The following is a 467,083-nucleotide window of genomic DNA, read 5'->3' as shown; positions in this document are numbered from 1 at the left end:
TATCAAATTAAAACGGTCCACCTGATCTTCTCTTATGGCAGACAATTTTTCATTTAAAAGAATAGTATTAATCCTATCCACTACAATAGTGAAGTGTAAATTCGGCTTCCTCCATTGGGCCGCTATGTGTATTCTCGTTGCCATTAACACATGTTGGGTGAGCTTTAAGGTACGGCATTCTAGATGGTCTGTGGCTCAATAAGCAAAACACTGGCATATGTGGTATCCTGACATTACAGATCGAGGTAAGTAAAGTGAGAACTTGCGACCAAAGCACCTTAACCACTGGATAAGTCCACCATGTGTGATAAATGGTACCCCTGGCCCCACACCCTCGAAAACACAATGGCGAGACAGTGGGGAATATCCTATTCAGAGGTACGGGAACCCTATAAGTACGGTGAAGAATTTTCAGGGACGTCTCCATCAGAGAAACCTGCCAACTTCCCCTGCCAATCCTCTCACAACACTCTCTCCACTGTGTCAGTGACAAAGTTGAATTAATATCACTCTCCCAATCAGTCATAAATTTCAACTACATCTCCGAGGGAGGTGAGTTGAAATGAGCATATAAAAGAGAGAGTAGGCCGGTCATGTTTGGGGAATATAGCATATGTCTTTCAAAGGAAGTAGGGCTAACTCGCGTATAATGCGGGGCACAAGACATATAGAATCTGACGGGCCCTGAAATGTTCACTCGCGGGTATCTCATATCGTTGGCACAAAGAGTCTAAATTATGTAAGGTGGTCCCTGACAGAACATGATGCATACAATACAAGCCCTTACTCCGCCACCAGCGATAAGAAGCAGAAGTTAGACCAGGAAGAAAAGAAGAACTGGAGAGGAAGGGTGTTAAGGGAGAGGGAACTGACTGCAGTTGAAGTTTAAAATGGACCTGACGTCACAGGGAAAAAGCATACATTGTAACCTGAGCTGAGGAAGGCAGAACTGGCGCAATTGGCAAATTAGTCCACATTAGGACCGTCAAAGATTGTGGTGCTACCAACGCCTCCTCCAATCCCACCCATCTCGGAGCACCCTGACCTATATTGATTTGAGCCAACTGCGCAACACGCGCAGCATTGTAATATTTAAGAAGGTTAGGGACCGAAGCCCCACCCAGTTTGTTATTGTAGTGCATTATTGTTCTATTGATTCTGGGTCTTTTTTTTGGACCAAATATACTATAAAAAAAAACACCTTTTGTAACGCCAGTAGGTCTTTTTTTACAATCGGTAAGGGGAGCGTCCTAAAAAGATACAATAAGCGTGGCAGTATCACCATTCTGATCACGGTCACCCTTCCCATCCAGGATATGTAGGGATAATCCCAATTTTGACAGATCTTCTTTCAAAGACCTGTACATAGGTCCATAGTTAGCTTGGTACAACGTAGAAAGTGAATTGGTCAATTTAACCCCCGGATACACAAGACCTCCAGTGGAGTCCCGGTACCCAAAGTTTAATAGAACAAGTGGTTTGACCCGAAACATTGCAAAACATTACTTCCGACTTAGTAGTATTTACTCTGAGACCCGAAACAGTAGAGAAGATGGTCATAACCGATTGCAGGTTAGGAATTGAAGTGAGTGAGTGGGTTGGTTATGGTTAAACAGAAATCATCAGCGAATAAACTACACTTGTATTCCCTATCCCCCACCCCTGCCCCCCCAATATTCGGATCGTTGCGTATCAGAGCTGCAAGTGGCTCCATCACCAGGACGAACAGTGCTGGGGACAGCGGGCAACCCTGTCGAGTACCACGCCTAATAGACAGGGGCACAGGGCTGGTAGAGGGAATCTTCAAAAATGCTTTAGGAGAGGAATACAAGTAATGCAGAATAGTAACAAAAGGACCCTTAAAGCCGAATTTGGCAAGCACTGCAAACATATATGGCCAGGTGACGCTATCGAAAGCCTTCTCTATATCTAATGCTAACGCTAGCATAGGGGTGTTAGAGGTATGAGACCAGTGAAGTAGATTCACAATTTTGCGCACATTATCAGGGGCCTGCCTACCTGGGATAAAGCCCACTTGGTCTGCATGGATCAAAGCGGGTAAAAATCTATTAAGGCGGGCTGCAAGAATAGAAGTTAAAAGTTTTGTATCTATATTTAAAAGGGTAATAGGGCGATAATTAGCAGTGGTTCTCATAGAATTAAACAGGGCTATTAAGTGGGGGACAAGGTGTTTGGCGAACTTTTTATAATAAGCTGCCTAAAAGCCGGCAGGCCCAGGGGATTTGCCATTCTTAAGCCGTTTTATCGCCTCTTCTACCTCCTCAGCAGTCAAAGGGCTGTTCAGAACTTCCATGGCGTCAGAGTCCAGAGAGGGCAAGGAAAGAGAAGACAAGTAGGAAGAAATAGGAGTAGGAGGAGAGATGTCAGATGGGGGTGCATACAAGGAGGAGTAATAGGAATGGAAAGCGGAGTACACTAAATCTGGATTAGAGGTAAGCACACAAGGGCGAAGCTGCATAGCATGCACCTTATTATAAGAATTAGTATTACGCAGCATTGATGCTAACAATCGGTCAGGCTTGTTTGCAAATCTATAATGAGTGGATCGAGTCCATCTGACCACCTTCTCCACTTCCGTAGATAGCAAAGCATCTAGCTGCACTCTGGTGTTTCTAATCTCATTATACAGATACAGTGAAGGACTCTGCTGGTGGGCAAAGGTCAGACGGATCAATCTAGCCTTCATAGCAATTCTAGTAGCAGAGCGATCCTTCTTGATACCCGTAGCTAAGGAAATTATGCGGCCCCTCATATATGACTTATGAGCTAACCAAAGCCAGCAAGGTTCCCCCGCCGGCTCAGCATTATTGAGAAAGTAATCCGACAATTCAGATTCCAGTTGAGTGTGCACTCTAGATATCGTAAGTAATGACTCATTTAATCTCCAACGAAAAGGGATCTCGGAGGGTTTAGCTAGATGAAATGCCGCTATCATCAAGTCGTGATCCGACCATACACAAGGTACATGTCTCACATGGAGCAGGACAGGCAGAAGTGGCGTGTTTGCTAAAATCCAGTCTATGCGAGACTATGTATGCTGGGAGGGGGAATAATATGTATAACCCCTCGCTCTGCCATTGTGTTCCCGCCAGGTGTCCGCTATGTGATTCTCCCTAAACAGACCCTGTACCTGACGCTGCTGGATCCCGGATCAACGAAGGGGGGCAGTGCGGGAATGGTCCAGTTCACTATGATAGACAAAGTTAAAGTCACCTGCCCAAATCAGCCAATCGTATCTCAGGGATCCCAGCGTTGTGCACAGATTGCTAAAAAATGAAATAGTAACATCAGTTGGTGCATATGAATTAATAATACACAGTAATTTATCATGTAACTTCCCTTGTAAAATCACATATCTACTATCAGAATCTATAATGGTGTTATGTACAGTATACGGGAAGGCATCATTCAGAAACGTGACAACCCCTCTACTCTTAGAGGAATAGGTGGACAGGAAATACCGCTTATAGGATTTATGAAAGAATCTCAGGTGGGAAGTGCGAGTAAAATGAGATTAACGTCAGGGTGGTATTTAGCATAATCCCTGAATGATTTACTATGCTTGTGAGGGGAGTTAAACCCCCTCACATTGTGGGATAACACTATACACATGGTGAATATATAGATATGCTCACATCCGGGGGATCACACAGGTAGAGGAGAGGGGTACAAACAAAACGCAATACCTCACCCAACAGATCAAGAGGAGCGGTATACATACTGCTGTATAGCAAAGTAAACCTGGAAAAAACAAAAAAGAAACAAACAACTGAGAACAGATAAGACGTACACACAAAAAAACTGACAACAGTGTCCAAATAAGGAAAGATGGGTTCGGTCCCACCAGATACCATCATTCTTCCTAGTCCCCACAGCAGGTGGCGAGGTCACTCTGATCTGAACCATGCATCGCCATCCTTAGTAACAGCCAAGTCCCGTCCAGGGCAAGGGACCGGAGGTGCAGTCCGAACAGTGTTCAACATGAGCAAGAATCACACATAAATGTTTCTTCTGGAATAGGAAAGTCCAGCAGGCACTCCCGGCAAAGAATAACAATCTAATTTCTTCGGCCATATGCCAGGCCTCCAGTGCGCTTCTATGTTTTATCAGAACGAGTCACTGTGGTCCAAGTACGATTCAGGCGACGGACTCTTTGTGGTTGTGTCAGTAAGTCCACGGGGGGTATTTTCTCGGTTTTTAGGACTTCTAGGGCCTCAGTTACACTGCAGAGCTGGTAAGAGCGCCCATTAAGCTGAAAAGATAGCGAAACCCCCATCGATATTTCACCTTTTGCTGAATCAGTGCCAAAGTTACGGGCCTAAATTCTTTGTGGAGCACCAAGGTGGAGGGGGCCAGGTCAGAATGCAGCTTAGCAGTAGGCGGCATACCCGGCAATGTTGGCAAGTCCCGTGCAGCAAGTAATAAAATGTCCCGAACCTCAGGGTAATGTAACTTAAGTACGACATCTCTCGGGAGCTCCGCATTTTTCGGCTTGGCCAGGGCTCTATGAATTCTGCCGAACCGCAACATTTCCGTCTCCAGCTGCAGCGCCAGTTCAAAGAATAAATCGGTAAGTACCTTGGTTAAATCAGTAGCAGTTTCCCGGAGTCCTCTCAGCTGCAAATTAGCCCGTCGTGACCTGTTTTCCAGGTCTTCCAGCTTGTACTCTAGAGCCGCCATTTTCTCCGCCTGGTCATCTATGTCCCGCCGATCTGACTCCACCGCATCCCCCAGCTCGTCAATTTTAGCCTCATTATCCGCCACCCTCTGGGTAAGTTCTTGAATCTGGGCAGTAAAAGTAGTAACTGCCTGGGAAAGTTCAGTCCGGAACAACTTCTGTATGCTGCGAAACATAGCCGCTGGCGTGAGGTCCTCTGGTTGGTGCTGTGCTTCATCCTCAGAGTTGTCTGCAGACACGAAGGAGCCCGCGGCGGCCATCTTTGATTTAGTCCCGGTTCTGAATAAGTCTGGAATTGACTGGGAAAGACCCTGCGAAAGTGACTGGAGTTTCCTCCTGGACGTGCGGGAGACACTCCTAATACCTCCGGTATGGATCTCGAAGCTGAGGAGCCTCTTAGAGGCGCTGAGTTCGGCGTTTAATGCACGGCCGGCGCGGAGCTCACATGAGATGCGACTTCCTCAGTGAGCCGCGGGCATGCGAAATGCGCAAATTGCTTAGTTAAATTCCATTTTACAGTGTTCCCGGCTAAAGGAGACCTAAAATGGCGGATCCACATGTGAGTACATGGGGCAGGGGATTATGGGAGGGCGAGAAGGGAGGTAGGCGGGATGACCCTGAATCACGTGCGAGATGCAGCCTATCAGCATTCATTGACCCCTGTGATGTCACAGCCCTATATAATCGGCAGCCATCTTGCTGCTTCTCATTTCATCCATGCACTCAGAGAGAGAGGACGGACTGCGTGTGTGTGCATTGCTTATACCACAGCGTACCACTGGCAACTGCTAGTCACATCAGCATCGTGGACAGACAGAAGTGCAGTGCTTTGGTTGTTCTCACTGAGAAGAATCTTACAACATAAACCTCCTATTCACTTTATTGAGCATTTCATCAAAGAGGGGCAGATAGCTTTTCGTTGCCTCATACATATCAACAAACTGCCTGAACTTTATGAACCACCGATACGCAAAAAAACTCTATTTTTGTAAAACAGCTGGTGAGTACTGGGATTAAAGGGGTATTCCAGGCAAAAACTTTTTTTTTATATATCAACTGGCTCCGGAAAGTTAAACAGATTTGTAAATTACTTTGATTAAAAAATCTTAATCCTTCCAATAGTTATTAGCTTCTGAAGTTGAGTTGTTATTTTCTGTCTAACTGCTCTCTGATGACTCACGTCCCGAGAGCTGTGCAGTTCCTATGGGGATATTTTCCCATCATGCACAGCTCCCGGGACGTGACATCATCAATGAGCAGTTAGACAGAAAACTTCAGAAGCTAATAACTATTGGAAGGATTAAGATTTTTTAATCAAAGTAATTTACAAATCTGTTTAACTTTCCGGAGCCAGTTGATATATAAAAAAAAGTTTTTGCCTGGAATACCCATTTAATCCCTGTTTTTTTTATTTATTTTTTGTTGGTGGTGCTGCACTTCTGTGTCCTGCTGCTGTTCAAAAATACATTTTAATCAGCGGACTGTAGTGCATTTGTCTGCCTTCATACGTGCATACCACATACCTACATGATAGCAGTCTACTATTTTGTATCTGTAACAAGTCTAGATACAGGGAAAGTCCTGGCAAAAGTAATCACCTGCTGGTGTTTTACAAAAATACTGAATTTTTTGGCGTATTGTTGCGCATTTTTCTGCTCTCATCAGTGCATACTGCATACGTACATCTAGTGTACCATTTTGTAACTGTTAATCTGTCAAAGGCCTACATACTGTGAAAGTCCAAGCAACAGTACTCACCAGCTGTTTTACAAGAATAGAGGTTTTTTGCGTATTGTTGCAAATTTTTTGGCCCTCATACGTGCATTCCACATACGTTCATCTAATAAGTGTACCATTTCGTACATGTTAATCTGTCAAGGGCCTACATACTATGAAATTCCAAGCAATAGTACTCACCGGCTGGTGTTTTACAAAGTTTTTCTGGTATAAGCAGTAGAAAGAGAAAAGTGCTAATGCCGCTGTACAGAACACTGGTAAGACCTCAATTGGAGTATTGTGCGCAGTACTGGAGGCCGTATCTCCAAAAGGATATAGATACTCTAGAGAGAGTTCAGAGAAGAGCTACTAAACTATGGATTGCAGGATATAACTTACCAGGAAAGGTTAAAGGACCTTAACATGTATAGCTTGGAAGAAAGGAGACAGAGGGGATATGATAGAGACTTTTAAATATATAAAGGGAATCAACACGGTAAAGGAGGAGAGCATATTTAAAAGAAGAAAAACTACCACAAGAGGACATAGTTTTAAATTAGAGGGGCAAAGGTTTAAAAGTAATATCAGGAAGTATTACTTTACTGAGAGAGTAGTGGATGCATGGAATAGCCTTCCTGCAGATGTGGTCGCTGCAAATACAGTGAAGGAGTTTAAAAATGCATGGGATAAGCATGAGGCTATCCTTCATATCAGATAGGGACAGGGACTATTCATAGTATTCAGATTATTGGGCAGACTAGATGGGCCAAATGGTTCTTATCTGCCAACACATTCTATGTTTCTTCTTATTGTTATGCATTTTTTTGCCCTCATCAGTGCATACTACATACGTACATGTACCATTTTGTACCTGTTAATCTGTCAAGGGCCTACATACTAGGGGTGTGAATCGCCAAGAATTTGGCGATACGTTTCGAATGGCGATACCAGTGTGACGATTCGATATATCCCGATATATCGCGATACCGTCTAGGTGACGATACATCACGCTATATCTCGATACATCGCCCACCTGGGAGCATTCATAAATCCCAATAGACTCCGCTGTCAGCTTTGACAGCGGCGATCTAGTAGTCCAACGCGCACTTTTCTCATTTTATCCCATCCGGGCTGCAAAATAAAAGAAAACGCACTTTCTCTTACCTGCCAATGAGCCCCCGGAGCTCCGGTAGACTCCGGTACAGGTGTTCGGTCCCCGGGTTGTATTCTTCTTACTTCCTGTTAGCCCGGCATGTCACACGAAGCTTCAGCCTATCACTGGCTGAGGCGGGACATTGCTGCGGCCGGTGATAGGCTGAAGCTCCGTGTGACATGCCGGGCTAACAGGAAGTAAGAAGAATACAGTCCGGGGACCGAACACCTGTACCGGGGCTTGTTGGCAGGTAAGAGAGAGTGCGTTTTCTTTTATTTTGCAGCCCGGACGGTATAAAACGAGAAAAGTGTGTGCCGGACTACTCCTTTAATAGCCAGCCGCGGCAATCGCCGCATGCTGGCTATTAGCGGCTGCCCCCGGTTACTGAGAACAGCCGGGGGCTGCAGAGTATGGAGCGGGCACGAGTCCGGAGCCCGCTCCGTACACAATGCAGAGCACCGCATGCTGGATACTAGCGGCGGTGATGCATCAGCGGCCCCCGGCTACTGAAATCAGCTGGGGGTCGCAGAGTACGGAGCGGGCACGAGTCGGAGCCCGCTCCATACACCCAGAGAGCCGCCGCGTCAGATCCGGCCCTGCCTGGCTCCACAAATGGACATGCTGTTCCGGGCATCAGGAGATAAAAATTCCACATCCCTAAAAGAAACGATTCAAAAATATTTTGAATCGATTCAGTATTGGCAAATGAAAAAATCGCGATAATCGCGCAAATCGATTTTTTCTTACATCCCTACTACATACTGTGAAAGTCAAAGCAGCAGTACTCACCGGCTGGTGTTTTACAAAAATAGAGTTTTTTTGCGTATTGTTGCGCAGTTTTTTGCCCTCATACGTGCATACCACATACGTACATCTAATAAGTGTACCATTTTGTACCTGTTAATCTGTCAAGGGCCTACATACTGTGAAAGTCCAAATAATAGTACTCACCGGCTGGTTTTTTACAAAAATTACAGCATTTTTAGGCTCATTGTAGCGCATTTTTCTGCCCTCATCAGTGCATACAGCATACGTACATCCAAGTAGTGTACCATTTTGTACCTGGTAACCTGTCAAGGGCCTACATACTCTGAAAGTCCAAGCAATAGTACTCACCCGGCTGGTGTTTTTCAAAAATACTGAGTTTTTCTGCGTCTTGTTACGCATTTTCTGCCCTCATCAGTGCATACCACATACATACATCTAAGTAGTGTACCATTTTGTACCTGTTAATCTGTCAAGGGCCTACATACTGTGAAAGGACAGCCAAAAGTAATCACCTGCTGCTGTTGTAGACAAATACTGTTTAAAGAGTAGTGAAGCGTATTGTAATACCCTCATATACGTACTAAGTATGTCAGGCAGAGAAGTGCCAGGACATGCACAGAGGAGTGGCAGAGGCCTAAATACGTCAGCGAGATGACTTCTGGCTTTCCACCTTATTGGACCATCGCTACCGTCCCAGAATGGGGGCCTTTTTTTACACCCACTGAGAGGGAGGACAAGCGAAACTACTACAGAGAGATCCTACGTAGTCAGTTGGCCGATGCCGATCGGCGACATGGTCCATCCACTCGCAGGTCTGACTTGGGGGGGGGGGGCCTCTGCACTCATCTTCCACTGCCATGGCTGCTGGGGAGGGGAGGGGTGGCAGGAGCAGTAGCGGCTCCATTATCAACAACCTAAGTCTACAGTCGGTGATGAGTAGCTTTCTTCACTCGCATAGTGAAGCAACTCATCAGCAGCAGTTAGACATGGAGCAGGACCTGAACCAGCAGGTGGTGGCATACCTTGACATGGCCATGCCAACAAACCTTGAAGATCCGCTGGAGTTCTGGGCAGCCAAACTTGATTTATGGCCGCAACTAGCAGAATTTGCCCTGTATAAGCTGTCTTGCCCGGCCAGTAGTGTGCCATCAGAGCGGGTGTTCAGTGCGGCCGGGGCCATAGTCACCCTAAGGTGAAATTGTCTGTCCACAAAAAATGTGGAGAGACTGACCTTTGTGAAGATGAATCAGGGATGGATCAGACAGGATTTCCAGCCACCAACGCCAGATGCCTCAGAGTAGATTGACCATGCTGCTACACCAACCAATGAAATTATGGTTATGAAACCCTCTTGGGCTATAAAACCCTCTTGGGTACTGCGAATGCCTGCTCCTGACTCATCCTGTGTCTTTCAGGAACTACTTGCCTCACTGATGCTTTGGGCCTTTAATTTTTGGATGTTTAGCAGTAGCTAAATACATGCTTAATGTGAATTTCAACATTGATCTTTAAATGTAAGGGGTTATGAAACCCTCTTGGATACTGTGAATGCCTGCTCCTGACTGATCCTGTGTCTTTCAGGAACTACTTGCCTCACTGATGCTTTGGGCCTTGGGCCTTTAATTTTTGGATGTTTAGCAGTAGCTAATTACATGCTTAATGCAAATTTCAACATTGATCTTTAACCCCTTAAGGACCAGGCCATTTTACACCTTAGGGCCGGAGCGTTTTTTGAACATCTGACCACTGTCACTTTAAACATTAATAACTCTGGGATGCTTTTACCTATCATTCTGATTCCGAGATTGTTTTTTCGTGACATATTCTACTTTATGTTATTGGTAAAATTTTGTCGATACTTGCATCGTTTCTTAGTGAAAAATTCCAAAATTTGATGAAAAAATTGAACATTTTGAATTTTTCTAACTTTGAAGCTCTCTGCTTGTAAGGAAAATGGATATTCCAAATAAAAATTTTTTTTATTCACAAATACAATATGTCTACTTTATGTTTGCATCATAAAATTGACGTGATTTTACTTTTGGAAGACACCAGAGGGCTTCAAAGTTCAGCAGCAATTTTCCAATTTTTCACAAAATTTTCAAACTTACTATTTTTCAGGGACCAGTTCAGGTTTGAAGTGGATTTGAAGGGTCTTCATATTAGAAATACCCCACAAATGACCCCATTATAAAAACTGCACCCCCCAAAGTATTCAAAATGACATTCAGTTTTAACCCTTTAGGTGTTTCACAGGAATAGCAGCAAAGTGAAGGAGAAAATTCACAATCTTCATTTTTTACACTCGCATGTTCTTGTGGACCCAATTTTTAATTTACAAGGGGTAGAAGGAGAAAATGTATACTTATATTTGTAGCCCAATTTCTCTCGAGTAAGCACATACCTCATATGTCCATGTAAAGTGTTCGGCGGACGCAGTAGAGGGCTCAGAAGGTAAGGAGCGACAAGGGGATTGTCACGATTCGGCTGGCTGGAGGTGGATCCTCTGTGCCAGAGAGGGATTGGCGTGGACCGTGTCGGTGGACCGGTTCTAAGTTGCTACTGGTATTCACCAGAGCCCGCCGCAAAGCGGGAAGGTCTTGCAGCGGCGGTAGCAACCAGGTCGTATCCACCGGCAACGGCTCAACCTCTCTGACTGCTGAGATGAGCGCGGTACAAGGGAGTAGACAAGAGCAAGGTCGGACGTAGCAGAAGGTCAGGGCAGGCAGCAAGGATCGTAGTTAGGGGCAACGGCAGGAGGTCTGGAACACAGGCTAGGAACACACAAGGAAACGCTTTCACTGGCACAATGGCAACAAGATCCGGCAAGGGAGTGCAGGGGAAGTGAGGTATAAGTAGGGAAGTGCACAGGTGAAGGTACTGATTAAAACCTCATGCGCCAATCAGTGGCGCACCGGCCCTTTAAATCGCAAAGACCCGGCGCGTGCGCGCCCTAAGGAGCTGGGCCGCGCGCCGGGACAGCACAGACGGGGAACGGGTCTGGTAAGCGAGTCGGGATGCGCATGGCGAGCGGGCGCGTCCCGCATCGCGAATCGCATCCCGGCTGGGAACATTATCGCAGCGCACCCGGTCGGCAGGTCTGACCGGGGCGCTGCGAATAGGAGAACGCTGTGAGCGCTCCGGGGAGGAGTGGGGACCCGGAGCGCTCGGCGTAACAGGGATTTTGGAGAGTACGTTTTTCTGAAATGGCTTTTGGGGGGCATGTTGCATTTAGGAAGCCCCTATGGTACCAGAACAGCAAAAAATCCCCACATGGCATACCATTTTAGAAACTAGACCCCTTGGGGAACGTAACAAGGGGTAAAGTGAACCTTAATACCCCACAGGTGTTTCACGACATTTGCATATGTAAAAAAATATATATAATTTTTCACTAAAATGTGTGTTTCCCCCCAAATTTCACATTTTTGTGAGGGGTAATAGCAGAAAATACCCCCCAAAATTTGTAACCCCATCTCTTCTGAGTACGAAGGTACCCCATAAGTGGACCTGAAGTGCACTACGGGCGAGCTACAATGCTCAGAAGAGAAGGAGTCATATTTGGCTTTTGGAGAGCAAATTTTGCTTGGGGGGCATGTTGCACTTAGGAAGCCCCTATGGTGCCAGGACAGCAAAATAACCCCAACATGGCATACAATTTTGGAAACTAGACCCCTTGAGGAACATAACAAGGGGTACAGTGAGCATTTACCCCCCCACTGGTGTCTGTCAGATCTTTGGAACAGTGGGCTGTACAAAATGTTTAATTTGCACAGCCCACTGTTCCAAAGATCTGTCAGACACCAGTGGGGTGTAAATTCTCACTGCACCCCTCATTACATTCCGTTAGGGGTGCAGTTTCCAAAATGGGGTCACATGTGTTTTTTTTTTTTGCGTTTGTCAAAACCGCTGTAACAATCAGCCACCCCTGTGCCAATCACCTCAAATGTACATGGTGCACTCTCCCTTCTGGGACTTGTTGTGCGCCCCCAGAGCACTTTGCGCCCACTTATGGGGTATCTCCATAGTCGGGAGAAGTTGCATTACAAATTTTGGGGGGCTTTTTTCCCTTTTACCTCTTGGCAAAATGAACAGTATAGGGCAACACCAGCGTGTTAGTGTAAAAAATTATTTTTTTACACTAACATGCTGTTGTAGACCCCAACTTCACCTTTTCATAAGGGGTTAAAGGAGAAAAAGCCCCCCCAAAATTTGTTAGGCATTTTCTCCTGAGTACGGCGATACCCCATATGTGGCCCTAAACTGTTGCCTTGAAATACGACAGGGCTCCAAAGTGAGAGCGCCATGCGCATTTGAGGCCTGAATTAGGGATTTGCATAGGGGTGGACATAGGGGTATTCTACGCCAGTGATTCCCAAACAGGGTGCCTCCAGCTGTTGCAAAACTCCCAGCATGCTTGGACAGTCAACGGCTGTCCGGCAATACTGGGAGTTGTCGTTTTGCAACAGCTGGAGGCTCCATTTTGGAAACAGTGGCGTACTAGACGTTTTAAATTTTTATTGGGAGGGGGGCTGTGTAGGGGTATGTGTTTATGTAGTGTTTTTTACTTTTTATTTTATTTTGTGTTAGTGTAGTGTAGTGTTTTTAGGGTACAGTCACACGGGCGTGGGATTACAGCGAGTTTCCCACTGCGAGTTTGAGCTGCCGCGCAAAATTTGCTGCATCTCAAACTTGCAGCCTGATACTCACTGTAAGCCCCCTGCCCATGTGAATGTATCCTGTACATTCACAGAGGGGGGGACCTCCAGCTGTTGCAAAACTACAACTCCCAGCATGCACAGTTTATCAGTGTATGCTGGCAGTTATAGTTTTGCAACAGCTGGAGGCACACGGGTTGGGAAACACTGAGTTAGGAAACAGACAATGTTTCCCAACCAGTGTGCCTCCAGTTTTTGCAAAACCACTACTCCCAGCATTCTCAGGCATGCTGGGAGTAGTAGTTCGGCAACATCTTTAGAGCCAGATGTTGCCGAACTACAACTCCCAGCATGCTTGGAGTTGTAGTTTTGCAACATCTGGAGGACTACAGTTTGCAGACCACGAATACAGTGGTTCCCAATCTGTGCCCTTCCAGATGTTGCAAAACTACAACTCCCAGTATGCCAAAACTGTCCAGGCATGCTGGGAGTTGTAGTTCTGCAACATCTGAAGGGCCAGATGTTACAGAACTACAACTCCCAGCATGCCTGGACAGTAAGGGCATGCTGAGGATGTGTAGTTTTGCAACATCTGGAAGGGCACAATGGTCTCCAAACTGTGGACCTTCAGATGTTGCAAAACTGCAACTCCCAGCATGCCCAGACGTCAAGGGCTGTCTGGGCATGCTGGGAGTTGTAGTTTACAGGGTCCCATTACATCAATGCATGTCGCTTTACGGCGACGTGCATTGCTGTAAAGGGCCCGACCACGGCTGAAGATCAACTCACCTGTCGCCGCTGCCGCCGTCTCCGTCGCCGGTATCCGGGTCTTCAGTGATGAGGTAAGTACCGGGGCCGGTCCCCAGCACTCCCCCGTCCCCCGTCGTGTACTCCGGTCTTCCTCCCGTCCTCTCCGGACTTCAAGGGGCCGGGCAGGACGGGAGGAAGTAACCCCCCCCCCCCTTGCGATTGGTCGGTTAGTTAACCGAGGAATCGCAGGGGATCGGAGGAGGTGGCAGGCTTGGAGTTGCAACCGGGATCATGCAAAATGACCGGGCGGTCGGGTCCCAGAGACCCGATCAGCCCGGTATCACTGCAGATCGCAAGGGCGATTTCCCTTGCGATTTGTGGCGATCGCCGACATGGGGGGCCTACATGGCCCCCCTCGGCGTTTGCCCTGGATGCCTGCTGAAGGATTTCAGCAGGCATCCGGTTCCGATCTCTGCCCGGCGAGAGCCAGAGACCGGAAATACAACAGGATGTTCTCTAACGTCCTTGGGCATTAAAGCCCAGGTAGTGGGGACGTTAGAGAACGTCCTATGTCCTTAAGAGGTTAAATGTAAGGGGTTATGAAACCCTCGGGTGTACTGCTGATGACTGCTCCTGACTGCTCCTGTGTGTTTCAGGAATTACTTGGCTTACTTGGCTTCTGGGCTTGGGCCTTACATTTTTGGATGGTAGCACTACCTAACATGCATCTTCAATAGAGATTTCAATGTTCACCTTTTAATTTTAGGGGTTGTTAACCCTCTTGTGTACTCATGCTGCTTCCTACTCCACTCTGTCAGCCCGTTGGTCCTGTGACAGTGTGCGACTCCACCTCCACATCCTCCACTTTGTCCTAAGCCTCCACTGCCCTGACAAGTCTCAGTGGCCCTTCAACCTACCATGTGTGCAGGGCACGGCGGTGTCACGCTGTTCTTCACATGGTTTGCCTTGGCGAAAAGTCTTGGAAACAATGGCCGGTCAGGGCAATGGAGGCGTTGCGCCTACATTTCACGGCCACATGGGGGCTTGTTATATTTGGTCCTTTGTATCCACATGCCGGGGTCCGGGACACTCAAACTTTGATTTAAATTTCAAATAAAAAAAATCAGACATTTCAATGGTCTCCTCATGCTTCAGCCAACTCCAGACTGTGTCATTCAGGCAATATATGGTTTACTGATGCCGCTGCTGGTCCTGGGTCTGGGAATTAAAATTGTATGATAGGTAGCACCCGCTATCAAAAATCTTCTTCTAAAATTTCAAAAATTGTTGTGTTTTATTTTAGGGATTGTGAAGCCCTGGTGTGTACTCATGCATCAGCCAACTCCAGGCTGTGTCATTGAGGCAATATATGGTTTACTCGTTTGCGGCTAATCGGCCGAATTTAATTTTTGAAAAGTTCGCTCATCTCTAGTTCCAAAGATCTGTCAAACACCAGTGGGGTGTAAATGTTCACTGCATCCCTTATTACATTCCGTGAGGGGTGTAGTTTCCAAAATGGGGTAACATGTGGGGGTCCACTGTTCTGTCACCATGGGGGCTTTGTAAACGTACATGGCCCCCCTAACTTCCATTCCAACCAAATTCTCTCTCCAAATGCCCAATGGTGCATTTCTGAGCCCCGCAGTGCGCCTGAAAAATTGGAAAATTGCTACTATAATTTGAAGCCCTCTAATATCTTCAAAAAGTTAAAACATGTCAACTTTATGATGCCAACGTAAAGTGGACATATTGTATATGTGAATTAATATATCATTTATTTTAATCAGAGAGTTTCAAAGTTAGAAAAATGCTAAATTTTCATGAAATTTGAGGATTTTTCACTAAAATGAAGCAAGTACCAATGAAAATTTACCTCTATCTTAAAGTAGAATATGTCACGAAAAAACTATCTCTGAATCAAATTCATAAATAAAAGCATCCTAGAGTTATTAATGCATAAAGTGACCTAGGTCAGATTTGCAAAAAATGACCGGGATGCCTGCTTAACCCGATAATGACCATGGACGTCTATACTCGTCCAATGGCCGTTACCGGGGTATGACGCGGGCTCCCGACTAATTCCTGTAGCTGGGGGCCGGCCTTAATAGCCGACATGCAGCGATCGCCACGAGCGGCTATTAACCCTTTAGATCGCCGCTGTCAAAGTTGACAGTGGCGTCTAAAGGTGCCTGTGTCCTGTCCCTGGTGGTCCAGTGGGGTGGATCGCGCCCCCCCCCCCCCCCGCAGCACAATCGCGGGGGGGCGATACACTGTTGAGGTAGCCTGAGGACTCACCCCTCCTCCTGTGTTGGCTCCAGTGCTCTGAATGATAGAGCCTGGCACGGCCAGGCTTTATCAATCGAGCGCAGAGCAGACTTATCAATATGGTTCTATGGAACCATAATGATCTGTATGAGGAATCTAATGATTCCTCCTAATAGTCCCGTAAGGGGACTAAAAGTGTAAAAAAATAAAATAAAATAAATTTAAAAAAAGTTTAAAAACACACATTAGCCCCTTCCTTATTAAAAGTTTAAATCATCCCCCTTTTCCCAAATTCCATGTAAGAAATATATAAACATAATAAAAATAAACATATGTGGTATCACCGAACTATAAAAATATGTCGTAAATAAAACCGCTCGGTCAAAGTCCAAAATAGAGTATTTTTGGTGACTTTTTATACCATAAAAAAAAGGAATAAAAAGCGATTAAAAAGTCTGATCAAAACAAAAATGGTACAGATTAAAACTTCAGATCACGGCGCAACAACTGAGCCCTCATACTGCCCAATATGCAGAACAACAAAAAAGTTATAGGGGTCAGAAGAAGACAATTTTAAATGTATTAATTTCCATGCATGTAGTTATGATTTTTTTCTAGAAGTAATACAAAATAAAACCTATATAAGTAGGGTATCATTTTAATCATATGGACCTACAGAATAAAGATAAAGTGTAATTTTTACCGAAAAATGTACTGCGTAAAAACGGAAGCCCCCAAAATTTACAAAATGGTGTTTTTTCTTCAATTTTGTCGCACAATGATTTTTTTTTCCTGTTTCGCCGTAGATTTTGGGGTAAAATTACTAATGCCATTACAAAGTAGAATTGGTGCTCCAAAAAATAAGCCCTCATATGGATTTTTAGGTGGAAAATTGAAAGGGTTATGATTTTTAAAAGGTATGGAGGAAAAATTGAAAGTGCAAAAACAGAAAAACGCTTGGTCCTTAAGGGGTTAAATCATTCAGCAGGCACCCCCGTGCAAACCCCGATCTGCAGCGATTCTGGGTCATACAGGTCTCCGATGACTCGGAAAATAAGGGGGATCGGGGCTGTCCAAGACATCCTCGATCCCCCTGAAGGGACAGGAGTGAGCTGGCAGGGGTGCCACCCCTCCTTTCCCTGCTATTGGTCGGTCAGAAGCGACTGACCAATAGCAGATCGAGGGAGGGGGGAGTTCCAGTTTGGTTTCCCCACTCTGCCCACCCACGGTAGTCCGGGCAGAACAGGGAAACCGTGATGAAACCGGCGGTCACTTACCGGCGGCGGTGGGCGGTGATGACGTGCGGCTCCCTGGTGCAGATGACGGAAGGCAGTGAGTTGTTGCCTAGCAACATCTGGAAAGCCCATTTTAGAAACTACACCCCTCATAGAATGTAACAAGGGGTATAGTGAGCCTCAACACCTCACAGGTGTTTGACAAATTTTCATTAAAGTTGGATGGGAAAATGAAAAAAAAAATGATTTAACTAAAATGCTGGTTACCCCAATTTTGGAACCCCATTTCTTCCTAGTAAGAACATACCCCAAATGTGGATGTAAAGTGCTCTGCTGGCAAACTACAATGCTCAGAAGAGAAGGAGCTCCATTGGGCTTTTGGAGAGAAAATTTGTCCGGAATTGAAGGCCACGTGTGTTCACAAAGCCCCCATGGTGCTAGAACAATGCACCCCCCCCCCACACACACACGTGTGACCCCATTTTGGAAACTACACCCCTCACGTAATGTAATAAGGGGTACAGTGAGCATTTATGCCTCACAAGTGTCTGACAGGTTTTTGGAACAGTGGTCCGTGAAAATAAAATAAAAATTTTTTTATTTGCACAGCCGACTGTTCCAAAGATCTGTCAAACGCCAGTGAGGTGTAAATGCTCATTGCACCCCTTATTAAATTCTGTGAGGGGTGTAGTTTCCAAAATGGGGTCACATGTGGGGGGTCCATTGTTCTGGCACCACGGGGGGCCTGACTTCCATTCCAAACAAATTCTCTTTCCAAAAGCTCAATGGCGCTACTTCTCTTCTGAGCATTGTAGTGCGCCAACAGAGCGCTTGATGTCCACATATGAGGTATTTCCATATTTAAAAGAAAAGGTGTTACAAATTTTGGGGGGCATTTTCTCCTATTACCCCTTGTAAAAATTCAAAATTTGGGGAAAAAAATGCATTTTAGGGAAATTTTTTATTTACACATCAGACTTTAACGAAAAGTCGTCAAACACCTGTGGGGTTTTAAGGCTCACTGTACCCCTACTTACATTCCTTGAGGGGTGTAGTTTTCAAAATAGAATGCCATGTGTTTTTTTTTTCTGCCCTGGCACCATAGGGGCTTACTAAATGCTACATGCCCCCCCATTTCAGCAAAAACCATTTCAGCAAAATTTGCTTTCCAAAAGCCAAATGTGACTCCTTCTCTTCTGAGCATTGCAATTCGCCTGCAGAGCATTTTACGACCTAAAATTGAGTATTTCCATACTCCGAAGAAATGGGGTTACAAATTTGGGTGGGCATTTTCTCCCATTACCCTTCATAAAAATGGTAAATTTGGGAAAAAAACTGCAGTGAGAAATATTTCATTTACACATCCGACTTTAACGAAAAGTCGTCAAACACCTGTGGGGTGTTAAGGCTCACTGGACCCCTTGTTACGTGCCTTGAGTGGTGTAGTTTCCAAAATTGTATACCATGTGTTTTTTTTATTTTGCTGTTATGGCACCATAGGGGGTTCCTAAATGCGACATGCCCCCCAAAAAACATTTAATCAAAATTCACTCTCCAAAATCCCATTGTCGCTCCTTCGCTTCTAAGCCCTCTAGTGCACCCACAGAGCACTTTACATCCACATGTGAGGTATTTCCTTACTTGAGAGAAATTGGGTTACAAATTGTGTTTTTTTTTTCTCCTATTACTTGCAAAAATTCAAAAACTGGGTCTACAAGAACATGCAAGTGTAAAAAATAAAGATTTTGAGTTTTCCCACTCACTTTCCTGTTTCCTGTGAAACACCAAGGGTTAACAAACTTTCTGAATGTCCTTTTGAATGCTTTGAGGGGTGCAGTTTCTATAATGGGGTCATTTATTGGGTATTTCTAATATGAATGCCCTTCTAATCCACTTCAAAACTGAAATAGTCCCTGAAAAATTCAGATTTTGAAATTTTTTTGAAAAATTTGAAAATTGCTGCTGAACTTTGAAGCCCTCTGATGTCTTACAAAAGTAAAAACATGTCACCTTTATGATGCCAACATAAAGTAGACATATTGTATATGTGAATCAATATAACATTTATTTGGAATGTCTATTTTCCTTATAAGCAGAGAGCTTCAAAGTTAGAAAAATGCTAAATATTCAATTTTTTCATGAAATTTTGGAATTTTTCACCAAGAAATGATGCAAGTATCGACAAAAATTTACCACTATGTTAAAGTAGAATATGTCACGAAAAACATTCTCAGAATCAAATTCATAAGTAAAAGCATTTCAGTTATTAATGCTTAAAGCGACAGTGGTCAGATGTGCAAAAAATGTTCCGGTCCTTAAGGTGAAAATGGGCTTGGTCCTTAAGGGGTTAAGGTCAAAATGGGCTTGGTGCTTAAGGTGTTAAAAAACACCAATACAAATGAATAATCAAGTGCAACCTGTAGTGAGGGAACACTCTGTTTCCTGCCTGGACACCCAGCGATACTGTTGAGCTGCAGACGGTGTGATAAGTGCTGTCTGCATCATTTGGCTCTAGCAAGGCCTTTCTAGAAGAGGCTAGAACAGTGGATGCAACACAGGAGCATCCACAGGTGTGTACTTTCTGGTATTCCCCAACCCTTGCAAAACTATAGCAACTGAAGAGTCACAGAAAATGATTTAAGTGCACTGTTGAACATTTTATATGGGGGACATAGTGGTACAGTTCATGTGGTAGGTCTTCCATGTTTTTGTTTTCATTTTGCATTGTGTGAATTCTGCCTTATGCACATTAGAAACAGCTTTTCTTTAGGTAGGGCTTCCATGTTTTTGTTTCATTACGCAGTGTGTGAGTTCAGCCTTATGCACATTAACATTGTTAGATTTTGCCATATAGTGTTTAAACCTTTAGTCCAAGTTCTTACTGCATTGCATCACCACATTTGCCAGTTATGAAAAAAAATTAAGCTAAAAAAAATCAGGCATTAATAAAATGGTAAAATAGTATTGTTTACTACAGTATAAACACTTAGTTGTGCTCAAAAGTTTGCATACCCTTGGAGAATTGGTAAAGCATGTACCGTGCAAAACAGCTGTGAGAAATGTGCAAATAATAATCACCAAAATTAAGACAAAAACCATATAGTTTTGGCATGATCAGTCTTACTGTCGAAATTGACGCCAAAATTTAGCAATTTCTGCCAGGATATGAAAGTCAAGTTTATGTCAGTTTAAGTTTATGCCATTTTAATGCTTTCAACACAACCCCCCCCCCCCCCCCCCCCCAAATGTTGCAGAATTGCTGGGATGTTTTTTTTTTTAATCAGTAAGAAATTTTCTCCCTAAAATGAGGAAAATTAGCCCCTAACTTTTTTTCAACCTTACAAACTATGTTAATATGTAACATTCTTTTACCTTTCAGAACACTGGGAAGGAAGAAAGCACTTTCATATTGCCAGAGCCTCAGGATCTGTTTCAAGCCTCCCAAATGAAGTTTGAAGACTTTGTGAAGGATCTCCGTAAGTTAAAGAAAGATGTGCTTGGTACGTTGTATTTTCTATCTACATCTAATTCAGATATTGTAAACATGGCATGGTAAACAAGCAGGAATAGCACCCGATATGGTACCCAGACTCCCAAAAAAGGCAACAAGCTGCACTCCAATAATCCAAAAAATAAAGTATGGTTTAGTTTGTTCAGTGGGGTCTTTTTCATGCATGAGCTTTTTTTTATGAGAGATAAAGGGGGGAAGGGGGGAGAAAGAATGGGAACTTTGAGAAAGTGAGGAGCTAATGATAAAGTGAGTTTGTTGTGATGGTTTTTCATTTTATGTGTTGTTTTTTTCTCTTTGCTCGGCGTTGGGGAGGCAGTGGCGTTAGAGTATGTAAAAAGATTTGCTTTACAATGCCTGAAATGTTGTTTGTGTAATAAGCTTATTTAAATAAACAAACAATAAAATACATTTGGTCTTAAATGTTTCTGGATATTTCAAATGAAAAGGGAATTTTGCTTTTTTCAGCATGTGAGACAGAAGCCTCAAAGGTGTATCAGAAATGTTTAGAAGACCATTTGCAACCTTTCAAAGGCAATATAGATGACTTCGTAAGCAAAGGTAAGACAGGTATACAACAATTAAAAGGATGTGATTTAAAGGGGTACTCTGGTTGAAAACTTTTTTTTTTTTAATCAATTGTGAAGTGACAGTGCCAGATTGTGTAGGTCCCCAGTTTGTAACATCTAACATCCAAACAGACAGAACACGAAAGGACACACGTCCTCTATCAAATTGGTTTGAAATAATAAAAAGAACCTATAGTATTACTTTCCTGCCCTGATCCCCACAGCTGCCACGCCAGAGCTCCCAGTCCTCTCAGCTACTCAGCTGAGGGCATGCCGTCCCCACAGAAACTGCCTGCTAAGCAACCCAGATTGTCTTATGCTGGTAAACATTTTATTTGTGAAACACAAAAATTTACTCTGTCCCACAAATAAACTACATTTGATGTATTAACCCCTTATTAGCAGCATTATTATCAGAAATAGCTGTGAATGTTAGGCTTAGAAAATGTGAATATGATGAGGGGGGGTATCCCTGGCTCACACCCTCCTAGAGCCTAGTACTATAATATGAGAAGCCCTGTCCTTTCCTGAAGAGGTTCCACTCCTTGTTAAAATAAAAGCAGCAGTTGCAGACTTAGGCCTCTTTCACACTATGAAATAGTTCTGTTTAGGTACATCCGTCACTATATATATACGGGTGCAAACGGGCAGTTACAAAACCCCATAGGCTGCAATGTGATTTAGTCACGACCGTCAGGGGTTTTGTAACAGCTGGTTTTCCCCGATATAGTGACGGAACTTCTGACGGAAGTTCCTAAACGGAATTATTTCATAGTGTGAAAGAGGCCTTAAAGCGGTACTCCGGTGTGGTGTAAAACTTTAATTTTTTTTTAATCAACTGGTGCCAGAAAGTTAAACAGATTTGTAAATTACTTCTATTAAAAAATCTTAATCCTTCCAGTACTTATTAGCTGCTGAAAACTACAGAGGAAATGATTTTCTTTTTGGAACACAGTGCTCTCTGCTGAATCACGAGCACAGTACTCTCTGCTGACATCTCTGTCCATTTTAGGAACTGACCAGAGCAGCATGTGTTTGCTATGGGGATTTTCTCCTACTCTTAAAATGGACAGAGATGTCAGCAGAGAGCACTGTGCTTGTGATGTCAGCAGAGAGCTCAGTGTTCCAAAAAGAAATGAATTTAGTCTGTAGTATTCAGCAGCTAATAAGTACTCGAAGGATTAAGTTTTTTTAGTAGAAGTAATTTACAAATCTGTTTAACTTTCTGGCACCAGTTGATTTAAAAATAAAAGTTTTCCACCGGAGTACCCCTTTAAAGCTTTACTGTCGCTTGAAGAAACAGACAAATAATGGCAAACAGCAGTCAGAGACGATGACGTGGAGGTAACGTTCAAACAGGGCTTCTCCTGTTTCTATTTTTCAGCATATAAAATAAAGTTTTTACATTCAGGAACAAAATATAAAGTAAATTGCCGGTATTCAAGCACTAACAACCAACTCGCATATCGTTCTTTAAATCGTTCTTGTCTATACAGGTGGCTTACTAGCAAACCAACAAACTAGACACACAAGGGGGTCAAGCAAGGATGCATAGAGACAACAACAAGTAAATAACAGTACACTTGCGGGAGCAACCTGTCAGCATTTTAGTTTCCGTCACATTTACCCTCTATACTCGGGGTGTATGTTGGCAACCTTTAAAAAAGAAATAAAAATAAAAAAAGCCTGCAGAAAAATACTGAAGCTCACTGACAGTGGAGAGCAGCCCATCTAGTAGTCCAAGACAGTGGTTATTGGATTAGTTAGTAGATTGTATGTCAGGTAAACAAATTGACATCTGGGTATTACCAGGTAAAGGTTTGTCCTGCATATTCTGACACTGTTAAATTACTACTGACATTGTCAGGCAGTGTATGGATGAACCCCTTTAGCAGTAGGAATAGTAACAGCAGTTGTAAATGTTTTAGTAAATATTTATGAGAAAGTATACAGAAATAAAATAATGAGAAAAAATAACCCAACATTTTAATTCAATGGGTAATACATGTTTAACTTAAACACAGGAAGAGTAGAATAGATTGATTTTAATTGGTAGAAAAATACACAGCAGTAAATGCGCAGCAAAATACGACATGTGTGACCTACCACTAGGGTAAACCTACCCTTAGATTAAGGAGCAGGAGTTTTCCCGCTGTGGGAAACCCACTGCGAGTTACGCTGCCATTCATTTGAATGGGCTACAGGCAGTCCACAAATCTGACACTATTGCGGACAGTCCGCTTATCAATTCAAATGAATGGTAGTGTAACTTGTGTAGCAGAAATTCCGTTGCTAGTTACTAGCATGTGAACGCACCTTCAATGCAGATTTTGCTGTTTATTTGGGGGGGGGGATTTGTGTGTACAGTAATGATGCGGTACTGTTTACATTTTTTATTTACACTTAAGGACATTCTTCTGTTACATCTCATTAAAGATATTTTTACAAACTTAACTATATGTTCTTTAGTTTATCTGCTAGGATTTTGTGATCAAGTTTTTGATCTGTTTTTGCAGCTAAAATAGAACATGAGAAAACTGAAAAAAAAATGGCTGAAGTTCATTCAAGGTATGTAAAATATTATAATTCACAGATACAAACAGATCATGCTGCATTGCCGAATAATTGTAATTTGGCACAACTTTTATTAATTGCTTTGTTGCAACTTTTTTTTTTCTTCTTTTTGCTTCAGCAGGGCCTTGTCCTGGCTGCATGGGGTGTATTAGAAAAATTTTATTTTTTGCATTAGATTCTAACACATAGCAAACAGCCGGAGCAACATAGCTATACAAATATTTATGAAAAAGAGAAAACTAATGCTTTTGACACCCAACACGTTTCACCTTTAGGTCATCCAGAAACACACAGTCAGTCTGCAGCAACTTGGATAAAAAAATAGATTAATTCATAGCTTAAAGGGGTATTCTGCCCCTAGACATCTTATCCCCTATATAAGGATATATAAGGGACATATACCGTATATACTCGAGTATAAGCCGACCCGAGTATAAGCCGAGACCCCTAATTTCAACCCAAAATCCCAGGAAAAGTTATTGACTCGAGTATAAGCCTAGGGTGGGAAATACCTCATCCCCCCCGTCATCATCCAGACCCGTCATTAACATCCTCATCATCATCCCCTTGTCATCATCCCACACATCCCCCCTTCATCATCCCACACATCCCCCCTTCATCATCCCCTTATCATCCCACACATCCCCCCCTTCATCATCCCCTTGTCATCATCCCACACATCCCCCTTCATCATCCCCTTATCATCCCGCACATCCCCCCTTCATCATCCCCTTGTAATCATCCCACAAGCCCCCTTCATCATCCCCTTGTCATCATCCCCACCCCCCTTCATCATCCCCACACCCCCCCTTCATCATCCTCTTCTCATCATCCGCCCTCAGTGGTCTTCAACCTGCGGACCTCCAGAGGTTTCAAAACTACAACTCCCAGCAAGCCCGGGCAGCCATCGGCTGTCCGGGCTTGCTGGGAGTTGTAGTTTTGAAACCTCCGGAGGTCCGCAGGTTGAAGACCACTGCGGCCTTCAACATCATCCAGCCCCCTCTCACCCCCTTTAGTTCTGAGTACTCACCTCCGCTCGGCGCTGGTCCGGTCCTGCAGGGCTGTCCGGTGAGGAGGTGGTCCGGTGGGATAGTGGTTCCGGGCTGCTATCTTCACCGGGGGGCGCCTCTTCTCCGCGCTTCCGGCCCGGAATAGAGCCGTTGCCTTGACAACGACGCAGAAGTACGTTGGCAATGAACGCACCTCTGCGTCGTTGTCAAGGCAACGTGACTATTCTGAGGCCGGGCCCGAAGCGCTTAGAAGAGGCCTCCCCGGTGAAGATAGCAGCCCGGAACCACTATCCCACCGGACAGCCCTGCAGGACCGGACCAGCGCCGAGCGGAGGTGAGTACTCAGAACTAAAGGGGGTGAGAGGGGGCTGGATGATGTTGAAGGCCGCAGTGGTCTTCAACCTGCGGACCTCCGGAGGTTTCAAAACTACAACTCCCAGCAAGCCCGGACAGCCGATGGCTGCCCTGGCTTGCTGGGAGTTGTAGTTTTGAAACCTCTGGAAGTCCGCAGTAGTGTTGCTCGCGAATATTCGCAATTCGAATATTATTCGCGAATATCGCATATTCGCGAATTCGCGAATTTCGCGAATATAGCGCTATATATTCGTAATTACGAATATTCGTTTTCTTTTTTTTTTTTTTTCTTCACAGTACACATCACAGTGATCACCCCTCTCTGCTTCCAGCTTGTGTGGTGTAAAGAAGGCTGTAATACTACTGTGTGAGACTGGCGTGCGAAAATTTGCATATGCGAAAATTAACATATGCTAATTTTCGCATATGCGAATTTCCACATATGCTAATTTTCGCATGCGCGTATTTTCGCATACGCGAAAATAAAACGAGAATATAACGAATATGCGAATATTCGCGAATATATGACGAATATTCGTCCATATATTCGCGAATATTCGCGAATTCGAATATGGCCTATGCCGCTCAACACTAGTCCGCAGGTTGAAGACCACTGCGGGTGGGGGAGTTCACTCGAGTATAAGCCGAGGGGGGTGTTTTCAGCACGAAAAATCGTGCTGAAAAACTCGGCTTATACTCGAGTATATACGGTGTATATATATATATATATATATATATATATATATATATATATATATATGGGATAAGATGTCTGATCACGGGGGGCCCGCTGCTGGGTCCCCCTGCGATCTCCCTGTAGCACCCGACATCACGGTCACACCCCCTTGTGACATCACGACCACGCCCCCTCAATGCAAGTCTATGGGAGGGGCGTCACGAGGGGGCTTGGCCGTGACATCAGCGCCGCATCGCTAGTTATCAGGCACGGAGCGCAGAGAATTCCGCGATCAGACATCTAATCCCCTATCCTTTGGGTAGGTAATAAGATATCTAGGGGCGGAGTACCCCTTTAAATTGTTTGGTACTGTTATAAATACCTTCCATGTTGCTTTGCATCTGTAGGTGTTAAATAGAGCTATAGAGGAGCAAGATACTCTCTTTGCAACAGCTAGTCTTCATCCACTAACTTAGGGACAACTGAAAATTATAGATGGAGCCTGCAGTGGGGAAACTGATAAAAATACCATGTAGAAGTGGATATAATGGCCATAAGTACAGTTACTCCTCATATACTAACACACACACACGGAATCTTATTCTGAAAAGTTTGTTGAAAGGTTAGTGACTATTTAGATTGTATTTTATAAACAGAGAAACCACATCCAGTCATGAATGTCATCCAGCTAAGTTTCCCTTAGGCCCACTATATGAAATATATGACTGTCATTACAATGTGGAATTTGTCCATTTTATTTGCAAAACATTTTTGCATTCACCAGGAAAACCTTTATTTTTTAGGTCAAGTTTTCCTAGTCAACATTTAGGTTTCAATTAGAGGAGTTATCCACCAAAAGGTGACTTTATAGTGTTGCAGCCATGGAGAGTTAGACAGACTGTGGTATGGTAAGAGACTCTGGGTGGTAGGGTATATTACTTTGTGACGCCAGGGGACCGTTAACCTACACTGTTTGAGGATAGGACAGCTTCTCCTGGGCTAGGCACAGGATTAAAAACATAAACCGATGCCAAGTTACGGATAACTGTCTTTACTGAGGCAGTAGTAGATGTAACAATCCTCACAGTGAAGATTAGAGTAGAGGAGATGCAGTGTAACCCTTGGGAGCCGTGTGACTTGTAGTATTGTGCTTGGGAGTTTAGGCTGAATGTTGAGGCCTCCCACGCTGACTAGGGTTCTAATAGTGTCTAAGTGATGCTACACCACCAGGGTATGAACTATCTCTGTATGGCCCATCGACTCATTGGGTATTATGCTCACAATTAGAAATCTCTGAATCCTTCTGGGGATGGAACACTTGCAGAATGGCACAGTTGCTTGCTTGAAGATTTGTTTTAGCCTTCCCTTAGATCACCTCACACTCCTGTCTCCTCTCCACATTGCAGCTCAGGAATAGGAAAAAAAGCTCACTGGATGTGGTGCTGGTCAGGCTGGAGTTCCCAGAAGAATGTTCAGGAGGCTTGGATATTTTTAAAAGTATCAATTTGGTTTAATGAAACTACAAAAATAAAACAATAACTCATTTTTGGGGTAAAATCCCTCTTCCTCAGATTGGCATAAATAAGGTGCAGCATGGTCTCTCTTATATACAGTAACAAAATGGCTCCTACCCATCAGTGGGTGGGGCAACAAAAAGTCACATGTGTTAGAAAGGTCAGGGTGAAGATTTAGAAACAGAATAAAACATCCAAAGAAATGTATATAACAAGCAATAAAAGAAAAAAAAACAAAAACAAAACAATACATGCAGTTTCTAAATATATGTTAAACATGCTTAACCCCTTAAAGGGGTACTCCCACCCTAGACATCTTATCCCCTATCCAAAGGATAGGGGATAAGATGTCTGATCGCGGGGGTCCCGCCGCTGGGGTCCCCGCAATGTTGCATGCGGCACCTACCTGTTTCTTGTCCGGAAGTGCTGGAGGGTCTGGGTCGCGACCACGGGAATGGAAGTCCGTGACGTCAGGACTCAGCCCCCGTGTGACGTCACGCCCCGTCCCCTCAATACTAGTCTATGGGAGGGGCGTGATAGGGGATAAGATGTCAAGGGTGGGAGTACCCCTTTAAGGACATGCACCGTAAATGTACAGCGCTGCTGAGAGCATCTTAGCGCACAGCACCATACATTTAAAGTGCGGTGTTCCGGAATCAGCAACCACCCTAGTGTGGTGTCTGCGGTGTTGCAACGGTGTAGCAGGGTCTGGTGGTATTAACCCTGTGGGGTAAGGTGGTGTTAACCCCTGATTTGTCATGACGCCAGGATGTGGTTGTTTTCTGTATAAGGCCCTGCCGACAACCAACCCAGAAACGGCAGGCAATAAAGGAATGTCCACAGCAGGAATTGTGAAAATAACTGGAACTTTTACTTAAACTTCTTATGGACCAGTCTTTACAGTTATGCAGTTTCTCTAAAGGCAACCGGGATGCAGGATACCTCACAGGCTTTCTGGGACTTGTAGTATTGATATTTATGCAGGCCACTGTGCTACTAATTGTATGCTTGAGTTGAGTAGCAGTCACTAGAATTGTAGATAGAGCTTGATAACTCGTTTTGAAGTGGCTGCAGGTTCTTTAGGCTTTGGCCTGGATGAGATGAATTTATTAGTATATGCTTAGATTGTGCTTGGCTTAAATCCAGGAGATAAGACAGTGAATTTAGAGACTACAGCCCCTTATATACTAAGGAGGCTGGACTAAAGCCCATTGGTTGCAAAGCATGTAGGTCCTGTACCCAGGGAACTCTGGGTAGATGACAGGACCCAGGAAGGTCCTATACATTTTATACATTTGTACAACCTTTATACGTACCGAACAATATGCACATAATATACACAATGCATTTATAGAAGCAATAACTGATGAGCAAGGGGGGAGCCCTGCAGGAGAGCCCTATGGACTGCAGGGACTCTTCCTGAGGGGACTTGTACCGGAACACCACACTAGCATATCGCCCAGGGGTGTCCTGATAACCCCCCACCCCCATGTCAGCGATCACCACAATTTGCGGTGATTCCGGGTCATACGGGTCACCGGTGACCAGGAACATAAGGGTGAATGTTGCTGTCCGAGACTGACCAATCACCCCTGCCCAGCAAGAGTGAGGTGGCACCAATCGCATGACCTGCTGGGCGGCATCAGTGGGTTATCAGTGGGATGGAGGCACAACTACAACTCCCAGCATGCCCTTTTGCTGTGTGTGCATGCTGGGGGTTGTAGTTATGAAATAGCTGGAGGCACATCTTATCTATGAAAAAGTGTGCCTCCAGCTGTTGCATAACTACAACTCCCAGCATGCATGGACAACAAATTGGCATGTTTGAAGTTGTAGATGTGTACCTTCATCTGTTGCATAACTACAACTATAACTCCCAGCATGCCCTTTGGCTGTCCGTGCATGCTGGGAGTTATAGCTTTGCAACAGCTGGATGCACACTGGTTGGGAAACGCTGAATTATGGTCTGTTCTCTAACTCAGTGTTTCCCAAATTGTGAAACTCCAGCTGTGGCAAAACTAAAACTCACAGCATGCACGGTCTGTCAGTGCATGCTGGGAGTTGTAGTTATACAACAGCTGGAGGTTCATACAGCATAATGTACAGGGTACATTCACATGGTTGGGTTTACAGTGAGTTTCCTGCTGCAAGTTTGAGCTGCGGCAAATTTTCCCCTGCCCATGTGAATGTACTCTAAAAACACTACACTACAATACAATAACACAAAATATAGAGTAAAACACTACATATACACACACCCTTACACATTCCCCCCCCCCAATAAAAATGAAAAATGTATCGTATAGCACGTTTTCCAAAAAGGAGCCTCCAGCTGTTGCAAAACAACAACTCCCAGTATTGCTAGACAGCCATTCATTGTCCAAGCATGCTGAGAGTTTTGCAACAGCTGGAGGCGCCATGTTTGGTAGACACTACCGTAGGGTATTTTTGGTGCAGAAGGCAAGCGCCATGCTTGCATCCGAGTCTGCCCTTATGCAAATCTAAAATTTAGGCCTCAAATGCGCATGGCGCTTTGTCACTCCAGAACCCTTTCATATTTCAAGGCAACAGTTTAGTGCCACATATGGGGTATTTCCGTACTCGCTAGAAATTGTGTTACAAATTTTGGGGGGCTTTTTCTCCATTTACCCCTTATGAAAGGAAAAGTTGTGGTCTACACAAGCATGTTAGTATAAAAATTTTAATTTTTTACACTAGCATGCTGGTGTTGTTTCATACTTTTTATTTTCATAAGAGGTTATAGGTAAAAGAAGAAAAAAAAATGCACACTACGATGCTCAGAAGAGAAGGAGCTAAAAAAATTTTTGGAAGAGAAAATTTGGCTGAAATTGAAGGCCATGTGCGTTTACAGAGCCCCCATGCTGCCAGAGCAGTGGACCTCCCCACATGTCACCCCAATTAGGAAACTACACCCCTCAAATAATGTCACAAGGGGTTCAGTGAGCATTAACACCCCACAGATGTCTGACAAATTTTTTGAACAGTGGTCCGTGAAAATGAAAAATTTGCCATTTCAGCAAAATTCTCTCTCCAAAATCCCAAAGTTGCTCCTTCCCTCCTGAGGACTGTAGTGCACCCACAGTGCCCTTTACGTCCACATATGGGGTATTAATATACTCAAAAGAAATAGGGTGCAACATTTTGCAACATCTGGAGGGTCACAGTTTGGAGACCACTGTTACAGTGGTGCCCAAACGGTAGCCCTCCAGATGTTGCCAAACTACAACTTTCAGCATGCCTAGACTGCCCAGGCGTGCTGGGAGCTGTAGTTATGTAACATCTGTCCCTTCAGATTTAGCAATTTTCATGAAATTTTTGAAAATTGCTGCTTTACTTTGAAGCCCTCTAATTTTTTCAAAAAGCAAAAATATGTCCATTTTATGATGCCAACATAAAGTGGACATATTGTATTTGTGAAGAAAAATAACATTTACTTGTAAGGAAATGGATATTCCCAATAGAGAGCTTCTAAGTTAGAAAAATGCTAAATTTTCAAAATTTTCATGAAATTTTGGGATTTTTCACCAAAAAAGGATGCAAGTAATGCCGAAAATTTACCACCAAAATAAAGTAGAATATGTCACGAAAAAACAGTCTCAGAATCAAAGTGATAACTAAAAGCATTCCAGAGTTATTAATGTTTAAAGTGACAGTGGTCAGATGTTCAAAATACACTCTGTTCCTAAGGTGTAAAAGGGCCTGGTCCTTGAGGGGTTAAAATTTGGAACTTTGAAGCTCTCTAATATCTCCAATCAGTACATTTTCTAATTTTTCATTAAATATTTGAATTTTTCACCAAGAAATGATTCAAGCATTGACGAAAATTTACTACTAACAAAAAGTAGAATGTCATGAAAAAAAAATTCTCTGAATCAACTTCATAAATAAAAGCATCCCAGAGTTATTAATGCTTAAAGTGACAGAGGTCAGATTTGCAAAAAACGTCTGCCCTTAGGTACTCCGGTGGAAAATATTTTCTTTTTTAATCAACTGGTGCCAGAAAGTTAAACAGATTTGTAAATGACCTCTATTAAAAAATCTTTACCCTTCCAGTAATTTTTAGCAGCTGTATGCTGCAGAGGAAATTCTTTTCTTTTTGAATTTCTTTTGTCTTGTCCACAGTGCTCTCTGCTGACACCTGATGCCAGTATCAGGAACTGTCCAGAGCAGCATAGGTTTGCTATGGGGATTTTCTCCTGCTCTGGACAGTTCCTGATACGGGCATCAGGTGTCAGCAGAGGGCACTGTGGACAAGACAAAAAAGAATTAAAAAAAATATATATTTTTTTTTAATAGAAGTAATTTATAAATCTGTTTAACTTTCTGGCACCAGTTGATAACAAAAAAAAAAAGTATTCCACCGGAGTACCCCTTTATGGTCAAAATGGACTTGGTCCTTAAGGGGTTAAACATACAGTCTCTTTTAAATGCTGGAATCACATGTTGCCGTGTGACACATGAATTGGCAGAGCTTAGTTAAAAGGAGGCTGATTGATACAAATGTAAACAAAGAGTGGCTACGATACAGTAAGTAGTAGCCTCACTTGGTGTTTATTCATAGTTACATGTAAACAAGGAAAATAGAAGAGGTGAAAGGAGCTTGTAGATTGCTATAGAGGAAAAGACAATGCTGTAGCGCTGGTAACCACAGATTGTACTCATACTAGATAGCTAATATAAGAAGGGAAGTGTTGTAGGGCAGATCAGCACTTACTGCGCCAATCAGTGCTGTCAGAAGCTACCCTTAGTGCAGGGGTGAAATGGAGGTTAGATTTGTTGAGATTTTGCTGCCGAGCTGACCGTAGGTAGCGCTGTCAATGACAATATCAGTGACACGTCACTAGTATGAACAGGCCCGGCGGAACCACCAGGCGGACCAAGCGGCCGATTAGGGGCGGGCAGGTCCACAGCCGGGGGTGGGGCGGAAATATGAACCTCTTTTTTTTTTATTTTTATTTGTATTTTTTTGGACATCCCTGCGGGCTGCTGAGTTGCGGATCGGGGCCCCCCGATAGCCTGGCCGCGGCCACTTTAAAACAGTGACCAGCGGCGGCTCCTGTTGGCCCGAACTCCTCCTGCTTTCTCTATTTTTCATATTTCCTTACCTGGCCACGCTCGGCAGGCTCAGGTGATGCGTCGGGTCATGTGGGCTGTGACGTGACGAGTGACGTCTCCTGCGGCTCCTCTGCACAGCGTCAGGGGCGTCACTCATCATTTCCTGCAGGGCACAGTTTTCTTCATTACACCCCAGCGCTGCAAGAAATGACGAGTGATGTCCCTGACGCTGTGCAGAGGAGCCGCAGGAGACGTCACTCTCACAGCCCACATGACCCGACGCATCGCCTGAGCCTGCCGAGCGCGGCCAGGTAAGGAAATATGAAAAATAGAAAAAAGTAGGAGGAGGGGGGAGCAATGAGCAGGGGAGGAGTATGAGCAGGATGATGAGCAGGGGGGAGGATGATGAGCAGGGGGGAGGATAATGATGAGCAGGGGGGGTAATGATGAGCAGGGGGGAGGATAATGATGAGCAGAGGGGAGGATAATGATGAGCAGAGGGGAGGATAATGATGAGCAGGGGGGAGGATAATGATGAGCAGGGGGGAAGATAATGATGAGCAGGGGGGAGGATAATGAGGCAGAGGGGGGGTAATGATGAGCAGGGGGTAATGATGAGCAGGGGGGTTAATGATGGGCAGGGGGGGTTAATGATGGGCAGGGGGGGTTAATGATGGGCAGGGGGGGGTTAATGATGGGCAGGGGGGGTTAATGATGGGCAGGGGGGGTTAATGATGAGCAGGGGGGTAATGATGAGCAGGGGGGTTAATGATGAGCAGGGGGCGGAATGATGAGCAGGGGGTAGGATGATGAGGAGGCAGAGGGGGGGTAATGATGAGCAGGGGGGGAGAATGATGAGCAGGGGGGGAGAATGATGAGCAGGGGGGGAGAATGATGAGCAGGGGGGGAGAATGATGAGCAGGGGGGGAGAATGATGAGCAGGGGGGGTGAATGATGAGCAGGGGGGGGTAATGATGAGCAGGGGGGGGTAATGATGAGCAGGGGGGGGGTAATGATGAGCAGGGGGGGTAATGATGAGCAGGGGGGGTAATGATGAGCAGGGGGGGGGTAATGATGAGCGGGGTGGGCGGAATGATGAGCAGGGGGTAATGATGAGCAGGTGGGAGGATGATGAGGAGGCGCAGGGGGGGTAATGATGAGCAGGGGGGGGGAAATGATGAGCAGGGGGGGGGAAATGATGAGCAGGGGGGGGGGAAATGATGAGCAGGGGGGGTAATGATGAGCAGGGGGGGAGGATGATGAGCAGGGGGGGGAGGATGATGAGCAGGGGGGGGAGGATGATGAGCAGGGGGGGAGGATGATGAGCAGGGGGGGAGGATGATGAGCAGGGGGGGGAGGATGATGAGCAGGGGGGGGAGGATGATGAGCAGGGGGGGGGAGGATGATGAGCAGGGGGGGGAGGATGATGAGCAGGGGGGGAGGATGATGAGCAGGGGGTGGGAATGATGAGCAGGGGGTGGGAATGATGAGCAGGGGAAAACACTGGAAAGGAGGCGGGGGGGGGGGGGTAAATATGGCACATGGGCTGATAAAAGGGGGAGGAAGGAGGGGGGGGCAAACTGAGGATCAAGGGGAATCAAAGTTGGGAGGGGGGGATGATGAGACATATAGTTCAGAGCTATAGTCATTTATTTCACATTTATTTTTTTCCCCTCAAATTTTCCTGTGAAAATGAGGGTGCGTGTTATATGCCAGTGTGTGTTATAAGCAGATAAATACTGTAATTCCCCCTCCCCCCTCACATTCAGCAGGACATCCCTGTGTCCTGAAAGATCTTTTCGGGACACAAGGATGTCCCGGTTACCTTTCTGTGGCCACTCTCCCCCCAGTGCAATAAAAAAAAGTGTAAATAAACATGTGGTATCGCCACGTGTGGAAATGTCCAAATTATAAAAATAATACCTCTAATTAAACTGCACGGTCAATGGCATATGCACAAAAAAATTCCAAAATGGAGCTTTGCTTGTGTAGGCAGAAATCCTTGCACCGGCCCTGAGTATGAATGGACCCATGGGTATACAAACCAATGGAAGAAGGGAAGGACGATATCCGTTTACAAGTGCTGGTGAATAAATAAAATATATAGGGAGACACTTGTATCCACGGATGAATGGCTGTAGGAGGAAGGATTTGTGGAATATAGTTATGAGGGGATAAAATAGCTTTTAAGAATGCGGTGGTAAGATGAATTGTAAATTAATGGGGGTGGGATTGGTTACAAATAGATGGATATAACCAGGTATAATAGTAGAGTGGAGAATATCGGATAGGGAGTATAGACATATGGTTGGATGACAGTGAAATGCAACAATATGGTGGGAAGTAAAGGCATACAGTAAAATACAATTAAAATACAGTAGATATGCAATATAAGATATAAAATGCATAATAAATACCAGCAGATAAAAAAAAAAAAAAATGTGTGTGTGTGTGTGTATGTATATATATATATATATATATATATATATATATATATATATATATATATATATATATATAATATATATTGACACTAATGGAAGGTAAGTAGAAGGAAGGGAATACAGTCACTGTTGAGAACTGAAGCCACAGGACCATACGATTGGCTATGTTCTAGGTCTGGGGGTCGGTATGCAACAGTCAGGGCCGGTTTTAGACTAAGTGTGGCCCTGGGCAAAATCAAAAATGGGGCCCATGGGTCACATGACCAAAGATTACCATGTTGAATTGTGCGGCATCTCAGCTGAAGGCCATAACACAAATGCATGATAGGGTCCAAATCAAAGGTATATAGGGGGAGATTTATGAAAACTTGTGTAGAGGATCAGTGGTAGAGTTGCCCATAGCAACCAGTCAGAGGCCTTTTTAAAGATGAGAGCAGTGATCAGCTCGTCTCGTAGGCTGCAGTATACCAGTGATCAGCTCGTAGGCCGCAGTATACCAGTGATCAGCTCATAGGCTGTGCTGATGGTTATTGACTTACTTTTATGCGACAGTTGCGCTTTAACCATTAAAATAAATCAGACCCTAAAACACTCTTTTATTGTGGACATGTTAGAAAAGCTCTCACCTCATCAGAAGCAGTCACAGCACACAGGACTATTAAATCCAGTGACCACAGAGGGCGTCTTCTCTGATTGTATATGTTCTCTTCTCCATCCAGCCCAGGCAATTATGATGATGTCTCCTGATGACTAAAGACTATACCAAGACATCTGTGGCCCCTTCTGCAGTCTACCCAAAACTCTATAGTAACACAACCCCCATCCTTTACACTGCAATCCTGCTTAGCTAATGCTGCGCTTGCTGCTGCTCCATTGCCATGTCTACAGCATACCTAGGGGACAGTGTAAAAATCTAATCAGTAGGATCCAACCACTGGAACCCCTGGGTGATTGGAGCAGCAGCACATGATCCCATGTCACTCCATTCATACTCTATGGGGTCTCCATACATGTGAGTGCAGCGATCAGCAATGTTTATAAGTCCCATAGAGAACAAATGGAGCTGCAGGTGATCATGTGCTGCTGCTCCATTCATTTGGGGGACAAGGGACCTCTCTCCTCATGATCGGTGGTGGTCCCAGGGTTCAAGTTTCACCGATCAGATATTCTGTGCATTGGTGATGACCTTTGGTGTACAGACCCCAGACTGGACCAAAAGACTCTCTTCTCTCCGCACATTGCTCCCCATGGCCCTCTCTCATATATACTTTTCTGTATGACCCCATATCTCACATATACTGCTCAGTATGACCCCTATCTCACATATACTGTTCTGTATGACCCATATCTCACATATATACTGCTCCATAAGTCCCCCTATTTCACATATACTGTTCTGTATGACCCCGTATTTCACATATATACTGCTCCCTGTCACGATGCCGGCTGGCAGGTAGTGGACCCTCTGTGCCAGAGAGGGATTGGCGTGGACCGTGCTAGTGGACCGGTTCTAAGCCACTACTGGTTTTCACCAGAGCCCGCCGCAAAGCGGGATGGTCTTGCTGCGGCGGTAGTGACCAGGTCGTATCCACTAGCAACGGCTCACCTCTCTGGCTGCTGAAGATAGGCGCGGTACAAGGGAGTAGGCAGAAGCAAGGTCGGACGTAGCAGAAGGTCGGGGCAGGCAGCAAGGATCGTAGTCAGGGGCAACGGCAGAAGGTCTGGAAACACTGGCAAGGGACACACAAGGAACGCTTTCACTGGCACTAAGGCAACAAGATCCGGCAAGGGAGTGCAAGGGAAGTGAGGTAATATAGGGAGTGCACAGGTGATAACTCTAATTGGAACCACTGCGCCAATCAGCGGCGCAGTGGCCCTTTAAATCGCAGAGACCCGGCGCGCGCGCGCCCTAGGGAGCGGGGCCGCGCGCGCCGGGACAGAACAGACGGGGAGCGAGTCAGGTAGGAGAGCCGGGGTGCGCATCGCGAGCGGGCGCTACCCGCATCGCGAATCGCATCCCGGCTAGCAGCAGGATCGCAGCGCCCCGGGTCAGAGGACGTGACCGGGGCGCTGCAGCGGAGGAGGTGAAGCGAGCGCTCCGGGGAGGAGCGGGAACCCGGAGCGCTCGGCGTAACAGTACCCCCCCCCTTGGGTCTCCCCCTCTTCTTGGAGCCTGAGAACCTGAGGAGCAGACTTTTGTCAAGGATGTTGTCCTCAGGTTCCCAGGATCTCTCTTCAGGACCACAACCCTCCCAGTCTACTAAAAAAAAATTTTTTCCTCTGACCTTTTTGGCAGCCAAAATCTCCTTGACCGAGAAGACGTCCGAGGAGCCGGAAACAGGAGTGGGAGGAACAGATTTGGGAGAAAAACGGTTGAGGATGAGTGGTTTGAGAAGGGAGACGTGAAAGGCATTAGGGATACGAAGAGAAGGAGGAAGAAGAAGTTTATAAGAGACAGGATTAATTTGACACAGAATTTTGAAAGGACCAAGATAGCGTGGTCCCAACTTGTAGCTAGGGACACGGAAGCGGACATATTTAGCGGAGAGCCATACCTTGTCTCCAGGGGAAAAAACGGGGGGAGCTCTTCTTTTCTTATCCGCGAACCTCTTCATGCGTGAAGAAGCCTGTAAGAGAGAATTTTGGGTCTCTCTCCATATAATGGAAAGGTCACGAGAAATTTCATCCACAGCGGGCAGACCAGAGGGCAAGGGGGTAGGGAGGGGGGGAAGAGGGTGACGGCCGTACACCACGAAAAATGGGGATTTGGAGGAAGATTCAGAGACCCTGAAGTTATACGAGAATTCGGCCCATGGAAGGAGATCTGCCCAGTCATCCTGGCGGGAGGAAACAAAATGTCGCAAATAATCACCCAGGATCTGATTAATTCTTTCTACTTGTCCATTGGACTGGGGATGATATGCAGAGGAAAAATTTAATTTAATCTTGAGTTGTTTACAGAGAGCTCTCCAGAATTTAGACACGAATTGGACCCCTCTATCCGAGACAATCTGCGTAGGCAACCCGTGAAGACGAAAAATGTGTACAAAAAATTGTTTAGCCAACTGAGGCGCAGAAGGAAGACCAGGAAGAGGAATGAAATGTGCCATTTTGGAGAATCGATCAACGACCACCCAAATAACGGTGTTGCCACGGGAAGGGGGTAAATCAGTAATAAAATCCATACCAATCAGAGACCAAGGCTGTTCGGGGACAGGCAGAGGATGAAGAAAACCAGCGGGCTTCTGGCGAGGAGTCTTATCCCGGGCACAGATAGTGCAGGCTCGCACAAAGTCCCCAACATCCGTCTCCAGAGTCGGCCACCAATAGAAGCGGGAGATGAGTTGCACAGATTTCTTGATGCCCGCATGACCTGCGAGATGGGAGGAGTGACCCCATTTGAGGATTCCGAGGCGTTGGCGTGGAGAAACAAAGGTCTTTCCTGGAGGAGTCTGTCTGATGGAGGCAGGAGAAGTGGAGATCAGGCAGTCAGGTGGAATGATGTGTTGCGGAGGGAGATCAACTTCTGAGGCATCCGAGGAACGAGAGAGAGCATCGGCTCTAATGTTCTTATCGGCAGGACGAAAGTGAATCTCAAAATTAAATCGGGCAAAGAACAGAGACCACCGGGCCTGGCGAGGATTCAGCCGTTGGGCCGACTGGAGGTAGGAGAGGTTCTTGTGGTCGGTGTAGATAATAACAGGAAATCTTGATCCCTCCAGCAGATGCCTCCATTCCTCAAGTGCTAATTTAATGGCTAGAAGCTCTCGATCCCCGATGGAGTAGTTCCTCTCCGCTGGAGAGAAGGTCCTAGAGAAAAAACCACAAGTGACAGCATGCCCGGAAGGATTTTTTTGTAGAAGAACAGCTCCAGCTCCTACTGAGGAGGCATCAACCTCCAATAGGAAGGGTTTGGAAGGGTCAGGTCTGGAGAGCACGGGAGCCGAAGAAAAGGCAGACTTGAGTTGTTTAAAGGAGTCTTCTGCTTGAGGAGGCCAGGACTTGGGATCAGCATTTTTCTTGGTTAAAGCCACGATAGGAGCCACAATGGTAGAAAAATGTGGAATAAATTGCCTGTAATAATTGGCGAACCCCAAAAAGCGTTGGATAGCACGGAGTCCGGAGGGGCGTGGCCAATTTAAGACGGCAGAGAGTTTGTCTGGATCCATCTGTAGTCCCTGGCCAGAGACCAAATATCCTAGAAAAGGAAGAGATTGGCATTCAAACAGACATTTCTCAATTTTGGCATAGAGTTGGTTGTCACGAAGTCTCTGAAGAACCATACGGACATGCCGGCGGTGTTCCTCTAGATTGGCAGAAAAAATTAGGATATCGTCCAGATATACCACAACACAGGAGTATAATAGATCACGAAAAATTTCATTGACAAAGTCTTGGAAGACGGCAGGGGCATTGCACAGTCCAAAGGGCATGACCAGATACTCAAAGTGTCCATCTCTGGTGTTAAATGCCGTTTTCCACTCGTCCCCCTCTCTGATGCGGATGAGGTTATAGGCGCCTCTTAAGTCCAATTTAGTGAAGATGTGGGCACCTTGGAGGCGATCAAAGAGTTCAGAGATGAGGGGTAAGGGGTAGCGGTTCTTAACCGTGATTTTATTAAGACCGCGGTAGTCAATGCAAGGACGTAGGGAGCCATCTTTTTTGGAGACAAAGAAAAATCCGGCTCCGGCAGGAGAGGAGGATTTACGGATAAAGCCCCTTTTTAGATTCTCCTGGACGTATTCGGACATGGCAAGAGTCTCTGGGGCAGAGAGAGGATAAATTCTGCCCCGGGGTGGAGTAGTACCCGGGAGGAGGTCGATAGGGCAATCATAAGGCCTGTGAGGAGGTAGAGTCTCAGCTTGTTTTTTGCAGAAAACATCCGCGAAGTCCATATAGGCCTTGGGGAGACCGGTTACTGGAGGAACCACAGAGTTACGGCAAGGGTTACTGGGAACCGGTTTTAGACAGTTCTTGGAACAAGAGGACCCCCAACTCTTGATCTCCCCAGTGGACCAATCCAGGGTTGGGGAATGAAGTTGAAGCCAGGGAAGTCCAAGGAGAATCTCCGAGGTGCAATTGGGGAGGACCAAAAGTTCAATCCTCTCATGATGAGATCCGATGCTCATAAGAAGGGGCTCCGTGCGGAAACGTATGGTACAGTCCAACCTTTCATTATTTACACAATTGATGTAGAGGGGTCTGGCGAGACTGGTCACTGGGATGTTGAACCTGTTGACGAGAGAGGCCAAAATAAAATTTCCTGCAGAACCAGAGTCCAAGAAGGCCACTGTAGAGAAGGAGAAGGCAGAAGCAGACATCCGCACAGGCACCGTAAGACGTGGAGAAGCAGAGTAGACATCAAGGACTGTCTCACCTTTGTGCGGAGTCAGCGTACGTCTTTCCAGGCGGGGAGGACGGATAGGACAATCCCTCAGGAAGTGTTCGGTACTAGCACAGTACAGGCAGAGGTTCTCCATACGGCGTCGTGTCCTCTCTTGAGGTGTCAGGCGAGACTGGTCGACCTGCATAGCCTCCACGGCGGGAGGCACAGGAACAGATTGCAGGGGACCAGAGGAGAGAGGAGCCGAGGAGACGAAACGCCTCGTGCGAACAGAGTCCATATCTTGGCGGAGTTCCTGACGCCTTTCAGAAAAACGCATGTCAATGCGAGTGGCTAGGTGAATAAGTTCATGTAGATTAGCAGGAATTTCTCGTGCGGCCAGAACATCTTTAATGTTGCTGGATAGGCCTTTTTTGAAGGTCGCGCAGAGGGCCTCATTATTCCAGGACAATTCTGAAGCAAGTGTACGGAATTGTACGGCATACTCGCCAACGGAAGAATTACCCTGGACCAGGTTCAACAGGGCAGTCTCAGCAGAAGAGGCTCGGGCAGGTTCCTCAAAGACACTTCGGATTTCCGAGAAGAAGGAGTGTACTGAGGCAGTGACGGGGTCATTGCGGTCCCAGAGCGGTGTGGCCCATGACAGGGCTTTTCCGGACAGAAGACTGACTACGAAAGCCACCTTAGACCTTTCAGTGGGAAACAGGTCCGACATCATCTCAAGATGCAGGGAACATTGGGAAAGGAAGCCACGGCAAAACTTAGAGTCCCCATCAAACTTATCCGGCAAGGATAAGCGTATCCCAGGAGCGGCCACTCGCTGCGGAGGAGGTGCAGGAGCTGGCGGAGGAGATGACTGCTGAAGCTGTGGTAGCAACTGTTGTAGCATAACGGTCAGTTGAGACAGCTGTTGGCCTTGTTGCGCAATCTGTTGTGACTGCTGGGCGACCACCGTGGTGAGGTCAGCGACAACTGGCAGAGGAACTTCAGCGGGATCCATGGCCGGATCTACTGTCACGATGCCGGCTGGCAGGTAGTGGACCCTCTGTGCCAGAGAGGGATTGGCGTGGACCGTGCTAGTGGACCGGTTCTAAGCCACTACTGGTTTTCACCAGAGCCCGCCGCAAAGCGGGATGGTCTTGCTGCGGCGGTAGTGACCAGGTCGTATCCACTAGCAACGGCTCACCTCTCTGGCTGCTGAAGATAGGCGCGGTACAAGGGAGTAGGCAGAAGCAAGGTCGGACGTAGCAGAAGGTCGGGGCAGGCAGCAAGGATCGTAGTCAGGGGCAACGGCAGAAGGTCTGGAAACACTGGCAAGGGACACACAAGGAACGCTTTCACTGGCACTAAGGCAACAAGATCCGGCAAGGGAGTGCAAGGGAAGTGAGGTAATATAGGGAGTGCACAGGTGATAACTCTAATTGGAACCACTGCGCCAATCAGCGGCGCAGTGGCCCTTTAAATCGCAGAGACCCGGCGCGCGCGCGCCCTAGGGAGCGGGGCCGCGCGCGCCGGGACAGAACAGACGGGGAGCGAGTCAGGTAGGAGAGCCGGGGTGCGCATCGCGAGCGGGCGCTACCCGCATCGCGAATCGCATCCCGGCTAGCAGCAGGATCGCAGCGCCCCGGGTCAGAGGACGTGACCGGGGCGCTGCAGCGGAGGAGGTGAAGCGAGCGCTCCGGGGAGGAGCGGGAACCCGGAGCGCTCGGCGTAACACTCCCTATGGCCCCCTATCACATATACTGCTCCCTTTGGCCCCCTTCTCCCATCATACACTGCTTCCTATAACTTTACCCCTATATACAGTTTATATGCCCCTCATCACATGTACTGGTCTCCCCACCAGTGGCATTGCTAGGGTTGGTGTCACCCAGTGCGGTAGAAAATGATGTCACCCCATACCTTACTCCCCAGACCCCCCCCCCCCCCCCGCTCAGTAAGTTTTTAGCCTGTTGTGACAGACACCACTGGTGTAGCGCATTGTGAGAAATTCCAGTATAATAATCAGATATACCAGTTGCCACAGAATAGGAAAGTGTTAAAAAAGCTCTGTCTGTCCATGTTAGGAACTGTCCAGAGCAGGATAGGTTTGCAATGGGGATTTGCTCCTACTATGGACAGTTCTTGACATGGACAGAGGTGTCAGCACAGAGCACAGGTGTCAGACAGAAAATAAATTAAAAAAGAAAAGAACTTCCTGTGAATCACTTATACAGCAGCTAATAAGTACTGGAAGGATTCAGATTTTTAAGTAGAAGTAATTTATAAATCTGTTTAACTTTGTAGCACCAGTTGATTAAACATTTTTTTTTCCAGTAGAGTACTCCTTTGAGCAGTGGTGAGGTTATGCTGGGAGTTGTAGTTTCACTCATCATAACTGTAGAACTGACAAGCGACTATAGCTCTGATAGGACATAGTGAGGAGTATGTACAATGATATCAGTGACTACAGGTGACGTCTTCTTTATAGTCTTCCCTTATCTAATTCAGATGGTACATACCGCCTGGTCCAGTTAAACTTCTGTCTGCAGAACATGACGCCCAGACGTCTCCTCACTATGTCAGCTAATTCTCATCCTCTATATGAAAACAAGTAATATTATAAACCTGACAGACACTGTATCCTCTAAATATAATACTACTATACACTATACTCTTTGATTATAAACCTTCCATACACCGTACCCACTGAATATAATACTACCACACACTGTACATTCTGAATATAATACAACACATACTGTACACTCTGAATATAAATCTGCCACATACTGTACCCTCTGAATATAAATCTGGTGGTGTTGCTAGTGGATGATGGGGGTGCTAGTACTGGGGGGGGGGGGTGTTGCTGGAGGATGATGAGGGTGATACTGGCCATCCCCCCCTGGCAGTATCACCCCCATCATCCATCGGCAGGATCATCCTCCTGGCAGGAGCACCCCCATCATCCACCATCAGGATCTGCTGATGGAGGTGCAGCTGCTGGGGGGGTTTGCTGGTGGATGATGAGGGTGCTACTGACAGGGGGGGAGCATTAGGTAGGCAGCAGTTCCCCCACTTAAGGTTGGTAGCAGTTCCCCCACATTAGGTAGGTAGCAGTTACCCCACATTAGGTAGTGATTCCCCACATTAGGTAGCACAGATTCCACACATTAGGTAGAACAGATTCCACACATTAGGTAGCCGTTTCCCCACATTAGGTAGCACAGATTCCCCACATTAGGTAGCAGTTTTCCCACATTAGGTAGCAGTTTTCCAACATTAGGTAGAAGTTTTCCCACATTAGGTAGCAGTTTTCCCACATTAGGTAGCAATTTTCCAACATTACCGAGCAGTTTCCCCACATTAGGTAGCATAGATTCCCCACATTTGGTAGTAGTTTCCCCCCATTAGGCCGCAGGTTCCCTTGCATGTTCCCCACAATAGGTCAAAGTCTCCCCACATTAGATCGCTGGTTCAAACAAACCCCCCCTCCCCCCACACACAAAAAAAACACACACACAACAAAGAGACACACACACAGATAGAGAAAGAGACACACACACAGTCAGAGAGACACACACTCACAGACAGAGAAACACACAGACACGAGTCACACGCAGTCACACACACACAGTGTCACACACAGTCACACACAGACAGTCACACACAGACACAGATAGCGTCAGACAGACACACACACACAGAGACACATACACACACACAGACAGAGAGTCACACACACAGTCACACAGACAGTAACACACACACACACAGTCACACACACAGTCACACAGAGTCGCACACAGTCACACACACAGTCACACACAGAGAGTCACACACAGTCACGCACACACAGAGACACACAAACCGAGAGGGACAGACACACACTCAATCACCCATCCAGCGCAGTGCAGCGCTCCTTCTCTCCGGGCGCTCTGCGAGTGACGTCACGTCCTCCTGCGCGGCTCTGCGGAGGGATGTCGGGCCGGCGCAACAGAAGACGTGGGGGCGCAGGCCGGTTCATTGTGCAGGTGACGGGGGGGGGGGGATGGTGCTACTAGCACGGAGACAGCGCAAGTGAAGGGGGGGCTGCTACTACAGAGACAGCGCAAGTGATGACGGGGGGGCTGCTAGTACAGAGACAGCGCAAGTGAGGACTGGGGGCATACCTGGTGTCACCCCATCAGGATGATGTCACCCGGTGCGGTCCGCACCCTGGTCACAGCGCCACTGCTCCCCACCTTCCTCACAGCCCCCTCCCCCCATGCTTTTCCCTATTACCTCCTCCTCTTTGTACACTGTATGGTAAAGGACCTGCGATGACATAGTCAGGAACGTCCTTTACCATACAGTGTGAGTGCCTATTCTGCTCTGTGGGCTCTCTAAAGCCCAGGCTCCCACAGGGCCACTCTCACATTACTGTAGTCTGATGCATTTTTGCCGTGATTTTACCGCGATTTTGCGCAAATCGCAGTAATGTTCCTCTAGAGTTCAGGGGGCCCCTTTGGACATGGGGGCCCTGGGCAATTGCCCAGGTTGCCCCCCCTAAAACCGGCCCTGGCAACAGTATGGGCCATAATGTATCGAGTAGCTTAGCTCACGTTTTCGATGAATTCATTGAGGCCCAGCGGAAGTAAGGTTTTCAGTTTATAAATCCATTCATTCTCCCGTTTGCATGGTGTCTCGAAACGCTGACTTCTATCCTTTGGAATTTGTTCAATGGGTGTCAGTTGGAATTAGGAACACTTGCACTCATGATTACTGGCAATGTGGCAAGATACACCGTGTAGGTTGAAACCTTTTGTGAAATTCGCTCTGTGTTTATTTCTCAGAGGCTGAATTGTGCTGCCCGCATACTGTAGATTACATGTGCATTCCAAGAGATACATACAAATTCGATGCCACGTTTTTTGAAGGATTTAATTGGAAAGACTTCCCCAGTGGGGTTGCACTTAAAATATTTTCTCCCATGATTAATGTTTTGGCAGCATTTGCATTGTGAATTGCCACATCTATAGCTCCCAACAACTGAAGGAAGGAAGGATGTATGTTTTTTTGTGTTTGTTTGGTATTGGTAGTTTTGGGTTGAAGGCAAGTTTTTGATCCAGAAGGCCTGCTTTAGGCTAAGTTTCCATTAGTTGTTTTTTGTTCTTTTACACCTAAAAAAAAAAGCCAGAAAAACTGCCACAGCCTTTTCCTTCGTTTTGGCAGTTTTCTGGTGATTTTTCTGGTGTTTTTTCATGTGTGTGATAACAGCCAATTTTGTATCCTGTGGCAGTTTTCTCACTGTCTTCAGGGTACCACTCTGTAGGTCGGATTCTGAGCACCCAGTCCAGAGTGTAAGGAGATGAGGAGTGATGTATAGCATCACTACTCACCTCCCCCAGCCGTATAGTATACAGGGGTTCATAGTGTACCCGTGTATACTATACAGGAGCCAGGTATCCCATCACTATACTGCCAGGACTCCCTGCTCCTATAGCCCCTTTGGGCAGTATACAGGATATACAGCTATCTATAAATAGCTGTATATACTGTATACAGAAGACAAGATCCACTTACCTCCCTCGCTCCCTGTCCCTGCCGGGTCAGTGTAGCCCCGCCCCCTAGTGATGATGCCATTAGGGGCGGACTTACAGACGGGATGCTGGGAGTTGTAGTTTTGCAACAATTGGAAGCTCTCTGTTTTGGGAAGACATTGCACTATGGGTGCTCTCCCCAGCAATGAGCACCATAAATGTCCTAACCCATTTTTTGTGTTTCTTATTTCTTATTTCAGATTTGTGTATGCAGAGGATCACGGCAGATTCAGTGGATTACTGCGGATGAACTGTATTTTTTTCTTTTAATAAAATACTTAGCGAGGGCTGTGGGGGATTGTTTTTTAAAATAAAATCATTTTTCCAATGTGTCGTCTTTTTTTTTTTTTATAAAATTTTCAGGCTTAGTGGTAGCCGACTTATTGACGGAATCCATTACTAAGCCGAGGCTTAGCATTAGCGCCAAAAAACAGCTAGCGCTAACCCCTAAATATTACCCCGGTACCCACCGCCACAGGGGTACCGGGAAGAGCCGGTACTAATAGGCCTGGAGCATCAAAAATGGCGCTCCTGGGCTATGCGGTAACAGGCTGGCGTTATTTAGGCTGGGGAGGGCCAGTAACAATGGTCCTCACCCACCCTGGTAACGTCAAGCTGTTGCTGCTTGGTTGGTATCTGACTGAGAATGAAAATATGGGGAACCCTATGCTTGAAAAAAAAAACCGCATAGGGTTCCCTGTATTTTTATTCTCAGCCAGATACCAACCAAGCAGCAACAGCCTGACATTACCAGGTTGGGCGAAGACCATTCTTACTTGCCCTCCCCAGCCTAAATAACGGCAGCCTGTTACAGCCATTTCTCACGCTCCGGGCCTGTTGGTACCTGCTCTTCCCATCACCCCTGTGGCGGTGGGTACTGGGGTAATAATTGGGGGTTAGCGCTAGCTGTTTTGGGGGCTAACGCTAAGCCCCGGTTTAGTAATGGATTCCGTCTATTAGACATCTTCCACTACTAAGCCTGAAAATTCAATTAAAAAAACATGACACATTTTAAAAGTTTTTATTTAAAAAAAAAAATACTTCTCCACAGTCCTCTTTAACCATTTTATTAAAATAAAAAAATCCAGTTCCTCCACGGTAATCCACCAAATCTGCTGTAATCCTCTGTATACACTAATCTGAAACGAGAAGAAACATTTAGGACATTTTTGGCACTCTCCGCTGGGGAGAGCACCCATAGGGCAATGTCTTCCTAAACAGAGAGCCTCCAATTGTTGCACAACTACAACTCCCAGCATGCCCAGACAGCCTTTTGCTGTCTGGGCATGCTGGGAGTTGTAGTTTAGCAACAGCTGGAGTCTCCCTGTCTGGGAAGACACTGGCAGAAGGGTCTGTTCACATCATACAAAACGTAGAATGGGAACAGAGCCTCACACCCTTTACCAGCCTGGCTCTCATCTGTAGCTCCGCCCCCTAATGTCACTTCACTCCCTGACGGGTCAGTGTAACTCCTCCCCTTAGTGATGCTAACTGGACCTAGTCTTCTGTATACACTATATACAGCTATCTATAGATAGCTGTATATAGTGTATACCATCCAAAGGGTTAACCTACACTGTCCAGCAGTGTAAGTTAACTTGTTCCTTACTGGGCGGGTGCATAGCGCTCAGCTCAGTGAGGGGTTAAGTGAGCCAGCAATGTGTATATTGTATACACATTGCAGGCTCACTGTAAGTTCTTGCTGGGCAGTAGATATATGATGTATATCTACTGCTCAGCATCAGCTGTTCTCCCAGCTCTGTAGCCGCGAGCAAAGCTGACATCCCGATCTGTGCAGGGACATTTTGTTTTGTTGGAAAATGCTGTACAGCTGTGGAGGGAAGTAGGGATCACTCCTTCTCTCCGAGGATGCTGAAACTATAGAATTTGTGCTTAAAATCAGCATTGCTGTGATTTGGAAAAACTGCCAGATTGCAGCAAAACGCCTGGGTCAGGGGAAAAAAACACCAAACCCAGTAATGCATTGAATCCCTGCAAATATCTGCCCACAGCGTTTTTCCCACGGAAAAACGCCATGGGGCCATTTTGGTGTTTTTTTTTGGGCAATATGCCCCCCAAAAAAAAAAAAAAAAGTGGAAGCTTAGCCTTATGGTAGCTGTGTGATACTAATGATTTGGAGTAGCCTTTAGCTAAAACATTTTGGTAAGAACTTGGCTTTGTTTGTGTAAGTCCTCCTGATCGAAATTGCAGTTTCTCCTGATCGAAATTCTCATTGACAAAAGGGATAGCCTGGTCCATACCCATGCAGACAAAATTGATGGATGCATTACACGCTTACAAGATTACATACATCTCCCAGAATATTCCAGGTGGTATATGGGGATCTCCAACAAACTACACAAACATCAGAAAGAGGTGGTTTCAAACAAACTAGGCCAACTCAACAGAGATAGGAGTCAATGTCAAATTTTGGTTGAAAAAAGACAAACCACGGGAGAGGAAAGCTCCTACCAATCTGCCACAACCTAAACCAAAACCATTCAACAAGAAAAACAAAGGATATAAAGGAGCCAATTCACAACTTTCCTTAACACCTAAGGCCCCTATTTCAAATAATATACAAAATAATATACTATCTTAACCTACTGTACACTCACCAAAACCAAGGGACACACAACAACCACCAGTCCCCAAACCACGCCATACAATCCCTTGTGGTCCAATCATAAAACACCAATTGATCCAATCATAAAACCACCAACCACCCAAAATGAAGATCTCATTCTTAAAGAACTTTTGCAATATGTCCGAGATAACTCCTGCTCGAATCTAACACTTCCAACGGGTTGATTCCACATAGAAAATGATTAATCAGATATCTCCTTAGAATACTCACTTCTAACTCTCCATGAACAACCTCCATCTCACTCACACTCCTTTGATTAACAATATCTATTTCACACACCTTCTGTGAACTCTATTCCTTTTTCCGAGACCTTTCCGAATTCACCTATAGCCACCCCCTTTTTCTGTGATTATGTGTCTTTTTTAGGACTTCCCCAACCCTAACTCCTGCCAAGCCGACCACTATCAGCAGAACCCCTGTAGAAGAGATCCACCGAACCCCCCCCCCCCCCCCACACACACACTAAAAAGAAAACTATAAGGGGACGAAGAGGGGGTACACATAAGAAAGAGAAAAAAGAAACAGGCTGGACCAGCAGAACATGAGTCAGGAGATACCGATTTAAATACCATTAAAATCTTCAATCTAGCAAGCAAAGTCCTAACTCCCATCAAGCTAAGTGTCCTACGAAAGGGACTGTCATTTTGTCCCACAAGTAGGTCGTAAAGTTTTGACCTTTTTTTGGACTTAAAGGGGTACTCCGGTGAAAACCTTTTTCTTTTAAATCAACTGGTGGCAGAAAGTTAAACATATTTGTAAATTACTTCTATTAAAAAATCTTAATCCTTCCTGTACTTATTAGCTGCTGAATACTACAGAGGAAATTCTTTTCTTTTTGGAATGCTCTTTGATGACATCACGAGCACAGTTCTCTCTGCTGACGTTATTATAATAATAATAATGCTTTATTTATTGTTGTCCTTAGTGGGATTTGAACCAAAGTCCCCAGCACTGCAAGGCAGCAGTGCTAACCACTGAGCCACCATGCTGCCCTTAGCATACGTCTCCTATGCATGGTTGCTAAAATGGACAGAGATGTCAGCAGAGAGGACTGTGCTCGTGATATCATCAGTGTTCCAAAAAGAAAGGAATTTCCTCTGTAGCATTCAGCAGCTAATAAGTACTGGAAGGATTAAGATTTTTTTTAATAGAAGTAATTTACAAATATGTTTAAAGGGTAGCTCCCACCATCCTCTTTTTTTTTTCTGTCCCTGCCTATTGCCCATCTATCCCTAACCCCCTCCCTGCCTTTATTTTTTTTTTTTATTATCTTAAAAATGCCATTTTGTCTGCCTGGTAGTGTGCTCACTACCAGGCAGACTTCCCCAGCAGGCACCACGTCACTGATGCCTGCTGGGGGCCGAGTTCCGCCCATAGTTCTCCTGACAGGGTGCCTCCAGCTGTTTCACCACTACAACTCCCAGCATGCCCTGACATCTATTTGCTGTCAGGGCATGCTGGGAGTTGTAGTGGGGAAACAACTGGAGGCACCCTGTGTTGGAAGACACCCAGCCCCCGACCAATATCGCCCCCCCTCCCCCTCACCTGTGCCGGACCATGAGCGGGGGTCCGTAGCAAGCAACAAGTGTATGCCCGGCTTCCTGTCATGCCCGTACACTCTGGAAACTGTCTCTATGTTTCTGGAGGATTGAAAGTCCTCCAGAACCATAGAGAGAGTTACCAGAGTGTAGGAGCATGACAGGAAGCCAGGCACACGCTTGTTGCTCAGTGTAGGATGGGCCCTCCTGTAAATGGCGCCCCCCTCTCTTTATAACGCGCTCCTGGTAATGACAGGACACAGCAGCGAGGAGGCGGCGTATCCCCATAGGAGCCACGGCTGTAAGGAGAGGTAAGAGCCATGTGCCTCCCTGCTGCAGGGAGAATATGCAGCAGGGAGGCGGCCAGTGTGAGAGTCCAGGGAGCCAATGCGCAGCCCTGGATTTCACTGTGCTCGCTCTCGCCTGTTTGATTGACAGGCGGGAGCGAGCACCGCAGTGACTGGAATTTCGACTCATTTGCCAGGCTCAAATGAGACGAAATTCTGTAGTGACGTCACTGCCGAATGCATTCGGCCACTAGGAGGGCGACCCCTAGTGGCCGAATTTAAAAGTGATTTTAAACTGGTTTAAAATCACTTTTTTTAATTAAACTATATTAGAGATATGTTGTAGTACTTAAGTACTACAACATATCAATTTTTTTATTTCATGACAGTGCCCATTTAACTTTAAATGCTTATGTTAGAAAACTAACACAAAGGATATTTCAATTTATTGTCCATTAATAATAAAATTACATCTTCCACTACCTCTACATCCAAACACAACACAATGCTAGAGCCTCCTCCATGTACCAGGAATATCCACTTTTTACCCACCCACCACCGTGGTAATTCCTTGAAAGGAGTATCTAAGGATTTCGAGGCCCTATGCTCCCAGAAAGACCTTGCTCATAAACCAAATCTAACTCATTCACAGAGGGTGGCTGTAAAGAATCTGTCAAGTGACATGGACATTATTATTAAGGCTGCAGACAAGGTGGGAGGGATATGTCAAGGAGGCCACCAGATTACTCTCTGAAAGTAAATTCTATACCACCTTAAGCCACAACCCCACAAAAACTTACCAAGCTGATCTAAAATCCCTCCTGGCTAAAAATTTCTACGATAGAGTTCTTACCAAACATTAGCTTGACTTAATCAGTATTAATGAACTGGACACCTCATTATTCTACAACCTCCCCAAAGTTCATAAAAACACCACAAACCCACCTGGTAGGCCAATCATATCAGGTATTAATTCACTTACATCCAACCTGACACAGCATATTGACATCCTTTTACAAAAATATATCAGAGATACCTTCCTACACACAAGATACCCCAGATTTCATCAGTACTATCATTAATGAACCTTGAAAGATAATTACACCTTCCTGACTATGGACATAACTTCCCTATACACCATAATAGATCATGAACTGTGTGTCAATGCTATTTTTCACTACCTCAAACTAATCCCAGGCATCACCCCGGAACAATGTGATTTCATTCAAGACAGTATCAACTTCATACTCAAACACAATTACTACAATTCCAAGGGACAGATACACATCTAAAAATGGGGGATTGCTATGGACACTTGTTTAACGCCAAGTTTTGCAAACCTGCTCATGGCCCTGTTCAAGAGAGACCACATTTACACCAATACACTATTTCATCATTGTGTTCCCTATAGAAGATACATTGATGATGTTTTTATTATCTGGGATGGTAACCAAGAAGAGCGCCATATGTTTGTGTCCACTATAAACTCTAATACTTGGGGTCTGGAACTCATACAATAACAACCATCGACGCAGAATTTTTGGATGTAGTGTTCTTTCATACCACGGACAAGATTATCAATACTTCAACCTTCTTCAAATCTGTTGCTAGCAATAGCTATCTTGATTTTTTTAAGTTCACACCACACTAAATGGCTGACTAATACCCTTTGGACATTATAAAAGAATCAGGAGAAACTGCACTAAACCTGAGGACTTCCACAAACAAAGCCAAGTTCTGACCACAAGAAATTTAGCTGAAGGCTACCCAAAATCATTAGTATCACACAGCTACCATAAGGATTGGTGTTACGTTATGCACTCCAGCCGCACATGCTGGCCGTGAGATCATGGTCCCAATACCTGCTGCTGCCGACGGGGCTGGGACTCGAATCGCGGGACACGCCCGCATGCGAACCCCAGTCCATCACAGTTTTTCCTGCCCCCACCTCTGCCTCTCTGCTCCGGCACGCGTGTCCCCGTCCCCTAGGGCATGTGCTTACCGGAGCTTCAAGATTTCAAGGGCCAGTGCGCTTATTAGTGTAATTCACCTGTTGCTTATTGATAAATTCCTCCACCCTCCTGACTGCCAGATCTTTGTTGCCTTGAGCCTGAGAGAAAGCATTCCTGTATTTGCCTTGCTGTGTATCTGATCCTTTGCTCCGTGACCTGACCTTGCTCCTCTGCCGCCTGCCTACTGACCATTTGCTACGTTCCTGACTACGCTACTGTGCCGCCTGCCTGACCTTCTGCTATCCTGACTACCAGCTGCCTTATCCCTCCTGTGCCTCGCTTCTCCTTAGCCACCTGTGTGGTCGAGCCTTGCCAGGGGTAGCGACCTGGGTGCTGCCTGCCTCAGCAAGTCCATCCTGCTTTGCGGTGGGCTCTGTTGAAAACTAGCGGCACCTTAGACTCCGCTCCCTGGTACGGTCCGAGTCCTCTACCACACAGGTCCAGCGGATCCACATCCACCGGGGTTCCTGTCTTCTGAAACGTCAGTGTTACAATTGGGTTTCAAGAAGATCCAGGTACCATCGGCGCAATCCGTTCACAGTAGAATCACTGTACGCAATGTGTAAGAAGGTTGTACATTATTATGATAGTAAACAGATGTGTTTCGAGACCTGAGCAGTCTCTTTCTATATGTAAAGATTGGAGAAGGATAAAAAAACACAGGGGGTGCTCCCTGATGGTGCCCTTCACCACACCACAGGGAGATACCCACCTTGTACAAACGATTATTGGTTGGTTGCGGCGATCAGCACGGGTTGGGTCAATGGCGATGGTTGGCTGCTGCACTCCTACCGGTATCAGACCCCAATAATGGGGACCGATAGTATTGGTAGACAGATGAGGCAGAAAAAATCTGGTTTGGCGGAGGCGCTGCACAACAAGAACATGAAGCGAGGACTCGAGCAGCACAGGACAATAAAATGTTTTTATTGGTATAACGGAGACAACGCATTTCGGCATGAACTCATGCCTTCCTCAGGTCCACTTACAATGCATGCACATCCTAGGAATCAACATCCTAGGATGTGCATTCATTGTAAGTGGACCTGAGGAAGGCATGAGTTCATGCCGAAACGCGTTGTCCCCGTTATACCAATAAAAACATTTTATTGTCCTGTGCTGCTCGTATCCTCGCTTCATGTTCTTGTTGTGCAGCGCCTCCGCCAAACTGTCTTTTTTCTGCCTCATCTGTCTATATGTAAAGATGGTGTACTGTGATTTTACTGTGAATGGATTGCGCTGAGGATACCCGGATCTTCTTGAAACCCAATCCTGATGCATTCCCAATCGGTGAGAAGTGCCTGATTGCTGATACCCTGGCGGCTGCACCGTTACTCTATGCTACAATAGGTGGTTGTGTCTGATACACAACCACAAAAGGTGAGCAGAACTGCCCCTTGTTTTTACTATTGACACATTAATGCACCCAGTTTACCAGATGTACTATCCCATAAGAAGATCTGCTGGATTTTTGTCCAGATATAGAACTCCACAGCTACCATAAAACAGGCCTTCTGGATCAAAACACTTGCCTTCAACCCAAGACTACCAAAACCAAACAAACAGGATTACCTAGCAACTTTATTACCACATACAATCCTTCTTGAACTATGGTGCAGAATTTGTGGTGTATCTCTTGGAATGCACATGTAATCTGTAGTATGTGGGCAACACAATTCAGCCTCTGAGATCCCAGGTAAATAAACACAGAGCGAACGTCACAAAAAGGTTTCAACCTACACAGTATATCTCGCAAGTACAAGTTTTCTGAATTCAAACGGACACCCATAGAGCACATTTCCAAGGATAGAAGTAAGCATTTCGAGACTCTACGCAAACGGGAGAACTTCTGAATTTATTAACTGAAGACCTTACTTCCGCTAGGCCTCAATGAATACATCGAAAACGAGAGCTAAGCTATTTGATACATTATGGCCCATACTGTTCTATACAGTCTCCCAGACCTAGAACATAGCCAATCGTATGGTCCTGTGGCTTCAGTTTTCAACAGTGACTGTATTCCCTTCCCTCTACTTACCATCCATTAGTGTCAATATGTATATATTTAGTATGCTGGTATTTTTTTTTATGTATTATATATCTTTTATTGCATATATTGTCACTTTTATTGTCATTCCAACCATATGTCTACACTCCCTATCCCATATTCTCCATCCAACTATTATACCTAGATCTGTCTATTTCTAACTGATCCCACCCTCCATTAATTTACAATTCATTTATTCCACAAATCCTTCCTCATCCTTTCAGTGCTTGTAAACTGGTATCCTCCTCCCCTTCTTCCATTGGTCCGTGTACCCACGTGACCGTCCATACTAGTGATGTGTCACTGATGGTCTTTGACAGCGCTGTCTGCGGTCAGCTTGGCAGCGCTATATTAACAATTCTAACACCCATATCGCCCCTGCATTAAGGGCACCTTCTGACAGCATTGATCGGCGCTGTCAGCCCTGATCTGCGCTACAGCACTTCCCTTCTTATATTAGCAAACTAATAGGAGTACAAACTGTGGTTACTTTTGTACTATGACAGCGCTGACCCTTTAGTGACGATATCACTGACCTGCGCTACCACATTGTCTTCTCCCCTATAGCAATCTACAATCTCCTTTCACCTCTTCTATTTTTCTTGTTTACATGTAACTAGGAATGGACACCAAACTAAGGCTACTACTTATAGTAGCCACATCACTCTGTTTACATTTGTATCAGTCATGTGTCACCCGGCAGCGTGTGATTCCAGCATTTAAAAGAGACTGTGGCCTACATTTATCATTGTCTTTAGACTGGTTTTTTTTGTGTGTAGCAAAGGCACACAAAAGGCGCAAGCAGGGTTTAACCCCTTAAGGACTCAGCCCATTTTGGCCTTAAGGACTCAGACAATTTAATTTTTACGTTTTCATTTTTTCCTCCTCGCCTTCTAAAAATCATAACTCTTTTATATTTTCATCCACAGACTAGTATGAGGGCTTGTTTTTTGCGCGACCAGTTGTCCTTTGTAATGACATCACTCATTATATCATAAAATGTATGGCGCAACCAAAAAACACTATTTTTGTGGGGAAATTAAAACGAAAAACGCAATTTTGCTAATTTTGGAAGGTTTTGTTTTCACGCCGTACAATTTATGGTAAAAATGACATGTGTTCTTTATTCTGAGGGTCAATACGATTAAAATGATACCCATTATTACATACTTTTATATTATTGTTGCGCTTAAAAAAAATCACAAACTTTTTAACCAAATTAGTACATTTATAATCCCTTTATTTTGATGACCTCTAACTTTTTTATTTTTCCGTATAAGTGGCGGTATGGGGGCTCATTTTTTGCGCCATGATCTGTACTTTTTTTTGATACCACATTTGCATATAAAAAACTTTTAATACATTTTTTATAATTTTTTTTTAAATAAAATGTATTAAAAAAGTAGGAATTTTGGACTTTTTTTTTTCCGTTCACGCCGTTCACCGTAGGGGATCATTAACATTTTATTTTAATAGTTCGGACATTTACGCACGCGGCGATACCAAATATGTCTATAAAAAATATTTTTTACGCTTTTTGGGGGTAAAATAGGAAAAAACGGACGTTTAACTTTTTTATTCAACAGTGACTGTATTCCCTTCCCTCTACTTACCATCCATTAGTGTCAATATGTATATATTTAGTATGCTGGTATTTTTTTTTATGTATTATATATCTTTTATTGCATATATTGTCACTTTTATTGTCATTCCAACCATATGTCTACACTCCCTATCCCATATTCTCCATCCAACTATTATACCTAGATCTGTCTATTTCTAACTGATCCCACCCTCCATTAATTTACAATTCATTTATTCCACAAATCCTTCCTCATCCTTTCAGTGCTTGTAAACTGGTATCCTCCTCCCCTTCTTCCATAGGTCCGTGTACCCACGTGACCGTCCATACTAGTGATGTGTCACTGATGGTCTTTGACAGCGCTGTCTGCGGTCAGCTTGGCAGCGCTATATTAACAATTCTAACACCCATATCGCCCCTGTACTTTTTTTTGATACCACATTTGCATATAAAAAACTTTTAATACATTTTTTATAATTTTTTTTAAAATAAAATGTATTAAAAAAGTAGGAATTTTGGACTTTTTTTTTTCCGTTCACGCCGTTCACCGTAGGGGATCATTAACATTTTATTTTAATAGTTCGGACATTTACGCACGCGGCGATACCAAATATGTCTATAAAAAATATTTTTTACGCTTTTTGGGGGTAAAATAGGAAAAAACGGACGTTTAACTTTTTTATTGGGGGAGGGGATTTTTCACTTTTTTTTTACTTTTACTTTTACATTTTTTTACATTTTTTTTTACACTTGAATAGTCCCCATAGGGGACTATTCATAGCAATACCATGATTGCTAATACTGATCTGTTCTATGTATAGGACATAGAACAGATCAGTATTATCGGTCATCTCCTGCTCTGGTCTGCTCGATCTCAGACCAGAGCAGGAGATGCCGGGAGCCGCACGGAGGAAGGAGAGGGGACCTCCATGCGGCGTTATGAAAGATCGGATCCCCGCAGCAGCGCTGCGGGCGATCCGATCGTTCATTTAAATCGCGAACTGCCGCAGATGCCGGGATCTGTATTGATCCCGGCACCTGAGGGGTTAATGGCGGACGCCCACGAGATCGCGGGCGTCGGCCATTGCCGGCGGGTCCCTGGCTGCGATCAGCAGCCGGGATCAGCCGCGCATGACACGGGCATCGCTCTGATGCCCGCGGTTATGCACAGGACGTAAATGTACGTCCTGGTGCGTTAAGTACCACCTCACCAGGACGTACATTTACGTCCTGCGTCCTTAAGGGGTTAATTGCGCATTTTTTTTACACCTTTTGGTTTACACATTTCTGCTGATTTTGAGTTGCAATCCACTGATTTTGGAAATACATATGATATGGAAGGGGTTTATGAACTGCGCCTTTTTGTGAAAAGGTGCAAAAAAAAAGGCGCAAAGCCACTGAAATGTCTCTAAACTACACCAGCCCAGACTTAGCTTAGCTTTATGGTGCATGTGAAGAGTAAAATTTCTGAAAATGTGTACCTGCACAAAATTTGTGAAATGCTCTGTGACCATTTAACCCCTTATGGACTGAACCCTTTTTTGCAATTCTGACTACTGTCACTTTATGCATTAATAACTCTGAGCTGTTTTTACCGATTATTCCGTTTCTGATATTGTTTTTTCGTGACATATTCTACTTTATTTTAGTGGTAAATTTTCATCATTACATGCATCCTTTCTTGGTGTAAAATCCCAAAATGTCATGAAAATTTAGAAAATTTAGCATTATTCTAACTTTGAAACTCTCTGCTTGTAAGGAAAAGCGATATTCCAAATAACTTTTATATTGATTCACAAATACAATATGTCTACTTTATGTTGGCATCATAAAATGGACATATTTTTACTTTTTTTAAACATTTAGAGGGCTTCAAAGTATAGCAGCAATTTTCAAAATTTTCATGAAAATTGCTAAATCTGAAGGGACAGATGTTACAGAACTAAAACTCCCAGCATGCCTGGACAGCTCCGATAATCCCTATTTTCCGGGCGATCGGGTCACCAGGGACCTGATCAGCCCAGAATAGCAGAAAATCGCATGTATGAATTGACATGCGATTTCCTGCGATCGCCGACATGGGAGGGTCTCAGGACCCCCCTCGGCGATGTGCGGGGATGCCTGCTTAATGATTTCAGCAGGCATCCCTGTCCGGTCCCCGACCGGCTAGCGGCTGGGACCGGAATTCCGACGGGCGTATCCATACGCCCTCAGTCCTTAAAAGGCTACTCCGGTGAAAAACTTTTTATTTTTTAAATCAACTGGTGCCAGAAAGTTAAACAGATTTGTAAATTACTTCTATAAAAAAAATCTTAATCCTTCCTGTAATTATGAGCTGCTGAATACTAAAGTGGAAATAATTTTCCGTTTAAAACACAGAGCTGTCTGCTGTCATCACGAGCACAGTGCTCTCTGCTGACATCTCTGTCCATTTTAGGAACTGTCCAGGTTAGAAGAAAATCCCCATAGGAAACATATGCTGGTCAACACAGTTCTTAAAATGGACAGAGATGTCAGCAGTGAGCACTGTGCTCGTGATGTCAGCAGACAGCTCTGTGTTTCAAAAAGAAAAGAATTTCCGCTGTAGTATTCAGCAGCTAATAAGTACAGGAAGGATTAAGATTTTTTTAATAGAAGTAATTTACAAATCTGTTTAACTTTCTGGCACCAGTTGATTTACCCCTTTAAGGACATTAAAACGGGGGCGTATGGATACTCCCGCCGTACTTAAGAGGTTAATAGATATTGTGCTCCTACACATTACCAGCACACACAAAAAAAAGGTGTAGAAAAATTCTTCACTTAAACCTACAATGATAAATGTCCCCTTGTATGGTTAACCCTTCATGACCCAGGGTTTTTCGTTTTTTGAACTTTTGTTTTTTTTCTCCATACCTTACCTAAAATTGAAGAAAAAACACAATTTTGTTCATTTTGGGAGCTCCCGTTTCTACGCAGTACATTTTTCCATAAAAATGACACCTTATCTTTATTCTGTAGGTTCATATGATTAAAATGATACCCTACTTATATAGGTTTGATTTTGTCATACTTCTGGAAAAAATCATAACTACATGCAGGAAAATTTATATGTTTAAAATTGTCATCTTCTGACCCCTATAACTTTTTAATTTTTCTGCTTATGGGGTGGTATGAGGGCTCATTTTTTGCGTTGTGATCTGAAGTTTTTATCGGTATCATTTTTGTAATGATCTGACTTTTTGATCGCTTTTTATTCATTTTTTCATGATATAAAAAGTGACCAAAAATACGCTATTTTCGACTTTGGACTTATTTGCGCGTACGCCATTGACCGTGCGGTTTAATTAACGATATATTGTTATAATTCAGACATTTCCACAAGCGGTGATATCACATATGTTTATCTTTATTTACACAGTTTTTTTTTTGTTTTTTTTTATGGGAAAAGGGGGGTGATTCAAACTTTTATTAGGGAAGGGGTTAAATAATCTTTCACTTTTTTTCCCCCTTTTTTTTTTTTGCAGTGTTATAGCTCCCATAGGGGGCTATAACACTGCACATACTGATCTTTTACATTATTCAATGGTTTCTCATAGGCTCTCAGGCACTGAGCAGTCATTCGGACAGCATGGAGGCAGGTAGGGACCCGCCGGCTTTCCTGTAAGCTGTTCGAGATTTAATCGTGGCGATCATGAACAGCTCCCTAAGCTAACCGGCATTAGTTTACTTTCACTTTAGACGTGGCGTTCAACTTTGAACGCCGTGTCTAAAGGGTTAATAGCACATGGCGATCAGTGCCGCGCGCTATTAGCCATGGGGCCCGACCCACGTTATAGAATGGGAGCAACTCATACATGTATGTCATGGGTCAGGAAAGGGTTAAGCATGTTTAACATATATTTAGAAACTGCATATATTGTTTTATTGCCTTTTATTGCTTGGTAATAGTGATGAGCGGCATTGCCCATATTTGAATTTGCGATATTTTGCGAATATATAGACGAATATTCATCCTATATTCGAAAATTTTGCATATTCCCATATTCAAATATTCGAATATTCGCATATTTGAGGAAGAAAACAGTGAGGGGGTGGACAACTATACTATTGTTTGCTAGGGATGTTGTTGATAACCTCTGACAAGTGTATTTGCATCATTCTAATTGACCCACAAGTGAAAAGAAGGAATATGTGAATATTCACATATGCAAATATGCCCAAATGCGAATATGCGCAGATGCGAATATTCACATATGTTAGTGGATAACTCCTACCCCCTACTAGGGGTGTGAATCGCCAAGAATTTGGAGTTACGATTCGAATCGCGATACCAGTGTGGCAATTCGATATATCCCGATATATCGCGATACCGTCTAGGTGACGATACATCGCGATATATCCTGATTCTTTTATTAAAACTTTTTTTTTAATACACTTTATTCATCTGTCTGAGGAATCTAATGATTCCTCCTAAAAGTCTGAGTTCTATTAAACTCCATTGATCTGCGATCCATTGATAGAGCCTGGTCCAGCCAGGCTCTATCAATGACAGAGCCAGGACAGCAGGAAGCAGAGGTAAGCCCTCTGGCTACCTGCACAGTGGATCGCCCCCCTGCGATCGTGCTGCGGGGGGGCAATCCACCCCTTTAGCCCACCAGGGAGCATTCACAGATCCCTTTAGACGCCGCTGTCAGCTTTAACAGTGGCGATCTAAAGGGTTAATAGCCAGCCGCGGCGATCGCCGCATGCTGGCTATTAGTGGCAGGCCCCGGCTACTGAGAACAGCCGGGGGCTGCAGAGTATGGTGCGGGCAGAACTCCGGAGCCCGCTCCATACACCCCTTTGAGCGCCGCATGCTGGATATTAGTGGTGGGGATGCATCAGCAGCCCCCGGCTACTGAAATCAGCCGGGGGCCGCAAAGTACGGAGCGGGCACGAGTCGGAGCCCGCTCCATACACCCAGAGCGCCGCCGCGTCAGATCCGGCCTGCCCGGCTCCACAAATGTGGAATTTGTATGTCCTGACGCCCGGGACATGCTGTTCCGGATGTCAGGAGATAGAAATTCCACATCCCTAAAAGGATCGATTCAAAAATATTTTGAATCGATTCAGTATCGTCAAATGAAAAATCGCGATAATTGCGCAAATTGATTTTTTTTTCTTACATCCCTACCCCCTACACTATATATGGCAGAGATAGGGCGGAAGGAGTCATGCTTGTTTTGTGACTAAATGTCTGTGTTGTGAGTCCACCATAATGCTGCTGCCATCTTTTTGTGAAATTGCTATTTCCTGTTGGAGTTCCTGGCCTCCAACTACAAGTCCCAAGATCCCTTGTTTGTAAGTGTGAGGTCATTTTTCTCCCTCCCACACATCAGCCACCCCACCCATTGCGGTTCAGCTGTAGCCCTGTGGAGAAGGGTCTACTAACCCCCCCCCCCCCTCCTCACCCAGCGGTCGCTCCACCCATTAAAATAAAAACATGCTCAACACCTGACTAGTGATGTAATGTCTTCGGGGCAACTGCAACCTGGGAAAAGCTGAGACAACACTCATTTTGTGTACTGATAGAAATGAACATCGAGCAAAGATAACATAAGAATTGTGAGACCAGCCATCAAGCACAAGCACAGTAACATCACTTAGTTAACAGCCCCTGTAGCACAGTCAAGTAAAAAAGAAATCCCATAATACCCCTTTATTTCCTAATGTATTTCACTCCATGGGGGAGATTTATCAAAACCTGTCCAGAGGAAAAGTTGCTGAGTTGCCCATAGCAAACAATCTTTCATTTTTAAAAAGGCCTCTTAAAAAAACCAGTAGCCTACTGTGAAATCAATTCAGTTCTCCATGAACCCAAACCTTTATTTCCTGTACAAGTTTCTAGGCCATTTATTTAACTTTCTTACCTATTTTTGGTTTTCTAGTGATCACAGTGGCACTGCAAGTAGTCCTTAAAACACTACCTTTTGTCCTAGCTCACTAAAATCACTTTGTGCCTTTCATTTCCCACTGATATGGTACCCATAAGTACCATGACCATTAGGTCTTCCTAGCCCCATCAAATGTCTATCCAATTCACAATATGCCAAACCTGAGCAACAATAGGCCACCGTATTATTAGGCATTTACAATGTTAGTGGCAGACCTACCTAATAATTGAATTCTCTACCACCAACATCTCTCTGGCCTATGCGGCACCTAAAAGTCTCAGTTTGACCATGGCAGTCTCTTTTCTAGTTACTAGGAGCATCACCATTCTGTATAGTTGCAATACCTCAATTTTCATACAAAATGTCAATTGAACAGGCATATTTACTGTTTTGAAAGCATGCATTACAGGAGATACACATTTGGTGATATTGTCCATGGAGCACATGCCATAAAGGGGTATTCCGTTTTGTTTTTTTTGTTTTTTTAATTTTGACTATACTACAGGGGCTGTAAAGTTAGTTTAGTTCATAATATAGTGTTTGTACCTGTGTGAGATTTGTGTGTATGTGTTGGTTGGCATATGCAGGGTTGTATCCCCAAAAAAAATGTGGATAGTTAGCACCATCCTCGTAAAAAATCCTCAAACTGGTTAGTTAAGAGGTAGTTTATTGATGCAACATAAGCACTATTTAAAACACAAATTTAACTTCCTTTCGGTTCAAACATTACATAACTCCAAATTTTTATGTTAAAAAAGCACAGGGGGAAAAAATAAAAAAATAAAAAGTGGGTGGGAGAGAAGGGAGAGTGGGGAGAATTGCGGGAGCTATCAGGAAAATAAGGGCGACGGAATGAAAGACTTATACCATTCCACATTTATTTAGTTGAAGTGTATTTTCTGCATGCATGTTTCAAATGGATTAAAAACTTCAAAGATTTTTTCCCTTGATCATACGTAATGGATGGTATAAGTCCTGTAAGGATTATACTTGATTGTCCTCTTGGCTTTCTGTTGTTGCAGAAATCTTGCTGTTGGATCGTATGGATGATATTTATACTGTGGTTTCTGTCTGAAAAGTATTTATTGAACGATGTGGATACTGACTTCGAATGATTCGACTTCAGACCTTTAGGAGAGAATTATATTTCGAACCGATTGGAAAGATCTTCTTTAATTTGCTCAATGGGTATGATATTAACCCCTTAAGGACCTTGACGTACGCAAAATCATTCAGCAGGCATCCCGTGCAAACCCCCCCCCCCCCCATGTCGACGATTGCGACAAATCGCAAGTGAATTCACACTTGTGATTTGCGCGATTCCGGATCATTACGGGTCTATGGTGACCTGGTGACCCGGAATATAAGGGGGATCGCGGTTGTCTAAGACACCTACGATCCCCCTGAAGGGATAGGAGCGAGGTGGCAGGGGTGCTATTGGTCGCTAGAAGGGACGAACAATAGCAGATCGGGGGCGGGGGGGTTAACTTTTGTTAACTCACAATAGGCGGGGCAGGACGGGGAAACGACAGAGGACTGGCACAGAAGTCCACTTACCGATCCGGAGGCAGCGGGCGACGATGTCGTGCTGCTGGATCCTACGGAAGCCGGTAAGTTGCCTAGCAACATCTGGAGGGTACAGTCTGAGACCACTATACAGTGGTCTCTAACTGTAGCCCTCCAGATGTTGCAAAACTACAACTCCCAGCATGCCCAGACAGCTGTTTGGGCATGCTGGAATACGTAGTTTTGCAACAGCTGGAGGGTTACAGTTTGAGACCACTATATAGTGGTCTCTAAACTGTATCCCTCCAGAACTTGCTGTGCATGCTGGGATTTGTAGTTTTGCAACATCTGGAGGGCCACAGTTTGGAGATCACTTTGCAGTGTTCTCTAAAACTGTAGCCCTCCAGATGTTGCAAAACTGCAAATCCCAGCATGCCCTTTGGTGATCAGTACATGCTGGGAGTTGTAGTTTTGCAACAGCTGGAGGCACACTGGTTGGAAAATACTGAGTTAGGTAACAGAACCTAACTGAAGGTTTCCCACCAGTGTGCCTCCAGCTGTTGCAAAAGTACAACTCCCAGCATGCACGGTCTGTCAGTACATGCTGGGAGTTGTAGTTTTGAATCAGCTGGAGGTTTGCCCTCCCCCCCCCATGTGAACGTACAGGGTACCTTCACACGGGCAGGTTTACAGTAAGTTTGCTGCTTCAAGTTTGGGCTGCGGCAAATTTTTCGCTGCATCGCAAACTCTAGCGGGAAACGCCAGTGCGAATGTACCCTAAAAACACTACACTACACTACACTAACACATAATAAAGGGTAAAACACTACATAAACACCCCCTTACACTGTCCCCCCCCCCAATAAAAATTTTAAACGTATTGTATGGCAGTGTTTCCAAAACGGAGCCTCCAGCTGTTGCAAAACAACAACACCCAGCATTTCCGGACAGCCACTGACTGTCCAGGCATGCCGGGAGTTTAGCAACAGCTGGAGGCACCCTGGTTGGGAATAACTGGCGAAGAATACCCCTATGTCCACCCCTATGCAATCCTTAATTTAGTCCTCAAATGCGCATGGAGCTCTCTCATTTCGGAGCCCTGTCGTATTTCAAGGAAACAGTTTAGGGCCACATATGGGGTATTTCCGTACTTGGGCGAAATTGCACTACAGATTTTGGGGGGCTTTTTCTCCTTTTACCCCTTATGAAAAGGAGAAGTTGGGGGCTACACCAGCTTGTTAGTGTAAAAAAATAAAAATGTTTACACTAACATGCTGTTGTTGCCCCATACTTTTTATTTTCACAAGCGTTAAAAGGAAAAAAAGACCCCCATAATTTGTAACGCAATTTCTACTGAGTACGGAAATACCCCACATATGGGCATAAAATGCTCTGCGGGCACACAACAAGGCTCAGGAATGAGAGCGCACCATGTATATTTGAGGCATAAATTGGTGATTTGCACAGGGGTGGCTGATTTTACAGCGGTTCTGACATAAACGCAAAAAAAGAAATACCCACATGTGACCCCATTTTGGAAACAACACCCCTCACGGAACGTAACAAGGGGTATAGTGAGCATTAACACCCCACAGGTGTTTAATGAAAACTCTTCAAAGTTGGATGGAAAAATGAAAAATAATTAAAAATTTCACCAAAATGCTGGTGTTACCCTAAATTTTTCATTTTCACAAAGGAAAATAGGAAAAAAGCCCCCCAAAATTTGTAACCCCATTTCTTCTGAGTAAGAACATACCCCATGTGTGGATGTTTTTAAGTGCTCTGCGGGCGAACTACAATGCTCAGAAGAGAAGGAGCGCCATTGGGCTTTTGAAGAGAAAATTTGTCCGGAATTGAAGGCCACGTGTGTTTACAAAGCCCCCATAGTGCCAGAACAGTGGATCCCCCCCCCCCACATGTGACCCAATTTTGGAAACTACACCCTGCACGTAATGTAATAAGGGGTACAGTGAGCATTTACACCCCACAGGTGTCTGACAGATTTTCGGAACAGTGGTCCGTGAAAATGAAAAATGTAATTTTTCATTTGCACAGCCCACTGTTCCAAAGATCTGTCAAACGCCATTGGAGTGTAAATACTCACTGCACCCCTTATTAAATTATGTGAGCTTCCAAAATAGGGTCACATTTGGGGAGGTCCACTTTTCTGGCAGCACGGGGGACTTTGTAAATGCACATAGCCCCTGACTTCCATTCCAAACAATTTTTTTCCCAAAAGCTCAATGGCGCTCCCTCTGAGCATTGTAGTGCGCCAGCAGAGCACTTGACGTCCACACATGGGGTATTTCCATACTCAGAAGAGATGGGGTTACAAATTTTGGGGGGCATTTAGTCCTATTATCCCTTGTAAAAATTTTACATTTGAGGGAAAACTAGCATTTTAGTGAAAAAAACATGCCCCCCAAAAACCATTTCAGCAAAGTTTGCTTTTCAAAAGCCAAATGTGACTCCTTCTCTTCTGAGCATTGTAGTTCGCCCGCAAAGCATTATACGTCCTAACATGTGGTATTTCCATACTCAGAAGAGATGGGGTTAAACATTTTGGGGGGCATTTTGTCCTATTATCCCTTGGAAAATGTTTAATTTGAGGGAAAACTAGCATTTTAGTGGGAAAAAAAAGCATTTACACATCCAACTTTAACGAAAAGGCGTTAAACACCTGTGGGGTGTTAAGGCTCACTGGACCCCTTGTTACGTGCCTTGGGGGGTGAAGTTTCCAGAATAGTAGTGTTTTTTTTTTTTTGCTCTTCTGGCACCATAGGGGCTTCCTAAATGTGACATGCCCCCCAAAACCCATTTCAGAAAAACTCACTCTCCAAAATCCCACTGTCGCGCCTTCCCTTCTGAGCCCTCTACTTCGCCCGCCGAACACTTGACATACACATATGAGGTATTTCCTTACTCGAGAGAAATTGGGTTACACATTTTAGGAAGATTTCTCTCCTTTTACCCCTTGTAAAAATTCAATAACTGGGTCTACAAGAACATGCCAGTGTAACCTTAAAGGGTTAACAAACCTTTTGAATACTTTGAGTGGAGAATTTTTTATAATGGGGTCATTTGTGTGGTATTTCTAATATGAAGGCCCTTCAAATCCACTTCAAAACAGAACTGGTCCCTGAAAAATTTAGATTTTTAAAATTTTTTGAAAAATTGGAAAATTGCTGCTATACCTTGAAGCCCTCTGATGTCTTCCAAAAGTAAAAACATGTCAACTTTATGATGGAAACACAAAGTAGACATATTGTATTTGTGAATCAATATATAATTTATTTGGAATATTCATTTTCCTTATAAGCAGAGGGCTTCAAAGTAAAAAAAAAAAATGCGAAATTTTCAATTTTTTCATAAACTATTGGAATTTTTCACCAAGAAATTATGCAAGTATCGACAAAATTTTACCACTAACATAAAGTAGAATATGTCACGGAAAAACAAGCTCGGAATCAGAATGAAAGGTAAAAGCATCCCAGAGTTATTAATGTTTAAAGTGACAGTGGTCAGATGTGCAAAAAATGGCCGGGTCCTACAGTGAAAATTGGTTAACTGGATTTTCTGTTGATGGGTGACTGATGGAACAATGTCGAGATAAACCATGAAACTGGAATTTTCTTTTTAGATTCTGTCGGTGCTTGTTCATCCGGCAGTGGAGTGGTTACATCGTTCTCCCTACATATTGTAACCCACACATGCATTCTATTGCATAGATAAAGAAGGATGATTGGCATGTTAGTCTTTGTTTTATTTTAAATGATTCGCCTGTTTCCCTGGAGGTTATTTCCTTTGTGTTATGTCTGATTTCTTTGCAGCAAAGACATCTTTTGGTGTTACAACGAAAAACTCCACCTGGTAGGTCCGCATTTTTATTGATTTGTTTGTGTTGTCTTAGTTGGCTGGGCGCATGGAGATTCTTCAGGGTAGGTGCTCCCCTACAGCCAATTCAAGAGAGTGCTTAGAAAGTGCACGGATAATATAACATTTAATAATCAAGCAAAAATAATAGAAAGAAGATTTCAGGAAAAGAAATACCCCAGGGGCATTGTAAAGGCATCATTAGACAAAGTAAAAAATAAAACTCAACATGAATGTTTAGAAACTGATAAAAATGAAGTAGATAAAGTGAAGAGGGGTGAGGAAAACAGTAAGACTAATTTTATCACCACCTTTAGCTGTGAAGCCAAAGAAATAAAAACCATCCTAACGAAAAACTGGCATATTCCGGAAAGTGACGCCCATCTCAAGGATAAGATTAAAGAACAACCACATTTCACGTATATAGACGAGCGCCTACCTGAAGAATCTCCATGCGCCCAGCCAAATAAGACAACACAAACAAAAAAAATAAAAATGTGGACCTACCAGGTGGGGTTTTTCATTGTAACACCAAGAGATGTCTTTGCTGCAAAGAAATCAGACATAACTCAAAGGAAATAACCTCCAGGGAAACAGGCGAATCATTTAAAATAAAACAAAGAATAACATGCCAATCATCCTTCGTTATCTTGCTCTTCTGAGTGTTGCTGTGTAAGAGGGGGCGTGAAAGAGGAGTTACAAAAACTGTGATTATCTGTTGTGCGGAGTGAATCTGTGGAGTGGGTGCGACTGCCTATAGTCTACATTCATATTTTGGGTAAGTTTTTCTCTTTTGCACATAGTGGGATAACTGTTAGAGTTTAAACACCCTTTTTCATTTTTTTTTTTTTTTTCTCTGTTCCACCTCTAGGGGGAGGAGGAGTAGATTGGGCACAGGTGTATAAATCTTAGCTTGGGACTCTTATTGAGAGCTTGCTCTTCTGAGTGTTGCTGTGTAAGAGGGGGCGTGAAAGAGGAGTTACAAAAACAGGAGTTTGAAAGCAGGAGGTTGAGATCGCTGTGAGTGTTAATTTCTGAACCCACAAGGTCTACAAAAAAATTTTAAGTGTCATTTTGACTGTCTGTTTTTTCCTATACATTTGTGAAATCCCCATAACTAGATGGCCTCCATGTTGGAAAATGCAGTCCAATGTACATCCTGTTCAATGTATGCAATCCTTGAACAACAGTTTGAGGGTGCATATTGTTGTGCGAGATGTGTGCTAGTTGTCCATTTGGAAGCCCAGATCCTGGATCTAGAGGGGCGACTGGCAACAATGAGAAGCATTAACAACATGGAGAGGAGTCTCGTGCTCACTGAGCAGGCACTCTCGGGAATAGAGGTGGGGGAGGACAGTGGGACGGAGTTGCAGGACAGTCAGGCAGTTAGCTGGGTTACAGTTAGAAAGAGGGGTAGGGGAAAAAGTGTCAGGGAGGCTAGTCCTGAACTGGCACACCCCAACAAGTTTGCCCGCTTGGCAGATGAGGGGGATGCCATTACAGAGCTAGCAGAACTGCAGCAGGATACCGCCTCTGACCGCCAGGGGGGTGTCTGCTCCAGTAAGGAGGGAGGGAGGAGTACAGGGCAGGCCAGACAGGTACTAGTGGTGGGGGACTCAATTATTAGGGGGACAGACAGGGCAATCTGTCACAAAGACCGGGATCGCCGAACAGTGTGTTGTCTGCCTGGCGCACGAGTTCGGCACATCGCGGATCGGGTTGACAGGTTGCTGGGCGGGGCTGGAGAGGACCCAGCAGTCATGGTACATATTGGCACCAATGACAAAGTAAGAGGTAGGTGGAGTGTCCTTAAAAATGATTTCAGGGACTTAGGCCGCAAGCTTAAGGCAAGGACCTCCAAGGTAGTATTTTCTGAAATACTACCAGTACCACGAGCCACACCAGAGAGGCAGCGGGAGATCAGGGAGGTAAACAAGTGGCTCAGAAGCTGGTGTAGGAAGGAAGGGTTTGGGTTCATGGAGAACTGGGCTGACTTCGCTGTCGGTTACCGGCTCTACCGTAGGGACGGGCTGCACCTCAATGGGGAGGGTGCAGCTTTGCTTGGGGAGAAGATGGCTAGAAGGGTGGAGGAGTGTTTAAACTAGGGACTTGGGGGGAGGGAACCTACAGCAAAGAGGGGGAAGATAGTGTAGATAGAGAGGTGGGAATTATAAATGTACCTGGGGGTGGACCGGAGGGAGGGGTTAGAATAGTTAATAAGAATAGGCTTCATAGGAAAATAAAACTTACACCCTTGAATCCCATTAACCCCAATAACATAAAGGATGGAAATGTAAAGTGTATGTTCACAAATGCCAGAAGCCTAGCAAATAAAATGGGGGAGCTTGAGGCCCTGATACTGGAGGAACATATTGATATAGTTGGGGTCACTGAGACATGGCTGGACTCCTCGCATGACTGGGCTGTCAATCTGCAGGGGTTTACATTGTTTCGCAAGGATAGAATGAACAGAAAAGGTGGTGGAGTCTGTCTGTATGTAAGAAGTGGTATGAAAGTCAGTGTGAACGATGCCATAGTGTGTGATGATTTTGAGGAGGTGGAATCACTGTGGGTAGAATTACAAAAGGAGGGAAATACTGAAAAAATAATATTTGGGGTAATCTACAGACCCCCTAATATCACTGAAGAGATAGATGTTCGGCTTCATAAACAAATAGAGAGGGCCACCCGGGCAGGTACAGTGGTAATAATGGGAGATTTTAACTATCCAGATATAGATTGGGGTCCGGGGTTGGCTAAAACTACAAAGGGGCGACAATTCCTAAATTTATTGCAGGATAATTTTATGGGCCAGTTTGTGGAGGACCCAACAAGAAGTGATGCCTTGTTGGATCTGATCATTTCCAACAACGCAGAGCTGATTGGTAATGTAACTGTGCGGGAAAACCTTGGTAATAGCGACCACAATATAGTTACTTTTGACTTAAAATGTAGAAAACAAAGACAGGCGGGGAAGGCAAAAACATATAACTTTAAAAAGGCAAACTTCCCTGGGCTGAGGGCTGCACTACAGGACATAGACTGGGGGGAAGTGTTCTCAAATACTGATACAGAAGGTAAATGGGACATCTTTAAATCAACTCTAAATAACTATACAGCTAAATATATACCAAAGGGGAACAAATATAAACGATTAAAATTAAATCCTACATGGCTGACACATGATGTTAAAAGAGCAATAAACAACAAAAAAATTGCCTTCAAAAAATACAAATCTGATGGGTCAGCGATAACATTTAAACAGTACAAAGAGCTTAATAAAATCTGTAAAAATGTAATAAAAACAGCAAAAATTCAAAATGAGAGACAGGTGGCCAAAGAAAGCAAAACTAATCCTAAATATTTTTTTAGATATATAAATGCAAAAAAAAAAAGGACAGAGCATGTAGGACCCCTTAATAATGATAATGGGGAGGTTGTCACAGGCGATCAAGAGAAGGCGGAGCTACTGAATGGGTTCTTTAGTTCTGTATATACTAGGGAAAAAGGAGCTGACATTGGCCAGGTCAGTGCTGGTAACACATCATGTAATGTACTGAACTGGCTTAATGTAGAGATGGTACAAGGTAAGTTAAGTGATATAAATGTAAGCAAATCCCCAGGGCCGGATGGACTACACCCAAGAGTTCTTAGAGAGGTAAGTTCAGTAATATCTGTACCCCTGTTCATGATATTAAGAGATTCTATGGTGTCTGGTATTGTGCCAAGGGACTGGCGCAAGGCGAATGTGGTGCCAATCTTCAAGAAGGGCTCTAGGTCTTCCCCAGGAAACTATAGACCGGTAAGTTTAACGTGCATTGTGGGTAAATTGTTTGAAGGACTTATAAGGGATTACATACAGGAATACATAGGGGATAATTGTATTATAAGTGATAGCCAGCATGGGTTTACTAAGGATAGAAGTTGTCAAACCAATCTAATTTGCTTTTATGAAGAGGTGAGTAGAAGCCTTGACAGAGGAATGGCTGTGGATATAGTGTTTCTGGATTTTGCCAAAGCATTTGATACTGTCCCTCACAGACGTCTGACAGGTAAGTTAAGGTCCTTGGGCTTGGAAACTTTAGTTTGTAACTGGATTGAACACTGGCTCATGGATCGTACCCAGAGAGTGGTGGTCAATGATTCGTACTCTGATTGGTCCCCGGTAATTAGTGGTGTACCCCAAGGTTCAGTACTGGGCCCGCTGTTGTTTAATTTATTTATCAATGATATAGAGGATGGTATTAACAGCTCTGTTTCTATCTTTGCAGATGACACCAAGCTTTGTAGCACGGTACAGTCTATAGAGGATGTGCATAAGTTACAGGATGACTTGGATAGACTAAGTGTCTGGGCATCCACTTGGCAAATGAGGTTCAATGTGGATAAATGTAAAGTTATGCATCTGGGTACTAATAACCTGCATGCATCGTATGTCTTAGGGGGGATTAAACTGGCAGAGTCACTGGTAGAGAAGGATCTGGGTGTACTTGTAGATCACAGACTACAGAATAGCATGCAATGTCAGGCTGCTGCTTCCAAAGCCGGCAGGATATTGTCATGTATAAAAAGAGGCATGGACTCAAGGGACAGGGACATAATACTCCCCCTTTATAAAGCATTGGTACGGCCTCACCTGGAATATGCTGTTCAGTTTTGGGCACCTGTCCATAAAAGGGACACTGCGGAGTTGGAAAGGGTGCAGAGACGCGCGACTAAACTAATATGGGGCATGGAACATCTTAGCTATGAGGAGCGATTAAAGGAGTTACAATTGTTTAGTCTTGAGAAGAGACGTTTAAGGGGGGATATGATAAACGTATATAAGTATATTAATGGCCCATACAAAAAATATGGAGAAAAACTGTTCCAGGTTAAACCCCCCCAAAGGACGAGGGGACACTCCCTCCGTCTGGAGAAGAAAAAGTTTAGTCTCAAGGGGCGACACGCCTTCTTTACCGTGAGGACTGTGAATTTATGGAACGGTCTACCTCAGGAACTGGTCACAGTAGGAACAATTAACAGCTTTAAAACAGGATTAGATACATTTATGGAACAAAATAACATTAATGCTTATGAAGAAATATAAAATCCCATCCCTTCCCCAATATCGCGCCACACCCCTACCCCTTAATTCCCTGGTTGAACTTGATGGACATATGTCTTTTTTCGACCGTACTAACTATGTAACTATGTAACTATCTATTCAATAGAATGCATGTGTGGGTTACCATATGTAGGGAGATCGGTGCAACCACTCCACAAGCACTGACAGAATATAAAAAGAAAATTCCAGTTGCATGGTTTATCTCGACATTGTTCCATCAGTCCCCCATCAACAGAAAATTCAGTTAATATCATATCCATTTAACAAATAAAAGATATTTCCAATTGGTTCGAAACTTTAAAAAAAAGAGAAGTATTCTGGATGTATAAGCTTTCTTTTCTTTTTTCTTTTCTTTTCTTTTTAACTGTAATTTTTATTAAAGATTTTCACGCCGAGGGGTTTAAATAAGATCACAGAAACTAGATATGTCCCGATACCATTTTTTTAAGACAGAGTACGAGTACCGATACTTTAATTCTAGTACTCACCGATACCAAGTAAGAGTACTTTTATTTTAAAGGGAATCTGACACCAGGGTGACCCTGTTTCTGGCGCTGCTTGCCGTGCTGATATTTGGGTTCTTGTTGTGTGCAATGGAGCCGGCTGCTGTAGTATGAGCCAAGATCTCTCTCTTCTCCATTGGACAGAACAGGGAATTTGCATTGGCGGCGAAGCTGATGTCTCCAGAGCGATTACGCTGATGATCACATGGTGAGCAGCAGTAGAAACTGGGTCACCTGCACTATCTACCTATAAATTCAAGTTAGTGCAGGCGACTCTGCTGTAAAACTGCCTTTAATAGTTGGTAGTATAGATAGTTGCAGACATTAGTAGCAGCCCCTTGTAGACCGTAGCCCCCCCCTTGTAGACAGCACCCCCTCTTGTCCCCCTTGGAGACAGCGCCCCCCCCCCCCCGTGTCCCCCTTGTAGACAACAGCCCCCCTTGTAGACAGTGCTCCCTCTTGTCCTCCTTACAAACAGCAAGCCCCCCCTTGTAGACAGTGGGCCCCCTCCTTGTAGATAGGGACCCACCCTTGTAGACAGTGCCCCCCTTGTCCACAGCAGGCCCCCCCTGTAGACAGCAGGCCCCCCACTTTGTAGACAGCTATCCCTCTAGTTACCCTTGTAGGGAGCAGGGTCCCCCCTTGTAGGGAGCAGGGTCCCGCCCTTGTAGGGAGCTGGCCCCATCCCCTTGTAGACAGCAGGCCCCATCCCCTTGTAGACAGCAGGCCCCCTCCCCTTGTAGACAGCAGGCCCCCTCCCCTTGTAGACAGCAGGCCCCCTCCCCTTATAGACAGCAGGCCCCCTCCCCTTATAGACAGCAGGCCCCCTCCCCTTATAGACAGCAGGCCCCCTCCCCTTATAGACAGCAGGCCCCCTCCCCATATAGACAGCAGGCCCCCTCCCCTTATAGACAGAAGCCCCCCCCCTTAGACAGCAGGCGCCCCCTTATAGACAGCAGGCCCCGCCTTATAGACAGCAGCCCCCCCCCCCCTTATAGAAAGCAGGCCCCCCCCCCCTCCTCTTGTAGACAGTGCTCACCTGAGGCTGTCCTTGGGTGTTGCCACTCCGCTGTCCCGTTCTCCCGTTCGCATCATGGCGTCCTATGGAGGAGCTCTGCTTCCTCCCTAGCATTACGCTGGGCACAGGGGAGGAGGAGGAGTGACGTGTGTGTCACAATCTCCTCCATAGGACGCCATGATGCGATCGGGAGAACAGGACAGCGGAGCGGGGCCGCACAGCACCAGGTCTCGGACATGGTATCGTGGGACATTAAACGAGTCCCTGATATCATGCAAATGCCGAGTATTGGCCCAGATACCGATATTAGTATTGGTATCGGGACATCCCTAACATAAACCATAATATAATTCTATCCTAAAAGTCTGAAGTCGAATCATTCGAAGTCAGTATCTACATGGTTCGATAAATACTTTTCAGACAGAAGCCATAGTATAAATATCCATTAGATCCAACTGCAAGATTTCGGCAATAATGGAATGCCTAGAGGACAATCAAGTATAATCCTTACAGGGACGTCACTCACCGGGATGCAGTAAAAATGTTTCCTTTATTTAAACAGTGCAGACATACGAGCACGAACATCGGGAGCCACAGCCAAGCAGCCGGCTCGCGGCTGTTTGGCTGTGGCTCCCGATGTTCGTGCTCGTATGTCTGCACTGTTGAAATAAAGGAAACGTTTTTACTGCATCCCGGTGAGTGACGTCCCTGTTACTTCTCTACCTTGCATGTTTGAAAGTTTGCTCTAAGGGTCTGGGAACCCAGTGGATTAGCAGTGATTCAGTGTTACCTACAGACTGTCTTGCCAATTAACTCCTTGCCTGCCAGCAATAGGAGTAGTCCGTTCATAGGTGTTTCTGAGGTAGCGGTGCCGACCGCACTGTTTCTTGTAACCATAATCCTTACAGGACTTACACCCACCATTACGTATGAACAAGGGGAAAAAATCTTTGAAGTTTCTAATCCATTAGAAACATGCATGCAGAAAATAAACTTCAACTAAATAAATGTGGAATGGTATAAGAGCTTTAAAAATATTCTTTTGTACTTTATACTACGCTAATTCTTTCATTCCGTAGCCCTTATTTTCCTGATGGCTCCCGCAATTCTCCCCATCCTCTCTTCTAAACTGTGCTTTATTAACATAAAAACTTGGAGTTATGTAATGTTTGAACCGGAAGGAAATTAAATTTGTGTTTTAAATAGTGCTGTTTTAACAATGACCTGTATTAACCTCCTGACGAAGAACCCTGGTCGGGTTCGAAACGTATGTTGCATCAATAAACTACCTCTTAACTGACTAGTTTGAGGATTTTTTTACGAGGACTAACTATCCACGTTTTTTGGGGGATACAACCCTGCGTATTCCAACCAACACGTACAAGCATAGTTACTGGCGCTCCTGCTGAGGAGCGGGTCCACGTGGAAGACGCCACCTCTAAATCGGAAAGAGGCATCCCAGCTCCAAAGCAATTCCACAGGCACATCCAGGTATTGTGCCCTCCGCACAACACTATCTGGTAAGTGGGGTAGAGTCGAGTAGGTATTTCAACTAACATCAAACAGATTTCACTAGGAGCACCCTTTTTCTTCCCTTGTGTTCTTACCTGTGTGAGGCTGGGTTCACACTACGTTTCTCCCATACGGGAGCGCATACGGCAGGGGGATCTAAAACCTCATGTCGCTCCCGTATGTCATTCATTTCAATGAGCCGCCGGAGTGAAACGTTCGGTCCGGTCGGCTCATTTTTGCGCCGTATGCGCTTTTACAACCGGACCTAAAACTGTGGTCAACCACGGTTTGAGGTCCGGTTGTAAAAGCGCATACGGCGCAAAAATGAGCCGACCAGACCGAACGTTTCACTCCGGCCGGCTCATTGAAATGGATGACATACGGGAGCGCATACGAAGGCATACGGGAGCGCGAGGTTTTAGCTCCCCCCTGCCGTATGCGCTCCCGTATGGGAGAAAACGTAGTGTGAACCCAGCCTTAGATGGTTGTATCACAATTCTTATGTGATCTTTGCCACAATGTTTATTTTTAACAGCATACAAAATGAGTGTTGTCTAGGTTTTTCCCAGGTTGCAGTATGGCACGAGATTTTAAGACATTACTAGTCAGGTGATGATAGGGAGGCTGTCTGCTACAATGGGTGGATCGACTGCTGGGTGGGAAGGAGAATTTTAGTTTGCAACAGCTGAAGGCACAAGTATCGAAAACACTGGTCAAATGTTCACAGCAAAGCATGGAAGGCAGGACACTTTTGCTTTAATGGGTGGGGTGGCTGATGTGTGGAAGGGAGAAAAGTGACCTCATGCTTACAAACAAGGTATTATAGGACTTGTAGTTTGAGGGATTTCCAACAGGAAATGGCCATTTCACAAAAAGCCACAGTGTTATGGTGGACTGAAAACATGGCCATTTAGCTCCAAAACTGGCAAAGATGCTTCCTAAGCATGTCCATTACTGTCTGGCAGGTAAGTACTAAAATCACCTTATGGCGGATAACCCCTTTAATAAGGATAAAGGGAAAAATAAAATATAAATAAATGAAAACAAATATATAACTAAACATAGACATGTTGTATCAGGGTACGACCTTCGCCGATCACAAGAGTAAGCTTCGTGTCACGTAATTGAGACATGCTCATAGACTTACATGGGCAGTTTGTTTCGATCACATGACACTTTGCCAGGAGAGAATGTGCTGACCGTAGACTTCTCCTAGATCGTTCTTCTGATCGGTGGTGGTCTGACCCCGTCAATCCAAACTTTTGACAAATCACAGGGGTCATTTATGGCTGGAGAGCAGATGACTGCAGACTAGAGCCTAAATTGATGTGTGTGCTTTACATTGTGATTAGCAGATTAGAGCCTAAATTGATTATTGTGATTAGCAGAGTAGAGCCTAAACTGATGTGATTTACATTGTGATTAGCAATGTCAAGTTTAATAAGGCCCTTTATGACAAGAAAGACTAGTGCAGAATTAAAAAACACATAATGTAAAAACACGCATTTTATGCACCATTCACTGCTTGATAAATTCCCCTCATTATCTTTATACAATGTCATTTGTCAAAGGTTGGAATGTATTACACATACAGACACACACTCAATTATTGGTGCCTTTTTGTAACTATGACCATTGTGTAGAATATTAAAAAAAATAAACATCTACTTACCTCCAGCGCTCCCATGGTGAATCCATTGCCCTTTCCCCCAATGCGATCTTCTTCCTGAGCTGCAGCATGACGTGCCATCCACAGAAGGAACCTGGCCCAATCTGTCATACTGCAGCTCATCAAAAAGCTGGCCATAGCGATGTCCCACCTTGGCCAGCGATTTGCTGAGCTGTAGTATGACACATTAGGCCCGGATGCTTCCATAGGCGACAGTAATGCTGCAGCTCAGGAAGACGATTGCACCAGAGGACCAGAGTAGGGCACTGAAGGCACCACAGAATCACATGAGTAAGCAGATTATTATTTTTATATCCCTCACAATGGCCATATGTAGAAAAAAAGACCCCCTTTCTTCAGAAGTCATCATTTATTCTGACTAACAGTGCATCTTGAGAGAGAAGATGGACTATTAGCAATCAGATTACATGCTGCTTACAGAAGTCTATGGCGAGGGGAGTGTGACTGGAGATAGGATGGCAAGAAGCAGACAGGGAGACTCCAGAGAGACTACTGGAGTTTAAAAAAAGTGTTAGATCTCACCCTAGTGTTGTATTCACAGCTTAGACTGTTCTATAATGTTCTCCATACTGCTTCATAGGTGTGCTATGGAGCTGTAGGGGAGTAGGATTCCCACTTCTGTGTATGCTCAGTGTGTAGGCGATATCAGGGAGGTAAGGCTCCACTCTCTAGCTTAGGGACAATTGAAAAAGAAACATGATATATGCAAAGCAGAAATCTAAGGAAAAATTCCATGTACAAGTAATGTAATGGCAAGAAATAGTGCTATTTCTCATCTAAACACACATGACAAGTTGTCCTGAAAAGGTACCTAAAATAACAGATAATCTTTACATTTACAATTCAATTACACAATTCATAACACATCAGTTGACTTTCCTTCTTTACTGTTGCTTACAGGTTAATGTTATAATGTATTGTTGATTTACAGGTTTCTCGAAACTGCATCCTATTTTTGTGTAAAGCCAAAAATAGGTGAAAAGGAAGTATCGCCAAATTCTTTCTTTAGTATTTGGCATGAATTTAGCACAGATTTTAAAGATTGCTGGAAAAAAGAAAGCAGGCTAATTTTGCAGGAGAGGTAAGTAGCTTAGCCAAGTACTTTTTATCTTTAATTGTATGATTTAGATAAAATTGATAGAAAAACTTTCGGGAAGCAAAAGTATTTTACAACAAAAATGAAGGTATATAAAGAAATGGTCATACAGTCTCATAGCAAAAAGAGAAAATTTCTCTTTTTCCCTTTATTAAGGCTCTGTTCCTGCTCCATACTAAACTCATATTTACAAAACAGACTATAAGCTCACTGAGATGCAAGCAGATACTGCAAGAGAGAGGATAACTTTGAATAATTTTAAAAGAAAACAAAGAAAGAAAGTGTGGGAGCTTGCTTGTGTGTCATACATAGAAAGTGTGTGTGTGTGTATGACGTGACAAGTGTGGTGCTTTAGGGCAATCTGTCACCAGTGTTACCGACTAAGGCTGGGTTCACACTACGTTTTTGCCATACTGTTTTCAATCCGTTTTTCTAAATAAAACCGTATGGCAAAAAACGGATGGAACAGTATGGAAAAAAGTAAACCGTATGCGTTTTTAAACAGTATACTGTTTTTAAAAGTGCTAACAGTTCCGTCAGTTTTTATAGAAAAAAACCCATACGTTTTTGAAAATGTTGTTCATTTTTAATGGGAGGGGTCTTGGGTGGGGACTTTAGGATTCAAATGCGCATGTGCAAAATAAAAACGTATAGGTTTTTCCCGTATGGAACCGTATACATGTGCGTTTCCTATTGACGTCCATGTTAAAAAAAACGTATGCGGTTGCAGTACGGTTTTTAAACCGGAGTCAAAACCGTGGTTGACCAACCGCAACCGCATACGTTTTTTTTTTTAACATAGACGTCAATGGGAAACGCACATGTATACGGTTCCATACGGGAAAAACGTATACGTTTTTATTTTGCACATGCGCATTTGAATCCTAAAGTCCCCACCCAAGACCCCTCCCATTAAAAATGAACAACATTTTCAAAAACGTATGGGTTTTTTTTCTATAAAAACTGACGGAACTGTTTGCACTTTTAAAAACAGTATACTGTTTAAAAACGCATACGGTTTACTTTTTCCATACTGTTCCATCCGTTTTTTTGCCATACGGTTTTCTTTAGAAAAACGGATTGAAAACAGTATGGCAAAAACATAGTGTGAACCCAGCCTAACCTGGTTCTGAGTGACTGTTTCCAATGCTCCATCCCTTCTTTTCCTGTCTGTTTCCTCAGTTATGCCCAGAAATCCAAATATGTAAAATAATGCTTTGGTGCACTGGAGGCATCCCCTTGATGCATGCTTCTCCTACCTAACTTTTATCATATGATGATCATCATCATCATCATCATCAAAAGTCCTTCAGCCACACTTTCTTCTATCCTGTACTGCTATGCTCTGCCTCCACGTGTACTGGCCCTATCATCCCCCGCACTGTGACCCCATATCTTTTTAATAGATGACTGCACTGCAGCTCTTGACATGCATCCAACCATTGCTTCTGGCTTCTGTCTGTTTTCTGGAGTTTATACACAGCAAGTCAGTGAATTTGCTGCACATGGCCTTGGTAGTTAAGGCCCTTGTGAGGTAGTGAATTTGTAGGTAAAAATGATCAGAATGCAGGTATTAATTGAGTTTGATCTCAAAGTATACACGATTCATAGATATATTACATATTGTAGAATGGAACCCTTCAAACAGTCTTTCCACCAAGCTAACAGAACCAAACATGCAGGTTCACAGTTAAAAAATGCTGGGTTTATTTTAGCAGTTCACATACAGCATAAAGTATTGCTTTCAGTATGCAGTAAAAGAGAAAATTAAATGTCCTTCACATCTGGTTCTTTCTATAAACATAAACTTCTGAACTTCTCACCCAAAACTTGGTTAGTTCAGTGCCAAAAATCTGTCTTTTTGGTGCAGTGTATCAGTATCCAATATTCCCTAGACCAACTGGTCTCACCTCAGAGCAATACCTTTCTCATGCTCTCTGGCAGTGCTCATATACCTGTGTGTATAGCTCAGGCCTCTAACACAAACCAGAACTGTAGCATGAGTGTGACTTTATCCTCAGAACCTTTATCCATTCCCAAAGCCCAGACCAAACTCCAGTCCTATATCACTAAGGCAAGAAGTCTTAGTGATACCTACCTTACATCCACCAGCTGCTTGCTTGGCGCCTACCCTGGCCAAACAGTGAACTCTTGACAGAACATCAGCATTTACATGAGATTTACCTAATCTGTGTTCCACAACAAAATCAAAGTTCTGTAATGTCAGGAACCAACGTGTTACCCTAGAATCAATGTGTGCAGACAGCTCGCTTCCTCGTGGCTTCAAACACCTGTGCACGGACAAGCTGGCAGCGCCCCCAGATTGGATTAATAGCAAAGGAAGAGAAGTCCAGCGCTAGGTGCAGCAGATTCAGGTATTTATTGTAGGATCACAGATACATAAATGGCAACAAGACAAGTAGCCGACGCGTTTCAGACCTCTAAGGGTCCTTAGTCATGGCATAACATACATAAATAAAATCTGAGTTTACATACTTTACAAACTAGGTCACATGTAGCATGACATCATCATGAAAAATGAGACAATTGGAAAACCTGGAGAAAGTCCTAAAGATGGTACAAGAGAGCGATGTGTATATTTGTAAAAGTAGTACAGCAAACATGTGGGGGATCTAACATATGTATTTAAATAAACGTATCAAATATATCGAATGTATTAGATTCCAAAAATGGAGCCAGAAATGGAGGGTTAAAGAGACCGATCTAAAATGTTAATATCAGATTGTGTCTCAAATTCATGCCATTCGGTTCCCTTGTGTTCAGCACTAACATCCAGTAGGACTCTCGGTTGAACAACTTGCGTTTTAAATCTCCACCTCTAGCTCCATTCTGGACTTTTTCAATAGCATTAATGCGTAGTGTAGATATATCCCCGTCATGATAATTGTGAAAATGCTGGGACAATGCTGAGAGGTTGAACTGATCACTCCTAGCATCCGAAATGTGACATCTAATGCGCTTTTTCAGAGTATTAGAGGTACAGCCTACATATTGAGAACGACATGCAGTACAGGCAGCAAGGTATACAACTGAAATAGTATTGCAATTAATATATGTTTTATTAAAATACTTTTTTCCTGTGCTGTATGACGTGAAAGAATTTGAAATTGACATATGAGAACGTGATGCACTGTTTATGACCGCATCTCCAAGTACCAGGAGAGTGAAGCCAGGTAGGATTAGTGTGTTGTTTATTTTCATCTAAAAATAGACTGGGGGATAATGTGGAACCAAGGGATGGGCCACGTTTTGATACCACCCTGATAGATGATTTATCTACCAAATTTAAAGCCGGATCATTTTCAAGTATAGGTAAATGTTTATGTAGTATATGTTTAATGGCATAGAATGGTTTACTATAGTTTGTGGTAAAGACGGGTAATTTGGACTTATTGGCACACACACAAGTCTGGCACAAATTAGTTTTACATTTAGACTTTATTTCACAAAGTACAAACAAGTCTTGTTTGAAAATATCCCTTCCCCCAGCAACCAATCATTTCATGCTCCCCCAGCAACCAATCATTCCATGCTCCCCCAGCAACCAATCATTCCATGCTCCCCCAGCAACCAATCATTCCATGCTCGCCCAGCAACCAATCATTCCATGCTCGCCCAGCAACCAATCATTTCATGCTCCCCCAGCAACCAATCATTCCATGCTCCCCCAGCAACCAATCATTTCATGCTCCCCCAGCAACCAATCATTTCATGCTCCCCCAGCAACCAATCATTCCATGCTCGCCCAGCAACCAATCATTTCATGCTCCCCCAGCAACCAATCATTCCATGCTCCCCCAGCAACCAATCATTCCATGCTCGCCCAGCAACCAATCATTCCATACTCCCCCAGCAACCAATCATTTCATCCTCTTAACGGCAGCAGCCTATAGACATCTTAGCTCAGAATCTCCAGGCTCAGTAGCTTCTCCCGGTCTGCTCAGAGGAGACACTTCTTCTCTCATAAATGTAAAGGGCATATTTGTGACCCATGGGTGATCTGTGTGAAAAGCAAATGCTGAGCATATCCTAAGGCTGCAGACATCTTATCTCAGCATCTCTAGATAATGCTCTAGCTTCGTTTTCTCCCTGTCTGCTCTGTGGAGACACTGAGCTGCTTCTCTCATAAATTGTGACACAGGGAGAGGAGGGGGAGAGAGGCTGTGTCTGTCAGTCAGACACTGTGAAGCGAAGCCAGACAGGAGATAGGTCACGTGGGCTTGTCTTGGAGCGAGGAGACTAGCCCCCACCTTTTCAAGACAGAGTGGACTTGAAAATGACGTTTTCCTCCCTTTTGCTGCATGTAAGTGACAGCTAAATCAGGAAAACTGCTGTATATAGCTAATGAATTATATTTAGACAAATTCTTAGGCTGGGAAGAAGGAAAGGATAGGCTATGGGTTTAGTTCCCCGGAATACCCCTTTAAGCTTTTCTCACTATAACCCCTAGCTTTTAGTCTTTCATGTAAACTTTTAGATTCCCTTTCAAAAATATCATTATTAGAGCAGTTTCTTCTCAGGCGAACCCATTCTCCATATGGAATGTTGTTAATCACATGTTTAGGATGACATGAGTTCGCCTGTAGAATGCTGTTACCTGCTGTCTCCTTTCTGTATGGTTCCACAACCATTTAGCAGTGTCAGACACTATGTCACCACACCGGGAAGGAGCACATAATTTAACATCTAAAAATGAAATGCTAGAGTGGGAAAAATGAGATGTGAATCACGATTAAAATCTAACTTTGAAACTCTCTAATTGTAAGGAAAATGGATATTCCAAATAAATTTTATTTTTCTTCACAAACACAATATGTCCACTTTATGTTGGCATCATTAGAGGGCTTCAAAGTAGAGCAGCAATTTTCAAAAATGTCATGAAAATTGCTAAATCTGAAGGGACAGATGTTACAGAACTACAACTCCCAGCATGCCTGGGCAGTCGAGGCATGCTGAGAGTTGTAGTTTGGCAACATCTGGAGGGCTACTGTTTGGGCACCACTGTAACAGTGGTCTCCAAACTGTGACCCTCCAGATGTTGCAAAACTACAACTCCCAGCATGCCCAGACAGCCTTTGGCTCTCTGGGCATTCAGGGAGTTGCAGTTTGGCCCCCCTAGTGGTTGCCACAGTAAAGATCGATTTACTTTCACTTTCAATTAACCCCCCACTGTCGATTCCCTACCTGATCAGGATCCTGCAGGCTCCAGCGAAGATCCCAGGTCCCCAGGCATCTTCTCCTGCAGGTATGGCCTCCATTTTCTTTCCAGAGCCCCTCGACATCCAGGGGTGGGCAGAACGGGGGTTGCCATGGCAACCCCCTGTCCTGCGCTGCCATTGGTCAGAACTCCGTTCTGAGTAATGGCAGGGGAAAGGAGTAGATCGCAGCTTTGCGACCTCACTCCTATCCTTTAGGCTGATCGGGGCTGTTGCTGACAACTCCGATCAGCCCTATTTTCTGGGTGATCGGGTCACCAGAGACCCGATCAGCCCGGAATTGGAGAAAATCGCATGTCTGAATTGACATGCGATTTTCTCCGATCGCCGACATGGGGGGGGTCTCAGGACCCCCCTGGGCGATGTGCCAGGGTGCCTGCTGAATGATTTCAGCAGGCATCCGGCTCCGGTCCCCAACCGGCTAGTGGTGGGGACCGGATTTCCCACGGGCGTATGGATACGCCCTCGGTCCTTAACCCCTTAAGGACTCAGCCCATTTTGGCCTTAAGGACTCAGACAATTTAATTTTTACGTTTTCATTTTTTCCTCCTCGCCTTCTAAAAATCATAACTCTTTTATATTTTCATCCACAGACTAGTATGAGGGCTTATTTTTTGCATGACCAGTTGTCCTTTGTAATGACATCACTCATTATATCATAAAATGTATGGCGCAACCAAAAAACACTATTTTTGTGGGGAAATTAAAACGAAAAACGCAATTTTGCTAATTTTGGAAGGTTTTGTTTTCACGCCGTACAATTTCTGGTAAAAATGACATGTGTTCTTTATTCTGAGGGTCAATACGATTAAAATGATACCCATTATTATATACTTTTATATTATTGTTGCGCTTAAAAAAAATCACAAACTTTTTAACCAAATTAGTACGTTTATAATCCCTTTATTTTGATGACCTATAACTTTTTTATTTTTCCGTATAAGCGGCGGTATGGGGGCTCATTTTATGCGCCATGATCTGTACTTTTTTTTGATACCACATTTGTATATAAAAAACTTTTAATACATTTTTTATAATTTTTTTTTAATAAAATGTATTAAAAAAGTAGGAATTTTGGACTTTTTAAAATTTTTTTCGTTCACGCCGTTCACCGTACGGGATCATTAACATTTTATTTTAATAGTTCGGACATTTACGCACGCGGCGATACCAAATATGTCTATAAAAAATGTTTTTTACGCTTTTTGGGGGTAAAATAGGAAAAAACGGACGTTTTACTTTTTTATTGGGGGAGGGGATTTTTCACTTTTTTTTTACTTTTACTTTTACATTTTTTTACATTTTTTTTTACACTTGAATAGTCCCCATAGGGGACTATTCATAGCAATACCATGATTGCTAATACTGATCTGTTCTATGTATAGGACATAGAACAGATCAGTATTATCGGTCATCTCCTGCTCTGGTCTGCTCGATCACAGACCAGAGCAGGAGATGCCGGGAGCCGGACGGAGGAAGGAGAGGGGACCTCCGTGCGGCGTTATGAATGATCGGATCCCCGCAGCAGCGCTGCGGGCGATCCGATCGTTCATTTTAATCGCGAACTCCCGCAGATGCCGGGATCTGTATTGATCCCGGCACCTGAGGGGTTAATGGCGGACGCCCGCGAGATCGCGGGCGTCGGCCATTGCCGGCGGGTCCCTGGCTGCGATTAGCAGCCGGGATCAGCCGCGCATGACACGGGCATCGCTCCGATGCCCGCGGTTATGCTTAGGACGTAAATGTACGTCCTGGTGCGTTAAGTACCACCTCACCAGGACGTACATTTACGTCCTGCGTCCTTAAGGGGTTAAGGACTCGGAATGCAGGGCATATCCATACGCCCTGTGTCCTGAAGAGGTTAAGGATGGCTTATAATAGAGCCAAGTCATTAACACGAGATACTTTCCTATACTTGGAAATGATTCGGCTTTAAATTTGGTGGATAAATCATCTATCAGGGTGGTATCAAAACGTGGCCCATCCCTTGGTTCCACATTATCCCCAGTCTATTTTTGTGATGAAAATAAACAACACACTAATCCTACCTGGCTTCACTCTCCTGGTACTTGGAGATGCGGTCATAAACAGTGCATCACGTTGTCATATGTCAGTTTCAAATTCTTTCACGTCATACAGCACAGGAAAAAGGTATTTTAACCCATTTATGCACAATCAGGTACCTGATGATTAGGGATGACTTCCCGCATCATCAGGTACATGTACCTGATGAGAATAAACTGTCACAGCACCGCCTGGTGCTGTGACAGTTTATTGAGCTTGGCTGTGCTGCACAGCCATGCCTTCCTGAAGCCGGCCAGGGACCAATAGCAGCGGTCCCCATTAGGCAATTGCTGCTATTGGTCTGTCATTACAGACTGACCAATCGCAGGGATCTGGTGGGGGTCTTCTCCTTCCCCCTCTCTTCCGTCACTTCACACTGTGAAACGATCGCTGAATGGTACCAATGAAAGCATCAACTTGTCTCCCAAAAATATTTTAGCACCCCAAGGCCTCTGCAACTTTATATGATCCCAACAAAATATAAACTAAAAGGAGGCATCAAAATCCACACAGCACGCCTTCATGTCTGAGGTCTGTGTGTAAGACATGTAGCGCACAAAGACCACATATGGGATATTTCTAAATACGTCAGAATTTGGGGAATAAATCTTGAGTTGTATTTCTTTGTCAACACCTACTATGTTACAGAAAAAAAAATTATTAAATTTGGTGCAGTATGACTGTTTATCGTACAAGCAGAAAATGTAAAATCTAGAAAAATACAATTTTTTCATTTTTTTTTTTGCTGAATTTTGGAGTAAAGGGATTAAAGATATGCTTTACAGCAAGCCCCATAGACACAGGCAACAATAGATAGGAGCTGCCCCATTGACATGAATAGGAGTTTTCTTCTCAGTTCTGTGACCTTTACAGAGGTCATTCCAAACGGATGGTGAGGCTGAGCTAGGAACATGATCTATTGTCTTGTCTATATACAGGTGTCAACTTTCACTGTATTACTGTCTGTGATGATAAGTAGAAGACTATTGGAATGCAATCTTTACAGAACAGAGAGACTCGACCTAGTTAGGATTGGTGGGGAGAATGAAAACTGTAAGGTTTTAGGATTAATACACTATTTCATTATAGACAGTAAATTGGAAAATCAGAAAAAACATCACCAGAAATTCTTACAAAATTTGTGTAACATAAAAACTTAATTTAAGCAATAGGTAATTTTCTGATTACACATTCCTTGTAGGTGGCATGTAGACTTGAGGGAGTAGTCTAGTTTGAAAGTTGGGACCTCAGTATAGCATCTGTTAGAAAGTTATATAGCATGGTATTTTAACAGGAGGTACATTTACAACTGATCTAAAAGTAATCAAGCAATAGAGCTGTAAGGACACCGTTTACACATTGTGGAATACTCAAACAGTTAACCTGGCTCAATCATAAAAGGAATTGTTACTTCCACCCAGGCCCGGACTGGCCTATCGGGACACCGGGAAATTTCTCCGGTGGGCCGCCGGCCCTGGGGCCGCTTTGAGATGTGGCTGCGTGCATTTTTTCCCCCCTCCAGCGGCCGCCAGGGCCGGATCATCATTGGCGCTGACGTCCCATGCGTGCGCCCATGGTAACAGCAGAGCGGTGAGGAGGACGCGCGCGCATGGTAAGTGACCAGCGGCGCGTCATCTTCAGTATTCCAACCACCACTCCGGGGTTACGATCTACTGCTATGGCCTATGGGCCATAGCAGTAGGCTACTGCTATGGCCCATAGGCCATAGAAGTAGATCGTGACCTTGAAGCGGTGGTCGGAATACTGAATACTGAATACACTGTATAGGCTGAAGGCTGTATGTCTGTGGGGGAACTGTACTGCACCTAATGTGGGGGACTATACTGCATCTAATGTGGGGGACTATACTGCACTAGAGTGGCAGTTTAAATCCGCGACTTGCTGCTTCATTCGTAACAAAGACCCGGGCCCCCTCTGATCTAACACTTCTTTATCATGTAGATGGAGATAACCACTTTAACAAAAACTACCTTAAAGAGACATTTTACAGTCAGGAAAAAGAATAATATTTACTCCCCTTCCTCCTTACTGTGTTGAGCCTCCATCAGCAAAGGCTGTTGAAGGCAACATTATTCTTTTAGTACAAGCCTTAGGGTATGTTCACACTGTGGAATTCCCGCGGAATTCCGTGAGCGAAATTCGTGAGTGGAATTCTGTGCAGTGAACATACCCTAAGGGTTGTACTAAAAGAATAATGTTGCCTTCAACAGCCTTTGCTTTGTTGAGAAATTTCTTTGGCGGAGAATTACACCACTGTAATTGTTGCGAACAGAGAATGAACATGTTCATTCTTTGTGCGGAATTCCGCGAGCACTGCATAGCCGTCAATAGTGATGGTGCAGTGCCACATAATCCTACCACCGAAGTATTTTCATCGGCACCCATCAGACGGAATCTCCGCTTGCGGAATTCTGTGAGCTAAGATTCTGCAGTATGAACATACCCTTAAGGTTATGCAAATTGAGAAAGTAGCAAGTGTTGCAAAGGTATACAAATCAACAAAGTCTGAACAAATGAGCAAATCTGAGGCATGTGAGAGGAGCTTCAATAGTATAAAAGCCAGATCAAAAGCTATTTTTTTCAGCCACATAAAATTCCTCAGAAATGAGATCAAGTCAGTACTGTATGATGCCTCTTGTTTGTCCACAAGCCAGTTATTGCTACTTGTCGCAAACAGAGACAGAATCCTTGAGTTGGAAAATGTCAGATGTCATCAGTGTTTAATGTTACATGTCCCAGTTGTTGGGGGATCAACAACATACTGGAATAACAGCAAAAGGTGTCAGGAGACTAACTCCTGGATGGATTGGTGGTCAGATGGCGTGTAGTGATCTATTCTGTACTGTGATTTATTCTGTACGGTGAGTGAAAAAAAGACGTCACATACCAAGTCTAGGGCTTTCAACAGTATCTACACAAACCATCAGATGGCGCTTTCATGACATTGGCCTACAAGCCAGATGTCCAGCTGCAGGTGTTCCTACTGCTCTCAAAGGCTATAGTTCTGCAGAGCAAAACAGCAATGGAGGTTGGAATACTAACCCCTTCAGAAGCCTTCACAGGGGAACATCACACATCACACAGGTTCTACTCCTGGGATTATGGTGTAGTGTAGCTGGACTCCTCTAGTCTTCATTCCAGATACACACAGAGTTACATGGTTGGTCATGGAACTAGTGGTACGGCCGTTTCTTTGAAGTGCGCCAGAGTTGTTTTATACACCATGCCATACCGCATGTTGCTTGTGCTACTGTGAACAGCCTGTGTGGCCTAAACTCGCTACCTTGGTTTGCAGCATCTCTGGAATTGTCTCCGTTAAGCACAAATGGGACATCATTGTTTGGAAACTGCAAAGGGAGCTGCCAGTATGTTTGAGTAGTGTGTCCAAGTGCATTTGGCATTGCAGAACATTTCTCTGACAACCTTTGATAACCTTATAGCATGTGCATTTTTGCACATGGTGTTCATATTTATCCCCTTAAAGGAGTACTCCGGCCCTAAGACATATTATCCCCTATCCAAAGGCTAGGGGATAAAATGTCTGACCACTGGGGACCCCCGCAATCTTGCATTCGGCACCCACCTCTTTGAGCTGCACGCCACGCTGCCAGCTCACAAACTGTCGGAGGCTGGAATATTGTGATATCACGACTCTGCCCCGTGTGACGGCGGAACCCCACGGTCAGACATCTTATCCCCTATCCTTTGGATAGGGGATAAGATGTCTTGGGGCCTAAGTATCCCTTTAAGGACTGGGCCATTTTTCATATTTTCACTTTAATTATTTCCTCCTCACCTTCTAAAAATCGTAACACTTTCAATTTTGCACCTACAGACCCATATTAGGGCTTTTTTTTTTATGCACCATCAATTTCACTTTGTTATGACATCAATCCGTTTCACTAGAAAAAAAAAATTTGTGGGGCAAAATTGAAAAAAAAATAGCATTTTGTAACTTTTGGGGGCTTCCGATTCTACACAGTGAACTTTTCGGTAAAAATTACATACCTGATTTATATAGCTTTTTACTACCTAAAAAAATTATACCTACATGCACCAAAATTTGTATATTGAAAATTATCTGACCCCTATAACTTTTTTATTTTTCTGTATACAAGAAAGTGTGAGGGCTCATTTTCTGCACTGTCATCTGAAGTTTTTATCGGTACCACATTTGTTTTGATGGGACTTTTTGATAGCTATTTATAATATTTTTTAGGGTATTCAAAGTGACAAAAAAAAGCAATTTTGGTATTTTTTTGATGTAAACACCATTGACCATGCGGTTTAATTAACATAAAATTGTTATACTTTGGACACTTGCGCACGCGCTGATACTACATATGTTTATTTATAACCCCTTAAGGACCTAGGGCGTATGGATTCGCCCTGGCTTTCTGGTACTTAAGGACCCAGGACGTATCCATACGCCCGTAGGAATTTCAGTCCCTGCCGCGCGCCAAGCGGGGACCGGACCGGGGTGACTGCTGATATCGATCAGCAGGCACCCCGCGCAAATGCCCAGGGGGCGTCATCAGACTCCCCCATGTCAGCAATCGGCGCAAATCACAAGTAAATTCACATTTGCGATTTGCGCCTATTCCCGGGTCATACGGGTCTATGGTTACCCGGAATATAAGGGGGATCACGGTTGTCTAAGACACCTACGATCCCCCTGAAGGGATAGGAGTGAGGTGGCAGGGGTGCCACCCCTCCTATCCCTGCTATTGATCGTGAGAAGCGACGACCAATAGCAGATCGGGGGCAGGGGGGTTAACTTTCGTTTTCCCCGTCCTGCCCACCCACAATAGGCAGGGCAGAACGGGGAACCGAAGGGGACCGGGCGCCAAAGATCCACTTACTCTTTTGGTGGCTGCGGGCGACGGTGATCGGCAGGCGGCGATGTCGCTGCGGCAGAAGAGGATGGCTCCCTGGATCGTACGGAAGCCGGTAAGTTGCCTAGCAACATCTGAAGGGCTACAGTCTGAGACCACTATACCCTTTGTAAAAATGGTAAATTTGGGGGAAACTTTAGGTTTTTTTTTTTTTTCATTTACACTTCCGATTTTAACGAAAAGACATCAAACACCTGTGGGGCATTAACCCCTTAAGGACCGGGGTTTTTCCGTTTTTGCATTTTCGTTTTTTGCTCCTTGCCTTTAAAAAATCATAACTCTTTCAATTTTGCACCTAAAAATCCATATGATGGCTTATTTTTTGCGCCGCCAATTCTACTTTGTAATGACATCAGTCATTTTGGCCAAAAATCTACGGTGAAACGGAAAAAAAAATCATTGTGCGACAAAATTGAAAGAAAAAACGCTGTTTTGTAACTTTTGGGGGCTTCCGTTTCTACGTATTAAATTTTTGGGTAAAAATGACACCTTATCTTTATTCTGTAGGTCCATACGATTAAAATGATACCCTACTTATATAGGTTTGATTTTGTCGGACTTCTGGAAAAAATCATAACTACATGCAGGAAAATTAATACCTTTTAAAATTGTCATTTTCTGACCCCTATAACTTTTTTATTTTTCCGTGTATGGGGCGGTATGAGGGCTCATTTTTTGCGCCGTGATCTGAAGTTTTTAACTGTACCATTTTTGCATTGATAGGACTTATTGATCGCTTTTTATTCATTTTTAAATTATATAAAAAGTGACCAAAAATGCACTATTTTGTACTTTGGAATTTTTTTGCACGCACGCTATTGACCGAGCGGTTTAATTAATGATATATTTTTATAATTCGGACATTTCCGCACGCGGTGATACCATATATGTTTATTTTTATTTACACTGTGTTTTTTTTTTATTGGAAAAGGGGGGTGATTCAAACTTTTAATAGGGGAGGAGTTAAATGATCTTTATTCACTTTTTTTTTTCACTTTTTTTTTGCAGTGTTATAGGTCCCATAGGGACCTATAACACTGCACACACAGATCTTCATCATTGATCACTGGTTTCTCATAAGAAACCAGTGATCAACGATTGTGCCGCATGACTGCTCATGCCTGGATCTCAGGCACTGAGCAGTCATTCGGCGATCGGACAGCGAGGAGGCAGGTAGGGGCCCTCCCGCTGTCCTGTCAGCTGTTCGGGATGCCGCGATTAGCCGCGGCTATCCCGAACAGCCCGACTGAGCTAGCCGGCAACTTTCGGTTTCGCTTCTAGTCGCGATCGGCGCTGCGCGCTATTAGAGGCGGGTCCCGGCTTCACTATGACTCCGGGACCGCCGTGATATGACGCGGGGTTACTGTGTGACCCCGCGTTATATCAGGAGAGCAGGACCAAGGACGTACCGGTACGTCCTCGGTCCTTAAGGGGTTAAGGCTAACTGGACCCCTTGTTACGTGCCTTGAGGGGTGTAGTTTCCAAAATGGTATGCCATGTGGGGTTTTCTGCTGTTCTGGCACCATAGGGGCTTTCTAAATGTGACATGCTCTCCAAAAACCATTTCAGTAAAATTCACTCTCAAAAATCCCATTGTCGCTCCTTCCATTCTGAGCCCTCTAGTGTGCCCGACAAACACTTGACATACACATATGAGGTATTTCCTTACTTGAGAGAAATTGGGTTGCAAATTTTGGGGGGCTTTTTCTCCTATTACCACTTGTAAAAATTCAAAAACTGGGTCTACAAGAACATGCGAGTGTAAAAAATGAAGATTTTAATATGAACTGAACTGGTCCCTGAAAAATTCAGAGTTTGAAAATGTTGTGAAAATTGCTGCTGAACTTTGAAGCCCTCTGATGTCTTCCAAAAGTAAAAACATGTCAACGTTATGATGCAGACATAAAGTAGACATATTGTATATGTGAATCAATATATAATTTATTTAGAATATCCATTTTCCTTATAAGCAGAGAGCTTTTTCATCAAATTTTGGAATTTTGAACCCAGAAATGATGCAAGTATTGGCAACATTTTACCACTAACATAAAGTAGAATATGTCACTAAACAACAATATCGGAATCAGAATGGAAAGTAAAAGCATCCCAGAGTTATTAATGCTTAAAGTGACAGTGGTTAGATGTTCAAAAAATGGCCGGGTCCTTAAGGTATAAATGGGCTGGGTCCTTAAGGGGTTAATATATGTACATATTTATATATGGAATTTGGGAAGAGGGGGTGATTCAAACTTTTAATATGGAAGGGCTTAATGGGTGTTTTTTTAAACTTTTTATTCAACTTTTCTTTTACACTTTTAGTCCCCTTAGGGGAATTTTAGGAGGAATCAGTAGCTTCCTAATACAGATCAATGTAGTTCCATATAACCACATTGTTCTGTGTGCTCTGCACTTGATTGATAAAGCCTGGTTCCGCCAGGCTCTAGTGGATCGCCCCCCGTGATCGCGCTGCAGGAGGGCGATTCACCCCACTGGACCACCAGGGACTGGTTTAAAGGGGTAGTCCAGTGGTGAAAAACTTATCCCCTATCCTAAGGATAGGGGATAAGTTTGAGATCGGTGGGGGTCCGACCGCTGGGGCCCCCTGCGATCTCTCTGTACGGGGCCCCGGCTCTCCGCCGAGATAGCGGGTGTCGACCCCCGCACGATGCGGCGGCCGACACGCCCCCTCAATACATCTCTATGGCAGAGCCGGAGATTGCCGAAGGCAGCGCTTCGGCTCTGCCATAGAGTTGTATTGAGGGGGCGTGTCGGCCGCCGCCTCGTGCGGAGGTCGACACGCCCCCTTCCAGCGGGCTGTCGGGGCTCCGTACAGGAGATCGCGGGGGGCCCCAGGGGTCGGACCCCCCGCGATCTGCAACTTATCCCCTATCCTTAGGATAGGGGATAAGTTGCTCACCACTGAATCACCACTGGACTACTCCTTTAAGGTCCCTTTAGATCTAAAGGATTGATCGCTGCATGTCAGCAATTGATGGCAGCCCCCAGCTACAAGAATCAGCTTGGGGCCGGACGATATGGTGCGGGCTCGAGTCAGGAGTCCTTAGACAGCAACTGGTTAATGCTGAATAAATCAAGATGTTTTGAATAGTTTGTTTCCATTTTTCATTTGCATATGGAATGCAAGCAGCTGGTGGATGGGAGGTTTTACTGAGGCTTCTTGTCTCAGTGACATAGGACTGGAGTTTGGGTCCAGGTTTTGGGAGTGACTGAAGGTACTGAGTATAAAGTCACTCCCATGCTCCAGTTCTGGTGTGTGTTAGAGGCCTGAGATAGACACACAGGTGTAGGACCACTGACAGAGAGCAGGAAAAAGTTATTGCTCTGAAGCTCACAAGTTTATGTTAAGAACTTGATGTAAAGGAAATTTAAGTTTCTGTTTTACTTTTTCTGTTTGTGAACTGCTACAAACCCAGAACTATTGAACTGTGAACCTGCCTGTTTGCTTGGTGGAATGATTGTTTAAAGGGTCCCGTTCTACAAATGGTGGAGGATGTAGGCACATATCTATTTATAATCTCCTCTCTTGGGCTGATAACACAAAGCCATTTCTTTGGGGTCCCAAGGCCCCTGCTGAGCCCAATAAGAGGTTCTTAAATCAAAGGGAAAACTGTGGACAAACGACTGTTAACAAGAAAAGGGGGAAGCCGGAAACCAGTTCCAAAACTCGTGTCAGCCAAATAATTTGTTGGAGGTGTCATAATCCTGGGCACATAGCAGCCCATTGTCCTATTAGGGCAGAGCCCATTGAGTGTGATGTGACATGAAAATGGTAATTGCACTCCTGAACTCAAGAAGTCTGGTAACCCTTCTAAGGCCGAGTTCACACTACGTTTTTGCCATACTGTTTTCAATCTGTTTTTCTAAAGAAAACCGTATGGCAAAAAAAACGGATGGAACAGTATGGAAAAAAGTAAGCCGTATGCGTTTTTAAACAGTATACTGTTTTTAAAAGTGCATACAGTTCCATCAGTTTTTCTAGAAAAAAAGTTTTTGAAAATTTTGTCCATTTTTAATGGGAGGGGTCTTGGGTGGGGACTTTAGGAATCAAAAGCGCATGTGCAAAGTAAAAACGTATACGGTTTTCCCGTAAGGAACCGTATACATGTGCGTTTCCCATTGACGTCCATGTTAAAAAAAAAAAAAAATGTATGCGGTTGCAGTACGTTTTTTAAACCACGGTTTTGACTCCAGTTTAAAAACCGTACTGCAACCGCATGCGTTTTTTTAACATGGACATCAATGGGAAACGCACATGTATACGGTTCCATACGTAAAAACGTATACGTTTTACTTTGCACATGCGCATTTGAATCCTAAAGTCCCCACCCAAGACCCCTCCCATTAAAAATGGACAACATTTTCAAAAACTTATGGGTTTTTTAAATAAAAACTGACGGAACTGTATGCCCTTTTAAAAACAGTATACTGTTTAAAAACGCATATGGTTTACTTTTTTCCATACTGTTCCATCCGTTTTTTGCCATACGGTTTTCTTTAGAAAAACGGATTGAAAACCGTATGGCAAAAACGTGATGTGAACCAGCCTAAGAGACAATGTTTCCCGATGCTGTTTACTCCTGGAAAAGGCATGGGGGTGATGTGTGTCCATGGTGATGTAAAAAACTATCCTGTTGCTTGAGTTACCATAGACATTATTGGTGGTTATGTATCCCACCATGTGGGCACAGTCAAAGATTTAATGCATGCAAATATAATAGGACATGAATAACCTTTGTTATTGGAGCTTTGGGGTAAAGCCATATCTCTCAGTACTAAGGTTTTCACAGCCAAACATGTCTTCTGTGTGTGAACCTATCAGGTGGTAGGGGAGATTACTGAAGTGCCTGATCATTTTCCCCAAGCCATTCTGGCAGGAGATGAGGATCAGACCATAGAGTCTGACCCAGGATTACCTAACCAATGTGTCTCAGGCTAGTTTTGCAACTGCCCAGTTACAAGACCCCATACAAATTGCCAAGGCAAATGTGACTGTTCTTAATGGTGTTCCCCATGAGCCAGATGCTTATAACAGATATTCTTATTGTAAAGCACATAACAGTCTGTTATATTGGGTTACCAAAGGCAATAATGAAGTAGTAGAACGGTTACTTGGTGATAGGTATGGCTCATTCTTATGTGTTGTGGGAACATCTAGCAACATATAAGACCAGAAAGCATATCTTTCAGAGGTTCTATTGATCGGGTTGCTATAAAGAAACTGAAAACTATTGTAAATCTTGCCCCACCTGCCAGCTAAATGCGACAGTGTCTTATGTTAGGAGACCTTTGGTGCCCCTCCCTGTTGTTGAGGTGCTTGTTTGACAGGACATCAATATATTGTGTATATGGTAATTCTCAATGATGCTACCAGATACATAGAGACCATTCCTTAGAGAAACACATCTGCTACGTGCATTACTTGTGAGTTGTTTTATGTGTGCACTAGAGTGGGTGTTCCCTAGAAATCTTAACAGACCAAGGTTCCCCATTTATGTCCAAGGTGATAAAAGAACTATGTAAAATAATTAAAATTAAACAAAGAAGAACTTCTGTATACCATTCACAAACTGATTGGCTGGTAGAGAGTTTTAATAAGACCTTATAAGGCTGGGTTCACACTACGTTTTCTCCCATACGGGAGCACATACGGCAGGGGGGAGCTAAAACCTCGCGCTCCCGTATGCCACCGTATGCGCTCCCGTATGTCATTCATTTCAATGAGCCGGCCGGAGTGAAACGTTCGGTCCGGTCGGCTCATTTTTGCGCCGTATGCGCTTTTACAACCGGACCTAAAACTGTGGTCAACCACGGTTTTAGGTCCGGTTGTAAAAGCGCATACGGCGCAAAAATGAGCCGACCGGACCGAACGTTTCACTCCGGCCGGCTCATTGAAATGAATTACATACGGGAGCGCATACGGTGGCATACGGGAGCGCGAGGTTTTAACTCCCCCCTGCCGTATGCGCTCCCGTATGGGAGAAAACGTAGTGTGAACCCACCCTAATCCATGTTGAAAAAAAAGTTTTGGACTGTCTGTTACCATATTTGTTCTTCTCAATTAGGGAAGTTCCCCAGGCCTTTACAGGGTTCTCACAATTTGAATTGTTGTATGATAGACACCCTCGTGGTATACGAAAGAGGAGTAGATATTGATCCAGCACTGCCAAAATGTCCACTTTATTAGAATTCTTTTAAAATAACATAGAAATGGAAAAACAACACCACAGTGTTGTCACACCGCTCAGCTGTATGCATTTCGGACACATGCACAACCTTGATCACCACTGCACCTGTGTGCATGCTCCTCCCTTATATGTGAAATGGGTTAACTTGAAGTGAAAGCGTAAATTACAGTGGTAAGTTGCAGCTCACTATACCGTCGAATAGCTGAGGTAACTGTGAAACAATAACAATAATAATAAATCATAATAATAATAATAATAATAATAATAATAATAAAATAATATTTATAAAAAAAATCAATAAAATATAGCAAACACAGTTCTCTAAGTTTTACGATATAAAATTGTATAACCGTATATCGTAAACCACTGGGAAAGATCACAGCAGGTCTCACTCTTGAGACCTGTTGTGATTGTAAGTTATAATCGTGAGAAGCGGGGGACAAACAGCACTTCTCCGCATTCCTGTACTGTACTGTACTCCGGGCCGTGATGTGAACGCAACCTAACGGATTACAGTGGGTCTTACTCCTGAGACCTGTTGCGATCATAATTTATAATCATGAGAAGTAGGCGGCACACAGCAGGGCTCCACATTCCTGCAATGTACTGTACTCTGGGCAGTGATGTAAATAGAACATCACATCACTGATTTATATTTCCCGCTAAGTGTTGTGATTGTCCGGCACTGTCTAGCCAATCACATCTCTCATGATTATAAATTACGATCGCACAGGTCTCGGGCGTAAGACCCACTGTAATGCGTTCACATGGCCGTCTGTCCCCGTTGTTTTATCCCCGTTTTGGTTCCTTTTTTGCAGGCTGTAAACGGATTCAAAACGGTTAAAAAAAAAAATCCCATTCATGTCAATAGGATTTTTTTACAATCCGTTTGCACCTGTCTGCACTCATTTCCGTTTTTTTTGACGGCATAAAAAACGGTACATGCAGTATTTTTTCTTCCGTCCCAAAAAACGAAGAAAAAACGGATACAGTAAATTTAACATTGAAGTCTATGGAAAACAAACGGATGAGCCTTTATATATATATATATATATATATATATATATACACACACACACATATATATACATATATATTTATATATATATATATATATATATATATATATATGTGACAATACATTCTGCTTGCAACTAATGACTGATATATGATTCGCTATGCTCTTTTACTATGTACAACAATATGACCTTCCTTTTTTTTATTCCTACATCCCCTCTATTGATTAACAAGAATTTGATAAAACAGCAATGATCCACTGTTTGACACCAACAGGATGTCCATCTTTAGGGTGTATTCACACGTACAGTATCCTGTGCATATTTAATGTGCTGCAGACTTGAAGCTGTGTTTAGTGATTTAGTTTACATTGAGATCTGCAGCATAAAATTTACAGCTTCAAATCCTGTGCATTGAATATGTCCAGGATACCGTATGTGTAAATACACACTCATACATAATTTTTGGAACAATATAAAATGACTATAGTGTGGGCAATACATGCTTAAAGACATATATATATATTTTTTAAACCAGCAGTTTGTGTACCGGTACTTGGTGAAATTGCTGTGCAGAATTCACTTTAACATATTTTTCAGGTTGAAAGAAGCAGAAGACGTATATAAGCAAAAAAAAGAAAAGACGTCAATAATAGTGAAACCTAAACATGAGTCTGGAATTGTAAGTACATATGTATCTGTTAAATTTCTAAATTTCTACTGCTGGATAACAACATTTTCTTTGGGATGATTTTTTTTCTGGACTAGCATTGGATATTATGATCCTAATAAATTAAACAAATTCTTTCTGCTAGAGCCTAAGCAGGAGAGTTAACATTGAGCACCATGTATATTATAATTACCTTATATAAAGGAGCCAACAGTGTGGCTAGAAGAAAAGAAAGTATGTAGAATGCTCACAATGAACTCACAGCCGTCCCCTGTTTTTTTTGTTTTTAGATATTTTGGGTTCTCCTTAGTACTTAACGAGGCAGGACGTAAATGTACATTCTGGTGTGGTGGTACTTAATGCACCAGGATGTACATTTACGTCCTGTACATGACCGCGAGCATTGGAGCTCGGGTCATACGCAGCAGATCCCGGCTGCTGATAGCAGCCAGGGACCCACCAGTAATGGCCAACATCTGCGATTGCGCGGCTGTCTGCCATTGACCCCACAGATGCCGGGATCAATACAGATCACGGCATCTGTGGGAGTGCGGTCAGAAAAATGCATGATCGGATCGCCCGCAGCGCTGCTGCGGCGATCCGATCATCGGTAATGGCGGATGAAGGTCCCCTCACCTGCCTCTGTCCATCTCCCAGCGTCTTGTGCTCTGGTCGGAGATCAAGCAGACCAGAGCAGAAGATGGCCGATAACACTGATCAGTGCTATGCCCTATGCATAGCACTGAACAGTATTAGCAAGCAAATGATTGCTATAAATAGTCCCCTATGGGGACTATTAAAGTGTAAAAATAAAAGTAAAAAAAAATGTAAATCGTCTGTTTTCCCCCATTTTACCCCCAAAAAGAGTACAATTTTTTTTTTTCACAAACATATTTGGTATCGCCGCATGCATAAATATACAAACTATTAAAATACAGTGTTAATTATGTCGTACGGTGAACGTAAAAAAAAAATACAAAATGACTTTTTTTTATAACATAAAAGATAAGAAATGTATTAGGTTTTATATATATATGCAAATGTGGTATCAAAAAAAATCACAAATCACTGTGAAATAAATGAGCTCTCATACCGCCACTTATACGGAAAAATGAAAAAGTTATAGGTCAGCAAAATGGAGGGATTTTAAACGCACTAATTTGGTTAAAAAGTTTGAGATTTTTTTTTAAGCAGTACAGTAATAGAGAAGTATGTAATCATGAGTATCACTTTGATTATATTGACGCACAGAATAAAGAAGACATGTCTATTTTACCGTAAAGTGTACTGCATGAAAACGAAACCTTCCAAATTTAGCAACATTGCGGTTTTCTTATCAATTTCCCCACACAAACAGCATTTTTTTGGTTGCGCCAAACATTTTATAGTAAAATGAGTGATGTCATTACAAAGGACAACTGGTCACACAAAAAAACAAGCCCTCATACTAGTCTGTGGATGAAAATATAAAAGAGTTATGATTTTTAGAAGGCGAGGAGGAAAAAAAACAAAAACGTAAAAAGGACATCTGTACTGATGAATTTTACATATTTCTGTGCCCGGACTGCAAAAGTAAACAAAATAAACTTTGGCTCACCTTCCTACGTTCCCCCGTTGCTCTGGTATCTGCCTCACGGTCCTCAGCTGCCATCCTCATGTTGCATCCTGGGGATGGGAATGTCACAGACCCGTCAGCGTATCACCGGCCGCAGCGACATCCCGCCTCGGCCGGTGATAATAAAATGATGTGGGCCACAACCCACTTCAATGCTAAGCATTGTTCAAAAACATGTTTTTAAAAATACACACACTTTTATATGCTTACAGCAAAGATGCAACGTATAATAGTATCCTTATTGGGAAAGACATAGACTCACAAGTAATGCCTTTCTCTGATTGGAGCTGTTCCCCTTCATCTGCCATGACACCTTCTTCCAGCCGTGACTCTTTTCTGCAGAATTGCCACACAAACGTTTTTAGACTCCTTACTTTTCCAACATCCTTCGCATCTCTATACAAACATGCCTATAGTGCTCCAAATGCCATCATAAGGTAGACCCCCCCCCCACTACCACACACTAAGTAGGCAGATAGGCAAAACCCTCATCATGCCACCTTTTGCTCTTTTTTTCTTACATTACGTAGCTGCAATCCTACACCCAAAGTTTGCCCCCTTTCTCTAAAATCTCACCATCATTAGGTAGGCAGCCATGTACATTAAATAAATACAGTAAAGACTCCCACCTCACTATAATGTAGGCAGACTCCCCTCATAATGTACGGTATATCACATAAATTAATACACCTCTCACATTTTTGTATATATTTTATTATATTTTTTTTATGTGACAACACTGAAGAAATTACACTCTGCTACAATGTTAAGCGGTGAGTGCATAGCCTGTACAATAAAAGTTAAAGAGATTATCCAGGATAAAAAAAAAAAAACAGCAGATTTCTTTTAACCTCTTAAAGACGCAGGGCGGAACCATGGGCTAATAGGGTGCTGCACCAATTGTTGTGCCGCGCCCTATTAACCTTTTAGATGCAGTGTTCAAAGTTGATTGCTGCATCTAAAGTAACAAAAATACACTCCTGGCAGCTCAGTTGGGCTGATCGGGAAAATCGCGGTGAAGGGTGCCTTACCTGCCTCCTGCTCGTCCGATCAGCGATTGATTGCTCCAGGCTTGAGCAATTGACTGTCGATAAGCTTGATCATTGCCGTGTTAGTGAATTTTTTTTTCCATTTCGCCGTGGAATTTTTGGTAAAATGACTGTCACTGCAAAGTAGAATTGGTGGCGCAAAAAATAAGCCATAATATGGAATTTTAGGTGCAAAATTGAAAGGGTTATAATTTTTAAAAGGTAAGGAGTGTGACAGTGTGGCAAGGAATGGGTGTATTTCCCTAGCTGATCCTGGAGGCCTGATCAATGAGGCAGCAGAGAGGGGAAGTATGTTTAACCCCTTAAAGGGGTACTCCGCCCCTAGACATCTTATCCCCTTTCTAAAGGATAGGGGATAAGATGTCGTATCGCCGCGGTGCCGCTGCTGGGGAGCCCCGGGATCCCCGCTGCGGCACTGCGCTATCATTACAGCACAGAGCAATACAGGGGCCGGAGCATAGTTACGTCACGGCTCCGCCCCTCGTGACATCACGGCCCGCCCCTTTCAATACAAGTCTATGGGAAGGGGCGCGGCGGTCGTCATGCCCCCTGCCATAGACTTGCATTAAGGGGGCAGGCCGTGATGTCACGAGGGGTGGAGCCTTGACGTCACGCGGCTGTGTCCCCTGTATCGCCCGTCATTATGCTCAGAGCGAACTCGCTCTGTGCTGTAATGATAGCGCAGTGCCGCAGCGGGGATCCCGGGGATCCCCAGCAGTGGCACCGCAGAGATCTGACATCTTATCCCCTATCCTTTGGATAGGGGATAAGATGTCTAGGGGCAGAGTACCCCTTTAAGGACGCAGCCCTTTTTTACCTTAAGGACGGAGCCCTTTTTCGCAATTCTGACCACCGTCGCTTTACACATTAATAACTCTAAAACGCTTTTACCGAATATTCTGATTCTGAGATTGTTTTTTCGTGACATATTCTACTTTATTTTGATGGTAAATTTTCGTCGTTACTTGCATCTTTTTTTGGTGAAAAATCCCCAAATTTCATGAAAATTTGGCATTTTTCTAACTTTTAAGCTTTTAAGGAAAATGGATATTCCAAATACATTTTTTTTTATTCACCAATACAATATGTCTACTTTATGTTGGCAGGATTAAGTGGCCATATTTAGACTTTTTGAAAAAATTTTAGGGCTTCAAAGTAGAGCAGCAATTTTCAAAAATGTCATGAAAATTGCTAAATCTGAAGGGACAGAACTACAACTCCCAGGATGCCTGGGCAGTCTAGGCATGCTGAGAGTTGTAGTTTGGCAACATCTGGAGGGCTACCCTTTGGGCACCACTGTAACAGTGGCCTCCAAACTGTGACCCTCCAGATGTTGCAAAACTACAACTCCCAGCATGCCCAGACAGCCTTTGGTTGTCTGGGCATGCTGAGAGTTGCAGTTCGGCCTTCCTAGTGGTTGCCACAGTAAAGATCGCTTTACTGCAACTTTCCTTGATAGGCCCACAACAGTTGACTTGCATCACACACTAGTTGAGTTACTCAACAGAGGCTGAGGATAGGGAGTGTCAGCAGTCACTAGATATATGTCAGATAGGGGTCTGCCAGACTGCTGGGAGAGCTGAAGAACAGACCGTGAGTCAAATCCAAGAGGATCCAGAGACTCAAGTGACAAGTGTGCCTCTGACTGAAACAGAAACTTCAGTAAAACCAGAAGTGGATCAGGTACAGGAACATGGGTTTCATCCGCCAGTTGAAGATGACCTTAAGGTGGGGCTAGAGTTGCGCTGTCACCTGGAAGAAGTGACTGAGACTGAGAAAGAGGTACCTATGCTGAACCTTGTGAATAAAGATGAGCCCAAAGGGGGGTTGAAATTGTGCGGTCATCTGGAAGAGGTGACCGGAAAAGAAACTACAGAGATGTCTGTGGATAATACAGAAGTACTGAAGAAAGTACATATGGAGCCGGGTGCTGTGCTTACTGTCACAGACAGAGTCCTGAGTGAAGGAGATGTGACGTCTGGACTAGAGATGGATCGTGACCAGGAAGGTCAAACCACTGGACCAGATGTTGATCTAGAGCCCTAGACGTTTCTGCTGGTGAGCAGAGAGATCGTGGCAAAGTAAGGGAGTGAGCAGAGACAGTTCAGAGAGACTGTCCGGGAACTACCCTGAAGCCAGAGTGGACAAGACCCTTGCAAAGGGGGGGACAACACCTAAAGGTGGAGAAGAGTCTGAACGAGTTGGCTTGAAGGAAGAGACAGGCCAAGGAAATGGGAGGACAAGAGAATGTCTCAAGATTTAGCAGCGAGAGTGAGGAGAGCTGGTCTTGATAAGAAGAGGGAGCAGATCCAGAATCTTGAAGAAACTTTACATATGGTTTCTGCTAAATTGTTGCAAAAGGAAGAAGAGGTTCATCACCTGACAGAGGAGAAAGAAAAAACATTTTCAGATTTGAAGAAAGAGCAGGAAGCAAAGGGAAGTGGTCCCCTTTGTATTCCCGACCACAAATGAAAGTGTCTCTAAGGCAACCATTCTACTGGATTATCACCACAACTGTTTGAAAAACTTCAGTTGGGTCAACCGAAGAGGAAGACAGATGCATGGTCATGTGTGCACTGTCTTTTGAAGACAAGTGCTCATCCCCGGTGGTCTGAGCAGGGGGGGGGGGGGGGGGGGAATATGTGACAGTGTGGCAAGGAAAGGGTGTATTTCTCTAGCTGATCCTGGAGGAACCTCCACCTGGGGCCTAATCAATGAGGCAGCAGAGAGAAGAAATATGTTTAAAAGGAAGTACGACAGTGAATTCTGGGCTCTCCCCAGAAGACAGCATGGTGACTTTGGGGGGAGGCAGGGGTCCTTGTGAGGAGCACACAGCCGGGGCTGTGAATGACACCCACGACACTGAAGTGGACGGTCTAGGATTTTGGTTTGTTCCTGTCTTATGTTTTAATTTATCCTGCAACCTGTCTAATAAAGCTGGTGAAGAGCTAGACTTGCAGAAAGGACTTGCTGTTTGCCGGTTTATTGTGAAGAAGCGTGTCCTGTGGCTGTGTCAAGGACGATCCCAGAGCTATTCTGAGGGTGAAATCCTTACAGGAGGAAAAAACGAAAGTGCAAAAATGGAAAAACCCAGAGTCCTTAAGGAGTTAAAAACAGTGGACAGGTGTCATCACTGTTTTTAGATTATGACAGCTATGTCCCCATTAATCAATACATTATATTTACCCCAAAATTGTGCCACTAACCCCTTAAGGACGCAGCCTTAAAGGGGTAGTCCGCCTCTAGATATCTTATCCCCTATCCAATCTCCTCATTGAAAGTCTATGGGAGGGTCATGGTGGATGTCACGCCCCCTACCATAGACTTGAATTCAGAGGGAGGGCGTGTCGTCATGAGGGGGCATGGTTGTGACATCAGCGCTGCAACGCTAGTCCTCAGGCATGGAGCGAAGTTAACTCCGTGCAACTGATGAATGTGGCGCCGCAACAAAGTTCACGGGGGGTCCCAGTAGCGGGACCCCCGCGATCAGACATCTTATCCCCTATCATTTGGATAGGGTATAAGATCTCTAGGGGCGGAGTACCCCTTTAAAGCCACACGTCCAATTTTATTTTTGCAATTAAATTTTTTCTTCCTCGTCTTCTAAAAATCATAACTCCAAAAACCAATTGTCCTTTGTATTAACATCACTCATTTTACCATAAAATGTATGATGCAACTAAAAAAACATTATTTGTGTGGGGAAACTCAAAAGAAAACCGCAATTTTGCTAATCTTGGCCGCCATGCCCACCCACACGCCCACTTTGTATCTCAGTGCTGGGACCACTGTGTGATTGACACACAGGTCCCAGCGCATGCGCCCTTCAACTAATGTAAAATGCGCGCTGCAGCGTGTCATCCAGCGAGCGCTCGCTCCCGCCGCCGCCATCCTCCTCAGTGCGCCTGCACAGGGCTAGGTGCAGAGAGCGCGGGAGAGAGTGCTTGCTGGATGACATGCGCGCTCGTTACATTAGTTTAAGGGCGCATGCGCTGGGACCTATGTGTCAATCACACAGCGGTCCCAGCACTGAGATACAAACTGGGCGTATGGGTGGGCGTGGCGCTGGCAGGGCATCGCGTACCTCGCACCACGCCTATCCGACCGTCCGTGGCTTTGATTAAAAGCACTTTTTAGTGTCACAAAAGCCTGCAAATATGAGGTAAAATAATTGCTGTACACAACACCTATACACAGTACAAAGGCTGTGTGCAGGTTATTACACTAAAATTTCATGACAGTTGAGCTTTGAAAAAAAAAAAATTTTAACTTTTTTAACAAAATTAGTATGCTTAAAATTACTCTTTTGATGACCTATAACTTTCTAATTTTTTCATAAATGGGGCTGTATGAGGGCTCCTTTTTTGCGACATGATCTGTAGTTTTTATCAGTACCACTTTTGCATATATGTAACTTTTTAAAAAAATATACACTCGTGGCCGTAAATGTTGGCACCCTTGATATTTTTCAAGAAAATTAAGTATTTTTTACAGAAAGGATTGCAGTAACATATGTGTTGTTATACACATGTTTATTTTCTTTGTGTGTACTGGAACTAAACAAATAAAAGCTAATTGGACATAATGTCACACCAAACTCCAAAAATGGGCTGGACAAAATTATTGGCACCCTTTGGAAAAAATAACTGAAATCAGTTGCTTCCTATAACCATCAATAAGCTTCTTACACCTCTCAGCCGGAATGTTGGACCACTCTTCCTTTGCAAACTGCTCCAGGTCTCTCTTATTGGAAGGGCACCTTTTCTCAACAGCAATTTTAAGATCTCTCCACAGGTGTTCAATGGGATTTAGATATGGACTCATTGCTGGCCACTTCAGAACTCTTCAGCGCTTTGTTGCCATCCATTTCTGGGTGCTTTTTGACGTATGTTTGGGGTCATTGTCCTGCTGGAAGACCCAAGATCTCGGAAGCAAACCCAGTTTTCTGACACTGGGCCAGTGCGACCTAAAATCTGTTGGTAATCATCAGATTTCATGATGCCTTGCACACATTCAAGGCACCCAGTGCCAGAGGCAGCAAAACAACCCCAAAACATCATTGTACTTCCACCATATTTCACTGTAGGTACTGGGTTCTTTTCTTTGTAGGCCTCATTCTGTTTTCAGTAAACTGTAGAATGATGTGCTTTACCAAAAAGCTCTATCTTGGTCTCATCTGTCCACAAGACGTTTTATCAGAAGGATTTTGGCTTACTCAAGTTCATTTTGGCAAAATGTAGTCTTGCTTTTTTATTTAGCTGTGTCAGCAGTGGGGGTCCTCCTGGATCTCCTGCCATAGCGTTTCATTTAATTTAAATGTCGATGGATAGTTCACGCTGACACTGATGCTCCCTGAGCCTGCAGGACAGCTTTAATATCTTTGGAACTTGTTTGGGGCTGCTTATCCACCATCTGGACTATCCTGCATTGACACCTTTCATCAATTTTTCTATTCCGTCCACGCCCAGGGAGATATGCTACAGTGCCATGGGTTGCAAACTTCTTGATAATGTTGCGCACTGTGGACAAAGGCAAATCTAGATCTCTGGAGATGGACTTGTAACCTTGAGATTGTTGATATTTTTCCACAATTTTGGTTCTCAAGTCCCCGGACAGTTCTCTTCTCCTCTTTCTGTTGTCCATGCTTAGTGTGGCACACACAGACACACAATGCAAACACTAAATGAACTTCTCTCCTTTTTATCTGCTTTCAGGTGTGATTTTTATATTACCCACACCTGTTACTTGCCCCAGGTGAGTTTAAAGGAGCATCACATGCTTGAAACAATCTTATTTTTCCACAATTTTGAAAGGGTGCCAATAATTTTGTTCAGCCAATTTTTGGAGTTTGGTGTGACATTATGTCTATTAGCTTTTTTTATCCTTTTTTTTTGTTTAGTTCCAATACACACAAAGGGAATAAACATGGGAATGGTAAAACATGTGTTACTGCAAACCTTTTCTGTGAGAAATACTTCATTTTCTTGAAAAACTTCAGGGGTACCAACATTTACGGCCATTACTGTATTTGGAATGTGATGCGACAAAAAAGCAGAATTTTTTTTTTTTTTTTTTTTAAAGTTTACAAAGTTCACCATAGGGGATCATTATTTTTTGATAGTTCAGACATTTATGCACACAGCAACAAATGTTTTTTTTTTTTTCACGCTTTTTGGTGTAAAATGTGAATTTTACTATTCCAAATTTTTTTTACATTTATGTCCCAATATACCAATTTATACCAATCATTTGCATAGGCATAGCACTGATCAGTATTATTGGCGATCTTGTTCTCTGGTCTGCTCAATGTCAGACCAGAGAAGAAGACCCCGGGATGACAGCCAGAGCAGGTGAGAGGACCTCCGGCTGCCATGTTAGAAGATCGGATCCCTGCGGCAGTGGCGCGAGTGATCTGATCATCCATTGAAATGCCCACAATACCGCAGATTCCGTGATCTGTACTGATTACGGCATCTGAGGGGTTACTGGCGGGTCTGCCATTAGCAGCGGGTCCCCTGCTGCTGATAGCAGATGGGACCTGCCCTGTCTGATACTGTGTTGTTGGGTGAGGGTAATGTGTAATTAACCTTCTTGTGATGCCAGGGCATGGTTAACCTAAACACCGTCCGTGGTTGAGCCAGCATCTCCTGGGCCAGGCACGGGGCAATAAGAACTCCGACACAAGGTTACAGAAAAACTGAGTTTACTGAGGCAGGATAGATGGTAAAATCAGTTACAGCCCAGACTGGTATTAAGGGAAGTGCAGGGTAAACATTGGAAGCTTATTGGCTTGCTGGGACTTGTAGTTGATTGTGCTGTGTATGACTGACTTGCTGTATAGCAACCCACGCTGACTATAGTAACTTGAATGGCTGACTTGTATGACTGACTTGGATCCCCAGGATTTTAGTGCTTACTGCTAGGCTTGACATTCACCTGGGTGCAGGGGATATTTTTTAGAAGATGCGTGGTTGCAGGATTAGCCTCCTCAGAACACCTCACACTCTCTCTTCAATTTTGTCCAAACTGTACCTCAGCTACATCTGCACTAGTCTGCAGAACTGCTCTCTGAACTCTTACCACACTATATAAGGGGCAGATTCGGAGGATTCCCATTGGTCTGACAAGTCACCTGGTTTACCACAAGCACACTACCCTAACAAGTTTCTAACAGGCTTAAAGCAACAGGTACATTGAAAATACCAGAACATTAACCATAGCATAACATTACATTATATTGAGTCCTGAGTAATGTGAGCCCAAGACAGACACTGAAGGCAACATCTGCCACACAGGGTGGGCAGTATGCTATATTCTGTACTTGGTCACCACAATACGAGCACTACTCCAGTTTTCTCGTCGTGTACGGTCCGTACGTAAATGTACATCCTGGTGTGTTTAGTACCAGGTCACAAAGACGTACATTTACGCCCTATGTCCTTAACATGGGTCAGGTGGGCGGACATGACGGGGGCCTGCCGGTCGGGTCAGTGTCAATACCGGAAGATGTCCACTGCTATCAGCAGCTGACATCTGCCGGTAATAATGGACATCAGAGATTGCTCCGATATCCGTCATTTAACCTCTTGGGGACGCAGGGCGTACCTCTACATCTTGCTCACGCGGCGACCCCACTTCATATCGGGTCAGTCCCGGCATTCCCAGCAGCTCAGTGGGGCTGATCGGGATCACCGCAGTGAAACCGCGGTGTCCCGATCAGCTAGGAGTGTCCCTTGCCTGCCTCTGGTGCGTCTGACCGGCAATTGATTGCTCCAAGCCTGTGATCCAGGCTTCAGCAATCGACCGCCGATAACACTGATCAGTGCAATGCTATGGCATACCAGTGAACATTGCTGGCAATCAATGTACTGCATGTTATAGCATGTTATTGCTAAAAAAAAAAAAAAAGTGTAAACAAAAAAGAGTTAATAAATGTGATTTAACCCCTTCTCTAATAAAAGTTCAAATCCCCCCCCTTTTCTCATATAAAAAAAATTTAAATAAAAATAAACATGTGGTATCGCTGCGGACATAAATGTCCTAACTATAAAAATATATAATTAATTAAACCACACGGTCAATGGGGTACACGTAAAAAAATTTAATTCAAAAAACATTTTTGGTCATTTTTTATACCAGAAAAAAATTGATTAAAAGCAAATCAAAAAGTCTGATCAAAACAAAAATGGCACCGATAAAAAAAACTTCAAATCACTGGGCAAAAAATGAGCCCTCATACCTACCCGTACACAGAAGAAAAAAAAAGTTATAGGAGACAGAAGATGTGTTACGCTGAGCGATCTGGGCCCCCTGCTGGCCTCGGAGCGCTCACAGCGTGTGTCCCAGGGCAGCGCTCCGGCATCAGAGCAGGTGCATCCCGGCTCTCTAGGGCGCGCGTGCACTGGGACTCTTAGATCTAAAGGACCAGTGCACAGGTGATTGGTGCCTGGTCCAAAGTGGTTCATTAAGGGTTAAGCTTTGTTAGAGGGAGTGCTGTTTGGACTTAATTAGGCCTCACCTATGCACTGCCTATAAGTACCGTCTCCTCCCACAGCCTCCTGCCGGATCTTTGTTGCCTTTGTGCCTGAGAGAAAGCATTCTTTGTTCCTGTGTTACCCTGCCTGTTGCCGTTCCCGTTGCTACTGACTTCCGCCTGTGAACCTGAGCCGCCTGCCCTGACCATTTGCTACGTCTGACTACGCCTTTGCCTGATCCTCTTGTACCTTGCCATATCTCAGCAGCCAGAGAGGTTGAGCCGCTACTGGGTGGAACGACCTGGGGGTTACTTGCCGCAGCAAGTCCATCCCGCTTTGCGGCGGGCTCTGGTGAAAACCAGTAACTCCTTAGACTCCGTTCCCCTGGTACGGCCCACGTCATCATCTCTCTGGCACAGCGGATCCACCACCAGTCTCCGCTACCAGCCCGGATCCTGACAGTAAGATCCGGCCATGGATCCAGCTAAGGTGCCTTTGCCAAGTGTCGCTGACCTTACCAACATTGTGGCCCAGCAATCTCAGCAGATCGCTCAGCAAGGTCAACTGCTGAACCAGTTGTCCAACTTCTGACAGCCCAGCAGCCACCATCTCCACCGCCTGCTCTTATGCCACCCACTCAGCCTGCTTCCGTTTCCAGCTCCACATACCGCCTGTCCATGCCGGACAAATTTGATGGAGACTCCAAGCAGTGCCTTGGGTTCCTGTCACAGTGTTCTCTTCACTTGGAGATGATGGCCGACCAGTTTCCTACTGAACGTGCCAAGGTGGCTTTTATAGTCAGTCTGCTTACCGGGAAGGCCCTGGCTTGGGCCACACCGCTTTGGGACCGCTACGATCCAGCCACTGCTACCACCCAGTCCTTCTGTCAAGAATTCCAGAGTGTTTTTGAGGAACCAGCCCGGGTTGCCTCAGCAGAGACTGCCTTGTTGACCCTAAATCAGGGAAATTCTTCTATGGGCGAATACGCCATCCGTTTTCGCACTCTGGCCTCGGAACTGTCCTGGAATAATGAAGCGCTCTGTGCCACGTTCAAGAAAGGTCTGTCCAGTGACATAAAAAATGTTCTTGCCGCACGGGAAATGCCTTCTACCCTGAGTGACCTCATCCACTTGGCCACCAGGATTGATATGCATTTCGCCGAGAGACGAGAGGAACTCCATCAGGAGAAAGGAAATGTTTGTATGAGACGCTATCCTCGTTCGGCTCCTGTTTTTTTGCATCCACTGCAACCCTCTACTGGGCCTCCTGCCAAGGAAACCATGCATGTGGATCGGTCACGCCTGACCGCTCAAGAAAGGAACCGCCGCAGAGACGACAATCTGTGTCTGTACTGTGCCAGTACACAACATTTCTTAAGACTGTCCTCTCCGTCCGCCTCGTCCAGTAAACGCGCACCTAGTTAATGTTGGAGAGGCGTTGCTAGCTGTGAACGCTACCTCTCCACGCCTTACAGTGTGTGTGCGAATCTGTGTCCCAGCCAAGACATCCTTCGTTGCTATTGCCTTTCTGGATTCCGGCTCCACCAGCAACTTCATTGACGCCTTACTTATAAGCAAGTTTAATATTCCAGTGGTCTGTCTTGTCAAGTCCTACTACATTACCACTGTCAATGGTGAGAGACTGGATGCTACCGTTCTCTACCATACTGAACCCCCCCAGATGTCTGTTGGAGTACTTCATTCTGAGAAATTGGAGTTTCTTGTTCTTCCTCACTGTACTTCAGAGATTCTACTAGGTCTGCCCTGGCTCCAGCGTCACAGTCCTGTCCTGGATTGGTCCTCCGGGGAGATCCGAAGTTGGGGGTCATCTTGTTTTGGCAAATGTCTCCTGCCAGTTTCTGCTAAACGTGCATCTTATACTCCACCTCCTCCAGGCCTTCCGGAACCATATTTGGACTTTGCAGATGTCTTCTGTAAAAAGCAAGCAGAGACTTTGCCCCCGCATAGGCCTTATGATTGTCCTATAAACATCATGCCTGGCACCACTCCACCTCGAGGAAGAATTTACCCTCTCTCTCCACCTGAGACTCAAGCCATGTCAGAGTATATTCAGGAGAACCTACAGAGGGGTTCATCAGGAAGTCTTCCTCACCTGCTGGAGCAGGTTTCTTCTTTGTCTCTAAGAAAGACGGCTCTCTGCGATCCTGCATCGACTATCGTGGTCTAAACAAAATCACCATTAAGAACCAATATCCCCTTCCACTCATTTCAGAGCTCTTCGATCGACTTCGAGGTGCCAAGATCTTCACCAAATTGGATCTGAGAGCTGCCTATAATTTGGTCCGAATTCGAGAGGGAGACGAGACACTTTGAGTATTTAGTCATGCCTTTTGGCCTGTGTAATGACCCGGCCGTCTTTCAGGAATTTGTTAATGACATTTTCAGAGACCTTCTCTACACTTGTGTGGTGGTGTATCTGGACGATATCCTCATTTATTCTCCTAACCTTGAGCAACACCGTACTCATGTTCGTCTGGTTCTGTCCCGTCTGAGAAGAAATCACCTTTATGCCAAGTTTGAGAAATGTCTCTTTGAACGATCTAACCTGCCTTTTCTTGGTTACATCATCTCCGCACAGGGCCTACAGATGGACCCTTCTAAACTCTCAGCAGTTCTGGATTGGCCTCGTCCCACAGGTCTACGGGCCATACAGAGGTTCCTGGGTTTTGCCAATTATTACCAGCAATTTATTCCACATTACTCCACCCTGGTGGCTCCAATCGTGGCCCTGACTAAGAAAGGGGCTAATCCTAAGTCATGGACTCCTCAGGCCGAAGAGGCTTTCCGCACCCTGAAGTCCGCCTTTGCTTCTGCACCTGTCCTTACCAGATCGGATTCCTCGAAGCCCTTCTTCTTAGAGGTGGATGCCTCCTCTGTTGGAGCCGGAGCCGTACTAACCCAGAAGTCCTTAAAGGGGAGATCCGTCACCTGTGGGTTTTTCTCCAGAACCTTCTCGTCTGCTGAGAGAAACTACTCAATCGGAAACAGAGAACTTCTTGCCATCAAGTTGGCGCTGGAGAAATGGAGACATCTCCTAGAGGGGTCTGTTCACCCTGTGAACATATTTACGGACCACAAGAATCTGTCCTGTCTTCAGTCTGCTCAAAGACTTAATCCCCACCAAGCCCGCTGGTCTCTGTTTTTCGCCCGGTTTAATTTTCTTATTAATTTCAGACCGGCTGCCAAAAACATCCGGGCTGACGCTCTCTCGCACCTCAGATGTCACTGGAGAAGAAGTGTCACCTCAGCATATCATTCCTCCCGAGCGATAAGAAACGTCAGTTTCCTCCAGTTTTTGCCCCAGGGGACAAAGTGTGGCTGTCTTCCAAGTACATCCGATTTAGGGTCCCAAGTTACAAATTAGGTCCCTGTTACTTGGGCCCCTACAGAATCAAGAAGAAAATTAATCCCGTGGTCTATCAGCTCCATCTCCCGTCCTCCCTCAGAATACCTAATTCTTTTCATGTCTCCCTTCTGAAACCAGCAATCTTCAACCGTTTTTCCCCCAAGGACATTTCTCCCACTCCCGTGTCTGGAACTTCAGATGTGTTCTCCGTCAAGGAGATTTTGGCATCCAAAGTGGTTAGAGGGAGAAAATTCTTTCTCGTCGACTGGGAGGGCTGCTGTCCTGAAGAGAGATCTTGGGAGCCGGAGAAGAACATCCTAGACCGCGGCCTCATCCTCAAGTTCTTGGGTACCAAAAAGAGGGGGAGACCAAAGGGGGGGTACTGTTACGCTGAGCGCTCCGGGCCCCCTGCTGGCCTCGGAGCGCTCACAGCGTTTGTCCCCAGGCAGCGCTCCGGTGTCACAGCGGGTGCATCCCCGCTCTCTAGGGCGCGTGTGCACGGGGACTCTTAGATCTAAAGGACCAGTGCACAGGTGATTGGTGCCTGGTCCAAAGTGGTTCATTAAGGGTTAAGCTTTGTGAGAGGGAGTGCTGTTTGGACTTAATTAGGCCTCACCTGTGCACTGCCTATAACTACCGTCTCCTCCCACAGCCTCCTGCCGGATCTTTGTTGCCTTTGTGCCTGAGAGAAAGCATTCCTTGTTCCTGTGTTACCCTGCCTGTTGCCGTTCCCGTTGCTACTGACTTCCGCCTGTGAACCTGAGCCGTCTGCCCTGACCATTTGCTACGTCTGACTAAGCCTTTGCCTGATCCTCTTGTACCTTGCCATATCTCAGCAGCCAGAGAGGTTGAGTCGCTACTGGGTGGAACGACCTGGGGGTTACTTGCCGCAGCAAGTCCATCCCGCTTTGCGGCGGGCTCTGGTGAAAACCAGTAACTCCTTAGACTCCGTTCCCCTGGTACGGCACACGTCATCACCTCTCTGGCACAGCGGATCCACCACCAGCCTCCGCTACCAGCCCGGTTCCTGACAAGAAGACAATTTTAAACGTATACATTTTCCTGCATGTAGTTATGATTTCTTTCAGAAGTACGACAAAATCAAACCTATATAAGGAGGGTATAATTTTAATCATATGGACCTAGAGAATAAAGATAAGGTGTCATTTTTACCAAAAAATGTACTATGTAGAAACGGAAGCCCCCAAAATTTACAAAATGTTTTTTTTTTCTTCAATTTTGACAGATAATGATTTATTTTTTTGTTTCGACATAGATTTTTGGGTAAAATGAGTGATGTCATTATAAAGTAGAATTGGTGGCACAAAAAATAAGCCATCATTTGAGTCTGTAGGTGTAAAATTGAAAGGGTTAGGATTTTTAAAAGGAGGAAAAAACTAAAGTGCAAAAACGGAAAAACCCTGAGTCCCCAAAGGGTTGACGGTTTAAATACTGTGATCTATACAGATCACAGCATTTAAACATTAAATGCCGCTATTCCCTGGCATCTAGTGATCCCATTGCCCCCTGCAATGTAATCGTGGGGGGGCTATGGGTTGCTAGGGAAGCCCGAGACCTTACCTTGTCGTCTTTGGTTCTGTGATTATTTGTCTCCCTTTGGTACCCCTTAGCTATTGAGCACAGATTTCATGGATCAGTGTTATGCAATAGCATTACATTGATCATTGTAAGCCATCTGATGATGGCTTATGATAGGACAACAAGTGTGTAAAAGCAAAAAAGAACATTTTTTTTTTAAATATTTCAAAAATCCCTCCGCTAACCTTTTCTAATTTTTTTAATTGAAAAAAAAAAAAAACACTTATATGGTACCACCGCGTACGTAATTGTCCGAACTATTAAATTACTGTGTTTCTGATTCTGCACGGTGAATGGCGTAAATTCCCAAAAATTCCAAATGCCAAAATATCAGATTTTTGGTTACATGACATAAAAAAATGATCAAAAAGCCAGAACTACGCATGGTACCGATCATGGCACAAAAATCATACCCTAACACAGCTCCATAAGGTGGAAAAATAAAACGTTATAGGAGTAAGACTATGGCAATGAAGAAAGTTCATTTTTTTTATTAATTATTTTTCCCCAAGGTTTAAAGTTTTTTTTTTAACCATAAAATGAAACAAAAGTTAAACAAACTTGCTATCATTGGAATTGTACTGACCCACAGAATAAAGATTGCATGTCAGATTTAAATTAAGTGAATTGCGTGCTAGAGGCGGGGTCCCAACAGCTCAGTTTACATATTCAAGGTATGTGACTTCACATCCTAGTGACGTTGATTCGTTGGTCACGTGAGTGCTTAGTCAGCGCATGCACTCTGTGCAAAAAGCGAGTGCTTACGGGACAAGCAACTCCATGTTACTAGGATGTGGATTCACAGATCATGAATATATCAATTGAGCTGTCAGGACCCCACCTCTAGCATGCAATTCACTGAATTTAGCAGAGGATCTTCTGGGGGACATATCCTAGTACCTAATGGATTTATTATAGTAAATGGCCCCCTCGTTGGACTCCTGTTCACCTACAGTATAACCCAGTGTATTGGGTTTAGTGTGGGTGAACAGGCTGACAGTTTTCCTTTAATGAAAACATTTTAATGGGAGGACTTTTGGAAAACAATTATGGTATAACAAAAAGAGAAAGAGGGGATAGAGAAGTGCTCAGAGAATGGGATCTATTTCCAACCTGTTAGGCATGTCCATAGTATTTAAGGGGTTATCCAGGAATAAAACATTTTTATAAGTGGCTGTTTTTGTGTAACAATAGGGCCCCTCTGATCCCCCTGTGCAATTTTAATTACCCCCTATGCCATTTCATTCACAATCCCCCCCCCCCCACCCCTGTGCCTTTTTAATTACTCCCCATCTGGTCACCCTGTGCTGTGCCATTTTAATTCCCCCCAATCCCCCTGTGCAATTTGATTACCCCCCGCCTCCTCCCCTGTGCCATTTCATTAACCTCCCCTCCTCCCCTGTGCCATTTCATTAACCCCCACTTCCCCTCCTTCCCCTTGTGCCATTTCATTACCCCCCACCCCATTTAATTAACCTCCATCACCTTAGTCATTTCATTAACCCCCCCTCCCTGTGCCATTTCATTGCCCCCTCCTCTCATCCCCTGTGCCTTTTCATTAACCCTCCTTCTTCCTGTGCCGTTTTATTAACCCCTCCCCTTCTCCCCCCGTGCCATTTTATTAACCTCCCCCTGTACCATTTCATTAATCCCCCTCCTCTTCTCCCCCTTGTGTAATTTCATTAACCCCCCCTCCCCTCCTCCCCCTGTGCCATTTCATTAACCCTCCCCTGTGCCATTTCATTAACCCCCCTCCCCTCCTCCCCTGTGCCATTTCATTAACCCCCCTCCCCTTGTGCCATTTCATTACCCCCCCTCCCCTCAGCCATTTCATTAACCCCCATCACCTTAGCCATTTCATTACCCCCCCTGTGCCATTTCATTGCCCCCTCTTTTCAACCCTTGTTCCTTTTCATTAACCCCCCTCCTTCCCCTGTGCCATTTTATTAACCTCCCCCTGTACCATTTCATTAATCCCCCTCCCCTTCTCCCCCTTGTGTCATTTCATTAATCCCCCTCCCCTCCTCCCCCTGTGCCATTTCATTAACCCCGCCTCCCCTCTGTGCCATTTCATTAACCCCCCTCAACGTCAGGGGCCTCACTCATCATCCATAGCTGACCCGCCGCAGTCGCTCACTGATTTAAAGAGGCCTCCACGCTGCATGTTCAGCAGCCGCTGCGGCCAGTTAGAATGGTGAGCTGCGGGGGCATGGGGGTGGTCCGATGTAGGACTGGCCCTAACGATGCAGGACTAGCTGTACCATGGGTCCCGGTAGGAGTCATGGGACCCATTTTTTTATTTATTTTTTATTATTATTGCCACATCATGGTCCCGGACCATGATATGGTAAAGGAAAAAAAAAAGAAATGTCGGGCTGCAAAGTGCCACCCATGAAAAGTGCTGCCTGGGACCAATGGTCCCACCGGGTCCCATGGTAGGGCCAGCCCTGTTCTGGTATTATCAAATTATACTTCATTAAATGTATAATCACAAGATATATAAAATTATAATTTATACTTATGGGTGATAGATAATATTGGCTTCAGTCTCTCTTTAAATATGGTTGGACCCTGGGCAAGGGGATAGGGGATAAGTTTTAGATCATGGGGGGTCTGACCGCTGGGACACCTTACGCCCTCCTGGATGGCACCCCGGAAGTCCTCGGGGCATGCCAACCTCTGCAGGAAGCCGGGCCCGACACACCTCCTCCATGTTTCTCTATGGGATACATGGTTGGGAGTGTTGGCCGCCATTCCCCCCCCCCCCCCACCCCCTTCCGGGGGGACTGCTGTGGTGCCGTGCAAGAGATTGCTGGAGGTCCCAGCGGTCGAACCCCCTGCAATCAAAAACGTGTCCCCTATCCTATCCTGTTTTATTGGACTGAAGTACTTCTATAAGGACGCAGGGATGCATTTTAGTTTTTTCCTCCTCGCCTCTCAGTCATAACTCTTTAAATTTACTCTTTAAATTTTCCACCTACAGATCCATATGAGGGCTTGTTTTTTGCGCCATCGATTGTACTTTGTAATTACATCACTCATGTAGTTACCAAAAATCTACAGTGAAATAAAAATATATAAAAAATACTTGTCGGGCAAAATAAAAAAAGAAAAAGAAAAAAACACCAATTTGTAACTTTTGGGGAACTTTAGTTTCTACACAGTGGACTGACTTTTTGGTAAAAATAAGGGGCGTGGCAGCCAAAAAGAGGGTGTGTCCCCGACATTTTCAAAAAATCACGACTTCTTTACTAATGTTTCCTCAGAAAATTTACCAGATTCCACAGCTCAAAGCATGTGTAAAAAATAAATAAATAAATAAAGCAAAACATAGGGAAACATTAGTAAATACCGTAGAAAAATACTTATCGGGAATCAAAAACCACAAAGAAAAATACACTTTACTCTTAGTAAATCAGGGCCACTATCTTTATTATGTAGGTCCATATGATTATGATGATGCCCAATATATATAGGCTTTTTTTTGTTTTTTTAGGCTTGACTTTCTGTTTGAAAGTTAGTATGCGTAACCCCCTAAGGACCCAGCCAATTTTCACTGTAGGACCCAGCCATTTTTCGAAGGCCACGCCCCTTTCCCCGGCGGCCTTGCTCCTTTTTCGGGTTTTCTTAGCAAAATGGAGAGTTAGTCGGGGTTTTTTTTTCAATTCTGGCGCAATGCGACAGAATCTGGTGCACAACCCGACAAAATATGCAGGGTTTGCAATAGTAAATGATGGCCTATGTTTTTCTGCTTGCTGTGCCTGCCCAGAAAGTGCTCTGTCCAAACCGACAATGCAGGCTTATCGGGTGCCACTGTCTGCACCAGCACAGCAAGTTTTGTGCAAATTGCATCTTCCGTTTGGCCGGAATTGCAAGAAATGTCTGCATTTTTATTGCTGCGCCTGATCAAAAAGTGCCCGGTCCAAACCGACAATGCAGGCATGTCGGGTGCCACGGTCTGCACCAGCACAGTAAGTTTTGTGCACCTCGCATCTTCCGTTCGGCCGGAATTGCAAAAAAATGTCTGAATGTTCTATTTTCTTTGCGGTCAATGGGAAAAAGCGTTTAAATGTACTCTAGGTTTTTCTGCGTGCTGCGCCTGCCCAGAAAGGGCCTGGAAAGTGCCTGTACTTTGTTAGTGGTAGAATTTTGTCGATATATGCATAATTTCTTGGTGAAAAATTCCACAATTTGATGAAAAAAATAGAACATTTTGCATTTATTTTTACTTTGAAGCTCCCTGCTTATATTCCAAATACATTATATATTGATTCACATATACAATATGTCTACTTTATGTTGGCATCATAAAGTTGACATGCTTTTATTTTTGGAAGACATCAGAGGGCTTCAAAGTATACCAGCAATTTTCCAGTTTTTCACAAGATTTTCAAAATCAAAATTTTTCAGGGACCAGTTCAGTTTTGAAGTGGATTTGAAGGGCCTTCTTGTTAGAAATACCCCATAAATGACCCCATTATGAAAACTGCACCCCTCAAAGTATTCAAAATGACATTCAAAAGGTTTGTTAACCCTTTAGTTGTTTCACAGGAATAGCAGCAAATTGAGAAAACTCAAAATCTTCATTTTTTACATTGGCATGTTCTTGTAGATCCAGTTTTTGAATTTTTAAAAGAGGTAAAAGGGAAATCTTCCTAAAATGTGTAACCCAATTTCTCTCGAGTAAGGAAATACCTCATATGTGTATGTCAAGTGTTCAACGGGGGCAGTAGAGGGCTCAGAAGGGAAGGAGCGACAGTGGGATTTTGGAGAGTGAGTTTTTCTGAAATGGTTTTTGGGGGGCATGTCACATTTATGAAGCCCCTATGGTGCCAGAACAGCAAAAAAACAAAAATGGAAACTACACCCCTCAAGGAACGTAACAAGGGGTAGAGTGAGCCTTAACGCCTACCAAGTGTTTGACGACTCTTCGTTAAAGTTGGATGTGTAAATGATTTTTTTTTTTCACTAAAATGCTAGTTTTCCCCCAAATTATAATTTTTTACAAGGGGTAATAGGAGAAAATGCCCCCCAAAATTTGTAACCCCATCTCTTCTGAGAATGGAAATACCCCATGTGTGGACGTCAAGTGCTCTGCTGGCCTACTAAAATGCTCAAAAGAGAAGGAGTCACAATTTGGCTTTTGGAAAGCAAATTTTTTTTTGGGGGGGGGGGCATGTCGCATTTAGGAAGCCCCTATGGTGCCAGAACAGCAAAAAAAAAACGTGGCATACTATTTTGGAAACTACACCCCTCAAGGAACGGAAGAAGGGGTACAGTGAGCCTTAACACCTCACAGGTGTTTAATGACTTTTTGTTAAAGTTGAATGGGTAAATGAAAATTTTTTTTCACTAAAATGCAGTTTTTTCCACAAGTTTTACATTTTTACAAGGGGTAATAGGAGAAAATGACCCCCAAAATTTGTAACCCCATTTCTTCTGAGTATGAAAATACCCCATGTGTTTGGAATGGAAGTCAGGAGCCATGTGTGTTTACAAAGACCCCCCCCCCCCCCCCCCTGTGGTGCCAGAACAGTGGACCCCCCCACATGTGGCCCCATTTTGGAAACTACACCCCTCACCGAATTTAATTAGGGGTGCAGTGAGTATTTACACCCCACTGGCATTTGACAGATCTTTGGAACAGTGGGCTGTGGAAATGAAATATAAAATTTTTAAATTTCACGGACCACTGTTCCAAAAATCTGTCAGACACCTGTGGGGTGTAAATTCTCACTGTACCCCTTATCACATTACATGAGGGGTGTAGTTTCCAAAATGGGGTCACATGTGGGGGGGATCCATTGTTCTGGCACTATGGGGGCTTTGTAAACACACGTGGCCTTCAATTCCGGACAAATTTTCTCTTCAAATGCACAATGGCGCTCCTTCTCTTCTGAGCATTGTAGTTTGCCAGGAGAGCACTTTACATCCACATATATTTTTTCCTATTTTCCCTTGTGAAAATAAAACATTTAGGGTAACACCAGCATTTTTGTGAAAAAAAATTATTTTTTCATTCTCCAATCCAAATTTAATGAAAATTAATTAAACACCTGTGGGGTGTTAAAGCTAACTATACCCCTTGTTACGTTCCATGAGGGGTGTAGTTTCCAAAATGGAGTCACATGTGGATATTTATTTTTTTTGCGCTTATGTCAGAACTGCTGTAAAATCAGCCCCCACCCCTGTTCAAATCAATTTAGGCCTCAAATGTACATGGGTGCGCTCTCACTCCTGAGCCTTGTTGTGCGTCCGCAGAGCATTTTACGCCCACATATGGGGTATTTCCGTAGAAATAGATTTTAAAATTTTGGGGGTCTTTTTTTCCTTTTACCGCTTGTGAAAATAAAAAGTATGGGGCAACACCAGCATGTTAGTGTAAAAAAAATTTTTTTTTACACTAACAGGCTAGTGTAGCCCCCAACTTTTCCTTTTCATAAGGGGTAAAAGGAGAAAAAGCCCCCCAAAATTTGTAGTGCAATTTCTCCCGAGTACGGAAATACCCCATATGTGGCCCTAAACTGTTTCCTTGAAATAAGACAGGGCTCTGAAGTGACAGAGCGCAATGAGCATTTGAGGACTAAATTAGGGATTGCATAGGGGTGGACATAGGGGTATTCTACGCCAGTGATTCCCAAACAGGGTGCCTCCAGCTGTTGATAAACTCCCAGCATGCCTGGACAGTCAGAAGGCTCCGTTTTGGAAACACTGGCGTACAATACTTTTTCATTTTTATTGGGGTGGACAGTGTAAGGGGGTGTATATGTAGTGTTTTACCCTTTATTATGTGTTAGTGTAGTGTAGTGTTTTTTGGGTACATTCGCACTGGCAGGTTTACAGTGAGTTTCCCGCTAGGAGTTTGTGCTGCGGCAAAAAATTTGCTGCAGCTCAAACTTCAAGTAGGAAACTTACTGTAAATCTGTACATTCACATGGGGGGGGGGTTAAACCTCCAGCTGTTTCAAAACTACAACTCCCAGCATGTACCGACTTTTGCAACAGCTGGAGGCACACTGGTTGGAAATCCTTCAGTTAGGTTCTGTTACCTAACTCAGTATTTTCCAACCAGTGTGCCTCCAGCTGTTGCAAAACTACAACTCCCAGCATGTACTGATCGCATGCTGGGAGATGTAGTTATGCAACAGCTGGAGGTACGCAACTACAACTCCCAGCATGCCGAGACAGCTGTTTGCTGTCTGGGCATGGTGAGAGTTGTAGTTTTGCAACATCTGGAGGGCTGCAGTTTAAAGATCACTGTATAGTGGTCTCAAACTGTAGCTCTCCAGATGTTGTTAGGCAACTCACCGGCTTCCTTAGGAGCCAGGGAGCCGCATCGCCGTCGTCTTCTGCCGCCGCTGATCGCCGCCGATGGGTAAGTGGATCTTCGGCGCCGATCCTCGTCGGTTTCCCCATTCTGCCCAGCCTACTGTGGGTGGGCAGAACGGGAAAACCGAAAGTCTCTTCTAGATGACCAATAGCAGAGATAGGAGGGGTGGCACCCATACCACCTCACTGCTATCCCTTCAGGGGGATCGTGGGTGTCTTGGACAATCCCGATGCCCCTTATTTTCCGGGTCACCAGAGACCCCTATGGCCCGGAATTGCTGCAAATCGTCGGTGTGAATTCACCAGTGATCTGCGGCGATCGCCGACATGGGGGGTGGTGGTCTGATGACCCTCCTGCTGATCCGACGGGGACCGAAATTCCCACACACGTACCGGTACGTCATGGGTCCTTAAGTACCAGTGCGTCATGGCGTACCGGTATGGCATGGGTCCTTAACAGGTTAATAGTCTTTCTGACCCCTATAACTCTTTAATGAGTTACCACCCTGTACGTGGAAAAATTTAAAGCTATTGGGGTCAAAAGATGACAATTTTAAACATATTCATTTTCGTGCATATAGTTATGATTTTTTCCAGAAGTAAGACAAAATCAAACCTAGGGTATCATTTAAATCGTATGGACCTACAAAATAAAGAAAAGATGTAATTTTTGCCGAAAAATGCACTGTGTTGAAACGGAAGCCCCCAATTGTTATAAAATTGCATTTTTTCTTACATTTTGTCACACAATTAATTATTTTTCCGTTTTGCCGTGGATCTTTTGGAAAAATTACTTATGTCACTGCAAAGTAGAATTGGTGGTGCAAAAAATAAGCCATAATATGGAATTTTAGGTGCAAACTTGAAAGGATTATGATTTTTAAAACGTAAGGAGGAAAAACGAAAGTGCAAAAAAAAAACTGAGTCCTTAATGGGTTAAGGACCAAGGACGTACCTGTACGCCCTGAGTCCTTAAGCGGCTTTGAAGAGAGTGCAGGAGCTGTGCTCGCTTCATAACAGTGAGTGTCAGATACTGTCAGTAGTCGGGCACTCACTGTTACTGACAGTCCATGGCAATCCCGCCGCTGCTTGTCATTAACCCTTTAGACGCTGCTCACGGCATCTAAAGTGAAACTAAAAATCTCCGGTAACTCAGAGGGCTCACAGACGTGATTGCAGGGATTCCGTGAGGAGACTGTAGTGACGCCCCTACCACCAATCGCTGATTAACTGATGGGATCAGAAAGGGACAATTTTATGCATATTAATTTTTTTAAACAAAGTTTGCATTTGTTTTAAACTATATAAATTGGTTATCGTTTTAATCGCATTGACCTACATAATAAAAGATAATGGCCCTGATTTATCCCATAACAACCAATCACAGCTCAACTTTCACTTGACATGAGATTGCTAAGGTTCAAAAGCTAAGCTGTGATTGGTTGCTGTTGGAAAAAAACAGACAAATTGGGTTTCAGGCTGATTGATAAATCTCCCCCAATGTATAATTTTTACCAGAAAGTGCACTGCATAAAAACCAAACCCCCTAAAAAAGATGCAAAATTGCAGTTTTCTTATATATTTCCGCCTGCAAATATACATTTTTTGGTTTCATGGTACATCTTATGGTAAAATTAAAGGAGGTCATTACAAAGTACAATTGGTCTCGCAAAAAAAAAATAAGCCCTCATTTGGGTTTGTAGGCGAGTTATGGATTTTAAAAGGAGATGAGGAAAAAACTAAAAAATGCAAAAATGAAAATTGGCTCGGCCCTTAAGGTCAAACTGGGCTTAGTCCTTAAAATCAACTGGTGCCAGAAGGTTAAATAGAGTTACTTCTATTTAAAATTCTTAATCATTCCAGTACTTGTACTTATCAGCTGCTGTATACTACAGAGTACGTTCTTTTCTTTTGAATTTCTTTTCAGTCTGACCACAGTGCTCTCCACTGACACCTCTGTCCATGTCAGGAACTGTCCAGTGCAGGATAGGTTTGCGATATGGATTTGCTCCTACTCTGGACAGTTCCTGACATAGACAGAGGTGTCAGCAGAAAAAAAAAGCTTCCTGTGGAGCATACAGCATCTGATAAGTACTGGAAGGAATACGATTTTTAAATATCAGTAATTTACAAATTGTTTTAACTTTTTGCCACCAGTTGGTTTCAAATTTTGCCACAGGAGTAACCCTTTAAGGGGTTAAAAAACAAAAAAAGGGGGATGATTCAAACTTTTATTAGGGAATGAGCTTATTCACATTCGTTAACATTATTTTTTAACCTTTTATTCACTACTTTTTTGTTCCCATAGTGAACTATTACATGCAATTTTTTGATTATATACTAAACAATGCTGTGCCATGGCACAACATTGATCAGTGTTATCTGCCCTTCATTGCTACTTGTTGCTATGGCGTCCTGCAGTACTAAAGTGCCAATCGGGCTGGACATAGACAGGTAGGGACTCTCTGTCTGTCCTCTCAGCTTATCGGGACCCCAGTGATTTCACCACAGGTGTCCCGATCAGCTCCACTGAGCTGCTGGGATCGGATTTTTTACATTTTAGACATGGCAATCATCTTTGATTAGTGTCTATAGATTTAATTTGTGGACATGACTCTGATCATCAATATCTGGCATTAGCCATGGGTCCAGGCTGCTGATAGCAGCCGTGATATCCTACTATGACGTGCGCCTAGCACCTACATGTATGCCTTCCGTCCTCCACAGGAAAACATTTTTATTTAGATCAACTGGTGCCAGAAAGTTAAACAGATTTGTAAATTACTTTCACCAAATTACAAGGCTCCAGGCACATATGAATCAGCAAATACTTTATTTAATCACAATAAAAATTAGAAACATACATAGATACTGGAAGAATAGGCACTGAAGACATACAGGTGCACATAAGGGTAGTACATGCTGCTAAGGTTCATACAATTATTGCATAATGATCCATAAAGTGCATATCATGATTTAAGCCTTGGCAACAGCTGAACAATGTCCTGTAAATGCCAGGCAATAATACATGAAATGAAAGGCAATATCATAAGAATGAAATAGTAAGCGCAAAACAGAAAGATCAACAGAAAAAATTAATGCCGTCAGGAGCTCTGTACCACCTACCCCTACGTACGTTTCGCTATGGCTTCCTCAGGGGGCATCCCCCTGCTAAGGAGGCAGGGTGTACAGGTACACCCTTGCGTACCGGTCCCTAAGGACGCAGGGCGTACCTGTACGCCCGGGTCCCATTACCGGGGTTTAAGGCATGCTCATGAGCTGAGCATGCTTCAAACCCGGTGGGTCCTGACTACTATCAGCTGCCAGGGACTGGGGTTAATGCCAGGCATCACCAATCGGGCTGGTGCACGGCATTAACCCTTTAGACGCCATGATCAAAGTTGAAAAGGGAAACAATCCCAGCAGCTCAGCAGAGCTGATCAGGACCATCACGATGAAATCACCTGCCTCTTTGCTGTCTGATCGGTCCTTCTGCTCCCAGCCTGCCATGCAGGCTGAAGCAACAGGGCACTGATAACACTGATTAATGCTATGCTATGCGGGCTAAAACAAAAAAGTAAAAAGTATTAAAAGAAAAGTTGATAAATGTGAATAAGCCCCTCCCCTAATTAAAAGTTTGAAATGCCCCCCATTTCCCATTTTTTTAATAAAATAATGTAATAAAAAATAATCATATGTGGTATTGCTGCATGCATAAATGTCCATAAATGCAGGGTCAATGGCATACATGTAAAAAGTACCTAAGTCCTAAATTTGCATATATACACCAAAGAAGGGGGGGGGGGGGGGAGTCATTAATCCATTCAAAATAATATTAAAATGTAATGTTTTATTAACAATTAGATTATAAGGATACACATGCAAAATATATAAAGTGCAACAGAGAACCAGAAATGGTAGCATGTGAACCAAATCACAATAGGTCACAAGATGTAATAACCATAATAATATTGCACTCAGGGGTAGAGCCGTGTAAAAATGTATAAATGGTCACCTGTTTTACGTATTTATTATAGACTGACAAAAAGGACGCTAAAAATACATAATCCCCTATCGGGAGATCGCAACCAGTAGCCCTATATCTTAATACAAAGTATATGCAGGATTCCAAAATAGAATGTAAGGTCCCTCATGACCTAATGCCAAACTCACCCATAGTGTAACACTACTGGACTCGCGCTAGAGCCCCTTTGTTGTGCATTTTTGGCTACTTCATATACCATAACAAATTTATAAAAAGCGATCAAAAAGTTCCATCAAAACAAAAATGGTACCGATAAAAACTAAGGACCACTGCGCAAAAAAATTAGCCCTGATATAGCCCCGTATGCGGAAAAATCTAATAGTTATAGGGGTCAGAAGATGACAATTCTAACCCTTTAAGGACTCAGGGTTTTTCCATTTTTGCACTTTCGTTTTTCCCTCCTTACCTTTAAAAATCCAAATTCTTTCAATTTTACATCTAAAAATCCATATAATGGATTATTTTTTGCGCCACCAATTCTACTTTGTAATGACATCAGTCATTTTACCCAAACATTTACAGTGAAGCGGAAAAGAAAATTATTGTGCGACAAAATTGAAGAAAAAGCGCCATTTTGCAAATTATGGGGGCTTCCGTTTCTAGGCAGTACATTTTTCTGTAAAGATGATACCTTCTCTTTATTCTGTAGGTCCATACGATTAAAATGATACCCTAATTATGTAGGTTTGATTTTGTCGTACTTCTGGAAAAAATCATAACTACATGCAGGAAAATTAATACGTTTAGCGGTACGATTTTTGTATTGATCAGACATTTTGATCGCTTTTTATTTTTTTGCGCGTACGCCATTGACCGTGCAGTTTAATTAATGATATATTTTTATAATTCGGACATTTCTGCACGTGGCGATACCACATATGTTTATTTTTATTTACACTTTTTTTTTTTAAATGGGAACAGGGGGATGATTAAAACTTTTATTAGGGAAGGGGTTAAATGATCTTTATTAACTATTTTTTTTTTTTTTACTTTTTTTTGCAATGTTATAGCTCCCATAGGGGGCTATAACATTGCACACACTGATCTTTTACATTGATCAATGGTTTCTCATAGGAAACCATTGATCGATGATTCTGCCGCTTAACTGCTCATGCCTGGATCTCAGGCACTGAGCAGCCATTCGCCACCAGGAGGCAGGTAAGGGGACTTCCTTGTGTCCTACAGCTTTTCGGGATGCCGCAATTTCACCGTGGAGTATAGTTTCACTTTAGACGTGGCGATCAACTTTGAACGCCGCGTCTGAAGGTTTAATAGCACGCGGCACCGCAATCAGTGCCTCACGCTATTAGCCATGGGTCCCGGCCATTGCTAGAGGCCTGGCCCGGTGTGGCCCCACGTTATAGAACGGGAATGAACTCAGTATGTACAGGTATGCCCTGAGTCCTTAAGGGGTTAAACACACACATTTTGGTGCATGTAGTTAAAAAAAAAATTTAAGTAGTAAAATGAAATAAAACCTACACAAATTGGGTATCCTTATAACTATATGGACCTAAAGAATAAACATGAGGTGTCATTATTCCCAAAAAGTGCACTACGTAGAAACGGAATCCCTAAAAAGTTTTAAAAAAGAACATTTTTATTTCACCCCACAAATAATTATATTTTTTATTTTGCCACAGATTGTTATAAAATAAGTGATATCATTACAAAGTACAATTGGTGACACAAAAAACAAGCCCTTATATTGGTCTGTAGGTGCAAAATTGAAAGCGTTATGATTTTTAAAAAGGTAGGAGGAAAAAACTCAAGTGCAAAAATGAAAATTGGCTGTGTCCTTAAGACCAAAAGGGGCTGGGTCCTTAAGGGGTTAATGTAAAAAAGCTCTAGAGGGTTCACATGTCATTGTCTTTTTTTTCACCTCACAAACAGATGCCACTCTAAAGTCCCTCCTGCCCCTTCTCCTTTGTTCTGACAGCATAGGAAAGGAAGCAGCCAGAAAGTTATGGCCCAGGGAGAGTAAGGAAGACCCTGCAGGGGAAAGTAAGGGAGTGCTGCATCCTGAAGGACATAGCATTCTCCATCAGTGTGTCTGATCTTCCTACTCCACAGAACAGAGGTTCCGGTCGGGTATTCCAGCAGGCTAAAAAGATAGCTGCTTTTGCCTCCCAGAAATGACTGGGCCCAGGGCAGCTGCCCTTTTTATCCTACTTTAGAGACAACCCTGAATAGTAGTCTTCTGCTTCAACTCCCCCTTCCGAGATGACACACCATATTTACCTCATCTCTGGAGACTTGGTTTGAGCTTGTCGCAAATTTTATGCCTGTCCCTTGAGAAGTGTGATTGCCTCCAGCAAGCTCCTCCATTGCACAGAGGGGAATGACGTGAATGAAGGGGCTGACCAGAAGCCAGCATGTAGGCTTGAACTCAGAGATGAGCATAAACCTACCTAGCAGTCTGAGATGAGCTAAAGATGCTGTGTACAGTGGACAGCCAAGACAGCATGATTTTTGTTTTATAAAATATCATTGTATGATAATCGAGGAAGAGGGCCGAGTATGACTGATTATAGGTTGGTCTGATTGTTTTGATCTTCATTTCTTTTTCATTTTGGTAAAGACTGTGATATGAATTTGATGTTTTTATATTTTTTACAGAAAGCAAAGCTGAGTCTACTAACACAATGAAGCAAAATAATATCCAAAGAAGAACCTTGTGCTGTCAGTTTCAGTGGTGTGCCATTTTTGTTACATGGATATAAACAAGACTGATAATAAATTCCCTATTTTTAATTAGCGTGTTATAGAATTGAATATCTTTTTAATTCCCTTTCAAAAATGTTCATGTATGCAACAGACAGCCTCTGTTCAACGTGAGCAGAATCTGTCAAACTGAATAATTTGATATGTAATTTTGTGTAATAAAGTCAGAATATGCTTGTAGATTGTGATTTTTTTTACTAATATGACCTTTTTAGTTATACATAAGTCATATGCATGCCTGTGTGTGGACACTAGAGATGAGCGAAGTTACAGTAATTCGATTTGGCACGAACCTTGTGGCTCGGCGGTTGCTGACTTTAGCCTGCATAAATTAGTTTAGCTTCCAGGTGCTCTGGTGGGCTGGAAAAGGTGGATACAGTCCTAGGAGACTCTCCTAGGACTGTATCCACCTTTTCCAGCCCACCAGAGCACTTGAAAGCTGAACTAATTTATGCAGGATAAAGTCAGCATCTGCCGAGCCACGAGGTTCGTGCCAAATCGAATTACTGTAACTTTGCTCATCTCTAGTTGACACAATACTTGTTAGAAGGGTCCCTTGCCAATAAAGTAATCACAAAGGTTCACTTTTTTAGGACCTCTTGCAATCATTCGTTATCTATCAGTAAGTGCTCAATTTCCTTACAGCTTACATTTACCAACGAACTGCTTGTCTGTGTAATGTAGGAGAAGAGACACGTGTCTCGGGAAACGCCCAGTTTAGAAGCAAATTCCCATAGCAAACCTCTTCTAAACTGGGCGGTTCCCGAGACACGTGTCATCAGAGATTACTTAGACAGAAAAGAACAACCTAAACTTCAGAAGCTCATAAGTACTGAAAGGATTAAGATTTTTTAATAGAAGTAATTTACAAATCTGTTGAACTTTCTGGAGCCAGTTGATATATAAAAAGAAAAGTTTTTTCCTGGATAACCCCTTTAAATCCACCTAATTTTATGTGAGAGCATTGGTAAATATGTTGAAATTTTTCAAAACTATCTGCCCCTTTTTTGGCGGCCACATCCTCTTCCCCGGTGGTCATGCCACTTTTTCGGATTTTCTGAGTGCAACACAATTTGCGCACAAAACCTGTAAAAAAAACTTGTTGAGATCACATTAGTAAATTACCCCTATTATTTCCAGTGTGACAGAGGCACAGTGTAATTCATGGGCCTTATTCCTTTGATCATGAGTGGTGTCAGTCATGCTGTACTTTCATAATTTTTGTACTGCTGTTCAGCTTCTGACTGCTCTGGCCAGTTCCTATGACCTTGTTTTAGATTGTAGTCTAACATTTTTTATCTCATGCAAATATTTACTGATTCGCTTTCTATTTTTCATTATTAAAGGGGTACTCCGTTAAAACACTTTTTTTTTTAATCAACTGGTGCCAGAAAGTTAAACAGATTTGTAAATTCATACAATAGAAAAGATACGGAGCGACTCACCACACTGACCCAGGTATTCTCTGCAAGTGGTACTTTATTCCAAAGCTTCAACCAAGGAAGACAAGCAGGGGAGAGTGAATGTAGGACGTGGGGGTATCCTCTGGACGGGACAGTTTGGCGCCTGAGCGCTTAGTCACACCGTGATAGTGAGGTCACGGGAAGGGGTGTGCCTTAAAACAGGTAGGTCTTATTGACGCTGCAGGTAACCCGCAGGTCATTGGATCCTTACTCAAATACAAAAAAGCATGATAAAACATGTTGTACAAACATTAAAAGCAACTTCCTATCATGCGAAATCACAGTACAATATATTTAAATATTATAATAGTGCACCATATTCTTGTTTTCCCTTACGTCCTAACCAGCAGCACAAGTGGGGTGTTCTGCCCCTGTGAAGCTGGCAGGACGGTGGAATTTTTAATTCCGCCCAAGTAATTAAAGACTTAATTAGACCCCCATATAAGGCCTCCTCCCTTAGGCCACATTGCTTTTTTTCTGTCCTGTGCAGGACAGCAGGACGGTGCAGGCTCTGGTTTTTTAGTAGAGCCTGCATGGAGTTTTCCCTTCCCCCTCTTTTATGTGGAGAAGGGTTTGTTTTTTTCTAGCAGGGTTGCAGCTTGCTGCCCCTTCTATTCTGTCAGCCTGGGCGGCGTTGTTTTGGCGCTGCCCCAGCTGAGTTTTTTATCAGACTCTGTATCTATGACCCGGGACTTTGGTCCGGGTTCGTAGATACAGTTCATTCTCTTTGTTCAGGCGGCGCTGAGCGCCGCCCTCTATGGTTCAGGGATCCTCCGATCCCTCTGCTACTCGGGCATTCCGCCCTTACCTTTCCGGCAGCACCGCTGTCTCGCTCCGGTCCTCTGCTGTGTGCGGAGCCGCGGACCGGAAGTGCGTCATCTGACGACTTCCGGTCCAGCATCGGAGCCTTCTGGCGCAATGAGCGCTAGTTTTAACTATTATTTTTACTTAATATATTAGTTACTTGCCCCTTCCAAGGTAAGGAAGGGGCTCAGAGCAAAAATGTTTTATTTCAGATCGTTTTTTGGATTTCGATCTGGTTGGTGCTCTGATTTCCTGGAGGGGCGGGGCTTATTTTAAAATTGCCGCCCTCTCCCCTATTTAAGGCAGTACTGGCCTTCATTTGGCCTCTTGCTGCCTTGCTAGCTTGACTACACTTGTGTGGTTCCTGCTATTCTTGGGTTTTGTAAAAGAGCTTGTCTATTTTTCAATAGGTACTCTTTTTCCATTTGCGCTGCAATGGTAACAGTTCTGGTGTCTTTTCTAACCTATTGTTTTAATTCCAGAACTATGTCCACTCCTCCGTCGAGTGATACACATGCTGGTAGTCACAAGTCTGCTTCAAAGAAGCACCATCTAACTTGCGCTGACTGTGGTACTCCACTGCCTGATTCCTAAGAATACAACAGGTGTCCTGGGTGTCGTCCACCCGCTAATCCAGCTGAACCTACAGTCCAGGACATGTTCATCTGGATGAAAGAATTCATGGGAAATTCTATCAACGAGATCAAGAATTCCTTTGCCCCTAAGAGGCCTAGGACCGAGTCTGGTCCTCCATCTGTCGTGGAGGATTCCGTTATGTCCGTGGGCGATCAGTCGGAACAGTCAGTAGAGGAAGTGGTCTCTCCGCCTCTTTTTCCTGTGGAAAAGACGCAGAGATTGCTTAGATCCATCCGATCAAGGGATCAGGATGTTGATCAAGGGGAAGCCTCTACATCCACCTCTAGAGGACCTTTGGTTTTCAAAGTGGATGATACACTTCGGAAACTGATGAAAGCAGAGTGGAAGCACCCAGACAAGCCTGCTGTTGTTACCCGGAGGTTCAAGCTGATGTTTCCTCTATCAGAAGCTGAGTCGGAATCCTGGATGCCACCGCCAAAAGTGGATATGGCTGTTAACAAGCTGTCCAAGAGGGTTCTAGTTCCTGCAGATGATGGCAGTAACCTCCAGGACCCCCTTGACAGGAAGGTGGACTCCCTTCTAAGACGCAACTATTCGGCGGCCTCAGCATCTGCCTTGATGGCTGTATCTTCAAGTGAGGTTGCGTACAACGCATTCAGTCTGAGATTGAAAGTAATGTTGCTAGGGAGGATATTCTGGACAGCTTCAAAACGCTACTCCTCGGGGTAGACTTCTTATGCGAATCATCCCATCAGCACCTCAAACTTGCTGCCAAGTCCATGGCGCTCTCATCCGCAAGCAGGCGCCCCCTGTGGTTGCGTCCCTGGGTAGCTGATAATACCTCAAAGTTCAACCACTGTGGGATGCCCTTTGAGCCTAATTGGCTCTTTGGGTCTGAGTTAGACCGAATCATGGAGGGTTTTGCGGATAAAAAAGGTAAATATCTACATGTACAGTCCTTTCGGGGCAAGGGTAGATCCAGGGGGGGGCAAGATCCAGAGCCCTTCCAGATCCCAGAGACGCCAGTCTACTCAAAAGCGTGGTGGAGGACGCGGCCGCAGTAAAGACCGTAAGGCCGAGCTATGACTCTCCTCTAAGGTCCACCAACGTTTCCCCTCTCCCTTACCGACGGGAAGTTCAGGTAGAGAAGCTATCTACCAATCCCCCTCCGGTCGGAGGACGTTTAAGTTTGTTTCTGTCAACCTGGATGCAAGAAATCCATGATCCTTGGGTTCTGGATGTCATTCAGTCGGGGTACAAAATAGATTTAATTTCCCCTCCTCCAAGGAAATTTGTTTTAACAAAGCTACTTCCTCAGCCAAAACAGGCTATTCTAGAGGACTCTGTCCTACAGTACGTGGGGAAACATGCACTAGAAGTTCCCCCCCTGACCAAAGAGGGTCAGGGGTGTATTCCCAATATTTCTGGTGCCGAAACCATCGGGCGACTGGCGTATGATCATAGATCTTCGCTTTTTGAACCGTTTCATAAGGAAAAGGCGGTTCAGGATGGAAACCATTCGCTCAGTAGTCAGTATCCTGGACCCTCAAGATCTCATGGTTACCATCGACTTGAAGGATGCTTACCTGCATGTTCCTATTTTTCCTGCTCACAGGAAATATTTGAGGGTTGCTGTCACCATAAACGGTATGGTAAAGCATTTCCAGTTCGCTGTTCTGCCTTTTGGCATCACTTCAGCCCCCCACACCTTTACAAAGGTGGTGGCTCCAGTGGTCTCTGCTCTCAGACTAAAAGGTCTAGAGATCATTCCTTATCTAGACGTCTGGCTTCTAAAAGCCGCTACTCTAGACGTTCTACAGTCTCATCTTCATCTGGCTCTAGATTTTCTCCAGCGCTTGGGCTGGCTTATAAATTGGGAGAAAGCAGAAATCAACTCGTCCACCTCAAGGAAGTTTCTGGGGTTTGTCCTGAACTCCTCTCAGATGACTCTATCCCTCACTCCAGAAAGGAAAGAGCGAGTCATAAGAGCCGCCGAGTTTTTGATGGTCCCTCGCAAGGTTCCCATCAGAACTCTAATGAAGATGTTGGGTCATATGTCAGCGTCTGCAGAGGCAGTCCCCTGGGCCCTATGGCACCTCCGGCCTCTCCAAGTTCAAGTCTTGAAGGTCTGGAATCGCAACCCCAGAGGGTTGGACAAAAAGTGCAACCTGTCGATGCATCTCTCAGATGGTGGACGAATCTGACAGATGGGAAGTCCTTGATTCAACCTCAGTGGATCACTTTAACCACGGACGCCTCCCTTCTGGGCTGGGGAGCCCATCTGGACGAGAATCCAGTACAGGGTACTTGGAACCCTCAGGAGAGACTTCTCTCCTCCAACATGAGAGAACTGAGAGCAGTTCTTCTAGCTCTTCTCCATTTCGCACCCCTTATTCTAGGGAAAACGATAAGAGTTCGGTCAGACAACACCACTGTGGGGGCTTACATCAACAGACAGGGTGGCACAAAGTCCCAAGTGCTCCTCAAGGAGACCGGACTAATTCTTTCTTGGGCAGAGCTCAATCTAACCCACCTTTCTGCAGTCCACATCAAGGGGGATCTCAACATAGTGGCAGATCGTCTAAGTCGCGGGCTTCCGGTCCAAGGGGAATGGTCCCTGAACGAAGACATCTTCAAGAAGATAACCATAAGGTGGGGTATGCCAGAGATAGATCTCATGGCAACTCGTCTGAACGCCAAGGTGAACAAGTTTTGCTCTCTTTACAAAGATGACAATCGAGTGGCAATAGACGCTTCCAGTCCATTCCATGGAGGTTCAGGCTGGCCTACATATTCCCTCCACTTTCCATGATACCAAGGGTATTGATGAAAGTCAGGCAAGACCAGACCTCAGTGATTGCCATCATACCATTCTGGCCCAAGAGGTCCTGGTTCACCCAACTCATGAGGATGAGTCAGGGGTGTTATTGGAGGCTTCCCCACGTGCAGAACCTTGTGTCTCACAACACAGGCTCCTGCCTAGATCTGAGGAGACTCAATCTGACAGCCTGGAGATTGACAGGACCCTACTAAGTAGTGGGCTTCCTGCAGAGGTCTTGAAAAATATTGCACACTCTAGAGCAGAGTCTACAAACAAGGTCTATTCTAGGATAAAGAAGATTTTCCTTCGATGGTGTGCTACGAAAGAGGTAGTAACCTCAGATCCTCCTCTTTCTGCAATTTTACGTTTCCTTCAGGATGGCCTTGACAAGGGTCTTAGCCCATCCACTTTGAGGGTTCAAGTTTCAGCGCTCTCTGCCTTTTTAGGCAGATCTTTATCACAAGAATCCCTAATCAGAAGATTCCTTAAGGGAGCTGAAAGACTTAAACCCACAGTTCTCAGACCCATTCCCAAATGGGATTTGACTATTGTTTTTAAGGGGTTATGCTCACACCCCTTTGAACCTCTGGAAGAAGTAGACTTTAGGTATTTGTCCCTTAAAGTCACCTTCTTATTGGCCATAACCTCAGCCAAAAGGATTGGCGAGCTTCAGGCCCTTTCGGCTTTCGAGCCTTATACCCTTTTTCTCCAGGATAGAGTCCTGTTGAGATTTTTGCCCACCTTTTGTTCCTAAGGTCCCGACGTTCTCCAACATCAATCAAGCTATATCCCTTCCAGTTCTGTGTCCTAATCCATCTTCTCCCGAGGAAGCGGCTGACCATTCTCTGGACATTTCAAGAATCCTCAGAATTTGCATCTCAAGAACTGGAGAATTTAGAAGATCGGAGCACCTTCTTGTTTCCTTTTCTGGGAAGAACAAAGGTCTTAAAGCCTCTAAACCCTCTCTGAGTAGATGGATTAAAGAGGCAATCTGGGAGGCTTTTGTAGCCCAGGAGTTAGCTCCTCCTGCCTTTGTCACTGCCCATTCCACTAGGGCAGTCTCCACTTCCTTTGCAGAAAGAAAAGCTGTTCCTCTAGAACAAGTCTGCGCTGCTGCCTCCTGGAGCACGCATAATACATTTATTAGTCATTACAGGGTTAATGCCAAACGATCGGAAGAGTTGGCCTTCGGGCAATCAATCCTAAGTGCCACTCTGCCGTAGTCTTTCCCTATTTGTGTTGTTACTTGCTAAGTCCCCACTTGTGCTGCTGGTTAGGACGTAAGGGAAGCGTTAATTTTTAACGTAAATTTGTTTTCCCTTAGTCCTAACAGCAGCACACAAATTTTTCCGCCCAAATTGTTTTGTTTTACTTGTTATTAAGCAATGTGGCCTAAGGGAGGAGGCCTTATAGGAGTCTTTAATTACTTGGGCGAAATTAAAAATTCCACCGTCCTGTCAGCTTCACAGGGGCAGAACACCCCACTTGTGCTGCTGTTAGGACTAAGGGAAAACAAATTTACGTTAAAAATTAACGCTTTCATTAAGTCCTAGCGGGCCAGTGGCATCCGTCCGGATGATCCACCTGGCTTCACTTCTTAGTTGTTGGTGCCTATTCATACCTCTAGGGGTATTTTCCACACGTTCTATTCCTGCAAATTTAATATCATCGGGATTACCGCTGTGGTGTGAGCGCATGTGGGCGATAAGACGGGGTGCCCCTACTCCAGTGGTTAATGATTTAAGATGCTCCCTAACTCTATGATAGAGGGGACGAATAGTTTTCCCCACGTAGTATCGTCCACATGCGCTCACCAAACCATAGACCACGTAATTCGTTTTGCAGGTAAAAAATAGTTTCAACTGGATATCATGCCCACCTAGCTTGATCGTGTTGCCTTTTAAATTATTCTTACATTGTTTGCAAGAACCACAAGCGAAGTTACCTACAGGTCGAGAATCTGTCAACCAATTTGTGTTAGGTTTTTAAATTTTTCTTCTTTTATTGTAGAAATCCTGAATAGTTATGTTTTTTCTATTTGTTACTATGGGATTTTGTTCTGTTAGGGATTTAAGGTCCTCGTCCTGCTGTAGCATAAACCAATGTTTTCGGATAGATTTTTTAATTATTTAGTTCCTATTTCGTGTAGATTTGTAAATTACTTCTATTAAAAATTCTTAATCCTTCTTGTACTTATTAGCTGCTGAATACGACAGCGGAAATTCTTTTCTTTTTGAAACACAGAGCCGTCTGCTGACATCATGTGCACAGTGCTCTCTGCTGACATCTCTGTCCATTTTAGCAACTGTCCATAACAGCATATGTTTGCTATGGGGATTTCCTTTTACTCTGGACAGTTCCTAAATGAACAGAGATGTCAGCAGAGAGCACTGTGCTCGTGATGTCAGCAGACAGCTCTATGTTTCAAACGGAAAATAATTTCCACTGTAGTATTCAGCAGCTAATAAGTACAGGAAGGATTAAGATTTTCTGGCACCAGTTGATTTAAAAAAAAAAGTTTTTCACTTGAGTACCCCTTTAAGGTAGATCCCTCAAATAAACTGTATCTTCCTTATATCATTATTTACTGAAAGTTGGACAAGAAAGCCTTAGGCTGAGTTTACACATTGTTTCTTATGGCTCAAAATGTATTTAGTTTATCAAATTTTCAAAAAAAAAATTTTTCTGCAGTATTTTTGCAAACATTATAGACCCCCCCAAAAAATCTATGCTTTTATATAGAGTGTATTTGGGACTTTTTACTGTTCAAAATATTGCCCAAAACATGTGCCAACATTACTTTCTTCATTACTTTCTTCTCTATAACAATTCCAATAGAAAGAAATTATAATTGCACAGACTTGGAACTGTTGTTAAACTGGCATTAGAAGAAGGTAGTTGTTATGTTATGCACTCCGGCCACACACGCTGGCCATGAGTGCATGGTCCCCTTGCCTTCTGCTGCCGACGGGGCTGGGACTCGCATTGCAGAACACGCCCGCATGCGAGCCCCAGTCCGTCACTTTCCGGATGTTTCTCCTGCCTCTGCCTCTCTGCTCCGACGCGTGTGTCCCCGTTCCCTAGGGCACGCGCGCGCAGGAGCTTTAAGATTTAAAGGGCCAGTACGCTCATTAGTGTAATCCACCTGTGGCTCATTTATAAATTCCTCCACCCTCCTCAGTTTCCTGCCGGGTCTTTGTTGCCTTGAGCCTGAGAGAAAGCATTCCTGTTATTGCCTTGCCGTGCATCAGATCTCTTGCTTTGTGACTTGACTTTGCTCCTCTTCCGCCTGCCTACTGACCTCCTGCTACATCTAGACTACGCTACTGTGCCACCTGCCCTGACCCTAATGCTGTCCAGACTACAAGCTGCCTTATGCCTCCTGTGCCTCGCATCTCCTCAGCCGCCTGTGTGGTCGAGCCATGCCAGGGGTAGCAACCTGGGTGTTGCCTGCAGCAGCAAGTCCATCCCGCTTTGCGGCGGGCTCTGGTTTAAACCAGCGGCACCTTAGACTCTGCTCCCTGGTACTGTCCGAGTCATCTGCCACACAGGTCTAGCGGATCCACATCCGGCAGAGTTCCTGTCTTCAGAAATATGAGTGTTACAGTAGTCTAATAGTAGAAGTGGCACATTCATTTATAATTATCAGGAATGACAACAATATATAATATCTTGATAAGTGCTTATGACCCAGGTGGCCACGTTTTTGCAATACAGTTCTCGTGTCAGGTTTTTGATAAAAAACAGATTCCTCAAAACCTGATTAAACTGTATCCAAACGTGTACAAATTTTAATCCATATATGGTTGAAAACCGTATACGGTTTGAAAAATGATGTCCGGTTGCATCCGTTTTTTAAGAAAAAAAACTATACGTTTTTAACTTTTCATTCCATTATAAATAAAGTTTCACTTGTTTGATTGAAATTCCAAGAAAAAAACTGTGCAAAGTCAAAAACCATATGGTGAAAACCGTATGGAACTCTACACACATGCAGTTCTGTACGGTTTCCATTGAACTACGTTTCAATACGGTTTTTCAACCGGACCAAAAACTGTGTAGGCTACGGGTACAGGGTACAGGAAAAAAATAGACAAAACCGTACAGGATGCAAAATGGACACAACCTGATGCATCTTTTGGCATACGGTTTCCAATGGAGAGTCAATAAAATACTCAAGATATATTGGTCTACCAACATGTACAAGATCTGGAATTGTAGACTAAAACGTAACCTTTAATAGGTACGACTAAAACTGTCCTCTAAAACCTGGACAGAAAAACACCACATGTGCAATGATAAAAAATTTATGGAGGTTCTGCTCCAAATTCAAAAACCAGCACAGTAGCTGCGCTCAGATGAATAGATGTATTTAGAACCATATAGTACCAGCCTAGCTGATTCTGTCCCTTTCCCCGTGGTTCGGGAGGGGTCTCTGGGTGGGACAACAGGAGGAGGTTGGTTAGGGGAGCCTATTATATACTATGCTACCCCGAGATAACCTACCCCTAGGCGGGGTGGGCGTCCTAAAAAGGACGGTCCCGCACAGGAACCTAATCCTTGTTGTACTATACCGCCCTACAATAAATTCACTTGCTAACTGCTCGACATAAACTGACTACCTGCGGGGCCAATACCCTATTGCTGATCTAAACATATAATAAATATGATCAGTCAAAGCAGGACAGTCAGGGCTGCAAGGAGAATAATCTTTGCCTCGGTAATGGTCAGAGTCAATGACAGTATATATACTCCTTTCCCCCATGGAGCTGATATAAACAATGAAAGGTCAACTAGTGATGTGCAGATGTCATTCATATATATATATATAACAGCAGGAGGATACGGCACCATCACCAGCCCCACATTATACATGAGGTATACATCAGACCATTATCTAAATACTTATGGTTTGCGATCCGAAAGATGCATGGTTAACGTCTCAACGCATTTCTTAATGTCCCGTTCATCAGGAGACCGATAGGGATACAGATAAAGGATAAGGAGCACGCCATCTATGTACACCCTGCAGCGATGTCAGAGGGTTCTGTGCGGCCGCCGATCCGGCGTGTAATGCGCCCTTAAGTGTCCGGTGAACCGCACATCAGCACACCCATTGCGGTTCACGGTGAAACGCATGATCGCTTCACTTCCGGTTAGAACTGGAAATGACATATCGCACTGTGCTAGCTGACAGAGAGAGATAATCTTCTCTTAGGTAAGTTAAAACTTGTAATATGATTCAAAACTGGTCCTGGGTTACAGGGCCAGTCCAACAAAGGTTATGGACATGACTCATAATAATTCAAGTGCACTATGAAGCAACTGTGGTCATATGATATATAGATAGATGATGATCACATTCTCGTCCCTAGTCACCTGTTTGTTATAATGCCGCAAAAATCTTCAAGTCAGCAATAATATATAGATTAGTCTATAATATGAAATAAGACCAAACCCTAGGTTTTGAATGGTTCTTCCCTATATCCTAGGTGTCAGGTGTGCCTTCCTTCAATGGTACCTATATATATATAAGTGTCAGCAATTTCTGCTGGCAGCAAGATACAAAATAATAAATTAAACCGGCACTATCTCGTGCCAAATGGGCAGGTTTCCATCATAGTTGGGGTCATTCTGAGATTTAATATTTACAGGGTATATCGCTCGGAGGTATAAAGAGTTATTGATTTGGCACTGGATCTATATGAAACATCCGAAGAATAATGGCTCATTTAGGCCATGGGGTGAAAAAGATCTCATCCTATAGATCCACCGGAATTCCCTTTGCAAAAGTAATTTATCAAAGTCTCCTCCCCTTATTGGCGGACGTACAACCTCGATTATGGTGAAGCATAGGACCTTATCACCCCCTGCATGCCTGTCATGTACATGACGTGCAATAGGGGTGTTCTGACTATGTCTAATATCTCCCATGTGCTCACCAACTCTCCTACTTGCCTCCCTTATGGCTTTCCCCACATAATCAAGGGGGCAGGGGCATTGACAAAGTTAAATTAAACCCTTCGTTTTACAATTGGTTAGCTCTCTGGAATAGAAGATTTCGCCTGTGGATGAACTTTTCATGTATTTGTACGTCTCATCTGTGGGCAGAAAGAACTCGTACCACATGGAAAATTACCAACAGTTGTATGTTGAAGCCAAGTCCCTCGTGATTTAGGTTGGGAGTAATGGCTGTGAACCAGCCTGTCTTTTAAACTCCTCCCTTTTCGGAATGTAATGAGGGGACGATCAGCAATGAATTCACTAATGTGAGGATCAGCCCGAAGGATGTCCTAATGTTTTGATAAAATATCATACACAGTGGATGACCTGTCATCATATGTTGCGATAATTTGCGTCCTTCTATACACCTGTCTAGACCTATTTGGGGTCAAGAAACTCCCGCTGAAGGCTCCTAGCGTGACCAAACGCCTTCTGTAGACAATCCTCCAGATACCCCCTTATTTTAAATCTATCCTTGAGGATGTGGGCTTGTTTGAAAAAATCTTCATTAGAGGAGCAATTACGTCTCGCTCTAATGTACTGCCCTTTAGGGATACCTCTTTTTAGTGATGTAGGGTGATAGCTAGACCTATGCAACAGTGAATTAGTTGCTGTGTATTTTCTATATAGTGTAGTGGAGAGGTTGCCTAGCTGGTCTTTAGCGACCAATACGTCCAGAAATGGAAGACATTTTTCTTTAATTTCTGAAGTAAAGAATAAGCCAAACGTGTTATTATTCAGGAACTGCATAAAGTCCTCAAATTCTGCCTTCGTACCCCCCCTTAAGACGAATACATCATCGATGTATCTAAGCCAGAGATGTATTTTTGATGGCCATATTGTTTCATCCTCCGGGGGGGAAAACGGCAATGTCCTCCCACCACCCCAACATAAGGTTCGCATATGTAGGAGCGCAGGGGCTCCCCAACGCGGTTCCCTTAGTTTGATGATATATCCGGCGGTCAAATGTGAATACATTATGGGTTAGGACAAACTGTAACAGCGTAATGACGAATTCACTATACGCCGTAAACTGATTGCCACGTGTTCTCAGAAAGTGCCGTACAGCTAATATGCCCTTATCGTGTGGAATCGAACTGTACAGCAATTCCACAAAAACCGACTCGTCAACTGGGACTTCTGATATGCATCTTAAAAAATCACTTGTATCGCGGATATAGGAGGGGAGTCATGTAACAAAGTCCCGCAAAATCCTATCTATATACAGACTGATGCCTTGTGTCAGGGAGTTTATCCCTGACACAATTGGCCTACCTTTCAGCGGATTGGTCCCTTTATGGATTTTAGGCAATCCGTAGAAGGTGGCCATTGTGGGATTTTTTGGAAAAAGATAATCCAGTTCCTGATTACTTATCAGATTATTGTCCTTAGCTTTAGACAAAATATTCCACAACTCCCTCTGAAAGATAGGAAGGGGATTTTGTTCAAGGGTACGATAACTTGTGGGGTTATTGAGAATGTCCATACACATCTTCCTATATGGATCATGGTCCATTATTACTAGGTTCCCACCTTTTATCACTGGATTTTATAATTATACCCTGATCCTCCTCAAGATTTTTCAAGGCTAAGGGAACTCCAGTGGATCTATAGGATGAGATCTTTCTCACCCCATGGCCCAAAGGAGGCATTATCCTTCGGATGTTTCATATAGATCCAGTGCCAAATCAATAACTCCCCATACCTCTGAGCGATATACCCTGTAAATATTAAATCTCAGAATGACCCCAACTATGATGGAAACCTGCCCATTCAGCACAAGATAGTGCCGGTTTAATTTATTCTTTTGTATCTTGCTGCCAGCAGAAATTGCTGACACTCATATATTATATATATATATATATATATATATATATATATATATATATGTGTGCGTGTACCATTGAAGGAAGGCACACCTGACACCTAGGATATAGGGAAGAACCATTCAAAACCTAGGGTTTGGTCTTATTTCATATTATAGTCTAATCTGTATATTAATGCTGACTTGAAGATTTTTGCGGCATTATAACAAACAGGTGACTAGAGACGAGAATGTGATCATCATCATCTATCTATGTATCATATGACCATAGTTGCTTCATAGTGCACTTGAATTATTATGAGACATGTCCATAACCTTTGTTGGACTGGCCCTGTAACCCAGGACCAGTTTTGAATCATATTACAAGTTTTAACTTACCTAAGAGAAGATTATCTCTCTCTCTCTGTCAGCTCGCACATAGTGCGATATGTCATTTCCGGTTCTAACCGGAAGTGACGCGATCATGCGTTCCACCTGAACCGCAATGGGTGTGCTGATGTGCGGTTCACCGGACACTTAAGGGCGCGTTACGTGCCGGATCGGTGGCCGCACAGAACCCTCTGACATCTCTGCAGGGTGCCCATAGATGGCGTGCTCCTTATCCTTTATCTGTATCCTTATTGGTCTCCTGATGAACGGGACATTAAGAAACGCGTCAAGACGGTAACCATGCATCTTTCGGATCGCAAACCATAAGTATCTAGCTAATGGTCTGATGTATACCTCATGTATAATGTGGGGCTGGTGATGGTGCCGTATCCTCCTGCTGTTATATATATATATATATATGAATGACATCTGCATATCACTAGTTGACCTTTCATTGTTTATATCAGCTCCATGGGGGAAAGGAGTATATATACTGTCATTGACTCTGACCATTACTGAGGCAAAGATTATTCTCCTTGCAACTCTGACTGTCCTGCTTTGACTGATCATATTTATTATATCTATTTATATATAATATATAAATTCCCATTATATACCCTTTTATACCCGACTATGATTGACATTTGTCCCCTCCCCATTGTGGCTCCGCCTTCCCATAGCCACACCTATGACCAAAATGGGCTGCTTAGTCTAAAATGCCCAGGCCTATTTTTGGTCCCAGTCCGGCCCTGCCCATGGGTGTGGACACACTGTGACACAAGTGACAGCTGGCCAGGCAGGCAGAGGGGTTGAACTAACACTAGAGATTGTGCCAGATGCAGCAGAGCTGATAATGTGTTTATTAGCAGAGCAGATGCTGTGAAAACAGCTAGCCAAAATGGCTACAGGTGCAGGCTGGATGGCACAAGCTGCTAGCAGACAAAAACAAGGTCGACAGTCAAAGTTCATTTACGGGAGAGACAGGTCGGTTCCAGGCAATGAGACAAAGGCAAAATCCAGTAGACAGGCAGGATCAGGAACACAGGATATATACATAGACATACATACACATATATAAACATTTACTTAGGTAAGAAAATTACCCATGATAAACACATGTAACTCTAAATAAATCGTATAGTGGGATATTTATCAAAACCTGTGCAGAGGAAACGTTGACCAGTTGTCCATAGCAACTAGATTGCTTCTTTCATTTTTCATAGGCATTATTAAAAATTAAACAGGCAATCTGGTTGCTATGGGCAACTGTTCAACTTCTCCTCTACACAGGTTTTGATAAATCTCTGTAATAGTTACCAAAGAACATTGGTGTATAAAGAAAAATATTCTCACCATCATACTAGCAAATAGAAGGAGTCAGCACCAAACTGGTTCAGGTTCATGCAGGTGACCTACAAGCTAGCCAATGCTGGTTCAATAGTTCCAAATGTAGCATATGGTCACAGCACAGAAGACCAGAGATCCACACCACATACTTTACAAGTGCAATGTTTCGGCAATGTGCCTTTATCAAGCATACTGATAAAGGCACATTGCCGAAAGCTGAACTTGTACACTATGTGGTGCATAATCAATTCCTGAACCTCCTAATATCTGGATCTCTGGTCTTCTGTGCAGTGACCATATTCTCACCATTATACTAAACCTGACCAAATTCTGTATACTGGGACCAATATTACCAATAATACCAGTATACAAGGAGGAATATTATCACCACACATATTACCATCATAGTGTTACTGATCAAATCCTGTTTACTGACAGCAATATTACTGATATACAAGGAGGAAATATTCCCCCCACAAAATTACTATATAGTGGTAATATAAGCTCTACACAGGCTCTGCATGCCATATAAGTGATAACATACAGTTACAGGTCACTAGCAGGTGAGATCTTCTTTAATTGTAGTCATTCCCTTTTCATTTTCTTCTTTATCCGGCCCAGACCGTCATGACGATTTTTTTCAGCCACAACTCCTCTCCACAGAACCTGCCATACAAACATTTTAGGCTACGAAATTTTCTAGCACCTACAGTGCTCCAAACAGAAATAATAACCCCCTGCATGTCCCACACGGTAAAATAGGTAGATAAGTGGGTTGGTGAAGAGTAGGTAGGTCCGCCTCATTAAGTAGTTAGGTTGCTCCAGTACAAGAAGGAATATTATCACCATACATATTACCATCATAGTGTTTACCCACAGGTCCCATTGCATGCGCCTCTGATCATTCTTGCGTGCGGGCGATGTGTTTTTAGAACAAGCGATCGCTCCCTCTGCACACACACAACTTTAGAAAAAAAGACCAGTGTCCATTCTCCTGTATTCTTTTGGCTAGGCACTGCAATACCTAGGTATTGCAGTGCCTTGCCGGATTAAGAGCATCATGGGCCTGTTGCTGAAGATTGTGATGGGCCTTTTTATCAAAGCATATATATGTTCCCCTCACATATAATGCCCTATGTTCTGCCCCCTCAGGGGGCATTATATGAGAGGGGGACAGGACATGGGGCATTATATGTGAGGGGCAAATGTCAGGGGGGCATTATAGGTGCAATATATGGGCACATGACAGGGGGGCCCTGTCATGTGCCCCTCACATATAATGCCCCCTGACATGTGCCCCTCGCAAATAATGCCCTCCTGTCCTGTGCCCATCACATATAATACCCCCTGTCCTGTGCCCCTCACATAGAATGCCCCCCTGTCATGTACCCCTCATATATAATACCCCATGTCCTGTGCCCCTCATATATAATGCCCCATGTCCTGTGCCCCTCACATATAATGCCCCCTGTCCTGTGCCCCTCACATATAATGCCCCCTGTCCTGTGCCCCTCACATATAATGCCCCCTGTTCCGAGTTTTAATAATTCCCCTGTACCATACGACACCCGAGCACCTCTCTCCAGCTGTAACATTTCTAACACCCTGCTCCGTTCTTGCAGTGTGGGAGCTGCGGGGAGGTGATCTCCGGGCGCCAGCAAGAATGCAGCAGCATGTGAGAGAGTGGTGGAGCGGGACAGCTGACCGCTCCCGCTCCACCATGCTATAGTACAGGAGGGGCAACAATCTCAGGGGGCATTGCCCCCTCCCCCCCTGGATCTGCCACTGGCAGCACGGAGGTGATAGAGCAGGGGTCTCAAACTCAAATTATCTGGGGGCCACTGGAGGTAGCAGCTGGGTGAAGCTGGGTAGCATACGCCCCTTAAATACTATGCCCCCATCATGCACCCCTCATCATCCACTAGCAACACCCCCCACCAGAAGTAGCACCACCATCTTCTACCGGCAACCCCACCACCCCATTCCCCCTACCCCTGTGTGGTAATAGCATGAGCTTATGGATGATGGGGGTGCTACTTCTGGGGGGGAGCATTTGGCAGGCAGCAGTTTCCCCACATTAGGAAGGTAGCGGTTACCCCATATTAGGAAGGTAGCAGTTTCCCCACATTAGGAAGGTAGCGGTTTCCCCACATTAGGTAGGTAGCAGTTTCCCCACATTAGGTAGGTAGCAGTTTCCCCAAGTTAGGTTGTAGCAGTTTTCCCACATTAGGTAATAGCAGGCTCCCCACATTAGGTAGTAGCAGGCTCCCCACATTAGGTAGTAGCAGTTTTCCCACATTAGGTAGTAGCAGGTTCCCCACATTAGGTAGTGGCAGGTTCCCCACATTAGGTAGTGGCAGGTTCCCCACATTAGGTAGTGGCAGGCTCCCCACATTAGATAGTGGCAGGCTCCCCACATTAGATAGTGGCAGGTTCCCCACATTAGGTAGTGGCAGGCTCCCCACATTAGGTAGCATTGTCCCCCCCCACATATATATACACACAGACACACAAATGTACACACAAAGACACACACACAGACAGACAGACACACACACACACATAGACACACTTACCCGTCCTGCACTGTGCTTCTCCTCTCCGCCGGCTGCCTGACGAGTGACATCACTGACGTCCTCCTGCGCGGGTCTGCGGAGGGACGTCACATGCACGACGTCCCTCATCAGACTCGGGCCAGCCAACCGGAGATGTGAAGGAGGGCGGGGTAAGTGAAGCCTTCCGGCATGAAGGATGCCTGAAGAATTTACCTGCCCAGCGCCTAGAACTTCATGTCCCGGGCGTCGGGCAATACAAATTTCACATAGCGCAAACTTTCGTTCCGCGGGATGCAAATGGCCCGCCGGAAGGGAGTTTGAGGCTTGATTGTCGCAGGCGTCGGTCAGTCTGTGTGGGCCGTTTGTGCGGGCCGCTGGGCCTATTTTAAAGAAGGGGCCTGGAGCTTCGGCTCCATCCGCCCCTACGTTAATCCGGCCCTGTGTGCAGGCATGTGTCCTTACAAGGCTCCTCATGTCAGGTGCAGCTCGTGTTCAGCTCAGCATTGAGGCAGCAGCACAGGCGGCCTGCCTGGCCTGTGCTGTGCATAACTCTGCTTTAACTACAGTGACCACCAGCCACCTCTCTTAAAACGGCGGCCGCGGCGGTCGGCACCGCATGACAACTATGTGTCACTGTTAAAGGGCAGCCGGACGGCCTGCCCCTTGGACTGCCCGGCCCACCGGGCAAGTGCCCGGTGTGCCCGATGGCCAGTCTGGCCCTGCCCATGGGGCATTACAGCTACTAACCAAATCCCTTATAGCGTGGCCAATATCAGTATACAACATGAAATATTATGACCATACATCACCCATCATACTGGTACTGACTAAATCCTGTATCCAGAGCCTACAGTGCTACCAAAATAACTCCACTATAAAAAAATATATATATATTTCCCCCATACAGTGATCATATAGAAGTATCTACCAGCTGTACACATTGGGGAAGATTTATTAAAACCTGTGTAGAGGAAGTGTAGTGCAGTTGCCCATAGCAACCAATCAGATCAGAGCTCTTTTTTAAAATGAAAGAAGCAACTACTCTTCCTCTACACAAATTTAAAAAAAATCTCCCCTCATGACCATATAGAGGCACCAGCTCCACACAAAGACCATATGGTGGGAAATGCCATATGGTTCTGTAGACAATAAAGGTTATAAAAGTTACTCACAGGTGACATCTCCACAGAACCTGCCAGACAAAAATGTTAGGCTTCTCACTTACGCACAATCCTACCTCTATATAAACTTCCGTTGGACATTGTCTTACACAGTAATTGTGCCCCCATAAAGTTGTTAAGCCCAATTGCCCCCATATCCTAGTAAGGCCTCCTCTGTGCTCTCTCATGGTAGTTAAAGGGGTATTCTGGTGGAAAACTTTTTTTTTAATAAACTGTGTACCACGGCTTTAGGTCCGATGGGAAAGCCGCATACAGGGCAAAAATGAGCTGACCGGAGTCAGCGTTGCACTCGGTAGGCTCATTGAAATTAATTACATATGGGCCGCATATGGTTGGGATACGGGAGCGCATGTTTTTTGCTCCCCCCAGCCGTATACGATCCCGTATTGCTGAAAACTTAATGTGGACCCAGCCTGACCTCAGTGTTCTCTGCTGAGACATCTGTCTATGTCAAGAACTATCCAGAGCAGGAATGGTTTGCTATGCAGAGTTGCTCCTACTCTGGACAGTTTCTGACACCGCAGAGGTGTCAGCAGAAAGCAGACTGAAAAGAAACTTACAACTACCTGTGGAGCATATAGCAGATAAATACTGGAAGGATTAAGATTTTTTTTATAAAAGTCATTTACAAATCTGTTAAACTTTCTAGCACCAATTGGTGTGGAAAAAATAGTTTTTCACCGGAGTACCCCTTTAAATTCCTACACTATCCAGCCGCACTGTCTCTTCCCAGTAGTTCACTCACTGTCTCACACTGTGGGGTGTCCCGGTACAGGACATGGTCCTGTTCCTGCCTTAAGTCCCCTCAGGAAGAGTCCCTGCAGTCGATAGGGCTCTCCTGCAGGGCTTCACCCCTTGCTCATCAGTTACTGCGTAATATAAATATGCACATAATATTTCTGTATATTGTTCAGTATGTATAAAGGTTGTACAAATGTATAAAATGTACAGGACCTTCCTGGGCCATGTGATCTACTCTCATGTGATGTACCCAGAGTTCCCTGGGTACAGGACCTAAAGGCTTTGCAACCAATGGGCTTTAGTCCAGCCCCCCTAGTATATAAGGGGCTGTAGTCTCTAAATTCACTCTTAGTTCCTGCTCTTCATCCTGTACACTACAGCAATACCAATTTCCGGACAATTGAAACTAGGCCAAAGCCTAAGGAACCTGCAGCCACTACAAAACGTGAGTTATCAAGCTCTAGCTACAATTCTAGTGACTACTACTCAACTCAAGCATACAATTAGTAGCACAGTGGCCTGCATAAATCTCAATACTACAAGTCCTAGCAAGCCTGTGAGGTATCCTGCATCCCGGTTGCCTCTAGAAAAACGACATAACTGTAAAGACTGTTCCATGAGAAGTATAAGTAAAAGTTCCAGTTATTTTTACAATTCCTGCTGTGTGTCGTTTTTGGGTTGGTTGACGGCAGGGCCATATACAGAAAACAACCACATCCTGGCATCATGACAAATCAGGGGTTAATAACCCCTTACTCCACAGGGTTAATACCACCAGACCCTGCTACATCATTGCAACACCCCAGACACCACATAGCTTTTGGCATCACGAACAGGATACGGGTGTGTGCCTTTAATAACTGAGCTATCAAGATCACTCGCAACGAAAAACGGGTGTACATCGTTATTTCAAGTGCCAAAGTCCTCCCCTATGCAAGAATGTGTATAGAATACTGTCCAGGATTTTTACAAGTAGCTATTGAAATTGCGCCCAAAAGTGTACAGGACATGGTTGCTGAAATTGTGCTTTGCCGGGGTGCAAGAAAAAGTAAGGGGGAAGGGGAAAACACTGTATTGTGGCCATGTGTAAAATCAGGAATGTAGCCATGCTACGTGCTCCGATACAGATCGTACCTGAAAGGGTTAAGGCAGAACCCGAGAAGCACGCCAAAATGTCCCGTGCTGGTCTGCGTCCCGCCCCTGGGTAGCTGTTCCTATGCCAAAGTGGAACTGTTATCTTCTGCGGTTGTTTGCCGGGGGACAGGAAGTCAGAGCTGCACCGGTGACGTCCTTCCGGCTGGCGGACATTTTGTTGAAGCCTCATATAAAAGAAGCCACGCGGCCAGACCTCTACAGTCCGGAGATGGCAGTGAGGTGTACGGAGATGGCGGAGCCCACCGCAACATGTGAGGAAAGCAGCAAGATGGTGACGGAGCAGCGGAAAGTTGCTGTGGCCGCAGCACAACTTTTCCAAGAACTTGCTGACCGCTTGCAGCAGTTGTCCCTTGGGGCCAAGAAGACCTGCAACCTGCCCCCGCTTCCAGAGGAAGACGAGTGGCCAGCCACCCCGATTGGAGAATCACCGCAGACTTCAGGACTTGCATCGCCGGTGAGACTTTCCCCTCACCACAGATCCTGGGCGGAGATCGCAACCAAGGAGTCGGATGTAAGTACGTCGGCTGTAGCCGCTTTTTCTACTCCTTCATCCTCCTCCAGCCCTGACAGGGAACCCCTAGAACAGAAGTCTACACCTGTTAGCGCACGCCTGCGGTCACCCCCCCTTCCACAGTGGTTGTTCGGCGATGAGCCTGCACTCATACAGTACATGTGGGACAACGTCCTTCCCCGGTCCCATCCACCAGTCCACACAGCTGAGGCAGAAAGGGCCCACAGGGAGGCTGAAATTACCGGCATCATTGAAAAGTTAAGGGCCCAGCATAGAGAGAGATATGGGCCGAAACACCTCCCTTATGAAGTCTAGGCAGAGCAACGGAGGGACACTAAAAAGCTGGAAGCTCTATACATTTGCATGCTCGACTATCCTCAAGAAAGTGAGCCACCCTTAGAGCGCCGACATGCCACCGTTGTAAAGTTTGACAAGGCAAGAGGCTTTGGTACCCTCCAGGACTGCTGGCATGCAGGGACCATATTAGTCAATAGAAGGGCCTTTCAGTGGGACTACCTGCCCAAAATGTGTCCCCCCATCCACCAGGTGGCCTCATATAGGATGGGACCCTAACATAAATATTGAGCCTGACACTCATAACACTCACCTCTGCTGGGCATATAGCCTCTGACTGGGTGACATGTTGGGTGACACTGTCAATCTAAACCACCTACTGTGAAAAAGGGTCTCCCCCATTGTCCCTATAAAATTGTTCTCCCACGCTGTCCCTATATAGTGCATATTTTCTCCATATACGAGTAAGGTATCCCCATATGGTAGTAATGGCCTCCAACACTGTCCCTGTATAAGAATCAGATGGGGGAGATTTATCAAATCTTGTGCAATGGAAAAGTTGACTAGTTGCCCATAGCAACCAAATAGATCGATGTTTCTTTCATTTTTAACCCCTTGGGGAGCAAGCCCAAGGATCATTTTTTGCAAATCTGACCTCTGTCACTTTAAGCATTAATAACTCTAGAATGCTTTTACTTATTAATTTGATTCCAAGATTGTTTTTTTTTTGTGATATATGTGAAGCTGCCAATCTTAGATCACGTTTTAGGGACAGGGATTATTCTGATCGCATTTTGAGGGATGCATATAAATGTGCACAACAGAGAACCAGAGAAAGTCTGTTACAACCAAAAGAGAAAGAGGACACAGATATGACTACACGCATTATTGCTACCTATGACGCCGCAGCTGAAGACGGATTATCAATCATTTCTGGCCCATACTGAAATCTGACCCAGTAGTTGGACAATTTGTAGAAGAGAGGGCCATTTTGACGTATAGAAGATCTAAAAATTTGAATGACTTACTAGTTCATAGCCATTTCTCTCCACCTAGAAATCTGACTTGGCTAACGCATAATGTGAAAGGCACATACAGATGCGGCGGGTGCATGGCATGCAAATATATCAATGTATCTAAAACTTTTTTAAGATATACTGACCAACAGGAATTCAATAACTATGATTTTGTCAACTGCCTAACAACAGGTGTCATTTATCTAGCTTCTTGGCCGTGCCCAAAAGGGTATGTTGGGAAAACATTTAGACAGCTTAAACGCCGTATCTTGGAACACATTGGTGATATAAAAAACAAACGAGACAAGACTTTATCGCATCATATGCATTCAGTTCACCCTGGCTGTCCTCCTAACATCTCGTTCCAGGCCATAGAAATAGTTAAATTGGACAATAGAGGAGGTGATTTGGACAAGAAATTACTGCAAACAGAAGCGAGATGGATATACCGTTTGAAAACCGTAATTCCCACTGGTTTGAATGATGTAATATCTTTTGCTTCGTTTATATATAACACAGTGACTATCCCTCCCAGTCCTTTAATTTAATTTTCCATCTTAAGTGGTTTACACGTACAGCATATGGTCATTACTATACAGTACACATAAGTAGCTTTTTACCTTAACTCACCCCCTTTGTTTCAATTTCCATCCCTTGTCAAACTTACTTTGAACTAATTCTCCATCATAGTTTTTCCCCTGGTTTTATATTAGGACCGTTTATAACTGGAGGTCCCAATTGCCATTTATCTATCTTTTGTTCTAGACTATCAGGTACAGCGTCATGGGTAATGTGATGAATTATTCATTATCATATTAACTCTTTTCCATTCTTTCCATTTTATTAACATTTATCATGTATCTTATATTTGCAAGGAATACATTTAATAGATCATTTTTTTCTATACCTTAGGCTGTTCTGCCCCTTTGGAACACAAGTTTAGCTATTCTTAATCCGTTCCGGGTACGATGCGTACCACCAGGCCAGATATGAGCTTGCTGTGTGTTCCATTGCCCAGAAATGAGTCTCACGTAGATTGGCTGAGAATACCTATGCAGGCTGGCTTACAATGCCGGATATGCATTTCAAGCCCCGGATGTAGATGGACGCCTGCGTTCCATCTACCAGAAATGTGTCAGTAATGTGCGCCTTCAGGGCTATTTAAACGCCGGAACGGCGGCACTGACACAGCGGCGTCCACCGGGGTCCAGCAACCACCATGAAGGGCAAGACAGCACCATAGGTAAGGTCTCACTACACGATTATTGTAGTGTTTCCCTTCTCTTTAATTCCTGACCACGGCTTAGTACTGCTTTTTTATATATGTGTTCACTGTACACTGTACTTCAGCCTTCTCGGTTTTTCCCTTATCTTCTGGGATTTCCCTACATTGTAACCTTGACATCAACAGGTTAGTGTTTTTTGTGCTATCCACATATGTGGTTATGTATATTTATCTATAACTAGATAGTTCGTGGCAGTCTTCATCTGAGCTTGGAATATTATTATTCTTTTATTTTAGTGTATTCCTCATCCTTTGGATATCTATTTGTTGTTATCTGGTGGCATATATATCTAGGTCTTTGGACTTCTATTTTCAGTCCACTTTGTACCCACGAGTTGGGGTAAGTGGACATTGACACCTTTTAAGTATATTTTCATGCATTAGATCCTAGGTCATTGTGTCATCTATATATATATATATATTTTTTTTTTTTTTTTTTTACAGGTGTTTGGTCCTGGTGTTCCCTGATTGGGACAACATCGGTATTATTAGCTGCACATGGTTACCTTTTATGGTCTTACTACTTGTGGTCATGGCTCGAAAGGCCGAACGAGCAAGTATACGAAAAAAGGAGAACAAGAGTACTTACCGTCCTGAGCCTTGGAACCCCGGTAGACCTAGTACAGAATTAAGAAATACAAACAGCGGATGAGGTGTGCCCAATAACCGCGACCGAGGGCACGCCTATAGAGGGCATGCCCTATGTATGGATTATGATAGAAAAAGGGAGGGTTGGGTGGGTGACGCCCACGAGTCATACGCCCCTACCTGAGGGAGAGGGGAGTTTATATACCCCACGCCACTCCCACAAATGCAGCCAATTAGGCTTTTTACTTGTGGTCATGGCTCGAAAGGCCGAACGAGCAAGTATACGAAAAAAGGAGAACAAGAGTACTTACCGTCCTGAGCCTTGGAACCCCGGTAGACCTAGTACAGAATTAAGAAATACAAACAGCGGATGAGGTGTGCCCAATAACCGCGACCGAGGGCACGCCTATAGAGGGCAAAGAGTCAAGAGTAGGGTGTAACTCTATTTTATTTGTATCACAATGCCAAAACTTTAAACACATTAGCCATTTCGGTAGAGGGATCCGGAATGTACCGGTCAAAACAGCTGGAGTTCCAGCGGCCTAGCTTCTTTATGATGTGAGCTGGGACATCATGTTTGGAGGCTGCGGAGGCCGCTCCGATCCTGAATGAGTGTCCTGAGATGACAGCGGGATCATGACCTAGCATGGTGACTAGGGAGCGGACGTATCTGGTAAACTGGGAGGAAGACAGAGCATGCCCAGCCACCGGGAGGAGCGGACTGTCCGCTGCTTGCCCGGACAGCATTGAGAGGAGGTCGGTGAGAGACGAGACTGGGCACCACTGATGTGAGGTGGGGAAATATCTGATGGATGCTCCCCATCTGCAGGTTTTGGTGGACGGAAGGGTGAAAGTGAAACCTAGCCTGTTGGATGATAGCTGGCTCAGGGTCGGCCCGGGTGCTCGGCAGCCAGTGCGCGTGAACTCCCCCGGTCTAAGGAAGCCGTAAAAAGCAAGGTGTATGGCAGCTTTGATGACCGTGCTGAGGTGAAAACCAAAAGGGTGCGTGTCCAGTAAGGAAGACATGGCCCGGAAAAGATCCCCCGTGACCGGTGCGCGAGAAAGAGATTTGGGGTGCGACAAGACTGAAATGCCCTTGAGTGCTGCTTTGATCGGATGAGCAGAGAGTAGAGAAGAGGCGTGAGGGTGCGAGAGTGACCTGTGGTGTTGAAGACCTGTTAAGTGAAGTTTGATGGTGTTCTGGGATAAGTGTAAAGAAGAATGGCAAAAACCAACAAAAGCTAGGGCAGAGTGTAAAGTGATTGTGGGGGAAAGCCCTAAGCCCTGCATGAAGGAGGAGAAACTCGCCAAAGCGGTATCATAAGCCCGGATCGTGCTGGGAGCTAAAGACTTCTTGATTAGAGTGTTGGCAATGGAGACGTATCTGGCTAGTCCGTCAGCAGTTGTTGGAACGGAGGCACCGGGACTCCGACCCGGTCTGCGTCTGGTTGTACCTGAAAAAACACACCGAATTTAGCCCGAGAGAGTGCATCAGCCGCCAAGTTCTTCCTACCTTCTATGTGCTCGATCAAAAAATGGAAATTGTGCTGGAGAGACAACAGAATGAACCTCCTGACAAAGCGCATTATGTGGGGGGACCTAGAGCGTCCTCTGTTGAGAATGTCGACTGTAGCGGAATTATCGCACAGAAATCGAACTGTGGAGTTAGCCCAGGAGTTTCCCCAGACAGCAGCGGCGGCTACGATGGGAAATGTTTCAAACAGGGCTGAAGTTACTGTGAAGTCAGGAATGTTGCGGATCTCAGCTGGCCAGGGGCCGGCTAACCATTTGTTCCCGAAAATGGCTGCGAAGCCAACCGATGAGGCATCGGACACTATTGTCGGGGACCCGTCTGATAAAGGGAGGAACGAAGAAAGAGACACCGTTCCAGCTCTCCAAGAAGTGATCCCACATGAGTAGGTCAGCCATCGCCTCATTGTTGATGTGGATGACCTGCCTCTGACCCGATACTGAAGGGAGAAGGTCCAAAAGTCTGGATATGAAGGCTCTCCCCTGTGGGATGATCCTCATAGCGAAAGCCATCATGCCCAGGAGGCTCTGGAGTTCGACCCTGGTTACTGTGCGACTCCTGGATAGGTTGTGTATCATCTCCCGGGTTCTGACTAGTTTCTCCTGGGGAAGCCTAGCCTGCATGTTTACAGTGTCTAGGATGACGCCCAAGAACACCAGTTGCCTGACGGGGCCCTCCGTCTTGTGAGGTGCCACTGGGACCCCGATTTCCTTGAACAGAGACAGTAGTGAAGTGAGGTTGAGAGGAGCGAGACTAGGATGTTCGAGTAGTAAGAAGTCATCCAGGTAATGTATGACGTGCTGGCAGTCAGCCACGTTCTGGAGTGCCCAATGCAGTGCTGTGGCTAGTTGGTCAAAGAGCCAGGGGCTGCTCTTTGCCCCGAACGTGAGCTTAACTGCGAAATAATACTTGTCCAGCCACCTGACACCGTGCCATTGCCAGAGGTCTTGTCTGATCGGGAGTAGTTTGAAAGCGTCCGTTATGTCCGCTTTGGACAACCAAGTGTTTCTCCCTAACTGTAGGATGACCTGTATGGCTCGGTCAATAGTAGCATATTTCATGGAGAACTCGTCGGAGGGGATTAAAGCATTGATGCTGGGAATGATGGAGGAATAAGGCGCTGAGAGGTCATAGATTAATCTTCTTTTATTAGAATATTTGCCTGTGGCAAGCCCCAGAGGGCTGACTCTCCAACATGGAAAAGGGGGCACATCAAAGGGACCTATCATGAAACCTTTTGCCAGTTCCTGCTGGATTAGCTCGGACACGATCTCTGGCTTGGAAAGGGCTTATGACAGGTTACCACATTCATGCGTGCTTTGCGGCAAAGCGACAAAACCTGTGTGGAACCCATCGCAGAAACCCGCCACCAGCCATCTCACCCAGTCGGGCTCAGGATGACCAGCTAGGACCTGGGCGAGGACCTGGACCTGTACCACGCCTAGTCATGCCTGAGGGCCCTTTTGGGAGCAGATAGAGCTGGGGTGGGCCCTGAAACAAATGAAACACACATGTAGTAGTCTGCAATTGCTGTACACGCAGGAGGAAAGATTGAAGTTATTGCAGATCTGGGTCTTGCCCAGGTACCTCACTGGTCTACCGAGCCTATCTAGGGCGGCCACGTTCCTTGGAGCTGGAGGGGTGAAGGCGTTCAGGTTCCTACTGGTGCTGGGTTCCCCTGGGTTGCTGACCTGTGGGCACCAGCTGGAGGAATGCGTGGTCACCCCGCATGCGGTGCAGGAGGGGGCTTTCAGACCCGCGAAATGTTCGCAGTATAGCTCCGTGTCTATGGACCCCCAGTTGGTGACGTAGCCGAACTGCGCGTATGCGGCTGCTACTTTTGCTGAAAAAGACTTGTGGTACTCGTAGAACGTGGTACCCCCGTATTTGTACGCCATCTGCACAACCCTGTGTAAGTACAGGTCCAACTCCTCCCTGCGGCCAGGGCTAACTGAACAGAGTACGTCCCTGAATAGTCCAAATGCCAGCACAAACTCAGTGACACTCAACTTCCTGCTGAGCCTAGCGTCCTTGCTTTTGAACGTGACCGCCAGCTCCCCGTAGGCAACGGTTTTGGTATCATGTACGTCCGTGGTGGCAATTAGCAGAGAGGCGAGGTTGACCTCTTTTCCCTCAAGGATGTCCTTTTTTATGGCTGCCGGGATGAAATGTGCGGGCGTGATGATCGGTGGAGGATGTGGCATACCTGAAGGCGTGGCCTGAGAGGTAGAAGCCGTGGGTGACGCTGCGGTCGGGACTGCTACGTCGCTCCTGGAGAGTTCCATTAGGTCTAGCCTAGCCTTGAAACCTGACACCGTCGTAAGCACCTCAGTCATCATAGTGTGAAGCTGAGACAAGGAAGCGCTTGAAACTTGATCCTGGGCCGCAGCCTGGCTACCCCGGGGGGCTTGGTCAGCATTCAGCAAGTTGAATAACTCGCCCTTCCTAGCTGAGGCCGGAAAGGGGACACCCCTCCTCCTCAACTCTTCCATTAGCCTGGGGATTCCATTAGCCTGGGGATGGTCCAGGACCTGTATGAGGGCAAGCTGCCTCGGTCCGAGGCCCTGGCAGGAGTCTCAGGAACCGAGAGTGCCTCCTCGATATCCGCTGGCTGAGACATGCTGCTGGCAACCTGTCCGGGCCATAGAAGGGTGCCGGCAAGAATAAGAGGAAAAGAGAACAATAAAAAATGACTAGTGAAAAAAATATATATATACCCTCCCTATATATGTATATATACTCTCTGTACACAGGTTTTTGTTTTTGTTTTTTCAAAAAATTTCTTTTTTTTTCTCTTTTTTTTTTTTCCGTTCTCCTGGCTACAGGAGGGAACTGACCTGCTGAATTTCCTGAAAAGCTTCCAACACCGGGAGTACTGACCGCACGGTAATGGCTTCCAGCTGTGGATATTTAAGGAAAGATTAATTACACATGACGTGACCGACCGAAAAGGCGTGATGGAGGAAAGTGTGATACTGAAACTGAGGCTAAATGTATGCTGTTGCGCTGAAGAAGAGTCAGAACAGCATACGCAGAGGACCCCACTGAAGATGAGTCAGACGCAGGTGATCCTCTGCCTATGAGTGATGTCGAGTCGTTCTGAAGAAGAGTCAGAAATAACCATGTCGTCAAGCCCCAACTGAAATTGAGTCAGGCTGGGGCCGATTGACGTGAGTGTGGTGACGCACGTGGCTCTGAAGACGTGTCAGTAGCAGCGTCCTAACCGGTGGCGGGAGTGCTCGTGACTGCGTAAATGTACGGGATGAGTATGGAGTGATAGACGGGGGGAGAACATACGGTTCCCCTCTCTAATATTGATTCTGTAAGTACCTCAACTGAAAGCTGTATGAGATGTATACGGGAATACGGACACAATCCGACCACCTGGTACCCTGTGGAGCAAGCAAAACGTGATGAGGCAGGAAGCACCCTGACTGACCGTGACTGCCAACGTTGACGAGCCACCGGCCGTCAAGCTACATATATGTATACAGTGACATCCAGCAAACAAGTTCCGTGCCGTAGTGGTGACAAGCAGCTCCCAACCCCGCTCCCTTGACACCCCCTCCCCCTGGCAACCAGGACCTGCTGGGCCTGGCGACTCCTGCCATGTGCCCACCTTGTATGTGAAAACGGGGGGGGGGGAGGGGGGCTGGAGCAGTGGTGGGAAAGAGTCGCTGCCCCCTGGAGAAATCCGGCGTGATTAGTAGGGCCTACGTGCCACTGGAGGGAAGCTGTGGCCTCCGTGCGTGGCTTTAACTGAAAACCGGATCGACCCCCCCCCCCCCCCAGCCGAGCAGCGAAGGGGAGCGGGACTGTATTGCGGGTCCTGGGAAACCCCTCTCCTATGGCCGGGGCCGTTTGTGTGGAGGCCGTCAGCGGCAGCGACCTCCGGCTGAGCAATGGCAGCGCCGCGGCGCCGGACGACGCCGTCACTGAAACCCCGCCCCCCCCCCCGGACCAGAAGCCCCGCCCAGCCAGCGCACGAGGCAGGAGATGGCGTGGAAGCGGGGCACCAGGCACGGATGGAGCGGCCGGGCCGACGGGCGGCGGCGGCGCGGCTGGACCAGGGAGGTCCCCCACCCACACCCGGAAGCGCAACACCGGGGAGAACGCCGCAGTGCAGGGCCCGACAACCCGTTCCCCCCCCGGCCAGCCGAGCGAGTGCTGACAGCCGGCAGGAGAGGACGGGCCGCGCAACCCGCAGGAGCAGCGCTCCCCCAGAGCGGCAGCGAGCAGGTGGCAGGCGGGTAACCGGTACAGGGGCCTGGGCCTGCGGCAGGAGTGATACTTACCGACCTGAAACACGAAACACGAAATAACTGCAACCCACTGCAAACAACTGACACCTCCGAGACGTACGCCCTAACACGGTATCCTGCAAGAGAAATACCGCCCACGAGTCATACGCCCCTACCTGAGGGAGAGGGGAGTTTATATACCCCACGCCACTCCCACAAATGCAGCCAATTAGGCTTTTTACATATGGTAAGCCCTCTCCTGCTTTTTTATTTGCATTATGAACTTATCGCCCATCATTGGGGCACTTCTTAAATTATGTCCTTCCTCTCTTTTCTTTTTTAGAGTGAAATATCCCTGCCTTCATCAAGTAACTGTTCAATTGGTTGGGATATCATTTGGCCATGCACATAACCTTATGTTATGGCTACATTATGACTATTTGAATATATTATTATCTGAATGTGGTCTAATGTTGGAGTCTTGTCCATGTGCACAATAGAGTCTTTGACCAAACAAACATCTGTATTTCCTGGTGACCGCTTGACTGACTATCTTTGACCCACTGACGCTGCATTAACTTATCTTTACTCATCTTATTCTTGTATCTAATACTCTGTATTAACATTTGTTGTGCCTTCTAATCATGTCATCTAACATATATGTGATTACCAATCCTGCTATCTAATATCTTTATTGGGTTTGTGATACCTCATTGGCCTCCTCTCGTTCCCTGATGAGCCCTGTCTATTATCGGGTGAAACGCGTTGGTAGAGAGGTTAGCTCATTTAGTATTATTATCATTATATTTCTTTGTTTCCATTCCCCATCCACACTTAGTTCAGGAGTGTCCACCTTAGATAGGTAGGAACTCTAGTGTAGTAATTCACCTGTACCCTATTCCCCCATCCCCCACGCTTTGTGGACTGTGTTTAATATTTTTTACGCTCATTTCTGTATATATTGTATGTTGGGCACTTTATATTTGAGTAAATAATTTCTAATATCTAGGTTTGCCTAATTGGTGTTTTCTTCTACTTTCAATATTTAATTTAATACACCTAGGGCCCTTCTGTATCATTCTGGTTTTGAGGTACCAGTCATCCATTACCGTTTTAAGTGTTCTACTGAGTTGTAGTTTTGCAACATCTGGAGGGCCACAGTTTGGACACCACTGACGTTTTCTTGGAGGGCCACAGTTTGGACACCAGGGGTATTCTTGCTCTACGTCAGCGGTGTCCAAACTGTGGCCTTTCAGATGTTGCAAAACTACAACTCCCAGCATGCCCAGACAGCTTTTAGCTGTCTGGGCATGGTAGGAGTCTAAATTTTGCAACATCCTGACTGATAAACACTACTTTACACAATGTTGCCCCTCCATGCCAGTGTTTCCCAAACCAGGGTGCCTCCAGATGTTGCAAAACTACAACTCCCAGCATGCCAGGACAGCTAAAAGATGGCTGGGTATGCTAGGAGATGTAATTTTGCAACATCCTGGTTGGAAAAACACTGCTTCACATAGTGTTTTGCAACCAGGATGTTGCAAAACTACAAATCCCAGCATACCCAGCCAGCTTTTAGCTGTCCTGGCATGCTGGGATTTGTAGTTTTGCAACATCTGGAGGCACCCTGGTTTGGGAAACACTGGCATGGAGGGGCAACATTGTGTAAAGTAGTGTTTCTCAGTCAGGATGTTGCAAAACTACAACTCACAGCATGCCCAGACAGCTGAAAGCTGTCTGGGCATGCTGGGAGTTGTAGTTTTGCAACATCCTAGTTGGGAAACGCTGCTTTACACAATGTCGCCCCTCCATGCCAGTGTTTCCCAAACCAGGGTGCCTCCAGATGTTGCAAAACTACAACTCCCAGCATGCTTTAGCTGTCTGGGAGTTGTAGCTTAGAAACAGGGTGCCTCCAGCTGTTGCTAAAAAATGACTCATGATTAGAGTAGTAGTTGAGGAAGAGCGAGATAAACTGGATGCTCGCTGTTGCTAAATTACAACTCCCATCATTCCCAGAAAGCCAAAGGCTGTCTGGAAATGATAGGGGGTGTAGTTTAGCAACAGCTGGAGGCCCCCTGTTTGGAAAACCTGTTTTATGGGTGCTTTTAGCTGTCTGGGCATGCTGTGAGTTGTAGTTTTGCAACATCCTGACTGAGAAACACTACTTTACACAATGTTGCCCCTCCATTCCAGTGTTTCCCAAACCAGGATGCCTCCAGATGTTGCAAAACTATAAATCCCAGCATGCCACGACAGCTAAAAGCTGGCTGGGTATGCTGGGATTTGTAGTTTTGCAACATCCTGGTTGCAAAACACTATGTGAAGCAGTGTTTTTTCCAACCAGGATGTTGCAAAACTACAACTCCCAGCATACCCAGCCAGCTTTTAGCTGTCCTGGCATGCTGGGAGTTGTAGTTTTGCAACATCTGGAGCACCCTGGTTTGGGAAACACTGGCATGGAGAGGCAACATTGTGTAAAGTAATGTTTCTCAGTCAGGATGTTGCAAAACTACAACTCCTAGCATGCCCAGACAGCTGATGGAGTTATGGGGGATCTGTAGGTGACACTGTTATGGGGGATCTGTAGATGACACTGTCATGGGGGATCTGTAGATGACACTGTCATGGGGGATATGTAGATGACACTGTTATGGGGGATCCGTAGATGACACTGTTATGGGGGATTTGTACATGATGGAGTTATGGGGGATCTGTAGATGACACAGTGTTATGAAGGATCTGTAGATGACACACTGCCTGTTCCTGCGCTCCTTACTGCCCGCTCCTGCGCTCCTCCCTGCCCGCTCCTAACTGCCCGCTCCTCCGCTCCTCACTACCCACTCCTCGCTGCCTGCTCCTCCCTGCCTGCTCCTCCACTCCTCCCTGCCTGCTCCTCACTGTCTGCTCCTCACTGTCTGCTCCTCACTGCCTGCTCCTCCATTCCTTACTGCCCGCTCCTCACTGCCCGCTCCTCCACTCCTCACTGCCCGCCCCTCGGCTCCTCACTGCTTGCTCCTCCCTGTCCGCTCCTCCACTCCTCACTATCATATTGTACATACACAATACCACCATATCCATACAATACAATATTGTGCATACACAATACCGTGCATACACAATACAGTATACCACCCTGTTTGGGAAACACTGTGGATGCTGCAAAACTATAAAAAAAAAAAAAAAATTGCATAGGGTTCCCCCTATTTCAGTATCAGCCAAATACCAACCAAACAGTAACAGCCTGACATTACCAGGGTGGGCGAGGACCATTGTTACTGGCCCTCCCCAGCCTAAATAATGGCAGCCTGTTACCGACTAGGCCCAGGAGTGCCTTTTTTGACACTCTGGGCCTGTTACATAGTTAGTACGGTCGAAAAAAGACATATGTCCATCAAGTTCAACCAGGGAATTAAGGGGTAGGGGTGTGGCGCAATATTGGGGAAGGGATGGGATTTTATATTTCTTCATAAGCATTAATGTTATTTTGTTCCAGGAATGTATCTAATCCTGTTTTAAAGTTGTTAATTGTTCCTGCTGTGACCAGTTCCTGAGGTAGACCATTCCATAAATTCACAGTCCTCACGGTAAAGAAGGCATGTCGCCCCTTGAGACTAAACTTTTTCTTCTCCAGACGGAGGGAGTGCCCCCTCGTCCTTTGGGGGGGTTTAACCTGGAACAGTTTTTCTCCATATTTTTTGTATGGGCCATTAGTATACTTATATACGTTTATCATATCCCCCCTTAAACGTCTCTTCTCAAGACTAAACAATTGTAACTCCTTTAATCGCTCCTCATAGCTAAGATGATCCATGCCCCATATTAGTTTAGTCGCGCGTCTCTGCACCCTTTCCAACTCCGCAGTGTCCCTTTTATGGACATGTGCCCAAAACTGAACAGCATATTCCAGGTGAGACCGTACCAATGCTTTATAAAGGGGGAGTATTATGTCCCTGTCCCTTGAGTCCATGCCTCTTTTGATACATGACAATATCCTGCCGGCTTTGGAAGCAGCAGCATGACATTGCATGCTATTCTGTAGTCTGTGATCTACAAGTACACCCAGATCCTTCTCTACCAGTGACTCTGCCAGTCTAATCCCCCCCTAAGACATACGACGCATGCAGGTTATTAGTACCCAGATGCATAACTTTACATTTATCCACATTGAACCTCATTTGCCAAGTGGATGCCCAGACACTTAGTCTATCCAAGTCATCTTGTAACTTATGCACATCCTCTATAGACTGTACTGTGCTACAAAGCTTGGTGTCATCTGCAAAGATAGAAACAGAGCTGTTAATACCATCCTCTATATCATTGATAAATAAATTAAACAACAGCGGGCCCAGTACTGAACCTTGGGGTACACCACTAATTACCGGGGACCAATCAGAGTACGAATCATTGACCACCACTCTCTGGGTACGATCCATGAGCCAGTGTTCAATCCAGTTACAAACTAAAATTTCCAAACCCAAAGACCTTAACTTACCTGTCAGACGTCTATGAGGGACAGTATCAAACGCTTTGGCAAAATCCAGAAACACTATATCCACAGCCATTCCTCTGTCAAGGCTTCTACTCACCTCTTCATAAAAGCAAATTAGATTGGTTTGACAACTTCTATCCTTAGTAAACCCATGCTGGCTATCACTTATAACCACCACTCTCTGTATTCCTGTATGTAATCCCTTATAAGTCCTTCAAACAATTTACCCACAATGCACGTTAAACTTACCGGTCTATAGTTTCCTGGGGAAGACCTAGAGCCCTTTTTGAAGATTGGCACCACATTTGCCTTGCGCCAGTCCCTTGGCACAATACCAGACACCAGAGAATCTCTAAATATCATGAACAGGGGTACAGATATTACTGAACTTACCTCTCTAAGAACTCTTGGGTGCAATCCATCTGGCCCTGGAGATTTGCTTACATTTATATTACTTAACTTACCTTGTACCATCTCTACATTAAGCCAGTTCAGTACATTACATGATGTGTTACCAGCACTGACCAGGCCAATGTCAGCTCCTTTTTCCATAGTGTATACAGAACTAAAGAACCCATTCAGTAGCTCCGCTTTCTCTTTATCGCCTGTGACAACCTCCCCATTATCATTATTAAGGGGTCCTACATGCTCTGTCCTTGTTTTTTTTGCATTTATATATCTAAAAAAATATTTAGGATTAGTTTTGCTTTCTTTGGCCACCTGTCTCTCGTTTTGAATTTTTGCTGTTTTTATTACATTTTTACAGATTTTATTAAGCTCTTTGTACTGTTTAAATGTTATCGCTGACCCATCAGATTTGTATTTTTTGAAGGCTATTTTTTTGTTGTTTATTGCTCTTTTAACCTCATTTGTCAGCCATGTAGGATTTAGTTTTAATCGTTTATATTTGTTCCCCTTTGGTATATATTTAGCTGTATAGTTATTTAGAGTTGATTTAAAGATGTCCCATTTACCTTCTGTATCAGTATTTGAGAACACCTCCCCCCAGTCTATGTCCTGTAGTGCAGCTCTCAGCCCAGGGAAATTTGCCTTTTTAAAGTTATATGTTTTTGCCTTCCCCGTCTGTCTTTGTTTTCTACATTTTAAGTCAAAAGTAACTATATTGTGGTCGCTATTACCAAGGTTTTCCCGCACAGTTACATTACCAACCAGCTCTGCGTTCTTGGAAATGATCAGATCCAACAAGGCATCACTTCTTGTTGGGTCCTCCACAAACTGGCCCATAAAATTATCCTGCAATAAATTTAGGAATTGACGCCCCTTTGTAGTTTTAGCCAACCCCGGACACCAATCTATATCTGGATAGTTAAAATCTCCCATTATTACCACTGTACCTGCCCGGGCGGCCCTCTCTATTTGTTTATGAAGCCGAACTTCTATCTCTTCAGTGATATTAGGGGGTCTGTAGATTACCCCAAATATTATTTTTTTAGTATTTCCCTCCTTTTGTAATTCTACCCACAGTGATTCCACCTCCTCAGAATCATCACACACTATGGCATCGTTCACACTGACTATCATAACACTTCTTACATACAGACAGACTCCACCACCTTTTCTGTTCATTCTATCCTTGCGAAACAATGTAAACCCCTGCAGATTGACAGCCCAGTCATGCGAGGAGTCCAGCCATGTCTCAGTGACCCCAACTATATCAATATGTTCCTCCAGTATCAAGGCCTCAAGCTCACCCATTTTATTTGCTAGGCTTCTGGCATTTATGAACATACACTTTACATTTCCATCCTTTATGTTATTGGGGTTAATGGGATTCAAGGGTGTAAGTTTTATTTTCCTATGAAGCCTATTCCTATTAACTATTCTAACCCCTCCCTCCGCTCCACCCCCCAGGTACATTTATAATTCCCACCTCTCTATCTACACTATCTTCCCCCTCTTTGCTGTAGGTTCCCTCCCCCCAAGTCCCTAGTTTAAACACTCCTCCACCCTTCTAGCCATCTTCTCCCCAAGCAAAGCTGCACCCTCCCCATTGAGGTGCAGCCCGTCCCTACGGTAGAGCCGGTAACTGACAGCGAAGTCAGCCCAGTTCTCCATGAACCCAAACCCTTCCTTCCTACACCAGCTTCTGAGCCACTTGTTTACCTCCCTGATCTCCCGCTGCCTCTCTGGTGTGGCTCGTGGTACTGGTAGTATTTCAGAAAATACTACCTTGGAGGTCCTTGCCTTAAGCTTGCGGCCTAAGTCCCTGAAATCATTTTTAAGGACACTCCACCTACCTCTTACTTTGTCATTGGTGCCAATATGTACCATGACTGCTGGGTCCTCTCCAGCCCCGCCCAGCAACCTGTCAACCCGATCCGCGATGTGCCGAACTCGTGCGCCAGGCAGACAACACACTGTTCGGCGATCCCGGTCTTTGTGACAGATTGCCCTGTCTGTCCACCTAATAATTGAGTCCCCCACCACTAGTACCTGTCTGGCCTGCCCTGTACTCCTCCCTCCCTCCTTACTGGAGCAGACACCCCCATGGCGGTCAGAGGCGGTATCCTGCTGCAGTTCTGCTAGCTCTGTAATGGCATCCCCCTCATCTGCCAAGCGGGCAAACTTGTTGGGGTGTGCCAGTTCAGGACTAGCCTCCCTGACACTTTTTCCCCTACCCCTCTTTCTAACTGTAACCCAAGCTAACTGCTTGACTGTCCTGCAACTCCGTCCCACTGTCCTCCCCCACCTCTATTCCCGAGAGTGCCTGCTCAGAGACTCCTCTCCATGTTGTTAATGCTTCTCATTGTTGCCAGTCGCCCCTCTAGATGCAGGATCTGGGCTTCCAAACGGACAACTAGCACACATCTCGCACAACAATATGCACCCTCAAACTGTTGTTCAAGGATTGCATACATTGAACAGGATGTACAATGGACTGCATTTTCCAACATGGAGGCCATCTAGTTATGGGGATTTCACAAATGTATAGGAAAAAACAGACAGTCAAAATTACACTTCAAATTTTTTTGTAGACCTTGTGGGTTCAGAAATTAACACTCACAGCGATCTCAACCTCCTGCTTTCAAACTCCTGTTTTTGTAACTCCTCTTTCACGTCCCCTGTTACACAGCAACACTCAGAAGAGCAAGCTCTTAATAAGAGTCCCAAGCTAAGATTTATACACCTGTGCCCAATCTACTCCTCCTCCCCCTAGAGGTGAAACAGAGAAAAAAAAATGAAAAAGGGTGTTTAAACTCTAACAGTTATCCCACTATGTGCAAAAGAGAAAGACTTACCCAAAATATGAATGTGGACTATAGGCAGTCGCACCCACTCCACAGATTCACTCCGCACAACAGATAATCACAGTTTTTGTAACTCCTCTTTCACGCCCCCTCTTACACAGCAACACTCAGAAGAGCAAGCCGGCTGTTCCCGGCACCCCTGTGGCGGTGGGTACCGGGGTAATAATTGGGGGGTAGACGCTAGCTGTTTTTGGGGGTAACGCTAAGCCCTGGTTTAGAAATTGATTCTATCAGACAGCTTCCACTACTAAGCCTGTCAAGTAGATAAAAATAAACAACATGGTTTAAAAACTTTTATTCCAAAAAAAAAAAAAACACTCCCCCACAAGCCCTCATTAACCATTTTATTAATAAAAAAAATGCCGGTCATCGTTGTAGTCCACCGAATCCGAAGTAGTCCTCTGCATACAAGGATCTGAAATTAGAAGAAAAAATAATACAGAAAAAATTGGTTAGTACATTTATGGTGTTCTCCCCTGGGGAGAACACCCATAAAACAGGTTTTCCAAACAGGGGGCCTCCAGCTGTTGCTAAACTACACCCCCTATCATTTCCAGACAGCCTTTGGCTTTCTGGGAATGATGGGAGTTGTAATTTAGCAACAGCGAGCATCCAGTTTATCTCGCTCTTCCTCAACTACTACTCTAATCATGAGTCATTTTTTAGCAACAGCTGGAGGCACCCTGTTTCGAAACTACAACTCCCAGACAGCTAAAGCATGCTGGGAGTTGTAGTTTTGCAACATCTGGAGGCACCCTGGTTTGGTAAAAACTGGCATGGAGGGGCGAAATTGTGTAAAGCAGCGTTTCCCAACTAGGATGTTGCAAAACTACAGCTTTTAGCTGTCTGGGCATGCTGTGAGTTGTAGTTTTGCAACATCCTGACTGAGAAACACTACTTTACACAATGTTGCCCCTCCATTCCAGTGTTTCCCAAACCAGGATGCCTCCAGATGTTGCAAAACTACAAATCCCAGCATGCCAGGACAGCTAAAAGCTGGCTGGGTATGCTGGGATTTGTAGTTTTGCAACATCCTGGTTGCAAAACACTATGTGAAGCAGTGTTTTTTCCAACCCGGATGTTGCAAAACTACAACTCCCAGCATACCCAGCCAGCTTTTAGCTGTCCTGGCATGCTGGGAGTTGTAGTTTTGCAACATCTGGAGGCACCCTGGTTTGGGAAACACTGGCATGGAGAGGCAACATTGTGTAAAGTAATGTTTCTCAGTCAGGATGTTGCAAAACTACAACTCCTAGCATGCCCAGACAGCTGATGGAGTTATGGGGGATCTGTAGGTGACACTGTTATGGGGGATCTGTAGATTACACTGTTATGGGGGATCTGTAGATTACACTGTCATGGGGGATTTGCACATGATGGAGTTATGGGGGAACTGTAGGTGACACTGTTATGGGGGATCTGTAGGTGACACTGTTATGGGGGATTTGTATATGATGGAGTTATGGGGGATCTGTAGATGACACTGTTATGGGGGATCCGTAGATGACACTGTTATGGGGGATTTGTTCATGATGGAGTTATGGGGGAACTGTAGGTGACACTGTTATGGGGGATCTGTAGATGACACTGTTATGGGGGATCTGTAGATGACACTGTTATGGAGGATTTGTATATGATGGAGTTATGGGGGATCTGTAGGTGACACTGTTATGGGGGATCTGTAGATGACACTGTTATGGGGGATCTGTAGATGACACTGTCATGGGGGATCTGTAGATGACACTGTTATGGGGGATCCGTAGATGACACTGTTATGGGGGATTTGTACATGATGGAGTTATGGGGGAACTGTAGGTGACACTGTTATGGGGGATCTGTAGATGACACTGTTATGGGGGATCTGTAGATGACACTGTCATGGGGGATCTGTAGATGACACTGTTATGGGGGATCCGTAGATGACACTGTTATGGGGGATTTGTACATGATGGAGTTATGGGGGACCTGTAGGTGAAACTGTTATGGGGGATCTGTAGATGACACACTGCCCGCTCCTGCGCTCCTCCCTGCCCGCTCCTGCGCTCCTCCCTGCCCGCTCCTCCGCTCCTCACTACCCACTCCTCGCTGCCTGCTCCTCCCTGCCTGCTCCTCCACTCCTCCCTGCCTGCTCCTCACTGTCTGCTCCTCCATTCCTTACTGCCCGCTCCTCACTGCCCGCTCCTCCACTCCTCACTGCCCGCCCCTCGGCTCCTCACTGCTCGCTCCTGCGCTCCTCACTGCCTGCTCCTCCCTTCCCGCTCCTCCACTCCTCACTATTATATTGTACATACACAATACCACCATATCCATACAATACTATATTGTGCATACACAATACCGTGCATACACAATACAGTATACCACCCTGTTTGGGAAACACTGTAGATGCTGCAAAACTAAAAAAAAAAAAAAAAAAAAAACGCATAGGGTTCCTATTTTCAGTATCAGCCAAATACCAACCAAACAGTAACAGCCTGACATTACCAGGGTGGGCGAGGACCATTGTTACTAAATAATGCCAGCTTGTTACCGCCTAGGCCCAGTAGTGCCTTTTGTTGGTACCGGCTCTTCCCGGCACCCCTGTGGCGGTGGGTACCGGGGTAATAATTGGGGGGCTAGCGCTAGCTGTTTTTGGGGCTAACGCTAAGCCCTGGTTTGTTTAGAAATGGATTCTATCAGACAGTTTCCACTACTAAGCCTGTCAAGTAGATAAAATTAAACAGTGTCACCTACAGATCCCCCATAACTCCATCATGTACAAATCCCCCATGACAGTGTCATCTACAGATCCCCCATAACAGTGTCACCTACAGATCCCCCATAACAGTGTCACCTACAGATCCCCCATAACAGTGTCACTTACAGATCCCCCCATAACAGTGTGTCACCTACAGATCCACATATAACAGTATGGATATGGTGGCATTGTTTGTATGCACTATATGGATATGGTGGCATTGTGTATGCACTATATGGCGGTATTGTGTATGCACTATATGGTGGCATTGTGTATGCACTATATGGATATGGCGGCATTGTGTATGCACTATATGGCGGTATTGTGTATGCACTATATGGCGGCATTGTGTATGCACTATATGGATATGGTGGCATTGTGTATGCACTATATGGCGGTATTGTGTATGCACTATATGGATATGGTGGCATTATGCACTATAGGGATATGGTGGCATTGTGTATGCACTATATGGCGGTATTGTGTATGCACTATATGGCGGCATTGTTAATGCACTATATGGATATGGTGGCATTGTGTATGCACTATATGGTGGTATTGCGTATGCACTATATAGCGGTATTGTTTATGCACTTTATGGATATGGTGGCATTGTGTATGCAGTGGCGTTGCGACCCGGGTGCGGGTGGTGCGGAGCGCACCGGGTGACACCAGCCTGGAGGGGTGACACCACGGCCGGCAGCACCCCCCCCCCCCCCCCCCCCACATCTGCACACAGTCACTCAACTCAGCCGGTATTTGCAGCATCCCCAGACAGAAGAGGCTTCTTTCCTGACCTGCAGGCTGCCGCACTCCAGTTTCAGCCCCCGACACAATCCTATACCCCAGCCCCAGGAAGCTGCCTCTTTAAGACCTGCAATGCTTTCTGGGAACAGAAGTGCCGTGCGCACGTCTGCTCCCTCCCCCGACGTGTCCCTGCCTCATGTGCTCCGCGTCTTCTGAGGATTCATGGGTGATAAATTCCTCCCCAAACCCCCGGACATTCCTGGACCTGGAGCCGCCCGGGGAGAGGAGAAAGTGAAGACAAGAGACTGGTGAGCTGGTGAGGCCTCTCTGCAAAACTGTGTATTTAAAGGAGTAGTCCAATGGTGACTCAGTGGTTTACAACTTATCCCCTATTTTAAGGATAGGGGATAAGTTGCAGATCGCGAGGGGTCCGACCCCTGGGGCCCCCCGCGATCTCCTGTACGGAGCCCCGACAGCCCGCACAAAGCGGCGGCCGACACGCCCCCTCAATACAACTCTATGGCAGAGCCGAAGCGCTGCCTTCGGCAATCTCCGGCTCTGCCATAGAGATGTATTGAGGGGGCGTGTCGGCCGCCGCCTCGTGCGGGGGTCGACACCCGCTATCTCGGCGGAGAGCCGGGGCCCCGTACAGAGAGATCGCGGGGGGCCCCAGCGGTCGGACCCCCCGCGATCTCAAACTTATCCCCTATCCTTAGGATAGGGGATACGTTTTTCACCACTGGACTACCCCTTTAATGCAGTGTTTCCCAACCAGGGTGCCTCCAGCTGTTGCAAAACTATTACTCCCAGCATGCCCAGACAGCTTTTGGCTGTCCGGGCATGCTAGGAGTTGTAGTTTTGCAACAGCTGGAAGCACCCTGGTTGGGAAACACTGATTTAATGTTTTAATGTAACAGGGAGAAAGGGGGTGCTGAGAGGCTCTGGGGGGTGCCATTGCCAGGAGGATGATCCTCCTTTTGTATGATGGGGGTGCTACTGATGAATGATGGGGGTGCTGCACCCCTATTATCCATCAGCAGGATCATCCTCTTGTGAGTAGCACCCCCATCATCAATCAGCAGGATCATCCTCCTGTGAGTAGCACCCCCATCATCCATCAGCAGGATCATCCTCCTGTGAGTAGCACCCCCATCATCCATCAGCAGGATCATCCTCCTGGATGATTGGGGGTGCCATTGCCAGGAGGATGATCCTCCTTTTGTATGATGGGGGTGCTACTGATGAATGATGGGGGTGCTGCACCCCTATTATCCATCAGCAGGATCATCCTCTTGTGAGTAGCACCCCCATCATCAATCAGCAGGATCATCCTCCTGTGAGTAGCACCCCCATCATCCATCAGCAGGATCATCCTCCTGTGAGTAGCACCCCCATCATCCATCAGCAGATCATCCTCCGGAATGATGGGGGTGCTACTGGCAGGAGGATGCTCCTGCAGATGTAGCACCCCCATCATCCTGGCCGTAGCACCCTCATAATCCATTGGGAGGATCATCCTTCTGCCAGTAGCCCCCCCACCATCCTGGATGATGGGGGTGCCACTGGCAGGAGGATGATCCTCCATATGTATGATGAGGGTGCATAAGGAAAGACTATAGAGAAGTCACCTATAGTCACTGATATTATTGTGTATTTTCCTCATTATGTCCCATCAGAGCTGTAGTCACTTGTAAGTTCTGCAGTTGTGATGAGTAAAACTACAACTCCCAGCCAGGGCCGGTGCAAGGATTTCTGCCTACACAAGCGAAGCTCCATTTCGGGAATCTCGGTGGGCCGCAGCAATAAAACCAGAGTGGGTGGAGTGGTGGCAGTGACCTCTGCTGTGCGGCGGCGGGGCGCACAGGTGGGGGTCTTAGTATAAAAAAAAAGTCTTCATTTTTCCGCCCTCAAGCGGACGCATGGTTTGCCTTATGACAGCACCGGGCCTGCTCCCAGCATAACCTTACCACTGCTTAGGTCATACTGAGAGCTGTAGTTTTAATTGGTGAAACCTTTTTTAGCACTTTCCCATTCTTTAGCAAATGGTATATTTGATTATTATACTGGAATTTTTCACACTGCTCTACATCAGTGGTGCCTGTCACATCAGGCTAAAAACTTACTGGGGGGGGGGGGGGGGTAGGTATGGGGTGACACCATTTTATATCGCACCGGGTGGCACCAACTTTAGCAACGCCACTGTGTGTATGCACTATATGGCGGTATTGTGTATGCACGATATGGTGGCATTATGCACTATAGGGATATGGTGGTATTGTGTATGCACTATTTGGCGGCATTGTGTATGCACTATATGGATATGGCGGCATTGTGTATGCACTATGGGGGAGTGTGTGAGAGACTTTTGGTAGTCTGCATTTATCAGTCACTGACAAAATGGCTCTGGCTAGTGGACTACAGATTCCCATCCCCCGCTCTATTTGCATACAGACACAAGAGGGACTTGCAGGAAAGCAAGGCTACATTTTACAGCAATTCCTTTCTATTCATTCGATTCCTCATGTTAGCTCCCTCTGCTGGTCAAGAGTGGGAAATATGACAAGTTATTTTTTAATTTTTCATATTTTGTGACAAATAAAAAATGTTAAAAATATTTGCAAAAATATTTTAAAAATGTTAAAAATGTATTAAACCTCTAAAGAAAAATTAACCAAATTTGGTGACACATTCCCTTTAAGGACCTAGGGCATATGGATATGCCTGTGGGAATTCCAGTCGGGGACCGGACCAGGAAGCCTGAAATCATTCAGCAGGCATCCTGGCACATCCCGGAAGTCGCAGATCAATTCAGACCTGCGATTTTCTTCACCGGGCGGGGACCGGACCGGGATGCCTGATGAAATCATTCAGCAGGCATCCCGTCTCATTGCCGGAGGGGATCCTGAGATCCCCTCATACAGGCGATCGTCACAGTCCGCCGGTAAATACTCACCACATGTGACCACATGACCCAGATAAGGATGATGATCGGTGGTGTAACAGACACCACCAATCATTATCCGTACAGTACTGGGGGGCAGCACTGTTGCTATGTACAGCAGTGATTGGGAGGCCGCAGTGACCGCACCAATGACTGCAGTATGGGGAGGGGAGAGGTGGGATCAGGAGCACGATGCTCCGTTCTGCCCACAACAGATTTGGTGTGCAGGACGGAGCTCTGTTCCTCCATCTCCCCCCTCATAGTTAAGAAAAAGTTTAAAAAAGTGCCCCCTTGCCCTGTTTTTGTGGCCCCTTGGCACAGAAAGCAGTAAGGGTAAGCTTTATATTAGGTAGGGACAGTTAGGAGTTAAAAAAAATATATATTTTTTTTGCAGCGTACTAACCGTAGGTGTCCGCGGGTCCGTAGCACCTTTAGCTGCGTGACCTCGGCCTTACTGGGTCGCTGCGGTCTGCCGCCAGAGTTTTTTTTTGCTTAACGTGTGGCTGGACCCTCTTTGCTATAAAAGAGCGGTCCGCCACCATTAGCTAAAGGCCACCCGCTGCTGATCAGTCCCATAGGACTGATAAGCGTTTTTTTTGTATTTTTTTGAGGTGCAGGCACTTTTTGGGTTATAGCGACTTTTTTATTTTATTTTTTGCACCAATAGGTGGTCCGTGCCACCAGTAGCAGGCCCGTGCTGTGTGGACAGACCAAACCTCTGTGTGCGGCCTGCCCCACCGCTGTCAGTGATTTATCACTGATCAGCTTTTTTTTTTTTTTCAGCCGGGTGCATTTTTTCGGGGTTAAGCATTTTATTATTTTATTTTTCAGATATTTTGTGTGGGGGTCTGTGTGCGTGCCACCAGCTGCTGTTCTGGGCTGAGTGGCTGGACCCCCCAATGACTTCTGCCCTCCCTGCTGCCACCAAGCACTAATCAGAGCGCACACCACTGATTAGGTACACGCTTTTTTTGGTGCAGGGCTTTTTTTGCGCTAGAAGTCCTTTTTTGAAAAAAAAACTAAAAAGTCACTGGTGCCCCACACCGGAGAACTTGTCTGGACTGAGCCAGCGGAACCACGAGCCCGACTCAGAAATCAAGATTGACATTTTTGGGTTCACTGAAATGGACTATTTCAGGTTTTTTTTCAGTTACGACTTCCGACAAAGCAACGATCAACGACAAAGCTACGATCCCGACAAAGCAACGAGAATTTGTTTCTTTACTGTGCCTGCCCGGAGCACTTTCTCAAAGACTGTCCTTCCTGTCGTCAGTGTTCGGGAAAATGTCCGCACCTAGGATACGTTGGAGAGGCGTCTCTGGGTGTGAATACCGTCTCTCCTCGTTTGAATATCTCCATTCAAGTCACCGTTTCTGCTCAGACTTCACTCTTCACTTCAAAATTTTTGGACTCTGGTTCTGCTGGCAACTTCATAGATCCCTCTCTCGTGCACGAATTTCGTCTTCCAGTGAGTCGCCTTGCCAAGCCACTGTTCATCTCTTCCGTCACTGGACAAAATCTGGACTGTAGAGTGCTTTACCACACGGAGTCTCTTCTTTTGCAGGTGGGAGTCTTGCATAAGGAAAGGATTGAATTCTTTGTGCTTCCACATTGTACCTCTCAGATACTTCTTGGTCTTCCTTGGCTCCAGTGCCATTCCCCGTAGCTTGACTGGAAATCTGGAGAGATCACCCACTGGGGACAGTGCTGTCAAAATCGTTGTCTATAATCGTTCCAGCCTAAAATTGTTTCTACTTTTCCTCCTATGCCTGGTCTGCCTTTGCGAAAAACAGGCCGAGACTTTGCCTCCGCATCATCCTTACGACTGCCCCATTGATTTACTGCCTGGGACTATGCCACCTCGTGGTAGAATCTATCCTTTGTCAGTCTCGGAGACTCAAGCCTGGTGGTCTCCTCAAATGTTTTCTCAGCCCCAAAAGGAGGGGGAGACCAAAGGGGGGGGTACTGTGACATCCTGGGCTCTGGCCGCATATCCCGGCCGTGAGCGCACTGTCCCCTCTCCTTCGCAGGCCGGCAGGGCTGGCATTCGCACTGCGGGACGCACCCTCATGCAAATCCCAGCCCGTCACTCACTGCTGTCTCCTGCTGTGCCCTCACAGCTCCGGCGCGCGTCCCCGCCTCCTAGGGCGTGCGCGCACCGGAGCTCTCAGATTTAAAGGGCCAGTGTGCTGTGATTATTGTTCACACCTGCACATTTATTATAAGTTTCTGCACCTCTCCCCCACTCTCTGCCGAATCTTTGTTTGCATTCCGTGACCTGACCGTGTTCCTAGCCACCTGCCTATTGGCCTTCTGCTTCCCTACTGACTACGCTTCTGTGCCGCCTGCCCTGACCTCTTGCCAGCCTGACTACGTCCTGCCTATTCCTTCTGTGTTACGTTTCACCTCAGCCGCCTGTGTGGTCGAGTCGTGCCAGGGTCGACCTGGGTGCCGTCTACTGCAGCAAGTCCATCCCGCTTTGTGGCAGGCTCCGGTGAAACCCAGCGGCACCTTAGACTCCGCTCCCTGGAACGGACCGCGTCATCTGCCCCACAGGACCAGCGGATCTACTACATCTCCTGCTCCAGACCACCGTGGTATTATGGATCTACTGCCTCCTGGGTACTTGTCGTCTGCGGTGAGTCTAACAATGGCCTTCAATACTCGTGACGGACATTTTGAGTATCTTGTAATGCCGTTTGGTCTCTGCAATGCTCCAGACATTTTTCAAGAGTTCCTCAATGATATCTTCCGTGATCTTCTCTACACCTGTGTTGTCGTATACCTAGATGACATACTGATCTTCTCTTCCAACCTAGAGGAGCATCGTACTCATGTTCGTCTGGTTCTTCAGCATCTACGGAAGAATCATCTCTACGCCAAACTGGAGAAATGCCTGTTTGAGAAATCTAGTCTTCGGTTTCTTGGCTACATTTTCTCTCAACAGGGCCTGCAGATAGATCCAGATAAGTTGTCTGCAGTATTGGATTGGCCTTGTCCATCAGGCTTACATGCTATTCAACGCTTTCTGGGATTCGTTAACTATTATTGTCAGTTTATCCCACATTTTTCATCCTTGGTTGCTCCTATTGTGGCTCTCACAAAAAAGGCATCTAATTCTAATTCTTGGCATCAAGAGGCTGAAGAGGTCTTCTCCCATTTAAAGTCTGCGTTTGCCTCTGCTCCCGTGCTTACAAGACCTGATCCGGAGAGGCCCTTTGCTTTGGAAGCGGGGGCCGTTCTCACTCAGAAAAACGCCAAGGGCAAGAGTGTAACTTCTCAAAGACATTCTCTCCTGCTGAGAGGAATTACTCCATTGGAGATCGTGAACTCCTCGCTATCAAGCTAGCTTTGGAGGAATGGCAACATTTATTGGCAGGTTCTTCTCATCCGGTCAACATCTACTTCGATCATAAGAATCTTCTATACCTTCAGTCTGCTCAGCTTTTTAACCCCCGCCAGGCCAGGTTCAACTTCTTCATTCACTTCCGTCCAGCAGACAAGAACATCAGGGCTGAGGCTCTCTCCAGGTCCTATGATGTCATTGGTTTGAACTCCACTCCTAGGCATATTATTCCTCCTGACCGTTTGATTCCTGCCGCTCCAGCAAGTTCCTCCGGGAAAATCCTTTGTGCCCGCCATTTTGAGACGCAAGGTCCTGAAATGGGGTCATTCTTCCTTGACAGCAGGACATCCTGAAATACACAAGACTCTACTTCTCATTTCCCGGCACTACTGGTGGCCCCATCTTGAACGTGATGTTTCTAATTTTGTTCAGTCCTGTGTTCGTGACAAAACTCTTCAACAAAGACCTGCAGGACTCTTACAGCCTTTACCCATTCTAGAGACTCCCTGGTCCCATATCTCCATGGATTTTATCACCGATTTGACACCTTCTCATAATAACACTGTCATCTGGGTCGTTGTAAATCGGTTTTCCAAGATGGCTCCTTTCATTCCTCTACCATGTCTTCCTTCTGCCCCACAGCTGGGTAAAGTACTTCTTGTTGCATGTCTTTCGTTTACATGGTCTTCCTCAGCATATCGTTTCGGATCGAGGTGTGCAGTTTGTCTCTAAGTTCTGGCGAGCCCTTTGTAACAGTCTGGACATCAATCTGGACTTCTTCTTGACCTACCACCCTCAGTCCAACGGTCAGGTGGAGAGGGTTCATCAAATCCTTGAGACTTGTCTTTGGCATTTTGTTTCAGCTCGCCAAGATGAATGGGTCGACCATCTCCCCTGGGCTGAATTCTCATATAATCATAAGGATTCCGATTCCACGAGGTCGTCCCCCTTTTTTGTTATCTACAGACTCCATCTCCGTTCTTCCCTTCGTCTCCCAGTCTCCTCCGGTGTGCCTGCTGTTGATAAGCTAGTCCGTGACTTTTCTACCATCAGGCAACAGACCCAACAGTTGTTGTCCCATGCTTCTACATGGATGAAGGCGCAAGTGGTTAAAGGTAGAAGACCTCCTCCGTCCTTCTCTCCTGGTGACATGGTGACAAGTACATCTGCTTCAAGATCCCCTGTTACAAGCTCTGTCCCTCCTACCTTGGTCCCTTCCAGATTCTACAAAAGATCAATCCTGTCTCACAAACTCCATCTACCTGCTACGTTACGTATTCCTAATTCCTTCCACGTCTCTCTCCTAAAGCCACTTGTCATAAATCGGTTCTCCCACCTGCCTCCGGCTCATCTGACGTCTACAAAGTTAAACAGATTCTTGCTGGAAAAACTGTGAGAGGTAAAAACATTTTTGGGTCGACTGGGAGGGTTACGGTCGTGAGGAGAGATCTTGGGAGCCTGAGGAGAATATCCTGGACCGTGACCTTCTCAGGAGTTTTCTCTTTCGTAAAAGGAGGGGGAAACCAAAGGGGGGGGGGGGGTACTGTTCCGCTATGTGCTCCGGCTACACACGCTGGCCGTGAGTGCATAGTCCCTTTACCTTCTGCTGCCCACGGGGCTGGGACTCGCATCGCAGGACGTTCCCGCATGCGAGCCCCAGTCCTTCACTCTCTGGGTGTTTCTCCTGCCTCTGCCTCTCTGCTACAGCGCGCGTGTGTGTGTCTCGTAGGGTGCGCGCGCACCGGAGCTTCAAGATTTAAAGGGCCAATACGCTCATTAGTGTAATTCACCTGTGGGTCATTTATAAATGACCCCACTCTCCTCAGTTCCCTGCCGGATCTTTGTTGTTTTGTGCCTTTGAGAAAGCGTTCCTCTGTATTGCCTTGCCGTGCATCAGATCTCTTACTCTTGTTACTTGACCTTTCTCCTGTGCCGCCTGCCTACGGAACTCCTGCTTCACTTTGACTATGCTACTGTGCCACCTACCCTGACCTTCTGCTATCCAGACTATGAGTTGCCTTATCCCTCCTGTGCCTCATATCTCCTCAGCCACCTGTGTGGCCGAGCCGTGCCAGGGGTAGCGACCTGGGTGCCGCCTGCAGCAGCAAGTCCATCCTGCTTTGGGTGGGCTCTCGTGAAAACCAGCGGCACCTTAGACACCACTCCCTGGTACGGTTTGAGTCATCTGCCACACAGGTCCAGTGGATCCGCATCCACCGGGGTTCCTGTCTTCAGAAACGTGAGTGTTACAATGGGGGCTATGTAAATGCACATGGCCTTCAATTCCGAACACATTCTCTCTCCAAAAGCCCAATGGCGCTCCTTCACTTCTAAGCATTGTAATGCGCTGCAGAAACACAGGGGGATATTTATCAAAGCTGTCTATGTCCTGCATCAATATAGACCAAACTACTAATTTATCAAAAGACGCAAGGCTCTTGATCAGTTCTGTGCACAGACTTCGGAATCTATGCTTTAGACTGTATTTAAACCTGCTCCAACATAGTTACATAGTTAGTACGGTCGAAAAAAGACATATGTCCATCAAGTTCAACCAGGGAATTAAGGGGTAGGGGTGTGGCGCGATATTGGGGAAGGGATGAGATTTTATATTTCTTCATAAGCATTAATCTTATTTTGTTCCAGGAATGTATCTAATCCTGTTTTAAAGCTGTTAATTGTTCCTGCTATGACCAGTTCCTGAGGTAGACCGTTCCATAAATTCACAGTCCTCACGGTAAAGAAGGCGTGTCGCCCCTTGAGACTAAACTTTTTCTTCTCCAGACGGAGGGAGTGCCCCCTCGTCCTTTGGGGGGGTTTAACCTGGAACAGTTTTTCTCCATATTTTTTGTATGGGCCATTTATATACTTATATACGTTTATCATATCCCCCCCTTAAACGTCTCTTCTCAAGACTAAACAATTGTAACTCCTTTAATCGCTCCTCATAGCTAAGATGTTCCATGCCCCATATTAGTTTAGCCGCGCGTCTCTGCACCCTTTCCAACTCCGCAGTGTCCCTTTTATGGACAGGTGCCCAAAACTGAACAGCATATTCCAGGTAAGGCCGTACCAATGATTTATAAAGGGGGAGTATTATGTCCCTGTCCCTTGAGTCCATGCCTCTTTTGATACATGACAATATCCTGCCGGCTTTGGAAGCCGCAGCATGACATTGCATGCTATTCTGTAGTCTGTGATCTACAAGTACACCCAGATCCTTCTCTACCAGTGACTCTGCCAGTTTAATCCCCCCTAAGACATACGATGCATGCAGGTTATTAGTACCCAGATGCATAACTTTACATTTATCCACATTGAACCTCATTTGCCAAGTGGATGCCCAGACACTTAGTCTATCCAAGTCATCCTGTAACTTATGCACATCCTCTATAGACTGTACTGTGCTACAAAGCTTGGTGTCATCTGCAAAGATAGAAACAGAGCTGTTAATACCATCCTCTATATCATTGATAAATAAATTAAACAACAGCGGTCCCAGTACTGAACCTTGGGGTACACCACTAATAACCGGGGACCAATCAGAGTACGAATCATTGACCACCACTCTCTGGGTACGATCCATGAGCCAGTGTTCAATCCAGTTACAAACTAAAATTTCCAAACTCAAAGACCTTAACTTACCTGTCAGACGTCTATGAGGGACAGTATCAAACGCTTTAGCAAAATCCAGAAACACTATATCCACAGCCATTCCTCTGTCAAGGCTTCTACTCACCTCTTCATAAAAGCAAATTAGATTGGTTTGACAACTTCTATCCTTAGTAAACCCATGCTGGCTATCACTTATAATACAATTATCCCCTATGTGTTCCTGTATGTAATCCCTTATAAGTCCTTCAAACAATTTACCCACAATGCACGTTAAACTTACCGGTCTATAGTTTCCTGGGGAAGACCTAGAGCCCTTTTTGAAGATTGGCACCACATTCGCCTTGCGTCAGTCCCTTGGCACAATACCAGACACCAGAGAATCTCTAAATATCATGAACAGGGGTACAGATATTACTGAACTTACCTCTCTAAGAACTCTTGGGTGTAGTCCATCCGGTCCTGGGGATTTGCTTACATTTATATCACTTAACTTACCTTGTACCATCTCTACATTAAGCCAGTTCAGTACATTACATGATGTGTTACCAGCACTGACCTGGCCAATGTCAGCTCCTTCTTCCATAGTGTATACAGAACTAAAGAACCCATTCAGTAGCTCCGCCTTCTCTTGATCGCCTGTGACAACCTCCCCATTATCATTATTAAGGGGTCCTACATGCTCTGTCCTTGGTTTTTTTGCATTTATATATCTAAAAAAATATTTAGGATTAGTTTTGCTTTCTTTGGCCACCTGTCTCTCATTTTGAATTTTTGCTGTTTTTATTACATTTTTACAGATTTTATTAAGCTCCTTGTACTGTTTAAATGTTATAGCTGACCCATCAGATTTGTATTTTTTGAAGGCAATTTTTTTGTGGTCTGACATTTCAGCGTACTTTCAGCCAATGCGACTTGTCGCTGAAAAGTCGCTTTTGATAAATTCAGCACCAATGCATTTTGTAAAATATGTGTAGCTCACTTAGGATAAAAGAAATAATGTGCTTGAGGTTAAAGGTGTTGCCTTCACCCAAAAGGCCTAATGTAATATGTAGAAATTATAAATATAAAATATTTATGTGAACCAGTCCTCAAAAGCACAGGGGAGAGAAAAAGGAAAAGACTAGTGGAGATGGGATCCAAGAAATGGTCTTTATTATATAAAAAGGATATATATGACCAATCGCCTAGCAGGGCCCTTGCTAAAGGCGAATGGCATATACTGGGTAAAAAAAAAAAAAAATAGATATAATAAAAAATACAGAATATAGTAGGATTAAAATGAAATAAATATGATGGGTAAGTAGCACCAAAGAAAATTCATTAATTAAATATCTGCTGCATATATCAGGAGAAAACGTTCTCAGTCCATATAATTCATAGGGATATTTCAATGAAAAATCCACAAGAAATGTCCAGAATGAAAAGTCACAATTAGTTTGGGTGTGTCCGGAGTAACGGTATATGGTAGTGAATGTAGCGACAATAGCTACAATAGGAAATTCATGGACAGGTAATGCAGACAATGTGGCAAACACTGTCAGCGATGAAGATGTCAAGTCTCGGTGCACAGCACCACTCACCCTCCTTTGGAGTCCTCAGGTCCGGGCTGGCACGGCTAAGTCCGGCATTCTGGATATCAATGCCCGCCTGGGTGGTATGCTGGGTGAGTGGCTGAATCTCCGGGGGTCCGAGTGTCCTGGGCTGGCACGGGAGGCGTCCGGCCTTGGGGAGGATGATGTCCAGGAGTAACTCTGCCGACCGGGGCTGTGAGTGGATGCAGGTAACAGGTGGTGCGGATTGCACGTATGAATAAGGTGCTAACAGCGTGCGTGCAGCAGTGGTCCCGGAATCGCGGGCATCCAGCTGTTGCAATTGGAATATGGCAGATACAGTCTATTTGAAGTGATATACACTTATGGATAAGGTGCAGATAATGGGCTAGACGCGTTTCAAGGCCACGGGCCTTTTCTTCCCCCCGCTCTGTACCGACTTCGATCGGTGCGCAGAGCGGGGGGAAATGAACTCTAACCCCCCGCCCCCTCCTGCCATTGGTGGTCAGCCTGACCGACCAATGGCAGGGGATAGGAGGGGGTGGCAACACTGCCACCTCACTCCTGTGCTTTAGGCTGGTCGGAGCTATGGCTTTTCAGGGATCAGTGTAAAAAATCAGTGTGTGCAGTGTTATAGCCCCCTATGGGAGCTCTAACACTGCAAAGAAAAAGTGGGGGGAAAAAAAGTTAATAAAAGGTCATTTAATCCCTTCCCTAATAAAAGTTTGAATCATCCCCCTTTTCCAATGAAAAAAACAACTTTGTAAATAAAAATAAATATATGTGGTATCGCCGCGTGTGGAAATGTCCGAATTATACAAATATATTGTTAATTAAACCGCACGGTCATTCCAAAGTCCAAAATAGCGTATTTTTGGTCACTTTTTATATCATGAAAAAATGAATAAAAAGCGATCAAGAAGTCTGATCAATATAAAAATGGTACCGATAAAAACTTCGGATTACGGCACAAAAATGAGCCCTCATACCTGCCCGTACGCGCAAAAATAAAAAAGGTTAGAGAATTTTTAACATATACATTTTCCTGCATGTAGTTATGATTTCTTTCAGAAGTACGACAAAATCAAACCTATATCAGTAGGGTATCATTTTAACCGTATGGACCTACAGAATAATGATAAGGTGTCATTTTTACCAAAAAAATGCACTGCGTAACAACGGAAGCCCCCAAAAGTTACAAAATTGCATTTTTTCTTAAATTTTGTCCCACAATGAATTTTTTTTCCGTTACGCGGTGGATCTTTTGGTAAAATGACTGTCACTGCAAAGTAGAATTGGTGATGCAAAAAATAAGCCATCATATGGAATTTTATGTGCAAAATTGAAAGCGTTATGATTTTTAGAAGATGATGAGGAAAAAATTAAAATGCAATAACAGAAAAACTCTGCATTCTTAAGGGGTTAAATGTGCAAAATAAAATAAGCAATTTGATATTTTGCTATGGGCATCTGCACCACTACACCAGGGCCGGACTGGGGACAAAAACCCTAGGAGCTAAGGGGGAGATTTATCAAAATCTGCCCAGAAGAGAAGTTGCTGAGTTGTCAATAGCAACCAATCAGATCGCTTCTTCCATCTTGCATAGGCCTTTTCAAAAATGAAAGAAGCAATCTAATTGGTTGCTATGGGCAACTCAGCAACTTTTTCACTGGACAGGTATTGATAAATCTCCCCCTAAAAGCTATGTAACACCCAGCAGTACAGCTACTGGGCACACTTGCTGATTATGTGTTAAACTGAAGGACCTTTGATGATGTCATAACCCTGTGATCAGATCCTTCGTTACGTTCATACTCAGAGTAGGACTGTTTGATCTTGTGCCTGCAATATGAGCCTAGGAAGAATCATTTAAAGCTACTGTCATCTGTAAATGGGTTAAAAGACGCCAGTTGTAGGGTGTAGTGGCTCATATTGCAGGCACAAGATCAAACAGTCCTACTCTGAGTATGAACGTAACGAAGGATCTGATCACATGGTTATGACATCATCAAAGGTCCTTCAGTTTAACACATAATCAGCAAGTGTGCTCAGTAGCTGTACTGCTGGGTGTTACATAGCTCTTGCTTACGACTTACCAAGCAGCTGGGTCTTTATTCTGCAAACAATCTTTATTGGTAACAATCGAGTGAACAGTGTGAAAGAATGCACAGGCATGTGTTTCTAACTGGACCTCCAGGTAATTGTTTAGTAAGGTTTCATGATTGTTGTGATAAAGTTATTAGTCAGAGGTGTTAAAAGCTGTAAAACACATGGGGAAAGATTTACCAAACCTTACAACAGGTCTGTCTGCTACCTGTTGCAGGACTACAACTCCCAGCATGTTCTTACAGTGAGGGCATGTTGGTAGTTGTCTTGTAGCGGACGGGAGATTTCGGCACGGGTGGGGATAGCGGGGATAAAATCATACGGAGCCCAGGCGGCTGCAGAGTGATGCCAGGCCGGACTCCTTTTACCATGGTGCCTCAGAGTTTACTGCAATTTCAAATTTCCCACTGATTTCCGGCATAAAAAATGAAATTGCAGTGATTCCCCCCCCCCCCCCCCCCCTGCCAGGGAGCTGAGCGCACTTCCACCCTCTTCCCTGGCTTGCTTGCCACCTGCCGCGCAGCATGACAACTTCCAGCATGCCCTTACAGTAAGGGCATGCTGGGAGTTGTAGTTGTGTGGGGCGGGTGACAAGCACATCTCCTGCCTGCCCGTGCCATATGACTACAACTCCCAGCATGTCCTTAGTGTAAGGGCATGCTGGGAGTTGTAGTCGTGCGGCGGGGGAAGGTGACAAGCTTGTCACTCGCCTGCACATCTCCTGCTCTGCACTACTACAACTCTCAGCATGTCCTCACTGAAAGGGCATGCTGGGAGTTGTAGTCATGTTGCGCAGGTGGCAGGAGATGTACGAGCGGATGACAAGCTTCCCTGGCTTGCTTGTCACCCGCCTGCACATCTCCCACCAGCCCGCCATCGCATTACTACAACTCCCAGCATGCTCTTACTGTGAGGACATGCTGGGAGTTGTAGTCATGCGACGCGGGGTGGGGAAATGTGCAGGCGGGTGACAATAAACGTATTAACCTATTTCCTATTTTTTGTGTTCTCATTTCAGGTCCAAATTTCCATGGACAGGCCGGGATCATCAAAAAAATGGCACTCCTGGGCCTAGGCAGTAACAGGCTGGTGTTATTTCGGCAGGGGAGGGCCAGTAATAATGGTCCTAGCCCACCCTGGTAATGTCTGGCTATTGCTGTTTGGTTGGTATCGGATGCAGGGCGTATCCATACACCCCTGTTTCCAAGTCCTTAAGGACTCAGGTAGTATGGGTACGCCCTTCGTTCTTCCGGCCCCTGCCGTTCGCCGGGCAGGGACTGGACCGGGATGCCTGCTGATATCGTTCAGCAGGCATCCCGGCATATCGCTCAGGAGGGTCCTGAAGTCCCCCCATATCGCCGCAAATCGCGTGTCAATTCACACGTGCGATTTGTGGTTTATCCGGGTCAATCGTCTCTGGTGACCCAGTAAAAAAGGGTTAATAGGGCTGTCCGAAACAGCCCCATTCACCCTTACTCAGCAGGAGTGAGGTTGCACGGGTGACGCCTCACGATCACGTGATTGATCGGTCAGAATGACGGACCTGCTGGGGACGGCGATCGGAGCGGAGATAGGCGCTGGCGGGGGTCTCCTACCTTGCCCTGGTCCAGCGGGGGTCCCCTCAGGATCGGTGGCGGCGAAAGGAGCAGGTGAGGCCTGTTCACCTCCTGGGGCATGCCAAAGGGCATGCTGGGAGTTGTAGTTTTGCAACAGCTGAAGTTCCAACTACAACTTCCAGCATGCCCTTTGGTAGTCTGTGCATGCTGGGGGTTCTAGTTTTGCAACAGCTGGTGGCACACTGGTTGCCAAACGCTCAGTGTTTTGCAACCAACGTGCCTCCGGCTGTTGCATAACTACAACTCCCAGCATGTATGGTCTGTCAGTGCATGCTTGGAGTTGTAGTTTTGCAACAGCTGGAGGTTTGCCCCGCCCCCATGTGAATGTTTCAGCCGCAGCTCAAACTCGCAGCGAGAAACTCACTGTAAACCTCTGCTTGTATGAATTTACCCTAAAAACCCTACAGTACACAAAATAAAAAGTAAAACCCTACATACTCCTACAAATACCTACCCCCCCCCCCCCCCCCAAATAAAATAAAAAAGAAAAGGCTTGTACGGCACTGTTTCCAAAACGGAGCCTCCAGCTGTTGAAAAACGACTCATAGTATTGCCGGACAGCCACTGACTGTCAAGGCATGCTGGGAGTTTTGCAACAGCTGGAGACACCCTGTTTAGGGAAACACTGACGTAGGGTATTTTTGTGGCGGATTCAAATCCCCAATTTAAGCCTCAAATGCGCATGTGCTCTTTCGCTTCAGAGCCCTGTCATATTGCCAATAACTCCGTGCTCGGGAGAAATTGCGCTACAAATTTTGGGGGGGCTTTTTTTCCTTTTACCTCTTATGAAAAGGTAACATTGGGGTCTACACCAGCATGTTAGTGTGTTTAAAAAAAAATAAATAAAAAAGTTTACACTAACATGCTGGTGTTGCCCCATACTTTTAATTTTCACAAGCGGTAAAAGGGGAAAAAAAGACCCCCAAAATTTGTAACGCAATTTCTCCTGAGAACAGAACTACCCCATATGTAGGCGTAAAGTGCTCTGCGGGCACACAACATGGCTCAGGAGTGAGAGCGCACTATGTACATTTGAGGTCTAAATTGGTGCTTTGCACAGGGGTGGCTGATATTACAGCGGTTCTGACATAAACGCAAAACAATAAATACCCACATGTGACCACATTTTGGAAACTACACCCCTCACGGAATGTAGCAAGGGGTATAGTAAGCCTGAACACCCCACAGGTGTTTGACAAATTTTTGTTAAAGTTGGATGTGAAAATGAAAAAAATAAAAGTAAATAAATAAAAAATCACTAAAATTCACAAGGGAGAATAGGAAAAAAGCCCCCCAAAATTTGTAACCCTATTTCTTCTGAGTAAGAACATACACCATATGTGGACATAAAGTGCTCTGCGGGTGAACTGCAATGCTCAGAAGGGAAGGAGCGCCATTGGGCTTTTGGCAAGAGAACGTTTCTGAAATTGAAAGCCATGTGTGTTTATAAAGCCCCCATAGTGCCAGAACAGTGTACCCCCCCCCCCACATGTGACCCCCATTTTGGAAACTACACCCCTCACGGAATGTAATAAGGGTTACAGTGAGCATTTACGCCCCACAGGTGTCTGACAGATTTTTGGAACAGTGGTCCATGAAAATGATAAATTTTATTTTTCATTTGGACAGCCCACTGTTCCAAAGATCTGTCAAACGCCAGTGGGGTGTAAATGTTCACCGCACCCCTTATTAAATTCTGTGAGGGGTGTAGTTTCCAAAATGGGGTCACGTGGGGGGGGGGGGGGGGGGAGAGGAAGGTCCATTGTTCTGGCACCACGGAGGACTTTGTAAACACACATGGCCTCCCAAATCTATTCCAACCAAATTCTCTCACCAAAAGCCCAATGGGGCTCCTCTTCTGAGCATTGTAGTTCGCCCGCAGAGCACTTTACATCCACATATCGGGTATTTCCATACTCAGAAGAAATGGGATTACAAATTTTGGGAGGCTTTTTCTCCAATTACCCCTTGTGAAAATGAAAAATTTGGGGTAACACCAGCATTTTAGTGAAAAAAATTAAATTTTTCATTTTCATGTCCAACTTTAGCAGAAATATGTCAAGCGTCTGTGGGGTGTTAAGGCTCACTGTATGCCTTGTTACGTTCCTTGAGGGGTGTAGTTTCCAAAAAAGTATGCCATGTGGGGTGTTTTCTGCTGTTGTGGCACGATAGGGACTTCCTAAATGTGACATACCCCCCCAAAAAAAACATTTCAGAAAAACTCACTCTCAAAAATCCCATTGTCTCTCCTTCCCTTCTGAGTCTTGTAGTGCACCCACAGAACACTTGACATCCATATATGAGGTATTTCCTTACTCGAAAGAAATAGAGTTACAAATTTTGGGGGGCTTTTTTAAAATTTCTAAAATTGTGTCTACAAGAACATGCGAGTGTAAAAAAAAAAAATGAAGATTTAGAATTTTCTCCTTTAGCTTGCTGCTACTCCTGTGAAACACCTAAAGGGTTAACACACTTTCTGAATGTTATTTTGAATACTTTGGGGGGTTCAGTTTTTATTATGGGGTCATTTATGGGGTATATCAAATAAGAAGACCCCTCAAATCCACTTCAAAACTGAACTGGTCCCTGAAAAATTCAGATTTTGAAAATTTTGTGGAAAATTGCTGCTGAACTTTGAAGCCCTTTGATGTCTTCTAAAAGTAAAAACATGTTAACTTCATGATGCAGATATAAAGTAGACATATTGGGGGAGATTTATCAAAACCTGTGCAGAGGAAAAGTTGTCCAGTTGCCCATAGCAACCAATCAGATCTCTTCTTTCATTTTTCACAAGGCCTCTGCAAAATGAAAGAAGCGATCTGATTGGTTGCTATGGGCAACTGGACAACTTTTCCTCTGCACAGGTTTTGATAAATCTCCCTCATTGTATTTGTTAATCAATATATAATTTATTTGCAATATCCATTTTCCTTACAAGCAGAGAGTTTCAAAGTTAGAAAAATGCTAAATTTTCATGAAATTTTTGAATCTTTCACCAAGAAAGGATGCAAGTAACGATGAAAATTTACCACTGTGTTAAAGTAGAATATGTCACGAAAAAACTATCTCTGAATCAGAGTAATAGGTAAAAGCATCCCAGAGTTATTAATGCATAAAGATACAGTGGTCAGAATTGCAAAAAAGGTCTTAGTCCTTTTAAAGGGGTAGTCCAGTGGTGAAAAACTTATCCTCTATCCTAAGGATAAGGGATACGTTTGAGAATGCGGGGGGTCCGACCGCTCTCCTTTACGGGGGCCAGGCTTAACCGGCCAGATAGCGGGTATCGACCACCGCACGAAGTGGCGGCCGACACGCCCCCTCAATACATCGCTTTGGCAGAGATTGCCGAAGGCAGCGCTCTGGCATAGAGTTGTATTAAGGGGCGTGTTGGCCGCCGCTTCCTGCGGTGGTCGACACAACCCCTTCCGGCGTGCTGCCGGGGCCCCGTACAGGAGATCGCGGGGGGCCCCAGCGGTTGGACCCTTTGCGAGCTGCAACTTATCCCCTATCCTTAGGGTAGGGGATAAGTTGTTCACCACTGGACTACTCCTTTTAAGGTGAAAAAGGGCTCAGTCCTTAAGGGGTTAAAGGAGTATTCCAGCGCAAAATAATTTATCCCTTATCCGAAGGATAGGGGCTAAGTTATAGATCTCAGGGGTCCGAGTGCTGCCCCCCCTCCCCCCGGATCTTCTGGACGGGGCCGCGGCAGTCTGCAGGAAGTGAAGTTTCGTCCCCAGCAGAAAGCCGCAGCAGACAGGCCCCCAGTGCTCGGACACCCCCCCCCCCCCCCCCCCCCCGCGATCTATAACTTATCCCCTATCCTAAGGATAGGGGATAAGTTATATTGCACCACAGATCTCCTTTAATTATTTAGGCAAAAACACGTGTGGTATTTTTATTCTAAGCACGATACCAACCAAGCAGCAACAGTCTGACATTACCAGGATTGCTGGCCCTCCCCAGCCTAAATAACACCAGCCTGTTACCGCCTAGGCCCAGGAGCTCCATTTTTGATGCTCCAGGCCTGTTGGTACCGACTCTTCCTGGCACTCTTGTGGCGGTGGGTACCAGGTAATAATTTGGGGTTAGCACTAGCTGTTTTTGTGGCTAAGCCCGGCTTAGTAATGGGCTCGATCTATAAGACAGCTTCCACTACTAAGCCTGTCGAGTTAATAAAATTAAAAAAAATGTGAAAAAAAACATTCCCTCATCAGCCCTCGTTAACCATTTTATTAAAGTTAAATCAAAAGAACGCTGGTCTTGGTATCTGAATTAGTCCACAGGATACATGGATCTGAAATGAGAAGGGAAAAAAAATAAAAATGGGTTGGTACATTTCTGAATCTGGAGTCACACTTAAAATCAAAGTGGAAAACCACACTACAGGCTGATCCAACTTTGATGTAATGTCCTTAAAACAAGTCAAAATGAGGCTCCTTAGTGTGTGTGGCCTCCTCGTGCCCGTATGACCTCCCTAAAAGCCTGAGGTGGTCAAGCCTGGACAGTCTGTCGTGCAACACGGCATTGGTGGATATAGCGAGACATGATGTCCCAGATGTGCTCAATCGGATTAAGGCCTGGGGAACGGGCGGGCCAGTCCACAGCATCAATGCCTTCATCTTGCAGGAACTGCTGACACACTCCAGCTACATGAGTTCTAGCTTTGTATTGCATTATGAGGAACCCAGGGCCAACCGCAATAGCATATGTCTCACAAGGGGTCTAAGGATCTCATCTAATGGCAGTCAGGCTACCTCTGGCAAGCATGTGGAGGGCTGTGCGGTCCCTCCAAAGAAATGTCACCCCACACCATTACTGACACACCACCAAACCTGTCATGCTGGAGGATGTTGCAGGGAGCAGAACGTTCTCCCTGGTGCCTCCATGTGCTCCTTGTGAAATTGCTTTCATCTGTGAAGAGCACAGGGCGCCAGTGGCTAATTTGCCAATCTTGGTGTTCTCTGGCAAATGTGAAACGGCCTGCACAGTGTTTGGCTGTAATGTACACCACCACCACCTGTGGACGTCGGGCCCTCAAACCACCCTCATGGAGTCTGTTTCTGACCGTTTAAGTGGACACATGCAAATTTGTGGCTTGCTGGAGGTCGTTTTGTTGGGCTCTGGCAGCGCTCCTCCTGCTCCTTCTTGCACAAAGGCGGAGGCAGCGGTCCTGCTGCTGGGTTGTTGCCCTCCTACGGCCTCCTCCACATCTCCTGATGAACTGGCCTGTCTCCTGGTAGTGCCTCCATGCTCTGGACACTACGCTGACAGACATAGTAAACCTTCTTGCCACCGCTCGCATTGATGTGCCATCTTGGATGAGCTGCACTACCTGAGCCACTTTCTGTGGGTTGTAGACTCCATCTCATTCTACCATTAGAGTGAAAGCACCGCCAGCATTCAGAAGTGACCAAAACATCAGCCAGGAAGCATAGGAAATGAGAAGTGCTCACCACCTGCAGAACCACTACTTTATGGCGGGTGTCTTGCTAATTGCCTATAATTTCCACATGTTGTCTGTTCCATTTGCACAACAGCAAGTGAAATTAATTGTCAATCAGTGTTGCTTCCTGAGTGGACATTGTGATTTCACAGAAGTGTAATTGACTTGGAGTTACATTGTGTTGTTTAAGTGTTCCCTTTATTTTAATGACCAGTGTGTGTGTGTGTGTGCATATATGTAATATATATATATATATATATATATATATATATATATACACACACACACTCGAATCTCCCCCTTTGTGTCTGTGTTGACAAATTCAGCTTAACTAAATCGGATTTTTATATGTACTCTCATGGGTTCATGCATGCAGTTTATCGCAGGGGCCAAAAGCAGGGCCGGATTAACATAGGGGCTATTGTAGCTGGAGCTGCAGCTCCAGGCCTCTTTCTGAAAACAAGCCCCAGCCCCTACAAAAATTTTTTTTTTTTTTTTAAAGAGGCCGAAATGTAGGTGGTGTGGCTTCAGAGAGGTGTGCCTATATGGAAGGGGGCGTGGCTTGTGATGTGCGCTTCGGGAGTCATCTGCATTGCTGGACACCATGTTAAAGGCCATCTGCGGCCAAAAACAACTTAAAACACGCCTCCTCTATGTAGTTTTATGAGAGAGGCTGCATGGGGAGGGGGCGTACCGCCGCCCTCTGTAGGTGGACGCTACACGCATTACTGCTCTCACTGAGCGTTAATGTGGGGGCCCCGTTCAGGAGATCGCGGGGGGTCCCAGTGGTCGGACCCCCCTCGATCAAACAATTATCCCCTATCCTGTGTATGGGGGATAAGTGTTAGAATGCTGCAGTTGTCCTTTAAGGTTAGTCAAGTTAAAGTTCAACATGCTGGGAGTTGTTGTTTAGGGTGAGCTGCAGAGCCATTGGTATAGGTCTGCTGCAGAGCCATGTCAGGGCATGCTGGAAGTTGCAGTTATTTACAAACTACAACTCCCAGCATGCTCTGATACAGCCTATGGCTCTGCAGCTGTCTCAAAACCAAACTACAACTTCCAGCATGTTGCACAATAACTTTTACTATACTACGATGTAATGCAACATGCTGGGAGTTGTAGTAATGGTTTGAGTCGGCTGCAATGCTATAGGCTATATCAGAAATGTATAATAGAGAAAAATATGGTGTTTAACAGTGCTCGGTCACTGGGTCAAGGAAATTAAAATACACAGCTTTCTTAAGTGCTTACCTTCCATGCTGCACTGGCAGGCGCTGTGAATTAGGTTTTTACTGCTGGTTAGGCATATATGTGGAAGCAGCTGGCCGTAGGACCCGGTTCCATATAGGAGCCAGAATAAGTCTCAAGCTCAAAAACTTATCCTTCAGATAGGGGATACGTTTTAGATCATGGGGGGGTCCAAGCGCTGGGGCCCCCTGCGATCTCCTGTTTGGTGCTAGCACAGGAGCGCCTCACGACCCCCGCCGCCTCCATATAGTTCTATGGGTGACCTGTTAGGCAATCTTCATCTCTCCCATAGAACTATATGGAGGGGGCGTGACGCGCTCCTGTGCTAGCTCACAGGGGCTCCAAACAGGAGATTGCGGGGGGGGGGGGGGGGGGCTTATGGGACCCCGCGTTATAGACAGGGACCGCACTTAGGATGTTTATGAATGTCCATTTGCGGGAAGGGGTTAATAATGTGGCTTCATCAAAGGGCCTGAGCAAACGGCAGGTGTCGCGTATGAGCTGCTACTGGTTCACATTGAAGTTACACAGGGGAGTACCTCTATCCGCTTGGATCATCAAGAAATCAGTGATGGCTTTTCTCTGTTTGTATAGTCGGTCCAACATATGGAGGGGGGGCATTCCAATGTGTGGCAACGTCACAAATCAGACTATATTGGGGCATACCATTCTGACGCTGCAGCTGAAGGAGGGTGTGCTTTGTGGCGTACAAGTGTCTGACGAGCATGCAAAGTTTCGTTCCCATTGTTAGGATGTCTTGCAAAATGGGGGAACAATTCAGAAGCTGCTTGACAACCAGATTGAACACGTGTGCCATGCAGGGCGCATGGCTCAGCCTTCCTTGTCGCAGCGCAGACAAGATGTTCTTCCCGTTGTCAATCACCATTGTTCCCATTTCCAGTTTTCATGGAATAAGCCATGCTCTGATTTCTTTACGAATGACTTTTTAGCAGTTCCTCCCCTGTGTGATTCCGTTCGCTAAGGCAAACCATGTGAAGAATAGCGTGACACCGCCGTGCCTTGCACACATGGTATGCTGAAGGGGCACTGAGAATTGTCTGTGCAGTGGAGGCTGAGGACACGGTGGAGGAGGCGGAGTCGCACAGTCTCACAGGACCAATGGCCTGAGAGCGTGGAGGAGGAAGCGGCGTGACCTGTCCAAGTTGGTGTTGTGAATGTGCAGGAACCACATTCACCCAGTGGGCCGTAAAAGACATGTATTGTCCCTGACCATAGTTACAGCTCCAGACGGCGGTGCTGCCATGCACTTTAGTACACACTGACAGGCTCAAGGACTGGCCCACCATCTTTTCCACAAAATTGTGCAGGGCTGGTACTGCCTTTTTCGCTAAGAAATGACTGCTTAGCACTCTCCACCTCGGCTCGGCACAAGCCATCAGTTTTTTGAAAGGTGCAGAGTCCACCACTTGAAAAGGGAGGGACTGCAGCACCAGCAACTTGGACAGGAGCACATTCAGCTTCTGCGCCGCTGGATGAATGGGCGCATACTGTTATCTCTTGGACATGGCTTCGCTGATGGATTTTTGGCGGAATGACTGACTAAAAAGTAGGAGGAGCAGGAACATCTGAAGCGACAGGAGGGAATGACACACAGCTCCCTTTGTCGGAGGTGGTGGAGCCTTGGCTGGCTGAAAGAGGGAGTGGCATGCCACTGGGTGATGCAGCAGGCTGGACCACTACATTGGAGGTACAGTTCTCCCAGGCCACTTTATGCTGGCGCAGCATATGTCGATGCAGGGCCACGGTGCCAACATTGGGACCCTGACCATGCTTGACCTTCTGCCGACACATCTTGCATTATGCTATGTTAACCTCCTCCGGATGCTTGATGAAAAACTGCACACACTGCTGAGTAGCTGATTTTCCCCCCCAAAAGTCTGCACTAATTGACTTCTACTGCCGCTGTCTCCCATAGGGGGCTATAACACTGCGTACACTGATCTTTTACCCTGATCCCTGCAAAGCCATAGCTTTGCATGGATCAGCGTAATAGGGGGTTGATTGCTCAAGCCTGTAGCTCAGGCTTGGAGCAATCAAACGCCGATCGGAGGCGATGGAGCAAGGTAAGGGTTCCTCCGCTTGCGTCCTAGCTGATCGGGACGACGCAATTTTATCGCGATAGTCTTGATCAGCCCGACTGAGCTGCCTGGAAGCTTTTACTTTCATTTTCGATGTGGCGATCAACTTTGATCGCCACGTCTAAAGGGTTAATAGCGTGTGGCACAACGATCTGTAAAATATGTGGAGAGAAAAAACACAGAAGTGGCGCCTTGATGGTGCCTTTATCTTTCTAGTTACAGGAGGTAAGGGGGGGGGGGGGATTTAGCAGGGAAGGATAAGGAGATTTTCTGCTCACCTTTCAGAGTTGTGCTGTATAACAGGCACAACTCTGCGATGTGTATAAGCTGGTGATGTGGAGCGCTGCTTCTGTGGAGTAGACATCGTCCGCTGGTGTAATCCAGATGTTCAGATGGGGTCCGCTTGGCAGAGTCGGCAGATGTGGTCAGCTGGATGATCCCCTCGCTGTGTGCTGGTACCTTGCGGCCAGTGCGCGGTGGAGATCGGGGTGAGCAGTTGGGTGACGCTATCCTTTAAGCCCCGATGATGTGGTGAGGAAGATAGTCTTTAGGTAGGTGATCGGGAGCAGCTTTCTGCCGAAACCGCTGGCAGGTGGTGGAAATAGTACAGGAGCAGGTTGCGGGAGACCCTACACGGGGATTTATCCCAGAAAAACCTCGGAGTGTGAAAGCGCTTCTCCGTTGCGAAAATAAGGTGGCTGGAAGCTTCTTGGATAAGAAGGGGGGATTTATTGACGGTTGGGTTTACAGAAATAAAGAACACAAAAAGTAGAAAATAATAGATAAAAGGCAAACTGGATTGGACAACGCGTTTCAAAAGGGTATCCCTTTCTTCTTCAGGTCCGCTGGATTAATGTAACAAGTGTGCTTATATACAGTGTGAGGGGTGTTACAGTTTCAAACTTTGGCGGTTCTGTGACCAAAAGAACCGCCAAAGTTTGAAACTGTAACACCCCTGGGCTGCGGCTTACTGGCGGCATCTGGTCAGCAGCGGCGTCATCGGAGTGGTGGCGGTGGCAGCAGGGGGAGGCATGTAGGAAAGTGTGGCGGTGGAGGATGCTGCAGTGAAGTAAGTGGTAAGCGATCTTCACTTTGGGCATGCTGGGAGTTGTAGTTTTGCAACTTTTAAAAGGCCAGACAGCCAACATCTGGAGGGCCACAGTTTGGTCTCCAAACTGTGGTCCTCCAGATGTAGCAAAACCACAATTTTCAGCATGCACTTACAGTCAGGGCATGCTTGGAGTTGTAGTTTTGCAACATCTGGATGGCTACAGTTTGGAGACCACTACTTAGCGGTCTCCAAACTGTTCTTCCCCAGTTTTTGCATAACTACAACTGGGAATTAGTAGTTTTGCAACAGCTGTATGCACACTGTTTGGGAAACACTGAGCTAGAGTCTGTTTCCTAATTCAGTCATTCCAACCCGTGTGCCTCCCACCAATAAAAATGAAAAGGTCTCATACGGCAGGGTTTGCAAAACGGAGCCTCCAGCTGTTGCAAAACAACTCCCAGTTTTGCCGAGCAGCCATTGACTGTCCTGGCAGACTGGGAGTTTTGCAACATCTGGAGGCACCCTGTTTGGGAAACAATGCCGTAGGGTTTTGGTGGAGACAAGCCCCATCCTTGTATCTGGATCTGCCCCTATTGCAAATTCCTAATTTAATCCTCAAATGCGCATGCGTTCTCTCACTTTAGAGCCCTGTCGTATTTCAAGGCAACAGTTTAGGGCCACATATGGGGTATTCCCATACTCAGGAGAAATTGCGTGAAAAATTTGGGGGGGAATTTTCTCCTTTTACCCCTTATGAAAAGAAAAAGTTAGGGGCTACACCAGCATATTAGTGTAAAAAAAAAAAAGAAAAAAATTTACTCTAACATGCTCGTGTTGCCCTATACTTTGCATTTTCACAAGAGGTAAAAGGAGAAAAAGACCCACAAAATTTGGAACACAATTTCTCCTGAGTACAGAAATACCCCATGTGTGTACGTAAAATGCTCTGTGGACACACAACAGGGCTCAGAAGTGAGAGCTCACTATGTACATTTAAGGCCTAAATTGATGATTTGCACAGAGGTGGCTGATAGTTACAGGAGTTCTGACATGAACGGAAAAAAAAACCCACCCACATGCGACCCCATTTTGGAAACTATACCCCTCAAGGAATGTAACAAGGGGTATAGTGAGCCTTAACACCCCACAGGTATTTGACGAATTTTCATTTAAAGTTGGACGTGAACATTTAAAATTAGTTTTTTTTTTTCCCCTGAAACTATGTATCAGGAGCGGTGGTCTTGTGCTCAAATGGTTGCTGTACTAAGCCTAGGTCACGACTAGCAGCAGGAATAGACATGGAGGATTTTGCTAATTGAGTGCGCCTGGTTGATAAGTTATACTGCTGAATTTGTATCAATTGGATGACTATATGTTTATATATCTACTTTGACTGTAGCTACATCCCTGGAGGACATATTTTGAGCAAACTATATATCTCTGAGAGCAGCTATAAAGAGAAACATACCCTGACTACTGTGATGATATTGAGAGAATAATTAAGGTCTGAGGATGCATCACTACAATTTGCAGCTCTAAAACCTGAACCGACTGGTTGATCATCTCAGAATCTAACAATGATTTTTCATGTATTTTGTCTCAGCCGTTGTTTATATGTTCTATTTGCTGCTCACATATAAGTCTGTGCCTTAAAGCAACCACAACCATCTTTTTACCCCTGATGAACCGTATGTTACTGTAAATTACCCAGTTACGGGGAAACGCGTCGGGTTAGGATGTACTATTGGGGATTGTCCCTATAAATATTGCACTTCGTGTATCGTTGTGAACTACTGTTTTTATGGGGATTTATATACATTGTATTCTGTAACAAGTTATTTGTAATAAAGAAATATTTTTAGCTATTTGAGATTTTGATTTGTTAGTTTGAGCTAGCTATTATTTATCTATATATCAGTGATTTGTAATAGAAGAAATGGAATTACAAATTTTGGGAGACTTTTCCTGAGTATGGAAATACCCCGTATGTGATGTAAAGGGCTCTGTGGGTGAACTACAATGCTCAGAAGAGACGGAGCACCGTTGGGCTTTTGGAGAGAGAATTTGGCTGGAATTGAAGTACTTGGGCGTCAACAGAGCCCCCATGGTGCCAGAACAGTGGAACACCCCCCCCCCCCCACGTGACCCCAAAATTTTATTTTTCATTTGCACAGCACACTGTTCCAAAGATCTGTCAAATGCCAGTGGGGTGTGAAATTCTCAAGGAATGTGTGAAGAGTGGGAGAAGAGGGTTGCATTGACAATCCAACACAATGGGCAGCACATTGAACACATTTTATAAGTGGTCAGAAACTTGTAAATAATTCATGAAAGAATAAAGTTACGTTAAAACCAAGCACATCATTGTTTTTCTTGTGAAATTCCCAATAAGATTGATGTGTCACATGACCCACTTCCTATTGAAAAAACAAAAGTTGGATTCAAAATGGCCACCATGGTCACCACCCATCTTGAAAAGTTTCCCCCCTCACATTTACTAATGTGCCACAAACAGGAAGTTAATATCACCAACCATTCCCATTTTATTAAGGTGTATCCATATAAATAGCCTTCCCTGTACAAACAATATAACTAATAAATATATATATAATATAATTAATTAATTATTATTATTATTATAAAACATTTTTTTTTTATTTAGTTATGGAAAAAAAAAAAAAAAAAACAGTGGCAAACTGTCACTTCTGTCCTGAACCAATCCCTAGAACTAAGCTGGCGGTGAGACCAGTATAGAAAAAAAATAACTAGAAACTGTAACAGCACCACTAGTACTATAAAATGTCGTATATATATATATATATATATATATATATATATATATATATATATATTAATGTGTGTGTGTGTGTGTGTATATGTGTATATATATATATATATATATATATATTATATATTATATATTATATATTTTTTTTTTTTTTTTTTTTTTTTTTTTATTTAGTGTGTGTTAGGTTACAAAATCTGTTTTGCAACTAGTATGCCTCCAGCATAACTACAACCCCCAGCATGCACGACAGCCAAAGGGCATGCTGGGAGTTGTATTTTTGCAACAACTGGAGGTTTGCCCCACCCCCATGTGAATGTACAGGATACATTCACATGGGCGGGGGTTTACAGTGAGTTTGAGCGCTGCAAGTTTGAGATGCAGCAAATTTTCCACTGCAGCTCAAACTCCCACTAGGAAACTCCTCTGTAAACCTCTGCCTGTGTGAATGTAAACTACATATACCCCTACACAGTTATGCCACCCCCCACCCCAATAAAAATGAAAAACGTCTGGTGCGGCACAGTTTCCAAAACTGAGCCTCCAACTGTTGCATAACAACAACTCCCAGTATTGCCGGACAGCCATTGACTGTCCAGGCATCCTGGGAGTTTTGCAACAGCTGGAGGCACCTTGTTTGGGAAACACTGCCGTAGGGTAATTTTGGTATTGGAGGAAAGTGGGATTGAGGCCTAAATCCCTAATTTAGACCTCAAATGCACATGGCGCTCTCTCACTTCGGAGCCCTGTCGTATTTCAAGGCAACAATTTAGTGCCACATGTAGGGTATTTCTGTACCCGGGAGAAATTGCAAAACAAATTTTTCTCCTTTTACCTCTTATGGAAAGGTAAAGTTAGGGTCTACACTTGCATTTTGTTGTAAAAAATATAACTATTTACACTAACATGCTGGTGTTGCCCCATACTAAAGGGGAAAAAAGACCCCCAAAATTTGTAACACAATTTCTCCTGAGTACGAAAATACTCCATATGTGGGCATAAAATGCTCTGCGGGCACACAACAGCGCTCAGGAGTGGGAGCGCACTATGTAAATTTGAGGTTTCTTTGTGGTTTGTGGTTCTGACATAAACGCAAAAAAAAAAAAATACCCACATGTGACCCCATTTTGGAAACTACACCCCTCACGGAACGTAACAAGGGGCCTTAACACCCCACCGGTGTTTGACAATTTGGTTCAAGTTGGATGGGAAAATGAAAAAAAATTCACAAAAATGCTGGTGTTACCCTAAATTTTTCATTTTCACAAGGGAAAGTAGGGAAAAAAGCCCCCCCAAAATGTGTATCACCATGAAGTATATAAATACCCCATATGTGGATGTAATGTGCTCTGCTCACGCACTACAATGCTCAGAAGAGAAGGAGCGCCCTTGAGCTTTTGGAGTGAAAATTTGTCCGGAATTGAAGGCCACGTGTGTTTACAAAGCCCCCATGGTGCCAGAACAATGGACCCCCCCCCCACACTTGTGACCCCATTTTGGAAACTACACCCCTCACGGAACGTAATAAGGAGTGCAGTGAGCATTTACACTCCATGTGTCTGACAGATTTTTGGAACAGTGGTCCGTGAAAATGAAAAATGTAATTTTTCATTTGCACATTTGCTACTGTTTCAAAGATTTTTTAAACGCCAGTGGGGTGTAAATGCTCACTGCACCCCTTATTAAATTCTGTGAGGGGTTTCCAAAATCGGGTCACGTGGGGGGGGGGGGGTCCACTGTTCTGGTACCATGGGGGCTTTGTAGATGCACATGGCCCCCAACTTCCATTCCAAACAAATTATTTCTCCAAAATTTTCTCCTCTGAGCATTGTAGTTCGCCTGCAGAGCACTTTACATCCACAGGTGGGTTATTTCCATACTCAGAAGAGATGGGGCTACACATTTTTGAGGGCATTTTCTCCTATTACCCCTTGTGAAAATGTAAAATTTGGGGGGAAAACAGCATTTTAGTGAAATAAAAATCTTCTATCTACACATCCGGCTTTAACGAAAAGTCGTCAAACACCAGTAGGGTGTTAAGGCTCACTGTACCCCTTGTTACGTTCCTTGAGGTGTGTAGTTTACAAAATAGTGTGTGTTTTTTTTTTTTTTTTTTGCTGTTCTGGCACCATAGGGGCTTCCTAAATGCGACATGCACCCCAAAAACCATTTCAGCAAAATTCACTTTGCAGAATGCCATTGTCACTCCTTCCCTTCTGAGCCCTGTAGTGCACCCACGGAGCCCTTTTCATCTACATATGACGAATTTCCTTACTCGAGAGAAATTGGTTTACAAATTTTTTTTTGGGGGGGGGGAGGGGGGGGGGGAGATTTCTCTCCTTTTACCCCTTGTCAAATTTAAAAAAATGGCCCTACAAATTTTGATTTTGAATTTTCTCCTTCACTTTGCTGCTATTCCCTAAAGGGTTAACACACTTTCTGAATGTCATTTTGAATGCTTTGAGGGGTGCAGTTTCTATAATGGGAAAAGCTCCTCAAATCCACTTCAAACTTAACTGGTCTCTGAGAAATTCAGATTTTGATGTTTTTTTGTGAAAATTTTGAAATTTGCTGCTATACTTTGAAGCCCTCTAATGTCTTCAAAAAGTAAAAACGTGTCAACTTTATGATGCCAACATAAAGTAGACATATTGTATTTGTGAATCAATATATAATTTATTTGTAATGTCCATTTTCCTTACAAGCAGAAAGTTTCTAAGTTAAAATTTCTAAGTTTTTAAAATTTTCATCAAATTTGGGGATTTTTCACCAAGAAAGGATGCAAGTAATGACAAAAATTTACCAGTATTTTAAAGTTGACTATGTCACGAAAAAATCTTCTCAGAATCAGAATAAAAAATAAAAGCATCTCTGAGTTATTAATGCAAGTAAGAGTGGTCAGAATTGCAAAAAATGACTAAGTCCCTAAGGGGTTAAAATGCTGTCATTGCCAGAAACGTTAAAAAAAAATACCAAAGTCCTTCATCGAGCACTTCATGTAGCAGAAAAATTTTTGCAAATTTATGCCGTATACGGAAAAATAAAATTGCTATAGAGGTCAGAAGAGGACAATTTTAACCTGTTGGGGACGAAGGGCGTATACATACGCCCTTGCGTCCTGGTACTTAAGGACGAAGTGCGTATCCATACGCCCGTGGGAATTTCGGTACCCGCTGGGCGGGGACCGGACCGGGGTGACTGCTGTTACCTATCAGCAGGCACCCCGTGCAAATGCCCAGGGGGGTCATTATGACCCCTCCCCCCCCCCATGTCGGCGATCTGCGCAAATCGCAAGTGAATTCACACTTGCGATTTACGCCGATTCCGGGTCTTACGGGTCTATGGTGACCTGGAATATAAGTGGGATCGCGGTTGTCTGACACCTATGATCCCCCTGAAGGAATAGGAGTGAGGTGGCAGGGGTGCCACCCCTCCTATCCCTGCTATTGGTGGTCTAGACGCGACCACCAATAGCAGATCGGGGGCGGGGGGGTTAACTTTGGTTTTCCCCGTCCTGCCCACCCACAATAGGCAGGGCAGAACGGGGAACCGAAGGGAACCGGGCGCCGAAGATCCACTTACCCGTCCGGAGGCTGTGGGCGACGGAGATCGGAGGACAGCTCCCTGGATCTTACGGAAGCCAGTAAGTTGCCTAGCAACATCCCGAGGGCTACAGTCTGAGACTGTAGCCCTCCAGATGTTGCAAAACTACAACTCCCAGCATGCCCAGACAGCTGTTTGTGCATGCTGGAATATGTAGTTTTGCAACAGCTGGAGGGCTGCAGTTTGAGACCACTATACAGTGGTCTCTAAACTGTATCCCTCCAGATCTTGCAAAACTAGAACTCCTAGCATTCACAAACAGCTCTTTGCTGTCTGGGCATACTGGGATTTGTAGTTTTGCAACATCTGGAGGGTCACAGTTTGGAGATCACTGTGCAGTGGCCTATAATCTGTAGCCCTCCAGATGTTGCAAAACTGCAAATCCCAGCATGCCCAAACAGCATGCTGGGAGTTGTAGTTGCGTAACCTCCAGCTGTTGCATAACTACACCTCCCAGCATGCCCTTCTGCGATTAGTACATGCTGGGAGTTGTAGTTTTGCAATAGCTGGAGGCACACAGGTAACAGAACCTAACTGAAGGTTTTCCAACCAAACTCAGTATTTTCCAACCAAACTGAAGGTTTTCCAACCAGTGTGCCTCCAGCTGTTGCAAATGTACAACTCCCAGCATGCACGGTCTGTCAGTACATGCTGGGAGTTGTGGTTTTGAAACAGCTGGAGGTTTGCCCCCCTTCCCCCCATGTGAATGTACAGGGTACATTCACACAGGCAGGTTTACAGTAAGTTTCCTGCTTCAAGTTTGGGCTGCGGCAAACTTTTCGCCACAGCTCAAACTCCTACCGGGAAACTCACTGTAACACGCCAGTGTGAATGTACCCTAAAAACACTACACTAACACAAAATAAAGGGTAAAACACTATATATACACCCTCTTACACTGTCCCCCCAATAAAAATGAAAAACGTATTGTACGGCAGTGTTTCCAAAACGGAGCCTCCAGCTGTTGCAGAACAACAACTCCCAGCATTTCTGGACAGCCACTGACTGTTCAGGCATGCTGGGAGTTTAGCAACAGCTGGAGGCACCCTGTTAGGGGTATTCTATGCCAGTAATTCCCAATGTCCACCCTTATGCAATCCCTAATTTAGTCCTCAAGTGCGCATGGCGCTCTCTCAATTTGGAGCCCTGTCGTATTTCAAGGAAACAGTTTAGGGCCACATATGGGGTATTTCCGTAATGGGGAGAAATTGCACTACAAATTTTGGGGGGCTTTTGCTCCTTCTACCCCCTTATGAAAAGTAAAAGTTGGGGGCTACACCAGCCTGTTAGTGTAAAAAAATAAAATGTTTACACTAACATGCTGGTGTCGCCCCATACTTATTATTTTCACAAGCAGTAAAAGGAAAAAGACCCCCAAAATTTGTTACGCAATTTCTCTTGAGTACGGAAATACCCCATATGTGGGCGTAAAATTCTCTGCGGGCACACAACAAGGCTCAGGAGTGAGAGCGCACCATGTACATTTGAGGCCTATATTGGTGATTTGCACAGGGGTGGCTGATTTTACAGCGGTTCTGACATAAATGCAAAAACATAAGTACTCACATGTGACCCCATTTTGGAAACTGCACCCCCCCCCCCCCCCGGAACGTAACAAGGGGTATAGTGAGCCTGAACACCCCACAGGTGTTTGACGAATTTTCATTAAATTTGGATAGGAAAATGGAAAAAAAAAATGTTTTCACCAAAATGCTGGTGTTACCCTAAGTTGTTCATTTTCACAAGGGAAAATAGGAAAAAAAGCCCCCCAAAATTTGTAACCCCATTTCTTCTGAGTAAGAACATACCCCATATGTGGATGTAAAGTGCTCTGCGGGCAAACTACAATGCTCAGAAGAGAAGGAGCGCCATTGGGATTTTGAAGAGAAAATTTGTCCGGAATTGAAGGCCACCTGTGTTTACAAAGCCCCCATAGTGCCAGAACAATGGACCTCCAACATGCGACTCCGTTTTGGAAACTGCACCCCTCATGTAGTGTATTAAGGGGTACAGTGAGCATTTACACCCCACAGGTGTCTGACAGATTTTTTCAAAAAGTGGTCCGTGAAAATGAAAAATTAAATATTAAATTCTGTCAGGGGTGTAGTTTCCAAAATGGGGTCACACGTGGGGGGTCCATTGTTCTGGCACCACAGGGGGCTTTGTAAACACACATGGCCCCTGACTACCATTCCAAATGAATTCTCTTTCCAAAAGCTCAATGGCGCTCCTTCTCTTCTGAGCATTGTAGTTTGTATGCAGAGCATTTTACATCCTAACATATGTATTTCCATACTTAGAAGAGATGTGGTTACAAATTTTGGGGGGCATTTTCTCCCAAAACCCTTTGTAAAAATGGTAAATTTGTGGAAAAAACTGCACTTTAGTGAAAACATTTTTTTTTTCATTTACACACCCGATTTTAAGTCTTCAAACACCTGCGGGGTGTTAAGGCTCACTGGACCCCTTGTTACGTGCCTTGAGGGGTGTAGTTTCCAAAATGGTATGCCATGTGCTTTTTAAATGTGACATGCCCCCCAAAAACCATTTCAGCAAAATTCACTCTCCAAAATCCCATTGTTGCTCCTTCCCTTCTGAGCCCTCTACTGTGCCCGCCGAACACTTGACATACACATTTGAGGTGTTTCCTTACTCGAGAGAAATTGGGTTACAAATTTTGGGGGGCTTTTTCTACTATTACACCTTGTAAAAATTCTAAAACTGGGTCTACAAGAACATGCGAGTGTAACAAATGAAGATTTAGAATTTTCTCCTTCACTTTGCTGCTATTCCTGTGAAACACCTAAAGAATTAACTCACTTACTGAATGTCATTTTGGATACTTTGAGTGGTGCAGTTTTTATAATTGGGTCATTTGTGGGATATTTCTCATTTGAAGGCCCTTCAATTCCACTTCAAAACTAAACTGGTCTCTGAAAAATTCAGATTTTGAAAATTTTGGGAAAAATTGGAAAATTGCTTCTGAACTTTGAAGCCCTTTGATGTCTTCCAAATGTAAAAACATGTCCACTTTATGATGCAAATATAAAGTAGACATATTGTATTTGTGAATCAATATATCATTTATTTGGAATGTCTATTTTCCTTACAAGCAGAGAGTAGAGATGAGCGAACTTACAGTAAATTCGATTCGTCACAAACTTTTCGGCTCGGCAGTTGATATCTTTTCCTGCATAAATTAGTTCAGCTTTCAGGTGCTCCGGTGGGCTGGAAAAGGTGGATACAGTCCTAGGAGACTCTTTCCTAGGAATGTATCCACCTTTTCTAGCCCACCGGAGCACCCGAATGCTGAACTAATTTACGCAGGATAAGTCATCAACGGCCGAGCCGAGAAGTTCGTGACAAATCGAATTTACTGTAAGTTCGCTCATCTCTAGCAGAGAGCTTCAAAGTTAGAAAATTGCAAAATTTACAAATTTTTCATCAAATTTTTTAATTTTTCACCAATAAATGATCGACAAAAATGTACCACTACCATAAAGTAGAATATGTCACGAAAAAAAAAATCTCTGAATCAAATTTATAAGTAAAAGCATCCCAGAGTTATTAATGCTTAAAGTGACAGTGGTCAGATTTGCAAAAAATGCTCCCGTCCTTAGGGTTATAATGGGCTCTGTCCCCAAGGGGTGAAGCATGCTAATTTTCCAACAAAAAGTTTAGTTATAAAAGAAAAATAAAACAGAACCTTTTTATAAATTGAGCATCATTTTAATTGTATTGAACTACAGAATAAAGGTATGGCCTAGATTTATGAAACTGGAGAGAGACAAAGTGGAGTGATTTTTACCCGGCAACCAATCACTGCTCAGCTTATGAGCTTTGTTAAAGTGAAAGTGATTAATTGCTGTGGGAAAATCGCTGCACTGTTTCTCTGGGCCAATGTGTTTATTTTGAAAGAAATTTTCACTGCCTAGAAAAAGAAGCCTCCAAAATGTGCAAAATGTCACTTTTTTTTCGGTTGTCGCCCACAAAAAAAATAAAAAATAAAATAAATATCTATCTATCTATAGATATAGATATAGATATAGATATATATATATATATATATATATATATATATATATATATATATATAGATATTTTTTTATTTATTTTTTTTTGTTTTGCCAATTATTTTGGGGTACACTTTTGGCTGGATATCTCCTTTTGATCAGACCTTTTAAAGGGGTACTGGGGGGGGGGGAACAAATCTTAATCAACTGATGCCACAAAGTTGAACAGATTGTTACATTTCTTTTTGAAAATCGTAATCCTTCCAGTACTTATCAGCTGCTCTATGCTACAGAGGAATTTGTATTTCTTTCTGAAGTTCTTTTCAGTCTTAGGCAGGAATTTCACGCAAAAGCGCCGTAAAAAATGCCTATTTTGCCACACAGCGTTTTTTTTCTGCGAAAAAACGCTGCGTCCAGATGTTAGCTTTTTTTTTTTTTTTTTTTTTTTTTTTTAAGGTAGTACTACTACTCCCAGCATATGAAACACACTGTTCCATGTTGGGAGTAGTAGTAACTGTACTAATTGACAGATCTCCCCAGGTCTGTTGCTATTTAAAAGATAGCAAAACGTTTTCAGATGTCAATATCTTCTGTTCGGAATGTAATTAAGAAATGGCAGTCATCAGGAACAGTGGGAGTTAAAGCAAGATCTGGAAGACCAAGAAAAATATCAGACAGAACAGCTCGCAGGATTGTGAGAAAAACAATTCAAAACCCACGTTTGACTACACAATCCCTCCAGAAAGATCTGGCAGACACTGGAGTTCTTTTTTCCAAAGAGAATTTTTCCACTATTTTCCACTTTTGTACACTATTCCACTATGAAGAAATACTTGTACAAATATGGTCTTCATGGAAGAGTCATCAGAAAAAAACCTCTTCTACGTCCTCACCGCAAAAATCAGCATTTGAACTTTGCAAATGAACATATAGACAAGCCTGATGCATTTTGGAAACAAGTTCTGTCGACCGATGAGGTTAAAATTTAACTTTTGACCAGAATGAGCAAAGGTACGTTTGGAGAAGAAGGAGAACAGAATTTAATGAAAAGAACCTCTGTCCAACTGTTAAGCATGGGGATGGATCAATCATGCTTTGGGGTTGTATTGCAGCCAGTGGCACAGGGAACATCTCATGAGTAGAAGGAAAAATGGATTCAATAAAATTTCAGCAAATTTTGGATGCTAACTTGATGCTGAAGTTAAAGAGAGGATGGCTTCTACAAATGGATAATGATCCTAAACACACCTCGAAATCTACGGGGGATTACATCAAGAGGCGTAAACTGAAGGTTTTGCCATGGCCTTCACAATCTCCTGACCTCAACATAATTGAAAATCAGAGAGCAGTGCGTGACAGACAGCCCAGAAATCTCAAAGAACTGGAAGACTTTTGTAAGGAAGAATGGGCAAAGATACCTCAAACAAGACTTGAAAGACTCTTGGCTGGCTACAAAAAGCATTTACAAGCTGTGATACTTGCCAAAGGGGGCAGTAAAAGTATTAACTCTGCAGGGTGCCCAAACTTTTGCAGATGCCAATTTTTTGTTTTTTGTTCTTTTGAAAGTGTAAATGATGGACATAAAATCTAACTTTTGTTGACATATTATAAGAATGTCTAATCTATAATTTGATGCCTTTTGGAGATTTTTTCCATCTTTCCTTGGCTTCTTTATGCACATGAATACACATTTTTATCTGGGGTGCCCAAACTTTTGATCTCCACTGTATACATCGTATATCTAGTGCCCAGCAAGAACTTAGTGAGCCTGCAATGTGCATACAGTATACACATTACTGGCTCACTTAAGCCCTTGCTGAGCTGTGCGCTAGGCACCAGCCTGGCAAGGAAAGAGTTAACTTACACTGCTGGACAGTGTAGGTTAACCCTTTGGGCGGTATACAATATATACAGCTATCAATAGATAGCTGTATATAGTGTATACAGAAGATGAAGTCGTCCACTTACCTCCCTCCAGTCCCGGCTGGGTCTGTGTAGCTCGAGGACCTTCGACACTGGCCCTCCCAGCCTAAATAATGCCAGCCTGTTACCACCTAGGCCCAGGAACGCCATTTTTGACGCTTCGGGCCTCTCAGTACCAGCTCTTCCTGACACCCCTGTGGTGGTGGGTACCGGGGTAATAATTGGGGGTTAGAGCTAGCTGTTTTGGGGGCTAATGCTAAGCCCCGGCTTAACAATGGATTCCGTCAATAAGACAGCCTCCACTACTAAGCCTGAAAATTCTATAAAAAAAAACACATTGGAAAAATGATTTTATTTAAAAAACACTCCCTCACAGCAGTTAACCATTTTATTAAAAGAAAAAAAATCCAGTTCGTCCTCCGTAATACATCGAATCTGCTGTAATCCTCTGCAGAAACACATAACATTGGTTAGGGCATTTTTGTCTCTCTCCACTGGGGAGAGCGCCCATAATGCAATGTCTTCCCAAAAACGGTGCCTCCGATTGGTGCAAAACTACAGCTCCCAGCATGCCCAGCCAGCCTTTGGCTGTCTGGGAGTTGTAGTTAAGCAACAGCTGGAGTTTCCCTGTCTGGGAAGACACTGCCAGAAGGGTCTGTTCATATTATGCAAAACGGATAATGTGAACAGAGCCTCACTCCCTTTCCAGACAGGTTCCCGTATGTAGCTCCGGATTACATCATCACTAGGGGGTGGAGCTACACAGACTCGGCGGGGACAGGGAGCGAGGGAGGCAAGCGGGCCTAGTCTTCTGTATGCACTTTATACAGCTATCTATATTTAGCTGTATAAAGTGTATACCGCCCAAAGGGGCTCTAGGCGCAGGGAGTCCTGTCAGTCTGGCTCCTGTATAGTATACCTGGGTACACTATGCACCCCTGTATACTATATGGCCGTGGGGGGTGAGTAGTGATGCTATACATCCTTCCTCATCTCCTTACACTCTGTGGACTGGGCGCTCAGCATCCGACCCACAGAGTTGTATCCTGAAGGCAGTGAGAAAACTGTAACAGGTTACAAAATTGGCTGTAATCCGAGCCTTACCACAGTGGTTGGAATCCTAGCCTTACCACAGTGCTTTCTGCTGACACCTCTGTCTGTATCAGGAACTGTCCAGAGAAAAAAAAGGTTTGCTTTGGCCATTTGCTGGCCACAAAATCAGGAATGTAAGGCTTGTAATTTTCAAGGTCTGGGTTCTACACAGGCTCACACATATATAGGGGCTGCCTTAGGCACTGTCCTGAATTTTACTGGGGTTCCTTATCATTCGAGGAGGAAGACTATCCTCACTGGCTGTATTAGTGTCACAGGCCAGGATTTTGTATGCCTCTACAGCTGAATACGACCTTTGGGAGAATTGAGACATTGTTTTAAGGGGTGCATATGTTTCTGTGACATTAAGAGCCCATGCACATAATGAATATTCCACTTGGCATTAACTTTGAGTGGAATGCTGGATCTTAATGGTATTCTGCTGCTCAGTGCACACTACGTAAGTTCCATAGTTTAACGTCACATGCAGATCAGATTTACCAAAACAATTAACATTTTCTTTCAGCAGAATCTGCCAGGAAAAGTCAATTGGTCAATGGGACTCTTGTTCCATGGTAAAAACAAGTGCTGATTCCGTGAGGAAATTTTCCGTAGTGTATATGGGCCCTAACTGGCACTTTCATTTACAATAACAATTTAATGTAGATAATAATATACAGTGGTCCCTCAACATACGATGGTAATCCGTTCCAAATGAACCATTGTTTGTTGAAACCATCGTATGTTGAGGGATCCGTGCAATGTTAAATATAGGACGTTATACTGGCCTGTCCCCGTCGTCACCGCTGCCCTGGATGTCGCTGTCCATCACCGCATCTCTGGGGTGTCCCCGCCGCTCCGGAACGTCTCTGTTGCCTGGGATCGTCGCTCCTCATGGCCGCCATTACGTCAGGCACGCCGCTCCTATTGGATGACGGGACAGCGTGCGTGGCGACGTGATGACGACAATGGAGAGCGACAACGATGCAGGGGATCTCAAAGATGATGTCCTGGAGCGCCGCGGACAGGCAAGTAACCAGCACCGGAGCTTACGGGGCACCGTAAAAGGCTATCCGGCAGCAGCTGAAGCAGTCTGCGCTGCCGGATAGCCGTTTATGCGATGGCCCCGACATACAAAAGCATCGCATGTTGAAATTATCGTATGTTGGGGCGTCACTGTATGGATATTTTGTAATATGCATTCTTTCAGAAATGTGTTTTTATTTTTGGTGAACAAAGGCTCAGTACTTCTAACCACTAGGGGGTCCCTTCACTGTCCAGAACACTGTTTATCCTTGCATCTACTGCTTGTGCATCTCAACCAGCAGATGTGCCGAGACAAAATACAGGAGGTATGGGCTGAACAAACAGGGCTAAGTGCATGCTTCTAGGTTTGTCAATTAGCCTGCTCTGTGAGCCAGGGGCGTGTCACAGAGCCTCATTGCACAGAACAGCCAGTTGTCAGCTCTGAGGTGAGGAAGTAGGAGTTTGGAAAGTGAAGGATATTTTGTATGTAATGTATATCAATAAAGGAATCAAGTATAGGGAGAGATTTATTAATCAAGCCTGATGGCACAGGGACTACCCTAATGACTTGGAGCCCTGTTCCTGTCCGGTTTTATTACCGTGATTCCTCTGAAACACTGCAGCATTTTTGAGTATGTCATACATCATTGTAGTTAGGTTTCCTGTCAGTGTTTCATGCTATTTGTGGTTTGGAAAACCTTTAAAGTGATGACAGGTGGTCAACGATGAGTATAAATAATGCACAGACTGATAATTAAAATTGTCCAGATTAACAATTGCATTCTACTAAAGCTAACCATTTATGGCATCTACTTCAGAGAGTTCCCCAAGATCATTGACTGTGTGAGAGGTAAAGAGGGAAAAAACAAACCTGTGCAGGACTGTTTTGATAATCCCACTGTGTATTCCGCTCCCGCAACATGTGTCCAATTCCACCCATTCCTGCAAACATTCTGTTACAGCTTTTAAAGAAAGCATAGAATTCACACATGTTAGGGCCGTGCCAGAAGTTCAAAAGTTCCTAAGGCTGCTTTCACACTATAAAGTTCTTCAGTTTTAAAGAGCCCTTATAATGTTCCGTTATGAAAACTCTTAAAAACAGCCGTTACAAAATCCCATTAAAGTCTATGGGATTTTTACATTACGGCTGTTTTTAAGCATTTTCATAACGGAACATTAAAACGGAAGAACTTTATAGTGTGAAAGCACCTTAAGACATAAGCCCAAATTTATCTGTGTGAGAGAAAAAGTGAAGTGATTTTCCCACAGCAACCAATCACATCTCGGCTTTCACTTTACCAGAGCTTGTTAGCTGAGCTATGATTGGTTGCTGTGGGAAAATCACTCCACTTTTTATCTCACAGTTTGATAAATTTGGGCCATTGTGTTCCATTAAACGGACCATAATATAAGTTTGGTTAGGTCAAGATAAAGTAAATGACCAATAACTTGGGCCCATTTCATCATCATTAGGTTAGGAAGAGAATTATGTCAAATGGAGTTGTGTCACATGAACTCACTAGCTGAGCTAAAACTCAGATCTTTTTACACTCTGCAAATGCCATCTGAACAAAGTCTGTGCCATGCATCATATGATTATGACTGAATACTTATTGAATATAAAAAAGCTATTCCCCCAGTAGTCAATGTAAGTTTTAATTTACTGATTGCAATGCCTGGTTACTGTAAACGCCCGTGTTTTTCTAGCAATTTTATTGGCTTATTTTTATTTAGCTCTAGCTGAGTACCCGGCGTTGCCCAGTTTTTCCTTCCTACTCCTTGTTGGAGAGGAAAATCAACAAAGAAGGAAGCTTTTGACTTAATATCCCATCCTCATATTTCAACCTCCTGTCCCTTCCTCCTGTCCTTTCCCGTCCTGTCCCGTCCCGTCGTTCTGTCCCGTCCCGTCCTGTCCTCCTGTCCTGTCCCGTCCTCCTGTCCTGTCCCGTCCCGTCCTCCTGTCCCGTCCTCCTGTCCCGTCCCGTCCTCCTGTCCCGTCCCGTCCTCCTGTCCCGTCCCGTCCTCCTGTCCCGTCCCGTCCTCCTGTCCTGTCCCGTCCCGTCCTCCTGCCCTGTCCTTATGTGGGACTGATTTGTGATGAAGATATTGTAAGCTGAAAATAGGAGACGTGGCTTTGTGGAACTGGGCGTGATTTGCAAGCCAGACCAATGCACAAAAAGGATAGAGAATAAAAGGGGTGGGGTTTATAAAGGGGTGTGTCTTTGTGAGATGGGGTGTGGCTTGCAAGCCGGAGTGAGCCGGAGTCTCACCAGGAGATGCGGAGCTTGTGGAGTAAGGTACTGTAAGTCCCATATACTTGCATGGTACTTGAAACAAAAACCCATCTTTTATATGAGGATGTATGTAAGGGTTAATTTAACTATCATATATTTTTATTTGACATATAAGTAATATGTGTACCAGGTATTACTGAAAGATCTCCAACTGTACGGAAGTTATGTGGGAGCATACATTTCCCATTGATTTGCATGGGACTTAAAACAAAAACTCTGACCCTCACAAATGGGGGTAGTTAAGGGTTAAATGAACTATCCTATATTTTAAGTGGATATATTAGTAACATATGACCAAGTATTATCGAAATATCTCCAGCCGTTTGGAAGTTATGCAGTAACCTATATTTCCCATAGACTTATATGGGACTTTAAACAAAAACCCCGAACCTGGCAAATGGGGGTGAGTAAGGGTTAATTACCTATCCTATGTTTGTTGTTGACATATAAGTAACGTGTGCCAAGTTTCATGTTACTATCTTTAGCCGTTTGGACATGATGCTGGAACATACACACACACGCGCACACACACACTCACATTGAGTTTTATATATAGAAGAAAATACGGAAGAAGCGGCACTCCAGGGATTGTAATCCAAAGAAAATAGTTTTATTCACCCATCAGTGAGATGCAACGTTTCGATCCACAATCCGGATCTTTATCAAGCATAGTAATCAAGTGCAACAACACAATATTTATATGGTATCCAAATGACATCATATCCTTCAAGGGGTGTGGCCACCCATGTAAACACAAACTAATTAATGATATAGTGCATAATCAACATGACATAATCCATGAACCATCAGATCTAGTGTTAATACAATCATGTACCTAATGAATGTAGCGAAGATCCACCTATATAAGTGTATATAATAAGAGTTCTGACCTCCGATATCCAACTGTCCGGTCACCTTCACTTACCACCATATCCGTAACGTCATTGCCGGAAGCATGCGGCCTGTGTTTGTACACAAACACTCTGCGCAGAAGCGGATGGCCGCTCGCGTTCGCGACGGGCCACCGCTATGCGCCCGCAAAGAAACGCAGACAAGTCACATGATCGCAATCACATGACCGCACAACAGGTAAGTCACATGATCGCAACCACATGACCACTTGCTTCAGCGGTCACATGATATGTCAAAATAGACACAAAATGACTCTAGCGGTCACATGATATGTCAAATGGAAAAAATATAAATTGAAAATATAAACCTGATTACAGGACCCAGTGTATGAGGTGATTATATATCCCAAAAGGGAAGGATACTCAGGAAATTACCAATAAAGAGACTTCTGATCAACCCATAGGGAAATATAAACAGGTAAATAGAGATGGCGTGAAATGAGTCAGGGGGTACACATAATCTCAGCAATTGGAGTTGTGAGGATGTGAATCACGTAAGGGTGACACCTCCGTGAACACATCCAACACACCCCTATGTTAGGGATAATGATGTGGGATGATGGTGTGGGACATGGAGGATTATGTATCCCCCATGTACACATGAACTTCTCCATTTAATTGGGTGACATATATCTATGGTTAACACCTTTGATAGAGGTCCCCTTATATATATTGAGTCTATGGTTCCCTCCTGAACTCTATTTACCTGTTTATATTTCCCTATGGGTTGATCAGAAGTCTCTTTATTGGTAATTTCCTGAGTATCCTTCCCTTTTGGGATATATAATCACCTCATACACTGGGTCCTGTAATCAGGTTTATATTTTCAATTTATATTTTTTCCATTTGACATATCATGTGACCGCTAGAGTCATTTTGTGTCTATTTTGACATATCATGTGACCGCTGAAGCAAGTGGTCATGTGGTTGCGATCATGTGACTTACCTGTTGTGCGGTCATGTGATTGCGATCATGTGACTTGTCTGCGTTTCTTTGCGGGCGCATAGCGGTGGCCCGTCGCGAACGCGAGCGGCCATCCGCTTCTGCGCAGAGTGTTTGTGTACAAACACAGGCCGCATGCTTCCGGCAATGACGTTCCGGATATGGTGGTAAGTGAAGGTGACCGGACAGTTGGATATTGGAGGTCAGAACTCTTATTATATACACTTATATAGGTGGATCTTCGCTACATTCATTAGGTACATGATTGTATTAACACTAGATCTGATGGTTCATGGATTATGTCATGTTGATTATGCACTATATCATTAATTAGTTTGTGTTTACATGGGTGGCCACACCCCTTGAAGGATATGATGTCATTTGGATACCATATAAATATTGTGTTGTTGCACTTGATTACTATGCTTGATAAAGATCCGGATTGTGGATCGAAACGTTGCATCTCACTGATGGGTGAATAAAACTATTTTCTTTGGATTACAATCCCTGGAGTGCCGCTTCTTCCGTATTTTCTTCAATATCTGGGATCTTGAGTCGGACCCCTGGAGCTTGTGCACCCACTCTGGACTATAAGTCCTCCACTGTGCCTTACCTTACTTTCTTTTGCTTTTTCGAGTTTTATATATATATATATTTATATATATATATATATATTTATATATATATATATACACTAGCTGAGTACCCGGCGTTGCCCGGTTTTCCTTCCTAATCCTTGTTGGGGAGGAAAATAAACAAAGGAGGAAGCTTTTGACTTCATATCCCGTCCTCATATATTGTTGTCATGTCCCGACCTCCTGTCCCGACCTCCTGTCCCGACCTCCTGTCCCGACCTCCTGTCCCGACCTCCTGTCCCGACCTCCTGTCCCGACCTCCTGTCCCGACCTCCTGTCCCGTCCTCCTGTCCCGTCCTCCTGTCCCGTCCTCCTTTCCCGACCTCCTATCCTGTCCTCATATCCCGTCCTCCTACCTGACCTCCTATCCCGACCTCCCATCCTGTCCTCATATCCCGACCTGTAATATGTGTACCAGGTATTGAAATATCTCCAGCCGTACGGAAGTTATGTGGGAACATACATTTCCCATTGATTTGCATGGGACTTTAAACAAAAACCCTGACCCTCACAAATGGGGGTAGTTAAGGGTTAAATTAACTATCCTATATTTTAAGTGGACATATAAGTAACGTGACCAAGTATTATCGAAATATCTCCAGCCGTTTGGAAGTTATGCGGTAACATATATTTCCCATTGACTTGCATGGGACTTTAAACATAAGCCCCGCCCCTGGCAAATGGGGGTGAGTAAGGGTTAAATCACCTATCCTATGTTTGTTGTTGACATATAAGTAACATATGTGCCAAGTTTCATGTTAAAGGGGTAGTCCAGTGGTGAAAAACTTATCCCCTATCCTATCTCTCTGTATGGGGCCCCAGCTCTCCGGCCAGATAGCGGGTGTCGACCCCCGCACGAAGCGGCGGCCAACATGCCCCCTCAATACATCTCTATGGCAGAGCCGGAGATTGCCGAAGGCAGTGCTTCGGCTCTGCCATAGAGTTGTATTGAGGGGGCGTGTCGGCCGCTGCTTCGTGCGGAGGTCCACACACCCCCTTCCCGCGGGCTGTCGGGGCTCCGTACAGGAGATCGCAGGGGGCAGCGGTCGGACCCCCCGCGATCTCAAACTTATCCCCTATCCTTAGCATAGGGGATAAGTTGTTCACCACTGGGTCACCACTGGACTACTCCTTTAATATCTTTAGCCGTTTGAAAGTTTTTGTGGAACATACACACATACATACATACACACACACACACACACGTTGAGTTTTATATATATAGACTTGCTGAATACCTGACGTTGCCCGGTTTTTCCTTCCTCATCCTTGTTGGGGAGGAAAATCAACAAAGAAGAAAGCTTTTGACTTCATATCCCGTCATCATATATTGTTGTCATATCCCGACCTCCTATCCCGTCCTCCTATCCCGACGTGAGAACATACATTTCCCTTTGATTTGCATGGGACGTTAAACAAAAACCCCGACCCTCACAAATGAGGGTAGTTAAGGGTTAAATTAACTATCCTATATTTTAAGTGGACATATAAGTAACATGTGACCAAGTATTATGGAAATATCTCCAGCCGTTTGGAAGTAATGCGGTAACATATATTTCCCATTGACTTGCATGGGACTTTAAACATAAGCCCCGCCCCTGGCAAATGGGGGTGAGTAAGGGTTAAATCACCTATCCTATGTTTGTTGTTGACATATTTAGTAATGTGTGCCAAGTTTCATGTTAATATCTTTAGCCGTTTGGAAGTTTTTGTGGAACATACATACATACAGTAACCACCCGGCATGCGATGGCACCGACATATGATCAAATCGACATACAATGGCCTCTCAGAGGCCATCGCATGTCGATGTCAGCATCGACATACAATGCTTTTATATGTCGGGGCCATTGCATTAACTGCTATCCGACAGCGCAAAATGCTTAAGCTGCTGTCGGATAGCAGTTTAAGCATCCCGGACAGGTTCACTTACCTATCCCCTGCTCCGGGTCCACTTCTCGATCCTCTGTTGTCTTCTGCATCTTCTCTGGGGTCCGTGCCTCACTTTCCGGCGTCGTTATTATGTCGCTGCTGTGACCAGTTCCTGAGGTAGACCGTTCCATAAATTCACAGTCCTCACGGTAAAGAAGGCGTGTCGCCCCTTTAGACTAAACCTTTTCTTCTCCAGACGGAGGGAGTGCCCCCTCATCCTTTGGGGGGGTTTAACCTGGAACAGTTTTTCTCCATATTTTTTGTATGGGCCATTTATATACTTATATACGTTTATCATATCCCCCCTTAAACGTCTCTTCTCAAGACTAAACAATTGTAACTCCTTTAATCGCTCCTCATAGCTAAGATGTTCCATGCCCCATATTAGTTTAGTCGCGCGTCTCTGCACCCTTTCCAACTCCGCAGTGTCCCTTTTATGAACAGGCGACCAAAACTGAACAGCATATTCCAGGTGAGGCCGTACCAATGATTTATAAAGGGGGAGTATTATGTCCCTGTCCCTTGAGTCCATGCCTCTTTTGATACATGACAACATCCTGCCGGCTTTGGAAGCAGCAGCCTGACATTGCATGCTATTCTGTAGTCTGTGATCTACAAGTACACCCAGATCCTTCTCTACCAGTGACTCTGCCAGTTTAATCCCCCCTAAGACATACGACGCATGCAGGTTATTAGTACCCAGATGCATAACTTTACATTTATCCACATTGAACCTCATTTGCCAAGTGGATGCCCAGACACTTAGTCTATCCAAGTCATCTTGTAACTTATGCACATCCTCTATAGACTGTACCGTGCTACAAAGCTTGGTGTCATCTGCAAAGATAGAAACAGAGCTGTTAATACCATCCTCTATATCATTGATAAATAAATTAAACAGCAGCGGGCCCAGTACTGAACCTTGGGGTACACCACTAATAACCGGGGACCAATCAGAGTACGAATCATTGACCACCACTCTCTGGGTACGATCCATGAGCCAGTGTTCAATCCAGTTACAAACTAAAGTTTCCAAGCCCAAGGACCTTAACTTACCTGTCAGATGTCTATGAGGGACAGTATCAAACGCTTTGGCAAAATCCAGAAACACTATATCCACAGCCATTCCTCTGTCAAGGCTTCTACTCACCTCTTCATAAAAGCAAATTAGATTGGTTTGACAACTTCTATCCTTAGTAAACCCATGCTGGCTATCACTTATAATACAATTATCCCCTATGTATTCCTGTATGTAATCCCTTATAAGTCCTTCAAACAATTTACCCACAATGCACGTTAGACTTACCGGTCTATAATTGCCTGGAAAAGACCTAGAGCCCTTCTTGAAGATTGGTACCACATTAGCCTTGCGCCAGTCCCTTGGCACAATACCAGACACCAGAGAATCTCTAAATATCATGAACAAGGGTACAGATATTACTGAACTTACCTCTCTAAGAACTCTTGGGTGTAGTCCATCCGGCCCTGGAGATTTGCTTACATTTACTTTACTTAACTTACCTTGTACCATCTCTACATTAAGCCAGTTCAATACATTATATGATGTGTTACCAGCACTGACCTGGCCAATGTCAGCTCCTTCTTCCATAGTGTATACAGAACTAAAGAACCCATTCAGTAGCTCCGCCTTCTCTTTATCGCCCGTGACAACCTCCCCATTATCATTATTAAGGGGTCCTACATGCTCTGTCCTTGGTTTTTTTTGTATTTATATATCTAAAAAAATATTTAGGATTAGTTTTGCTTTCTTTGGCCACCTGTCTCTCATTTTGAATTTTTGCTGTTTTTATTAAATTTTTACAGATTTTATTAAGCTCTTTGTACTGTTTAAATGTTATCGCTGACCCATCAGATTTGTATTTTTTGAAGGCTATTTTTTGTTGTTTATTGCTCTTTTAACCTCATTTGTCAGCCATGTAGGATTTAGTTTTAATCGTTTATATTTGTTCCCCTTTGGTATATATTTAGCTGTATAGTTATTTAGAGTTGATTTAAAGATGTCCCATTTACCTTCTGTATCAGTATTTGAGAACACCTCCCCCCAGTCTATGTCCTGTAGTGCAGCCCTCAGCCCAGGGAAATTTGCCTTTTTAAAGTTATATGTTTTTGCTTTCCCCGTCTGTCTTTGTTTTCTACATTTTAAGTCAAAAGTAACTATATTGTGGTCGCTATTCCCAAGGTTTTCCCGCACAGTTACATTACCAACCAGCTCTGCGTTGTTGGAAATGATCAGATCCAACAAGGCATCACTTCTTGTTGGGTCCTCCACAAACTGGCCCATAAAATTATCCTGCAATACATTTAGGAATTTTCTCCCCTTTGTAGTTTTAGCCAACCCCCGGCCCCAATCTATATCTGGATAGTTAAAATCTCCCATTATTACCACTGTACCTGCCCGGGCGGCCCTCTCTATTTGTTTATACAGCCGACCTTCTATCTCTTCAGTGATATTAGGGGGTCTGTAGATTACACCAAATGTTATTTTTTCAGTATTTCCCTCCTTTTGTAATTCTACCCACAGTGATTCCACCTCCTCAGAATCATCACACACTATGGCATCGTTCACACTGACTTTCATACCACTTCTTACTTACAGACAGACTCCACCACCTTTTCTGTTCATTCTATCCTTGCGAAACAATGTAAACCCCTGCAGATTAACGGCCCAGTCATGCGCGGAGTCCAGCCATGTCTCAGTGACCCCAACTATATCAATATGTTCCTCCAGTATCAAGGCCTCAAGCTCACCCATTTTATTTGCTAGGCTTCTGGCATTTGTGAACATACACTTTACATTTCCATTAAGTTTTACACATATAGTCTCACTAATGGGATTTTCAGAGTTATTGGGGTTAATGTTATTATTTGAGTTATAAGGGCTAATTGTACTATTTAAGTTATTGGGGCTAATGGGATTTTTTGAGTTATTGGGTCTAACGTTATTATTTAAGTTATTGGGGCTAATGGGATTTTTGGCGTTATTGCGTCTAACGTTATTTAAGTTATTGGGGCTAACGGTATTTTTTGAGTTAAAGGGGCTTATTGTGGTTATTGAGTTATTGGGGCTAATGGAATTTTTTGAATTATTGGGGTTACAATTTTTCGGGCTACATTTATTTTTACAGCTGGTTTGTAACGCATGAATCTCCTTATCCACTGCTCTTAACCTCCCCCCACAGGACTCCTCTCCACCCACCATTATGTCCTGACCCCTCTCTAACCTATCCATCCCACTGTCTGCTTTCTTTGCTTTATTATCCTCCCCCCACTCACCTAGTTTAAATACTCAGCCACCCCTTCCAGGATTCTCTCCCCCAGCACAGCAGACCCCCTTCCATTCAGGTGCAAATTATCCGTAGAATAGAGTTTGTGCCCCAATGAAAAGTCAGCCCAGTGCTCTAAAAACCCAAACCCTTCCCCCCTCACACCACGACTTAAGCCATGCATTTAACCCCTTAAGGACCAAGGACGTACCGGTACGTCCTTGGTCCTGCTCTTCTGATATAACGCGGGGTTACACAGTAACCCCGCGTCATATCATGGCGGGCCCGGCGTCATAGTGAAGCCGGGACCCGCCTCTAATAGCGCGCAGCGCCGATCGCGGCGCCGCGCGCTATTAACCCTTTAGCCGCGCGCTCAAAGCTGAGCCGCGCGGCTAAAAGTGAAAGTGAAAGTTCCCGGCTAGCTCAGTCGGGCTGTTCGGGATAGCCGCGGCTAATCGCGGCATCCCGAACAGCTGACAGGACAGCGGGAGGGCCCCTTCCTGCCTCCTCGCTGTCCGATCGCCGAATGACTGCTCAGTGCCTGAGATCCAGGCATGAGCAGTCATCCGGCAGAATCGTTGATCACTGGTTTCTTATGAGAAACCAGTGATCAACATAGAAGATCAGTGTGTGCAGTGTTATAGGTCCCTATGGGACCTATAACACTGCAAAAAAAAAGTGAAAAAAAAAAGTGAATAAAGATCATTTAACTCCTCCCCTATTAAAAGTTTGAATCACCCCCCTTTTCCAATAAAAGAAAAACACAGTGTAAATAAAAATAAAAATAAACATATGTGGTATCACCGCGTGCGGAAATGTCTGAATTATAAAAATATATAATTAATTAAACCGCTCGGTCAATGGCGTGCGCGCAAAAAAATTCCAAAGTCCAAAATAGTGCATTTTTGGTCACTTTTTATATCATTTAAAAATGAATAAAAAGTGATCAATAAGTCCTATCAATGCAAAAATGGTACCGTTAAAAACTTCAGATCACGGCGCGAAAAATGAGCGCTCATACCGCCCCATACACGGAAAAATAAAAAAGTTATAGGGGTCAGAAGATGACAATTTTAAACGTATTAATTTTTCTGCATGTAGTTATGATTTTTTCCAGAAGTCCGACAAAATCAAACCTATATAAGTAGGGTATCATTTTAATCGTATGCACCTACAGAATACATATCAGGTGTCATTTTTACCGAAAAATGTACTACATAGAAACGGAAGCCCCCAAAAGTTACAAAACAGCGTTTTTTTTTCAATTTTGTCGCACAATGATTTTTTTTCCTGCTTCACCATAGATTTTTGGGCAAAATGACTGCCGTCATTACAAAGTAGAATTGGTGGCGCAAAAAATAAGCCATCATATGGATTTTTAGGTGTAAATTTGAAAGAGTTATGATTTTTTAAAGGCAAGGAGCAAAATGCAAAAACGGAAAAACCTCCGGTCCTTAAGGGGTTAACTCCCTAAGCTCCCGCTGTCTTTCCTGCGATGCGCATGGCACAGGAAGTATTCCAGAGAACACAACCTTAGAGGTCCTTCCCTTCAGCTTGGCACCTAGTTCCTTGTAATTATTCTTCATGGACCTCCACCTACCATGTATTCTGTCATTGGATGGATTCGACAAACGATGGGTCATTTGGAACGAATTACCATCGTATGTTGAGGGACCACTGTACACACGTTGAGTTTTACATATATATAGATAGATTTTTATGTTTCTTTTGATTAAACATAATTGGTTTTATTTGAGATGTAAAGAATGTATTTTCTGATGGATCTGTTAACAATGGTACTCATTTTTATTAAAGGTATCGGAAAGACCACTTTAATTCAAAAGGTCTCTGAAGTGTTAACAACATTTAAAGTTCATGTTGATGGATTTTATACAGAAGAAGTCCGGCTGGGGCAGAGAAGAGTAGGATTCGATGTTGTTACCATGTCAGGACAGCGAGGAAAATTGGCAAGAATTAGGTATGACTATTGACAAGGTGACCAAACTACCGTATTTATAAAACACTTACTTTTAAAACTAAAATAATATGCAAAAACCCTACTTGCGTGTTATACGCTGGTAAATCCACTAGTCATTTATTTAATGTGGACGCAGCACTGGCTACTTGTTAAAGGGGTACTCCGGTAGTCAACGTGTTTTTCCGTTTTTGACTTACCTTATTTGTTTTGTTTCATTTCTATTCTTGTTGTTTAGGCTACTCTATTTCTGTTCTTTGTTGTCTTTTTATCCCCCACTTTGTTTTCCTATCTTTGCTTCTATTTCCTGTTTCTTGCTGTGCTGAAAACTACAAATCCCAGTATGCCACATGGCTTGCTGGTTTGGGACGGCTCCTTTTTATTGTTCTGCCCCTTTACCCACCCTACTATTATACACAGCACACTAATATAATCAGCCCTGGTTGGGATACACTGGCATACACACACACACAAGGGACACCAACTCCCAGCATGTATTATTCAGGAGTCTTCAGTTTGTGGTATAACACCAGCATGCTGCCTCTGTAGTCTCCTGGGGGTTGTAGTTCACCATACCTCTATAGGGCATACACCAGTGTTTCCCAACCAGAGTGCCTCCAGGTGTTGCAAAACTACTACTACCAGCATGCCTGGATAGCCAAAAGCTGTCCGGGCATGCTGGGAGTTGTAGTTTTGATACAGCTGAAGACACCCTGGTTTGGAAACAATGCACTTTGTTTGTAATATACTGAATAGGCTAGGACAGTGTTTCCCAACCAGTGTTCCTCCAGCTGTTGCAAAACTACAACTCCCAGCATGCCCAAAGGCTGTCAGGGCATGCTGGGAGTTGTAGTTTTACAACAGCTGGAGGCTCACTGGTTTGGAAACACTAGCATACACACACATAACAACAGGGTATACAACTCCCAGCAGGAGTCGTCCCCCCCCCCCCCTCACGCTGGGGCTGGGGATGTATAGACTGCAGGGGAATAAATCTCGGACTGGGGACGATTTCTGTGTGTGAAGGGGGGCTTCACACACAGAAATCATCCTCAGTCCGAGATTTATTCCCCTGCAGTCTATACATCCCCAGCCCGTGCACTTTGTTATCCTCCCCTTCAGATAACACTCTTATCTTCTCTGTCTTCTTTCAGTGCAGACCTGCGTCCTCAGAAGACAGAGCAGGGGGAGGGGAGATGAGGAGCTGTGTAAGTCCTCTCTCTCCCCCTGCTCTGGTTTCTTTCTCTCATGCACACCTCCGTCCTCCAGGAGGGGGAGATGAGGGGGCGTGGTTTATTTCTCTCATGCAGTTCTGAAAGAACAGAGAAAAAAAAAAGCCATGACATGTTGTCCACAGCCTAATCCTAACATGGCTGACGTTGTGGAGAACAGTAAGGATCCAACACAGAACTACAGTACTTCCTGGCCCACAAACAGGTAAGAAAAAAAAGACACATGCTACACAAACATATAATACATGTCAATTGCAAAAAACATGAACATTAAAAGAAGATGCAATATAGCCAAAAATCTTAACCACCGGAGTACCCCTTTTAAGGGGTACTCTGGTGGAAAACAATTTTTTTTAAATCAACTGGTGCCAAAAAGTCAAACAGATTTGTAAATTACTTCTATTTAAAAATATTAATCCTTCCAGTACCTATCAGCTGCTGTATGCTCCACAGTAAGTTGTTTAGTTCTTTTCTGCCTGTGCACAGTGCTCTCTGCTGCCACCTCTGTCCATGTCAGGAACTATCCAGAGCAGGAGATGTTGCTATGTGGATTTGCTTCACCTTTGGACCGTTCCTGACATGAATGGAGGTGGCAGCAGAGAGCACTGTGGTCAGGCAGAAAGAAACTAAACAACTTCCTGTGGAGTATACAGCAGCTGATAAGTAATGGAAGGATTAATATTTTAAAAATAGAATTAATTGACACATTTATTTAACTTTTTGGCACCAGTTGATTTTGTGGTGAGCCATGGCGTGTGAGGTGTGGTGTAGGGGGAGATGTAGTTGCCCATTGGCAGATGGTCTCAATCCCATTTGTGTTTGTGATGCAAGGGTATTGTTTGCCTATGTAACCACCCGAAGGTAGTACAGCTAGTCCTAGGTTAGGCAGGGGCAAATAATAGTCCAAGCCAGTTTAAGATTAACGGTGGCTTTTACTGAGGCAGACAGATAGTACAGTCTATACAGCTCGGCCAGGATCCCAGAGAGGTGACCAGTAACACAGGGGATCTCGCAGCTTGCTGGGACTTGCAATGACTTGACAGACTATACAGTCATGGCCGTAAATCTTGGCACCTCTGAAATTTTTCAAGAAAATTAAGTATTTCTCCCAGAAAAAGATTGCAGTAGCACACGTTTTTTGTGTATTGGAACTAAACCAAAAAAGGAGGGAAAAAAAGCAGATTGGACATAATGTCACACCAAACTCCAAAAAATGGGCTGGACAAAATTATTGGCACCCTTAACTTAATATATAGTTTGCACACCCTTTTGGAAAAAAATATTGAAATCAGTTGCTTCCTATAACCATCAATAAGCTTCTTACACCTCTCAGCCGGAATGTTGGACCACTCTTCCTTTGCTAACTGCTCCAGGTCTCTCTTATTGGAAGGCGCCTTTTACCAACAGCAATTTTAAGATCTCTCCACAGGTGTTCAATGGGATTTAGATCTGGACTTACTGCTGGCCACTACAGAACTCTCCAGCACTTTGCCATCCATTTCTGGGTGCTTTTTGACATATGTTTTGGGTCATTGTCCTGATGGAAGACCCAAGATCTTGGACGCAAACCCAGCTTTCTGACACTGGGCTGTACAGTGCGACCCAAAATCCGCTGGTAATCAGATTTCATGACACCTTGCACACATTCAAGGCACCCAGTGCCAGAGGCAGCAAAACAACCCCATAACATAGGAAAACAAGTTGAGGTCGGGGGCTCACACTCTGAGGATAAATATATATATATATATATATATATATATATATATATATATAATCTATATCTATATATCTATCTATCTATCTATCGAGGTACTGGTGTTGCATGCAACCCAAAGTGCCAAAAAATATTAGAATTAAAACAGTAAAATATACTGACCTCTAGATATATATAAAAAAAGTGATTAGAAAATATTAATAATAATTAACCCCTTAAGGACCCGGGGTTTTTCCGTTTTTGCATTTTCGTTTTTTCTTTACCTTTAAAAAATCATAACTCTTTCAATCTTTCACCTAAAATTCCATATGATGGCTTATTTTTTGCGCCACCAATTCTACTTTGTAATGACTTCAGTCATTTTACCCAAAAATCTACGGCGAAACGGAAAAAAAAAAATCAATGTGAGACCAAATTGAAAAAAAAACCGCCATTTTGTAACTTTTGGGGGCTTCCGTTTCTGCACAGTACATTTTTTGGTAAAAATGACACTTTCTTTTTTTTCTGTAGGTCCATACGGTTAAAATTATACCCTACTTATGTAGGTTTGATTTTGTCGTACTTCTGGAAAAAATCAAAACTACATGCAGGAAAATTTATACGTTTAAAATTGTCATCTTCTGACCCCTATAACTTTTTTATTTTTCTGCGTACAGGGCGGTATGAGGGCTCATTTTTTGCGCCGTGATCTGAAGATTTTAGCGGTACCATTTTTGCATTGATAGGACTTATTGATTGCTTTTTATTCATTTTTTCATGATATAAAAAGTGACCAAAAATGCAGTATTTTGGACTTTGGAATTTTTTTGCGCGCACGCCATTGACCGTGCGGTTTAATTAACGATATATTTTTATAATTCGGACATTTCCACACGCGGCGATACCACATATGTTTATTTTTATTTACACTTTTTTTTTATGGGAAAAGGTGGGTGATTCAAACTTTTAATAGGGGAGGGGTTAAATGATCTTTATAAAAAAAATTTTTGCAGTATTATAGCTCCCATAGGGGGCTATAACACTGCACACACTGATCTTTCACATTGATCACTCGTTTCTCATAAGAAACCAGTGATCGATGATTCTGCCGCTTGACTGCTCATGCCTGTATCTCAGGCACTGAGCAGTCATTCGGCGATTGGACAGCGAGCAGGCAGGTAGGGCCCCTTCAGCTGTCCTGTAAGCTGTTCGGGATACCGCGATTTCACCATGGCTATCCCGAACAGCTCCCTGAGCTAACCGGCATGGTTTCACTTTCATTTTAGACGCGCCGTTCAACTTTGAACGCCACGTCTAAAGGGTTAATAGCACGCGGCAGCACGATCAATGCCGTGCGCTATTAGCCACGGGTCCCGCCCGTTGCTGACAACGGCCGGGCCCGACCCGCTATGACGCGGGGCCACGCGTTATAGATCGGGAGCGGACTCAGGGCGTACAGGTATGCCCTGGGTCCTTAACAGGTTAAAGGAGTGAAATTGACTAGTTGTATAAAATGTATTTATTGCGATAAAAGTAGTATAGTAGTAAGGATAGTCTAAGCAGGGCCCTTGCTATGGACTAAAGTAGATACAATATTAATTAATAATACATATATATTAAAATGGAAATAAATATAAAGATAAAAAATGAGGAATATATTTCAATGGTGGTGGTATGTCCAAAAATGTCCTTATAACAGCCACCTAGTTACGGATAATAGTCTGTTACTAGAGTTGTGGTGGATTAACTCAGTGTTCTTGTAGCTATCTTACTCCCGGCCAAATCCGTATACAGAATGTATATACCGAAGCATAGAGAAATAAATTCAGACAGAGCCATTGTCGGTTTCATATGCTTTTGCGTTCTCTGTGTGCTTTCCACTGCGCTTTTATTTCAAATCGTTCAAGTTTTATATCACCTTTGTCATTAACATAAGTTCCCACCCTCACTAGTGGGATGTTCTAGCATATAGGGAGTGAGCAAATAGCATGGGGGATGTGCCTTGTCCTCGTGTCTCTCAACTTCCTGAGCTGTTTTGCAGGCCTCTTTTGTTCAGTCTTCACACGATGGTGGGGGCCAAGATACCGGAAGGAGCAGAGGGGGAAAAGCATATGGGGAAGGGGGGCTCCTAAATGAAATTTTTTTTTACATGGAAGACAAAACTTAGATAAATCTTTTACAGAGTCAGTTGATACATTCTACCGGTGTATCAACTGACTCTAGTAACAGACTATTACCCTGAACTAGGTGGCTGTTACAAGGACATTTTCGGACATCACCACCACCACCATCTAAATATAGTCCTCATTTTTCATCTTTATTTTTATATTTACGGCCATGAATGTAGGTGCAGGCCACGGTGACTAGAATTGACTTGACTTGACTGAAGATAGTGACAGCAGATAAAGATGACTTGACTTACTGACTGGTGGCTGCAATTTAGACTTGAGGCCTGCAGACTGCAGATGTGCTGGACACTGGCTCTGAGACATCTGGACTGGACTTGACCTCAGCAGAAGTGTGGTGTAAGAGCAAAAGAGCGCAAGATTGTAGTCTCCCCCCCCCCTTATAAAGGGGGGCTGTGCAAGGAGCCCATAGGCCAACTGCGGGTCACCTGGTGCTCTCTGGGTAACAAAACATATGACTTAAACATGTGACAAACATCATGTGACTAACAATCATGACCATATCAAAGGTCCTTTTACACTTAATATACAATCTATACACATTAACATTGCAGGAGAGCCCTGAGGACGTACAGGGACTCAAACTGACAGGACTGTAGGAACATATCCCGTACTGGGACATGACAATAAAAAGTGGCCATAACTTTATGTAAGGCTAGGTTCACATTGCATTGAAGGGTAAAACCGTATATGCTAAACCTACACTTAAAAAAATGGATATTCCATTGACTTGAATCCATTGATTCCTTTGACAAAATAAGAAATGATTTGAAGTACTTTTATTTATTTTGCTGTATACAATTACATTATATTTACTTTTGTGTACTGCAAAATTAAACTTAATAAAACAGAAACAGTAAATCATAAAAACAATACAGAAAAATAAGTTGTCCACTCCCCACACCTGCATGAATTATTTCATCTTCCCTGTCCTGGAGCACAGAAGCTAGACCAAGCATAATTTATCAGATTCAACATGACAAAAACCAGCTCAGACCATGATTTAGAACTTCTTCTATTCAAAACCAGCAATCTTTTGTGGGACCTGCACTGTTAATTTTTGTATGATATAAAAAAGTTTGTATTTGAATCCTTACCAAGTGAGCTGGATTTTCTCATGATGAAACCTAAACACAACACGCAAATCTGCATTCCATTAAGTGTGGATTAATACTGTGAGGCTAGGTTTTTACAGTATTGTCTATTTTTTTTTATTAAACTGCTGCTGCTTTTTGCAAAGTTTTTGCTTTTTTTTTTTTTTTTTTTTCATTTTTGTGGAAACGTTTATTTTCCACCCTGTGCCAGCTTTTTAATGCCTTCAGAGCACCACTCCATGGGTCAAACGCAGGTTGTTCAGCTAACCAAGTGTAAAGGAGGTAAGTAGTAATTCATATAATCACAATTTACCTTCACCTGTCTTACAGTATACAAGGGCGCATAGCCCACCGCTTTATACAGTACCGGAGCCTGGATTCCCTTTACTTCACTGGAATCTTTGCTCATAGTGGGGCTGAGCGGTGCCAGCGGTGATACAGCTGTGGGTACAGGTCAGGCTGGGCAAGATGTAATTACTGTAACCTTCTGCTCAGCAATGAATATACAGAAAAGCAGTGATCTGTATAGATTGCTGGTTTACTATAACCCCTTACTGAGCTCAGGCTCTGTCTGTGAAATGTCAGGCCAGAATTTTTCCGGTCAGAAATTCCACCATGTGAATGGGGCCTAAAGGGTACATTCCTGAAATAAGCATATGAATACAGTGACAACAGTGACTGTGACTGCTGTGGGTTTGATTCAACTGAGCTGTTAAACCAGTTATACTATTATAAATTTTTGTGAGTGAAATTTGCATACAGTAGATTATGGTATTTAAATGCCCTTATTTTTGTATAATTTTGTGCTTTTCTCTTTCAGCTCTGATGTAAAAAATGAGAATTCCAAATACAGAGTTGGTCAGTATTTTGTGGATATTGTTTCATTTGAACAATTAGTACTCCCTCTCATGGACCGCTTTGTAAGTTAAACTAAATATATTTATTGTAATATTATTTAATGTAATATTTTTATGTATTTTTTTTAATTTTAAGATGCTATAAAGGAATCTACAGTATACAGTGGGGATCAAAAGTTTGGCCGCCCCAGGTAAAAAATTGTATTAATGTGCATAAAGAAGCCAAGGAAAGATGGAAAAATCTCCTAAAGGCATCAAATTACAGATTAGACATTCTTATAATATGTCAACAAAAGTTAGATTTTATTTCCATCATTTACACTTTCATATTAACAGAAAACAAAAAAATGGAGTCTGCAGAAGTTTGGGCACCCTGCAGAGTTAAGATCTTGTACTGCCCCCTTTGGAAAGTATCACAGCTTGTAAATGCTTTTTGTAGCCAGCCAAGAGTCTTTCAATTCTTGTTTGAGGTATCTTTGCCCATTCTTCCTTACAAAAGTCTTCCAGTTCTTTGATATTTCTGGGCTGTCGTTCACGCACTGCTCTTTTAAGGTCTATCCATAGATTTTCAATTGTGTAGAGGTCAGGAGATTGTGAAGGCCAATAGCAAAACCTTCAGTTTAAGTCTCTCGATGTAATCCCTTGTGGATTTCGAGGTGTGTTTAGGATCATTATCCATTTGTAGAAGCCATCCTCTCTTTAACTTCAGCTTTTTCACAGATGGCATCAAGTTAGCATCCAAAATTTGCTGACATTTTATTGAATCCATTTTTCCTTCTACTCGTGAGATGTTCGCTGTGCCACTGGCTGCAATACAACCCCAAAGCATGATTGATCCAACCCAATGCTTAACAGTTGGACAGAGGTTATTTTCATTAAATTCTGTTCCCCTTCTTCTCCAAACGTATCTTTTGCTCATTCCCGCCAAAAAGTAAAATTTTAACCTCATTGGTCGACAGAGCTTGTTTCCAAAATGCATCAGACTTGTCTATATGTTCATTTGCAAAGTTAAAACGCAGGTTTTTGTGGTGAGGGCGTAGAAGAGGTTTTCTTCTGATGACTCTTCCATGAAGATCATATTTGTACAAGGATCTCTTTTATGGTGGAATAGTGTACCACAACTCCAGTCTCTGACAGATCTTTCTGGAGGGATTGTGCAGTCAAATGTGGGTTTTCAATAGTTTTTCTCACAATCCTGTGAGCTGTTCTGTCTGATATTTTTCTATGGTCTTCCAGATCTTGCTTTAACTTCCACTTTTCCTAATGACTGCCAGGGGCGGGGCATTATGGGCTTATCGGCAAGGTAATTGCCAATACCGATAATGCCAAAAATCGTGATTATCGGCCGATAATATCTCCCATACCGATAAACGGTCGATCCCTACTTCTTATAGCCTTCTCCAGCTTTGCGAGCGTCAACTATTTTCAGTTTCAGATTTCTAGACAACTGCTTAGAAGAACCCATGGTGCTGATTGTTGGGGCAAGGTCAGATGAGTCTAGGGCATTTAAAACCTTTGAGATTGACATCACCTGGTCTTCCCAGATGATGATTATTGAGAACAATCCATGACACTGGCAGGTCTCAGCTTTGCAAAGGGGGCAGTGCATACTATAAATTCTCGAGGGTGCCCAAACTTTTGCAGACGCCATTTTTTTGTTTTCTGTTATTTTGAAAGTGTAAATGATGGAAAGGAAATCTAACTTTTGTTGACATATTATAAGAATGTCTAATCTGTAATTTGATGCCTTTTTGGAGATTTTTCCATCTTTCCTTGGTTTCTTGCACATTAATACACATTAATACAAATTTTTATCGGGGGTGCGCAAACTTTTTTGATCCCCACTGTATCTATACTTGTGGTTAGAGATGAGCGAACTTACAGTAAATTCGTCACAAACTTCTTGGCTCGGTAGTTGATGACTTTTCCTGCATAAATTAGTTCAGCTTTCAGGTGCTCCCGTGGGCTGGAAAAGGTGGATACAGTCCTAGGAGACTCTTTCCTCAGAATGTATCCACCTTTTCCAGCCCACCGGTGCACCTGAAGGCTGAACTAATTTACGCAGGAAAAGACATCAACTGCCGAGCAGAGAAGTTCGTGACGAATCAAATTTTCTGTTCGCTCATCTCTACTTGTGGGTATGGCATGTGGTACATCTGCAAAGTAGCTGACTTTGCTGCAGCAAGGAAAAACAGTGATGTGACATACAATGCATTTGGAACATTTTAAGACCCATTGAGTGACAATAGAAATTTAGAGATTTTAGCAAATTTATTAAAAATGAAAAACTAAAATTTTACATGGACATGAGTATTCAGACCCTATGCTATGACACTTGAACTTTTGCTCAGGGGTCTCTGACTTGTCTTGATAATCTTTGACATGTTTTTACACCTTGAATGGAGTCCACCTGTGGTAAATTTAGCAATAGCACCAACATGTGTGAAAAACACACCAAACAAGGACCCTCAATAAAATCAATATGCTGAATGATCTAAAAATGTGGGGGTACTGGGGTGAGAAGTCCTGGTACATTGAAAAATATAGTACCAATATAATTATCAAACTGGTCAGCTGCTAATAGTACAAAAAATGCAAAATGTGAATAAATAATCAAATTGAGAAAGGTGCTCTAATAGTGCATATAACTAGTGTAAAAATCAACACTGCATAAAAAAAATATTATATATATACACAATACATAAATACTTTATAGTGAAGACAAACAGTGCATGGGGTGAAGCATACAAAATAGCAATAAAAGTGGAGCATACAAAATAATAGCAAAAACAATACAGACCAGTAATAGGAAGGCAGGACTCACCCCAGACACCACACCACTATGCCAACGCATTTCGCCTGGAGCGGCTTTATTAAGGAGTGGTGTGAGCTGGGATGGTCATGGGGTATATATATATATATATATATATATATATATATGGTGCACCAATGATGAGGTAGTAACACACCTGGACCGGATAGAGGAGGAGTGCAGCAGCCGAATGTGGCAACAGACGCCACATATCATGTGGGCGCACTCATGCGCTAAACCTCACGCAGCCAGAGATACCGCAATATCAGGCACGGCACTAAGTCACATGTGGGGGCGTTCGCCCACTCATGTGAGCGTAGATGCATATGGTCTCCGTATAAGGCTACAGTTACTCTGTAGCGCTATGCGCATTGGTTCGGGTATCTAGAGGCAGTAGTGTGTGTGTGTGTGTGTGTGTGTGTGTATATGTATATATATATATATATATATATATATATATATATATATATATATATATATATATACACACACATACACACACATACATACACATACATACACATACATACACATACACACACACACACACACACACACACACTCTACTGCCTCTAGGTACCCGAACCAATGTATATGGCTACACGGACCAGGGACAGAAAAAAGGTACTAAGGATCTAAAGAGAGATGGACATGGGACTAATGGATTACATAACCGGAGATGATAATGTGGTGAGCAGGAGGAAGATCAATGGTGACTGGGGTGTTGCGATGATAGTGTGGGGTCTATTGGTGTTAACCCTTAAATGTCGCGACACCAGGGTGGGGTTTCCTCAATGTAATGGTCCTACTGCCAACTGTACCACAAACTTTAAGTACCGTAACTTTACTGTTAATTTTATGCAACGGCATATTTTATCATGCAACGGCTGCTTGATAGTCCAACAGGAAGAGAGGAAGAAAGAGAATTTAGTGACTGGCCGCCCCTTATATATTAAGGGGGTGGGACAAGGCTCATTGGTCAGCAGAACCTGTCAGTCCTGACTCAGTGAACTCTGGGTATCACCTTAAACCATTAAACCAATTTAATTAACCCCTTAACCCCTTAAGGACACATGACGTACTGGAACGTCATGTGTCCACTCCCAATCTATAACGCGGGGCCACGGCGTGGCCCCGCGTCATAGCGGTTCGGGCCCGGCCTCTAACAACGGCCGGGACCCGTGGCTAATAGCGCGCGGCATTGATCGCTGTGCCGCGCGCTATTAACCCTTTAGACGCGGCGTTCAAAGTTGAACGCCGCGTCTAAAGTGAAACCGAAAGCATGCCGGCTAGCTCAGTGGGCTGTTCGGGATAGCCGCGGTGAAATCGCGGCATCCCGAACAGCTGACAGGACAGCGGGAGGGCCCCTACCTGCCTCCTCGCTGTCCGATCGCCGAATGACAGCTCAGTGCCTGAGATCCAGGCATGAGCAGTCATGCGGCAGAATCATCGATCACTGGTTTCTTATGAGAAACCAGTGATCAATGTAAAAGATCAGTGTGTGCAGTGTTATAGGTCCCTATGGGACCTATAACACTGCAAAAAAAAAGTGCAAAAAAAAAGTGAATAAACATCATTTAACCCCTTCCCTATTAAAAGTTTGAATCACCCCCCTTTTCCCATAAAAGAAAAAACACAGTGTAAATAAAAATAAAAATAAACATAAATGGTATCGCCGCGTGCGGAAATGTCCGAATTATAAAAATATATCGTTAATTAAACCGCACGGTCAATGGCGTGCGCGCAAAAAAATTCCAAAGTCCAAAATAGTGCATTTTTGGTCACTTTTTATATCATGAAAAAATGAATAAAAAGCGATCAATAAGTCCCATCAATGCAAAAATGGTACCGTTAAAAACTTCAGATCACGGCGCAAAAAATGAGCCCTCATACCGCCCCATACACGGAAAAATAAAAAAGTTATAGGGGTCAGAAGATGACAATTTTAAACGTATTAATTTTCCTGCATGTAGTTATGATTTTTTCCAGAAGTCCGACAAAATCAAACCTATATAAGTAGGGTATCATTTTAATCGTATGGACCTACAGAATACATATCAGGTGTCATTTTTACCGAAAAATGTACTACGTAGAAACGGAAGCCCCCAAAAGTTACAAAACAGCGTTTTTTTTTAAATTTTGTTGCACAATGATTTTTTTTCCCGCTTCACCATAGATTTTTGGGCAAAATGACTGACGTCATTACAAAGTAGAATTGGTGGCGCAAAAAATAAGCCATCATATGGATTTTTAGGTGTAAATTTGAAAGAGTTATGATTTTTTAAAGGCAAGGAGCAAAAAACGAAAATGCAAAAACGGAAAAACCTCCGGTCCTTAAGGGGTTAAGGACCAGGGGTTTTTCCACTTTCATTTTTTCCTCTTTACTTTAAAAAAATCATAACTCTTTCAATTTTGCACCTAAAAATCCATATGATGGCTTATTTTTTGCGGCACCAATTCTACTTTGTAATGACATCAGTCATTTTACCCAAAAATCTACGACGAAACGGGAAAAAAATCACTGTGAGACAAAATTGAAGAAAAAAAACGCCATTTTGTAATTTTGGGGGCTTCTGTTTCTGCGCCGTACATTTCTCGGTAAAAATTACACACTTTCATTATTCTGTAGGTCCATACGATTAAAATGATACCCTACTTTTATAGGTTTTATTTTGTCGTACTTCTGAAAAAAATCATAACCTCATGCAGGAAAATTTATACGTTTAAAATTGTCATCTTCTGACCCCTAGAACTTTTTTATTTTTCTGCATATGGGGCGGTATGAGGGCTCATTTTTTTGCACCATGTTTTTAGCGGTACCATTTTTGTATTGATTGGACATATTGGTCGCTTTTTATAAATTTTTTCATGATAGAAAAAGTGACCAAAAATACACCATTTTGGACTTAGGAATTTCTTTGCGCGTACGCCATTGACCATTTAATTAAAGGTATTTTTATTACTCGGACACTTCCGCACGCGGCAATACAACATATGTTTATTTTTCTTTACACTTTTTTTTTTTTTATGGGAAAAGGGGGGTGATTCAAACTTTTATTATGGGAGGGGTTAAATGATCTTTATGCACTTTTTTTTTTCCACTTTTTTTTTTTTTTTTTTTTGCAGTGTTATAGCTCCCATAGGGGGCTATAACACTGCATACACTGATCTTTTACATCAATGAATGGTTTCTCATAGGAAACCATTAATCGATGATTCTGCCGCTTGACTGCTCATGCCTGGATCTCAGGCACTGAGCAGTCATTCAGCGATCGGACACCAGGAGGCAAGGTAGGAGACCCTCCTTGTGTCCCAGGGCTGTTAGGGATGCCCCGATTTCGCCGCGGACATCCCGAACAGTCCCCTGAGCTAACCGGCAGTGATTTACTTTTACTTAAGACGCGGCGTTCAACTTTGAACACCGCGTCTAAAGGGTTAATAGTGCGCAGCACCGCGATTAGCCTATGGTCCCAGCCGTTGTTAGATGCCGGGCCTAACCCGCTATGACGCGGGGCCACGCTGTGGTCCCGCGTTGTAGAAAGGGAAAGGACACAGGACGTACCGATAAGTCCTTGGTCCTTAACAGGTTAAAGGCACGTGACCTCTAAGGTCCTATACAGAGGTATTCCTATATAACATATTAAATATATGTATAAATACATTAAATACCATTTATATGAGGCAACTAGGGGTTAGTCCTACAGGAGAGCCCTATTGATATTGAGGGACTCTGGCTGAGGGGACTTTCGACAAAGGGACAGGACCAGGTCCTGTATCGGGACACCACGATATGAAAAGATTATTATTATGTAAGAATGAAAAATAAATATGGAAAATAGACATGGTCATTGTGATTATTGGACTGAATTTTTTTTTTTTAAATATATGAAACAATAAGTGGAAATTGAGTTATATACACGTGTGTGTGTGTGTGTGTGTGTGTGTGTGTGTATATATATATATATATATATATATATATATATATATATATATACACAAACATGCATATAAGATATATGATACAATAATAAATGGAAATTTACATATGTGTGTGTGTATATAGGGGTGTAATGGTGTTACACAGGGGTGTAATGGTGTTAGAGAAGGGAGAAGGAAGAGAGTTTAGCAAAGGTTATAGGAAATTTTGATAATGGGATAAGAAGCTTAAATCCACATTGAGTCCTCTGTTCTTCGAGTCATAAAGAACTATTATTTTGGCTTCAAATGTCTTTCTTTCCTGGGTGTTCTTGAAGTTTCCTTTCAGGATCTTGATTTTGAGGTCCTGTAGGGAGTGACCTGTTTGGGTGAAATGGCGTCCAACTGGGGTGCACTAGTCCTTTTCTCTATGGTTGTTGATGGACGATCTGTGGAGGTTCATCCTTTTATTGAGTGGCTGACTGGTCTCACCAATGTAACATCCCAGGTCACACTTGGTGCATTGTATCATGTAGACTACATTCTCTGTGGTGCAGGAGTATTGTCCCTTGATGTTGTATGTCTTGTTGTTGAGGGAGGCCTCAGAATTTGTGCAGATGTGTTGACAGAGTTTACAGCGCGGTTTGGCGCAGGGTTTGGTCCCATTGTCTGTATCTGATGTGTCTGTGGGTAGTTTCCTATTGACCAGCTTTTATTTTAAGTTGGGTGGTTGTCTGAAGGCCAAGATGGGTGGTTCAGGGAAGATTTGTTTTAACACCTCATCTTCTGCTAGTATTGGCTGCAGGTGTTTAATGATTTTGCGTATTTCCTCAAGGGTGGGATTGTATGTGGTTACCAGTGGTATGCGTAATGAGGTTTGTTTCTCTCTGTATTGCAGCAGGTGTTCACATGGTGTTTGAAGAGCAGAGTGGATTTTCTTATGGATGGTCCTTGGTTTGTAACCTTTTTGTTTAAATTTCTCAGCTAGCGTTTGTAGATGTGTGTCTCTGTCATCAGGGCTGGAGCAGATGCGGTGGTACCTGATGGCTTGGCTGTATATGATGCCTTTCTTGGTGTGGGACGGATGGGAACTTGAATTGTGTAGATAGCTGGATCAGTCTGTGGGTTTTCTGTATACAGATGTCTGTATTGTGTCCTTGTTTATAGTTATAGTGGTGTCCAGAAAGTTTACACTTTCTTTAGAGAAGTCCATTTTGAGTTTGATGGATGGATTAAATGTGTTGAAGGCATCATGAAATTGTTTGAGTTTATTCTCTCCTTCAGTCCAAACAATGAAAATATCATCAATGTATCTGTAGTATCTGTAGGGTTTGTGAATTTGGGTATTCAGGAATCGCTCTTCAAGGTCAGCCATGAACAGATTGGCATATTGTGGTGCCATCCTGGTCCCCATAGCAGTTCCCATCATCCTTAGGTATATTTCACTGTTGAAGCGGAAGTAGTTATGTGTGAGAATGAATTCTATTAGTTTGGTGATGATCTGAGGGCTGTATTTCTGGTTGTGGGTCTGGGAGGAGAGTAACAGTGAGCAGGCCTCAATTCCATCTCTGTGTGGGATGTTACTATACAGAGATTCTACGTCCATTGTTACCAATATGGAGTTGGCAGGCAAATTCGTAATCTGACCCAGTTTGTTAAGAAAGTCAGTGGTGTCCTGTATGAAGCTGCTGGTGCGTGTAACAAAGGGTTTTAGTGTGTTTTCTACCAAACCAGATATCTGTTCAGTTAGTGTGTCCATACTTGTTATTATTGGTCTGCCAGGGTTTCCAGATTTGTGGATTTTTGGGAGCATGTAGAATGTCCCTGTTTTGGGATTGGTGGGTATAAGTGTCCCTAATCCTTTTTGTCCTTTGGGAATGATTGAATCAATTTTCTTAGTTCCATGGTGAATTATTTGGTGGGGTCTTCTGTCAGTTTCTTGTAGTATGTAGTGTCTGACAATTGTCGGTTTCCCTTTTTGATGTAGTCCTGGGTGTTCATGATCACTACTGCTCCTCCCTTGTCTGCTGGTTTGATTGTGATGGCTTGATTATTTCTTAAGTTTTTGTGAGCCTCTCTTTCCAATACTGAGAGGTTGTAGTAGGTTTTATGGTGGTGTTTAGTGACTATGGATGCTGTTCTTAGTCTGAAGCTTGCAATGTAGCTGTCCAGTTTGCTGTTACGTCCTGGTGCTGGGGTGAAGTGGGAATTCTTTTTCTTGATGTTGTAATCCAAGGTGGTAGTGGTTGTGTCCCCTTTGTCATGAAATAATTCTTTAAGTCGTAGTCTTCTAAAGAATTCTTCCAAGTCTGAGTATAGTTTAATGTCATCTAGTTTGGTGCTTGGACAGAATGAGAGTCCTTTAGAGAGAACAGATCTCTCAGGCTTGGAAAGTTCATAATCTGAAATGTTTATAATTCCAGAGTTGTCTGTATTGATGTCAGGCGTAATTGTGGGACCATTGGTTGTTTCAGTCCTTCTATTGTTTGTAGTGATCCTAATATTCCTCTGTTTGGTGCTTGTAGAAATTTTGGGAGAGTTTGCCCAGTTTCTTCTTTTTCTTCATGAAAAGATCTCTTATTTGGTGGTTGTGGAAGTTTTGCATATCCATTCCCATTTGTTTGGCCATGTGTTGTTCCTGTTCTTGTAAAAACTAAAGTAGGGATGTTTTTGTATTTTGAATGTCTTGTATTTTCCTGTATAGAAGGTGGATAAGATGGTTCCTAAGTTTTTCGCTGGTGCGTTGGCAGAGATCTTGAGCATATTGCGAGTTATGCGTTGTAGCAACTGGATTTTTGATCCTTAGTCCCTTGGGGTGAGTCTTCTTTTCTTACAGTGAGACAAGAAGTATATATCACGGTGAAGCTGTGTTTCCTTTCTTGTGAGCTTGAAGATTTGCATTGTTAAGCGGCTGTATGCGGTATCTTCCATAGTAGATTAGTTAGGAGTAGCCGTATTAGTCTATATATATATATATATATATATATATATATATATATATATATATATATATATATACATGCATATAATCATACACATACATATACAAACACTGATGATGATAATGATTGATTGGAGAAGGAAGGGGGGAGAGGGACATGTGGCACCTTAGTCTAAAGGGGCGACACGCCTTCTTTACCGTGAGGACTGTGAATTTATGGAACGGTCTACCTCAGGAACTGGTCACAGCAGGAACAATTAACAGCTTTAAAACAGGGTTAGATACATTCCTGGAACAAAATAACATTAATGCTTATGCAGAATTATAAAACTACATCCCTTTCCCTTATCCCCTTACACCCTTCCCTTCAATTCCCTGGTTGGACTTGATGGACGTATGTCTTTTTTCAACCATACTAACTATGTAACTATGTGACATAGTGCAAAGATGATGAATAAGAATAAGTCAAAATTGATTGTGCTCACATTTAGTAGCACATGCATAGAGATATAACATATACAGTAGTGAATAAATACATTTGACAATATATCAATGGTTGAAAACCGTACAAAGAAAATAAAGTGAAGACAGTTACTAAAATGAACCAGTTACATATACCGATGGGGGGCCCCCCATTATATATAGTGACTGTGAGCACAGTCAATTTGTATGCATGTGCCTGTATATGTGATATACAGACACATAAAAGATACATTAGGAAGTTGACATTGTATAACAAATGTATGTGCATACATAAAACATGCATGGAAAGAGGGGGGGGGGGAGAAAAGGGAGGGGACCAGGAGGAAAGGGAGTGGGGGGTAATTGTAGGAGATGACAGTCGATCCACATATGAGAGTACCTAAGGTCATAAAAGAAAAAAAGAATAAGGGTAATAGAAATGAAAAAATGTATGCATGAACTAAACCATAGAGACATGTATGACAAACAAGGTAGAGAGGAAACTGGGGTAATAGTTAAAAAAAAAAAAAAAAGTGTGAGTGTAAGTACACGTGCACCTGGGAATACTAGCATTTCCACTGTACAAAAGTCATGAAGAAAAAGGAAAGATGACTTGTTCATGACTTTTGTACTGTGGATATGCTAGTATCCCCAGGTGCACGTGTACTTACACTCACACTTATTTATTTTTTTATGCTCACCCCAGTCTCCTCTCTATCTTGTTTGTCATACATGTCTGTATGGTTTAGTTCATGCATTCATTTTTTCATTTCTATTACCCTTAATTATTATTCTTTATTTTCCTTTTATGACTTTAGGTACTCTCACGTGGATCGACTATCGTCTCCTATAATTACCCCCCACTCCCTTTCCTCCTGGTCCCCACTATCCGGTCCAGGTGTGTAACTACCTCATCATTGGTGCACCTTATATATAAATACCATTATACATTAGTTATGTTTTGTATTTTATATATATATATATATATATATATATATATATATATATATATATGTTATATATTATGCAGTGTTGAGTTTTACACTACTTATATGCACTATTAGAGCACCTTTCTCAATTTGATTTATTCACTTTTTGCATTTCTTACAATTTCACTCACAAAAAACAGCTGGCCAGTATGATAATTATATTGCTACTATATTTTTAAATGTCCCAGGACTTCTCACCCCAGTACCCCCACTTTTTTTTTTTTTTTATCATTCAGCATATTGATTTTATACTCTGTTCTTCTTTTTTAATAAAACTATTATCCTGCTGTATGCATACTATTTTTTATATGTATTGATAAAAATATATATATTTTTATATACATCTATTTATTACCTTGATTTTATTGGGGGTCCTTGTTTGGTGTGTTTTTTCACACATGTAGGTGCTATTGCTAAATTGGTTGTTCATAAGTGAACCCCCTCTCTTTATTGGCACGTAGGAAGGACATTTCTCTTTTTCAGTGTTATTGTGGTAAATTTAGTTGATTGGACATGATTTATAAAGACACACTGCTGTTTGTATAAGGTCTCACAGTTAAAAATGCATATCAGAGCATACCTTATTTTTCGCCCTATAGGACGCACCGGCGTATAAGACGCACCCAATTTATAGGTGCAAAATCTAAAAAAATTAAATTTTTATCCCAATAGTGGTCTTCAACCTGCGGACCTCCAGATGTTGCAAGACTACAACTCTCAGCATGCCCGGACAGCCGTTGGCTGTCCGGGCATGCTGGGAGTTGTAGTTTTGCAACATCTGGAGGTCCGCAGATTGAAGACCACTGCATAGAAGGTAATACTCGCGTGTCCCCGCCGCTCCGGACCCGTCACCGCTGCCCTGGATGTCGCTCCATCGCTGTCGCCGTGTCCTCGTCGCTCCGGAACGTCTCTGCTGCCGGCCGGGTATCCTCGCTCTCCGTCGCCGCCATCACATCGTTACGCACGCCGACGCACGTACGCGACGACGAGGAAGGAGAGCGCCGGCCATACAGGGGATCCCTGAACGGAGAAGACACAGAGGAGGCAGGTAAGGTCCCTCACGGTGTCCTGTAATCACTAACCCGGCTATTCAGTCGTGCTGTTCGGGACCGCCGCGGTGAAATCGTCTTGTATTAGCCGCGGGTCCCGGCCATTGATGGCCGCAGGGACCACCGCGATAGGGGTGTATTCGCCGTATAAGACGCACAGACTTTTCCCCCCCAGTTTTGGGGAATAAAAAGTCCGTCTTATACGGCGAAAAATACGGTAATTTCTAAATGGAAGAAGTCTTGCTTGAGCTGGCTGCCCCACCAAATTAAGTAAATGGCAAGAGAAGGGCCTTGTAAGGACATGTTTACATGTCTGAATTTCTATGCCAAATTCTGCATTGAAATCTGGCGTAGAGATTCTGCTGCAGCAGAGTCCTGTTGAATTCAATGGGATTCTGCTGCGCTGTGCACATGGCAGAATTTCCTTGCCAGATGTTTCCGGCACAGAAATTGTATTTTCCTTGTCCGCGTCACGCCCCCTCAATACATCTCTATGGCAGAGCCGGAGATTGCCGAAGGCAGCGCTTCGGCTCTGCCAAAGAGTTGTATTGAGGGGGCGTGTTGGCCGCCGCTTCGTGCGGAGGTCGACACGCCCCCTTCCCGCGTACAGGAGATCGCAGGGGGCCCCAGCGGTCGGACCCCCCGCGATCTGCAACTTATCCCCTATCCTTAGGATAGAGGATAAGTTGTTCTCCACTGGGTCACCACTGGACTACTCCTTTAACCCCTTAAGGACTCAGGGTTTTTCAGTTTTTGCACTTTCGTTTTTTCCTCCTTACCTTTTAAAATCATAACCCTTTCAATTTCCCACCTAAAAATCCATATTATGGCTTATTTTTTGCGTCGCCAATTCTACTTTGCAGTGACATTAGTCATTTTACCCAATGGCGAAATGGAAAAAAAAATCATTGTGCGACAAAATCGAAGAAAAAACGCCATTTTGTAAATTTTGGGGGCTTCCGTTTCTACGCAGTGCATATTTTGGTTAAAATTACACCTTATCATTATTCTGTAGGTCCATACGGTTAAAATGATACCCTACTTATATAGGTTTGATTTTGTCGCACTTCTGGAAAAAATCATAACTACATACATGTAAATTTATACGTTTAAAAATGTCATCTTCTGACCCCTATAACTTTTTTATTTTTCCACGTACAGGGCGGTATGAGGACTAATTTTTTGCGCCGTGATCTGAAGTTTTTATCGGTATGAATTTTGTTTTGATCGGACTTTTTGATCACTTTTTATTCATTTTTTAATGGTATAAAAAGTGACCAAAAATGCGCTTTTTTTGACTTTGGAATTTTTTTGCGCGTACGCCATTGACCGTGCGGTTTAATTAATGATATATTTTTATAGTTCGGACATTTACGCACGCGGCGATACCACATATATTTATTTATTTTTTTTTTTTTTTACAGTTTAATTTTTTTATGGGAAAAGGGGGGCGATTCAAACTTTTATTAGGGAAGGGGTTAAATGACCTTTATTAACACTTTTTTTTGCAGTGTTATAGGTCCCATAGGGACCTATAACACTGCACACACTGATCTTTTACACAGATCACAGGCGTGTATTAACACACCTGTGATTAGTGTTATCGGCGCTTGACTGCTCCGGCCTGGATCTCAGGCACGGAGCAGTCATTCGCCGATCGGACACCGAGGAGGCAGGTAAGGGCCCTCCCGGTGTCCTGCAAGCTGTTCGGGACGCCGCGATTTCACCATGGCGGTCCCGAACAGCCCGACTGAGCAGCCGGGTCACTTTCACTTTCACTTTAGAAGCGGCGGTCAGCTTTGACCGCTGCTTCTAAAGGGTTAATACCGCACATCGCCGCGATTGGTGATGTGTGGTATTAGCTGCGGGTCCCAGCCGTTGATGAGCGCCGGGACCGGCGCGATATGATGCGGGATCGCAGCGCAGGACGTAAATATACGGGAGCCGGCGCAGGACGTAAATATACGTCCTGCGTCGTTAAGGACTTAGACAATTTTTTATTTTTACGTTTTAGTTTTTTTCCTCCTCGCCTTCAAAAAATCATAACTTTTATATTTCCATCCACGGACTAGTATGAGGGCTTGTATTTTGCACGACCAGTTGTCTGTTGTAATGCCATCACTCATTTTACCATAAAATGTATGACACAACCAAAAATATATTATTTGTGTGGGGAAATGAAAAAGAAAACCACAATTTGGCTAATTTTGAAAGATTTAGTTTTCACACCGTACAATTTACGGTAAATATGACGTGTTCTTTATTGTTTGGGTCAGTACGAGTTAAAAGGATACCCATAATAACATACTTTGCTATTACTGTTGCGCTTAAAAAAACCCCGCAAACTGTTTAACCAAATTAGTATGTTAAAAATCCCCCCGTTTTGAAGACCTATAACTTTCATTTTTCCGTATAAGCGGCGGTATGAGGGCTCACTTTTTGCGCCGTGATCTGTACTTTTTATTGATACCATATTTTCTTATATGAAACTTTTTAACCCCTTTAAGGACACATGACGTTCTCATACGTCTCCATTTCCGAGTCCTTAAGGACACATGACGTATGAGAACGTCATGTGTTTTACCGCCCCCCCGCAACCATCTGGAGCGGAGCCGGTCCCCGATGCCTGCTGAAATCGTTCAGCAGGCATCGGGGCATATTGCCCAGGGGGGTCATTATGACCCCCCATGTCGGTGATGGCCGCAGATCGCTGGACAATTCAGTCCAGCGATCTGCGGCGGATTCCGGGTCAATCGGGTCTCCAGTGACCCGGTGACCCGGAATTATTGGCTGATCGGGGCCGTCAGACACGGCCCCGAACAGCCAGAGCCAGCAGGGGTGAGGTGGCACTGGTGCCACCTCACGATCGCCCTGATTCGTCGGCCGGATTACCGGCCGACCAATCAGGGCGCCTGCTGCGGGTGTCACTCCCGCAACCCGCTCCGCCCCTCTTCCGGAGGACGTGAGCGGGTGCGGGACGTGCACCCCGGGTGCGGGGGACCCCAATCCCCGGCGCCCCTGTTGGGATCGGGGCCCCAGGAGCAGCGGCGGCGGCGGAGACGACGAGGGACTGACCTGTGCGGCGAGGATCGTTGGAGGTGAGTGACAGCCTCCTGCTGTTGCTTAGCAACAGCTCCCAGCATGCAAAAAGGGCATGCTGGGAGCTGTAGTTATGCAACAGCAGGAGGCAGACCACCACAACTCCCAGCATGCCCTTATGGGCATGCTGGGACTTGTAGTTTTGCAACAGCTGGAGGCACATTCTTTCTATGGAAAAGTGTACCTTCAGCTGTTGTGTAACTACAGCTCCCAGCTTGCACAATCAGCTAAAGTGCATGCTGGGAGTTGTAGTGGTGCATCTGGTGGTTGCATAACTACAACTCCCAGCATGCCCGTTGGCTGTCGGTGACTGCTGAGAGTTGTAGTTTTGCAACAGCTGAAGGCACACTGAGTTAAGTAGCAAACCAGTGTGTCTCCAGCTGTTGCATAACTACAATCCCCAGCATCCCCAGCCAAAGTAGTATGCCTCCAGCTGTTGCATAACTACAACACCCAGCATGCCCTTCCGCTGTCCGTACATGCTGGGGGTTGTAGCTTTTGCAACAGCTGAAGGCACACTGGTTGCAAAACACTGAGTTTGTTACCAAACTCGGTGTTTCACAACCAGTGTGCCTCCAGCTGTTGCAAAACTACAACTCCCAGCATGCACTGATAGACCGTACATGCTGGGAGTTGTAGTTTTGCAACAGCTGGATGTTCCCCCCCCCCCAATGTGAACGTACAGGGTACACTGACATGGGCGGAGGATTATAGTAAGTATCCGGCTGCAAGTTTGAGGTGCGGCAAAATTTCTGCCGCAGCTCAAACTGCCAGCGAGAAACTACTGTGAACCCCCCGCCCCTGTGACTGTACCCTAAAAACACTACACTACACTAACACACAATAAAATAAAAAGTAAAAAACACTACATATACACATACCCCTACACAGCCCCCCTCCCCTCCCCAATAAAAATGAAAAACGTCTGGTACGCCACTGTTTCCAAAACGGAGCCTCCAGCGGTTGCAAAACTACAACTCCCAGCATGCACTGATAGACCGTACATGCTGGGAGTTGTAGTTTTGCAACAGCTGGATTTCCCCCCCCCCAATGTGAACGTACAGGGTACACTCACATGGGCGGAGGATTACAGTAAGTATCCGGCTGCAAGTTTGAGCTGCGTCAAATTTTCTGCCGTAGCTCAAACTGCCAGCGAGAAACTACTGTGAACCCTCCGCCCGTGCGACTGTACCCTAAAAACACTACACTACACTAACACAAAATAAAATAAAAAGTAAAAAACACTACATATACACATACCCCTATACAACCCCCTCCCCAATAAAAATGAAAAACGTCTGGTACGCCACTGTTTCCAAAACGGAGCCTCCAGCTGTTGCAAAACAACTACTCCCAGTATTGCCAGATAGCCGTTGACTGTCCAGGCATGCTGGGAGTTTTACAACAGCTGGAGGCACCCTGTTTGGGAATCACTGGCGTAGAATACCCCCATGTCCACCCCTATGCAAGTCCCTAATTTAGGCCTCAAATGTGCATGGCGCTCTCACTTTGGAGCCCTGTCGTATTTCAAGGCAACAGTTTAGGGCCACATATGGGGTATCGCCGTACTCGGGAGAAATTGGGCTTAAAATTTTGGGGGGTATTTTCTGCTATTACCCTTTTAAAAAATGTAAAATTTTTGGGAAAACAAGCATTTTAGGTAAAAAAATATATATTTTTTTACATATGCAAAAGTCGTGAAACACCTGTAGGGTATTAAGGTTCAAATTACCCCTTGTTATGTTCCCCGAGGGGTCTAGTTTCCAAAATGGTATGCCATGTGTTTTTTTTTTTTTGCTGTCCTGGCACCATAGGGGCTTCCTAAATGCGGCATGCCCCCAGAGCAAAATTCGCTTTCAAAAAGCCAAATGTGACTCCTTCTCTTCTGAGACCTGTAGTGCGCCAGCAGAGCACTTTTCACACCCATGCGAGGTGTTTTCTGAATCGGGAGAAATTGGGCTTCAAATTTTGGGGGGTATTTTCTGCTGTTACCCTTTTTAAAATTGTAAAAATTTTGGGAAACCAAGCATTTTAGGTAAAAAAAATATATATTTTTTTACATATGCAAAAGTCGTGAAACCCCTGTAGGGTATTAAGGTTCACATTACCCCTTGTTACGTTCCCCGAGGGGTCTAGTTTCCAAAATGGTATGCCATGTGTTTTTTTTTTGCTGTTCTGGCACCATAGGGGCTTCCTAAATGCGGCATGCCCCAGAGCAAAATTTGCTTTCAAAAAGCCAAATGTTACTCCTTCTCTTCTGAGACCTGTAGTGCGCCAGCAGAGCACTTTTCACCCCCATATGGGGTGTTTTCTGAATCGGGAGAAATTGGGCTTCAAATTTTGGGGGGTATTTTCCGCTATTACCCTTTTTAAAAATGTAAACATTTTGGGAAAACAAGCATTTTAGGTAAAAAATTTTTTTTTTTTTTACATATGCAAAAGTCGTGAAACACCTGTAGGGCATTAAGGTTCACGTTACCCCTTGTTACGTTCCCCGAGGGGTCTAGTTTCCAAAATGGTATGCCATGTGTTTTTTTTTTTTTGCTGTTCTGGCACCATAGGGGCTTCCTAAATGCGGCATGCCCCCAGAGCAAAATTTGCTTTCAAAAAGCCAAATGTGACTCCTTCTCTTCTGAGACCTGTAGTGCACCAGCAGAGCACTTTTCACCCCCATGCGAGGTGTTTTCTGTATCGGGAGAAATTGGGCTTCAAATTTTGGGGGGTATTTTCTGCTATTACCCTTTTTAAAAATGTAAAATTTTTGGGAAACCAAGCATTTTAGGTAAAAAAAATATATATATTTTTTTACATATGCAAAAGTCGTGAATCACCTGTAGGGTATTAAGGTTCACTTTACCCCTTGTTACGTTCCCTGAGGGGTCTAGTTTCCAAAATGGTATGCCATGTGTTTTTTTTTGCTGTCCTGGCACCATAGGGGCTTCCTAAATGCGGCATGCCCCCCAAAAACCATTTGTCGCTCCTTCCCTTCTGAGCCCTCTACTGCGCCCGCTGAACAATTAACATAGACATATGAGGTATGTGCTTACTCGAGAGAAATTGGGTTTCAAATACAAGTAAAAATTTTCTCCTTTTTATCCCTTGCAAAAATTCAAAAATTGGGTCTACAAGAACATGCGAGTGTAAAAAATGAAGATTTTGAATTTTCTCCTTCACTTTGCTGCTATTCCTGTGAAACACCTAAAGGGTTAATACACTTACTGAATGTTTTTTTGAATACTTTAGGGGGTGTAGTTTTTATAATGGGGTCTTTTATGGGGTATTTCTAATATGAAGACCCTTCAAATCCACTTCAAAACTGAACTGGTCCCTGAAAAATAGTGAGTTTGAAAATTTTGTGAAAAATTTCAAAATTGCTACTGAACTTTGAAGCCCTATGGTGTCTTCCAAAAGTAAAAACTCATAAATTTTATGATGCAAACATAAAGTAGACATATTGTATATGTGAACCCAAAAAAAATATATTTTGAATATCCATTTTCCTTACAAGCAGAGAGCTTCAAAGTTAGAAAAATGCAAAATTTTCATTTTTTTCATCAAATTTTGGGATTTTTCACCAAGAAAGGATGCAAGTTACCATAAAATTTTACCACTAAGTTAAAGTAGAATATGTCACGAAAAAACAATCTCGGAATCAGAATGATAACTAAAAGCATTCCAGAGTTATTAATGTTTAAAGTGACAGTGGTCAGAATTGCAAAAAACACTCCGGTCCTTAAGGTATAAAATGGCCTGGTCCTTAAGGGGTTAATACTTTTTATTTTTTTTTATAAATTTTTTGGGAATAAAATGTTATAAAAAAAAAGCAGCTATTTTTGACTTATTTTTTTTACGTTCACGCCGTTCACCGTACGGTATCATTAACATTTTATTTTAATAGTTGGGATAATTACGCACGCGGCTATACCAAATATGTATTAAAAAAAATGTTAAAATTTTTGGGGCGTGAAATAGGGAAAATGGGACACTTTACGTTTTTATTGGGGGAGGGGGTTTTTCACATTTTCTTTTTCTTTTACTTTTTTAACTTTTATTTTTACACTTTAATAGTCTCCATAGGGGACTATTTATAGCAACCATTCGATTGCTAATACTGTTCAGTGCTATGCATAGGACATAGCACTGATCAGTATTATCGGTCATCTTCTGCTCTGGTCTGCTCGATTGCAGACCAGAGCAAAAGACCCGTTGAAGGCAGCGGAGGCAGATGAGGGGACCTCCGTCTGCCGTTCTGGGTGATCGGATCACCGCGGCAGCGCTGTGGGCGATCCGATCATCCATTTTAGTGACCGCGATGCTGAAGATGCCGTGATCTGTATTGATCATGGCATCTGAGGGGTTAATTGAGGACATCCGCGCGATCGCGCATGTCCGCCATTAAGGGCGGGTCCCTGGCTGCTAACAGCAGCCAGGACCTGCCGCGCATGACTCGAGCATCGCTCCGATGCTTGCGGTTATGCAAAGGACGTAAATGTACGTCCTGGTGCGTTAAGTATCAGCTCACCAGGACGTACATTTACGTCCTGCGTCATTAAGGGGTTAACTGCTAGGCACTTATACCCCAAGTGCCTGTCTTAAAGTGTAAAACTGGTTAAAAAGGAAGGGATTGCAGTCCTCAGGTGTTCTACTATGGGATAAATGGAAAGCTGGGTAAGTGGAGAAAAGGAAGGAGGGGAAATTGAACTGGAACAAGAGAAGAGAGTAAAAAAAAAAATAGTATGATCAGACCACATTGTGGTAAAAAATTGGCGATATTTAACCTATACATACAATGGTGGAACCAAGTGAAGGGGGGGGGGGGGTACGCTGAGCCCTAGCAACCACCCACCTTAACACCTATTACAATAATAAATAACATAAGAATAAAAATGTATATTATAAAATAGACCAGCAGAAAATTCCACTTGTTATGTTAGGAGGTGTGGGTTGGTGACTCCCCTTGTAATTCTTAATGATGCAATATTGCCGCTGTGTAATTTGTGCTGTTTGTCACTATGTGACAGATTTCTGCTCTAAATGTAGTCAACTAGTTCCTGTTGTGCAGTGGTGTATGTTACTGTGCAACAGATATATGAGCAAGCAAACAGAAAGAAACAATAGCTGCTATGCAGTCATAATATAATATACAGGTAATGTTACTATGTAGAAAGTAATGTATAATAGGTATATACAGGTACCAGTCCTCTAGAGGCAGTAGAAAAAAGAAATAAAGAAATAGAAAAGGGAAGAATTACAATAATAATTAATTGTAAAATGGAATGTACAATCCTTAATAATCCCGAATTGAGGTTGGAAACATATAGGATATAAATCACATTTATAAAATTTTAATGCAATATACATCTGTGCAGGGCCCTTGCACAAGATGTATTAAAACTATTAAAAGATATTCCAATAAAAATATTAAAAATATAAAAATTAGATGAAAAAAATATAATGATCAGCCACCTTTTAAAGATTATGCAATTTTGGCTACTGAAGAATGAGACCTCTGTCTTGAAACGCGTATAGCCCTGTTTGCCACTAATATCCACCTTCTATCAGCACCTTTATGACCACCTGATACCTGTGGTATAGCCCTTTGCAGTGCTGCAGTACCCTCAATTTTGGACCACCACCGGGATCATGCGCGATCCAGCACGAGGACGCCAGCTTATTCACCTGTTCACACCGTCCAGTAACTGCTTCGGCCGGACGCAGATCCGTGCCCACCTGTACCCCGCCGGGATCGCTGGAGCAACTACCCCTGGGCCGGACACAACTCTGTGCCAGCTCCAAGTGTCATCATTACCGCAAGACAGCGTGAGTCATACCCCACTGCGGGCTGCAGGTACCATACTGCATGTACAGAATTTACTGAAACTTCTTCTTCTTATAACACTGTGAACAAACCTGTCACTTTACATATCATTATTGAACTCAAACCGCTGCACCAATGATTAGAGCACCGTGTCCTTCCTGGAAAAAAGCAATAATCAGCAAAAGTCAATGGGACTGCTATGCAGTCAGAGGCAACTTGTTCCAATAGAAATACCCACATATGCTCTCCTGTAGAGGGAAAAAAAGCACTATATCGTCCTGTGATGTAAGACAGGAAGAGCACTGTTGTAGCTGGGCGCTCCTGTGAAAAGAAATGCTGAGGGGAATATCGGCGATGTTGGTCTCTGGCCAGTGGCTCATATCCTATGAAGGAACACAAGTACAGTGGGGACTATGTCCCGCTCACCCGGTCTGATGGTTTGTTTGGGAGCTTCTAGCAGTCAGATGGTGCGGTCTTAATGATGTCCTCCTCGTGTTGGAGCGCACGCTCTGGGATGAGAGTGCCGATGCTGTGTGTAGATAAAAATGAGCCACGGCTCCCTCCATACCTAATATCACTGTGATTGGTGAGGATTGCAGTCTGATATGAGGCTATACACGTTTCACTCCACTCCTTTCTTCAGTTGCTGGATTCTAGAAGGAGTAGTGCTCCTTTTATACCATAATTAGAATAGGTCTGATCAAGGAAAAGGTGGGAACGAAATATAGGATTGGGAGGGAAGAAAGGAAAGAATGGGACTGGGAATAAAGAAGTGTTGGGGAGTATCAAGGAATGGGTTAAAAGGTTGCTGTATCACATAGGGTGTTCTTGGGATAAGTATCTCCTTTAGTTTTTCCATCAAATAAATATGGAATAAGTGTGTTTGAACATAGATAGTGTAAGGAGGTAGTGATATGTGAATCAAATGTGAAATTAAATGTGTGGAGCTTTTTGAGTACTGATCAATATAAATATAATTAGATAAAATGTGTGTTAGTGGATAAATGGTGTATCAAATACATAAAAAAATTAAATTAAAAATGAAATTCTTTAAAAAAAAAAAAAAATAGTAAACCACCGACAGTCTACTCTAGAGCCCCGAACTTAGGGATTAAGGTGGCTCAACAGAAAAAACAAACCTGGCTGAAACTAAAAGGATTCTTTCGATGCGGGACCTGTGGAAACTGTAGAGCAACCGATTTCCTCAAGAAAACATAAAAAGTTGTCTCCACGTGAAATGGTTTTGATTAGGAAATCACTGACTTCCTCACATGTAACAGCAAAGGCATAATATACATAATTGAGTGCCCATGTGGAAAACAATATATTGGAAGAACCACAAGACAACTAAAAGTGAGAATATCAAAAAAGGCTTGAAGAAACACCCACTTTCCACCCATTTCACGACACACCACGGCAATAACCCTACAGGACTAAAATTCACTGCCATACAAACAGTCAAGTCAAGTTGGAGAGGAGGCAGTTATACAGTTAAAATGTCCAGGGCGGAGACAAGGATGATTTTCGACTTTGAGAGCATTGAACCAAAGAGACTGAATGCATTGTTCAAACCAGCCATCATTCCAAACCTTTTTATACCTATTTTTATACTTCTTTTTATTTCTTTAGATTTGATTCCATTTTTCAAACCCTTTTTACATATTTTAACCTCCTTAGGGGTCACTTTGTGGGGATACCACTGGTGAAGGCAGGCACTGAGTCTGGCTGGTTAGTTCCCATGTGTGCCCAGACCTCGCAGCCCTATTAGCTACGCCCCCTCCCCCTTTTTTTTAAACTGATCCAGCCATTGTACATACACCTCTTTTCAACTCTAATCCCTTTATCCCAAAAAGTCCCACACTCCCCTACATGTATACTCATGTATGATCAATATTGACCTAATTTTTATCCTTAGCATGCATTATTCATATACCTTTTACTCCTTATTTATTGTAACTTTATTACTCATATATTAGGGATCGACCGATTATCGGTTTGGCCGATATTATCGGGCGACTTTCACGATTTTGGACATTATCGGTATTGGCAATTACCTTGCCGATAATCCGATAATGCCCTGCACCGCCCGCACCACCCACCACCGCCCCTGCCCCATTGCCTCCCCCATCCCCGGTTTTATAATTACCTGTTCCCGGGGCCCGGGCTACTTCTGGCTCCTGCGGCATCCTGTGTTACGCTGTGCACTGCGCAATGACGAGTGACGTCCTAAACGCGACGTCACTGTCAGTGCGCACAGTGACAGCTCAGGAGGATGCCGCTGGAGCCAGAAGTAGCACTGACCGCGGACCCCGGGAACCGGTAATTATATAACCGGGATTGGGGGAGGCAATGGGGCAGCGGCTGCGGTGGTCTTTGGCCGGGGCGGACGGTGCAGTTGTGGTGGGGGGGGGGTGATAGGACTCAGGAGGACCCCAAGACAGGCAGGGGGAGAGAAGCGGGTGGTCTCTGGCACTGCAAAAGCCGCTACAGTTCATTGATTTAAAGCGCCTGCTTTAAATCAATGATCTGCGGGGGGGGGGGGGGGGGGGGATAAATAGCCGATAACTTATACCGGAATATCTGTATAAGTTATCGGCTATCGGCCCTAACCTCCACAGAGTATCGGTATCAGCCCTAAAATTCGATATCGGTCGATCCCTAATAAATAAATAAATATATATATTTAAAAAAAAATTTTTAAACCTTTTTTTAGAAATAATTAAGATTTTTTTTTTAAGGATTTTTTAAATAATTTTTTTATTTTAAGTATTGCATACACCATTCATCCACTAAAACATATTTTATCTCATTTTATTATATTTATATTGATCAGTACTCACAAAGCCCCAAACATAATTAATTTCACATTTGATTCACATATCACTACCTCCTTACACTATGTTCATACGCACTTATTCCATATTTATTTGATGGAAAAACTAAAGGAGATACTTATCCTAAGAACACCCTATGTAATACAGCAACCTTTTAACCCATTCCTTGATACTCCCCACCACTTCTTTATTCCCAGTCCCATTCTTTCCTTTCTTCATTCCCAATCCTATACTCCGTTCCCACCTTTTACTTGATCTAATTATGGTATAGAAGGAGCACTACTCCTAAAATCCAGCTACTGAAGAAAGGAGTGGAGCTCCTGAAATGCGTATAGCCTCATATCAGATTGCAATCCCCACCATCCACAGCGATACTAAGTACAAAGGGACCGTGGCTCGTTTGTTACCTACACACAGCATCGGCACTCTCATCCCAGAGCGCACGCTCCAACACAAGGAGGAAATTGTTAAGACAGCACCATCTGACGAGAGCTCGCTGCTGGAGAGCCGTTCACAGTAACACCCCGTAGCTAAAAGCTCCCGAACAAACCGGGTGAGCAGGACATAGTCCCCACTGTACTTGTGATTATATACATAGGTTATGAGTCACTGGCCAGAAACAAACATCGCCGATTTTCCCCTCAGCATTTCTTATCACAGGAGCGTCCAGCTACAACAGTGCTCTGCCTGTCTTACATCACAGGACAATATAGTGCTTTTTCCCTCTACAGGAGAAAATATTTGGGCATTTCTATTGACACTATAACAAGTTGCCACTGACTGCATAGCAGTGCCATTGACTATTGCTGATTATTGCTTTTTTTCTAGGAAGCACATTGGCTACATAGTAACATTACCTGTATATTATATTATGACTGCAAAGCAGCTATTGTTTCTTTCTGTTTGCTGGCTTATAAATCTGTTACATAGTAACATACTCCACTGCACAGCAGGAACTAGTTGCCTACCTTTAGAGCACAAATCTGTCACATAGTGGCAAACAGCACAAATTACACAGCGGCAATATTGCAACATTAAGAATTACAGGGGAAGTCACCAACCCACACCACCTAACATCACAAGGGGGTTTTCTGCATGTCTGTTTTATAATATAAATTTTTATTCTTATACGTTATTATTGTAATAGGTGTCCAGGTGGGTGGTCTTTAAGGTCCAGCGCACCCCCTTCACTTAGTTCCACCATTGTATAGGTTAAATAAATATAGCCAATTTGTTACCACAATACTTTCTGACCATACTACTTTTTTTTTATTTTTTTTATTTCTTTTGTTCCTGTTCAATTTCCCTTCCCCCACACCCTTTTTACCTTTCCCCTCCCCCCCTCTTCCTCATTTTCTTCACTTACCCAGCTTTCCATTTATCCCATAATAGAACACCTGAGGACTGCACTCCTTTCTTTTTTTTAACCTATTTGGCAGACTACATGGGCCAAATGGTTCTCATCTGATGACACTATGTTTTATAGACACGAATAGCTCAAAAAGAGGCAAAAATGGTCTTAGGAGGTGCTGCGTAGGAGATCACAAAACGGACAGACTCAAGCCAGAAAAGGACAAGTGATTTTTATTTGCAAAAAGGACAATGTGTTTCGGCACATACAAAGTGCCTTACTCAGGTCCAAACGTACAACAGCACTCCAATGCTGATGGGTGCAAGAGATGCTGGTAAGGATTCCTGTGTGTTGCGGCGCTGGCGTAGTCTGACCTATGTTTTTATAGAGAGAGCGCATTTCCGAAGGGTCCTAGCATCGGCTTCTTCCAGCCAATGAAATGTCTGCCGTGTGAAAGAGCCCTTAGGCTTTCCTATTTTGATCCACAGCTGGTTTTGGCTTATGCAATTGACAAAAGTTGAACCTTTAAGACCACCAAAATAGTATAGGTACCAAAGGAAGCTTTCAAAACATTAAACATTTAGGCTTTGTTTCCACCTTTCATGATCTAAGGATAACTTGTGTTGTGTTTTTAACTTGAAATACCCAGAAATACAAGTAGAATAAAAGTTTTAGATTACTGGGAACTTCCTATTTTTTCATAAACTATACTGCAAAACTAGAAGAAAAATTGTGTATGCTAAAATTGGAAAAAAAAGAAAAAAAAAAGCTATTTTGCTAATTGTGGTGTCTCCTGTTTTTTAAGCCGTTCACATATGGTCAAACTGACATTTTGATTCTAAAGCTTGGTACGATTATAACTATAATCAAAAATTATTAGCCACTTAGGTTAATCTTGATGATAATATTACATGTATATATAAAAATTGGTAGAGTCAAACCTTCATATAATGGGGTTAATAATAATTGTACATAATAATAATAATAGTAATATAATAATAGTAATAACATAGTAATCATAGAATATATAAAAAATATTGTAATATTCTTCAGGACTTTAATATCTCTCTCTTAAATTTATATGGTTAGTGACAATGTGCAATTAAAATATAGCACGTGGCCCAAAATAGTCAGTACAGAGCTAGGCTGTAAAGAAATAGACTTGTATCTTCAATAGTATTAATGTGTTATCCAGATGGTTAGATGGCAACAATGTATTAACAGTATCAATATGCCCTAAAAAGTAGATATTCGGTGCACGGCACCACTCCCCTAGGTTAATGTGCTACTAGTCTTGGTGTCCTCTGAGCGGATGGGTTCAGGGCTGTGCACTGCACACCCGCCTTGATCTTTGGTGGGTGAATATCTGGCAGCAGTGACCTGCTGGTCGTTGATCACTCATGATGTTGGACCCTTAATGCCCGGGGATCGCAGCTGTGCTTGGTAATCCTGCTGGAGGCAGTTATCGCTGGGGATGCAGATATGCAGGCTCCCGCCTATGTACAGGGATCGCGGCCGGCATCTATGCGCTCAGCCTGCCGCTTTCTGTAACGGGTCGTATCAACCTCATCAAGATGGTGATCCTTCCCAAATGTCTTTATTTATTAGAGCATGCCTCTGCAGCAATTCCCCTTTCCTTCTTTAAGCAGTTACACTCTCTGTTTCCCCCGTTCATATGGGGGAACAATAGTTCCAAGCTTAGGCTAACTACTTTACAACGTTCTAGAGGGGAGGGGGGTATGTGACTCCCTGACTTACGACTGTATTATTTAGCGGGTCAATTGCGCTATTTATATCACTGGGTCTCTGCTCCCTCCCTACCGTATAGCGAACACCACCTGGCCCATTATCTACAGCTAACACACCTATGGCCTGTGCTTGAGGGCAGATCGGGACTGGGGGGCTCGTGGCTACCGCTGCATAAACTGGCACTCCAGGTGTGGTCTACTACGAAACGTATTTTTGGTTATACTGACATTATGTTGGACCGCCAACTGTGGCAAGATCCTCTTCTGCCGCAGTTCTCTGCCCAACTGGATCCCTGGTTTTGGAGATCCCACGGTTTCTCCACTATTGGAGATGTACATGATGGTGTAGCTTTTAGGGAGTTTCAGTACTTTATGGATGAAAGGGCTGTGCCTAGGCAGTCCTTCTTTAGGTTTCTCCAGCTTCGGCACGCGTTCTCTGTCCAGTTTCCTAGACCCTCTGTTCCCTTCTCTCGCTTTCCTGTAATAGGTGTGTTTAACACGCACGGTCCCAGAGGCTTGATTTCTGCTCTATACACTGTATTGCTAAACGCCAGGATGCGTGGGGACCCTTTGCTAGTTGAAGCGAGATGGAAAGCTTGCATCCCTGACCTGACCGAGGAGGAGTGGGCGGCTGCCCTATCCTCCCACCTTTTACGTCTCGCCCTCTATCAACAACCGCCTTATACAACTGTATATGTTTCACCAGTCATATCTAACACCGACTTGACTAGCTAGGATGGGTAGACGTCCAGACTCTACCTGTCACCGCTGTGGGGACGTTGATGCTGACTATATGCATTTGATGTGGTCCTGTAGACTGATATCCTCTTTCTGGACAGATGTTTTACAGTTTGTATGCTCATTGGTACAACGCCAGATCCCCTTGACCCCTAAATTTTGCCTCCTGGCTCTTTTTGATGAGGAACACTGGACTCCAGCTGAAATGACTTTTCTTAGAGAAGTCTTCTTTTTAGCCCGCAAGGCCATAGCCTTGCATTGGATGAATCCCAGACTGCCCACCCTGTCGGGCTGGAAAGCCCTTGTGAACACTGCAGTGGACTTTGAATTCTTAGTTTATAAACACCGCAAACAACGCACCAAATTTCATAAGATATGGTCTGCCTGGTGTGCTTCTCCGCACGCTAACTATTCTAGGTCCCGGTTCTTATCAGCTAGGGAACATCTCACCTCGGCATCTTAGTTCCACTCCGTCACCCGGTCCCTGCCCTCCCCTCTGCTTTCCTTTGCCCATATCTATTCGCCTCTCCTTCTCTTATCTTGCTTTCCCTTCTCCTTTTCTCCCCCCTTTTAGTTTCCTCCCTTTCCCTATTTTCCCCTTCTTTTCCTCATCCCCTTCCCCCTTTCCCGCCTGAAGCCCTGTGGGTGTGTGGGCTATGTTTGTTTGTTCGTTTTATGTCCGTCCTTAGTGTTGTCTTGTCTTTCCCCACCCTTTGTGAAGTTCCCACCGATAGTGGAAGATTGTTCAAGGTTCTATATGTGTGGTTTGGTTTCATGTCAATGTAAATGATACCCACATGGATTGTGCATTGTGGCCTTTCCTGATATGCTTATCGGGACATTATTATGCTACGACTTGAATTTTGTATGCTCCTTTAATGTTTTATACTCCTTGGTACACTTACATTGCAATAAAAACAGTTTAAAAAAAAAAAAAAAGATAAAAAGCGGTCTCAAAAGCTGAAGGAGACCCTTTTTCCACAATGGAAAGGCTATAAAATGAAACGGCCGATAATGATAGTAAGAATGCGAGTAATAATGTATGCTGTGTGATAATAAATATAGTGGTTGTTTTAATTTAAAATAGACAAATGATTAAAAACTCCGCTCAGTCCTAATCACAGGGCACTTGTGGCAGGTCAGGGAATTATAACAAAAATAAGATAGGATAAAATTGAAATATTGCAGTCAAAATATTGCATGAAATACTATGCACTTTATGTATATAGAGATGTCAGATTAGTTTCGTCTCCTGTGGAGAAAAATTGTTTGCTACAGCATCTTTATGGCAGTTGGTATACTATCATAACAACGTTCTCCTGTAATGCTCTGTTTCCTATGGAGAAAAACTTTCAGTTAAAGCACTATGTGCTGAATAGAACTTTAGATTAGAAAATGTAGTCTCGTGTGGAGGAAAGCAATCATATGGAGCTGTGCGTGGAACAGTATATTGTAGTGTCAGATGCCGTCTCCTGTGAAGAGAAACTATCCTGTAGATCTGCATGTTGAACAATATATTATAATGATATTGGTATTGAGACGGCCTTAGCAGATATATAGCCAGCCCAGCGGCCATTCCCGTTTGGTATAATGGTATTACGCAGCGCTGGCTGTACATAAGTTGAGTCCCACTGCCATTAGGCCAAATACTGGAATATTGCAGTCTAGTGATATCAAGGAAGGGTTGGTACTGAGTACCGCTTACCAAACCTTCTCTACGGTCCTCCTGATCTCCTGTCCTGCGATGCGTGGACGCGGCACTCGCTACAGCCTTTAAAGCCAGTCGCCGCAGGCCAGCGAGTCTGCCAGGATGTATACTACAAATGATGAATGGCCAGGTCAGAGCCAAGCGCGCACTTGGGTTCCGTTGGAGTGAAACAAAAATAAAAGTAAAAACTAATAGAAAAATAGCCAGCACAACTACCTAATACATGGGTGCACGCTGCTGTGGCAAACACAGAGTATATGAAAAAGAAGGTTGCAGCAGCACTCTTGGGTAAAAAATAAAGGCTCTTAGTGCACTTTTTGATCAAAACTTGTCCCCCATCCACCATGGGAGGTGGCCTCATTTCGGATGGGACCCTAACACTCATTTCACTCACCCCTACTGGGCATATGGCCACTGACTGGGTGACATGCTGGATCCGCTATCAATTTAAAAACACCTCCTGTGGGGGGCGTGTCTGGCGGCGCATGGCGGCGGTCGCATAGAGCTTGTGCTCCGCTGTTCCCTAGGCCTCTGAGCGGCTACAAAGCGTTTCTACCTGCTATTATCACCGGAGATTTATTGGTACCTGTGTGGGAACCCCCGGTCCTCATGGTGATGACTCGCAGACGCGGACATAAGAAGAGCCCGATGAAGCTAACAGCCTTCTTCCCCGCCGTGGAGGCCTCACAAGATGGCGCGTCCGAATCCCCTGCCCGGGAGACCGTGCTGCTGCCGTTGAGCGGATCTGCTTCCCAGCTGCTGGAGGCGCATCGCTGGTATCCTCCTCTCCTAATTCTGGCAACGGACTTTCAGGCTCTCCGGAGGCCGCTGGCCCAGCTTCTTCCAGCCGACGAGTCTCTGCACGGGGGTCTCCACAGGTGAGCAATCCTCCGGGCACCTCAGCGCTGCAGGGCCCTGGCAATCAACCTGGCAATCCGAGCAAGGGAGAACTGGGGACGACCTCCCACTTACCTGTAACCGAACATGTCATGCGGCATCTCCTTGCTGATCTGAAGTGCTCCCTCCAAGTGGACATACAGCAGGCTGTCGCCAGTATTCCTAGCGAGATAGCCTCTCTAGGGAACCGCACCTCACATATAGAAAACAAGATGGCTGAGCTTACGGCCTCCCATAATAAGGTGGTGGACCTAACAAACGACATGGAGGATGAAGTGGCGGCCCTGCGACTGAAAATTGCGGACATGGAAGATCGTTCGCGTCGCAACAATATGCGTGTGCGAGGGGTCCCAGAGTCGGTCAAAACGGAGGACTTAAACGGCTTTCTGACTGATTTATTCGCTATCCTGCTGCCCCAGGCTTCATCCATGGACATGCTTATGGACAGGGTCCACAGATTGCCTAAGCCGAAATCGCATTCTGCATCAGTGCCAAGGGACATTATCCTGCGCATGCATTTCTTCCATATCAAAGACCGGCTGATGGCTGCTGCGAGATCCCCTACCTCGCTACCGGAAAAGTATATGGAGTTACAGCTCTACACTGACCTCTCGGCGGCCACCTTGGCCAGGAGACGTGAATTTAGTAAAGGAGCCAAGCTGCTGCGTGAGCATGGAATCCCTTACAAATGGGGGTTCCCTGTGAAGATGATCATCACCCGTGATGGGAGTAAAGTTGTGGCATCCACACCGGAGGAGCTGGAGGGGCTCTGTGAGGAATGGCGACTGATCACACAGTCACCTTCGCCCAAGTCTACAGGAGCTCCTCCGGCCCTAGCGATGGACACGGACTGGCATCTGGTGACAGGTCGTAGGCATAAGAGTACTAGGCGATTGTGAGATGGAGACAGATTCATAACTGTGTTTATAATATAGTTTTATGTCTGCATTTATTATACTTACCTGTGTCACTAGTAGAATCTTTACTTCCCATAGTGTTTCAGTGTCACTCATTAAGGTAGATTGTCCTTATATTACTTCTGTAGGCCTAGCTGTGGGTCTGTTTTATTCCTGTCCCCCACTAGGGCTTACCACACGGCCTTTATTGCAATGTCTTTTCTATCTATGTTCTCTGTCTGTTTTGTTCATGTCTTTTTGTGGTTTGTGTTTTTGTTCTCAAGTTCTAATGTCTGGTATGGTCCTTGTCCGGCACGCGAGATTCTTCCACTGAGTGCTTCCTATGGTTCTGTACACCGAAGGTACGCCCCCAGATATGTGGGTTTATACTTATGTGAATCGCTAGGTCCGATGCATTTCCCTGTTCTCGCTAATGACTATTAAACTGCTCTTTCTCAATGTAAGGGGATTGAACTCCCCATATAAGCGTTCCCAGTTGTGGAGGGAGGCGAGGAAGGTGCAGGCTGATATAGTGTGCGTACAAGAATTCCACCTTAATGCAGAGGATGCTGGACCGCTTACCCATAAACGTTTTCCTAAGATGTTTCAGGCTCATGCTATTGATAAGAAGGGGGGGTGTGTATAGCAGTAAAGGACTCCCTAGCTTTTTCTGTGCAACACACTGAGATAGACATGGGTGGACGGTACATAATCCTGGTTTGTCAGATTAATAGCGTACAGTACACTCTTGTAGTGGCCTACGCCCCTTATCGTAGACAATGCGCTTTCCTTAAATCTGTGCTGACCAAAATGGAGGGACTAGCGAAGGGTCACGTTATAGCTTTGGGGGACTTTAACATGACCATGTGGCCGTGTGTTGACTCCACGGCTCCCCATACTAGAGAGGGGCCCTCGGGCTTCTTCTCCTTGACCTCTAAATTTGGACTGTATGATGTGTGGAGGATAGCACATCCTACCGAAAGGGACTTTACCTTCTTTTCCTCTGCACACCATACATACTCCCGTATTGACTATGCCCTTACCTCTAAATCGTTACTGCCCTTAATAGCTGACAGTAAAATTCTCCCGCTTGAATGGTCAGATCACTCGCCTATTACAGTCACTCTGAGGGAAAAATACCTTCAACATCCGGCGTCCGTTTGGAGGCTTAATCCCCTGGTACTACACAATACAGAATATGTGGAGGCCACTTCAGCGGTTATACCAGCATAAACGACACCGGAGATGTGTCGGATTCAACTCTGTGGTGTGCCTTTAAGGCCACCATCAGTGTGCATTTAAGGCCAAAGTCAAACGGCCCACGATAAAAAGGTTAGATCCACTCAGATGATAGAGCTGCAACAGAGGTTGGCGGAACTTCATAGGCGGAATATGGCCGCTTATTCGCCTGAGATATCTGCAGAGATATCCAAATTGAATGCTAGACTGCACTCTCTCTCACTCCACGTTTATGAACTTGCCCTGAGAAAACTGAAGATGTCCTATTATTGGCAGGGGAATAAAGCATCTTCCTTGCTTGCTAAACAACTAAGGAAGAGGGTGGCCAGGTCTAGAATTGCTTACCTGTCCGGTTTAGATGGAAGTAAGGTGACTGACCCCCAGGGAATAGCCAACAGTTTTGCATCTTATTATGAGAAGCTGTATAACTTAAGGGATGACCCCGCTGCACATCAACCGTCTGCCGCTGCTATCTCATCTTTCCTCTCTTCTGTGTCCCTTCCCAGTCATCTGAGCAGGCTGAAGAACTAGAAAAAGTATTTACTGTAGAGGAGGTTGTAGCTTGTATACATTCGCTTAAAACGGCCAAGTCGCCGGGCCCTGACGGCCTGACCAACGACTTTTACAAAAAGTTTTGTGCTGAGGTTGCTCCGGTATTAACTAGGCTTTTTAACGCCATAGCTTCGTCCGGGTCCCCGCCTGCTGAGATGCTGGAGGCACTCGTGGTCACCATTCCCAAGCCGGGTAAATCTCAGGACAACACAGCAAACTATAGACCCATTTCGTTGCTGAATAGTGACATTAAATTATATGCCATGCTGCTTGCGAACCGATTGAATGTCTTTCTACCCATGTTAGTCGCTAGAGATCAAGTGGGGTTTGTTAGGGGCCATCAGGCTTTAGATAGTATAAAAGAGCAAAAGGTGAGAGACTATCCGATGGCGCCTTCCTGAATAATTCGAAATTGCCGTGGGTTTAAACAAGGCAATTTTATTGGAAATAGTGCAACATAAAAGTTTCGAATCCGGACCGGATTCTTCGTCAGGCAGAATGATTCACAGAGAAAATGCGCCAAGATTTAAATGTCCAAGTCCCACGACTACCGCCGGGTCATAGGGCAAAAAAATGGGAGGAGAAACATTACCTCACATTACACAATCATCCAAACGTTAATAACAATAATAAGATAAAAAACAAAGACTGCGCAACAAAGACTTGTGCAACAAAAAACAATTAAAATGAACAAATTACGCTCCTATATCTTCACTCTGAAATCGCGGCACTAGCCGCTATTTGCGGGATCTACTGCCTATAGTTAGACAGTCATTCTCTAGAGCGGACCGATTGAGGAGATGGCGCACAGATTATACACTCCACCGCTTGTTGCAGCGCTGGAGCCGCTGGAAAAAAGGCCCACTGTGACTCAGAGCTAATACAGAAACAATTCAGATGCAGTGCTGCCTATAATCGATAAAAGAAAAAATGGAGGTGTGTAACTGACACATAAGAGTTCCCATAGGGAAAGTCCCATTGCAGAATCAATACCAAATCGTATAGTGACTGCCGGCAATAGAAATTGTAAATGAAAAAGGTGTAAAGTTTAAAATCTAATATAAGAGGGTATATTATTAACTACCTCTTGTACAGTTAAAGGAGTATATTAATAACTACCTCTACAAAATGGTTATATATATCAAAATAACATATATAAAAAAAAATATATATATATAAAAAACAATACACTACATAATGAACCCTCATTGCATATAAATATAGGGGTAGAATAAATATTGAATAAAAAACCCCGTTCGCATAAAAAACCAATTCTATACATGAATCCTATATGGAATTAATTAATTTCATAATACAATGTATCTAAAGACATAAAATATCTGCCTGATATAAATAATACTAAAAGAAATCACATACAAGTATAAGAAGCTAGAGATATAGGTAAAAATAGTCATAAATGAGATTTATATTTATATGTGAGATTTATATTATCGTCTCTGTAATCTCATTAAGACCACGTGGGGAAATGGTGCCTAGCTTGAAGATCCAGTATACTTCACGTTTTTTTAGGAGTTCAAACCGATTGGAATTGTGTGCGCCAATGTAATCGATGGGAGTAACTTGAATGGGAGCTGCCTCATTGGGGTGTTGTAAGGTGCAATGACGTGATAGCCCATGGAGTAGAAATTGTTTTTTGATATTTTGTCGGTGTTTGTTAATCCTACAGTGTAAGGGTTGGATTGTTCTCCCTACATACTGGAGACCACAAGTACAGTCAATGAGGTATATCACGAACGAGGACTGACAGGTGAGTCTGTGTTTGATCTGAAATGACTCGCTAGTAGCATATGATGTTACAGCATTAGTTTTATGTCTAATCTCTTTACAGCACAGGCAGCGCTTGACTCCACATCTGAAACTCCCCAAAGGTAAATCCTCTTTTACATTTTTATTTTTGTGTTGCCGAATCTGACTCGGAGCCAGCAGATTTTTCAAAGTCGGAGCCCTCCGAAAAGTTACCTGCGGGCAATCCGGTATTTTCCCTTTAAGGTGTATGTCATTTAACAGAATATGCCAGTTCTTCTTTAAAACCTCACGTATTCTGTTTGAGGAGTTGCTGAAAGTTGTAATAAAATTAGTTTTTTGCACAGCAACAGCCTTATTACTTCTTTTTTCAGAATGAAGGCATTCTTTCTGTGTTTTCTTATGGGCTTTTTGTAAAGCCTGTTTAATGATCATTTTGGGATACTTTTTTTCTTTAAACCTGGTCTCCAAGATTCTAGCTTCTTCTCTAAACATACTGTCTTCCGTACAGTTTTTTCGAATCCGCTGAAACTGGCTAAAAGGAACATTTTTTAGCCATTGCTTATAATGCCCACTGTTAAATTCCAAGTAGCTGTTAACGTCAACACTTTTACCCCGAAATCGCTCTTTCTCCAGGCTAGTCATAATCTCTCTAGGAAGTACCAGAATGCTACTATAGAGGTTAAAAAGATACTGAAAGAGAGAACGGATGCCCTAAGGAACACACCTCCCATCCTCGAATTGACAGCAAGCAAGCAAGTTTGGGGTGTATCGGATTTGATCGACCTTAATTTGTCCGTACATGAGGCGATTTCTCCCTCGGAGGTTATACCCTCAGAAACATCTCAGACGGAAGGCGATCTTGTGATTATTGACAACACGGACAATAAGAATTCTTTAGCTCCCTACCTTAAGGACAGGAGTCAGGAACCCAGTACCAGCACCCTGCATGATGCCATTAACATTCCTGCAGCACCTTTTTTAGAGATACGCCAGAACAAACAGTCGAGCATTCCGGTCATGTTTCAGAAAAGGAAGAACAAAAGGAAAATAGAAGACGTAGAGGAAAACGAGGAGGTAAAAGAAAAAGAGAAAAAAGGAAAGAAGGATTTGGGGAAAGTGCTACCAGCAACAGTAGGGGAACAATAAAAATATTCAATCTCTCTAAACATCACCTTAACCCTCATGAAACATCAGTCCTTGAAAAAGGACTTTCTTTTTGCCCCACTAATAAAGGGGACGATTTCCAACTTTTTTTTAGATATAAATAGATTCATCAGGAAATTGACCCTACAGAGGTTTTTTTCTATTAAAGAGAACCTGAAGGAGGAAGACTCCCGGGAACCACAAGTGAGTACAGTAATTATGGATGGGATGTTACACCAAGCAGTTAAACCTCCCTCAACCTTTTATCCGGTTCATGCAAAAGGTCCAAACATTGAAGTTTTTCATGATCTAGTAGCACAGGAACTTATGAAACCCACTAGGATGTCTAATCATAATCTTACCAAAGAAGAGAATGCAGCAATTAAAACACTACAAAGCAATTTGGACATTGTAATTCGATGTGCTGACAAAGGGGGAGGTGTAGTAGTCTTGGACTACGAATATTATGAAAAAGAATCACATAGGATTTTGTCTGATAATACCTTCTATCATGAGGTCTCATACAATCCGTTTCCACAAGTAGAAAAGAATCTGCACCTCCTTATTGATGAAGGAGTTAGGGACAACGTCCTCAATAATGAAGAAAGCAAATATCTTAAAACGTGCCATGCTAACAAACCCTATTTTTACTTTTTACCTAAAATTCACAAATCCCTCAGTAATCCCCCCGGTCGACCCATCATCTCTAACACTAACTCCCATAGTAGTAACCTGGCACACTATATAGATCTTTTTTTACAGCCTTATGTTTTACTTTTACCAAGTTATTTGAGAGATTCCACACAACTCATTGAGTCATTGATGAGTATACCGTGGAAATCTGGTTATCAGTTTATCACATGTGATGTCACATCTCTCTACACAAACATTTCTCATCCTCTGGGTCTAAAATGTGTGCAAAACTACTTAGATAAAGACGATAAAATCCCTCACCCCCAAAAAAAGTTTCTGACTAAATGTTTGGAATTTATTTTATATAATAATTTTTTCATATATGATACCAAAATATTCCAGCAGTGTAAAGGGACTGCCATGGGCTCTAAGGTGGCACCGGCTTACGCCAATCTGTTTATGGGTGCCTTTGAATCACGGTTCATTATGGGTAACCCCCAAATAACCCCATTTATTATTATGTATAAGAGATACATCGATGATTTATTTTTTATATGGGATGGTCCAGACAATGCCTCCGAGATCCTCTTAGAAACCTTGAATGACAACGATTGGGGACTACAGTTTACTTTAGAGGCCAGTAAAAATGAAATACATTTTCTGGATCTTTGTATTTCCCATGATAATAGCAAATTTATTACCTCTACCTTTTTTTAAAGTGTTGACGTTAACAGCTACTTGGAATTTAACAGTGGGCATTATAAGCAATGGCTAAAAAATGTTCCTTTTAGCCAGTTTCAGCGGATTCGAAAAAACTGTACAGAAGACAGTATGTTTAGAGAAGAAGCTAGAATCTTGGAGACCAGGTTTAAAGAAAAAAAGTATCCCAAAATGATCATTAAACAGGCTTTACAAAAAGCCCATAAGAAAACACAGAAAGAATGCCTTCATTCTGAAAAAAGAAGTAATAAGGCTGTTGCTGTGCAAAAAACTAATTTTATTACAACTTTCAGCAACTCCTCAAACAGAATACGTGAGGTTTTAAAGAAGAACTGGCATATTCTGTTAAATGACATACACCTTAAAGGGAAAATACCGGATTGCCCGCAGGTAACTTTTCGGAGGGCTCCGACTTTGAAAAATCTGCTGGCTCCGAGTCAGATTCGGCAACACAAAAATAAAAATGTAAAAGAGGATTTACCTTTGGGGAGTTTCAGATGTGGAGTCAAGCGCTGCCTGTGCTGTAAAGAGATTAGACATAAAACTAATGCTGTAACATCATATGCTACTAGCGAGTCATTTCAGATCAAACACAGACTCACCTGTCAGTCCTCGTTCGTGATATACCTCATTGACTGTACTTGTGGTCTCCAGTATGTAGGGAGAACAATCCAACCCTTACACTGTAGGATTAACAAACACCGACAAAATATCAAAAAACAATTTCTACTCCATGGGCTATCACGTCATTGCACCTTACAACACCCCAATGAGGCAGCTCCCATTCAAGTTACTCCCATCGATTACATTGGCGCACACAATTCCAATCGGTTTGAACTCCTAAAAAAACGTGAAGTATACTGGATCTTCAAGCTAGGCACCATTTCCCCACGTGGTCTTAATGAGATTACAGAGACGATAATATAAATCTCACATATAAATATAAATCTCATTTATGACTATTTTTACCTATATCTCTAGCTTCTTATACTTGTATGTGATTTCTTTTAGTATTATTTATATCAGGCAGATATTTTATGTCTTTAGATACATTGTATTATGAAATTAATTAATTCCATATAGGATTCATGTATAGAATTGGTTTTTTATGCGAACGGGGTTTTTTATTCAATATTTATTCTACCCCTATATTTATATGCAATGAGGGTTCATTATGTAGTGTATTGTTTTTTATATATATATATTTTTTTTTATATATGTTATTTTGATATATATAACCATTTTGTAGAGGTAGTTATTAATATACTCCTTTAACTGTACAAGAGGTAGTTAATAATATACCCTCTTATATTAGATTTTAAACTTTACACCTTTTTCATTTACAATTTCTATTGCCGGCAGTCACTATACGATTTGGTATTGATTCTGCAATGGGACTTTCCCTATGGGAACTCTTATGTGTCAGTTACACACCTCCATTTTTTCTTTTATCGATTATAGGCAGCACTGCATCTGAATTGTTTCTGTATTAGCTCTGAGTCACAGTGGGCCTTTTTTCCAGCGGCTCCAGCGCTGCAACAAGCGGTGGAGTGTATAATCTGTGCGCCATCTCCTCAATCGGTCCGCTCTAGAGAATGACTGTCTAACTATAGGCAGTAGATCCCGCAAATAGCGGCTAGTGCCGCGATTTCAGAGTGAAGATATAGGAGCGTAATTTGTTCATTTTAATTGTTTTTTGTTGCACAAGTCTTTGTTGCGCAGTCTTTGTTTTTTATCTTATTATTGTTATTAACGTTTGGATGATTGTGTAATGTGAGGTAATGTTTCTCCTCCCATTTTTTTGCCCTATGACCCGGCGGTAGTCGTGGGACTTGGACATTTAAATCTTGGCGCATTTTCTCTGTGAATCATTCTGCCTGACGAAGAATCCGGTCCGGATTCGAAACTTTTATGTTGCACTATTTCCAATAAAATTGCCTTGTTTAAACCCACGGCAATTTCGAATTATTCAGGAAGGCGCCATCGGATAGTCTCTCACCTTTTGCTCTTTTATACTTTCTATACCGGACTGAGAAGTTACGGGAATCGGATACCGAGGCTGCCACCTGTCACCGAGTCTATATGCCATCTCAGGTGTTGTACTCTCAGTACAACACCACACGGTAAGGTGCAATTTATCCATACACCTTTCTTGTTCATCCCGCAGTATTACACCAGGAGCGCACCTCTTTTCTTTTTATAATTGTTCTATCAGGCTTTAGATGGCACGCGACGCTTGCTTGACCTGATTGTAAAGGCCCGTTCTGATCGGACGCCTTCTCTGCCCCTATCCTTGGATGCGGAGAAGGCGTTCGATCGGGTTCATTGGGGTTACTTGCATGCAGTATTGAATAAATTCCAGATACCCCCTAAATTTATTGCTGCCCTGATGGCCTTGTATTCCCACCCTACAGCGAAGGTTTTCTCGTCGGGAGCATTATCCCAACGTTTCTCCCTTAGTAATGGGACGAGGCAGGGCTGCCCCCTGTCCCCAGTCATCTTCACATTGGTTATGGAGCCCTTTGCCCACCGTATGAGGACGTCGTCGGATATAGAAGGTATACGTATGGGATCCACTGAACACCGATTGGGTTTGTTCGCCGACGATGTCATTATATGTGTGGCCAATCCTGCCAAGTCCTTGGCCGGAGTTATAGATGTCATAGCTGAATTTAGTGCCATAAGTTACTATAAGCTAAATGCCTCTAAATCTAGCATTCTAGCGCTTAATATTCCAACACAGTTAGAATCCAGCCTTAAAGATAGATTCCCCTTTGTTTGGGCGGAGGGACAGATACCATACTTGGGGATTACTTTAACGTCCTGTCCTGCTAGGTTAATACCCGCTAACTTTGCCATCCTTAAATCGCAACTTTGTAGCGATATAACTGAATTCTCCTCCATGGCAATTTCTTGGGCGGGCCGTGTTGCCGCGTCCAAGATGATGTTGCTGCCCAAAATTCTTTATTTTTTTCGGAACCTGCCTGTGGTCCTCCCTGCCTCTTATTTTTCACAACTGCAGAAGCTGTTACTAAACTTCGTGTGGGCAGGGAAGCGGGCGAGAGTCAGTGCAGCTGTACTATATCAGCCTACTACACGAGGTGGAATGGGTGTGCCAAACTTGAAGGCCTACTATCAGGCGGTCATATTAGATCAACTCAAGAAGTGGTGGTGGCAAGGTGGCCCACCCCACTGGGTCGATATAGAGGCAGAAGTACTCTCTTCCCCTTCTCTTTGTCATTTTCTATGGTCCCTTCGTTTCAACCCTACTTCTGCTCCTTGTTCTGCTTATTCCACTGTAGCGGCGGCGGTTAGAATGTGGAGTAAATCCCAGATATGTCATACATTCCTTCCTGCCCATATTTGTGATATACCATTGGGAGCGATTGAGTCACACTTAATGGACTTGGATCTGAAGCCCTGGATTGCCCGGGGAATCACCAAGGTGGCGGATGTCATGGACGCGGGCGGTATGATTCCTTTTGCCTCCTTGAGGTCCACTTTCGATCTCCCTAGAAACGATTTCTTTAAATACCTGAGACTTAGACACTTTGTTACTTCCCTTAGGTGGCCTTCAGGGGAGATTAAGACTCCCTACGAACTCCAATTCTATAATGATAAATCGTTTAGGAGGGGCATTACTGTAGGATACACTCAGATACTAGACATTGGGAAACCAGGGCGCTATTCTTTCCAGGTCAGGTGGGAGGAGGACCTGGCTCAGGGGTTTACAGACGAGCAATGGGACTTTGCCTTCTCCTTGCCCAAACGATTTTCTAGATGTGTTACTCATCTTGAGGCGTCTCGTAAATTGTTATACCGGTGGTACTATACCCCAATTAGACTGGCTAAAATTTATCCTGGTACCCCCCTCGGCCTGTTGGCGCTATGGTGCCCCTGAGGGATCCTTATTGCATATTTGATGGGAGTGTCAGGTCATTCAACCCTTGTGGTCCACAGTTAAGGGATTCCTAGATAATTTGTGTACTGTTCCATACTCCTGGGATCCGGGGGTAACTTTATTGTCTTTGAAGTTGGAAATGCTCCCATATAATATGATTACTATAATATTTCATGTTCTCACCGTGACGCGTACCTCCATTGCACAACTGTGGAAATCTGTTGAGGTTCCGGACTTTGAGGTTTTTAAAGCTAAGGTGAGATATAACCTCACCCTTGAACGAATGATTGCTCAACGTATGGGACTACCTAAATCACGTATTGACCAGTGGACTGCCTGGATTGATGCTCTTTAGGATTTTCGTGCTGTGGTTCTATTTTCTTACAGGTGTGCCTTACCCTGAACTTCTGTGCCTATGGACTTTTCATGCTAGACATGTTCTATTGTTTAATATATTGTTCCTTGCTCCTGGTTGGAGACTACTTATTATTGTTACAACAAAGGAGGAAGGGCTCAACCAATATATTACAACAATAAAGTTGGGGTGCTACTTACAGCAAAAAAACAAATTATTCCAAGAAAAGCAAGCTGCAGACAGAGCACACCCAAAATGAGTATAAATACAAAAAACTTTTTTAGTAGAAACCATAAGAGGAGACACATACATCTAAAAACATTTAAAAAGGCTCCCAAGTGAGCCTAAAGACATCACTGGGGAAGGGGACATGACCCCCCAACCCCTACCCTGCCCTGATATCAATACACAGATATAGCTAGTGCTCCAAAGTGGTATGTGAAAAATAGCAGAAGGTCATATTATAATTAAATCAAATAAATCTATAATACAAATCAGGCAATAATATAGTATAAGTGCAGAAATAAGCAAACCACAGACGGAGGAGCAGTATTACAATACCAAAAGGGCAGGGAGAGCTCTTAAATAAAGTTTGAAAAAAAAAAAACTCCTGTGAAACAGGGAGGGGTGCACTTACTTAAATAAAAGTAAAACACAGCATGGATTCAAATGAATCCTGTAAATGTCTGTACATAGTCATGTCGAAAAAACACATGTGTATTATCCCAAATATTTATAACAGAGAAAAAGTATGTTAATAATGTCTCATAAAAATGCAACATAAATCTATGGACTAGGGAAAGATGGTGATGGGTACTGCTAATTTCAGAAAACAGGAAAATAATAAACCATAAAAAAATACGGATGACGGAAAACAAATATATGAATGGCAATAGAAATAAAAATAACTAATAAAAATTATAAAGGAATGGATCCTAAATTTTGTACAAAAAGTATCGATACTTACTATATATTTCAGCATTAGATTATGAAAAAAAAATACAAAATGTGAATAAATTGATTCAAGATATAGATTAAAATATGAGACAGTAGGGTAGTGATACGAGTTAACAAAGGGGTGATGAAGGTTGATATAGGTTAAAATATGAGCCAGGGGAGTGGTGCGGGGTCCCTACCAGTGCCGGTCTTGGGGCCTGATAAGGATAACGGTCGTGTGTAGGAAGTCCACTCCAACTCCATTACAAAATACCAAACAGTTCAAAGTTAGAGTTTAGGCCCTTTGGTTCGAGGCTTTCAAACTCAAGAATTTTCCTACTCTCTTCCCTAGGCATTTGGCGACCTCCTCTCCAATTTTTTTTAATACTGTAATTGATATTCCTACAAAAATCAGTTTGGTAGGGTCACTGTTATGATGCAAGGTGTCAGGATCCGGACTGGTATGCAGAGAGGACACTGGAGGTGAATCCTCTGTGTCAGTGAGGTGATGGCGTGGGCCGTACCAGGGGAACAGAATCAAAGGGGTTACTGGTTTTTACCAGAGCCCGCCGCAAAGCGGGATGGACTTGTAGCGGCAGGTAACCCCCAAGTCGTTCCACCCGATAGCGACTCAACCCCACTGACAGCTGAGACAGGCGCGGTACACAGGGACAAGGCAAGAGCAAGGTCGGACGTAGCAGAAGGTCAGGGCAGGCAGCAATGGTTCGTAGTCAGGGGCAACGGCAAAGGTCTGGATACACAGGCTTGGGATACACAAAACGCTTTCTCAGGGCACTAGGGCAACAAGATCCGGCAAGGACAGGAAGGGGAAGTGTGTTTTATATGGAATGGGAGTGATTAACAACTGATTGGGCCAGGCACCAATTAGTGGTGCACTGGCCCTTCAAATTTCAGAGAGCGGGGCCGCGCGCGCCGGGACATGACGACAGCAGGGGAACGGGACAGGTGAGACAATTGGGATGCGATCCGAGGGCGGGCGCGTCCCGCTACGCGGATCGCATCCCCGCTGGCAGTAACAGTGCAGCGCTCCCGGTCAGCGGGTCTGACCGGGACGCTGCAGACAGAAGAACACCGCGAGCGCGAGGAGCAGGGACCCGGAGCGCTCGGCGTAACACAAGGCAAAGTGGTTGGATAGAGGGTGATTCAAGTTACATTCTGAAATTCTGGTTTTCAGATTAACTGTTTGTTGCACTGGCATTTTATGAGATAAATCACCCCCTTGGAGTTGCATAATATACCGTAAATTGTTTAATGTCCCATTTAAAATTCAAGAACAGTAGATGTGACAGTAGTTGTTTCTTGGGACATTTTGTGGATTTGCAGTTAGAACAGACACCACACTTGTAAAAACCTTTCATATCTAACCGTCTGGGGTATTCTCTCTTTTTGGTGCTCTGAGGGATAGGGCTACTGTATTATCCAGATTGGGTGCTTTGGTGTATATAATGGGGGGGGACGGTGAGGCAACTTTGCACCAAGTGTTTTGTCTTGTTTGATAAGATGTCAGTCTCTGTGAATGATGTGTTCGACCTGCTTATGTTAAAAGGGAGAATAAGTTTAGTATTGTGTGGAAGAGTTGACTGGTTTTGGAGTAAAGAATGATATTCTATCTAATGATTTAAAGGAATATTTTTTTTTTTTAGACCAACTGGCTCCAGAAAGTTAAACAGATTTGTAAATTACTTCTATTAAAAAATCTTAATCCTGGGAAGCTCACAAGTCGGTTGTCCGAATGCATTGTATTGCTCTGGGTGCACGACTTAAGCGTGATGCTCTGGCTCCTTCCCGGGAACTCTGTACACATATTGCACACAGAGAGTCTCTTTTACTGTCCTCTCCCTCAGTGCCGATCCTGCGACGCTTGGTGGCTGCTCGTACTCGGTTGGGCGACCTGACTCTCCATAGGGTTGAGAGGCAGCTGATGTATGCCATTCAATGTTTTTATGAAAGGCGTAATTAAGGCTACAATTTTTTTGACAGGCGCCTATGTGACAGAGCAGTCACCCAGTCCCCCTCAGCCCTCAAAGATTTCTCAGGTGTTCTTCACTATTACCCTGCTTATATTTCTCGCCTTTTTGTTAACTACTACTCTGGTCTCTATTCCCTTCCCAGCTTCCGTCTGACCCTGGGGAGCGTGATGCTGCGCTTGATGCTTATCTCTCCCGCTGTGGCTTGCCAACTTTGTTGGAGGCCGACCTGGAGATTCTTAAAGGGGTACTCCAGCGCTTAGACATCTTATCCCCTATCCAAAGAATAGGGGATAAGATGCCTGATTGCGGGGGTCCTGCCGCTAGGGAACCCCCATGATCTTGCACGCAGCACCCCAGTTAAAATCAGTCCCCAACTGACATCACGCCTCTGCCCCCGTGTGACGTCACGCTCCGCCCCTCAATGCAAGCCTATGAGAAGGGGCGTGACAACTGTGGGAATTCCAGACCGGGGTGACTGCTGATATTACAAATACCCCCCCCCCCCCCATATGTCGGTGATCGCCGCAAATTGCCGATCAATCCAGACCAACGATTTGCGGCTATTCCGGGCCTCTGGTGACAAAAAGGGTGAATGGGGCTCGGATAGTCCCATTCACCCTTACCCAGCAGGAGTGAGGTGGCATGGGTGCCGCCTCACGATCACGTGATTGATCAGTCGGAACGAGTTGTAGTTTTGCAGCAGCTGGAGTTCCAACTAAAACTCCCAGCATGCCCTTTGGTAGTCTGTGCATGCTGGGGGTTTTAGTTATGCAACAGATTGAGGCACATTTTTTCTATGAAAAAGTGTGCAGCCAGCTGTTGCATAACTATAATTCCCAGCATGCACAGACTACCAAAGGGCATGCTGGAAGTTGTAGCAGTGTGCCTCCAGCTGTTGGCAAACCACAACTCCCAGCATGCCCTTCGACTGTCAAAGCATGCTGATTGTTGCAGTTTTGCAACAGCTGGAGACACATAGGTTGTGAAACAGAGTTTGTTACCTAACTCAGTGCTTTGCAACCAGTGTGCCTCCAGCTGTTGCATAACTACAACTCTCAGCATGCATGGTCTGTCAGTGCATGCTGGGAGTTGTAGTTTGGCAACAGCTGGAGGTTTGCCCCCTCCCCCCATCCCATGTGAATGTACAGGGTACATTCACATGGGCGGGGTTACAGCAAGTTCTGCTGCAAGTTTGAGTTACGGAAAAATATTCAGCTGCAGCTCAAACTCCCAGCGAGAAACTCATTGTAAACCTTCGCCTGTGTGAATGTACCCTAAAAACCCTACAATACACTAACACATAATAAAGGTTAAAACACTACATATACACATACCCCTACACAGTTGTCCCCCCCCCCCCCCCAAATAATAAAAAAAAAAAGGATTGTACGGCAGTGTTTCCAAAACGGATCCTCCAGCTGTTGAAAAACAACTCACAGTATTGCAGGACAGCCACTGACTGTCAAGGCATGCTGGTAGTTTTGCAACAGCTGGAGACACCCTGTTTGGGAAACACTGCTGTAGGGTATTTTTGTGGCAGATTCAAATCCCCAATTTAGGCATCAAATGCACATGGCGCTCTCTCACTTCGGAGCCCTGTCGTATTTCAAGGAAACAGTTTAGGGCCACATATGGTGTATCTCCGTACTCGGGAGAAATTGCGTTACAAATTTTGGGGGGCTAAAGTTGGGGTCTAGTTATTATTTTTACACTAACATGCTGGTGTTGCCCCATACTTTTAATTTTCACAAGCGATAAAAGGAAAAAGACCCCCAAAATTTCTAATGCAATTTCTCCTGAGTACAGAACTACCCCATATGTGGACGTAAAGTGCTCTTCGGGCGCACAACATGGCTCAGAAGTGTGAGCGTGCCATGTACATTTGAGGTCTAAATTGGTGATTTGCACACGGGTGGCTGATTTTACAGCGGTTCTGACATAAACGCAAAATAATAAATACCCAGATGTGACCCCATTTTGGAAACTACACCCCTCACGGTATGCAACAAGGGGTAAAATGAGCCATAACACCCCACAGGTGTTTGACAAATTTCCATTAAAGTTGGATGCGAAAATGAAGAAAACATTTTTTTTTCCCACAAAAATGCTGGTGTTACCCTACATTTCAGGGAGAATAGGAAAAAAAGCCCCCCCCCCCCCCCCCAAAATGTGTAGCCCCATCTACTCTGAGTAAGAACATACCCAATATGGGGATGTAAAGTGCTCTGTGGGCGCACTACAATGCTCAGAAGAGAAGCACCATTGGGCTTCTGGAGAGAGAATGTGTCCGAAATTGAAGGCCATGTGTGTTTACAAAGCCCCCATAGTGCCAGAACAGTGGACCCCCCCCCCCATTTTGGAGACTACACCCCTCACGTATTGTAATAAGGGGTACAGTGAGCATTTACACCCCACAGGTGTCTGACAGATTTTTGGAACAGTGGTCCGTGAAAATGAAAAATTTTATTTGGACAGCCCACTGTTCCAAAGATCTGTCAAACACCAGTGGGGTGTAAATGTTCACTGCACCCCTTATTAAATTCTATGAGGAGTGTAGTTTCCAAAATATGTGTGGGGGGATCCACTGTTCTGGCACCACGGGGGACTTTGTAAATGCACATGGCCTCCCACTTCTATTCCAACCAAATTCTCTCACCAAAAGCTCAATGGTGCTCCTTCTCTTCTGAGCATTGTAGTTCACCCACAGAGCACTTAACATCCACATATGGGGTATTTACATACTCAAGAAATGGGGTAACAAATTTTTGTAGGCTTTTTCTCCAATTACCCCTTGTGAAAATGAAAAATTTGGGGTAAAACCAGCAATTTAGTGAAAAAAATCTAACTTTTCATTTTTACGCCCAACTTTAGCAGAAATTTGTCAAGCACCTGTGGGGTGTTAAGGCTCACAGTACCCCTTGTTGCATTCCTTGAGGGGTGTAGTTCCCAAAAAAGTATGCCTTGTGTTTTTTTTTTGGCTGTTCTGGCACCATAGGGGCTTCCTAAATGCGACATGCCCCCCAAAAACCATTTCAGCAAAATGTGACGACTTCTCTTCTGAGCATTGTAGTGCGCCTGCAGTGCACTTGACATCCACACATGGGGTATTTCCATACTCAGAAGAGATGGGGTTACAAATTTTGTGGGGCATTTTCTCCTATAACCCCTTGTAAAAATGTAAAATTTGGGGGAAAACCAGCATTTTAGTGAAAAAAAAATTACAATCATTTACACATCCAACTTTAACAAAAAGTCGACAAACACCTGTGGGGTGTTAAGGCTCAGTGGACCCCTTGTTACATTCCTTGAGGGGTGTAGTTTCCAAAATGGTATGCCATGTTTATTTTAATTTTTCTGGCACCATAGGGGCTTCCTTAATGGGACATGCCCCCCAAAAAGTCATTTAAGAAAAACTCACTCTCCAAAATCCCATTGTCGCTCCTTCCCTTCTGAGGCCTCTAGTGCACTCACTGAGCACTTGACATACACATATGAGGCATTTCCTTACTCAAGAGAAATTGTGGGGCTTTTTCTCCTTTTACCCCTTGTAAAATTTCAAAAACTGGGTCTACAAGAACATGTGAGTGTTAAAAATGAAGATTTTTGAATTTTCTCCTTTACCTTGCTGTTATTACTGTGAAACACCTACTAAAGCGTTAACACACTTTCTGCATGTCATTTTGAATGCTTGGGGGGGGGGGGACCTTTTTATAATGGGGTCAATTTTGCAGTATTTCTAATATGAAGACCCCTCAAATCCACTTCAAAACTGAACTGGTCCCTGAAAAATTCCGATTTTGAATTTTTTTTTTATTGGAATTGGAAAATTGCTGCTGATTTTTGAAACTCTCTGATACTTCCAAAAGTAAAAATATGTCAACTTTTTTTCAGGAAATTTGGGGATTTTTCACCAAGAAAGGATGCAAGTAACGACAAAAATGTCCCACTGTGTTAGAGTAGAATATTTCACGAAAAAAAAAAAAAAAAGAATAATCGGTAAAAGCATCCCAGAGTTATTTAAGTGACCGTGGTCAGAATTGCAAAAAAGGGCTCAGTCCTATGGTTAGAGGGGTACTCCGGTGGAAAAAAAAAGTCTCTCTCTTTTTTTTTTTTTTTTTTTAATCAACTAGTGCCAGAAAGTTAAACAGATTTGTAAATTACTTTTATTATAAAATCTTAATCCTTCCAGTACTTATTAGCTGCTGAATACTACAGAGGAAATTCTTTTCTTTTTGGAACACAGAGCTCTCTGCTGACACCTCTGTCCATTTTAAGAACTGTCCAGAGCAGGAAAAAATCCCCATAGAAAACATATGCTGCTCTGAACAGTTCCTAAAATGGACAGAGATGTGAGCAGAAAGCACTGTGGTCATGATGTCAGCAGAAATCACTGTGTTCCAAAAATAAAATCATTTCCTCTGTAGTATTCAGCAGCTAATAAGTACTGGAAGGATTGAGATTTTTCAATAGAAGTAAATTACAAATAAATCTGTTTAAAGGAGTACTCTGGTGCAGAGAACTCCTGCTCCGTCCTGCCCGGGCTGCAAAAAAAATGAAAATGAACCATCACTCACCTTCCTGGGTTCCCGCGGAGCGCCACTACAGCTGATCGGTCCTCCGGTCCATCTTCTTCATACTTCCGTGTGAACGAAGCGTCACATGGCGCAATGTTCTGCCTCGGCCCATAATGGGCTGAGCACCATGTGATGTTTCGTTGACACGGAAGTATGAAGAAGATGGATAGGAGGACCGATCAGCTGTAGTGGCGCTCCGCGGGAACCCAGGGTGGTGAGTGATGGTTCATTTTCCTTTGTTTTTTTGCAGCCCGGGCAGGACTGAGCAGCCGTACTCTGCACCAGAGTACTCCTTTAACTTCCTGGCACCAGTTGATTAAAACGTTTTCCACTGGAGTACCCCTTTAAACACTGCCATTACATTGCCTCAGTGGCAGGTTACTTGGGAGAGGGGGCGTCCAAGGCCTCTATTTGCACCGCTTATAATGAAATCCAGTATAAGCTGCTTATGGGGTGTATCACACCCCAGAGCTCCTGAATAGACTTAACCCTACTATCCCCCCTCAGTGCTGGCGCTGTGGGTTGGGGTTGGGCACTGTATTTCATATTTTCTGATCTTGTCCTCTCCTAGTGGACTACTGGAAAATGGTTCAGCGCCTCATCTCTGGGGCTCTGGGTGTTTTTAGTCCTCCTAAATCCCTTGAATTATCTTCTTCACCTTTCCCATCACACTCTGTCTAAGAAGCCTTTTAAGCTCTTTATGCACTTTGTTCTGGCTGCCAAGACCCTTATCGCCTGGAAGAGAACTCTTCCTCCCGCTGAGATCGACCTTGCTAGCTCGTATTCGTGAGATTCGGTCCCTGGAATTTCTTACAGCTTTTTTTAAATAACTCTATCCCCCTCTTTCTTCTCTGTCTGGGAGCCATGGGATTGTTTCTCTGATCCGCAACCACCTTTACCTCCCTTTCTAATTCTTCCTTTTTCTTTTTTTTCCCCCTCCCTACATCCCTTCCCTGTCTGTCCGCCGTTTTATATGTATTCCTGTCCTACATCCCCCCCCCTTCCCTCTAGTTTCTTTGTTCCCCTTCCCTTACACCCCCCCCCCTTTTGTTGCTTTTGGCCCTACTGCATACCCCGATAATCAGCATCACGGTTCTACCTATATATGTGTCTACTGATTTGGGGGCTCTTGCCTCGGTTTGCAAGCCTCCTTGGCCCTTCTGAGCCTGCTTATTTGTTCCATGTTTCATGATCATTTGTTTGCTACAGGGTCTTGGCCCTTTTTTATGTTGAGTGCTTGTTTCTTTTATTGTATTGTTTTGGATTATCTCTGCGAAAAATAACTTAATAAAAATTACAGTTGAAGAAAAATAAAAAATCTCAATGCTTCCAATAATTATCAGCTGCTGAAGTTGAGTTGTTCTTTTCTGTCTGACAAAAGTGCTCTCTGCTGACACCTTGGTCTGTCTCAGGAACTGTCCAGAGCATAAGAAGTTTGCTATGGGATTCGCTCCTACTCTGGTCAGTTCCCGAGACAGTTGCCATCAGAGAGCAGTTAGACAGAAAAGAGCAACTCAACTTCAGCAGCTGATAAGTACTGCAAGGGTTAAGATTTTTTCTAATTAGAAGTAATTTACAAATCTGTTTTAACTTTGTTGAGCCAGTTGAGATATATATATATATATATATAAAAGAAGAAAGAAAGATAGCCAGCACAACAGCCTAATACACGGGTGCACACTGCCATGGCATCAGAGTATACAAAAAAAGAGGATTGCAGCAGCACACATTGGTCAAAAAATTGAGGCTCTTAGCGCACTTTTTGATCAAAACGTGTCCCCCATCCACCACTGGGAGGTGGCCTCATTTAGGATGGGAACCTAGCACAAATTCTGAGCCTAACACTCAACTATCCACTCACCTCTGCTGGGCATATAGCCTCTGACTGGGTGACATGCTGGATCCATTTAAAACTCCACCTGTGAGAAAGGGGGAGGGGTGCACAGCTAAAGAGGGTGCCATTCCCCCCTGAATTGTACATACAAGAAAAAAGAAAGATAGCCAGCACAACAGCCTAATACACGGGTGCACACTGCCATGGCATCAGAGTATACAAAAAAAGAGGATTGCAGCAGCACACATTGGTCAAAAAAATTGAGGCTCTTAGCGCACTTTTTGATCAAAACGTGTCCCCCATCCACCACTGGGAGGTGGCCTCATTTAGGATGGGAACCTAGCACAAATTCTGAGCCTAACACTCAACTATCCACTCACCTCTGCTGGGCATATAGCCTCTGACTGGGTGACATGCTGGATCCATTTAAAACTCCACCTGTGAGAAAGGGGGAGGGGTGCACAGCTAAAGAGGGTGCCATTCCCCCCTGAATTGTACATACAAGAAAAAAGAAAGATAGCCAGCACAACAGCCTAATACACGGGTGCACACTGCCATGGCATCAGAGTATACAAAAAAAGAGGATTGCAGCAGCACACATTGGTCAAAAAAATTGAGGCTCTTAGCGCACTTTTTGATCAAAACGTGTCCCCCATCCACCACTGGGAGGTGGCCTCATTTAGGATGGGAACCTAGCACAAATTCTGAGCCTAACACTCAACTATCCACTCACCTCTGCTGGGCAGATAGCCTCTGACTGGGTGACATGCTGGATCCATTTAAAACTCCACCTGTGAGAGAGGGGGAGGGGTGCACAGCTAAAGAGGGTGCCATTTCCCCCAATGTGTGCTGCTGCAATCCTCTTTTTTTGTATACTCTGATGCCATGGCAGTGTGCACCCGTGTATTAGGCTGTTGTGCTGGCTATCTTTCTTTTTTTCTTGTATGTACAATTCAGGGGGAAATGGCACCCTCTTTAGCTGTGCACCCCTCCCCCTTTCTCACAGGTGGAGTTTTAAATGGATCCAGCATGTCACCCAGTCAGAGGCTTTATGCCCAGCAGAGGTGAGTGGATAGTTGAGTGTTAGGCTCAGAATTTGTGCTAGGTTCCCATCCTAAATGAGGCCACCTCCCCGTGGTGGATGGGGGACACGTTTTGATCAAAAAGTGCGCTGAGCCTCAATTTTTTGACCAATGTGTGCTGCTGCAATCCTCTTTTTTTGTATATATATATATATATATATATGTGTGTGTGTGTGTTTTATTCCTGGAATACCCTTTTAATTGTAGTAAGAGCTGAGTACAAAATCTCTGATGAATTGATAAACTCTGTTCATCTCTGATGAACAAATTTTTCTTTTAAATTGACTTGGTTAGGGTATCTGCTTCCAACTCAAAACATTCATTGTTGGTACCTACAATATTGACTTGGTAGTACATTAATCAGCCACCTAGGAAGGTGGTAACTATTAAACAAAATGAAGCTATTTCTAGACGTGGGTTTATGAAACTTATTGCAGTGTAAGCCAGTAGGTGTGGATTGTATTTCCAAATCTATTCGATTTTTCTGGTACGGATGTTGGGAGTGATAGTTAGATTGTATATGTTATTATTGAGAGATTGGATGAATAATTCAAGGTCTCGCAGGGGGGCCATTCCAGATAAATATAATGTCGTCTATGTATCGACAATATAGGACCAAGTTCGCGCCAATTGTTTCGTCATCCCAAGCGGACAGGAAGAGGTTTTGTGTAGCTCGGCGCAAACCTGGTCCCCGAACTGGACAAACTAGACGAGGAAATCCAAAGAATTAAAATAGATCTAGACAGGTTTGAAAAGAATGATGAATACCAGAGATATCAAACTAATATCTGTAAAAAAACTAGTTAAGTTGGAATTGGAAATTAAGAACTGCAAATCTAAGAAAGCAATGTGCCATTTTCAATTCCTACACAGAATAGGTACACAAGATTTTTTTTTTTTTTAGGTCCAAGACACTACACGAACTACTCACACTCACTAAAACACCATTACACACCCCACCATTCACATCCTTGATTCACACAACAGAATCCTCATCACACACACACACACACCCTTTGAATCCCAGACCCCCACTATTACCTCACCCACAACAACAATCTTTCAGACAGCTTCCATTTCAGCACAAATTCCACAAATCCCCAGACAACCCCAGAAAATACCTCCCAAAAAATACTATCACCCGGGCCGACATCCACAAAATCCCAGAGCATCCCCCCCCCATAAATACCCCCAGAAAAAGAAGTCTCGCAGAAGACATAGAGGAAATAGATCAAATTCAACCACCACTCAAATTGGACAAAAAAAAAAAAAACTTCCCAACTTCCATTATCCATCTAAATGATCATAACTTTTGAACATCCCTGCTGAATAGAGGATTAAAATTTGCTCCAAGCCATTCACTCAACAAATTTAATACCTATATTGATATAGAAAAATATATACGTAACCTTTGTCTCAAAAAGTATTTTCTGAAACACCCCTACGACCAAAATCCTATTTCGCAATCAAAATATATGCACACAGATTATAAACCACAATCCTGGTTTTACCCCAGACAAGAGAGAGGCCCAGAAATCACAGCCTTTAACAATAGAGAGCGAGTTAAGAGAACTAAAACTGAAGAAACCATTACTCAGTAAACATCACACGAGCGGAAAAGAAAGCCATAAAAGAACTACAACACAACAGAGAGATCACTCTGTCCAGCAGACAAAGGGCGTGCCATTATTATACAAAATACTACAGACTATCACTAAGAATGCATCAGACAATTATCAGATACTTCTACATACATCAAAATAGATCCCGACCCAACTACCAAATTTAGTACAGAATTACAACCACTCTTCCAATCTGCATCAGAAAATAACATATTTAATTCACAAGAAACAAAATTCATCCTTGGTACACAAGAACGTCTCCCTATTTTCTACTGTCTTCCCAAAATCCATAAAAATTCCATAAAACCTCCAGGACGCCCAATCCTATCCGGTATTAGTTCCATTACCTCCCATCTTTTGCAATATGTTGACAAAATCTTACAATCATATGTACAAAAAACTGATTATTACTTAAAGGACATTACCCAAAACATCCAAATAGAAAATTTTCTCTGGACCACTAATTCCATCATGGCTACACTTGATGTCAGCTCACTGTACAACATCATGGAACATAACAAGGCGGTGCAGAAGCATCTCACTAAACACGATCTGGCATTAAAACAAGTTGACTTTATTTTACAGGCAATCGAGTATATCTTAACTCATATATTTTTTTTTTATGAGGGGGTCATATTACTTATAAATAAATGGTACTGTCATGGGGACCAGGTTTGCGCTGAGCGAAGCGAACCTCTTCATGTCCGCTTGGAAGGGCAAAACAATCACTCCCAAACTCGGCACAAACTTGGTCCTCTGGTGTCCATACATAGAAGACATTATACTTATCTGGAATGGCCCCCTGCAAGACCTTGAATTATTCATCCAATCTCTCAATAATAACACACACAATCGAACTATCACTTCCAATATCCGTACAACAAAAATCGAATAGATTTGGAAATACAATCCACACCTACTGGATTACACTGCAATAGGTTTCATAAACCCACGTCTAGAAATAGCTTCATTTTATTTAATAGTTGCCACTTTCCTAGGTGGCTCATTAATGTACCAGCAAGTCAATATCATAGGTGGAAACGTAATTGTACCAACAAAGAACATTTTGAGTTGTAAGCTGATACCCTAACCAATCAATTTAAAGAAAAATTATATCCATCAGAGATTTTGAACTCCGCTCTTACCACAGTTAAATCATTAGATAGAACATCATTCTTTACTACGAAACCAGTCAACCCTTCCACACATGATACTAAACTTATTCTTCCTTTTAACAGAGACCATAAGCAGGTCGAACGTATCATTCACAGACAATGGCATCTTCTCAAACAAAGAAAAATTATATAATAATAAAATATTATATAACCAGTCCTCCAGGGGTAGTGGAAAAAAGGGAAAAGGAATAGGAGAAAAGGGGGTGACAATAAACAATATACAGTAATAGTGGTAATAAAAATAAAAATGGTAATAAAAAGCCTGAAAGGGTGCAATGAATTAAATAATCTTAAACATTTATTAAATTTTAATAATACAATCAATACCCGAGCAGGGCCCTTGCTCAGGTATAAAAAATATAGAATGAAGTGTCCTAAAATATGATGCTAAAAATTGCCAAACATCTCAAAAAGGAGAAAAAATAGTCTATAGTAGCAAAAAATTTACAGCAAAAACTTGAGATTCCACAAGTTTTCATGTGTGAATTGAGGTAGACTTAAAGGAAAACTGTTACATATTTTCTCCTGCACTATCCACAGGTATTGTTGGATAGTGCGGGAGACGCTGATTAAAACGAGCCCTACCTTGGTCTGATGCGCGCCGCCGTTCGCCTGCAATTGTAGTTTTAATCTCTGTGTATTTCCTGCTGTAACTGGCAAAGGCGGGGCTTCTTCTGCTGGCTAACTGACACTCGCTCGCACGGCTCATGAATATTCATCCTCACCCTGGTTAGGAACGGCGAAGAGAGGGAGAACAGGAGGGATGAATATTCATGAGCGGCGCTGACGTCAGTGTCAGTTAGCCCGCAGAAGCCCGCCTTTGCCAGTTACAGCAGGATATACACAGAGATTAAAACTACAATTGCGGGCGAACGGAGGCACGGATCAGACCAAGGTAGGGCTCGTTTTAATCAGCGTCTCCCGCACTATCCACCAATACCTGTGGATAGTGCGGGAGAAAATATGTGACAGTTTTCCTTTAAATGTCATTCATCAAAGTGTTGAGAGGAGAAGTTAGTAAGATGCCGGTAATTGTATCCAAAAAGTAACAAAATTGTAATAGAATGCTGATACAGTTAATGATAGGATTAAAGCGATACTTTACCGCTGAGTAGACAGAGCTTGTAGGCAGCCGAGTGTCCCTGAAAACGGCAGATTCCAGAGAGCAATAGCAGTAAGTGTCCGCATGGACGATGTCCGGTGCTCAGATCGTCACTGCCCTGGCATGGGCATGTGGATACCTTGATGTTGCAATGTATGAGTGCGCTTCTCCTGCGGCAAGCACTCGCTTTCGGTACAGCAGTAACCGGCTTTGGATATTTGTGCGTTGAGAAAATCACTCTGCTTGGCACGGATTGGCAGCCGGCCTATAGGGGAGTTTCAGCAGAGGTGAGTCGGCGTCCGCAGGCAGTGTGAATTGCGCGATTTGCAATGGTCCTCAAACCGGGGTACTGCAGCGCTGTCAAGACTGGATCAGCTGGTATAGCGGCTATTAGCCGGTGAGATGGATATGGCAGTAGTAAAATACCAAGGGCTATACGTGTTTCACGACTAGTGTCGCATTCTTCAGTAGCCAAAATATTTTACCTTAATTGATCCCTAAAAACACTTTAAAGCTACTTGAATACACTCCAAACAGTGTTAGACAGGGTTTAGAGCTGTTAGGCAGTGTTTTAACCATGTTTAGGGGCTTATTTCATTACCGAACGCCGAACCAAAAGTTCCGGCGAACCGAACTTTTCAAAAATTCCTTCATCTCTATTAGGAAATATAATCTGAGTTAGTTTAGAAAATATGGTTTTTAAAATAAATTAAATACATTTTTTTTTCCATTTTGCCGTGGATTTTTTGTGTAAAATGACTGTCACTGCAAAGTAGAATTGGTGGCGCAAAACATAAGCCATAATATGCAATTTAGGTGCAAAATTGAAAGGGTTATGACTTTTAAAAGGTAAGGAGGAAAAAACTAAGTGCAAAAATGGAAAAACCCTGAGTCCTTAAGGGGTTAAGTCTTATAATATTCTAATATTCTATATTCTGCCCAGGGGTTTTATCCAAGGTGCATTATCTTGCAAGTTTATCTAAATCCTTTTCCATTTGGTGTATCCCCCCAGAAACATCAACCCTGTTATAAATCTTTGTGTCATAAGCAAAAGAACACACCTTACCATCAAGACCTTCTGCAATATCACTAATAAAAATATTAAACAAAAATCCCTGAGGTACCCCACTAGTAATAAGACCGTGCTCTCAATATATTCTATTGACTACAACCCTCTTTTGTCTGTCCCTCATTTACTGCCTAATCCTTTGAACAATATGGAAATCCAGGTTCAAAGATTGCAGTTTAGATGGCGATGAATTTCCAAGCAGAATTTTTCTCCCTGATTCCGCTAGGAAATTCCGGTATGTAAATGGACTCTAAGGGTATGGTCACACGTACTGAGGGAGATTTGTCAAAACTTATGTAAAGGAAGAGTGGTGGAGTTGGCAACCAATCATATTGCTTCTTTCCTTTTTATTTAAAATTTTTATTTCAAGTTTTAAACAATAAAGAACAAGAATAGAAGCAGTTACAAAGCACTCACATATGTTGTCCCAGCCACATGTAGGAGAATACCCAAATGAAAAGATTAGGTTGAGAAAATTACAAGCAATCATGAGGAATAATGCAACAGAAGTGAGATACCTATAAGTCTGCAGGCAATCAGTATAAGAAGAAGTATAGTAAGTTTGTATAAATGGCCGCAGGAAGGAAGCCGGACCTGAGATGACGTAGGTCTGGTGCCTCTGCTCTGCCTGCTAATGTTTGCCTGCTGCCCTGTGCAGTGAATGTTGTTGCAGCGAGCCCAGCATTTCTTTTATATATACTGCCCTGCGGCCACTTGTGATTTATTGGTGCAGGCTGGAGAGATGGCCGAAAGCTCCGGGCCGGCCGTGTCTGCCCTCTGAACTGCTGCGGCTGTGCTTGCCCTCTGAAGTGCTGCGCTGCGGTTCTTGTCATGTCTGCTGGAGAGTGTTGAATTGATGTATGGATGCCGTGGGTGGAAGCACAGCTCTGCTCACCCTTGCCTGACGGTTGTTTAACCCCTTAACAACCACGGACGTAAATGTACTTAGCGCACCAGGACGTACATTTACTTCCTGTGTATGACCGCGAGCATCGGAGCGGTGTTCGCGTCATACACTGCAGGTCCCAGCTGTAATCAGCGTTATGTGCTGTGACTCACAGGGCCCTTGTGAATCAACAGGAACACAAGATAGCAATATAAAATATATATATATAATGGCAAAAAAGGGCTAATAAAATAGGACTAATAAAATAAAATAATAAAATGTAGCCACACACTATAATAAGTACAACCTGGATAAAATCCTGCACAGTATATTGTGCTTTTTGTTCTGTTTTAGAGTGCTCACTCTTATCATGCGACTCAGTTCAGTAAGTCAGTAATGTCCAGGTATGGTGACAAGTCTATGACTCCCTGATTCGGGAGTGTGGAAAGATGCAAAGTCTCTGTGCAATGTTATTAGTTGTACTGCAATATTAGGTAACAGATGTGCAGGTAGGTGGATGGTACCATGAGATGAGTGTAGTCCACATTCCGGTGTCTCCTGGCAGGGAGCGCCCTGCTAGAGACTCTGCCATCTCCTTGATTCGCAGCACGATCAGCATTGGGCTCCGGTTGTGTGGACTGCAGCTGTTCTCCTGGATGCAGCAGTAGCAGATCCCGGCGGCGTCCTCGTGTTTGAGGTAGCGCGCGCGCTGTCACTGGTTGATTGGCAGCACTAAGGAAAGCGATGGGCACCGCTGAGATAATAAACATGGGTGCAAAGAGGTTGCCTAATCGTAACACAATTGAAAAAAGAAGAAAAGGACTGGCAACCACAAAAAATGCACACCACCATATGTACAAATAAATATAAATATTACTTTATTAGAAAAACCACAAAGGGAGAGACCATCTTAAAAACACTTAAAAACATGAAATATTGATGTACAGAGAGAAGGGATGTAACCCTACCTCAACCCCCTAGCTGACGCTAAATAGCGTATCGGTGGAAAACTGTCCACAAAATCAATGCAGATAAACCCTACCAAGTCCACAAAGAATAAATGCAGCAATATGCATAGAAAATAAATATAATGTAAGCAATGCCCTCACACAGAAAAATACCAAAAATGTGACACAAGGGAAATATATGTATAAATAATATATAGATGATAATCCTAGACAATAATTAATACAGTGCCACTATATACTTAACAATACAACACCAAAGTGCAGAAGGCACCAAAATATATATGTGTGTAACAAGCCTATACTCCTAACCAAAAAAAGAAATATGTGGTATTAAATGAGAAAAATAACTAAGGAAATATATACTCAGAGACTTGGACCCATAGGAAAAATATAAGGGTGCACAGACATAGGACAGTTTCCACCACGAGATAGGGGGACAGCTTGCTCCACGCGTTCCGCCACCCACTACGGTGGCTTCCTCAGGAGTCTATACCTCTGCACAATGCATCACTATGAGTCACTATACCTCTGCACAATGCATCTTAGGCAAGCGTGGAACAAGTTAAAAGAAAAGAACTGTCTGTCCAGGCGGAAGCAGGACCTATCAACACGGGAACCGTGAGTTATGTGTTGGGGCAGGGGTTTACTGGCTCTATAGGTCAGCATGATTCATTAACCACATAGGGACCCAGGACGTACGCCTTCGCCCCCTGGTACTTAAGGACCCAGGGCGTACCTGTGAGATATCGATCAGCAGGCACCCTGCGCAAGAGCATCAGACAACCACACTCCCCCCCCCCCCCTCCCCCCCATGTCAGCGATCTCCACAAATCGCAAGTGAATTCACACTTGCGATTCCGGTGATTCCCCACTGACCCGGAGATACATGGTGATCAGAGGTGTAGGATACACCCCCTATCACCCACTGTATCTATGGGGAGGTGGTGATTTTGTCACCAACCCCCCCAGGATCGCTGCTATTGGCCGGAAAAAGGCTGTATAGGCCGGAACGCGTGCTGCGTTAAACTTATGCCTTAATAAAAAGGAAAATAATTTGCATCAAAGACTGGTGTGCCGGGATTCTTTTGTACTCATATAATACAGTCACACCAAGCACACACTACATGCCACAGCCCCCCCCCCGCTACCGTAGAAAAAGGCGATGGCTCGCCGGGCATACACTTTTTTTGCCTCCGAATCTGTCAGTGAGGACGAGGAAGATCCTACATTCCTGTGTTCTTCCTCGTCGTCCCCATCATCTAGTAATGATGATGAGCCCCCCAGAAGGTGGCGGAGACGCCACCAGGCGAGGCCACGCACCCCTCATGATAGTGGCCCAGTGGCCGGCACTAGTACGAGCGACAATGCCGCTTGTACTAGGAGTCCGACCCCCCAGAAAAGTTTACCGGAGCCCCCTTCCGATGAACCTGTCTGGAGACCCCCAGAGGCTTATCAGCCACGAATTCCAGAGTTTGTTGGCGACTCCGGAATACGGATTGACACGGCTGGATTTACTGAAATTTACTTTTTCAGTTATTTTTTCAGTGACAGCTTTGTCTGATGGTGGAGCAGACAAATCTGTACGCCCAGCAGTTCATCGCCCACCACCCTGATTCTTTTTTGGACAGGTCCAATGAATGATACGCCATTAATGCAGCAGAAATGAGGAAATTTTGGGGCCTTGTGCTGCATATGGGCCTGGTCAAAAAGCCTAGTGTCAGACAGTACTGGAGCGGGGACGTCCTAAAGCAGACCCTGCTTTACAGTATGGTCATGACACGGAAGGGGTTCGAGGCCATTCGGAAATGCCTCCATTACACTGATAATGAGGCATGTCCACCCCCAAAGGACGAGGGGGCACTCCCTCCGTCTGGAGAAGAAAAAGTTTAGTCTCAAGGGGCGACACACCTTCTTTACCGTAAGGACTGTGAATTCATGGAATGGTCTACCTCAGGAACTGGTCACAGCAGGAACAATTAACAGCTTTAAAACAGGATTAGATACATTCCTGGAACAAAATAACATTAATGCTTATGAAGAAATATAAAATCCCATCCCTTCCCCAATATCTCGCCACACCCCTACCCCTTAATTCCCTGGTTGAACTTGATGGACATATGTCTTTTTTCGACCGTACTAACTAACTATGTAACTAAGTGATCCCGCCTATGACCGGCTTTACAAAGTGAGGCCTGTCATTGATCACTTTGGGGCCAAATTTTTGGAGGCCTATGTACCCTTCAGGGAGCTCTCGGTAGATGAGTCTCTTATCAGTTTTAAGGGGAGACTCATATTCCGCCAGTATATTCCCTCGAAGCGGGCGCGGTATGGCGTGAAGCTCTACAAACTTTGTGAGAGTACCTCTGGGTACACTTGCAAGTTTAGAGTATATGAGGGACAAGATTCCCGTATTGAACCCCACTCTGGGTGTTAGCGGGAAAATCGTTTGGGACCTTGATCTTTCTGATTAAGTCCTCAAGCCATACAACGCCATGCGGAAAACTCTGGTATGGTACAAAAAAGTTGTGGTCTACTTGGTACAGGTTGCCATGTACAACTCCTTTGTACTGTCCCAGTAGGCTGGCAACTTCAGTTCCAAGAAGAAGTCCTAAAGGTCCTGATCTTTGCTGACCAGGAAAGAGCAGGCCGGAGTTCCCAAGGAACTGAAGTTATAGGTGCCAGGATCGTCCCAGGCCAACACTTTCCAGGTGAAGTCCCCCACACTGGAAAGAAGGGATGAGCCCAGAAAAAATGAGGTGTGTCACAAGAGGGGGATACGGAAGGGTACCACCACTCAATGTGACACTTGCCCTGATCATCCGGGCCTCTGCATTAAAAACTGCTTCAGGGAGTATCACACTTCCATGCAGTACTACATTTTCCCTTTTTCATTTTAATTTTCCATAATTTGACCCCAATGTACCAAGTGCAGAGTACTTTCAAGTTTTAATCCCATAAACCACTAAATTGCCCTTAGACCCATGGGGGTATTTTTTTCCGAAAATGAGTCATGGGTCACTGAGTCACTATCATCGGGGACTTTTTATGTTGCCTCAAAAGCGCAGCGCTCTCTCTCCACCTGAGCGGTGTGCGCATTTGAGGCAACAGGTTAGGGATGGCTACACACATCACATTCCCAGAGTGATGATTCAGAGCATAGGGTTTGGGGTGGGCATATTTTTTGTTTTGGCTATGCTCTGGGTCATCATTCTGGGAACAGAACCTATTTTATAATTTTATGTCCCACTGTACCCCACTTTAGTGGAATGCAGAAGCTCAAAGCCCTGACTGCGTTCCTGCTCCTAAGAGAAAGGTGTTCACTCGCAGAGTTGCTAACATCCAGATATGAGGTATGTCCTTACTCCAAAGAAAATTAGAGTATTTACAAATTTATGGTGACATTTTTTCCTATTACCACTTGTGAAAATGAAAAATTTGGGGTAACCCCAGCATTTTAGTATAAAAAAAAAAAAAAATTTCCTTTTCGCATCCTACTATAATGAACATTTATCAAACACCTGTGGGGTGTTAAGGCTCACTGTATCCCTTGTTACGGGCCCTGAGGGTTGTAGTTTCCAAAATAGTATGCCATGTGTTTTTTTCCTAAATGCGACATGCCCCCCCCCCCCCATTTCAGAAAAATTTGCAAATGTGACTCCTTCTCTTCTGAGCATTGTAGTGCGCCCGCAGTGCACTTGACGTCCACAAATTGGGGAATTTCCATATTCAGAAGAGTTGGGGTTACACATTTTGGGGGCATTTTCTCCTATTACCCCTTGTAAAAATGTAAAATTTGGGTAAAAAAACTGCATTTTTGTGAGAAAAAAAATCATTTACACGTCCAACTTTAACGAAAAGTCGTCAAACACCTGTGGGGTGTTCAGGTTCAAATGTACCCCTTGTTACGTTCCTTGAGGGGTGTAGTTTCCAAAATAGTATGCCATGTGGGGGGGTGTTTTGCTGTTCTGGCACCGATAGGGGCTTCTTAAATGTGACATGCCCCCCAAAAACCATTTCATCAAAATTTGCTTTCCAAAAGTCAACCGGGACTCCTTCTCATTGTAGTGCGCCCTCAGTGCACATGATGTCCACACATGGGATATTTCCATACTCAGAACAGATGGGGTTACAAATTTTGGGGGGCATTTTCTCCTATTACTAAATAGTATGCCATGTTTTTTTTTTGTTTTTTTTCTGGCACCATTGGGGCTTCTTAAATGTGACATGCCCCCCAAAAAACTATTCAGAAAAACTCACTCTCCAAAATCCCACTGTCGCTCCTTCACTTCTGAGCCCTCTACTGAGCCCGCCGAACACTTTACATACACATATGAGGTATTTCCTTACTCGAGAGAAATTGGGTTACAAATTTTAGGAAGATTCCTTTCCTTTTTACCCCTTGTAAAAATAAAAAAAAATGGGTCTATAAGAACATGCGAGTGTAAAAAATGAAGATTTTGAATTTTCTCCAATTTGCTGCTATTTCTATGAGACACATAAAGGGTTAGCAAACTTTTTGAATGTCATTTTGAATACTTTGAGGGGTACAGTTTTTATAATGGGGTCATTTGTGGGGTATTTCTAACATGAAGGCCCTTCAAATCCATTTCAAACCTGAACTGGTCCCTGAAAAATTTTGATTTTGAAAAAATGGAAAATTGCTGCTGAATTTTGAAGCCCTCTGATGTCTTCCAAAAGTAAAAACATGTCAACTTTATGATGCCAACATAAAGTAGACATATTGTATATGTGAATCAATATATAATTTATTTGGAATATCCATTTTCCTTATAAGCAGAGAGCTTCAAAGTAAAAACAAAATGCAACATTTTCAAGTTTTTCATCAAATTTTGGAATTTAATCAGAATGAAAGGTAAAAGCATCCCAGAGTTATTAATGCTTAAAGTGACAGTTACATAGTTACATAGTTAGTACGGTCGAAAAAAGACATATGTCCATCAAGTTCAACCAGGGAATTAAGGGGTAGGGGTGTGGCGCGATATTGGGGAAGGGATGGGATTTTATATTTCTTCATAAGCATTAATGTTATTTAGTTCCAGGAATGTATCTAATCCTGTTTTAAAGCTGTTAATTGTTCCTGCTGTGACCAGTTCCTGAGGTAGACCGTTCCATAAATTCACAGTCCTCACGGTAAAGAAGGCGTGTCGCCCCTTGAGACTAAACTTTTTCTTCTCCTGACGGAGGGAGTGCCCCCTCGTCCTTTGGGGGGGTTTAACCTAGAACAGTTTTTCTCCATATTTTTTGTATGGGCCATTAATATACTTATATACATTTATCATATCCCCCCTTAAACGTCTCTTCTCAAGACTAAACAATTGTACCTCCTTTAATCGCTCCTCATAGCTAAGATGATCCATGCCCCATATTAGTTTAGTCGCGCGTCTCTGCACCCTTTCCAACTCCGCAGTGTCCCTTTTATGGACAGGTGCCCAAAACTGAACAGCATATTCCAGGTGAGGCCGTACCAATGCTTTATAAAGGGGGAGTATTATGTCCCTGTCCCTTGAGTCCATGCCTCTTTTGATACATGACAATATCCTGCCGGCTTTGGAAGCAGCGGTCAGATGTGTCACAGTGGTCAGATGTGCAAAAAATGTCCGGGTCCTTAAGGTGAAAATTGTCTGGGTCCTAAAGGGGTTAACTGATCCATTAATGCCTACAAGAGAGCCTTCTTTAAAGATATACTACTGACTATAAATGGTTTGTCTGCACAAGTGGGGCATGTACAACAAGACATTTCTTTATTACGTAATGACTTGCATAAAATTTAATTCCGAGTTTCTGAGGCTGAGCAGCGAATAAGTAATGTGGAGGATAGCATTACTGCAGTTGTTAATGAAGCCGCTAAATCTAATGTGGGGGCCCAATACAGAAGGTGCACTTCTGTACCACTGTCAGTCCCATCAGGCGGACTCAGTCGATGTCTCCTGGCCCCACACTCCTCAGAACTCTCTCCACCATATCAAGTTATGTATGGGTTATTGCAATGTGGTATAATGTATTAATGTTATTGTGCATTTAAATCTCTGTTACTAAGGACCTTTTGTTGTTCAGGGGAGGAATGCAAGGTGAACAGGTGGCATTGTTGGTGACCAATGGGATTTCTCAAAACTGTCGCCTTATTTAGTGAGTTCAGTGTTTAGCTAGCTCTCTTGTAGTTGTAGCTGAGGTACAGCTTGAGTGAGGACCTGAGGAGTCTGTGTGATTCAGAAGGAGGCCTGAGGTCTACTCCAGACAGCACGCTTATACTTAACCCCTGCACCTGTAGTGAAAGTCAAAGCTGCAAGGTAGGACCTAAACCAGTGGGAATTCTATCAAAGTCCAGTCCAAGTCAAGTCTGTTAATAAGTGTGGCTGCATCAGTCAAGTCAATAGCAACCATAAGTCCCAGCAAGCCGCTAAGCTTCCTGGAGTTCACCCTGCACCTCCCCAGAACTGAACTGAGCTGTATAAACTGTAACACCTTGTCTGCCACAGTAAAAAGCCATTGTCCCATAACCTTGCATCAAAGTGATTATATCCCCCGTGCCTGGCCCAGGAATCATCAGCTATACCTCTGGCGGGGAATTAGGTAAACCATGCCCAGGCATCACAAACACAAAGGGTTAATACCATCTGCCCTAAGGGTTAATCACATCTGCCCTACCAACACCCTCACCACACTACAAAAGACATTGTCTCACTAACCGCTAAATTAGATGAGATGGAAAATCGTCTTAGACGTAATTATGTGCGGCTTATTGGATGGCGTCCGGCAGCAGCGATGGCGGGTGCGTGGCGATGGCAGGGGTAAGTGCCCCCGCCATCACCCCGCCGTCGCCGCTGCCGCACCTCCGCCCACGTGTGGAAGTCCAGGGAGAGCGCGGCACAGCGGGGTGAGAGAGAAGGTCGTTGCTTACCCAATACCTGGTGGCGGCTCCGGATAAATGGGGATCCGGCAGGCTGCGGAGGGATCTGACTGGCCGGTGAGTGGTCGACGGTGGCCCTCAAGACAATGCAAAACTACAACTCCCAGCATGTCCAGACAGTCTGGGCACGCTGGGAGTTGTAGTTTTGCAACATCTGGAGGACCACTGTTTGGAGACCACTGTGTAGTGGACACCAAACTGTGATCCTCCAGATGTTGCAAAACTACAACTCCCAGCATGCCCAGCTGCAAATGGCTGTCTGGGCATGCTGGGAGTTGTAGTTGTGTGCCTCGAGCTGTTGCAAAACTACAACTCCCAGCATGCCCAGACAGCCAATTGCTGTCTGGGCATGCTGGGATTGTAGTTTTGCGACATCTGGAGGGCCACAGTTTGGAAATCACTGTGCACTGGTCTCTAAACTGTAGCCCTCCAGATGTTGCAAAACTGCAAATCCCAGCATGCCCAAACAGCTGTCTCTGCATGCTGGGAGTTGTAGTTGTGTACCTCCAGCTGTTGCATAACTACATCTCCCACCTTTGGCGATCAGTACATGCCGGGAGTTATAGTTTTGCAACAGCTGGAGGCACACTGGTTGGAAAATACTGAGTTAGGTAACAGAACCTAACTGAAGGTTTTTCAACCAGTGTGCCTCCAGCTGTTGCAAAAGTACAACTCCCAGCATGCACGGTCTGTCAGTACATGCTGGAAGTTGTAGTTTTGCAACAGCTGGAGGTTTCCATCTCATCTAATTTTAGCGGTTAGTGAGACAATGTCATTCACACGGGTGGGTTTACAGTAAGTTTCCTGCTTCAAATTTGAGCTGCGGAAAATTTTCTGCCGCAGCGCAAACTCCTAGTGGGAAACTCCTAGTGGTAAACCCATCAGTGTGAATGTACCCTAAAAACACTACACTACACTACACTAACACATAATAAAGGGTAAAACACTACATATACACCCCCTTACACTGCCCCCCCAATAAAAAAACAAAAAAGGTAACGTACGGCAGTGTTTCCAAAACGGAGCCTCCAGCTGTTGCTAAACAACAACTCCCAGCATTTCTGGACAGCCACTGACTGTCCAGGAAAGCTGGGAGTTTAGCAACAGCTGGAGGCACCCTGTTTGGGAATCACTGGCGTAGAATACCCCTATGTCCACCCCTATGCAATCCCTAATTTAGTCCCCAAATGCGCATGGTGCTCTCTCACTTCGGAGCCCTGTCGTATCTCAAGGAAACAGTTTAGGGCCACATATGGGGTATTTCCGTATTCAGGAAAAATTGTGTTACAAATTTTGGGGGGCTTTTTCTCCTTTTACCCCTTATGAAAAGAAAAAGTTGGGGTCTACATCAGCCGGTTAGTGTAAAAAATGTTTTTTTTACACTAACATGCTGGTGTTGGCCCATACTTTTTATTTTCACAAGAGGTAAAATGAAAAAAAGACCTCCAAAATTTGTAACTTCTCCTGAGTACGGAAATGCCCCATATGTGGGCGTAAAATGCTCTGCGGGCGCACAAGGCTCAGTAGTGAGAGTGCACCATGTACATTTGAGGTCTAAATTGGTGATTTGCACAGGGGTGGCTGATTTTACAGCGGTTCTGACTGAAAAATAGATACCCACATGTGACCCCATTTTGGAAACTACACCCCTCACGGAACGTAAAAAGGGGTATAGTGAGCCTGAACACTCCACAGGTGTTTGACAAATTTTCGTTAAAGTTGGATGGGAAAATGAAGGAAAAAAAATTTTTTTCACAAAAATGCTGGTTTTACACAAAATTTTTCATTTTCACAAGGGAAAATAAGAAAAAGGCCCCCCAAAATTTGTAAACCAATTTCTTCTGAGAAAGAAAATACCCCATATGTGGATGTAAAGTGCTCAGAAGAGAAGGAGCGCCATTGGGATTTTGGAGAGAAATTTTGTCCGGAAATGAAGGCCACGTGTGTTTACATAGCCCCCATTGTGCCAGAACAATGGACCCCCCCACATGTGACCCCATTTTGGAAACTACACCCCTCATGTAATGTAATAAGGGGTACAGTGAGCATTTACGCCCCACAGGTGTATGACAGATTTATGGAACAGTGGTCCGTGAAAATGAAAAATTATATTTTTCATTTGCACAGCCCACTGTTCCAAGGGTCTGTCAAACACCAGTGGAGTTTAAATGCTCACTGCACCCCTTATTAAATTCTGTGGGGGATGTAGTTTCCAAAATGGGGTCACATGTGGCGGGGGGGTCCACTGTTCTGGCTCCACGGGGGGCTTTGTAAACGCACATGGCCCCTGACTTCTATTTCAACCAAATTCTCTCTCCATAAGCTCAATGGCGCTCCTTCTCTTCTGAGCATTGTAGTGCACCAGCAGAGCACTTGACGTCCACACATGGGGTATTTCCATACTCAGAAGAAATGGGGTTACAAATTTTGGGGGGCATTTTCTCCTATTACCCCTTGTAGAAATGTAAAATTTGGGGAAAAAACAGCATTTCAGTGAGAAAAAAATAAAAATTCATATACACATCCAACTTTAACTAAAAGTTGTCAAAACACCTGTGGGGTGTTAAGGCTCACTGGACCTCTTGTTACGTTCCTTGAGGGGTGTAGTTTCCAAAATAGTATGCCATGTGGGGGTTTACTTGCTGTTCTGGCACATAGGGGCTTCTTAACCCCTTGGGGACAGAGCCCATTATGACCCTAAGGACGGGAGCATTTTTTGCAAATCTGACCACTGTCACTTTAAGCATTAATAACTCTGAGATGCTTTTACTTATAAATTTGATTCCGAGATTGTTTTTTCGTGACATATTCTACTTTATGTTAGTGGTAAATTTTTGTCGATACATACATCCTTTCTTGGTGAAAAATTCAAAAATTTCATGAAAAATTTGAAAATTTTGCATTTTTCTAACTTTGAAGCTCTCTGCTTATAAGGAATATGGATATTCCAAATAAATTATATATTGATTCACATATACAATATGTCTACTTTATGTTTGCATCATAAAATTGATGAGTTTTTACTTTTGGAAAACATCAGAGGTCTTCAAAGTTCAGCAGCAATTTTCCAATTTTTCGCAACATTTTCAAAATCGGAATTTATCATGGACCAGTTCAGTTTTGAAGTGGATTTGAAGGGTCTTCTGGTTAGAAATACCCCATAAATGACCCCATTATAAAAACTGCACCCCTTAAAGTATTCAAAATGGCATTCAGTAAGTGTGTTAACCCTTTAGATGTTTCACAGGAATAGCAGCAAAGTGAAGGAGAAAATTCAAAATCTTCATTTTTTATACTCGCATGTTCTTGTAGACCCAGTTTTTGAATTTTTACAAGGGGTAAAAGGAAAAAAATCCTCTCAGAATTTGTAACCCAATTTCTCTCGAGTAAGAAAATACCTCATATGTCTATGTCAAGTGTTCGGCGGGTGCACTAGAGGGCTCAGAAGCGAAGGAGCAACAATGGGATTTAGGAGAGTGAGTTTTTCTGAAATGGTTTTTGGGGGGCATGTCCCATTTAGGAAGCCCCTATGGTGCCAGGACAGCAAAACCCCCCACATTGCACACTATTATGGAAACGACACCCCTCAAGGAACGTAACAAGGGGTACGGTGAGCCTTAACACCCCACAGGTGTTTGACAACTTTTTGTTAAAGTCGGATGTGTAAATGAAAAAAAAAATTTCCACTAAAATGCATTTTTTCCCCCAAATTTTACTTTTTTACAAAGGGTAATAGGAGAAAATGCCCCCCAAAATGTGTAACCCCATTTCTTCTGAGTATGGAAATACTCCATGTTTGGATGTCAAGTGCACTGCGAGCGAACTACAATGCTCAGAAGAGAAGGAGCGCCATTGAGCTTTTAGAGAGATAATTTGTTAGGAATGGAAGTCGGGGGCCATGTGCATTTACAAAGCCCCCCGTGGTGCCAGAACAGTGGACCCCCACATGTGACCCCATTTTGGAAACTACACCCCTAACGGAATGTAATAAGGGGTACAGTGAGCATTTACACCCTACTGGCGTTTGACAGATCTTGTGAACAGTGGGCTGTGCAAACAAAAAAATTAAATTTTTCATTTTCACGGACCACTGTTCCAAAAATCTGTCAGACACTTGTGAGGTGTTAATGCTCACTATACCCCTTATTACATTCCGTGAGGGTTGTAGTTTCCGAAATGGGATCACATGTGGGTATTTATTTTTTTGGGGTTTATGTCAGAACCGCTGTAAAATCAGCCACCCCTGTGCAAATCACCAATTTCGGCCTCAAATGTACATAGTGCGCTCTCACTCCTGAGCCTTGTTGTGCGCCCGCAGAGCATTTAACGCCCACATATGGGGTATTTCCGTACTCAGGAAAAATTGTGTTACAAATTTTGGGGGTCTTTTTTTCCTTTTACCTCTTGTGAAAATCAAAAGTAAAGGGCAACACCAGCATGTTAGTGTAAAATATTTTTTTTTTACACTAACAGGCTGGTGTAGACCCCAACTTTTCCTTTTCATAAGGGGTAAAAGGAGAAAAAGCCCCCCAAAATTTGTAGTTTAATTTCTCCCGAGTACCGAGATACCCCATATGTGTCCCTAAACTGTTTCCTTGAAATACGACAGGGCTCCGAAGTGAGGGAGCGCCATGCGCATTTGAGGACTAAGTTAGGGATTGCATAGGGGTGGACATAGGGGTATTCTATGCCAGTGATTCCCAAACAGGGTTCCTCCAGCTGTTGCTAAACTCCCAGCATGCCTGGACAGTCAGTGGCTGTCCGGAAATGCTGGGAGTTGTTGTTTTGCAACAGCTGGAGGCTCCGTTTTGGAAACACTGCCGTACAATACGTTTTTCATTTTTTATTGGGGGGGGGGGGGACAGTGTAAGGGGGTGTATATGTAGTGTTTTACTCTTTATTAGATGTTAGTGTAGTGTTTTTAGGGTACATTCACACTGGCGGGTTACGGTGAGTATTCCGCTAGGAATTTGCGCTGCGGCGAAAAATTTGCCGCAGCTCATGCTTGAAGCAGGAAACTTGCTGTAAACCCGCCCGTGTGAATGTACCCTGTACGTTCACATGGGGGGGGGGGGCAAACCTCCAGCTGTTTCAAAACTACAACCCTCAGCATGTACTGACAGACCGTGCATGCTGGGAGTTGTAGTTTTGCAACAGCTGGAGGCACACTGGTTGGAAAACCTTCAGTTAGGTTCTGTTACCTATCTCAGTATTTTCCAACCAGTGTGCCTCCAGCTGTTGCAAAACTACAACTCCCAGCATGCACAGTCTGTCAGTACATGCTGGGAGTTGTAGTTTTGCAACTGCTAGAGGCACACTGGTTGGAAAACCTTCAGTTAGGTTCTGTTACCTAACTCAGTATTTTCCAACCATTGTGCCTCCAGCTGTTGCAAAACTACAATTCCCAGCATGTACTGATCACAGAAGGGCATGCTGGGAGATGTAGTTATGCAACAGCTGGAGGTACGCAACTACAACTCCCAGCATGCCGAGACAGCTGTTTTCTTTGTGGGCATGCTGGAATTTGTAGTTTTGCAACATCTGGAGTGCTACAATTTAGAGACCACTGAACAGTGATCTCCAAACTGTGGACCTCCAGATGTTGCAAAACTACAACTCCCAGCATGCCCAGACAGCAAACAGCTGTGTTGGCATGCTAGGAGTTGTAGTTTTGCAAGATCTAGAGGGCAGTATAGAGATCACTGTGCAGTGGTCTCTAAACTGTAGACCTCCAGCTGTTGCAAAACTACAAATTCCAGCATGCCCACACAGCAAACAGCTGTCTGGGCATGCTGGGAGTTGTAGTTTTGCAACATCTGGAGGGCTACAGTCTAGAGATCACTATAGTGGTCTCAGACTGTAGCCCTCTAGATCTTGCTAGGCAACTACTCACCGGCTTCCGTCGCATGCAGGGAGCCGTCCTCTTCTGCCACACGCCACACGCAGATCTCTGTCGCCGCCCGCCAATCACCGTCGCTCCGCTGCCTCCGGACGGGTAAGTGGACTCTGGCGCCGCTCCTCTTCATTTTCCCCGTTCTGCCCCGCCTATTGTGGGTGGGCAGGATGGGGAAAAAGAAAGTAAACCCCTCCGCCCCCGATCTGCTATTGGTGGTCGTGTCTAGACCACCAATAGCAGGGATAGGAGGGGTGGCACCCATGCCACCTCACTCCTATCGCTTTAAGGGGATCGTGGGTGTCTTAGACACCAGCGATCCCCCTTCTATTCCGGGTCACCATAGACCCGTAATGACCCGGAATCGGCGCAAATCGCAAGTGTGAATTCACTTGCGATTTGCGCCGATCGCCGACATGGGGGGGGTCTAATTACCCCCCTGGGCATTTGCACGGTGTGCCTGCTGATAGATATCAGCAGTCACCCCGGCCCGGTCCCCGCCCGGCGCGCGGCGGGGATCGAAATTCCCACGGGCGTATGGATAAGCCCTTCGTCCTTAAGTACCAGGACGCAAGGGCATATGCATACGCACTTCGTCCCCAACAGGTTAAATGTGACATGCCCCCCAAAAACCATTTCAGAAAAACTCTAGTGCACCCGCCGAACACTTCACATATGCATATGAGGTATTTCCTTACTCGAGAGAAATTGGGTTACAAATTTTAGGAAGATTTTTCTCCTTTACCCCTTGTAAAAATTCAAAAACTTGGTCTACAAGAACATGCGAATGTAAAAAATGAAGATTTTGAATTTTCTCCTTCACTTTGCTGCTATTCCTGTGAAACACCTAAAGGGTTAACACACTTACTGAATATCATTTTGAATACTTTGAGAGGTGCAGTTTTTAGAATGGGGTTATTTGTGGGGTATTTCTAATATGAAAATCCACTTCAAAACTGGAAGTGGAAAACTGGTCCCTGAAAAATTCTGATTTTGAAAATTTTGTGAAAAATTGGAAAATTGCTGTTGCACTTTGAAGCCCTCTGATGTCTTCCAAAAGTAAAAACATGTCAACTTTATGATGCAAACATAAAGTAGACATATTGGCCCACATTTATCATTGTCTTTAGACTGTTTTTTGTGTCTAAAAAAGGGGCAAAAAAGGCGCAAGCAGGGTTTTTTGCGCCTTTTTTTGCCCCTTTTTGTTTACACATTTCTGCTGATTTTGAATTGCAATCCACTGATTTTGAGTTGCAATCCACAGATTTTGGAAATAGACATGATATGGAAGGGATTTATCTTTGCGCCTTTTTGTAAAAAGGAGCAAAAAAAGGCGCAAAGCCACTGAAAAGTCTCTAAAACTACACCAGCCCAGACATTGTGTAGCTTTTTGTGTATGTGTAGACAGAAATTTCAGAAAATGTGGACCTGCACAAAATTTATCAAACCTCTTTTACCTTTTAATAAATTTGGTGCTCCTACACATTATCAGAGCACAAAAAAAAAGGTGTAAAAAAAAATGCTTCGCTTGCACTGCAATGATAAATGTGGGCCATTGTGTATGTGAATCAATATATAATTTATTTGGAATGTCTATTTTGCTTACAAGCAGAGAGCTTCAAAGTTAGAAAAATGCTAAATGTTCACATTTTTCATCAAATTTTTGAATTTTTCACCAAGAAATTATGCAATTATTGACAAAAGTTTACCACTACCATAAAGTAGAATATGTCACGAAAAAACTATCTCGGAATCAAATTTATAAGTAAAAGCATCCCAGAGTTATTAATGCTTAAAGTGACAGTGGTCAGATTTGCAAAAAAAGGCTTGTGTCCTTAAGGTGAAAATGAGCTGTGTCCTTAAGGGGTTAAGGTGAAAATGAAAGTGAAAGTAAAGTGATCTTTACTGTGGCAACCACTAGGAAGGCCAAACTGCAACTCCCAGCATGCCCAGACAGCCAAAGGCTGCCTGGGCATGCTGGGAGTTGTAGTTTTGCAACATCTGGAGGGTCACAGTTTGGAGACCACTGTTACATGTTGCCAAACTACAACTCTCAGCATGCCTGGACTGCCCAGGCATGCTGGGAGTTGTAGTTCTGTAACATCTGTCCCATCAGATTTAGCAATTTTCATGACATTTTTGAAAATTGCTGCTCTACTTTGTAGCCCTCAAATTTTTTCAAAAAGCAAAACATTTTATGATGCCAACATAAAGTCGACATATTGTATTTGTGAATAAAAATTAAATTTATTGGGAATATCCATTTCCCTTACAAGCAGAGAGCTTCAAAGTTAGAAAAATGCAAAATTTCCAAAATTTAAATGAAATTTTGGGATTTTTCACCAAAAAAGGATGCAAGTAACGCCGAAGATTTACCACCAAAATAAAGTAGAATATGTAACGAAAAAAAATCTCAGAATCAGAATATTCGGTAAAAGCGTTTGGCCGTGTGGCCGGAGGTCAATGGAGTGAGACGCACATCTGCTGAGCCCCGCTCCACAGCTGTAAAACTCGCGGTTTTTACCTTGCCTAAAGCTGCCAGACAGAGATCAATTTACTCCCCCTGTGTTCCTGAAGAGCCCGACTAGTGGAAAATCCACTTTTAAAAGACAGATCCGTCCGAGCACAGGGTCACTGCGTGACCCTGCGGCATATTGCGGGAGCTGGCGGACGTAAATATACGTCCTTCGTCGTTAAGGGGTTAAAGATAGTGGGAGTTTCTAGCCCTACCTATAAAGTATACACCAAAATTACATCCTACTCTGCAACCTATACCAACTCACCTGACTTTGAACCAAAAGCAAATAACTATTTCACTTTTTTCTTCCCTCTTGCACTTCTCATGGGAAGACAACTAATGAAAAAAAAGCAAAAAAAATTATCCATCACCTCAACAAAGATTCTTACGCTCCAGATCCGTCTCTATGCCGCATTCAACTTGCTCTAATATTCATAACCAAGAAGGTCACAATTTACAGATTTATAGCACTCCTAATTCACCGACAAAAAATCACCCTTTGAAGCTATCTAATAGATTTGACCAGATTTGAGATCTTCCTGACACAACAACTGTCATGGCTAACCTGTGCAAAAAAACGGATATGATGGGGTGCTTAGATGAATCACTCCTATTGGATGGAGATGGACTCAAGGAAAATCTTGATACTACAAATCCACTGACCTCCCCACAAGGGCCCATTTCAGATAACAAGGACAGCACGGCAAGGGCATTCTTCTACCCAATCTATAGATCCTGACCCCAAGGAGCAGAGGGAACCCAAAAGTTCACAACCTACTGCAAAAAGGACATTGTCCTCTACAACAACTTGGGGAGCAGAGGCATCTACCCCTTCATTTTCTCCTCTGTGGAAAAAAACTGACCAAATTGCCTGGTCCCCCTGCAGACCTGAATCAATGAATGATGCTCCACTTGAACAAAATGAAGGGCAATGGAAAGCTTACTTAAGCCAGATTCCCACTATAGATTACTTTAATGGATTTCTGATGGACATTAAGCAAACCTTTAAGACTGAGATTGCAAACCTACGACAGGATATACGCTCAGTTAATCAGAGAGTTGACACTGTAGAAAATGAACATGATGACACTCGGAAATACTTCGCTCAGCTGCAAACAACTGTGTCAGCCCAACATGAAACCCTTAGTGAGTACCAGAGACACCTGGAGGATCTAGATAACAGGGGTTGTCGACACAATATAAGGGTGAGGGGACTTCCTGAAGCCACACAGGAAAAAGATTTAAAAGCAACAATGGAAGCTATATTTAATATGGTTCTAAATACACCATCAGATCATAGAATCCAAATGGACAGAGCTCATAGAGCACTTAAGCCAAAAGGTTCATCACCATTCCCGAGAGATGTGGTTTGTTGTGTCACTGACTACACCCTGAAAGAACAAATAATGAATAAAGCTAGAAACCTCCAGAGAGATAGATTTTGATGGAGCTATAATACAACGATTACCGGATTTATCATGGCTAACACTTCAGAAGAGAAGGCAACTGAAACCGCTACTGCAGACCCTAAGAGAAAAGGACATTGTGTATTGTTGGGGCTTTCCTTTTAGCCTTAATGCTAGAATGAATGGGAAAAGTGCCACACTTAAGACCTCTCAAGATCTCTCTCCATTTTGTGAAACTCTGGGTATCCCTGTCCCACAATTGAGTAACTGGGAGCTATTGCCCCCACCTCCTGCTTCTCCTCCTGTGTGGACGAAGACCACTCCACGAAGAAATAGAAAACCACAACATCATACTCCAGAAAATGGTGGAACGCCCCAACAGCACTATATCACTTGAAAATTTACTCATAGTTCAAGGGTTTAGTATATTGCATAATAAGCTTGGATCTTTTTATACTGAAAATGTGGCTTTGGGCAGGGCCATAGTACAATATTTCATGTAATATTAGATCGCATTAGAGTTAAAACTTGGAATCCAATGTTCTATATCTAAGTAGAAAAAAAAATATATATAGAAAAAGACCAGCGCTCAGAGTAGGAGAAATGGCAGAGTTATTTCAGGTTGTCATAAGAAGCAGAGAAGTGGTTCACTTTCTTCACATGGGGGGAGTGTAAGACCAGGTCTCACATACTATCCCCCCCTCCAGGAAAGCATATAGGTAATAACCAAGAGAAGTCCTCACATATCAAAGGGTTTTAATAGCAACGCGTTTCGGAGGTCATATATATAGCCTCCTTCTTCAAGCATACATTACATATAAAATGACAAACTTATATACTCACACATACTGTCCATATGGATGATGACGTCCAATCCTACTGCATGTGCCGGTAATTCCTCTTCCGGGGAGGAATTACCGGCACATGCAGTAGGATTGGACGCCATCATCCATATGGACAGCATGTGTGAGTATATAAATAAGTTTGTCATTTTATATGTAATGTATGCCTGAAAGAGGCTATATATATGACCTCCGAAACGCGTTGCTATTAAAACCCTTTGATATGCGAGGACTTCTCTTGGTTATTACCTATATGCTTTCCTGGAGGGGGGGATAGTATGTGAGACCTGGTCTTACACTCCCCCCATGTGAAGTAAGTGAACCACTTCTCTGCTTCTTATGACAACCTGAAATTACTCTGCCATTTCTCCTACTCTGAGCGCTGGTCTTTTTCTATATTTGTTTTTATTTTCGCCACGGATTCCTTATGGGTTTTCCGGAATACCCTGCGCACTCCTGAAAGGGATGTCCTTGTGTCAGAGACTGGGAGATAAATTTTACGTTTGAAGAGGACCCAGGGTATTTGTGGGGGAGTACACATCCAGTGTGACCCCCACTCACACCGGGTGAGTAACACACACCTCATTTCCTATATTTTGGGATTAGAGCACCGCCTTCTTTTTGCTAATATACTGTATCTCTATATCTAAGTAGGGATATGTAGGATTCTTAGTTTTATATACCTAATTAATATGCAGCTTGGAGCTAGCTTTAAGTGACTAGCTTGGTTCTTCTGTTGACACCCTCTTCTTCTCCCTATTTAGAAGAATTTTTCTCATCCCTGAGCCAATAGGGCTTTAGGTGCGAGACTTAGTAAGCGATTCTTCAAAGTTTTATCCATGGCTTATCTACTGGATATTGATAGAGAGTTATATCTCAGGATTGTTGTTGTTAACCCCTTCCCGCTATTGGACGTATGCATACGTCCAGGCGAACTACACGTTTGCGCAAATGGACGTATGCATACGTCCAAGCGATCTCCTGCTCTGCCGTGGGCAGCGCAGGAGATCGCCGGCGGGACTCAGCTGTCAATCACAGCCGGAGTCCCACCGCAGCTGCCGGGGCCGCGATCGCGCCGATCCCGGCAGCATTAACCCCAAAGATGCTGTGATCAGTTCTGATCACGGCATCTATGGTGTTTGCAGGGGGAGCGCTCTCCCCCTGCCCACCAACGGCGGCGCTGCGATAAAATAAGGGGGATCGAGGGTGTCCAAGACACCCTCGATCCCCCTGAAGAGATAGGAGTGGGGTGGCAGGGGTTCCAACGCCTCCTATCCCTGCTATTGATTGGCGGAGCGACCGACCAATAGCAGACTGGGGGCGGGGGGGTTAAAGTTCAGTTCCCCCCGCTATGCCCACCCATCGGTGTCCGGGCACAGCGGGGGGAACCGTGTAGTAGCGGTGGTGGTCACTTACCCGGCGGCGGAGCTCCAGATGACTGCAGCAGCTGTGATCATGGCGGCGGTGGAGGTGAGTATGGCGCCGCGTGTCCGGGAGTCTGTTGCCTAGCAACATCTGCAGGGCGACAGTTTGGAGAGTGGTCTCTAAACTGTGGCCCTCCAGATGTTGCAAAACTACAACTCCCACCATGCCTTGACAGCTGTTTGCTGTGTTGGCATGCTGGGATTTGTAGTTTTTCAAGATGGGGTTCAGGCTAGAGATCACTGACAGTGGTCTCTAAACTGTAGCCATCCAGATGTTACAAAACTACATCTCCCAGCATGCCCAGACAGCAGTTTGCTGTCTGAGCATGCTGATATTTGTAGTTTTGCAACATCTGGAGGGCCACAGTTGAGAGACCACTGTCAGTGATCTCCAGCCTGAACCCCTCTAAATCTTGCAAAACTACAACTCCCAGCATTCAGGAACAGCAAAAGGCTGTCTCGGCATGCTGGGAGTTGTACTTGGGTGCCTCTAGCTGTTGCATAACTACATCTCCCAGCATTCCCTTTGGCAGTCAGTACATGCTGAGAGTTGTAGTTCTGCAACAGCTGAAGGCACACTGGTTGGGAAATACCGAGTTAGGTAATAGGTTCTATTACCTAACTCAGTATTTTCCAACCAGTGTGCCTCCAGCTGTTGCAAAACTACAACTCCCAGCATGCACGTTCTGTCAGTGCATGCTGGGAGTTGTACAGGGTACATTCACACTGGTGGCGGATTACAGTGAGTTCACCGCTTCAAGTTTGAGCTGCGGCAAATTTTCCGCCGCAGCTCAAACTCCTAGCGGGAGACTCAGTGTAATCCGCCGCCAGTGTGAATGTAACCTAAAAACACTACACTACACTACACTACACAACACTTACACAAAATGAAGAGTAAAACACTACATATACACACCTACACAGCCCCCCCCCCTTCCCCCCCAATAAAAATGAAAAACGTATTCTACAGCAGTGTTTCCAAAACGGAGCCTCCAGCTGTTGCAAAACAAAAACTCCCAGCATTTCCGGACAGCCATTGACTGTCCAAGCATGCTGGGAGTTTTGCAACAGCTGGAGGCACCCTGTTTGGGAATCACTGGCTTAGAATACCCCTATGTCCACCCCTATGCAAATCCCTAATTTAGGCCTCAAATGCGCATGGCGCTCTCACTTTGGAGCCCTGTCGTATTTCAAGGCAACAGTTTAGGGCCACATATGGGGTATCGCCGTACTCGGGAGAAATTACCTAACAAATTTTGGGGGGCTTTTTCTCCTTTTACCCCTTATGAAAAGGTAAAGTTGGGGTCTACACCAGCTTGTTAGTGTAAAAAAAAAAACATTTTTGTACACTAACATACTGGTGTTGCCCCATACTTTTAAATTTCACAAGCGGTAAAAGAAAAAAAGCCTCCAAAATGTGTAACGCAATTTCTCCGGAGTACAGGATACCCCATATATGTAGGCGCAAAGTGCTCTGCGGGCGCACAACAAGGCTCAGAAGGGAGAGTGCACCATGTACATTTGAGGTCTAAATTGGTGATTTGCACAGGGGTGGCTGATTTTACAGCGGTTCTGACATAAGCGCAAAACAAAAAATACCCACATGTGACCCCATTTTGGAAACTACACCCCTCACGGAATGTAACAAGGGGTATAGTGAGCATTTACACCCCACAGGTGTCTGACAGATCTTTGAAACAGGGGTCTGTGAAAATGAAAATAAAATTTTTTATTTGCACAGCCCACTGTTCCAAAGATCCGTCAAATGCCAGTGAGGTGTAAATTCTCACTGCACCCCTTATTACATTTCGTGAGGGGTGTAGTTTTAAAAATGGGGTCACATGTGGGGGGGTCGACTGTTCTGGCACCACGGGGGGCTTTGTAAATGCCCATGGCCAAATTCTCTCTCCAAAAGCTCAATGATGCTCCTTCTCTTCTGAGCATTGTAGTTCGCCCCCAGTGCACTTCACGTCCACTTAGGGGGTATTTCCATACTCAGAAGAGATGAAGTTACAAATTTTGGGGGGGTATTTTCTGCTATTATCCCTTGTAAAAATGTAAAATTTGGGGGAAAACAAGCATTTTAGTGTAAAAAAAAAAAATAAAAATTTTTTTTACATATGCAAAAGTCGTGAAACACCTGTGGGGTATTAAGGTTCACTTTACCCCTTTTTACGTTCCCTAAGGGGTCTAGTTTCCAAAATTGTATGCCATGTGTTTTTTTTTTTGCTGTCCTGGCACCATAGGGGCTTCCTAAATACGGCATGCTCCCAGAGCAAAATTTGCTTCCAAAAAGCCAAATGTGACTCCTTCTCTTCTGAGACCTGTAGTGCGCCAGCAGAGCACTTTTCATCCCCATATGGGGTGTTTTCTGAATCGGGAGAAATTGGGCTTCAAATTTTGGGGGGTATTTTCTGCTATTACCTTTTTTTAAAATTTAAAATTTTTGCTAAACCAAGCATTTTTGGTAAAAAAAAACAACTTTTTTTTTATACATGTGCAAAAGTCGTGAAACACCTGTGGGGTATTAAGATTCACTTTATCCCTTGTTACATTCCTCAAGGGGTCTAGTTTCCAAAATGGTATGCCATGTGTTTTTTTTTTTTTTGCTGTCCCGGCACCATAGGGGCTTCCTAAATGCGACATGCCCCCCGAGCAAAATTTACTCTCAAATAGCCAAATATGACTCCTTCTCTTCTGAGCATTGTAGTTCGCCCGTGGTGCACTTCATGTCAACTTATGGGGTACCTCCATACTCAGAAGAGATGGGGTTACACATTTTGGGGGGGGGGGGGTATTTTCTGCTATTAACCCTTTCAAAAATGTGAAATTTCGGGGGGGAAACACATTTTAGTGAAAAAAAATATTTTTTTTACATATGCAAAAGTCGTGAAACACCTGTGGGGTATTAAGGCTCACTTAATTCCTTGTTACGTTCAAGGGGTCTAGTTTCCAAAATGGTATGCCATGTGTTTTTTTTTTTTTGCTGTTTTGGCACCATAGGGGCTTCCTAAATGCAACATGCCCCCCAAAAACCATTTCAGAAAAACGTACTCTCCAAAATCCCCTTGTCGCTCCTTCGCTTCTGAGCCCTCTACTGCGCCCGCCGAACAATTTACATAGACATATGAGGTATGTGCTTACTCAAGAGAAATTGGGCTACAAATTCAGGTATAAATTTTATCCTTTTACCCCTTGTAAAAATTCAAAAATTGGGCCTACAAGAACATTTCTCCTTCACTTTGCTGCTTTTCCTGTGAAACACCTAAAGGGTTAAAACACTTAATGAATGTCATTTTGAATACTTTGGGGGGTGCAGTTTTTATGATGGGGTCATTTATGGGGTATTTCTAATATGAAGACCCTTCAAATCCACTTCAAACTTGAACTGGTCCATGAAAAATAGCGAGTTTGAAAATTTTGTGAAAAATTGTAAAATTGCTGCTGAACTTTGAAGCCCTCTGATGTCTTCCAAAAGTAAAAACATGTCAATTTTATGATGCAGTCATAAAGTAGACATATTGTATATGTGAATCCCCAAAAAAAATTGGAATATCCATTTTCCTTACAAGCAGAGAGCTTCAAAGTTAGAAAAATGCTAAATTTTCAATTTTTTCATCAAATTTGGGGATTTTTCACCAAGAAAGGATGCAAGTTACCACAAAAATTTTCAACTATGTTAAAGTAGAATATGTCACGAAAAAACAGTCTCGGAATCAGATTGATAAGTAAAAGCATCCCAGAGTTATTAATGTTTAAAGTGACAGTGGTCAGATGTGCAAAAAAGGGCTGCGTCCTAGAGGTGAAAATGGGCTGTGTCCTTAAGGGGTTAATATATGTATTGTTGTTTTTTTATTTTTAAAGTTTTCCTTTCCTTTTTTTAAGTGCATGGTCCCCACCTCGACCTTCATCCACAGAAATATATGGGAAGTTGTGGTACTCTTCATTCTCACCTGCAATATGGTAACAAAAATGCACCAACATGACACGGGTGACAAAATTACACCAACATGAAATAGTGATAACTAGCTTTCAAATACGGGTTGAGGCGGGAGAGGTGGTGTTTTCCTGTGTGACTGTAATCCTTTTCTCCTTGAAAACAAGTCATGGCTAAGTTAATGTCATATAATGTCAAGGGGCTAAACACAGATATCAAGCGTAGATGACTACTTAAGGAATTAAGGAGAAGAGAAGTAGATATTGCTTTCATACAGGAGACTCACCATTATGATCCGAACTCCTTCAACTTCGCCCTGAGACATTACCCAAAAATGTACGCAGCTAACCAAGACAGGAAGAGAGGGGGTAGCTATATTGATATCCTCTAAATGTCCCTTTCAAGTGGATTCAACCTATCTAGACCCTCAAGGGAGATATGTCATTGTTTCTGGCCATTTGTCTTCCAGACCTATGACATTATGCAATTTATTCACACCCAACAACGCTCAAATTCCATTTCTAAACAGAGTATTTAACAAATTTTCCAAGCTGCCTCCTACTACATTAATAATTGGTGGAAATTTTTATCTCCCCTTTTCCATAAGAATAGATAGGACTTCAGTCAACCATCCAATTCCTCCACAAAATACAACTCGCCTATCTCAACTGTTTCGTAAAATAATAAGAAAACATCATATGTATGACTTATGGCATACTCTAAATCCTAATGTTAGGGAATACACATTTTACTCTCACCCTCATACAACACACTCAAGAATCGATATGTTTTTTGGCAATATATTGGCCTACAGATTAATTAAAACCTCTAAAATACTCCCGATTACTTGTCGGATCATGCTCCAATCATGTTAGAACTAGATGAACCGTCCTTGCCAAGAAGAATCTGCATTTGGAGATTGAATGAAACTCTTCTGAAGAGGGATGGCAACAGGGATAGACTAGGGGCTTGTCTTAAAGAGTATTTCGAACAGAATGTGGGGTCTGTTTCCTCCCACTCGATCTTGTGGGAAGCACATAAGACAGTAATAAGAGGCCAATGCATTGCGTTGGCTTCCAAAATTAAAAAAGACTTATTGAAAAATACTAAAGAACTGGAAAATAAATTAAAAATCCCGGAGATTAGGTTACAGACTTGCCCCACAGTCTCTTTACTACATAAGATAACTAAAATATGTAATGATCTAAAAGATATGGAGGTAAATGCTGTGGAAAGGCTGGCTTCTTATTCCAGACATAAATATTACGCCAGAGCTAATAAACTGCATACCTTGCTTGCCTCTCAACTTAATTCTCAATCTGCCCAGTCTAATCCCCTTGCCATCAAAAATAACAGGGGCCAGCTGGTTTATAGTCCAGAAGGTATAGCTAGAACTGAAGGAGTTCTATGCCAAACTTTACGACCTACCTTCCTCTTTACGTTCCACTGATACATAAATTATCTAGACAATTGTGGTCTTCCTAAAATATCGGATTCGGACTTACAAATGTTAAACTCCCCAATAACTTTAGAAGAAGTATGTGATACAATTAAACAGCTGCCTAACGGTAAATTTCCTGGACCAGACGGCCTACCGTATTCTTACTGCAAAACATTTATGGATGTTTTAACACCACACATTTTAATTTATGTTGAATACAACTATACCATCTTCCATGTTAGGGTCATACATTACTGTTTTACAGAAATCGGATAAAGATCCCACAGATTGCACAAGCTACAGGCCAATATCATTGCTAAATTCAGATTTAAAGATATTTACTAAAATATTAGCCAATTGATTAAGTGTAATTCTCCCTTCATTGATCAATAGGAACCAAGTAGGTTTTGTGAGATGTAGGCAGGCGGGAGGTAGCACAAGAAGAAATATGGATATCATTGACATCTTGAATAAAACCAACACACCTGGGGTATTTATCAGCCTTGACGCTGAGAAAGCCTTTGACAGGCTAAGTTGGCCATTTTTAATGACTACACTCCGAACGTTTGGAATTAGTGGTCCGTTCTTCTCGGCTGTCTGCAACCTTTTATACCACTCCAGCCGCTCAAGTGAGACTTAAACACGCTACTTCGAAATGCTTACCAATTTATAATCGGACAAGACAGGGATGTCCCCTTTACTCTTTGTACTCGGCATTGAACCCCTAGCAGCATATATTCGAAATAATACAGATATCGCGGGGGTTAAATTGGGTTCCAGGGAATATAAGATATCCTTATTTGCGGATGACGTTCTTCTAACATTGACCAAACGCCATACATCGATGCCCAACCTTCTCAAAGTTATTGAAAATTATTCTAAAATATCTGGCTATAAAATTAACACTGATAAAACAGAAATTTTACCAAATTTTTGTATTTCATCTGGAGATTTGACAACCTTTAAATCAAATTTGAAGTACAGATGGCAGGACACCACCTTAAAATATCTTGGCATCAAACTCACTCCGAACACAGCACACCTTTTTAAACACAATTTCCCCCCTCTGGTCCAGGAGATTAAGAATCTACTAATTAAATGGAAATCGCTTCCCTTATCTCTCCTTGGAAGAATCGCAGCTGTAAAAATGACGGTACTGCCTAAATTATTATATCTAATGGAAACTCTTCCAATTTTTATTTCTAAGGGAGCTCTAGCGAAGTTTCAATCGATGTTACTTAAATTTGGAACTATGGTCGCCATAGAGTTCCTCTTGCAGTCTTAACTATGCCTAAAACATACGGGGGTTTGTCTTTTCCAGACATATATAAATATTACTTAGCAGTACATTTAAGGAGGCTCCCTTGTCTGGCTGCTTCTACACCGACCCATAGGTGGACGAAAATTGAAAAGGAATGGATTTCACCGATACATCCTGGCTCATTAATCTGGACATGGCAGACACCTAAACAACCTAAAAAAGCACTGAGATCCACTTCATTAACGCTTAAGATATGGGAGGCAGTTTGGACAACATACGGACTTAAATCGTTCAGGACACTACTAACCCCGTTACAATCTAATCCCTCCTTCCCGTCAAGTTACAGAAGTGAAGTGGCCATTCACTGGAGAGAAGCCAAACTCTTTAGCTTGACAGATATAATAGACCCGTTGAGACGTACATTGCTCCCCTTCTCCTCGCTTCAGTCTAAATATATTCTTCCAGATGCCTCATATCCGCTTTATCAAGAGATACATACACAGCTGAATTCCACTGCTTCAGCTATGACCCTTCCCCCTATGACTCCCTTTGAGACCCTATGCAAAAACTCTACATCAACCAGAGGACTTATATCAGACATCTATTCACTTCTACTCATACCACAGGATAAGACTAGTATACATTATTCGTATATGGACAAATGGGAGGCATACTTGGGACAAAAATTAACTGTTGAACAATGGCAAGTAATATAGTCAAACGTGGCCAAATCTTCTTCATGTATAAATTACAAAGAAAATCAGTACAAAATACTCACCTTTTGGTATCACACTCCTGATTTGTTACACCAATTGTTTCCTCAGGTACCTCCCTTATGTTGGAGATGTAGACAAGCCAGGGGAACGCTTCCGCATATTTTCTGGGATTTTTCGGCCCTGGTTAACTATTGGAATTAAGTTAGAGATCTAGTGAGTCAAGTACTGAAGATTTTACTTGCTCTAGATCCATCCATATTTCTTCTCAACATGTTCCCTAAGAATTCCAATAAAACACAAACTAGACTATTATTGCACAATTTAATGGCAGCAAAGTGTGTAATAGCCAGTTGGTGGAATGAGAATTTGTCTCCGCCAATAAATGTGTTACTGGATAGGGTTAGGGAAGTAAAAAGAATGGGGAACTCGTTACCTAAACATTATAAAATCTGGCAAGAGTGGGAAGAATACGATACATAATGAATGCACCTAAGACACGAGGTTGAAGGGGACCATGCAATTTATTTCACATTTTTTCTTTAAACCGTTATATTTCTTTTTGAATTCTTTTTCTTTTATTTTCCCTTTTTCTTTCCTAAAAGTTAGAGTTTATTTTATAAGGCTGTTATGATGATCATATAAATATATCAGTTTGACGCGCGAGGTGAGGAAAGGCGAGGTTAAAATACATTATATTGCCTAGGTTAAACAAATGTCAAATAAAAATATGAAGTGGATAACTAAGCGTTGTGACAATGCCATTGTTACGTCGAGCGCTCCGGGTCCCTGCTCCTCCCCGGAGCGCTCGCGGCGTCTCTCTCTCTCTCTGCAGCGCCCCGGTCAGACCCGCTGACCAGGAGCGCTGCACTGACATTGCCGGCGGGGATGCGATTCGCATAGCGGGACGCGCCCGCTCGCGAATCGCATCCCAAGTCACTTACCCGTCCCGGTCCCCGGCTGTCATGTTCTGGCGCGCGTGGCTCCGCTCTCTAGGGCGCGCGCGCGCCAGCTCTCTATGATTTAAAGGGCCAGTGCACCAATGATTGGTGCCTGGCCCAATCAGCCTAATTAGCTTCTACCTGCTCCCTGTCTTTATTACCTCACTTCCCCTGCACTTCCTTGCCGGATCTTGTTGCCTTGTGCCTGTGAAAGTGTTTAGTGTTGTCCAAAGCCTGTGTTCCAGATCTCCTGCTATCCTCATTGACTACAAACCTTGCCGCCTGCCCCGACCTTCTGCTACGTCTGACCTTGCCTCTGCCTAGTCCTTCTGTCCCACGCCTTCTCAGCAGTCAGCGAGGTTGAGCCGTTGCCGGTGGATACGACCTGGTTGCTACCGCCGCAGCAAGACCATCCCGCTTTGCGGCGGGCTCTGGTGAAAACCAGTAGCAACCCTAGAACCGGTCCACCGACACGGTCCACGCCAATCCCTCGCTGACACAGAGGATCCACATCCAGCCTGCCGAATCGTAACAGCCATTAATTGTTACTGTGATGTTATAACTCTAATTATGAGCAGAATCTTGACAATCTTGTTGTTCCTTTATATTTTCCTTTTTTGTTTCTTTTTCAATTTTTGTAAAAATGCTAAAATTTACAAAAAAAACAGTTAAAAAAAACTCTGCTTCTAAAGAAAATGGATATGCCAAATAAATTATATACTGATTCACAAATACCATATGTATACTTTTGTTGACATCATAAAGTTGACATGTTTTAACTTTTTGAAGACATTAGGGGACTTCAAAGTATAGCAGCAATTTTAAAAATTTTCACAAAAATTTCAGAATCAGAATTTTTCAGGGACCAGTTAAGTTTGAAGGGGATTTGAGGGGCCTTTCTGTGAGAAATACCCCATAAAATACCCCATTATAGAAACTACACCCCTCAAAGTATTCAAAATGACATTCAGAAAATTTAACCCTTTAGGTGTTTCACAAGAATAGCAACAAAGTGGAGAAGAAAAATCAAAATCTGCATTTTTTTACACTAACATGTTTGTATAGCCCCATTTTTTTTTTCATTTTTAAAATGGTATAAGGAGAAAAAGCCCCTCAAAATTTGTAGCACAATTTCTCTTAAGTATGGAAATACCTCATATGTTGAAATAAAGTGCTCAGCGGGCTCACAACATGACTCAAGAGGGAAAGAGCAACTGTGGGATTTTTGAAAAAGAATTTTGCTCTCATAGTTTTTGGGGGCCATGTTGCATTTTCAAAAGGGGTAATGGGAGAATATGGACCCCAAACTTTGAAGACTAATTTCTCCCGATTGAGAAAATGCCCCATATGTGGACGTTAAATGCTCTGCTAGTGGGCGCATGCGCGCGGCTCACTGAGGAAGTCGCATCTCATGTGAGCTCCGTGCCGGCTGTGCACTTACCGCCATTTTCAGCGCCTTAACACGGCTCCTCAGCTACTCCAAGCTCACCGAGGATACCATGAGTGTTTCCCGATCCTCTAGGAGGAAACTCCAGAACCTTTCCCACGGCCTTTCTCAATCTATTCCTGACCTGTTCAGGACCGGGGCGAAATCCAAGATGGCCGCCGCGAGCTCCATTATGTCGGAGGAGAACTCTGAGGACGAGGCCCTGCCTCCACCAGATGACTTCACGCCGACAACTCTGTACCGCAATATACAGAAGATGTTTAAGGCCGAGCTTTCGCAGGCGGTAGCCACGTTCTCGTCACAGATCCAGGAGCTGACTCAGCGGGTGGCAGATAACGAGGCGAAAATAGATGAACTGGCGGATGCGGTGGATGTGGACCGGCGGGACTTGGACGAACAGGCAGATAAGATGGCAGCCCTGGAATACAAGCTGGAAGACCTGGAAAACAGGTCACGGAGAGCTAACTTGCGGCTGAGGGGACTGCCGGAGTCGGTTACGGACTTCGCTAAGGTACTTACCGATCTGTTTTCTGAGTTAGCGCCCCAGCTCGAACCTGAACTGCTGAGATTTGACAGGATCCATAGGGCTCTGGCTTGGCCCAAAAACGCTGAGCTACCAAGGGACATTGTCCTAAAATTGCATTATCCGGAGGTGCGGGATGTGCTGCTGCTTGCTGCCCGCGATTTGGCAGTTCTGCCGGGCCTGCCGCCCACTACGAAGCTCTACTCCGATCTCGCTCCCTCCACACTCGCACGTCGCTGGGAGTTCAGACCCATAACATAGGCGCTTATCCAGAGGAAGGTGAAATATAGGTGGGGGTTCCCTTTCTCCCTCTCCTTTCAACTAAATGGTCGTTCCTACCTGCTCCGCACTCTGAAAGAAGCGCTTGTGGCCCTGAAAGCCGAAAACCGAAAACATTCAGCCCGTGGATCTGCCGCCGCTCCCACAGAGGGTCCGCCGTCCCACTCGTACCTGGACTCCGGTGACCAGGCCTGCCAAGCCTAAGAAGCATACCTGACCTAGGAATATTTACCTGAGTGACCGGACTGCAATTGCTTACCCCGTGAGCCTCGTGGTCTGCTCCAACTGACGAGGTGCCATTCCTGTATGTTTCCTGTATTTTTTGCCTCACTGTCTGAACTATGCATCTGAACTTTTTTGCCTCGGATGGGACTTGGACCTATGCGCAGATGGCGGCGCATAGTCCGGAATAGTGTGACCTCACCACCCCTACAGGGGACTTGGAAGTGTGCTGGGTCCCGGACGGACCGGACCCGTACTTCCCACTTGGACTTGTTTTATTGTTTGTCTGTTTGGTTTGTGTTTTGTTGTCTGTCTTTTTGTTGTTTCCAGGTCTTATCGGAGGGATGCCTGTTTATATGGACATTTACTGACCGTGGTGGGTGAAGTTTTGCATTATTGTTCTGTTTATCTATGGGCTCCTGTCCTGACCTCCCCTTGCATGGTGCTGATTAGTCACAATGTGTAGGGTTATATCACACAATGTGAGGGGCTTTAATTCCCCCCACAAACGTAGTAAATCATTTAGAGACTATGCAAAGCTACGCCCTGATATTATATGCCTCCAAGAGTCTCACTTCACCCCTGCCTCCCACCCGAGGTTTTTTCATAGATCGTACAAACGTTACTTCCTGTCCACCTTCCCTTCTAAGTGTAGAGGTGTCCTTACTTTTCTTAATGACGCACTGCCATTCGATGTGAGTAATATAACCACTGATCCTGATAGCCGATATGTGATACTACAAGGGACATTGTATGATAAACAGTTATGTGTCGTTAACTCATATGCACCCACTGCTGACCCTATTTCTTTTTTTTAGTACATTATGTTCGCTGCTCGGCTCCATGAGATACGATTGGCTGATTTGGGCAGGTGATTTTAACTTTGTGTACCACAGTGACTTGGATTGCTCTCATACCGCCCCGCTTCGTAGATCCGGGCTCCGGCAGCGACAGGTACAGGGGCTGTTTAGAGACACGCACATAGCAGATGTTTGGCGGGAACACAATGGGAGAGCGAGGGGCTATACCTATTACTCTCAATCCCAGCACACGTATACACACATTGATTGGATATTGGCTAACACACCACTGCTACCCTCCCTGCTGTATGCGAGACATGTGCCCTGTGCCTGGTCGGACCATGATGTAGTGCTTGCAGTGTTCCACTTAGCTAAGCCTTCCACAGTCCCTTTCCGCTGGAGACTAAATGAGTCCTTACTTACCATTCCCAGGGTGAGTGCACAGTTAGATACTGAGCTGTCTGATTACTTTCATGTTAACTCGGGGTCAACTGGTGGGCCGTATTGGCTGTGGCTGGCCCATAAGTCCTACATGCGGGGTCGGATTATATCTATAGCCACTGGTCTTAAAAAAGACCGCTCAGCGACTAGGGTTGCTTTAGAAGCTAAATTGCTCCGCCTGACCTATGCTCATCAGCTGTCTCCCTCTATGTTTCTGTATGCTGAGATTAGGCACACTAGGGTACAGCTGGATGCATTGCTCTCTGTTGAGGTGGACAAAGCTATCAGATGGACTCTGTCCACTTATTATAGGTATGCAAATAAACCAGACCGCCTGTTGGCGTCAATGTTACGTAATACTACCTCATATAATAGAGTGCATGCGGTGCGACTTCGCCCTGGTGTGACTACCTCTAACCCGGACTTGGTGTACTCTGCTTTCCACTCCTTTTACTCCTCTTTGTATTCTCCCCCACCTGATTCTTCTACCTCTATCCCTTCGGTTTCCTCCTACCTTGATTCCTTGGCTCTTCCTACCTTGGATTCTGACGCTCTGGAGATTATGAATGGCCCATTTACTGCTGTGGAGGTGGAAGATGCGATTAAACATCTTAAGAATGGCAAGTCACCCGGGCCGGATGGTTTTTCGGCCGCATACTATAAAAAATTTGCTAAACACTTAATCCCCCATCTGGTGGCCTTGTTTAATTCTATGAGAACCCCTGCCCTGCTCCCCAGTGAATTTTTGGATGCCCATATTACGGTGCTACCTAAGCCACATAGAGACCCTCTGCAACCTGCTAATTACCGGCCAATTACCCTTTTAAACATAGATACTAAATTGCTGACGTCCATTTTGGCCGCCCGGCTGAATAGGTTCTTGCCCTCCCTGGTCCATTCCGACCAGGTGGGTTTTGTCCCGGGGAGGCAGGCTCCAGATAATGTGCGCAAAATTATTAACCTGATCCATTGGTCCACCACTTCTAAGACCACCATGCTAGCGCTGGCCTTGGATATTGAAAAGGCCTTCGATAGCGTGACATGGCCTTACTTGTTTTCTGTACTTCATACTTACGGCTTTACGGGTTCTTTCATAACAGTATTACGTCATCTATACTCTTCCCCCAGGGCTTTCCTCAAAATTACGTCCACCACTCCTACGCCCCTGGAAATACGGAGAGGCACCCGTCAAGGTTGCCCGTTGTCTCCTGCCTTGTTTGCCCTGGCCATGGAGCCACTGGCGGCCCATATAAGATCCAATGCCAATATTAGGGGCGTGGGGGTGGGGGACAAGGAATACAAATGCAATTTGTTTGCAGATGATTTTTTACTTACCTTGACCGGTCCACTGGTGTCTCTTCCCAACTTGCACTCTGTTTTGGAAACTTTCTCCGTAGTATCTGGGCTAAAAGTAAATACAGCTAAATCGGAGGTGATGTTTTGTAATGTGTCAGATCGGGTTCGACAGTTAGTGTTACTTAATTTTGGGTACAGGGATTCCTCTAGGGGCCTTACTTACCTGGGAGTTCGGCTAACCGACTCACTCGCCACCTTATATCAAGCCAATTATGCCCCTATGTATAAAACGCTGAAAGAGGATCTGTCGAAGTGGGACTACCCATATATATCATGGATGGGGAGGGTAACTGTAATTAGAATGGTTGTCTTACCGCGTTTGTTATATTTGTTCAGAACGCTCCCTATACCGATTAGCAAGGGGGACCTAGATGCCTTTCAAAAGATAGTATTTCAGTATATCTGGTCTAATAAGAGACCTAGGATTAGGAGGGCGGTAATGCACTACAATAAGAGGCTAGGAGGAGCATCGGTTCCCAATCTCCTTAAATATTACAACGCAGCGCGCATCGCTCAATTGGCCCAAATTAATATTAAGCGGGGCGCCCCGAGGTGGGTAGGTTTGGAGGAGGCGCTGGTGGCTCCACACTCTTTGTCTGTCTTGATGTGGTCCAATGCTCCAATAGCGTCCCGCCTGCCCTCCTCAGCACAAATTACGATGTATGCTTTGTCTCTCTGGCGTCAGGTCCGTTTTAAATATCTCTTGCAGTCTACTCCATCTCCTTTGCTTCCATTTCTTTCTAACTCTTCCTTTCTTCCTGGCTGTACTCCCCTCTCCTTTCGGTGGTGGCATGGGAAGGGCTTATTCTGTATGCACCATTTCCTGAGGGGTCAATCATTGCATACTCTGGAATCTTTGCGCCAACACTACGAGTTACCCATGTCAGAGTTTTTTAGGGCCCGCCAGATTCTCTCTTACTATAACTCTTGTATCCCACATCGCACACCCGTCACTGCTACTTCCTTTGAGAGACATATGTTGTACACTCCTGCTGCGACGGGTTTACTTTCCCTCCTGTATGCCCACCTTAATTCTCCCCCGGCAGAGTCGAAGTTGAAATTTATGTTGGATTGGGAGAGGGATACCAATATGTCTCTAACGATGTCACAGTGGAGAGAGTGCTGTACGGCTATAACTAGGGGCAGTTGGCAGGTATCCCTGATGGAGACATCGTTGAAAATACTTCACCGCACATATAAAGTCCCTGCACTCCTACATGCCATCTATCCTTTAATCTCACCTTTGTGTTTTAGGGGCTGTCAGTCCAGGGGTACAATGCACCATACATGGTGGACCTGTCCAGTGGTGCAGTCATTCTGGTCGCAGGTTCTGGACATGCTCTCCTCCATATTGGAGGCTCAGATCCCACGCACCCCTGCTTTTTGCCTGTTGAGTCATAAACCCTCCCAAATGGTATTTCGCACATTCAAGTTCTCCCAACATGTCCTTATGGCGTCCCGCATCCATATTGCGACGCAGTGGCAGAAAGCAGATTTACACTTCTCTATAGTGATAGACAGAATTAATGCTATCATGCTCAATGAAAAGTTGTCGGCCATACGGGAAGATCGGGTAGAGGGCTTTAATACTCTGTGGGAACCATGGTTAGCCTCCTCATACTGTCCCAACATGTCCCATACCTTTACGCTTTATTGAGGCTTGCCGGGGTCTGCCGGGGGGGGGGGGGGGGGGGGGGTTGGGGGGAGTATGTATGTTTTGTTTAAATTATGTCACTACTCACCTGAATGCCACGAGTCCTTTCATGTTCTTTGTATTTGATGCGGGGAACCTGCTCCGTGGATTTTATATTACTATCTGACTATGCAAACCTGGAATGTTTGTTTATTGTTGGATCTGCGGATCCTTTGTTCTTACCCATGTTTCTATACTGTGTTTGTATTATATGAATCTTCAATAAAGCTTCATCGTTTGATGGTTAAATGCTCTGCTAGCGCACTACAATGCTCAGAAGGCAAAATTTGGCTTCTTGAAAGAGAATTTTGCTGAAATGGTTTTTGGGGGCATGTTGCATTTAGGAAGCCCCCATGGTGCCAGAACAGCAAAAATCCTCCCACATGACACACTATTTGGGAAACTGCACCCCTTAAGGAACGTAACAAGGGGTATAGTGAGCCTTAACACCTCACAGCTGTTTGACGACTTTGCGTTGAAGTTGGACGTGAAAATGTAAAATTAGATTTTTAACACTATAATGATGGTGTTGCCCCAAATTTTTTTTTTTCACAAGGGGTAATAGGAGAAAATGGACCCCAAAATTTGAAGCCCAATTTCTCCCGATTTAAGAAAACGTCCCATATGTGGATGTTAAGTGCTCTGCTGGCACACGACAGGTCTCAGAACAGAAGGAGCGCCATTGGACTTTTGGAGAGAGAATTTTGCTGAATGTGCATTTACAAACCTCCCATGGTGCCAGAACAGCAGAAAAACTAATCACAAATACCCCAAAGGGCAATCCGGGATCTGATTAACTATGAAACACAATTACTTCAAGGTGCTTAGCCTGGAGTACAGATATCCCTATATAACAAGTTTCCCTAAAAGAGGAGGCCACACAGGCCTTGCATGAATTGTATCTTGAGAGTGAAGGACACGAGATGAGCTTTCAGGCTCCCTTTACTGATTTCAAACCGAAATCACTTATGACCCCTGCTTTTACACAATTTGCTAATATTGAGTCCTTTGTGAATCTTGTCTCTCTTGATATCGAACGGATCAGACCTGACAGCCGTCGTGTTAATTCAAACTTATCAGAGGAGGAGCGTGTTGCTCTGGAGATGTTGGGTTCCTATCGGTCCTTGATCATCAAGCCATCCGACAAGGGTGGCAATGTGGTGATCATGGACCGATCGGACTACATCTCCATGGTTTCTGACCTACTAACTGACTCTGAAAAATATGAGGTATTACCCTCTGACCCTACCAGTAGATACTTATGTGAATTTAAACAACTTCTTACAGCTGCCTAAGATAAACAACTTATCTCAAATAATGAATTAAAGTATATTTATAATCCCAACCCTACAATAGCTACATTTTATGCGCTTCCTAAAACGCTTAAGAACACCATTCCTATACGTGGACGACCCATAGTGTCAGGAAATGACTGCCTGACTCAGGGGGCAAGTAAATACATTGATATGGCGCTAGCACCTTTTGTGGCGGTGCTTCCATCCTTTCTCCAAGATACTAAGGATACTCTTCTTAAGTTGCAAGATATTGTGGTCACCGATACTACTTCACTGGCTTCTCTGGATGTAGAGAGCCTTTATTCTAATATTCAACACAATCTCGGGGTCACTGCAGTTTCACACTTTCTTAGCACCAAGAGCACTTTTTATTTGGAGCACAACTCTTTTCTTCTCGAGCTACTTATGTTCGTCTTAACACACAATTATTGTCTTTTCAATGGCACTTTTTATCACCAGACACAGGGCACCGCTATGGGGTCTTCTTGTGCACCCAATTATGCTAACTTGTTTTTAGGGTGGTGGGAAGACATTATTGTTTTTGGGGACTTTTTGAGTGAATTCACTAGTCACATTATTTTTTGGGGTAGGTATATCGATGATGTCCTGTTGTTGTGGGACGTAGATAAGGCACTTTTTGATGTTTTTGTTTCTAGACTCAATACTACTCACATCTGAGTTTGGTGGTAGGTCTCTGAATTTCTAGGATTTACACATTTATATTCATGATTTGGGTCATATTCACACACAAATCTATAGGAAACCTACATCTAACAACGCCCTCCTCCATTGGAAAAGTTGGCACCCAGAACAGCTGAAGGGTGGTATACCCATCGGACAGTATCTGCGGGCTCGCAGGAAATGTTTTGAGGATAATAAATTTATTGAAGAGAGTAACAACTTATTCCGCAGATTTCGACAGCGTCCGTATCCAAGAAAGCACCTGAAGAGGGCTTTTAATAGAGCCAAAGGTAGTGATAGGAGGGAGCTCCTTTCACGGGATAGAACACAAGAAGAGAGGAAGATGATACGGTGCATTGGCACCTTTGATGGGCATGCGGATAAAATCTTGAGTATTTTACGTCGTCATTGGCATTTACTCACTGCTGATAATAATTTATCCAGTGTCATAAGTTCCAGGCCGAGCCTCACTTATCGCAGAGGCCGTAACCTTTCTGTGATTATTTTGTTGATAATTAGTTTTTTTTTGTATTATATACAGAGACAGTTAGGTGCTCATTGGTAGCCCGGCCATATATATGTCCCCCTTTTTTTTTGGTATAGATCTACTGATGAACAGGTCTTAATTCTTCTGGGGGATGTATTAACCCCAATTATCTGGTATTTGGGTAGTGCTATAGTGTCACGTCACCCTATTTTGATGTCTACCATACATCTTGATAGGATTAATATAGTTTAATGACATTTGATTGAAGAGACTGCTAGTATAGTGTGAGTTATTTGGGACATGATGATCTTTTCGGTTATTGAGACCGAGGACAGTATCTTGTTACATGGTATATAATACATACACACATCATACATGCATAACCTACACACACATATATATATATATATATACACATATACATAAATCATACATATATAATACATGCATACATCATACATAGATAATGCATGCATCATACATACATACGTACACCATACATAATACATACACAAATCCATAATATATACATATACACATCATACATAAATACATCATACATACATAACATACAGTACATACATAACATATGTATATGGTATGTATGTACTGTATGTATGTATGTATGATGTATTTATGTATGATGTGTATGTGTATATATTATGGATTTGTGTATGTATTATGTATGGTGTGCATATGTATTATGTATGGTGTGCATATGTATTATGTATGGTTTGCATATGTATTATGTATGTATTATATATGTATGATGTGTGCATGTGTATATTATGTATGTATTATATATGTATAATGTTTGTATTTATGCATTATGTGTGTATATATATATTATACATACATAATGCATAAATACAAACATCATACATATATAATACATACATACATAATATACACATGCACACATCATACATATATAATACATACATACATACATAATATACACATGCACACATAATACAGCATACATCCATAATACATACATAATACACACCATACATACATATCACACACACCATACATCCCACCCCCCTCCCGTCCTCGGTCTGTGCACTTTTCTTACCTGCGACAGCCATGTTGGGGTCAGAGGCCGGGCACGTCCACTCCCATCTGCTGCACACTTTGCACCATCGCCCACTTCTTCCTCATGCCGAGGAATGGACACTCGGTGCCAGGAGTTGCGGCCAGGATCATCCCAGGAGGTGGAGGCAGACGTGCGAAGCTGCGGGGCAGCCCCTGCGTCTGCAGTTAGCGCAGCAGTGTGCGCGGCCGGGGAAGGGGGAGGAGCGGCCCGGAGGAAGGGGAAAAGAGTGGCCCAGAGGAAGGGGGGATAGAGCGGCCCGGAGGACAGGGGATAGAGCGGCCCGGAGGACAGGGGATAGAGCGGCCCGGAGGAAGGGGGGATAGAGCGGCCCGGAGGACAGGGGGATAGAGCGGCCCGGAGGACAGGGGATAGAGCGGCCCGGAGGACAGGGGAAAAGAGTGGCCCAGAGGAAGGGGGGATAGAGCGGCCCGGAGGACAGGGGATAGAGCCGCAAATTCCGCAAATTAAAAAAAAAAGCATTTTTTAAACATCCGGTGTGCCCTGAAAGTCTTTCAGGGCACACCGGATGTTTAAAAATGCTTTTCTTTTTTTAAATTTGCGGCTCCGGCCGCTCTATCCCTGCTGCCATACATGATGGGGATGTAGTCCTGAACTGTGAGCATACATTATGTAGGCTCACAGCTCAGGACTACATCCCCATCATGTATGATTGTGACTGTCGGGGATGTCCAGTGGGGCTGGGGTTTAGTAGGGAGAAAAAAAAAAAGTCCTGCAGCAGCGGGCCGCGGCCGCAGTGATTAGGGTGTGCCTGTGCACACCCGGCACACCCTGTGCGCACGCCTATGGCCATACATTTTATGATATAATGAGTGATGTCATTACAAAGGACAACTGGTCGCGCAAAAAACAAGCCCTCATACTAGTCTGTGGATGAAAATATAAAAGAGTTATGATTTTTAGAAGGCGAGGAGGAAAAAATGAAAATGTAAAAATTAAATTGTCTGAGTCCTTAAGGCCAAAATGGGCTGAGTCCTTAAGGGGTTAAGGGTGCTGTTACTTCTATTACATATTTTTTATAGGGACATGTATTGTGAATGCTTGCATTGTAAGTGCACCTTATAGTGCACTTATTATTCATTATTAATATTTTTTGATTATTGTATTTTAATGTGGTGATACGTTCACTGTCCATATGCCAACAACCATGTCTCCTTGTTATTTTCCTTTCACATACATATGGTACTTGAATGCAATTATGCATATAGTGAATTTCACAGTAATAGCTATGCTAAGTACCATGTCTTTGATTATGTAGATGCTCTACTATATTCTGAGTTAACAAGTTTTCTTCTCGTTTATATATCTCTTATATGCATTCTTTAATTCAGTGGAATTCATAACACTATATATGCTGTTCATCGAGTCCATATACCCGATCCCATATTTGCTTGCCTCTAATTACTGTGTCTGGCGACCATACACATTATAGAATGTATGGACAGTAAGTCTGTTTTCAGACTAAATCCTCGCGCATGCACGGGTATTTCGCGCATGCGCAATAGCAATGATTACGAACGGCCAGCTTCTAAGTACTCGGGCAAGCGCGAGATTTGTTAGTATCGCGGTCCTTGTACACGGCGCACTCAGAATGACGGTGTCCAGTGACGTGACCCACACAGGTAATTATATAGCTGGTGTTTTACCACGTCATTATAGTGATAACCAATGGGGGTGGCACAAGTGATTGTACCGTGTGAGATTATCTGTAACTGGCGTCAACATTGGTCACTCAGATGGGCGCAGGATTGTGACACAGTACCTGTTATCTATAAATAAGGGGCTAATTCACGTGGTCGGGTTGTTGCTATACCTCCTGATGACGGTGCTGTTTCACCGAAACATGTAGGGAAGGCATCATACGTGTTTAGCTCATGCCATATATGCCAATCAATGTGGGACTTTGACTGTTTTCCCACCCAGAGTATTCCAATGAGTGGTGTTCCACCTGTTAACATGATGCGATCAGGCATCAAAATGTAATTTTAAACTCACTTTGAGCACCATTATTTTGCTTTGCTCTCCTTCCTATTTAATACATATCAATAAATAATACGTTTTAGGGAATCTTGTTATATAGGGATATCTGTACTCCAGGCTAAGCGTCTTGGAGTAATTGTGTTTCATAGAACAGCAGAAACCCCCAACATGTGACACCATTTTGGAAACTACACCCCTCCAGGAACGTAACAAGGGTTACAGTGAATACTTACACCTCACAGGTTTTTTGAACAGTGGGCTGTAAAAGTGAAAAATTTGATAATGTTACCCCAAATGTTTAATTTTAACATGAGGTAATATGGCAAAAGGACCCCAAAAGTTATAGTGCAATTTTTCCTGAGAAAGAAAATACCCCATATGTGGATGTAAAGTGCTCTGCAGGCGCACTGCAATGTTCAGAATAGGAGTGCCATTGGGCTTTCGGAGTGAAAAGTTTGTTTGAATTGAAGTCGGGGGCCATGTGCGTTTACAAAGCCCCCATTGTGCAAGAACAGCATTAACCCCACACATGTGACACAATATTAGAAACTACACTCCTCAAGGAACATGGGTTATAGGGAGTACTTACACCTCACATGTTTTTTGAACAGTGGGCCGTAAAAGTGATCTATCTAATCTAAAAGAAAAAAACATGCAAGTGACCACAATTTTCAAACTACACCCATCAAGGAAGGTACCAAGGGGTACAGTGAGTACTTACACCTCACAGGTTTTTTGAAAAGTAGGCCATAAATTGAAAAAATTTATTTTTTTACTCTAAAATGCTGGGGTTACCCAATTTTTTACATTTACACAAGGGGTAATGGGAGAAATTGGGTTACAAATTTTGGAAGGCTTTTCCCCCGGACTATGGAAATGCATCCACATATGGGGAAACATGCTGGGCGGGCGCACAACAAGGCTCAGAAGTCATAGAGGCCTGTTTTCATTTGTGGCCTATGGCATATCAGTAGCTGATGGTTACATGCATTCAGAGGAAAATATAAAAATGAAACGCCCACATGTGACACCATTACAGAAAGTACCCACCCTGAGGAATGGGTATAGGGCTAAAGAGGACATTTTGAATGCATGGGTGTTTCCTAAATTTATTTTCCAGGAATGGATGAAGGGTAGCTTTTGAAAATTGCAATTTTCAACCTATGCTCTGTTTCATCTTTCTGGGAACAATTAACATGTGACTCCGAATTGTCGCCTGAAAAATATGACAGAGCTCATGAGCGAGAACTCTTTGCATTTAACGCCGATGTTTCTTACGGACCTAACAGTTACATAATTACAATCATTCAGAGGAAAATACAAGAAAGGAACACCCACATGTAAGTCTATTACAAACAGTACACCCCCTAGGGAAGGTGTATAGGGGTGAAGTGGAGATTTGGAAAAGAAGAGTTTCCCCTAAATTTATTTTCCAGGAATGGATGAAGTGTACTATGGGGGGGAATGAAAATTGCAATTTTAATACTGATATTCCAATTATTTTCCCAGAATGATGACCCAGATTATAGCCGAAAGTAAAAATTACGCCCGCCCCAAACCCTATGCTCTGAATCCTCCTGGTAATGTGATGTGTGTGGCTGTCCCTATTGTTACCTCAAATGCACACCCCGCTCATGAGGGGAGAGAGCGCTGTGCATTTGAGGCAATTGCAAACCCCCAATGCTGTTGACTCTGTGTCCCATGACCCTTTTTTTGGGGGGGGCCGGGGGGGGGCGGGGGGGTGCGGAGGGGAGCGTTATTAGCAAAGAGGTTTCGGAAAGATCAACTCCCCCCATATACCGATTGTAGTCCAGAATACAATCAAGCTTGAGGACCAGTCCCACAGTAGCTCGTACAGGGACAGGGGTGCTTCCGTTCCCATGAATTATGGTGAGCTTAAGGACATCCCTCTTGTCCTTATACCTGACCAACAACATGTTTTCATGGGTAAGGACACGGGACTTACCCCGGGGGATAGGAATTTGGAGGGGATAGGAAGGAAGGCCTCTTTGATTCTTCCGGACAGTCCCACAAGCAATCGTGTATCTGGCAGCGAGGGATGTGAAGAGAGGGATACTAGTATAAAAGTTATCAAAGTATAGGTGGTAACCTTTATCTAGAAATGGGTGCAAAAGGCCCCAAACTATTTTCCCGCTAACACCCAGAGTGGGGGGACATTCTGGGGGTTCAATACGGGAATCTCGTCCCTCATACACCATAAACTTGCAAGTGTACCCTGAGGTACTCTTGCAAAGTTTATACATCTTCACGCCATATGCTTGGTTGGGATGTACTGCCGGAAGCTGAGTATCCCCCTAAAGAGATGACTCATCAATAGAGACCTCCCTTCCAGGGACATAGGCCTCCCAAAATTTGGCCCCGAAGTGATTGATAGTGATTATTTTATACAGGCGGTCATACGCGGGATCAGTTCAGGGGGGACATGCCGCATTATCAGCATATTTCGAATTTTCGAATGGCCTCGAACTGAGGACGTGCCATGGCCATATTGTAGAGCGGGGTCTGGTAAAAGACATCCCCATTCCAATAATGTCTGAAACTGGTTTTTTTGACCAGACCCATATGCAGCACGAGGCCCCAAAATGTCCTCATTCTGGCTGCATCGACTGGGAACCAGCCACCAGGTCTAGCCAAAAGTGAGCCCGCGTTTGCGGCGACTAACTGTTGGGCGTACAGGTTCGTCTGGTCAGCCATCAGATTGACAGTCGTCACTGAAAAAAAAACTGAAATAGTCCATTTCAGTGAACCCGACGATGTCAATCTTCATTCCTGAGTTGCCAACAAACTCAGGAATCACAGGCTTATAGTCCGCTGGCTCAGTCCAGACAAGTTCTCTGGTACGGTGCACCAGTGAACTTGGCTGCGGGCTTGACTAGTATGAGCACCAGGGAGACTCATACTAGCATGGGGCACAGGGGCAGGAGCAGAGGAGGTTTGCGGTCCACTATGGCGGCGAACCCGGCCGCCTTGGTGGCTCATCATCAGAACTAGATGATGAGGAGGACGAGGCGATAAGGAAGCTGAGGTCTTCCTCGTTCTCTGGTGGTTTGTGTCTGAGGCAAGTATGGCATGTGCCTCCTCCGCTGAAAATGCCCTGCAGGCCATTTCCCTACTCTAATGGGGATAGGGATGTGTGTATGTGTGTGGGGAAAAGTTTATTTGTGTATGTGCTGTGTGTGGTGGGGTGCGAGACTACCTTCCTAACCCGCCCTAACTAACTAAACCCGCCCTAACAGAAAAAAAATATAAACTTAATTTTTTTTTTATTTTTTAAATGGACTTCTAGCGCAAATTAAGCCCTGGGCCCCAAAAAAGTGTGTACCTAATCAGTGGTGTGTGCACTGATTAGCGCTTGGTGGCAGCAGGGGACACAGAAGTCAGTGGGGGGTCCGACCACTCAGCCCAGAACAGTGGCACAAAATACCCCAAAAATAAAATAATAAAACGCTTAACCCCTAAAAAATGCACCCGCCTGAACAAAAAAAAAAAAACACTGATCAGTGATAAATCACTGACAGCGGTGGGGCAGGCCACACACAGAGGTACGGTCTGTCCACATAGCACAGGCCTGCTACTGATGGCACAGACCGCCTAAGTGCAATTTTTTTTAAAAAAAAGCCACTTTAACCCGAAAAAGCTCCTGCACCACAACAAAACCGCTGATCAGTACTATGTGACTGATCAGCGGTGGGTGGGCTTTAGCTAACGGTGGCGGACCGCTCTTATAGCTAAGAGGGATGGCCACACGTTTTAACCAAAAAAAAAAAAACGCTGGCTACGGACCCGTGGACCTAACCTGTCCCTACCTAATCTAAACTGTCCCTGATTGCTTTCTGTGCCAATGGGCCACAGAAAGGGGGCAAGGGGGCACTTTTTTTTTTTAAATATGAGGGTGGAGATGGCAGCACAGGGCTCCGTCTTGCACACCAGATCTCTCAATAATGGTGGGCTCAACATGCTCCTTCCCCCTCCCCATACTGCTGTGATTGGTGCAGTCACTACAGCCACCGATCATCATCCTTATCCAGGTCATGGTGACCCTGAATCACCACAGATCGCCGGTTTGTATTAACTCTTGTCTCAGGACCCGCTCCAGCAATGAGCCGGGATGCCGGCTGAATGATTTCAGCAGGCATCCCGGTCCGGTCCCCGATCGGCTAGCGGTGAGCACCGGAATTCCCATGGACGTATCTTGAAGAGGTTAAAAATAAATTATACCGTATCTCTCCTTTTTCCCTCCCCCTTTTATTTTTTTTCTTCTTTCATTTTGGGACTTCTTTTTTCTTTGTTTTATAAATAAGTTTTTGTCAAGGGTTGCTGGAATGTTATGAAGCGAAACGCAATGCAATATTTAATGAATTAACTCATACCCAGCCGGCAATTTATTGCTTGCAGGAGACGTATCTAACTGTTGACAGGTGATTTCTTATGGAGAAACCCTGACTGCAGGCAAGTTTCCATGCCACCCATAATAATTACTCTAGAGGGGTTTTTGTATTAGTATAGTATAGTACAGTGGTCCCTCAACATACGATGGTAATTCGTTCCAAACGAGCCATCGTTTGTCGAATCCATGGTATGTTTAGGGATTCGTGCAATGTAAAGTATAGGAAGCTGTACTCACCTGTCCCCGCCGCTCGCGATGGTGTCCCTGCCGCGCCCGATGGTGACCCCGGGCCTCCGCTGGGCTCTCCGCTGTCTTCTCCGGTCCTCCTCTGTCTTCTCCGGTCCTCTGCTGTCTTCTCCGGTCTTCTGCTGTCTTCTGCAAGGCCTTACTGGGCCTGCGAAGCGACATCATTACGCGGCTGCGTACGCCATTCCTATTGGATGACGTGCGCAGTAACGTATTGACGTAATCGGAGAGGGCCGAGAAGACACCGGAAGACCAGCGCTGGACCCGGAGGGCACCCCGGAGCATCGTGGAGGGGTAAGTAATACTTACTGCACCACGCGGGGAACATTAAGCTGCTATCCGGCAGCAGCTTAAGCATTTTGCGCTGCCGGATAGCACTTAATGTGATGGCCCCGACATAAAAAAGCATCGTATGTCGATGCTGACATCGACATGCGATGGCCTCTGAAAGGCCATCGTATGTCTTTTTGATCATATGTCTGGGCCATCGTAGGTCGGGGGGTCACTGTATAGTATTTTTGTTCCTCAGAATATACCATTTAAGCTTCTGAAAAGATATGCAGATGACCAGGGTAGATATGTGGGAATATTGTGTGTGTTATCTATAACTTAAAGGTTTTAATATATATATATATATATATATATATATATATATATGTCAACGTGTGCATGTTCCACAAAAACGTCCAAACGGCTAAAGATATTAACATGAAACTTGGCACACATGTTACTTATTACAACAAACATATGATTTAACCCTTACTCACCCCCATTTGCCAGGGGCGGGGTATTTACGTCCTGCGCCGGCTCCCGCGATCACATCGACCCCGCATCACATCGCGTCGGTCCCGGCGCTCATCAACAGCCGGGACCCGGGGCTAATACCACACATCGCGGATCGGGGCGATGTGCGGTATTAACCCTTTAGAAGCGGCGGCCAAAGCTGATCGTCGCTTCTAAAGCGGAAGTGAAAGTATCCCGGCTAGTCAGTCGGGCTGTTCGGGACCACCGCGGTGAAATCGTGGCGTCCCGAACAGCTTGCAGGACACCGGGAGGGCCCTTACCTGCCTCCTCGGTGTCCGATCGATGAATGACTGCTCCGTGCCTGAGATCCAGGCAGGAGCAGTCAAGCGCCGATAACACTGATCACAGGCGTGTTAATACACGCCTGTGATCAGGATGAGAGATCAGTGTGTGCAGTGTTATAGATCCCTATGGGACCTATAACACTGCAAAAAAAGAAGTAAAAAAAAAGTGTTAATAAAGGTCATTTAACCCCTTCCCTAATAAAAGTTTGAATCGCCCCCCTTTTCCCATAAAAAAAATAAATCAGTGTAAATAAAAATAAACATATGTGGTATCGCCGCGTGCGTAAATGTCCGAACTATAAAATATATAATTAATTAAACTGCACGGTCAATGGCGTCCGCGCAAAAAAATTCCAAAGTCCAAAAAAGCGTATTTTGGTCACTTTTTATACCATTAAAAAATGAATAAGAAGTGATCAAAAAATCCGATCAAAACAAAAATCATACCGATGAAAACTTCAGATCACGGCGCAAAAAAATAGCTCTCAAACCGCCATGTACGTGGAAAAATAAAAAAGTTATAGGGATCAGAAGAGGACATTTTTAAACGTATAAATTTTCCTGCATGTACTTATGATTTTTTTCCAGAAGTACGACAAAATCAAACCTATATAAGTAGGGTATCATTTTAACCGTATGGACCTACAGAATAATAAGGTGTCATTTTTACCAAAATATGCACTGCGTAGAAACGGAAGCCCCCAAAAGTTACAAAATGGCGTTTTTTCTTCGATTTTGTCGCACAATGATTTTTTTTTCCGTTTTGTCGTGAATTTTTGTGTAAAATGACTGATGTCACTGCAAAGTAGAATTGGTGACGCAAAAAATAAGCCATAATATGGATTTTTAGGTGGAAAATTTAAAGGGTTATGATTTTTAAAAGGTAAGGAGGAAAAAATGAAAGTGCAAAAACTGAAAAACCTTGAGTCCTTAAGAGGTTAAAGTCCCATACAAGTCTATGGGAAATATATGTTACGGCATAACTTCCAAACGGCTGGAGATATTTCGATAATACTTGTTCACATGTTACTTATATGTCCACTTAAAATATATAGTTAATTTAACCCTTAACTACCCCCCCCCCCCCCCCATTTGTGAGTGTCAGGGTTTTTGTTTTAAAATCCCATGCATATCAATGGGAAATGTATGTTCCCACATAACTTTCGTATGGCTGGAGATATTTCAATACCTGACACAGATATTACGGGTCGGGATAGGAGGACGGGATAGGAGGTCGGGATAGGAGGTCGAGATATGATGACTGGATAGGAGGTCGGGATATGGGGTTGGGATATGACAACAATATATGAGGACGGGATATGAAGTCAAAAGGATTAGGAAGGAAAAACCAGGCAATGCCGGGTATTAAGCTAGTGTGTGTGTATGTGTGTGTGTGTGTGTGTATATATATATATATATATATATATATATATATATATATCTCTATCTCAACGTGTGTGTGTGTGTGTGTGTGTATGTTCCACAAAAACTTTCAAACAGCTAAAGATATTAACATGAAACTTGGCACACATGTTACTTATATGTCAACAACAAACATAGGATAGGTAATTTTACCCTTACTCACCCTCATTTGCCAGGGGTGGGGCTTATGTTTAAAGTCCCATGCAACACAATGGGAAATATATGTTACTGCATAACTTCCAAACAGCTGGAGATATTTCGATAATACTTGGTCACATGTTACTTATATGTCCGCTTAAAATATAGGATAGTTAATTTAACCCTTAACTACCCCCATTTGTGAGGGTCAGGTTTTTTTTTTTAAAGTCCCATGCAAATCAATGGGAAATGTATGTTCCCATGTAATTTCCGTACGGCTGGAGCCATTTCATTACCTGGTACACACATTACGAGTCGGGATAGGAGGACGGGATGGGAGGTCAAGATAGGAGGTCGGGGTAGGAGGACAGGATATGAGGACGAGATAGGAGGTTGGGATAGGAGGGCAATATTGGAGGTCGGGATAGGAGGACGGGATAGGAGGTCGAGATATGAGGACGGGATAGGAGGTCTGGATAGGAGGACGGGTTAGGAGGACGGGACAGGAGGTCGGGAGAGGAGGTCGGGATAGGAGGTCGAGATATGAGGACGGGATATGGGGTTGGGATATGACAACATAGTTACATAATTACATAGTTCGGTCGAAAAAAGACATATGTCCATCAAGTTCAACCAGGGAATTAAGGGGTAGGGGTGTGGCGCGATATTGGGGAAGGGATGGGATTTTATATTTCTTCATAAGCATTAATGTTATTTTGTTCCAGGAATGTATCTAATCCTGTTTTAAAGCTGTTAATTTTTCCTGCTGTGAACAGTTCCTGAGGTAGACTGTTCCATAAGTTCACAGTTCTCATGGTAAAGAAGGCGTGTCGCCCCTTGAGACTAAACTTTTTCTTCTCCAGACGGAGGGAGTGCCCCCTCGTCCTTTGGGGGGGTTTTAACCTGGAACAGTTTTTTTCTCCATATTTTTTGTATGGGCCATTAATATACTTATATACGTTTATCATATCCCCCCTTAAACGTCTCTTCTCAAGACTAAACAATTGTAACTCCTTTAATCGCTCCTCATAGCTAAGATGTTCCATGCCCCATATTAGTTTAGTCGCGCGTCTCTGCACCCTTTCCAGCTCCACAGTGTCCCTTTTATGTACAGGCGACCAAAACTGAACAGCATATTCCAGGTGAGGCCGTACCAATGCTTTATAAAGGGGGAGTATTATGTCCCTGTCCCTTGAGTCCATGCCTCTTTTGATACATGACAATATCCTGCTGGCTTTGGAAGCAGCAGCCTGACATTGCATGCTATTCTGTAGTCTGTGATCTACAAGTACACCCAGATCCTTCTCTACCAGTGACTCTGCCAGTTTAATCCCCCCTAAGACATACGACGCATGCAGGTTATTAGTACCCAGATGCATAACTTTACATTTACGAATAATTGACCACCACTCTCTGGGTACGATCCATGAGCCAGTGTTCAATCCAGTTACAAACTAAAAATTCCAAACCCAAAGACCTTAACTTACCTGCCAGACGTCTGAGAGGGACAGTATCAAATGCTTTAGCAAAATCCAGAAACACTATATCCACAGCCATTCCTCTGTCAAGGCTTCTACTCACCTCTTCATAAAAGCAAATTAGATTGGCTTGACAACTTCTATCCTTAGTAAACCCATGCTGGCTATCACTTATAATACAATCATCCCCTATGTATTCCTGTATGTAATCCCTTATAAGTCCTTCAAACAATTTACCCACAATGCTCGGTAAACTTACCAGTCTATAATTGCCTGGAGAAGACCTAGAGCCCTTTTTGAAGATTGGCACCACATTCGCCTTGCGCCAGTCCCTTTGCACAATACCAGACACCAGTGAATCTCTAAATATCATGAACAGGGGTACAGATATTACTGAACTTACCTCTCTAAGAACTCTTGGGTGCAATCCATCTGGCCCTGGAGATTTGCTTACATTTATATTACTTAACTTACCTTGTACCATCTCTATATTAAGCCAGTTCAGTACATTACATGATGTGTTACCAGCACTGACCTGGCCAATGTCAGCTCCTTTTTCCATAGTGTATACAGAACTAAAGAACCCATTCAGTAGCTCCGTCTTCTCTTGATCGCCCGTGACAACCTCCCCATTATCATTATTAAGGGGTCCTACATGCTCTGTCCTTGTTTTTTTGCATTTATATATCTAAAAAAAATATTTAGGATTAGTCTTGCTTTCTTTGGCCACCTGTCTCTCGTTTAGAATTTTTGCTGTTTTTATTACATTTTTACAGATTTTATTAAGCTCCTTGTACTGTTTAAATGTTATAGCTGACCCATCAGATTTGAATTTTTTGAAGGCTATTTTTTTGTTGTTTATTGCTCTTTTAACATCATTTGTCAGCCATGTAGGATTTAGTTTTAATCGTTTATATTTGTTCCCCTTTGGTATATATTTAGCTGTATAGTTATTTAGAGTTGATTTAAAGATGTCCCATTTACCTTCTGTATCAGTATTTGAGAACACCTCCCCCCAGTCTATGTCCTGTAGTGCAGCCCTCAGCCCAGGGAAGTTTGCCCTTTTAAAGTTATATGTTTTTGCCTTCCCCGCCTGTCTTTGGTTTCTACATTTTAAGTCAAAAGTAACTATATTGTGGTCGCTATTACCAAGGTTTTCCCGCACAGTTACATTACCAACCAGCTCTGCGTTGTTGGAAATGATCAGATCCAACAAGACATCACTTCTTGTTGGGTCCTCCACAAACTGGCCCATAAAATTATCCTGCAATAAATGTAGGAATTGTCGCCCCTTTGTAGTTTTAGCCAACCCCGGACCCCAATCTATATCTGGATAGTTAAAATCTCCCATTATTACCACTGTACCTGCCCGGGCGGCCCTCTCTATTTGTTTATGAAGCCGAACTTCTATCTCTTCAGTGATATTAGGGGGTCTGTAGATTACACCAAGTATTATTTTTTCAGTATTTCCCTCCTTTTGTAATTCTACCCACAGTGATTCCACCTCCTCAGAATCATCACACACTATGGCATCGTTCACACTGACTTTCATACCACTTCTTACATACAGACAGACTCCACCACCTTTTCTGTTCATTCTATCCTTGCGAAACAATGTAAACCCCTGCAGATTGACAGCCCAGTCATGCGAGGAGTCCAGCCATGTCTCAGTGACCCCAACTATATCAATATGTTCTTCCAGTATCAAGGCCCAAGCTCCCCAATTTTATTTGCTAGGCTTCTGGCATTTGTGAACATACACTTTACATTTCCATCCTTTATGTTATTGGGGTTAATGGGATTCAAGGGTGTAAGTTTTATTTTCCTATGAAGCCTATTCCTATTAACTATTCTAACCCCTCCCTCCGCTCCAACCCCAGGTACATTTATAATTCCCACCTCTCTATCTACAACAATATATGGAGATGGGATTTGAAGTCAAAAGCTTCCTCCTTTTGTTGATTTTCCTCCCCAACAAGGATTAGGAAGGAAAACCGGGCAACGCCGGGTACTCAGCTAATGTGTGTGTGTGTGTGTGTGTGTGTGTGTGTATATATATATATATATATATATATATATATATATATATATATATGTGTGTATATATATATATATATAACTCAACGTGTGTGTATATATGTGTATGTTCCAGCATCATGTCCAAACGGCTAAAGATATTAACATGAAACTTGGCACACATGTTACTTATATGTCAACAACAAACATAGGATAGGTAATTTAACCCTTACTCACCCCCATTTGCCAAGGGTGGGGTTTTTGTTTAACCTCTTTAGGACATAGGACGTTCTCTAACGTCCCCGCTACCTGGGCTTTAATGCCCAAGGACGTTAGAGAACGTCCTGTTGTATTTCCGGTATCTGCCACGCATGCCGTGCAAATGCCGAGGGGGGTCCCGGGACCCCCGCATGTCGGCGATCGCCGGAGATCGCTTGCGAAATCACGCAAGTGATCTTCAGCGATTCGGGTCACTTGACCTGGAAATAAATGGTGATCGGCGGTGTACAATTCACCGCCAATCGCCTACCGTTGCTGGGGAGCGGTGACAATACTGTCACTGCCCCAGCAATGCTGCTATTGGCTGGCGATCGTCCAGCCAATAGCAGAGCGGCAGAGGAGGGGTTAACGGCTCCTTCCCGCTGCTGGACCCGCTGTTTTCGTTCAGTCAGCGGGTGCAACAGGGAGAAGAAGCCGTGGATCCCCCCTCGGAGCTCCGGAGCCCCCTCAGGAGCCTTAGAATAGGGTGAGATCATTTTAGGGACAGGTAGGAGTTTAAATAGTTATAAAGTTAAATTAAAGTAAAAATAAGTCCCCAAAAAAAAGTACCCCCCTCCCCCCCCTGACCCCTAATAGGTCCCCCAGGGTCCTATTAGGGTTTGATCCCTGACCCGGGTCCTATTAGGGGTTCAGGGAGCTGCATGTGCCACCCCTTTTTATTTATTTTTTTGGCCGCAGCTTTTTTTTTTATATATATATATATTTTTTTATTTAAAAAAATCCCCCCCTGACCCCCTAATAGGTCCCCCAGGGTCCTATTATGGTCTGATCCCTTACCCAGGGTCCTATTAGGGGTTCAGGGAGCTGCGTTTGCCACCCCTTTGTTTTTTTTTGGGACGCAGCTTTTCTTTATTTTTTTCTATTACTGTTCTACACTTTGTACACCAAGCACCACACAGTACATACTCTCCCCACCCCCCCCCCCCCCCCACCGTAGAAAAAAGGCGATGGCCCGTCAGGCATTTTCGGTAGCGGAGGCTTACGCTTTTTTAGCCTCCGAATCTGCCAGTGAGGACGATGAAGATCCAACATTTTTGTGTTCTTCATCGCCCTCCTCATCATCTAGCAGTGATGATGAGTCCCCTGTACGGCGGCGTAGACGCCGCCAGGCGAGGCCACGCACACCCCATGAGAGTGACCCAGTGGCCGACACTAGTACGGGTGGCAATGCCGCTCGTAATAGGAGTCCGGCCCCCCAGACAAGTGCACCGGAGCTCCCTTCCGATGACCCTGTCTGGAGCCCCCCAGAGGGTTATCAGCCACAGATTCCTGAGTTTGTTGGCAACTCAGGAATCCGGATTGACACGGCTGGCTTCACTGATCTTGACTTTTTAAAGTTTTTTTTCAGTGACAGCCTGGTCAATCACATGGTGGTGCAAACGAACTTGTATGCCAAGCAGTTCATTGCCCATTCCTTTTTGGCCAGGCCCAATGAATGGAGCGCCATTGATGCAGCGGAAATGAGGACATTTTGGGGCCTCACGCTTCATATGGGCCTGGTCAAAAAACCAAGTGCTCGTCATTACTGGAGCGGGGATGTCCTCTATCAGACCCCGCTTTACAGTATGGCAATGACACGGAACCGGTATGAGGCCATTCGGAAATGCCTGCATTATGCAGATAATGTGGCATGTCTGCCCCAAGGTGATCCCACCTATGACCTGCTTTACAAAGTGAGGCCGGTCATCGATCACTTTGGGGCAAAATTTTTGGAGGCCTATGTACCGCACAGGGACCTCTCGGTAGATGAGTCTCTCATCAGTTTTAAGGGGAGACTCATCTTCCGCCAGTATATTCCCTCGAAGCGGGCACGGTATGGCGTGAAGCTCTATAAACTTTGTGAGAGTACCTCCGGGTACACTCTCAAGTTTAGAGTGTATGAGGGACGAGATTCCCGTATTGAACCCCCAGATTGTTCCCCCACTCTGGGTGTTAGCGGGAAAATCGTTTGGGACCTTATGTACCCATTGCTGGATAAGGGTTACCACGTGTACGTGGACAACTTTTATACCAGCATCCCTCTCTTCACATCCCTTTCCGCCAGATCCACGTCCGCTTGTGGGACCGTGCGGAAGAACCAGAGAGGCCTCCCTCTAAATTTTGTTAAGACACCTATCCCCAAGGGTGAGTCCCGTGCCCTGACCCATGATAACCTGTTGTTGGTGAAGTATAAGTATAAGGATAAGAGGGATGTCCTTATACTCACCACTATTCATGGGAATGGCAGCACCCCTGTCCCTGTGCGAGGTACCGTGGGACCGGTCCTCAAGCCCGATTGTACTCTTGACTACAATCGGTATATGGGGGGAGTTGATCTCTGAGATCAAGTCCTCAAGCCATATAATGCCATGCGGAAAACACGGGCATGGTACAAAAAAGTTGTGGTCTACATGGTACAGGTTGCCATGTGCAACGCTTTTGTACTATCCCAGTACGCTGGCAACACAGGGACATTCCTCCAGTACCAAGAAGAAGTCCTAAGGTTCCTGATCTTTGCTGACCGGGAAAGAGCAGGCCGGACTTCCCAAGGGTCTAGAGTTATAGGCGCCAGGATCGTCCCAGGCCAACACTTTCCAGGTGAGGCCCCCCCAGTGGAAAGAAGGGACGATCCCAGAAAAAATGCAGAGTGTGTTACAGGAAGGGGAGACGGAGGGACACCACCATTCAGTGTGACACTTGCCCAGATAATCCGGGCCTCTGCATAGGCTGCCTTAGGGAGTATCACACTTCCATGGAGCCCTAAATTTTCCCTTTTCAGTTTAATTTTCCATAATTTGACGAATGTACCAAGTCCAGAGTACATTCCAAAATGTTACCCCCATAAATCACTAAATTGCCCCCAAAAAACTGAAAAAGAAAAACCTGATAAGACCTCTGGGGGTGTTTTTTAAAAAATGGGTCATAGGTCACTGAGTCACTATCATTGGGGACTTTTTATGTTGCCTCAAATGCGCAGCGCTCTCTCTCCACCTGAGCGGGGTACGCATTTGAGGCAGCAGGTTAGGGACGGCCACACACATCACATTCCCAGAATGATGATTCAGAGCATAGGATTTGGGGCGGGCATATTTTTCTTAGTTTTGGCTGTGCTCTGGGTCATCATTCTGGGAACATATCCTATTTTATTATATTATTTTCTGGCCCACTGTACCCCTTATTATGGGCCTCTGTACCCCACCTGTCTACCCCAGTTACGGCCCAATATCCCCCCATAGTATTCCCCTATTTTAGGGCTCAGTGCTCCCCCCCCACATTAACGCTCCTTGAGGGGGGGGGGGGGTCCCACATCCTGGCTGCTATAATAAGCTCAAGGCCCCTGACTGACCTCCCACTCCAAGACCTGGTGTGCACCCGCGGAGCGAAAATCATCAAAAATTAAGGTATGTCCTTACTTCAAAGAAATGTATTTACAAATTTTGGGGGGTATTTTCTGCTATTATCCGTTGTAAAAATGGAAAATTTGGGGGGGAAACACATTTTAGTGAAAAAAAAGATTTTTTTTTTTTACATATGCAAAAGTTGTGAAACCCCTGTGGGGTATTAAGGCTCACTTTACCCCTTGTTACATTCCTCAAGGGGTCTAGTTTCCAAAATGGTATGACGTGTATTTCTTTTTTTTTGCTGTCCTGGCACCATAGGGGCTTCCTAAATGCGACATGTCCCCCCCATTTCAGCAAAGTTTGCAAATGTGACTCCTTCTCTTCTGAGCATTGTGGCGCTCCAGCAGTGCACTTGATGTCCACTTATGGGGTACCTCCATGCTCAGAAGAGATGGGGTTACAAATTTTGGGGGGGTATTTTTTGCTATTAACCCTTGCAAAAATGGGAAATTTGTGGTCTGGTCAGGCGATTTCAGAGTACTTGCCTTCTTCTGCTCTTGTAACTCTACATGCATTGTCTCTCTGGCGTCGGGTTAGCTTTAAGTTCTTGCTACAATTTTCTCCCTCTCCTTTACTTCCATTTCTCTCACACACCCTCTTCCCTCCAGGCCTTTCACCGACTGCATTTCAATGGTGGACGGACAAGAACCTTACTTACCTTTCTAGATTTCTGGTAGGTCGCACCTTCCCGACTCTGACACAGCTATACCAACAGTTCAGTGTACCAACCTCGGAACACTTTAGGGCTCGACAAATAGTGTCTTTCTACGGTTCACATAATATATCTGGTAGACTGATTGATCCCACCTCATTTGAAAGACACATGCTGTACACGCCTGATAGAACTGGGCTTCTTTCCATATTATACGCACATTTTAATGCCCCGCCGGCGGAGGCTAAGCTTAAATACATGACACAGTGGGAGGAGGACTTAGGGGTATCTCTTACCTTGTCACAGTGGAGGGAGTGTTGTACAGTGATTAGCAAGGGGAGCTGGCAGGTTTCCCTGTCTGAGACTTCTATCAAAATAATGCACCGGGTGTACAGGGTTCCTACGGTACTTCACGCTATTTTCCCAGAAGTGTCTCCATTGTGTTTTAGAGGATGCGATGTCAGGGGAACGCTGTATCATACTTGGTGGAGCTGTCCTAAGGTAACAGATCTATGGTCAGAGGTCTTGGGCATTCTTTCCAGTATCCTCCCTGGTAGAGTCCCGGTGTACTGTTTGCTGGGTCATAAGCCCACAAGGATGCCGTTCCGTACGTTTAAGTTGTTACAATTCATATTCTTGGCTACCCGTATTTACATAGCTTCCCAGTGGAGAAGGACGGAACTCTTGGTTGCAGGGGTAATTAATAGGATTAATTCCATTATGCTTAATGAAAAACTGTCAGCCATCAGGGAAGACTCGGTGGACTTGTTCACTAGAGTGTGGGAACCTTGGCTTTCTTCTACCTATTGCCCAGATATGACTCATGCCTTCACACTGTACTGATGTAGCGTTGGGGGGGGGAATGTTGGGTTTTATATTCTCTGTTACCTGTAGCTGTGATCGAGTGTCAGCGGGAGAATGTGGTGTCATATGCTTATATAGCTTCCATTGTGTACTCCAATCTTATATTGTAATTTTACCTTATGTACCTGGATGTTATTAACTGTTTTTGGGTCCACTGACCTTTTGTTTTCTTATATTGCATTATTGTATGTTTTTATACATATCATCAATAAAGCTTCATTGTTCGATGGTTAAAAATGGGAAATTTGGGAAACCCACATTTTAGAGAAAAAAATATATATTTTTTTACATATGCAAAAGTCGTGCAATTTTCTGCTTCAACCCTTTGGGCTTCAAATTTTGGGGGGTATTTTCTGCTTTAACCCTTAGTAAAAATGTAAAGATTTTGCAAAAACAAGCATTTTAGGTAAATTATTATTTTTTTTTTTACATATGCAAAAGTCGTTAAGGTTCACTTTACCCCTTGATACGTCCCCTAAGGGGTCTAGTTTCCATAATATAATGCCATGTGTTTTTTTTTTTTTTTTTTGCTGTCCTGGCACCAGAGGGGCTTCCTAAATGCGACATGCCCCCAGAGCAAAATTTGCTTCCAAAAAGCCAAATGTGACTACTCCTCTTCTGAGACCTGTAGTGCGCCAGCAGAGCACTTTTCACCCCCATATGGGGTGTTTTCTGAATCGGGAGAAATTGGGCTTCCAATTTTGGGGGGTATTTTCTGCTTTAACCCTTTGTAAAAATGTAAAATGTTTGCGAAAACAAGCATTTTAGGTAAAAATTATTTTTTTTTTTTACATATGCAAAAGTTGTGAAACCCCTGTGGGGTATTAAGGTTCACTTTACCCCTTGTTACGTTCCTCAAGAGGTCTAGTTTCCAAAATATTATGCCATGTGTTTTTTTTTTGCTGTCCTGGCACCCTAGGGGCTTCCTAAAGGTGACATGCCCCCCAAAAACCATTTCAGAAAAATGTTCTCTCCAAAATCCCCTTGTCGCTCCTTCCCTTCTGAGCCCTCTTCTGCGCCCGCTGAACAATTAACATAGACATATGAGGTATGTGCTTACTCGAGAGAAATTGGGCTACAAATACCAGTAAAAATGTTCTCCTTTTACCCCTTGCAAAAATTTAAAAATTGGGTCTACAAGAAAATGCGAGTGTAAAAAATGAAGATTTTAAATTTTCTCCTTCACATTACTGCTATTCCTGTGAAACACCTAAAGGGTTAAAACACTTACTGAATGTCATTTTGAATACTTTTGGGGATGTAGTTTTTATAATGGGGTCATTTGTGGGGTATTTCTAATATGAAGACCCTTCAAATCCACTTCAAAACTGAACTGGTCACTGAAAAAAAGTGAGTTTTAAAATTTTGTGAAAAATTAGAAAATTGCTGCTGAACTTTGAAGCCCTCTGGTGTCTTCCAAAAGTAAAAACTCATAAATTTTATGATGCAAACATAAAGTAGACATATTGTATATGTGATCCAAATTTTTTTTTATTTTGAATATCCATTTTCCTTACAAGCAGAGATCTTCAAAGTTAGAAAAATGCTAAATTATTATTTTTTTCATCAAATTTGGGGATTTTTCACCATGAAAGGATGCAAGTTACCGTAAAATTTTACCACTATGTTAAAGTAGAATATGTCACGAAAAAACAATCTCGGAATCAGAATGATAAGTAAAAGCATCCCAGAGTTATTAATGTTTAAAGTGACAGTGGTCAGAATTGCAAAAAACGCTCCGGTCCTAAGGTGTAAAATGGCCCGGACCTTAAGGGGTTAAAGTCCCATACAAGTCTTTGGGAAATATGTTACTGCATAATTTCCAAACGACTGGAGATATTTTGATACTTGGTCACATGTTACTTATATGTCAACTTAAAATATAGGATAGTTAATTTAATCCTTAATTACACCCATTTGTGAGGGTCAGGGTTCTTGTTTAAAGTCCCATGCAAATGTATGTTCTCTCATAACTTCCGTACGGCTGGAGATATTTCAATACCTGGTACACATCTTACAGTTTGGGATAGGAGGTCGAGATAGGAGGACGGGATGGTCTAGATAGGAGGACAGGATAGGAGGACGGGGTATGAGGACGGGATAGGAGGTCAGGATAGGAGGTCGTGGTATGAGGACAGGATATGGGGTTGGGATATGACAACAATATATGGGGACGGGATATGAAGTCAAAAGCTTCCTCCTTTGTAGATTTTCCTCCCCAACAAGGATTAGGAAGGAAAAACCGGGCAATGCCGGGTTCTCAGCTAGTTAATATATATATCCCGCCGCCATATTGATCTATCATTATTCGTAAAGCACTATCTATGGCTACGTGCCATCCAGATATTCCTCTTTTGTTGTTTGGTGATTTTAATAATATTATAGATGTAACACTCGATAGGTGCCCTCCGTATCGATCACCTTCGGAACAAAGGAGAACCGTTTGGGTTCTCCTTGATGAAGTAGGACTGATCTATCTCTGGAGGCCTAAACACACTGATGTAAGACATTTTTCGTGTAGTTCATCTACTTACTCTTCACTCTCCTGTATAGATCTTGCATTGGGAAATACCTCTTTTTTGCACTGTTTTAGTAAAATTAGTTATAATGTCACTCCCCCTTCATGTACAAATTAACTTTGTGTCTGTGATCCGTAAATGTAATATGTGGAAGCTTAATCCCTATTTGTTGTCACTAGGGGGGGATGATTTAAATAAATAAAAAAAAGAACTTATTGAATTTTTTTCAAAATATAGAAATGTTCACTACATTGTGCATTATATGGGATACAAAATTCAAAGTAACTGATGCTTTATCAGACAATGTACGTAGGGAGAATGCATTATTTACCGAGGGGCCAACGGATGTGGCTAGGAAAAAGCTCTGTGAAGCCCAGTTCGCCCTACGTTTACATCTTATGCAGGATGCCAATAATGATGCAAAAAAATTCTAAAGCTCAGGGTCCTCTCACAACAATTCCCTCACTTAAAATAGAGGATGCGGGGATAATTGATACTAATATTTAAGTATTCTTAATGCTCTTAAAGAATTCTCTTCCACACTTTATACTACTAAACATGCCTCCACTACTGTGGAGAAACTAGGCTTTCTGAAGGAAGCAAAACTATCTAGACTAGCTACTGTTAAATGTGAGTCTCTGGAGGCCCCTTTAACCTTGGAAGAATTGGAACAAGCAGTGGTATCGGCCTCTAATATTAAAGCCCCAGGTATAGATGGGCTGCCATCAGAGATTTATAAAGAATTTGGAGATATATTGGTTCCAAAATTATTATAGGTCTTTAACGATGCCTTAAAAGAAGGGATGCTACCCTTGTCTATGCAGAAGCAGTTATTTCAGCTATATTGAAATAAGATAAAGATCTGCAACTTGCTGAATTGTACAGGCCCATATCATAGCTATGCAGTGATGTAAAATTCTTGGCAAAAATTCTTGCCACTCGTTTAAATAAAGTTATAGCCTCAATAATTCATCAAGACCAGACAGGTTTTACTCTTACCCTCTCAACATCTATTGATATGTCAGTTTTTTCTAAGTCTGCAAATTCCTCCTGACTCTCCCGTAGATAGGGCTATATTTTCGATTGATGCGCAAAAAGCCTTTGACTGCATGGAATAGCCCTATCTATGGGCGACCCTGGAGGAAATTGGTTTTGGACCCTGATTTATATCATGGGTCAGGTTACGTTATAAAAATCCTAGTGCCAGAGTGCCAGCTAATGGTGAGATCTCTTTAAATTTTACTCTTTCCCGTGTTACCAGACAAGGGTGCCCACTATCGCCATTGTTATTCGCAATTGTAGTGGAACCCTTAGCTTCTTTGGTACATTTATCTAATGAGATAAAAGGGTAAAGGTATGGCTCCTATGCAAACAAAATCGCCTTGTACGCAGATGATGCGTTACTATTCTTAAATGACACTTGTCCTTCACTTACTGCGTTAATGAAACTTATGATAGATATGGGACCCTTTCTGGTAGAAATATTAACTGAAAGAAATCCTTCCTTATGTTGTTGGATTGGGTGGCTGCCTTTGTTAAGGTGAACGAAAATATCTCTATATAAAATATGTGACAGCTTAAATATCTCGGAATTGAAATCTCAACCAATATTTTTCATTATGAAGCATTTAATGTAACTCCTTTTTTAAGTAATTTTAAACAAAAATCTCTGGCATGGAGTAGACTCCCCTTGTCAGTTGTGGTTAGAATTAACCTTATTAAAATAGTCTATGTCTCAACTTCTATACTTATTACATAATTCCCCAGTTTGGCTGTCCCCTAGTCCTTTTCAGAGAATTAATGGCCAGTTTAGAGATTTGATCTGGAACAGACGGAAACCAAAACTCAAGCTTGAAAATCTTCAAATATATAAAGATAGTGGAGGTTTAGTGCTTCCTAACCCATGGCTTTACTTCCTAGCTTCCCAGGCGAATCATATAAGGGGTTGCTACACCAGAGAAGAAAAAGAAATACGCAATATAATGCACACCCACAGTTGCTATAATCCAAAAATTGTTATCTTTATTGCACATAAGTATTACAAAACGCAGACAATACAATTAAAACCAATTAAAAAAGGCCCAAATGGCCACTGCACAAACAAGGGGGACCCCCTAAAGAAATGGGGAACCCCACCCAGGGCACCTGCCTCCACAAATAAATAGGTTGTGAGCCTATCATGTAACAAGAATGTTAAAGGAGTAGTCCAGTGGTGACTCAGTGGTGAACAACTTATCCCCTATCCTAAGGATAGGGGATAAGTTGCAGATCGCGGGGGGTCCGACCGCTGGGGCCCCCGCGATCTCCTGTACGGAGACCCAACAGCCCGCGGGAAGGGTGCGTGTCAACCTCCGCACGAAGCGGCGGCCGACACGCCCCCTCAATACAACTCTATGGCAGAGCCGAAGCGCTGCCTTCGGCAATCTCCGGCTCTGCCATAGAGATGTATTGAGGGGGCGTGTCGGCCGCCGCTTCGTGCGGGGGTCGACACCCGCTATCTGGCCGGAGAGCCTGGCCCCTGTACAGAGAGATCGCAGGAGGCCCCAGCGGTCGGACCCCCCGCGATCTCAAACTTATCCCCTATCCTTAGGATAGGGGATACGTTTTTCACCACTGGACTACCCCTTTAAATCAATACAGTCCTATCCCCACAACACTGATAATATGTATACAACCTGAATATCCTTAATAAATAGCACAGGGGACTAGCAGTGGAGGACAATAAATGGAGGAGTAGTATGGCAGGTGCCCCCCTAGAGTCCCCATGCGTTCCGTTGCCCGTCAGCAACTTCCTCAAGAGTATATAAGGGGTTGGGCAGATGGAAGTATTCCGACAAGTGTAGTGATAATAACTCAACACTACCTGTCCAGATTAAGTCCCCTAATTCTGTTGGAAAGGGGTGAATTTTCAATGAAAAAAAATCTACTCCCTACTTTGAAATTAATGTATAAAGAATAAAATGAATAATAATTAATAAAAAATAAGAGGTGTAGATACAATTTGTGAATATACTCCAGTGTGGAATAATAATCCTCTCACAGAAATCAACAAACTTATTGGATTTGAGCCATGGGAAAAAGCAGGGGTGATCTAGATGAAAAATTTAAGACAGGTTTTTTAAATCATTTATAGAATTCCAAAAATAATTGAATTTTCCACGGACCTTCTTTTTTCAGTACATGCAGTTGAGACACGCTGTTGTTGCTGAGTAGAGATAGGCAAATTTTTCAAAAATTCTATTCAGTGAAATTTTTCCCCAAAAATTTGGTTCTATGTGAATGGCTATTAAAAATCGCTGTTTCTGGACTACAGAGAGCCTCAATAGGGGTGTAGAACACTTTGCCTTGCCGTAAGATGCATAGGAAGCGTACTGGGGTAGTGAAATAATACTGATATTCAGTATGACATGCAGATTACAGGCGTCGCTATTAGATTCACGGAGCTGCACAATGAGTTTGGATGTGGCAGCAGGGTCGGGAGACCATATGGCGTTACAATTGAAGAGATAAAAGGGGTACTCCTGCGCTAAACATCTTATCCCCTATCAAAAGGATAGGGGATAAGATGTTAAATAGCGGGGATCCCGCACTGGGGACACCCGTGATCTCTCCTGCAGCACCGCCTGTTTTTCAGCTGCACAGAGCGAGGATCGCTCTGTGGCTGATGACGGGCGGTGCAGGGGACAGAGTATCGTTACATCAGGGCTCCGCCCCCTAAATGCAAGTCTATGGGAGGGGGCGTAATGGCCGCCACGCCTCTTACCATACACTTATATTGAGGCGGTGGGGCATGACTTCTCGAGGGGGCGGAGCCTTGCTGTCACGATACTCCGTCCCCTGCACCGCCCGTCATCAGACACAGAGCGATCCTCGCTCTGTGCAGCTGAAAAACGTGGTGCTGCAGGAGAGATCACGGGGGTCCCCAGCAGCAGGATCTCCGCAATCTAACATCTTATCCCCTATCCTTTTGATAGGGGATAAAATGTTTAGCGCCAGAGTACCCCTTTAAAGAGATTTTTGAGATGTCAATTGAAGAGTTTAAAGAGATTAATGAGTTTAATGTGCCACCAGCAGCATGAGATCATATGACTGCATAATGACACAGTGTGGAGGTGGCGGCAGCCTATGTAGGCACAATGAAAGAGTAGTGTGTTAGTTTGTCCTCCCTCTCAGTGGTGCAGGCCTGACCAGGGAGGGCTACTGTGTAGATCCTGCCAGTATCACATGCTTGTCTAAAATGTTAAGCCATGCACGTGTAAGCAAACACGGCTGGTACTGTAAACCGGAGTATGATACTGCAAATGTGTCATTTAATCATAGTTACATAGTTACATAGTTAGTATGGTTGAAAAAAGACATACGTCCATCAAGTCCAACCAGGGAATTGAAGGGAAGGGTGTAAGGGGATAAGGGAAAGGGATATAGTTTTATAATTCTGCATAAGCATTAATGTTATTTTGTTCCAGGAATGTATCTAACCCTGTTTTAAAGCTGTTAATTGTTCCTGCTATGACCAGTTCCTGAGGTAGACCGTTCCATAAATTCACAGTCCTCATGGTAAAGAAGGCGTGTCGCCCCTTTAGACTAAACCTTTTCTTCTCCAGACGGAGGGAGTGCCCCCTCGTCCTTTGGGGGGGTTTAACCTGGAACAGTTTTTCTCCATATTTTTTGTATGGGCCATTTATATACTTATATACGTTTATCATATCCCCCCTTAAACGTCTCTTCTCAAGACTAAACAATTGTAACTCCTTTAATCGCTCCTCATAGCTAAGATGTTCCATGACCCATATTAGTTTAGTCGCGCGTCTCTGCACCCTTTCCAACTCCGCAGTGTCCCTTTTATGAACAGGCGACCAAAACTGAACAGCATATTCCAGGTGAGGCCATACCAATGCTTTATAAAGGGGGAGTATTATGTCCCTGTCCCTTGAGTCCATGCCTCTTTTGATACATGACAATATCCTGCCGGCTTTGGAAGCAGCAGCCTGACATTGCATGCTATTCTGTAGTCTGTGATCTACAAGTACACCCAGATCCTTCTCTACCAGTGACTCTGCCAGTTTAATCCCCCCTAAGACATACGACGCATGCAGGTTATTAGTACCCAGATGCATAACTTTACATTTATCCACATTGAACCTCATTTGCCAAGTGGATGCCCAGACACTTAGTCTATCCAAGTCATCTTGTAACTTATGCACATCCTCTATAGACTGTACCGTGCTACAAAGCTTGGTGTCATCTGCAAAGATAGAAACAGAGCTGTTAATGCCATCCTCTATATCATTGATAAATAAATTAAACAGCAGCGGGCCCAGTACTGAACCTTGGGGTACACCACTAATAACCGGGGACCAATCAGAGTACGAATCATTGACCACCACTCTCTGGGTACGATCCATGAGCCAGAGTTTCCAAGCCCAAGGACCTTAACTTACCTGTCAGACGTCTGTGAGGGACAGTATCAAACGCTTTGGCAAAATCCAGAAACACTATATCCACAGCCATTCCTCTGTCAAGGCTTCTACTCACCTCTTCATAAAAGCAAATTAGATTGGTTTGACAACTTCTATCCTTATTAAACCCATGCTGGCTATCACTTATAATACTATTATCCCCTATGTATTCCTGTATGTAATCCCTTATAAGTCCTTCAAACAATTTACCCACAATGCACGTTAGACTTACCGGTCTATAATTGCCTGGCGAAGACCTAGAGCCCTTCTTGAAGATTGGTACCACATTAGCCTTGCGCCAGTCCCTTGGCACTATACCAGATACCAGAGAATCTCTAAATATCATGAACAAGGGTACAGATATTACTGAACTTACCTCTCTAAGAACTCTTGGGTGTAGTCCATCCGGCCCTGGAGATTTGCTTACATTTACTTTACTTAACTTACCTTGTACCATCTCTACATTAAGCCAGTTCAATACATTATATGATGTGTTACCAGCACTGACCTGGCCAATGTCAGCTCCTTTTTCCATAGTGTATACAGAACTAAAGAACCCATTCAGTAGCTCCGCCTTCTCTTGATCGCCCGTGACAGCCTCCCCATTATCATTATTAAGGGGTCCTACATGCTCTGTCCTTGTTTTTTTTTGTATATCTAAAAAAATAATATTTAGGATTAGTTTTGCTTTCTTTGGCCACCTGTCTCTCATTTTGAATTTTTGCTGTTTTTATTACATTTTTACAGATTTTATTAAGCTCCTTGTACTGTTTAAATGTTATCGCTGACCCATCAGATTTGTATTTTTTGAAGGCTATTTTTTTGTTGTTTATTGCTCTTTTAACCTCATTTGTCAGCCATGTAGGATTTAGTTTTAATCGTTTATATTTGTTCCCCTTTGGTATATATTTAGCTGTATAGTTATTTAGAGTTGATTTAAAGATGTCCCATTTACCTTCTGTATCAGTATTTGAGAACACCTCCCCCCAGTCTATGTCCTGTAGTGCAGCCCTCAGCCCAGGGAAGTTTGCCTTTTTAAAGTTATATGTTTTTGCTTTCCCCGTCTGTCTTTGTTTTCTACATTTTAAGTCAAAAGTAACTATATTGTGGTCGCTATTACCAAGGTTTTCCCGCACAGTTACATTACCAACCAGCTCTGCGTTGTTGGAAATGATCAGATCCAACAAGGCATCACTTCTTGTTGGGTCCTCCACAAACTGGCCCATAAAATTGTCCTGCAATACATTTAGGAATTTTCTCCCCTTTGTAGTTTTAGCCAACCCCCGTCCCCAATCTATATCTGGATAGTTAAAATCTCCCATTATTACCACTGTACCTGCCCAGGCGGCCCTCTCTATTTGTTTATACAGCCGACCTTCTATCTCTTCAGTGATATTAGGGAGTCTGTAGATTACATCAAATATTATTTTTTCAGTATTTCCCTCCTTTTGTAATTCTACCCACAGTGATTCCGCATCCTCAGAATCATCACACACTATGGCATCGTTCACACTGACTTTCATACCACTTCTTACATACAGACAGACTCCACAACCTTTTCTGTTCATTCTATCCTTGCAAAACAATGTAAACCCCTGCAGATTAACAGCCCAGTCATGCGAGGAGTCCAGCCATGTCTCAGTGACCCCAACTATATCAATATGTTCCTCCAGTATCAAGGCCTCAAGCTCCCCCATTTTATTTGCTAGGCTTCTGGCATTTGTGAACATACACTTTACATTTCCATTAAGTTTTACACATATAGTCTCACTAATGGGATTTTCAGAGTTATTGGGGTTAATGTTATTATTTGAGTTATAAGGGCTAATTGTACTATTTAAGTTATTGGGGCTAATGGGATTTTTTGAGTTATTGGGTCTAACATTATTATTTAAGTTATTGGGGCTAATGGGATTTTTTTGCGTTATTGCGTCTAACGTTGTTATTTAAGTTATTGGGGCTAACGGTCTTTTTTGAGTTAATGGGGCTTATTGTAGTTATTGAGTTATTGAGGCTAATGGAATTTTTTGAATTATTGGGATTACAATTTTTCGGGCTACATTTATTTTTACAGCTGGTTTGTAACGCATGAATCTCCTTATCCACTGCTCTTAACCTCCCCCCACAGGACTCCTCTCCACCCACCATTATGTCCTGGCCCCTCTCTAACCTATCCATCCCACTGTCTGCTTTCTTTGCATTATTATCCTCCCCCCACTCACCTAGTTTAAATACTCAGCCACCCCTTCCAGGATTCTCTCCCCTAGCACAGCAGACCCCCTTCCATTCAGGTGCAAATTATCCATAGAATAAAGTTTGTACCCCAATGAAAAGTCAGCCCAGTGCTCTAAAAACCCAAACCCTTCCCCCTCACACCACGACTTAAGCCATGCATTTAACTCCCTAAGCTCCCGCTGTCTTTCCTGCGATGCGCATGGCACAGGAAGTATTCCAGAGAACACAACCTTAGAGGTCCTTCCCTTCAGCTTGGCACCTAGTTCCTTGTAATTATTCTTCAAGGACCTCCACCTACCATGTATTCTGTCGTTGGTTCCCACATGGACCACGACAGCTGGGTCATCCCAAGCCCCCCCTAGTAATTTGTCCACCCTTTCCACCACATGCCGAACCCTGGCACCAGGGAGACAGCAAACCATTCGGTTGAGGTGGTCTTGGCGACAAATTATTCTATCCGTCTTCCTGATTATAGAATCCCCTACCACAACTAACTGTCTTGGCCTACCTGCGTTACCATCCCCCACACTACTAGTTGAGCTGTTCCCCTGGCTGTTAGGGAGACCAGTATCCACTAGGGTTGCCATCTCTGATACTGAGGCCCTCGCATCATCGCCCAACTTGGCAATTTTACTTGGAAGATCAGAAGCAGAAGTGACCTTCCTTTTCCTTGCCCCCTTTCCAGTCCCTCTAACTACATTAACCCAGCTCCCTACTTGGGCCTCCTGGCTAGTTTCTCCAACCTCCATTTCTACCCCACTAACTGCTTGCTCTGTAAGATTGTCAATCGCCCTCAATGTTGCATTTTGCTCCTCTACATCTCTAATACGAGCTTCCAGGTGGGCAACATGCTCACATTTGTCACAGCGGTATTCACCCTGAAGCTGCTGCTCAGGGATGTATACATGTGGCACAATGTGCACTGAAGAAAACCTCCAATCCTGCTGTCCATATCCTTGGTGACAAACAGCTGTTATTAACTATTAAGAAAAACTGCTTTTATCAAGGGAGTGTAATACTTACAGTTACAGTGGGTCCTGCTTACAACTCCTGCTTTTTAAACTTCTGCTTATAAAACTTCTCAAATGTAACACTTAATAATACAACACTTTAGAATACAGACCCAGCTTCAGCTAGACTCAGTCAGAGCAGGATCAGTTATGGTTTTATTTTTATTGTGGTAATTCCAGAGCTAATATATGACTGCAAGCAGATTAAGGGGGGTGTGCTTTGCGGTGTACCAGTTGCTGAAGTGCACACAAAGTTTTGGCCATTTTTGGGATGTCTTGCAGATGGGTGGAAGACTTAAGGAACCACTTGACAACCAGATTGAAACATGTGCCATGTTATGGTTTATTCTTGTCGCTCCAACCAGTTTCCTTTGAGCCTGGATGTGGCAGCAGCCTGACGAGACCATAGGGCTTCACCACTGAAGAGATTAAAGAGATTTTTTAAATGTCAATTGAAGATTTTGAAGAGATTAACATTTTTAATGTACCAGCAGCATGAAAAGACCATAGGGCAGCACATGACAGAGCCTGGAGGTGGCAGCAGCATGAGGAGTCCTGACAGTGACCCGCTGACAGAGTGGGGCGGTAGGTGGCAATACCAGTACCTGCTGACGAAGGTGGGTGAAAGAAGGAGCACTTGGCATCAGATGTGTGGCATCAGGTGGGTGGCAGGATCAGAATAGTAGCTGAGGCAGGTAGATGCATTTTTTAAAAAGAAAAAAATAAAAAGCGCAATCATGTGCAGTTATTCCTTTTTAAGTGACAGATAGTATGTGGTGGTGATGGAGTCTGGTCACCTGGGTGTGTTGTGCTCTGGGCACAACACCAATCCTCGTATATCGCCAACAATTAGTGGCTCAGGAGATCCGGAGTGCAGCCGACATCGATCCAGTCTTTAAAACGACGGTCAGGACAATCGATTATGAAGCAACTGCAAGCTCCGCAAGGAAGCAGCTTTTTCGTCAGGGCGTTCTCCGAGGGATAATAATTACTGACCGTAATTCCGGACAGTTAAAATGATAAGTATTTATTTAAACATCAATAGTGCACGGACAACGCGTTTCGAGGGGCGGGACCCCCGCTTCGTCAGGTCAAATGATAGGTTAGCCGGGATCATGCCGGTTTTTATACAGTGTTTGCCCGCGAAAGTAAAATCATGTTCAAATAAAACAGTTTAAAACATTCACTTGCTGTACATGTTATAGTATATAACAATATATTCGTACATAAAAGATATGCATATTATATATAACGGGTATGTTAAAAGATTATGGGGGCGATTTATCAAAACCTGTGCAGAGGAAAAGTTGTCCAGTTGCCCATAGCAACCAATCAGATCGCTTCTTTCATTTTGCACAAGCCTTGTTAAAAATGAAAGAAGGAATCTGATTGGTTGCTATGGGCAACTGGGCAACTTTTCCTCTGCACAAGTTTTGATAAATCTCCCCCTATATATCCAAGTGTGTACTCTATCTAAAAAGACTTATGGTAAACACCTACTTCCCTTTGTGTTCTGAACGTAAACCCTGGTGTGTGTCCAGTGTTCCTCAATGTGGAACTCAGCTCTGGCACAACAGCCATTCATCTGTCCCAGAGAAGGATGGGAGACCACTGGGAAGAATATGTTGAAAGAATGTATGCGCACTCTCAAACTCACTTGTGCTCTGTTCAGCGCTGACTGCTTGCCAGTTTCTAGCAATACACAGATTGGATAAAGACAGAGGACTCTATCTGAGTATGTAAAAAATGACTGTGGTTCTCTAGCAATCCCAAACCCAATCCGGATACATCAGTTAAATAACCAATTTATAACATTCCTACACAGAACAAATGTGCACCACTCACTGAACCCAATTCTCCTTTTTTAGACAAACCTCCTTATCCACACCATTCACCTTGGAAGTCCACAAGATCCAACCATACATATCATCCACGTGCACACTATTCACCTTGGAGAACCTCCAAACCCAATTCAACCTACCAAAACCACCCACAACATTCACCTCAGTGGCACAACAGATCCAATCACGCCCACCATCAATCTTGGAGAAACAATCACACAATGGACTTTTAGAAAAAGAGACGTCCACATATACCTCACATGCAACCCACACAAAGACCCCCTCCACTACTATCTTACACGCAACCCACGCCAAGACCCTCTCCACTACTACCCACACCACTTCCGATTCCCAATTCCACACACCAGAATCGAGCACCCCCACACCCAGTCAAGAAGCACATCACCACAGCAGATATACACCAGAGACCATGGTCACCCCTTCTCAGCACCCCAACACCCAATCTTGCACTCACCCCCAAAAAAGATGGCTAGACGAAAAAACAGAATCAAATACACACCCGTCCAAAATGGGGAAACTACAATAGAACCCAGTGCCATAATCAATTTAAGCGAACACATCCTTACTCCAGCCCAAACCTCTTTACTTAATAAAGGCCTTAAATTTGCCCCGACACATCCACTAGACGAGTTCAATGCTTATATTGGGATTGAAAAATATATCAGACATTTATGCCTCAAAAAGTATTTTTTGAAACATCCCCTCTCCCCCAAAAAATCAGGATCAGACCCTTTTATACACACAGATTGCTCCCTCGAATCAAAATTGTATCCAAGACAAGAAGCAGGCCCAGCTCTAACTGCCTTTAAACATGCAGTAGAGAGTGAATTATCCCAACTGCCAACTAGACAGATCAATAAACCAAATTTGACATATAAAGAAAGAATGGCCATTACTGAGCTCCAAAAAATGCACAGATCACCATCAGACCAGCCGATAAAGGGGGTGGTCTAGTCCTATTAAATAATAAAAAGAGGAGTTGGGGGCTCACACTAATATTTTGAATGAAATGTATGCTGAGGTTTCTGCGTTACACTTAACCCCACGTGTAAAAAGTGAATACAATAAAAGAAAAAGGGTTGCAGACCTCAAGGTATATACTTACTATATGTGGAATGGATCACTGGGTTTTTAATAAAAGTATATAGTGGTTAAAATGGGATATACGTGTAATGGAATAGAATGTGTAGACTAGTTGTATAGATAACCAAAAAATGTTTGACTGATTAGTTACATAAATGGTCTCAGCAGGGCCCTTGCTAGAGACCAGTATTAAAAAACTAAACAATATTAAAACAATGATGTAAGATAAAATAAAATAATAGTTTATAGCAGCCACCTCTGTATAACTTGGATTGTATTTGGTCAAATCCAGCCGTTTCTGTTATCTGATTTGTATTATCGGCAGTCTTAGAATAACGGTAGCAATTATCGGCAGTCTTAGAATAACAGTAGCGATAGGTAGCAGTAACAGTAGCGATTGTAATCCAGGAAATATTGTAACAAGTATGGATCCAGAGATACTGTAGCAAGTAATGATTGTTGGTGCTACTGCACCACTCACCGCTCCGTTTGGGTCGAGATGGTAGCCCCTGGTGTGCTGGGCTCCTCGTCGCAGGCTGGCTCGGCTCTGCAGCCGGCACAATAGATGTGTCTGCGCGGTGTGTCCCGAACCTCCTCCGGTGGGGCACAGATGCTCGGTCTTACGGATGGAATCACGGCAAACAGGCAGGTTGGTGAGTGGATGCAGGTGATGCTTGTATGCGCAGCAGCGTGCGCACGTCCTGAACAGTGGTCCCGGCAATGGGGGGTTCCAGCTGTTGCCAATGTTGGTAGTGGGTAATAGTTCCAGAGGTGGTCTGTGTGAAGTAGGTACAGGGCTAGACTCGTTTCGGGGAGACCCCTTTTTCAATAGCTGATGTACCCCATGTTCTGTGGACATTTATATAGTCTGTGTGCTTTGAATTTGGCGGGAGTTTGCTGTAAGCCGAGGACTGGATTGCTGGCTTGTTTTAAAACATGTAATGTATTAAATAGAAGGGATAATATAAGTTAATCTATTTAAAACTGGTCCGAGTATAATGATTTAGTTTATTGATGTATAATAAAGTGATATGTGACCTATGATATGTACTGAGTTTTCTTCGGATATTTTGTAAGATTGTTTGGATGTGATAGGGGTGTGTTGTAAATAGAATAAAAATTTGAAAAATATGAAGTAATGTATGTAAGTAGAAAATGTGTATAAAATATATCTAAATATATAAATATAAAAAATATATAAAAATATTTTAGAAAATGTTTTAAAAAATATTAAAAAAAAACAAAAAATATATATCTCAAAAAATATTTTAAATAAATTTATATAACAAAATTTAGAAAAATATATGAATTATAAAAATAGAAAATTTAGAAAATGGACATCCCATTGGATCTGCAGCAATTGGTTAGATGGTTTTCATGGTACAGATGGCTGAACCATGTGAACCCTTTCCCTGGGCACATCCAGATAACAGCCTGGTACTGGATGTGGCATGGGGCAGGGCTCATCACGGAGGCATCACAGGAATCCAAATACTTCTAATTCTGAATTGAGACCTTTTGGCTCTATGGACTCAAACTCGTAGATGTTCGTGGCTTCTGCTCTTGATATTTTCGCAATGTAATTTCCCCCTCGCCAATGTTTTTTTATTTTTTGTATACCTGTGTATGTCATCTTTGATGGGTCCTGTTGATGGTATTGTAAGAAGTGTAGAGAAAGTGGGTGTTTCGTGTTTCTTTTTTAATGTTCTATATGTGTTCAGAGATACGTGTTTTTAAAGATCGTTTTGTTCTGCCCACATATTGCTTTTTGCAGCTGCATTGTATGACATATATTACACCTGTAGGTGTAGGAGATATTATCTGTGATTTCCCATATAAAGTTATTTACTGTGGAGCAGATATGTTCGGTTTTCCTTTTGAAATTCGGTTAGTTTGCAATTGGAACATGTGTTGCATCTATAAAAACCTTTAAGATGGAGCCATGTATTTTCAGTAAGTGGTCCTGATTTATTTTGTATAGTGGGAGCCACTTGTAAGCCTAGATTGGGGGCCTTTGTGTATACAATGGAGGTAGTGGGTGTAAAAATGGGACTAAACATTTTGTCATGGTTTAGCAGATGCCAGTGTTTTTAATAATATTTTCTACTTTTTTAAATATTCCTGATTATAGGGCAGTATGAGTCGGATTTCATCATTCTTTTTAGAATAATTCAGAGTGTCTGAAGCAACTAACAGACTCCAATACTTACAAAAAACTCAATAGCGCTCCACTACTCCTCTTTTCTTAAGAACTTAAAACTATGTGCAACCGTGCAACAAGAAAAAATGATCTTAACAGGAAAAGAGGCTAGGTTCATCCTTGGTACACAAGAACGACTACCGGTATTACACTGTATCCCAGAGATCCACAAGAACTCCACCCCCCCCCCCCCCGGCTGACCAATTATATCGGGTATAGGCTCCTTGACATCGAATCTGTCTCAATATATTCATACATTTTTGCAACCCCATGTACAATCCACCCCAAACTACTTAAAAGATATGACACAGATTGTACAGATAATATAACAGTTCCCTTGGGATCCAAAATATATTTTAGCCACCCTTGATGTCAGCTCCCTCTATACGGTTATTAAACATAACTTTGGACTGTCTGCAGTAGAATATCACCTACTTGAAGCCAATATTCTACCTGAGCAAACATATTTTATTCTAGAATCCAGTGAATACATTTTAACTCACAATTATTTTTTGAGGGAGATTTTTACCTACAGGTTAACGGCACTGCCATGGGTTCCAGATTTGCACCGAGCTATGCTAATTTATTCATATCCCACTGGGAGCACAGCAATATAACCCCAAGGCTCGGTGCGGGTCTGGTACTTTGGTGCCGTTACATAGACGACATCTTTTTAACCTGGAACGGACCCATGGGAGAACTTAATTATTTTATTGAAAACTTAAATATCAACACCTGGAACCTGAATTTTACCCCACATATTAGCAACACACGTCAAATTTTTAGATCTTTTAATCACATCCACCCCCACTAAACTAGTTTGCAGCACTTTCACCAAACCAACAGCACGCAATCGTTTTATCCTCTTTTCAAGTTGCCACTTACTGAGATGGTTACTTAATATCCCCATTAGCCAATACAGAAGGCTAAAAAGAAATTGCACTGACGAGACCCAATATCAGTTAGAAGCAGCCGATCTCACCAGAAATTCGCAGCTAAAAACTATCCCACTAAAACACTTAGAATGTCAAAAGAAAAAGTCAAAAAATTAAACAGGCAAGAATTTTTTGAAGAACAAACTCGACCATCCAACGCTGATAATAAAACACGTCTAATTTTCCCTTTTAATCAAGAGTATAAAAAACTTAAACAAATCTGCTCGAAAAATTTGGCACCTCCTTCTACAAGACAAACTAATAGGCCCTCTTCTCCCTGGCACACCTCCCATCGTCTTTACAAGAGCACCCAATTTGAGCATACAAGTGGCTCCCACCGTACGTAACACTAAAGAAAGGAAACCAGACACATGGTAGACCACCAGCGTTTTTCAGAGATGCGGCACCTGTTCAGGTTGCAAAAACACCAAATTTTCTAAGAAAACAGAAAAAGTAACCTCTACTTCAAATAACTTTCAGTAGTCCATTAAACAATTCCTAACATGCAATTCCAAGCTGAACATATATATAATATTAAAAAAAGCAGCGACAAACACCCATTATCGGCCCATTTCCTCAAATACCACAATTCAGACCCATCAGAACTCACTTTTGTTGCTATTCAGACAGTAAAAAGAAATTGGAGAGGTGGCAATTTTATTATACAAATGCCAAAGGCCGAAGCACGAAAAATTTGAGTTCGGCAGCCTCGAACCCAAAGGCTTGAATGCAGAATTAGAACTATTTGGCTTTTTATAAATATACCCTCCCTAATTATCCATTTCCCAGTCCTCCCCCCCCCTCCCCCTCTACCATCCCCCCCTCCCCCTCTACCATCCCCCCCCCCTATATTTTTTATATATAAAATTCTTTATTTCTACTAAATTTTAAATGGGGTGTGAATTTTTATAGGTATAAATCATTACATTATTATATACTTATTTTATTGTAAACTAGCTGAATACCCGGCGTTGCCCGGTTTTTCCTTCCTAATCCTTGTTGGGGAGGAAAATAAACAAAGGAGGAAGCTTTTGACTTCATATCCTCATCCTCATATATTGTTGTCATATCCCAACCCCATATCCCGACCTTCTATCCAGTCATCACATCTCAACCTCACATCCCGACCTCCTATCCCGACCTCCTATCCCTACCTCCTATCCCGACCCGTAATATGTGCACCAGGTATTGAAATATCTCCAGCCGTACAGAAGTTATGTGGGAACATTTTCCATTGATTTGCATGGGACTATAAACAAAAACCCTGACCCTCACAAATGGGGGTAGTTAAGGGTTAAATGTACTATCCTATATTTTAAGTGGACATATAAGTAACATGTGACCAAGTATTATCGAAATATCTCCAGCCGTTTGGAAGTTATGCAGTAACAGATTTCCCATTGACTTGTATGGGACTTTAAACATAAACCCCGCCCCTGGCAAATGGGGTTGAGTAAGGGTTAAATCACCTATCATATGTTTTTTGTTGACATATAATTAACATGTGTGCCAAGTTTCATGTCAATATCTTTAGCCGTTTGGACGTGATGCTGGAACATACATACATACACACACAAATTGGGGGACATGTATCATTATGTGTCTATTGTAGACACAGTTCTACCTCTTTACACTCTTGTCTATTGTACACTCTTACTCAAGATTTACTAAGGCTGAACACTCGTTTGATAAATTTTGTGCAAATATAGAAACGCCCCCCCCCCCCCTCGCTCTACCATACACTCTTTCTCTACCTCACATGGTACACTGCTCACTGCTCATAGCTAGAAGCGCTGGAGCAGCAGTGTGCGCCGAACAAAACTCTGCACAATAGTAAAATCATAAATCTGTATAACGTACACAGAGGGGGAGATTCTCAAAGAATTTTGCGCCAAATTAAATAAAAGAAAAAGAAGTATCACCACATTTTTAAAGAACTTTGTGCCGCGGTTTACACTGTTCGCGTCAGTTTTGTAAAAGTGGGCTTGTCCATGTATATTTTCTGCTTTATGGTGCGTTCCCACAGGGCGTATGCGCAGCGTATTTCACGCTGTGCAGTATTTAGTGCAGCAGCGGGAAATACGCTGTGTATTCCTCGCTCACTATACACACAGGGCTTTCCCACGGCAGCCCTATGTGTGCAGTGAGTTTTGGAGGCGGAGCTGCACGTCACAGTCACACCGGCACACAGCCCCGCCTCCAAAACTCACTACACACATAGGGCTGCCGCCGGAAAACCCTGTGTGTATAGTGAGCGAGGAATACGCAGTGTATTTCCCGCTGCTGCCCTAAATGTGGCGCAGCGTGAAATACGCTGCATATACGCCCTGTAGGAATGCACCCTTACATGATATTTATACGTGGGGTGAGAGTCCAGTTTGCATCAAAAATTTCACACCAGCTTTTTGATAGTGTAGAAATCACAGAAATTGTTGTAGTTTTATTGTTTATTGTTTTGTGTTTTTTTTTTTTTTTTTTTTTTTTTTTTGGGGGGGGGGGGTGTTATGTAAGTAATTATATTATATTTTTTTTATATATATATACACTTTTATTTTTATTTTTTTTTCTTGGTCACTGCACCTGCACTCACATTTAAGCTCAGAAATGTTTTATTTATACAGTTATCGCTTGTCTGGACACTAGTAACCATGGAATATTTCACACATACACACACACAACATACTCAGCTCTAATACATACACCCACAACATACTCAGCTCTGCTATATTCACACACAACATACTCAGCTCTGCTACATTCCCACACAACATACTCAGCTCTGCTACATACACCCACAACATACTCAGCTCTGCTATATTCACACACACACACAACGTACTCAGCTCTGCTACATTCACACACACATAACATACTCAGCTCTGCTACATACACACACAACCTACTCAGCTCTGCTACATACACAACCTACTCAGCTCTGCTACATACACACACAACATACTCAGCTCTGCTGCATTCACACACACACAACATACTCAGCTCTGCTGCATTCACACACACACAACATACTCAGCTCTGCTGCATTCACACACACATAACATACTCAGCGCTGCTGCATTCACACACACATAACATACTCAGCGCTGCTACATTCACACACACATAACATACTCAGCTCTACTACATTCACACACACCACATTCTCAGCTCTGCTACATTCACACACACATAACATGCTCAGCTTTACTACATTCACACACACCACATTCTCAGCTCTGCTACATTCACACACACCACATTCTCAGCTCTGCTACATTCACACACACCACATTCTCAGCTCTGCTACATTCACACACACCACATACTCAGCTCTGCTACATTCACACACACAACATACTCAGCTCTGCTACATTCACACACACAACATACTCAGCTTTGCTACATTCACACACACAACATACTCAGCTCTGCTACATTCACACACACAACATACTCAGCTCTGCTACATTCACACACAACATACTCAGCTCTGCTACATTCACACACAACATACTCAGCGCTACTACATTCACACACACATAACATACTCAGCGCTCCTACATTCACACACACAACATACTCAGCTCTGCTACATTCACACACACAACATACTCAGCTCTGCTACATTCACACACAACATACTCAGCTCTGCTACATTCACACACAACATACTCAGCTCTGCTACATTCACACACAACATACTCAGCGCTGCTACATTCACACACAACATACTCAGCGCTGCTACATTCACACACACATAACATACTCAGCGCTGCTATATTCACACACACATAACATACTCAGCACTGCTACATTCACACACACATAACATACTCAGCTCTGCTACATTCACACACACATAACATACTCAGCTCTGCTACATTCACACACACATAACATACTCAGCTCTGCTACATTCACACACATAACATACTCAGCTCTGCTACATTCACACACATAACATACTCATCTCTGCTACATTCACACACACAACATACTCAGCTCTGCTACATTCACACACATAACATACTCACCTCTGCTTCATAATCACACATATACATAGACCTAACAGCTGTACTTCCTTCTCCCTCCCTGCACATTACAGTGGTATAGTCTTAGCTGTGGTCACCATGGTTACATTACACAGATGCAATCTCCTGCACTCATCAAGAACAGCGGAAAGTTTGAATTTTACAGAGTGTAAAGTCTGAACTGTGTTGCGAAGTATTTCACCCGCACTATAACCAGGTGTATTATAGGGTGTATGGGGTTAGACTGCGGGTGAAAGGGTGATCACAAGTGTCCATAATCATTACATTGTTATTAAAAGGTACATGGCAGAGTAATCTCGCAATCCGCTCTGAAAAATGACATGGATGATTTAGAGCATCTCGCTAAGTGCAGTCCAAGACGGCTTATATTTGCGTTCAAAAAAAGTACTTGCGGAAAATTTTTGAGTGTAAAGGAAAAGTACGCAGTTAATAAATCTGTGCCTACTATAGATGTCACTCCAAGGTACCCCATATCGCAACATCAGGAGGAAATGCTCTATCAGAATGAACGCAAAAAATAAAGACGCAAAAAACAGCTTGCGCAAAATTTTGCGCAAGAATTTACACACAAAAAAGGTGTCAATTCTTTGATACATGTCCCCCATTGAGTTTTATTTTTATATATATAACAGTAATCCAAGAGAAACAGCACCCCAAAAAAAGAAGAAAAAAGCGGTGCACGCAGAGCCGGACCCTGGTTAATGGTCCTATATGTAATACAAATTAGTAGAAGTCCGCAGCACACAATCCAAGTAGATGAAAAAAGTGAAGTTTTATTCCATAAACAGGTGAAAGTTACAGCGACGTTTCAACCAGCTCTCCTGGTCTTTCTCAAGCATAACACAAGTGAACAAAAGGACCCATTTTATGGGCCATACAATTACAAATCCAATTTAGTGAAAAAGTACAAAATCAATACAAAGTGTACAAAATTCAAACAGTACATCACATGAACAAGTGTGAAAATATGTGTCACATATATCTATATATAATGCATTATATGAATATAAACGTGAATCCCAAAATCATATAAAATCCCTAATAAGGTTCTGATCACCTATTCAGAACAGATGTGTGAAGATTAAAAATCATTAAAAACCAATATTTGCAGTAACTGATATGGGGGATCACTCACCGCCATGATGGAGAATGTAAGCGTGGGTAAAAAGTAACTGCGCATGTGCCCCCTAGATCCTATAGCGGAAGTCAGAGGATGTATCTAACATGTAGCCATGGTGACCATGTATGTACGGAGAGCATCGGCCCTACTGCGCATCCTCATGGCGTTCCAAGCCTTGCTCTCATACTGGGAGCCTCCGTCTCCCACTGCGCACGCGTGCAGTGTTCCAGGCCTCGTTCTCATACCTATCAGCTCATCTGACGTCCCGGTCACCATGGCACCATGGCAAACTGCTGTTTCTCCCTCTTCTAGTGGCATGAGATTACAAGACTTGGGCCTCAAAAATGTGAGTGACTTCAATCCTGTTTTTGATACTCATGACATTGATACCTATGCTGATTGCATTAGAAGGGATTTGTTGAAGTTAAAAAATAGGAATGTTAAATTGAAACATCCTAACATGACTAAGGGTGAATTAGATGCAGTGTCATCTCTTGTCCATGACCACGACCTAGTAATTAAACCAGCGGATAAGGGTGGTGCGGTCGTGGTCATGGACAGGAGACAATACATGAATGAGGCAAAGAGACAACTTGAGGACACAGAGGTCTATGAACAATTATCAGGTGATCCAAAATTCACTATAGAAAAAAAGATCAGGGTAGTGTTGGAGATGGGGCTAAGCATGTCTGTGATAGATGAGGATGTTAAAAAATATCTTACGGTCTTATTCCCAGTCACACCACAACTTTACCTTTTACCGAAGGTGCATAAAGATTTGACAAATCCACCAGGGCGCCCAATTGTTTCGGGTAGAAACTCTATAACTTCTAGAGTCTCTATCTTTCTTGATAAGGTACTCAGATCATTTGCTTTCAGATCTATTTTCCCATATCTTTCACACAAACAGCATGATTATTATTTTTGCAGTCACGTCATCTAAATCATATTCATTATTCACTCAAATAACATTTATAAAAATATGCATCATAAATAAATTTATCATTTATCCTTACTGTATCCGTACTTTACTCTTCCCTTCCTTCTGCATGTCAGAATACTCCAAAATATATCTTTCAGAGCACTACATCCGTTACTCTAATTCACGAACATAATGCATAGCAACCAAAAGTAAAGAACGTCAAAGACTGCAACCTTTTAACATCTATCTAATTAGAAATAGAAATAGATCACTCTCATTACATACAGTATCATATGTATCTCTATTTTTCTTCTTTAGTCTTTTTCTTTTATTCCTCTTTGCAATTCTGTTTTCTCTGCATTCTATTCTTTTTCCATGTTTTCCTTTGTCCCCCCTTTTTTTTTCCTTCTGAACATGTCCAAAAACTTTATTGAAGCTAACTGTAAACCCTGACACTTCCATTCCAAAACCCGCATCCAGCCTTTGTATTACACAAGGATGACGCCCACAAAATGGGTTATAAAAACAGAAATTTTCAGCCATGACCCATACAGTCTTCCTGAACCTCCACCATTGAAAAAGGGGAAGCAGCTCCCCAAAATGCGTCTGGGGTTAAGACAACCCTGCACATCATCTGAAACAATCGTTACCGCATTGCCAGTCCTCCCCTATCCTCTCACCTGCTCCCTGTGCCGTCGGGGTAGAGAGGATACCTCCAGCTCTGCCATACGCTGCTACAATCGCTAGGCTTCACATCGCTGCCACACGCTGCTTCCCAGCCATCAACTCTGACCCCAGCACCGGATCCTATCACCCCTCCTACATTTCTCCCGTGCTGCCGGGACAGAGGGACGTGCATCCAGATCGCAAGCACAGCCGCACACTTCTGACCTTGCACACTGTAGCCGTTAAGAGGCACAAAGTGCCTGAACTGTATAGTGATTGCCCTCTTGCATTCAGTCCCCATGCCGTCGGGGTAGAGAGGGCATCGCCTGTATCTCTGCACCTAAAAACGTTTATAGTGGGCCCCAATCTGGGAGGCTCCAGAGCTACTGAAAATTGCCCTATTGGATTATTAACTTTTTTGCCATGCACTTTCATCTGGATTAATCCCGGCTCCTATAATATGACTTTACAGTATAACTAAACAGATACTGTTTGCACTGTCCCATTGCCCCACTTTCATTGTCTCATTGTCCAATTGTTGAAGTGCAATATCACTGTTTATATTTTAGATTTTTAGTATTTTATACCATTGTAAACATTTTATCTAGTTACCAGTCTGTGACAAGGGCCCTGCCGCAGACCTCACATCATTTTCTAAATAAATGTCATTATTTTATGCTATTTTAGACACGTTTTCCCTTTATCTTCTTTCAAATTTTTGACCACATATCTTTTACTCTTACCTAGCCTAGCAGGACTGCCTCCCTTTTTATACTATTAGTACTCTTTTTTGGCACATGGGTATGTGCAACGCAGTATCCTCGGTAAAGGTTTTCCCTCTTTTTTACGTTGCGCTCCCACATTTTTTGTATCTTTTTAGCTAGAGTACACACTTGGATATATAATCTTTTAACATACCCGTTATTTATGATATATGCATATCTTTTATGTACGAATATATTGTTATATATTATAACATGTACAGCAAGTGAATGTTTTAAAATGTTTTATTTGAACATGATTTTACTTTCGGGGGCAAACACGGTATAAAAACCGGCATGATCCCGGCTAACCTATCATTGGACTTGACGAAGAGGGGGTCCCGCCCCGCGAAACACGTTGTCCGTGCACTTTTGATGTTTAAATAGATACTTATCATTTTAACTGAATTACGGTTAGTAATTATTTTCCCTCGGAGAGTGCCCTGACGACATCTACTTCCTTGCGGAGCTGAGGCAGGTAGGCAGAAGAAACCGGTCTCTTTGTGTTGCACTATGGATAATCTAGTCTGATGCATCGGGCATAGGTGGGTGGAAATCCTGGCTGATCCAAGCCTGATTTATCTTGACATAGGTCAGTCTGAACACATTTTTGGTGGACAGGTGAGTTCTCCTTGGGGTTTCTATGGCCCCCGCCGCACTAAACACTCGCTCTAATGCCACACTACTGGCAGGGCAGAACAGCTTTTCCAGGGCAAACTCTGCTAGTTGCGGCCACAAATCCAGTTTGGCTGTCCAGAAGTCCTGCTGATGGAGCTGGTACTGCTCCTTCCACCCAACCCCTCTCCAGCAGCCATAGCAGTGGAACGTGAGCGGAGAGGGTCCCCCCAGTCAGATCTGCGAGAGGATGGACGATGGCACAGATAGACATCGGCCAACTTACTAAGTAGGATGTTTCTGTAGTAGGTCAGTTTGTTCTCCCTCTCAGTGGGTGTAAAAAAAAACAGGCCCCCATTTTGTACCAGTAGCGAGAGTCCAACAAAGGGGAGAGACAGAAGTCATCCCGCTGCCGAATGGTGATAATTCGGCAGTCACTATGCAAGCAAGTGAGCATGCATCGTGCCATTTGTGCAAGTGACCCTGAGGGACTCCCTGCCTCCATACTGCCACGGTGTGTCTAGGTCCTCTGTCTCGTCTTCCTCATCACCCTGTAGCTCCTCCGGCTGCTCCTGCTCCTCCTTTCCTGTCAGCAGAGTATAAAAACCACCCATTTCGCTACACATTGCCTGTGCTCCACTGTCCCCCTCCTCCTCTTCCAGGTCAGCCCCCACAGGGCTCATGTGGCTGAGAGATGTAGGAGCCACGTCTTCAGTGCCCTGAGCAGCCATTGTTTCCACCATCTGTTGTAGGAAATGAAGCAGTGGAATGATGTCATTCATCGCGTAATCCTGGCAACTGACAAATAATGTGGCTTCCTCAAAGGGCCTGAGCAAACGGCAGGTGTCATGTATGAGAGCTGCCACTGGTTGACATCGAAGTTACACAGGGGAGTACCCCTATCCGCTTGGATCATCAAGTAAGCGTTGATGGCCTTTCTCTGTTCGTATATTCGGTCCAACATATGAAGGGTGGAATTCCAACGGGTGGAAACGTTGCATATCGGACTGTATTAGGGGATGTCGTATTGACGCTGCAGCTCAAGGAGGGTGTGCGTTGCTGTGTAAGAGTGGCTGAAGTGCATGCAAAGTTTCCTGGCCATTGTTAGGATGTCTTGCAGATGGATGGAACTGCTTGACAACCAGATTGAACACGTGTGCCATGCAGGGCGCATGGTTCAGGCTTCCTTGACGCAGTGCAGACAAGATGTTCCCATTTTCAGTTGTTGGGGAGAAAATCATGATTTGATTTCTTGATTAATCACTTTGAGCAGTTCCTCTCCTGTGTGACTCCATTCACCAAGGCAAACCAGGTGAAGAACAGCGTGACACCGCCGTGCCCTGCACACTTGGTATGCTGGAGGGGCACTGTGACTTGTCCATGCAGTGGAGGCTGAGGACATGGTGGTGGATGAGGAGGCATAGTCAGACACTGTCGCAGGACCAATGGCGTGAGATCATGGAGGTGGAAGCGGCATGACTTGGCCAAGTTGCTGGTGTAGCTGTGCAGGGACCACATTCACCCAGTGGGCTGTAAAGGACATTTATTGTCCCTGACCGTAGTTACAGCTTCACACATTGGTGCTGCCGTGCACTTTGGTACAAACCCCCAGGCTCAAGAACTGGCCCACCTTCTGTTCTACATATTTGTGCAGGGCTGGTACTGCCTTTTTCCGAAAAAAATTCGGCCTTGGACTCTCCACCTCGGCTCAGCACAAGCCATCAGTTCTCTGAAAAGTGCAAAGTCCACCATTTGAAAAGGGAGGGACTGCAGCACCAGCAACTTGGACAGGAGGAGCAGATTCAGCTTCTACACCATTGAATGAGTGGACGCATATTGCTGTATCTTGGAAATCGCTTTGGTGATGAATTGCTGCGGAATGACTGACGAGAAGTAGGAGGAGTAGGAGCAGCTGGACCAACAGAGAATAGGAATGACAGACAGCTCTCTTTGGCCGAGGTGGTGGGTCCTTGACTGGCTGAAACAGGAAGTGGCGTGCCATTGGGTGATGCAGCGGTTGCTGCAGCAGGCTGGACCACCACATCAGAGCCACGGTTCTCCTAGGCCACTTTATGGCGACGCTGCATATGTTGACACAGGGTCGTGGTGCGAACATTGGGACCCTGGGCACGCTTTACCTTCTGCCAACATATCTTATATGCGGCCATGTTAACTTCCTCCGGATGCTTGACAAAAAACTGCCACACCACCGAGTAGCTTATTTTCCCGTTTCATTTGGCTTTTATGAGGACACTTATGTTTTTGCACTTTTTTAATGGAATGGAATGAATTTACTATTTTTATGGAAGCTGGAAACCAGACCTTTTCCTTTGAATGCATCTAACTGGGACCTGGCCCAGCAACCAACCGTGCTTCCACTGAATTGGACCCTTAACTATGGAAGGGTGAGCTGACTCTACAATTTTTTCCTTTCTAAGCTGATTTTTCCCCTAACAGTCCACACTGACTGCTACTGCCGTGGACCCTGGGAACCCCTGCTCCACTACCTCCCTGGCAGGTAGGCTGCCGCAAAGCAGGTGGTCTACTCCGGGCGCATTTGGCTCCAGACTTCCCACTGCTGCCAACCTTCTGACTCCCAACCATGCTTCCACCTTGCTGGCTCAGCTGCTGCCTCACGGGCAACCTGCCACCCTCTTCTCCTGATGATGATGAAGCCCCTTCTGCACCCGGCTCCCAAATGCGATCGGCTTCATCATCATAGAGTTGTGTCTGCACGTCACTGATGTCCTCCTCAACAGTATCTGTTTCAGGAGCCTGAACACTCACAACACCACCTTCTATGCCACTCTCCTCATCACTACTTGCTTGCCTAGAGGAGGAAGCGGGGGATGTCTCCTCCACATCTTGGCTGGGCAGTAGCTGCTGACTGTCCTCTAGTTGATCGTCCTCGCTGTATAGTGGAGCTGAGCCCACATCATACAATACTTATCTGCGTGAGGGAACAGCATAGAACAGAGGCATTTGGAGAACAGGGACTGCTCCCGGTCTATGCCTGAGTTGAGTCTGAGGAACCCACAGACTGTTGATTGGGGGTGTCGGATGTCACTTGGGATTAAGTGGATGACAGAGCTAACCAATCAATGATGGCTGCTGGGTTGCTGGTCCAGACACGACCGCTAGCTGACACAGCCTGCTGCCACACACCCCTACTCTGCTGTGACCTCTGCCTGCACCTGATAAATTTAGGCCTCTGCCACTCCTCTATGCACGACCTGGCACTTCTCTGCCTGACACACTTGTAGAACAGTTGTGTGTGTATATATTTTACTTTTTATAGAGCAAAACGCCCCTATACAGCTGCAACAGAAACTTGCGGAACACTCTGTGTGTGTGTGTGTGTGTGTGTATATAGATCCCTGCTTTTACACTAACACGCCACTATACACTTGAAACAGAAAACACGTCCAACAGCAGAGTGCATATATATTTCCCTTTTTTTTTTTTAGAGTAATACACCCCAGTATGGTTGCACCAGAAATAAGCATAACTATCTAGTGTGCAAGTCTTTTAGTGCTTTTACACTTACTGCCCCCTATTGGCTTTAACCAGAAAAAAACGTAGAAGTTCGGAGTACGTAGTGCGGAGTTCTGAACTCAATTGGCAGACTCTGAAGCCACATCTGAACTGTCCCTGCCTGCACTATGGTTGCTTGCTGTCTTTGAATGGGTAGTGCTTCCTGTGATGATCTCAATTGGCAATTGGCAGACTATGAAACTACTTCTAAACTCTCCTTACTGTAGGGATGTGGGCTTGAGGTCAATGGATTTCCCTTGTGCTGATCTGTATTGTTAGTAGTGCTGATTAGTGACCACACAGTGTCTGCTCTCTCTCTAGCCAGAAGGAATGCAGGTTTGAGGTGAATGGATTTGCCGCTGTAAAGAACTGTATTGTCAGTAACAGTGATTTGTGCGCACACAGAGTCTCTGCTCCCTCAGCAAAACTTACGTCTTCGGCAATGGCTGACGAATATATAGGGCTGTGACATCACAGGGTGGGCTGGCTGCTGATAGGCTGCTTGCAGCCATGTGAATCAGGGGGATCCGACTTCCCAGACTTCCTTGCCCCCATGTCCTCACCCGTGTAGCCACCATTTTAGCCCTCCGGCCTATACAAAATGTAGTGAATGAAGCGATTCATGACCACGAAGTGCGTGAAAATTCGGATTCGTTCAGAATCAAATTTTTCATGAAGTTCAAAACGAATTCGCCTTTATCAGCTTCGATTTTGCCCATTTCTAGTACTGAGCAAAGGAAGGCCTTGCTGACCTGTCATTCTGTTCTTCCGGTTTTATTTCTAGATTATATAATCTCCTGCTTGAGAAATATCTTGAATGTTGAAATGTACCAGAAGTAGGTAATATGTCTCCTGAACAGTGGGAATCTGTTTTAAAAGCAGTTCCAAATCAATGCCTGGGAGAGAGTGACTGGTTATCTCAGATCTATATTTTATATAGGACATATCAAACCCCTTTCTTTCTTCATAAAATAGGTCTCAAACAAGATTTAAACTGTCTGCGTTATTCATTCCCTGAGGCAGATCTCTTGTATATGTTGTGTAGCTGTACTCCTTTGGAAGAATACTGGAGCTCTATCCTAGGCATTATTGGGAATATATATGGGTTAGAAATACCTAGAGAACCCATAATTTGTATTTTGGGATATTTGGATGTATTTTGGGATATAGAAGTTAATTATAGGATTTCGGTGGGCCGTATGTTATATACTGCTAGGAAACTTCTTGCCCAGCATTGGAAGAGTAATAATCCTCCAACAGTGGCCCAGTTTTTTTTCTAGGATGGAGGTTCTCCTAAGATGGGAAAAGGCTGTTTATGCTAAAAGAAATAAGACATCCAGTTATAAAAAATATATGGGCATGTTGGCTAGAAAGATAGAATTGTTAGCCTTTTTCCCCCCTTATTATTTTTTTTCTTTTATTTTTCTTCCTCCTTCTTCCTTTCAACTGCTGTGATTTGATGGTGTGGGTAGGTGGAAGGTATAATGTAAAAAAGTTATTTAATCCTTGTTATGTTTGCCGGAACTCATCTGAGTATATGTTATTTTTCTTTCATCTTTATGCTGATGACCTTTGTATAATATCTGTATCGATAAAAAATTATACATAAATAAATGGCCGCACCAGTTCCAATCCAGACTACACATAGTGGGAGATTTATCAAAATCTGTGCAGAGTAAAAGTTTACTTGGGAATGAAAGAAAAGGAGACCAAAGGCACGTGCCTTGTGCGTTACCACAAAAAAAAAATGATATATGCGAGACGTGCACCGTCCTTAGGCTGCAATCGCCATTAGGTAGTGGCCGCTTACCATGAGCGAAAGGATAATTCGCATGTAGACTCAACAAGTGGGTTGCCAAGATGTGAAGAACCAGCTGCTGAGCTCGGGTACCAGGAAAAGGAGTGAACCAATCCCGACGGAAATGATGCAGAGAAGAAAAAACGACCCTTGAAGTGGCGCTGCTGGTGTGATGAAAAAGCAAGTTCCAAGCCAGAGATATTTTCAAAGTACTGGAATGGTTTATTTGGAGCATAAAACAATAAAAGTACAGAGATGACGTGTTTCGGGGGAGCCACCCCCTCAGATCAGTCTGGTAACAGTGTGTACATACAGAGTTTAAAGGGGTACTCCGGTGAAAACCTTTTTTCTTTTAAATTAACTGGCTCCCGAAAGTTAAACAGATTTGTAAATTACTTCTATTAAAAAATCTTAATCCTTCCTGTACTTATTAGCAGCTGAATACTACAGAGGAAATTCTTTTCTTTTTGGAATGCTCTCTGATGACATCACGATCTCAGTGTTCTTTGCTGACATTATTATAATAAGTCTTTATTTATTGTTGTCCTTAGGGGGATTTGAACCCAAGGTCCTAGCATTGCAAGGCAGTAGTGCTAGAAACTGAGCCACCATGCTACCCTTAGCATACATTTGCTATGCACGGTTGCTAAAAGGGACAGAGATGTCAGCAGAGAGCACTGTGCTCATGATGTCATCAGTGTTCCAAAAAGAAAGGAATTTCCTCTGTAGCATTCAGCAGCTAATAAGTACTGAAAGGATTAAGATTTTTTAATAGAAGTAATTTACAAATATGTTTAACTTTCTGGCACCAGTTGATTTAAAAGAAAAAAGGTTTTCACCGGAGTACCCCTTTAAATATACTAAAAATGGCGCCAATAGACAAAGTGGGCGGAGCTAACAGATGACATCACAGTTTGGTATGCAGGTTACATAAGTATTAAATGAAGTAAAAAGCTAAAATTGTAAATAACATTAAGATTGTGTAGTACATGGAAATTACATACAGTCTTTATTCACTTGTATTGATGAATTAAACAGCGATGTGCTGTTACATGTGGAACACCGACATCCGGCATCCAGATGTCAATATCCTGCCGGAGCGAGGCAGGAGATGCTGACAGCACTGGAGCCGGTGTCAGGGACGCGTTGCTAAGCAAGGCGTGCACGTGATTCATGTAAATCAATCACGGCTCGCCGGATGAAAAACAAGCAACAGCGTCCCTGTCACTGGTATAGGAGCCCTGCTGTTATGCTGATCAGGCCGTGCGGCGCATAGTGGACCGCACTGGCCTGACAGCACACAGCAGTGGGGCGGGTGGCGACATATATGGATGAGAGATGAGATCCTAATTAGGATGAAAGGAAACAAAAGAAAGGGGGAACTATATTAAAACTGTAGTGTGTGCGCATATGCACGGAGCACATCAAAGGGGAATATGGTCTGCGCTCGTCTCATAGAGAGTGTAGGAGGCGCATCCGCCGGGAACACATAATAGAGGATGCGCATAATCAAGGATGTGTTAAGGGCGCAAAAGGGGAAATAAATATGGTCTGTGCATAGCTAATAGAGCAAGGGATAATGTGGGTGCATCAAATAATGAATATAATAATATAAAAAAACGCATATATAGGGAAATATAATATAATAGAGCAGAAAAATTATTATGGGAGCGCATCAGACAAAGAGTATAATAAAAGCGCATAAATAGGGAAATATACTTGAATAAAATCACATTTGTAGGAAACCTGTGTATACAAGAAAATGGTGTAACCGGTGAGGTGGTAGTGATTATCGTGTATAAATGTACTTCAGTAAATATACCGATGTGTGCATAAAAACATATACAGATAAATATGTAACTGTATACAATGGTTTACTATATATATATATATATATATATATATATATATATATATATATATATATATAAAAACAATAATAATAACATATTAAAAAGGACTGAGAGAATACATCTACAAGAGATCCAGTATTATAAGAATCCTTTGTATATATAATATGATGTAATGAGATTAATAGTAATAATGGAAAGCGGTGTATATATAAAATCACCCTCAGATAAAAGATGTCTAGTAAGAAGGGAATAAAACATACTAAGATGCTAGTGGGGAGCAATAATGGTATAACGTATGAACAAGCAGTAGTGGAAAAAATGGCAACATAACTGATAGTGTTATGAGACAGATAAATACATAAATGGGTAAAATAGGTCAATCAAAAGTTACATTCTATCATCTCCTTTAAGCCCTGTGGAGCCAGAGTGTGCAAGGCATGTATCCAGAAATTCTCACGTCTTCTCAACATGTTGAATCTCTGAGACACATCCTTGGCAATCTGCTCAATGAGAACCACTTGAATGTGATTAAAATTACTGTCATGGTGTTCGTACATATGGCGGGATATGCTGCGTAGGGCGAACCCGTGAACCGTATTGTTACAATGCTTATTAAGATGTTCGCAAAAACCACGTACAGTTCGCCCGACATATTGCAACCCACAGGGGCACTGTAGCATGTAGATGACATATTTTGAACCCCATTCGAGGCGCGTATTGATGGAGTATGAGTTTTTAGTTATATGGGAACTGAGGGAGCTGCATCTTTGCGTGATGTGGGTGCAACATTTGCATCTTGGCAAACCACATCTAAAATTGCCAACAGAGGTCAGAAAATTGGATTCTGTGGTCACGGGAGGTATGGACCTGAGTTTGCTGGGGGCGACAAGGTTTCTTAAAGTGCGACCCCTGCGGAAAGTAATGGGGGGGTTTGGATGGAAGGATGGTACTCAGGTAGGGATCTTTGAGAAGAATGGCCCAATGTTTACCAAGAGCTCTCCTGATGTTACCATGTTCCCTACTGAATGTGGTAACAAAATTTATGGACCAATCATGTGTGGAACTGCTGGTGACAGGTTTAGGGGCCAGACAGTCATTAGAGCTAGTGCTCTACTAAAGGAGGAATGTATCAGGGGAGCAGGATAGCCTTTTCCTTTAAATCAGGTTTTCAAGATTTTACTCTGTGCTTTAAAATCCTCCTCCATGGTACAATTCCTATGAATTCTCCTGGACTGTTCAAAGGGGACGTTACAGAGGCATTTTTTATGATGAGCACTACTGAAATTAAGATAGCTGTTGCTGTCAACCTGCTTAAAGAAAGTCTTGGTATATAATTTATTGCTATCATCATGTGAGACCATCACAATCAAGAATTCCGCATGGTTATCAATCACGGTCTGAGTGAATTGTAAAGACCAATCGTTGGTATTAAGGTCTATCAGGAATGTATTCAGGTCCTCTTTGCTGCCCCTCCAAATAAAGAAAATGTTGTCGATGTAGCGACGATAATAAACACAGTTACAAAAAAGGGGATGGGGTAGACAGATTGGATTTCAAACAGACCAACAAAAAGATTAGCGAAACTTGGGGCCACTTTGGACCCCATCGCTGTTCCAGTAAGCTGTAAATAAAATTGGCCTAAACATTCAAAGTAGTTATGTTGTAAAAGAAATAATAAACCTTGCAGGATGAAATCAATCTGTGCATATTGCATGCTCATGTAGGAAGTGTGAGACAGCTTTAATCCCCAGGTCATGTTCTATTATTGTGTAAAGGGAGGACACGTCCATAGTAAAAAAAAATGTATCCGGGGCGCCAGTCAATTTCCAGAATAGTATTAATGAAATCTGTTGTGTCTTTAAGATGAGATGCAAGTCTAATGACATGTTTTTGCAACAGAAGGTCTATGTAGTGTGAAAGGTTGGAAGCAATGGAATTGATATCGGATATGATGGGACGGCCAGGGGTGTGTTTGAGATGTTTATGAATTTTAGGTAAATAATAAAAAAAACAGCATAGCGGGTTCTTTGATAATAATGAAGTCTCTCTCAGCTTTAGATAGGACCCACTGTTGACAAAGTCACAAAATTCTTCCTGAAATTTTATGGTGGGATTTTAGTGGATGGGTTTGTAGTATTTGCTGTCTGATAGAAGTCTGTGAGATTCTGCAATGTATTCAGTTTTGTCGAGAATGACTATGCCACCTCCCTTATCTGCTGGGCGAATAACAATTGACTCATTTGAGGACAAGCTCTGCCTTCTCCACTGGTAGGAGATAAGAGGAATAGTGAAAAGAGTTTATTGTCTGTCAGTCAATACATCAAATTCAGATTGAACTAAAGCGGAGAAGGTGTCAATGTAATTCCCTTTGGCTTGTAGTGGATAGAATGTTGAGCGTGGGCGTAGCTCGGTCAGTAGTGATTCAAGTGGAACTGGAGAGTGGTAGGGATAAGGTGGCCCCTCCTGCTTCTTAACTCCTTGGGGACGAACGATGTATGCATACGCCCTCGCATCCCGTCACTTAAGGACTATCAGCAGGCATCCCGTGGCAATGCCCCCCCCCCCCAATGTCAGCGATCGCGGCAAATCGTTTGTCAATTCAGACCAGCGATTTGCCCGCGATCCGGGCTAATCGGGTCACTGGTGACCCAATCACCTGGAAAATAAGAATGATCGGAGCTGTCAGACAGCTCCGACCATCCTAAAGGATAGGAACGAGGTGGCAGTGTTGCCACCCCCTCCTATCCCCTGCCATTGGTCAGGCTGACCACCAATGGAAGGAGGGGGGCAGGGGGGTTAGAGTTCATTTCCCCCGCTCTGCCCACTGATCGAAGTCGGGGCAGAGTGGGGGGAACACGGGCGGCGAGGGGGGAGCATGGCCTGGCTTACCCGGACCAGCGGAGATATCCTGGACCAGTGGCAGAGGAGCGTCCGGAAAGTGCGGCAGAGAAGGCTGCAGCGAAGATCGCGGTAAGTGATCTTCTCTGTGGCCTTCTAAAAGCTGCAAAACTACATCTCCCAGCATGCCCACACAGCCAAAGGCTGTCTGGGCATGCTGGGAGTTGTAGTTTTGCAACATCTGGAGGGTCACAGTTTGGAGACCACTGTGTAGTGGTCTCTAAACTATAATCCTCCAGATGTTGCAAAACTACAACTTTCAGCATGCACTGACAGTCTGGGCATGCTTGGAGTTGTAGTTTTGCAACATCTGGAGGGCTACAGTTTGGAGACCACTACGTAGCAGTCTCCAAAGTGTTCCTCCCCAATTGTTGCATAACTACAACTCCTAGCATGCCCAGACTGTCTAGGCATGCTGGGAGTTGTAGTTCTGCAACATCTGAAGGGCCAGATATTGCATAACTACACGCCCAGCATCCCTGACTGTCTGGGCATGCTGGGAATTGTAGCAACAGCTGTAGGCACACTGGTTGGGAAACACTGAGCTAGAGTCTGTTTCCTAACTCAGTGATTCCAACCTGTGTGCCTCCAGCTGTTGCAAAACTACAACTCCCAGAATGCACTGACAGAGCCTACATGCTGGGAGTTGTAGTTTTGCAACAGCTGGAGGCACATTGGTTGGAATCACCGAGTCTGTTTTCTAACTCAGTGGTTCCCCACCAGTGTGCCTACAACTCCCAGCATGTACGGTCTTGTCAGTGCATTCTAGGAGTTGTCATTTTGCCACAGCTGAAGGTTTGGGGCGCCCCCCCCCCCCATGTGAATGTACAGGGTACATTCACACGGGCGGGTTTACAGTGGGTTTCCTTCTAAAAGTTTGAGCTGCGGCAAATTTTCTGATGCAGCTCAAACTCCCAGCGGAAAACTTACTGTGAACCCCGCTTGTGTGAATGTACCCTAAAAACACTACACTAACAAATAATAAAAAGGAAAACACTACATATACACACCCCCTTACACGTCCCTCCCCCTCCCAATAAAAATGAAAAATTTCTCATACGGCAGTGTTTCCTAAACGGAGCCTCCAGCTGTTGCAAAACCACAACTCCCAGCATTGCCGGACAGCCATAGACTAGGCAGGCTGTGAGTCTTGCAACAGCTGGAGACACCCTATTTGGGAAACACTGCTGTAGGGTTTTACTGTAGGTAACCGGGTCCGCCCCTATTGCAAATTCCTTATTTAGGCCTCAAATGCGCATGGCGTTCTCTCACTTCAGAGCCCTGTCGTATTTCAAGGCAACAGTTTAGGGCCACATATGGGGTATTTCTGTACTTGGGAGAAATTGCACTACAAATTTTGTGGAGATTTTTCTCCTTTTACCCCTAATGAAAAGGTAAAGTTGGGGGCTACACCACCATGTTAGTATAAAAAAAATTTAAATGCTGGTGTTGCCCCATACTTTTCATTTTCACAAGAGGTAAAAGGAGAAAATAACCCCCAAAATTTGTAACACAATTTCTTCTGAGTACGGAAATACCCCATATGTGTACGTAAAATGCTCTGCGGACGAACTACGTGGCTTAGAAGTGAGAGAGCGCCATGTACATTTGAGGCCTAAATTGGTGATTTGCACAGGGGTGGCTGATCGTTACAGCGGTTCTGACATGAACGCCAAAAAAAAAAAAAAACTACATGTGACCTGATTTTGGAAACTACACCCCTCACGGAACGTAACAAGGGGTATAATGAGCCTTAACACCCTTCAGGTCTTTGACAAATTTTCGTTAAAGTTGGACATGAAAATTAAAAATTAGTTTTTTTCCCCTGAAATGCTGGCGTTACCCCAAATTTTTCATTTTCACAAGGGGTAATAGGAAAAAAAGCCCCCCAAAATTTGTAATCCCATTTCTTCTGAGTACATAAATACCCCATATGTTGAAGTAAAGTGCTCTGCGGGCGATCTACAATGCTCAGAAGAGAAGGAGCGCCATTGGGCATTTTGAGAGAGAATTAGGCTGGAATTGAAGGCTATGTGTGTTTAGAAAGCCTCCATGGTGCCATAACAGTGGAACCCCACCACATGTGACCCCAATTTGGAAACTACACCCCTCACCCAATGTAACAATGGGTACAGTGAGCATTTACGCCCCACAGGTGTCTGACAGATTTTTTGAACAGTCGTCCGTAAAAATGAAAAATTTAATTTTTAATTTGCACAGCCCACTGTTCCAGAGATCTGTCAAATGCCAGTGGGGTGTAAAAGCTCACTGCACCCCTTATTAAGTTCTGTGAGGGGTGTAGTTTCCAAAATAGTATGCCATGTGTTTTTTTTTTTTTACTGTTCTGGCATCATGGGGGCTTCCTAAATGCGACATGCCCCCAAAAACCATTTCAGCAAAATTCACTCTCCAAAAGCCCAATGTTGCTCCTTCCCTTCTGAGCCCTCTAGTGCACCCACAGAGCCCTTTACATACACATATGATGTATTTCCTTACTCGAGAGAAATGGGGTTACAAATTTTGTTGGGCATTTTCTCCTATTACTCCTTGTGAAAATGAAAAGTTTGGGGTAACACCAGCATTTCAGTGTTAAAAATCAAATTTTTCATTTTCACGTCCCACTTTTTGTCAATCACCTGTGGGGTGTTAAGGCTCACTGTACCCCTTGTTACATGCCTTAGGGGTGAAGTTTCCAAAATAGTATGCCATGTGGGTATTTTGTGCTTTTCTGGCACCTTAGGGGCTTCCTGAATGCGACATGCCCCCCAAAAACCATTTCAGCAAAATTTGCTTTCCTAAAGCCAAATGTGACTCCTTCGCTTCTGAGCATCGTAGTTCGCCCGCAGAGCATTTTACGCCCTAACATGGGGTATTTCCATACTCAGAAGAGATGGGGTTACAAATTTTTGGGGGCATTTTCTCCCATTACCCTTTGTAAAAATGGTAAATTTGGGGAAAAAAAACTGCACTTTAGTGAAATTTTTTTTTTCCTTTACACATCCGACTTTAACGAAAAGTCATCAAACACCTGTGCGGTGTTCAGGCTCACTGGACCCCTTGTTACGTGCCTTGAGGGGTGTAGTTTCCAAAATAGTATGCCATGTGTTTTTTTTTTTTTTTGCTGTTCTGGCACCATAGGGGCTTCCTAAATGTGACATGCCCCTCAAAAACCATTTCAGAAAAATTCACTCTCCAAAATCCCATTGTTGCTCCTTCCCTTCTGTGCCCTTTACTGCGCCCACCGAACACTTGACATACCCATTTGAGGTATTTCCTTACTCGAGAGAAATTGGGTTACAAATTTTGGGGGGCTTTTTCTCCTATTACCCCTTGTAAAAATTCAAAAACTGGGTCTACAAGAACATGCGAGTGTAAAAAATGAAGATTTTGAATTTTCTCCTTCACTTTGCTGCTATTCCTGTGAAACACCTAAAGGGTTAACAAACTTTCTGAATGTCATTTTGAATACTTTGAGGAGTGCAGTTTTTATAATGGGGTCATTCATGGGGTATTTCTAATATGAAGGCCCTTCAAGTGCACTTCAAAACTGAACTGGTCCCTGAAAAATTCAGATTTAGAGAATTTCGTGGAAAATTGCTGCGGAACTTTGATGCCCTCTGATGTCTTCCAAAAGTAAAAACATGTCAACTTTATGATGCAAACATAAAGTAGACATATTGGGGGACATTTACTAATCTAGTCTATTCTGGGTATGCTTATAGACCAGCGTATGTGGTAGTCTCCTGTCTATAGTGCTCCTAATTTATCAAAGATCTCACAGCCCTTGATAAATTCTGTGCTCAGACTTCAGGGTCTACAGCTTAAACTGCATTTAGACCTGCTCCAACATGGTCTGACATTTCAGCGTATTTTGGGCAGATGCGACTTGTCGCACATAAGTTGCACTTGATAAATTCAGCACCAATGCATTTTCCAATGCATTTCCGTCTAAAATAGACTTGCATGCATCATGTTCTAAAAATCCTCTACAGCAAAAGTCGCAGAAAAGTCGCACGTATTTAGACTGCGACTTTCTGTGAGACAAATTTAGACAGGAAAAAACAGTCTAAATCCTTTGATAAATCTCCCCCATTGTATTTGTGAATCAATATATCATTTATTTGGAATGGCCGTTTTCCTTACAAGCAGAGAGCTTCAAAGTTAGAAAAATGCAACATTTTCTATTTTTTCATAAAATTTGGGAATTTTTCACCAAGAAATGATGCAAGTATCGACAAAAATTTACCACTAACATGAAGTAGAATATGTCACAAAAAAACAATCTCTGAATCAGAATGAAAAGTAAAAGCATCCCAGAGTTATTAATGCTTAAAGTGACAGTGGTAAGAGTTGCAAAAAATGCTCCCGTCCCCAAGGAGTTAAATGGAAAAAAAAACTTTTTTATAGTTAATTTGCGTATAAAGCAGTTTAAATCAACGAAGAGGTCAAAGGCCTTAGACTTAGTAGTGGGACAAAAGGATAACCCTTTCTTTAGGACACTCTGTTCGACCTCTTTAAGGCAGGATGTTGACATCTGGATGCTGGATGTCGGCGTTCCACATGTAACAGCACATTACTGTTTAATTCATCAATACCAGGGAATAAAGGCTGTATGTAATTTCCATGTACTGCCATAGGCGTGCGCACAGGGTGTGCCGGGTGTGCCCAGGCACACCCTAATCACCGCGGCCGTGGAGCAAAAGGGGCAGATGCCCCGGGCCCTGTAATTCCTGGGGGGCCAAAAGCAGCTCGCCCCTTTTGCCCCATGGGCCCTGCCCTGATAAAGCTGATAAAGGCTGGCGGGCCAGGCGTCAGGGGCCCCGCCAAAATGTTAGTGGGAGGGGGCCCAGGGGGAAGGAGAGGGCCCGGGGGGGGCGGGTTTGCGCCGCACGCTACCTTTTTATGTTCGCCGCCGTCGTCACTCATCCCCAGGCAGCCAGTACCGCAATGGCTGTCTGGGAGTTGGTCACGTGACGTGACGTGCGACGTCACGGGCGGCATCATAGAGAGGAGCGGAGCAGAGAGAGTCTCCCGCTCCTCTCAGTCCCCACACGGCCGCTTCAAGGATCCAGGCCGCAGCAGGGGACCCACCGCCGGATATGTGAGTATGTATAATGTGTGTGTGTTGGGGGGTATTTATTATATAGTGTGTGTGTGTGTGTGGGGGGGGGGGGGATTTATTATATAATGTGAGGGGGGATTTATTATATAGTGTGTGTGTGTGTGTGTGGGGTGGGGGGGATTTATTATATAATGTGAGGGGGGATTTATTATATAGTGTGGGGGGGATTTATTATATAATGTGAGGGGGGATTTATTATATAGTGTGGGGGGGATTTATTCTATAATGTGAGGGGGGATTTATTATATAGTGTGGGGGGGATTTATTATATAATGTGAGGGGGATTTATTATATAGTGTGAGGGGGGATTTATTATATAATGTGAGGGGGGATTTATTATATAGTGTGGGGGGGATTTATTATATAGTGTGAGGGGGGGATTTATATAGTGTGGGGGGGATTTATTATATAATGTGAGGGGGGATTTATTATACAATGTGAGAAGGGAGGACATTATGCATGTGAGGGGAGGATAATAGTGATTATTATAATCCTCCCCTCACATATATGTAACATCTCCCCCTCACATATATAATCTGATAATCCCCTCTTCACATTGATAATCCCTTCACATATAATCTGAGTATATTATATATATATATATATATATATATATATATATATATGTGAGGGGATAATCAATGTGAGGAGGGGATTATCAGATTATATATGTGAGGGGGAGATGTTACATATATGTGAGGGGAGGATTATAATAATCACTATTATCCTCCCCTCACATGCATAATCTGATAATCCCCTCCCCCGTACGTATCCTGTACTGATCCTGAGTTATATCCTGTATTATACTCCAGAGCTGTACTCACTATTCTGCTGGTGAGGTCACTGTGTACATACATTACATTACTTATCCTGTACTGATCCTGAGTTATATCCTGTATTATACTCCAGAGCTGTACTCACTATTCTGCTGGTGAGGTCACTGTGTACATACATTACATTACTGATCCTGTACTGATCCCGAGTGTGTGTGGGATGGGGGTGGGGGACCGGGGGGACCAAAAAAAATTGCTTGCCCAGGGTCCAATCAAAATTAAAGACGGCCCTTTCCATTAAACATACACTATACAGCAATCATACCTCCATTATACTTACACTGTACAGCAATCATACATCCATTATACATACACTGTACAGCAATCATACCGCCATTATACATACACTGTACAGCAAGCATACCGCCATTATACATACACTGTACAGCAAGCATACATCCATTATACATACACTGTACAGCAATCATAACTCCATTATACATACACTGTACAGCAAGCATACCGCCATTATTCATACACTGTACAGCAATCATACCGCCATTATACATACACTGTACAGCAATCATACCGCCATTATACATACACTGTACAGCAATCATACATCCATTATACATACACTGTACAGCAATCAAACCACCATTATACATACTGTACAGCAATCATACATCCATTATACATACACTGTACAGCAATCATACATCCATTATACATACACTGTACAGCAAGCATACATCCATTATACATACACTGTACAGCAAGCATACCACCATTATACATACACTGTACAGCAAGCATACCACCATTATACATACACTGTACAGCAATCATACCTCCATTATACATACACTGTACAGCAAGCATACCACCATTATACATACACTGTACAGCAAGCATACATCCATTATACATACACTGTACAGCAATCATACCTCCATTATACATACACTGTACAGCAAGCATACATCCATTATACATACACTGTACAGCAATCATACCTCCATTATACATACACTGTACAGCAAGCATACATCCATTATACATACACTGTACAGCAAGCATACATCCATTATACATACACTGTACAGCAAGCATACCACCATTATACATACTGTACAGCAATCATACATCCATTATACATACACTGTACAGCAATCATACATCCATTATACATACACTGTACAGCAATCTTACCACCATTATACATACACTGTACAGCAAGCATACATCCATTATACATACACTGTACAGCAAGCATACCACCATTATACATACACTGTACAGCAAGCATACCACCATTATACATACACTGTACAGCAAGCATACCACCATTATACATACACTGTACAACAATCATACATCCATTATACATACACTGTACAGCAATTATACATACACTGTACAGCAATCATACAGCAATTATACATACACTGTACAGCAATCATACATCCATTATACATACACTGTACAGCAAGCATACCACCATTATACATACACTGTACAGCAAGCATACCGCCATTATTCATACACTGTACAGCAATCATACCGCCATTATACATACACTGTACAGCAAGCATACCACCATTATACATACACTGTCTGTGACTGTACAGCAATCATACATCCAATCCATTATTAATGGATTGGATGTATGATTGCTGTACAGTCACAGTGTATGTATAATGGTGGTATGCTTGCTGTACAGTGTATGTATAATGGATGTATGATTGCTGTACAGTGTATGTATAATGGAGCCTCCAATCCAAAAAAAAGCCTCCAATCCAAAAAAAAGTTTTAATAAAGTTTTTCATTTTGTTTGTATTGATATTTATGAGTGTAGGTATGTTTATGTATGTGTGCATGCAAGCAAGAGTGTGTGTGTATATATATCACACACACGCGTGCGCTGCGTGAGTTTGTGCTTTAGGGTGCACACCCTAATGCAATAGGCTGCGCACGCCTATGTGTACTGCGCAATCTTAATGTTGTTTACAATTTTTGCTTTTTACTTCATTTAATACTTATGTAACCTGCATACCAAACTGTGATGTCATCTGTTAGCTCCGCCCACTTGGTATATTGGTGCCATTTTTAGTATATTTAAACTCTGTATGTACACACTGTTACCAGACTGATCTGAGGAAGGGGTGGCTCCCCCGAAACACGTAATCTCTGTACTTTTATTGTTTTATGCTCCAAATAAACCATTCCAGTACTTTGAAAATATCTCTGGCTTGGAACTTGCTTTTTCATCAGACTAGCAGCGCCACTTCAAGGGCCGTTTTTTCTTCTCTGCATCAGAGTAAAAGTTGACCAGTTGCCCACAGGATCCAATCAGATTGCTGCTTTTCAGAGGCCTTTTTAAAAATGAAAGAAGCAATCTTTTTGGTTGCTATGGGAGAAGTTATAAGAAAATTTTAGACCCCACCAATTACACCCTAGCCACTGTCCTGAGGGGAACAGTTAAAGATAAGGAGGGATGATATCTGTACAACAGACTCTTCGTAAGAGCCCAGAAGTGTGCCCATCAGAGCAGTGGCCATATTACTTAGAGCTATATCAAACCACCAGCACGCATAGATCTTTCATTTTTAAAAAGGTCCCTGAAACCTGAATAAATCAATTTAGCTGCTATGGGCAACTACACCACTCTTCAACTACACAGGTTTTCATAGATCCCCAGCATTGTGTTTGCTGTAGATTTATATTTACTTATATTGATTTATAGTGTCAAACCTGTAGGCTGTACAGTAGGTGTGAATGTACCCTAAGGATACGCTCGCATCGCCATATCTGAAGTGTGTTTCCCACAGCTAAAATCTGCAGCAGACCCCACTGAAGTCCATAAAATCTGCTGTGGAAATTTTGCTACAAAAAAACTGCCACGGATATAAACAGCAGTGGGAAACTCGTAATAGATCTGCCTGTGTTCTCATACAACACTTTTTTGTTTGGTTTTTTTTTGCTTGTTTTTTTTTTGCCAAAAATATATACAGACTTGCAACACTAAAACAATTACTAGAATAGTCTGCCTATTTTCTGATGCAATATCCATGCAGTTTAAAGAGCATAATAAGTTATAGGATTTATAGGTAGTTATTTCAGAGAACACAGACTAAATAAATAAAAAAAGCATCAAATACTAACTCAACAATACCTAGCGTAGGATTCACATTTTGTGTGCGTTTTCTTGTTTGTTTTGTTTTATAGCATTTTAATAACGTTTATACAGCTTGAAGGGGTAATCCCGTGGGAAGCTTTTTTTTTTTTTTTTTTTTTTATTTTTTTTTTTTAAATCAACTGGTGCCAGAAAGTTAAACAGATTCGTAAATGACTTCTATTAAAAATCTTAATCCTTCCAGTACTTATCAGCAGCTGTATGCTCCAGAGGAAGTTCCTTTCTTTTTAACCTGTCTGACACAGTGCTCTCTGCTGACACCTCTGTCCATGTCAGGAACTGTCCAGAGCAGGGGCAAATCTCCATAGCAAACCTCTTCTGCTCTGGACAGTTCCCGACATGGGCAGAGGTGTCAGCAGAGAGCACTGTGATCAGAAAGAAAAGAGATTTAAAAAGAAAAGAACTTCCTCTGGAGCATATAGCTGCTGATAAGTAGTTACATAGTTAGTACGGTCGAAAAAAGACATACGTCCATCAAGTTCAACCAGGGAATTGAAGGGTAGTGGTGTGGCGCAATATTGGGGAAGGGATGGGATTTTATATTTCTTCATAAGCATTAATGTTATTTTGTACTGGAAGGATTAAGATTTTTAAATAGAAGTAATTTACAAATCTGTTAAACTTTCTGGCACCAGTTGATTTACAAAAAATAGCTTTCTCTCATTGTATATGGGTTTTATGGTGCTCTTACATGGTGCAGTTTGCAGTGCATTTTCAAAGCTAAAACCAGGTGTGGATCTTGAAAATTTTTATAAAATAAAGAACCCCTTATTTCATTCTCTGTGACTGACAGAGATAGATAGCTGTACTTGGCTATCTCAGTCATTCTCATAGGGATTGATTGGAGCAGCACCTCACATACTTGATTATGGCTCCATTCAAACAGTGGGCACCTGTTTTACCGCTGGGGTTCCTAACTGTGGGTCCTCTGTTTAGATTTTTAATCTATTCGTATTATCCATAGTAGTTATTTACAATGAAAATATTCGTAAATTTTTTTTAACATTATTATTCATATATTTCTTTGTACAGAGGTCAACTCCAGACACAAGGGTGAGATCTGTCTGCGTTATTGATGAAATTGGAAAAATGGAGCTATTTAGCAAACCATTTATTTTAGACATCGGTAAGATCTTGAATAACCCATCTAATGTGGTGCTTGGTACTTTGCCAGTATCCAGTGGGAGACTTCTACCATTTGTTGAAGAAGTAAGATGTCGCCAGGATGTTAAACTGTTTAATGTAGGTACATTTTTCACATATTTATTATTTAATGTAATGCATGTAAATATAGAAGATAAAGAAAGAATTGACATGTTATACCCCTTCACAAGTTGGCATGACTATTTAGTAATATAACATCTATTTGTTTATAAAAAAAAAAACATTTCCTCCCAAGTCCAATTTTTTTTAAAGTGATTTATTGTTCTCAAAGGACCGCATGATGCTTTTTTTTTTTTTGTGTGTGTGTGAGGTTGAAGTATCCTTCTATGCATGTTTTTGGGGGAAAAGCTCTCTGTAATGTGCATTAAATGTAATCTTCTAAACAATGAAAAATTATCTCTGTTGTTAAAATGGACAGAGATGTTAGCAGAGAGCACTGTGCTCGTGATGTCAACAGAGATTTCTGTGTTCCAAAAAGAAAAGAATTTCCTCTGTAGTATTCAGCAGCTAATAAGTACTGGAAGGATTAAGATTTTTTAATAGAATTAATTTACAAATCTGTTTAACTTTCTGGCACCAGTTGATTAAAAAAAAAAATTCCACTGGAGTACCCCTTTAACGACGAAGGACGTATATTTACGTCCTCCGCCGGCTCCGCGTCATATCGGGTCGGTCCTGGTGGCCGATCGCGGTGATGCCCTGTATTAACCCTTCAGACGCGGCAATCAAAGCTGACCGCCGTGTCTGAAGCGAAAGTGAAAGTATCCCGGCTGTTCGGGACAGCCGCGGTGAAATCTCGGTGTTCCGAACAGCTTACAGGACACCATGAGGGCCCTTACCTGCCACCTCGGTGTCCGATCGGTGTATGACTGCTCCGTGCCTGAGATCCAGGCAGGAGCAGTCAAGCGTCGATAACACTGATCACAGGCGTGTTAATACACGCCAGTGATCTATGTAAAAGATCAGTGTGTGCGGTGTTATAGGTCCCTATGAATAAAAATGGTACCGATAAAAACTTCAGATCACGGCGCAAAAAATGTATGTGGAAAAATAAAAAAGTTTATAGGGGTCAGAAGAGGACATTTTTAAACATATACATTTTCCTGCATGTAGTTATGATTTTTTCCCGAAATACGACAAAATGAAAGTAGGGAATCATTTTAACCATATGGACCTACAGAATAATGATAAGGTGTCATTTTTACCGAAATATGCACTGCGTAGAAACGGAAGCCCCCAAAAGTTAGAAAATTGCTTTTTTTCTTCGATTTTGTCGCACAATGATTTTTCCATTTCGCCGTGGATTTTTGGGTAAAATGGCTAATGTCACTGCAAAGTACAATTAGTGACGCAAAAAATAAGCCATAATATGGATTTTTAGGTGAAAAATTTAAAGGGTTATGATTTTTAAAAGGTAAGGAGGTAAAAGGTAAGTCCGACCATGTACGTCCTGTGTATGAGCGCAAGCATTGGAACGGTGCTCGTGTTATACACGGCAGGTTCCCACCCGTAATGGCTGACATCCGCGATCGTGCGGATGTCCGCCATTAACCCCTCAGATGCCGTGATCAATACAGATCACAGCATCTGCGGCAGTGCGGTACTTTGAATGGATGATCGGATCGCCCGCAGCGCTGCCGCGGCGATCCGATCATCCAGCATGGTGGCCGGAGGTCCCCTCACCTGGCTCCGGCCGTCTCCAGGGGTCTTCTGCTCTGGTCTACGATCGAGCAGACCAGAGCAGAAGATGACCGATAATACTGATCAGTGCTGTGTCCTATACATAGCACTGAACAGTATTAGAAATCAAAGGATTGCTATAGATAGTCCCCTATGGGGACATAAAAAGTGTAAAATAAAAGTTGAAAAATGTAAAAATAAAAAGTTTAAAAAAAGTGAAAAATCCTCTCCCCCAATAAAAAGGAAAATTGTAAGTTTTTCCCATTTTACCCCCAAAAAGCGTAATTTTTTTTAAATAAACATATTTGGTATCGCCAGGTGCGTAAATGTCCGTACTATCAAAATATAATGTTAATTATCCCGTATGGTGAATGGCGTAAACGTAAAAAATTAAAAAAGTCCAAAAATGCTGGTTTTTTGTCACATTTTATAAAAAAAAATAAATAAAAAAAAATGATCGAAAAGTTTTATATATGCAAATGTGGTATCGATAAAAAGTATAGATGATGGCACATTAAAGGTCATCTGCAGTGTAAATACACTTATTCCCCATCCACAGGATAGGGGATAAGTGTCTGATTGCGGGGGGTCCAAACGCTGGCACACCCCGCGATCTCCTGCACGGGCCTCCGGCATTGCCACCGCTCTTCCGCACAGGAGGCGTGTCGACCGCAGCATGACGTTGCGACAAACACGCCCCCCCGTTCGTGCTTTCCTGCCTCTCCCATAGAGGCAGGAAGGCAGCGTTCGTGCCTCCCTGCCTCTCCCATATAGCTGTATGGGGGAGGGGGGCATGCCACCGACCTCAGTGAGGTCGATGACACGCGCATTAGCCGGTGCATAGCGTGGCAATGCCAGGACCTCGTTCAGGGGATGGATCCCCTGTGATCAGGCACTTATCCCCTAACCTGTAAATAGGGGATAAGTGTATTTACTCTTCAGATGTCTTTTAACACCTTAAGGACCTAGGGCATACCTATACGCCCTGGTCCAGCTCCCTTGCTATAACGCAGGGTCACGGGCTGACCCCGCGTCATAGCCGGGTGGTTCCGCCAAGACCCGTAGCTAATGCCTGACATCACCCATCAAAGTTGATCCCTGCATCTAAAACTAAAGTAAACCATTCCCAGCAGCTCAGTCGGGCTGTTCGGGACCGCTGTGGTGAAATTGCAGCGTCCCGAACAGCTGAATGGATGGGGGGGGAGGGGGGATTCCCTACCTGACTGCATCTCTGTCCGATGGCATAGCATTGAACAATGTATGCAATCAGAAGATTCCATGTAATAGTTCCTTTGGGGACTAAAAAATAGTGTAAAAATAGATTTAAAAAAAAAGGTTATTAATGTGATTTAACCCCTTCCCTAATAAAAGTTTGAATCACCCCCCTTTTCCCATGTAAAAAAATGTAAACATAAATAAACATATGTGATATTGCCGCGTGTGCAAATGTCTAAACTCTAAAAATAAAACCGCTAATTAAACCGCTTGGTCAATGGTGTTTAAGTAAAAAAATTCAAAAGTCCAAAATTGCATATTTTTGGTCATTTTGTATACCCTAAACTAATTTATAAAAAGCAATCAAAATGTTCCATCAAAACAAAAATGGTACCGATAAAAACTTCAGATCATGGCGCAAAAAAAGCCCTCATACATCCCCGAGTACCCCCGAAAAAAAAAAAGTTATTGGGGTACGAAGATGAGAATTTTAAACATACTTATTTTGGTGCATGTAGTTATAATTTTTGTTATGTAGTAAAATAAAATAAAACCTATATAAATTAACCTGTTCAGGACCCATGTCGTACCGGTACATCATGGGACCCTGGTAGTTAAGGACCCATGACGTACATGAACGGCTGCGGGAATTTCGGTCCCCGCCGCGCAGCGGACAGGGACCGGACCGGGGTGACTGCTGATATCGATCAGCAGGCACCCCTTGCAGATGCCCAGGGGGGTCATCAGACCCCTCCCCCCCCCCCCCAATGTCATCGATCGCGGCAAATCGCCAATGAATTCAAACCGGCGATTTGTGCAATTCCGGGTCATACGGGTCTATGGTGGCCCAGTGACCTGGAAAATAAGGGAGATTGGGGTTGTCCAAGACACCCACAATCATAGACACGATGACCAATAGCAGATCGGGGGCGGGGGGGTAAACTTTTGGTTTCCCCCTTCTGCTCACCCACAATAGGCGGGGCAGAACGGGGAAACTGACAGGGACCGGCACCCAAGTCCACTTACCCATCCGGTGGCAGCGGAGGCGACGATGAGGTGCGGCTGGCTCCCTGGATCCTACTGAAGCCGGTGAGTTGCCTAGCAACATCTGGAGGGGTACAATTTGAGACCACTATGCAGTGGTCTCTAAACTGTAGCCCTCCAGATCTTGCAAAACTACAACTCCTAGCATGCCCACACAGCTGTTTGCTGTCTGGGCATGCTGGGATTTGTAGTTTTGCAACATCTGGAGGGCCACAGTTTGGAGATCACTGTGCAGTGGTCTCTAAACTGTAGCTCTCCAGATGTTACAAAACTGCAAATCCCAGCATGCCCAAACAGCAAACAGCTGTCTCGGTATGCTGGGAGTTGTAGTTGCGTAGCTCCAGCTATTGCAAACCACATCTCCCAGCATGCCCTTCGGCGATCAGTACATGCTGGGAGTTGTAGTTTTGCAACAGCTGGAGGCACACTGGTTGGAAAATACTGAGTTAGGTAACAGAACCTAACTGAAAGTTTTCCTCCAGCTGTTGCAAAACTACAGCTCCCAGCATGCATGGTCTGTCAGTGCATGCTGGGAGTTGTTGTTTTGAAACAGCTGGAGGTTTGCCTCCCCCCCCCCCCCCCATGTGAATACAGGGTACATTCACACAGGCAAGTTTACAGTAAGTTTCCTGCTTGAAGTTTGAGCTGCGCCAAATTTTTTGCTGCAGCGCAAACTCCTAGCTGGAAACTCATCGTAAACCTGCCCCCCCCCCCCCCCCAAATAAAAATGAATAATGTATTGTACGGCAGTGTTTACAAAACGGAGCCTCCAGCTGTTGCAAATAAACAACTCCCAGCATTTCTGGACAGCCACTGACTGTCCAGGCATGCTAGGAGTTTAGCAATAGCTGTCCACCCCTATGCAATCCCTAATTTAGTCCTCAAATGCGCATGGCGCTCTCTCACTTCGGAGCCCTGTCATATTTCAAGGAAACAGTATAGGGCCACATATGGGGTATTTCCGTACTCGGGAGAAAGTGCACTACAAATTTTGGGGGGCTTTTTCTCCTTTTACCCCTTATGAGAAGGAAAAGTTGGGGGCGACACTAACATTTTCACAAGTGATAAAAGGGGAAAAAAACGCAATTTCTCCTGAGTACGGAAATACCCCATATGTGGGCGTAAAATGCTCTGCGGACGCACAACAAGGCTCAGGAGTGAGAGTGCACTAAGTACATTTGAGGCCTAAATTGGTGATTTGCACAGGGGTGGCTGACATAACAGCGGTTCTGACATAAACACAAAAAAAAAAAATACCCACATGTGACCCCATTTTGGAAACTACACCCCTCACAGAATCTAACAAGGGGTATAGTGAGCCTTATAGTGTTACCCTAAATTTTTCATTTTCACAAGGAAAAATAGGAAAAAAAGCCCCCCAAAATGTGTAACCCCATTTCTTCTGAGTAAGAACATACCCCATATGTGGATGTAAAGTGCTCTGCAGGCGAACTACAATGCTCAGAAGAGAAGGAGCGCCATTGGGATTTTGAAGAGTAAATTTGTCTGGAATTGAAGGCCACGTGTGTTTACAAAGCCCCCATAGTGCCAGAACAATAACCCCCCCCCCCCACATGTGACCCCATTTTGGAAACTACAGTGGGGGGGTCCACTGTTCTGGCACCACGTGGGGCTTTGTAAACGCACATGGCCCCTGACTTCCATTCCAAACAAATTCACTCTCCAAAAGCTCAATGGCGCTCCTTCTCTTCTGAGTTTTGTAGTTTGCCTGCAGAGAACTTGATGTCCAACATGGGGTATTTCCATACTCAGAAGAAATGGGGTTACAAATTTTGGGGGTCATTTTCTCCTATTACCCCTTGTAAAAATGTAAAACTTGGGGAAAAAAATGAATTTTTTCTTTTTCATTTTCCCATCCAACTTTAACAAAAAGTCGTAAAAAACCTGTGAGGTGTTAAGGCTCACTGTTCCCCTTGTTACGTTCCTTGAGGGGCATTATTTCCAAAATAGTATGCTATGTGGGTTGTATTTTGCTGTGCTGGCACCATAGGGGCTTTCTAAATGCAACATGTCCACCAAAAACCATTTGGGCAAAATTTGCTTTCCAAAAGCCAAATGTGGCTCCTTCTCTTCTGAGCATTGTAGTGCGCCCGCAGAGCATTTTAAGTCCTAACATGGGGTATTTCCATACTCAGAAGAGATGGGGTTACAAATTTTGGGGGGTGTTTTCTCCCATTACCTTCTGTAAAAATGGTAAATTTGGGAAAAAAACTGGACTTTAGTGACATTTTTTTTTCATTTACACATCTGACTTGTGGGGTGTTAAGGCTCATTGGACCCCTTGTTACGTGCCTTGAGGGGTGTAGTTTCCAAAATGATATGCCATGTTGGGGGTGTTCTGCTGTTCTGGCTTCCTAAATGTAACATGCCCCCCAAAAACCATTTCATCAAAATCCCATTGTTGCTCCTTCCCTTCTGAGCCCTCTACTCCGCCCGCCGAACACTTGACATACACATATGAGGTATTTCCTTACTCGAGAGAAATTGGGTTACAAAATTTTGGGGGACTTTTTCTCCTATTACCCCTTGCAAAAATTGAAAAACTGGGTCTACAAGAACATGCGAGTGTAAAAAATGAAGATTTTGAATCTTTTCCTTCACTTTGCTGCTATTCCTGTAAAACAGCTAAAGGGTTAACACACTTACTGAATGTCATTTTGAATACTTTGAGGGGTGCAGTTTTTATAATGGGGTCATTTGTGGGGTATTTTCTAATATGAAGGCCCTTCAAATCCACTTCAAATCTGAACTGGTCCCTGAAAAATTCCGATTTTGATAATGTTTTGAAAAATTAGAAAATTGTTGCTGAACTTTGAAGCCCTCTGATTTCTTTCAAAAGTAAAAACATGTCAACTCTATGATGTCAACATAAAGTAGACATATTGTATATGTGAATCAATGTATAATTTATGTGGAATGTCTATTTTCCTTACAAGTAGAGATCTTCAAAGCTAAAAAAAATGCAAAATTTTCCATTTTGTCATCAAATTTTGGAATTTTTCACCAAGAAATGATGCGAGTATCGACGAAAATTTACCACTAACATAAAGTAGAATATGTCACGAAAAACAATCTCGGAATCAGAATGAAAGTTAAAAGCATCCCAGAGTTATTAATGCTTAAATTGACGGTGGTCAGATGTGCAAAAAATGGCCGGGTCCTACACTGAAAATTGGCTGGGTCCTTAAAGGGGTTATCCAGGAAAAAACTTTTTTATATATCAACTGGCTCCGGAAAGTTAAACAGATTTGTAAATTACTTCTATTGAAAAATCTTAATCCTTTCAGTACTTATGAGCTTCTGAAGTTAAGGTTGTACTTTTCTGTCTAAATCCTCTCTGATGACACCTGTCTCGGGAAACGCCCAGTTTAGAAGCAAATCCCCATAGCAAACCTCTTCTAAACTGGGCATTTCCCTAGACAGGTGTCATCAGAGAGGACTTAGACAGAAAAGAACAACCTTAACTTCAGAAGCTCATAAGTACTGAAAGGATTAAGATTTTTTAATAGAAGTAATTTAAAAATCTGTTTAACTTTCTGGAGCCAGTTGATATATAAAAAATGTTTTTTTCATGGATAACCCCTTTAACTTCAGAAGCTCATAAGTAATGAAAGGATTAAGATTTTTTAATAGAAATCATTAAAAAATCTGTTTAACTTTCTGGAGCCAGTTGATATATACAAAAAAAGTTTTTTCCTGGAATACCCCTTTACGGGGTCAAGTATCCTTGCGACTGTATGGACCTACAGAATAAAGATAAGGTGTAATTTTTACTGAAAAGTGCACTACATAGAAACGAAAGCCCCTAAAAGTTCCAAAATGGTATGTTTTTTTGTTTAGTTTTTTCAATTATGCCCCACAAATATTGTTTTTCTGGTTTCACCATAGATTTTGTCCTGAAATGATTGATGTCATCACAAAGTAAAATTGGTGGCGCAAAAGAAAGCACTCGTATGGGTCTTTAGGTGGAAAATCAACAATGCCTCTGGGATGCTTTATCTATCATTTTGATTCTGAGATAGTTTTTTCGTGACATATTCTACTTTATGATAGTGGTAAATTATTGATGATACTTGCATCATTTCTTTGAAAATAATTTGAAAATTTCATGAGAAATTTGAAAATTTTCCTTTTTTTCTAAAAGACCCCAAAAATTTGTAGTAACCCACCACAGGAGAGCAAATTTTGCTGAAATGTTCTTTTTTTTTGTTTTTGGAGGGGTGGGGCACATTTCATTTAGGAAGCCCCCATGGTGCCAGAACAGCAAAAAACCCACCACATTGCACACTATTCGGGAAAATACACCCTTCAAGGAATGTAACAAGAGGTACAGTAAGCCTTAATACCCCACAGGTGCTTGACAAACTTTCATTAATTGTTTTTCACTAAAATGCTGGTGTTACCCCAAATTTTTCATTTTTACAAAGGGATAAAAGGAGCAAAAGCCCCACACAATTTGTAACCCTATTCCTCCCGAGTAAGGAAATACCCCATATGTGGACGTTAAGTGCTCACCGGGCAAACAAGCAAGGCTCAGAAAGGAAGAAACAACATTTGTACTGTATTATGCCTATGCCTGACAGTGTTAAACAGACAGGCATAGCACAGCCGATCAGAGTCCGATCGGCTTATGTAGCCATGACAACAGAGGCCATTGTCAGACCTCTGGTTGCCATGGCTAACATCGACGCCCCACAATCCTCTTGCAGGAAAGTGAAGGGAGCCTCCTCCCTCTGTCACATTATAGATGCTGCGGTCAGTGTGACAGCAGCATCTATAGCACCCGCTTCTATGGACTTGGATGCGGCAGCAGAATGGGTGCCGATTGGGGGGCGTGCAGTCCCATCAGTTTAAATCTTACAGCTGCAGTCAGAAGCGAACGTGAACTGTAACTGCTCCCTCTATCTCTCTCCAGCAGCACCGATCACAGGGTGCTGCTGCTTACATGGGCAGCCGAGGGTCTTACAAAGACCCCCAGGTCTGCCTCAGGTAAATGACTGTCTGAGGATGTGACAGAAGTGCATCCTGATATGGTGCCTGCCAGTGTAAAACTGACAAGCAGCATATTATTGCAAAGCATTAAAAAAAAGTTTTAAAAAAAACGGTAATTACTCACCGGTAATTCTGTTTCCTCGTAGTCACGACAGCACCACCAGAGAGATGGACTCCTCCCCTAGGGACAGGAAACCTAGATCATAAAAGGAAGCACAGCCCTACCTAGCCTCAGTGAATTACCGAGACTCATTAAGAGCCTTCATATTAAAATTAAATATGAAATTGCTTCCTATCAAACACAGAATTACTATCACTGACACTATCACTTCAGACTAACAACATACCATACAATAATAGGAGAAAATAACTCCTTTTCTCCTACCTAGAACATAACAAAGTACAATCAAACACCAATAGATTACTTCTCTCACCATGTAAGAAGAAACCCAGTGCACAGAAATAAAGAGGTGGGAAAGCTGTGGTGCTGTCGTGACTATGAGGAAACAGAATTACCGGTGAGTAATTACCCGCTTTCCACCCTGTCACGACAGCACCACCAGAGAGAATACCAGAGTACCAGAATTAGGGTGGGACCACCGCCTTGAAGGACTTTCCGTCCAAAAGAGAGAGAAGAAAAATCAGTTAAGTTAAGCCTGTAGTGCCAAAAAACGTGTGTGGTGACTACCAGGTGGCCACTTTACAGATCCGCTCAATAGAAGCCCCTCTCCTTTCCGTCCAAGAGGAGGCTATAGCCCTAGTGGAGTGAGCTCTTATATTATATGGATGAGAAAGCCCCACCGATAAATATGCAGAGGATATAGCCTGACAGATCCATCTAGAAAGGGAATCTCTAGCAGCTTTGTTTCCCTTGCTAGGCCCTGCAAACTGAACAAAAAGACTATCTGACTTCCTAAAGTCTTTTGTTCTATAAATGTATTCTAACACACACCTCCTGACATCTAAATTATGAAAGGACCTTTCAGTATCATTAGATGGGTTGGCACAAAAGGAGGGCGGAGTAATTTCCTGAGACATATGGAAGACAGATACCACCTTTGGTAGAAAAGCAGGATCTCGACTAATTACAATTCTGTCATCCAGGATCTTTGTATATGGTTCTTTAACCCCTTAAGGACACATGACGTACTGGAACATCATGTGTCCGCTCCCAATCTATAACGCGGGGCCACGGCGTGGCCCCGCGTCATAGCGGGTCGGGCCCGGCCTCTAACAACGGGCGGGACCCGTGGCTAATAGCGCGCGACATTGATCGCGGTGCCGCGCACTATTAACCCTTTAGACGCGGCGTTCAAAGTTGAACGCCGCATCTAAAGTGAAAGTGAAACCATGCCGGTTAGCTCAGGGAGCTGTTCGGGATAGCCGCTGTGAAATCCGGCATCACGAACAGCTTACAGGACAGCTGGAGGGTCCCTACCTGCCTCCTCGCTGTCCGATCGCCGAATGACTGCCCAGTGCCTGAGATCCGGTCATGATCAGTCAAGCGGCAGAATCATCGATCAGTGGTTTCCTATGCGAAACCAGTGATCAATGTAAAAGATCAGTGTGTGCAGTGTTATAGGTCCCTATGGGAGCTATAACACTGCAAAAAAAAAGTGAATAAAGATCATTTAACCCCTCCCCTATTAAAAGTTTGAATCATAAAAAAAACACAGTGTAAATAAAAATAAACATATATGGTATCTCCGTGTGTGGAAATGTCCGAATTATAAAAATATATCGTTAATTAAACCGCACGGTCAATGGCGTACACGCAAAAAAAATTCCAAAGTCCAAAATAGTGCATTTTTGGTCACTTTTAATATCATGAAAAAATGAACGATGGACGATCAATAAGTCCTATCAATGCAAAAATGGTACCATTAAAAACTTCAGATCACGGCGCAAAAAATGAGCATGAGCCCTCATACCGCCCCATACACGGAAAAATTAAAAAGTTATAGGGGTCATAAGATGACAATTTTAAACGTATTAATTTTCCTGCATGAAGTTATGATTTTTTCCAAAAGTACGACAAAATCAAACCTATATAAGTAGGGTATCATTTAATCGTATGAACCTACAGAATAAAGATAAGGTGTCATTTATTACCCAAAAATTTACTACGTAGAAACGGAAGCCCCCAAAAGTTACAAAACGCCAGTTTTTTTTTTCAATTTTGGCTCACAATGATTTTTTTTTTCCGTTTCACCGTAGATTTTTGGGCAAAATGACTGACGTCATTACAAAGTAGAATTGGTAGTGCAAAAAATAAGCAATCATATGGATTTTTAGGTGCAAAATTGAAAGAGTTATGAATTTTTAAAGGCAAGGAGTAAAAAACGAAAATGCAAAAACTGAAAAACCCCCGATCCTTAAGGGGTTAAAGGATAAAGCTGCTAGCTCTCCTACCCGCCTGGCTGTTGTAATGGCCACCAAGAAGACAGTCGTCTTTTCTTTTTATTTATTTTTTATTTTTATTTTTTATATATTTTATTGATTTTTTCATGATACATAATATAGACAAATAAATGTTACAAAATAATACTCCAACAAGTATTAACAACATCCAGTCTCTCATATCCCACATCCACCACCTCACTTTCCCACACCCACAAGGACCATATATAGTCTCCTTCATATACACACAACTTCAAACATTCTGAAATAAAAAAACATAAATGAAATAAAAACTCTAAGGCTGCTTTCACACTACAAAATCAAACATCCGTAGGAAGATCCGTGTGAAAATCATCTGAAAACGACAGTAACAAAATTCTATACGTCCGTTAGAAAATCCCATTATAGTCTATGGGATTTTCTAATATCCGTATGAATCCGTTATAGTCCGTTATTGATAACGGACGTTAGTTTGTTACGGAAGATAGTTACGGAAGAAATAGTTCATGAACTATTTCAATAACGGACTATAATGGATTCATACGGATATTAGAAAATCCCATAGACTATAATGGGATTTTCTAACGGACGTATAGAATTTTGTTATTGCCGTTTTCAGCTGATTTTCACACGGATCTTCCTACGGATGTTTAAAAACGGAGGATTTTGTAGTGTGAAAGAAGCCTAAGCTAACATTCTAAACTTTTATCATTCAGACATTCTGACCTCTTCTCCCTCTTACCAAAATATAATTTTTTTTAAATCCTCTGCTTGGATTAACTTCCCTATACAGTACTCCCACATTTCACATTTCTTCTGTTTATCTTTAGTATTTTCCATTCTCCCTACTAGTAATTTTTCCATAATAGCAGCTTGTTTGAGAGATATCATCACCTGGGCTATGTCTGGTGCTTCTTGTTCTTTCCATGCTCTTGCAATAATGTTCCTTGTCGCTGAAAGAACATGGAAGATCAATGTAGCTTCCCTAATAGACAGGTCTTCCAAACCTAATGTTAAAAGTGCTACCCCCGGACCCCAATTTATATTAATATCTTCCCCTAATATCCTCATCAACAATATTAGGAGTTTCCTCCATAGCCCTTGTATCTTTTCACATTCCCACCAAATATGTATTAATGTTCCACTTTTCTTTTTACATCGCCAACATATTGGCGAGTTATTAAGGTTAAACTTAGCTAACTTAACAGGGGGTAGGTACCATCTATATTATATATAATATATCATAACCTAAGTCCTTTTCCCATATTTCTTTTGGTACATCCATTTCCCATATGTTTCTTTTAATTGTAGGGCTTTATATACTCTAGATATTCCTTTATCTCCCTCTTTAGACTTAAAGTATTTATCATATTTCTTTTCTTTACCTTCTCCCCATTTATATGAATTAATCCAATGTCGAATCTGGAGATATTTAAAAAAATCTTTAGATTCTATCCAAAATTTTGGGGAAATTTTTTCAAATGGTAGCAAGCAGCCCTTCTCAATGATCTCATCCAAAGTCACTATGCCCCTTAAAATCAATTTAGAAAAATCTATTGTTGGCAGTAAAATTGTGGGTACATCTTTACGTTCCAGGGGATTAAGAACCTGATGTTTTAATGCGTATAGCCACGCTTCCAGTCCTGACTTTAATGCTTTCCCATAGTAAATATTTTGAAAATGTTATTTTACTTATTCCTGTTTCCATTGTGACCCAGTGTCTATCTAATTTACCTTGCAATAATTTCTGTACCTGGGAAAGTAGTACCGCTTGGTGGTAAAGGTAAAGATCCGGACAACCTAATCCTCCTTCCTCTATAGGGCGACACAGAATTTGAGATGCTATTCTTGGTCTCTTACCCTGCCATATAAATCTAGAGATGATCCTCTGTAGCTTTTTAATTTGGCCCCTAGAAAACCTAATGGGCAAATTACGAAATACATATAAGATTTGGGGCAATAGAACCATCTTTATCGCTGCTATCCTTCCTATCCAAGATAGTGGCAGTTTTAAATATCTTAGTAGATATATTAAGCTGATCTCTAAGAATTTCCAAATTAACTTTCACAAAGTTTATTGGGGAGGCAGTCAGTCTAATACCCAAATATACTACAGGGTGTGCCATTTATATTGATACGCCTTAACCCCTTCACGACCTATGACATACCTGTACGTCATGGGTGGCAAGGTGTTCCCGACCCATGACATACAGGTACGTCATGAACATTTTTGCCACTACTCGCGGCACCCCGCAGCGCCCGGTAAGATGGTGGCTATCACTGATAGCCAGCCATCTTACCATGCGACCACGGGGGGTTTCATCCCCCACCCCCCCCAGCGATCGCTGCTATCAGCTGGTCAAATCTGACTAGCTGATAGCAGCGTTTCGCTATCAGAATACTTAGCAGCGCGGTGTGTGAGTCCCGATCACGGGGATCGGGACACACACCGCTCTGCTAAGTGTCCCTAACCCGTCCCCCGGCGTCACTTACCCGGCCATGCGATGTCCCGAGCGGTCCCGGCGTCCTCCAGGCGGTCCCGGCGGCACTGCGTCCCTGCGGTGAGTTTCCGGCAGCAGTGCGGCATCTTCATTGGCAGCAGTGAGATCGCCGTAAAGCGATCTCACTGCTGCCTCTGGGAGTTTCAAAACTGCAACTCCCAGCATGCCCAGACAGCCTTTGGCTTTCTGGGCATGCTGGGAGTTGTAGTTTTGCAACATCTGGAGGTCCACAGTTTGGAGACCACTGTATAATGGTCTCCAATCTGTGCTCTTCCAAATGTTGCAAAACTACAACTCCCAGCATGCTCAGTCTGTCCAGGCATGCTGGGAGTTGTAGTTCTCTAACATCTGGAAGAGCACAGATTGGAGACCATTATACAGTGGTCTCCAAACTGTGGACCTCCAGATGTTGCAAAACTACAACTCCCAGCATGCCCAGACTGCCCAAGCATGCTGGAAGTTGTAGTTCGGCAACATCTGATCCTTCAGATATTGCCGAACTACAACTTCCAGCATGCCTGGGCAGTCTGGGCATGCTGGGAGTTGTAGTTTTGCAACAACTGGAGGCACACTAGTTGGGAAACATTGTCCGTTTCCTACCTCAGTGCCTCCAGCTGTTGCAATTGTTGCAAAACTATAACTCCCAGAATGCACTGACAGACCATGCATGCTGGGAGTTGTAGTTTTGCAACAGCTGGAGGCACACTGGTTTGGAAACACTAAGTTTGTTTGCAAAACACTTGAAAGTTTATTACTTAACTTAGTGTTTCCAAACCAGTGTGCCTCCAGCTGTTGCAAAACTACAACTCCCAGCATGCACGGACAGCCAAAGGGCATGCTCGGAGTTTGCAACAGCTGGATGTTTGCCCCCTCCCCCCAGGGTACACTCACATGGGCGGAGGTTCACAGTGAGTGCTGCAAGTTTGAGATGGAGCAAATTTTGCGCTGCAGCTCAAACTCCCAGCGGCAAACTTGCTGTGAACCTCTGCCCATGTGACTGTACCCTAAAAACACTACACTACACTAACACTAACCTAAAATAAAAAGTAAAAAACACTACATATACACATACCCCTACACAGCCCCCCCTCCCCCCCAAAAAATGAAAAACGTCTGGTACGCTACTGTTTCCAAAATGGAGCCTCCAGCTGTTGCAAAATAATAACTCCCAGTATTGCCGGACAGCCATTGACTGTCCAGGCATACTGGGAGTTTTGCAACAGCTGGAGGCACCCTGTTTGGGAATCATTGGCGTAGAATACCCCTATGTCCACCCCTATGCAAATCCCTAATTCAGGCCTCAAATGCGCATGGCGCTCTCTCACTTTGGAGCCCTGTCGTATTTCAGGGCAACAGTTTTGGGACACATATGGGGTATCGCCGTACTCGGAAGAAATTGCCTTACAAATTTTGGGGGGCTTTTTCTTCTTTAACCCCTTATGAAAAGGTGAAGTTGGGGTTTACACCAGCATGTTAGTGTAAAAAAATAAATTTTTTACACTGACATGCTGGTGTTGCCCTATACTTTTCATTTTCACAAGAGGTAAAAGGGAAAAAAGACCCTCTAAATTTGTAATGCAATTTCTCCCGAGTACGGAGATACCCCATATGTGGACGCAAAGTGCTCTGGGGGCGCACAACAAGGCCCAGAAGGGAGAGTGCACCATGTACATTTGAGGTGATTTGCACAGGGGTGGCTGATTGTTACAGCAGTTCTGACAAACGCAAAACAATAAATATCCATATGTGACCCCATTTTGGAAACTACACCCCTCACGGAATGTAATAAGGGGTGCAGTGAGCATTTACACCCCACTGGTGTATGACAGATTTTTGGAACAGTGGTCTGTGAAAATGAAAAATAAAATTTTTCATTTGCACAGTCCACCGTTTCAAATATCTGTCAAACGCCAGTGGGGTGTAAATGCTCACTGCACCCCTTATTACATTCCATGAGGGGTGTAGTTTCCAAAATGGGGTCACATGTGGGGGGGTCCACTGTTCTGGCACCATAGGGGCTTCCTAAATGGGACATGCCCCCCAAAAACCCTTTCAGAAAAACTCACTCTCCAAAATCCCATTGTCGCTCCTTCCCTTCTGAGCCCTCTACTGCGCCCGCTCAACACTTTACATAGACATATGAGGTATTTCCTTACTCGAGAGAAATTGGGTTACAAATTTTAGGGTGATTTCTCTCCGTTTACCCCTTGTAAAAATTCAAAAATTGGCTCTACAAGAAAATGCGAGTGTAAAAAATGAAGATTTAGAATTTTCTCCTTCACTTTGCTGCTATTCCTGTGAAACACCTAAAGGGTTAAAACACTTACTGAATGTCATTTTGAATACTTTGGGGGGTGCAGTTTTTATAATGGGGTAATTTGTGGGGTATTTCTAATATGAAGACCCTTAAAATCCACTTCCAACCTGAACTGGGCCCTGAAAAATTACGATTTTGAAAATCTTGAGAAAAATTGGAAAATTGCTGCGGAACTTTGAAGCCCTCTGGTGTCTTCCAAAAGTAAAAACTTGTCAATTTTTTTATGCAAACACAAAGTAGACATATTGTATATGTGAATCAATATGTAATTTATTTGGAATATCCATTTTCCTTTCAAGCAGAGACTTTCAAAGTTAGAAAAATGCTAAATTTTAAAAATTTTCATGAAATTTTTAGATTTTTTTACCAAGAAAGGATGCAAATATCAGTGAAATTTTACCAATAACATAAAGTAGAATATGTCACGAAAAAAAAATCTCGGAATCAGAATGATAAGTAAAAGCATTCCAGAGTTATTAATGTTTAAAGTGACAGTGGTCAGATTTTCAAAAAATGCCCAGGTCCTGAAGGTGAAAATGGGCTGGGTCATGAAGGGGTTAAAGGGGTTATCCAGGAAAAAAAACTTTTTTTATACATATCAACTGGCTCCAGAAAGTTAAACATATTTGTAAATTACTTCTATTAAAAAATCTTAATCCTTTCAGTACTTATGAGCTTCTGAAGTTAAGGTTGTTCTTTTGTGTATAAATCCTCTCTGATGACACCTGTCTCGGCCCAGTTTAGAAGAGGTTTGCTATGGGGGTTTGCTTCTACTGAGACCTGACACCTGACAAGATGGTGCACCACCACATTATGGGTGTCAGGTCCGAGCATTCCTAGGTGAACAGTTTCCTGGAAAGTGGATTGGTCGTCGTGGGCCAGTTGAATGGCCCCCAAAAATCTCCCAATCTGACCCCATTAGATTTTTATCTTTGGGTTCATCTGAAGGCAATTGTCTATGCTGTAAATATACGAGATGTGCAGCACCTGAAACTACGGATACTGGAAGCCTGTGCTAGCATTTCTCCTGCGGTGTTGCTATCAGTGTGTGAAGAGTAGGAGAAGAGGGTTGCATTGACAATCCAACACAATGGGCAGCACATTGAACACATTTTATAAGTGGTCAGAAACTTGTAAATTACTCATGAAAGAATAAAATGACGTTAAAACCAAGCACATCATTGTTTTTCTTGTGAAATTCCAAATAAGTTTGTGTCACATGACCCTCTTCCTATTGAAAAAACTAAAGTTGGATTCAAAATGGCCGACTTCAAAATGGCCACCATGGTCACCCCCCCATCTTGAAAAGTTACCCCCCTCACATATACTAATGTGCCACAAACAGGAAGTTAATATCACGAACCATTCCCATTTTATTAAGGTGTATCCATATAAATGGCCCACCCTGTAGAAATTCTGTAGCCCATGTAAAAGAATACTTCACCTGTAGTTCTTGTTTCAATTCCTCACTCATTTTTAGTGGGAGTATAATAGATTTAGAAATATTCATTTTATAATAACTTACTGCTCCATATTCTGACAACGTCTCTACTACAGCTTTTAGGGATTCCACCAGATGAGTGCAGGAAATAAGAATATCATCTGCAAAAAGACTTATCCGGTGGTTTCCCCCCACCACCTACTTGGATGCCCCTTATTTCCCCCGAGTTTCTGATTGGTTGAGCCAGTGGTGCTATTATTAAAACAAACAGAGGGGACAGGGGGCAGCCCTGCCTTGTGCCGTTGGAAATTTTAAATTTCCTAGATATAACTACCTCTGTACAGACCTTGGCGGTCGGAGACGAATATAAGCTCATTATTGCTGAAATCAATACCGAAGGGAACTGAAATTTCTCCAAAGCTGCTCTCAAATATCCCCAGTGCACGCGGTCGAATGCCTTCTCCGCATCCAACCCTAGGAGGAGGGAAGGCATCCGACCGAGCGCTGCCTCTTCAATAATGTTCAATACTCTCCTAGTTCCATCAGATGTTTGACGACCTTTTACAAACCCGACCTGGTCCATATGCACCAGGTTGGGAAGAATTCCCGATATTCTTGCCGTCAAGACTTTTGCATAAATTTTAATATCTCCGTTTAGGAGGGAAATTGGTCTGTAGCTTTCTGGGTACGCATGATCCATTCCTTCTTTTGGGAGCGTTATTATTGATGCCTCCAACATTTCCTCCCTCATTGTACCCATTTCTCTGATCTCATTAAACAAACTCGTAAGGTGTTGACTTAGACTTCCTTTGTGAACCTTATAGAGTTTGTTTATTAAACCATCTGGTCCCGGCGCCTTCAATGATTTATGGAGACCAATCTGTTTCTTTACTTCCTCCACTGAAAAGGGGGCCAAAAGCTCCTCCTTCTCAGCAGGAGTAAGAATTGGGAGAGGGAACCTTAGACAAGAATTCCTGTATACACTCCCCAGTGGGCTGTATTATACTTTAATCTTTTTTTAAATTATATACATTTTCATAATGCTTAACAAAAACCTCTACCATCTTTTTTGGATCATAGACTCTTGTCCCAGATGGGAGGACAATATATACATTTTTCTCCTGTCTTGTTCTTCTTTTTATTTGTCTCGCCAAGTAAGCTCCAGGTTTGTTTGCTAACCAATATTTATCTAACTTCTTCTTCTTTAATGCATATTCAAATTTAAAAAGATCTATATTGTATTACTCTTGTGTAACACTTCTAATTTGTCTAGAATAGTCGGTGCCGTCGTCTGTCTTATTTTTTCTATGTAGCTCTGTAAGTTCCGTTAAAAGTAACATTTTTCTCTTATTATATTCTTTTTTCTGGTGAGCCATTTGGCTTATTATTTGTCCCCTCAATGAAGCTTTAAAGGCACACCACAGCACAGACCTTGTAGATACCGTCCCCTCATTTGTTTAAAAAAAATGGTTTATAAAGGCCACCGTATATGTAAGATACTTATTATCTTGTATTACATTGGGGTTTGCTCTCCACATCCTTTGTGTCCTATCTAAACCCGGTTTCACCAAGGTCAATACAATAGGTGCATGATATGACCATGTTATTGTTTTAATTTCTGCTGTAAGTGTTTGCATAAGAAGTACCCTATTTATAAGAAAATAACCTATTCTACTGTACAATTTGTGTGTATGTGAAAAAAAAGTAAAATCTGCTTCCGTAGGATGGAGCACTCTCCAAATATCTTACAGGTCATGTTGTGACATTATTTGTGATATTATGGACGGTTCTTTTTAAAGGGTTCCTTGAGGTAGAGTCTACCGATGGCCAGATAGTTTGATTAAAATCTCCCATTATTATTACTCTTTCTCTACCAGAGAAAGCTGCTTTACGTATTACTGAACGCAGGAATTTATCCTGTTTGGTATTAGGGGCGTATATCCCTATGATAACATATTTTGCATAATTAATATAACATCTCAAGATAATAAATCTTCCCTCCTTGTCTATTTCTATTGAGGAATCTGAAATTGCTACTGACTTATTAATCGCTTCTGAGTCAGGAACGATAGAGGAATCTCTGACAAAGGCTCAAATGGCTGCCTACTTAAAGCATTAAGAACTATTGAAAGGTCCCAAGCAGGGGTCTTAACACTTGTTGACAACTACAACCTGTTAACCGATCTAAAAAATCAAATCCACAGGTAATCAGCAATATTTTGGCTGAAGAGGGCTTCTAAGGCGGACACCTGAACTTTAAAAGTGTCCGCTCTCAAACCTTTCTCAAGTCCCTTCTGAAGAAAGTCCATGATAACTGCAATGTTAGTTTAGTTAAAGTATATATTAGCAAGGCCCACTACCTCCAAAAACTTCCTCCAGATCCTGATGTAGATCTTATTTGTCACCGGCTTCCTGCTAGCCTAAAGGGTGTCAATCACAGCATCTGAGAGACCCTTAGATCTTAGAACTAGCCTCTCAAAAACCAGGCCATCAGGTGTAGGCTTCGCACCTCTGGATGTAGTAGCGGACCCTGCATCATAAGATCCGGTATTTCTGGAAGGACCCAAGGGTCTAAAACTGACATTGTCCTGAGGCAGGAGAACCATGCCCTCCGAGTCCAGAAGGGGGCGATCAGAATCACTCTCTCCCTGTCCTCCCTGATCTTCTTGATGACCTTAGATATGAGCACAAGTGGGGGGAAAGCATAAGCCAAGTCCCAAACCCACTCTGGGGACAAAGCATCTACTGCTAAAGGTCTGTCTGATGGGGACAGGGAGAAACATTTTTTAACTTGCCTGTTCTGTCTGGTGGCAAATAAATCCACCTGAGGAGTGCCCCACAGATCTGAGATCTTCCGAAAGACTGCTGGGTTGAACTACCACTCACCCTGACCAACCTGATGCCTGCTCAAGAAGTCTGCCCTGATGTTTAGCTCTCCCTTCAGATGGATAGCTGAGATGGAATTCACCTGGTTCTCGGCCAGCGACAAGATCTGAAAAGATAACATCATTAAACTATCACTTCTAGTTGTACCCTGCCTATTAAGTATGGATACTGCAGTAGTGTTATCTGAAAGTATACTAATATCCTGGTCTTTAATAGAAAACCCTAAGGCTTGTAAGGCACAAAAAATGGCTAACAACTCCTTGTAGTTAGAGGAAGTGTGCCTAAACGACATGTCCCAGGAACCCTGAAGGTCTCTATCCCCCACATGGGCTCCCCACCCCCAGGGACTAGCATCTGTAGTAACTACCAAGAGTGAATGAACCTTCCAATCTAATCCCCTCTCTAGGTTAGAATCTAACAACCACCAGTAGATGGAATTTGGGAGAATCAATGCGATCCTGCTTGGAATGATCCCCAGAAGAACCCTCCTTGAAATCTGCAGTAAAGCTTGAACGGCTATCCAGGATGAACTAGGAGGCAGAGTGAAGCAAAAGGATCTCCTTTTAAACCTCCCGCTCTGCAGTCACGTGACCCGGCGTCTGACGTCACCTCCCGCCCGAACTTCCTCCTCCCAGCACACAGAAAGCCCGGCGACTGCGCCAGACCCGCAATCAGCAACACTGGGAACCAGCCAGCGACACCGGAGCCCGTGACCCTGCACCAGCCTCACCCACCACCAAACCAGGTGCGAAAAAATTTTGAGCAACTATGCGAAAACTGCTGTGCCCGAAAAGATAACACACTGGCCGCGGCGCACAATAGTAGCAGGGACGCAGGGGGACAGCGCGAGATTTGAAAAAAAACCAGCTGGGGACATGCTAGAGAGCTCCCAACCAGGAGCTATTGGAGGCACTTGTAACCCTGCAACTACAGGGACAAGACTTCTAGGCCTCCTCACCGTCACCACATCCCCATCACAGAGAGGAATTCTTCAGGCTTCCCATGCGGACAGGAAACCACTGAGGCTAGGTAGGGCTGTGCTTCCTTTTATGATCTAGGTTTTCTGTCCCTGGGGGAGGAGTCAATCTCTCTGGTGGTGCTGTCGTGACGGGGTGGAAAAATAAAATAAAAATACATTTATTAAGTAAATGAATAATAAAAAATAAGTAGATCACACACAGGGCATCCGCAGCGTATTACGTGCTGCGGATGCACCATCAGTCACAATAGTGAGTTCCCTGCTGCGGCTGGGTAGCTCTTTGTGTCTACTCATAGCGGTAGCAGTCACGAGCAGACACACTGAGCTACCCAGCCGCAGCCGGCGGGGCATCTGCAGTGTGAAATACACTATGCATCTGTTCCGTGTAACCTCACCCTTATTAATTATTTTTTATAAATGCTGTCAAAGTACCTCCTTTTTTCATAACGTGACATTTATTGTCTGTGAGATGAGTGACACGAGTCCATAACATTGCTACATAATATTCCCTCCACACTAGGCCCTGATGAGTTGTGCCGCTTGGCTATGCAACACATAGTTACATAGTTACATAGTCAGTACGGTTGAAAAAAGACATTCGTCCATCAAGTTCAACCAGGGAATTGAAGGGTAGGGGTGTGGCGCGATATTGGGGAAGGGATGGGATTTTATATTTCTTCATAAGCATTAATGTTATTTCGTTCCAGGAATGTATCTAATCCTGTTTTAAAGCTGTTAATTTTTCCTGCTTTGACCAGTACCTGAGGTAGACTGTTCCATAAGTTCACAGTTCTCATGGTAAAGAAGGCGTGTCGCTCCTTGAGACTAAACTTTTTCTTCTCCAGACGGAGGGAGTGCCCCCTCGTCCTTTGGGGGGGGGGGTTAACCTGGAACAGTCTTTCTCCATATTTTTTGTATGGGCCATTAATATACTTATATACATTTATCATATCCCCCCTTAAAGGTCTCTTCTCAAGACTAAACAATTGTAACTCCTTTAATCGCTCCTCATAGCTAAGATGTTCCATGCCCCATATTAGTTTAGTCACGCGTCTCTGCACCCTCTCCAGCTCCACAGTGTCCCTTTTATGGACTGGTGCCCAAAACTAAACGGCATATTCCAGGTGAGGCCGTACCAATGCTTTATAAAGGGGGAGTATTATGTCCCTGTCCCTCGAGTCCATGCCTTTTTTTTATACATGACAATATCCTGCCGGCCTTGGAAGCAGGAGCCTGACATTGCATGCTATTCTGTAGTCTGTGATCTACAAGTACACCCAGATCCTTCTCTACCAGTGACTCTGCCAGTTTAATCCCCCCTAATACATACGACGCATGCAGGTTATTAGTACCCAGATGAATAACTTTACATTTATCCACATTGAACCTCATTTGCCAAGTGGATGCCCAGACATTTAGTCTATCCAAGTCATCTTGTAACCTATACACATCCTCTATAGACTGTACCGTGCTACAAAGCTTGGTGTCATCTGCAAAGATAGAAAGAGAGCTGTTAATTCCATCCTCTATATCATAACGAAACGCGTTGGATGTTGCTTGATTGTGACTAGCATTGTTATGTAATCACTGTACAGATTGTATATATGTGTTTGCAATTCCTAAACTCACTGAATGTGTCTTTGGAGGTCTAAGTCAACCAGCTATCAGACCACTAACGGTCTCTATACCCATACTGCACCTGACTTCGTCCCCATTCCTTCCTAAATAGGGAGAGGCGAGATACTGCTCCGATTCGATAAAGTAGGTAGTGACCCACGAAGGAATCACTTTAATAGTCCAAATCAATATGGGGAAGTTAGCTCTCACCTCTGCCACCTGAATCCTGGAGCACGGAAAAGTCCACAGCGTATTGGGCTTGTTAGCACAATCCAGAGGAAAGATAGATCCAGCTTACCAGGATACGGTATAAAAAGGGATACTTTTTTCAAAACTTCTGGAGCAACATACACACAGGTAGTAAACGCCTTTACTTTACTATCCAGATGTTTTGAATAAAGTATCCCGTTTTATACGTATCCCGTTATCCCTGGAGAACTGGGTCTATATTTTCTCTGAATCACGATAATAGTATCATATCTTAGACCAATCAACTATTACCCTAAAAAAAAGATGTCACTTTAGAATTAATAGAAATACTATACTTATAACAACCAGCGCCGAACACCGGATGACAACCAGCGTCAGTGACCTACGGTGATCAATAAAATAGATATTTTATCCAGGTCAAGTCTTGGATATTAATTCATGATTTTAAGAAATGTAAGTTTGAAATTTTAAGCAATATGTTTGACAAATGTGACTTTTATAACTGCTGTTTTTATGAATGAATTACCAATGTGTTTACCTATCCACTTCAGAAAACGGCGCTACTACAGCACAGGTTTATGACACTTTTATGAATGAATCACTGATGTGTTTATCTATCCACTTCAATAAACAGAGCTACTACAGCGCATGTTTATGACACTTTACATGTATGCCAGCCGTGTCCATTTTAGTCTATATATAGCTGTTAGTATCTTATACATGTATGTCTGCCAAGGTCATTGATAAAGAGGTGACAAACCTCGAAACTTGTCTGACAAGGCCAATGAAACGTTGATTACACAATCTTGCCCTGAGCATCATTTCATCAACGGTTGGCACCAAATCATCCGAGACCTTTTTTCCAATTTCTATACATTAGGGATGTCAGTTTTAGGTCTCTTTACAGCAGCCATTCTTGCAGTTACCTGGGCCCAACTTCACTCCAGGGAACTAAAGCTAGAATGTCTGAGAGTTTGGGATATTTCTCAATCCGATCTTGACAGGTGTTTTGTATTATATCCCACTGTCCTCGCTTCTCTAGGTTAGTTGGTTATCTGAGGGAAGCTTGTCTTGAGGTGTTGACTAGGAGTTGCCTAACCCTGTCATCATTACTACAGATGCTAGCCCCTTGGGGTGGGGAGCCCATTTAGGAGCTTTGAATTTTCAGGGGTCCTGGGAAGAGGATTTGTCAGATAAGTGTTCAAATTATAAAGAATTATTGACAGTGTACCGTGCTCTTGAGTCAGCTAGTCCTCAGGGTTCTAATGTTAAAATTGTCTCTGATAATACCACCACTGTGTCCATCATTAATAGACAAGAGACCATAAAGAGCTCTTCTCTAATGAATGTATCTTTCCAGGTAATAACCTTTGCAGAAACCCTACTAAAATCAATCAGTACATCCTAAAAGAAGAGCTCAACACCAGAGCGGACTTCATCGCCCCTTGATTCATCAGGGCGAGTAGAGGCTGAATCCGGAGGTATTCCAGAAAATTTTGGCTTTGTAGGGAATGCCTCAGGTGGATCTGTTTTATATCAAACAGAACAGACAGGTCAGCAATTTATTTTCCCTTTCCCCAGCAGACAGACCCCTACGGTGGATGCACTGTCTTAGAAATGGGATTGGGACTTTCCCTCCCTTAGCTCTCATCCTCAGGGTCAAAAAATAAATAAATCAAGCAAGACAGAGCGACCATTGTTTTGATTGCCCTCTTCTGGCCCTGGAGAGCTTAGTTCTTCTGTCTAAGCACTATGGGGGACATTTATCAATGTTTGCTTATTTATTCCTTTTTTATTTTTTGCTTATGTGCGACTTATTTATCAACTGGTTTCAGCCTGTTGATAAATTTCTTTCACATAAGCAATTATTTATTTTTTTGCTTTGTTAGTGGCTTTTTCTGCTCCATGTCTGAGCTAGAGTAAATTTAGTAGGTTTTTTCCACGCCATGTGACTTTTTTGCGACTGATAAATCTCTTACCACTGCAAGTCAAAAATCCCTTTTTGCTTTGGTAAGCAAGATTTTTATTTCTTGCTTAGGACACTGCACAATCAAAAAGTCACAGAAAAAAGAGCGTAGTCGCACGTGTAACTTTTTTGCGACAATTTTAAGCAAAAAAAAATCTACTAAATGCTTTGATAAATATCCCCCCTATGTTGTTATCAGGCTCTTGGGTTCTTCCGGAAATCCAGGATCTTCCCAGTCAGGGTCCGATAATCCATCCAGATGCTCGCAACATTCTCTTGACGGCTTGGCTCTTGAGAGGTTAATTCTCCGCTTAAAAGACCTCTCAGCTGCAGTATTATCTACTCTCCAGAGCAGTAGAAAGCCAGTGACTTCCAAAATCTATTTCAAAATCTGGAAGAAATGCATATCCTTGTCGGATTCTGCTACATTAGACTTCTAAAAGCCTAACTTTGCCTTAATTCTTGACTTTTTACAAAAAGGTATGGAAAAGGGTTTAACCGCTTAAGGACACAGCCCATTTTGACCTTAAGAATACAGCCGTTTTTTGCAAATCTGACCACTGTCACGTTAAGCATTAATAACTCTGGGATGCTTTAACTTACGAATTTGATTCGGAGATTGTTTTTTCGTGACATATTCTACTTTATGTTAGTGGTAATTTTTAGTCTATACTTGCATCATTTCTTGGTGAAAAAATCCAAAATTTCATGAAAAATGTGAAAATGTTGCATTTTTCGAACTTTGAAGCTCTCTGCTTGTAAGGAAAGTGGACATTCCAAATAAATGATATGTTAATTCCCATATACAATATGTCTAGTTTGTGTTTGCTTCATAAAGTTGACATGTTTTTACTTTTTGAAGACATTATAGGGCTTTTTAGTTTAACAACAATTTTCAAATTTTTCATGAAAATTTCAAAATCTGAATTTTTCAAGGACCAGTTAAGTTTTTAAGTGAATTTGAGGATCTTTATGTTAGAAATACCCTATGAAGGACCCCATTATGAGAACTGCACCCCTTATCGACCAAGGAACATATATTTACGTCCTTGGCCAGCTCCCGCGATATAATGCGGGGTCACACGGTGACCCCGTGTCATATCGGGTCGGTCCCGGCATGTCACTGAAGCCCGGACCCGGATCGCAGTGCCGCGCGCTATTAACCCTTTAGACGCGGTGTTCAAAGTTGAAGATCGCGTCTAAAACAAAAGTGAAAGCTTCCCGGCTGCTCAGTAGGGTTGATCGGGACCACCGCAGTGAAAATGTGGTGTCTTGATCATCTGGGACATGAGTGGAGGTCCTCTTACCTTCCTCCAGCATGTCCCTTCGGCAATTGATTACTCCAAGCCTGAGATGCAGGCTTGAGCAATCGACCGCCGATAACACTGATCATTGCAAAGCTATGGCTTTGGAGTGAACAATGTATAAGATCAGTGTGTGCAGTGTTATAGCCCCCTATGTGAGCTATAACACTGCATAAAAAAGTGTAAAAAAAAGTTAATAAATGTCATTTAACCCTTTCCCTAATAAAAGTCCAAATCACCCCCCTTTTCCCATAAAAAAAACATGTAAATACAAATAAATCTAAACATATGTGATATTGCCGCGTGCATAAATGTCCGAACTATAAAAATATATCATTAATTGAACCGTACGGTCAATGGCGTATGCGCAAAAAATCAAAACGTCTGATCAATACAAACATGGTACCGCTAAAAACTTCAGATCACGGCGCAAAAAATGAGCCCTCATACCGCCCCATACGTGGTAAAATAAAAAAGTTATAGGGGTCTGAAGATGACAATTTTAAACGTATACATTTTTCTGCATGTAGTTATGATTTTTTACAGAAGTACTACAAAATCAAACCTATATAAGTAGGGTATTAATTTAATCGTATGGACCTACAGAATAAAGATAAGGTGTCATTTTTTTACCAAAAAATTTATTGCATAGAAACGGAAGCCATCAAAATTACAAAATGGTGTTTTTTCTTCAATTTCATGCACAATGATTTTTTTCCCGTTTCGTCGTAGATTTTTGGGTAAAATGACTGATGTCACTGCAAAGTAGAATTGGTGGCGCAAAAAATAAGCCATCATATGGATTTTTAGGTGCAAAATTGAAAGGGTTATCATTTTTAAAAGGTGAGGAGGAAAAAACGAAAGTGCAAAAACGGAAAAACCCGTGGTCCTTAACCCCTTAAGGACCCAGCCAGTTTTCACTGTACGACACGGCCCCATTTTTTGCACATCTGACCACTGTCACTTTAAACATTAATAACTCAGGGATGCTTTTACCTTTCATTCTGATTCCGAGATTGTTTTTTCGTGACATATTCTACTTTATGTTAGTGGTAAAATTTTGTCGATACTTGCATCATTTCTTGGTGAAAAATTCCAAAATTTGATGAAAAAAAAGAAAATTTTGCTTTTTTTTCTACTTTGAAGCTCTCTGCTTATAAGGAAAATGAATATTCCAAATAGATTATATATTGATTCACATATACAATATTTCTTCTTTATGTTTCCATCATAAAGTTGACATGTTTTTACTTTTGGAAGACATCAGAGGGCTTCAAAGTTCAGCAGCAATTTTCCAATTTTTCACAAAATTTTCAAAATCGAAATTTTTCAGGGACCAGTTCTGTTTTGAAGTGGATTTGAAGGGCCTTCTTATTAGAAATACCCCACAAATGACCCCATTATAAAAACTGCACCCCTCAAAGTATTCAAAATGATATTCAAAAGGCTTGTTAACCCTTTAGGTGTTTCACAGGAATAGCAGCAAATTGAAGGAGAAAATTCAAAATCTTCATTTTTTACACTTGCATGTTCTTGTAGACCCAGTTATTGAATTTTTACAAGGGGTAAAAGGAGAGAAATGTTCCTAAAATGTTTAAACCAATTTCTCTCGAGTAAGAAAATAGCTCATATTTGTATGTCAAGTGTTCGGCGGGCGCAGTAGAGGGCTCAAAAGGGAAGGAGCGACAGTATGATTTTGGAGAGTGCATTTTTCTGAAATGGTTTTTGGGGGGCATCTCACATTTAGGAAGCCCCTATGGTGACAGAACAGCAAAAAAAAAAAAAACACATGGCATACTATTTTGGAAACTACACCCCTCAAGGCACATAACAAGGGGTCCAGTTAGCCTTAACACCCCACAGGTGGTTGACGACTTTTCGTTAAAGTTGGATGTGAAAATTATTATAATTTTTTCCACTAAAATGCTAGTTTTCCCTCAAATTTTGATTTTTTACAAGGGATAATAGGACAAAATGACCCCCAGCATTTGTAACCCCATCTCTTCTGAGTATGGAAATACCTCATGTGAGGATGTAAAATGCTTTGCGGGCACACTACAATGCTCAGAAGAGAAGGAGTCACATTTAGCTTTGGAAAAGCAAAATTTGCTGAAATGGTTTTTGGGGGGCATGTCGCATTTAGGAAGCCCCTATGGTGCCAGGACAGCAAAAAAAAAAAAAAAAAAAAACACATGGCATACTATTATGGAAACTGCACCCCTCAAGGCACGTAACCAGGGGTCCAGTGAGCCTTAACACCCCACAGGTGTTTGACAACTTTTCGTGAAAGTTGGATGTGTAAATGTTTTTTTTTCTTCCACTAAAATGCTAGTTTTCCCTCAAATTAAAAGTTTTTTACAAGGGGTAATAGGACAAAATGCCACCCAAAATTTGAAACCCCATCTCTTCTGAGTATGGAAATATACCATGTGTGGACATCAAGTGCTCTGCTGGCGCACTGCAATGCTCAGAAGAGAAGGAGCTTTTGGGGATAAAATTGAGCTTTTGGGGATAAAATTATTTGGAATGGAAGTCAGGGGCCATGTGCGTTTACAAAGCCCCCCGTGGTGCCAGAACAGTGGACCCCCCACATGTGACCCTATTTTGGAAACTTCACCCCTCACAGAATTTAATAAGGGGTGCAGTGAGTATTTACACCCCACTGGCGTTTGACAGCTCTTTGGAACAGTGGGCTGTGCAAATGAAAAATTACATTTTTCATTTTCACGTACCACTGTTCCAAAAATCTGTGAAACACCTGTGGGGCGTAAATGCTCACTGTACCCCTTATTACATTCCGTGAGGGGTGCAGTTTCCAAAATGGGGTCACATGTGGGTATTTATGTCAAAACCGCTGTAAAATCGGCCACCCCTGTGCAAATCACCAATTTAGGCCTCAAATGTACATGGTGCGCTCTCACTCCTGAGCCTTGTTGTGCGCCCGCAGAGCATTTTACGACCACATATGGGGTATTTCCGTACTCAGGAGAAATTGCGTTACAAATTTTGGGGGTCTTTTTTTCCTTTTAACGCTTGTGAAAATAAAAAGTATGGGGCAACACCAGCATGTTAGTGTAAAATTTTTTATTATTTTACACTAACAAGCTGGTGTAGCCCCCAACTTTTCATAAGGGGTAAAGGGAGAAAAAGCCCCCCAAAATTTGTAGTGCAATTTCTCCTGAGTACGGAGATACCCCATATGTGGCCCTAAACTGTTTCCTTGAAATACGACAGGGCTCTGAAGAGAGAGCGCCATGCGCATTTGAGGACTAAATTAGGGATTGAATAGGGGTGGACATAGGAATATTCTACACCAGTGATTCCCAAACATGGTGCCTCCAGCTGTTGCTAAACTCCCAGCATGCCTAAACAGTGAGTGGCTGTCCAGAAATGCTGGGAGTTGTTGTTTTGCAACAGCTGGAGGCTCCGTTTTGGAAACACTGCTGTAGGATACGTTTTTCATTTTTATTGGGGGGGGGGGGACAGTGTAAGGGGGTGTATATGTACTGTAGTGTTTTACCCTTTATTATTTGTTAGTGTAGTGTAGTGTTTTTAGGGTGCATTTGCACTGGCGGGTTACAGTGAGTTTCCCACTAGGAGTTTGCGCTGCGGCAAAAAATTTGCCGCAGCCCAAACTTGAAGCAAGAAACTTACTGTAAACCTGCCCATGTGAATGTACCCTGTACGTTCACCTGGGGGGGCAAACCTCCAGCAGTTTCAAAATGTACCCAGAATGTACTGACAGACCGTGCATGCTGGGAGTTGTAGTTTTGCAACAGCTGGAGACACACTGGTTGGAAAACCTTCAGTTAGGTTCTGTTATCTAACTCAGTATTTTCCAACCAGTGTGCCTCCAGCTGTTGCAAAACTACAACTCCCAGCATGTACTGATCACCAAAGGGCATGCTGGGAGATGTAGTTATGCAACAGCTGGAGGTACGCAACTACAACTCCCAGCATGCCTGAGACAGCTGTTTGGCATTCTGGGATTTGCAGTTTTGCAACATCTGGAGGGCTACAGTTTTAGAGAACACTGCAAAGTGATCTCCAAACTGTGGTCCTCCAGCTGTTGCAAAACTACAAATCCCAGCATGTCCGGACAGCAAATAGCTGTTTGGGCATGCTAGGAGTTGTAGTTTTGCAAGATCTGGAGGGATACAGTTTAGAGACCATTAGATAGTGGTCTCAAACTGTAGCCCTCCAGCTGTTGCAAAACTACATATTCCAGCATGCCCAAACAGCTGTCTGGGCATGCTGGGAGTTGTAGTTTTGCAACATCTGGAGGGCTACAGTTAGAGACCACTGTATAATGGTCTCAAACTGTACCCTCCAGATGTCGCTAGGCAACTCACCGGCTTCCGTAGGATCCAGCCGCACGACGTCGCCGCCCGCCGATCTCCATCGCCCGGCGCCGGTCCCTGTCGGGTTTCCCCGTCCTGCCCCGCCTATTGTGGGTGGGCAGGACGGGGAAAACGAAAGTAAACCCTACCGCCCCCGATCTGCTATTGGTGATCGCGTCTAGACCACTAATAGCAGGGATCCCCCTTCTATTCCGGGTCACCATAGACCCGTAATGACCCGGAATCGCGCAAATCGCAAGTGTGAATTCACTTGCGATTTGGCGCGATCGCCGACATGGGGGGGTCTGATTACCCCCCTGGGCCTTTGAACGGGATGCCTGCTGAATGATTTCAGCAGGCATCCCAGTCCAATCCGAAAATTTGTTACCCTATTTCTCTCGAGTAAAGAAATGCCTCATATGTGGATGTAAAGTGTTCTGCGGGCGAAGTAGAGGGCTCAGAAGGGAAGGAGCGACAGTGGGATTTTGGAGAGCGAATTTTGCTGAAATGGTTTTTGGGGGGCATGTGTAATTTAGAAAGCTCCCATGGTGCCAGAACAGAAAAAAAAAAGGTGATTGACGAATTTTCGCTAAAGTTGGACGTGAGAATGACATTTTTTTTTCACTAATATGCAGGTTATCCCAAATTTTTCATTTTTACAAGGGGAAATAGGAGAAAAAGCCCCCCAAAATTTGTAACACAATTTCTTCTGAGTATGGAAATACCCCATATGTAGATGTAAAGTGCTCTGCGGGCGAACTACAATGCTCAGAAGAGACGGAGCGCCATTGGGCTTTTGGAAAGAGAATTTGGTTGGAATAGAAGTCCGGGGCCTTGTGCGTTTACAAAGCCCCCGTGCTACCAGAACAGTGGACCCCCCCAATGTGACCCCATTTTGGAAACTACACCCTTCACAGAATTTAATAAGGTGTGCAGTTAGCATTTACACCCCACTGGCATTTGACAGATTTTTTTGAACAGTGGGCTGTGGAAATGAAAAATTTAAATTTTTCATTTTCACTAACCACTTTTCAAAAAATCGGTCAGACACCTGTGGCGCATAAATGCTCACTGTACCCCTTATTACATTCGTTGAGGGGTGTAGTTTCCAAAATGGGGTCGCATGTGGGGGGTTCCGCTGTTCTGGCACCATGGGGGCTTTGTAAACACACATGGCATACAATTCCAGCCAAATTCTCTCTCAAAAAGCTCAATGGCTCCTTCTCTTCTGAGCCCTGTAGTGTGCCCGCAGAGCACTTTACATCCACATATGTGGTATTTCCATACTCAGAAAAAATGGTGTTACAAATTTTGGGGGTCTTTTTCACCAGCATTTTAGTGAAAAAAAAATCAGATTTTTCATTTTCACGTCCATATTTAACGAAAATTTGTCAAACACCTGTGGGGTGTTAAGGCTCACTATATCCCTTGTTACGTTCAGTGAGGGATGAAGTTTCCAAAATGGGGTCACATATGGGTGATTTTTTTTTGTGTGTTTATGTCAGAACCGCTGTAACTATCAGCCACCCCTGTGCAAATCACCTATTTAGACCTCAGATGTATATAATGCGCTCTCACTTCTGAGCCATGTTGTGCGGCTGCAGAGCACTTATGGGATATTTCCGTACTCAGGAGAAATTACGTTACAAATTTTGGGGGTCTTTTTTTTTTACTTTTACCTCTCGTAAAAATGAAAAGTATGGGGCAACATGCTGGTGTAGCCCCCAACTTTACCTTTTCATACTGGGTAAAAGGAGAAAAAGCCCCTCAAAATTTGTTAGGCAATTTCTCCTGAGTACGTAAATACCCCATCGGAACTCACCGGCTTCCGTATGATCCAGCCGCACGACATCGCCGCCCGCCGATCTCCATCGCCCGCAGCCTCCGGATCGGTAAGTGGGTCTTCGGCGCCGGTCCCTGTCAAGATTGGAGCTGTCTTTGATCATCCCTATTTTCCGGGCTATCTGGTCACCAGAGACCCGATCAGCCCGGAAAAGCCATGATTCGGACCGGCGATTGTCGACAAGGGGGGCAGTGCCGGGATGGCTGCTGATAGATTTCAGCAGTCATCCCGTTCCGATCACCGCGTCCGGAGACACGGGTATCAAGGAATGCAGCGCCGTAAATGTACGGTGCTGTGCTTGAAGTGACACTTAGCAGTGCCGTACATTTAGAGCGCTCGTCGTTAATGGGTTAAAAGCAGCAACTCTCAAAGTACATGTGGCTGCTCTAGGGGCACTATACTGGCAAAAAATTACTAACCATCCCTGGATTGTGAGATTCTTTAAGTCCAGTCCGCAGGCTTCTTCAGCTTGGGATCTCACTCAGGTCCTCCATACCCTCAGCTGGGAACCATTTAAGCCTCTGTCTTCTATTCTTCTGAGATCTTTAGCCCATAAGATGGCCTTATTGGTAGCTATTACTACATCCAGAAAGGTTTTATCTATCAGAGCCCCCTACACGCAGATTTTAGCTGATAGAATCATTTTGAGATCTGACCCTGTTTTTCTTCCCCAGGTAGTCTCTGCGTTTCATGTGACACAGGAGGTTGTGCTTTCTACTTTCTGTGCCAATCCATCTACTGAAGGGGAGAAGGATTTTCACATGTTAGATGTCAGCAGATGTGTTCTAGAGAACATCAAAAGAACTAATGACTTCAGAAGGTCTTATAGATTGTTTGCTCAGATAGCTAGTCCCAAAAAGGGAGATATGGTCAGGGGAGACACTATTGCTGGGTGGGTTAGACACGCTATTGTCGCAGTTTACTCTGACTGCAGGTCTGCCGCCGCCGCCTAACCTGAGGGCCTACTCCACTCAAGCAGTCGCTTCTTCATGGACAGTAAAAAGAGGTGCCTCTATTTCTCAAATGTGTAGGGCAGCCACTTGGTCATCTCCTCACATTTTTTTTTCTCCATTACAGGCTTTATGTTGATGAACTATCCTCTCTGGCTTTTGGGCGCAAGGTCTTGCAGGTGGTGGTCCCTCCCTAATATTTCTGTGGTATTCTCTTTGGGGGTGCTGTCGTGACGAGATGGAAAGCCGGTAATCAGTCACCGGTAATTCTATTTCCTTGTAGTCACGACAGCACCATGGCCTATTACCAGCCTTATTTTCTTATTTCTGTTTACGTAGGTGTTATTCACTGCGGTGTTGCATACAAAAAAAAGTATTTTTGTTTTCTTTGTGTTACTCTCTGATAGAAAGTGATAAATTTATAATTATTGTTGCTTGCTAACCACTTATAGGATGCTTCTTAGGTCTCGGTATTTCACTGAGGCATAGGAATTATGTACTTTCTTTTGTACTCTTGGTTTCCTGTCCCAAGGGGAGGAGTCCATCTCTCTTGTGGTGCTGTCGTGACTACTAGGAAATAGAATTACTGGTTTCAGGCGCAATGTAGTAAAGATATGCCCCACAGTACTCACTTTTTTATTCTAGGTGAATACTTTAGGGGTGTGTGTTCCAAAATGGGGTCACTTGTGGGGGTTCTGTATGGTTTTGCCAGCTAAAAGCCTTTGCAGGCATGAAGTGCAGCCTATAATCCTTTCGGCCTAAAATGATGACCTCAAAGCCAAATGGCGCTGCTCTCCTCCTGGATCCTGCCACGTGGCCAAGGGACCAAATATGACCTAAGCATGGGTATTTCCAAACACGGGACAAACAACTCAATAAAATATAGGGTGTATTTCTTTCAATATCAGAAGCAATGTACAAATAATTTGTCCCACAATTGATGCATTTGTGGAAAAAAGCTAATTTCAAATTTTTAACACTGACTTTGTAATAATTCTTGCCAAAAAAAACTATGGTGTTTAAAATTATCACTATACCCCTTTTTAAATACCGTATTTATTGGGGTATACCACGCACCGGCCTATAACACGCACACTCATTTTTCCATGGATATTTGGGTAAAAAAAGTTTTTTACCCAAATGTCCTTGGTAAAATGAGGGTGCGTGTGTGTGCATGTGTATACCCTGATAGCAGCGGCTTTTGCGTGGTCTAGAGTCCTGCTGCCCCTGCTTCTCTCCCCCTGGCTATCCAGAGACTGCCGCCGCCGCTGCCCCATTACATCCCCCATCCCCGTTTTTATAATTACCTGTTCCCGGGGTCCACGCTGCTTCTGACTTCGGAGGCGTCCTTAGCTGTCACTGTGCGCCGGGCCACTGACGGTGACGTCGCGTTGAAGACGTCACTCGTCATTGCGCAGTGCATAGCAACAGCGCAGGACACCGCCAGAAGCAGCGCGGACCTCGGGAACAGGTACCGTAATTTTAAAACCAGGGATGGGGGAGGCAATGGGGCCATGGCGGCGGTGGTCTCAGGACCACAGGATAGGCAGGAGCAGAGAAGCGGGCAGCGACAGCAGGTCTCTGGCTCCGCAAAAGCCGCTGCAGTTAATTGATTTAAAGTGCCCGCTTTAAATCATTGAACTGCAGCGGCTTCTTCGCATTTTTTAAGTTTATCAGCGTATAACACGCAGATAGACTTTAGGCTAAAAATTTTTGCCTAAAAAATGTGTGTTATATGCCAATAAATACGGTACCTTCAGGGGTCTATTTTTTTAATGGGGTCATTTGGGGGGGGGGGGGTTGGGGGATTCATATGCTCTACCACCTCTAAGTTTCTGCATACCTTGCATAGCATAAACAAACAAAAAAAACTTTAAAAATGTCCTAAATGTTTAAAATGTCAAGTTGTTATGCTTCTAATTAATTTAAAATGTTAATTAAAAAGATAAAGACCTCAGAAACTATAAACTATTTGCTCAGTAAGTATAAATATATGCAACCTTTTAATGTTAAAATAGCAAAAAAACATTTACTATGTACATGAAGTACAACTTGTGACAAAAAGTGTCAAAATTATCGTGATTGGCAAAACGTTACCAGAGTTATTCTCTTATAAAGTCATACATCTCCGATTTGAGAAAACAGGCTTGGTCTTTAGTGTTATACTCTTTTCCTATATTTTTGCTTTTGTCTTTCCATTAATTTGTTTTGGTTCTTTAACTCCTTAAGGACCAAGAGAACCAAAACAATTAATGGAAAGACAAAAGCAAAAATATAGGAAAAGAGTATAACATGCACTGAATCACATCATTCTCAAGTTGCCATAAGAAAGAATTCAATATAGAGTTAAGCCTTAAGTCTTGTTGAGAGATGCTGTCAAATACACCAATAAGCGGATTTTCTGAAAGTATGATATTAAGATCCATTTAAGATAGAGAACCATTTGTTTCCATTATCTTACAAATGCTTTAAAAGATTTTCCAGCTGTGCAAACTTGCTAAAACAGCTTGTTGGATGCTTTTACCCAACCATTTAGGTCAGTAAGAGTCAATTAATAAATAAAAGGGTCAAGGAGGATGTTAAAATGAAATAGGTCTTCAATTAAGTTCATGACAATCATCCAAAAGCAGCTATAAGGGGGCCTTTTCTAAAAGATGTAGATGAATGTGCCAATGTCAGCTCAACATCTCCAACATGAGCATGGGGTGGAAGCAGGGCCAGCGTTACAGGGGTGTTGGTATAGCCCTAAAGCTGTCCAGCCTGCACAGAGCCCATGGACATCCCACACTGACTTACTTTGTACCTGCTAGGACCTGAGATGAGTCCTATAGGCTAGGACTCCTAAAGATGTCATCCCAGGTCTTGGCCGATACATAGTAAGTCTGTGTTGTGTATGGGCTCTGTGCAATGGATAAAGAAAGGAAAAGGTAATAGGGGAAAGTATAGAGAGAGAGAGGGGGTGCTAAATTATTTAATTACTTACAACACATATATCGCTGCGGAAGCAGTAACAGATATTGTGGGGGTTATTTAAGCTAATTAAGATTTTTTCCATCACTTATATTTTTCAATCCACAGACCCATATGGGGCTTGTTTTTTTGTACCGCTAATTGTGTAACCAAAAAAAATATAATTTTGTGGGGAAATTGAAAAGAAAACGCCAATTTTGCAAATTTTGGAGGATTTTAGTTTTTATGCAGTGCACTTTGCAGTAAAACTGACATTCTATTTATTCTGTTGGCTCAATATGATTAAAAAAAAAAGATCCCCATGTTATGTGTATTTCTCTTATTGTACTGATTTAAAAAAACGCTGACTTTTTAACAAAATAAGTTTGTGTAAAATCGCCCTATTCTGACCTATTTCTATTTTCCATATAGAGCTGTATGAGGGCTTATTTTTTTGCAACGTGATCTGTAGTACTGTAAGGAGCACAAAGGTGTGCATTATTACACTGTAAAGGGTACAAAAGGGACATTATTACAGTGTGGGGCATTAAGAGGAAAACTATTACTGTGTAAAGAAAAAAAATGACCGCTTTTACTGAAAGGCAGAGAAGATCACTGTTATAGTATACTGTATGTGGGTGCTATTACTGACAGCACTGAGAAGATCACTGTTATAGTCTATGTGGGAACTTTATTTGTTCTATTTTATAACATGATTACAAAAGAATAACAAATCATCCAGATGGAAAATAGGAAACTTATTATTCCCCAGCCCACCCAACCTACCCCAGAGGGATCAGATGAAAAAAAAAAAACAGGAAAATTGTCACTTGGCCTAAATTCTATGAAACTCGATATCCTTTCTCTTAGATTTCTTTGCTAATATCTTTTCGTAGTTGCGTATCTTATATATGAAAACCAGCCGATGTTGTAACTGCGGGGGATTGTTATCAAACCATTTTCTGACTATCAGCAACTTCGCATAAATAAATAATCTAATTAAAGGGGTTATCCACCATAAGATGGTTTTAGTACCTACCTGCCAGACAGTAATGGACATGCTTAGGAAGGATCCATGCTTGTCTTGGGGCCAAGTGGCTATGTTGTGAGATTACATGACACTGTGGCTAGCTTTTTGTGAACTGGTATTTCCTGTTTGAGTTTTCTTGCCTACAAATGCCATAATTCCATTTTACTCCATCCCACACATCAGCCACCCCACCCATTGAAACATAAATGAGCTGCATCCATTCAAAAGACCTGTTGTTTTCAATTGGGGTGCCTATAGCTGTTGCATTAGTTGCAGATTAATCTCTCTCCCACCAATTGATCCCTCCACCCATTGAAGCAGACCGTCATCACCTGACTAGTGAGGTCAGGTCTCGGCCACATTGCAACCTGGGAAAAATCTGAGACAACAGTCATATTGTATTCTGTTAAAAATAAATATTGGGGTTAAAATCACATAAGAATTGTACGAAAACAGTCACACACAGGTACAGACACTATATTATGAACTACACTAACATGTGCCTTGTTGTATGAGGTGAATTTCAAATTTGTGATCGCTCTACCCCAGGTATCTGTTTAACCCCTTAAGGACGCAGGACGTAAATGTACGTCCTGGTAAGGTGGTACTTAACGCACCAGGACGTACATTTACGTCCTAAGCATAACCGCGGGCATCGGAGCGATGCCCGTGTCATGCGCGGCTGATCCCGGCTGCTGATCGCAGCCAGGGACCCGCCGGCAATGGCCGACGCCCGCGATCTCGCGGGCGTCCGCCATTAACCCCTCAGGTGCCGGGATCAATACAGATCCCGGCATCTGCGGCAGTTCGCGATTAAAATGAATGATCGGATCGCCCGCAGCGCTGCTGCGGGGATCCGATCATTCATAACGCCGCACGGAGGTCCCCTCACCTTCCTCCGTGCGGCTCCCGGCGTCTCCTGCTCTGGTCTGTGATCGAGCAGACCAGAGCAGAAGATCACCGAAAACACTGATCTGTTCTATGTCCTATACATAGAACAGATCAGTATTAGCAATCATGGTATTGCTATGAATAGTCCCCTATGGGGACTATTCAAGTGTAAAAAAATGTAAAAGTAAAAGTAAAAAAAAAGTGAAAAATCCCCTCCCCCAATAAAAAAGTAAAACGTCAGTTTTTTCCTATTTTACCCCCAAAAAGCGTAAAAAAACATTTTTTATAGACATATTTGGTATCGCCGCGTGCGTAAATGTCCGAACTATTAAAATAAAATGTTAATGATCCCGTACGGTGAACGGCGTGAACGAAAAAAAATTTAAAAAGTCAAAAATTCCTACTTTTTAATACATTTTATTAAAAAAAAAATTATAAAAAATTTATTAAAAGTTTTTTATATACAAATGTGGTATCAAAAAAAAGTACAGATCATGGCGCAAAAAATGAACCCCCATCCCGCCGCTTATACGGAAAAATAAAAAAGTTATAGGTCATCAAAATAAAGGGATTATAAACGTACTAATTTGGTTAAAAAGTTTGTGATTTTTTTTAAGCGCAACAATAATATAAAAGTATATAATAATGGGTATCATTTTAATCGTATTGACCCTCAGAATAAAGAACACATGTCATTTTTACCAGAAATTGTACGGCGTGAAAACAAAACCTTCCAAAATTAGCAAAATTGCGTTTTTCGTTTTAATTTCCCCACAAAAATAGTGTTTTTTGGTTGATATAATGAGTGATGTCATTACAAAGGACAACTGGTCGCGCAAAAAACAAGCCCTCATACTAGTCTGTGGATGAAAATATAAAAGAGTTATGATTTTTAGAAGGCGAGGAGGAAAAAATGAAAACGTAAAAATTTAATTGTCTGAGTCCTTAAGGCCAAAATGGGCTGAGTCCTTAAGGGGTTAAAGTGTACCTCTCATGAAACAAACTTTTTATATATTAAAGCTAAAGCCCTACTGAACAACTTTTTTATTGCTTTTATTTAAAAATGTTTCCTTCTTTCATGTTTCTTTTTAACTTTAAAAACTTCTCCACTAGGGGTCTCCCTAGCAATCCTGTCAGCAAGCATTTTGGACTCAGTGAGTGAGTCTGAAATCAGCTCAGCGCAGCTGCTCGTACACAAGCAGGGAGCGAACAGAGAGGATACATTCTCTCTTCTCTTTTTCTCAGTTCCTCTCCCCCTCTCTCCACTTTCCACATGGCTAATTATATATGCACTGCTTATCTCTTTCTCCTCAGGACTTGCCATTGCTATGACAACCTCCCCTGCTCTGTGCCTTCAACTGAGCTACTGAAGAGCATAGAAAAAAGGTATTTTTAGGGGGGTTTTAAAGCAAAATAAATGCAGGGATAGACTAAGTTAGAGTCAGGGACAGATGGGAAGGGGGGATTAGGGAAAGTTTAGATGGTGATAGGTACTTTTTAGACAACCTCCCTTTCCCATCTTCCCTTGATAACTTCTTGGAAGTTTCTCGATATTTTGAGACCCAACATTTTGCAGATTTGTGACATGGGTTTAGAGACAGAAGGCCTTCTCATTAAGTAAACAAGGGGGTGTGAATGTACTCTCCTAAAATCTCCTTTTTTCGATTTTTATAATATTTAGCAATTTTAGTGCCAAAAAATACCCCTTCGTGCTCAGCTAATGTTAGCGAAACATATTTCATTCTAGTGTGTTTCCTGCCCCAGAGAAATAAGAGCATGAAACCATTTTTCTGATACCCATACAGGAGATGCATTTAATACAAAAAGAGTCTGTGGGAGTAATATCATCTTAATGATAGAGGCCCTATCTGCCTTTGCAATGGGAAGTCTAAGCCATGTATCAATTTTATTTTTTATTTTATTTAACAAAGGATATAGGTTCTGTTCAGGAAAAAGGCCTGGGTTAATTCCGACTATTATCCCAAAATACTCAATAGTATTATCAGGCTCAAGGACTTTCAACCCGGCCACTACTCCACTGCTTACTGTATCAAAAGGCAATAGACTCGACTTGGATCAATTGACCTTCAACCCAGAGAAATTCCCAAAACATTCAATTAACTGCATGGCTTTCGGGATGTTTTTCTTTTTTTTTTAGAGTTTTTTAGAGTTTTGAAGAGTACGGAGCAAATCATCTGCATAAAGCAAAAGTTTGCAATCTTTCCCATGAATACTGAACCCCCCTATCTCCTCTGTCTGTCTAATAGCTATTGCAAGGGGTACAATATATAAAAGAACAGAAGGGGGGAAAGAGGACACCTCTGTCTAGTCCCTCTCTCCAAATTAAATGTTTCTGTCTGATTCCCATTAACTATAACTCGTGCTGAGGGATGATCGTGAAATTTACCACCCAAACCAATCCTCTCCATCGCTCACCAGAGGTAGCTCCAATCCACTCTGTCGAAGGCCTTCATGGTGATTATCGAGAGGATTGATCGGAGCCCTCCCCCGACATTTGAATATTAACAAACAACTTAAACAAATTATCATGAATATTATGACCCGGAACAAAGCCAGTTTGGTCTGCTCCGATAATTTTGTTACAGACCTTGGTCAATCTCTTCGCCAATACCTTGGCAATAATTTTAGCATCTGAGTTTAACAGAGAGATGGGTCTATATGAGTCTACTTTGAGGGTCCTTCCCCTTTTTTTAACAGCAAAATTATGTTCGCTTTGCGCATAGTCAGTAGTAGAGACTTAGTAATACAGGATTCATTAAATACTTTTAAGCGAGCCGGCAGGAGCACCTCCCCAAATTCTGCATATATCCAAAGGGAAGGCCGTCTGACCCAGGGACTGACTCATTCGACATAGTTGCCAAGGCCTTATAAATTTCCTGGATTGTAAGAGGGCTATTTATGGCTTCAATCTCTTCTGGATCTAAATGTGTTAATTCATATTTTGAAAAGAAAATCATTTATGAGTAACTCATTCCCTGGGTCCTCAGAGGTGTATAAATCCTTAAAATATTGTTTAATTATTTGTTTGTTGAATCTGCTCTTGCTGATTAGTCACCTCACCTCTCGGTGTGAATGGCCCTAATATGAGTCTTCTGTTGTTGAGCATTAATAACATTTGCTAAGAGCTTACCCGGGCGACCCCTTCACAGAACCAACTCTGCCCCTGAAAGAAGAGCCTGTGTTGGGCCTTTAACCCCTTAAGGACACATGACGTACTGGAACGTCATGTGTCCGCTCCCAATCTATAACGCGGGGCCACGGCGTGGCCCCGCGTCATAGTGGGTCGGGCCTGGCCTCTAACAACGGCCGGGACCCGTGGCTAATAGCGCGCGGCATTGATCGCTGTGCCGCGTGCTATTAACCCTTTAGATGCGGCGTTCAAAGTTGAACGCTGCATCTAAAGTGAAACTGAAACCATGCCTGTTAGCTCAGTGGGCTGTTTGGGATAGCCGCGGCGAAATCGCGGCATCCCGAACAGCTTACAGGACAGCAGGAGGGTCCCTACCTGCCTCCTCGCTGTCAGATCGCAGAATGACTGCTCAGTGCCTGAGATCCAGGCATGAGCAGTCAAGCAGCAGAATCATCGATCACTGGTTTCTTATGAGAAACCAGTGATCAATGTGAAAGATCAGTGTGTGCAGTGTTATAGGTCCCTATGGGAGCTATAACACTGCAAAAAAAAAGTGAAAAAAAAAAGTGAATAAATATAATTTAACCCCTTCCCTATTAAAAGTTTGAATCACCCCCCTTTTCCCATAAAAAAAACACAGTGTGAATAAAAATAAACATATATGATATCGCCGCGTGTGGAAATGTCCGAATTATAAAAATATATCGTTAATTAAACCGCACGGTCAATGGCGTGTGCGCAAAAAAATTCCAAAGTCCAAAATAGTGCATTTTTGGTCACTTTTTATATCATGAAAAAACGATCAATAAGTCCTATCAATGCAAAAATGGTACTGTTAAAAACTTCAGATCACGGCGCAAAAAATGAGCCCTCATACCGCCCCATACATGGAAAAATGAAAAAGTTATAGGGGTCAGAAATGACAATTTTAAACGTATTCATTTTCCTGCATTAAGTTATGATTTTTTCCAGAAGTACGACAAAATCAAACCTATATAAGTAGGGTATCATTTTAACCGTATGGACCTACAGAATAAATACCAGGTGTCATTTTTACCGAAAAATGTACTACGTAGAAACAGAAGCCCCCAAAAGTTACAAAACAGCGTTTTTTTTTTCAATTTTGTCTCACAATGATTTTTTTTTCCGTTTCACCGTAGATTTTTGGGCACAATGACTGATGTCATTATAAAGTAGAATTGGTGGTGCGAAAAATAAGCCATCATATGGATTTTTAGGTGCAAAATTGAAAGTTATTATTTTTTTAGGGAGCAAAAAACGAAAATGCAAAAACGTATGAGTACGTCCTTGCGCCCTGGGTCTTAAGGACCAGGCACGTACTCATACGTCCTGGCGATTTCCGTTTCCTGCCGCGCGCCGGGCAGAGATTGGAAGCGGATGCCTGCTGAAATGCTTCAGCAGGCATCCAGGGCAAACGCCGAGGGGGGCCAGGTCTGCCCCCCATGTCGGCGATCGTCGCAAATCGCGAGGGAAATCGCCCCTGCGATCTGCGACGTTACCGGGCTGATCGGGTCTCTGGGACCCGACCGCCCAGTAATTTTGCATGATCCCGGTTGTCACAGACAGCCAGGACCATGCTGAAGTATAGAAGCGAGGTGGCAAGCCTGCCACCTCCTCCTATCCCCTGCAATTCCTAACCGACCAATCGCAGGGGGGGGGGCGGTTACTTCCTCCCGCCCTGCCCGGGTCCTGGAAGTCCGGAGAGAATGGGAGGAAGACCGGAGGACGCAGCGGGGGACGGGGGACTGCTGGAGCCCGGCCCCGGTACTTACCTCGTCCCTGAAGACCCAGAGACGGCGGTGGCGGTGACAGGTGAGTGGATCTTCGGAGGTGTTGCGGGACCTTTGCAGCAGTCCAGACCGCTGTAAAGCGATCTGGACTGCTCCATCTGGTCCCCTTACACTACAACTCCCAGCATGCCCAGACAGCCCTTGGCGTCTGGGCATGCTGGGAGTTGCAGTTTTGCAACATCTGGAGGTCCACAGTTTGGAGACCACTGTGCCCTTCCAGATGTTGCAAAACTACACATCCTCAGCATGCCCTTACTGTCCAGGCATGCTGGGAGTTGTAGTTCTGTAACATCTGGCCCTTCAAAACTACAACTCCCAGCATGCCTGGACAGTTTTGGCATACTGGGAGTTGTAGTTTTGCAACATCTGGAAGGGCACAGATTGGGAACCACTGTATTAGTGGTCTGTAGACTGTAGTCCTCCAGATGTTGCAAAACTACAACTCCAAGCATGCTGGGAGTTGAAGTTCGGCAACATCTGGCTCTAAAGATGTTGCCGAACTACTACTTCCAGCATGCCTGAGAATTCTGGGAGTTGTGGTTTTGCAACAACTGGAGGCACACTGGTTGGGAAACATTGTCTGTTTCCTAACTCAGTGTTTCCCAACCCGTGTGCCCCCAGTTGTTGCAAAACTATAACTACCAGCATGCACCGTATTAGGGAGTGCATGCTAGGAGTTGTAGTTTTGCAACAGCTGGAGGTTCCCCCCCCCCCCCCCCATGAATGTACAGGGTACATTCACATGGGCAGGGGGCTTACAGTGAGTATCAGGCTGCAAGTTTGCGATGCAGCAAATTTTGTTCGGCAGTTCAAATTCGCAGAAACTCGCTGTAATCCCCCGCCCGTGTGACTGTACCCTAAAAACACTACACTACACTAACACAAAATAAAATAAAAAGTAAAAAACACTACATATACACATACCCCTACACAGCCCCCCTCCCCTCCCCAATAAAAATGAAAAAAGTCTGGTACGCCACTGTTTCCAAAATGGAGCCTCCAGCTGTTGCAAAACAACAACTCCCAGTATTTCCAGACAGCCGTTGACTGTCCAAGCATGCTGGGAGTTTTGCAACAGCTGGAGGCACCCTGTTTGGGAATCACTTGCATAGAATACCCCTATGTCCACCCCTATGCAAATCCCTAATTCAGGCCTCAAATGCGCATGGCGCTCTCACTTTGGAGCCCTGTCATATTTCAAGGCAACAGTTTAGGGCCACATATGGGGTATCGCCGTACTCGGGAACAAATTTTGTGGGGCTTTTTCTCCTTTCACCCCTTATGAAAAGGTGAAGTTGGGGTCTAAAGTTAGTGTAAAAAAAATTATTTTTTACACTAACATGCTGGTGTTGCCCTATACTTTTCATTTTGACAAAAGGGAAAAAAGCCCCCCAAAATTTGTAATGCAATTTCTCCCGACTACGGAGATACCCCATATGTGGGCGCAATGTGCTCTGGGGGCGCACAACAAGGCCCAGAAGGGAGAGTGCACATGTACATTTGAGGTAATTTGCACAGGGGTGGCTGATTGTTACAGCGGTTTTGACAAAAAAAAAAAACATATGTGACCCCATTTCGGAAACTACACCCCTCACGGAATGTAATGAGGGGTGCAGTGAGAATTTACACCCCACTGGTGTCTGACAGATCTTTGGAACAGTGGGCTGTGCAAATTAAACATTTTGTACAGCCCACTGTTCCAAAGATCTGACAGACACCAGTGGGGGGTAAATGCTCACTGTACCCCTTGTTACGTTTCTCAAGAGGTCTAGTTTCCAAAATGGTATGCCATGTGGGGGTTATTTTGCTGTCCTGGCACCATAGGGGCTTCCTAAATGTGACATGCCCCCCCGAGCAAAATTTGCTCTCCAAAAGCTAAATGTGACTCCTTCTCTTCTGAGCATTGTAGTTCGCCCGTAGTGCACTTCAGGTCCACTTATGGGGTACCTTTATATTCAGAAGAGATGGGGTTACAAATTTTGGGGGGTCTTTTCTGCTATTAACCCTTGCAAAAATGCGAAATTTGGGGGGAAAACACACATTTTAGTGAATTTTTCTTTTTACATATTCAAACGTCGTGAAACCCCTGTGGGGTATTAAGGCTCACTTTATTCCTTGTTACGTTCCTCAAGGGGTCTAGTTTCCAAAATGGAATGCCATGTGGGGGGGGGGGGTTGCTGTTCTGGCAACATAGGTGCTTCCTAAATGCAACATGCCCCCCAAAAACCATTTAAGAAAAACGTACTCTCCAAAATCCCCTTGTCGCTCCTTCTCTTCTGAGCCCTCTACTGCGCCCGCCGAACACTTTACATAGACATATGAGGTATGTGCTTACTTGAGAGAACTTACTTACTTATGGGCTACAAACATAAGTATGAATTTTCTCCTTTTACCCCTTGTAAAAATTAAAAAATGCGAGTGTAAAAAATGAAGATTGTGAATTTTCTCCTTCACTTTGCTGCTATTCCTGTGAAACACCTAAAGGGTTAAAACGCTGACTGAATGTCATTTTGAATACTTTGGGGGGTGCAGTTTTTATAATGGGGTCATTTGTTGGGAATTTCTAAGATGAAGACCCTTCAAATCCACTTCAAACCTGAACTGGTCCCTGAAAAATAGTGAGTTTGAAAATTTTGTGAAAAATTGTAAAATTGCTGTTTAACATTGAAGCCCTCTGGTGTCTTCCAAAAGTAAAAACACGTCAATTTTATGATGCAAACATAAAGTAGACATATTGTATATGTGAATCAAAAAAAATGATTTGGAATATCCATTTTCCTTACAAGCAGAGAGCTTCAAAGTTAGAAAAATGCAAAATTTTAACATTTTTCATCAAATTTTGGGATTTTTCACCAAGAAATTATGCAAGTTACCACAAAATGTTACCACTATGTTAAAGTAGAATATGTCACGAAAAAACATATTAATGTTTAAAGTGACAGTGGTCAGATGTGCAAAAAACGCTCTGGTCCTAAGGTGTAAAATGGCCTGGTCCTTAAGGGGTTAAAGTCAAAAGTTCATCTTGGGATTCAGGCCCAGGGTCCAACACTTGCTCTTCTTCCGCATGCCTAGCATTCTGTCTTAAGCCCTCTTCCTCTTGTCTAATTTTTTTTTTATATGAAATCTCTCGAATAAAATGGCCCCTCAGGACCACTTTACAGGTGTCCCAAATTAATTATTTGAGGGGATGATGAACCAGTCTTGCTTTTAAAAAATAACCTTAAGGCTAGGACTCCACAGAGATTTTTGCCCTGCGATTTTTGTGGCATAAAAACGCCAGAAAAACTGCCACAGTTTTTCCCTGCGTTTTGGCATTTTTTCTGGCGTTTTGTCTTGCGTTTTTACCTTTCTGTGTAATTTGCCTTTTTTGGCCCCTTTGGCGTTTTATTTTTTACAAAATAGTTTGGTACCAAAAAAAAAGATGCAGTAGGGATGTAAAAATGTATTTAACTAAATGTTTATTTTTTCTAACAAAATTTTAATAAATGTTTTTATAAAGTGTGTGTGTGTTTAACTTTTTTCCCCACATTTTTTATGTAGTACTACTACTCCCAGCATGGAACACACTGTTCCATGCTGGGAGTGGTAGTACCTGTACTATAGACATATCGCTCCGGGTGTCATAATATAGCCATAATATAGCAGAGATGTGGCTCTATACAGTGCTCGCACCTCTGCTCTGTACTCTGAGTGATGTTCTATTCACATCACTGGCCATTCATATTTTCCACCCAGAGCTGTGATTGGCCAGATGGTTGCAGCGAATCACAGCTCTGAGGAAAATATGAATGAGTGAGTGGCCGGCCCGGAGTATAGTGCAGAGCAGGGATGTGAGCGATGTATACAGCCGCTCCATCTCTGCTATAGACAGGACGATTGCAGCGGGTGTCAGTAGTGATACCTGCTGTGATCTGTTCTTACCTGCAGGTACTCCTACTCCCAAAATGGAGCACACTCTGCTCCATGCTGGGAGCTGTAGTACCTGCATTAATAGACAGATCGCAGCGAGTGTAATTTCTGACACATGATGCGATCTGTCTATTAATGCAGGTACTACAGCTCCTAGTATTGAGCAGAGTATTCTTCATGTTGGGAGTAGTAGTAGGAAAGATCACAGCCGGTATCACACCTGACACCCGCTGTGATCCTCCGGTATAATGTATAGATGCGGGCGGCCGCTCTCCTATGGTCCCCTGCACGCCATATATATACACATTCTCACAGAGAGCTGGCCAATCACAGCTCTCTGCGGGAAATATGAATAGGTGTATATATACGGCAGTGCAGGGGACCATAGAAGAGTGGCCACATCTATACATTATACAGGAGGATCGCAACAGGCGATCTGTCTATTAGTACAGGTACTACTACTCCCATCATGGAACAGTGTGTTCCATGCTGGGAGTAGTAGTACTACCTAAAAAATTTTAAAAAGTATAAAGTGAAAAACACATACACACACACACTACATTTTTATTATTGTCGCCTAAATTTTTAATGCTTTACCTGCCTACATAAATTGATCGATGTTTAAAAATTTATAAACATTTCGTAATAAAAAATATAAATTTCGTAAGATACAATTTTTTTCAATCACTACTGTATCTTTTTTATAAAAAAAATTTTTATGGTACCCTACGAAATTTTTATTAAAAAGGTATCTCCATTATTTTTTGGGATCGCTAAAGTCCAAAACAGAATAAAAACCGCCTGCAAAAATGCAAAATTTAAAACCAACATGGCGTTTTTTTCTTGCAGTTTTTGCTCTCCCATAGACATCTATGGGAGGAAAACGCCACGATTTCAGGGCAAAAAACGCCAAACTAGGTTTTGTCGGGTGTTTTGAAAATCCAGCCTCTGAGCCCGAAATTGATGAAAAACTCCAAAAGGATAAAAAAAAAAAAAACGCCAAACGGAAAAACGCCAAGTGCATCTGGCATTTTTCAGTTTACTATTGACTTGCAGCTAACATCTGGACGCAGCGTTTTTTCACTGAAAAAACGCTGTGCGGGAAAATTGGCGTTTTTTAAGGTGTTTTTGCAAAAAAAAAACTCAGTGGAGTTCCAGCCTAATTCCTTTAAAATGTGATCTTTTCCATCAATTACATAGTTACATAGTTAGTACGGTCGAAAAAAGACATATGTCCATCAAGTTCAACCAGGGAATTAAGGGGTAGGGGTGTAGCGCGATATTGGGGAAGGGATGAGATTTTATATTTCTTCATAAGCATTAATCTTATTTTGTTCCAGGAATGTATCTAATCCTGTTTTAAAGCTGTTAATTGTTCCTGCTGTGACCAGTTCCTGAGGTAGACCGTTCCATAAATTCACAGTCCTCACGGTAAAGAAGCTGTATTACATCCATTAGCTGTATGTCGTCATTCATTTCTTGAACAACTACCACCATCATTTGTTCTCACCACTGCATATCTGTTTAGCTGTATTTAAATAATCAACCTGGTATGTCACTCATCTTGTGATTGTGTACTCCCATTCCCCCATCATTGCATTGTCATGTATATTTATTACTGTTATCTGGCAAGTGTTTCTATTTTGTTTGATCTCAATTTATTTCCCCTGAGTGATCCCAAACTGTTTATTTTTTCTTAACGTTATTCCCCAAACTTTATTGCTCCCCACCCTGTTTCACACCTGAGTGCACTCCTCTGCCAATTATCTGGCTTTTCTAGCACTATATAACAGAGGCTATAGGTCTTAGACCTTAGGTCTGGAGACATTCAACGATGCCATCGAAAACTGCCATCTAAAGTGCTTCTTAAGTGTGACATCAAGAATTATACCAGAATTGAACAAAAGGGAACTAACTCAACATTATAACTACAAAAGTAAGTCACTCTTTTTCAGAAAAAAAAAACAAAAAACAAACATGCACTCGCTTATTACTTACATCATTGCGATACATTTTCTCTTATATCCCCCACCGATTTCTCCGGTGGACTCTATATACATCTGTCCTTGCCTCCTTCCCTCACCTATGTATTGCTCGCATGCACTGCTCACCATCATAAACCACCCAAAGTCACCTCATTCCATGGTACAGCACAGAAGTCGCTTCATTACTTCACCCAGCCATCTGCTCTCTTCTGCTTTTAGCTGCTGGGGACATTGCTCCTAACCCTGGCCCACCTTTCACGAATATTTGCTCTACACTACCTGCCTCTTGTGGAACCACTACAAACTTCAACTGCGCTCTTCTAAACTCTCGATCTGTGTGCAATAAGCTCACCCAGATTCATGACTTATTTCTCACTAATTCTCTTAATCTGCTGGCTCTCACAGAAACATGGATACAACCTTCTGACACTGCTTCTCTCACTGCTTTATCTTATGGTGACCTTCACTTTTCCCATACCCCTAGATCTGACACCAGGCATGGTGGAGGAGTTGGGGTGCTTCTAGCCTCACAATGCACTTTTCAAGTCATCCCCCCATTACCCTCACTCATATTTCCCTCTTTTGAGGTCCACAACCTCAGGCTCTTCCGCCCATTGTCTCTCAGAGTGGCGGTCATCTATCGTCCTCCTGGTTCTCCCCAAATGTTCCTGGATCATTTTGCCACCTGGCTCCCTCACTTTCTTTCCTCAGAAACACCTACACTCATCATGGGTGATTTTAATATCACCATCGATACCCCAAACTCCACTTCTGCCTCTCGACTTCTGTCTCTAACCTCCTCCTTTGCCCTTTGACAGCTTACTGACTCTCCCACACACAAGGATGGGAATACACTGGACTTGATCTTCTCTAGACTTTGCTCTGTCTCTAAATTCACCAATTCTCCTTTTGAGCTCTCTGACCACAACCTTCTCTCTTTCTCTATCAGTAACTCCTATCCTCTTCTAGACACTCCAACCTTGTACACTTACAGAAACCTGCGTGCCATAAACACCAGTCAATTTATAGACATTCTACAATCTTCACTATCACCAATCTCTTCTCTCTCCTGCCCTAATCTAGCAGCCAAACATTACCATGACACCCTAAAGTCTACCCTGGATCAAATGGCACCCTCCAAAACACGAACCTCACGACACGGACGGCAGCAACCCTGGCACACGCTAACAACCCGCTTTCTCAGGCGATGCTCTAGGTGTGCTGAACGTCTGTGGAGAAAAACTAAGACTTCTTCAGACTATCTGCACTATAAATTCATGTTTAAATCCTATTACTCCGCTCTTCATCTCGCCAAACAAACATATTTTACCTCCCTCATCTCTTCTCTGTCTAACAACCCAAAACGCCTTTTTGACACGTTCAACTCTCTCCTTCGGCCTAAAGTACAGACTCCAATCACTGATCTCTGTGCTGAAGACCTGGCCAAATACTTCAAAACTAAAATTGATTACATTTGTGATGAAATCCTCTCCCAGTCCCCTAAAAGTTCTGATCCAATTCCCAGCCACGTCTACTCTTCATCACTCTGTTTTTGAGCCTGTAACGGAGGGTGAGGTTTCCAGGCTCCTCTCCTCCGCCCGCCCCACTACCTGCTCTAGTGACCCCATGCCTTCACACCTCATCCAGTCTCTCTCTCCTGCTATCAGCTGTCACCTAACTAAAATCTTTAACCTCTCTTCTGGGGTCTTTCCTTCCTCCTTCAAACACTCTATCATAACCCCACTATTGAAAAAAACGTCTCTTAACCCGTCCTGTGCAGCCAACTATCGACCCATCTCAAATCTCTCCTTTATCTCCAAACTCCTGGAACGCTTGGTCTACTCCCGCCTTATCCGCTATCTCTCCGAGAACTCTCTCCTTGACCCCTTACAGTCTGGTTTCCGCTATCTTAACTCTACAGAAACGACCCTAACCAAAGTCACTAACGATCTTCTGATGGCCAAATCAAATGGCAATTTCTCTTTACTGATTCTCTTGGACCTGTCTGCGGCTTTTGACACTGTGGATCACCAACTCCTCCTCAGTAGTCTCCGCTCCATCGGTCTCAAGGACTCTGCTCTCGCCTGGTTTTCCTCGTATCTCTCTGGCCGCTCCTTTAGCGTCTCGTTTTCTGGCTCTACTTCTTCTCCTCTTCCCCTTGCTGTCGGGGTTCCCCAGGGATCGGTCCTGGGTCCTCTACTCTTTTCACTCTACACATCCCCCATTGGAAAAATAATCAGTAGATTTGGTTTCCAGTACCACCTCTACGCTGATGACACCCAACTCTATACCTCCTCCGCCAACATCACCCCCGCACTCCTACAGAATACCAGTGACTGTCTCTCTGCCGTCTCAGACATCATGTCCTCTTTATATCTGAAACTAAATGTTTATAAAACAGAACTTCTTGTCTTTTCTCCATCAACTGATACTGTACCTAACCCTGACATTTCCATCTCGGTATGTGGTACTACCATAACTCCCGGGCAGCAGGCTCGCTGTCTTGGAGTTATACTTGACTCTGATCTGTCTTTCACTCCCCATATTCAGTCTCTTTCACGTTCTTGTCACCTGCATCTCAAAAACATTTCAAGAATCCGCCCGTTTCTCACTACTGAAACTGCTAAAACTCTCATTATTGCTTTGATTCACTCCCGCCTCGACTACTGTAACTCTTTACTAATAGGCCTTCCTTTCTCCAAACTCTCTCCTCTCCAGTCCATCCTTAATGCCGCAGCCAGACTCATCTTCCTCTCCAGCTGCTACACCGACGCCTCCTCCCTGTGCCAGTCACTACACTGGTTACCAATTCAGTCCAGAATACAGTACAAAATCCTCAGTCTCACACACAAAGCTCTCCACAATGCTGCACCTCCCTACATCTCCTCTCTCATCTCTGTCTACCATCCTACACGTTCTCTCCGATCTGCTAATGACCTCACACTAACATCTTCTATAATGCGAACTTCTCACTCCCGTCTCCAAGACTTCACTCGTGCTGCTTCATTCTCTGGAATGCTATCCCTCAATCCCTCAGACTCAACAACAACAGCCATAGTTTCAAACGTGGCCTAAAAAGACATCTCTTCAGACAGGCCTATAACATTCTCTAATTGGCCTCAACATATCCTCAATATATCCCCACACCTCTTGTTTGAATAGTTATTGTGTAATTTTATGTCTGATACTTGGCTTTGTTTGTACCCCATAATTGTAAGCGCTGCGGAATCTGTAGGTGCTATATAAGTAAATAAATAAATCAATAATTGAAAGCCAAATGTTAGAAGTGGTTCAAATGAAAGGCTTTATAAGTAAATAAATAAATCAATAATTGAAAGCCAAATGTTAGAAGTGGTTCAAATGAAAGGCTATATAAGTAAATAAATAAATCAATAATTGAAAGCCAAATGTTAGAAGTGGTTCAAATGAAAGGCTTTATAAGTAAATAAATAAATCAATAATTGAAAGCCAAATGTTAGAAGTGGTTCAAATGAAAGGCTATATAAGTAAATAAATAAATCAATAATTGAAAGCCAAATGTTAGAAGTGGTTCAAATGAAAGGCTTTACTTCCACTTTTCCTCAAATGAAAGACCGCTCTTCCACTTTAATATGCATCATCAATGGAACATGATCTGATACTGTTCTACTACCATAAGAGATTTTTTGAAATAAATTTTAATGCCAATAAATTACAAAATTCCAGGTCAATCCACGAGGCATTTTGAGATGCCCCCCTGTTCCACTTATCCCTGACAAAATCCATGGGGCAGTTGAAATCTCCCAATACATATAGTGGAAGATCCTCCCGTCCCTTTAAAAATATTAGAAGTAGTTCAAAGATATAGCTCTTGAAGGGGGGAGGGACATAAAAAAAAAAGGCAAAGATCATCTCTTGTTGATCAACTCGAAGATGTAAAAAGATATACCTGCCTCGTGGGTCGACAATGGCCTTCTTTTCAATGCAATTAATTGACCTGTGAAACTTCTGCTGAGAAGTGTGAAAAAAAGGAATGATATAAAGACCCAGCCCATCTTCTTTAAATTCTAGAGACTGCCTCTGGACCAGCAGGCATCTCTGCGAGACAGATTATAGCTGGAAGGGATCTGGAGATGGAATTAAAGACTTCGCACCTTTTAAGCCAGTCTCCTAACCTTCTCACATTCCCAAAAAGGATGTGCATAACAAGCTGAGAGAGAGAGAGGAAAAAAAAAAAAAACAGCCTGACCCCTCTCCCGCCCATCCCTCCCCCCCCCCCTTTTTTTTTAAGTGTTAATTTTGTTTTGCATATTAAAAAAAACAAACCTTACCAATCAGGTAAAACAATACAACAGCCTACCTGGGTCCCATACATCCTCCGCAATATAAAGAAAATTGAAAACAGGATATCCACCAGTAGGAAAAGAAAGGGTACGCATTAGAGACCCAGCCAGAGGAAGCCTAGCACAAACAAACAACCATAGACTCACGCATGCACACTTCCCAGCAACCCTAGCCCCCCCGCCTCTTCCCCTCCAGAAAACAGTAGCACACGATAAGAGACCTACTGAGACAAATTTGTCGGGGGGTCAGCAGATGCATCGATGAGAAGCCAGGGGGTCCACACCTTATCAAACTTCTTAGGACACTTGCGACTAACATACAATGCCTGATACAACGGGACATAACGGTTCACCAGATTCAGCCATCTAGACGGGGCTGAGAAGAAGGGGACCTCTGTCCAACTGCTAAGCATGGTGGTGGATCAATCATGCTTTGGGGTTGTATTGCAGCCAATGGCACAGGGAACATCTCACGAGGAGAAGGAAAAATGGATTCAAAAAAATTTCAGCAAATTTTGGATGCTAACTTGATGCCATCTGTGAAAAAGCTTAAGTAAGAGAGGATGACTTCTACAAATGGATAATGATCCTAAACACACCTCAAAATCCACTGGGGCTTACATCAAGAGGCGTAAACTGAAGGTTTTGCCATGGCCTTCACAATCTCCTGACCTCAACATAATTGAAAATCTATGGATAGACCTTAAAAGAGCAGTGCGTGACAGACAGCCCAGAAATCTCAAAGAACTGAAAGACTTTTGTAAGGAAGAATGGGCAAAGATACCTCAAACAAAAATTGAAAGACTGTTGGCTGGCTACAAAAAGCGTTTACAATCTGTGATACTTGCCAAAGGGGGCAGTACAAGATATTAACTCTGCAGGGTGCCCAAACTTTTGCAGACGCCATTTTTTGTTTTCTGTTATTTTGAAAGTGTAAATGATGGAAATAAAATCTAACTTTTGTTGACATATTACAAGAATGCCTAATCTGTAATTTGATGCCTTTTGGAGATTTTTCCATCTTTCCTTGGCCTCTTTTTGCACATTAATACAAATTTTTACCTGGAGTAAAACACGTGATGTCCAGCGAGGTAGGATGCAAAAAACAGGATTTCTTTATTGAGGATACATGGTCAGCACAAAAAACCAACGTGTTTCGGGTCAGACCGGACCCTTAATCATGGCATCAATTTTTACCTGGGGTGCCCAAACTTTTGATTCCCACTGTATATAGCAATTTTGTTGTTAGTAATTCTCCTTGTTCTCTTGATTTTCTCAATAATAAGTCTCTATCCTGTGAGCACAAAAATGTGACCAATACTGTCCTTGGGGGCATGCCAGGTAGAGGGGGTTTTGCAGGAATCCTGTGGGCACGCTCAATAGCAAAATTTGCTGAAAAGATTTGGGGGCCGAAACTGTCCTTCAGCAACTGTGTGAAGAATGATATTAGATCTCCCTTTTCTTGCCACTCAAGGAGACCAATTATTCTAACATTGTTCCTCCATGCTCTCTCCTCCATGTCAACAAGCTTTCCCTGCATTTTAAGTTGTTTCTCTTTTAAATCATTAGTGGTGGATTTCACTGCAGCAATTTCTTGTTGAAGAGCGGGGGGAGAAGATGCTCCATGTCTGACATTCTCTGTCGGATCTTATGCATGTCATCTCTAATAAACGTAACCTCGGATGCCAGGGAGCCCAGTTGAGATGTTAAATCTTCTGGAGCACAATTACTAGCTCTTCATTAAGAATGGATTGCCACACTTGGGGGGCCTCTGACTCCTCCTGGGGATTTTCCTCCTCCTCCCCCACCACTGGAGATGTTCTAGTGGTGCGACCTTTAAAGGGGTACTCCGGTGAAAAACTTTTTTCTTTTAAATCAACTGGTGCCAGAAAGTTAAACAGATTTGTAAATTACTTCAATTAAAAAATCTTAATCCTTCCTGTACTTATTAGCTGCTGAATACTAGGAAATTATTTTCTTTTTGGAATTCTCTCTGATGACATCACGAGCACAGTGCTCTTTGCTGACGTCATTATAATAATAATAATAATTCTATATTTATTGTTGTCCTTAGTGGGATTTGAACCCAAGGCCCCAGCACTGCAAGGCAGCAGTGCTAACCACTGAGCCACCATGCTGCCCTTTGCATAAATCTGCTATGCACGGTTGCTAAAATGGACAGAGATGTCAGCAGAGAGCACTGTGGTCGTGATGCCATCAGTGTTCCAAAAAGAAAGGAATTTCCTCTGTAGCATTCAGCAGCTAATAAGTACTGGAAGGATTAAGATTTTTTAATAGAAGTAATTTACAAATATGTTTAACTTTCTGCCACCAGTTGATTTAAAAGAAAAAAAGGTTTTCACCGGAGTACCCCTTTAACAGAAGCTGGCGATGCTTTGAGAAACTTATCAATTTTAACAGAGGAATTATGTGTCTTAGGAGGGCTCCCTCCTCCAGACCTTTGTTGATTTTGTTCCAGAGGCATATTTTTGACCAATGTCTGTTTGCAGGGAAGCTAAGCTGTTTAGTAATGTCACCCTCCACTTGTATCCCTAGGAAATAAGGCAGAACCATGCAAAGCTATCAATGCTCGATTTCTATTTGGTCTTGACGTTGCTCCCATATGTACCCTTATCCTCTTTCACTGTCAGTCAGCAGCAATATTAAAAGGAACAAAAATACTTAGTTCTATCTTGAAATCTAGAGAGAAGGAGGAAGGCGCCTCATGTGCGGGATCAGCAGATCTTGTTAGTGGGGGTGGGGGACGGTAATTCCCAAACCGCTTATCAAAGTTGGTTGTGCGCCCACACACAACAAGGTAAAGTGCAGAAGAGATGTACAAGAAGGTCCACTGCAGCCCTCCTGGGTAGAAGTAAAATCAAAACTGAATGACCATGGATTCAGGAGTTTGTCTGGCGCAGAGAGGAACCATCAGGAAGCCAAGTAAAATCAATGGATTTATTCAATGCAACGCGTTTCGCTGCGCATGCGCAGCTTCATCAGCCTGATGGTTCCTGATGGTTCCTCTCTGCGCCAGACAAACTCCTGAATCCATGGTCATTCAGTTTTGATTTTAGTTCTATCTTGCGACACTGAACTGCAATTGGTTGAAATCGACTGTGATTATATTGTAGCTATGGAGAGAGGAAAGTAATTTAGGGGAGGGAATATTATACTTAAGGGCACAATTCCCGGCAAGGTCATTTGAGCAGAGAGAGTCCATAGCAACAGAGGATAGAGACTTACTGTCGTCCGAAGCAACAGGATGTTAAAGCACTTGTACCAGTTTAGCCTCACAAAATTCACCTCCAAGTTTCAAATTCAAGAAAATTTTTATCAAGCAAATCAAGTAAACACAATAATGAATGTGATTGAGCACTACAGCAAACATTCACCTCTGAGTTTCTATAAGTTTCTTGGGACTTGCTATAGTAGTGGTAATAAGTACGGGGTAAGGTACTAGCTTTAAGTAGACCTAAAACAAATAGAAAGCTCAAACCGGTGTCGAGTACAAAGCTGCACTAACACAGCCTTAATTGCCTCAAATTCAGATGGGCGCTCACTTTAAACCTTGAGGATATCTAGGTGGGGGGTGGGAGATGAATGGAGGCCGGGGGGGAGATGAATGGAGGCCGGGGGGGGGAGATGAATGGAGGCCGGGGGGGGGGGGCGGGAGATGAATGGAGGCGGGGGGGGGCGGGAGATGAATGGAGGCCGGGGGGGGGGCGGGAGATGAATGGAGGCCGGGGGGGGGGGCGGGAGATGAATGGAGGCCAGGGGGGGGCGGGCGGGAGATGAATGGAGGCCGGGGGGGGGGGGGGGGGGGCGGGAGATGAATGGAGGCCGGGGGGGGGGCGGGAGATGAATGGAGGACGGGGGGGGGGGCCGGGAGATGAATGGAGGCAGGGGGGGGGCCGGGAGATGAATGGAGGCAGGGGGGGGGCCGGGAGATGAATGGAGGCAGGGGGGGGGCCGGGAGATGAATGGAGGCAGGGGGGGGGCCGGGAGATGAAGGGAGGCGGGGGGGCCGGGGGATGAATGGAGGCGGGGGGGGAATGGGAGATGAATGGAAGCAGTGGGGCAAGGGGGTTAATGGAAGAGTGGGTGGCATGCGTGGCTGGGGGAAAATGGAAGCAATGGCAAGAGTGGGTGGCTGGGGGGGGGGTTAATGGAAGCAGTGGCAATGGTGGGTGGCTGGGGGGTGAATCTAAGCAGGGGGGGTGAATGGAAGACGAGGTGGATGGTTGGCTGCGGAGTGAATGGAATCAGTGGCAGGGGTGGATGGGTGGCTGCAGGGTGAATGAAAGCAGTGGCAAGGGTGGGTCGCTGGGAGGTGAATGGAAGCAGGGGCAGGGTGGGGGTGAATGGAATCAGGGGCAGGGTGGGGTTAAATGGAAGCAGGGGTGGGTGGCTGCAGGATGAATGGAATCAGTGGCATGGGTGAATGGAAGCAGGGGGAGAATGGGGGCAGAGTGGGGGTGAATGGAAGCAGGGGCAGGGTGGGGGTTAATGGAAGCAAGGGCAGTGGGGGTGAATGGAAGCAGCGGCAGTGGGGGTAAATAGAAGCAGGGATGGTTGGTTGGCTGCGGGGTGAATGAAATCAGTTGCAGGGGTGGATGGGTGAATGGAAACAGTGGCGGGGGTGAATGAAGGCAATAGCGCTGGGAGGCATGACGCAATGTGGATAGCTGGCTGGAGGCGTTTGGGTGAGAGGCTGAAGGCAAAAGGTTTGAGTGGTTGGTTGGCTGGAGGCAATAGTGGTGGATGGCTAAGAGTCTGGAGGCAATAGTGGTGAATGGGAGTCTGGAGGCATTATGTGTGAGAGGGGGGCTGGAAGTATTGTGTGTGTGAGGGAAAGAGGTTGGAGGCATTTAGGGGGAGGCTGGAGGCATTGTGTGTGAGGCTGCTGGAGGCATTGTGTGTAAGGGGCTGCTGGGGGCATTGTGTGTGGTGCTGGGGACATTGTGTGAGGCTGCTGGAGGCACTGTGTGTGTGAGACTGGAGGTATTTGTGGGAAAAAAGATGATGAAGGAAAAGTACAGAGCTTAATATGTTTTCTTTTTTGCAGGTTCTGCGGAAAGAGTTGTGGCTGGAAGAAACCCTTATGACGGTCCGGGTCAGATGGAGAAGAAAAGTGAACGACTCTGATCACCTGTGAGTCCTGCATATAGCAGCACTGTAATCTACATAGCTAACTGATATATATAAGATGATGTGTATTGCTTCTTTTTAGCCATTTTTTGTTGTGCGTCAAATATTATTCAGTAGAGGTGCTCCGTGGTAATTTTTTTTTTTGCGAGGGGTGCCTCAAGCCGAAAAAGGTTGGTAACCACTGGCTTAGAGAGTCTAGTAAATGTCTGTCTCTATGGATACAACTAGCAAAGAATGAGGGATTCTTTGCTTTTATGCAAATCTGTATACAAATAAGCACTGTAATAACTGTGCCAGATTCAACTGTGCTTAGATCTCTCAGGAATAGTGACTGCAGATGTTGTGTGTACTAACTGGACTGTACAAAAAGGTTTAGAAACTCCAAAGATGCATTAGATAAAGTTTGCTAATACGCAGATATTCTGAAACCTATTAAGAGATTTTATTTAATCTCAGCTCTTGTAAATGTGCTTTTGTACATGACTGCACAATTTTCTGATGCCTTATTTCTGGGATTACTAGAATACCAAAACCTTCCCTTCTTAGTCATTTAAGTTTACATTTTCTAATGTAAGTTTGATATAATAAAGAGATTTTTATATACAGAGAACATTTCACCACATGTTAAAAGTTTTTTGATATTATAATGAGACCTAATTTGAATTTTATTTTACCATTTTTCAATTTGTATTTTAGGTCACAAGAGAGAATAGAGATCAGGTACTGCATGAAATAGTGACCACCATTCAAGAAGCATTGAAAAATACAAATACAGATTAAAAAGGGTGAAATGATTTACTAGTTATTGCTCAATGACACCTTAAATAAACTCTTATTACATAACTGTAAAAGGTCTATATGTTAATTTCTTCATACCTCTAAATCATAAGGTTGATAAAATTTAAGTTGAAGAGTCATTAGTAATGCACGATTGTACTAAATGTTAAAATAAAACAAGACACTTCAAATGCACAATGTAACAGTTGAGTCCCAGATTAGAAAGTTTCATATATATGAAATGCCCATAAATTCACAGCTCCATACAACTCATCAGCTTCAATGTAACACACGTGTCTAGCAGCACGCCAACTATATATTTTTCATGAAGTGAGCGACTTTAACCCCTTAAGGACACATGACGTTCTCACACGTCTCCATGTCCGAGTCCTTAAGGACACATGACGTGTGAGAACGTCATGTGCTTTCCCGGCCCCCCGCAGCCATCTGGAGCGGAGCCGGTGCCCCCATGTTGGCAATCGCAGGGCACCACTCGTCAATTCAGACGAGCGATGCGCTGCGATTCCGTTCCCCGCCGGCGATCGTTGTAGGGCGCCGGCATTCTGCAGTGGTTCCGCATCATGGTGACTGGTGGTGTAATATAATCCACTAATCACCATCCGTGCTGTACTGGGGGCTGGCATTGTGGCCACTCCCCTCAGTACAGTTGTGATTGGGTGGCCAAAGTGGCCACACCAATCACAGTGTAAAAGGAGGGGATGGTGGGGGCTAGGAGCATGTTGCTCCGTTCTGCCAGCCATTCCACAGAGATCTGGAGAGCTGGACGGAGCCCTGTGCTGCCCACCATTCCCTCAGTTAAAAAAAAGTGCCCCTTGCCCTCTTTCTGTGGCCCCTTGGCACAGAAATCACCCGGGGTTAGCTTTAGATTAGGTAGGGACAGGTTAGGGTTTTTGGCGTACCTCAGTGGGTGTCCGTGGGTGTGTGCAGCCTGTCCCACCGCTGTCAGTGATTTTTCACTGATCAGCGTTTTTTTGTGTGGTTTTTTTAACTAAATTTTTCTGGTTTTTTTTGTGTGGGGGTCTGTGTACAAGCCACCAGCCACTGTTCTGGGCTGAGTGGCTGGACCCCCCACTGACTTCTGCACCCCCTGCCGCCACAAACGCTAATCAGTGCGCACACCACTGATTAGATAAACGCTTTTTTTTTGCGTAGGGTTTTTTTGCGCTAGAAGTCCCCCTTTTTTTTTTTTTTTCAAAGTCCACTTTTTATTTTATATTTTTTTCTGTTAGGGCGGGTTAGTTTAGTTAGGTTAGGTTAGGGGGGGGTTAGGGAGGTAGTCTCGCACCACACCACACACAGCACACACACCAATAAAGTTTTCCCCCCCACACACACACACACCCGTATCCCCATTAGAGTAGGGAAATGGCCCGCAGAGTGTTTTCGGCGGAGGAGGCATATGACATAATTGCCTCCGACTCTGAAAGCATCTCAGAGGACGATGAAGACCCCACCTTCCTTATTTCATCGTCCTCCTCATCATCTAGTTCAGATGATGAGCCACCAAGGCGGCGAACTCGCCGCCGTGCGGTGCCGCAAACCTCCTCTGCCCTTGACCCTGTGCCCCCTGGGGCTCATACTAGTGAAGCCCCCCTGCCAAGGTCACTGGTACCTCGTACCGGAGAACTTGACTGGGCTGAGCCAGCGGACCATGAGCCCGTGATTCCGGAGTTTGTTGGCGACTCAGCAATCAAAATTAACATCGCTGGGTTCACTGAAAAGGACTTTTTTGGTCATTTTTTCAGTGACGACTTTGTTAATTTGATGGTTACACAGACTAATCTGTATGCCCAACAGTTCGTCGCCACTAACCCGGGCTCACTTTTAGCTAGACCCGGCGGCTGGACTCCAGTCGATGCAGCCGAAATGAGGACCTTTTGGGGCCTAGCGCTGTATATGGGTATAGTTAAAAAACCCAGTGTCAGGCAATATTGGAGTGGGGACGTCTTTTACCAGACACCCCTCTACAGTATGGCCATGGCACGTTCCCGGTTCGAGGCCATTCGGAGATGTTTGCATTATGCTGATAATGTGGCATGTCCCCCCCCCCGAACTGATCCTGCGTATGACTCCCTGTATAAAATCAGGCTGGTCATCAATCACTTCGGGGCCAGATTTTGGGAGGCCTATGTCCCGGGGCGGGAGGTCTCTATTGATGAGTCTCTTATCAACTTCAAGGGGAGACTCAGCTTCCGGCAATACATCCCTACCAAGCGAGCGCGGTATGGCGTGAAGATGTATAAACTTTGCGAGAGTACCACCGGGTACACTTGCAAATTTATAGTGTATGAGGGACGAGATTCCCGTTTTGAACCCCCAGAATGTTCCCCCACTCTGGGTGTTAGCGGGAAAATCGTTTGGGGCCTTTTTCACCCATTGCTAGATAAAGGTTACCACCTTTGCGTGGGTAACTTTTATACTAGTATCCCTCTCTTTTCATCCCTCGCCGCCAGATCCACGGTCGCTTGTGGGACAGTCCGGAAGAATCAAAGAGGCCTTCCGCCCCATCATTCCCTACATGCTCCTATCCCCCGGGGTGAGTCCCGTGCCTTTTCCCATGAGAACCTGTTGTTGGTCCGGTATAAGGACAAGAGGGATGTCCTTATGCTCACCACTATTCATGGGAACGGCAGCACCCCTGTCCCTGTGCGAGGTACAGCGGGACGGGACCTCAAGCCCGATTGTATTCTGGACTACAATTGGTATATGGGGAAGTTGATCTTTCTGATCAAGTCCTCAAACCATATAACGCCATGCGGAAAACACGCATATGGTATAAAAAGGTTGCGGTCTACATGGTACAGGTTGCCATGTACAACTATTTTATACTGTACAAGTACGCTGGCAACACAGGGACATACCTGCAGTTCCAAGAGGTAGTTCTAAAGACCCTCATCTATAGTGACCGCCAAAGAGCGGGTCAGAGCACCTCTGGAACTTTAGGTCCCCGGATCGTCCCCGGCCAACACTTTCCAGGTGTGATCCCCAACACTGGAAGGTCGGGACAAACCCAGAAAAGATGCAGAGTGTGTCACAGGAATGGGAGACTGAGGGACACCACCATTCAGTGTGACACTTGCCCCAATCATCCGGGCCTGTGCATAGGCTGCTTCAGGGAGTATCACACTTCCATGGAGTACTAAATTTTCCATCCTTTGCCCTAAATTTCATTCCCCAGAATTCGGCTCCAATGTACTAGTCCAGGGTACATTGTCTACCAAATTTTATATCAAAATACCCTACCCCCAAAAAATCAAGCCCAAAACTTCTTTCCCAATGCCCCTCATAATATCTTTGTCCCCCAAAAAAAGGGTCATGGGACACAGAGTCAACAGCATTGGAGGTTTGCAGTTGCCTCAAATGCGCAACGCTCTCTCCCCACCTGAGCGGGTTGCTCATTTGAGGTAACAGAATAGGGATGGCCCCTCACATCCCCTTCCCAGAATGATGATTCAGAGTATAAGGTTTGGGTATAATCATTCTGGGAAAATAATTGGCATATCAGTAAAATTGCAAGTTTCTTCCCCCCATAGTACACTTCATCCATTCCTGGAAAAGAAATGAAGGGAACACCCGTCTGTTCCAAATCTCCACTTCACCCTATACACCTTCCCTAGGGGGTGTACTGTTTATAATATTCTCACATGTGGGTGTTCCCTTCTTGTATTTTCCTCTAAATGTTAGGTCAGTGACAAACATCCGCCTCAAATGCGAAGAGTTCTCGCTGAGCTCTGTCGTATTTCCAGGCGACAATTCGGAGTCACATGTTAGTTGTTCCCAGAAAAATGAAGTAGAGCATAGGTTGAAAATTGCAATTTTCAAAAGCTACCCTTCATCCATTCCTGGAAAATAAATTTAGGAAACACCTGTGCGTTAAAAATGTCCTCTTTACCCCTATACCCATTCCTCAGGGTGGGTACTTTCTGTAATGGTGTCACATGTGGGTGTTTCATTTTTGTATTTTCCTCGGAATGTATGTATCCATCAGCTACTGATATGCCCTAGGCCACAAATACAAAGTGACCTCTATGATTTCTGAGCCTTGTTGTGCGCCCGCCCAGCACGTTACCCCTTAGGTGGATGTATTTTTATAGTCAGGGGGAAAAGCCCTCCAAAATTTGTAACCCAATTTCTCATATTACTCATTGTGAAAATTTTAAAAATTGGGTAACCCCAGCATTTTACTGTAAAAAAAATCTAATTTTTCAATTCATGGCCCACTTTTCAAAAAACCTGTGAGGTGTTATTTCCCACTGTACCCCTTGTTACGTTCATTGAGGGGTGTAGTTTCTAAAATGGTGTCACATGTTGGGTTTTCTTTGCTGTTATTGCACAATGGGGGCTTTATAAATGCACATGACCCCCGATTTCAATTACAACAAAATTCTCACTCCTTCTATTCTGAGCATTGTAGTGTGTCCACAGAGCAATTTACATCAGACTAAATTGTTCTACAAATTTTGGGGGCCTTTTGCCCTATTACCCAATGTGAAAATGAAACATTTGGGGTAACACTATCAATATAGTGCAAAAAAATCAAATGTTTCACTTTTTTGGCCCACTGTTCAAAAAACCTGTGAGGTGTAAGTACTCACTGTAACACTGTTACGTTCCCGGTGGGGTCACGTTTCCAAAATGTAATGCCATGTGTTTTTTTTTTTTTACTGTCCTGGCACCATAGGGGCTTCCTAAATGCGGCATGCCCCCAGAGCAAAATTTGTGACTCCTTCTCTTCTGAGATCTGTAGTGCGCCAGCAGAGCACTTTTCACCCCCATATGGGGTGTTTTCTGAATCGGGAGAAATTGGGCTTCAAATTTTGGGGGGTATTTTCTGCTTTAACCCTTTGTAAAAATTTTTGGGAAACCAGGCATTTTCTGTAAAATTATTATTTTTTTTTTACATATGCAAAAGTCGTGAAACCCCTGTGGGGTATTAAGGTTCACTTTACCCCTTGTTACGTTCCCCAAGGGGTCTAGTTTCCAAAATATAATGCCATGTGTTTTTTTTTTTTTTTGCTGTCCTGGCACCATAGGGGCTTCCTAAATGCGGCATGCCCCCCGAGCAAAATTTGCTTCCAAAAAGCCAAATATGACTACTCCTCTTCTGAGACCTGTAGTGCGCCAGTAGAGCTTTTTTCACCACCATATGGGGTGTTTTCTGAATCTGGTGTGCACCCGCAGAGTGAACATCATCAAAAATTAAGGTATGTCCTTATTCCAAAGAAATGTATTTACAAATTTTGGGGGGTCTTTTCTGCTATTAACCCTTGTAAAAATGTAAAATTTTGTGGAAAACCCACATTTTAGTGAAAGAAATTTTTTTTTTTACATATGCAAAAGTCGTGAATCCCCTGTGGGGTATTAACCCCTTCCCGACCTATGACATACCTGTACGTCATGGGTGGCAAGGTGTTCCCGACCCATGACATACAGGTACGTCATGAACATTTTTGCCGCTACTCGCGGCATCCCGCAGCGCCCCCCCCAGCGATCGCTGCTATCAGCTGGTCAAATCTGACTAGCTGATAGCAGCGCGGTGTGTGAGTCCCGATCACAGGGATCGGGACACACACCACTCTGCTAAGTGTCCCTGACCCGTCCCCCGGCGTCACTTACCCGTCCGAGCGGTGTCCCGAGCGGTCCCGGTGCGAGCGACGTCCTTCATGCGGTCCCGGCGGCGCTGCGTCCCGGCGGTGAGTTTCCGGCAGCAGTGCGGCATCTTCATTGGCAGCAGTGAGATCACCGTAAAGCGATCTCACTGCTGCCTCTGGGAGTTTCAAAACTGCAACTCCCAGCATGCCCAGACAGCCTTTGGCTTTCTGGGCATGCTGGGAGTTGTAGTTTTGCAACATCTGGAGGTCCTCAGTTTGGAGACCACTGTATAATGGTCTCCAATCTGTGCTCTTCCAGATGTTGCAAAGCTACAAATCTCAGCATGCTCAGTCTGTCCAGGCATGCTGGGAGTTGTAGTTCTCTAACATCTGGAAGAGCACAGATTGGAGACCATTATACAGTGGTCTCCAAACTGTGGACCTCCAGATGTTGCAAAACTACAACTCCCAGCATGCCCAGACTGCCCAAGCATGCTGGAAGTTGTAGTTCGGCAACATCTGATCCTTCAGATATTGCCGAACTACAACTTCCAGCATGCCTGGGCAGTCTGGGCATGCTGGGAGTTGTAGTTTTGCAACAACTGGAGGCACACTAGTTGGGAAACATTGTCCGTTTCCTACCTCAGTGCCTCCAGCTGTTGCAATTGTTGCAAAACTATAACTCCCAGCATGCACTGACAGATTATGCATGCTGGGAGTTGTAGTTTTGCAACAGCTGGAGGTCCTCAGTTTGGAGACCACTGTATAATGGTCTCCAATCTGTGCTCTTCCAGATGTTGCAAAGCTACAAATCTCAGCATGCGCAGTCTGTCCAGGCATGCTGGGAGTTGTAGTTCTCTAACATCTGGAAGAGCACAGATTGGAGACCATTATACAGTGGTCTCCAAACTGTGGACCTCCAGATGTTGCAAAACTACAACTCCCAGCATGCCCAGACTGCCCAAGCATGCTGGAAGTTGTAGTTCGGCAACATCTGATCCTTCAGATATTGCCGAACTACAACTTCCAGCATGCCTGGGCAGTCTGGGCATGCTGGGAGTTGTAGTTTTGCAACAACTGGAGGCACACTAGTTGGGAAACATTGTCCGTTTCCTACCTCAGTGCCTCCAGCTGTTGCAATTGTTGCAAAACTATAACTCCCAGCATGCACTGACAGACCATGCATGCTGGGAGTTGTAGTTTTGCAACAGCTGGAGGCACACTGGTTTGGAAACACTAAGTTTGGTTGCAAAACACTTGAAAGTTTATTACTTAACTTAGTGTTTCCAAACCAGTGTTCCTCCAGCTGTTGCAAAACTACAACTCCCAGCATGCACGGACAGCCAAAGGGCATGCTCAGAGTTTGCAACAGCTGGATGTTTGCCCCCTCCCCCCAATGTGAATGTACAGGGTACACTCACATGGGCGGAGGTTTACAGTGAGTGCTGCAAGTTTGAGATGGCACAAATTTTGCGCTGCAGCTCAAACTTCCAGCGGCAAACTTGCTGTGAACCTCTGCCCATGTGACTGTACCCTAAAAACACTACACTACACTGACACTAACCTAAAATAAAAAGTAAAAAACACTACATATACACATATCCCTACACAGCCCCCCTCCCCAAAAAAATGAAAAATGTCTGGTACGCTACTGTTTCCAAAACGGAGCCTCCAGCTGTTGCAAAATAATAACTCCCAGTTTTGCCGGACAGCCATTGACTGTCCAGGCATGCTGGGAGTTTTGCAACAGCTGGAGGCACCCTGTTTGGGAATCATTGGCGTAGAATACCCCTATGTCCACCCCTATGCAAATCCCTAATTCAGGCCTCAAATGCGCATGGCGCTCTCACTTTGGAGCCCTGTCGTATTTCAGGGCAACAGTTTTGGGACACATATGGGGTATCGCCGTACTCGGAAAAAATTGCCTTACAAATTTTGGGGGGCTTTTTCTTCTTTAACCCCTTATGAAAAGGTGAAGTTGGGGTCTACACCAGCATGTTAGTGTAAAAAAAAAAAATTTTTTACACTGACATGCTGGTGTTGCCCTATACTTTTCATTTTCACAAGAGGTAAAAGGGAAAAAAGACCCTCTAAATTTGTAATGCAATTTCTCCCGAGTACGGAGATACCCCATATGTGGGCGCAAAGTGCTCTGGGGGCGCACAACAAGGCCCAGAAGGGAGAGTGCGCCATGTACATTTGAGGCGATTTGCACAGGGGTGGCTGATTGTTACAGCAGTTCTGACAAACGCAAAACAATAAATATCCATATGTGACCCCATTTTGGAAACTAAACCCCTCACGGAATGTAATAAGGGGTGCAGTGAGCATTTACACCCCACTGGTGTATGACAGATTTTTGGAACAGTGGTCTGTGAAAATGAAAAATTAAATTTTTGATTTGCACAGTCCACTGTTTCAAATATCTGTCAAACGCCAGTGGGGTGTAAATGCTCACTGCACCCCTTATTAAATTCCATGAGGGGTATAGTTTCCAAAGTGGGGTCACATGGGGGGGGGGCACTGTTCTGGCACCATAGGGGCTTCCTAAATGGGACATGCCCCCCAAAAACCCTTTCAGAAAAACTCACTCTCCAAAATCCCATTGTCGCTCTTTCCCTTCTGAGCCCTCTACTGCGCCCGCCGAACACTTTACATACGCATATGAGGTATTTCCTTACTCGAGAGAAATTGGGTTACAAATTTTAGGGTGATTTCTCTCCTTTTACCCCTTGTAAAAATTCAAAAATTGGGTCTATAAGAAAATGCGAGTGTAAAAAATGAAGATTTAGAATTTTCTCCTTCACTTTGCTGCTATTCCTGTGAAACACCTAAAGGGTTAAAACACTTACTGAATGTCATTTTGAATACTTTGGGGGTGCAGTTTTTATAATGGGGTCATTTATGGGGTATTTCTAATATGAAGACCCTTAAAATCCACTTCCAACCTGAACTGGGCCCTGAAAAATTACGATTTTGAAAATCTTGAGAAAAATTGGAAAATTGCTGCGGAACTTTGAAGCCCTCTGGTGTCTTCCAAAAGTAAAAACTTGTCAATTTTTTTATGCAGACACAAAGTAGACATATTGTGTATGTGAATCAATATGTAATTTATTTGGAATATCCATTTTCCTTTCAAGCAGAGACTTTCAAAGTTAGAAAAATGCTAAATTTTCAAAATGCAAATATCTGTGAAATTTTACCAATAACATAAAGAAGAATATGTCACGAAAAAACAATCTCGCAATCAGAATGATAAGTAAAAGCATTCCAGAGTTATTAATGTTTAAAGTGACAGTGGTCAGATTTTCAAAAAATGCCCAGGTCCTGAAGGTGAAAATGGGCTGGGTCATGAAGGGGTTAAGGCTTACTTTACCCCTTGTTACGTTCCTCAAGGGGTCTAGTTTCCAAAATGGTATGCCATGTGGTTTTTTTTTTTTTTGCTGTCCTGGCACCATAGGGGCTTCCTAAATGCGACATGTCCCCCCCATTTCAGCAAAATTTGCAAATGTGACTCCTTCTCTTCTGAGCATTGTAGCCCTCCCGTAGTGCATTTGACGTCCACTTATGGGGTACTTCCATACTCAGAAAAGATGGGGTTACAAATTTTGGGGGGATTTTCTGCTATTAACCCTTTAATTTTATTTTTTTACATATGCAAAAGTTGTGAAACCCCTGTGGGGTATTAAGGCTCACTTTATTCCTTGTTACGTTCCTCAAGGGGTCTAGTTTCCAAAATGGTATGCCATGTTTTTTTTGTTGCTGTTTTTGCACCATAGTGGCTTCCTAAATGCGACATGCCCCCCGAGCAAAATTTGCTCTCAAAAAGCCAAATATGACTCTTTCTCTTCTGAGCATTGTAGTTCGCCCGTAGTGCACTTCAGATCAACTTATGGGGTACCTCCATACTCAGAAGAGATCGGGTTACAAATTTTTGGGGGTATTTTCTGCTATTAACCCTTGCAAAAATGTGAAATTTGGGGGGAAACACACATTTTAATGGAAATTTTTTTTTTTTTTACATATGCAAAAGTCGTGAAACCCCTGTGGGATATTAAGGCTCACTTTATTCCTTGTTACATTCCTCAAGGGGTCTAGTTTCCAAAATGGTATGCCATGTGGGGTTTTTTTGCCCCCCAAAAACCATTTCAGAAAAACTTTCCAAAATCCCTTTGTAGCTCCTTCGCTTCTGAGCCCTCTACTGCGCCCGCCGAACACTTTAAATAGACATATGAGGTATGTGCTCACTCGAGAGAAATTGGGCTACAAACAAAAGTATAAATTTTCTACTTTTCCCCCTTGTAAAAATTCAAAAATTGGGTCTACAAGAACATGCAAGTGTAAAAAATGAAGATTGTGAATTTTCTCCTTCACTTTGCTGCTATTCCTGTGAAACACCTAAAGGGTTAAACACTGACTGAATGTCATTTTGAATACTTTGGGGGTGCAGTTTTTATAATGGGGTCAATTGTGGAGTATTTCTAATATGAAGACCCTTCAAATCCACTTCAAACCTGAACTGGTCCCTCAAAAATAGTGAGTTTGAAAATTTTGTGAAAGATTGGAAAATTGCTGCTGAACTTTGAAGCCCTCTGGTGTCTTCCAAAAGCAAAAACTTGTCAATTTTATGAAGCAAACATAAAGTAGACATATTAGAAATGTGAATTTAAAAAAATTATTTGGCATATCCATTTTCCTTACAAGCAGAGAGCTTCAAAGTTAGAAAAATGCTAAATTTTCTATTTTTTCATAAAATTTGGGGATTTTTCACCAAGAAAGAATGCAAGTTACCACAAAAATTTACCACCATGTTAAAGTAGAATATGTCACGAAAAAACAATCTCGAAATCCGAATGATAACTAAAAGCATTCCAGAGTTATTCATGTTTAAAGTGACAGTGGTCAGATGTTCAAAAAACACTCTGGTCCTAAGGTGTAAAATGGCCTGTTCCTTAAGGGGTTAAAAGCTGATCAAAAGTATGGTAAACTTTTTAAAAATTTACCTATGTATGTGAACAGGAAAGGAAAATCAGTAGGAGATGAATTAATAAAGAGTGACATTGCAGGAAGAAAGAAAGATAGGCAAACTTTTATGTCATCACGTAGACATGGCACATTTGCATGTTTATCATGTACCAATTGTAATAGTATAATCTAAGGAGATGTTACCCATCACCCCACAAAAGGGCATAAAATTCAAATTCGGGGCTTTCATACTTGCAACTCGAAGAATGTAATATAGGGCAAACATCAAGAAGTGTAAAAATACGTATTAATGAACATAGAGCTGCAATTAGGAAAGCCCTGAAGAGTGAACAGGAGGACATAATTACAATATCTAGTAAATATGGTGAAACCACAGTTGCACGGCACTTTAAAGAACAAGGTCATCAAATATCAGAGCTACGCTGTAAAATTTTGGAACAGGTTACAGTTCACACTAATGAAAATCTGAATCGAAAACGCTTGCTACAGCGCGAGACGTTTTGGATTACAGAGTTGGAAACATTAATACTGAAAGGTATGAATGACCATTGCAGCTTTAATGCATTTTTATGCAGCTGTTACTAGCTGAGTACCCGGCGTTGCCCGGTTTTTCCTTTCTAATCCTTTTTGGGGAGGAAAATAAATAAAGGAGGAAGCTTTTGACTTCATATGCAGTCCTCATATATTGTTGTCATATCCCAACCCCACATCCCAACCTCCTATCCCGTCCTCCTATCTCGACCTCCTGTCCCGCCCTCCTATACCGTCCTCCTATCCCAACCTCCTATCCTGTCCTCCTATCCCGTCCTCCAATCCCGTCCTCCAATCCCGTCCTCCAATCCCGTCCTCCTATCCCGTCCTCCTATCCCGACCTCCTATCTCAACCTCCTATCCCGTCCTCCTATCCCGACCTCCTATCCCGTCCTCCTATCCCGACCTCCTATCCCGACCTCCTATCTCGACCTCCTATCCCATCCTCCTATCTCGACCTCCTATCCTGACCTCCTATCCAGACCTCCTATCCTGTCCTCCTATCCCGACCTCCTTTCCTGTCCTCATATCTCGACCTCCTATCCCGACCTCCTACCCGACCTCCTATCCCAACCTCCTATCACGTCCTCATATACCGTCCTCCTATCCCGACCTCCTATCTCGACCTCCTATCCCGACCTCCCATCCCGTCCTCATATCCCGACCCATAACATACATTTCCCATTGATTTGCATGGGACTTTTAAAAAAAACCCTAACCCTCACAAATGGGGGTAGTTAAGGGTTAAATTAACTATCCTATATTTTAAGTGGACATATAAGTAACATGTGACCAAGTGTTATCGAAATATCTCCAGCCGTTTGGAAGTTATGCAGTAACATATATTTCCCATTGACTTGCACGGGACTTTAAACATAAGCCCCGCCCCTGGCAAATGGGGGTGAGTAAGGGTTAAATTACCTATCCTATGTTTGTTGTTGACATATAAGTAACATGTGTGCCAAGTTTCATGTTAATATCTTTAGCCGTTTGAAAGTTTTTGTAGAGCATACATACATACACACACACACACACGTTGAGTTTTATATATATAGATACTAATCTATATATATAAAACTCAACGTGTGTGTGTATGTATGTATGTATGTGTGTATGTTCCACAAAAACCTCCAAACGGCTAAAGATATTAACATGAAACTTGGCACACATGTTACTTATATGTCAACAACAAACATAGGCTAGGTGATTTAACCCTTACTCACCCCCATTTTCCAGGGGCGGGGCTTATGTTTAAAGTCCTATACAAGTCTATGGGAAATATATATTACTGCATAACTTCCAAACGGCTGGAGATATTTCAATAATACTTGGTCACATGTTACTTATATGTCCACTTAAAATATAGGATAGTTAATTTAACCCTTAACTACCCACATTTGTGAGGGTAGGGGGTTTTGTTTAAAGTCCCATACAAATCAATGGGAAATGTATGTTCTCACATAACTTCTGTACGGCTGGAGATATTTCAATACCTGGTACACATATTACAGGTCAGAATATGAGGACGGGATGAGAGGTCAAGATAGGAGGTCAAGATAGGAGGACAGGATGGTCGGGATAGGAGGTCAAGTTAGGAGGTCAGGATATGAGGTGGAGATAGGAGGACGGGATAAGAGGACGGGATAGGAGGTCGGGATAGGAGGTCGGGATAAGAGGTGGAGATAGGAGGACGGGATAAGAGGACGGGATAGGAGGTGGAGATAGGACAGGATAGGAAGTCAGGATATGAGGACGGGTAAGGAGGACGGGATAGGAGGTCGAGTTAGGAGGTCGAGTTAGGAGGTTGTGATAGGAGGACGGGATAGGAGGTGGAGATAGGAGGTCAGGATAGGAGGACGAGTAAGGAGGTCAGGATAGGAGGACGGGATAGGAGGTCGGGATAGGAGGATGGGATAGGAGGTCGAGATAGGAGGTCGATTTAGGAGGTCAGGATATGAGGTCGAGATAGGAGGACGGGATAGGAGGTCTGGATGGGATAGGAGGACTGTATAGGAGGTTGGGATAGGTGGTCAGGGTATGAGGATGGGATATGGGGTTGGGATATGACAACAATATATGGGGATGGGATATGAAGTCAAAAGCTTCCACCTCTGTTGATTTTCCTCCTCAACAAGGATGAGGAAGGAAAAACCGGGCAACGCCGGATATTCAGCTAGTACTGTATATAAAACTCAACGTGTGTGTGTGTATGTATGTATGTTCCACAAAAACTTCCAAACGGCTAAAGATATTAACATGAAACTTGGCACACATGTTAAATAAATGTCAACAACAAACATAGGATAGGTAATTTAACCCTTACTCACTGCATAACTTCCAAACGGCTGGAGATATTCCGATAATACTTGGTCACATGTTACTTATATGTCCACTTAAAATATAGGATAGTTAATTTAACCCTTAACTATCCCCATTTGTGAGGGTCAGGGTTTTTTGTTTTTTTTTAAGTACCATGCAAATCAATGGAAAATGTATGTTCCCATATAATTTCCATACGGCTGGAGCTATTTCATTACCTGGTACACATATTACGGGTCGGGATATGAGGACAGGATGGGAGGTCGGGATAGGAGGTAGAGATAGGAGGACGGGATAGGAGGTCGGGTAGGAGGTCGGGATAGGAGGACAATATAGGAGGAAGGGATAGGAGGTCTGGATAGGAGGTCGAGATAGGAGATAGAGATAGGAGGTCGGGATAAGAGGTCGGGATAGGAGGTCGGGATAGGAGGTCGGGATAGGAGGTCGGGATAGGAGGACGGGATAGGAGGATGGGATAGGAGGTCGAGATAGGAGGTCGAGATAGGAGGACAGGAAAGGAGGTCGAGATAGGAGCTCGGGATATGATTACGGGATAGGAGGTCAAGATAGGAGGACGGGATAGGAGGTCGGAATAGGAGGACGGTATAGGAGGTCGGGACAGGAGGACGGGATAGGAGGTTGGGATGTGGGGTTGGGATATGACAACAATATATGAGGACTGCATATGAAGTCAAAAGCTTCCTCCGTTGTTTATTTTCCTACCCAAAAAGGATTAGGAAGGAAAAACCTGGCAACGCCTGGTACTCAGCTAGTCTTAAATATAAGTGCATGTTTATATTGAATGAAACTTAGCTAATTAACGAGCACCTGTGAAAGTTCCTTTTAGAAGTTCACGTTTCCAGCAGTCAGTGCGCATGAATAAGGGGTCCGCCCCTGAAACGTTGTGCCATGACTGGTGAACATACTGAAAATGCTGCTGTTTTCCATTGTTTAAAATGAAGGTCCTGTGAGACTATGTGCAATAAGGATAAAGAAAATAAAGTCGGAAGAATTTCCATTTCAAGAAACGTGAGTCATGTCTTTAAACCCCTTAAGGACCAGGCCATTTTACACCTTAGGACCAGAGCGTTTTTTGCACATCTGACCACTCTCACTTTAAACATTAATAACTCAGGAATGCTTTTAGTTATCAATCTGATTCCGAGATTGTTTTTTCGTGACATATTCTACTTTAACAAAGTGGTAACATTTTGTGGTAACTTGCATCCTTTCTTGGTGAAAAATCCCAAAATTTGATGAAAAATTTGAAAACTTAGCATTTTTTTTAACTTTGAAGCTTTCTGCTTGTAAGGAAAATGGATATTCAAAAAAAAAAATTTTCCAATATGTCTACTTTATGTTTGCATCATAAAATTGACGTGTTTTTACTTTTGGAAGACACCAGAGGGCTTCAAAGTTCAGCAGCACTTTTCCAATTTTTCACGAAATTTTGAACCTCGCTTTTTTTCAGAGACCAGTTCAGGTTTGAAGTGGATTTGAAGGGTCTTCCCATTAGAAATACCCCACAAATCACCCCATTATAAAAACTACACCCCCCAAAGTATTCAAAATGACAATCAGTAAGTGTTTTAACCCTTTAGGTGTTTCACAGGAATAGCAGCAAAGTGAAGGAGAAAATTCACAATCTTTATTTTTTACACTCGCATGTTCTTGTAAACCCAATTTTTGAATTTTTACAAGGGGTAAAAGGAGAAAATGTATACATATATTTGTAGCCCAATTTCTCTCGAGTAAGCACATACCTCATATGTCTATGTAAAGTGTTCGGCGGGCGCAGTAGAGGGCTCAGAATCGAAGGAGCGACAAGGGGATTTTGGAGAGTACATTTTTCAGAAATGGTTTTTGGGGGGCATGTTGCATTTAGGAAGCCCCTATGGTGCCAGAACAGCAAAAAAAAAAACACATGGCATACCATTTTGGAAACTAGACCCCTTGAGGAACGTAACAAGTAATAAAGTGAGCCTTAATACCCCACACGGGTTTCATGACTTTTGCATATGTAAAAAAAAAAATATTTTTTTTTCACTAAAATGTGTGTTTCCCCCCAAATTTCACATTTTTGCAAGGGTTAATAGCAGAAAATACCCCCCAAAATTTGTAACCCCATCTCTTCTGAGTATGGAGGTAACCCATAAGTGGACCTGAAGTGCACTACGGGCGAACTTCAATGCTCAGAAGAGGAGGAGCACCATTGAGCTTTTGGAAAGAGAATTCGTTTGGAATGGTAGTCAGGGGCCATGTGCATTTACAAAGCCCCCCGTGGTGCCAGAACAGTGGACCCCCCCCCCCACATGTGACCCTATTTTGGAAACTACACCCCTCACAGAATTTAATAAGTGGTGCAGTGAGCATTTACACCCCACTGGCGTTTGACAAATCTTTGGAACAGTGGGCTGTGCAAATGGAAAATTAAATTTTTCATTTTCACGGATCACTGTTCCAAAAATCTGTCAGACACCTGTGGGGCGTAAATGCTCACTGTACCCCTTATTACATTACATGAGGGGTGTAGTTTCCAAAATGGGGTCACATATGGGGGGGTCCATTGTTCTGGTACCATGGGGGCTTTGTAAACACAAGTGGCCTTCAATTCCGAACAAATTTTCTCTTCAAAATCCCAATGGCGCTCCTTCTCTTCTGATCATTGTAGTGCACCCATAGAGCACTTTACATCCACATATGGGGTATGCTCTTACTCAGAAGAAATTGGGTTACAAATTTTGGGGGGCTTTTTTTATTTTCCCTTGTGAAAATGAAAAATTTAGGGTGACACCAGCATTTTAGTGAAAAAAACATTTTTTTTTTCATTTTCCCATCTAACTTTAATGAAAATTTGTCAAACACCTGTGGGGTGTTCAGGCTCACTATACCCCTTGTTACGTTCCGTGAGGGGTGTCGTTTCCAAAATGGGGTCACATGTGGGTATTTATTTTTTGGGGTTTATGTCAGAACCGCTGTAAAATCAGCCACCCCTGTGCAAATCACCAATTTAGGCCTCAAATGTACATGGTGCGCTCTCACTCCTGAGCCTTGTTGTGTGTCCGCATAGCATTTTACGCCCACATATGGGGTATTTCCATACTCAGGAGAAATTGCGTTACAAATTTTGGGGGTCTTTTTCTCCTTTTACCTCCAGTGAAAATAAAAAGTAAAGGACAACACCAGGATGTTAGTGTAAAAAAAATTTGTTTTTTACACTAACAGGCTGGTGTAGACCCCAACTTTTCTTTTTCATAAGGGGTAAAAGGAAAAAAAGCCCCCAAAATTAGTAGTGCAATTTCTCCTGAGTACGGAGATACCCCATATGTGACCCTAAACTGTTTCCTTGAAATACGACAGGGCTCTGAAGTGAGAGCGCCATGCGCATTTGAGGACTAAATTAGGGATTGCACAGGGGTGGAGATAGGGGTATTCTACGCCAGTGATTCCCAAACAGGGTGCCTCCAGCTGTTGCTAAACTCCCAGCATGCCTGGACAGTTAGTGGCTGTCCGGAAATGCTGTGAGTTGTTGTTTTTCAACAGCTGGAGGCTCTGTTTTGGAAACACTGCCGTACAATACTTTTTTTTTTTATTAGGGGGACAGTGTAAGGGGGTGTAAATGTAGTGTTTTACTCTTTATTATGTGTAAGTGTAGTGTTTTTAGGGTACGTTCACACTGGCGGGTTTACAGTGAATTTACCGCTAGGAGTTTGTGCTGCGGTGAAAAATTTGCCGCAGCTCATACTTGAAGCAGAAAACTTACTGTAAACCCGCCAGTGCGAATGTACCCTGTACATTCACATGGGGGGGCAAACCTCCAGCTGTTTCAAAACTACAACTCCCAGCATGTACTGACAGACCGTGCATGCTGGGAGTTGTACTTTTGCAACAGCTGGAGGCACACTGGTTGGAAAACCTTCAGTTAGGTTCTGTTACCTAACTCAGTATTTTCCAACCAGTGTGCCTCCAGCTGTTGCAAAACTTCAACTCCCAGCATGTACTGATCGCCGAAAGGCATGCTGGGAGATGTAGTTATGCAACAGCTGGAGGGATCGCAACTACAACTCCCAGCATGCAGAGACAGCTGTTTGCTGTTTAGGCATGCTGGGAGTTGCAGTTTTGCAACATCTAGAGAGCTATAGTTTAGAGACCACTGCACAGTGGTCTACAAACTGTGGACCTCCAGATGTTGCAAAACTACAACTCCCAGCATGCCCAGACAGCAAACTGCTGTCTGAGCATGCTGGGAGTTGTAGTTTTGCAAGATCTGGAGGTGCACAGTATAGAGATCACTTTGCAGTGGTCTCAAACTGTAGACCTCCAGCTGTTGCAAAACTGCAACTCCCAGCAAGCCTAAACAGCTCTCTGGGCATGCTGGGAGTTGTAGTTTTGCAACATCTGGAGGGTTACAGTTTAGAGACCATTATAGTGGTCTCAGACTGTAGCCCTCCAGATGTTGCTAAGTAACTCACCGGCTTCCGTTGGATCCAGGGAGCTGCGTCGCGGTCCTCTTCTTACGCCGATCGTCGCCCGCTGCCGTCGCCGATGAGTAAGTGGATCTTTGGCGCCAGTCCCTGTCGGTTTCCCCAGCCTTCCCCGCCTATTGTGGGTGGGCAGAACGGGGAAACCGAAAGTAAACCCCTCCGCCCCCGATCTGCTATTGGTGGTCGCGTCTAGACCACCAATAGCAGAGATAGGAGGGGTGGCAACCCTGCCACCTCACTCCTATCGCTACAGGGGGATCGTGGGTGTCTAAGACACCCGCGATCCCCCTTCTATTCCGGGTCACCGGGTCACCATAGACCCGTAATGACCCGGAATCGGCGCAAATCGCAAGTGTGAATTTGATGATCGCCGACATGGGGGGGTCTAATGACCCCCCTGGGCATTTGCGCGGGGTGCCTGCTGATAGATATCAGCAGTCACCCCGGCCCGGTCCCCACCCGGCGCGCGGCGGGGACCGAAATTCCCACGGGCGTACAGGTACCCCCTTGGTCCTTAAGTACCAGGGAGCAAAGGCGTACCTGTACGCCCTTGGTCCTTAAGGGGTTAAAGTTTCTCACTTCATGAAAAATATATAGTTGGCGTGCTGCTAGCATTGTATTGCCCTACACGTGTGTTACATCTATATATATATAAAACTCAACGTGCGTGCGTTTGTATGTATGTATGTATGTATGCATGTATGTATGTATGTT

At 43.7% G+C, this 467,083-nt stretch overlaps 2 protein-coding genes across 6 annotated transcripts in view; both read left to right on the top strand.

Moving 5' to 3' along the window:
- FMN2 (formin 2) overlaps positions 1 to 128,715 on the top strand; it is a 660,180-nt gene extending 531,465 nt beyond the window's left edge. The window contains exons 13-18 of the mRNA XM_056566943.1: positions 20,624 to 20,744; positions 21,221 to 21,313; positions 23,838 to 23,889; positions 78,043 to 78,192; positions 98,247 to 98,328; positions 128,412 to 128,715. Coding sequence (XP_056422918.1) covers positions 20,624 to 20,744; positions 21,221 to 21,313; positions 23,838 to 23,889; positions 78,043 to 78,192; positions 98,247 to 98,328; positions 128,412 to 128,441 — 528 coding nt within the window. The 3' untranslated portion in view covers positions 128,442 to 128,715. The remainder of the gene's footprint in view (positions 1 to 20,623; positions 20,745 to 21,220; positions 21,314 to 23,837; positions 23,890 to 78,042; positions 78,193 to 98,246; positions 98,329 to 128,411) is intronic.
- Positions 128,716 to 183,473: 54,758 nt separating this feature from the next.
- NTPCR (nucleoside-triphosphatase, cancer-related) lies at positions 183,474 to 448,500 on the top strand. 5 transcript variants are annotated; one of them, XR_008891423.1, is made up of 8 exons: positions 183,476 to 183,735; positions 221,358 to 221,520; positions 228,543 to 228,642; positions 310,282 to 310,359; positions 388,624 to 388,833; positions 428,646 to 428,717; positions 437,543 to 437,633; positions 448,357 to 448,490. XR_008891423.1 is itself a non-coding variant. In XM_056566936.1 (6 exons), the coding sequence occupies exons 1-6, from the start codon at positions 183,702 to 183,704 to the stop codon at positions 413,464 to 413,466; spliced, it is 633 nt and encodes a 210-aa protein (XP_056422911.1). In that variant the 5' UTR covers positions 183,474 to 183,701; the 3' UTR covers positions 413,467 to 413,521. The 5 variants fall into 5 exon arrangements, 3 of the variants coding, with proteins under 3 accessions (XP_056422911.1, XP_056422910.1, XP_056422912.1); XR_008891424.1 differs by lacking the exon at positions 437,543 to 437,633; XM_056566936.1 differs by lacking the exons at positions 428,646 to 428,717; positions 437,543 to 437,633; positions 448,357 to 448,490 and adding an exon at positions 413,419 to 413,521 and having other exon boundaries at positions 183,474 to 183,735.
- Positions 448,501 to 467,083: the final 18,583 nt, after the last annotated feature.

This window comes from Hyla sarda, chromosome 3 (assembly GCF_029499605.1).
Source record: "Hyla sarda isolate aHylSar1 chromosome 3, aHylSar1.hap1, whole genome shotgun sequence".
In the NCBI taxonomy this organism is placed as follows: Eukaryota; Metazoa; Chordata; class Amphibia; order Anura; family Hylidae; genus Hyla; species Hyla sarda.
The sequence above is the reverse complement of the archived record's forward strand: the minus strand, read 5'-3'. Positions and strand labels throughout refer to the sequence as shown.

Coding starts and splice junctions, on each gene's coding strand:
- NTPCR (XM_056566935.1), top strand. CDS start 183,702: ATGCACAGGCATGTGTTTCTAACTGGACCTCCAG. Junction 221,521..228,542: donor GGAAAATTGGCAAGAATTAG/GTATGACTATTG, acceptor TTTCTCTTTCAG/CTCTGATGTAAAAAATGAGA. Junction 228,643..310,281: donor TCCCTCTCATGGACCGCTTT/GTAAGTTAAACT, acceptor CCTTTTTTTAAG/TGCATGGTCCCCACCTCGAC.